At 40.4% G+C, this 487587-nt stretch overlaps 2 protein-coding genes and 1 pseudogene across 37 annotated transcripts; 1 reads left to right on the forward strand and 2 right to left on the reverse strand.

Moving 5' to 3' along the window:
- Positions 1 to 28545: 28545 nt before the first annotated feature.
- On the reverse strand, positions 28546 to 28623 carry LOC118152430 (small nucleolar RNA U3; annotated as a pseudogene).
- A 59730-nt stretch (positions 28624 to 88353) lies between these two features.
- PHOX2B (paired like homeobox 2B) lies at positions 88354 to 93083 on the forward strand. Its single transcript, XM_002745891.3, has 3 exons — positions 88354 to 88812; positions 89650 to 89837; positions 90844 to 93083. The coding sequence occupies exons 1-3, from the start codon at positions 88572 to 88574 to the stop codon at positions 91357 to 91359; spliced, it is 945 nt and encodes a 314-aa protein (XP_002745937.1). The 5' UTR covers positions 88354 to 88571; the 3' UTR covers positions 91360 to 93083.
- Positions 93084 to 137255: 44172 nt separating this feature from the next.
- LIMCH1 (LIM and calponin homology domains 1) lies at positions 137256 to 486576 on the reverse strand. 36 transcript variants are annotated; one of them, XM_078367286.1, is made up of 34 exons: positions 486441 to 486576; positions 348408 to 348474; positions 318881 to 318950; positions 239112 to 239218; positions 234346 to 234376; positions 232263 to 232373; positions 224583 to 224778; positions 218749 to 219001; positions 217490 to 217756; positions 210918 to 211220; positions 208203 to 208451; positions 206523 to 206843; positions 204846 to 204964; positions 204628 to 204736; positions 203905 to 204165; positions 199437 to 199472; positions 193855 to 193981; positions 192196 to 192353; positions 191573 to 191981; positions 187806 to 188021; positions 176969 to 177059; positions 175083 to 175246; positions 170729 to 170834; positions 165315 to 165355; positions 160186 to 160266; positions 157100 to 157192; positions 156141 to 156245; positions 154713 to 154852; positions 152704 to 152825; positions 151398 to 151518; positions 149008 to 149094; positions 147266 to 147374; positions 144965 to 145067; positions 137256 to 140109 (listed from the first exon to the last, which is right to left on the reverse strand). In XM_078367286.1, exons 6-34 carry the CDS (start codon positions 232269 to 232271, stop codon positions 140084 to 140086), a joined length of 4422 nt encoding a protein of 1473 aa, XP_078223412.1. In that variant the 5' UTR covers positions 232272 to 232373; positions 234346 to 234376; positions 239112 to 239218; positions 318881 to 318950; positions 348408 to 348474; positions 486441 to 486576; the 3' UTR covers positions 137256 to 140083. The 36 variants fall into 36 exon arrangements, with proteins under 36 accessions (XP_078223412.1, XP_008991668.2, XP_008991667.2 ...); XM_008993420.5 differs by having other exon boundaries at positions 149017 to 149094; positions 154725 to 154852; positions 348404 to 348474; XM_008993419.5 differs by having other exon boundaries at positions 154725 to 154852; positions 348404 to 348474.
- Between the last annotated feature and the right edge of the window lie 1011 nt (positions 486577 to 487587).

Genomic DNA, 487587 nt, shown 5'->3' on the forward strand with positions numbered 1-487587 from the left:
TAAAAGTACAAAAAATTAGTTAGATGTAGTGGAAGGCACCTGTAACCCCAGCTACTTGGGAGTCTGAGGCAGGAGAATCGCTTGAACCTGGGAGGTGGAGGTTGCAATGAGGCAAGATTGCACCATTGCTCTCCAGCCTGGGCAACAAGAGTGAAACTCCTTCTCAAAAAAATATACATACATATATGTATATACACACACACACACACACACACACACACACACATATACACACACAGAGTGTGGTAACTCCTAAGAGAGGCACATGTGTTTTGCGAGATAGAGGCTTCTGGATTATTTTTAGGTAAAGAGAGCATGGCTGCCTTTAACAGGGAGAATTGGGTCATTTCTACAGGTCCAGATAGTTCAAGTGGATGTGGGGTTTCAAAGTTCTTGAGTGTCTGTCCCAGATATCCTCACACCAAATTTCAGGGTACGACTCCTTCCAAACTAGGCCCTAGGCTTGGTGCCACTGAATTACTGAGGGTGAACATTCAACCTTCTCTGGAGTTTCCCTGCTGTTATACTTTCTGGGTCTGATCCTCAGCCTTTTCTATTTCTTGGCTACAGGAACTGATAGTCCCTTAAAAGCTGCCAAGGAGACACTCTTTGACTTTCACAATTCACTTAAATTGGTGTTTAATCACCCTCAGCCTTTCATTGTTTTCTCCAATTCATCAGTAGGTTAACAACCAGCAAGAGCAATCTGATTCCCTGGTGCTTGTATTTATCATTTCCCACAAACCTCTTGAATGCCTACCATGGCACCCACAAATGCATTGTCTTTCACCAGTATCTCATGGAAGAGCTCACCATTGTGAAAATCTTAACAATTATAGAACAGATTGAGCATCCATAATCTGAAAATCCAAAATCCAAATGCTCCAAAATTTGAAAGTTTTTGAGCACTGACAAGACACCGAAAGGAAATGCTTACTGGAGCATTTCAGATTTCAGACTTTTGGATTTGGGATGCTCAACTGGTAAGTATATAATACAAATATTGCCAATTAAAAAAAATCCCAAATCCAAAACACTTCTGATCCCAAGCATTTTGTTTAAGAAATATGCAACCTGTATTACAGAATACTAGCGGCTATCAACAGCTTGCCTACACCAACTCTGGGGTCCTCATTGCCAGCCAGGTAGTGTGGAGTCAACTTCAACAATTCCATTTTAGCATTTGCTTCCTAGGACCACTCTTGGTACCAATTGACTTAGATTGGGTCCGCAGGAAACAAACTCTTGGATGGAGATTTGCATGAGAGAGGTTTATAGGAGAGCACTCTCACCAGAATGTAAGAATAAGGGTAGCAAACCGGACAGAGGGAGAAGTCAAATTGTGATGCAGTTGTGACAGACATCTCTGCCAACCCTCAGGGAATTCTGGATCTGGGTTATCCCTTCTGAATTGTCCCAAATGAAGGCAAGTTGAACAGGGTTTTAGACACTCTGAACGGACCAGTCATTTGAATGTGAGTGCTTCTGGAAAGGGGTTGCATGACCTTTGGTGAGGCAGTTTCTTTTAATCAAAGCCAATTCCCAGAGAGGGACACATCTAGGAGTCATCAGTAGCCATTACTCCTGGCAGATGGAGAATGAACATCTCAGTCTCAAAGTGGGGATCTGGGCAGGGCACCACATCATCCACCTTTGATTATTGAATGAATACAAAGGTTTTGTAAGTAATGGTAAGGGTCTTAGACTTGATTTTGAAAGCAGTGGGATCTCTTCACTGGATATTAAGCCCAAGAATGACACAGCCTGATTCGCATATCCAAAAGATCACATTGGCTGCCATGACAATGGATCTAAGAAGGGTGTATCCATTGAGATTCAGTCAAGAAATCAGAAACCATGCCAGTAAGTTCAGCAGTGAGAATTCAATAGAAGCAATTGGTAAAACAAGTATTAGATCATAGAAGAGGTAATAACAGTAATTTGAGGGGTCTTCAAAAAGTTCATGAAAAATGCATATTAGAAAAAACTCTGCCTGGATTTCAAACTATTTTTGTGTCAAAAAATCTATACTCATTTGTTATGTCTGAACAGAATCTAGTCTGAGGCACTAAGAAGGATAAGACATCAGTTTAAAAAGGTTCCCTATCAGAGGAACAGGAATTCTGCTAAAAAGGAACATGACTTCTGCTAGAATTGAAGCAAGAGTGAACATTAAATTTAAGGTGAAGCTTGGGTGGAAAAATGGTGAAATCATTAATGCTTCATAGAAAGTTTATGGGGACAATACACCACATAAATCAGCAGTTTGCAAATGAATAACTTAAAAAATCTTTCAGATACGAAGGAGGGTAAGTTTTTTGTTCTTTTCTTTTTTGAGATGGAGTTTCACTCTTGTTGCCCAGGCTGGAGTGCAAATTGAGATGGAGGTTGCCATTAGCTGAGATTGCACCACTGCACTCCAGACTGGGTGACAGAGCAAGACTCCATCTCAAAAAAAAAGCAACTTGTGGCAACCTCCACCTCCCGGGTTCAAGCAATTCTCCTGCCTCAGCCTCCTGAGTAGCTGGGATTACAGGTATGTGCCACCATGCCTGGCTAATTTTGTACCTTTTAAAGTACAAATGGTGTTTCTTCATGTTGGTCGGGCTGGTCACAAATTTCTGACCTCAGGGGATCTGCCCACCTCAGCTTCCCAAAGTGCTGGGATTATTGGTGTGGGCCACAGTGCCCAGCCAAGGATGGCTTTTTTTAAGAAGGGATGAGATGATGTTGAACATGAAGTCCCTTCCAGCAGACCAGTGACATCCTTTTACAAGGAAAAAATTAATCTTGTTTGTGCCCTAATGGAAGAGGACTGATGATTAACAGCAGAACCAATAGCCATTTGTTCAGCTTTCGCAACTCTGACTCAAACATTAAAGCTGAGTAAACTTCCCATTCAATAGTTGCCAAAACTGTTGCACCCAGATCAGCTGCAGACAAGAACAGAGCTTTCAATGAAAACTTTAAACAAGAGTGATCAAGATCCTGAAGCATTTCTTTGAAGAATTCTAACAGGAGACGAAATGTGGCTCTACCAGTAAGACACTGAAGACAAAGCACAACCAAAGCAATGGCTACCAAGAGGTGAAAGTAGTCCCATCAGGGCAAAAGTGGGCTGAGTGGTCAAGAGCCAAGGTCATGGCAACAATTTTTTGGGAGGCTCAAGAACATTTTGCTTGCTGACTTTCTGGAGGGCCAAACAAAAATTACATCTGCTTATTATGAGAGTGTTTTGAGGAAGTTAGCCAAAGCTTTAGCAGAAAAACACCTGGGAAACCTTCACCCGGATCCTTCTTCACTGTATCAATGCCCTTGCTCATTCCTCTCATTAAATGAGCAATTTTTTGAGAGTTTTGATGGGAAATTATTAGGCATCCTTCTTACAGTCCTGATTTTGCTTCTTTTTGACTTCTTTTTGTTTCCAAATCTTAAAAAAATCTTTAAAGGGCACTGATTTTCCTTCAGTTAATAATGTAAAAAAGACTGTATTTACCTGGTTAAATTTCTAGGACCCTCAGTTGTTTAGGGATGGGCTAAGTAGCCAGTATCATTGCTTCGAAAAGTGTCTTAAACTTGGTGAAGCTTCTGTTGAGAAACAAAGTTTATATTTTTTATTTTTATCTTTTAATTCAATTTTCCATGAACTTTTTGATGTTCCCTCACATAATATAGTAACTTTGGGAGACAACTACCACTCCTGAGGCAAGGGGAACACGGAAAAGAGGTTGGGGTTACAAGAACTTAGAAGCTTGGAGGGCCCGTGGAGCTGGGGCTCTAACCCTAAGAACAGACACTCACCACCAAGTTGGTGTTGATAACTTAAGGGTTCAGACGAGCCCTACAGAAGTGAACCTAGTCCTTTAAAGAGAGGGCTTTCCCAGCTAGTGCTAGTACCTCTGGGCTAGTGCAATGAGGCCAGTTCTAAGACGATGGGGAAAATACCTGGAAACTGGAACCAATGGTTACTGTAACTCTCACTGCGGCTAGTCCCCCAGCATATGGTCTTGCTGGCAGGAGCAGCAAGCAAACAGCAAGGAGTAAGGCTCTTCCCATCTTCTTCCTTCATATCTCCCTTTGGAGGCCCCTACTGGTAGAATCGAACAGGAACCAACCAGCAAAGCAGAAAAGCAGTTTGCAGAGCCCTAGCCCTAGCAACCAAATTATATGTAAAAAGTGAGAAACAATAGATTAATAGGGGTTCCAAAGACTGAGGATGTGAGTGGAGAGACCAGTTTAGAAAGTTTATCATAGTAACCTAGGGAAGGTGATGGCAGTAGAGATGAGAGAGAGAAACAGATTCAAGACCCATTTGAAGTTTAAATTAACAGGGCTTTGTGCAGGAGATCAGGGGACAGTGGAGACCAGGGAACAAACTAACTGGATGATGGTGGCATTTACTGATGTGAGGAGCACTGGAGGAGGAGCAAGTGGGCGAGTAAAGAGTTTTGTGGTCAGATTTGTGCTTATCTTGAAAGACAAAGATTGTTCACACAGGCAGAGGACAGTGGGGAAGGCATTCCAAGATGGAGGCAAAGTCAATCAAATAACAGGTTTTTAAAAACAGAAACCCCTATAGGTTTGTTCAGGGGACAGTGGCTCTACCTGTTTGCCTGGGGAGAAGATATGAACAGGAAAGGAAGGAGAAACTACAATGTAACCACCTGAAATTGCAGCTCAGTTAGCTGCAAGCCATTAGTGGGGTGGGCCTTTAGGACTTTGAATTGACCATTAAATATTTAGCTTTGAGATGTATAAGTGTATGGCTCCAACCAGGAGAGGAACAAAATTATATTTTGAGTTGTTTCATCCAAAGGTATTTTAAGTTTTCCTAACACCTATTCCTTTGAATCATCTACCACAAATGAAAACATGATGCAAACATTTTAGCATTTAGGAGCTTTAAGTTAAAAACATGTTAACCACAAAATGGAGGGTAAGAGGAGGGGATGGAAGTCTAATTCCTGAGTTGTGCTTCATCTCGTTTTGATTAAGATATTGCTTTTTGGGTAAGTCTAAGAATTTGATCTTTAATTTTATGCTAAGCTGCTCATTCCTTATTTTGATCAGCTTATTAGTTGATTATGAGTCAGACTGGGTTTGATCCTGACCCTGATACTTATTAGTTGTGTGACCCTAGGCAAGTCGCTTACCTTCTCTGTGTCTTAAAATCTTAACTGTGACAGTATGATAATAAGAGCACCATTTTCATATGGTTGTTACTAGGATTAAGTGACAATATAGATAAAGTATTTAGAACACTGCTTGGCACAAAGCAACACTATGTTATAATTCAACATCTTTGACATTTATGCTCAAGAAACTATTTGCCTCTTCCTCTTCTGCACCAGACAGGTATGAGGAGGAAATGAATAATCAGGCTAGATGAAGGAATCAATTCGTTTTCCTTTACAATTCTTTATTTTCTTTACGAAGCTTTATTCTGTTACAAATCTAATGTAGTAGATATTGCTATTGCCTAATCCAATATGCATTCCACTTTCCTTAGTATTAGAATGTGAATTCCAGGCTTAGACAAAAGATAACATTTCCAAATCCTCCTTGAAGATAGGTGTGGCTGTATGACTATACAGTTTAGGTGGCAGGATAAGTGGAATTGTGGTGGGACCTTCCAGGATGCTGAACAGTAGCTACCTCAGATTAAAGGGTCTCCCTTTCTACTTCTCTGCTTTCCTATCTTCTAGCCTTCAACTTGGGGTGTGATAGTTGCAGTCCTAAATCGTGAGGGTACAAACCACACTCTGAGAATAGCTGCAGAAAGACAAGAGCCTTGGTCTCGTAAGACGTCACGGAACTGGATGGCCTTCAGAATTCTTTTACGTGAGCATGAAGTCAACTTTTCTTGGTTCTCACTGTTATTTTGATTTCTTCTACCTGCAGCCAACCTCTCCTGACTCATACCAGTGAGTTTCTATATCCATTAATTAATTGATGGAGTCTTTATTAATTTAGATATTTATCGAGTCCCTACTCTATGATAGGCTCTGAAGAAGTAAAGCAGTTCTTAAGAATATTTTCCTCTTCAGGTCATGTGGTCTCATGGAGCTGAGTTGTGGCTCCAATAAACTCAAATGAAAAATTATGCACAATGATTGTCTTAGGATATCTTCCTGGAGCAGTCTAATGATCTATGAATTCATACAAGTTCAGAGAAAACGATGAAGCTGCACTGGAAGGCCCTTTGGTAATGGTAGTTGTGGGATGGGGAGAGTTCTGGGAACTTATTTTGATTTTGCTTCCTGCCTCGGGGCTCTGAATTCTTCCTTGCCTTCCACCTTTTGTTGGAAATGACATCATCTCCCAGTCTCACCAGCCTAAAACGAGTTGCCCTTTATCGCTACATCTTTAAATGTTCCTGTAAAGCCTTCTATTTTTAAGATGCAGGGGAAGAAGAAGCAAAAGTATACAAGGGAATTGTAACAATAATACACACTCTCCTTTAAAGCAAAAAATCCCCGGACAATCCAGTAGGCACACAAATTCTTTGGTTATCATTTGACAGGCTAACTTGCCATTAACATACTTATTTATGCGAGATATATGTATGCAAAGCTTTCGAGTTATAAAGTTTTAGTCACTCATTCAAGTAACTGAACCTCAACTACAGACTCGGCACCAAGAACATAGGAGAGGCAGACGGCAAAAGTAGCAGGATACTTGTTCTCATGTTGCTTTGCGTTGGTGACAGTTCCCTTCTTTTCCCTGACACAGGGAAACTTTATTTCAAATGTGTATGTGTGGTGCGAAGTTAGACCCTTTTTAGCTGGAATTACATGTAAAACTCCTCAGTTCAACCTTTGATTCAGTATAGATTCACTCTTAAAAATAGCAGATTTATTTTTTCAAAGAATGACCCTCTTTTACTTTTTTTTTTTTTGAGACAGAGTTTAGCTCTGTCACCTAGGCTGGAGTGCAGTGACAGGATCTTGGCTCATTGCAACCTCTGCCTCCTGGGTTCAAGTGATTTTCCTGTCTCAGGCTCTCAAGTAGTTGGGATTATAGGCATGCACCACCACGCCCTGCTAATTTTGTATTTTTAGCAGAGATGGGGTTTTACCATGTTGGCCAGGCTGGTATCGAACACCTGACCTCAAGCGACCCACCCACCCAAGCCTCCCAAAGTACTGGGATTACAGGCATAAGCCACCATTAGTTTTACATAAGCAATATTTTATGTATACTTATAGCAGTATGACATAGATAAGATGTGAATCACCCTTGGAGAGTTCTACAAATTAACATTTTCTTTTTACCTCTCCAGGAAAGCACACCCCCACCATGCAAATTAAACCTAATGTGCAACGCTAGGACAAGTACTCAATCATCGTTTTTTTCCTCCTTACCTTCAGAGCATCCCCACATAATCAATGTAAATGATATTTACAAGGCAGGTTTTGTTGTTGTTGATTATTTCACTTCTCAATATCTGGAATATAATTGAGATAAGATGTGGGTCACTGAATAAAAGGCCTGAGACTGGTGTTTTTCCTTCAACCAACAGCCCTTTGATCTATTTAAATGTAACATTAGTAGATTAAACACATCTCCATTTTACATATTTTCTACAACCTCAAATCAGTTTGAAACTTAAAAAAAAACCTCACACAACTATATTTGTGTTTGTATTTCTTTCAAATAGTGTGAACTTGACTGGTTAGCATTCCTTGAATTCTGATGGGGAGAAATTGCATTTAATCGATCTGATAAAAACAAAGAAAGTGGAGTTGAATCACTAAATAAGAGTTTGCTTCTCTTTTAAGGCAAGAAGACTAGAAGTTACATCAACAGTTGTATTTTTGAGTTCATTTGGTTTCTCTTTCTCCCTCCCTGACCCCAATTTAATTGATTTTTGTGTTAAATAATTCAGCTCCTCTCCCTTTGTAATGGGCTGTATTTGGGGAGATGAAGACAAACTGCTTAGACCTTGAAAAACACATGGGCTCCTCGGTTAGATGGCATCTGCGAGGACTCAGAACTCCCTTCACATTCTATAGGGAAAAAACAGAGCCAGGTGCATTTCTTCCCAAATCAAATTAGCTGCAAGATGCCACATCCAATTGTAGCAAATTGATGTGAGAGTTGGTGATGTCTGCAGCAGCTCTTCCAGCAAAGGTCACCACACAGAGACACAGACACCAGGCGGGGGTGCAGCAACTTGTGGTAAAGCCACTCTGACAATAGCAGGGAAGACGTAAAATGCAATCAGCTTTTTGAAAATTGCAAGAGAATCCAGTTGTAGTATGTATTCTAATCGGATTTACGGTGCCATCATTTACCTCTTTAAGGATGTTAACATAACATTATGCTTAATTGAAAAAATGGGTAGTTAACTATTCAGAAGAGACTCTCCAGCCCCCCTTATAAGGCACAGTCTAATCAGGCACAAAATATAGGATGCCCTAATCATATCGCCAGACAGTTTTCAAATTTCTTAAATAAAATTTACTTATTTACCACTGAAAATTAACTAAAAATGTTGACATGTGACAAATTGCGCCCATCTTGATAGTTGTTTTTAAAAATCTCCCCTGACATTAACAAGTTTAGATCATGCATTATGACATTTAATTAGTTATTTTTTATTTAATTAGCATGGTAAGGCATCTAAAGCAATCCAAATGTTTTCTGCAATGCCCAAACAGGAGGCAGCAGTTCCATACATTGCATGAGGCCAGGTAAGTGTGTCTGTTCAGATCACCTACCAGTTTATTTACATTTTTGGTTCTATCTAGCAGGCTGCTGTAGGAGAGAAAGGGGAATATCTTAAGGTTTCAATAAACCATTTCAGGACCTTTGTCAAAATCTGTCTATAAAAAGCATGTAGGTTGCCAAGCCAACTTAACCCAAGATACATCTCTGCTTGAAAGTTAAGATGCAGCTATCCGCTGCACCAGTTAGGCTTGTTATATAGCTGTATTTGAAACAATGAATGGATAAATCGGTATAGTATCTTGGAAGAGATCATTTTTGTGCAGTTGAAATTGTTTCTTCTCACAACTTTCTTCTATATTTCTCTTCTTCTCATATACTTTTTTCTCACAACTACTGATGGTTTTCAGGGCCCTGAGGCTCTGCTAGAAATGCAACTCTTGAAGATATTGAACATTATTGAGCACTTATTTTGTGCCAGGCATCATGCTCTGGCATTTAATCCTTCCCCAAACACTAGGAGGCAGGAGCCATTGTCACTCCCACTCATTAGATCATGAAACTGAGGCTCAGAGAGGGTTACTAACAGCTGGCAAATAAGTGACAAAGTTAGGGGCCAAAAGCAGTCTCAGGTCCCCTGTAAAAAAAAAATCACCCCATTGGCCCCAGGGCAGATTTGTACTTGTGGGCAACAGTACTTGTGGGATTGGCTTCAGCTCTGCTCAAATCTTGGCTACTCTATTCTGAATCCAAAGCCTCAGCACTTAATCACTCCAGATCTCAGCCTAACTCTGTGGTAGTTCATAGCAGCTGGTCCTACCCTTTTAGAAAAGATATTAACTCAAAACGATTCAAATCACTATGAATTATCCATAGTTAAAGGCACCAAAAAAAAAAAAAAAAAAAAAGAAAAGAAAAAGAAAAAGCCCAAAACCCAAAAGCAACCCGCTACAGTTTGGTAGTTTTTCTACCAAACTTCTGTTTCTAATTTTAGAGTGTAAATTCTCTTCCCTCACACTGTAGCCTGGTAATAAAACCAAGTCATCCACCTCACCCTATTTTGCCTAACTGTAAGATTTCATTTAAATGCTATTATAAACCTAAAGGATACCTCCAAATGCCGTGACCTTTTTTTCTGTGTAGACTAAGTTAATTCAACTTTTGTGAACTTCAGTAAGAAAAAGAATGACCTTTGTTTTATGCAAGGGAGTAAACTAAGATGTCCACTGTAGGGGGACCAGTGGGAGGAGAGGACTCAGAAATCTCTGCCCTACTTTCATCTTGACCACACAAAAACCTCATGGGAGATCTTTAAAACATCCATGGAAATCTGTTACAGATTTGGATTGCTTACACTCAAAAGTGAAACAAATATAACTTTAAAGCATTTTACTTAAATATTCCAATGGATGTGAACCCCACATATTGGTGGTTACTCCAACTACTTGCAACCCTCTTCCCCCTACAAATAGGAAATGCAGATGTAGATTTTATGCTAAAATAGCAGAGCTCTAAGTGCATTAAGAAAACCATTTCAATATAGCTTTTACTAATGCAGACTATTTTTCAAATGAAACAAGGCAGCTACAATAGTTGAGGCACCACAGATTGAATAAATATTACTTAACCAATTACCAATTATCCATGCTAATGAAGGATGAGGCAGAGCCTGATAAATTAAAACCCCAAATAAGCTGAATGTTAGTTTAACCAATGACTCCCTTTTGCAAAAATGTCTGAGGAGTAGCTATAAAATGACTGATCTAAATTTTACTTCCTCCCCCTTCCTCCACCTCCCCACCCTCTGATTGTGGCTCTGATGGGCAGGAAAACGGTCAAAGGGCAGACAGCTGGAGGGAACTCAAAGAAAGTAGGGGGACCCACAGAGTGAAGAATATGCCCCTGGATAATTGAGAGTTGATTGGGTACACAATGGCTCCCTATTGTCCACTTCTCATTTTGGATAAGAGGCCAAAGCTGAGCCTGACATAAGTCACTCTTCCCTGGACCTTGCTCTGCTGGCCAGCTGTGTGCATTCATAGGTGACAGCCACTTTCGGCACATTCCTTGCTCCACTTCTCTTTCCTTCTGAGTCACTGGGGATTGAGCTAGAAAACTCTGGTCATACCAGAAGTCTGGTCCTTGCCATTTTGCACAACCTCAGCCGGCATCAAAGACTGGACAGTTTTGAAGGAGGCTGCAGAGAAACATTTGCAAGTGATTTGATGCCAGGAGCTTCCAGCTGCAGCCTTTCATGGGCCTTCTGACTTCCGCAATGTCTTCCTTTCTTTCATTACTCTTGCCCTGCATTTCCCTACCCACTCCATTAATGCTTTCGTATTCCATCTTGCTGCCCCCGTCGTTTGCCTTATCTCTACTTTGTTAGTGCCCTCACTTACCTCAGCATCACTAACATCTGCATATGACTGGAATACTAGCTGACTTTCTGATGCTCCGTGGTCCCCTGGCCCAGGCAGAGCTAGCATGCAACTGTATAGTTATGTCATTTTCTAAAATATCTGAGCCCCAGAGTGCAGAGCCCTGCTAACCTGGCCTTCTGAATCCAAGCCTTAGGATCCCCCCTACCCCTTGCCAGCCTCTGGAGCTCCCCATGTTCTAGCAATTAAAGGCCTAACATAGCACTGAAGAGAATCTCTGGGAATCCATTCCAGCTGGCATCCAGTTGACATCCATTCTATTTGGTGGTGTTCTTGTCGTGCCCCATCAGAAAAACATTCTGCCTCATCATCACTTAGCTAGAGAACTCAGAGATACCCCAGGAACCTACAAGCCAACCATTTATAGGCAGTGGTAAGGGAATAAGTATAAGATGTTAAACATTTAGTCATATGCAGATTGGAAGTTGCTTTTAGGTACCATGACCTGGACTCTGACTGGTCTGTGGCCCAGTATAATTTGGAGAAAAGATACCTGTTGACTTTGGAATTCCAAAATGGTTTGTAGATCTGTGCTTTTGTATGTGCTCCTTTCTCTATCAGAATGCCCTTCCCAACTGTGCCCATCTTGTAAGCAGGCAAACAGCCACTGATCTTCTAAGACGCCACTCATGTGTCACCTCTTTTGTGCAGGCTTCTCTGATGACCCTTGTCTATTCAGGATATCACATGGGTTCCCACAGAGATTGTATCTTTCTCTGTTAAAGCACTATTGCCTTATGCTGCAGCCATTTGTTAACCCGTCTCTCTTTTCCACTGAGTCAGCAGTGGAAGGGTGGCATGCTGGAAGCACCTGGGGTGTTTTAAGATATGCCAATAATTGTGTCCCACCCTCAGAGGTTCTGATTTAATTGGGAATAGGTGAGACCTGAGCATTGAGATATTTAATACCTCCCAGGTCACTATAGGGCCCAGTTTGAGCTCTACTACACTGGATTATGAGCTACTTGAGTGTAGTTACCGTGTCTCATTCATCTGTATAATCTCTGCATGGGGCTCATAGCATGGCATACAGTAGGTGCTCATTGAATGACTGTATATCTTTGTTATAATTGGCCTTGATTGAAAAGAGAGACTGCCAACTCTCCCCCAATAATCATTCTCTCCTCTATGGAGAAGTGGTAGAAATTCTGGCTGCAGGTGCAGGGCTGCTTATGAGAAAGACCACATTTCCCAGCTTTCCTTGTTGCTAGGAGAGGCCAAGAGAGTATTCTGGTTAATAGGATGTGAGCAGAAATAGTGTGTGTAATTTTGACATTATGCTCTTAAAAAGAATCATCATACCCTTCTTGGCCCCCTTTTCCCCTTCTCTGCAGACTGACATGCCAAACTATTTTATATTTTACTATCACAAAGACAGATGCCTGAGCCACTAACATTAGCAAAGTTTGTACTAACTCCATTCCAGTCTGGTAGCCAACTCTGTTGCTTCACAGAAACAGCACTCACTTGGGTCATCAATGGCCCCCCCATCACTCTAAGTCTAACAGCCAAAATCTGTGTCCTGGACCAAGAAGTCGTGCCTCATCAGGCCATGTCTGCCTCTCCAAACTCATCCTGCCCTCTACTCTTTTGGTCTTTATGCCCTGGTCTAAACTGGCCTTCTCTTGGTTCCCCAAGTGAGTCCTGCTCTTTTCCACCACATTAAAGATCATTAGAGGAACTGCTCCCTCTGTCTGGAGTGATCTTGCCCCACATTTTCACCTGACTGACTGTCGCTCATCCTGCTGTCCTGTAGATCTCAGCTTAGGTCAGGTCTCCCCTACCTTTCTGATTAGGCAGCCCCCATATTTACATTTAAAACTCTGCATTCATGAAAGTTGCTTGCCATTGACTCCCCAGTGCCTGGCAACGAGTCTAGCACAAAGTAGGTGCTCAATAAATATTTGTCGAATGAATAGATGAATAAATGAGTAAACCCAGGAGGATAATCTTGTCCTTCCACTGAAGACCAGGCAGAGGCAAGGGAAACGGAACGCATATGGTTAAAACACTAAGAGAGGAGGGACTTTGTTTCTTAACAGTCTTCTGTTATGATCTGGCTGGAGGAAAGTTAGCCAAGTGTGATCTCACTAGCCTGAGCCCCAAATTAAGTTGTTCTTGGCACTGTAGCCACCAGATCACAAATAGGTGGACTGGCTCTGCTCTGGGTAGCAGCCTTTCTTCTTTGTGCTATGATGAATGGGAGAGCACTAATACTTTTTCCTCTCTTATTTGCAGGCTCATCTGCTTAAAAGCCCCTGGCCCGAGCTCCCCTGAAAGAGTCATGAGCTCTTATCCAACATGATTCCTCTTGCCTGGAATTGCTTCCTCCTGTCCCCTTTCAAAGTATCCACTTCTATACTCTCTTCAAGGCCTGAGCTTGCCCTATCACTTTCAGAAAGATTTAATGAGCTTCCCTAACTTGCAGTACCCTTCATCCACTCCTGAACTTTGGGAGTTTTGTCAGGAGCATTCACTAGGCCCTCATGATAAGTGTCTAGCAACATTATTTATTTTTATGTTACAGTACTATCTCCTCAAATAAAATGTGCATTCATTCAAGGCAGAAATATAAATCTTTTATTCTTAGATCCCAATGCAAGGGGTGAAGCCTAGTCAGCATTTGGTGAAACATGAAATGTTTAAGATGATGATGACGTGAGGAAGTATAACTCCCTCTCAAAAGACTATATTGTCAAGTTGCTCATCTGTAATTTGCACCCCAGCATGAGGGCGAAAATAGAGTGCACATGGGTCTAAAGAAAATATTTCACGCTAAGATCGAAAGTTAAGTTGCTTCCAGCACATGACACCATGAGGGTCCTAATTTACTCCCAGCCAGATTAAAACAGCTCTGGCTAGGCGAGGTGGCTCATGCTTGTAATCCCAGCACTTTGGGAGGCCGAGACAGGCAGATCACTTGAGGTCGGGGGTTCAAGACCAGCCTGGCTAACATGGTGAAACCCCATTTTTACAAAAATACAAAAATTAGCTGGGCATGATGGTGGGTACCTGTAATCCCAGCTACTCTGGAGGCTGAGGGGGGAGAATCACTTGAACCTGGGAGGTGTAGGTTGCAGCGACCAGTCTGGTTGACAAGAGCAAAACTCTGTCTCAAAAACAAAACCAAAACAAAAAAACCCAGCTGAGATTTGAATCTCAAAATTGTCCAGGACAATGGAAATTCTAAGTGAACTGAACTTTGTAGTGAAAGAAAAAAAAATTTATCAGTTAGGTTAAAAGAGCATTAATCTCGGGTGCTGTATATTTTATTATGTTCATCCAAGGCATCACAGCCCCTACATCTGACTACTTGATTTATTAGTTAGAGAGATACTTGCAGCTTCTATCTGAGAAAATACTGAAGCACATAGACCGGTATGTTATTTTGCTTTTGTCGGTCCACTCACCCATCCACCCATCCATCCACCTACCCATCCGTCTACCTATCCATCCAACTGCCTATCCATCCATTCATCCATCCACTTATCCTTCCTTCCATCCCTTCAGCCTGCCAGCCAGCAAAGATATACTGCAGGTTGCCCATGTGCTAGTCACTAAGCTAGGCATGTAATATAAGGACAGGTATTTAGTAACCATGTCAACCAAAATAATGGCTGCTGCTTTTGAAAGTTTACTGTGTATTAGATACATGCATTGTGGTATTTTATCTTTACAACAACCTTAAATGTACAGGATCGTTGTATGCCTCATCTCATATCTTCTTGACTCATCTTTTTAGTCTTGCTGTTGCCATGACAACCAGTTTCCTCTAGGTATAAGTTGGCAGTAACTTGTTTCAGCTGCACCACTTCTCTCTCACTTTCTGCCCTGGGGTTTCACTGCTTCTGCCAAGGATTTTACTTGTGGGAAATTGCTCGGCTATTCTGATGTGAGCTCAAGCTTGAAAGTGTAAAGGAGGGGCTCACAGGACCAGTGGAAGATGAGCGATGGTGGATAAATGCTCCCCTCCTCTATCCATCAAAAAGACAACTTCGAGGTCATTCTATACAACTCCTCAGAGGGCACCAGCAAGGTTGAGCTCCAGCTGCCCAGAATGGCTAGCTCAATAATGTATGCTTATGCTGACTTTCCCTCCATTTCTGATGCATTCTTCCTAGTTCCATCCTCCTGTTTCCTGGAGCCACTTTTCCCTGCAAAACTACTTGCATGCAAGTCCTTGGTCTCCAGCTTGCTCAGGGGGAGTGGGGAGGCAGGAACTCAAACAAAAACAATTCATATTCAGATTTTGAATAGGAAATCTATTTTCATTGATAGTTAAATAGCAAAATATAAAAATAATATTTTAATACATATATAACTAGCAGTTAGGGAATATAGTAGACTGAATGGCAGCCCCCAAAATGTCAGGTTTGAATGTCCGGAATTTGTAAATGTTATCTCATTTGGGAAAAGAGTCTTTGCAGAGGCGATTAAGCTAAAGATATTGAGATGGGAAGATTTTCCTGGATTATCCAGATGGGCCTTGCTTAAATGCTATCACATATATCCTCTGATAAGATTCATGTGATGAGGCAGAGGGCGATTCGATACACACAGAATAGGAGGAGGCAATGTGAACACAGACGCAGAGATTGGAGTGAGGTAGTCGGGTTGAAGAATGCCCGCAGCCATCCGAAACCAAGAGGCAGGGAGAGAATTGTCCCCTGGAGCCTCCAGAGGGAGCACAGCCCTGCCGACACCTTCATTTCAGCCGACTCACACTGATTGCCAATTTCTGGTGTCCAGAATTGTGAGAGAAGACATTTTTGCCATTTTAAGCCACCAAATTTGTGGTACTTTGTTACAGCAGCTACAGAAAACTAATACGAGGGAACTGGGGAACACAGCAGTCAATTTGCCCAAGATCTTAACAAGCAGTAATTGGTGGAGCCAGGATTCAAACTTAGGTCTATCTGATTCTGGCACCCAAATTCTTAATACTCTGTTTCCTCTCCAAAGAAGGCAAGATTTGTACTGTGGAGAGTAGATAGATGACTATACAAGGAATCATAGCTCATATTGGTAAGGACTGTAATGGAAGGAGGTGGGCGTCTGGATGTTGGGCACAGGGAAGGCTTCCCTGGGAAGATGTAATCACCGAGTGCAGTTGGAAACCCTGTATGACGTGGATGCTGCACTGAGTGATACACCAGATTCCCATCAGCCAATTTCAACCCCCTTATTTATTTCTTTAACTTCTGATGCTGGCTCAAAGCCACATCCCCACCAGATCAGTCCAAGATGTTTGTCTTGGTTCTTTTACCCTGTTACCCAGGGTGGACTGAGGTAATTCTCCTCTGTTCTGGATAATTCGCTAGGTCCCAACTAAAGTAAGACATTCTGACACCAAAGGCCCAGGAAGGGATTTATTGTGGACTCAAGAGTTCCTTGAAGGGACACCCTCCATCAATCTACAGGGCCCACCAAATGAAGCTGGGGACCCAGTAGAAGTATGTGAGACTCCACTCTGAAATGGCAGATGAAGGACAACAGGAAGTAGGGACTGTGCACAGAAACAAGCAAGGAGTTTCGGTGGGTGTTATAGTCTAAGAGTTTGTACCCTGCAAAATTCATGTTGAAACTGAATCTCCAATGCAATAGTGTTAAGAGGTGGGGCCTTTGGGTGATCAGGTCATGAGAGCTTCTTCCTCATTAATAGGATTAAGGCTTCCCACAGGGCTCAGCCCTTTTGCTCTCGACCCTTCCTTCACGTGAGGATGGAGCAACAAGTTGCCATCTTGGGAGAAGAGAGATGGGGCCCTCACCAGACACTGAATCTGCTGGTGGCTTGGTCTTGGACTTATCAGCCTTCAGAACTGTGAGAAATAAATTTCTGTTACTTATGAATTACCCAGTCTATGGTATTTAGTTATAGTAGCATGAAAAGGACTGAGATAGTAGGTTTGTGTGATGGAGATGTTAATTCCCTAACCACGCCTTCTCTAATTTGGTCACTAAGCCACAATAAAGCCGTTAAAAAAAATCCCAAACATTACCACTTAGCATTAATGTTTCACTTCTCCAATATTTCTGGGGTTACTTCCTCCTCTCTCCGAACAGTTTAACCCTGGAGAAATTCCTCCAGTGGTACTGTGTGTTATTGCCTGATCCTTCTCAGGTACTGGGTTAGCCCTTCTGCTTATTTATTCCATAAAATGTATCAAGCACCTCTGTCAAGCACTGGGTAAAGTTCTGGGGATACAGAGATAATAGATACAATCCCTGACCTCAGAGAGTTCACATCTAGGTGCAGAGACAGATGAATACACAACAATTACAAAATAATACTAAAGGCATGCCATGGTAATATGGGAGAAGAGAGGAGTTATGCCCAGCTTCAGACAGTCAGCAAGGGTGCAGAAGAAAGGCAGAAGGAAGTATGTACAAGAATGAGAACAAGAGAGTGAGAGCAAGTGAGAGAGAACAGCTGGGGAAGTGGGAGGCAGTTGGTGTGGTTGGAGCTCAGGGTAAGTATGCATGCAGCTGGCAAGGTAAACATGAGAGCCTTGTATGCCGTTATGAAGTTAGACTTTATTATGAATGTAATGGTGAGTCATTGAAGGATTTTAAGTTAGAGAAGTGACATGATCAGATTTACCTTTTAAATGATCACTGTGGCATCAGGGTGCAGAATGTACTGGAGTGAGACCTGACTGGAGACAGAAAGGCCAGTTAGGGAACTATGGCAGTGATCCAGGTGAAAGATGATGAAATGAGGATAACAATAGGGGACAGAAGCAAGAGCAATTTAGGATATAGAATCAGCAGAAGCCAGCCATAGATGGGTCCTGGGCACTGATGGAGAAGGAGTTGAGAATGACTTCTAGATTTTCAGCTTGTGCAAGTTGGTGAATGGGTAAAAAAGAAAGTTTGAGGGAGAATAGGAAGGGGAAAATAATGCAATTGAGTTGGGGATAGTCCAAGTTTGAGAATATTTCCTATCACGTAAGTGGAGATATTAGATAGGCAGGTAATTTGGAAACCAGTTCCAGACCCTCTTCTCTTCCCAGTCAATATTCTCTTCTTGAGTAGTCTCATACATTCGCATACTTCAGCTGCCACCTAATTGCTGATAATTCCAAAGCTTTAAATTCTGCCTGAACCTCTCTTCTGAGCTCTAGCTTCCTGGACCTTTATTTATTTATTTATTTACTTTTTTTTTTTTTTTTTTTTTTTAAGAAACAAGGCGATGCTTTGTTACTCAGGCTGGAGTGCAGTGGCATAATTATAGTTCACTTCAGCCTTAAACTTCTGGGCTCAAGCATTCCTCCCAAGTAGCTGTGACTACAGGCAAATGACACCAGAGGCAGCTGATTTTTTTAATGCTTTTTTTTGTGATAGAGATGAAGTTTTGCTATGTTGCCCAGGCCTCAAGCAATCCTGCTGCCTTGGCCTCTCAAAGTGCTGGGATTACAGGTGTGAACCACCACACCCAGCCTAGGTGTTTCCTTTTGGATATCCTAGCACAGAGGTCAAATGATTGCATCTAATTACCTGGTTAATCCATCTAAATTTGTACTGTCCAGTACAGTAGCCACCAACAACATGTGGCTACTAAGTACTTGAAATGTGGCTAGTACAGAAAAGAGAGAGAGAGAGAGAGAGAGAGAGAGAGAGAGAGAGAGAGAGAAATAGGCCACAAACTGAAAGAAAATGCTTGCAAAGGAAATATCTGATTTAAAACCTGTTATCCAAAATATACAAAGAACCCTTAAAACTCAACAATGAAAAAACAAACAACACAATTAAAAAATGGGTGAAAAACCTTCACAGGCATCCCACTAACAAAGATATACGGATGGTGGTCTGGTTTGGCTCTGTGTCCCCACCCAAATCTCATCTTGAATTGTACTCCCATAATTCCCGCATGTTGTGGGAGGGACCCAGTGGGAGATAATTGAATCACAGGGGTGGTTTCCCTTATACTGTTCGTATGGTAGTAAATAAGTCTCACAAAATCCAATGGTTTGATAAGGGGACTTGTTTGGCTTGGCTCTCATTCTGTCTCTTGCTGCCACAATGTGAGATGTGGCTTTTACCTCTTTTACCTTCTGCCATGATTGTGAGGCCTCTCCAGCCACGTGGAACTGTAAGTCCAATAAACCTCTTTATTTTGTACATTGCCCAGCCTCGGGTATGTCTTTGTTAGCAGAGTGAAAATGGGCTGATACAGATGGCAAATACATATATGAAAAGGTGCTCCCCATCATAGATTATCAGGGAGGTGCAAATGAAACACACCCAAATCCAACACTGACAACACCAAATGCTGGTGAGGATGCAGAGCGACGGGAGCTCTCATTTGTTGCTGATGGGAATAAAAAATGGAACAGCCACCTGGGAAGACATTTGGATAGTTCTCACAAAACTAAACTTTCTCTTACTATACCATCTAGCAATTATGCTCCTTGGTATTATCCCAAATGAGCTTGAAACTGTGTCCACATAAAAACCTGCACATAAATGCGTATAGCAGCTTTATTCATAATTGTCAAAACTGGGAAGCAACCAAGATGTCCTTCAGTAGGTGGGTAAATAAACTGTGGTGCCTTCAGACAGTAGAATATTATTTAGCACTAAAAATAAATGAGCTATAAAGATTGAAAAGACAGGCCGGGCACGGTGGCTCAAGCCTGTAATCCCAGCACTTTGGGAGGCTGAGGCGGGTGGATCACAAGGTCAAGAGATGGAGACCATCCTGGTCAACATGGTGAAACCCTGTCTCTAATAAAAATGCAAAAAATTAGCTGGGCATGGTGGTGTGTGCCTGTAATCCCAGCTACTCGGGAGGCTGAGGCAGGAGAATTGCCTGGACCCAGGAGGCAGAGGTTGCAGTGAGCCGAGATCGCGCCATTGCACTCCAGCCTGGGTAACAAGAGCGAAACTCCGTCTCAAAAAAAAAAAAAAAAAAAAAAAAAGATTGAAAAGACATAGAGGAATCTTAAATTCAAACTATTAAGTGAAAAAAGTTAATCTGGAAAGATTGCTACTATATGATTCCAATATAGGACATTCAGGAAAAAAGCAAAACTCTGGAGATGATAGATTAGTTGTTGCCAGGGATTATGGGGGAGAGAGGGATAAAGATGTGGAATGCAGGATTTTTAGAGCAGTGGAACCACTCTGATTATTATGGTGAATAAATATCAATATACATCTGTCAAAATCTATAGACTCTTCAATACCAAGAGTGAGCCACAATGTAAACTACGGAGTTTGGGTGATAACTATGTGTCAGTGTGGCATCATCAATGGCAACAAATGCACCACTGTAGTGCTGCGTGTGGAGAGGTATATGCGAACTCTCTGTACCTTCTGCTCAATTTTGCTGTGAACTGAAAATTATTCTAAAAAATGAAATCTATTTTTTAAAAGAATGTGGCCAGTCCCAATTGAGATGTGCTGTCACTCTAAAATAAACCCTGAATTTCTAAGACTTGTGTGAAGAAAAAGATGTAAATATCTTACTAATATTTTTATATTGATTACACGATGATAATAGTTGGTATAAAGTAAAATATATTATTAAAATGTATTTTTTTGTTTGTTTTAAAAAGTATGGCTACTAGAACATTTTAAGTGGTATGTTGACCAGCCTTCCAATTCTACTGGACAGTGTTGGCAGACTATAAACAAACCAGTATCAGAAATCAGGTCTCCTGGCCTCTAATCCAGGAAGAATCCAAGGAAGTGCAAACGGAACACACCAAACACATCATTTAGGAAACATACTTGAAGCACCTACTCTGTAATGAATAAGCTAGACGTGGTTCTTGCTCTTGGAAAGCTCACAGTCTTTTTCTGTCTTATTATTGAGATCATATAAGTAACAGCTTTGAAAAACACAAAGCACCTGAACAATATAAAGACCAATATGAATACAATTTCCAGGTAGAAAAAAGACATGCTCTTATCTTTAGAGTTAGGTACAGTAGGGATTTCTACTTTGTGTAGGTAGAAAACTAAGCAATCAGTCCCACAATTGTGACCAACTAAGTGACCTTGAAATGACATTGAGGCTATTCAGAGGGTGAACTGAGAACTATGAAGTCGATGTAATCTCTAGCAAAAGAAGTTCACACTGGGAATATAGAAAGGTATAAAAACCAAGAGTCTTACAGAGAGAGCTTTGCATATAGACTGAACTTTGCCTTGGAAGCAAAAGGAGAGGTTGGATTTTAGTCAACTTTCCCTCAACCAGTGCTGTTGGGAGATCATGGCAGAACCAAGTAGGGCAGAAAAAATGTCAAACGAGGCCTCGAGGGAAGTGTAAATCATGCCTCATTGGAAGGAAATGGCAGCAGCAGCGACATACGTAACAGAAGGCATAGTCCAGGCAAGAGGCAGGCCCATTTGAACCAAGCCTCTGGGAGAACCAAGGATGTAAAGGGCAGGTGACAACAGCCCTGGCTTCCAGATGAATGGGACGGTGGAGCAAAGTGGAGCCCAGGACCAAGCTTTACGGTGTCTCAACAAATTCTTTCTCAGGGACTATGTGCCCTGGAAGGAGGTCTCCTGGGACTGGGCTGCTTGTTTCACAGGTGAAGGGGAAAGTGTAGCAGGAAGGGGAGAACCAGGTGCTGGCCAAACTCCTGCTGTAGGCCAGTCCCTGGGCTACCCATGGGAGCCCGAAGGGAATAACATGGTTTCTCTCTCCAGTGAGTAATTCCCTACTGGGAGGAGATCCCATTTATTTGGCAGTGTTTCTCCCATCAGCGGAAGCAGACTATAAAATGATTAGTTTAAAAAGTACATTGCATTATTTAAAAACCGATTTTGATAAAATTTTCTAAACTTTTTTGTATAGTTCTGTAAAATTGGGTTGTTAGAAGGAATAAATATAAGAGAACACTTTGTACTTCAAAACAAAACAAAAGGAACAATAGAAAAAATCCCATTTTGCCACAGTAGGCATGGTTTTTGTTATTTGCTCATTTTCCCCAAATTCAGGTACATGCCCCACGCTACTCTCTGACAAGATCAGTTCCTATTATTGAGAACTCCAAGTGACTTAAACATATTTTTTTACACTCGAAAAAATTATTGCATTGAATGCTACCTGAAATATGGGAACCACTAGACCTGGGCTAGAAATTTTTTTTTTTTTTTAACTCATTTGACAATTATTTCCTGGACTTTGAAATATTCATTCATTCATATGTGCTAGGCACAGTGCTGGGCCCTGGGGATACACTGGAGAAGACAAAATCCGTACTCTGAGGATCTTCCATTCTTGTTTTGGGGAGAGGTGATGAAGTCTCACTCTGTTGCTTAGGCTGGAATGTAGTGGCATGATCTCAGCTCACTGCAACCTCCACTTCCTGGGTTCAGACAATTCTCATGCCTCAGTATCCTAAGTAGTTTGGACTACAGGCACGTGCTACCACACCTGACTAATTTTTGAATTTTTCAGTAGAGATGGGGTTTCACCATATTGGCCAGGCTGGTCTTGAACTCCTGACCTCCTGATCCACCTGCCTTGGCCTCCCAAAGTGTTGGGATTATAGTCGTGAGCCACTGTGCCTGGACAAGGATCTTTCATTCTAAGCAAATCAGCATGGAGTGTGATGTCAGGTGTTTCAATGGCAGAATGAGGGTAGACAATGGCGGGATGGGGGTAGGGTGCTATTTTTGAGAGGATGGCTAGGGAAGGCCTCTTTGGGAAATGACATTTGAAGAGATAAAGTTGATAAGTATTATGGAAATGAAGAAACAATCCATGAAAATATCAGGGGGAGGAGTGCTCCAGGCAGAGAGATCAGCAAATATGGAGGTAGGGGCAATTCTTGGCTGTGTTTTTGCCCAAGTGAATTTTGCCTCTATAAATATGGCTGTCTATATATTCTTTAGAAAATTTACCATGTTTGGGGTTTTCAATACAGGTAGAAGTTTGGAAGATGGTTGGCAAAACGTGGAGAGAGATTCCTGGGGAATGGAAGGAAGGCTCAAGGGAATGATGAGGTGAGATCTTTAAATGGCTCTGTATCTCATAGTCTCATTCTTAGGGTGTGTCTACATCAAAGTTTCTTCTTTTTTTCTTTCTCTGCCACCGCCCCAAAGTTTCTTAACCTAGGCACTGCTGACATTTGGGGCGGATAATAACTGTTTGGGGTCAGAGTCGGGGAGTAGTTATGTGCATTAGAGGATGTTTAGGAAAATCCTTGATCCCTACCTACTTGGTACCAGTAGCACCTGCCCATTTGAAGCAGCTCAGGGTGTTTCCCAGACATTGCCAAATGTCTCAATATTTAATTCAAGTTTGATTGGGAGGAAGCTGTGTGTATTGAGCAGCAGAATGCCAAGTGCTTTCCATGTATTAGTTTATTTAATCCTCACAACAATCTGTTGAAGGAGGTGTTGTAAGTTTGATTTTATATATGGGGAAACTGAGGCTTCTAGAAATTGAGTGACTTGTCCAAGGTCACACAGCTAGTGAATAACAAAGCCCAGTATTCAAATTCAGGTTTATCTGACTCCGAAGAGCTGCATCTTGTGCTCTAGATCTGCACTAGCCATATGTGGGTGCTTAAATTTGAGCTAATTAAAATTAAATAAAATTCAAAATTCAGTTGCACTAGCCACATTTGAACTGCTCAGCTATGACACATGACTGGTGACTAATGTATTGGACAGTGCAGATCTAGCACGTTTCCACCATTGCAGAAAGTTCCACTGGAAACCAATGCTCTAGACTAATTGGCCCAGGAGGAGGTAGAGGCATGAGATAAGTGAGTAGACATGGCCTTAACCTTCACAGCTGGAATGCTTCAAATATCAGGGCTATCTGTAGTTCTCTTACCCTTTCCTCACTGCCAACCCATGGGTCCTCCCAGTCCCCAACTCTCCATCCAACTCCGTGGGTAATTCTACTTAGCACCCACTACATTCTGAAGCCTCCGCACAGAAGGTAGATGCTGTTGCTGCATTTTAGGAATGAGTTTCTCTGTAGTCTCCATGTCTCTGTAGGCTTTCCGAGACCAGTCTCTGTGCCATGGTCCGGCTGGTAGGAGGCAGGTGTGATCCTGATGTAGTAAGGAGTTTTGCTTTTGTTTGCAGAAAAGGCTCTTAGAGGGAGAGACAAGGCTTGCTGGAAGTCATCGGGAAGTCTATTTTTAGTTCTATGCAGGCAGACAACAGACCTCTGAGTTTACTAAGGGCTCCTTGCTTGTGTGAGGATGATAAAGGCAGGGAGGAAAGACACAGCCTCATCAAATCCAAACAGAAAATTGATGTCAGGATTATTTCTTTTTCTATTAAATTTTTTGTATAACCAAGTCATCTTCCCAAATGTGAACTGACTGGTCTCAGAGCTCTTAGGACGGTGAGCTCAGTACGGCATAGTGCAGCATAGGAGACAACTTCCAGACACTGAAAGGCAGTCTCTTAAGGCAATATCCATCCTGGCACAATTGAAGTCCTGAGGATGGGGACTGAGAAGGACAGTGAGTTAGAGACTGATACTTCAATTTTGATTGTATTTCTTCTCACCTGTCTCAGAGCTCTTACTGTTATCTTTCCCCCTTTTTAGACATATTTTAGTCTTCTTCAGGCAGAGGGTACTTCTTGGAAAATCAACACACAGTCCCATGTTGTCATTCTACTAGCACAGAGCCAGGCCCTCCCAGGATCTGCTCTTGCCCAGTGCGAGAGTGAAACAGGTATGGCTATCCGGCGGGATATCGTCATGTGGGAAATTATTTTAATGCAATGGTAACTTTCAAGTCTGCTGCTAGACAAACTATCACAGAGGTTGTGAAACACGAAGCTTCGTAGCTGGGTGCTCAAGTCCACACGGTTGATTGAGTTCATTTAAAACACACAGAGAAAAAGATAGGCAAGTTTACATATTTTGGGTAAGATACAAACAAGGTGGAAGGACCACACTTGAGTGCTGTGTTCAGCAGTGCTCATCTATTCTGACCTCATCCATCCATTACCTTCCCTCTCTCTGTCTCTCTCTCATCTCGATGTCAGCTTTCTCCACTATTGGTGTGGTTACAGGGACCACAGCTGAGGTTGAATAAGGGAGCTTAGCTCTTAGAAGGTTCCTGAAGCCAACACAGACACGAAACTGCGTCTTCTGAAGAGACGCAGGGAACAGATGCACCCAGGTACAGGCACCGCTCTCCAGTCAGCCTGCTGAGAAGTTCTGGGTTTTACCTGCATCTCTGGAACAGAGCAAACGTGGAGCCAGAATGGAACACCTCAACGAGTAACTGATTTACAGATAACGTAGTTGTCGGCCTGGAGGTGGCGCGGTCCTTCCTAATGACTTACTCCTTCCATCCTTTTCTACCTGTAAATATCATGCTTGCTTGTTCCATCCACCTTATCATATATTCCATGCTTCCTTTCTATCTGCTCTACAGGTTACTAACTTACCATCTGTAGATAACAGGGCTCATGAATTCTGTTTGTCTTCCAAGCTACTTGCTTACTACATGAAACACTTAAGAGTTTCATTCACTTTATCTGTTTGGCCTTAGAAGGCAATATTGAATGTTCTAAAACAATACAGCAAACATATATTATAGACCTGTTAAAAATACTAAAGCCTTTGTGGTGGCGCATGCCTGTAATCCCAGCCACTTGGGAGGCTGAGGCAGAAGAATCAGTTGAACCTGGGAGGCAGAGGTTGTAGTGAGCTGAGATCACACCACTGCACTCCAGAGTCTCACTCTGTCTAATAAATAAATAAATAAATAAAAATTAAAAAATAAAAATACAAACATATTTAAATCCATTTAAAAGTATATTTAATAATTTTAGTATTGCAATCTCTTAAATGTACTAGTTCAAAGAAATTTTTGACTATAGGAAGTATCCTGGTGGGCATAATAGAGGCCTTTTTTCTGATTTAATAATCCAGACCAATTAATCTGTTAGGAAGAACTGAGGCCTAGAAGTGTTAAGTAATTTGTATCTGGTCACTCGGCAAGCTCACTGAAACAGTAGGCAGGTGCAGGTATTTGGGGTCAATTTGCAACAACCCCAGAAAAGGTCCCAGAAGTTGCTTTTAAAAATAAATGTTGCTATCAATCTTTGTTATTTGTTTTCTAGAGGTGGAATGAAAAATATACAAATGAAATAACTTTTATTTATTTATTTATTTATTTTTTATTGCATTTTAGGTTTTGGGGTACATGTGCAGAGCATGCAATACAGTTGCATAGGTACACACATGGCAGGGTGTTCTGTTTGCTTTCACCCCTTCACCCACATTTGGCGTTTCTCCGCAGGCTATCCCTCCCCACCTCCCCCCCCACTGGCCCTCCCCTTTTCCCCCCAATAGACCCCAGTGTTTAGTACTCCCCTCTCTGTGTCCATGTGTTCTCATTTTTCATCACCCGCCTATGAGTGAGAATATGCGGTGTTTCATTTTCTGTTCTTGTGTCAGTTTGCTGAGAAGGATGTTCTCCAGATTCATCCATGTCCCTACAAACGACACGAACTCATCATTTCTGATTGCTGCATAATATTCCATGGTGTATATGTGCCACATTTTCCCAGTCCAGTCTATCATCAATGGGCATTTGGGTTGATTCCAGGTCTTTGCTATTGTAAACAGTGCTGCAATGAACATTTGTGTGCATGTGTCCTTATAGTAGAATGATTTATAGTCCTTTGGGTATATACCCAGTAATGGGATTGCTGGGTCAAATGGAATTTCTATTTCTAAGGCCTTGAGGAATTGCCACACTGTCTTCCACAATGGTTGGACTAATTTACACTCCCACCAACAGTGTAAAAGTGTTCCTTTTTCTCCACATCCTCTCCAGCATCTGTTGTCTCCAGATTTTTTAATGATCGCCATTCTAACTGGCGTGAGATGGTATCTCAATGTGCTTTTGATCTGCATCTCTCTGATGACCAGTGACGATGAGCATTTTTTCATATGATTGTTGGCCTCATATATGTCTTCTTTCGTAAAGTGTCTGTTCATATCCTTTGCCCACTTTTGAATGGGCTAGTTTGTTTTTTTCCTGTAAATCTGTTTGAGTTCTTTGTAAATTCTGGATATCAGCCCTTTGTCAGATGGGTAAACTGCAAAAATTTTTTCCCATTCTGTTGGTTGCCGATTCACTCTAGTGACTGTTTCTTTTGCCGTGCAGAAGCTGTGGAGTTTGATTAGGTCCCATTTGTCTATTTTGGCTTTTGTTGCCAATGCTTTTGGTGTTTTGTTCATGAAGTCCTTGCCTACTCCTATGTCCTGGATAGTTTTGCCTAGATTTCCTTCTAGGGTTTTTATCGTGCCAGGTCTTATGTTTAAGTCTTTAATCCATCTGGAGTTAATTTCAGTGTAAGCTGTCAGGAAGGGGTCCAGTTTCTGCTTTCTGCACATGGCTAGCCAGTTTTCCCAACACCATTTGTTAAATAGGGAATCCTTTCCCCATTGCTTGTTTTTGTCAGGTTTATCAAAGATTGCATAGTTGTAGATATGTTGTGTTGCCTCCGGTGCCTCTGTTTTGTTCCATTGGTCTATATCTCTGTTTTGGTACCAGTACCATGCTGTTTTGATTACTGTAGACTTGTAGTATAGTTTGAAATCCGGTAGTGTGATGCCCCCCGCTGTGTTCTTTTTGCTTAGAATTGATTTGGCTATGCGGGTTCTCTTTTGGTTCCATATGAAGTTCATGGTAATTTTTTCCAGTTCTGTGAAGAAAGTCAATGGCAGCTTGATGGGTATAGCATTGATTCTGTAAATTACTTTGGGCAGTATAGCCATTTTCACGATATTAATTCTTCCTAACCATGAACATTGAATGTTTCTCCATCTGTTTGTGTCCTCTCTGATTTCGTTGAGCAGTGGCTTGTAGTTCTCCTTAAAGAGGTCTCTTACGTTCCTTGTGAGTTGTATTCCAAGGTATTTTATTCTTTTTGTAGCAATTGTGAATGGCAGTTCGTTCTTGATTTGGCTTTCTTTAAGTCTGTTATTGGTGTAGACGAATGCTTGTGATTTTTGCACATTGATTTTATATCCTGAGACTTTGCTGAAGTTGCTTATCAGTTTCAGGAGTTTTTGGGCTGAGGCGATGGGGTCTTCTAGGTATACTATCATGTCATCTGCAAATAGAGACAATTTGGCTTCCACCTTTCCTATTTGAATACCCTTTATTTCTTTTTCTTGCCTGATTGCTCTGGCTAGAACTTCCAGTACTATATTGAATAGGAGTGGTGAGAGAGGGCATCCTTGTCTAGTGCCAGATTTCAAAGGGAATGCTTCCAGTTTTTGCCCATTCACTATGATATTGGCTGTTGGTTTGTCATAAATAGCTTTTATTACTTTGAGATACGTTCCATCGATACCGAGTTTATTGAGGGTTTTTAGCATAAAGGGCTGTTGTATTTTGTCAAATGCCTTCTCTGCAACAATTGAGATAATCATGTGGTTTTTGTTTTTGGTTCTGTTTATGTGGTGAATTACGTTTATAGACTTGTGTCGGTGCGCTACACGTTCAGAGAAACTTCTCTAGTAACACACTATAGAAATGATCCCTGAAAGTATAGTCTTGAAATAACTTTCTATGGAAGTATTTGTATGAAAGTATCTCCTCTCTTTAACTACAGACATCTAGTTCACCATTCTAGTTAAATTTGTACATTTCAGGAATAAAATTATGTTGTTGAACATCGCAACAATAAACTGCTTTTCTTTCTTTTTTTTTGAGACAGAATCTCTCTCTGTCACCAGGCACCAGGCTGGAGTGCAGTGGCGCGATCTTGGCTCACTCCAACCTCCACCTCCTGGGTTCAGGCAATTCTCTTGCCTCAGCCTCCTGAGTAGCTGGGACTACAGGTGCACGCCACCGCACTCAGCTAATTTTTGTATTTTTAGTAGAGACGGGGTTTCACCATGTTGGCCAGGCGGTCTCAATCTCCTGACCTGTGCTGGGATTACAGGCTTGAGCCACCATGCCCAGCCAATAAACTGCTTTTCAATAAACTGCTCTTCAAAAAAATCCCACAGTCACTGCATTTGTTTTTTAAAAAATCCATCCCCTTTTCAGAGAGGCTTGAGCAAAGATGATGCAGGCAACAATATTTATTATTATTATTTGAGATGGAGTCTCACTCTGTCACCCAGGCTGGAGTGCAGTGGCGTGATCTAGGCTTACTGCAACCTCTGCCTCCCAGGTTCAAGTGATTCTCCTGCCTCAGCCTCCCGAGTAGATGGGATTACAGGCACCCGCCATCACGCCCAGCTAATTTTTGTGTTTTTAGTAGAGATGGGGTTTCACCATGTTGTCCAGGCTAGTCTCTAACTCCTGGCCTCAAGGGATCTGCCCACCTCGACCTCCCAAAGTGCTAGCATTACAGGTCTAAGCCACCATGTTGGCTATTTTATTCTTTTTTTGAGGGAGAACTTTCCATAAAATATCCATGGATTCCTAATCCAGGACCCATGAAAAGGTCTCTCGGTCCTCTGAAACTATGTGCCAATTTTGTGCCTGTGTTCGTGTGTTTATTTCTGGAAAGTCTATGTAAAGAAAGGCAGGCTGCTGTGGGTCAGGGGATGGTCTCTAGGGCCAGACTGAGCCTGGATCCCGACTCCTCCACTGTGTCTGTCACTTTTTCCACGCCTCATTTTTTTCATCTGTAAGATGGGTATAAAAATAATACCTCCTTCACTGTGTTTTTACTAACTTAATCTCCTTTAATTTAGAAGACTGCCTGACACACACAACTCAATAAATATCAGCTCTGACTATAGCTTTCATGATTCTCTGAAGGAGATCACTGGCCTCCAAAAGATTAAGAATTCTTGGTCCAGGCTGTCTTGTTTAGGTTTTGGCGGAAAAAGGAAAGATTCTGGTTCTTTCAATGAATCTCAATCAGAAAAAAAAGAAAAAATGTTGCCAGTCGTCTTTTCTGAGCTTTAACAGGAAGTGAAGTGGAGTGGCACTAGCACCCATGCTGGTTTGCCCAGACTGTTCTGGTTTTAGCACTGAGAGTCCCTTGTCCCAGGAAACTCCTCAGTTCCAGGCAATGCAGGCTTGTTGTCCACCCTAGAACACTGCAGAGGAGCACAGGCGTTGTTGGGGGAAAAAAGTGAAGTAATGTTTGTTGAGTGCTGACTCTGTTCCAGGCCTTTGACAACACGGCGGTTCACTGAATCCTCACAACAATCATTAGGCTCTGCTTTAGTTGGTATCAATAACTTAAAAATAACGAACAAATCCTGAGATGGAGTTTCCCTCTTGTTGCCCAGGCTGGAGTGCAATGGCACAATCTTGGCTCACCACAACCTTCGCCTCCTGGGTTCAAGAGATTCTCCTGCCTCAGCCTCCTGTGTAGCTGGGATTACAGGCATGTGCCACCGTGTCTAGCTAATTTTGTATTTTTAGTAGAGATGGAGTTTCTCTATGTTGGTCAGGCTAATCTTGAACCCCCGACCTCAGATGATCTGCCTGCCTCGGCCTCCCAAAGTGCTGGGATTACAGGCATGAGCCACCGTGCCTGGCGCCTGGCCTCAGTTGTTTTTTATTAGCATCAGTGCCCTGCAGATTATTCTTTCGACCCTTCCTTTTGCAGTCTTGGTATTTTCATCAACTGACTTGTGAAGCTGTGCAGTGAAGATCAGGGATTAAAAACCCTGGAGGGGAGCTGGAGGGCAAATCTCACTGCAGAAACTGGTTCTGTAGCCTGCGTTCAACATGGCAAGAATGAGAGAGACATTAAATTTGCCCAACAGCCCGAATAAAACCCACGTGGACTCACTTTGCTTCACTCCACAAGGCAGATGTCCTTGTTACCATGTGGTTCATTGCCACTCTTACTGAATTCAACCTGGGCACCCCCAACCTTAGTTGGCATATATTTTTTGCTTTCTGCATTATCAGTGCATCACGTGATCCAACTTGCCCTGGCAGAAGATGCAGCGATGGCAGACAGGTGCTTCTTGCCCATGAGAATATGGTTACCCAGTTCAAATGAGAGAATCAGCTCTTAGTTCTTATTGGTTATCCCACTGAGATAAACTTCTGAGGACCAAAGTGGACTCTCATTTTGGAAGCAATATTCCTCAGGTGTTTTCTGTCTCTGCCTACCAATATTCAGGAGATATTTACTGAGTCCCTCTTGTGCACCAGACTCTGTTCTGGACACTGGGTTTAGAGTAGTAAACAAAAGAGGTATGTTTACTCATACAGAGCTTGTGTGCTAGGAAGGAGAAATAGACCCGAAAGAAAAGAACTAGGTAAAATATATAGGATGACAAACAGGATTAGTGCTATGAAGGAAAAGAAAGCAGGGGCAGGAGTATTAGTCCGTTTTCACACTACCGATGAAGACATGCTCAAGACTATGTAATTTATAAGGAAAAAGAGATTTAATGGACTCACAGTGCCATGTGGCTGGAGAGGTCTCACAATTACAGAGGAAGGTAAAAGGCATGGTTCACACAGTGGCAGACAAGAGAAGAGAATGAGAGACAAGCAACAGAGGTTTCTCCTTATAAAACCATCAGATTGGCTGGGTGCGGTGGCTCATGCCTGTAATCCCAGCACTTTGGTAGGCCAAGGTGGGTGGATCACCTGAGGTCAGGAGTTCAAGACCAGCCTGGCCAACATGGTGAAACCCCATCTCTACTAAAAATACAAAAACTAACCAGGCGTGGGGGTACATGCCTGTAATCCCAGCTATTTGAGAGGCTGAGGCAGGAGAATCACTTGAACGCAGGAGGTGGTGGTTGCAGTGAGCCAAGATGATGCCATTGCACTTCAGCCTGGGTGACAGAGCAAGACTCTGTCTCAAGAAGAAACAACAAACAAGAAAACCCATTGGATCTCATGAGATTTATTCACTACCACAGAACAGTATGGGGAAACTGCACCCATGATTCAATTTTCTCCCACTGGGTCCCTCCCACAACACAAGGGAATTATGGGAGCTACAATTCAAGATATTTGGGTGGAGACGCAGCCGAACCATATCAACAAGTAAGGCGTTTCCATTTTAACTACGGAGTGGTCAGGGATGACTTCACTGAGAGGGTGACATTTGGGTGAAAACCTACAGGAGATGAGATAATGAGCCATTTGGATAGCTGGGAGAATCTGCATTCCAGGCAGAGAACAGCAAGTGCAGAAGTCCTGAGGAGGTGGCAGGAGGTAGGAGCAGTGACGAGGCTGGAGTGGAGAGGGTAGGAGGTAAGATCAGAGAGGTTACAGAAGCACTAGAGCATGCAGCACTCTGAGGCCCATGGTATGAATTTGGCTTTTATTAATACTTGCATCAGATGAGAAATCTCTGAGCAGAGAGTTGACATAAATGATCACTCTGGCTTCTGTATTGGGAAAAATTGTATGGGAGATTTTTAAAATATGTCCACAAGGCTGGGTATGGTGGCTCACACCTCTAATCCCAGCACTTTGGGAGGCTGAGGCAGACAGATCACAAGGTCCGGAATTCGAGACCAGCCTGACCAACCTGGTGAAACCCCATCTCTACTAAAAATGCAAGTTAGCCAGGCGTGGTGGCACATGCCTGCAATCCCAGCTACTCAGGAGGCTGAGGCAGGAGAATCACCTGAACCCAGGAGACAGAGGTTGCAGGGAGCTGAGAGTACACCACTGCACTCCAGCCTGGGCAACAGAGTCAGACTCTGAAAAACAAACAAATAAACAAACAAACAATATGTCCACAGGTGCTTCGATGCTCCTCTCTTCAAAGAGTGGAGCCTAACCTAATCTCTTTCCCTTGAGAATGGGCTGGACTCAGTGGTTCACTTCTCACAAGTAGAAATGGGGGCAGCAATGGTGCAGGAGGTTGGAGATTAAATCCAATGGGCAACACAGCCTCCTCCTGGCTCTCTCCCCCTTAGTTCTCTTGCTCTAAGGAAAGCCAGCTACCATGTCATGAGGACATTCAAGCAGCCCAGGGAAAGCCCACCTGCCTAGGAACTGGAGCCTCCTGTCAATAGCCAGAGAGAAACTGAGGTCTTTGTGGGTGGTGAATAGCCACTTCAGTGAACCATCTTGGAAGCTGATCTTTCAGTCAAGCTTTCAGATGACATCTCTTTCTTTTTCCCATTTTAAAATTTGTGGCAAAGTACACATAACCTAAAATGTGCCGTGCTGATCATTTTACAGTATTGGATACTTTCACAATGTTGTGCAGCAATCATCACCATTCATCGCCAGGACGCTTCTCTTCTTATAACACTGAAACTCTATGCCCATTAAACAATAACTCCCCATTCTCCCTTTCCCTCCGTCCCTGGCAACCAGCATTCTGCTTTCTGTCTCTATAGTTTTGACTGCTCTTGGTACCTCATATAAGTGGAATCAGATAGTATTTGTCTGCTTGTGACTGGTTGATTTCACTTAGCATGTTGTCCTTCAGATGACATCTTGACTTCAACGTCATGAGAGACCTTGAGCCAGGATCACCCAGCTAAGCCACCTTTTTTTTGTGTGGTTTTGAGACAGGGTCAGGCCCAGGCTGGAGTGCAGTGGTGCCATCTTGGCTTGCTGCAACCTCCATCTCCCAGGTTCAGGCAATCTTCCCACCTCAGCCTCCTGAGTAGCTGGGACTACAGGCATGCATCACCACACCCAGCTAATTTTTATATGTTTTGTAGAGATGGGGTTTTGCCATGTTGCTCAGGCTGGTGTTAAACTCCTGGTCTCAAACTCTAATCCTCCCATGTTGGCCTCCCAAAGTGCTGAAATCTCAGCCACCATACCTGGCTCACATACATATTTTGAATTCCTGTATCCACCTTTGAAAGTTTTCTATTTCCTTCATCCCTCCCACCAGAATCCATTGTCACATTGCAATCTGTTCCTTAGATCTAAGAGAACTGAGACCCCTTATTTTTTTTTGAATGGGGTTCAAAGAAGAGTGACAAAGTGAGAGAGTACGTTGCTGTCGGAACCTTGATTTTCATGCTGCTGCTTTTGCTGCTTAGGAATTTTGCTGATCATCTGTGGCTTCCTTGCTGAGTTGCAGGTAGCTGAGGTCGATGGATATTTGACTTTTGTACATGAGCCAAAATCCCGCCTGATATTTGCTTCAGTATTCTGCTTTCATTCTTTTGCAGAAACATTCATGCTTTGCCATGAGAGAAATAAAGAGATTAATTGCTAGAAACTCAGACATGCAACTCTATAAACACAGCATGTTTCAGGGAAATTTTTTAAAGTTCTATTGTGGGGGAATAAAGTAAGAATTCTACTCCTCCCATGAAAGCTGATGACGAGGGAGCTAGCTTGGAGAAGTTCTGGAGGGACAAAAACCCTGGGGCTGGAATGGAAGAATGCCAGGAGGTTGTGTCTCCAGTAACTCTGAGGAATACGGTTTTGCATTAAAATTTCAAGTGGGTCTGAAGTTCAGACAAAAAGGATTTTGCCTTCTCCAAGAAAACTGTGATAAATAACTGCAGCATCAACTTAGGGAAGACACAAGTAGTTGAACTAGAAAGTGGAACTGGAGTTGACTCTAAAAACCTAATTTATAGATTACCAGGCGCCCCGTCAAAATGACTAATAATTCTGGGCTGTAATTACCCACCTATAGGCTTTATTTTTCCCCCTCCACTTCTACTCTTTTTTTTGTATTTTATAAATGTTTAATGATGAGCGTGTATTCCTTTTATAATATTAAAAAAATCCAATTAACTTAATTAGAAAAAAATCTCCCACCAGGTAAAGGGAGGTTTCTCATTAATTCATCACCTGGCATCATACTCTGCCCACCCTGCAACAGTTATTTTTTGTGGCTAACTCTGGGTAAGGTGTTGCAGGGGGTGTGGCAGGGGCGGGTGGTGATAGGAAGCGTGAGGAAAAGACTGATCCTTAGAACACTGCCCAGAAGAGAGACCCAAGCAACTCACTCTGAGTGGGAGCCCTGTGCATTGCCTGGCTTTCAGTGATTTCAGGGGGGAAGGGGAGGGAAAGAAGCAGAAGTTCTACTGTGCTAGGGGAGGCTAAGTGTCTGGTATGTCACATGATATCCACTGTCATTGAAGGCCTTGCATTTGGAAATCTGAGTTTGGTCCAAATGGGAGCCTGGGAGAGAAGTCTAAAAGCATGCCGCCTGTCTTCATGCTGTGTTGTTCCTGCAGAGGGCAGGGATAGAGCAGCCAGCCCAGTCTCCCTCTCACCCAGCTCATTACTATTTTCTATTGATGGGCTTGCTGGGTAGGCAGTCAGCTTTGGTACTGATTGAAAATTTACAAGACTTTTTTTTTTTCTTTTCCTTTTTCAGAGACAGGGTCTTGCACTATGGTCCAGGCTGGAGTGCAGTGACACAATCATACTGCAGCCTCAACCTCTCTGGGCTCAGGTGACCCACTCGCCTCAGTCTCCCCAGTAACTGGGACTGCAGGTGTGCACCACCATGCCCAGCTTCAAGACCTTTCTCTGGGTTAGACCCACTCTTGGTGTTTGGTGTCGTGAGTAGAAACTTGGGAAGATCTGGAATGATTTACTCAATGTAAATATCATGATTAATTTTACTTTCATCTAAGGGAGTCAACATCATATAATGAGTGGCCGCTGTGTGCCCATTAAAGAAAGAAATAATTCAATCCTTGCCAGCCAAGTCTCCAAATGGAAGTCTTCTCCATTTCTCAGATGAGCAATACAATTCAGGGATTCCAACATCACACACCACAAATGGGGGAAGGAGGAATCTCCTCAGTTTACAGTGAGATCCAGAGGATTGCAAATGAGAATTGAGGAGACAATGGAAAATTAAAATGCAGCCTCGCAAAGAAATAAATGGTCTCTGGAATTTGAAAGAATGTTCATGCTCTGAAAGCGGCACTCACGCTCTAGGTAGAGTTAATGTATGGTATCTTCGTCATAATCGTTCCATTATTGATTAACTTCACATTGTGCTTCAGTTAGTTAATTGTAGCCTTTTCCTGTTTCTGGCTCTGGTGTCTAAAGGCAAAATAGACCCTTTGTTATACTCTCAGAAGAACTATTTACACATTTTGATTTGGCAAAGAACAGCTCATTTTTCCTGGGTCCTTCTGGCTTTTTTGTTCCACATGGAATATGCAGGCAAAACTGGCTGCACTTTAAAATAGCAGCTCAATCCTAGTAGCACTAGAGCACTTCTTTCCCCGCTTTTCTCAAATGGCTGTATTTATTATAAACCAAGTCAATATTCTGCTGTAGAAAAGTCATTGCATAACGAGTACATCTGCCTGCCATACCAATAGCCCCAGAACCACGAGCCAGTCTGGCATAGATCATTCAGCTTTGCAGGCATCCCACTCTGGAATGTGGTTCTCTACCCCAGAGCACAGTCCCCACTGTATTGGGGAAACGGAGGTTGTGAGCAAAGTCATCAGCCCCTTGGAAGACGTCCTGACCTCCCCAGGACTGAACTTTCAACCTCTTGAGCTGACAGTTAGTAGTGGATGCACAAATTTTGCTTGCGACTAATTGCAGCTTGTAAATGGAGCATTGTGGCTCCGGAAAAGAGCCAGCAGTCTCTCTCCCCAGGGTCACCCAAGTGGAATCTGGACACAAGAAAGCCTGTCCCCTAATGGGCGTCCTCGCTTAGCCCTTCCCAACCTCTCAGGCCCTGTGTTTGTCTCCATCAAGTAGAGAGCTAGAGGGCACAGCAGGAGACTCCTCTGCAAGTCTTCTTCGAATGCCGGGCTATTCATAGTAACTTGCAGCTCCCTCAGGAATTCCCACAGACTTCCCAGAGCTGACTATTGTCTCCCCACTCTGCAGCAGTGGCCTTTCACAGACCCAAGGACACACACGCCATCTCAAAGCACAAAATGCTTTGCAAGCCATCCGTGGGATGTTCACCAAAGAAACGACTGGAAGTTGAGAGGAAGAAAAACAGGCAAGTTGGGAGGGTAGAATAAGATTTTCCAGCAGATTAACTATTTATTTTTAGTTTCACAAAGCAGACACACTTTGTAATTGACAAATAAGCCACAGAGTGCCATGGAACATGAAGTCAAATTTCTTTTTCTTAAAGGCAGGACTAGGTATGCTCTGAGCATCTCTCTGATGGAACAGCTGGCTGTACGTATGAATCACAAACATTCAGTTGTAAAACAAAAGGGGTAGTCAAGGGTGACTTTTTTTGTTTTCTCTGATAGTTTTATTGGACTGAGGTGGTGGCTAATATCAGCTTGTATCCTCAGACCATGAAAAGAACATAAGGAACTCTATGAAAGTGTGGAGTGAGCTTTCCAGGCAAGCATCATATTGTTCTCAGTTAATCAAATTTGTCAAATTGTTCCCAGTGCCTTAGAGCCAAAGGGTGATACTTAGGACCACAGTAAACAAATCCCCAGCCATCTGCTCTGACAGCTGTTGGACCTTGAGCAAGAACTTGTATTTCCAGAGTATTTTGAGAGCCTTAGGCACAGGGATGTACTAGAATGGTTCAACCATCAAGTGGCCAAAGAAAGGTTAAAACAAGGCTGTTTCCAACAGCCCTGTACTCCTATAGTCTCAGGGAGAGGTGTCCCAGGAATGAGTGACAGGAACAAAATTCTCCCTCTGTTCATCAGCCTCTGAACATTCCAGTTTCTGTGTCATCTGGATATTTTCTCAATACCTTCAACCTGGCCCTAAAAATCAATGCAGTTAGTGAACTGCTTAGTTGAAACTGAACACATCTATTGATGCTGAAACAAGAGCTGTGCACTTCCGGACAATTTAAAGAAATCTACTCGGATGATCTGTTCGATTCTATGCCTCTCAAATGTGAGGGCTCAGAGAATTAGCTTGCAATTTCAGTAAATTATTTCTTTGAAAGTTGTTTGCCTTCACAATTTAGTTTTTGTGTGCTAATTTCATTAGGCCAATTGGGTGTCATAAATGATGTTAGAATAGGGTGACTAACCAAATCAGTTATGCTGAGAGTGTCTTGGTTTTAAAACCAAAACCAAGGTTTCTCTGAAACTTCCCATTTCTGGGCAAATGGAAAGCTAGTCATTTTGCCAAGTAATTTCCCTTCCAAGTCAAAATGTCCTTGGAAGTGTAGCAATGTAATAAAGTCTCTAGTCTCTGAGTTTAAAATCTTAGTGGGGCACACATTAAAAGGGGGTCTTCTGAAAGTGACAAGGGCTTACCTGGGGAGGTCAGTTTGTTTTGAAATTATCCAAGAGTAAAAGGACCCTTTGTGACATTTGATGGGTGGAGGCGCTTGGTGTCCAAGTATACCACCCTCAGTAACCACACACAGGCATTTAACAGCCAATGTTTTAATCTTTCTTCGTCTTCAATTTCTGATACAGAAGAAAAATTGCCACATAGATTTTTATAAATATTCTCTTGGGACATTGTATATTTCCACTTTTATGTACTTTGGAAACACGTGAAAAGAAGGTCAGATGAAACTAATATTTAAATTGTGTAAGCCTCTCTTACTAAGTTCTTAGATCAAAGTCATTTTGTGCATTAATGTTTTTCCATATCTAAACTTTTATACTTGGCTTCATTTATGCCACTCAATTTGACCTAAGTCAGTGCTTTTTAAACTCAAATGTGCCAGTAAATCACCTGGTGATCTTGTTAAAATATAGATTCTGATTCAGTATGTCTGGGGTGGAGCCTGAGATTCTGTACTTCCAACAACAACTCCCAGGTGATACTGATATGGCTGGTCTGGGGCACACCTTGAGTAGCAAAATTCCAGGTGACTGTAACTGCGTTTTCTTTACTCTCAGGAAATTTCTAAAATGAGGGAAGAAAAAATATTTTTAAGGGAATAGAGAGAGGAAATTGTGCTTTATACTCTCAAAAATAATGCTTATTGGAGCAGAGAATACTGTATATTTTAATGCAAAAAACAAATGTAGTTAGTATTGACCCAAACATCAAACTACCTAGGAAAGGAAGGTGGAAGGAAGGAAATAGAGGAAGTTAGAGGTGTTTGACCATTGAATGTCTGTGGCTAGAGGGAGGCCACTCTTTTCTCAAGCACTGGCACTAACCTTTTCTTCTACCACTCTCTTTCTAGGGACATCAATAGCCAGAATTCCCCTTCCAAAGGTTGCTGAAAGTGTGAGCAGTACTTTGGTTATAAAGCAAGAGAATGTTTTATTCTCTTTCAATTGGTTGTGAGAACCCTACAAAAAGATTCATTAAAGATGAAAAATGAAACATGCTCTGAAAAGCATACCAATCTTTTCATGTTCATTATAGTTTATTGTGTTTCTGAAGACACAAAAACAGATAATGAAATACATAAGTGGAAGAGGAAATATCATTAAGTCAAATGCCTGACAGCAAATGGATTATACTAAATCACACACAGTTCTGATGGCATTTTACAATAAAATTTTTTTATGTGACTCAAGGAATTTTTGTTGCTCACACAGCCCCAGGTGATGCATACGGGGGCAAGAAAAGAAATTTTGGGATTAAATATTTTAATTATTGAAGAGCAAAGTGGATGTGCCTCAGAAATGGATGAGTTGTTTCCCCCCAAATTCCATCAGTCATGACCTTGTGAGAGTTTCTATCGTTTTCCCTGAAGAGGAACATCAAATGTAGCTGATTACATGGTCACTAAGCACCACCCCCACAAAAAAAATCTTTCAATGTATGTTTATGTTCCACAGAAAATGTGTAGCCAAGGATCTAACCAATATGACTTATATCTACTGCTCTTACAGGAGTTTCAGGCTGAAAGAGGAAACCCTTTTTTCATACAGGTCATCAAAGCAGAGGTGGCCCAAATTATGCTCCATGTTTCTTTGTGTTTCTACAAAGGAGTATGTAATTGGAATAAATTGAGTTCAATATTTTTCCTTTACCTAGAAGCTTGCTTCTGTTTAATTGTTTGCCGTATTTTTGTTTGGAATAGCTGGCTGTTCATAAATGGTCCTCTATGTGTTTCTGATATCATATCCTCAGCGACCCTCTTAGACTGTGAAATCCTAGTGAGAGGAGCTGTTTATCTGCTCATCAAGACCCGTGGTCTCTTAGGCAAGCAGATGGTTCTATAGAGAGCTATCTCTGGGCTGCTCCTTTGACTCCAGGTGGGTGAAAACCTCTGTGTTACATATTAGGCTTCACTTCCTCTCCTTCTTCTTGATATGGCTGTGTGGGGGCTGCTGCTAGAAAGGACCAGTTTTATTTTTCTGCCTCTGCCACCTTCATGTTCACAGTCTCTGGCTCACAACAGGACACACACCTCTAGAACATTGCCACTTCTCATCAGATCTACAGATTGGGTGCTTACACCAGTGGAGAAGCCAGCTCACAGGCAACAGGAATGGTTTTAAGTGTCCTGCCTTGTTTCTTTTTTTCTTTTTTAATTTTCTCAGACACTTACATAGATTTACATGATCTGTCCATTTATATATGCTTTGGGCAGTCACTTATTTCTATTTAAAGTCATAATTTCCCCCCACATTTTCCTGATCACATCCAACTCTGCACTCTATGTTGCTGAGAACATTCTGTCATTCATTCATTGAGCAAATGTTTTGAGTGCTTTCTATGTGGCAGGCATAGTACTAGGTGCTGGTGTACAACATTGAATAACACAAAGTCCTTGGCTTCTTTTGTTCTAGCAGCAGAGTGGAGAGACAGTCAGTAAATAAATAAACCAATAGATATGAACTATACTAGGTGGTAATAAGTCCTAAAGAGAAGAATGTACAAGGTAAGGAAGATAGGGGTACTGCAGGAGGGTGCAAGTTTTGCTCTTTTACATGGAGTAGTCAGGGAACTTCCCATCTGGGGCTACCACTTGGGACTGTACTTTGTACAAGTCCATAGGTTGCTTTTCTTCTCATGGTTATTATAGATTGTGTTGCTGTGAAAATTTTCTGGCAGATAGGATCAAAGTACTTGATGAAGTGCCCTTGTTTTTCCTTTTTAGAATTGTCCTTTGGGGCTAGTTGTAGGCCTTGAGAAGGCTGACATTTTAGCAGCGCCATGCAGGATGTGAGGCAGTGAGTCATATAATTGTGTGGGGGAAGAGTATTTCAGGCAGGTGGAACAGCAAATGTGAGGCCCTGAAGCAGGAGCAATTCATGGTGTATTAGAGGATGGGGCCAGTGGCTGGAGCAGAATAAATGAGGGAGCAGGCATGGTAAGTGAGGCCAGGTGGAGGAGGACCTCACAGAGGGTCTTGGAGATCATTGTAAGGACTTTGTCTTTCATTTTAATAGAAACAGTAAGTCAGTGAAAGGCTTTGAACTGAGAATTGATATAACTTGATTAATATATATTAAGGATCATTCTGACTACAATATGAAGATCTACAGGGCAGACAAGAGTGCAAGCAGACAATGATGAGGATATTGCAATTGCCCAGGGAAAGAATATGGTGGGTTGACCCTTGGGGGTAATAGTGGAAGTGGCGAGAAATATTAATTCTGCTTTTGGGAGAAGCCTTTTATATGATTCCTGAGATCCATTAGCTTCTTGTGCAATGTGGTGAGAATTCTTCTCTTGCATATCAGGTGTATTTCAACAATTAGTATTCCACAGAAAGAATGATGGAATCTCAGAGTTGGAAGGGATCTTAAAAGCAGGACATCTAGTAGAGGAAGAGTGAAAACCGATACTTGGTATGATTTTCCAGGTTGTGTAGGTCTTACATTTTGATAGGGTGGGTAAGCAGGAGATTGATGCCCCGATAAATGTTGGTTTTATCTGGAATCCACATTGGTCCCAGGCTAGGGAATCTGAAGGTGGAGACTGCATCCTAGTGTGGGGCAGCACAAAATCTATAAGCTCCGATCTCACTGAGTTCTCTTTTGAGGCGATTTCAACCTGTCGCACAATGCAGAGATCACCTGCCCAGCATCCCAGGATGCATAAACCCAGCCTTTTCTACATTTCCAGTGGAAGAGTACTTGTCACTTTAAGGTAATTCACCATGATGTTGGGCAGCTCTAGGCATCTCAAAGATTTTTTGTTGTTGTTGTTATGTTTTACAGAGCTGAAATCTCTCTCTTCTACCCATTCTGCCCTCTGCAGCTAGGCTGGCTAGTAAAGGCAGTGCAGGAATATTGGTTAAGAGTATGGTTCTGGAGCTAGATGGTCTAGGTCAGGATTCAGGTTCCTTGTAAACTTGAGCAAGCTGCTTAACCCCTTTGTGCCTCAGTTTTCTCAGAAATAAGGTAGTCCCTATAAAGCACTTAGAAGAGGACATGGTACAGAGATGGTGTTCAAATAATGGGGACAATATGATTAATTAATCTTTCATGTTGTCATGAATATGAGAACCTGGCCCATATTCTCATGAGGTTCTGCTTTTCCTATAATTTTCCTATTCCACTTAAATTCTGTACTCCTCGCATGATTCCTGGTAGCAATTATCAATGAAATTAACAAAAGCAAAGGGTTTAGTATTTGTCCTGGGGTAGCAAAAAAAGGGGAATTACTGATAACTGATTTTGGATTCAGGCATTAAGAAATCTGCTGTTCTCCAACATTTAACTATTGACCCCATCTTAAATATAGATCCATAAGCCTCATTTCATTTGGTAAGCAGTAGATCAGGATGCAGTGGAATAGTGTGGTTGAGAATCTAGGTTTTGGAGTCTGACTTTTCTCATTTGACTCTAGTTTTGACACTACTATATAACTATGGGCAACTTATTTAATTATAATAATATATGCCTTCAGTTTATTGTCAAGATCAAATAAGACAATATATACGTGCTTTGTACGATGTAGGAAGTCAAGAAATACTAGTGATAATTTTAAGTTATAGAAATAAATTTCTAAAACAAAGTAATATGGTTTGGAGCTGTGTTGTCACCAAATCACTTGTCGAACTGTAGTCCCCAGTGTTGGAGGTGGGGCCTGGCTCATGGAATAGGTTTTCTCATGGATGGTTTAGCACCATCTGTATCCACTTGGTGCTGCTCTCATGACAGTGAGCAAATTCTTGGAAGATCTGTTTGTTTATAAATGTGTAGCACCTACCCCTTCACTTTCTCTTGTTCCTGCTCCCACCACCTAAGATGAAATTTGTCTTCCACCATAACTGTAAGTTTCCTGAGGCCTTACCAGAAGTCAGGCAGATACCAACATCTTACATTCTCTACAGCCTGCAGAACCATGAGCAGATTAAATCTCTTTTCCTTATAAATTACCCAGTCTCAAATATTTTTTTATAGCAATACGAGAACAGACTAACACATGAAGTCAATTCTTAGAAATGGCCGTGTTCAAAAGCAATCCAAGCCACATTCTCTGGGTTTCGTAGTACATCTTAAGGAGGAGAAGAAGGAAGGAATATTAAGACTTGCTGCTTCTACCTTCCTGGCAAGGGAAGGTTCCTAGTGCTAAGGAGGATCACTGCTAGAGACAGGTGCAGCTGATCTCACAATCACAAGACTATGAAGATGGCTTACCTGACACCCACCCATTAACTGAAAATTTAAAATGTGCTTGAACTGGTTATTTAGTAGCAGATAGACTTTTTAAATAACATTTTTTTCTTCAATGCAACAAAATACATTTCTATTATAGAAACGCAAGAAAGCATGGAATAATCCAAAGAAGCAAACCATGTTTATTTCCACTGCCCAGAAGTTGCCCTTGCAAGGTTTTTGCACAGCACTTTAGGTGAGTAAGTAGCGTAAGGCAGGTCTGTGTCTTTCTGGCCCAATCCCAAGACCCTAAAAGGGAATGCAACATCTCGGTGCAGAAAAGTGATTGGTAAAGAGTGGCTGAGTGAATGGCATATAATCATGTCTATAAACATATTTTTAACCCCATTAGGGATCAAAATTGCCAGGTAGACTTCTTTTCATGGTTGTTTCACTTAATTGGATCCTTTTAAATACTGAATTTAAAGCCAGTGGTGAATACAAGTAGATCCTAAATGTGCCAAGAACACAGCCTTGTGTTTTGCTGTATAGTGGTTCATAACTCAAGAAGTGTCCAGTAGGCTTATATCAATGGATCCTGAAGGCTGACCAGGCTAATCTCAAGCGAGTGGTTCTCACCCAGAAATTCCTCCTCCTGAGTTTTTTAAACCCTACTTTCACCTGTGGAAAATTTTACAAACATTTTGGATTTTGGAGAATTTCAACTTCCCTCTCTTACATTCAACTTTCTTTCTAAGATAATAGGGTACCATTTATTTTTTGCTTGCAACAAGCCCAGTATTTTCTAAACTTCAAACTGATATTATCTCATTTAATCCTCATAACGATTCTGTGTTGGCTATCACCACTCTTACAGAAGAAAACGCAGGGTCTGTGGAAGGGGCAAAAACTTGCCCAGAGTCACATGGCTGGCAAAGGGCAGAATCTGGTCTAGGTCGGTCTGACTTCAAAGTCCATGCTTCAACCACCTGGATAGGCCATCATCAGAGTTTATGTTTAATCTTGAATATTGTTCTATATGCTTAGCTTTATAAGCATGAAGCTATTATATTATCTTCAGCAGCATCTGAAATGTCAAACTAATATTTGGAGTGGATGTACCATAATTTAAATACTCAATCTCTTGCCCGTCCTTGTCGAACATGTGGGGTGTAGAGAATGTTAGAGCAGAGATGCCCAATATTTAAAGCTCAGAGAGAATCAGGTAGAGCCTATGGTGGAACCCCGGGAGTGAGGTGGTGGGCAACATCAAAGCCAGTTAATATAAAGGGATCATATGGGAACTGGGTCCTGGGCATCTGTCAGCGTCCTAGAACCCAATATGTAGTTCCCAGGAAATTACAGGAACACCAAACAAGGAGACTGCAGAAGGGTAACAGGAAAGGTTTGTGTTCGCATTTTCCTACATCCGGTTTTTGCCCATTTTTGAACACATCACAGAGCTAAATTACAATGTACATTACAAGGGCTTCACCATCAGAGACTTTTTGGGGTATAGGAGGGAAACATCCAATTCTGCTTTGCTGCTAGGTCTCTCTCTCTCTCTCTCTCTCTCTCTTTCTTTCTCTCTCTCTCTTTCTCTGTCTTCTGAGGAATCTGGAGGATGACTAGCAAGGGGTAAAAGAGGCTCCTCTTCCTCTTCCTCTCTCTCCCCCACTCCCAAGGCTGGGTCTTTCTGCCCTCAGAAACCCTTGGACGCTGTGAGTGATTGTTAGTGAGACTGTTCTGGCTACAGCTTCAGACACTGCCCAAGGGCAGATCGCTGGACTCCCAGCCCGGGCCCTGCCTCACGAACAATGAAGACCCTTCAGCTTCTCCCCTCAGCTGTCTCGGGGCCACCCTGGGTGAGGTGGGGGTGGGTGACCAAGTGAACCCCAGCTCGGGGTGGGGGCACAAGGAGGGAGGTAAAATGGCACAGTTAAAATCAGAGTTTTTTTGAACTCTGGGTTAAATTTCCAGCCCTGTCATTTATCTGTGTAACTTTGATTTGTGTTACTTAACCTGAAAGAACCTCAGTTTTTCTGTCTAGAAAATGGTGGTGATAATCCTTAACACAGAGTTGCTGAAAGGATGAAATAAAATGGAACCATTGTGCCTGTCAATCAGCACGTTTGCTGATATTGCTATTGTCAGCCTCAGTGTACAGAAGAATTATGCTCTCTCTTCTATTTTGTAAAATGTTCTATCTTGGTGTAATTTTCTACTTAGTTAACCTGGTTCATTTATGCCTGGATGGGTTAATTTACTAACCCTCCCTTACCTACCCCTCCCAAAAGCTTTTGTTCTAGGTTCATGGCTTGGAGAAACGAAACGTAGTTCTTTTTGTTTGAAGGATACTGGGGCCTGAGGTGACCCTCAGGTGACCTGTTCCAGCCGGAGAATCTAGCTGGAGAGAAGTTTTCAGGAGACACAAGAACCTTTTGTGACTTTGTTTGTTTGTTTATGAATATTTAAAAGGATGTGTTATTCTTTGTAGGATATGTATAGAAGCTGTTCAACATTTCCAGGTGAATGATGAGGTGCTCCTTTTTCAGGACAAGAAATCCCACTGGCATTCTCATTTGTTCAGTCTTAAGAACCCAGAAGAGAAAAGTATGACTCTGAGAGGTTTCTAGATGGGAGTTAACACTACTCTGTGATCTGTGCCGGTGTTATTTGCAATACAACATAAGCAGAGAGGATTTAGGGGGAAAAGCAGAAGTAAAACCAAGGGACAAGATGGTAGTATATTTTCTCATGAAGAATAGAAAATAATTCTCTCCTAAAACCAGATTGAGATGGCTAATCGGAGCCTTTGGGAAACAACATTGGTGAGACACTCAGAAGAGAATTACTCCATTTTGCAGTTCAGTGTGTCTTAGATCTTAGACTGACCCAATTTCAATAAAACATAATATTATGAAAGGGAAAAGTTATATCCCAATAGTAGGAAGTGATTGTGGGGTTAAATGGTGCCTGTTTGGTAAGTGTCTGCTTCATCTTTTTATTCACTGAAGTTCTTCCATTCCCTGGCACTCACCCTATTTTTGCTTCCAAGGATAAACTCTGATATTTCTCCTGTGACTAGAGTAAGTCATCCTTTTGCTTTCTGGAATTTGGGTTCAGAAAACTGCAAGCTTAAATTTTAATAGAGAATCTTAGGACAAAACTGGAAAAAAAATTGAAGTGATGGATTGTTTCTAGAAATTATTTGATTTAGGAACTTTAAATTACCAAGAATACTTGGTTAATTATTCTAGATTTGGTTTACCCAAATCTCAAAATTACCTGTGCATATAGTCTGCTTTGATGGGTACATGTTGATGATGTTTACCACAAATAATCCCTCAAAGCTTAGAATCCATTTTTATTTCCCCCCGAATTAGAACTTAGCCTTTGCATACATTTTGTTTATAGTTATTTAAAATTCCATGTAAGTATATAAACTCCCACTTGCTCTCATTTCATTTCTCTACCATTTTTGCAGGCAATTTTTATGCGAAAGTTGTGTCACCCTTAACAACCTAGCCTTATTTTCTAATTTCCCTTTAATGGTTTTGTGTTCAAAGTTTAATTTAAGAATGGATTGCTTACATTTCACTTACAAATCTCATTGTTATTAATACCATAATTTTGTTGTAATATCTGTAAGAGCACAAATGTGTCCTCTTAAAGATGCATTTGCCAACCGCTGACTTGCATACATTTCAATTACAACTCTCCCTTGTAATTACTATTATTAATATCACAATTACTATCTTAATATCCATAAGACTGCAGAAGGTGTCCTGTCAAGGGCGCATTTACAAACAGCTTTTTCAGTTTCCTCTTAAGAAAAATGTGTCAGACTTTATCTAAATTCAACCTCCCCTACAATTTACATTCGACAACACACTCCATCAATAAAACCATCAAAATGATCTACTGCATGGTAGACAAAAGTTATTGTGTCAAGTTGACACTAATCAGTTAATTCCAGTAAACCTTCAGATAAACAAAAGCTTGTTGTCTATTAGTGATGTGTGTGATGGGCCTCTTGCATATCCTATGGTTATGCCCATCTATAGAGATGTATCTGGCAGACACTTGCCCTGAGGCATCTATATGGAAACTGAGACAAGATCTATAGTTAATGATGTTGACCCTGACTCCCCCAACAGAGACTGAATTCAAGTCCTCATAATATCTCGACAGCTGATATGTATATTGTGCTAATAATATTAACAATTACTATGCCACTGGGATTCCCCAGGCCCTGGCTTAAAAAAAAAAAAAAGGTATTTTAAAACTTCTTTCCTTACATGAACTAATTTCCTTGTTTATACCCATCATTACCACTGTCTACCCATTAAGACAAGGATGTATTTCTAAGGCTTTTCTTAGTGGAGGTATTTTGTATTAATAAGAAATTCTGTGTGAGTTCATCAACTTCTGGAAAGGCTAGTAGTACCAGTGATGGTCTAAGGAAACATTTATAGTCATCATTTCCCGGTCAGGCTGGGCTAGTAGAAATTGAGAAAGCTAGTTTCACTTTGCTATTGTTGATACTGGTCAAAAAGAGGCATTTAGAATGTCAACAGGCCCTGCCTGGTGTGGCTTTCCTTTGGACATAGAGGGAGGGACAGCCTACCAACCCCTGCTTGGCATGATTGGGTGGCTGAGGCATCAGAAATTGCCCTTGGGGCTCCTGAGTTAGCTGCCTAGGCTTGGAGAAAAGTGGAGAGATGGAGCTAGATCTCTTCTCTCCCAGCTTCTCTTTCCTTTGCAAATAAATAGGAAAGGCCATGGCAGGCTCACAGGCCACAGAGAAACTCAGGATGAAATGTTGACAGGGGGCACTGTTAAAAATTAAATTCTGCCCTATTTTGTGTACCATTCTTGTGAGTCACATTCGTGAATAGTAGCGAGAGATTTAATGATCGCATATTTTTTATCTTATTTCCCTTCAGTCGATGGCAATTTTTTTCTGTTAATGTCAACTTAGAGCTCAAAGTAATTTAGTAATTGATTCTAAGCACAGCAGTTCGCCAACGGCAGCTCTCCATTTGTGGGGAATATCTCTGCTAATTTTATCCATCAGAATGAGATTACCATGCTAATCTCTCCCATCCTCATCTCTTGGTCATTTGGGACATGCTGATGCAAATGACTTATTAGACACAAGGCCTTCGTCCATCCCCAGGATCAGAGAAAGATGAAAGGAAGCCAAGATAAGGGTATTTTAATGCCCTTACAGACACAGATGGTATGCATGTCTAATACAAAAATGATAATACCCTAAACTGGAAGCCCAAATAAAAACTAGTTATGACAAATGAAAAGTACAATGGATCAAAATATATTAAGTACATTGACGGGGAAGAACAAAAAGAATTAAGGCAGAACAAATGCATCTGGGGACATGTAATTGGAAACTTAAACATTCATTGAGCCAGGGAAACCTAGAAAGTCATATGTCAGGTGGAGGGAGGGGGATACCCTTAATGAGATTAAGTGGAGAAAACCAAAATGGCTGTGCTAACAAAAAGATTGAGGCTGTGTCTACAGACACAATCTGTTCCACTGTTTTCAGTGAATGACTGGTTACTGACTAAGTTAGCTATTGGTTGTTTGTCTGATTCAATTAAAATGTTCAAACCAATGTGAGCGTGTGTAGTAAAAATAGCCTGAAACTAGTTTGGGTTACATATACACAATAGGGTATTGTATCACACAACAGGCTGAAATGCCTTCCAAAGACATTGCTAGTAGGATATGTTTTAAAATGCTTTGCTTTATGAAATAGCAAAATACTTAGAGGAAGTTCAGAAAAAAATGAGTTTAAATATTTCAGGTAAGAAGGGGCTTAAGGAAAAAACTTAGCTAATAAAGTAGCTGGGCGAATGTTTATGGAGACAAAAAACACCCTAGAGAGATGGGGTGTTGAAACATCCCTTAGCATTTAGGATGCCTGATATGTGATCAAAAAAGGAAAATCTTGAGATTAAGCATATAAAGAAATCCTGTCATTATCTCTTCAGGGGAAGAAACAAGAAATGGACATTATGGTCATTTTACCTTTAAGAAGCCAAAACTTTATTACCAAGATAATCAAAATAAATCAAGAAAATTCTAGAATGAAATGATTTCTAAGTTTTAATCATTGCCTCAATTATTTCAAATGTTGTATATCCTTTTTTTTTTTTTTTGAGACAGATTATTACTCTGTTGCCCAGACTGGAGTGCAGTGGCATGACCTTGGGTCACGGCAATCCCCCACCTCCCAGGTTCAAGTGATTCTCCTGCCTCAGTCTCCCGAGTAGGTGGGATTACAGGTGCCTGCCACCATGCCCAGTGAATTTTTATATTTTTTAGTAGAGAAGGGGTTTCACCATGTTGGCCAGACTAGTCTTGAATTCCTGACCTCAAGTGATACACCTGCTTTCGCTTCCCAAAGCACTGGGATTACAGGTGTGAGCCACCGTGCCAGGCCAAATGTTTTATATTCTAAAGCTGTTATATAACCTTAGCAATAGCCTAAAAATAGGGCCAAAACCCCTCAAATGCATGCTGGCTGTCTCATACCCCTAACCTCAGACTTGACATTATCTTCCCAAAACCAGAATTGTCTCCTGACTTTTCGTTTCTCATTAAAGTGGCACAATTCCCAAGTTATGTCTGACTCCTCTAAGTCATGGCATCATCTTGGAGTCCTTGTCATCATTCTCCTACCAAACAATTGCCAAATCATATAGACTCCAGCTCTGGGAAGACTCTCCCCATGGTTTCCATCCTCATTGTCAGTTCACTTGAGTCTTTTTTCTAGCTCTGTCACCTGGGCTGGAGTGCAGTGGTGCAATCTCAGCTCAGCCTCCCAAAGTCATCTGGGTCTTGATCCATTCTTGTTTATATTCTTCTCTGAGGCTGCTCTTCTCAGCTCCCACTCTGAATCATCTTACATGCTACCGTCATATCACTCTTTGAAAGCATACTTCCAGATTGGGCTGGAACAACTATGAGGCAAGTGGAGACTCACCTAGGGTGTCAAAGTTATGGGGGTAAAAACTCAGTAATCAGAATCAATATTTTTTAATGAAATATTTTTAAAAATCAAAATGAATGCAAAAATCATCCATGACAAACAAAACATCACTATTTAAAACAAAGAACAGGATCCAACCCTGCCCTTGTATAACCTCACCTCATTTGCCTTACCCTAGTCCCATCCCTGGTTTTAATCAAACTTTATTTACAAAAAATAGCAAAAAGGAACAGGGAGTTGTAGTCTGCTAATTGTGTGTGTGTGTGTGTGTGTGTGTGTGTTTGTGTTTCTTTTTTGAGATAAAGTCTTGTTCTGTCACCCAGGCTGGAGTGATACAGTGGCATGATTTCAGCTCACTGCAGTTTCCACCTCCTGGGTTCAAGGGATTCTTCTGACTCAGCCACCACCACTCATGGCTAAATTTTGCTATTATTAGTAGAGATGGGGTTTCACCATGTTGGCCAGGTGCTATTTTAATTTTTTTAATATTGCATTCTAATATTATTTATCTTGATTATTGAGTTTTGTGGAGTGCTGTACTTAGCTGACCCTAGTCCCATCTATGCTCAGTGATTCATCTCGTCAAGTGCTGATTCCACATCCTGGCATTTCAAAATTTTTTAACATGGAGATAGTATGGTTTAGCAGTTAACTTCACGGGCGTTGAGTCCATCCTAAGTACAAATCCTCGCTCTGCTGCTCGCTAGCTGTGGAAAACTTGGCCACAAGCTTTTGGTCTTTCAGTTTCCTTATCTGTAAATTAGGATTAAACACAGTTTACTAAAGACATTGCCCTATTTTCCCAGTCTTTCCAATCTACTTCCACAAACATACTCAACTCTTTATAAAGTGTTTCTTATACACTTTCTCATTTAATGTATGATCACCATGTTAGGAATATATGATACTGCCCCTCCAGCCTAAATCTCCTTCCCCTTCAACTTCACAAGTTAAAAAATATTATTATATTTTATATATTTATATATTTTATATAATTATAAAATTATATATTTATACATAAGTATATTTATATATTACATGTATATATTTATACATAAATGTATATATGTATATTTACACATAAATATATTTATATATCATATTTGTATATTATACTTAAATATATAGATCATATTTGTATATTTACACATAAATATATTTGTATATCATATTTATATATTATATTAATATAATAACCCAAGAGGTGGAAATTGCAGTGATCCAAGACTGTGCCACTGCACCACACCGGCCTGGGTAACAGAATGAGATTCCATCTCAAAAAAGAAAAACACACACGAACTTAAAAAGCCAGCTTTAAAACCACCATTTGTATGAAGCCTTTCCTAAGTTCCTCACAACCCCACAACAACAGGCAAATACTGAGGCCCTACTAAGCGGCAGTCATTGGAATTCAATGGTAAACATGACAAAGGCAAGCTTGGCCTTCATGGAGCATAGTCAAATGGCAAAAATGAACAAACTATCAACTATTAAACATGTCAAATAATTCTAATATATTATAAGAAAATCAATATGATTATATTTCCATTAAGTATAATCAAATTAATTATAAGGTACTTAAAAATAACTCCAGGTTGAGGAAACAGTACGTGCCAAGGTCCTGAGCTATAGGAGCTAAGGCTTTGCGTTCAGTGTGATTGAAGAACTGAAAGAAAGCCCGTGTGAGCTGAGGGTAGAATGACAGGCTACAGTTCTCTCTGAACACAGGGGTCACTTTCATATGTATTTCTTATGACAATTATCTCTCCCCACTTTATATTCTGGTCAATGGTGCCCTTGTCTTGTTCCAGTATTAGAAACAGTTAAGAGTGTGTGTTCTGTAACCAGAGTGTCTAGTTTAAATTCTGACTCCATTGCTTATTAGCTAAAAGGCCATGGACAAGTTTTAACCTCTAAACATTATTTTCTTGATTTGTAAAATAGGAATAATAATAGAACCTACCTCCTAGGGTAATTGTGAAAATTAAACGATGAATGCATGTAAAGCATTTATAATAATACTGGTACACAGTGAGTGCTATGTAAAGGTTGGTTGTTATTATGATTACCATAACTGGTCTGTAAGTGGCCTGGCACGGTGGCTCATGCCTGTAATCCCAGCACTTTGGGAGGCCGAAGCAGGTGGATCACCTGAGGTCAGGTGTTTGAGACCAGCCTGGCCAACATGGAAAACCTTATCTCTACTAAAAATACAAAAATTATCTGGGGGAGGTGGCTCATGTTTGTAGTTCCAGCTGCTTGGGAGGCTGAGGCAGGAGAATTGCTTGAACCCAGGAGGCATATGTTACTGTGAACCAAGATAGCACCACTGCATTCCAGCCTGGGTGAGAGAGCAAGACTCTGTCTCAAAACAAACAAAAAAATCCTAGAGGAACCTCTTTAAAAATGTGTTTTGAATCTAGTCACAGGTAGAACAGAAGACTGATACATTTTTTGTAAACAACAGTGGTGAGATAGTTATAATAGAGGTAACTTTGGTAACTTCTTTATCTGTTCTTTCCTTTCTTAACTGAAAGAGACTATCTGTAAGGAGGGCTCAGGCTAAAATAGCATTTAGCAAAGGCCACCAGCATACAAGCTTCTAATGTCATCCTGAAACCCACCCTACTCAAAGTTAACATTGTCTTTTCTTTCTTTATTTGAGACTGTTTAAGAATTTAGCCTGTGTCAAATGACAATATTGTAAAACATTTTGCTGATGGAGCTAATCTGAGATTTTATATTCATTTGCTTTAGGAGGTTGCAAAAATTTTCCACTACCAGGAATAGGTTTTCCTTGACTAGGAGGGCTGTTATAGAGCATTTCTTACCATGACCTTTGATATAGGAGCATAGGTGTGTATGATCCACCTTAGACCAAGTAGTCTTGATCTTGCAGATGATCTGGGATCTTAACGAATTTATAGGTGACGTTTGAACAACAGGAGGGTTGGGGTACCTGTGCAGTTCAAAATATACATATACCTTTTTTTTTTTGAGACGGAGTTTCTCTCTTGATACCCAGGCTGGAGTGCAATGGCGCGATCTCGGCTCACCGCAACCTCCGCCTCCTGGGTTCAAGCAATTCTCCTGCCTCAGTTTCCTGAGTAGCTGGGATTACAGGCATGCACCACCATGCCCAGCTAATTTTTTGTATTTTTAGTAGAGACGGGGTTTCACCATGTTGACCAGGATGGTCTCGATCTCTTGACCTCATCGTGATCCACCCACCTCGGCCTCCCAAAGTGCTGGGATTACATATAACTTTTTTTTTAATTTTTAAATTTTTATTTTTTGAGAGAAGGAAAGAAAAAAAGGAGTGAAGGAGAGGAAGAAAAAGAGGGAGAGAGAATGGAAATGTTGCTTTATTCTAAAAAATATGGGTATTAATAATGGCCAATCAATATTTCATTTAAACCTATGAGTAGGTGTGATGTGGTATTGACAAGAATGTATATTTTGTGTATTTAAAGTGGAGAGCTCTATAAATATTTATTAAGTTTACTTGTTCCAGATCTGAGTTCGAGTCCTTGATATCCTTATTAATTTTCTGTCTTATTGAGTCTAAGTCTCTATGTATCTGGGTGTTAGGATCGTTAGCTCTTATTGTTGCATTGATCCTTTTACCACTATATCTTTGTTGCTTTAAAATCTATTTTATCAGATACGAGAATTGCAACTCGGGCTTTTTATTTATTTATTTATTTTTGCTCTCCATTTGGTTGGTAAATCTTTCTCTATCCCTTTGCTTTGAGTCTTTGTGTATCCTTGCATGTGAAATGGGTCTGGATGTAGCATACAGCTGGGTTTTGGCTGTATCTTTTGATTGGGGGATTTAGTCAATTTAAATTTAGGGTTACTGCCATTTGATGTTAACCGGCTGTTTTATCCATTTGTTTATGTAAATTCTTCTTTATGTTGATGCTCTTTACTTTTTGGTATATTTTTAGAAAGGCTAATACTGGTTGTTTCTTTCTATGTGTAATGCTTCTTTCAGAAGTTCTTGTAAACTGGTGGTAATAAAATCTCTGAGTATTGTTCATATATTTTTCCTTCAGTTGTGAAGCTTAGTTTGGCTGGATATGAAATTCTGGGCTGAAAGTTCTGTTCTTTGAGGATGTTGAATATTGGCCCCACTCTATTCTGGCTTGTAGAGTTTCTGCTGAGAGATCTGCTGTAAGTCTGATAGGATTCCCTTTGTGGGCAACCTGACCTTTCTCTCTGGCTGCCCTTAGTATTTTCTCCTTCATTTCAACCCTGGTGAATCTAACGATTATGTGCCTTGGGGTTGCTCTTCTTGAGGAATATCTTTGTGGTGTTCTCTGTATTACCTGGGGTTGAATATTGACCTGCTTTGCTAGTTTAGGAAAATTTTCCTGAATAACATCCTGAAGAATATTTTCTAGCTCGGATTCATTCACTCTGTCACATTCAGGTACACCTATCAAACGTAAATTTGGTCTTTTCACATAGTCCCACATTTCTTGGAGACTTTTCTCATTCCTTTTTATCCTTTTTTCTCTAATCTTGTCTTCTCATTTTATTTCATTAAGTTAGACTTCGACCTCTGATATCCTTTCTTCTGCTTGAATAATTCAAGTGTTTAAACCTGTGCATACTTCTCAGAGTTCCTGTATTGTATTCTTCAGTTCCATTAATTCACTTATATTTCTCTCTAAGTTGTCTATTCTCATTAGGATTTTGTCAAACCTTTTTTCAAAGTTCTTAGTTTCTTTACATTGGGCTACAACATGTTCTTTTAACTCACAGAAGTTTCTTATTATCCAACTTCTGAAGCCTGATTCTGTTAATGGGATGTGCTCGTTCTCCATCAAGCCTTGTTCCCTTGTTGATGAGGAACTGTGATCCTCTTTAGAGGGAAAGGCATTCTGATTTTGAGTATTCTTAGCCTTTTTATGCTGGTTTCTTGCCATCATTGTAAATTTATCCACCTGTCATCTTTGTAATTACCAACTTTCAAATTAGGTCTCTGAGTGGACGTCCAAGTTGTTAATTCCCAAGGCCGAAATATGAGCAATGCATTGCGCCGGCCAAAACAGTGGCGTTAAGACTGATGGTGCTTTTCTGCCCAGGAATCTCCAGTCTGGCTTCCATCTTGAGTCCGTAATAGGCGACTCTGCCTTCCCAGAGCTCCAAACCTCAGTCAGAAGGGGAATCAGTCCCGTTTACTCTGCACCACAAGCTGCCGCGCAGAGGTGCCAGCAAAACCGCTGTGCCGGCCACAAGAGTCGCACTGGCGACCCATGAGGCTCCTCCAAACCTTAGTCAGAAGGGGAACCAGTCTTGTTTACTCTGCACCAAGAGCTGTCGCGCTGAGGTGCCAGCAAAGCTGCTGCGCCAGCCACAAGAGTCGTGCTGGCGACCCATGCGGCTCCTCCACTGGGAATCTTCTGCTCCATGAGCGACCAAAATTTGTCTGAAAGTGTGGCGTCCTCTCGTTCTCTGCGCTTTCACTGGGAGCTGCAATCCCGAGATGTTAGCCATCAGCCATCTTGGATCATTCTCCTCTACATAAAACTTTTAACGCCTTAAAAATGTAACTACTAATAGGCTACTGTTGACCAGAAGCCTCACCAGTAACAGTCTATTGACACATATTTTGTATAATACTGTATTTTTCTAATCAAGTAAGTTAGAGAAAAGAAAGTGTTATGAAGAAAATCACAATGAAGAGAAAATGTTTACTATTCACTAAGTGAAAGTGTATCATGGTAAAATCTTCATCCTTCTCATTGTCATGTTGAGTAGGCTGAGGAGAAAGAGGATAAGGAGGAGTTGGTCTTGTTGTCTCAGGGATGGCAGAGGCAGAAGAAAATCCACAAAAGTGGACCCATGCAGTTCAAACCCATGTTGTTCAAGGGTCATCTGTCTGTGTGTGTATATGTATGTGCATGCATGTGTATGTGTGTGTGCATGCATGTGTAATGCATGTGTGTAATGTGGCAGCATCTTTAATGGAAAGACACAAACATATCAATGAGAGCCACATAGTAGAAAACAAGCAACTTGAAAATAGTGTTTACATATGTTTTGATTTTTTTATTGTGAATCTCTTGGGTTATCTCTCTTTACACACATAATGTATAAAGTGTGCTATTTTTATTATTTTATTTTATTTTATTTAAAGACAGAATCTTGCTCTGTTGCCCAGGCAGCCTCCACCTCCAAGCTCAAGAGACCCTCCCACTACAGCCTCCCAAGTAGCTGGGACTACAGATGTGCACCACCACCACAGCAAATTTCTGTTTTTTGTAGAGCCAGGGCTTTGCCATGTTGCCCAGGGTGGTCTTGAACTCTTGAGCTCAAGGGATCCACTTGCCTCGGCCTCCCAAAGTACTGGGGTTACAGGCATGAGCTATGACATTCAGCCACTATTATTATTTTTACTTATTTTAAAATATTTTGTTAAATTGGTCTTCTAATAAATCTATTACTATATTTTAATTTGGGAAATTATGTTTTGATATTTCCAAAGCCATTTCTTCTTACATTATTCCATTTCTATATAACTTTTTCACTATGAATCCAAGATCCCTGTGAATTTTTTCTAGTATTTGGAGTCTTTCAGTTTAAAAAATTTTGTTTTCTTACTCCTCACATACCTATTTCTTATTTTATTTTAACTTTACCTTCAATTTCTGACTTTTTCAAATGTCTGATAAACGTTTTACCTCTTGATTGAATCTTAGAATAGTACTGGCACACAGTAAGAAGTAAACAACTCATTCTTTTAAATTATTATTTTTAAATTACATTTTCATCTTATAATAATAACAAAGGCTTGGTTATACAGAGGTTTTTCTTTACAGTGAGCATGAGAGGAGCTAACTCTTATGTTAGGGTTCATCCAAATGCCAGAAGAATGAAGGCTATTCTTAAGTTAGCAGCACCCATACTAACTGTACACTCTTCCCTGTAAGATTATATAACACAAGAGAAAAGAACTATTGTGTGTGTGTGTGATAGGCCCATTCCTGGCTTCTCTATGATCTCTAAATAAAGGCAGGGATGGGAAGTGTGAATGCCTAATAGACTGTAAATGGCATTCAGGTTTCCAGTTAGTATTTCTGATTTCTGCCACCACCTCTCTCTTTCCTTAATAAGCCTGCTGTCTCCAAGCCCAGAGTCCCTTTAGCTCCAAAGGCAACTCAGCTTCTTTGTCTTCAGCATCCTCCATTAGACAGGGTCTTTCTGTGCTTTCAGTTATCCCTATATAGTCTGTCATCTACTTTGCAAATTCTAGAAATTAGTTAAAATTTCTCATCTGTTGAGCTGCTCCTTTAGTGTGAAGAAATTATGCTTCCTGGTTGCTGTTCTGTTGATTTCGTATGATTGGGAAATAGGAATCTTATAAAATCATAAACTTTAGTCTTTTATTTTACTCTGAAAGTCATTTTAAGAATGTTTAGGCCTTTGAATTTCTATCATTTTTCCAGCTTCTTATCCAGATTGTAAAGACCTGGGAAGAACATCACTCAAATTCTCACAATGAAATGTGAAGTTGGCTGAGCTAACATTAAACTCATAACCTTTTAAATCTATTGTAGAGAAGAGGTCACAGAGCAGCCAACTGGTACAAAATCTTTGGAGACATGGTACATGTGGTGAAAAAAGAAATGTGAGGACCCACTCAAGTAGATACAAAGTAAAGAGAGTTCAGCCAGAACAGCTGTACATCCATGAAAGCTCAGTGAGGGCGGGCAGGCCAGTGTGAAACCACTGCGGGCTGAAGAGACCGGAGTCCACGCCCTCTTGCATGCTAGCACTGTGAACCCCAGTGAGTACTCGGAGGAGAGACTGGACAAAGCCCTGAGAAGTGACCATGTGGTGCAGCCTGGGGGTTGGGGAGAGCAGCTGAGCAGGAAAGGCAAGAAACTCCACACAGACCTTCCTCCCTCTCCACTACTCTGTGAAACCTCTTCTTCAGAACAAAGGGCAACTCAGAACTGTGGTCCTCAGGGTACTTGTGAAAACTCATTGCAGCCAAGAGAAGATATCAGGGTTAAAAAGCAAACAAACAAAAAATGATTTTTTGGAAAGCAGTTGGATTATGCATTAGGCCCACAAGTGTGGTCCAAAGAGGGGCAGTAAGACCAAGAAAGCTACAGCCTCCAGACCCAGGGCCATTCCTCTCAATCAATACTAAGGCTCAGCTACAAATTAGAGAATGCAGCCCCGTGACCATAGCACACCATTAAGTGAAGAAGCTTCCAATTACAAGTAACAGCAGAATACTGCTGGGAGAAAGACAGAAGAAAAAGAGCAGGTGAAGACCTCTCTGAGGTTGCCATCAGGGGCGGGCCTAGGATTCAGCACTGGGGAGGCATCACTGTGGAAAACCAAGTCCAACTCCAGATGCAAAGTATTTCTACAGGAATTTGAAGCCTGTGGTACGCTAGTGGTAACCATAGCGACAACGCTACAAAACCAGTCCCACTCTTAACTACTACTCTCAAGTGTTTTGAAATTCCTTTTATAAATAAAACCCCAAGTGTCCCACGTTTATTCCCAGTTGCTTATCCACATTTCCCCAAATTGTACTGAATGACGAAAGAGAGAAATGTCATGGTGGAGTGGAAGGAGTGTAGATCAGAATTCAAACTCCAGTTCAGCTACAAAGCTACTGTGTGCCTTTAGTTTACTTATATAACCTCTCTGAGCCTCAATTTCCTCTGTAAAAATATAATACTTGGCCAGGTGCAGTGGCTCACGCCTGTAATCCCAGTACTTTATGAGGCCGAGGCTGGCAGATCACTTGAGGCCAGGAGTTCGAGACCAGCCTGGCCATTATAGTGAAACCCCATCTCTACTAAAAATACAAAAATTAGCCGGGCTTGGTGGTGCACACCTATAATCCAAACTACTCAGAAGGCTGAGGCACAAGAATCATTTGAGCTGGGGAGGCAGATGTTGCAGTGAGCAGAGATCATGCCATTGCACCCCAGCCTGGGCTACAGGGTGAGATTCTGTCTCAAAACTGATTAGTTTTTTGTGGTTGCTGTAACAAATTACCACAAATGTATTGGCTTAAAACAACAGAAATTAATTTTATCAGAGTTCTGAGAATTTCTGAGGCCAACAATCTGAAATCAGTATCACTGGGGCTATCAAATATCAACATCAAGGTGTTGGCAAGGCTGCACTCCATTGGCTCTTTGTCTATTCCAACTTCTTGTGGTGGCATCACTCTGATCTCTGCCTCCACAACCGTGTTGCCTTCTCCTGTTCTTTTAATCTCCTCACACCTCTCTTTTATAAGGACCCTTATGACTGCATTAGACCCATCTGGATAATCTACTATAACTTCCCTATCCCAAGAGCCTGATCTTGACCACATCTGCAAAGATGCTTTTTCCATATAAATAAACATTCACAGGTTGCAAGGATTAAGACCTGATACCTTTGGGGCCATTATTTTAGTCTACTACAATACCTAGTGGTTATTCGATAAGTTACCTATTATCACAATAATGATTAGTGAATCCTGAATTTTTAAAAGTTAGAATTAGGGATCTTTAAGTCAGCTCCTGACTTAAAGCAGTCAGGTAATAGGAGCACAAATTCTCTTTATGCTATGTCATGATATACTTAATATATAAGAGACAAAAACTGGGAACAAAGCATGTTTGGATGCGTTAATTATATTGACATCTCTCGGATTTAGTAACATGGTTTGTACAAAGCAGTCTGGTTGTGTCACCAGCTGTTTTTATTTCCTTCGACAAAATACCATTATCTGGTAAAATTTTTGCCCAGTCCTGACCCAGTGCCATGTAAAGGGATTCCTAAGCACATCCAAAAGAAAAACAAATCTTCAAAAAGCACTCCAAAGAGAATGAAATGGACTATTTTTATATCATGCACTAATGGGGGTAAAACGTGAAGAAGTTCTTGGTATGAGATGTTAAAGAATGTGACAGCAATGAAATATAGCAGTAGATAATCCACCATATTATGCTGTTAGATGTGTGTGTGTGCATGTATGTTCATACATTTAATTAAACCTCAAGCTTTACCTCAACTTATGATTTTACCAACTACTATCCTATGAGCTGGGCTTACAATTCAAACAACAACAATAATAGGGGCCACCATTTATGAAGCACTTACCATATGTTAAGATCTTTATGATTAATATCTTGCTTATCTTCAAAATAATGTACGAGGTCAACATTGTTGTTAGATTCATTTAACTGATGAAGAAATTGAGTCTTAGAGACACGAAGTAACATACCAACATCCTTAGTGGAACGGGAGTTTGAACTCAAGTCTGTCTGTCTTTGAAACTCATATTTTTCTAGAAATACCATTTGACCCAGTAATCCTATTACTGAGTGTATACACAAAGGATTATAAGTCAATCTACTATAAAGACACGTGTACATGTATGTTTATTGTGGCACTGTTCACAATAGCCAAGACTTGCAACCAACCCAAATGCCCATCAATAATAGACTGAATAAAAAAATGTGGCACATATACACCATGGAATACTATGCAGCCATAAAAAAAGATGAGTTTATGTCCTTTGAGGGACATGGATGAAGCTGAAAACCACCATTCTCAGCAAACTAACATGAGAACAGAAAACCAAACACTGCATCTTCTCACTCATAAGTGGGAGCTGAACAATGAGAACATGTGGACACAGGGAGGGGAACATCATACACCAGGGCCTGTCAGGGGATGGGGAGCTAAGGGAGGTTAGCATTAAGAGAAATACCTAATGTAGATGATGAGTTGATGGGTGCAGCAAACCACCATGGCACATATATGCCTATGTAACAAACCTGCACATTCTGCACATGTACCCCAGAACTTAAAGTATGAAAATGAAAAAAAGAAAACTTATGTTCTTGCTACCATGGAGGGTGTTATTCTCCTGTGGCCCCTATATCCAGTGTTCTTGATTCCTCCTCTTAGCCATACCTGAGCCATACAAATGACTACCTAGTAATGCAGTCCTTTCTAATATACATTCCCCACACAGTGTGGTGGAAATACATGTACTTCCTGACTATGTGAAGTGGCATCATTTCAGATGTGAAGTGGTGTCAGAAGAGCAGTTTTGTCTGTAGCCAGTGTGACCCTTTTCCATGTCTGACTGACCAGGCCACTTTGCTGTCACTAACTTGCCACCCTGCAGAGTTATTTCATTAAGTCTTAAAGAGATAAGAAATCAGTGACATTACTGGAAAATATATAAGAGGGCAGGAGGACATTTTTACTGTTATTGTAAAATGCTTTATTGAGTTCACATAAACAGAGGAATATTTTATTAATGAATTTAATATAAATGCCATGAAATATATGCAAAAATTCATGAAACTTATGAACAAAACATTAACACTACTCAAGTTTCACATGGTTTAATTTTACCAATATCCCCTGGGTTCCATGGGAAGAATTTCAGCATAACATAATTATTTTCAGTTCAACACAAAAAAATATTGACTGAGCTTCTACTACATGCTAGGCACTGAATCTACAGAAGTAAATAAGACACATGCCTGCCCTCTCCTTTCTCAAACTACATATAATGTGGTCCTTCTTAGCGATTCCAATATGGATTGAAATGCTGTATGTCATTAAATTTTTTTGAGGCAGGGTCTTGCTCTATTGCCCAGGCTGGAGTACAGTGGCATGATCATGGCTCACTACAGCCTCAACCTCCTGGGTTCAAGTGATCCTCCTGCCTCAGCCTCCCAAGTAGCTGGAACAACAGGCATGAGCCACCACATCTGGCTAATTTTTAATTGTTTGTGGAGATGGGGTCTCACTATGTTGCCCAGGCTGCTTTGGAACTCCTGGGCTCAAGCAATCACCTTGGCCTGCCAAAGTGCTGGGATTAGCCACTTTGTCCAGCCATAATTTTTTATTTTAATAATTCCCCAGGCCAAAGTTAAGCAGATGGGCTCTCTAAGTACCCTTATATACTCAGTATTATTCTAGAACAAAGATTGTAAATATGAAACTTGAGAGTCTATAGGCATTCCTAATTGAGCATGGCACCAATCCCTGAAGCACTGAAACTTAGCCTCAGAGTCCTTCTCAACATAGCACTCCAGACAGTCCTCACTGGAGTTGGCTTGTGAGTTGCTGCCCCTCTTCTAAACCTTTTCACTAAAAAATGGGAAATGCATCCACTTAGAATTGTTACTAATGAGGCTTTTCAAACATTCAACATTCATTTCACAAAGATTTACTTGGTCACGCACTAGCCAGTGTGACAGAATGCTAGCCATGTGCCAGGTACTGTGCCAAGTGTTCTCCTGACATTTTAATTTAATTATCATGAAAAAAGTAGATGTTGTTATCCATTGGAGTAGACAGCTCTAGACTAGTTTCGTTTTGTCTTTGGTCCTGCCCAGCATCCATTTCCTCTAGAATTTTCCAAGAATCGTATGTCTGTCTAGTTCAGTGGGATTGCTCCATTCCTAACTGCACGAGCAAGCACACCCCACCAGCCGTCAAGGAAAATATGCATCTTCCTGGCTACAGCAATTGGTTTAAGGTTGAGGTGGATGAAGGCTGGACCAATCAAAGGCAAGGAAAGCTATGACGGGGCTTTTGCTTGGACTATTGCCAAAGAAGCACTTCTTTCCACTGGGTTTGCCGAAGCTGCCTGGATGGAAGCTCGCAGCTGTTGTGGCCATCTTACCACTTCCTGGGACCATCCTAACTGAGAACATGGCCACATGGAGGAAAGCAAAACTCATGGAGAAACAGTTCCCAATGCCAAAGTTTGACAACCTCGAACTAGCCAGATCTGAGATGGGTTCTTCAGTTTCCTACATCTGCCTTACAGTTATGGCGGCTTAAAAAATCCTAGTGCTGGGAGAGAGATCCAAGATGGCTGTTTAGCAGGAGCTCAGGATTATAGCTCCCAGTGAAAGCACAGAGAGTGAGTGGACGCTACACTTCCAGACGAATTTTTGTTGCCCATGGACCAGGAGATTCCCAGCAGAGGAGCCCCACAGGTCGCCAGCGTGACTCTTTTGGCCAGCGCGGCTGTTTTGCCAGTGCCCCGTGGCAGCCGTTCTCAGTACGGAGTATACAGGACTGCATGCCCTTTGGAGCTCCAGGAAGGCAGAGTTGCCCACTCAGCTGATTGAAGTGGGGACTGAAGTGGGGAGCCAGACAGGGAGATTCCCGGGCAGAAAAGTGCCATGAATCTGAATGCTGCTGTTTCAGCCAGTGCAGTGTCCCCACAAAAAAAATAGCAATTGGAGGCACTGAAGATTGAGTTTCACAGCAAGCACAGCTGAACCCATGAAGGTCCAGCTTTGTAGGGGAGGAGTGTCCGCCAAAGGAAAACTAAGAAACAAAAAGAACTTCATCACCAAGAAGCTGGATGTCCACTCACAGACCCAGTCTGAACGTAAGCAATTACAAAGATGATGTGGTGGGTAAATCCACAAAGATGGGAAAAACCAGAGCAAAAAGGCTGAAAACACCCGAAATCAGAGTGTCTCTCCCCCTACAGGGGATCACAGCTCCTCATCAGCAATGGAAGAAGGCCTGATGGTGAATGAGTGTGATGAATTGACAGAATCAAGCTTCAGAAGGTGGATAATAAGAAACTTCTGTGAGCTAAAAGAACATGTTCTAACCCAATGCAAAGAAACTAAGAACCTTGAAAAAGGGTTTGACGAAATGCTAATGAGAATAGATAATTTAGAGAGGAATATAAGTGAATTAATAGAGGTGAAAAACACAACACGAGAACTTCACAAAGTATGCACAAGTTTTAACAGTCGAATTGATCAAGCAGAAGAAAGGATATCAGGGGTGTAACACCAACTTAATGAAATAAAATGAGAAGACAAGGTTAGAGAAAAAAGCCTAAAAAGGAATGAGTGAAGTCTCCAAGAAATATGGGACTATGTGAAAAGACCTAATCTACATTTGATAGGTGTACTTGAATGTGACAAAGAGAATGAATCTAAGCTGGAAAATATTCTTCAGGATGTTATCCAGGAAAATTTTCCCAACCTAGCAAGGCAGGACAATACTCAACTCCAGGTAATACAGAGAACACCACAAAGATATTCCTCAAGAAGAGCAACCCCAAGGCACATAATCATCAGATTCACCAGGGTTAGAATGAAGGAGAAAATACTAAAGGTAGCAAGAGAAAATGGTCATGTTACCAACAAAGGGAAGCCTATCAGACTCACAGCAGCTCTCTCAGCAGAAACCCTACAAGCCAGGAGAGAGTGGGGGCCAATATTCAACATCCTTAAAGAAAAGAACTTTCAACCCAGAATTTCATATCCAGTCAAACTAAGCTTAATAAGTGAAGGAAAAATAAAATTTTTTGCGAACAAGCAAGTACTCAGAGATTTCATCACCACCAGGCCTGCTTTACAAGAGCTTCTGAAAGAAGCATTACACATAGAAAAGAACAACTAGTATCAGCCATTCCAAAAACATACCAAAAGTTAAAGAGCATCACCATAATGAAGAATTTACATCAACTAATGGGTAAAACAGCCAGCTAGCATCAAATGGCAGTATTAAACTCATATATATCAATATCAATCCCAAATTTAAATGGACTAAACACCCCAATCAAAAGACACAGACAGGCAAATTGGATAAAAAGCCAAAACCCATTGGTATGCTGCATCCAGACCCATGCAAGGATACACAAAGACTCAAAACAAAGGGATGGAGGAAGATTTACCAAACAAATGGAGAGAGAGAGAGAGAGAGAAAAAAAAGCAGGAGTCGCAATTCTCATCTCTGATAAAATAGACTTTAAAGCAACAAAGACCAAAAGAGACAAAGGAGGACATTACATAATGGTAAAAGGATCAATGCAACAAGAAGAGCTAAGGATCCTAAATATATAAGTACCCAATAGAGGAGCACCCAGATACATAAGGCAAGTTCTTAATGACTTACAAAGAGACTTAGACTCCCACATAATAATAGTGGGAGACTTTAACACTGCATTGTCAATATTAGATCAATGAGACAGAAAATTAACAAGGATTTCCAGGACTTGAACTCAGACCTGAAATAAGTAAACTTAATAAACATTTACAGAACTCTCCACCCCAAATCCACAAAACATACATTTTTCTCAGTATCACATCACACCTATTCTAATAGTGACCACAAAATTCGAAGTAAATTACTCCTCAGCAATTTAGTATTTCACAGGTTTAAATGAAATATTGGTTGGCTGCTTGTTTATTATTCCCCCCTCATTCCTTCTTGTCTCCATTGTTAAGCACCATAAAAGAGATTTTTAATACCCATTTTTAGACTGCATTCTAGCCTGAGCAATAGAGCAAGATCCCCATTCTCTCTCCCTCTTTCTCTTCCTCTTTCTCTTTTATTTTTTTCCTTCTCTTTTTCTTTCTTTTTTCTAAAAAAAAAAATCCTAGTGCGTTTTTTTTCATATATTTATTGACCGCATAAATGTCTTTTGAGAAGTGTTTGTTCTCACTCAAAAGTGGTTGTTGAACAATGAGAATACAGGGAGGGGAACATCACACTTCGGGGCCCTTTGTGGGCTTGGGGGGCAAGGAGAGGGAGAGCATTAGGACAAATACCTAATGCATGTGAGGCTTAAAACCTAGATGACAGGTTGATAGATGCAGCAAATCACCATGGCACATGTATGCCTATGTAACAATCCTGCATATTCTGCATCACAGAACTTAAGAAATTCTAGGGCATGTGTATATTTAAAAGCCAGTTTTATTTTGGTTTTCTGTGTTTTATGAATAGAAAGACTAACACAATCCCATCTTACACATGAAACCTCTTAAGCTTACAATGGGAAATAATTTCCCCAAGGTTACATAACTAGTTAGTGGTGGAACAGGCCTAGAATCATACTTCATCTTTGGTGTCCTTAACCACCACACCATTCTATTCAGGCACTGTGATAAAATTCCCTCTCAGTACCCAAGACTGAAGAGTAAGGTAGCAAAAGTATAGATTGGATACTTACTTGGAAGAAAGAATATCATCATCAAGAAGGTGGTTTTCCCTGGATAAGGCTTCTCAGTCACACTCTGGACTTGCTGGCCCCTTCACAGTGTGGGAAGTTTCCCTTCACAGAGTGGGAAACTCCACTGTGGAACAGGTCCTGGTGCGAGACTGCACTCACGCTCTCCCGTGAATACTCCAGATAAAGACAGACATTGCTCCATGAAGGCCAATGTCATGACTGCTTATCTCTCTCTCTTTTTTTTAATATATTATACTTTAAGTCCTGGGACATATGTGCAGAACGTGCAGGTTTGTAGCATAGGTATACACGTGCCGTGGTGGTTTGCTGCACCCCTCATGTTTTAATGCTGGCCCATCTTCACCACCTCTACAACATCTTTTCCTTCTATATGCAAGAGTATGTGCTCTCTCTCAAGTCCATGCTCTCTGTCTCTTTCATTAAAAGCTCCGTCAATAATTGAGAAAAAAAAGTGTAGTGTTGGTATAAAGTGAAGACTAATTTCCAGACAGCTGAGATGGGAGATTCTAGTTGGAAAATGCAGAATTCACTGTAGTGAAGGTGAATGGGGGGTCAGGAGGAAGACAGTTTCTAAGTAGACATCTGGGGCCTGGATAAAGGACTTGTCATGTTAAAAGAGAGGAAAATAGGTATTTCCATCTTTTATGTTAATTCCTTTTCTGTATCTAAAGTAGAGGAGGAGAGAGAATAGCTTTCCTTCAACTCTTCACAATTCTGTACCCTATCTGCTACCAAGAAGTTAAGCTGAAAATAATTACAGTAGTTCCCTTTCCATTAAAACTGTATGAGATAGAGGGTAGACTAATTTAGATTTTTTCTAATTATAAAATAAATATGTTTATGGAGACTACTTTGGAAATTTCAGGGAAGTATAACAAAGAAGGAAGTTTGCCCATAATTTTAAGAGACAACCATTGTAAACCTAATTTACTCCCTTCCATATTTTTATCGTCATCATAATGAAATATTTCAAGCATCAAGAAAATACCAAGAATGATATAATAAACTCCCATGAATCCACCGGCCATCTTCAACAGATTTTAACAATTTGCCATTTTTTAAAAGAAACAAAACACCTACAGTAGAAGCAACTTCTCCTCCCTTCTTCAATGACACTCATTCATCTAAATTGATATGCATCCTTACTATCTTGTTCTGATTGTATCCCTGCAACTGTATTTCCTGCATTTTTAAATGTATATAAATTTACATCTTTCATTTTGCAACTTGCCCTGTTCATTCAACAATGTTTTCAAGATTCATTCATATTTATATATGTAAATCAAGCTTATTCATTTAGACTGTTGGTAATAGTCAATTTTATTATTATCAGTTATTCATTCTCTGATTGTTGGTTTTTTAGGTTGTTTCCAATGTTTTGTAATCCAGATAATGCTGCCCTAAGCATCCTTTTGTGCAGGTGTCAGAGTTTCTATAAAGTATGTTCTAGAGATGAAATTGTTATGTTGCAGGGTCTGAACATCTTCAAGGCACCAGCTATTGCCAATTTGCTCTTTCAGGTCACCAGCAGCATATGAGAGTTTCCATTTTCTCTCACCCTCTTGACAATCCTTGGTATTTTAAGACTTTTAAACTTCTTTCAGTATCTGTTGCAAAGCATCTCACTTTTATTTTAACTTGCCTAATTCCTAGTGAAGAGGAACATCTTTTCCACATGCTTATTCTTTGGATTTTATTTTCTGCAATTGCCTACTCACAACCTTTGCCCATTTGCATTTTCACTTTAGATGTTTATCTTTCTTTTAATGAGTTCTTTATAAATCCTGAATATTAAACTCTTTAAAATGTTGCAAATATCATTTCCCAGTCTTTCACTTGTCATTCCATTTGTTTGTGTGTCATTTGTAGTAATTTAGTATTTTATGCATGTTTACACAATTACACTAGACATAATTTTGTGTTCTGATTTTTAAATTTAATATTAAGCTATAAGCACTTTCTTACATAATGTTAGTGACTGCTTGACACTGTGGATTCCACAGAACTATACTTTGTTTACGCATCCTTTTTTGTTGAACATCTATGCTGTGCCACTTTTGTGGTTTTGCTGTTGGTGGTATTTTCTTACTGTTTTTTATTATGAATAATTCCTTGTTGAACATCTTTGTGCTTGAAGTTTTATCTGATGTTTCTTTTCCCACAAGTTGAATTTTTGTATCAAAGGATATAAGTATCCTTTGCCAAACTGCTTTTTTTAGAGATTATATGAATATGTCTTTACTTTTGTGTCAGAAGAGGCAAGTTTGCCACAATAATTCCCAAATCTCTGCAGTAGCACAGCAGTTTATTTTCCACTTGTAATTTATTTTAACACTGGTTGTCACAAGGATGTCTCTGTTCATTCATATCACTAAGGGAATTCAGAGAATCATAAACTGGCTCTTAAAACTTTCTTCTGGAAGTGATTAATGTCAATTCTGCTCACATTTTCTTGGCCATAGCAAATTATGTAAATATGCCCAACTTCAAATGGGCCAGGGAAGTGTAGTCCTGCTATATCCTCAAAAGAAAACTCAGGACCATTGTAAACAGCCCAAGCTGCCAATGACAGAATAAGAAGAGCTCCAGATGCACCATTTCTGACTTTCCAACAAATTTTAAAGCTGAAGAAAGAAGAAGTCATAGTGGGTAAATGGGACGCATTCCCTAAGCCAACGACAGCAGCTCTAAATCTCAACAAAAGTATAAAAAAGAATGTTCGTTTTTGGTATCCGCTTCCCTTTGTTAACCTTCCATTTTGAAAAAATTATAGACACTCAGGAAGTTGCAAAAATTGCGCATAGTGTCCCATAAGCCCTTCACCCAATTTCCCCAATGATGACTTCTCATATAACTGGTACAATATCAAAACCAGGACATTGAAATTGGTACAATGTTGTTAACTAGACTACAGAACTTATTCAGTTTTCACCATTTTACATGCATTTATTTGTGTGTGTGCATATGGTTCTATGCAATTTTTGGTCAGTATTGAGCAATGTACCCATCCATTTATATTTATTTTTAATTTTTTAAGTTCTACACAATTTTAATTCATACATAGATTCATGTAGCTACCAAGACAATCAACACATAGAACTGTTCAATCACCACAAAATAACTCCCTCATGCTACCTCTTTATAATCAGCCCCTGACTGCTGCCCCATTTCTGTCCTTTGGAATGACTAATCTGGTCTCTATCTCAGTAGTTTTATATATTTCAAGAGTATTATATAAGTATTTAACATCTCGAAATGGACTTTTCACCAAGCATAATGCCCTTGAGGTCCATCCAGGTTGTTCCATGTATCAGTAGTTTGTTTCTTTCTGTTGCTGACTAGTATTCCATGATATGAATGTACCACAGTTCGCTTAAGCATTCACTTGTTGAAGGACGTTTGGGTTGTCTTCAGTTTTTGGCTATCACAAACAATGCTCCTATGAACATTCAGATATACAAGCTTTTAAAGGAGTTTTATTTGTTACAGCCTACATGTCTTTTCAAATCACAAAACCTTTATATTAAATTTTCTTTTAATTTTTATTTTTTGAGGGGTACATAGTAGATGTGTATATTGATGGAGTACTTGAAATGTTTTGATACAAGCATGAAATGTGAAATAAGTACATTATGGAGAATGGTTTATCCATCCCCTCAAGAATTTATCCTTCAAGTTGCAAACAATCCAATTACACTCTTTAAGTTACCTTAAAAGATACAATTAAGTTATTATTGACTATAATCACCCTGCTGTCCTATCAAATAGTAGGTCTTATTCATTCTTTGTAGTCTTTTTTTGTATCCATCAAATCCTAAAACTTTTTTTTTTTAAGATGGAGTTTCACTCTTGTTACCCAGACTGGAGTGCAATGGCATGATCTCGGCTCACCGCAACCTCCGCCTTCTGGGTTCAAGCAATTCTCCTGCCTCAGCCTCCCAAGTAGCTGGGACTACAGGCGCACACCACCATGCCCAGCTAATTTTTTTGTATTCTTAGTAGAGATGGGGTTTCACCTTGTTGACCAGGATGGTCTTGATTTCTTGACCTTGTGATCCACCCGCCTCGGCCTCCCAAAGTGCTGGGATTATAGGCGTGAGCCACTGCGCCCAGCCAATTCTAAAACTTTTAAATGCATCAAGACATATTTAGTTCCTCATGGAACTAGGTGAAAAATGCCCAATTAATCATTCATTAAAATTGGTTGTTACCAAAGTAAAAAATAAAATCCTCTAACCCAGATATCAAAAACCAAAATCATATTCAAAATGTGTATTCTTAGTAGGTTTGCATGTATTAGGCAAAACATATGCATGCACAACCTAATTTCTAGGAAAAAAAAGATTCATTTGATAATTTAAATCTCCCTTCAAACAAATTTTGCGATATCTTAATCTTCTCTGACGTTTTCTAAAATAACTTTGTCATTATTTTCTAGATGAAGGTATCTGAAAAAATATATAAAAGATAGAAAAAAGTGATCCAACACAGAACATATTTTCTGACATTATTTCTGTCAAGAATTGACTGGAAGGGAAAGCATGCCTGGAGGCAGAGGGATGGATTCAATGACTTCTTGAAGTCCTTCCTTGGCAACTGGATATGTCTAGGATTGTAATTTTGATTATGTTTATTTATTAACATTTATACTGGGCCATTTTAGTTGATTAGCACAATACAATTACTAAAAATATGCAGCTAAAAGTTCTGGGAAATCTCTATATTGCTAGGAAAGTCTAGTATGATATCATTTCTGATTTTCAATAATTTAATTAAAATAAACAAGCATATTACCTCCATGTTACAATAGTTTTTAAACATAGTTTACAATATGATAAAGAACCCAGACTAATTGCTTAAAGTAGGGGTAATGAGAGTTAGTAATCTCAAGTTCTTTGCTAATTACTTATTGGACCCTTCTCTATTAATAAAACAAGAAAGCTCTATTCTCTTCAAGTGAAGCAGCCCTAGATCATCTGAATATGGTTTCAGGTTTTCTCTGCCGTCTTCTTGACCCTGATGGGTTCAGTCTTGTGACTACAGCCTCCTTCTGGCCAGGCCTGGATTTCAGTGGAGGCTGAGAGGGCAGTGGGACTGCCCATCTATGAAGTGGACCACAACAGGGGAGCCTAAGCTAGACAAAAGACCTGTGTTATTGAAATGCTACTATTAGAGACTGATTCTTTGGAGAAAGACTTAAGCCTTGTTTAAATGTGAATTACTCTAAAACTTGGGACCTGTTCATTGTTATCAGCTACAAATGAATGAAGATTAATTTTCCACATCATTTCTTTAGAGCAGTGGTTCTGAAAGTATAGTCTGGGGACCCCTGGAAGTCCCCAACATTCATTTGGGGTCTATGAGGTTAAAACTATTCTCACAATAATATGAATACATTTTTTACCTTGTTCATGCTCATTCTCTTGTGCGTACAGCAAAATTTTCTAAAAGTTACATGATGTGATATGGTAGCAATTTGAATGCAGAAGCAGATATGAGAATCCTGCTGTCAGATAATTTTAAAAGTTGCAAAAATATAAAACAGTGCTACTCTTAATAATTTGTTTTGGAAAATATTATTTTCATCAAAAATATATTATTTGTGTTAACTTTTAATTTACTTTTGTTATTTTTAAAGTCCTATGTAAATATTTTACATTTTTTCTCAGATTTAATTTCTAATATAGCCAATATCAATGGATAGAACATACATAAGCAAAACCCTTTGGGGTCTTCAATAATTTTTAAGAGTGTAAAGGAATCTTGGGACTACAAATGTCTGTTGTGTAGAATGTCAGAGTGGGGGGACCTTAGAAAGTATTAGGTCCTTTCACCTCATTTACAGGTTGAAAATTGATCCCCAAAGAGAGAGGGTGACTTACATTTTGTGCTGGTTACCTACTTCTGTGCTACAAACCACCTCAAAACTTAGTGGCTGAAAATACAACAATCATATATTTTGCTCTCTGAATCTGAAATTTGGACTGAGCTTGACATCTCTGCTTCATATTATATCCGCAGCTTTAGCTGAGATGACTCAAACATCTGACAGCTGGAACAACTGGGGCTCGCCAGGCATCTATCTCTCTCTCTCTCTCTCTCTCTCTCTCTCTCTCTCTCTCTCTCTCTCTCTCTCTCTCTCTCTCTCCCAACCCCCCGGTGGATACTGGGGCTTCCTCAAAGAGTCAACATTCCAAAAAACTGGAGTGAAAACAGCAAGGCTTCCTATGATCTAGCTTTGGAAGCCACATGGTCAAGCAAGTCATTGAAACCAGCCCAAATTCAAGGAAGGAAACGTTAGAGTCCATCTACCAGTGAAAGAAACATCAAAAAATTTGTGGCCATCTTAAATCTACTACACCTGAAGTGCTAGAATTAGCATCAGAAGAACTGAGACTAGAATCCAGCTCTCCTGATTCTTAGTGCATATGACAGCTTCGACAGTGGTACATAAGAGGAGGGTGAAAAGAAAGAACCAAAGCATTGGGCATTGTGTGAATGAGGAGCTTTTCAGGGTGGGCCCTAAGACACAATGAGTGGCATGAGCATTTGCAAGCCTGAAAAAGAGGTTGCTAAGAGGAGGACAGCAGTCATGGACTCTCTGATTCAGAAGAGGACTTAATTCTTGCTTAATGTGCTTGACTCTTCCACTGTCTCCCCTCTAGTCATCTCTGTCTTGATGATGGCAGGTTTGATCTGCGGAGCAGCCTACTCCCCCTCCAGGAGGCTCTGTCTATTAGAAGATTCCACAGAGCAGAAATCTGTTTCCTGCTGGCTTTTACTCAATTACTTCCTAGTTGCACCTTTATATTGCCTTAGGGTAATATTGCAAAAGGCTTTGACTTCCTTAATATATGGCAGCTCAATAGCTATTGCAGCTTTATAGTCCCTTTTTGACTCTTTAATGTGGCTTTTAAAATTCCCTACCTATCAGACCACTCTCCTTCAAACTACCCTAGTTTCTCAATTGTTGTTTCAAAGTATTCTTCAAGAGGGATCAAAGCAGTCCCCTGTTGATCAACATGCCCGTCATGTTCTATGCAGTTCTTTTTCTTTAACTTTTATTTTAAGTTCGGGGTATATGCGCAGATTTGGTATATAGGTAACCTATGCCATGAGGATTTGCTGTACAGATTATTTTGTTACCCAGGTATTAGGTGTAATACTCAGTAGTTATTTTTCCTAATCCTCTCCCTCCTCTCACTCTTCGCCCTCCAGCAGGTCACAGTGTCTGTTGTTCCCCTTTATGTGTCCATGTGCTGTCATTATTTAGCTCTCACTTATAAGTGAGAACATGCAGTATTTGGTTTTCTATTCCTGCATTATTTTGGCAAGAATAATGGCTTTGAGCTCCATCCATGTCCCTGCAAAGAACATGATCTCATCCTTTTTTAACAGCTGCATAGTATTCCATGGTGTATATGTACCACATTTTCTTTATCCAGTCTACCATTGATAGGCATTTAGGTTGAGTCCATATCTTTGCTATTGTGAATAGTGCTGCAATAAACGTATGTGTGCATGTGTCTTTATGATAGAAAAATTTATATTCCTTTGGGTATATACCGTGTTATGGGATTGCTGGGTTAAATGGTAGTTCTGGTTCTAGGTCTTTGAGGAATCATCTTACTGCTTTCCACAATGCTTGAACTAATTTACACTCCCACCAACAGTGTAAAAGTGTTCATGGTTGCAATGTGCATAATTACACGGATCTAAACTCCTTTTCATGTATGTGCTTTACCAACTACGCTTCTCTTACTTTTATGTGTCTCTGTGAGTGTTTGTTTGCTTAGTTTTTTACTCAGCTATGGAAATTCACATTCATCCCTAGAATTTTCTCAAGAAGTCCAACTTGCCAATATCTTTTTGAATCCAGACTTTGTCACTAAAACTGTTTATTATCCTGCTTAGTTTCATATAATCTGCAGATTTGTTGAGTACTTGTTCTATACTTTAATCTAAATCATTGATTACGATGTTGAACTAGACAGAACCCTGTGCCACTCCACTAGAGCCCATCTTCTATGCTAACATCAATTTACTAATCAGCATTCTTTGGGTTCATTTATTCACCTAACTGTTGTTAATTCATCTAATGGTACTGTCGTTTAGTCCATATTTCTCCATCTTGTCCACAATGATATCCTGATAGGCCTGGACAAATGCCTTGCTAAAGTCCAGATACATTATGTCTCCTACATTTGGCTGCCCCCGAAATTCACTAACCCTGTCAAAGGAAATGAAGCAAATCTGACTCTTCCTCAAACACGCCATGCACTTTGATGATTCTGAGACTGTGCTCATGTTCTTTCCTCTGCCCAGAATTTTCTTCCATTCTACCTCATCTACTCGACTCTTTCTGTTGCTGAGATGTCACCTCCTCAATGAAGCTTTAGTCCTTGACTCCAGACATAATTATTTCAAGCCTGGTTCATTTCCCCCAAAGCTCTTTATAAATAGTGCCATATCCCAGTTGTTTGTTTATGCTTATTCTCCTCTCCTTCACTTAGAATGAGCCATATATTATTTAATAGATGTTTGATGACTTTAATTCAACTAGATCCTGATGCCCACTAACAGTCACTTCCTTTCCAAAATATTCATAAATCACTCATTCCCAAATCCAGTCTAGCATGCACCATGTGCTACCTTAGTGCCAATTCCCAAGAAAAGGAACCAGGGCTCCTTGGCAAAATGGCTGATGCCAGGTCTAGGCAAAAGCATAAAAGATGAGCCTGGAACATCTGGGCAGGCCAGTCAGCAAGGAAGCTATCAAAGATGATTAGGGGTTGTCAAAAACTGAGAATTCAGATTGAAGAGGTTTCCAATGGTCAAAGGTTGGATAATTTGATTAATAATTAGAATAATTACTTCAGTGAAAGAAAATACATAAAATATGTGTAAACCCATGAGTTCATAACAATGGTAAATAAAGGAAAGAACTCAGCATTTACCCTGACTTTTCACACCTTACCATACTAACCTTAGGGGCTCAATAATTGAAAAAAGAATTATTTTCTTTATAGAAGCATTCAACTAATAAATTAACAAGGAGTGATATAATTAGAATATCACCATTTTACACCCACTAAATGAATAAAATAAAGTATTCTAGGCAATGATGATCCATGGCTTCTAAAATCCTAAGGTAAAAAGCTGATGAGGAACTTTATAACGGATGGTTCCAGCTGACAACACCTAAACCCCACAGATCAGACCTGACATCCTAAAGGGCGAGACAACCAGCCTCCTGGTATGGTGCAAGAGGAAGTAAATGGCAGCAGCTACTTGTTACCCTTGCTAAAAACTTGCACGTGGCACTGTCTAGACTCTAGATTAAACTAGCAGTTTAAAGAAAATAATAGGATTTAGGGTGAAACAACTCCATGGGAAGGCTACTGTGGGAAATCCTACAGTACATATGACTTGCTTTTTTTTTTTTTTCTTTTTTTGAGACAGAGTCTTGCTCTCCTTCCCAGGCTGGAGTGCAGTGGTGCAATCTTGGCTCACTGCAAACTCTGCCTCCTGGGTTCAAGTGATTTTCCTGCATCAGCTTCCAGAGTAGCTGAGATTACAGTCATGTGCCACCATGCCCAGCTAATTTTTGTATTTTTAGTAGAGACAAGGTTTCTCCCTGTTGGTCAGGCTGGTCTTGAACTCCTGACCTCAGGTGATCCACCCAACTTGGCCTCCCAAAGTACTGGGATTACAGGCGTGAGCCACCGCACCCGGCCCAGTTCAGCTTTATTTAAAAAATAAAAATCTATTGATGACAAAAGATACTTTTGTGTCTGTTAAGAACTAGATGATAAAAGGAACTGTATTTTTTCAATGTTGAGAAATGAGAAAGAAAATTGAATAAAACTCTTATTTAAAAGAAAAACATTTTTTTGAGTCAGTGGTATGATTACGGCTCACTGTAGCCTTTGTCTTCTGGTCTCAAGTAATCCTCCAACCTCAATATCCCAAGCAGCTGAGACTACAGGTGCATGCTATCACGCCTGGCTATTTTTGTAATTTTTTGTAGAGGCAGAGTCTCACTACGATGCCCAGGCTGGTCTTGAACTCCTGGCTTCACGGGATCTTCCTATCTCAGCCTCCCAAAGTGTTGGGATTACAGGTGGAGTGAGCCACTGTGCCTGGCCAAAAACTCCTATTGTAATCCTGTCTTTTCTGTCAAAAAGAATGGGCTTCATTATGGAAAGGACTAGTGTGAACACGGGTGACAGAGACCAGAGCCCCACATGCAGAGTGATTGGGAAGGGTCCATCTACTCGAATGAGTTATTTAAGAATCCTGTCCTGGTGGCCCAAGAGAACTGGCCGTTGTGATGGCCACAGAACTGTGATTTTTGTGGAATCACGGAGAAGCAGGCAGGAATGAAAAAACTGCTCTTCTGGCAAACGCTCACATTTTCAGAAAGGGAACGTGTGTTCTGACACGGGTCAGTTACCTCAATAACAGCTTTAGGTAACATTTTAGATTGGATTAAAAGATAATTATGGGAAATTTTACACGTACAAAGGAGAGAGCGCAATATAAGGAAGCATGAACCTCTTACTTAGAACAATTATTGATTCATAATTGCTCTTGTTCTACCCCCATCCCAAACCCCACTGCCTCCCTAAGAGGTAGTTTTGAGGCAAATCCAAGATCTCATATCATTTCCTCCTTAAATATTCCAATATCATCTCTAAAAGATAAGGACTCTTTTCTTAAAATACATAATCCCAGTACTATTATGATACCAAAAATATTAATAAGAATTTCTTAATATCTGCTGTTCAGATTCCCCTGATAATTTCACAAACATTTCTTCTAAAAATACAAAAGTTAGCTGGGCATGGTGGTACACACCTGTAATCCCAGCTACAGAAGAGGCTGAGGCAGGAGAATCACTTGAACCCAGGACAAGGTGGTTGCCATAAGCCAAGACTGCACTATTGCACTCCAGCCTGAGCAACAAGAGGGAAACTCCATCTCAATAAATAAATAAATAAATAAATAAATAAATAAAGCTGGACTGGGCATTTTGACTCTATTTTTCTAGGTCTCTGTTATTCTCAAAAATTACCTGTTCCTGCTTTCCCTTTTTTTCATAGCGTCACTAGTTTCTTTTGGATCCTCTTCCCTTTGTTAAGAATACTCGCTATTGTAAATGAATAGCATTGTGGAAAGAGAATGGGCTAAACTTTTTTGATGGAACTATGCAGTGTTGGTGAGTACTGGAATGCTGACACTGTCATATTCTGCTCTGCAAGTATAAACTGGTATCACCTTCCTGGAAGGAAATTTTATAACATACATCCAAAGCCTTTTTAAAAATGTGTACTTTGTGACCAAGGAATTCCATTTTTAGGAATTGATCCTTGTTCCAATCACTAACAAGAAAAAGAAAGAAAGGAAGGAAGAAAGAAAGAAAAGAAAAGAAATTGATCCTAAGCATATGGATGTGCTCAGAGATTTAGTTAAAAGAATGTCCACGATGGCATTTTAAATATATTTTAAAAATTAGAAGCAACTTAAATATAGATTTTTTAAAAGTTTGACTAAATAAACTATGGTTTATCTTGCAGTGGAATATCATGTAGCCAAAAAAGATGACATGTTAAGATATTTTATGATATGAGAAGATGTTTATTTTTTTATTTTATTTATTTATTTATTTATTTTTGAGACGGAGTTTCGCTCTTGTTACCCAGGCTGGAGTGCAATGGCGCGATCTCAGCTCACTGCAACCTCCGCCTCCTGGGTTCAGGCAATTCTCCTGCCTCAGCCTCCTGAGTAGCTAGGACTACAGGCACGCGCCACCGTGCCCAGCTAATTTTTTGTGTTTTTAGTAGAGACGGGGTTTCACCATGTTGACCAGGATGGTCTCGAGAAGATGTTTATAATACATAATTTAGGGAAGAAAGGTCACATTTTTTAATAAAAAAATTAAATTTTTCTGAAAGTGAGAAATATTATGAACAAAACAGTTCATAGAGAATGTTTCTCATTTTTTAAAAAAACGTATGCATGGAAAAAATGACTGAAAAATTATATATAAGAAAATTAAAGTAACTCTTTTAATTTTATTCTCCTTTCCTCACACGTGCTGTAACAATTTCTGTAATGGATATTTATTACTCTGAAATAAGAAAAAGAAGTAATTCATGAACTAGAAAGAGGGCACACAGAGACAGCTCAGGCTCCACTGCAGTTTTCTCCCCTGGTTGGGTGCAGCCTGTTCTGGCCTGACCACCTTTCAACAGCAACCACTAACCTCCCTTGGAGGCACTTTGCTGCCCCGTTTCCTTGTACAGAGACCAGGGGGCAGCAGCAGTCACTCTTAGGGGGTTTTCAGCAGGTGGGAGGAAGATCGCTTCCAGATAGCTGCTGAAAAAGGAATTTGCTCCAAGAATGTGGACCTGGCCAAGAAAAGGCCAAGAAGTCCAGTCTGTCCTCATCTCTGGGGCCTGGTCTGGCCCCACCCTGGGGTTGTTTTAGAGCTTGGTGGCTCACCTCTCAGCAGTTAACACTGTTCATTCAAGAGGTTTCCCTGGGGTTTGAGTTAAAGCCGTTGGCCTCTGCTCTGCTCTTGTGTGACTCACTGTGCTGTTTTGTTCATTATTATATTCGACTTCCTTCCTAGCAACCTCCCTGGCTCTTCTTAGAAATCTCTTTCCCTTCTTCCCTTCCTCAAGCCCAATTTCAATGATAAAGATTTATGAATAAGCAAGGGAGTTGGCAGTGTTTGTGATTAGAACCCTTAGCCTTAGAGTTCTCTAGGCTGCTGTTTAACTTACCAGAGTAAACAAATCAGAGGAAAAACAGAGAGGAAAGAGAGAGGGAGAGGGAGAGGAAGAGGGAGAAGGGGAGGGAGAGGAAGGGAGACAGAAAGAGAAGAAAAGAAGTGTTTTAGAAGAAAAGAAATATTATCTATTATATCTAACAAAGGAAGTACTACAAACATGCATCACTGTGAGCATTTATTGTCTTCTGGCTCCTAAGGTCTAGGACATGTGGTGCCTGTCCCTGAGTACTGGATTGCATTTGCTTCTAAATTCTGAATCAGCTGAAATATACATTAAAATGCATGATGCTGCAGCACCTTACTGGCAAACCTCACAAACCTCCTAAAGAAAACAAAATGATACAAACCATCAGCAGCAGCAGCAATGTCTTTTGAAAGCCCCTCAAAAGAAATACTTTTAAAGTTTTTGAATTTGAACACATTTTTATGTATATTTTAAGGCTGAGTTGTTTAAGACGGTGAATGACTCTCAGTGTTCCCGACATGCCTCTCAGTTAGCTCCCTGGCTGTGCTGATGAAGGATGCAAGAATGTGTTATTGGAATTAATTCTGGGTATGATGGAGGCAGCATAGATCCCTTGAGTACCAGGACCAAGGCAGCTTTCTTGTGGGTGGATGAAATGGGCATCTTCATGGTGTGACAGGAACAACATAGGAAAGTGTCATATAAAATAGCTGCTCCCACTTCTAAAGTACCTGCTGTATCACCATCAGTACTTCCTTCCTCTGTGATACTGGGCTTTTGGTATCTTCACCTGAAAATACACCTGGAAGGGATAATACGCAAAATCCTAAGATTATCATGGAATGGATGGAGGAGCAGTAGACAATCACTCTTCTCTCTCCTGTTCATGGAGCCCTCTTTTCGAATCTCAAAATACTGCTTTGATTTCCCACTATACACAATGTCCCTTATGTCCTTTCCTTCACATAAGAATATGTGTAGAGAAGGTGCCTAGACAACCCCCTCTCCACCAAATCAATTAACAGAATCTTGGGACTGACCGCTGAAGCAATTAAGGTCTTTCACCAGCTTGAGCAGTGACAGGTCCAGTGGCCAGTCCATCTAGTGTGGGTTATAGACCCTACAAGGTCAGCACCCAGACTTACTTGCAGTTGTCCTTACTTTCAAGTCCAGTGGCTCCCCTTCCTCTCAGGTGCCTGCAGTTATTGGGTTTGCTTCATCTCAAAAATTAGCTTTCAAGGCAATATCTAAACCATTTCTACTATAAGGTGCAGATTTCTAGCACATAGAAGGTAATTAATAAATAAATATGGGTTGAATGAATGAATGGATAATACCATCAAGTGCTGCCAAACCCAGAGAATTACGTTAATGAGGATCACTAGGCCCAAGTTAGAGAAATGAAGAACCTCCTAGGAAAGATGAGAGAGGGTTTTTGCTTTGAGGTATCTTCCTGGGTCCCCTGAAATCCAGCACTGTGCAGGACTGTGGGTTTTGCCTGAGCTAAGACACTACTTCTTTAATGCCTTTTGAATCCCTTCACTTCTCTTTATCTTACACTGCTATTCTCTGGCTGAAAAATCCATCATTTCTTGACTAGCATTGTGCCACAGCCTTCTAATTTATCTCTTGGCTTCTCTGTTCCATCACCCCCTCCTCCCCAAATCGCACTACTCTGCACCCATAATCCTTTAGAGTTTGATTCAAGCTCTACTGCTCTTATCTTATAGCTCATTACATGCCTCTGGGTGTGTTCCCCAGCCCCCATCAATTCTACTCTAACTAAAAGCTAAACTGAACTACTTATAAATTCACAAACACACTATGCTTTCTCTGTTTTTGGAGTCTTTGCCACTACCATGTTAGGAAATTTCTTTTCCACTTCATCACCATTTGCTCCCTCCCACTCATTGCTTAGTACCCAGTATAGATGTCACCTCTTCTAGAAGCCTTCGCTGAAACTCTAAGGAAATATATATCCATTGTGGGTCTGCTGGGATCTTTACTTCATGGCATCTTCACCTGGAACTGAGGCTGACAAAGCAGTCACCATCTGGAGCATAGAAGAGGGCAACAAAGGAGGATGAAGACTTGGATGCTAGCTTTCAAAGGTTCCACCCGGAAGTCACACTTAACACTTCCATTCAATTTTCATTGGTCAAAATAAGTCACATGGTCATATCTAACCATTTCTATATGTTACATGGTCATATTTAACCATTTCATATAGAAATTATTTTGACCAGTGAAATGGTTAGATATGACCACGTGACTTATTTTGACTAATGAAAATTGAACAGAAGTGTTAAGTGTGACTTCCATTCAATTTTCATTGGTCAAAATAAGTCACACTATATGCCTAGAAATGAAGAGAAACAGAAACATTTGTAAACAACCCTAGTGATTTAAATATTCAAGTAAGTGGAGATCTGGAAAATCCCCAATGGATCTGATAACCTTACTGAGAAATATTTAATTTGCATGAGGGTAGTGGAAGCCATATTACAAGAAGCCATAGAGTGATTGAGAAGTAAAGAAATAAAGACAGTGAGAAGAGATAACTCCTTCAAGATGTTTCACTGTAAAGAGCAGAAGAGAGGTAAGTGGCTTGAGCATATTTAGAGAACAACAGGATATGTCCATATGAACAGGTAAGAGTTTGGATATCCATGAGAAAGGAAGAATTGCATAGGGTCCTCGAGCTAGTGGAAGAGATCAAACTCCAAAGTATGATAGAGGGATTGGCCTTAGATGAGACTAGGCTTCCCTCCTCCAAGTAGCAAGAGCCATGGAGAGTGAGTGGGTGTAGAGGTTGATCAAGTTATAGATTGAAAAGTAGGAGATTGAGGGAATTCTGGTCCAGTGGCTTCTGTTATCATTGTGAAATTAATTTATATAAAGCTGTCATAATGTGTTCCACTTAGAGAAATTTAGGAAATCATTATAAGAAAAAGGGAGTGAGAGAGATGCTCCTTTGTAACATTCATGATTTCCTAGAACAATGGCTAGGAGGATGTGAAGTACATCAAACCTCCATCCCCCCACCCCCACCCTGTGCCATATTTAAGCCTTATTTTAGGAATAGCAGTTTTAACTGCCAAATGTAATCTCCTAAGCACATGGATAAGCCTGGTGAAAAAATGGTTTATCTATAATAGTTGAAAGTAGGAGTTTGAATATAGCTGTGAAATGAAAATCTGTTTCTGCCCAAACTTATCCAAAAATATATGGGGATATCATTAACTCTGAAGCCTTTGTCCGTACTCTCTTTCTGTCTTCAACCTGAAAATGATTTTCTCAGTCCATATGCTACTCACACAGTTCAGGTCACTGCTTGGCTAAGAAGGATAATCTTGCCTGACCATTTTCTTTGGAGCATAAGAAGATGCCTTCAAGGTCTCAGGACATTGCTACCTTAGGATGCTGCTACTCCAGTTATTATGGCAGCTGCTGGCTCAGAAAATCATAATCCCCTCTGCAAGTTCTCTTCTACACTCTGCAAGCTTGGTCAGGGCTAATGAGTACTTTTTTTTTCTTCCTTCTTCAAATAGGTTTTTTTTTTTTCTTTCTGGGTTTAGATAGAGTGGGCTTCCTGGCTAATTTAATTTTGCTTCTCCTTTGTTACAAGCAGATGTCACTTTTACATCTGTGTCACTTTTACATCAAGTGCCCCATGTCTCCCCCCTACCAGCCCAGCAGATGTTACTACTATTAGCCAAACTCCAGCAAAAAAGTAACAGGCAGCCCCTTCTGCTAATTATAGCATTGTGGAAGTGAAGAGAAGGGAAGAGGAGGAATGGAGTGGGGCTTTTAAATGTCCCTAAAAGTTCTAAAAAGAATGGATTTTGGAGATCTGAACACCATCACCTATATAGCACATACACATGGGGTACCTTCAAAGTTAATCCAGATACAGAAGCATCATCTATGAGTTAGCCATAAAAGTTCAATCCAAAACCACACAGCTAATCCAGGACAAATGCCTTTCAAAGTGAGATCACCCTGAACATACTTACATTTACATACAGGATAAAGCACCATATTCATCATGAATAAAAACTGTATATAACAAGACAAAATATATAATTAACCTATCTAATACAAACATTCCTTCCAGCAAATTCCTTTAAAAAATAAAATTTTCTGCCTGATTGCTTTCTTTTCTCCCATTTGATATCCTGGAGCCTGCTTTTTGATTTAGCTACTCTCTTCCACATGCATTATTATTATTAATTATTATTATTATTATTATTTTATTGTACTTTAGGTTCTGGGGTACATGTGTAGATCGTGCAGTATTGTTGCATAGGTACAAGCATGGCAATGTGGTTTGTTGCCTGCATCCCCCCCTCACCTATATCTGGTATTTCTCCCCATATTATCCCTCCCACCTTCTGCTGTCCCTCCTCTAACCACCCCCCCAGCAGACCCCAGTGTGTGATGCTCCCCTCCCTATGTCCATTCCACATGCGTTACAAACGTACAATAGGAAAAATGCTGTGTCTATGCACCATCTAAATCCCAAAGTAAAGTGTTTAGTATACTATTCAAGGAGACCGTTCCAACATCATAATTGCCATCATCATCATATTGGTGGCTAACAGTCACTGGATTCTTTCCATGTGCCAAGCACTGTGTTAATTGCTTTGTATACCCTATTGTCAATCAGTTAATAATTGTTAGTCTCACAGTGCCAGGAGGTTAGTTACCAGAACCTCAAAGAGTTTCTATTATGAAATGTGTATCATGGTTGCTAGGCAAATGGAAAATGTGGTGGAAAATCTAAAATGCTAGGAGAATGCAGAGGGTCATCAGACCTGGGGCTGCTGTGGCTGGAATGCTTTCTGTTCTGGGGAAATGGTGTCCCAGTAAATTTTGTCTAGGTTATTTTCTTAATGCAGGTGAGTGGGAAAGGCTGCTGTCTGCAGAAATCTTTTTGGAGAAACCCAAGGACAAATCTTGCCTATTCATTCTCCAGTTGAGAGAAATGTTGGTTCTGAGTTGCATCTATGCCAGGCAGTGGGCTGGCTATGCTGGGGTAATTTGGATGCAGCATCAAATAAAGCAATCAAAAAGAAATTCCTCTGAAACTCTCACTGGTATTTAATATTTTATTCATTCCCATGTTATTGTGCTTCGCCTGCGGTAAAACAGCCTCAAAACAGCCTCCTAGGAGTGAGGCATTAGGAGGCTGACAAGCATTTTCCCATGAATCGCTACTACAATACAATGGCATTTTGTTTGCTGTTTTGTTTCCTTGTCTTCTAACATTCTTTCTGACTTTCAAGGAAAAAAAGAAGAAGAAAAAGAAACCCTCCTATGAATGGTGCAGCAAAGGAAAGAAAAGTTCTTTTAAACTTTCAACCTTTTTCAGTTTGTATTGAGTAGCATGTAAACTTTTTTTTTTTCCTGATAGTATATATGCTGGTAATCTTTTCCTTTTTGGTGCTTTAAATGGCCTTTTCCCTCCCTTTTATCACGTAGCATTGCCTTTCCATTATTGATTCAGAAAATCGGCAGGGGGAAAAAGTCAACCGTGTACGCATACTAAGAAAGGGAGGGCAGAGGCAGATGGATCAAACTCATCCATCTATCCATGTGGTCATTTATCTATCAATCCATCCTGCTACCCACCCGCCTCTATTAAAATAAATAGCAGGCACTGTACACATTGCTGGTTGGCTGAAGTTGTGATCTGGACAAAAGGTCTGTTTGGGGAAAGGATGCTGAAGCTTAATTCTATTTGTGCCGGTTGAAAATCAGGAGGGGTTTTTCTACACTTCACTTTTATTAGATTATTTCTTATAGATGGTTTCTTTTTTCCTCCCAGACGCGTGGTGGAGGCTGCTGAAGCAGTTGGTCTATAGTTGGAATAATTAAATTAACCATTTAGTACAACTTTTAGGGGAGAACTCGCGTGTAGAAAGCACAACTGGAACAAAACAGGGCGCTGGGGCTGGGGCTCTGGCCTGGCCCAGCTCCGCACGCCTTTCATCTCCAAGCAGAAGCAGGACCCCAGGTCACAAAAGACGGGCAGAGGGACGATAGGCCAGGGGTGGTGGGGGAGGGACGGTGACACTGAACAAAATAAACCTACAAGGCCTACAAAGGGGAAAATGAAGTCAAGCGCATTTGCTCATCCGGCCGTGTGGGTCCGGCGCTGAAAGGTCTCGTGGTACAAAGGCAAGAAGGCTCAGGGCACTCCGACCCGGGGTGGCCGGCAGCAGGGGGCGCCCGGAGGGACCCCAGGACGGGGAGGGACCGAGCCCCGGGTCTGCCCCTTGACCATCCCCGGGCACCCTCCACGGCCAGGCACTTCCCTTGGCAGCGCCCCTCAGCTGAGACCTCGCCCAGCTCTCTCAGCTTCTCCCCTAGTCATCCTCAGACGCCCCATCAGCACCCAGGTTCCCCGAGCTGCGCACAGAACTCCTCACCCCAACACTCCCTTTCGCACAGGAACTGCCTATATGCACCATCTAAATTCCGAAGTTCCACATCTTCACCCAAGAGCCATCCTCAGAAATTGCCAACAGGACCCCCTCTACTCTGAGCTCCGAGCACTTTTTAGGTCCTAGTTTCGTCTCCGCCCTAAAAGCCAGTGGGGCCTGTGCTCTTTCAGCAAATTAGGACCCGCGGTGAAATTGCCCTGCGCTCCGCTAGGGCGTAGGGCTCAAGTCTGAGGCCCACAGGGGCGGCGCGGCGCTGGGGCGTAGCTTCCGGAGCCGAGCGCGCGCTCTGCACCATGTTGACACACCCCGGGTGAACCTTGGCTCTAGCGCCAAGCGGGGTGTGAACCCGGTAACTGTCAAGAATAGAGGTCTTGGAGCCGAAACGCATCACTTCCTGGCTACCCTGGTCACTCTCTTCTGCAGGGAAACGCGCTTAAAACCTACAAACGAGGAGATGGTTGGCGGGGTGTCACCCCGGCCTGTGCTCCTCACATCCACATCTCCCGAGTGCAGGCCGTGGCGGCGGAGTCGCTTTAGGAAAACCAGCAGGCACAACGCCCAACCGAAATGCAAGGGAACGAAGAAACTTGGAAAACCTTAGCCTTGTGCTGGACAACCAACCTATCCCCCACTTCCCTCAAGTGGTTTGGGAGGGGGATGACCGTGGGGGAAATTCCATGTGTGGAGTCCAAAGGGATACAGCCACCTCCCGGCCCAAATGCAGATTCATATTCATGAGAGCGAGATAAATAAAGACAAATCTATGCTGTAATACCACTTGGATTCGCATCCGTCTTTGCTGGCCTTTAGGTTTAGTGGACTGAAGACAGATGTTTGTATCCCTTTTCTCCTCTTGTCTGGTGACCATAAAGAAAAACCATTTAGAGCGTTGCAATTTGTTTCCCGCCGCAGTAAAACCTTGTACACATTTATTTTCATTTCACCCCCGTGCACAAAAAAAGTGCACACTGGTCACCAAGGGCTCTTCTTTATCAAATACGCATTGTACAACATATATCTGCAATAAAACTATCAGCCCTCCCCATAAAACTATCACCAGGATCCTTGGTAGGTCCCGCTTTCTGCTCTCCCAACTTTAGCGCTTCCTCACGTCTCGAGGATTTGCAACCACCTGAAACGAGCCTGAAACTCACCCTGCAGAGAAGCACAAGGCTGGGGGACCGTGATCCCTGTTTAATCCATTACTGCATCCTCGGCAGTTTAGTGCGCAATAAAACACGGTGGCAGGGGAGAGCGGGCGCCCATCCACTCTCCGGCACTAGCATCGAATTAAACCACTTAGTTTGGCAAACACTGAACGCCTAAATGCCCCTATAAAGACTTTATGAGTTTGTTACTTTAATTACTGACTTGTTACAGAGCACATAAAGGGGGTAATGAATGCAATAAAACTAATTATCTACACATTTAATTCATATAAAATATCCAGGGTTTGTTTACACCACACGGCGATTCAACTAAGCTTTCCCCCTCTTGTCCACCGAGAGGAAGGATTTAATGAAATAGTTTCCCTTATTCTGCTAGGGCCTAACGAACCAAATGAAAATTACCCTCCCCTTAAATCATGGGGCCACCGAGGTCCACAAATCACTGCTCACTTCTTTGTCTGTGCCTCGCTGCCAGCACCCAAAAGCCTGAGGAATCGGACAAGAAAGGTGCCCGACCTGGCACCCTTGCCTGGGCATTTACATGGCGAGAAGTTTGCTCACTGCAGTAGGCAAACCTGAAAGGCAAAGAAGCAATCCCCGGGTCTGTGGAGGATTGTGGGCACCTGAAAGGAATAGAGGCGAAAAAGAGTTGGAGCGCCGAAAAGAGATGAAAGAGGAGATACATTTGGGTACACTTCATGCTTGCCTGCCAGTTAGGCGTAATTAAAACGAACAACCTCCAAACCAACCAAATGCAAACCTTGAGCTAATGAAAACAGACACAGAACTGAACGCAAAGAACACACCACAGTTGAGAATCCAGATGTTTTACATTCAAAAGCTTTCCTCAGATTTTTTTAAAGTGGCTGTATACCCAGATTTTTAAGTGGCTGTATACCCCGAGTCTCTTGAAAGCACATTAAGCTGCAAGGAGAAATGCAATTTATAAGATGCTTTCTCTCTCTCTTTTAACCCCCTTTACCAGGTGTATTTTTAAAGAAATCCGTTTATCGTTCACATAAACCCCCTTGGCCCACTTACTCTATGTTACAGGGCGCCTGAGTCTTGCCAATGTCCCAGTCCTTTATAACATTTCATGCACTTCAGGGGGTAGGCTTGTTGTTAAATTGAGCGTGTAACACTCTTACAAAACAGGTTTTCTATGACATCAAGGTTTCTTCTCCCTAACGGGGGGGGGGGGGGGGAAGAAGAGGACGAAGAAGGGGGAAAATACACACACTATCTCAATTTATGCCTAAGGTATATGATCAGTTAAAAAGGCTTAAAAGCTCGGGGAAATTGGATCAGGGAGAATCGTCACCCAACTTTCATTATTTCCAAGTAGTGTGATTGAATTAAAGGGCAGGGAGCTGGTTAGAAGGGAGGATCAGGGGCTCGGTGCGTAATGGTGTGGTATTAAATTCTAATTAGAGATGCAGGAATCAATGATAGGGAGGTTGGACAGCTCAGTTCCCCAGTGCCAGCCCAATAGACGGATGAGTTATTGTCATGTAAAAAGCGCCAGCAATAAGACCAACCGCTTTGCTATTGTCCAAGTGGAAAGAGCCAAGTTTATTATGAGGACTATATGCTCTAGAGACCTCAGACAAGGCATCTCATAGGAGGCTTTTTCATAAAACTAGGCTCTGCTGGTAGTAAGGAGGCCAGTTTGGAGGCAGGCGTTGAGCTGTGCACATCTCCCCACTCCAGCCACCTTCTCCATATCCATCTTTTATTTCATTTTTCCACTTGGCTGAGCCATCCAGAACCTTTTCAATGTATAAAATGGAATATTCTTACCTCAATTCCTCTGCCTACGAGTCCTGTATGGCTGGGATGGACACCTCGAGCCTGGCTTCAGCCTATGCTGACTTCAGTTCCTGCAGCCAGGCCAGTGGCTTCCAGTATAACCCGATAAGGACCACTTTTGGGGCCACGTCCGGCTGCCCGTCCCTCACGCCGGGATCCTGCAGCCTGGGCACCCTCAGGGACCATCAGAGCAGTCCGTACGCCGCAGGTAAGGACCGTCAGCTTTCTCAGCGGAGGAAGCCGCCTTTCCGCTCGTATATAGGAAGCCTTGATTGCATTTGAAAATGGAAATGTGTTTAGTATTTACCAAACGAAATTTGCTTACACAAATGAAAGAATTTATCACGTTAGAAGCGATTGCAGGGAGGGGTAATTCACTTACAGGGTTACACTATCCTAGTCACACCCGAACCGCCAACAAAATTATCTTAAGCTGCCAAAATGATAGGCATAATTTATTTACTTTGCGATGAGACGTAAAGCTTAGAAAATAATTAAATAACAAAGAGTAAAGCTCATTACTGGCAGTGTCTCTTTTTTTAAGAACCGACAGCGGCTCACACCTCTTTGGCTGGTCATTTTTATGATTATTTCTTTAATTTATTATTATTTTTTTGCAGCACTTTCCCCCAACTTTTTGAGCCGGTTCAACTTTCTGAGAATTGAAAACTTCCCAAAGTGGGACTGTTTGGTAACTTCTTTCCTGGCTCCCTGATATTCCGAGTGATGTTTTTGGATTTTTTTTTTCCTCTCTCGTTTTTTCCTGCTGAAAGCACTAGCCCAAGTCCGTCACATCGCGCTGTTTCAATCCAACCAAAGGCTCTTGTGCCAGAAACGATGCCGCCAAGCCCGAAGTTTGAGCCTGGGTTTCCGTAGATAACAAATTTGCTCAGTTTATTACAGCGGCTTCTGTCTGCGAGTCTCGCGCGGGTGTAGGTAGCGGCTGCCGTATGATCTGACTTTGTAGTCCCCACATTCTGGCTTCACGGCCGGCGTCTCGCCGGCCGATTAGCTCACTTTGTCTTCTCTGTCATCCTCTCTCTAGTTCCTTACAAACTCTTCACCGACCACGGCGGCCTCAACGAGAAGCGCAAGCAGCGGCGCATCCGCACCACTTTCACCAGTGCGCAGCTCAAAGAGTTGGAGAGGGTCTTCGCGGAAACTCACTACCCGGACATCTACACCCGGGAAGAGCTGGCCCTGAAGATCGACCTCACAGAGGCACGAGTCCAGGTACGCGCGCCTGCAAACTGACCCGGCTCCGCTGCACTGGTCCAGGGAGGTGTATGGGTGAGGGGCGGCTGGTGAAATTGGAAGTCCTGGAGCCTCAGTGAGAAGGAGCTAGGGGCCCAGGGCAGATCAGAAATATTGAATTTGGTGTGGCTGTGTGTGCGAGAAAGGCTTAGAGCGCCCGCTCTTAGCATTTTATGCACAGCTGTCAAGTGTTTCTCACCCGAGCAAGGAGCATGCCTTGGGACGTGGATGGGCCAGGGGACAGGAAGTGCCTGTGGTGGAGGGTGTGCAGACTTTGCTCCCGTTTTATAAGTTCTTTCCCCCCACAAATGCCTCCTAACTCAAGTGTGTTTTACCTGGCCCCATGGCATATTGGTGCATTTTTCTGGTAACTATGACTTGAGTCAGATTTGCAAAGGGGCTGTGACTTCACGAAGGTCAAGAACCAAGGTTTACTCTAACCTCTTAGGCACAGGTGCGCTCACAAGTTGGCACAGTGGCTCCGTGGGTGAGCCCCCCCCCCCCCCACGGAGAAGCAGTGCGCACCAACGCAGGCTCTTCCAGGCCCAAAGGCCCGAGGTGGGCAGCGGAGCAAACCCAGCGGATCCCTTTTCCTTAAAATTAGAGCTTAACTTTAGAAATTAGGCTTAAGAGTGAATGGCGAGTTCGGGCTTGCTCAAGAAGCCGACTCACCAAAATAAGGCCTTCCCTTTTAGGGTCTTTCTGGGACCTGGGCCTTTTTAACTCTTTCTAATCTTTTAAACTCTCCTGCAAGGCTTCATTTCCCTGGAATGCTCAGCTCGCCCTCAGAAAGTTTCTCCGAAGATGCACGGCAACAAGGAGGGGTAGACTCGGTGGACTCAGTGCGGGGAGGTGTGATCACGGCGCACAGGGAGGGGGGTGTTAAAACAAGCCAAAGTGGAACGTGGGCCACCCTAACTCGTGCTTTTCTTTCCCATTTCCTTCTTTCCACCCCTGCTTCACCGTCTCTCCTTCCTTTGGCCAGGTGTGGTTCCAGAACCGCCGCGCCAAGTTTCGCAAGCAGGAGCGCGCAGCTGCAGCCGCAGCGGCCGCGGCCAAGAACGGCTCCTCGGGCAAAAAGTCTGACTCCTCCAGGGACGACGAGAGCAAAGAGGCCAAGAGCACCGACCCGGACAGCACTGGGGGCCCAGGTCCCAACCCCAACCCCACCCCCAGCTGCGGAGCAAGCGGCGGCGGCGGCGGCGGGCCCAGTCCGGCTGGAGCTCCGGGGGCGGCGGGGCCTGGGGGCCCGGGAGGCGAACCTGGCAAGAGCGGCGCGGCAGCAGCGGCGGCGGCCGCGGCAGCAGCAGCTGCGGCGGCGGCGGCGGCTGCAGCTGGAGGCCTGGCTGCGGCTGGGGGCCCTGGACAAGGCTGGGCTCCTGGCCCCGGCCCCATAACCTCCATCCCGGATTCGCTTGGGGGCCCCTTCGCCAGTGTCCTATCTTCGCTCCAAAGACCCAACGGTGCCAAAGCCGCCTTAGTGAAGAGCAGTATGTTCTGATCTGGGATCCTGCAGCGGCGGCGGCGGCGACAGCGGGCGAGCCAGGGCCCGAGCGGGCGAGTGGGCGAGCGGGTAGGCCCAAGGCTATTGTCGTCGCTGCTGCCGTGGCTTTTTCATCGAGGGCCTAAAGTAATCGCGCTAAGAATAAAGGGAAAACGGCGTCGCCCTCATTTCAACCCCACTCCTACCCCCTTCCTTAACCCCCAAACAATACAAAACAAACAAACTTCCCTGGCTTCGCACCTGCCTCGGCCGCGCAGCGGGTTCAGGGCTCCGCCTGCTGACCGGGGGTTGTGAGCAGTGCGGCCTGGACGCGGGGGCACTCTCAGGGGGCTGTGTCTGCGTATCAGTTTGTGTCTGTCTCGGGGAATGTGTGTCTGTGGCCCAAGCAGGTGATAGAGATGGGGGGTCGCAACCAACTCAGTGACTTGTTTAGAAATAAAAGACAAAAAAGTAAAACTAGAAACAAAAAAGTTGGAAGGCAGAAACCATTAAAAAACAAAAGCCAACAACCCAGAAAGGTTTAAAAAAAAACATAAGAAAGAAAAAAGACAAATTAAAGGAGAGGCTAGGGAGGAAGCTGCAGCTGGAGCTGAGGACTCGATCTGTGAACCCCTAAATCCTCTCCCTGCTAACAGCTCGGATTCTCTTGGGGGCTCTTCTTCAGGGAAGGGTAGGGACGCCTTTCCAGCCCACCTTCCTATCGTGTCCTTGGGTTCGGGTCACTGTGGCGACCAACGACTCGCTCAGACTGTCCCGGTGGCAGAAGTGACTTTCTGGCGCCCCCTTGCCTGTCCCACCTCGCCGAACACCATCCCGCCATTAGCGCATCGGAACCCCACACAGTTGCAACTCCCAATCCCGAATCTTTGCAGCGGTTCGGCCCTGAAAGATGCCCTATCCATGAGATGCCTTTTCATCCACAAACTCTGCAAAATGTGTCTCATGTTTCGCAACTTTTTTTTCCCCCTCGCTCCCGCTTACCCCGTCAGCATTTTCTTCTTCCACCAGCTTTTACCGAACTTTTTGGCACCGCTTTGGATTGGAGTCAATTGCAGTCCACATAACTGGCTGCAGAGAAATCTACCGAGCAAGGGAAAGGCACACACACGTTTGCAGAAGTGTCTCGGTTTGCATTTCTGTTGGAATGATCCGAACTGGACTCACATCCTGTATGGTGGATGGACTGTATATTGATGGTTCCATTCTTCGCTCAGTTTAGACATCTCCGTTGGGATTTTTTAATTATTATTTTAAAAGGCACAAACTCTAGATATTAGTTGAATGTTGAGGCTTTAACTTTTTCGGTGTCTTTCTACAACTGTGTTCTGTGACTCAATTGTATCGTGTTAATATCAGTACAGACCGTCTCCTCTATGTGACCGTATAATGTTTTTCTCTTATTGTAGTCTCTATGGCGTGTCTTTATGGTGTAACAAGGTTCTCACGGGTTCAATCTTTTGTGTTAGAAAGACCACAGTTCAGACAATGGTATATATTTTTGTTATCAGGTGCATGTCTGTCTGATTTCTTTTTTTTTTTTCCTGTTGGACTACGTTTGTGAACACAATTGTCATAAGTTATGTTTCAGATTTTTGAATTTATTTATATGTGTTATAATGAATGCTTCTATTTAAAAGGGAAATATTTCTACATGTGCATATAGTTTTCCAAGAGTGTACCATTAACTTGGTTGTTGATAATAAAAACAAAAAGCAAGTCTAGCAATTGAACTCTTTTTTTTTCTTGACTCATTTTTGTTTGATTGGTCATATTTTTTAAAAAAAGTTTTCTTTTAAAAGGATAAGGGAAGATAAAGGAAATTGTACTAAAAAATAGCAAGAAGCCCAGTTGGCTCTGGAAATCCAGGTGGCTGGGCATCTAAACCCATGCAGCCAAATTCAGCCAAATATAAAATTTAGTGCTTGGGAGATCAAGCAAGATTCTTGTCCATGCTTTTCTGTGCCCAGAAGCACACCAGGGCATTGATAAAAGAGTTCACATCTGGCTGCAAATCTGTGGACTGGGTGGCAGCCAAGGCAGGATTCGAATTCAGGTCTTTGAGGTGGAGTAGAAATGACAGTGTGGATTCTGCATGCAGGTGCCTTCAAGACCAATGATATCTAGCGAGTTCCAGGCTGTCCAGCTCCCCCAAACCCTGCAGACTACTGACACCCCTGGACAGCTGACAAACTCCATGTGGGCAGGTGATCAGGTGCCGTGTGGAACAGGTTTGTGCCTTCCATGCATTTCCTCATCTATCCTTCAAAACAAGACCATGAAGCAGGTACAATTCCTAAACCCTGTTTTCTTTTAAACAGGTGAGGGAATGGAGGCAACAGAGACTTAACCTGCCGAAGCACCCCCAGTTTATGAGTGATGGGGCCAGCCTTTGAAGAGAGAAAATCTCATTCCAGAGCCTGCAACATTTAACTGTATCAGTGGTTCTCAAAGTGTGGCTCCTGGACCAGCAGCATCAGCATCACCTGGGAATTTGCTAGTCACAAATTCTTGGGACCCACTTTGGGCCTACTGAATCAGAAGCTCTAGGGGTGGGGTCCAGCAATGTGCTTTAAGTTCTAGAGGTTTTGAGAATCACTAACTACCCTATAAGAAATGCAAATCAGAAAATTCCAGAACTTGGACTACCTTGGGAACAGGTGCAGGGAGGAATTCTGACAGCCTTAACAATCTCTTTTGGAGGGAAGGAGTCCTCACTACAGCCCCAAAATGGAATCCTGCCTCCTCCTTGAACCCTTTGGGCTACTTTCTCCAAGCAGAAGCCCTGTGTACACTTCTGGTCCTTACCTTTGTACCTCTCTGGCTGGGCATAATCAACACATAATTCAGTTCCCCTCATTTGAAGGGAGGCCACAGTTTCCCTCCTCTGGTTTAAGGATTAGCAGTTGATCTGGTTTAAATTTATCAAGGGCTTCTCACCACAAGCATGCAAATGTGGCTTGCATTTGATCAGTCAGGTTCATTCAGAAATGTCAAATATTTGTGTCACATCAAACTCAAATCATGTTTCTAGAAGGCTTTTAGGGCCAGGCGTGGTTGTTCATACCTGTAATGCCAACCTTTTGGTATGCCAAGGCAGGAGGATTGCTTGAAGGCAGGAGTTGGAAACCTGACTGAGCCACATAGGAAGACCTCATCTCTAGAAAGAAGGAAGGAAAGAAAGAAAGAGAGAAAGAGAGAGAGAAAAAAAGGAAGGAAGGAAGGAAAAGAAAAATTAGCCAGGTGTGGTGGCACATGCCTGTAGTCCTAGCTACTTGGGAGGCTAAGGTGGGATAATTGCTTGAACCCAGGAGCCAAGGTTGCGATGAGCTATGATCACGCCACTGCACTCCAGCCTAGGTGATAGAGATAGACTCCATCTGAAAAAAAAAAAACAAGAAGAATTTAAAAAAAGACTTTTAAATATTCTTTAAAAAATCTCTCTAAAGGCCCTTCAGTAAAGTCTCCAAGACAACATTGTCCATATTAGACTATCCACTAATTGTGCTAGTCTAATATGCTAGCAATAACCAGACTTCTTAGGTTCTAGTCTTTGGTTGTAAATATAACTTAGAAGGTCTGAGATAGACCACAAAAGCAAAAATTTATTGGCAAAAAGAGCAATCAAGGTCCTGGGCCTTGTCGCAGGAAAGTTCACCTTCCTTTTGTCATGGAAGACCATGAGGTAAGTCTCTGAAAGCTGATGGGCAGGCTAGTGGACAGGCATTCCGGAAAGGGCAAGACCAGCAGAGAAAAAGAAAGCAAGGAGCAGAGAGAGGAAGAAGAGGGATAGAGAAAGAAAAGGAAAAACAAATAGCCACAGAAGAGCTTTTGGAAACCCCAGATAAGGCCCTAGAAATCCTTTCAGATGTGAATAAACTGATGAGGGTTGCCGAATTTCCTTCTCCTGGCCTTGAGCTACTTTGAGTGACTTGCCTCCAGGACAAGGGAAACTCTGGGGTTGGTGAGAAAACCATGCACTCACCTCCATCCCAGCTTCCCATAGGACTGCAGTGTAAATGTCTGGAGGCACCCAACTGTAGCTCTAGTATTCTGAATACCACCTTTGTTTTAATTTGGATCACCTCTGCTTCTTTTACTGATTAAAGAAGCAAACTGTTGGGAGGCAAGTCTATGAGGAAATGCAAAATAATATCCCCGTAATATGATGGAGTCTGGTGGCAGGACACTCTGTCTCTCACATTGTGTCATTTCCTTGGAGCCCTGCACAGTGTGAACAAGCTCACTTTCACTTTTCCTCTCCTAAAAAATTTGCATTTTGGCTCATCAGGGCATCCTTTTTCCTGGCAACTCTGGGACCACATGTGACTTCACAAAAGCTGCAGAGCCGATGCCAGATGGCCACCCATAAGCCAAGTCTCCTTCAGAATGGCAGAGCGCAGAGAATCGGAGAGTAGATTTAGAGGGAAGTAGACAACACAGCAAATAGCAGCGGTCCATAACTCACTCCTGATGCATCTCTGTGACCACTGTATATCCTTAGAAAGACAGCCTATGGTTAGAGATGGTCCTCAATTCAGAGAAGGGATCTATGCTACCTGGTGACTTTGCTGAGGCTGGACATGAACAGACTAAAATCAGTCAGGAGCTGACAAGTAACACCTACTAACATTTATTGAGTGCCTACTGCATGTCAGGCTCCATTTTAAACTTACAAGTTTTAATGTATTTAGTTCTCATGACTAATCTGTGAGATAATTGCAATTTCCATTTTTTTTTTCTTATGAGGAAACTGAGGCATTGAGGAATTGAGTAACACGCCATGGTCACACAGTTAGCAGGATTGCAGCAGAAACGGATTGCAGCCCTAGCTGGCTGGTGTCTGGAGCATTTGTTCCTTAACCACTGTTCTTTAGAGCCTTCACAAGAGGAAGAATTCATTTCAGTCCACAAGGTTACACACTATCAGACCCTGGAGGAGATTTTGCAAGAGACTCTGGAGGCAGGTGAAGGTTAGAAAGGGCAACAGGAGAACAGTGTTGGGTTGGGAATCCCAGCCAGACTCAGAAGGAAGTCCAAGGCCTGAAAGGCTTTGCAGTCCCCAGAAGGAGGGAGAATGTTTTCTGCAAGGCAACATATTTACAGCTCACAGTCTCTTTCTGGTAAGTGAACAAGACAAGGAGTAGCCAGAGGCATAGAATGTGGAAGGGAAAAAAACAGTCACATTTATGAAGTGCAGAACATCAGTTGGTGGACAGGAAAAGATGTCAGCCTCTGGGCTCATTCATCACCATCATGACAGACGGATGGTGCAAATGACAAAAGCCCACCTGCATCCTTCATCTTCCAGCCCATTCCGGAGTGGCTGTTTACAAATCTATGTGGATAAATAATGACTAAACGGGCTGGGCACAGTGGCTCATGCCTGTAATCCCAACACTTTGGGAGGCCAAGGAGGGTGGATCACCTGAGGTCGGGAGTTCGAGACCAGCCTGACCAACATGGAGAAATCCCCTTCTCTACTAAAAATACAAAAATTAGACAGGTGCTGTGGTGCATGCCTGTAGTCCCAGCTACTCGGGAGGCTGAGGCAGGAGAATCGCTTGAACCCAGGAGGCAGAGGTTGCAGTGAGCCATGATAGTGCACTACACTCCAGCTGGGCAACAAGAGCAAAACTCCATCTCAAAAACAAAAAAAAAAATAATAATGACTAAATGTCTTTACCTTACAGTATTCCCATGTTGGAAAGCAAAGTACAGTGCAAAGATCTGTGACCTCATTAGACCAACAGGCAGGATTATATGAAAACAGTCTATGACCATGTCCCCACCACCATGGTAGACATTTTGAATTGTAGTAGTCTTGACTTAATACAGGGGTTCTCAACCTTGGGTTCATGGATAGAATTCAAGGGATAAAGAGAAAAACACGTACACATTTTCAGTAACCTCTACCTGAAACACAGCATTTTCTTTAATGATGAATGTGGGCAGTGTAGCTACAGTAGTAATTGTCAGTACCCGTGACTTTGTAGCCAGTGGAAATCACAGTTATTTTCATTTCACAATAGAGTTTTTTGAAGCTATCTTAATGATAGCTTAATAAGTTTGAAATTATGATAAAAATACTAAATCAGGCATTATATCTTGTTATTTAAGCCATTACTGAAGAAGCACAGATGTTACTACAGCACGAATTTGTTTTAAAACATTTTTGATAACTTTGTGTCAATTGGCTTCTGTTGTATTTCTATGCACTTTAAAGGATTATCTTTCCTTTTAAATATTTTCTTTATTTATTAAGCAATTTTTAAAATTTATTTATAATTGACAAAAACTATATACGTTTGTCGTATACAAGATGTTTTGAAATATATATACACTGTGGAATGGCTAAATTGAGCTAATTAACATATACAGTTCACCTATTTACCTTTTTTGTGTGTGTATGGTGAGAACACTTTAAATCCACCCTCTAAGTGACTTTCAAGAAAACAATACATTGTTACTAACTATAGTTACCATGTTGTAGGGAAGATCTCTTAAACTATTCCTTCCACTTAACTGAAATGCTATATCCTTTAACCAACATCTCCCCAGCCATTCCCTGCTGGGGAGATGTTCCTTATTGTTTATACCTTAAAACATTATCTTGAGAAGAGATTCTTGGATGTCACCAGGCTGCCATGGGATCTATGGCACCCACACAAAAAACTAGGAATGAATGTCATTCCTGTCTCCTGGCCAGCTGATGAGAACAGGGTGTTCCGTCTCTCTGTGAAGCTGACTTAGAACATTTCTTCAGGATCAGAGCATGTAATCATTTCATTTCATGGGTAGATGAAATCTTTGAGAAGTTTTAAAGCTATCCCATGCTCCTTCAAGAGACAAAAGAGAATAAAACAAGCCCTCCAAGTTGCACAAAGAAAGTTCCAGGGTTTTCTAGGCCACTGGCTGGGTGGAGCAGGAGAGAGCAGGAGGTGATTCAGAGGTTTCAGCAGGACTGGAGAACCCTCTTACTGTTTATGAAGGATTTACATGAGCTGGGCACTGTGCTGCACGTACCACACTGTCGAGATTCAAGTCCATTGACTCTTACCCAAGGTCACATCATTAATAATGGCAAAGCAAGACTCAGCCCAAAGCTCAACCTCTTAATCAATATGTTTAAAAGGTTTGTTTTTTTCCTTTAAAAAAAAAAAAAGGTAAGGAATTCCGTAGTGACCTAGCTGTCACTCACTTTACCTTTTGTCTGAACTTGAAGGCACTGGGTCTGTTGGATTACCCCAAGGCCAAGTGATGGAGCAATGACGTTACTTTAGCCATGTGTTTGATGTCAAAGACCTCCCTCTGGGGAAAGTCAGACATCAAGGGAAATAAAGGTCTCTTACCTGAATATAATTTCATTAGGGAAAGTAGTGGATGACTGCTCTATGACTTCTCAGATGATTTAGGCGATGATTTCCAGAACAGGAAGAACCTGAGTATAAAACTTAACTTCTTCACAGCCCCAGTGGCAGGGCCATCTTGGACAAAAGAGGAATGTAAAGCCGACGTGTTTGAAACTTAAGATACTGTGCTTTTTGGAGTATTCACTGTGTGTTAGATACTTGGCTAGCTGTTTGGCATTTGTTATCTATATAGTATATCAAGACTTCTGGGGTAGGTGGCATTGGTATGAAAAGAAATCCAGGTGACAGAAAAGCTGAGCAACTTGCTCAGGACCCCAAAGCTGGCATGTGCCAGAGATGAGCTCCAAACACATGCTGCTTGACCTCCAAGTCCCATCCTCTGGGGCTCCCAGAGTCCAGAGAAGTCACTAGCATGGCCTAGAACTCAGTACTGCCCTTAGCCATGTTTTTCTTCTTTTCTTTTTTTTGAAAGTCCACTGAATTATATACTTTAAAAAGGTGGATTTTATGGTACGTGAATCATATCTCAATTTTTTTAAAGTAGAGAATAATGCAAGAAATCCATCACCACTTTTACCTTCCTCCATAATCTTTGATTTCTTACAGATATAATTTATATACACCATCCATCTTAGTCTTAAGTCAGAGCAACATCAATTAGCAGAGAGGGAAGAGAGTGAAAAATATTGCTGTTTTCTTAACCAATTATCTTTTTTTGGAGGCTAGAAAATGTCTGCTCTCCAATATTGCTTTTAAAAATTGGACAAAAAATTCTTAATATAATTCTTAAGACTCTGTTTCACACTGAAGTAAAGTTTTCCAACCTTGTCACTGAAAGCTGGGTGCTATTAAAATATTCAGACATTTTAACATCCCTGTATCTGACTATGTACTGGAACAATCACGCATGGAAACTCCTCTGTAGACCCATTCTTGCCTACAATTGACTGGAAAGAAGCCATAACCTAAAGGACATTTGAGCCAGGTGTGGCGGTTCATGCCTGTATTCCCAGCCACCTGGGAGGCCGAGGTGGGTGGATCACCTAAGGTCAGGAGTTTGACCAGCCTGGCCAAGATGGTGAAACCTCATCTCTACTAAAAATACAAAATTAGCTGGATGTGGTGGGGCATGCCTGTGATCCCAGCTACATGGGAGGCTGAGGCAGAAGAATTGCTTGAACCTGGGAGGCAGAGGTTTCGGTGAGCCAAGATCATGCCATTACACTCCAGCCTGGGCAGCAAGAGCAAAACTCTGTCTCAAAAAATTAATTAAAATAAATAAACAAATGAATAACATTTGAAAATATCTGAGGGCACTCATCTACTTATCCTGGAATTTCCTTCAGGTGCATTGAAACACAAACAGAGTTTCTTAGAAAATTATGAAAAGATTAAATTTTCTTTTCTCTAAGCACTCTACTACTGATGGAAGAAAAAGGAAACAAACAAACAAAACGATGACGCTGGTGAGACTATGGAGAAAAGGGAACACTCATGCCCAGCTGGTGGGAATGTAAACTAGTTCAGCCATTACAGAAAGCAGTTTGACAAACTTAGGTATACACTCAAAGGAATATACATTTTTCTACTATAAAGACACATGCACATATATGTTCATCACAGCATATTCACAATAGCAAAGATATGGAATAAACATAAATGTCCATCGATGGTAGACTAGATAAAGAAAATGTGGTGCATACACACCATGGAATACTGTGTAGCCATATAAGAATGAGATAGGGCCGGGCGCGGTGGCTCATGCCTGTAATCCCAGCACTTTGGGAGGCCAAGGCGGGTGGATCACAAGGTCAAGAGATTGAGACTATCCTGGTCAACATGGTGAAACCCCGTCTCTAATAAAAATACAAAAAAAATTAGCTGGGCATGGTGGTGCGCGCCCGTAGTCCCAGCTACTCGGGAGGCTGAGGCAGGAGAATTGCCTGAACCCAGGAGGCGGAGGTTGCGGTGAGCCGAGATCGCGCCATTACACTCCAGCCTGGGTAACAAGAGTGAAACTCCGTCTCAAAAAAAAAAAAAAAAAAAAAAAAAAAGAATGAGATAACATCCTTTGCAGGAACGTGGATGGAGCTGGAGGTCATTATCGTTAGCAAACTAACACAGAAACAGAAAACCAAATGCTGCATGTTCACACTTGTAAGTGGAAGCTAAATACTGAATACATACAAACATAAACAAAAGGAACAACAGACATCAGATCCTACTTGAGGGTGGTGGGCGAGGATCAAAAGACTACCTACAGGGTACTATATTTGTTACCTGGGTGATGAAACAATTTGCACACCAAATCCCTGAAGCATGTAATTTGCCTACACAGGAAACCTGCACACGTACCACTAAACCTAAAATAAAATGTTAGTTTGGGCATGGTGGGTCATGGATTTAGGGAGGCTGTAATCCCAGGACTTAGGTAGGCTGAGACGGGTGGATCACTTGAGGTCAGGAGTTCAAGACCAGCCTGGCCAACATGTGAAACACTGTTTCTACTAAAAATAAAAATAAAAAAATTAGCTGGATGTGGTGGCAGTCTCCCATAATCCCAGCTACTTAGGAGGTTGAGGCAGGAGAATCACTTAAACCCAGGAGGTGGAGGTTGCAGTGACCCAATATCGTACCACAGTACTCCAGCCTGGGTGGCAGAGTGAGACTCCATCTCAAAATAAATAAACAAATAATAAATTTATAAAATAAAATTTTGAGGAAAGATGAAAATTTCAGCACATATTTATTTGCAGAAATTAGGGTAACCCATCTAAAAGGTTGCTTCATGTTCATTGTGGGTCCTTTGAGAAGCATAGATGATATTCATTTGGGAGGCTACCTAAGGTGCAAGCTATTCTTTTGATTTTCTGGCCTTAAGATAATTAGGTCTTTATTCACCCAGGATTCTGTTGCTCAGAAAGTTTCTGCTTACTAGGAGAGAACCATGTCTAAATGCTAGCCGTGGAGTTTCTTGTTCTTTGGTGAGACTGTCCTTTGGCACCATCAGTGCTAGAACTGGTTAAGACTAGTTTCCATGCCATTCACACCTCCTTGCAGAAAAAAATAGTTTGTAATAATTAAAAACAATGTCTGAATAATTCAGCGATTTTGACGTTTTAAAAAAATGACACACATATACACATAAACAGGCTAAAACTTCAAATGATTTTAAAGGTTATTTAGTGAAGAGTGTATTTCCCTCTTACCTCTGTCCCCACAAAGTAACCAGTCATACATTTGTATCCTTCTGAGAATAGCCTCTCTCTCTACATTTGCGTGTATGTGAGTACAAACGTTGTGACATTATACATATTTTCTATGCTTTGTATTTTTTACTTAACATGTATGTCCCAAAGACTATTTCCTATGAAAACCTGTAGATTTGTCTATTTTAGATGGCTGCATGGTATTTTGGTTTAAAAAAAAAAAAGGGAAAAGACAGGAAAATGGTCCCTATATTTCTAATGGTGCTTGGGATGGTAAGGAGTAGTGTGGTAGAGATTGCTAAGTGTCCCTTAATATTCACTCATTCTCTTCTTCCAGTTAGCAAGAGAACTCCTTGTTTTTTTTGAGAGCTGGCACATGGCAATTCAGATATAGACAATGTTTCCCAGCTTCTTTTGAAGCTAGACGTGGCCATGTGCCTAAGTTCTAGCCAACGGGTATGAGCAGAAAGGATACATGCAACTTTTAGGTCAACAAAAGCTGCTTGCCCTGAACTATTTCTTTTCCTTTTTGCAGTGGACTAGAACTTAGACATGAGGATGATGAATCACCTTCAACTGCACCAATGAGGACAAGATTTGGGGGGATGGCCAAACAGCAGAACAGAACCTGCCTGGGCCCATGAGCGACTCCTTGGGGTAGAGCCATCCTATTGCCTTCTACAGATTTGTGCAGTAAAATACATATTCAATTGGCAATTGTTTCACCTGTGTTAAAGAACTGCACAGTATCTTAACAAACATAAGAGTTACACTTGAAGAGTTGACATTAATGTTGAATATTCAATAGGATTCACCAGATGAACTGGGGATGAGAATGACATTCAAGGCTGTTGCATGTGCAAAGATGGAGACATTTAAATGATTTTAAAAGAGCCATTAGGCCAGGTGTGGTGGCTCATGCCTGTAATCCCAGCACTTTGGGAGGCCGAGGCAGGTAGATCACCTTATCACTCATCAGGAGTTCGAGACCAGCCTGAACAACATGGTGAAACACCATCTCTACTAAAATTACAAAAACTAGCTGGGCGTGGTAGCGCACTCCTGTAATCCCAGCTCCTCAGGAGTCTGAGGCAGGAGAACCGCTTGAACCCAGGAGGCAGAGGTTGCAGTGAGCCAAGATCACACCACTGCACTCCAGCCTGGACAACAAGAGCAAAACTTGGTTTCAAAAAAAAAAGAGCCATTAAGTAGCTGATGGATTAGATAATTAATCAAAGTCCATAATTATTTCACAACACCACTGGTAAGATGTTCATTTAAGGTTTTTATGCCCCTGGGTAATATTAATGGACTTGGGTACTGTCCACATGAATTTCCCAATTTTTTTGTGAGTCACTGGGACATCCTAGAACAGATTTTTTTTTTTTTTTTTAAGAATGACATGAAAACCAGTCCCAGTCAACCCTACCACTAATAGGTCTGAGAGACAGTCCCACCAATAAGAAAGTGACTACAAGGGTAGCATCAAACATGGCTTTCTTCTTTTATTTTATTTGATTTATTTCTTTTTTTATTGCATTTTAGGTTTTGGGGTACATGTGAAGAACATGCAAGATAGTTGCATAGGTACACAAAACAAACATGGCTTTCTTCTATGTAAAAGCTTTCTAAGAGGAGAATCCTGGGTTGATTTTAAATACTCACAATGGTCATAAGGCTGAAAATCAACACCTTAAAATGCAACACCTTAAAATACTCTTTTTTCCAACTCACGTGCCAGCATCATCTATATTTCTCCAAAAATGTTACAATGAAACAGAGAAGTACTTTCCCAAGAACTGGATTAGGGAAATTATGTAACCTCTTTGCATCAGGTCTAGAAACATTCTCTATGTTCATGAGAAAGGAAACCTGGCACTGATGGCCAGTAATAATAATAGTTAACTTCTATTCAGGCTTTGCTATATGCTGAAACTGTGCTAAGCACTTTACATGCATTATCTCATTTAATCTTGGCAACAACCTTATAAGATGGTGCTATGATTATCCTCATTTTTGAGATAAAGAAATCAGGACTTAGAATAAGTCGCTTACTCAAAATCCCACAGCTGGTATGTAGCAGAGCTGGAATTTGATTTGAATTCAGCTAAGCCCAATTTTAGAGACCATTCTGCCATACTGCTTCTGGTCATACACAATACTGTGCTCACTCACACACGAGTGAATAAAACCTTCTTCATGACCCCATAAAGCTCTTGGTTGTGCACAAAGCAATATCTGTGCCCAGTCCCATGTGTGATTATTTAAGAGCATTTTGTTTATTGTGCATGATTTCACAGATCTTTAAACCACACCCTTGTACCAGTGAATGTTTACCTGTGCCAGGTGCCTCCTGGACCCCAAAAGTTGGGGTAATAAGAATTTTATGGTGTTCTGGGCATAGGTAGGATCCCCAGGGGTTCACTTTGGATGCCGGACCATGGCCTGGACCATCTCCTCTCCTTGCCCATCACTTCTCTTTCAGGCAGCCTTCCTCAGAGCCTGATTCACAGTAGGACAGCCAGAAGGAGTCATATAAGGTTGCATTTCATAGGTTGGCCCCAAATGACAAAGATTACACCATCAGGTCCTCCCTCTTTGTGGGCCAAGACTTTTCTATAAAAGCAGAGGGCCAAGTGCCTTTTCTCTGGCACAGTGCCCAAGTCACCATCCCATTTGGTAAGTATTGCAGAAGGCTGATTCAGGAATGCCAACCCTTTCTAGTCTGAGAGCCTGTGATGTCTGTTGCAGGTGATAAATGGATTGTGCTTAAGGCCCAACAATTTTCAGATAAAGTAATTTATGGGTCCAGACCCTGCCATGTATTCCTGCACAGATGTAGAACTCAATTGTTCCGAGCATAAGTGACGTCATTCAGTCCTCACAGCGAAACTTTATGTGTGGGTGTTACTAATATCCTCACTTTCCAGATGTATAAACCTAGGCCTGGGTAGGGGATGAATAACTAGCTTGAGATTGCTCAGGAAGTGGCAGAAACACAGATTTAAAATCCAATGCACTTTATTCAGTGGTTTTGCTGCCTCCACTGAATCTATGTTTCAACTGGAAAAAAATGTAGAAGTGGTTTAATTATTTGGGGAGTGTATGATATTCTTTGCTCCTCCCTTTTGGATGTTTTAAATGAAAAAGACACATAAAAATACCCATCACCCTCAGCCCAGCTACTGCTCAGAGCAGAACCACATTCTGAGATTACTGATGTTGTTTTTGAACAACCAGAACTCCACAGGAGTTAAGCATCATCTCAGGCGTTGTTCAGACCTGGAGGAGCCAGACCAGGCCAGAGAATGTCAGAATGATCCAGCCTTTTTCCCGCAGCAGGATCTTTTCCAACCGCAGCCAGGGACTCACGCAGAGGCATTAGCTAGCCTGCAACATCTAAATGACCAGATCAATTCACAGAAGCACTTCCAAGGGAAACAAATCAATAAGCTCCTTCCCCTAAAGATTGATACGATCATCAGGAAGCAACAGATGTGTTTTAGGGCCCAGTACACTGTGCAAGGAAGGTGAGTTCCTGGTGCTGCAATTCTCTCTCTGGAAAAGCAATTGTAAATCAGCACTTGAACATCCTGGCACCTGACACAACAATAAAAGCTAACATTCCTAATGCACTTGGCAGGTTTCAGGGTGCCATCACATAATTTGTCTCTTTTGATTAAGACCCTACGAGGTGGATGTTACCATCCTCATTTCACAGGCGAGATTCAGCCAAACTAAACTGCCCAATTTGCTTCAGACCCTGATTACTTCTAGCCAAGCTGGGGCTTCATTTTTGAGTCCCAGGTTCTGCCTACTTGCCTAGGGTTCCCCAAACTTCATTCACTCTTGTACTACCTTCACAATTTTTGACACATCAGAGAACCTCCTATGTTATTTATTATTTTTCTTTTCATTGAAAAATAGTTTTCTTTATCTACATAAATTTATTTTGAAAGGAAACTTCCTATCACTATTAAAAATGAAAACAATGACTTCCAATAACTGGAAATCAAAGAATTACAAAATCTTGGGGGAAAAAGCCATATTTGTCTATATATTACCTTAACCAGTGATACCTAGACCATACTTCACAAACACAGTCTTATACTGTAGGCCTCTATGTGGGACTAAGAATGTAGTAATTTTAAGTTTTGAGATCCTAAAATGTGTACTCTATTTAAGTAAGCTGTGTTTTTTAGTTGTTGCTATTGCCAAAATTGATAGAACGAGGTTGACGTTATCTACACATTGATAAAAAGTTTAAAATGTTAGGACAAATAAAAGGTTTGTCTCCTCTGTCACTGCCAGAGATCCCATCCCTGGTCACTGCCCTAGCTGAACAGAGGTGTCCGGGATGGGTAAGGTTTCCAAAAACCTGAAGAATAGAGGAGATGAACAGTCCAAATAATACCGTATTTTAAACAAGTAAAAATCAGATCAGTGTTCCATGTATACAATACAGACATCAACAAACCTTGCAGTTAAATGCTATGAGAGGCAAGGATTAAATGGAAAACTCTAACTTCAACCTTGAGATTAACCTATCATTTAAATTTGTTTAAGACTCATTTGAGTCTTGTTGACAGTTTTGACCCATAAGTGCTCTCCCCTGCCTGTCCTCAGATACTTATCAATTCCATCCCCTTAACATTCCCTGAAACCCCCCACCCCACCCCATGCCACTCTTTAATCAGCATCCTCATGGAAATGGTCTAGATCAGACCCCCTGCATTTATTACCTGGGCTGTTGTAATAGCCTCCTTGATTAGCCCCTTGCTTTCAGGCTTGCCGCTCCCATTCATCCTCCCTAAGTTGCCAGTGTCATTTTTCCAAAGTAAATATCTGGTCAATTTCTCTGTCACTCCTCAAATGCCACCGAACATCTTTAACAGCTTCCTGTTGCTATAGAATAAAGTCTAAATCCTTTAATATGGCCCACAAAGCCATTCATAAAGGAATAGCCACATACCCCCCATTTTTCTTTTCTTTTTTTTTTTTTTTTTTTTTTGGAGACAGAGTCTCCCTCTGTCACCCAGGCTAGAGTGCAGTGGCACAATCTCAGCTCACTGCAACCTCTGCCTGCTGGGTTCAAGCGATTCTCCTGCTTCAGCCTCCTGAATAGCTGGGATTATAGGTGTGTGCCATCACCCCCAACCCGGGCTAATTTTTGTATTTTAATAGAGACAGAGTTTCACCATGTTGGTCAGGCTGGTTTCGAATTCCTGACCTTGTGATCCAGCCACTTCAGCCTCCCAAAGTGCTGGGATTACAGGCATGAGCCACTGCGCCTGGCTTACCCCACTTTTTTCTAACCTTCCTTCCAAATTTTACTCCCCCTAAACCAGATCTCATTTGAGGGAATGTGTTTTATTAACACATTAGAAATTCTCTTGATGACATCCCTCCCTGTCTCTAATGGTTTCTTGCCACCACCTTGAGCTTCTCTATCACAGAGTCCAAAAGATACTCAACAAACATTTGTTGACGGCTCTGCAGAGAGAAGGGGTACTTTGCACCTCTGGAGGTGTTTTATGTGAACAATGCTAAAGAAACAGTAAAAGCATTTGCCAATTCATGAATTATGCATAAATTCTACTTCTCTTCCCAAAGGTATTTCTTTAAAAACAAAGTTTGTTCATTGATTATTTCCTTTTAGTAAGTGGAAATGTTGACTGAAATACGGTTCTTCATGTGACATGCAAGACTTTGGAAATTCAAACATACATTTAGAATAAGCATGCATTTTCATCTGTTAGCTGACAATGACTAAGGCAGAGGCTCTCCTTAAAACAATTACCAGTTGGAGGAGAATGTAAAGTTCAGCATAATTCATGAGCTGGTTCATTTTTATTTCTTCAAACATTAGTCTGGGGTTGGTATAAAATAAGTGCATGTATACCCCAAGTACATTCTACTTTTTGTTGCCTTTGCCTTAAAAAATATGCCGGATTCATTACTAGTCCATTCTACTCAACAGATACTGATGGGTATCTTCTTTGGGCCAGGCACATTTTAAAAGATGGAAGATTTTGATGCAATTATTGGCATATTTGATATTACATATCCTTGCTTTAATCCAGAAGTAAACTGAAAATTCATTGAGTGTAGATGATTTTATAAGTCAGGCTGTAGAAATGATGGAGCCATGCATGGAAAATATGTAAATCTGTCGCCTCCTTTTGCTTCCCCTGACCACACTGGTAGTCCTCCACATCTGTAACCTGCTGTGCATTCATAATCTCACTCACCACTCAAGAAATGTGCCATCCTTGTTTTTCATGTTAAAAACATGAGAAGTACATCAAGTTACCTGACTGTGGTTCCACTACAAATTCCTGTGCAAGTGTGTGTGGGAGGTGGTATGTGTCTGGGTGTGGGTGAGTGAGGGAAGAGGACAAGAGAGGAGAATAAAAGCAAAAGGAATGTGGACTTATTTTTATTGAGTGTCTACTACATACCAATCACCCAGCATGCCTAATTCATTCAACCATTATAGTCTTTACATTTATGGTAAAGACAGTATTATTATCCTCTGCTCTACAGATATAGAGACTAGCTATACAGTTTGTAATCAGGGAAACAGGTTTCAAACCCACTCTCTCCACTACTTACACTACTACGCAGACCTTCTATAACCAAATCTTTCTATTCCATTGCACCTCTCCAACCCAGCTGAAAGAAGGATTCAGTGTGGTGAAGATGCCCTTGGAGGGCTAGCTGTTAGATGAATTCTGCTTTTCCCACATTTTGACTTCCTAATGGCTTATTTGCATTGTTTTAGAGACATCATCGGAGTTTCACTCAGAAGCTACTAATATGGCAGCACTCATTGTGAAAATATTAAAATATTAAATATTAAAATTTTTCTCTCTATCAAAATAAACTTGGCCTACAGGGGTCATGCTCATTGATGTTATGGGTCATGGAAATCTGACTCAACTTCAGAATCTTGGTATCTATAGCAAGATTTCAAATGTACAGTAAGGATGAGGTTGAGTAACCTCCATCCATTGCACTTCTGTCTTTCTTTTGGAGTGAATTTGGGGGCTGAGGCAGGTCGCTGTGTGTTAGGTTTCTAGCCAAGGCTGATCATCAAACCATCAGCAATCAGCACTGGCCAATCACAGTGGAGTATCCATCAGAGAGGCTCTGACCTCTAGAGACCGTCTCTGAGCCAGACATTAATTCTTTAGCTGCTGCATTATGGGAGAAGCATGAGGATCTCAGGAGAGGAGTTGGGGTAAATAGGGTCTCAGACGGTCATTCAAAAGAACTTAGGGGACTGACCCTTTAGCCAATGGTACAGCTTACATTTTAATATTTTCGCAATGAGTGCAGCCATATTAGTGGCTGATTGAGTACTGGCCCTGCTTCTGGTGCTCTTCCCTACCACCTTACAGCTCCTGCTCCCTCTTTTCCCAACAGATGACTCCCCGGCACTGGGCTGGTGTTGCTTCTGAAGAGAAGGAAAGAAAGGGATTACCTGCAACCCTAAGGAGTTTCTCAGTCTTTCTTTGGCCTTCTAGCTCATCTGCAACCCTGCAGGAATAATGTTCTATGGCAGTGACTGCTTATCATTCGCCAATATCCATTTTTCTTTTCCTATAATAACCCAACTCTGAAGTTTCAGCTAGACACATGGCTGCCCAGAGACTACAATTCCTGTTTTCCTTGAGCTTCATTGTGATCACATGTCTGTTCTAGGCAAAGGGATTGTACCACATCCAACTTGCACCTTACAGAGAAATGAGTAGGGCTTTCCTTGCCCCTTAATGCTTTCTGATGGCTGGGATGCATATAGCAGCTAAAGCAGCCACCTTGGATGGGGAAGGAGATGCATACTGAAGATGGCATGTCTGCTCTATGAGCCTGGACTGTTACATGGGACAGAAATGTTCAGCCCTTAGTATTTGAGCCACACAATACTGGGGGCCCTTTGTGATAGCAGCTTACATTCCGCCTTTACAATACTGCTCAGTTAGTTGGGTTTCCACAGCTTATCTTTACCGAGGAGCCCGAGAGTGGGTCTGCACAAAAGCCATGACACATACAAAATCTGTAGGGTGAAGCCCAGACACAAAATAAAAATGGAAAATGCCTTAAGAAAATGCTAGACTTTTTTTATTCTACAGTGAGGAAGAATAGTTTTTTCGCATCTTTTGTCTTGTACTAGTTTCCTTTTCTCTGTGTGAGAACTCCTTTTCTACTTCATGGGACTGCTTAGGGGCATTCTATCACAATGGCATCTTTCTTCTCTGTCCATAGAAATAGTCACATGCCCCAGACTGAACCAATCATGGTGTTCATTCCAACAGTTATTGGCCCAAGCAGTAGACATATGACCTATTGAACCATACATGGGCTTCCTTGGTATTGAGATGTGGATACCAGATAAAATATGGGATCTCTCTCTCTCTCTCTCTGTTTTTTTAATTTGATGTTGCTAAGCTAGAATAATATAAGCACCAATTTGGCTGTATTAATAGTGTTTGGCTGGATGGAGAAAGGTCATCTTCAGTAATAGAGTATTATATCAACACCCAGAGATAAAACAAACTGGGAAATGAGTTGAGAGAATTCTGGTGGTGTTGGATTCTTGGTTCCAGACCATGTGCCTTTATTCCTGAAGCTCTCCCCTTAGTCTCATGAGCTACCTCAGGCATCTTCTCCGTTTTGCAAGCCAAAAAATTTCTTATTTGCTTAAGCAGATTAGAATTGGGGTTTTGTCACTTGCAGGGTTTTAATAATACCTGGTCATTTTCTAAAACATCTCTAGAACATAATTACTAATTAATGTCCAAGTGCTCACAGATTCACATGAATCAATATGTTTCTTATGTAGTTTAACATTTGCATTTTAGCAAAGGCTTTCTAGAGCTTATGCTTTGATGCAAAGGGGTCTTTTCAGTGGCAGGAACAAGTTTTGGGGAGTTTAGCAAACCAAAGGAAGAGACATATGCTAGGCACCTAGGTTTTCTGCAGCCTGTGTGAAGCAGAATTCTTGGTCTCCATATCCCCACGGTGGTAGCTAGGAGCAGGGGTTGGAGCAAATGGATGTCAGGGGCTTCTTTAATGAGCTTTCTTCCTAGCCCTGAACCTCTCACATGGGTCATTCCATTCCTGGTCCTCCCTTCACTCTACTGCAGCAAGGCATGAGTAGATCGTTTAGAAGGGAATTCACCACTAAACAGCAATTGCCACCGATACTGCCACACTTCAGGGAAGGACAGTTTTGCAACTAATTACTTCCCATGGAAATACCCAAAGATAATTTTGTTCATTATTAAAATTTTCCAATAAGAAATTTATCTTCCCCATTAAGTAATACATTATTCTCCTACAAAACACACAGTAAACTAGAATTACTAGGCACTGCTTATATTAAATTGTTGCTTAATAAATTAAAACTCCTATGGTTATGAATAAACTAGGTCATCTGCACACTTTGTAAATTAGTAGTTTCTTGTAGTTATTCTCTCCTGGTCAAAGCCTAAAAGAAAGGAAGAAGAAAAATGATTATCATTATTATTTTACTGTTTTCTGCTGTCTGCACTGTAGTTTAAAATAAACCACTCAATCTAATACAGTAGAATCAATGTTGTTAAGTATCAATCAGTAAGGATGATTTTTAAAGAATATGGTCTGTAAACTTTTTAAGTCACATTAGAAGCTATATATACTGGATATAGAAGACCTGATGAATAACCAACCTCAGTATTTGAAGATTCTTGATGCACTAAACATTGTCCAAAGTGACCTTGAATTATTGCTCAAAAGTTTTGTCCTCTTACAACTTTTGAGTGAGTTGAGGAGCCATTCTTTGTGATTTTAAGATGTCAACTTTTTCTCTGTCATCTTTTCTATTAGAGATGAATAGAGGTTTTTCTAGTCATATACAAAATGATTGAAGCTATTAAAAAGTCAGTTATAAGGACTCCTCGAGTTACAAAGTTCTTATTTAGGAAACCCTGTAATGCAAATAGATTGTTGTACTTGCACCGTGCTGTTTTTTTTTTTTTTCCTGCCCTACCCACTCAGCGGTCACGAGACAACTGAGCCACACTGAGACAACTGCTCCACCTTCTGGCAATACCTGGAACTGTTTGAACCCATGTGTCACTTTCTTGAAGGGTAAATATACTGGGTCTACCCTGTCTCTCACCCTTGCTTTTCAGCAGCTGTAATCAAGTTGTTCATATTCAGCTAATCCCCTTCTCATACCTATAGGCACATCTTCTTTGAGCACACCTTTCTTCCTTGTCTCTCAAACTATTTTCCAAGACCTCAGGGGTCTTTCTTTCCTGAGCAATTTTCTCCTGTTACACATAACTTCTTCTACCTCTTTTTCTCATCATGTATCAAAACAGAAACAAAAACAAAACAGGAACAACGATAACAAAAACCCTTATCCTGTTTAATATGCATAAGGGTAATACTAGTAGTAATAAGGAAAACAAGAGTCCAACCCTGGAACATCAGGCAACGTAATAAAGAATCAGTGTTAGCAAGCCTTTGGTGTACTTGAATTCCCTTCAGAATCTCTGCAAAAAGATAATCTGCTTCTAATGAAGACATTTAAGGAAAAACTTTTTTACATTTAGTGCTTTTTTGTTGAGATATTAATTTTAAAATGAATATCTTCTACCCAAATATATGCTAGTTCAGCTATAGGTTATAAAGAGCTAATTGTTCCAATCACAACATTCTCAAGTTAAAGATATCTTGTATTTTAAAATAATGGTTTCTCTTTTAGAAATACCCCCGCTACCATGGTTAAGTATTTCTATAAATTTAATTCTTTATTTAAAAATTAAATGATTAAGTAATTATCAAAGTAATAATTATTTGCTGGAAAAACCTAAAACAATAGGTAAGTGGATAAAATTTAAAATGACAGTCCCGCTTCTTTTTCCCTTATCTATCACTCATCAGAAATAGTCAAGAGTTCGAAATATTTAAGTTTTTTTCCATGCAGTCACAAGCATATTTTTCTTGTTTTGGAGAGGGAAAAAAATTATCCATCTTCGTCTGTCTATCTATCTATCTACCTACCCAGTAACTTTTTCTCCCACTCATTGTGGGATCCTTTGGTGTAAAGGCACAATTTTTTTTTTTTTTTTTTTGAGACAGAGTCTCGCTCTGTCACCCAGGCTAGAGTGCAATGGTGCGATCATGGCTCAGTGCAACCTCCAGCTCTCGGGTTCAAGCGATTCTCCTGCCTCAGCCTCCTGAGTAGCTGAGACTACAGGCACGTGCCACCATGCCTGGCTAATTTTTGCATTTTTTAAAGTAGAGACAGGGTTTCACCATGTTGGTCAGGCTGGTCTTGAACTCCTGACCTCATGATCCACCCACCTTGGCCTCCCAAAGTCCTGAGATTACAGGTGTGAACCATGCACCTGGCCAGCACAATTTAAATTAAAAAAAATTTTTTTTCTACCCATTATGTGTTTATTTCTGGAACAAAAAAGGAAGGGGTCAGGGAGGGGCAGACTACATATGAAGCTGGTTCATCTGATATCACATTGTTGTACTTGCACCGTGCTGTTTTGTTTTTTTTCCCACCCTACCCACACAGTGGTCACGGGACAACAACCAAGCCACACTGAGACAACTGCTCCACCTTCTGGCAATACCTGGAACTGTTTGAACCCATGTGTCATTTTCTCTTGAAGGGTAAATATACTGGGTCTACCCTGTCTCTCACCCTTGCTTTTCAGCAGCTGTAATTAAGTCAGGGAAGATGGAAGGAAAGTTTGCTCAGCTCTATAGACAGGAACTCACTAGTTCAGAGCATAAGAAAGGAAACAAAAGATAATGCTTTTCATATTACTTCAAAGAAATAATACCTTCTTGCACAGAATCCTGTATGATTATTTTAAAAAGTCATCAACGTACACTTTCATGTGTGCTGTGGCTCATCTTTCTGAATCTTCTGACTTTATTTTACATTTTGCAAACTCACACATTTTCACCTCTTTACGGTAAAATGTTTTGTCATTCATGGGACCCAGAAACAATTACAGGAGACCAAAGGTAGCCATATTGTCTTTTTTGGAAATAGCTAAATGACAAAAGACAAACGCTTTTCTTTTTCTTTTCTTTAGACCTCATTAGAAGTCAAGCAAGTACAATGTCAGAGAAACACTGGACAGCCGTGGCTGAGTTTATTCCTCTGGGACTGATGGATCAAGCTGAGTGGCAGCTTGTTCCTTTTTCTGTTGTTACATTCCTGCTCATTTACCTTATCATGGTAATGGACATTGTGAGCATGATTTTGATCATTAGAAGTGACTGAAAACTTCACATTCCAGTGTACTTCTTCCTCAGTCACCCCTCCTTTGCAGTTCTCTGATACTCGCAATGTCACTCCTTGGATGTTGGTTAATTTCTTATCAAGAGAAAAACCATTTTCTTCATTGCTTGTGTATGATTTTTTGTTTTTGTTTTTGTTTTGTTTTGAGATGGAGTCTCACTCTGTCACCCAGGCTGGAGTACAGTGGTGTGATCTTGGCTCACTGCAACCTCCGCCTCCCAGGTTCAAGGATTCTCCTGCCTCAACCTCCCAAGTACCTGGGACTACAGGCGTGCACCAACACACCCAGCTAATTTTTGTAGTTTTAGCAGAGATGGGGTTTCACCATGCTGGCCAGGCTTGTCTTGAACTCCTGACCTCAGGTGATTCACCCACTTAGGCCTCCCAAACTGCCACCACGCCCAGCTGGATTTTTGGTTTTTAACTTTTACTTTAGATTCAGGAGTACATGCACAGGTGGCGGTTATGTTTTATAATTCCACTTTTTCATTGTCCTGGTCATCAGAGATTATCATATGCTGACAGTGATGGCTAATGACTGCAACATGGCCATCTGCAAACCCGTGTTATATGGTAGTAAAATGTCCAGATGTGTTTGCCTCTCTCTCTGGCTTCTATTTCTTAAATATATGGCTTTGCAAACAATCTGGCATAGATCATCCAGATGCTTCATCTGTTCTTCTGTGGACCCAATGAGATCAACCACTTTGACTGTGTTAAAGTCCTCCCTTGCACAGGTACCTGTGTCAAAGAAATCACTGTGCTGATGGAGCCACACTGTCTTTTGAAACCTGAATACATTTTATATGAGATTAAACAGAAATGTTGGGACGGTACGCTTCTAACTGAACGTCTTTCCTTTGAGATCTGTTGTGGAGGAAGCAGAAAACATTGTTTGATTAGTGGCAAGAATTCTTAGTTGCAACTATGACGAATTTTCCCTTCAGTTTCTCTGAATCATGTGCTCCTATTGATTGGGCTTCCTTATTTTTCTAACTTGACTGATTTTCACCAGAGGGAGAACAAGACTGTAATTTGAATGCATCGTTTACTCTCCACATTAATGTTCTTAAAATAATTGATTATTTCCCATCGTTAGGGGAAATGGTGCCTAACAAGACAACATAATGTTACCCACCACCCTAAAATATTTCCTTGAGCTGATTTTCTCCAGGCCTCTTTCCTTTTCATTGACTGAAGATTGAAATTCTTCCCTGGTGAAGGGAGTGGTCTCATTCTCTAATTGGTACTGATTGATCATTTCTTCTTGTTGGAAGCACAGTATTTTTTTCTTGTTCATCACTCCCTTGCCTTTGATTAATTTTATATCCTCAGCTAATTAAGTCACGAGGAGGGGAGCTAGTTTGAAAAGGAGTCTTTGTGGATGTGACATGCCAATATTCCCGGGACCACCCTCTGAAAAACCCACAAGTGGGGTCCTCACTGAATCTTTGCTCCTTCCCGCTTAACCCATTCCCTGTGGCTAAAATAGACCCCCAGTGCTGAAAAATTGCTTCTCATTGGCCACTCTCTCCACTAATCAGTGCATGTTTAATAATTCCACAGTCTTGCAATGCCAAGGAGGCAGTGAATCTTAAAGGGAAATAATCATCTTGTAATTCAGACTGGTAGGAAGCAGTCATTTCTAATTACTTGTCATAAGAAAAGACAATGTAATTAAAAATTCTGGCTTAGAATAGAGCCTCCACACAGCCACTGCCTCTGCTGATTCATATTTTTGATGGTCTGAGAAGGCAAAGTCAGCCAGATTGACCACAGGTTTATCCAAATCGGCTTTTACCATGATGGAAGCCACCTTGCAGATGTTTGATGTTTTTGGTGAATGTTATTACACAGGCTTGGAGAACCAGCTATTCAAATCCAAGGTTCTTAGGGAAGAAGAGTTATTAAGGATTATTTTAGAATGAGACTTTGGCATACTATTAAATATGCAGTGGGCACTGAAGTATCTCAGGAAGCATCTTTTCTGAGGGTTTATTAGGGTGAGTTGCTTAGGATACAAAGATTCTGTGGCCCCATCCAAAAGATACTTTTCAGTCCTCATGTTACTTGATCTTGGTGGCAAAGCCAATACTATGTGTTCACCAAGTTCGAATCATTTCTCTCTTCCTGAGTATACAAGACTGCATTTTCTTGCCTCCCTTATGGTTAGTTTGCAATCTGCTACTGGCCAAATCCTTTCAGGGAAAGTGATGTGTGTCACTTTTGTGTTGAAGCCGAGAAGCACATGTGTGAGCCCTTCTGCCTTCCCTCCACTGTCATGGTGGTTGTTGAGGTCTTATCTGAAGATGAAAGACATATAGGATGGAACCAGTCTGGACTCTTGGATCACTGCTTAGAGGTGAGTTTCCTCAGGGTCCTGAAATCGACTGAGTGTGGTGGTGGGGGGGAAATAAGCTTTTAGTATAAAGCTGTTACCTGAAAGATGTCCTGAGCCAGACCCCAGGAGAAGGTTCTTGGACCTCGCCTAAGAAAGAACTCAAGACAAATCCATAGAGTAAAATGAAAGCAAGTTGAGGAAAGTAAAGGAATGAAAGAATGGCTAATCCATAGGTGGAGCTGTACCATGGGCTGCTAGATTATCGGATCCTGCTTTATCAGCAGGGTCTTTGTGACCTTATCTTGTACCGACCTCTTTCTCATCCTGTGACTAAGAATGCCTAACCTTCTGGGAAGTGGCTCAGTAGGTCTCAGCCTCATTTTACCCAGTTCCTATTCAAGATGGAGTTGCTGTGGTTCAAACGCCTCTGGCAAAGCCACTGTGACTTGAGGGATTATTTTATTACTGTAGCATCACTAACTTATTCTGACTCACAGTCTCTTTGGAGGCATCTGAGTCTGCCAATCTTCCTTGGATTGTGCAGCTCAAAGCTCTCCTGATTTTCCTGCCACTTCTTTGACTTAATCTTCTCAGTCTCCCTTTGAGATTCCTCTTCCCCTTTCCAGTCTTTCAATATTGAAATTTCTTAGTTTTCGGGCTCTTTCTCCCATTCTGTACTGTCTCCCTCTTTCATTTACCATCTGATGAGGACTCTCAAATGTGTATGTCTAGTCCAGTCTTCCCTCAAATTTACAGATCTCTCTATATATCTCGCCACCTATGGCACGTCTCAAGCTCAGTCCATCCGAAATTCAGCTTAGAAGCTCTTCTTCCCTCAAGCCTGCTTCTCCTTGTTTTCCTGTCCTCAGCGAAAAGTATCATCACATGTTGTAGCATTTGCAGAGATGACGTCAATGAATCACACCTCCCCACATTCATGTTTTTGTTTAGACTCTCCCACATGGACTCTGCCTTGTCCTGTGACTTACTTTAACTCACAAAATGTGGTAGAAGTGACATGGTACTGGCAGCTTCTACTTTTGCACCTTGAGAAGACTTGAACTACCACTTTAGATGTCCAGCTATCCTTCTGGAGAGACCCCATGGAGACAATGGAATGCTGAGTCTACATGGAAAGAAAGAAGAGGCCCAACTCTTTCAACACCCCAGCAGAGCCCAGTTTACTAGCTGTCTGCACCAAGGTCCACAGCATGTGCGTGAATGATGCTCTCTTGTAAAGTCCAAGCCACCAACTGACTACAAACACATGAGCAAGCACGAGCAAAATAAGCAGAACCTTCCAGCTCAACACCATCCACTGCAGAACCATGAGAAACAATAAAACAATTTGTTTAGTCACTAAATGTTGCAGGGTTTGTTCTGCAACAATAGATAAAAATCATATCCCCAGAAACCTGCAGATCGTCTTTTCGTTTTTCTTCTTCATCCTTCACATATAGTTCCCAGCCCCTTGGATCACACCTCCTAATCACTTCTCGAATACTACCCTTCTTTTGATAGCTTATACCATTGCCCAATCCAGGTTACTATCATCTCTGTCTCTAATGTTGGATCCCTCCTGCAGCTAGAGGTTATGATCTTTGCCAGCTGCTTAAGACCCTCCTGTGGAGTCTTATTGTTTTTAGGGTAACATTCAGTCTCCTTAACATTCTTACAAATCTTGCAGGCTTTGGCCTCTGCCTATCTTCCAGCCTTATTTTATGTGATTCTACAAATTCTAAGCATCCTATATTTAATTCAGTTTTTCCAGGGTGTCATGTTTCTTGATACGACTTTTTGCTTTGAATTTGTTCTTCCTATCCAAAATATCTTTCTCTGTTGTCACCTCTTCCCTTCCCTTACTCCTTTTCCAAATTCCTACTCATCCTTCAGGTCTCAGTTTAATCATCTCCTCATGGAAGGCTTCTTCCAAGGCTGAATTAATTGCCTCTGCCAAGTGTTCCCATATTATTAATTAATTCTTTCCTTTATCAAATTTTGATTGAGCATACACTCTAAGCCATACACTGTGCCATTCTTCCCCTATAATAGCACCTACCACGCTGCACTGTAATTATTTGGTTAGCTCTGTGTCTGGCCTGTAGGCTCTTCAAGGAAGAGCACCATGTTTATCTCATTCCATTTTGTACCCCTGGTATCGAGTACATAATAGATGCTCAATACATATTCATTCATGAATGAATAAAAGTAAACTTAGTTATGATAGATGGTGTAACTAGTGGAAGGAAATTATTATTCAGTAGGTACTCAGTTCTGATAAACATACCACTTAATATTTTTGCAAATATTTGGCAAGAGAAAAAAAGTTCATGGTTTGATGGAGACAAACTGCAATTTTCAGTGATGAATTAGAATCAAAACTGAAGTCCATCTGCTTTTCTGAATCACAGTTATCAACAGATTGGAGGGCTATAGTAGAGACCATTCAGGATTAAGCCAGCAGCTTTGAGTCTGCACCCTTGCAAATACAAGGCTATAAAGAAAAGTTAACCCAAAGATGTACTAAGTCATTTATTTCACAGAGAGCACTGGAAGTGTCCGTGGACTCTAAAAACAGCTCGAATATACTTGCTACAAAGAGGTGGTACTAGAAATGTCTTCAGCTATTCTAAAATACCAGATATGACTCAAAAATGAATGGTTTCCAGGGGACTTGGACCTGGTAATTGTGGTCATCCTTGGCAATGACTTTGCCCCTGATTGACCAGCGTTAGGTAGCCTGGCAAGTGCTAGGTAGACCAGTTTCCTTAAATAATCTTCAAAGATCTAGAGTATTGGCTCCAGTTCTTAGCTCCATTTCAGGGAAATTTCCACATGAAACCCAGAGCAGCCACAAAAAGATATAGGGGCAGGTATGTGATTGCTCACACCTGTAATCCCAGTTGTTTGAGGAGGTTGAGGCAAGAAGATTTCTTGAGTCCAGGTGTTTGAGACCAGCGTGGGCAACAACACAGCAAGAACCCATCTCTAAAAGAAAATTTAGCCATGGTGCATGCCTGTAGTCCCAGCTACTTGGGAGGCTGAGGCAGGAGGATCGTTCAAGCCCAGAAGCTAAAGGCTGATGTGAGCTATGATTGTTCAATGCACTCCAGCCTGGGTGACAACAGTGAGACTCTATCTCTAAATAAAGAAAACAAGAACAAACAAACAAACAAACAAAACAAAACAGAATTGCTTGAGCCTAAATCCTGATTCTGCCACTTACTAGTTGTGTAAACTTGGGCAACCTATTTCAGCTCTCTGCCTCAAGTTCTTAGTCTATAAAGTGGAGATAAGAATAATCCCATCTTATTTTTAAAAAAGATATGGGGCAGACACATAGGCAAAGCCCCTTCCATCATAAGCTACCCATTGGTGATTTTATGTGCAGCCATTCTTATTAGCATCGTTATTTCCAGCCAGTGAACTCCCTGCATTCATTACAAAGCCCATCTACTTTTAACCTCATTCCAGTATTGTTTTCATATTAGGCATTTATGGAAGCTGTGCCAATCCTCTTTGAAAGTATGTTGGATGTAAATAAACATTTGAGATACAGTTATTTATCAAATTAAGATGCCAGTAAATATGCTGGAAATTTTAGAGTGTTTTTCTCTGGGTGCTAGGAATATGTGTGAACTTACATTTTTATGGCTCTGAAAAATGTTTTGCATCAAGAATTGTTTTACAAGAATTAACAATATAGTAACTAGTAGAATGCTGAAGTGGAAGGGCTCTTAGCAATTATTCTTTCTAAGCCTGCCGTCATACATTTGAGGAAGATAAGACCCAGAGAAGAAGTAATTCACTCAATCTCTGATGAGATGTGCAAACATCAGCCACGAATGAGGTTTTGGTTCAATGTTTTCAATTAAATGCCAAGGGTAGTTCATATTCTCAAGAATAGGGGAGAGCTTTGGCTTTCTGGCTATATTGTTTTGTATCTCTCCTTTACACCAAATAGACAAATTGGATCTTCACTGAAGACAAAGTATCTGACATCCATATTGGAACCTGAGGTTCTGTTGGGGTATTTGAATACAAGAACTTGGGTTAGTATATTAGTTTGTTGGGGCTGCCGTGATAAAGAACTGCAACTAGGTGGCTTAAACAGCAACTTACTATCTCACAGTTCTGAGGGCTAGAAGTCTGAGATCAACATGCTGGCACTGTTGGTTCTTTCTGAGCGATGAGAAAGAACCTGCTACGTGCCCATACTCTAGTTTCTAGTGGTTTGCTGACAATCACTGGCGTTCTTTGGCTCATGGAAGTATCACCTTGATCTCTGCCTTCATTTTTATATGTGTGCATATACCTGCGCCCAATGTGTGTGTATATCCTTGTCCAAATGTACACTTCCTGTTTGCATATATCTGTGTCAGAACTTCCCCCTTTTTTATGAAGACACTCATTACACTGTATTAGAGGGGCCCACCCTACTTCAGTAAGACCTCAGCTTAACTATGTCTGCAACAACTCTTTTTCCAAATAAGGTTGTATTCTTAGGTACAGGGAATTGGGACCTCAGCATATCAATCTAGGGGCAGGGAGGACACAATTCAACCCATAACAGCTAGTATCCCACAAAAGGGAATATCATGGGGTGAATGGACTACAAAGACTCTTGGTGCCTGGTCTATTTCAAGTGATGAGGTCTGGACCAAGATATATATGAGGAGTTTGCCTGAAGTTTGTACCAGGTTCTCAGGATGCCTGGAGTTCAGTTTCTCCTAGAGTAAACCCAAGCCCATGGTCATCACCTGGGGTCCTTGTGGCAGCCATACTTCGAACCCATCCTATATTTTTTGGGTTTCTTTAATGAATAACTATGTATCTGACTCCTCCAGCCTAAAGGTGGTAGATAGTTCCTGTTTAGTATGCTATTTTTGGTGCTAGAATGATTAACTAACTTAGATATTATTTTTGATAATTGGGCAGGCCTACTATATCTAGTAATTTAAAAAGTAAAATAACCGTTATGCCAAAATGCAAAAACTCCAAATAGCAATAATCTATCCCATCCCTTCATATTTCTAGGGAAGGGGCAACATTCAAGTCTGTGGCTTTGAAATTATTCAGAATAAATAGAAAGCACGAGTTATAGATTTAACTACCAAGTTCTGTAAAAGCAGAAAGACTGGGAAGCAAAAGAATAATTGTGTGCCAAAATTTGCTGAAATTGCCTATTTTTCTTGATCGTGCCATTCATCACTGTTATTTTGTAGACAAATATGAACTATCTGCATTTAGCACTGGAGACATGTCCTTACTGCAAAAAGATGCACAAATAAGTCTTTTAAAATATGGTTAGCAAGGTTTAAATGCTTTAGCAGATGCCTTTGAAAGAATGAGATTTATTCTTCCTGGCTAATTGCACATGATTCAGCTTTGAGTTTTTCCTTAAACCAGGTAGTTTTGTTTCAGCATAAAACCAGTTGGAGAAAATGGGTGATTCCAGGCACTAAACAAGAATTTGAGACATCCTCATCATGCTTTATGTAAGAGAATTAGCAGACGCTCATCTCAATGTGCCTTCAAAAGAGGAAACTAAGCAGACAGCCTTGTTAATTTAGCATATAGACTTGGAATACAGTACAACATTCATCATCTCATCAAAATTCAATTAAAATGTGGGTTACTGGCCAAAGAAAAGGAGCCAATTTTTTTTTCTTCTCTCTCTTTATTTTTCTTGAAGAAGAGTTCTTGGAACATCACTAAGCCCTTAATGGTTCTTTCACTATGGATGCCAATTTTGAAAGGGTAGCGTGAGGGTTTGAGTGGCCCCTTATGTTAAAAGTTAGAAATTCTGCCATCATGTAGTTGCTCTTAATTGGAAGTGTGCTAGCACTAGCAATGGTGGCCAGGTAAGAAGGTAATATTAAGGTCTTCTTCCTTAAGACTTTCCATCTAATTTTAAAACTCTTTGGATCTATAAGATCTTCTCTTACCTAGTGGGGAATGTGAACAGTGATTATCCACTTAGCCCAGATCCATTCTCTGATTTTTAAAAATGTGATTTGCTAACACATACCAGACTTCACATAGGAAGAAGGTAAGCCCACTGGTCCAGTAACAAGATTTGTGGTGTTAAATGCAATTGGGTCTCAAATTTTAAGCAGTTAAATGTCTTAATTTGTTCTTTTCTTCCCACCATGATATAATGAGGATAAACTTTGACACACAGCAGCTCAGCAAGGGGAAGATTTCTCCTTGTTCATTGTTTCTCAAATCAATCTTCTCTCCTGAAATTTGATTTTCGAAGTGCCTTACAGTCCTTAAGCCAGGTGGATGCAATGAGTCTACTTGGAACATTCATAATCATCTGAAACAAAAGCACACTCTAGAAGCCAGATGCACTTAAGACAATCAAATGTGGTTAGTCACCAAGTGGAAATAACTCTTTTAACCTCTCGCTAACTGTGCCCTTTAGCCTACTGATTCCGGCACAGCTTGCTGAAGGGAATCACCTTGGCTTTGAAGAAAATAGTATGAATCTCTCTGGGTTAAGTACTTATGTGTCCTCCTATGCACAGCAATTATTTTTTCTGATAATTTAGCCCAAATATTGTCAACCGGAGGCTTGCCTTGTGGCTGGGAGAAGGAAAACTATATTGTGTTTTCCAAAAGATCCATGAGAAGACTGTCCATAGAGGCTCCTGGATTTCCATCCAGGATTTAATATTTGAAACTTAATATTTGAGACATCAATGTTTTCTGTATCAGTTGGTCTTCCATCTCTAGGAAAGGCCAACTGAGGAAGTGGTATAGTTTTTAAAAGTCAAAGAAATATAATACAATGTTAGATTTGGGGAACCATGAATTTGGATTCGACCACAACTGGCCATCTTTTGGTTTATTTGGGTTTTTTGTTTGTTTGTTTCTTAACAAAATTGTGCTGAAACAAAACTATTTCTCATTACTCAGCCCAAGGAGTAACTGGACTTAAATGTTTATGTAAGCCCCATGTAAACTGAGAGCTGTTGACTTGAAAAAAGACATCAGACTTCTTCCTCTTGTTTTTATTTCCTCGTAGATGGGAAAGTCAGGAGGTTGGTATTGGGGAACAATAAATAAGAGGAAAGGGTAAACTAGTGCTATTAAATGTAGGGAAACTGTTACTAAGGAAAAACTGCAAAACCAATTGAAACAGTCTGGATGTGATTCATGATCCAAATCTCATGTTGAAATAGGATGCTTAGTGTTGGAGGTGGGGGCCTGGTGGGAAGTGATTAGATCATGGGGGCAGATCTCTCATGAATGGTTCAACACCATTTCTTTAGTGATACACGAGTCCCTGCTCAATTAGTTCATGTGAGATCTGGTTGTTTAGGGTCTGGAACCTCCCCTTCTCTCTTGCTCCCTCTCTGGTCATGTTACATGCTGACTCCCTGTCACCTACTGCCATAATTGGAGACTTCCTGAGGCCTTTACCAGAAGCAGATACCGATACCATGCTTCCTATACAGCCTGCAGAACCATGGGCCAATTAAACCTCTTTTCTTTATAAATTACACAGACTCAGGTAATTCTTTACAGCAACTTAAGAACGGCCTAACACACTAATCATATTCTCACATCGAAATAAACATAATAACATATATTTTGAAACTTCAAATCTAAGTACTACCCAGGATGGAATGATAAGTATGCTTATTTTAATGTGCTTCTGTGGCTGAAATATAACCTAATAGTTCTGACTCAATTGGGATACTTTCCATTGCAAGTGATGGAAAAACTATCTCACATTGAACTCAGCAATAAGGAAATGTATAGATTTTATGAAATCATAGTGGCATGAGTTCCAAAGGTGATTAGTCTGGAGCTCAGTAATGTCATTATGGACTCTGTTTCTTCCATCTTTTTATCTACATCTGCTAGCTATAATGTGGGCTTCACCCTAAGGCTGGGCCCTTTAGGGTTATAGGATATCTGTCAGTATAGTTAGGTCCACATGATTCCTCTTAATTATCCAGAAAAGAAAAAAAAAAGAATGCTTTCCTTAACTCAAACAAAAGTTCTGAGATTACTACTGATTGAAACATTGATTGGCTTAAACCTGGGTTACTCAAACAAATACTTATAACAAAAAAAGTAAGATTAACTTGCTGGATTACAGCAATCAGAGCCTAACCCTGGAGCCAATGGAGGGGTTAATCCCACCTCAACAACTGCCATAGAATGAATGTACAGAAAGGCAACAGATTTACCACTATAGATACTCTGGGAGAAAGGGAATTCAAGATTGCCTATCCTCATGTTGTTTTTTATGACATTCAGTAAAAGATACATTATTAACTTTAGAGCTATTAGTAATCTCACTTTTTATTGAGCTCCTTTCTGACAGACGTTGGAGAAGATGAGATTGTGAGGTTGCTCAGTTGTCTCCTCATTTATGTTACTCAGACTTTTCTTCTGGGACTGACATAGCTGTGCATGGATTCACATACTGGTTCAATTCAAAGCATCAGAAATAATTCTTAAATCCTACATAAGAGGACGAAGATCAGTGATACTCAAACTGGGAACTACTGCCAACTAAGACTACCAAAATGGTTTATTAAATGGTTCACTAAAGCAAAAGATAGTTTCTCACCTTATTTTTTTTCACAAAGATAAACTAAGAATTTAGACAAGGCTGATTTTATCCTATTCAAAAGATTCTCAAAACAAAAAAATACAATGGAATATATTAAATACTCTTTTTTAAAAAAATTAAGTTCTGGGATACATGTGCAGAACGTGCAGGTTTGTTGCATAAGTAAATGTGTGCCATGGTGGTTTGCTGCACCTTTCAATCAATCACCTAGCTATTAAGCCCAGCATGCACTAGCTGTTTATCCTGATGCTCTTTCTTCCCTCATCCCCACCCCTCTACAGACCCCAGTGTGTGTTGTTCCCCTCCCTGTGTCCACGTGTTCTCATTGTTCAGCTCCCACTTATGAGTGAGAACATGCAGTGTTTGGCTTTCTGTTCCTGTGTTAGTTTGCTAAGGATGATGCCTTCCAGCTCTATCCATGTCCCTTCAAAGGACATGATCTCATTCCTATTCACAGCCACATAGTATTCCATGGTTTGTATGTACCACATTTTCCTTATCCCAGATACTTTTTTGATACACCAAACAAGATAATCCTTGAGTCTAGAGTAGAATCTTCATTCTAGAGAATCAGTGAGATCAGAATTCACGGGAGTTCCTTCACCAGCTTTCTGAAAGGCATTCTGTTGTTTTACTTTGTCTATTAAGATAGACTGTCTGATGGCACTTTTTCAGTACTAACTCATTGTTAGTTGCCTGTTCTCCCAAATTCAGCTTAAGGTAGATATGTGTTTTATAAGATGAGCTGAGGCTCACCAGCCCCACAGAAATCTTTGCCCATAGTGCAGTGCCTGATATTTTTGCATATGAGGTTTGAAGCTTTCCCTCCTGAGTACTGAGGGAAGGTGAGAGAGAGAAAGGTAAGTTGAATATGGAAATTACTTTTCTTCAATATTCTGTCTCTTGACATACAATAAAAGTCTTATTTGGGGGTATTATTATTCCAGCACCAAAACATAAATGCTTCCACCATATTCTTGACAGTGTTCCAGATGAAAGCACTACTTTGCTTTGGAAATTTCTTAGAAGAATTAGATCTTGAATAAAAAGGTCTAGGGAATTTCAGCCGTGTTTGCTGCCAGCCACAGCTCCCAGGCCCTTAATTCACCTGAGTCTCCACTTCCTGCTGTCATAGTTCCAGATGCAAGTATCCCAACTGATTTCATTTTATTATTTTTAAAAAATTTTATTTTTGGAGACAGAGGCTTGCTCTGTTGCCCAGGCTGTAGTGTGATTTCAGCTCACTGCAACCTTTGCCTTCTAAGTTCAAGCGAGTCTCCTGTCTCAACCTCCCGAGTAGCTGGGACTACAGGTACATACCATACCATGCCTGGCTGATTTTTTGTATGCTTTAGTAGAGATGGGGTCTTGCCATGTTGCCCAGGTTGGCCTTGAACTCTTGAGCTCAGCCAATCCACCCTCCTCGGCCTTCCAAAGTGCTAGAATTACAGGCATGAGCCACAGTGCCCAGCCCCAACTGATTTTATTGTTATCATTCTTGTGACTGGCCATCAATTTTTAAAAGCTCTGAGAATTAAATGAAACAAAACAAAACATGTCTGCATGTTGGTAAAGTGTTTGTGTGATTTCCCAAAGGGATTAATTGTCCAGTCAATGTTTCTCAAAGTGTATACTGTGGAACCTAGGTACTAGAAGATGTTGAGAAGAGCCTGGAATAGAGCTTCTTAATGAAATATGGTTAGACAAAGAAGTGAGTTTAACAAATTTAAATAGGCTCCTGCAGAATTGTGTAGGTCTTTGCTATGCCTTCTGTATCTCCAAGAAAAAGGCTATGCAGCGCCTTTTACTCAGGTGTAACCATGGAATCCTTTTCTTAAAGAGCATTTCATGCAACACACCTGAGGAACACACTTTGGGAAATGTTCATCCCTGTTAAATTACCATGTTTGCTGTGAGTTTATCATCTGCCTGCCCTTTGCCAGCCTTTGTTATCAGGTATTCTCAGGATTGTATTCTATGACAAAAAAAGAAAAAAGGAAAAGCTTTGCTGTTTTATTTTCAAGGAGTGATAGGATGAAATAAAGACCCAAAGGCAAATTTTTCCAAGAATGTTAGGTTCAATTCAAAACCAAAAGCCTCTGATTGATCTTCACTGTTGTATTTCTGAAGGCAGCGCACATTTGCTATTAACTTCTAACTGGATCTTAAGGTCCCTTCTGCTGTGTCAACACATTGAGGCCATAACAAACTTGGGAAGTGGTAACACTTGTCTAAAACAGTTGTTTTAGATAACTGACATAAGATTTTACTGAAACATTTTTTGTGACTCACTCTTAAGGAGAGGACAAATGCTACACACATAAACTGCAAATGGAGATGGCGGTCTGGTATTTACTAGAAGTTCACATTAAGACCTGACTCTCCCCTATGGGGACAGAACTCTAATTATGTATATTGAAGGGCAGCAGCTGAAAAGCTCACAGTCCACTCACAGAGCAGCAACATGGCCGTACAATAGCCAGGCTCTCCCAGGACTGAATACTCAAATAAATGTTCTCTGTTCAAGCCTAGACTATATTTCATTGTAGAGTTTTGGTAATTCAACAAATTTTATGAACCTGTCTTATCTGGTGTGGATGTTGAAGAAAGCTTTCCTTCTCTCTTTTATAACGTTCTTGTTTTTCCATATTATAAAAGCCATATAGATGGTCAGTGTGGAGAAAACATTCAAAAGTGCTCAGATAAAAATTTTAAAAATCTATAATTACATTAATCAGCAATAACTGCTGTCGATATTTTTGCATATCTAATTCAATATTTTCTTTTCGGGTTGGTACATCTTTATTTTGCAGAGGTTCTGAGAATATTTGTAAATTCTTTGTGGCCCTAATGCTATAGGCTAGAATTTATTTCAGGGGCAGGTTCTCTCTTCTCAGAAGAACTACTCTGATAAGCATATCCAGTTATATCGATACAAGTTAAACAAGAGGTTTATTCAGGTAGCCCTGAATACTGGTAAAGTAATTCCACAGCTTCAACTTTTAGTATATTGCTACTAGTCCTAATGCAGGGTCATCCTAATAGATACAACTAATATTTACCATATATGCTAAACTATGTTTTATTTAAAATGCACGATCCTGTTTAATCCTCACGATAACACTATGTGGTATGTTTTACTATTATCCCCATTTTGCAGATAAGGAAACCAAGGCACAGAGAAGATAAACAACTTCCCCTAGGTCACAGATGGTAAGTGGTGGAGCTGGGATGTGAATCTGGACATCCCAACTCCAGAGTCTGTGGTCCTCCTTTAGACAGAGATGTTACCTGAGATATCTGGTAAAGCGAAGGCAATCTTTACAGTGGGCTGGCTGTAAAAATTGTGATATTTGCTGGCTTTATTTGGATTCCTTTAGCATGTTTAAATACAAGGGTGCTCTCCTAGGGGCAGGGGTGGGAGTGAGGGGAGGAGAGAGGGAATAAAAGGAAATTCTAGTTGGGAAAAGTATGCCTCTCAACGTGGCAGTGGGCCAGAGGCCAGGAGCTAAGGAAGAAAGATGGATATGACTCCCTGTGAACAGGCATGGCCAATGGATTTTAAGAGCAATGATACATTAATTCCAATTTGATGTTTTCCTTTCTTGCCTTGTAGTTTGGCTATGCTATCCTCAAGCCATATTTAAACTTATTAAACCATGAGAGGCTTCTGTTAGCTTGTCTCTGAAGAATAAATCAGTGGTGTGTTGCATCCATGTTTAGGGCTTAGTTGAACTGAAAAGAGAGAGAGAGAGAACTGCATGTAGAAGGAATGATAAAACAGGCAAAAGTGACTGAAGAAGCAGCCTGGGGCAGCCACCAAGCAAGAACTGAGGAAAACAAAATCCAGGGCACTCTGAAGATCTAATTGCAGAAAGAGCCATATTTCTTGTAGTCCAGTAGAATGGGGCATGGATTTATGCCTGGATATTATGGGAAGGCCTGACCCTACAAATCTTTTAACTGCAGATGCTCAGGTTACATATATAATACAAAACATGAGACATAGTTTATATATATAATGGATTTGACTTACGACACTTGAATCATGTGCATAGTTTGATATTATGGCTATTTATCTATTTATTTGATTTGAGACAGGGTGTTGTGTTGCTCTGTCACCCAGGCTGGAGTCCAGTGACACAATCGCAGCTCACTGAAACTTCTGCCTCCCAGGTTCAGATGATCCTCCCACCTCAGCCTTTCGAGTAGCTGGGACTACAGGCTCATGCCACCACAACCAGCTAATTTTTCTATTTTTAGTAGAGATGGGGGTTTTGCCAGGTTGCCCAGGCTGGTCTTGAACTCCTGGGCTTAAGCGATCCTCCCACCTCAGTATCCCAAAGTACTAGGATTAAAGGTATGAGCCACTGTACCTGGCCTCATGATTTTTTAAACATAGCATTTTATTGTGGGTACTTCAATAATTTAAAGTAAGTGTTTTGAAATGGATTTTTTCAATGTTACTGTAAAGATATGCCATAATTTTCACAACTATTTCCCTATTGTTAGACATCTAGGATGTTTTCCAATTTTTTGCCTGTGTAAATAACAATGAGACAAGGATGCCCATTATCATAAATTGCTTAATAGCATAGCAATACAATATGATATGAAAAAAGCGAGAACATTAAAAAAGACAAAGTAATTTTTTAAGATGATGATTAACATAGAAAATTCAAGAGAAACAATAAACAATGTAATTAGAACTAATAAAGGGGTCCAGCAAAGTTTCTGAGTCCATGATTAACATAAAGAAATCAGTGGTATTCTTGTATGTGAGCAATACTAATTAGAAAAGTGTAGTCTATAAATTCGATTTTTGTCAAAATTTAGACAAGCTTATCCCAAAATTTATATGGAAGAGCAGAGATCCAAAAATAGCTAAGACAATTCTGAGAAAGGATATTTGCCCTTCTGGATAGCAAGGCTTAATGTTAAAATATAGTAATTAAAATAGTACCATATTAGTGTAGAGATACACGAATATGTTAATGAAATAGAATAAATTCACAGAAACCGACTCTTAGATATATGCAAATCAGTATCCCACAAGAGTGACACTATAAATCAACAGGGAAAGGATGAGTTTTAAAATAAGGGGTTCTGGGAATATTGACTATCCAAAAAGGAAAAACATTAGATCCCTACTTCATTTGATAAAGATCCAAATGTCAAATTCAAAACTTTAAGAATTTTAAGAGTACGTAGAAGGATACCTTTATGAAAACTATGAGATCTAGAATATATACACCACCCCTGAAAAGCTGTATAAATAAAACCATTTGGTCGGGTGTGGTGGCTCATGCTTGTAATCCCAACACTTTAAGAGGACGGGCAGGCGGATCACCTGAGTCAGGAGTTGGAGACCAGCCTGGCCATTAGTGAAACCCTCTCTCTACTAAAAATACAAAAAATTAGCCAGGTGTGGTGGTATGTGTCTGTAATCCCAGCTACTAGGGAGGTTGAGGCAGGAGAATTGCTTGAGCCCGAGAGGCAGAGGTTGCAGTGAGCTGAGATGGCGCCATTGCACTCCAGCTAGGGTGACACAGCAATACCCCATCTCAAATAATAAGAATAATAAAGCAATTCAATAGGAAAAATGACAAATGAAATGGAAATGTAATTCACAGAGTGGAAATTGGTCCATTTCTGTGTCCAGAAATCCAATAGAGATATGAAAATATGCCCAGTTCAGCCTCACCAGAAAGGAAAGAAAAAAAAAGAAACTAGAGATACCAAGTTTTGTGTATGATGTGGGGAAACATGATCTTCTATGCCTTGTTGAACCATTTGGAGCAATCACTTTGGAAAGCATTTGTCAATATTTAGTAGAGATGAAAGTACTCATAACAAAATAAAACTTATGAATAAATGTGAAAACAAAAAGGCAATGAAACTGATAGCCCCTGTGTATCCTCTTTGATAAGGATCCGTTTCCTCCTGCACCAAATCCTGAATTTTGTGTTACTCCTTTGTTGTGATTTGCTCTTTTATTATATCAGGTACCCCCAGAGAATATAATGCTAGTGTTCTATTGTCTTTGAAATTCATATAAATGATGTTGTACTGTATGTAATTATGGGTACCTTGCTATTTTAACTTTATATTTTCTGAGGTTCACCTAAATACATGTGTATACTCTGCAGTTCACTCATTTTTCCCTACTAAAATAGAATACCCTGATGTCCAAACCATGCTGTGAAGGACTTTCTTGAATGTGTCTCCCAGAGCACATGGGTGAGAGTTTTCTCCATCTTCTCTAGCGTTTAGGTTAAGGCATTTATGTTCTAGAAGTGAAACTGCGATGTCAAGGGTATAAGCTTCATCAGCTTCACTAGATAGTACAGAATTGTTTACCAATATGCATTCTTCTTTTTTTCTTTTTTTCCCCTTCACCTTTTAAGTCAGGGGAACATGTGCAGGTTTGCTACATAAGTAAATGTGTGCCATGGTTGTTTGCTGCACAAATCATCCCTTCACCTAGGTATTAAGCCCAGCATCTTCCTGATAAACTATTCTTCCTGACACTCTCCCTCTCCCCACAGGCCCCAGTATGTTTGTTCCCCTCCCTGTGTCCATATGTTGTCAGTATTCAGCTTCCACTTATAAGTGAGAACATCGATGTTTGGTGTTCTGTTCCTGCATTAGTTTGCTGAGGATAATGGCTTCCAGCTCCATCCATGTCCCCGCAAAGGACATGATCTCATTCCTTCTTATGGCTGCATAGTATTCCATGGTATATATGTACCAAATTTTCTTTATCAAGTCTATCACTCATGAGCATTTGAGTTGATTCTGTTTTTACTATTGCGAATAGTGCTGCAATGAACATATGCATGCTTGTATCTTTATAAAAGAATAATTTATATTCCTTTGGGTATGCCCAATAATGGGACTGCTGGGTCAAATGGTATTTCTGCATCTAGATCTTTGAGGAATTGCCACACTGCCTTCCACAATGGTTGAACTAATTTACACTCCCACCAATAGTGTAAAAACATTCCTTTTTCTCTGCAACCTTGGCATCATTTGTTTTTTGACGTTTATAATCAGCATTCTGAATGGTGTGATATGGAATCTCATTGTTTCACCAATATACGTTCTTATCAGTAGTGTATGAGTTCCCATTGTTCCACATCCTCACAACACTTGGTCTTATCAAAGCTTTAAATTACAATCAGTTTGGCTCATATAAAATGGTATCTCATAATGACTTAAATTTATACTTCCTTCCTAAAAATATGGAATATATTTATGTGCTTTGCTATTCATGTTTTCCATGAAATGCCCATCATGTATTTTGTTTTTTATTGACCTGTTTGTGTTTTTCTTATTGATATTCTGGAGTAATTTATATATTTTGGATACTAATTGTTGATTTATGTGCAACAAATATCTTCTCTTGGCTTGCAGCTTTTTAAAAACTTTCTTTTCCATATAGAAGTTCTTAATTCTTAATAAAGTTAAATAATTTTCTGTTTGAGGGGAGATAGGAGGAGTCTTGTCTTACTGTTTTTGTTTGTTTTATAGAGACAGGGTCTTTTTTCATTGTCCAGACTGGCCTCAACTCCTGGGTTCAGGTGATACTCCTGCCTCATGCCTCCCAAAATGCTGGGATTATAGGTGTGAGCCACTGGGGCCAGCCACCATTCTTACTGTTGTTTTAATTTGCATTTCTACATCCCTAGTATGGTTGAAAATTTTTTGGTATTTATTGGTCATTATATTTCTGTGAGTTTATGTACATTTTCTATTGATTAGTAAAAGACTTTCATAGTTTGTGGCTATTAGCCCTTCATTATATTTGTTGGATACATTTTCCACAGCTTTTCATTATTTTTTAAATTTGCCTACAATTCTCTTTACTGAGTATGTGTTTAAACATATTTAAGCCTATTTTTTTGTTTTGCTTTCTTTTGCACTTAACACGTTAATCTACCTTAATTTTATTGTAAAGAGATGATGTTAATCAACTATCCCTCCTCTGGCCATTGGCTTGTGCTGCTATTACTGAAGGTTTTGTTTATTTTTATGTTTGTGGATCATATTTATTGCTGTGACAGTGCAACTAATTTATCAATTCTTGCCCAAGATATGCACTTTATTATCTTTATAGTAAATTTTACTCTAGGGCAAGGCAAATTCCTTTATTCTTTTTTCTTTTATACTTTCTTGTATTAAAAAAAATCATCTCAGAATCTGATCATCTCAGAAAAGGCATTCTCCCTTTGTCTAATCAAAGATTCCATGTTTCCCAGAATGTCATCATATCAACAAGACCAGGTTTCTCAAAATATTCAAGGTATTAGACAGATTTTCATGAATTCAGGAGGAAGTGTTCAATGCTGCAGAATCAGAGGTTGGGATAGCCATTAATTCCATAGCAAAGGAGCATGATTGTAGTGCTTGAGAAAACGTTTGATAGGGGCTTCCTATAGCTATATTGAGTCACCCGTAGCCAGCTAAGATGTTTTCTAAGCCCACAGGACCTGCTGAAATAATTCTCTATCTACCTGGTGAATAATAAAGAACACAAGTTATCACAGACAATGCCATTATTCTTGCAGAAAAACTGAAACACTTTGATTCATGGATCAATGGCTCTATTTGCAGTGAAATAATATTGTGACATGAGGACCAATGTGGGGTGCCATCAAAGTCCTTTCCCCATCAGGATGGTTAGAAAGAGACCTTCCTTCATTCAGGCCTGGCCAGTTGAGTTTGAGACAATTGAGGTTTGGCTATGAAGCAAAAACAATGTGTTATCCATCAGGCAGCACTAGTTTTTTCCTGAGTCTGGAAATTAGAGTTTGGGAGGGAAAAAGAGGTTTTGAAGGTGGTATGTGTTAGGGAGAGATCAGTGGCCTCTGGCCAAGGGTGTGGTTGGTACAGAGAGACTCCTCAGCCTCTACTGCAGCAACCACCAAGGCACTCAAAGCCTTGCCGCAAAGGAGAGCTCTATTTTTTTTTTTTTACAGAACAACAACAATCAATTCCCAAGAGAAAAAACCAAACTACTGCTGTAGTTCGGATATTTGTCCCTTCCAAACCTTACGTTAAAATTCGTTCCTCAGTGTTGGAGGTGGGGCCTAATGGGAGGTGTTTGGGTCATGGGGGTGGATCCCTCATGAACACATTAAAGCTCCAACTCAAAGGTGAGTGAGTTCTCGCTCTATTAGTTTCCATAAGAGCTGGTTGTTAGAGACAGCCTGGCATCCCCACACCCCATGCTTCTCTTGCTTCCTCTCCCACCATGTTATCTCTGCATGTGCCACTCCCCTTCACCCTCTGCTAGGAGTGGAAGCCACCTGAGGCCCTCATCAGATGCAGATGCCCAATCTTGAACTTTTCAGACAGCAGAATCATTAGCCAATAAACTTTATTTATAAATTGCCCAGCCTCAGGCATTCTTAGCAACACAAAACGGACTAAGACAAATACTAAGTCCATTTGAATATTTGTTTATACATGTAAATTTACTATAAAAAGAGCGTTCTCGTCTGTTTGGGTGCAGATGAAATCCTACCAAGGTCTAGCTATGCTCAAGGATCCTCCTAGTTGGTCTGGATTCTAGATACAGGCACCAGGAACAGTTGCATAGGAAGTTATCCTGATCCACCCTAATTGGGGACTGATGGTGAAATACACAATTATGTAAAATCTTATGCTCATTCAGAATAAGTCACATATCCCTCTCATAGTTCAGTTTCTCACCAGTAAAATGAGGAGTCATACATTTACCTTCTCACATGCCAAAAATGCTATTTGATAAATAAAACAATGCTTGCAAAAGTGCATTTGGCAAAATGATGCTAAACAAATTTAGAAAAAATTTTAGTCTGTGTATTTGCACACTTTTTTGTCCTTCTGAGTCACTTGGGATCATGAATGTAACCATTAAGAAGAAGGGCACAGCTGGCCAAAACACTGCAGATGGCCACTTGTGAAACAGTAATGTTTGATGACAATGCACAAATACTACTTCCTAAAAGTGTTATGAATTGTAACATATCACCTGGTGATTAATGGCTCTGTTAGCATCTTCCCCAAGACACCCTGAAAAGCAAATATTTTACATGGTCATTTCTTGATATATTTTTCAAATAAAATGACTCAAAGCAGAGCAAATTCGTAGCAGTTGATAGAAGAGCAAAGAGACTGAGCTATAGGTTGCAAACCACTGGCCTCAGAAAAAAACTGGACTTGAATATATATTTTGTTGAACCCGTGATTTTGGACAGCACTATGTTGGAAAATGTTTTAAACTGTTGACATTTAAAAACTGGAGATTTCACATAAAACTACTGATGAAGCCAAGTAGCTGCCTCCTTCTTTAGACAGAACTTTTTTTCCAGTGTGCCATACTCCACACTCTATCGTCCTCTTCTGGTTCTCCTTTACACTGCCTAGCTGCTCCTTTGGTTTGTACCCCTCTAGTCATTTGAGTTTGTAACCACTACCTCACATAATGCCAAAGAATGGGGAAAGGAGCCTTGATTTGGACTCTAAAAGGAGTCCTTAGGTCTTGAAGAAAGTTAATGGAAAGAAAGCTAGTTCAACATCCTTGAGGTAAAATGTTCGATTTTTAATAAAGATCTTTTTCACAGACCTCCTATTAGAATCTTTGTTTTAAAATGCATTCTAGTTTAATGGGTTTTCATTTAAATAACAATGAAAATATTAAGTTCACCTGAAAGCCTGATAGCTACTAAAACTCTCTCACGAAAAGAATCCACTTTTCCATACAAACAGAAGCAACTACTAACTGTCCACCAAACTTTGCAAAGAGAGGACAATGTGTGGTGGCAATTAGAGTATCACATCTTAGCGGGATGCAGTGGCTCACGCCTGCAATCCCAGCACCTTGGGAGGCCAAGACAGGTGGATCACCTGAGGTCAGTTGTTCAAAACTAGCCTGGCCAACATAATAAAACCCCTTTTCTACTAAAAATATAAAAAATTAGCTGGGCTTGGTGGTGGGTGCCTGTAATCCCAGCTACTTGGGAGGCTGAGGCAGGTGAATCACTAGAACTCAGGAGGCGGAGGTTGCAGTGAGCCAAGATCATGCCACTGCACTCCAGCCTGAGCAACAACAGCAAAACTTGGTCTAAAAAAAAAAAGAAAGAGTATCACATCTTAAAGCAATTGAAAATTTGCTTGGTATTGCCACGACCTTTAAATCTGGGACAGAGTGCAAAGCAGAATACATGTGTACTTCACAGAGCCCACAGTGTCAGTCAGCAGGAATGTTACTGATTCACAGCAGATTCCCTGGCTCAACACCTGAGAGAAAAGCCCTTAGTAAACACACCTTACATATATAATAAGTGGGGAACATTGGGGCAGTGCTGGGGAAAGTGGCACTTCAAAAAGGGATAGATATAGGGACTTCAAAAAGTTTGCCTTGGCTGGGTGCGGTGGCTCATGCCTGTAATCCCAACACTTTGGGAGACTGGGGTGGGAGGATTGCTTGAGCCCAGGAGTTTGAGACCAGCCTGGGCAACATAGAGAAACCCCATCTCTACTGAAAATACAAAAAACTAGCAGGGCATGGTGGCACATCCCTGTAATCCCAGCTACTTGGGAGGCTGAGGTGGGAGAATCACCTGAGCCCAGGAGGTTGAGGCTGCAGTGAGCCAAGATTGTGCCACTGCACTCCACCTGGGCTACAGTGAGACCCTGTCTCCAAAAAAAGAAAAAAACGTTTGTCTTGTTTTTCTCTAGGCAGTGCTGCAAGCTGACCATCATTTTGCTGTTTCAAACAAGTTTCACTGGCATTTGCATAATCTCTCCTGGTTATTGTGTGTCTCATCTCTAGAAGCTTAAACGCTTCCAAAGAAGGCAATTCCTCAGTGACCCCTATAACCAACCAGTAAGTTTGCTTTGCCTTCAATAGTTGACCTCAACTATGCATCAATAGGTACATGCAAACACGCAGCATTGCCATCATCTGTCTATGTAACCTTGGACCAAAAGCTACAAGAGAAAGCTTGATTCTTCCTCATGTAAGAAAATCAACTGCCACCACTCCAAAAATAACTAATGGAATACAAAGTTGATTTGAGTATTTTATTTATAAATGTACATTTACTATAAAAGCTGTTGCATTTTAGACAACTTTTTGTTTTTATCTTTTACTGTTTCTCAGAGGCATTTTAGAATAAATACTTGAAAGTTAGTGTAACCGATATAGAACATTGGCCCACCCAGAGCAGTTAACATCTTTTGGACGGACTCACATATGCGGTGGATCATTTCAGTTTGTTAAATCTTACACTGTGTATAGATTAACTATAATATGTATTGCATTAATAACACTACATAGAAAGAAAATGTCAGGCAAGTTCGCTAGTGAAAAACAGAAAGTTACCCATTTTTTTTTATTAAAGAGTAGAGACTAGCTTTTGGAATATGAGAAAAAAAAATCAGATATACTTCCTTAGGAACAATAAATCACTCACTTGCCCCATCTGTTTTTTAAACAAACACATTTACATTATAGCTCAATGGAGCAGAGCGTTTTTTTTTCCCCCTGGGATCTCAAAGATTGTTTGAAAAGAAATAGATCATACTCATTCTGCTGCATTGGAAAAAACAAGATCTAGTCTGCCTAAGCTGCCATGTAACAGACTCCAAATGAAATATAAATCAAATAGAAATAGAAACAGTTGGCAATTAGAATTTAGAAAATGTTGGAGATTATTCCGTGCTGGTGACTAGTGTTCATTATGGGAAAGCACATTTTGCAGTTGGAGAATGGGGCTTTATTTTTCTTGACTTGATTCTAGCTTCAATACATGTACAATGAGCCTCACTAAGAAATATGTATAAATGGGTTTGTGAAACCAGAAGAGAATGTGCAATATATCCTTACATAACAGATGGAGCTGCACATGTAAAAAGTATTCTATAAAAATCGGTTATGAATGATCATATTGTACATGTTTTGTGCATTATTTGTGGTACTCTGCTAATATCATGCAAAGTGTAAACATCCACATTATCAAAATATTTAATAAAACATGCAGGTGGATAATCAAAATATTGGACTTAATCTGTACATTTTCAAAACTTTTTTCTTTTTAATTTTTTTCCTCTTATTTTTTTTTCCTGTAAAACAGCAAACACCTCCATGAGAAGTCTTGGAAACTTGGAAGTGACTTCATCTCTCTTCAATGTACTGCATCCATAATTTATCACTATGTGCAACAGCTTTGCATTTTCTAAGGCACATTTTTTAATGAAATGATGTGTAGATTTCAATCTAGTAACAGCTCATCCAAATGACAAATATGGTTGAAATCCCTCCAGTCGCTGAGGAAATTTCTGCACCTATATGGAACCCACATGCAAAGAACCCATCTAGCATGTAAATAAATAATCGCTAGCCATACTCAGTAAGACACAGAAAAAATTATTGCTCACATAACAGAAAAACATCTACTTGACCTCCTTTTATGAGTACATTAATCTATTAGGAGTGTATCCAGAGTCTACATTCACAAAATGTCATCTTGACTTATTTGCCATTGATTTAAGGCAGAATAAATAGTCCCCCTTTCCCCAATCTTCAAAACAAAAAACCAGCCTGGAGATCTGCATTGTGATGCCTTCTAATAACTTGACTCCTTTCTTGGCCAGCTGAAACTCATCACACAGGGCAGAAAATAAACCAGCTCTCCACAAGAGTTCCTCTCTAAACTTCTCCACGGGCAAGGTCCAGAGTTCTTGATAGTAAAGTGGTGGAGAATGGAGGAGAGCAAATGCTCAATTCATTGAAGTGGGCAGGGCACAGTCTGTGCTGTAGGCTCTTGCTGATCATAGACCAGTGGCTGACCACATCGTATGCCACGTGGACTCTATTAGGATGGAATTAATGTTTTTCTTTGGGCACCTGTGCTTCAGACCCTCAAAGCGAACTTGCCAGCAAGGGTGAGCAGTGCTCACACCTAATGATGAACTTATCTCGATGCCTTATCTTCCATATGCCTCATGTTAAGTCTCTTATTGAAGACTCCTAATCTAGTGCCTCGAGAGAAGCAGGCAACAGGGGCCTGCTGGCTAACATTGACTCTTTGGAAGATTAAACTTCCTCACAGATTTTGATAACTTTGGAAACGATGACTGAAGTATTTCCCTCTGCCTTCTTCCTACCTTTGGGCAATGTCCCAGAGTGTAAATCTAGCTGATATTGCAAGGTTTTGCTTTATTTGATGAACCAGCCTATATTAATGACATAATTTCCAAGGTACACAAAATCTAATACTAACGGTGCAATAATTTATTGGTATAATTTCTACCTCAAAAGGTAAGTAACACAAATGTTTCAGGATTACAGTATATATTATCAAACTAGTGTCTTTGCATTAAAAACAAATTATAGCTCAGAGATAGAGCTTGCTGTGATGTTCAGTTTCTGAAATGCATTAAATTTATCCTTCAGTCTTAGAAGACCGTGTGTCTCAAATTGGCATGTCTTGCACTTTCTGCAGCTCAATTCTGTAAACATAAAGTGTTTAATTCCTAGAAATTCTAAAACAAAACAGGTTTATTGCATCATTTAGCTAATTCCCAAAGAAGAGAATAACACATTTTAAACCATAAGCCTGTTTGACCATGCTAAAACCTTTTTTTGAGCTATTCTGGATCATTACAACCCAATATTATTTTTTGTATACTGTGCAAATGAAAAAAAAAATCCCAAAACGAAAAACAGGAAAAACACAAACCTGTGCTACCAAAGAACAGATACCACCTTTTAGAAGAGCCTTTCAGAAATTAGGGAAATGCTGAGAAGCCCCTGAACTTGGGATTTGGTTAAGCAATCGCCAGGGACACTCTCAATAAAGAAATGGTGAGTGATCCAGAAGCTTGAAAACCACGTCACAATGTTGTAGGCTGCCCGGCACCTGTGATTAAAACAAACAACGACAACAAAAAACAAGAGTGGTTAGGCAACATTCTCGCTTCAGACATTTTAAAACCTTCCCAATAAGCAACTGCCTTTACCAAAGTCTCCTCTTCCTGGGGACGGGAAACTTGTCCCATCCTGCTACCTCAAGTGTGGTCCAAGGACAAACAGTAATGACATCACCTGGAGTTTGTTAGCAACGTGGACTCGAGCTGCGTTCCAGACCCACGTAACGCGGTGCCCAGGTGATTCAGTTTGAGCAAATGCTCTGGATTACCCCTGAACCATCAAGTTTTCTACCTTGTCCTCTGGGGCAAATTAAGCAAGAAAATAATCTTTTTTCTCTCAGTTTCCTAAGATTTTGATTTCTCTAAGTATAATTGTAATATAGTAATTTGACATATGATCTAGAAATAGGATTGCTAGATTCAGCAAGTATAAATACAGAACACCCACTACAATATAATTTCAGACAAACAACACAGAATTTTTTGGTATAAGCATATTCCATGTGACATTTGGGACATACTTATGGTAAATCCAGAGCATACAATATCTGGGACATACAAATACTTTAAAAATGTATTGTTTATGTGAAATCCAGCTTTAACTTGGTTAAAAAAAATGTAGTAGGTATCTTATATTTTATCTGGCAATCCTATCTAGAAAGGATCGTTTGGGTTCCGTATTCTGCTGAAGCCTTCACAGGATTTCTCCTTTTTAGGCACTACAGTTGTGATGAAGCAATTGCAACATTTGAAAAGACCCCAGGGAGTTTGCATTAAATGCATTTCATGAGAGTGAGTGATGGAACAGAACACCATGTACAAAGACACAGTCACCCAACACCCAAACACAAATGGCACAACTTAAACATGTGACGGCTTGATGAGTGACAGGTAATTTGTTTTGCACTTCCATTCCCATTTACATATGAACCTAAAAACTGTTTACATTGCTTTTAGAAATTGCATTTTGATATGCTGGTATGCTATTTTTCCCTTCAAGAGAAAAATTTCATTTAAATGTGACTTGTTACTTGGAGAAAATAGGATTATATATCCAAGTTTTGTTATTCCACAAAATGAAATTATTTTGTTTCACTTAGAATGCCTATGATGTAAACCACCCTTCACATCTATCCATCTCCACTCTTCTCAATTTAAATCAAATTTTTAAAAAAGAAAGAAAAATGGTTTTTAGCCATTTTCCTCCCATTCTGACTTTTTTATTGCATCTTGGATAAATTTGGCCAATTTGAGCATATTTATACTTCTCAAGCCAAATTATGATCCCCTCTACCTATTCATTCCTAAAGTATATTTATTTCTTAGGACACCAGCAAAGAAATAACAGTATTCTCAGATGTGCTGGTCATTCTCTCTGTCACATGTTAACTTAATTAAAATTAGCCTAAAGATACTAACATTATCTGGAAAAATGAATATGGGAGAAGAGTTAGGAAAATTTTGGAAAAAAATAATATTATCCAATATTAAAACATATTATGAAGCTACAATAATTAAAAACATTCAGTAATGGAGAATAAATAGGTTAATAAAACATAATAAAATATCCAGAAATAGACCTAAATATATATGGGAACTTAGCTTATGAGAAAGCTGGCATTTCAAATTAGTGAGAAAAAGAGGGATTATTCATTCAGTGGTATTCATACAATTGGCTAATTGGAAAAAAAAATCAGTCAGATATCTACCTCATTTTTTATCCCCGAATACAATCCTGATTATGACATATTTACATGTGAAGAAGAAAGAAAAAATTCTGGAAGAAATGTTGGCTAAATGTATTTATATACTTGAAATAATGAGAGTTTTCCCAAGAAACCTATCTTCCAAAAAGAAATATATATTTCTTTTATATGTATTAAATATATATAATTACATAAAATGAAAATCTTTTGTATGAAAATAAATCACAGAGTGGAAAAACCAATAACCACAATATGCGGCAAATATAGCAAAGGGCAAATTTCTTTAATTTGCAAAGAACTCATACAAATAAGGTGACAAATAGAAGAACAGCAAAGGGATAGGGAAGTACTTTCCAGAAAAGGAAATATAAACAGTGAGTAAACATATGAAAAGATGTTCAAACTCATAATTACGGAAATACAGATCAAAGCAATGAGGTTTCTTCCCCCACTTAGCAGAGTGGAAATTTTTAACGTTTGATGATATCCAGAGCTGATACTTAGAGGAGAAAAAGGGGGGGGTTCTCATATATTTTGCAGGGAGAATGTACTTTTTTGAATGATAATTAGGCAAGATGTCCGAAAATTTAAAAAGCACATGCCTTTTAAGCCAGCTGTGCCACTGCTCAGAATCTATCCTATGGAGATGTTTTGAAATATTCATCAAGATATATGCACAAGGATGTTCACTGGAGCATTTAAAAAATAATATTAAACAATGGGAAACCACCAAAGTATCCATTCATAGAGAATTAGTTTTAAATTATAAGTCCACACACTGGGATTATACGCAGCTATTTAAAAGTCATTAAAAAGAAAAAGGAGAAAGAACATGTTGTATGAAAAAATTGCCAAGATATATCATTAAGTTCAAAACGACAGCAACAAAAACCAAGTACGGAACACCGTGACTATATGATCCTCACCTTTGTGAAATAGAAACCAACACAAATCCAGATGGATACATTATACATAAATGTGTCTCTGTGCGTACATGTGTGCAAGTGGGTGGATACACATGAACAAACATATATTCTGCCCCTACCCCAAGAAATGATTAGAAATGGATTACAATGGAGATTTGCACTTTTAATTTGGTGTCTTTCTGAACAATTCAATTCTTCTAACCTTATACCATCTATAACTTTTATTTATTCATTGACTATTTGTAGAAGTAGCTAGGCAGAGAAACAATGGGCCTTTTTGTTTTCTTTTGTATGTTAAATTCTCAAAAAAAAATCCTGGTAAAACACTGCATTTAAAACAAAAAAGAAATAAAAATTCACTTTTTTGTGGCCTACCTCCAAATCACTTTCTCATTTTTCAGCTCATTACAGTAATTCCAAGGTTTTGAAATTAAAAGCAGTTAATGCCCTTTATATTTGTATATTTAAGAGAAAAATACCTGGCCTTGAATTAAAGGGCTAACTTCCAAAACAAATGACAATGAATCACACAACCCGCTCAATTTTAAAAAAATGTGGATGAAAAAGAGGTCACTGTCACCCAGAGAGAGGTTCAAGTTTGTTCTGTTGGCATCCTTCAAGCACTTTAAATTATGAAACAAACTCAGATCTACAGCACTTTTCAAATCTTTCTGAGCAGTCCTTCATCCTAACAGTGCCCTCTTCTGGTTCCATAAATTATATTCAGCTGGTTCACTGAGGTTCACTGAGGTTGAGAAAAAGAATAATTTATAGAAGACAATAGAAAAAATCACATCGAAAAGACTGTAGTTTTCCTTGTTAGCATATAAAAGCAAAAAGTCCAGTTTAAAGAATATGTATATAATTATTACCTATTATACATGTATTATACATCTTTGTGTGTATATATGGTATACTATTTATATATTTAATACATAAAATCTATGTATAAAAATTAATATCACATATATCATGCAAGATACAAATAGTCCAGTTTGATAGCAGAAGCTCTAAGTTGGAACTGTTTTGATCTCATGTCAAATATTTATTATAGACCTAAACTACCTGGGTTTGATTAAATTTTTATTTCCCATCATTTTATTAATAGGCATACATTTAACTGAATTTACTAAATCTATAGCTATAAAACAAATTACCTTCAATTTTTATTCTTAAAGTTTTCAATCTTGAAGAGGTTTGAGATTCGTGTAAAAAGACAGTAAAAATGTGACTTCACTTTGAGAAATAGTCATTCTTGAATTTCACACTCCCTATCTTCACTCCAATTTTTTTAAAGAGTTTCTGACTGATGATTCTGCACTAAAAGGTCTTCTGCTGTCTAGGTGACCCACCAGAGGGACTGTACTCATGATGGAGAATGAGGAAACATTCCGAGGCAAGCCACTGGCCATTTCCAGATTTTCTAAACAGTGGCTAGGCAACAGCACCCCCTGGTGCCCCCCAAACTAACATGAACCTTCCACTGTAGGACGCCAGGATGCAAGATGGGAGAGCAGGCTGCTCACTTGCTAAGGCAGCAAATAATTTGTTAAGTGCATACTATTACTAAGGTATTGTAGAGATGGGAGGTGGGAAAGAATCCACAGAGAAGTAGAACCTATCATTGTTAGCATATAAAAGCAAAAAGTCCAGTTTAAAGAATATGTATATAATTATTACCTATTATACATGTATTATATGGATGTATATAATACAAGGAACTTTCCATTCAGTTGGGAACACAGCCATATGACATAATGAAACTTGTGAATGCAGGGCGTGTAGACACTGGTGACTTGGTGCTCGATCTGATAAAGAGTGGTGCGCCACTCTCCACATTTAACCATCTCCAAAGGGTGCCACTCTTCGAAAGACATGCCTGACCAAATGAATAGTGTTTGACAGACCTTATATCTCCTTTCTATTGCACCAAAATCTCTGTGGTGAGCTCAGGTAATGTTTCTACCTGCTGGTGTGCTGATGTACTTCAGGATAAAAACAACTGGTCCACATGGTAGCAGTAACTTTCAGGAAGAAACGAGTGGTAAATAAAGGGATATTGCATTATCTCTTTTTAAAACCTAGGTGTTAGGAAACCCTTCTCTCAGAAGAGTGTCAACAGCTGGGGAAAAATATTTGAATACCTACATTGGGTCATATGGAAAACACGTGATTACACTCGATCATCATGAGGCATTCTCCCCAGTACTTACTTCTGGATCGCATGTAGCAATCATTACAGTTCAGAAGACCATTTCGAATCCTAACATCTGTCCCACTCACTGCATCTCCAAGCTGGCCTTTACAAATTCCACACTACAGGGTAAAAAGAACAGACATTATAAGATGCATAAGCAATTGTTTCTTTATAATGCTTAGTTACTGTTGATATGAATAGCACAGTAATCCCTTCTACGCCCGGCACATTTGTGGAGCTATTATGTGTAAGATGCTGCACCGGTGTTAACTAACAGCAAAAGCAAATATACAGTTAGCATTTTACCTTAATTCCTTGCATTTTATGGAAAAGGACACTGGTTCAGAGAGGTTCGTTGACTTGTCCCAAGGCTGTGAAGCTGGTAAGTGTAGCAGGTTGACTCCAAAGCCTAGCCTCTTAACCTCTATCACATACCATTTCTCAATCAAAACCATTTTAGGCAAATTAAACCATACTAGCTTTAAATAAACATATGGCCAATGAATTATCCATTGAAACTTGCCCATCAATAATCTTTAAAGGCTTGCCACCATTGTTGTTAAGTTCTACAGATCAAAATTTCTGGGAAATAGCTGTTTTCCATTATGTATTTCCACATTAAAGGCAGTGATACTCAGAGCAACAAATCCACTGGGATTTTCCACCAAGCTAACCCAAGTGCAGAAGGGAACTGTAGGATATACTTGGATGTTTGTAGAGAAGGGCAGTGGAAGTTGTTCTAGGTGCCAGCTTCTTGCAGGGGGACCAGGATCTAGCCTGTAATTCATCCTCTAAGATCACCTGGGACAGAGCAAAGCTTCATCCAAATTATGCTACAAGCTGCCAATACATTGCAAGAGTGGGGAATAAATCCAAGAGGTAATGCACCTTAAAGTGTCAGGCCAATTCCAGGAAGTGAATGATTAGAGAGAATAAAGGCCTTGAGAGTTAAGAAAGCAAGTTTCCTGACCCTTAAGAATCTGCAAAGAGCCCTTACCACCTTGCTTATTTCTAGCCCTGATAAAGTTTCTGGGAACAGAATTCAGTGTTGAAATATATTATTTTGGCATAACTACAAATCTTAAAAAAGCATATTCCTTGAGCCTCAAAACGTCCCTAGACAATTTAGGACACACATTATTATCTAGGTTAATTTTTACAATAAGAATACTTCTGCTTGCCCTTTGTAGAATGGTTCTCTATGGAAATAAAATAAGCTTTTGATAAATGAAATCTAAAATAGGTATCTATGTTGTATTTTCCCTATGATAAATCTTGCTTTTAAGTGATTACTGGTATTATTAAATTAGTCATTTGGGGACAATTTCACTGACTTTCTCTTAGCTTATAGGCAAAGTGGGAGTTATTTTAAACCCAGGCAAATTTACTTATAGCCAATGAAACTAACAACAAGAAATAAGAGAAAATTCAAGAAGGAAAAAGAAAGTCTGTCAGTGTTACACAGACCAAGAAATGACTCCTCCTCAGAGATAGAGGGTTTGCCTTCAAAAATTATATATTAATTTGAAATGTGTCTGTGAGTGGAAAATAAAAACAGGATATGCTGTTATAGACCAGATTATAAATTTCAGAATGAATCAAGTATCATTGGTTAGCTTACCTACTTATTACCAGGAATCTGGGACTAGAATCTAGGCCTCTTCATTTTCAGTTTATTCACCAATTCATTCACCTAAAAATATTATTGACACCTACTCTTCTAGGTGGAACAAATGGTAACCAAGACAGACATGGTCCCTGCCCTTACGGAGCTTAAGTTTATTAGAGAAGATGATATTTAAATAATTCAATAATCAGTAATAAGGACCAAGAAAGGTTCTCTAAGGACCTATAACAAAGGCACCTTAGTCTGAGTGGGCGGGGCAGCTTTTTAGAGGAAGTGATATTTAATCTAAGGTTATCGACATATTCATTCTGAGACCTACAATTTTCTAGCTACTTAATTGACAGACGATTTTCCACTAGGTCAAAGACTAAAACCCTTTTACATTAAGTCTTAAGAGTTTAGGAAACATATAAAGAACATATACTCCTGTGTTCTTTAGCAACAAAAACTGTTTTGTAAGAACAAGTTGCACAAATCTGTTCTGCTTCTTCTAATCTGACATCCCAGAGGGATTTGTGATAGGAGAGCTTCATTCTGAAGGATGAAATCCAACCACAAATCTATATAACCTAGACAGGGAGGCCTCACAGACAAAGCCCTCCAGAATTTCCAAGAGGCATTTCTCAGCACGGAATGATGCCAAAAGACATCACGAAGTTGTGTGTGGAGAGAAGAGCATTAAGTGCATACCCTGAAACACTGGATGTGAAAATAGAGATTGAGGGTCTCGATGATCATCGCAGCTCCTTTACCCAAAGGAAGCCCACAGGAGGAGCACAGCTTCTTTCCACTTATAGACCTAGGTTTAAAAATATATGTAACAATAAAAACTTCAGTTTAGAATACCTGGTCAAACACACAGACATATAACCTCATGCAAAAATAAAAATATGAATTTAGAAAAATATGGAATGCTTCAGATTAGCATGGCCGCTGTGCAAGAAAAATATGGATTTTTAAGATGCCTATATCATGAATGAAATGAGAATTACAGAACTGATGATGAATAGGAGATCAAACATTAGATATAAAAGGTAAACAACTGCTAGACTAAATATACTGGGTCTCCACTGTGGTACTGAATCTGGTATGTGTGTTTATTTGTTTCAAGAAGTTTGTGTTGTAGTCTATTCAGATGCCTCAGAATGATTCAATATATTTATCATACTTTTTTATAAGTCCTAAAAGACAACTGAGTTTCACTTTGCTGAGGTTTCAATGTTGCTTTTAAATTTCCCTTAAGTGGTTTGCTGGTCTACTACAGCATTTCTTTTTACTTATTAAGAAAACAACATTTTTGTTTGAAAATAATCACCTGTGATACAGCAGACTAGGCAAAAGGCCCAGAGGGGTGAGATCTAATGTCTACTCTATCACCAAGTTCTCAGATTTTGTTTAATAAATTCACTTTGGGTTTCTCTTTCACATTTTAATACGAAAGGATTGGACCAGATTATCTCTACAATTTCTAACAGTGCCAACATTTTGTGAATGAAGGCACTTGCCTTCTCTCTAAACTGTAAGCCTCTTGCGGGCAGGACTGTATCTACTTCCTCTCTGTACCCCTGAAGACTCCAGTACACTGCAAGCAATGGACTGGAACCAAATCAGCAGAACACCACCAGGTGAAAGGACACCATCAGCAACCCAACTGAAACTAGACATCTGTCCTCTGAAAGGCAGTTTTATACAACTAAGATCACATAGCAATGATGCCTAATGTCTGAGAAACTCTTGGAATGATACAAGGAATTTAAAAATATGCAATATTATTTGAAAACCAGTAGGGTACAGAGGGACAGGGGAAACAGAAAGGAAGAGAGTAGAAAAGAGGAAGTGTTGCCCCAGTCAAATGCTATTTATTAGGATTTCCCTCTTATCCAGTAGTTAAATGAAATCTCTACATCAAAGAAAATCTCTGAGCACTTAGTAATTTGTCTCTCTAGGGAATGGGAATTCAGGCAGCTTTTAAAAATATCATGGGGCCCAGTTAATGTCCACAAGTCATCATTAGAGAGCTGGAGTAGGTTAGAAGGATGAAGTTTCGTTTATCAGCCTCCGCCTGGTTCTCTGTAAGAGCCAACAGCGGATCCTGCCTAGAAGGGCCGAGCCTTTGTGGAGGGAAAGGCGCCAGCTTTGGAGCCTGGCGATTGTCTGGTGGATTTTATTATTAGATTGGAGGTTCCACACAATGTAATTAAAGCCCTAGGGCCATAGTGGCACCAATGTCACAGGCCTGAATTTTTCTATTGCAATTGATAAATCTGCAGGCAGATGGAGAATGTTCTCTTTCCTTCTGCCTGTGTGTGTGTGTATAGGAAGAGATGAGGATAGACACATCCCTCAAAATCATTTGGCAGGCACTAATTCAGCTGAAATGATGCTTGGCAAGCTCAAATCACAACAAAGCAGCCTCAGAAAGGCCTGCTGACCTCTTGTACCTGTTTGGTGACTGACCGGGAGGGGTGGGAGAACAGGGAGAGAAAGGCCCAGCCTGGAAGTTCTCTCGGGGACTTTTCCTGCAATATGGTAAAGGAGTCAAAAATTATGACAAGTAAAGAGAAGCCAAACTCCATTAAAGAAAAAAGACATTTTAGATTAGGGGGAAAAAAAAGTTCATGACAACCAAATCAAAGACCGCAGAGTTTCCTTGTATTTTTTTTTAATGAACAAAAATATTAACAATGTCTAGCAAGAATTGTACATGCATTATCTACATCAAACCAAAACCAAGTGGGCATGCTGGCATTGCTGAACAGAAAAGGCAGAATATTTTTATAATCTTTATTTTTAGTTAATTTCTTTTTAGCTAAAATTGCTGGGTTGTTTTTTGAGTTGCTCGCCAAACTGCTTTGGCATGCTGATTAGATATAAAAATGACGGAGCTGGGCAAGGTGGTTCATGCCTGTAATCCCAGCACTTTGGGAGGCTGAGGCAGGCGGATCACCAGGTCAGGGGTTCGAGACCAGCCTGACCAACATGGTGAAACCCAGTCTCTACTTAAAAATACAAAAATTAGCCGGGCTTGGTGGTACACACCTGTACTCTCAGCTACTCAGGAGGCTGAGGAAGGAGAATTGCTTGAACCCGGGAGGTGGAGGTTGCAGTGAGCCGAGAGCGCGCCATTGCACTCCAGCCTGGGCAACAGAGTGAGACTCTGTCTCAAAAAAAAAAAAAAAAAGAAAGAAAGAAAGAAAAAAATGATGGACACATTGAAAGGGGAAAGATGAGGAGGGATACAGGGGAGATCTTCAAGGAGAGCCCAGAGATCAAGGACAGACCTTAAAGGAGCTATTTTCAGTGACTTCCCCTATCAACAAATTCATTACGGATGCGTGTGATGAAGGGTGATGTTCAAAACATGTCACAACTGGTAGGTCGTGGGAATCAACAAGTCAGAATGACCCCTAGCTAGAAGCTACCAGAATGGTTGTATGTGAGCCGTGCCTGTAATTAAGCCATCAGTTCTGGGTTCCTGCTTTTAAAAGTTAATATCATTTGTAAAGAAAAGGGGTAGAACACAGAAAAGAACAAGGGAAAGAAATCTACCAACATGGAAGTGAACAGAGTGTGAGTCTATGTGTCTTCCGCTTTCAGCGTAACTCCCTGATCCCACTTCCCACCCAAACCTCCCTCCTGAGGGAAAGCTGGTCTTCTCCAAATATCACTATTTCATGTACCAATGCTTAAAAAAGAGATTAAACATCACTGCAATAATCAATAACAACAGTGATTATTTCCAGGTAATTTTAGCTTCTATGGATTCTGTCATATAGACAAACAGAAATGACACTGGATAGACCGAACAGAAACAGAGGCAATGGTTCAAATATTGCATTGAGAAAAAGGAAAATGTAACAAGAAAAATAAGGCAATATTTTCTCTTATAAAACAAGTTATCATCATCACCTACACTTACTATTAGCCAGGCACAAAACCCTATGAGGTAGAGACTATTGTCATTCCCATTTCATAAATGAGGCAGAGAAAGATTGAGTAATTTGCTCAAGGTCCAATGTAGGCAAGTGGCCGAGTCAAAATCTGAATGTAGGTGGTCTGGCTCTAGGTAGAATGATTGGTTATAATACCATAAGTGTTAACATTTTTCAATTTTTGATTATAAGGTATCTCTGACTCAAATATGATCTTACTGTGAAACTGAGAGTTCATTGTGAATTTCTCTACTACTTAATCAATTAAATAATTTGGATAAATTATTAAGCTTCCCTGAGCCTCAATTTCATCATCTGTAAAATGGCAGGAACAATCTCATATAAAGTTATTGGACAGATTCAGTGAGTTTATGTATGAAAAGAAGAGGAGAGAAAAATATATGTAAACTCTTCAACAGAGTGCCAATTATATTGAAATGATTCAAACATGATAGAAACTATTATTGTCAAAAATAATTTCTTACAATATTAAAATACAGCACAAGTAGTTACCTTATGGGAGAGCATAACGAGAGAATAACATTTTTTTTTTCCTTGAATGAAACTCTGTCCACAGGCTCTGAGGCAATGTAACTCAAATGAATTACAAACACAACAGGCCTGCACATCCTTTCCAAGGTTTAAATTTGTGGGCTAACAACATAACTTTGCCTATTACAACTCAATAAATTCAGAGCACATATTTACTTGCCAGGAAGACTGTTCCAAACCTCCATTCATATTGACTGCCTTGTCAACGAGATTTAATGGAGAGAAAGCACAAACATGCTGCTGTCATCTTGCCATCTCACATTTTTCATTCTTCCCCCTTCTAAGTAAATACATTTTTCAAAAAAGGAATCCCATAGCCACCTTGTCTGGTTACTCACTTCCGTCTTTCACTGGGAGACTCAATCTGATGGTTAATGCTTTTATCCAGTGGGAGGGTTTTTGGCTTCATGTCTTCTGCACTGTGCACTGGATTTGATACCTGCTGATTCTGGGATGGATCTGAGGCCAATTAAAGAACATAAATGTAGTGCACAGTAAATTCACTTTACTTCCTAGTAAGTCACATTTCTTTAAAAGTGCTAATGCCTGTTGAGATTTCATAGCAATTTCATCCAGGTCATGGGCACATGGTGGTTAGAGAGGCCACTTAAATTGCTGTATCGTGATTTAGTTCTGGCAACAAAGGAGGTCAGGAACCATGCCCTTTCTGCTGGCTGATTTCTGATGTCATAAAACAGTACTTTAAAATACTGACTTCTTATACATGAAAGAAAGCAAATCTGGGCAGATGCAATTGTAACTTGGAACATAATTTCTAAAACACAGTGAACAGCCATTGCTTTCTCTGACCCATGGATCACACCAACTGTGATGTGGTTTAACTCCATGCGGCAGCTGAGTGGTATTCAGCTTGCACGATATCTCTGTTTGGGAACACACACAAATCTATGCTTATGTATTATAATTAACCCAGGTAAATATATGTATGGACAACAGGCCAAAAAATGTAAGGTAAAATCCATTAATTCCACCATTAAAAATGTTTATTTGGTCAGTCAGATTTGCTCTGGCAATAAACATATTTACCAGGGTCACTCTTTCATCCTCTTAGCTCACTCCTCCTCTTTATGTAATTCAACATTTGAAGTTTCATTCATAGATGTATGAATGATCCTGAAGACCCTCAGCATATAGAATTTGATCATTTTGGTGAGGAATACATTTGAATCTTCTCGTGGTGAGCCAGGAGCCACAGGTGGGAATGAGGGTGAAATGGCAATGGGAGCTGATTGAACCTTCCCAACATTCCAGTGCCCGTATCTCACCCAGCTTTGGGGATTCCATTCCCCCACAACCATTCAATTGGGGAGATTATATCCAAAGGTGGAAGTGTGAATTTGAGGAAGTCTCAGAATGTACTACTTATGAAAGTCAAAGGTTTTCTGTAAAGTTAAAATCTTTTTTTAAGTGCTAATGCCCTCTAGGTCTCACTGAGTCCCCAGCAAGTTGCTACAGTCTGGGCACATGGTGGTGGGAGTTTATTCACTATACCTTGGGCCTAAGCTAGAAGTCCAGGGCCCTTAGAGAGAAGCCTGAAGCCAGCAGAGATCATATCTTTCTGGACAATCTGGGGGTCTTACAACAATTTAAACGTTGAATGAAACTGGCCTTCTCCATTCTTACCCTGAGAGAGCTGTGGGCTCGTCCCACAGTGTGGGGACCCAGTCTCAGTATCCAGCTGATGGTCTTCAAGGACTCCTTTCGATACAGGGTTCCCAGAATGAACCAAGGCCCCTTGAGTTAGGCTGTTAAAATAAAGAGGTATACTTCAAAGCAGAGAAAAAAGCAACTGAATCCGGCTTATTGGTCCTAGAACTTAAAAGATGGAAGTACCAATTGCAATGCAAAAAAAGAGATGAGACTGTTTATTGTTTCTCTTTTAAAATAGATTGAAAATGATAAAGTACTACAACTTTCTGTCATCCATCCATTTAACAAACTCAACAGACTATCATGTCTGATGTCTCCTCTGTCCACAAAGGTCTTCATTCTAATAATTCCAAGGACAGCCAGAGCTAACTAGAATCCCCTGATGTTCACAAGAGAGGATTTATTGCAAAAATCATTTGGCCACATGGAACCTTTGAAGACTATAGTAACTCACTAGCCTTTCCATGGCAACTATGTGCAAAGAATGAAGAGATGAAGGAGATACAAATTTTTCTGGTGACAAAATGCACAGTCTGGAGAACTATCTAAAATTCATGTAAAATGCCTGTCTGTAGATACGGCAAAAATTCATGTAAACAGCTTATCCGCATCATTCAGCTCTTCCTGACTAGTGGTTTTCATTGCATAAAACTGGAAAGTCCCTTTAAAGAGTGTAAACTGGAAAGTCATCCAAGGACTGCAGTTGCTGGACACAGCCCTGAGCACCTGTAGCTGACAATTTAACCAGTCTTCTAGCTGATGAGCATAGGAGAATTCTCAGAGCAAAACCCCACCAGGAGAGCTCTGTTCCCAGCCCATCTTTCAAGTTGGCCAGTCTTTGAAAATGACACTTAGCCTTTCATGCCTTCAGATCCCTCTGGGATGCTATGTGTGTGCACAGGCATGTACTCTTGCCAATACCTACCTGGTATCTCAGACTCCTAGAGGCAAACATCTTTCTCATGAAGAATTTGTTAGTGGCAGAGCACTGCCAGCTTCTTGGGCTTTCTGTGGGTCCCTTCTAGATAAGGGATGGGGTGCGGTGGCATAAATAAGCCCATTATAACCCACAGCCACAACCAGAGTCTGCTCCAGTCTGAGCTCATTTTGAGTGCTCCAGGGGTCTCTAGCTGTCCTTTTCTGATCTCCCATGGAACACAGTAGAGCCCATGGGTGGGGTGTCTACCCACAACCAGTTGATTAGTTGGTTTTCCTTTATAGTATCGCCAGGGTAAATATGGTTTCTAATAGCTCAGGAGATAATAATGGCCAAGTGCAGGTCCCACAGTGGTGGGACCCCAGGGTCTCCATTTAAATTTCTATCGCTCCAGACACATTTATTACTCATCACACAAATATTACTCATCATTTTAAGTGAGTAGTATTTAGGTTTGGGGCTTTGAACTGACAACATACTCCTTTGATGACCAATAACTGTCCCCTTTTGTTTAAAAGAGTTTGTCTATTTTAAAATAAGGCTATTTAGGGTGGGCATGGTGGCTCATGCCTGTAATCCCAGCACTTTGGGAGGCAGAGGCAAGTGGATCACCTGAGGTAACGAGTTCAGGACCAGTCTGATCAACATGGCGAAATCCTGTCTCTACTAAAAATATAAAAATTAGCCGGACATGATGGCACACACCTATGGTCCCAGCTACTCAGCAGGCTGAGGCAGGAGACTCACTTGAACCTGGGTGGTGGCAGCTGCAGTGAGCCAAGGTCACGCCATTGCACTCCAGCCTGGATGACAGAGTAAGACTCCGTCTCAAGGAAAAAAAAAGGAGAAAAAAAAGAAGGCTATTTATATTCAAGAGCATAAGGACACTGATTTTAGAACGATTACAATATGTCCAAGCAATATGTAATGTGTCATTGGAACATTCATTTCAAAGCTGAATATAATTTGCATCAGTAATGAGTACCCTCTTCCTGGGAGTGCATGAGCAGAGCCCAGCTTTGTACATTTTCATGGAAGGCCTGACCTGGGCTCATACCTGCCCTTCTCCTCCAGTCGATCACTTTCCCTAGTCTTCAGCAATAAGTCATTGTCGTCTCCCTGGAATGATTTCTTCCATCTTCTGTCTTGTTTTTCATCTTGACAGTTTTCCAGGTCTATCTTATTCTAAGGAGAAAAGGATCATCTTAAGTATACATTTTAAACACATTGTATAACACTTATCTTTGGCCAGGGATATCAGAAGTATTTTTCAATCATGTTGCCTATAATTTAAAGAACAGTTGTCCAAATTAACTGAATAGCAACAGATTTCCAACTATTTGGAATAAATGTAATGAATCTGAATCTCTTTTGAAAGTTATCACAAAAGGGAATTGATTAGAAAATCCCTCTTTCAAAATAAAACAGTCATAGGGCTGTTCATTTCAGGACAAATGGTTTTCTGGCATCCACATCCACAGGTTATTTTCTTTTTTGTAAATTATGGACTATCCAGGTCTTGATATAATTTCTGCCTGATACTTCCATCTTCTATGACCTTATTTGGGGGATGTGGAGGCAGACCAGACCCTTTAGGCTCTCTCTGGCCTTCAAAGACAACACATAAATTTCTTGTGATTTTTGTTTGTCTGTTTTTAGTGCTGCCCTACATAAGTTCATTTTATTTATTTATTTAGGGTTTTTTGTTTATTTGTTTTTTGTTTTGTTTTTAAGTTTCAGGGTACATATGCAGGATATACACGTTTGTAGATAAACATGTACAATGGTGGTTTGTTGCATCCACCCATCATCTAAATGTTAAGCTCAGCATGTATTGCCTAGTTTTGTTTTGTTTCCTTCAGAGACAGGGTCTTGTTCTCTCAGCCAGGCTGGAGTACAGTGGTACAATGGCAAGATCATGATCACTGCAGCCTTTACTTCCTGGGCTCAAGGGATCCTTCTACCTCAGCCTCCCAGGTAGCTGGGACTACACATCTTGTGGAATGTGGGGGGTTAGAAGCAATTTTCACAGACGCTGGTGGAGAACGTATTACTGACATCTCTGCTGCTGCCAAACAATGGAAAGGAATGTATGCTATGGCAGAGGGGAATCAATGTCTATTGAATGAATGAATGATCTGGGAACTGGGCTATGAGAAGAACAATCCAGAACATGACTTCACTAATTGAGATCTTGCCAGCCAAGTGTGGAGAGACTTTGGCTGCCAGCCTACTGGGATAGATCTTTCTGGAGTAATGACTTTACCACTTCCCAGGAAATAACTCTAGAGTTTGGCTGCAGCAGTGATGGAGCAATGGGGTACAATGGCCACATAGTAGCTGATGTGATTCTAGGGGACTAGCTAGTATTGGATTTAAACTATTGAGTCTGGTGGGTGACCCTGGTCTTGGGGTTTTGTACTTCTATTTAGGTTTATTTATTTCACAAATTGCTTTTAATCTGTGGTCTCACCATTGCCCCACTGCCTTCAGTCATGGAGGAGGAGGCAGACAGTTGGTCAGCGGAACTTGAAGAAATAGTAAATGGAACCACAGTGTCTTCAATTATCTTACGCTCCTAAGGGGAAGGACAGAAATCGATGAAAGGGGGAAAAATAAAAATCACATTTGTCAAGAGAAAAATGTCATTGAGGCATTTGGAAAAAAATCAGAATATGTGCAAGCAAGCAGGGCATTTTAAAAAGTCTTATTTTCCAAAAGCATGCAAATCATATAATGCTCTCCACAGGAAATAATTTAGAAATTAATATTTAATTTTGAAAAACAAAGTCTTTGCAAATTAATTAGAGTGATGCAAGAAGCCTAATTAGAAATGCTATTAGGGGTCTGATTATGCACAAAAAGTATTATTGGATATAAAATTCACAACAATATTAATTATGAACAGATTGTAGATAACATGCATAAAATGCAGCCCGCTTTAAATTGTCTAATGTGTTCTGGCTTATTCATTTAAAAAACAAAATGAACCGAAACAAAATTCTCTTCTCCTCCAAATCTCTTTAGTGCTCTGTAGTAAATGCATTCATTCAGCCTTAATATCAAAATTATCATCATAAAATTAATTCACTAGTAGCAAACAACAAACAAACACACAAATGAATGCAACTGATTCTTTCATGTCACCTCTCTAAGATCAATCAATAATCTGACTCACGGACTAGAGAACAGATGCAATTGTATTGTTTCCCTTGACTACGACTCAACACACCCTTACCACAAACTGTATTTGCAGGGAATTGTGGTCTTTTAGAACCTACATGACATGACTATTTTAAAGAGGTTGACAGGATTCTGCTGTCAGTAAACAGCCACAGCCACATGCATCTGCATGCCACAGACACAGAGAGTGTTGCTAAACTTTGAGGAATTGGGACGACAAGGTCAAATTCCTTCTTGGGAATTTCCTACCTCCTCATAGTATCTGCGTTCTTCCTCTTCCACCTCCTTTTGGGCCTTTTCCCACTCTTCTTTCAGCTTGTCCTGCTCCTTCTGGTATCTTTCCTGTTATGGAATTTCCATAGATTGTTCTGAACTGACCACTGCATACATCACTGGGAATTTCCCCCACTAAACCACCATGTACAACACATTGCAAGATTTTCTTCTTCTTCCAAGCATTCTGAATCTGATTGATTCGTGCAATAAAAAGGGCATACTATTTTGTAGCACTCATATATTTTGGGAACATAAAAATCCAATGGACAGCAGTATTTTCTGCTGCTCATGTTTTATAGAATTGTTTCTCAGATATACGAGTAGATATTCACTTACAGAAAGAGAAAAGACGGAAAGGTGGAAAGCCTATAAAATCCTCCTTCACTCAGATTTTGTTCCAGGTGAGCTAAACCAATGGTTTGGTTTTATTGGGCCTTTTAGAGATGAGTTTTACCATTCCACTAATAGAAATGCATTTCAGAGAAGAGTGTGATAAAAGATGAAAAACCTTGAATGTTTATAAGACAGACAATACATAAAGGTCCACAGTGGACATGATGATAATTAGCTGAGTAGCTGAATTACTCTTTGCTTGTAATTATTCTACCAAAAATAGAGTCTTCCTAGTTTTAAGTAACTTCTAAATTAAGAGTAGTTTTTAAACAGTCCATTAGAGTACTTCCGAATCACCATTCTTGTTTTCAGAAATAATGCAGCACAAGTCCCCATTTCTGGGAGGAAAAAAGAACATACTCTGAATAAAACTGGTGTTCCAATTGTGACTAGAGTCCTTGACAGCTGATTAGAAGAAATGAATAAATGGGGATTGAAATTAATGCATAAAATGAGAAGTGACACTCCTGATGCCTTGGGAATGGCTTCCTGACATGACAGAGACGGGAACCATTGATGTGCAGTTCACACACTCAAATATTTTAGGCTGATTATTGTCAATCCTCTCTTCAAGGCTGAAACAAATCTGCTTCTGTCTTCACGGGGAAGGCACTGAGATTTCCTGCAGGCATCACCTGTTTTGTCAGTAACTTAGGAGCAGAAGGACTTTCTTGGTGTTCTCTGGAGCCTGGTATTCTTATTAACTCGAAGAAAATCATTGTTGATCAACCCATGGCATGTTCTTCATCACCAGGTAAAAATTTGTTATGAAAATCAAGTACTGTAAAGTTTTAGAGAGGGACTTCAGGGGATTTTTAGAATAGAGGAAAGAGACCTTAAAACTACATAAAAGCTTCTTTGGCTTCTTGGTCTAGGAGCTTGCATCACATGTTACCCTCCCCAAGAGGATGAACTGATGATGCAGAGAATGAAAGGTGCTCTCTCTCTCTTTCTCTCTCTCTCCCCCTTGCCCTCTCTTACAAACACCTTGGCCCACAACCCACGATGCCATACCAGGCAACAAGTCAGAGACACAGGAGCAACACAAAGGCCAGGTGCCTGTATCTGTTACCAGGGTCACCCCTTGGTGTGTAAGAGAGCATCACAGTGGGGAGCACATTTGCCTGACTTCACAGTGTGGAAATCTGACTCTTGGCTGTTTACCATTTAGCTGAGGAATGAGCACCTACTCTCCCAGAGAACAGCAGATGGGCAGGGCTGCACTGAGGTTTCCCAATGGATCTCAAATCCCAGTAGCCCCAAGACTTTGATGAATCGGGTTCCTACTAACAGTTTGGTATTGAAGGCTTACCCTTCTGCAGTTCCAAAATGTCAAATTTAACAGGCAGGGCCCAAACCACACTACCATCTACTACTCATCCTCCACCACCTCACCCCTGGGAATTAAGCCAAAAGGATTAGAACAAAAAAGATAAAAGAAAGAAAGAAAAAGTAAGCAAAATAAACTTGCATTAAGCATTGCTTTCTCTAAGCAGCTGAAAGTCATAAAAATTAACGAGTTTAACATAATTTTCATTTACTGACTGATTGTAATATCAATACTAGTAGGAATGTAGTGGAAGGAGCATGAGTTTTAAAGTCATCCAGACTTGGATTTGAATCTGGGCTTGACACCTGTTAGTTGTGTGACCCCAGACAATTAATTTAACTTCGGTGAGCTTTACTTTCTTCAATGGCAAACAAGGGCTAATAAGACATACTTTGAAGTGCTTTTTGAGGATTAAATGAGGTAAAAATGTCAAGCACTAACCACAGTTCCTGGCATATCCCAGGTACTCAATCTGGGTTAGTTCTTCAGGTTGCTAGGTTGCCTTCTGAAGCCCTGTTAATCCATAAAGCTGGCATGAAGTAGGAGTGTGATGAACTTACTACCAGAATTTTTCTAGAATTGATAATCAGCCACTTTTTACAAAGGTAGAACAAACGTTTCTTTTTCTTTTCTTTCTTTTTGAGACAGCCTCACTCTGTTGTCTAGGATGGAGTGCAATGGTGCGATCTCAGCTCACTGCATCCTCTGCCTCCTGGGTTCAAGTGATTCTCCTGTCTCAGCCTTCTGAGTAGCAGGAATTACAGGTGTGCACCACCACACCTGGCTAATTTTTGTATGGTAAAGATGGGCTTTCATCATGTTGGCCAGGCATCTCCAACTCCTGACCTCAGGTGATCCACTCACATTGGCTGCCCAAAGTGCTGGGATTACAATCATGAGCCACTGCGCCCAGCTCTTAAAGGTAGAACAAATATTTCTATTTACGAAACTAGACTGAGGCTAAATTTTATTTAATGTGTATGGCAGCAGAGAGCTTTTAGATAATTCATTCCCACTGCTACTTGGACTGGAAATTGATTGAAAACTAAGGAGGTGATGAATGGGTAGACCGGCCCTTAACCATACTTGGAGGGTTTTTTGGTTAAGCATTAATATGAATGGTTTTTCATCATGTTTATTACTGCAGTCTTTGGCAGGAAGAATGAGACACAGGGTACTCTGTTACATGGACACAAAATGAACTGACTTGAGATTCACTAACTTCTGAGAAAAACTCAATTCCATTCATTTTCTGTGCTAAAAGTCTACTTAATGCAATGCAAAGTACAAGGGGGGAAAAAAAGCAAAAAAAAAAAAGCAGCAAACCCAGTCCTACCTGGAGCAAACGTTCCTGTTCCTGTTGCCACTTTTCCTGTCGCCTGCGCTCCTCTTCTGGGTCCCATGCCCAGAACTTAAACTGCTCAGAAAAATAAAACCATAATGAGAATTGAGCCATGTCCTCAAGAGGCAGGCCAGGTCAAGAGAAGACAATTGGCTTCTGGCCTGGCACCCAGATCGACACACAGAAGCAGAAGGCTTCACCTATCTAAACATCCTCTTTGGTGAGAGAAACCATTTTTTAATCTTAGTCCTTCTTTGGTTTACTTCCAAGATGCTGATATGATTCTGTGAATGTTTTTGGAGCTAATAAAAACACAAAGTAATTAGCCACTGGCATTGGAAGGCTTTGCTTCATTCTCTCAGAAGTGATTCCTCTGAAATGCATTCATGCTTCTGAGCCTAAGGTGCTCATTCTGCATGCTGATCCTGGGTCTCAGCAAGCAAGACCGGTCATTTTAGCAGAAATGCATTTTGTAAGAAGGGGTATTTCCCACGCTATGAAACTAATCTTTTATACTGCTGTTGCTTTTCCACACCAGCTGTCCCTATAGTGGGTTATCTAACTCACCAATGCTCACCAATACTACCTAAGATCCAGGCAAACAGATCACTTGGGGCCCACCAGACACAAACACTAAAGCCCAAGGACTTATTTCCTTTTTGAATTAATAAAAGGTTTTTGCAAGTTTGGAAACCAAGTAAATAATGAGGAATAATGGAGAAAAATGCATGAACCAAAGCAGGTGTCCAGGCCTCAGAAGATGAGACTTGGAGGGTGTGGGTGGGGAAGGGAAATCACAGCCTGCCCCTGGGAAACTAGGAAGAGAGGGGCTGCTGTGTTTAAAGTCAGCTGCCCCAGTCACCCAGAGTATATACCCAGACAGACCAGGCTGCCAGTAACTGTGCTCCTCCCTTCCCTTTGTTCTGATGGGGTAGGATAGCGAGGGAACTGCCTGGGAATCATGAGTAGAAAAAGCCAAGCAAGGGTAGGGGGATGGGAAACAGGGTTGGGGTGGGGAGGGGTGCAGGCAGAATCTATGTACCTTGGTAGCCCGGGAAGATGGACAAGGACAGTGCTATCCAAGGTTTTGATAGATCCAGTGTCTCAGGTACCTGGCCAGCCCACCCCTGACTCTGCCTGGCCCCCAACAGGTCCACATTAGCATTCAGGTGCATGGCAGGTGGGCTGGCCCCTTAGTATCCTCAGGCAGAGAATGCAGGCCAGGCCATGGGTGATGCTTGATTTATAACCTCATAAATATTTAGAACTTTAATATATTTGAACAAATCAAACATGGCCCCATTTTGTACTCTTGCTGCTGTGTTTCCTGCAATTGATTGGGATGGCCATGATGCTCACAGCATAGTTAAATACAAGTGGGCCACTAAACTGGAGATACTAGCTTATCACTTCCTGCTTGCCACTCTTGAGATTCACACTGCATATTAGCATATTACAGGCTCTGAGATGTTATGCAAGGGGCAAATCATTTAATTATATATGCAGATGGTCTCCAACTTAGGATGGTTTAACTTAACAATTTTTCAAGTTTATGATGGTGCAAAAGCAATATGCAGTCAGTAGAAACTTAATAAATTTCATGAGATATTCAACACTTTATCATAAAATAGGCTTTGTGTGAAATGATTTTGCCCAAGTGCAGGCTAACATAAATGTTTTGAGCACGTCTAAGGTAGGCGAGGCTGCGCTATAATGTTCAGTAGGTTGGGTGTATCAGATACATTTTTGACTTAAAGTATTTTCAACTTATGATGAGTTTATTGGGATGTAACCCCGTTCTTAAGTTGAAGAGGATCTGTCATCTAAAATTTCCCAAACTCCCTTGGATGGCCATAAATGTTGCCCAAATGTGGTTACACCAGATGGGAAATTCTACTGGAATGTAATGGTGTTAGAAGTTGGCTCCACCTGTCATTCTCCCAGAACTGGAGGCGGTTTAAACATTCAGAAGTTCTTCCAGGGGCATGGCCCCTCTTTGTCTTTTGAGGGAAAAGGGGATGTTTGTGTGAATAGAGCCATAAAAGACCACTGAGGAAAGTCGAATAGAAGAAAAATAAGGGAAACAAGTAGGAATTATTTAATTTCTAAATTTCACTAGGCTGTCAGGAATAAGTCAAGTAAGGAGTGGGCAGATAGGAGGAGGAAGTACAGGGTGGGAGGACTGAGCACAGAAAATACAGAATATGTGTTAAAAGGCAAGAGAGGAAAGCAGTGGGTATTTTAAGAGGAGGATAAAGGGGAAGAAACCAGCATGATAAACAAGAAAGAATGAAACAATGCTTTTGCTCCTTCTTTTGCAGATTATTTACTGGGCACTGACTGTGGGCCAGGGTCGGTACCAGCTAGCCAAGTGACCCAGGCTGGTGGAGCTTACACCTGAGGGTGTGTGGGGTGGAAGAGTGACCAATATATACATATGACCAGACAGTGTGATAACTATCGTAAGAAATAAAAAGGTGCTAGAATAAGTCAGAATGAACAGCCTTTAACCCACTTTGTCCTCCAATTTACCTATTTACAAGTCTGTATCCTCCTCTGGTCTAGGGATTCCTCAGGAGGCAGGAAGGGTCCCTCACCCTCCTAATGACTCCAAGACCTTATTTTTTAGGCCTTCCACAAATGTTTGTGGAATAAATGAACGGAATCCCTTCATGCTGGGTAATGCATCTCCTACCGTTAGAGTTCCTCCTTTCATAGTCTCGAGGTCCTCAGGTAGTCTATGGAGCCCAGCATAATCCAATGCTTATCTCCTCTTGAGGCTTTACTTATTTCAAGTTTCTTTTATTTTCTATTCTATGATGAGCCATTTACCATCAAAAGCACATTAAATTTTCAGAGGATTTACTTAAGTGAGCCAGTGATTTGTGTCTTCCTTACTCTATTTTCCATAAACCAGAAATGAGAATGTGTTTCTCTAGAATGCCCTTCCTCTCCACCCCTCCCCAAGGGGCATGAACAACTGACATCCTTGTTCCAAATGCAATTTACAATGGAAATCTTCAGATCTGTGCCATGGGTGCTAGCTTTGGGATTGTTCTGGGGTTCCCATCCATCATCAATGAACTCAGCTTCCCGGGAAACAGGATTCCCAGTATTGGCTTGGGACTGATCTTCCACACATAGTCCCTAGTTTTGAAATGTGGCTGGTGACACCAAGCGTTACGCAACAAGTGATGGATCCCTTCTCTGTTCTGCAGAGGCATATATGAACTTCCTAAGGGAGACAATTTCCCTATAGATAAGAATTGATATTGACTATGGTGGGTCTCTTGGATTAGCTATTGGGAGCAGGAGAGTATTCATTTACGTATCAGGCACTGTGCTGGAGGCTTCTGAGTAATTATTTTAATTAAGGCTCATAACAACTTCAAAAGAAAAGTACTGTCATTTTATTGTACAGTCAAGGAAGATGAGGTTCAGATAAGTTATGTAATACTTTCAGGGCTACACACTAGATCCAGAATCAAAGGTACAGTAGTGATTATGTGGCTGAGCCCAGGCTGCTCAAGGGCAATGCTACAGTTGGTTGTGCCACAGAGGAAGTCTCCAAATGTAGGCCAGGTGCAGTGGCTCACACCTTTAATCCCAGCACTTTGGGAAGCTGGGGCAGGTGGATCATGAGGTCAGGAGATAGAGACTATTGTGGCTAACATGGTGAAACCCCATCTCTACTAACAATACAAAAAATTAGCTGGGCTTGGTAGCACGTGCCTGCAGTCCCCACTACTCATGAGGCTGAGGCAGGAAAATCACTTGAACCCAGGAGGTGGAGGTTGCAATGAGCCAAGATCACACCACTGCACTCCAGCCTGGGCAACAGAGTGAGACACCACCTAAAAAAAAAAAAAATAGTAACTCTCCAAATCTAATGGGAATTTCAGAGGGCGAACAAGGAAGATAGGCCCAAGATTAGAAACACCAGCTTCAGATGTCATGCAGCAGCAAGGAATTTCCACAGCATCTTGTGTCTTATTTTAATTCACAAATACTTTATTTAATTAAAATACAAAAGGCAAAGCAACATTATAGTTAATATTGGTCAAATACTGATTATGAGAAGGGGTGCAAAAATTAGAGCTTAGGTATCTTGGAAAGCTCTGTGCTTCCTGCAATTGATTGGGATGGCCATAATGCTCACAGAATAGTCAAATACAAGTGGGCCAATAACCTAGGTCCCGTCTGCCAACAATATACTATGTTCAAGCATTATCCTTATGTTAAAAAATGAGGTGCATTAAAAAAAAATGTGTCTACAGAAATTGTCAGTTTTAATACTAATTCCTACTGTCATATTCTATTTTTTTATTATTCTATTCTATTCTTTCTTTGCGATAGTCTCACTCTGTTGCCCAGGCTGCAGTGCAGTGTTGGAATCTTGGCTTACTGCAACCTCTTCCTCCTGAGTTGAGGCAATTCTCCTGCCTCAGCCTCCTGAGTAGCTGGGGTTACAGGTGCCTGCCACCACACCCAGCTAATTTTTGTATTTTTAGTAGAGAAAGATTTCACCATGTTGGCCAGGTTGGTCTTGAACTCTTGACCTTAAGTGATCCACTTACCTCGGCCTACCAAAGTGCTGGGATTACAGGTGTGAGCCATCATGCCCAGTCTGTCACATTCATTTTAATTGCCTCTTGGAACAATTTAATTGTGTAGCCCTGAAGGTGTTATATAACTTCTTTGAACCTCATCTTCTTTGACTGTACAATAAGATGACAGTACTTTTCTTTTGAAATTGTTATGAGCCTTAATTAAAATAATTATTCAGAAGCCTCTAGCATAGTGCCTGATATGTAAATGAATCCTCCTCCCACCCCCCTCCCCCTGCTCCCAATAGCTAATCCAAGAAGCCCACCATAATCAATATCAATTCTTATTTTGCTTTCTTGACTTATCAATTATTTTCAGGCATAATAACAATTCCATATAATGATAATCCATGTCTTCATAATTTACCTGATGGCATTATGTGTGACTTTCAATTATTCTTTTAAAAATCAATTGTTTGGGTCTCAATTTTGGTTGAATACTCTTTAAGCAAATCAAATGTTATAAATTAAAATCACACTAACTCATAATCTTATTCGTTAAAATGAGTGACTTACAGGTGTCGTAACAGGTGACTTTTCACTGCTTGGAGAATCCACTGCACAGAGAGAAAAGAATGAAAAAAAAAAGGTTTGAATGTGACTATCTTTTAATTGTCTTTGTTTTCAATCCTATCAGTGGAATGTAGTGCCTACATCAGCTTTAAATCAATTTTTTGTTTGTGTATGTGTGTGTGGTAAGCCAACAGCATTAGAAAATTATAATAAAGCAGACAACCCCTGTAGCAGGTTGCACCCATCACCAAAAGAAGTTACAACCACCATCAAATGATTGATTGTATCAATTAACACCAGGTACTAGACTACAGAAAGCAACAACTATTCCTATTAGTACTGGTTCTTAATGCACCTTGCATTCTGGCTTGACTGAGCAGTTCCCTCACTGTCTGGCATAGAGAAGTACCATATAAAGAGAGGCTAGATGTCACCCAGGAAGCCAACACAGTGACACAGTTAACAAGAGAACCATGATCAGTTTCTGGTAAATGTTTTAAATCTTTTTTGTTTGTTTTTTAAGCAGGGAACTATCAAGAAAGTGATGAATATTATTATTTCTTTGAATTCTTGAAATCAACATGAAGTTCTGTGATTCCCCCTGCCCCGGATTTTAGCATAACTGGTAGTGATATCAGAGCTAGCTCTTTGCTAACTGTGCATGAGAAATAATTTTTTCCCCGAAATCAGAAATGAAGACAAGTGCCAGACATCACTGATTGCCCCAACATGGATTTTCACACAGAAGAAATATAGCTACCCAGTATGCAGTTTACCTGACTGAGAGAAAAACTGGGATCGGCGCCAAGAGTTCTGAACTCTAAGCGGAACACTGGCAGTGCCAGGCGACTCTAGATCAGATGGCAGAACAGAACAAACAGAAAACCGTGAAAACTGGGGTGAGAACTGAATAGAATCATGCTCCCAAGTACTAAAGGAGGGTTGGCTGTAGTCGATATCAGAATTGAGAGTCAGTAAATCTACAGCACAAAATGTCTTATTAACACATATATAAAACTGAAGACATGGACAAAATCAACAGACTGGGACAGTTTATCCTATTGTTTGTCTTCTTTGGTGTTAGGTGAATTTCATAGGCTCATACCTAATGGTGATAGTGTTAAAATGTTAAATCTCAAAATGACAGGATGATATACTATGCAAAAACAAAAATGTACAGTTTGTATTGCTTTTTGGAGAACACTAGAAAAGTATACAAGGCAGTGAAGATGGGTGGTTTAATCACTATTTCATATACATCACACTTTGTAAAGGTTATGTACAGAAGTCTGTGGCAGAAGTCTTTTTGTATGTATAAATAAAGGCTGTGTATATGCCTGTATGTGGTGGTAACAAACACACAGAGCTCATAGCAAGGATTTGCATCCTTAAACTCTGCTGTTCTAGCCTGTTATTCTCAATTTGAAAAAATCTGTTTTTAATGTGCATACATTTTACTGAAACATCAATTTGAGATCTTATTCTGCTGCTGAGAGACAGTTGAGAAAAGGAAATTTGTCACTTTCAAATATATTTTATGAATGTTTTCAGGGCATTTAAAGACTGATTGCATGTGCGTGTGTTTAAGGAAAGCCTGTGGAACATCTTTAGGGTCGACCAGCAGATCTTCAGTGACCTGTATGACCAGTCTATAAATGGATGACTTTATAGAAATGGGGGAGAGACTACTTTCTGGGGGAGAAAGTATTAGGTGGGCTGCAGGATTCCTGATCCTAACTCTAGAGTTCCCTTGGACTTGATGCTTGTCTTCAGACCAGTCCCTCAAATGGGTGCTGGGCAGAGACCTATGCCTCCCCCATCTCCCCATCCCAATTGAAAACAAATCATGTATTTTAAGCTTACATTTACTAAAGGTTTTTTGCTTCTTGAAAGACAGGAACTTTATAAACTTCAAGCAACTATTACTGTTATTTTCATATTAATCAATGATATCTTTGGTGCACAATTTAAATAAATACTTGAGGCCAGTGGTTGTCGGAGTGTGGTCCCTAGATGTGCAGCATCAGCATCACCTGGGAACCTGTAAACAATGCAAATCCTCTGGCCCCAGCCTAGACCTACTGAATCAGAAACTGAGAGTGGGCTCCGAGCACTACAGGGACTCTGGCACACACCAGTGTTTGAGAACTACTGGATCCAGTGTAAAACTGGATCTCAACAACATAAACACTCTTGTTTTCTTTGTGAACACTCTGATTTTAAAGAAAGGATTCTGCCGGGCGTGGTGGCTCACGCCTATAATCCCAGCACTTTGGGAGGCCGAGGCAGGTGGATCACGAGGTCAAGAGATCAAGACCATCCTGGTCAACAAGGTGAAACCCTGTCTGTACTAAAAATACAAAAATTAGCTGGGCATGGCGGTGTGTGCCTGTAATCCTAGCTACTCGGGAGGCTGAGGCCGGAGAATTGCTTGAACCCAGAAGGCGGAGGTTGCGGTGAGCCAAGATCGCGCCATTGCACTCCAGCCTGGGTAACAACAGAAAAACTCTGTCTCAAAAAAAAAAGAAAAGAAAAGAAAGGATTCAAGAATACTTTATTTCTGCCTGGTTCTTGCTCTATTCTTTTACTCCTCCTGCTGCTATTCTACAATTACTAGACTACATTATGAATGCTTATTCTGGGCCAGGTTTTGAGCTAAACACTTTCTCTGGATTCTCCCATTTGATACTTCTAATATCCCTATGAGGTTAGTACTACTATTATGTCCAGTTTACAGGTGCTGATTAGAGGTGAAGGAAAATCTGATGGGTAAGGTCACAGAGCTAAGAACTAGACACACAAAAATTTGAACCCAGGCATTCTGTCTCCAGAGCCTGCAGCTATAATTACAGTTTCCATGAACCAGTACAAGTATTGATATGGTTGGGCTGTGCCCCCACTCAAATCTTGCATTGTAGCTCCCATAATTCCCATGTACCATGAGAAGGACCTGGTGGGAGGTAACTGAATCATGAGGGCAGGTCTTTCTTGTGCTGTTCTCATGATAGTGAGTAAGTCTCATGAGAGCTGATGGTTTTATAAAGGGGACTTCCCTGCACAAACCCTCTCTTTGCCGGCTACCATGTAAGACATCCCTTTGCTCTTCCTTCATCTTCCACCATGATTATGAGGCCTCCCCAGCCATGTGGAACTGTGAGTCAATGAAACCTCTTTCCTTTATAAATTACCCAGTCTCAGGTATGTCTTTAACAGCAGCATGAAAGCGAGCTAATACAAATATACAACTGGTGTACTCCAAATATAATTCTATCTTAAAGAATAAATTTTGAAATGTTTCAGTACTCGACTAAATTTTGTTTTTTAATCATTCAACTTGGGTAAAGAATGAAGTAAAGTCTCTTAATTCAACAGCACATTTTACAAAATCAAAATGTGTCATAATAACTAATGGAATGTGTAAATTGATAAGAAAACAAAACATGGTTTAACATGGCTTAAAATTAACATGGCTTAAAATATTCCCTCTATACTGCTTATCTACACAATTACAAAGTACTAGAATTAGGGCAGAATTAAAAGTGGTCCAAATATGGCCATTTGCTGGCCCAGTTGTAATACTTATTTTTGTCAATTCCCTTCAGGACAGTAGGACTGACAAATTTAAGACAAATGCTTTGAAAACAGTATCGAACTTGTTTCCACATTAAGAACCTAGTAACTGCCTCGGTACAGTGGCTCACGTCTGAATCCCAGCACTTTGGGGAGCTGAGGCAGGTAGATCACGAGGTCAGGAGATTGAGACCATCCTGGCCAACATGGTGAAACCTCGCCTCTACTAAAAATGCAAAGACTTAGATGCACATGGCAGGGCATGCCTGTAATCCTAGTTACTTGGGAGGCTGAGGCAGAAGAATCACTTGGATCTGGGAGGCAGAGGTTGCAGTGAGCCAAGATCACACCACTGCACTCTAGCCTGGTGACAGAGTGAGACTCTATCACACACACATAAAAAACCCAAAAAACAAAACCTAGTAACCATCAGTACCTACACAGTTAATTCTTCCCAACAGCTGTAGATAAAGCCCAATTTATCTGCCAAACATCAGTAACAGCTAATGGAAGCCAACTCAGATTCCGCCAGTGGCTCAAATAGCTGCCCACCAATTAAAAGAAAAGTAAACAAGCTAAATCTATAAAATGCACTGGGGAAAGTCTATTTAAAACAAATAAACAACAACAACAAAAAAAAAAACCAAGAAACCCAACAGTTCTTGCATCCTGAATGCTGTTTTTCTTTTCTTTTTAAAAAAAGCTTTAATTTACATTTAATTTTATGTTTTGGATAGTGACAAAGTCTTGTTATGTTGCCTAGGTTGGTCTCAAACTCCTGGCCTCAAGTGCTACTCCTATCTCAGCCTCCCAGTGTTGGGATTATAGGTGTAAGCCACCACATCCAGCCCTGTTTCTACATCTAGAGAGATCTCACAGCAGTAAAACTCAGTGGTCTGTTTTGAAGGACAGTCTCTCTGGGTTGTGGAATTCTCAGAACCCATCCTCTGCTGTTCACATCGCTCAGGGTCCTTTCTGGTGGTCATGGGCACCTGGGATTCCCACTAGGATGAAGGGATTCAAATTGATTCTTAAAGAGTAAAGGGGTAAATTCACAACCCTGTATATGGTCTACACAGTACTTAGGGAATTTGCAGTGGTCGGTGCCATTTTAAGACCTTCTTATAGGCCCTAAATGCCCATATTTCTAGAAGCAACCCCTTCCCACATTATGTCAAACACATTAAAATATATCAAACATATGAAAATATATCCTCAGTATGTATGTGTTAAACATTTTAAAGTCCTCGTATGTACATATACACACGCATATATTTCTCACATATATATATATATATATACACACAAATAATTTTGGGGAAGATTAAAATGTCTATAACCTGTTTAATCTATAATGGTGAATGATTTCTCAATAATCATCATGCACTCAGGAATTATGATAGAGTTAAAAAAAATCTGGCTTTTTCTCAAAATTATTGTCAAGGTAAATGACATTCATGAAGACCAGAATGAACAGTGAAACAGACATAATATTAAACGTTGTACTGAGTATATTAATTTCTGATTTTGTGACTATCTTTTTCTATTTTGGAGATAATACAACATTTTTAAAGCTCTAACACTTGTATCAGCACTATTGTGCCCATAGTACCTGGCAGACCAAATGGCCCTGGCAGCTAGGGTTCCTGGTCTGGTCAAACAGAGAATCCAGCTCCAACTTTCCATTCTGAAGTCATAAATTCAGCTATCACAGACTCTGGCAAACACCCTGGCTAAAGGAATATCAACATAAAAAACGTAATCTTCCTTTAAATTAAGTAGTATTTTACCACAGATGGGCCCAGCAGAACATGTAGACCTACAATAAAACATATCCTTCTCTTTACCTTGAGAACTGAGATTTGGCAAATGTAGTTGGTTGGCTTCAGGCATTTTGTCCAGAAATGGATATGTCAGCGTTGCTTCTGGCTCTGGAGATTTTGGCTTTACCACCTGGACAATGAACAACAGCCACAAACATTATAGGAATTGTCCATTGATAAATGCACAGGTGACATAAAAGGTAAGGATCCATGGCTATTATGGAAGTCAATCAGTTCAAACATTTAACATTCAACTTTAACTTTAAACATTTAATTTTTTGTTCCTTCCCTAAGCACTTTCATCCTTCTCTACATTAATAGAGTCCATTTTCTTAGGTAAATCAAACAAGAGAATAAAAATGAGATGATCACTTTTCTCCAAACCAGAAGACAACATTCCATCTTTGGAATTAAACATTACTCCCTCTTATTTTCTTACTGAGCGGTCACAAATTCTCTTCATGCTACCACACAAAACTGAATTTGTAATACCAGGAAATTAGATCTTCCACCTAAGATAATTAAAACAAATATTACTCTATAAGTGCTAAACATTAAAGTAATATTACTTTTCAATGGCCATTATTCTCAAGACATTACATAACCCCCCATGAATTTATGCAAAGCACATGAAAGACAATATACTTTGCCTGTTGACAAAGAAGCATTATTATAAATAACCACCATCAAACGATGCCTTAGTATCTGATACTCCTAGGGAATTTTTGAGGCACATTTGACTACTTGTCAATTCCAAAATTACAGATTTAAAAATTCTTATGTTTGCTTTGTAAAATAGATTTTTCTTGTTATTGATGCTTAATTTTGTTTCTCCCTAATCTGAATGACCTTTAGTAGAAGCACCCTTATGATTTGTTGCTTCTAATCAACTGATCACTGAAAGACTGGATTACCAAACTTATTAAGACAAAAATGTGTAAAATAAGCATCAGTAGACACTGCGCATAGGTCTGAATGAAGAGTGTGGTTGTAAAAGTTTATGTCTTTTTAGCTGCTCACAGGACCTTCTCTGATTCACTCTTTGGCTGGTGGCTGTGTTCCTGACAGATAAATGACCTCAGGGCAAATGAGACAACAGAGCACTTGCTTCATCATACCCTGATCCCTAATTTGGTCCTCAGAACAAATTAATGTTAGAATTTACCCTCAGAAAAAATTATTGTTCTTTATGAATAATATATTGAACTCTTCCTGAAGAAAACTAACCACCTCATTCTGCATTACAGAGGTTAACCAGGTGTCCAAATGAATGTTGGTGCTACACAGCAAATGCTAAGGTGTAGCCTTCCCAAGCTGACAACCCACCAATCATTAACCTCATATCATTTCCTCATAATGGAGGCTGGCAAAAACATGTTTCAGTAATGCCTGGTTGTCAATGAAACAGTTAAGACTCATCAGCAATGCTCAAAATGGCTGCTATATAAAATGGTCAGCCTGTAAGCATGGGTGCTTTGTTTTATAAAGGGAACACTCCCAAGTGAAATCAGAAAATAAAAGCTGCTGCAATCATGGTGGCTACCATGCTCCCTTTATCTAAGAGCTGACTGCACAATAGGAAAGGAAGAAAAGGGAGAAATTCACATAGTCTAAGTGAGAAAAGCACTGGATTCAAAGACCATGATTCCATTTGCTCATCAACTGGTAGGGCTCTTATCCTAGAGTCAACAAAACAGGATTCCGGGGCTACATATACTTGGTACCACATGATACCAAGAATACTTGGTAATCCTGCATATTTTACTTTATGCTTTAAAAAATATCCCGAGAATAATGTTTACCAGATGACCAGAAAGAAAAATGCACAAAAACATACACACAAACAAACTGAAGAACTCCTGGAAACAATTTTTTCCAGAGTAGGGCAGGTGTGACTCTGCTGATCCACGAATGGACTCCAAGATGAGGTTGCACAGCTGAGGTTTGCAATGACTACTTTTACTTAGGATATTCATTCCGTTCAAGTTAAATTTTTTTTCTTGCAATGATACAGATTTTTCCTTTTGGCCTAGATTTAAGTGGGAAAAGCAAGCAAACTTGGAAAGATAATAAATAATGACTTCTAGTCTGGTGTGGATAAAGTGAAACCTGCAAAGGCGGGAAATTCTGCCTGCCTCCCAACATTTGACCCCCATTTAGTTCTCCCTTCCAGACCTGCAGACCATTCTTTAATTCTCTATAAAAATGAGGAATAGGGCCAGGCGCAGTGGCTCACGCCTGTAATCCCAGCACTTTGGGAGGCTGAGGTGGGCAGATCACAAATTCAAGAGATTGAGAAGACCATCCTGGCCAACATGGTAAAATCCCATCTCTACTGAAAACACAAAAATCAGCTGGGCATGGTGGCATGCGCCTGTAGTCCCAGCTACTCAGGAAGCTGAGGCAGGAGAGTCACTTGAACCCAAGAGGCGGAGGCTGCAGTGAGCCGAGATCATGCCCCTGCACTCCAGCCTGGGCAACAGAGCAAGACTCTGTCTCAAAAAAAAAAAAGGAATAGCTATGGTCTGAAATATTGAAAAGGCATCAAGGCAGCAACCATTTTAGAGGCTCTGCCAAGGATACATCATTCTCAGCTCCTAAGGCCAGGGGCTGCCTGATGTTCACTGCTGACTACGCAGTACCTCGCACAGGGCCAGGCATGATAGAGTAGGTCCACAGCCAATACTGGTTGAGTAAATGATGAATAAACTGGAACCGCAAGTGGTAGATTTTTCACTTTAAAGTCAGATCCGAATTGAGGATTCATTTTTAAAGCTGGGATGCCACCACATATAGTCTTCCAGTTGTGAAAGTCAGTGGTTTCCTGTCTTGGTAGCCCATTAAAATTACCTGGGAGCTTTAAAAACTACAGATGCCTGGGCTCTGCCTCCAGAGATTCTAATTTGTTTGGTGTGGAATGGGCTTGGATTGTTGTTTGTTTTTGAGATGGGGTCTTTCTCTGTTGTCCAGGTTAGAGTACAGTGGTGTAAACATGGCTTACCACAGCCTTGACCTCCTGGGCTAAGTGATCCTCCCACCTGTCTTCAGAGTACCTGCAACTACAGGTTCTCACTACCATGCCTGGCTAATTTATTATTATTATTATTATTGTTGAGACAAAGACTTTCTGGGCTTCCCAGGCTGGTATTGAACTCCTAGGCTCAAGTGATCCTCCTGCCCTGGCCTCCAAAGTGCTGGGATTACAATTGTGAGCTACCATACCCAGCTAGCTTGATTTTTTTTTAATTCTCAAGGGTAATCGAGGTTGAGATTTACTGATGTAACTGATGAATATTTTTAGACTATGTACCTGAAAACAAATCAAACTAATGTGAATAAGATGAGACTCTAAACAAGGAAGAAAACTTAATAAAAACAAGACTTTAAAGTCTATTACATCAGAATAATAATTTTCTAGGTTTCTTGTCATCCAAATCCAGGGGCATCAGAAGTATCATTGCTAACAAATACTGGAAAGAGGCCAGCTAGTAAGCTGATAGGTTAAAAAGCAAATAAGCAAATACATACAGCAAACTAAAACCTAACTGTAAGGCTTTAGAACTTTTATGATACCATACTTTTCTTTGTACTGAACTCCTCAGAATTAAAAAATCAATGATTTAAAGTAAGTTTTAAAAGATGTTGAAAGAACATTTACCGAATGTTACTAATAGAGGTATGTTTCAGTGATTTTTATGCCTTCTCTCATTCTATTTCTATGTTTATTTATATATTTTAAAAATATATTACTTGATACATTTATTACCTATCAATATGTGTATAACTTTCTATGTACTGGATATCTCTCTCTCTCTCTCTCTCTCTCTCTCTCTCTATATATATATATATATATATATATATATATATATACACACACACACACACTCTCAATATTTAACAGTGAACAAGCAGCATATTTATATTTAGAAAAACTATGGATTAGGGCCAGGCGCTGTGGCTCATGCCTATAATCCTGGCACTCTGGGAGGCTGAGGCAGGTGGATTACCTGAGGTAAGGAGTTCAAGACAGCCTGGCAAACATGGTGAAACTCTGTCTCTACTAAAAATACAAAAATTAGCTGGGCATGTTGGCGAATGCCTGTAGTCCCAGCTACTTGGAAGGCTGAGGTAGGAGAATCACTTGAACCCGGGAGTTGGAAGTTACAGTGAGCTGAGATTGCGCCACTGCACTCCAGCCTGAGCAACAAGAGCAAAACTCCATCTCACAAAAAAACAAACAAACATAAAAACCTACAGATTAAAGATAGGGAAAAAGATGAGGAGAGAAAATAAATTTTCATTATTCACAACTGCCACAGTAGCAGCTAGCTGCAATATGGGTCCGTGTTAACTTGCAGGTTTAAACCACTTTCCTCACCTTTTGCGACAGTACCAACTCCACCTTTCCACTCATTTCATTTTCTTGTTTATTCTGGTCTTTTTCTTCTGGCACATCATTCTTCAGCTGGGGGCTGGAGGGAAATTCCACAAAGGCCACAGTAGGGCTGCATCGAGTCACAGTTGTTGTAAAATGCTGTGGTTCTGCAATGGAGTTACATCCAGAAACATAGAGAAAAAAAAAGAAAATCAAGTAACTATAGGACCATTTATTCTACAATGCCATGAAGTACCTTCAGTCCATATCCTGTCCTGGCAATATAAGTTGGATGACAGTGTGCTGAGTGGTATAAGAGAACCTAAGATGCTAGAATTCCCAAAGCTCTTTCATTATTATAGAACAACAGGCAACAAAAAATATATCCTATCGCCACACTATGAAGAACTGAAGTTTTTAGTAAGGGTCAAGGTTTATATCTGAATAATACTACATGAAACAGAATGCTGACACAAATATATCATGATCATGGCAGATGGGCTGGATAAGAGAACATCTACAGGTGATTTTCTTTCCTTTTTTTTCTTTTTTTTGAGGCCCAGTCTCGCTCTGTTGCCAGGTGCCAGGCTGGAGTGCAGTAGTGTGATCTTGGCTCACTGCAACCTCCACCTCCTGGGTTCAAGCCTTTCTCCTGCCTGAGCCTCCTGAGTAGCTGGGACTACAGGCTCGTGCTACCACGCCCAGCTAATTTTTATATTTTAGTAGAGACAGGGTTTCATCATGTTGGCCAGGATGGTCTCGATCTCCTGACCTCATGATCCACCCGCCTCGGCCTCCCAAAGAGCTGGGATTACAGGTGTGAGCCACTGTACCCAGCCTCTACATTCCCGTGAATGAGCGGCAAACTGATGCTTCCATTTTTGTATTTCAGTGCTCCTTTTTTAACATCAGAATTTCTTAATTGGAATATGTTATGGAGTGTGGGATATATGCATATAGTGCAATGAAAATAAAGTGTTCTCTGATACATAAAGAAGAATTAGGTTCACTTTAGAAGGGGTGGAAAAGTCACCACCTAAGGGGGCATATCTAAACATGAAGGCACAATCTAGTTTGAAAAAGTACATGCTATTATTAAGTGACATTTAATTTATTTCAAAATGTCACTTAAAAATTATTTGGTAATTAACACTGGAGAAAGAACTTATAAAAATAATAATTTGGTATTGGAAGAGGGTGAGAGTTTTTTTGTTGCTGGTGTTGTTTTTGAGACGGAGTCTTGCTCTGTTGCTCTGCTCACTGTAACCTCCGCCTCCTGGGTTCAAGCGATTCTCCAGCTGAGGGTGAGAGGTTTTAAGGTTTCTCAAAAGAAGAAATGTATTAAATATACTGATAAGGCTGCAAAAAAACACTGAAGAACAAGACTTTAGGGAAGACAGGCCTCCTTCCTAAAACAATAAACATAGCATATTTATACTCACTGTCCAGATTCATAGCATTATTTTATCCTTTTTTTAACTATTCATGAGCTTTACCATTTCAGCATCTATTTTTATGATATATTTTTTATCTCTCGTTTATCTATTGCTGTTACTCTGTGTCAAATTTTATCGTCAATTTTTAGCACGATTTATATGGAAGAAGCAATATTGTTTATTATTATATAGATAAATATTTAAGAAACAAAATAAAACTGGGTACCTTTTTTTAAAAAAAAAAAAAAAAAGCATGGGCTCCTATTTTCATAGCAACATTAACCGTATGGTCAGAATTTCCCCAGGAAGCCTCTAGGTGGCAGCACAACCACACCACTCCTAGCGTCTAATTTCTACTTTTCTGTGGCTAAGTAGGAAAAATTCTTGACTATTTCCACTACGTCTTAAGAGTTACCATGATTTACCTTAAAGCTAGTCTCTTATGAAACAAACCTGATGTGGCAAGTTCTATATTCCCTTTTCTTAGTTTTCCACCATCATTCTCATCCTCTTGACTATTCGGTTCCATTTTCTCAGTGGTTGCCTGAAAAAGAGATTCCCCCCCTTGAATAAATTATTCCTTTAAAGGTTCTAAAAATGATTTTTTAACAGTAATTTTTAGGCCAACAAGGTGGTTTGCCCATAGAAATTCCCTCTTCTGCTTCCTAGGCAGCTTCAAGGTGACAGCCTGGATTGGCTGAAGGGAGATGTTATACCGGAAACAGGACATCCATGCAGGTCACTATCTCCCCAAACCTCCTATGACCGCCTTGGATATATATCCCACATTTTCCTTTCTTTCATCATCAAAAGTTCAAAATCATGGCTATCACTCACTTGTTCATGAACGCCTTTCAATTGGCTTAGGGTCATACCACCAGTGAAGTCATTCTGTGGTTCTGTAAAGGCTACAATTAGCTTCTCATCGGCCTATCTTGGGCATAGTTGCCTGTGGCCCTTAGTGCTGTGGATTTTAGTCTGAAGTTCTCATCCTTCCTGGGCTCCCAGTGAATCTATTATTAGAGTTCTAATTCATTCTTTCCTTTTCCCTCTCCTCCCCACTCTCAGCCTATTCTTCTCTCACTAGTTCTTACTCCTTTTCATCAAAATATGGATCATTCTTAAAGATTTCAACTGGACCCTGTTTTCCTTCACCTGTGCTGAACGACCTTCAGATACATCAATTATTCCCACGGATTCACCATTACATTCTCTGTGTATGACTCGTATTTTCATCTCTAGCTGTGAGAGTCCATCAAGAGCTTCGGTTTCACCTCTAGGGTTAATGTCCTTCTCCTCCAAATTTGACAATTTCTGTTTATGGCACCAGTTCTTCCCATCACATAAACTTTGATCTCTGACTCATACCTCATGAATATTCATCATTTGCCAAGTCCTACTAAGTTCCCAACACACCCATTTTCATATCCATCACTTCTTTTCTGTTTCTATGGCTGGGACTCCAGGTTTGCCTTTACTCGTTGTTCTGCACTAAGGGGTCTCTGTGATTTGGACCTCACTATCTACTTGCCACATCACTGTCAGGTTCATCTCCATGATACCTCAAGTTATTACTCCAGTGCTTATGTTCCTCTCTCTCAATAGTACCTTGAATGTATCAGTTTTATCCTTGATGGAATTTATAATAGTAAAAAAAAAATGGAACAACTTAAATATCCAACAATTGGGGAATAATTGAATTACTACATGTCCATAAAAAGAATATAATTATGAAAAAATAAGATGTTGAATACTTAATGATATGTGAAAATACTGTCTAATGATAGGAAATGTAAACTACATATACTTGATGTTTACATGTATAAGATTATATACATGCCTATACATACACATAAATATACCTGCTAATACATATATTAACATATATCAAAAATAGTAAGAAAATATGAAATATCAATTGTGATTATTTTTAATGTGCTTAAATTTTGGGTGACTTTTCCTTCTCTTTACATATATTTTATATATTCCCAAATGTTCTACAATGACTATGATTACTTCTGTAATTGAAAAACAACATCAATGCAGTTTTACCTTGTCTTTCATTTGGGGCCAATTGACCCTAGAATGAAGTCCAAAATTATCCTGCTATTACAATAGTTGCTTGGTAAAAATAAATAAAATGTTGAATTAAATTCTAGCTAGATTATATTTTGACTTAAAGAGAGTAAGTTAATGACTATTGCATTTTTTGGTAGAAGTTTCTTGTAAAAAGCTAAAGTTAGATTTTAAAGTGTGTATAAAATATTGCATAAATTTTACAAATGTTTTAAGATAATGGTTTCAGAAAAGGCATTATTGAATGTTTCATAAAGTATCCCCATGGGTTCTCAAGAACTATGCATTTATTCATCTCTCATAAGTATATATATTTTACCCATAAATCAAAATTTGCCTCTCAAAATGAAAGGTCTTAAAAGTTAATGCATTGGTGGAAACCATCACCGAATTCATTAAAAACAAAGAAATTTTTAACAACAAAACTTTCAAGTTTCTAAAAAGTTTTACAGTAACATTTAGTTGTAAAAATGTGACTTTTCTTTGGAGGATGGGGTAGTTTTGAAATCCTCATAATCAGATGGGCATTTTCTAATGATGAATACTCATGTATCAATTCTGGAAAAATATAATATTAAGTTAAAATGCACTTTTAAAAACCTAGGCAAGAAATATATGTATCACCCTGGCATTATTTAATGGATTTTATAATATTTTAATATATCAACAAGTCTGAGTTGAATCCCTGCAGGAGACTTGATGAGTAAAAATCATTAGCTGGTCTTTTTTTATTACATTTAGGTTATAGTACATGTGTGTGCTTACATGGTTTGCTATATGAACCACCAACATGGTAGTAGGATTTGAAGATCAATCAGTTTAGCATTGCAAAGAATAAGTTGGGTTTTATTATTTAAAGTGCTTTCTCACACATGTAGAAATATTAATACATGATGGTGTTTTTGTTTTATGATGTCTATATGGAAAATACTGGCAGAAATGCTTATTTTTAGCTTCGCCTTCCCCACGAAAGGATTAGGTTATAGAAAACTATCTGAGGCTGGGAAACCAATTTGCCATTAAACATTGATGAATGAGTCTCTTGAGAACACTGGTGTTTCCAAACACTATAAACAAAATATATAACTATAGAACAGGGCCAAAGCCTCCCCAGACCAAAAATGTTCAAAGAAATGAACATATTTTATTAAATCTAAAATACTATCAATTTTTTTATTACTTTAGGTACTACTAAGAAAACACACCATCTGTTAAATATGACACACTATTGATTATAAGACAGATCCTGATTTAGAGATGTTAAAATGTGAAAAGTGAGCCACTTAGAATCAATGAAAGAAGATAATTCATGAAGCCCTTTAGACCTAATGTGTGATGCAGAGGGACAGGGTGCTCAAGCACTGCTTCACTAAGGTGTATTGTACCAGCGCACCACATTCCAGCAACGTTTTACCACTTAGGCATGACTAACGGAGAACTTCTACTTTCAAGAATGCTCACATTTCTCAAGGCATTTCTGTATGGCTCAGCACTCAAACACCAAACTCCAGATAATCCAATTTACCTTACCTTAAAAGGATGCTTTAAAGGTTATCCTGACATTTGATGTGGTAAAATGATAGTAGCAACAGCAGAAATCACAATCGGTATTTACTGCATTTGCCACGTGTCAGTGCTGTTGGGCCCTTCATAAGAATCATCTCACATAATTCTCAGAGCAAGCTTGGGAGGTAGGTACCAATATGATTCCCTTTATACAAACGAAGAAACTGAGGCCCAGGAGGTTAAGTGACCTACCCAGGGTCATACTGCTAGTAGGCAGCGGAAGTGGGAACTCTGCCTGTGCTGGTGACCTCAACGCTCCATCATCTGGGCTTGGAGTCACACCGGTTCCAAGTTGTCCTCCAGTATTTAAAGGTTTTGATTCATGACAGGCAATCTATCACCTGAGAGTCTCGATTATTGCTGAAATGATTCAAACCGCTTTTTCCATTCCCTTTCTTTCCTCTACCTCCCACTCATTTATTCTGCAAAAGATTAGACCGCTCCTGGAATCTCTCCCCTTCCTAGGGCTCCTGAAAACCCAACTGCCCCAGCCATCAGCTTATCTTGGAGATTTCTGTTCAGTCCAGGTTCTGAGGGATTAGAGGCCAGATGCAGAATCTTTGTTAAGTAAATAAATATTATGCATTATTTATGGAATGTATACTCTCAAGCTTAGTTTACATGTATACTAGTCATCAAAATCTGGCTACTGCTAGCAAAATATTCAGGTATAGTAAGAGAAAAAGTGAGCAATTTGAGTAACAGGAACTATTCAAAAATACTTCATACACACTGAGAAAAAGAAGAATACACACTTTCTAAAAATCTTGCATTAATTTCAGGGTGTCTTTGAGTAATAGGTAGTTGATGTTTTCTCCACAGTTTTCTGTATTCTGCAATGTACATAGGCTATCTGAAATGAGGGGAAATCCCCAAAGCCAGGTGAATTAACTCATGTCTGGATACTCCATCCTAGAGGCTTATTACTTTTGTACTCACATCATTACTTCAAAGGAAATGAATTCAAAGTTGGCAGTGATACACTCAGAGGCTGGCTTCAGACAAACCTGCCTTGCTGGAAAAATTGTTTTCTGACCTGTATTTTTCTTTGGTTACAGCTCCACAGAGGAGAGCCCTTCCCTTCTCCAACTGGTAACACTTTTTCAAGAATGAAAACAAGTAAATAAAAACAGATCCCTGGACTTGAATGAATGAGAGCAGAGAAAGGTTGCATGGGACTCAGCCAGGAGCTGGCTTCCCCTTAACTGAGAACTCGATCCAAACCGCCTGGGTGCCAGACTCAGCCCTGGGGCCTTGGGTGGGAGGTGGCAGTTTCCTGGCTTGAGAGAGACATGGTCTAACCCAAAGCCTACCTGGCATCTGGCTGCTCATTTTAACTTGAATCTTGGTGGTGAACTGGCCCAGAGAATGACACTGGAAGATGAACTAGAAATGTGAAGCAGGAGGTCAGGCACCCCCTCCTGAGACCCAGGGCCTGGGTGCTAAGCCAGTTTCTAGCACGGAGTTGACGGGAAGCTTGGACTGATCATTTAACCTCCATGGGCTGGAACAAGTGATGTCCAAGGTCCTTTCCTGAGCAATGGTTTTGTGACTCTGGGTGATTTCCTGGCTCTTGTCTTGAATAACTTATCTGGGCACAAGCCTGGAAAATCAGTCTATTTATGCTCTGGCACCACAACCCAGGTGTCACATATGCTGTGCATGGGTTTCTCTTTTTACTTTTATACTTCCAAATATCTACTGCCACTGAAAGACAGAGAATCTATATGGAGAATCAGGCTCTCCATGTCTTAAACTTTTTTGTGTGTGTACTAAACTTTTCAAATAAAAAAAAATAATGAGGTTTTGATCCAGGTAACTGGATAGGCTAGGTTAATTCTTGAGTTACCCTGATATGTGCTTTCTTGAAATCTGTAAATGCATCTGTATCTACATACCTTTAATGACTTTTTAAAATCATCAAATCTAGCAATTTTACAACTACTTCTAGATGGAGAAAACCAGTTTCTAAAGAAATGTTTATTGACATTTGCCTTCTAAAAGGAATTTGCAGTTGGTCTCAGTTGTAGGAAAAACAGCACCTACTCAAATGCCTTCACCCTGCTCTCACTGCAAAATGCAATGTTTCAAGAAAGATCCAATTGTCTGTAATTTTCCTAGATTGGAAAATATAAGTACTGAATTTTCAAGAGGAAGGCCTAGGGCTTTTTAAAATGGGAAAAACAGACCTACCTGGTGACTTAGTTTGAGAAAAGCAGATGAAGCAGTTTAGATATCCAGTAGGTGAGTTTGGCCCATGGTCAGTGAGGGAGAATTACCACAAACCTGGTGAGATGGTGCTGTCTAGGAGGGAGAGCATGGGCTACATCCTTTGACATGAGTTGGTGAGAGAGATCCGATGAACAGGCATGGAAGGGAGAGACACAGGGGTCGATGGGTGGGAGTCGTAAGAGTTTAGGTGGCAGAAGGGGCCAGAACTGGAAAGGAGGGAACAACAGAAGAGGCAAAAAGAGCTACAGGAAGGGCCAGGCATGGCGGTTCATGCCTGTAATCCCAGCACTTTGGGAGGCAGAGGTGAGAGAATTACTTGAGCCCTGGAGAATTGCTTGAGATCTGCCTGGGCGATATAGTGAGATCCCATTGTCTACAAAAGGGAAAAAGAAAACCAAAAAAAAAGGGCGGGGGGGCTGCAGGAAGAATCAAGTAAGTGTCTACAAGGACAACTGTCTTCTAGAAAAAGCTGTCCACGTCTGTATGTTTTCTAGAGAATTACAATTGGAACAACTAACAAGCTGAGTTAGAAGATGACAAGGATTTCATCTCATTTGCATGAAATTCACATCTGTTCAAGATGGTAATTTTTGACCATCTAACTTTAATCCAAAAAAACTTCATACTGATTGCCTTTTTGAGCTTCTGAAAAATGTATTCGATATTATAGCTTCCTTACTCCCACTTGTTGTATGACAATATTAAAGATGGCTGAAGGGCACCTGTGGTCTAGTCACCCTGACAGCATGCTAAGTGCCCTGGAGACATGAATTCTCACAATAACCATCTGAGGTATATGCTATTATTATACTTCCCTTTAAATATAAATTGAGGCTCAGACAGTTTAACTTGGTCAGATGGAGTCTGACCTTTGATCTAGTATATGAAGTATTTTAGGTATTTTTGAAAAGGATCATTTTGGTGCCATTGAGGAAAGAAGAGTTTCAGATACAAATATAACTGACAATGAATCAAGAAAACACCGGAATAGTTTTGCGGAAGACATACATTAAAGTATCTTTCTGTAGGCCACTAAATTTAGGATATATTAGCCCTCAGATTAGAAAACCTTCTAAATTCTTTTACAGTCATATTCTAGGAGTCTGTTGTGTGCTATTAACAGATCTTCTTACAGAAGCCAGTATTTTTAAATGAAAAAACAAAATGTGAGGTTTCCACTGGGCCTTTAACAGAGATGCCAAAATGAACAAAACTTCTGAAATATCTTAAGGATAACTGGGGGCAAGGGGGTGGGGTGGCCAGAGGAGGACCTGATCCCTCTGCCTGGAATATACAGCACCGTCAACACCTCTTACACCTCTTGGGGTCCTCTGGTAGGCTCTTCACCACTGTCCATGCCTTTGATCCTGCTCTTCCTGGTGTGTAGAATACCCCCTCCTCCTCTTCAACACAAATCCCATACTTATTGTCAAGTATTGAAATCTACATCTGAGATAAAACCTTCCCAGACTAAACCGAACCTACGAGGATCTTGCCTATTCTTTGCAATCTTATATTCCTCTGGTTTTCTTACTCTAGCAGCTAGTACAGACGTTCCATGACTTATGATAAAGTTATATCCCAATAAACCCACTGTAAATTGAAAATATCATTAAGTCAAAGATGTACTGAATTCACCTAACTTACCAAACACGATAGTTTAGCCTAGCCTACCTTCAACATGCTCAGGACACTTAACGTTCACAGTTAGGCAAAATCATCTGGAGATTCAGTGCACTATAGAGTACTGGTTGTTTATCCTAATGATCTTGTGGCTGTCTGGGAGCTGGGGCTTACTCACAACCAGGCCCAGCATCATGAGAGTATCCTACTGCACATTACTAGCCCAGGAAAAGATCAAAATTCAAAATCTGAAGTGCAGTTGCTATTTAACATATACTGCCTTTGCCCCATCATAGAGCTGGAAAATCGTTAAGTTGAACCATCCTAAGTTGGAGTCTGCATTTAATTCTCAATTGTTCTATATACTTTTCTGGTAGCTTTATGAAACTTTTTCCCCAGTGAGTTTATAAATTTATTCTTCTATTCCAAAAAACAAGTAATAGAGTAGGTCCTTATACAATCTTATTACCATAAAGGTGATTCAACTGAAGATGATTGGGAATTATCTGGCATGAGGAGGTACAAAGTATTTTTCTTAATTCCTAACTTAATTTAGGATCCAGTTCTAAGTAAGAAAGTGATAGTCCTAAGAGTTTCAAATCAGAAAGATGAGGTAGAAGGAAACTAAAGAAATGATATGACATCATCTGTAGTGACTGTCCCAGGTACAGACGCTGATGCTCCGCATGCATCCCTTCCCTGAGCAGGTCCTGTGCTGCCTTCTCTGTCATTCTGCCTCCCATCCTGCATTCATGCTCCTGCCTACTGCTGCTACTGTGCCCTTTGAACAATTCTAGCTCACCCTAAAGGAATTGTGACATTTTAGTAGTGGGTGAAGTTCCTCCTCTGTAGAGAGTGTATCTGTTGGGAATGCAGTTTTTGGAAGAAAGACACTATTTAAAAAGAAGAACACTAATCTTTTGACAGCCCCACAGAATCAGGCAAGTGAATTTGAAACAGAAAATGAAGTCCAAGCCGGTATCAATCCCTGGGAGGCCCTGAAGTACAGCCACCCATTCTAAGTTGGCCACCATATTTTGCCATGACCAATTAATTCCATTTCTCTTTTAACAGGAGTATACTGGCTGTAACACAGTCAAGAAATGCTTTTTTTGGAATCATGCAGAAAGAAATAAAATGAGGATAGGTTTACTGGAGAGTGATTCTTTTCAAATGACTCTTGGGATAACACACTCTGAATGGAAAACTTGTGGTGTCCTATGCTGCATGTGAGTATGATGAGTGCTTTAGTAATGAGCCACAGTCCTATGTAGTACAGCTAACAACTTTGCTTATAGTCTGGGAGATATATAAAAAGATTTTCCAACACAGAAAGTAATGCAATATCCCTTGCCATAGTTGATTTAAGAGACTAAATTACTATAGACAGGATCCATAAATACTACTACCTATTCAGAAACATTAGGGTTCACTGAACTAGAAATTACTCTCAACTAGGCAATTTATCCTAGGAAGAAATACACAAAAGGAAAAGACTCCCAGGATTTTCTGAGTTTAGACCTGCATCCATAGGTGACCAGGATCAGGTTGGTTTCTAAGAAGAAAGTCCAGAAGGCCATCCTTCTCCATGTGATCATGCATAAACTTTTGAAACGGTATAGTTTCTGTAAGATCAGGTAATTTGGCTTCTCTTAAAACAACATATTTTGGGGGATATGTAATCAATGTGAAATCTTTTTTTATGTAGGAAGTTTAGAAAATGCTCATCATGAAAAATGGCAAAAGAGAAGTAAGAAAAGAATTAACTGCCCCTGAAAAGCAATGCAACCCCTATGTCTAATTAATTTGGGGGGCTTCTAATTTAAATTTTAAGAGCATAAGTTAATGTTTACTCTACCAGCTAAGTTCTCACACTGTTAGCAGAACTCATACTCTGTGTCAGGATCATCTGCAAGAAATCCATAGCAGTGGTAACCTGTATGCACATGAAAAGTAAAATTGAAGTCCAGGCTGAGAGACTCCGCATTGGCCTGGATCACAAAACTTTGCTCCTAGAGGCTAGGAAATGTGTCACCATGGTGAGAAAACGATTTTGGTCTATTCCCATTTGAGTCTCTTTCACAGGGCACTTGGGTGCTGTGGGGTATAGTTGTATCTTCTCAACTCCTCTGAAAAACGTAATTTTAGTCTTCAAAAGACTAATCATAGAGGGGAAAAATAATGAGATATCCAGCCTTGTGGGTGGGTTTTAGCTAGCTGGGTTACCTAACACTCAGCCCTGTTGGTGCTGGAAGATGTTTCCTTTCACACCAAGCCTTTCTAGGTGCTAGGGGAAAACATCCTGACTGTCTTCCCTTCTTTTCACTATAATACAACCCAAACACTATAAATTAGAACAGCAGAAACTCAGCCTCTGGTGAGGACAAATGAGGTTGAACAGAGTCCAGCCCGCACCCAGAGAGCTGTGCTGCATCTGGGTAGTGACAGTTTTGGTTAGATTAGTAAAACCAGTGTGAGCCTTTCTGATGAGAGATGGAAGAAGGCGTAATTTTCCCAGTAATGCCTTCTACTCCAAAGCAGCAGATATTATGTTATTTGGAGTTCACTTTTCTGCTGACTCTGAATTAGCCTACATTTTTTAGCATGGCCATTCAGTAGTGATCTCATGCTTCACATTACTTTCAGCTTTTAAATGGATTTTTGTTTCTTTAACTAATAAGAAAAAGATCCTTTTATATATATCAGTGGGGATGGAAAGCCAGATTCTGATAGCACCCGTTATTTTCAAATGACATTAACAAATCTAATGAGGTCCTGAACAAACAGGAAAAAAAGGTATTTTAAAGATTTACTTATTATTCTATAACACTGGACACCAATAATGAGACATGAAAAATAAATTCTAGCTTATAAATTATAATACCTTCCATTAGACTCCAATAATACAGGTTGAATCGTGTCTCCCAAAACTCATAGTATTGAAGTCCTAACCCTTACTACTCAGAATATGACCTTATTTGGAAAAAGGGCTGCTGCAGATGTGATTAGTGAAGATGAGGTCACACTGGAGGTGGGTGGACCTACTCAGTATGACTGGTGTATGACTGGTGTTCTTCTAAAAAGGGGAAATCAGGGCAGGCACAGTGGCTCATGCCTGTAATCCCAGCACTTTGGGAGGCTGAGACGAGTGTATCATTTGAGATCAGGAGTTCAAGACCAGCCTGGCCAACATGGTGAAACCTGTCTCTACTAAAAAATACAAAATTAGCTGGGCGTGGTAATGCACACCTGTAGTCCCAGCTACTCGGGAGGCTGAGGCAGGAGAATCACTCGAACCCAGGAGGTGGAGGTTGCAGTGAGCCAAGATCATATCATTGCACTCCAGCCTGGGCAAAAAGAGCAAAACTCCATCTCAAAATAAATAAATAAAATATAAAGAGGAAATTGAAATAACAGACACATCTGCAGGGAGAAGATGAGTGAAGACGAAGGCAGAGATGGAGATGACGCATCTGTAAGCCAGGGAACGTCAAAACTGCCAGCAGCCACCAGAGACCAGAAGAAAGGCCTGAAACAGATTCTCTCTCATGACCAATAGAGGGAGCCACCCCTGCCAACACCCCCTCGGTTTTGGACTTCTAGCCACCAGGACTGTGAGACAATTAATTTCTGTCATTCAAGCCATCCAGTTTGTGGTACTTAAAGCAGCCCTAGAAAACTAATACGCCAACATAGAAAGAAATGGTCATTATCATGACCTACTTATTTTTAAAAACAGATTCTTTCACCATGGAATCATCCCAAAGGGAAGTGGGAAATGTTTGGTTCTTACTGTGAGCTCTTGGGGAACAGAGTTTGGCTTCTTTATATTGATCTCAATGCTGCTGTTGTCTTGTTTCAGCTCCAGTGGAGACCCATGCACTCTGGCCACACCTTCAAACATCTGGGATTTGGTTAAGGAGTGGGCAGGTGCCCCCGTAGGACACTCTCTTTCCTTCTCCTCCTCTCTATGAACTGTCTCTCCGTTCATGCTGACTTTCCCATCTACCTATAAAACCCAGAACAGACAAAAAAATGCTATACCTCAAAGACTGTAATAAAATGACATGTACAGAATTACTTCAAAAGATGATCATTTAATAACCACAGTCCAATCAAGAAACAGGTTTCTCTAATGTTTTGATGGGATCTATGGGTTAGGGCTTCTATAAATGCTATCTTTAAGGACCTCCTTATAAGGTAGTTGACCTGCTTGGGCGACTTCTCTTTATATTCCATTTCATGCTCATTTATGATGTGCTTTTATTTGAAAGTACAGAAAACCAAAGAATCTTAAACACATACACCACATATTGGGGTTCCAATAATGTTTCGTTTCAGTTCTGACTGCTATTCCACAATTTTGACTTTTTCTTCTAGCAAGCATATAAATGAGGTGGAACTTACCACAGATCAGGAATATTTTACAGGTTATCCTATGGTGGTAGCAGGGGCAACAGATACTTTTTTTTGAAGCTATGGCAGAGGGCAAGAGATCTGATACCATGCTCTGTTACAGTGAATCTCCATTTCTAGTTATTTTTATAACCTCCGTTTTTTAAAGAAACACAGACTATGCACATTAAAATATTTTTGTTTTTGCACTCACATCTAGGTGAGGCAGTTAGAGCAAGAAAGGGGGAACCAGAGAGGGTGGTTAGCCTGGCTTACTGAAAGGCATCTGGAAATGTCAGTCTTGAAATTTGAGGCAGAATGTAGGGTGGTTTTGAGAGGGAGCTCTGCAGTTAGGTGACCTGATTGAAACCGGGCTCTACCACGTAACAGGCACGGAATCCTCAACAGGTTTCCTATTCTCTGTGCTCAGACGCAAAATTTAAAGTAACAGTATCTTCCTCATAGTGCTGTTACGGAGATTTTATGAATTACTATATGTACAGAATTTAGAACAGTTCATGACACATTTTAAGTACTTAACTATTAGCCATTATTATCATTAGGTCTCTTATTTATTTACTTATTTTATTTTTTGAGATGGAGTCTCATTCTGTCACCCAAGCTGGAGTGGAGTGACGCAATCTCGGCTCAGGGCAGCCTCTACTTCCCAGGTTCAAGCGATTCGGGTGCCTCAGCCTCCCAAGTAGATGGGATTACAGGTGTGTGCCACCATGCCTGGTTAATTTTTATAATTTTAACAGAGACAGGGTTTCATCATGTTGGCCAGACTGGTCTTGAACTCCTGGCCTCAAGTGATCCACCTGCTTCAGCCTCCCAAAGTGCTGGGATTACAAGCATGAGCCACCTCACCCAGCCTCATTAGGCCTTTTTAAATCATTTAAAATAAATAATGGAAGGCTGGATGTTAGTTATAGTTTATTTACTTTAGGCGACTGGCCTTCTTACTCTGTTATCTGTTACCCATGAAAAGAAATTTAAATCACAACTCAGCATACACATGTAATGTAACTGAAATAGAAATTTCCCTAAGCAATTTTGCCTTCACTGTGTGACACATTACATTTTTTTTATTGTATTCTATTCTGGTTCATTTTTTTTAATGTTGGTATCAAACCACTAAATTGATTTTATGACCTAGCAACAGGTGGTAACTCTCAGTTTGAAAAACACTGCCTCAAACTATTTCTCTTGATCTTCCTTTACCCTTAATTCTGCTGTACTGGGAAAACAACTAAGCCTGTATTCCCTGCCCTCCAAGAAGAAACACACACACGCACACACACACACACCCCTTGGCTTCTGTCCTGGCATTGTTAGCTGGTAACGATGGTCTGATTTGCATACTACCTTTGACCTTTGACCAAAGTTGCTGTCCACACACTCAGTAATGAAACCGTAAGCCCTCAATAGAAATACTAGCCAATGAGGACTACCACTAGGTAGGGGACCCCCACTAGTGAGTAGTCAGGAGTGATCTCCATCTCTCAGAAGACCTCTGCTCAAATTCTTTAATAACCCCTCCATGGAAGTGCTTCCTGAGGCCACCATACCACCCTGCCACAGTGGTGAAGAGCAGTTTTCTCAGAGCTGAAGTTCTGCCATAAAATCATCTATGCTAATTCTTCTGTTTAAACAATCACTTTGCACTACTTACATAAAGGAGGGGAAGTGGACATCTAGATTTATGATCAGATGCCTTGGAAATCCAGCTAAAGAAATGTATTCCCTATCCTATTCTGGGCCACCTCAACACAGATTCTTCCTTCAGGAAATATCATAGTTGTTCATTATCATAGGCCCTAGGTGAAGGGAAGCTTCTGAAACAGGTAAACCACTGAGCATACATGGGCATGCATATATCTGTGTGTGTGTGAATCCGAAGGATTAGCAGCTCATCTTCTCAGAAAAAAAATCATGTATTTATTTAAGGGGCACTTGCTAAGTGCCTACTGTGCCCTGGGCACCTGTGCCAGCCCCTCGGGATGAAGCCATGAATAACAGAGACATGGCCTTGCCATTATAAGGGGACAAGCAGCTCAATGCAATCCAGATGAGACAGGACATTTTTCTTTTGTTTTATCAAAGCCCAAGGTAGAGATTTTGGAGATACATTCAGAGTTATTTTAGCAAAAGTCAGAAAGTGTGGTTTGGTTCCCTTTGAAATACAGTAAGGAAGATACATGGCATCCACATTGCTCAATCGGTCACGAAAACTTTTCTACGTAATGGTCACATCTCCGAGTGATGCATTCCACCTCTGTCTATTACAAACTCTTTGAGTGCAAGGACAAGGGGAACTGGTCCCAAGACAAAGCATGAGTGCTTCCTCCTGATGTAAGGGAAAATACTTGAATTTGAGGAAGTGAAAAGATGTTTGGTTTCCACAAGTTCTTCAGTCTGAAACATTCTTTCACACACTCATTAGCAAAGCAACCTAGTTTCGTTCTACTTGCTTAAAAAACCTATCTCGGCTGGGTGCGGTGTCTCATGCCCATACTTTGGGACGCTGAGGTGGGTGGATCACCTGAGGTCAGGAGTTCGAGATCAGCCTGACCAACATGGCAAAACCCCATGTTTACTAAAAAAAAAAAAATTAGCCAGGCGTAGTGGCACACACCTGTAATCCCAGCTACTCAGGAGGCTGAGGCAGGATAATCGCTTTAACCTGGAAGGTGGAGGCTGCAGTGATCCAAGATCATGCCATTGCACTCCAGCCTGGGCAATAAGAATGAAACTTGGTCTCAAAACAAAAAACAAAAACAAGTAAAATTTTGTTTTGAGGAGTCTGCCATACCTCCCAATACCTAGAAATACTAGGGTATTACTAAATTAGGGTTTTTACCACTAGTACAGAAAAACCATGCCATTTTTATCAAACTAGAAAACAGACCTTGCTCATAGAGACTCCTCCACTATTGATCTACAGGAGTCCATCTGTATTAACAATAGCAATTGAGGGAAACATCTGTCCCTTAAGCATTTACAAATCAAATCTCCAGAGACTTATAACTTTCACAACTGTAAATGTTAACACATTTTGCTTTTGTTTGGTAAAATGAATGACATTTTCTTGGGTCATGATGCTTCTTTCGATTGACTCCCTGGAGTTCAGCTTCAGTTCTACTCTTAAAGAACTTGTCCTACCTTAAAGGTCTTCAGAACCTCTTGAGAATTTTTGGGCTGGGAATAAGGCTTAGGTGTCAGCATAGGCACTGCTTTGGGAGTGACAGTTTTGCTTGGAGACCCACTGCCTGCTGACATGCTGGTATCCAGAACACTGGCACGAGCAATGGTGGTTTCAACAGTGGCAGTGAATTTGGGTGGAGGCAGTGACTGTTGCCGCAGGTATTTCATGGGGTTGGGGTCGTTCAGGAAAGAAGATAAATTTGGCTCTGTTGAATGGCTTCTTTCCAGAATTTTTGGCATCTCCAAACGTTCAAGAACAGCCTCACTGATGGTGAACCTCTCGATGTACTGTTGAAGGATCCCCTCTGCCTCTTCCTGGGACCGAGCGTTCTTATACGCTTCATGCAACTCTCTCTCTCTCCGCTCTCTAAAGGATGGGACATAGGAGGGAGAAGCATTAACAAATTAAACTAATGAAAATTGCAAAGAAGACCTGGGTAGAAATCAAGGCAGCACTAAAGAAATAGTACAGGGAATAGAAAAAGTTAGTGTCAGAACCTTTGTTGGTAGCCAACAATTTTTTGAAACAAAAAAACACCTAGATAATACTGTACATTAAAAACAACAACAGAAGAACTCACTTTTCCTGAACAATTTCTCTGTAGGTTTTAATACTTTTCCTTCGTTCACTTGTTCCATCTTCTCCAGCCAGTAACTTCTCCATTTTTTTCCTTTCTTCCTCTTTCTTGATTAAGTCCTGAGAAACACTTCTTCTACGACTCTTCCAACGAGCCAGGTCCTGGCAGAGAAAGAAAGATGTAATATTCTTCTTCAGACTTGTGTATAATTCCATTTCTATTCTTCAGAGTTTAGACATTTCTACTCTTTAGAGAACTGACTAAGGGCCCAGGCCCTACAACAGGGCATTCCCACACAATCCAATGTAAGTCTGGTTGGAATTGGAATGCCTCAAAGGCAGAAACAACCAGATATTATCTACAGTATCCATAACAGGGCAGGACATTTATTTAAATATGGCAGTGTGAAATATGCAATCACATTTCGTGTCAGTTGTCAAATTTCAGAGAACTGCCTCACAAGGTAATTGTAAGAAACTTCATTCCTTCCTATTTATAACCTCTGCATTGTGAATAGATTTGCTGACAATAGAATGGTAGGAATTCGTTTGTATTATACAGTTTCCACATGGAAAGTAGTCAAGGCAGAAAAAAATAGTGTTGAGTCTTACAGATCTGGTGATTCTATATGTATTAATTCATGTGATCCTTACAATAACCTCACCATAACTACCCTTAGGATTATGGTGAGGTTATTGTAAGGAGTGCGGATTCTGGGGTCAGATGGATGGGGTTGCAGCTGTGGGAAATAATCCCAGCTCTATCTTTTTCATGCTTTGGAATCTCAGGCATGTTTCTCAGTCTTCCTGTGGCTCCATTTCCTCATCTCTAAAATGAAGATATAAGCACCTATTCTTACAAGCTTGTAGGGTTAAATATGAAAATAGATGCAAGGTGCCAGGCACATAGTAAATGCTCAAGATACTCTAGATGTAATTGTTACTACATTTTATCAACTTTGGAGAAGTTAACTTTTTAAACTAAAGGTGGAGTCAAGTTTGCAATAGCTACCTCCAGAATGCTCTGTGAGAATTCAATGAAATAATCCACTCTCCCTCCTCTCTCCCCGCCTTGGCTCTCAGTACACAATCTCAAAGCCCTCATCAGCCTCTTTAGCCTTCCTTCCCTGGTTCTAATCCTGGCTCCCCCACTGGCTAGCTGTGTGACATTCAGCAAGCGACAGCTGTGCTGGGACTTGTCTGTGGAATCAGGGACAATAAGAGTTGCTAGTTCATTGAGTTACTAAGAGGATTAAGTGAATGCATGCAAAGCACTTAGAACAATGCCTGGTACTGGTACGCGATTGATGTTGGCCATTGTTAGCGTTACTATCATCATCACCACGATTAGTTTCAAATATATAACCTCAGAAGATAGTGTGTAGCCTCAATTCTACAACCCGTTCCAGTTTCCTGCCTCCTCTCCCCTCTCCTTTGTGGCCAAGCTTCTTCTAGCCAGGGTGTTTGCTGATTACAGGTCTGTACCATCACTGCATACCTTCACGCTGCTATTCACCTTCGAGTCCCACATTTACCGTGTCACCTTTTGAAACCCGCTAGGGGCTCCCTTTCCCGGCATGGCTTTCAAGTCCACATCTACCCACCCGGCTGGATTTTCTACCAGAATCCTCCCCGCTGCCCGCGCGCCTTGGCTGGAACTCACATCTTGCCATTTGTCGTCCTCTTCCCTCAGCTGGTTATTTATCAGCTGCAGCTGCTCCTGGCGGGCCCTGCTGTGCGGCTGCACCGCGGCCTCCTCCTCACACCGCATGTCAAACATGCTCGTGCTCCTGAGTGAGGAGAGAGCGAACACAAGAGGGACCGCGATCAGCGCCCTTCGCGTCTCCGCGCGCCTGGGCGTCCTGCCGCGTGGGGGCGCTACCAGGCTTGGAAAACTGCCCCCTTCCCTGGCTGCGCACGGCGCGTGATTGGCGGCCTGTTCTGGCCCTGGGCGGGCAGTGGGCGTGCTGGCACCCCACCGCCTCCCTTTGCCGCAAACGCCAAAAATATGACAGTCTTTGTCTTCAGTGATGTCACTGAATCGGGTCAAGATCATTTTATATGTAGGTGCCAAAATAGGATAAAGAAGAGCTAGAAAAATGGTATTTGAAGCCCTGGGATCCTCTCATTTGGAAATGCATTTAAAAATAAAATAATTAAAAGGTATAACCTGGGGAGAGGTAATGGGGGCAAAGGGCGGTGTTCCAGTAAGTGAAACTTTATTATGGTAAATGCTCCTTTGTGTAGAAGGAAGCTGGCTTAAAGGCTTCTTCCTACATGAATAAAGGCAATTTCTCCATTTCCAAAAATATATCATTTGGCCTGAAGTTTAAGACACCTGTTTTTTCTTATTTTACTTTATTGAATTTTAGGTGCATCTGACAACTATGGATTGGTGATGTATGCTTGTTGTAATTAATTCTTTTCATTTCTTGTAAAACTGCTGTAATGGATAGTGCAGTTGATGGCATCTTGGAATCAAGAAAACAAGGCATTTTATAACAAGAATAAGAAGTAAGATACGTAAATTAGGTATATATTTTGTATCCTAATATGCACACACTTAATTTTTGTTAGGATACCTTTAAATATACCCTTTTAAAAGAAAAAGGATAGGGAAAGCAATCTTCAAAAAACTCTTAGACTGTGCATATAATTTATATATTCTATAGGTGCTTACTAAACATTGGGCAAGACGGTAGGGCTTTTTTTTTGTGATGCTTACATAAACCGTTATTACAGCAAAAGCTGAAGCAGCAAGATGAAAACAGAAATAGAAATCAAAGCAAAATCCTCCTCCTTTTATTTTTCTTGCAAAGAAATGACTCACTTTGGGACCAAGTGGGTATGGAGCCCAAAATTCAAGACATAGAGGGCTCTTAAAAGCTCACTGTTAAGTGCTAGCAACAAAACAAAGGTGATAGTCCATTTTTGAAACCAGCCTAACACAAAGAAAAAAAAAACACCATGCACTGAGACACCAACAAATTCCAGACATCATCGTGATGTCCAAAATTGCTACTCCATGGCCAGACAATGAACACCAGCAGCATTGCTGAATGCAATGGACTCCCTAGCAGGGAAGAGAACCCTCCCTCTGGAAGATAACCCCCGAAGCAGGGCTGCCCACCGTCCTTTCAATCCACTCAAAAGGAATCTGTATGAATGTGTGAGTGCCTCTCTCTGCCCTTCAGATATTGGACAATTTAAGTCTGACCTAAGAGAACTAAACTGAAAACTGTACTTGTAACCTCTCTTCCCTAAGAGTATTCTAATACGCTAGCTGCATAGAAGGACTCTTTGCTGAGGTTTAGCATGGATATGACAAGTCACTGCATAATGCTGCCTCCATGTATTCAGTGGAGAGTCCAGATTTCAGCAGGTGTGCCTTCTAGAAAAAATAAACTGGGCTGGGCGTGGTGGCTCACACCTGTAGCACTTTGGAAGGCCGAGGTAGGCAGATCACTTGCAGTCAGAAGTTTAGACCAGCCTGGCCAACATGGTGAAACCCCTTCTCTACTAAAAATAGAAAAAAAATTAGCCAGGCATGCTGGCACATGCCTCTAGTCCCAGCTATTAGGAAGGCTGAGGTAGGAGAATGGCTTGAAGCTGGGAGGCAGAGGTAGTAGTGAGCTGAGATTCTCCAGCCTGGGTGACAGAGCGAGACTCCATCTCAAAAAAAAAAAAAGAAAAAAGAAAAGAAAGAAAGAAAGAAACTGTAGTCCTCGATAGAGGAGAAGGGCTGTGATTTTTCATCTATTTTAGATTATTGATTAATGGTGTTTAAGGAAGATTTAGAAATTTGCAAGATTGGTAGGAAAGTCCAACCCATACTTTTAGACTTCATGGATCAAAATTCACTTAAGTAGGCCTTCCAGAAAGAGACAAAAATTCATCCCATTCTTCCTCTCACAATTAAAAAAAAATTACTTTTAAAATAGTCAATCTAGTCAGTTCATCTTTTATTGTGATTTATAATCTTTGCTAAGATCTTAGAAGATTTAAACCTCTCTGAGCTGGGAACCTCTTATCCCACACTAAGTAGTTGGTAGATTATGGGAGAGAAAAGAGGTCCCTTCATTCAACTCTGCCATCTATTATATCTATAGGGCAGAATTTTGGTTTGGGCCACAATAGGTGGCCATAGATCCAGGTTTTCTTCTGGGACCCAGGAAGAAAATGGCAGCCTTCTCCAGGATCTGGGATTTGATTATCTCACCCAATGGGCATGGAGAAAATGAGAGCAGGTCTTTAGAATTACCTCTGTTTGTCCTGCATTCCCATCTCCACTCCCACTGTGAAGCTCTAACTAGCTCAGCCCAAATGTGGCCAAACCTGGTTAAATAAAAGGAGAAACTCCTGTTTGCCCTTTCACGTACCAGGAAGTACAGGTTGAACATCCCTAATCCCAAAATCTGAAATCCGAAATGTTCCAAACTCCAAAACTTTTTGAGTGCTGACATGACCCCACAAGTGGAGAATTCCACACCAGACCTGGTGTGATGGGGTGCAGTCACAATGCAGTCAAAACTTTGTTTCATGCACAAAATTATTAAAACTATTGTATAAAATCACCTCCAGGCTATGCATATAAGGTATATATGGAATATCAATGAATTTCATGTTTAGACTTGGGTTCCATTCCCAAGATATTTAACTATATATATATGTAAATATTCCAAAATAAAAATAAATTCAAAATCGGAAACACTTCTCATTCCAAGCATTTTCTATAAGGCAGGCTCAACCTGTACTGTTGTTTTTTTTTTTTTAAGAAATACCAGCAAACTGGCCAAAAAAGAAGTGACAAACCTGTGAGTGACATATATACCATTTTTGAAAAACAGAAAGGAATTAAGAAGTTGAGAACTGATCATACTAGATAGAAAATGACAGCTCAGGTTAGACTTGGCCTCCCAAATGAAGAAGTGTGTGTCTGGGATGGGGGTTGGCGGGTATGGGATCCTGGAGAAGGCCGGCTTCCAAAATAGTAATGTGACTTGGACTAATCCTGTGCTCCTCAGTACCTTATGTCCATGCCCTTGGGTTGTTGGGATGAGAGCTCCTGGCTGCTCTGGCATCTCTCTTGGTGGTGGGCTGGCATTTTTGAAGGCCAGGAAGGAATTACCCCAAGGGAGCCTGGAAATTTTTTCTGGGCCACGTCTGTGGTAAAGGAATTCAGGATAAAATGGCCCATGGCTCTCCCAACCTACCGAAGGTATTGGAAGGGAAAGAGTGTGCAAGTGAGGAAAAGGGCAAGAGGGTGAAATAAAATCTACGGGAACATTCTTGGCTGGCCAGGAGGTGGAAATTTCTCCGTTTGCCTGTGCGGTAGGTGTGCCCCGACCTATATTATCCTTAAAGGGCACATCTGTTTTGACTGGGCTAAATTTTAAGAATGTGTCCATTATTAATAAATATAGCCTATGCCAAAAAAAATGCCTTTAAAGATTTAGGAAAAGAGAAATATTAAGGGAATAAACTAAAAATAGGATAAGTTTCCACTTTAAGAATAAATTCCTGATATCAACTTTTCATTTTGTTCCCCACATGGTTTCATGTAAATTTTATCTACTCCACACAGGAAACTCAGCACTTTGGAGATCCCCAGATAAGAGCTCTGGAAAAGAAGCTCCTTTTACTCTTCTTGGTTCCTGGGGCTGCTTTTTGCAAACTTGGAGAAGACAAGAAGGGGGTCCCTGTCCCCACCCCTTTTAAGAAATCATTAATTCTTCCTGTGGGTAAAGTGTGAAGTTTTGTGTTCAGGTGCAGGCAAAATTCAGAAACTCTTTAATTTCCCTTTTTTTCTTTCACCTTTTAGGGTTTCCCAAAGGTCTATTTTAAGCAAACTGCATAGCAGCCTTGCACTGATGAAGAATGAACCCATTCTATCAAAATGTTTTTGCTCACCAAACCAAAGTAATGTTTTGCCTATCAATCTTATAAAATCCTCCTTTCAGTGAACCTTAAGTATTGCCATTGCAGGTTTGAAAAGTTATAACCAGGGCTCAATTTTACAGACTACTTAACTCTGTGCAGTCAGTCAAGCTCAGGCTGAATTTGGTTTTAAGGCATGAGTGTTCTTTATGTCAGGCCACTAACCAATCACAGATCACACATGGGAAACTTGGCCCTGGAGTCTGACCACTTAGGGCTTGGAGTCCAAACTAAGCAGACACCTTGAACGCAAACATGAAAAACAGCACAATCTGAAGACACTTAGTTTTTTGCCTAATCTCATTGTCACTGGTGGAAATGGTTTGCGTGTTCTACATGCAAATTCTATTCAAATTCCTCATTCTGTGAATTGAAAGTGAGGCTCAGGAAAGGACAGGCAGAGAAGCGCTGGTGATTACATTCTGGATGGCCCAGGCTCCCACAAGGCCACAAAATGCCCCTCGATGTCAGGATCAGCAGACTACTGACATGGGATTTAGATATTAATCATGTTTCTTCAAATACAAGTTACTTGAATCTGAGAAGGCCAGTATTTTGCAAAGAAAATGTTTGCCTTGTGTATCAGTTGCAGAATGATCTGGATATGGGAAAGCCTTTTTTGAAGCAGAGTTAATGTGGTCACAAATGGGAGGGTTTGGATTCTTCTCAAATTTGGATGTGAAGTACGGGATGAGGAATGAATCTCTGAGAGGAGTGAAAACCAAGCAGCAGGGAGGGGAAGGGCCAGTCATGTCTTATATCCTTGGCTCCTTACTATCCATGGAACTTGAGCAAAACTCCAATGTTTTGGTCTCAAGCATCCCACAGTTTATATGACTCCAACCTGGGAGGAACTTGGGCTTCTGAATCTATGATTAGTGGTTTGGGATTTATTTACTCCGTTAAAAAATGTGACTATAGGAATGACTACTTCGTTGTTAACTCTAAGCCCCAACACATCAAGAATTAAGTGCAAAACTCAGAATACCCTTTAAATAATTTGGTGGTTTAGAAGGGGTACCAATGTCCAACCCTTAACATGAACAACTTTAACATGCCCAGTCTTTGAAAAGCAAATGTTAGGTTTCAAGCAGCAGCTTCATATTAGAATCATGCTTAAGTTGCTTTTTCATTCATCTTTCCTGCACAGAACATATGCTCTGCATTCCAACTTTAAGTGCTTTGCTGCACAAGTCAGCTAACTATTCAGTTCACTTGCATCAGTTGCATTTCCATTAGTGGTAAGTACTGGAAGCATGCAGTTTAGGCTAGTAATTAATGTAATCCTACAAATACAAGGCAACTTACTCTGCGTCATCAGACACAGGAGTTCTCGGACCGTATCTATAAGATCAAATACAAAATTAGAGAACTGGCAAAACAGAAAGTGAATGCTGTAAGCAAGCTGGAAATAAAAACTGCTGGTGAAATACACGTGCACCAAGCCTTTTTTGCTGAGATACTGAAAGAGAAGCGGGATTATACAATTAACAATATTCATTGGCTGCTGAAAATCAAAGACAAGTCTTGATATTTCTAAAAAATGCAGAATTTATCTCAAAACCCAGAGGAGAAATGAAAATAATCCCCATGCTACACAGAAAGAAAGAATCTGTTCTATATAAACACAGAAAGGCTTAGGTACAGTCCACACTGTTTAGAGAAGGCAGCTTAGAAAACAAACGTGTTACAGTCATTCACAAACAGTTCAACTTTCTGTGCCTTTATGTTCAGCAGTAATGGGCTATAATGGACACCCACTGTACAAGCACGCCCTTACTGACCCTGTCCCTGATACGTTAATGCATTTGCACAAGTAACATCAAAGAGTGTTTCTGCAGTTTTCTGAAAGTAAACCAGAACCCCAATCAGTGTCTTTTGCATGCAGTTGACAGAAACCACAATTCCTAGAAAACTGGTAGCCTTAATCAAAACCAGACTTCAATGATATTTCATTACTTGAAAAACTGAAGTTTTTTTCTAATCTTATATATTCTCCTGATAATTTAGATCCATAAAGTTGTACCCTCTGTGGCAGTCACCTGAAGTCTAAATGAGACTAAAGTAAAAAGACTAAATTAGAAAAATATTAGAACATTACAAGGCATATTTCAAGCACATTTTTAAAAATAACAACAACAATAGAAAAAAAAACACAGCTCCTAAAAATGCCTGTCTCTTCAGCAAAGGTGAGTTTTAAGGGTCAGTTCTTACCTATATTCTGAAAAGCTTCTTCTTTCTGCAATTCTGATGGCGGACAAAGAATAGTAAAGCAAATACATCCTGCTTCCAGTTTCCAATAAATTACATTTTGGAGTCAGCAGCAAAAATTACCTGTCCCATGATCAGTTACACAATAGTTTATAGGAAAAGGGTAATTTCTAAAAATCTCTTCTGCAGTCTTAGAGGAAACAGCCCAGAATGCATGAGTGTACGTACGCACACATACCCTCTTCTTTCTTAGGCTTTTATCATTCTAAAATAGTCTGCATTCATTGATAATTACTTAATTAACAGTGAAGGCAACCATGCCAGGGCAAAACCCCAAATCTCTGTGGAAATGGCCAAAAGCAAGGCAAGGAAAGGGTTTAGGTATGTTTTTTTTTCTAGCAGTAAGACTCATTTTCTCTTTCTCCAGAGGAACGTTTCAGAAGATGTTTAAGTAGAATCTAATATTCTCAATTTTCCAAAACACTACTACACTGAAGCAGATAATGAGTGGATTCTTTCACATCAAGAGAGAATGGCATGGGCATGGTGACTCATGCTTGTAATCCCAGCATTTTGGGAGGTCAAGGCGAACAGATTGTTTAAAAGCTCAGGAGTTCAAGACCAGCCTGGGTAACATGGTGAAACCTCATCTCTACCAAAAACACAAAAAATTAGCTGGGCATGGTGGCGCATGCCTGTGGTCCCAGCCACTCTGGAGGCTGAGGCAGGAGAATAGTTTGAGCTGAGGAGGCAGGTATCACACCACTGTACACCAGCCTAGGTGATGACAGAGTAAGATTCTGTGAAAGAAAGAAAAAGAGAAAGAAAAGAAAGAGAGAGAAAGAGATGAAAGAAAGAAAAAGAGAGAAAGAAAGAAAAAGAGTACAGGGCAATATTAATTCTGAAGACTAGATAAATGTTTCCCAGTTAATAAATAAGCCTATTGGAATAAATTTATTAAAACACAGTGTTTTCTATGCAAGTTATCTATGCAAGACAGCAGAGAATTTCTTCCCAATGGATGGTTAATCAAGAATCTATTAATAGTTGCTATGTGTTTCTGTGTCCTAATTTGAACATTCTAATTAACATCTTATTACAGATAGTGCATTAACATCTTATTACAGATACAGAAAGTGTACAAAGTGTACATACCACACATATACATCAATGAATTTTCACGAACTGAACATATGCATAGATTAGTGTTGAGCGTTTTGTACTATGTAAACAGACTCAAATAGTATGTACTCGTGAGCTGGGCTTCTTTAACACATTTTGTTTGTGAGTTTCAACTATGTTGTTGCATCTAGGATATATCTGAATTTAAGTTGTTTCTACACAAAGTAATTAACAGCATTTCATGGACATCTCTACCAAAAAAAAGGTAAGTCCCACAGGAGCAGAGATTTTTCTGTTTGGGTTCCCTGAACAGCAACCAAACTAGTTCCTCAATAAGTATTTATTAAATGCTTACCAGGTGCTCTAAAAATTGAAAAGAATAGCCCAGTTTCCAAAGATAACCTTCATTTATCCCTTTCCTATGTACTGTGGGTTTAAGGAATTTCCTTTGAGACTGATGTATTAGCTTTAAAAGGGCACCAACTTCAGCAGAATTGCCTTTGCTGGCAAGGGGGAGATAATTAGAGCTGAGGTGTCAAGTGACTTTCCCAATCATTCTACAGGAGACCAAAAAGTAAAGGCAAGTTGGGGGTGGGGAACACTAATAAAGCAATCTGTTTAATGCAAAGTACCTGAGTCAATAGGCTATGAGGTACAAAACAGGCCAGACAGGTCACAGTTGACATAAGCATCCCATTACAAAAAAAAAAAAGTCAATAAAGTTTAATTTTGAGGCTTGGCACCATGGTGGCTCATGCCTGTAATCCTAATACTTGGGAGGCTAAGGTGGAAGGATCACTGAGCCCAGGAGTTCGAAACCACCTAGGCAACACAGTGAGACCCTGTAATTAACAGCTTTTCATGGACATCTACAAAAGAAAAACAAAAATAGTAGCCAAGTATAGTGGTGTATGCGCCTGTGGTCCCAGTTACTTGGGAGGCTGAGGTGGGAGGATTGCTTGAGTCTGGGAGGTCCAGGCTCCCATGAACTGTGATCACACCACTATACTCCAATTTGGGCGACAGAGTGAGATCCTGTCTCAAAAAAAATAAAGTTTACTTTTGAGGGTAAGGGTAGGTAGAAAGATAAAGATAACAGCCTATGTATCCATTGACTATATTTATGTAACTTTCACTACTAATAAAACATTTTAGAATCAACAATTTGCTAGTTATCTATTTCTATATCATGAACTAGCACTAGCTAAATTTAAAGTGAGAGGGAGAGAAAATGGTTTTACTGCTCATCTAAAATTACCCCCCATCACCCAGCACAGTCCTTTACACACAGTGACTATTACTCAATAAACACTTGTTGAAAGGAAATGTGCATCCTTACGGTGAATGCTGGCTCAATCAATCACACAGTATGTCACATAGTTCACCTGACCATTCCTCCTTGTGCTCAGAGTAACCATCCACTCCCATGTGAAAATAAAGAGGACTCTTTCCTAAATCACAAAGACAGTGACAGGCCAGGTACAGTGGCTCACATCTGCAATCCCAGGACTTTGGGAGGCCTAGGCGGGTGGATCACTTGAGGTTAGGAATTTGAGACCAGCCTAACCAATATGGCAAAACCCTGTCTCTACTAAAAATACAAAACAGTGCTAGGCTCCATTACTGTTTTATTCAGAAGAATGTAAAATATAAATTATATTCAGCTGATAAAGATGGCTAGGGTATTTATTTTTCAAAAATATGGAGATTACCTACTGTTTTCTTTGCCTCCCACTCTGCCTTCTTCTGTCCCATTGCCATCAGGGTCCTTGCAGAAAAAGAACTCCATAGCTTCCTATTTTATGGTGAGCTTATAAATTATGCAAAGCACTCCCCATTCCTTTGCCCTATATTGGTAGGCTAACCATATATTTAACAAAAATGTATCACTTTTATTAAATGGCAAGAGAGGCTTCAACACATAGGACTCTAAACTGGAACATGAACCCCAGGATAATTATTCCCTTACTTGTCATCAAGTTGTGCTTAATTCTAAGTTAAGTCAGAGCATGGAATAGAAATCCTACCTCCAGAAGGCAACGAGTGTTTGCTAATGTTGGAAAATCAATATAATTACAACTTTTGTAAATGGTATTCATTTTCTTTGTACCTGGAATCAGAGTGAAATCAAGTAAGTCAGAAAGAAGTTCAACCCCTTTACCCAAAGGCTCCTTTGTGAGCTAGAAAGAAAAGAATTTCCCATTTACTAAGTCCACAAGAGTCAGAAACAAAAAATGTTTAGCAGGTAAATTCACCCCCGAATTATACTTGCTTACATGCCAAAAAAGAGGAAAAAATTCTTGGCACATGAGGCCAATTTTAATCATTCTGTTTCTGCTAGCAACAGCAGGTAAGTGGCACTGAGGCGCCATATGCATCAAGAACATACTGAAAGCTTAGACTAGAGAAACAAAGTCACAAGGGCACAGAATAACCTTCTGACCTCTGATCTTTCATGGGTGGACCCTTAGAAGATTCTTCCACCTCCTGTTTCTTTGCAAACGGAACTGGAAGGAACTGGTTTGGGTTGGATCCAGTGTGTCTAAGGGACATCCCAGTTCTCCTGGCCATCATATCGTCTTTTCGTGTATCATCCAACTTTCGCTGGCCTTTCAGTCCACTGCCACTCCAGGCAGGAGCTGTCATCTTCTCCAACTTCTCTTCTGTCCCTGAAGCCTCATACTCAGAGGCCAGAGGACACACCCTAGGGCAACATTCAGTCCAGCCAGTCAAAGGCCACTTACTGCTAAAGATATTTTCAGTAGCGTCACTCACTGGCGTTAATTCAAGACAGAAGAAGCCAGCGTCCCTGGAGGCAGCGGCACACACAGCAGCTGAGCAGGATATCTCCCTTTTGAACACTGGGACCTGCTGTCATGCAGCTGGTACTCACACAGGATAGGTTTCCCTTTCTGGTTTTCATGAGTCCTGAGAATGAAATTTGGCCAGTACTCAGCCACATGCAAAGGCTAAAATCACTACCCAGAGCGGGCACCAGAAGCAGCACTCTGATCTTGGGATGAGAACACTCTTTTAGTGACTTTACTCCACCCTCTATCAGCTGCCAAGTGCAGACTGGGCCTTTAAGCTGATTTTTTTGGAAACACGACAGCCACACACAGCAGGGGCAACACACCACGGAGCAGAGCGCAGGCAAGATGCTCACAGTGGCTGGCTGCTCTCTTCTGATCTTTCTGCCTTTGACAGCCTCTTGGAATCTCTCAGAGCACTTTCCATTTCTTCTTTGCCATCCTGTGGCAGCTGTTTGGATGTAACTAAAGCCAGAGAGGATAGTTTCACTCCTAGGAAAGAATTCACACCAGAGGCCCTGACCCCACCTGTCCTCCTTCACCTCCTGGAGAGGCAGGAAACACTGCTCCTCACCTTCCTCTGTCCCCCTCGGGCACTCGCCCAGACTGCAGACCCACTCTTCCTGGGACTCCGGCACAGGAGCCAGCCACGAGGCCCTTCTGCAATAGTCACCTAGGCCAGAATTCACTGTTCTGCAGACGATCAAGTAGCATTGGTGGCAAGAAAGGAGAGGAACAAGGGTTACAAAAGAAGACAATGAATGTCCTTGGGACTGAAAGATTAAGAGAAGAATGTGGCTGCTCTCATTCCAAAGGCTGGTTAGTAAGGATGATATAATCAGATTGAGATAATGGAATGTGAACTCTGGCTAGGGTCTATGAAGGTCAAACAAGGCTGGCGTGACTGTCACCACAAGACTGAGTGATGGGCCCCTCAGGATTCAAGGCCTGAAGGATGTATTTCTTATTACTTTCCTACACCCTCCCCACCTCAGATTCCCACCAGCCTCTGAAACCTCAACTCTTTATTTCTGATGTTCACAGCCTTCTCTCTTCTATGGTGTCACCCAGAATCTGGAACCAAAGAAACCCTTGTCATGGGGCCATCCATTATTTCCTTTGGATTTCAAGGGCAAAGTATAAAGAAGAATGCTAGGAACACTTCCTCTGGCTATGGAGAGCCTCATTTTGCTCCCACTGTACAGATGGAATGGAGGTTCCTGGGGACCATCCAGTTTTACACACGTCCTATATGTGTTTCCTGGAAGAAAGATCAGCCCACAGAACCAAATCCCCAAAAGAGGACTTGGGAATTCAAAACTGGGTGGCCTCCAGGGAGGACCAGAACTAGGGACAGGCCTATAAGATGTTCTTCCCCTACACATTTGGATGGTGATTCGTCCAAGAAAAGTCTTGGCTTATAGAAACCGCCAAAGAGGAGTGTTTTTAGACTCCTGATTTATTATACAATTTTAAAAAGTAGGGAGGAAGGAGACCTTTACTTTTTTAATATGTCTACTTAGATGTCCAAAATGTGAATTCATGATACTAATAACTTTTTCTTCCTCTCTCTAAGGCATAGGAAAGAGAGAGGTTATAGATAAGCCCAAGAAATCCTAGTGATATCATTAAAACATTCCATTTAGCTCATTCAATATTTTCAACTAATAAAACAGTGCTGGATGCAGCCAAGGGAAAAAGGGTCATTTGTCAAGATTATTGACATTCCCAGGCAGTGATTCTGGTGACAACAGAATCAAAATGGATGCCTGCCATTTAACTTCACACACACATTCCCCCCAAGGGGACCAACTAACATTACTTCTCTGCTATACATAGTCTGTTAAAACTATGTCACCTCTAGGGGTTTGTATAATGTTCTTCAGCAAACTCTTTAAAAGCAGCAGTGGGACCAGGCACAGTGGCTCACGCCTGTAATCCCAGCACTTTGGAAGGCTGAGGCGGGAAGGTCACGAAGTCAGGAGTTTGAGACCAGCCTGGCCAACATGGAGAAACCCCGTCTCTACTAAAAACATAAAAATTAGCTTGGTGTGGTGGCACGTGCGTGTAATCCTAGCTACTCAGGAGGCTGAGGCAGGAGAATCGCTTGAATCTGGGATGCGGACGTTACAGTGGGCCAAGATCACGTCACTGCACTCCAGCCTGGGCAACAGAGCAAGACTCCATCTCATAAAAAAAAGCAGCAGTGACTCCCATGCAGATATCCTTGCTCATGTATGGTGAAAAATACCTGTAGTCATTAAGCGCTTGGTGCCCCTTTAAGCTGGAAGCGGCCACTGAGACAGGAGACATAGAGTCCGTTTGGATCTTGCTGCCATGACAGATGACTTCTTCTTCATCCTCTCTAGGCCCAGCCTTGCCAATGCTAAGCCGCTTCCATTTCTGCTGGTCTATCTCCGTCACTGGTCCAAAGTGCACAAACTTTTGCTTGGGGCTGGAAGCTTTCTTAGAGGCCCTTGCTTTGCGGTTGGCAAAGTCATCACGGATGGCAGTTTCTGCTTTAATTTCTAGGGAAGGCTCAGAAGCACAGATATGCTGAACATCTCCATCCCTAGTCAAAACCAGAAAGAAGTTCTAAAAATGTCTGAGTAAAAATCAGTAAGAGGTTTGAAAAAAAAATACTAGAAGTAGTTGGCCCTCCCTATCAGTGGGTTCAGCACTGGTGGATTCAACCAACCTCAGTGGAAATTATTTGGGAGAAAAAAATTCCACAAAGTTTCAAAAAGCAAAACTTGAATTTTGCTATGCACTAAGTACTACACTGAATCCACATGAATGAAGTGATGTGAAGGCACTGTATTAGGTATACGTGTACAAGGTATGCTTAGGTTTCTGTAGGCATTATCAGTAATCTACAGATAATTTCACGTATTTGGGGGATGTGCATCGGTTATATGCAAATACTATACCATTTCATATAAGGGACTTGAGCATCTAAAAATTTTGGTATCCAAGGGGAATCTTGGAATTAAGCATGCATACCGAGAGAAAACTGTATATGAAAAATACTTTTATGGCTAGAGCAGAATTGCTTTTCCATTAATACTCAAATGAAGAAATGATCATTGTCTTGCTTAAAAATGATAATTACCTTGTCTTTAAGTTTCTATAGCTTTCAAAATATTAATTCTAACATCTCTAACATCATAAGTGATGGCATAAGAAAATCTTAGGTACTGTGGAATAATTAAAATTATTTTAAAGTCAAGTTTAAATTCTTTACAGTAAACAAGCCTATCAAAATAAATAACCATTCTTAGAAAGTCAACTAAAAAGAGAATGTTTTCTCTCCATGTGGTTTATAACTTGAGTATTAATAAATTCATCTCATGATGCATGTGCTGAGCTCCAGGAACTCTGTGATGTGAGAGGCACTTTTTCAAGCCATCAAAATAAAAAATAATACAAGGGGCCCGCACAGTGGCTCATGTCTGTAATTCCAGCACTTTGAGAGGCTGATATGGATTACTTGAGCCCTAGGAGCCCTAGGTGTTCAAGACCAGCCTGAGCAACATACCAAGACCCTGTCTCTATAAAAAAAAATCAATTAAAAATTTGGCCAGGTGCAGTGGCTCATGCCTACAATCTGAGGACTTTGGAAAGCTGAGGTGGGAGGATCCCTTGAGCCTAGAAGTTCAAAACCAGCATAGTCAGCGTAGTGAGACCTTGTCTCTATAAAAAATTAACCAGGCATGGTGACATGGGGCTGTAGTCCCAGCTACTCAAGAGGCTGAGTCAGAAGGATTGCTTGAGCCCAGGGGTCAAGGGTACAGTGAGCTGTGATCAAGCTACTGTATTCCAGCCTGGGCAACTGAGCAAGACCCTGACTTAAAAAATAAAAAGATACAAGGATGTGTATTGATGCCTTCAAAATAAAATACTACTACTGCCAGGGGGAAACATGACACACCTCGTCTTTTCTGACACTTTGAGTCTCTCCCACGTCTCCAAGTCGGCTTCTGTTATGTTGGAGAGTGTAATGAAGCTTCGGGGCTCACGGTGAGAGGCAAGGCTGCCCTGGATTCTCCGCTGGGCCAGGTCATCCTTGTGAAGATCTGGCACCTTCCTGAGTCCTCCTCCTCCTTCCACAGGTTCACTCTCCTGAGCCCTTGCATTACAGGTCGCTATTGACTTCACCTCTTCTGTGTAGCCCTGGTTTCTGTCCATTTGATCCAGGCCCCACATCAATGGAAAAATCAAGTTCAAGGAAGGGGAGCAGACAAAGAGAATGTCAAGCATGGAAACTCACAGGCTGAGGACAGAACAAAATGATGGAAGCGCCTTTCCCTTTCTCAAAAATGGATCAAGGAGCTGTGATGACTTTCATCTATACCACCCTTATAACTCTGAATGAGACAGATGTTTTTTTTTCCCTATCAGATGACAGTCTCAACTACAATTTAGGAAGCGGAGCAGTGCCTGCTGAAATATTACTAATGGTAATGAGATTTTGGTTGGCTGGTAATGATGCCTAATTCCTACACTATTCAAGTTACTGTGATGAATTCAGGTTTTCTGATTGAATCCCTTAGCCCTCTTGGAATGTTTTTTACTGCGCTAGTAAAATGTTCGTAATGAGCTCTGCATGATCCAAATTCTAGGATTAGTTTGTAGATAGCTGGAACATTGTTCACATATTAAATATCTTAAACCTAAACCCACAGCTGCCAGAAAGTACATCTAAGTCAATTCTGAACAGAAAGTTTCAATGTTTAAACTTAACGTCTGCTTCATGACATTAGTCAGGTTTGGCTAATGCAAACTTGAAGAGCAGAGGGCATTCCTCTTTACCTGGATTGAGAGAGTCAATACTCATTTGTTTCTGATGTTAATAACCATTCACCTTTATTGATGCTAAAACTGATATTTTCAAATGTTCTCCTATAAAGTGAATATTAGCTGGCTAACACAGACAAAACTGTGATTTAAACCAAAGCTGTGGCATTTATATGCATAAATATTCCATTAAAAGTCCACTTCTAACAAAATATGCTTCTTGAAATAGAAAAATCTCAAAAAGTATAGAAATACAGCCTTTTAATTTTCCCACAAAATATATCATTCGAGCTGGAAAATCATGAGATAGTCTTTTGTCACCTCAATGATTGGTGTGGTTGCAGAGCCCCCAAAATAGAAAAGCGGCAGAATGTTCTACTTAGTTTGAGGAAGGAGATCAAGGAAGGGCATAGCAAACAGGCATAAGGGATCCTCTTTTTTTTTTTCTTTTTTAAAAATAAGTTCTTTGATGCTATCTAGGGAGGCCATGGGCTGCTTCAGACCCAGAGCTGTGTCCACAAACACAGTCAGGTGACAATAGACAAATGTAGCTGGAAATATAAGGAATTAAAATTACATGGAGGAGAAGGGAAAAAAGGGAGATGAAGGCTAGTCCTTTTCCTGACTCGAATTGCTGATTGCCATCAATATGCCTTGATGTTAGTCAGTTATCCAAAAGTCTCTGTTTCGTTTGCACAACTGATCCCTCCCTCAAGGCCCTCCAAGAATGGTTTGTTACAAGGCCTGCCAACAGCAAAGACCAAGGGCCTTCTGAAGCTATAACGTGTCCTGTAAAGAAATGATGCCAGATTTTCTCTCATCTAATCCCTGTTCTATATCCAGGAATCTCTCACGGGTTTTTGTATCTGGTACCTCCTAAGAAAAATCAAAAAGACCAACTACTCCACTGAGCTCAACAACTCTGCTCAAAGAACCCTTTCAATTGTCTAAGCACAGCTGAGATAATTATATACTAAGTTCAACAGGCTTAAAAATCTCTAAAGTGATGGGCAAAAAGATGACATTTCGATAATGTAGATGTTAATTCTAGCTGATTTTGATATAAGGAAAAACACAGGAATGATAAGCTCAGCAGGATGAAATTCAGCAAGTGGGCACCCTAAATGAAACCATAGCTCCCTCTTAGGACAAAAATCACTGCTCAAATTCCATCTTACTACAAATTTCCTTTCTGCAATTCACTCCAATATGTATTAAGAGAATGGGAAAAATTTTGGCAGAAGGAAACTCGCCTCAAAACAATTTCTATGACAGAACATATAGAGGTATATTTTAAGTCTGAAAAGTATTTTTGATGGGAAATACCCACTATCATTTGTCTAGGTGATATTGCTGGTGTGAGAGAAGAAAGAACAAGTCTCATTTTTTTTCCTTCCAACATCAAAATGGAGCTAATAAGAGAGAAGTGCTTTTAGTGTTTTTCTGCTTCCTTTGAATGGACTGGAGCAGCTGTTAGAGGTGGCTGTTCTCTGATAGGAAATAGTACATGTCTATTTTTGCTAATAATGCCAACTGATGACACCAGCACCCATATGTGGTGATGAGCCCTGATTCAGCACATCTACACACTGGAAAATTCAATGATTCTTTGGCAAATTCAGCCCTATTTTGGACATGGACACTCTACTGTCTGCCATCTGCATTTAGAGAAGATTGAATATCTGAAGTTCCACTTCAAAATAAACCCCTATTACAAAGTACATGTAATTGGGGGGTTGGAAAGAGGAACTGGAGGGGGTACAATACAAATTGCCTTCACTTAATTATGTCCTTTCTCCCTCTCTATCATAGACACACACACACACACACACACACACATCATGCACACCTTTTATATTCTAGACTTCTTTTATTTGAGATTCCCTTTGAGAGCTGTTTGCTGCCATCTGATTTATCTGCCCCTTTCTTTGGATAAGGGCCATAGAGGAGTTGATTTAATGGCACCATTGGCTTGGTTTGGTTCATCCTTGCTCTCCTTGCAGCAAAGTCATCCTTCTCAAGATCAGGCAATCGACCCACAACTTCACCTTCTGCCTCGGAATCGCTGCCATGTTGATGGCTCAGGAAAGAGTTTTCTTTGCGAAGGACAATGTCACGAACAGCTTCTTTCTCTTCACTTAATTGTTTTTGACTAACGGAGAAAATTAAATGGGACTTCACATGTGATCAGACAAAAAAAATTAAATTCCCATCTCAAGAGAGACAACTGTGTTGTTAGTAAAAAGTGTTCTCAAAATTGTTAGTTCAAATGGCATCTGTTCATTATTTCAATCTAGATTGCAGCATAGTTAGGGTGGGCTTTAAAACCTTGAATTTAGCCAGACATTAGCAATACTAAAAATTCATTTAGTTTTCAGGGTTTCCATCAACAACAGAAAGACAGGATCCTAAATGGCTCTGAAAATGACAGCGAAGGTTCTTTGCATGACATTGGGGAAAGGTAGGAAGCTTTTTGTTACTGTTCTTTTTTCTTTAGTACATTCGTACCCAGTAGACACTTAACTTGTTTTTGACTGACAGGGCAAAAAACTGAGCCACCAAGAAACTGATCTGGGAGAAAACAAATGAATACAGCTACATGACAACACACCTAAAATGTGTCACAGATTACAAAGTGTAAGGAAGTCTTTCCACAGAGGTGAGCTCACCTGAAACACCTGGGGTAGTTTAAGACCACTCATAGCATCGTCTTAAACTATTCCATTCCTATGGTCCTCCATTTCCAGGAAGCTTATCTGGCTCTGCACCTTTCCATCAGGAACCTTTTCTTCCTCTCTATCTCCTTGTTTCTCTACCTCCCAACTCTTCTTTTTCTTTTTTTTAAGAGCCAGGGTCTTGTTCTATTGTACAGGCTGGAATGAAGTGGTGCAATCACAGCTCTCATACCCTAATAGAGAAGCAGATCTTCCACTTGAACCCCTGAAGTCCAAGAGCAACACTCGTTCTACTTTTGGACAAACCAAATGGTCCTGGGCTCCAACCTTCCCCAACTTGGGCAGAATTTTTTGGAATAAAATATTCATGTTTATGCAAATGGTCCTGCCAATTGGCGATGCCAATTTGAGCAGGAAGAATCTGGTCCCTTGTGCATCTTGTGAGCCCAGCCAGGCTGCACATTCCCTTCGGTGTTCATTTTTAGGCTAAATGCCCAGTGTGGCAAGACTCATTTCAAGTGATCTGAAGTTAGATATGCGAACTAAAAAAAAAAAAAAGAGGGTAAAGAAAGTTTCCATACCATTGGCTACTGGAAGACACTCCCATCCACTTGAAAAATGGTCACAATGACTGATTTTCCACTAATAGCTAATTTCTACTAATTCCGCTCATTCATGGACAGCAAAAAATAACGATACAAGTTTTGAGCTGGCACTGATGGTCTTGAAACAATAAGTAATATGTATAAGGTAGACATGTAGGATTGTATTCACAGGTGTCTAGGTACCAAAATATTTAAATGATTTTTATAACGTGTCTTCTTTTTCCTTTGAAGGTCCTTAAGGGCAGTCTTTCATGAAACTTGGGTCTGTTTTACTTTATTTTTCAATAACTACAACTCTTTGAGTAGCCAGTACATTCCAGATACAGTAACTTTTATGAAAACCTTGCAAAACAGAGATTATGATGCCCACTTTGCAGAAGAGAATATTAAGGTCTCTAGTTCAAGCCGTCTGAACTTACGTAAATTAACTGAAGTATACTCAAGGGGCAGGCACAGGCTGTCTGGCTTTACACTCATGAAAAGGTTTGGGACTTTTATTTCATCCAAGTCAGTCACAGATGAGATGCTTTGGGAAGGAGTTGCTTTCGGAGCACAGCTCATTGCTTCATGTGGAAGGCACACAGTTCAATGTCAAACGAGAAATGCCAACCAAGCCCTGCCTCCAACTGGGGATCCTGCACAGCCTCACCTAAAACAAGGCAGGCTAGCTATCTTGATAGGAGAGACTATGGGCCCAAAGCAGGTTAGGGGGAAGAAAAGTTCGTCTCAACGTTTCTGAGGCTTACATATTTCAAAGTGAATGAGATAATGATTTAAACTAAGAAGGAGCTGGGATTTTCTTTCACCCTGTCTTAACTTAGCAATCTATAAGCAACCAGCTCAGATTGGTAGCTAGGATATTCCACTGAAGGAAACTGGGCTCTGCAGAAAAGCCTATTAGTCCCCTTGGGAATGTGCTGAGGGATACCTGAAACCTCCCAGTTCATCCCGTCTCCAGTCAGGGCAGCTATTTGGTTGGTGCACAAGTAATTGCATTTTTTGCCTTTAAAAATGGCAAAACCACAATTACTTGTGCACCAGTTTAATACACCCAGAGTCACAAAGATTCATGCAAGTTATGTGCTTGGCTGGTCCCCGATACCCAAGGATCTGTTCAGCAGCCATGGTGAACTGGCATCTGGTGAGGAAGGTCTGTAGAGGAATCTGTATCTGGCACTTAGCTGCATCTGCTCTTCTTCTAAAGATTTCTAAAATGTCTATTGTTCCTCAGAGGTTTTTTTTACCCGCTTTCTCCCCCCCTCTGTAATTAATTACTATGTGATTGAGAAGATCCACAGACTAGCAGAAACCAAGCACTGAGTGCTGAAACATATGAAAACAATTAGAAAAGAAGTATAATCACGTGAAACCTATAATTCAGTTAAAAAAAATTTTTACTGCTCCAATGGGAAACACCAAGTAAAAGAACTCAAATCTCCATGGCACTTTAATTCAGGGGAAGTGCATCTTGGTTCTTATTTTATCCTGTTGAAAACAGAAATCTTGGCTTCTTTGGCAGAGTGTCATATTTGGGGAATAATTAAGTTAGCACAACCATAAAATAAAACAGAAGAAAAAGTTTATATACGTTTTCACTTCAATGGAAACTCTAATAAATATGAAAGTCCACACATTTCTTAAGAAGTCCTACTTTCTGTCTCCTGATGCTAAGATACTGCTAATATATTCTTTGACAGGAAGCTTGGGGCTTCTAGGATTTTGACCTCACGTGAAAATGAAATAACATGCATCTCTGCTCCCTTTTGTATACTGCCTTAAAGATAATTTGGGACTTACTCTGTCACCCAGGCTGGAGTGCACTAGTACAATCTTGGCTTACTGCAACCTCTGCCTCTGGGGGTTCAAGTGATTCTCGTGCCTCAGCCTCCCTGAGTAGCTGGGATTACAGGTATGCAGCGTGGGCCCAGGTGATTTTTTTGTATTTTTAGTAGAGACAGGGTTTCACCATGTTGGTCAGGCTGGTCTTGAACTCCTTACCTCAAGTGACCTGCCTGCCTCGGCCTCCCAAAGTGCTGAGATTGCAGGTGTGAACCACCGCATCCAGCCTAGCAAGGTGTTTCAGAATATACGTGGGAAACAAGCAAACAAAAAACAGTCTACAAAATAAAGCTTTGTTGTTCATCTATATGGTCCTCCCCTTGGACAGGGCTCGATTATCTCACTCATTTCTGCAAACATTTCCCAACTGAGAAATGGGCCACAACAAGTTGTCCTCTTATTGGGTGCAAAGACGTGCTGGCCAGAATTCATCTGGATGTCAAAGACAGAACACTGAGGTTAAAATGTCTTCAGAGACATCAGCATATTTCAATGATTTAAATTCTTATTTTCCAGACACTAAGAGTCCTTTTCTCCTTCATGATACTTCATTCCAGTTAAACTAGTTTCTGCCACATTAAAAGCAGGATCCCAAATGTGAATAAACTTAGAATAACTCAACTCTTGCGGCTTGCAAAAAGTAAGTAACAAAGATGTAGACATGCCAGGCTGGTGGCAGGCTATGTGTAAAACCTTTATGAGAGAGCTGGCAGCTGAAAAATCTGTCTAACAAATGAATTCTGGGTGTTTGGAGCAGCTGTGTTGTGTTGCTATTGGGAACATTCTCTGAGAATATGCATAATTATCTGGAACCCAATTTTAAATGCTAAGTCAGAAGATCTGAGGCATCGTGACATTAACTGACCTGCAAACTTCTGCAAACGAGAGCTAACTTGGATGAAATAGGTTAAAATTAAGCCAGATAACAGGAAACATGAATGGAAGTAAAATAAAGAAATATATATTCATTAGAATTACTTTTTTTTTTTCTTTGAGACAAAGTCTCACTCTGTCACCAGGCTAGAGTTTAGTGGTGCGATCTTGGCTCACTGCAACCTATGCCTCCCGGGTTCAAGCGATTCTCCTGCCTCAGCCTCCCAAGTAGCTGGGATTATAGGCACATGCCACCACGCCCAGCCGGTGTGTGTGTGTGTGTGTGTGTGTGTGTGTGTGTGTGTGTGTGTGTCTGGTAGAGACAGGGTTTCACCATTTTGGCCCGGATAGTCTTGATCTCTTGACTTTGTGATCCGCCCACCTCAGCCTCCCAAAGTGCTGGGATTACAGGCATGACAGAATTACATTTTTAAACTATGATTTGATGTTTGTACAGTGAATGTGAGTTGTCACAAAAGAGTTCAAAGTTTTTTTATAAAATAAACATCCCAGTTACTGAAGTGGCACAGTATGTGTATGGACTTCCCAGTCTTTGCCCAACTTCTCTTCTCTACGTGACCATTATTCCTGAGTGTGCTGAATTAGCTTAATGCAGCTCCCCCTCGTCCCTGCTTGCTGTTTTAGAAACTCTAAAGATTACAGTATCCTTGGTAGACACTAGCTTAAACACACACATGTGATATAAACGAAAGATGTGTGTCAAAGATAGGCAGATCAAATTATTACCTACTACTGTGTCCTTAAAGGCAGAAGCTAGAGAAGTCTGAAAAATGATACATAGTGAGGAGATATTATTCCTCTCACCATTATTATTTTTGTCTTCTCAGCATCTAGTCTGGTCTCCGGTAAGTGGGATGCTCAAGGGATGTAGAAAAAAATATGTCTGAAAAGGTCTCTGTATCAAAACTTAAAGAATATCTGGATTTTAAAAAAGATTTTATTACATTACTCTTCATTATTTAATAAATTCAGGGAGCTGTTTGTAACAAAAGCACAATTTTATGTTAGAATATTCCAGAAGCACCTATGTGTTTAGAATAGGCATGATTATCTGTAACATACCACAGACAAAGAGGAAGTATATCCTTTGGTTTTTTCTTATTTTTCTTTAATACAACGCTACTCTAGGATTAAATTTATATAAATCAACACTGGATATTTTAATTAAGACCTGGTCCACAGAAATAACCATATGTGGAATTGTACACAGAAATGGAAAATGTGTAGGAGGCTGACGTGGTACTGTGGTCAGGGCATCCGAATCTGGTCACCAGGTTGGTGGTGACCAGCTTTGCAAGTCACTGACTATCATGGATCCTCAGCTTCCACTTCTGGAAAATGGGTATATCACCCACCACTTAGACCAGCCTGACCAACATGGTGAAACCCCATCTCTACTAAAAATCCAAAAATTAGCCAGCCGTGGTGGTACATGCCTATAATCCCTGCTACTTAAGAGGCTGAGGCAGGAGAACTGCTTGAACCTGGGAGGCAGAGGTTGCAGTGAGCTGAGATTGCACCACCGTACTCCAGCTTGGGCGACACAGTGAGACTCTGTCTCAAGAAAAAAAAAAAAGACTTAAATGGAACAGCAAGTGGCAAAGGAATTTCAACTGTCAAATTATTATTAATGTCAATTTGTAAAATACATTTTGGCTGCACTATTATTTGTTAGGATTATTGTGGTGATTATATAAGAAAAATTAACTAGCTTCTCAAAACACTACAGAAGAGTGTAGAACTATAATTTTCCTTGGCTCTGATTGCTGTCATCTTAAATGTGATACAAAGGTCTCCATCTCACATGTAATACAAAACTATCAGTACCGGATACTAGTACCTTTGTTACAATTAAAGAGAAGTAATTACTCCATTCTTTGTTTTTGAATCAACATGCTTTAGAAAATAAGGAGTAAAATAAACTCAATTCTACTTAGTACCTTCTTGAGACAAAGAAAGTAAGTGGATTTTTGTAAGCCAGCCATCCTCTAGAGTGTTCCCCATTTCAAAGAAACAGACTATCTTCTAGTGATGTGTAAAGTAAGATACGAGCCATTTAGGAGTAGCGTGAAAATTAACAAGCCACAAACAATAGAAAAATACAATGCTATTACTAGGTAAATCCTGCAGCCCACAAATGATGACCACAAATACATGAGGAAGACAAGGTCTGCACCAAGCAGCGAGGAGCTCACTCTTCACCGTCATCTAAAATACCCAGGAGATACTTAGCAGAGACATGCCTTAAGGCAAAGACTATCATCTATGTGCTCAGAGTAGGGAACAGCGATGCAACAGGAAAAGCAGGAAGTGGAAAAAATAAGATGAAAACTCCAACTCTCTAGAGACATTCCAAACCCCCAGGCATGCAGAAAGCCAGCCGGGCCAGCCCTTAGCCCAGAGCTGACCTGGCAAAGCGCTGTGCTGCTGGCATGACCTTGATTCCAGCTTGCTCTAGCCTTTTGCGCTTTTGGATCTCAGCAGCATCTTTTTCTTCAGACTTGGGAGCTGGTGCCACCACAGCCCCGTCTGAAGAAGGGTACTCCTTACCACTGCCGTCGGGTAATTCACACCCACCATGGGAAGGCTTCCAACCAGGATTCATTTGGCCAACTGGGTCGTCTTCATCAGCAGACCCCACTTCACTCCCCTCTTCCTCTATCGTTTCAGGAAAGCTAGTGAGTTGGACAATATGGTTTACCAAACTAACAGACTGGGCTGGGGAGCACACCCCACGTCATCTCCCCGCTATTCTGATTTTCACTTTAGAAAAGGAAGTCATAGCACAAAATATGATCCTGAATGTGAAGAAAATTCAACGCACCATTTGTTAATTCAAACAATGCATCATACCCGCAACATTGAGAGTTATCCCAGACTTGATAATCAAAGGCAAAAACCTTTTCTGCTGCAAACGTAAAATTCATTAGTTTGTTCGGCAAACTAACAATTGTAATAAAATCTTTGTTCAATGGAAAGTAATAATACAGACAGACTAATGGAGAAGTTTATTTTATTATAAGCTTCTTGAAGGCAGGAACTCTGCCTTATTTGTTATTGGGTCCCCAGTGCCTAGTATATAGTAGATGTTCAACAAGTACTTGCTGAATAAATGAATAAATAAATACAAAAGCATAATCAGAGATTAAGGAAACCACTGTTTCTCTCAAGAGATGAGAAATCCATTGATTATGACAATTTCTACATGTGATTGTAAACCACATTCCATGCATTACGTGTTTGCATCACATATTTGAGCTTATATCAGATTAATTTAAGCCTAGATTTTTAAAACCTCTTTTTTCATAAAGATAGGAATCTTTCTACACCTAATCTGATAGGATTCGGAGTCAAGCAGTCGCTGCAGAAGGACACAGATGACAGATTTGCTCTCAATGTCCTATCAACAGAATTGGTTTCAGAAATCTGCTTATTTAGGCAAGTAGCTGCTGAATACCTATTGTGTGCCAGGCACTGTTCTAGGCACACTCACCAAGCTTCTATTTTCTCCTGACAGGCTCTCTCCAAAGATCTGTCCCACCCACCTCTGTCTAATCTTCCACCAAAGTTCTGAATTGGTCATTTAACCTCATTCCTGTCCAGGAGATGCAGTTTCCAAACCACTCATGCCCAAGCCAGTAAGAGGACAGCTGCACTCAGGCCTTACCTGAAGGGCCTCTCCCCACCCAGGGGGGAGGTGGCGGTACTCCAGCTCTTGCGGTATTCCTCACGCTCTACTTTCTTCTTTCTCAGAGGTGCAGGGACATAGGCCGTCTGATTGCTTTTGTTCGGGAGGTACTGGTTAAAAGGCACTACTGACTTCGGCTCACCATGGGAAGTCCGCCTTGCTGACATGTCATCCTTCTTCACATCTGGCAGCTTCCGATGAGGCAAGTCGGATTCAGAGTCACTTCCTCTCCCTGGGAAAGACAGGATGGGTGCTGAGAAAGTGTGTCAAGCTAGCAGAAAGTTCCCAATGTTAAGTACGCATTAGGGATGTGGTTCAATCTGTGGGTTCTGAGGATTCCTTCTTAAATCATTAAGTTAACAAATCAAAAGAATCCATGTAGATTACTCTACTCTGGGAAAAGAAGGGAAAAAAATCAGGAAAAAAACCCAACAAGGGCAAAATTTAAAAATACAGACATAAGCCTAACTGTATCTGAGAACTACAATTAGCAACACACCTTCAATAGGATTATATGCCTACTGAGATTCTGCTACTCTCAAAAGAAGAAAACAGAAATTAATCAATGAAGTTTTCACTGAGCACCTGCTGCATGTCTTACACTATGCCAGATACTCCGGCAAATAAAAATTATGAGACATTTTGACTTTGAGGCATCTTTAACCAACCCATAACATACCTAGAGAATTTAAGTAATAATCAAGAAGCCAAGAACAACAAGAATTCAGAAACATGATTGAGCTGGATTACACCAAGGGTTTGCCTTCCGGGAAGTGGTTCAGGTTGTTCCTCTGCTTGGGAGCTCTTCCTGGTTCCCACAGCTGGAGGTAATCTGTTCTTCCTGTGAACCCTATGCCCCCATGATCTTGTCTTTTCCTCTGGTGTATTCTACTTTCTAGCTTGTCCTTTGAGAATAAGAGCTTTATAGTTTTTATAGTTTTCATGCCATTGCCTTTGTACACAGTGGACATCCTTAGATTATCTGATGAATAAATGAGTTGGTTTGGCTTAGAGAGTGTTTTAGACAACACATGGGAATTCAATGTTCCCAACATCAGCCATTTGTTGGACAATAGACCCAATAATTATATTGTATTCTTGTTTCTTGAGTCCTATCTTATTAGATTTCTAGGATCTCTTGGAATGAAGTCAACATTCCAACAAAACTACTGTATAAGTAGCCGCCATTTCAATGCTGGTTGAAAACAATTAATCAATGAGAGCATTACAAGATCATTCAACTATGTTGGTGATAAATGAAATGTATACCTCTTTAGACTTAAGAAAAGAGCCTTGGCCAGGATTCATGTCTGTAATCCTGACACTTAGATAGGCCGAGGTGGGCAGATCACTTGAGGTCAAGAATTTGAGACCATCCTGGCCAACATGGTGAAACCTCATATCTACTAAAAATACAAAAATTAGCCAGGCGTGGTAGCACAGACTGGTAATCCCAGCTATTCAGGAAGCTGAGGAAGGAGAATTGCTTGAACCTTGGAGGCGGAGGTTGCAGTGAGCCGAGATTGCGCCACTGCACTCCAGCCTGGGCAACAGAGCGAGACTCTGTCTCAAAAAAAAAAGAAAAAAAAAATTAGAGCCTTACACTAAGAGCCAAGAGATGTGGCAGCCTGGTAGAGGGGTTGGTTAAGTGTTAAGCCAGAACCACTTCCTTTGGTCTTCTGCTCATTTGCATGTTACATCAGTACTTTAAGCCTCAGTTTCCCAATTTATAAAATGAGGATAATAATACCCCTACCTCACAGCTGTTGGAAGGACCAGATACATATAAAACTATTGGTGCAGTGCTTGGGTTAGACTAAGTGCTTAACAAATACTGGCTACTTTTTATGTCATAATAATTCTGGATCTGGCAGAAAGGAGCTGTGGGCTCCTAGGGTTGTCTCTAACATACTTGACTGTCCTTTTCTGTAAAATAGAAATAAAACAATTTGCCCTGAGGTTAAATGATATAATGGTTTTTAAAAGACTGTAAAACTTAAAAGCATTGACCGTAAACAAGTTGTTCATTGTTGCAGATGAAGTATTCAGTTTATGAATTATTCATGCCACATGCGTTCAGTCTTCCTTCTGAAGTTTTGACCATTTCATTACTTATCAGTACAGTATTTGATTCATAATTTAACTCCTTTCGACCCTGTCTTTAAACAAGTTTATCTGTCTCAGTATCACAGTGAAATGTTTAGTGTCCCCCGTGAATTGCTTCATAAACAAATACTAACACTACCTTACCTTGCTAAACTCTTACATTTGTTTCCCCATTTGATACTATCCTCATTTTATAAAGGTAGGAACAGAGGCTCAGTGAGACTGTAGGAACCCCTTCTGCAGGCTGCTTAGTGACAGCTCTGAAATTCTACTTTCTGTTCTCTTGACTCCCAAAGTTCTTTCCTCTGTGACACACCTGTCTTGGGAAAATGTCCTCTGATAAAAGTGTCCTGTGAGAAGTGCTGCGCTTTGTTGAACAAATAAAACAAAGGATTCTTCAATCAACTATGAAAGCTTAGTGATGGATTAGATTTGCCTCAGGTCCCTCAATTCTAAAATTCTATAATCTATGACCCTTATTTGTATATTATCTATACACACACATACATAGATAGATATCTATATATATTATCTATAATATACTGAGTGAAGGTCTCCAAATATGTTGTCTAACAACATAAGCAAATTACTTTTCCCTCACTTATTCTTTGGTGAATGTCTTAGACACTTCTAGAAATGCTAGCCTTGCGAATGCTCCAGGACAGAGTAGCTCAGTTGAAAGAAGTATAGGTTTATGGATTTAGAGACCAGGGTCTAAAATTTCAGCTCTACCACCTACCAGCTGTGTGGCCCTGGGAAACTTAAACCTTCTATACTTCAGGGTCCTCAGGGGATACATGAAGGTGATAATATAGGTATTACATGTTGTCACAAGGATTAAATGAGATGACAGAAAGCACCTAGGAAGTGACCGGCCCAGTATACCCTTGATAAATGTCAGAGTCTTCTTATTTAAGGCTGGCACCTCAAAAATTTTGACTTCACCTCTCCCTGTGAACATGGAAATTTACTAGGGTAGCTTCTCCATTTATGTCCAGAGTTAGGAAAATGGAATCTAGCATGTGTTGATGATATTCTTTTTTATCAAAGTCTGATTCTTCCTTTTCATGAGGCTACATTTCTCTCTCAGTAACTGAAGGTCTTTCTTTAACATATCTTTGCCATACACACCCCAACTGTTCGCTTTTTAATCTTCCTCTAGCACTTTGATTTATCTCATTGTTTCTCTCCCTCAGCATGTCTTTTATACAAAACATTAGACTGTTCATTTAACCTCATGCATCATATTTACAAAATATGTTCTTAATTCTAAAAACATCTGGGTGGAGGGTTTTGTTATTTCCTCTTCAATGAAGCCCATTAAGTGAACTCATAAGAGATGCTATTAATGGTGGGGGAGAAACTGGGCATCTGTCTAGCAAGACAGATTGGTTGAATCAATCCTGGGGATCTATAGCATCATAGCAGGTAGCTCTGTGTCCAACTCACAGAATCATGATGCCTCTCATGAGTATGGCTCCTGATTGTCTTTATTGAATGGATTAGTAGAAATAGATAATAATAAAATGAAAGATCTCTATATTAGCCCAATATAGAGTTGAAGAATTTCATAAGACAGACATTCCCTAACTGACTGTGAGTCCTAGGATATAAATTCTCAAGACTTAAAAAACAAGTTTCTTTTTTTTTCAAATTTGGAAGTGTTTATTAGGACTAGCAATCTTCTTAATTAGCGTCATTTTAAAAAACATAATATAAACTCTTATGAAACCCAACATCTATTTGGCTAAAATTATACCACATTTTAAACAGCAGATTAATAAATGTGTTGTTTTTCAAATCTCATTAGGTCTTGATTAGTTTACAAGAACCTAAGCCTTAAGGTATTGGGTTGACTGGTGAAATCTGTGAGTAAGAAGCTCTTCTATGGATGGTGTTTTGTGAAGCTCTAATTTCATGAGTTTTCTTTGGATGGAGAAAACATTCATAAAAACACTCTAGCTTACCAATTTTAATTGCTGCAAACCAAATTGTGTTCAGCACATATTAGTATAATATTATTAATCACCACCTCAAATCTCTTCAAGATGTGATTTGTTTAAACATTAAACCCCCTAAAGCTGGTAACAATAAATAAAAGATCTACATTGGCAGTTAAGAAAAAAACAGGATGAAGAAAATGCAATAACTTAAAACAACTAATCAAAATAATATGCATGAAAATCGTTTGGTTAAGGTATGTTTTGGAAAAGTAAATCTACTCTTTGGTTATGATAAAGCTCACTTAGATCGTGAACCTGGTATTTAACTTCTAACAGTGTGGGGGACGCTTAAGATGTCATATAACATTTTAGAAATGCTTTGCAAAAGGCTCACAATGCACCCTGGAATTCTTCAGGAGTCACATACTATGTGGCCCAAGGCTAAACTATTTGTTGGAAAGTTTAAGTCCGAAACAAAAGCATTAGTTCAGTCATTCCAGAATAAAATATCTATTAGGCAAAGAGAAAGAAGTGTGGGTAAACTAAGCTTAAGAGCATAGATTTTGCATTCACACTTCTTGAAGCTAACACTGTTATGCTACTTTCTGACAGTGATTTTTTTGTAACTTGTAAATATTGAGATGATTACTTAACTCCTCAAAGGCTCATCTGTAAAGCAAGGATAAGTAGTGCCTCACAACTCTGTGGGCGTGCTGAATGAGACACTGAGTGAGCATCTCTAAGATCTCAGCTGACGACTAAATGAGACACTGTGTGCCAAGGAATTAACTTAGATCCTGGACACATTAAATAGTCAAGTATTTTAGTAACAGAATTTTATAGTTGGAAGGGATCTTTTAGCTACAAAAGATAATTCTGATCTCAGAGTAGGCTTAAGATATAATAGCTAGATATAGTAGCATCAACAAGCAATACATTAAAAAAAAAAGAAACACTTTAAAAATTCCCACCAGCCCTCATGTTTTCCACAAGTTTATATATGTAGAATATGTAGAACCAAACCATTTTTCCTGCTAAAAGTACAAAGGTACAAGATAAGTAAGACAAACAGCTTCTGAAAAATAGGCATTACATGTATATCGAGTTACATGATTACACATTTCTTGTAAAGAAAAATGATCATCTCTTCCAAGCGATATAAAACCCATAGCGTTTAAATCAATCCCAGCTTCAGCACGAGGAGGCAGCCTGGCTTGTGCACTATACGTTAACGGCCACCTGCATCATGCGAGATATACCAGTCAGGTATCATAAGCATCAAACAGATTGCCAAAAACCATGCCAATTAAAGTTGCACAATCCCAGGCTTCAGAACTTTCCTAAGTGTGTGCAGTTCATTTCCAGTTTACTGGAAGTTGATCCATTTTCACTTATATAGTTGGTACTCACTCAAACATTTCCTTTCCTCATGCCCAGAGTACATAAACCTCCAGCACACTTTATGAGCTAATGGTCTGCACAGTGTCTTGATTCACTGAGACCAAGGGAGGAATGATGTAACACATTTTCCAATAGAAGATATGCTCACTGAGGCAGTGCTCAAATAAACTCCTGGCAAAGCCAACCAAAATTCTAAGGACCATGAAAAACAACATTCAAAGACTTTTTTCCTGCCAGTTTATAGAATTACTAGGTTCCAGCAAGGTGGATATGGAGTCTGCTTTCCCATCCCTCTGCCAGCCACAGTGCAGCCCTGCAAATGTTTAATTCCAAGATGGATAGATTATTAAGACTCCAACCTACCATCACTGCTTCCCCTGAGGACTACATCTGGTGAAGGCGTCTGCCGAGAACGAGAGCCAAAGGAATCTAGGCTGTCGAAGGAATCATCTCTGCCGTGGCGAGGAGGAGAGAGCGAGTCGCTGCGCTCAGAATCCCAGCAGTCGATGTAGCCACTGTCTCGGATACTGCGTTTAGGACTCTCAATGTCATCAGTCTCCTGTCCAAAAAGAAAATGAAAAGGTTACAGGCATTACTGCATTCTAGCCTACAGTATCAGGGACATGGGTCTCCGGGGGGGTCTCCAAAAAATAAAGCCCTGCATATCACATCAGCATGGAAAGATTGTGGTAACCAGTTATAGGATCAATCACCATCGAAAAGTCATCACTCTGTTCCTCAAGCCTCCTCTGCTGCAACTTTCCCAATCAGAAAATCATGCACAACATTTCAGAAAAGAAATTCCCAAATAACTCATACTCCCTAAGGTTTAAAAAAAAAAAGAGTAGAGAAAGAATTAGAAAAAAGGATTATAAAGTTTGGATTCACAACAGTACAATGATAGTTCAAAACAGAAACAAAAAAAAGGCCAAAACCTTAACCTTGACTTGTCTTTCGGAACCCATGACTGCATGTCTGTCCTGGGAGTGAGCCCCTGGTTTAGCTGTGCACTTTTTGCTCCTGTTTATGCTGTCTGGCAAATGCAGGCAGCATTTGTTTCTGCAGCAGAATCAGTTCTGTAAAATCCTGGAGCAGCACGCATTCATCTCCTGCTACCTTGAAGGGAAATTCCTGCTCTGAAAAGGAGCTGCCTTTCTGAGGCAAAAAGTTAAAAAAAAAAAAAAAAAAGGCAATGAAAAATATGCAAAACGCTTTTCCTGATGCCTCAGAAGAATCCAGGCATGCTCTCGCTCTAGGCCAGCTCTTGGCGCTGGGGGAGCTGAAAGCACTTGTGGCTGACCCACATGTTCAGAGCAGGGAGAACAATGGCTGTCTTTGACAGCCTGTGATTATAAATTCTTTCCAGCACAAGCAGCACATACTAAAACACTGAAACTCCAGCAGAAGAAAGGTCAGTCAAAGCCATCCTCACCCTCGTATTATAATAAAAGCCTTGTTCCCGCCAGTGTCTTAGCATTAATTACAATAGTCCAGGCTGACTAAAACAAAAATAACTCCGGTCACTCAAAGATAAACCTCAATTTAATATCCTCTGGACTGTCACTTAAAATTAGGGACTGTGCACAACACTGGCAGAGAGGCATGTTCTCATTGGCAAAGACTGGAATGCCACACTAGATTTCCTGGGATGCTCATGAAAGTCCCCTCCACATTCCCAACATAAAGTAAAAATAAATATTCTTCATGTTAGCAGTTTTGGAAATTGGTCTAAACTGTCTAGGATGCCCATGGGAGCCAGTGCCTTTGCAGGAAGTGCCTTTGCTTGCTGCTTCTATCAATTATATCCAGAGCTTCTGACATACTCTGCAGCAGGAGGCCCTTTACCGGGGACAGAGTGGCTGTAATTTGCAAGACATACACAGCTTTGCATCAAGAGAAGGAAGTAGGCAAGAGGACAAGAGCAGGACTGAGAGGAGCACTCTGCAGCCTCCAGACAGAGGATTGATTAATACCCCTGAAAAATAGGTTGTCAAATGGCCTGGGTGAGTAGACGTGGAATGACCTTCCAGAGGAAGGCAGAAATTCCAGTTATGGAAATTAAGGTAGCTTACTTATAGGTCAAAAGTTAACCAGGACATGAACAAAAGCCAGGCCTGACTAGCTGGAAAAGGAAGAACTCATGACTCACTGAAAATTATAGACCCAAATTGGATATGGTTTCATATTCAATATCTTTGGAAATGCAAGTAATTATCTTGGGTTATTTACCAGCTGAGAATCGGCCAAATAGTGAAAACACAAAGGTCACTTTTATTGAACACTTATTATGTGTCTGTGGCTATACTTGATGCTTTCTGCATGATATGTTATTTAATCCTCACAACCACGCGTCCTACAATGTGGTTAGCATTATCCCTATTTTACAGAAGAGAAAAATAAGAATCAGAGAGGTTAAGTAACTTGACTGAGGTCACACAGTTAGCGGCAAAGCTGTGATTCCAACCCAGAACTCTGTCTCCAAATCCCAAATGGTATACCTGAAAATATTTGATCATCTTTTGTATAGTTACAGTTCCATCATCAGCATCTTCTCATCCACTATTAGACACTTACGACCCCCTTATTCTGTAGCTGATACTAACCTCAATTATGTTCCTCAGCTGAATGCTGTTATGCCTAGATCACAAAACTATAAATACAGTTATGTGTTGGTGAATGACAGGGATACATCATTAGGTGATTTCACTGTTGTGCAAACATCATAGTGTGTACTCACACAAACCTAGATGCCAGATCCTACTACACACCTAGGCTGTTTGTACAGCCTATTGTTCCTGTGCTTCAAACCTGTACAGCAAGTGACTGTACTGAATACTGTAGGTAATCGCAACACAATGCTAAGTATTTGTGCATCACATACCTAAACATAGAAAAGATACAGTAAAAATGTGCTACAGATGGAGTCTCTCCATTCTCCAAATGCTTGGGACCAAAAGTGTTCAGGATTTCTGACTTATTTAGATTTGGAAATATCTGCAATATACAGGTCAGCATCATCCCAAATCTGAAAATCCAAAATCAAACATTCCAGTGAGCACTTCCTTTCAGAGTCACATCTTTGCTCCAAAGTTTTGGATTTTGGAACATTTCAGATTTCAGATTTTCAGATTAGGGATACTCAACCTGCATTATAATTTTCTAGGACCACTCTCATATATGCTGTCCACTATTAACTGAAACATTGTTATATGGAGCACGATTAGTGCAAAGGAGAGGGGATTTAGCGTAATGGTTAAGAGAATGATCTCTGAATCCCAATGGCTGGGTTTAAATACTGGCTCCACCCCTTCCCAGCTGTGTGACCTTAGGCAAGTTATTCCATTTCTCCAGACCTCAGTTTTCTCATCCATAAAATGGGGCTAATGATTGTGCCTATCTCACAGAGTTGCTGGAAGGATTAAATGGGTTCATATACGGAAAGTGTTCAGAAAAATGCCTATTACAGAACAAGTACTCTAAAAGTATCAGCTATAGTTGTAATTACTACAATTTATTCACTCAAATAGGTAAATTTCAATATATACAAATCGTAAGACATTTATAAATATAGCTAGGGACATAACTTTACACACATTCTGATACTCCTCTATCTCTTTCTTCATTTCTATCCCATATCTAGATGTCTTAAGCCTAATTTCCCATCAGGAAAGGCAGACTCTCAGGGAGCCAGACCGCCGGTCACATCTGGAAATTACACAACTACAAGCTCCTTGGCACAGCATTACACAACTGGGCTTTCACGAAAATAATATCAGAAAGGCTCCCCACATATCTTCTCCACCCTCACCCGACAAACCACAGGATAAGAAAGGAAAAAGTCAACATGCCTCTTGGAGCGTTAGCTGCTTTCTCACAGCTAGTTATGGGAAGGAAAAACAGAAAGGCTGCTATGTTCGTGGCTGTGTAGAAGGCCAAGAATCAAACCCTGGACCAAGTGCAAGAGCTGGGAGCTGAATGGCATGGCCAGTTTGAAAAGTAAAAACCAGGCCACCAGTGACTGTCCTTGGCCAAGCTCATTCCCTAGGAAGCTCAGGGTGAAGTGAGAGGCTGGCTCTGCAGCCAGAAATAAAAATGTGGCTATCAGTTGGATGGACAATCCTTTGGTTGCCATCAAGTCAGCAGATCTCATTTTTTTGGTCACTTAAAGCGAAACTTCTGAGGGTGAGTAGAAGATATAATCTGACATGGAAACTAGCACATCTACATTCTCCTTTCTTGGGCTCTAATTAACAGTCTCTGCTTTTCATCTAGAAGCTCAGTCTCTCGTGCTAACTGCTACTGAGTTACTCTAGTAACAGTATGTTAATGAAGAAGTGAGAACTATCAGCTTCATAAAATTTTGGGATTATTTTACTCTTCTTCTTCTTCCCATCCCCCTTTCTCGGACATAGCAAGAACCAGCTAGGATTGGTGGATGACTTCACAGTTTCTGAGACACTCCAGATACCTCTCTTTTACCACTGACCATTTTCTGATCCATTTGTGATTTGTAAGGTGGCTTAATTGGCTCTAGAGGGCTTTAGGTTTCTACTTTTCCAGCCTGCTCAGCCACTTTCCACCCATCACCCTCTGGTTGTGGAAGCTGTTCATTCCACAAATGTTTACTGAACAGCTTCTGTGTGACAGGCACTGTTCTAGTCCACAACATTCCACAAAAATCAACAAATACCCTGTCCTCATGGTCCTTAAGTTCCAGGAGAGAAGACAAAACATAAACAGAAAAACACAAATGAATACAAAGTTGGATAATAAGTATCATGAAAAAAAATAAGGTGTGTTGAGGGACTAGAAGTTGAGATGGTTGCTCTTTAAGGCAGAAGTCTTGCATCTGTTTGCTTACCATGCTCCCTCCATCTTTCCCTTTCTTCCTGTAATGCCCCTCACCCCCGAAACAGGAATAGGCTGTGCCAGTCATGGTATCACTTCCCTCTGATCACAGTGACTGCTTCAGGAATAAGGTCCACACTGGGCCAGGGTACATTACTAGGAATTTTACACCTGGGGCCAGGGGTAAGAATTCCCTTGGTTTTCTGGGCAAGGAGCTAGAAACAAGTAATCCTGGGGATGATATTGGCCATGTTCCCTGTTATAAGGGAATGTTTGCCTATATGAGGAAGGAATGAGTTTAAGGAGAGATAAGAAGAGATGAGAGAAAGATTCTGAGATCTCAAGAGCCACCCTAGTCCCCATGGGTGTCCCTTCAATCTTAATATTCTTGTAGTAAATCCTCTTTGTTCTGCTGACGTGCCCCTTCCTGTGGAAGGACTCTTTGACATATCTGATCTCAGTGAAAGGACACTATTACTATGATTTTGGAGACCCTTTTAAAAAAATCCAGCAACAGCAGCAATCTATGACATGCCATACTTTATGTCTAGGCTTTGCCTGGGTCACCTTTACTACAGAACTTAACAGGCTGCACCCTAGTGACTCATTTTTATGCCCATTTCACCCACTAGAAAAATGAATATAAAAACTTGTGGATAATCTCCTTTGCGAAATAAAAAAAATCTGATTTCCAATTTATTTCAGCCTGCCTATGTGCAGAAGAGATTACAGTTATCCCTTAATATCTGCTTTCCTAGTAAACATGCCTACAGATTTTAGCTGAAATAAAGTCTACTTTTCCCAAGTCCTTGCTTGCAGCTAGGTATGGGTACATAACCAAGTACAAGTCTGTAGATGGAAGTATATGTGTAGTGTGTAATTTTCCAGAGGTGTGTTTAAAGGGAGGGCATGGAACCTCCTCCCTGCCAATCCTCCTTTCTCTTAGCTGAATCCGAACGTGATGGCTAAAGCCTGAACAGCCATCTTGGATCAGCAGGTGTAGAGGCATGGGTTGAGGATGTCGGTGCAAAAAGACCAAGAAGTTTGGGCCTTCTGCTGTTGAAAAGACATGGAAGCCCACATCAGCCCTGGGCTACTCATGTTCACATCTTGTTTATGTGAATTAGAAACAGAATTTTTATCTTATCTGTTATTTTGAGGCTTTTCATTTCCCAGCTGAACCCGATTATAACTGAGAAAATGAGATTATATATATTACAGATAAAATTAGTATTTCCAGGTGCCTTGAATAGACCAGTGAGGTTCAAGTCGTTTTCTCTCTAGATGGCGGTATGGCAGTATCATGCCTGGCCATTTTTGCTGAGAGTCGTGCTTTGTCCAGGGATACTACCTGCTCCATCATGTCCTGCGATGTTATCTACATTCAACAAAAAGGCTAAAGCTGTTAATAATAGGTTGTTTTATGGCAGTTGAAGAAACTGATTGTAGAAAGAAAAGCTAAGAGAGTTGCAGAAACCAGTAGCTGCTCAGATTCTACAGATGCTGGACTAGCAGTAAGAAATGTCAATAATGAGAATAAATTAGATTCTAACAAAATCTAGCGGGGGAACTGTGAGGCAGAACTCGATGACCCATCTATTATTATTCAAGTTCAAATTTAATATAAAAACAATAAACATTTAGACTTCTCAAATCCAGATGAATGTTAAATGAGAAATTAAAGAGCAAATAAGAGGTGAGACTGAGAAGCAATGAGTTGTGCTTCATTGTGTGTGTTTATTTTATTTTTAAAGGAATTTAGCTTAAAGTACTTTGTGTATGTGCATTACTTCTAATATGAAAGCTTTGTCCATTTATAAATGTGTGAGCCAGACTGGCCTTAGCCAAATGTGAACTATCAGAACCATTAGCTTTAAGGAAAGGAAAATAAATGTTTAGAAAATTGGAACCAATTCTTGCTTTCAGTGTTAAAAGAAAAATTTCAAGGAACTGAATGTTTCTCAATGAAGTCTCATTAGTTCATTTATTTTTATGCTAGAGAAATGAGGAAGAGTAAGGCCTCAATTATTTATCCTCTAATGTGAACCTTATCCAAAATGCGTGGAGAGGCCAGGTACGGTGGCTAACACTTGTAATCCCAGCATTTTGGGAGGCCAAGGTGGGCAGATCTAGGAGTTCAAGACCATCCTGACCAACATGGATGAAATTCTGTCTCCACTAAAACTACATAAATTAGCCAGGCATGGTGGTGGCCACTTGTAATTCCAGCTACTTGGGAGGCTGAGGCAGGAGAATCACTTAAACCTGGGAGGCAGACATTGCAGTGAGCTGAGATTGCGCCACTGCACTTCAGCCTGGGTGACACAGCAAGACTCCATCTCAAAAAACAAAACAAAAAAATGCATGGAGGCTGATTACAAATAACCCTTACCTGTTCACTAAGGCAGGTTAGGAGGGCCTCTCCTGGGTAATACTATGTACTAGTCATTTGTATGAATTATGTATATTGACGGACCTTCAGATGAAATATTCAGGCAAGTACACATGAAACATCCGACTATTTCCTTGACAAATCCCTACCTTAGGTCAGTCGTTTCTATACTCAAAGAAACAAATTAAGCGCTTAATAAAATGTTTTCCAAATTTCTATGTCATTCAAAAACAGTGGCCATGACATGTGCATGTTAGAGAAGAATGCTTTTAACGTATCCCAGCTTGTCCAGGGTGTATGTCAAGGTAAGCACTTGGCTCAAGTTCCCTAATGCACACCAAGGCCCCAGTGGGTGAGCAAAATGCCCTTTAGGACAAAAGCGCAGAGCAAGTCTTCATTTGTGCATAATACCGCAGTGTTTAATTCAAGCATTATTTCCCCAAGAAAACAAGCACTGAGCTCCTTGGCATACGAAGGCATATACTGACAGACTGAATTTGCTCTTTCAAAATTAAAAGTTGGATGGAGTTCAGAACTCCAGTTCTCTGAAGGGTATGAAAGTTCAGGTAGGCGTGAGATGCATGAGGCTAAGACGTCATTGGTAAGATAAGTTTCCTTGAGTGCATATCTTTGGCCCATACCATTCCACAACCCAGTACTCTAGTAATCTTAAAAACAAGCGAATGTGCATGATCTGCACATGTATCCCAGAACTTCAAGTATTAAAACAAAAACAAAACAAGCAAACATGTGGCTTTCCCACCTTGTCGAATGCTGATGGGATAAAGAAGAAAAGCCGTTACCTTTCGCATCTGAGCCAACAATCCTTCAAACTCCTTCAGGTTTAGTGTCGTTCCGCTGTAGGATGTGCAGCTGTTTGCTGCTTTTCCCAGCCAGTAAATGGTAACTAATACCTATGGACCAAAACACACGAGAGCAGATTTTTCCCTCAAGAATGACATTTAAACTAGGGAGTCAATAATGCTCCACTAACAGGAAGGCAGGAAGGAAAGACCTGATTTACACTGATTTTAAAAAACCACCACCCATGAGGTATCCATTAAATGTAAAATCATTTTAATAAGAACCCAATGCCATGTCAGTCAATACAAACATGGTTCAGTAGTTAAAACAATTCCAGTGTTAGGGAAAGTTAGTCTGTGAGGAAATTATCTCTAAGACAACAAGAAGGAAAAATAAATCCGCCAACATTATTTTTATGTAGTGAAGGTTTCACAATTAGGCAGCAACATTTTTCAGAAATGCTTTGGGATCTTTACCCAGAGAAGCAATGAAAGAGACTGTCAATTCCTTTTGAGAAAGGTGCTTTGAAGGCTCATAATTTCTACTTGTGGGCACAGAGGTTCTGCTAAAGCCAATGGCAAAAAAAAAAAAAAAAAAATCCCAAACAAGTGATGAAGGTTAATTAGTGGTTCCCAGCACAGGATCAACACAATGTATCTAATTAAAGTGGAAAGAAAGCAATGTCATGAAAAATATGATCCACAGATACCTAGCTTTGGGGTATAGTTAGAGTCCCATTAATCTGAGATGGGAAATTTTGAGCCTTGACAAGCTAGCTACCAATTAAACAACCTTGGATAGTTAAGAATGTCTATGAATATTCAGTGGTCTGAAGCTATGGTCCCAGGTTAATTTTGTTCTGCATCCACAAAAGCAAATCCTCTTTACATTCACTTCCCATGAAACCCAGCAGGAGTCAGCTGAAGATGAGCTCTCTCAAACTGAATTACATGGATCTGAGGCCTGTGTAAAAGCTAAGATGAGTATTTTCTTTTCACATTCTGTCTTATTGCCTCAGCCAGGCTGGGAAGTATTTATTGTGACTCCTGCTTGGTAGCCAGAAAATGCTTTGGACAACATGATACAGTTACATGAGTCCAGCTGGCAACAGACCCAAAATACAGTTATGTGCATTGATGCTAAGAGGTGATTCTGTTTTCTACCTCTGTGAGAAAATTTTACTTCATGAATTCCTCGAAACTTCCAGAACATCTTTTTAAACTGACTGCTTACAAATACATTTCCAGAGATTCCAAATGTCAGGACATTAACTAGGACCTAATGTGTGCTAAGAGTATAAGCTTATCTTAAAAGATATAATGGGAGAATGGAAAATAGACTGTGTTGTATTTTAGGTTAAAGGTTTTCTGATTTGTTTAAAATTTTATGATGAAAAATGCCATATACCTCTAGTTTTACAGAGAAGGTAAAAGAAGGTAAGAATAAAAATGTTAATCGAATGTAAGAGCATCTGGGGAAATTTTTTTAAAAGAAGTTTCATCCAATTTTAAAATTTTAGATGCACATGGTCACTTCTTTCATTCCTCAATCTAAACTGAAAATAAAACAGCACTAACATACTTGCCTTTTGAAAATAAGATCTACAAAAAGTTGATTTTGGCAAGTACTAATAAGAGTGCAAAAGATTAGGAGAACAAAATACAGAGTATAGGCCCGTGGTAGTCAACACTGTTCATATCATGCTGATCTTACCCTACAACAACTTGCCCAACTGCTTAATTTAATAATCCCATCTGTGCCTACAAATGGAAAGGGGCTAATGTAAGTGTTGAGCCTGATCATTTTGTATTTAAGAAACTGAATCAGAAACAGAGCAAAAGCTTTCACTTGTTTATTTCTGGATTGAACACTTACCTAAATAAAGAGAACCACCACCACTCTAGCCCAACGCATACACAATTTACTATCTTTATTTCTATCATGGTCATTAATTATTCTATCAAATACACATACACTTTTTTCTAAGGACTTTTATCAGCAAGACATATGAGAAGCATTGAATTTAGCTAAATTTTACACTTGAACCACCAAAGATACAAGTTTGGAAGTTACAACACTTACATTTTTCAGCTTCCTACTATAATCAAGGCTCCTAGTCAAAGAAAGGGAAAAGGAAATATTGTCAGAACAGCAGATTCTATATTGTGATCTTTCCTTAAACACCACTAAGATGTTCTTGAAGCTAACATATATAATGAAATCAGAAGAATGTATTATTTTTTAAGGCTTAAGTTTCGTTATTTTGGGCACTGAATAAAATTACTTAGAAAACAAAATGTAGAAGGACAATATAGGTGGGATTAAAGTTCCATAGTACACTATGACAAGATGATGCTTTATAACATCTGGAAACTGAAGAAGTCCGATTCAAACCAGGAATGTTCATAGTTGTGTTCTCAAAAGATTAACCATTGAAGATTCTGCCTTGATTTGAGACCACTGTCAAACTGAAATCTGACTGCACCTCCAAAATCTTCGTGCAAGTATTTTTAACACAGGTCTGAAAATATGTGTACAAGAAGAAATCCTACCCAAATATTTGTTCTTTTCTGCTCTGGATATAAATTAGCACTGAGAGTAAGCCACAAGCAGGAAAATATGCTTGTTATGTTCAAATATACACACATGCATGCTCAAATATCCACCCGTGTCTACTCTCTAACTATAAACAAGAAAGTTACTTTGAAATATTCATACAATGAAATATAAAGAGTTCCTGCAAACTTATTTCCAAGTTTTTTTTAACATGTCAACAAATAAACACCAGAAAAAAACAGACTCTGCATTTCTTTTTTTCACAGTAACTTCAGTGATAGGGAGGGAGAGTAAGCCAATGGTATAACCCAGTCAAGAATTCCTTAAAGTATTTAGACTCTGATTACATCATTGCAGCATATTCTGACCTAAAGCGAACAATTTTAAGTCCACTGAAATGTGAAGAAATAGAAAACAAGGTAGTATGCCATGGAAATAAACCCATCAACAAGGACTTAGATTCAAAGAAGCATTAGTCCAGTTTGCATTGGATTAAGAAAATGTTTTCATGTTTCTGTTTTTAATCAGAAAAAAAAATGAGATGTCCTTATCTGCTAGGATTTTGTTTGTTTGTTTTTTAATTTAAGAAAGAAACCAGATTTGTAAAAACCTATAGAATATTTGAAACTTTCATGGAAAACATATTTAAAATAGGGAACACAAAACTTTTTTTGCATTGATGATAAAAGTTCACTAAGACTTTGACCCAGTGCTAAAAATTACACCTGGTACATAGTAGAAGCTCACAAAATATTTGTTGAATGACTCCAACCTAGCAATCAGCTATGTGGAAATACTTCCAAATTTTTACAGTCACTCTCAGGAGCAATCCAGAGCCTGTGTACGTTTTCATCCAGTTGCTTTGATTCCCTGGAATGATACTTGCTGTGTGCCTGTCTAGATTACACTTTCAATTCCCATCAAGGCTGTCTGGCATCCATTACAGGTAGAGTTCACTAAATTACACATGCAGTAATCACTTGCAGGCTTTTGCTCTTTTTTTTTGGTCTACTCAAGTTACTTCTCAAAAAAAAAACCACCACCACCACACACACACACACACACACCCCACACGCACACAAGAAAAACTACCTACCATGAAAGCTAAATGAAGGAGTATTTTCTAAAACAAAATTTCAGAAAACCATCCAAATCTCCTCTGTGGGATCTATACCTTACTGCTTCTGCTAATAATTGGTGGCAATGAGGTACTCTGTGTTTATGGATGTCCTGCTCAACTCTCAGAGGGACAACAAAGAAATACAGCTGTTCTACTTTAACTACCTTAGTTTACAAAATTTGCATATGTTACCAACACTCCCTGCATGGGGCCAAAGTAAACCAGCATCACTTATTAAAACTACATGAAATCCGATAGTTTATTCCATACTCTACTCTTTACTAAAACTAGAAACAAGTTTCTAAGTACTGTAAATGTATAGCATCATTTTAAGATAAAATTCTTTATGTTCTTTGAAATATTCATACAGTGAAGTATTTTTTCTCCGTAATGATTCTGAGTTCAACCTCCTACCCTATTTGTGTACTGCCATGCCCACCACACATGTCCTTACACATTATCCTTCAACCGCACCAGTTACTTTTCCTTCTTTTAAACATGAAGCTTGTTGTTCCTCTTCCCCAGCCTTTGTACCTGCTCTTTCTCTGTCCTGAATGCCCCATAGATCTTCCCACAGCCTGTTCTTCCTTCCGATTCATGTCTCAGCACCTAGCGCTCAGCCAAAATGCTAGCACTTCAGAGAGGCCACCCTTTCCACCTCTGGACTGGCCACTGTCTTTCGCTTATCACTCTATTTATTTTCTTCTCAGCACTTATCACTTTCTGCAATGATCTTCTTTGTTTACTTCTTTGCTTCTCATTTCTTGACACTGGACTGTAAACTTCACATGAGCAGAAGACCTTGGCTATCTGAGTTCATTCTACTTCTCTAGTGATGAAAAAAAGTATCTAACACAGAGAAGCTGCTCAGCAATCATTTGCTGAATGAATGAGTGAGTACATGAATGAATGAATGAATGAAAACTGCCAGGGTCATGGGGGAATGTGAAGAAAAAGTATTGCCTAAAGAAAATAAGAGGTGGGGCGTGGTGGCTCATGCCTGTAATCCTAGCACTTTGGGAGGCCAAGGCGGGCAGATCACAAGGTCAGGAATTCAAGACCAGTCTGGCCAACATGGTGAAACCCCATCTCTACTAAAAAAATGCAAAAATTAGCTGGGCATGGTGTTTCGTGCCTATAATCCCAGCTACTTGGGAGGTTGAAGCGGGAGAATTGCTTGAACCGGGATCCAGGAGGCGGAAGTTGCAGTAAGCCAAGACTGTGCCACTGCACTCCAGCCTGGGCTACAGAGTGAGACTCCATTTCAAAAAAAAAAAGAAAGGAAAAGAAAAAGTAAGAGTGCTCAGTGAAGGAAAAATTACGAAAATGAGGAGAAGACAGACAAAAGGAGAGATGGATGGAAAGGCAGGATTTAAAAGGGAGGGAAGGCAGAAGGTAGAAAAGGAAACAGAAAAGGAAAAATCAAAAGGACAGGAAAACAAAAAGATGATACAGTAACTAAGAAGGGACTGTGCCCATATGTCACTTGCCTATGTGACTTTTTTGCCTTTAGGTTTCTTTCCAAGTCTTGATTTAAAGTCTCTTTCTTTACAAGTCGCTTGTTCCATCTTCCCTTAACTGCACTGAGCAAGTTTTATCTAGAATCATACCAGATGGAATACTCTGTCCAGTTTCAACTTTTAGATGAATACCTGTGGCCTGCTGAAGAAGGGAGCTTAACCAGGGCTTCAGATCTAGTGAGCAGCAGACCTAGGGCTAGATCCCAATTTTCCTGATGCCCAGTTTTTTGTAGATAAACAATAAAGGTGATATGAGTTCTAAATTTTTAAAACCAACCAGGCTCAGAATTCTCCTGGTTTAGTAACATTGATTTAAAATGGCCCTAAAAAACAAAATAAATGCAGCTGCAGACACTGTTGAAGTGACCTTTCCTTCACCCTCCAAGCAATGTGTGTGTGACTAATTATCACCTACGAAGCTGCACAGTTACTGTTGCTTCTGGTCACTTGACACCAGGTGAAACTACGAATGGGAGATGAGGCAGAACCTAAAACGATTTCCTAAAGGGAACAATGGTTTACAGAGGCTAGATCTAGGTACAATAATAAATGGGCATGTGATGACCAAGATGAGGTTTACAGTGGTTTCCATATTCAAATATTCTAATTTTTATTCTGCTATTTTTTTCACTTAGCTAAAATTTTTCCATGAGAAGTATTCAAGAATGGCACATTGACAACAGAAAAGTAATTTTACATAATAGATCACCACTGACTCCCCAGTATTCCCAGGCATGAATCATAAAATTCAATATAAACCCCAAACTTTATTTTATCCAGTAGTTCTCTTTTTTTCCTATTTTTTCTCATCCTTTTTTTTCTAACCAAATAGTATAGAATTAATAGCTTTGAATTTTGGCACTCTCCTTTTTCAGTTCTTCCATGATGAAATGACTCCAAAAACAATCAAAAGAAGAAAAGTTACCAATTCACAGACCCTATCTGTGTAACTGTGTTTATTATTCAGGCATATCCATGTCAAACATTATTTGACTAAAGTGGAAAATGTTTTGTATGAAGTCAGTAGGAATTAAAGAACTTCTAAACTACAGGAAAGTTATCTCTGCCATCTCATACCCTGGTCACAAGCTATTTCTTTACACTGTGACATTCTGCTCCAAGAATTCTTTGGCCCAAACAGGGCTCACTAAGCAGATATAGTTAAAGTGCCAATGATCCATCTTCAAAGAACTTGATCGCTGACACATAGGAGAAAACAGAAATGTAAATGAAGCAAGTTCTCCATAATCTAATGCCTTCCTTGCATAACAGAGCTCAGATCTGTTTACCTTCCAAGCTTATTCAAATGCTCAATTGGCGCCAATAAAAGTTTTTTGTCTAACACACTAGTTCTGTGTCTATTTCTTTCTTGCCTCTTTGTTAAGCTTTAATTAACATTTTTCTCCATCTCTTCAAAGTTCTAACTCTATATGCAACATTTTTGCATTCAAAAAATTATGTTTGATTAGAATGAAAGCTCTGCACAGAGGGAAAGCCAATGTGAGTTGTTTTGAAAGTTGACTTTTACCTTCGCATTTTCATTTTATTAAGCATAACCAATTCTCTGTCTCTTAGAACTTACAACATCATCACAAAATTGCAAATCAAACTCTAAAGGAGTTTCCCGTAAACATAAATCATGCTTTACTTACTTGACTGTTACTCTGTTGGATGTATCCTGGAGGTCACTCGGGTCAAAAAGTTGAGATTCTTTTAGGCCGAGCTCTTTACAACCTCTCAAGAATAAGATAATATTGTCCTAGAAGGAAGAAAAGAAATCCAAGTCGATATTACCTTAGATTATCTTTATGAACCAGTCCTTCCCAAGGTGCTGTAGGGAAACCAGTCACCAAGGCAGCGGTGAGGTCTAAATCATGGCTTGCATTAACAAATCATACTTTGTTAGGAAATGCCAGATAAACAGGCACTTCAAACTTCCAAACCGAAGGCCACGCCAGATTCATTTTTTCCCTTTGGCTTGACACATTGAAAAAAAATATACTACCTAAAAAAAAAAAAAAAAAAAAAAAACACGTATTCCCTATTGCTTCCTTGTCCACATCTAGTTGCCTAGAATCTGACTGAAATTTTTTTTTTTAAAAAAGGGTTTTTCATCTTCAGCAAGGTTTTCTTCTTAATTGATCTTCTAAAATGTATTCTTTATGTATTTTACATCCTTTATGGTGTTAATACCTCTTTGTGGACTATAAACTGAGTTAAATGCAAAAAAAATCTAGACTTAATTGAAATGAGAAAAAAGGACAGGGAAGGCTTTTAAAATAATAATGCAAAAGACTGTCAAGAAAGTGAAATTTTCTCTAGCAGAAACAAACTTACTTTGAATTGGCAGGCAACATTGACAATTAAGGAGGGGTCTGTCTTCTTCTATTTAAGTCATTAGCAACAGACACATGGTTCTGAAAGGGATTGCAAATTGTGGGTCATCCTTTTGGAACTCCAGGATGTCAGTCAAGAGGTTTATCAGTTACAAGTCTCTAATTGTCCTCTTCCTAAAAGACTTCTGAAGGTGCTAACTGACCCCATCAGCTAGTGAAAACTACAGGATAGGGAATGTCAGCTCCAGAAGCCAGAGTGATGTGAATCCATCTAAATGCTGTGAGAAAGATGCTACAAAAATCTGAAATGATGGTGGTGATTACAGAAGCATATATTCACCCACATGCAATTCAACTTAGTGAACAGAAAAGATATTTCCCAGTTACCCAGTTTGTAGGCAGGGTTCTAAGATAACCCTCAAGAATCTTGCCCCCAATGTACACACCTCTCCTTGAGTGCAAGCGAAATCTGTGAATATGATGGGATATCACTCTGTGATATGTAACTAGCAAGTTGACTTGGAATTAATCAAAAGAAAGATTATCTGATTGGGCCTGACCTAATCAGGGAAGCTCTTAGAAGAAGGTGAGGTCAGAATTCATGCTGGCCATGAATTCTATAGCTGCAAGGAGATGAATTCTGTTAACCACCTGAGCTTGGAAGAAGCTTGGAAGATGTTCAGATAGGATCTGAGCCCACACTAACACTTTGATTTCAGTCCTGTGAGACCTTGAGCTAAAAACTCAGTCACACCATGTCCAGATTTCTGACATTCAGAAAATGAGGGATAACCAATGGCTATTAAAGATATTAGGTTTACACAGTAATAAAAATGTAATACATCCAGGCTCAAAATAACAAGAGCAATAGCAATAAGTTGCAAACATTTCTATGGTCCTTATTATTCACCATGCATTATTCCAAGAACTTTACATTTATTGGCTTATTTAATTCCTATATAACTTTATAAATGATTTTCACAGAGGAGTGACCTAAAGCACAGATGAAGCAAATTGTCCAAGATCACACATTCCCCAAAAGATAGAGGTATAAAACAACATGGCTTATGTGAGGAACTCAAGCATAAAATCTGAGCCAGCACCAAAGAAAGATGAAGGTATGCAGGGAGAGGCTGATCACAGAGGCCTTGAAGGCCATGGAAGGCAAGTTGCAGAATGTCATAGAGGGGCTGTATCTGAGAAGTGAAAGCCCAGATCCATGGTGAAATGAGATTGTTGTGGGTGGGGTTGGGGGGAGGTAGATAGTGTGAAGGAAGTATTAAAGAGGAACAAGGCCAGGCGCGGTGGCTCACGCCTATAATCCCAACACTTTGGGAGGCTGAGTCAGGTGGATCACAAGGTCAGGAGATCAAGACCATCCTGTCTAACATGGTGAAACCCCATCTCTACTAAAAATACGAAACATTAGCCAGGCACAGTGGCATGCGCCTGTAGTCCCAGTTACTCGGGAGGCTGAGGCAGGAGAATTGCTTGAATCCAGAAGGCGGAGGTTGCAGTGAGCTGAGATCACACCACTGCACTCCAGCCTGGGCCACACAGTGAGACTCCACCTCAAAAAAAAAAAAAGGGGGGAACAAGGTGACAGAAAGGGAGACCAATGAGGAGTTACGATAACCTTCTCTTCCTCCAGTGAGGTTGCCTTCATCCCAGGATTTTCCTTTCTGTGTAAAGCCTTGTTCCTTTATAGTAGCCAAGAGATACCATCCTTCACAAGACCTCTTGGAGGCTGACAGTGAGCCAGCTGGTCAGAGCAAGTCTGGAGTCACCTACACCCTCGGCAACTTCTCCTTCAGTTACTTTCCACATTTTTAAATTATCAAATGTATGAGTTCCTTCCCATCCCCTGAGTTTTACAGTTTTCTGCTCTCTCGGCCACATATGTTTCATTGATTAACCCTGTCCTAGGTAGAAAAGAAAGGGAAAGCAAGGAATGAAAAAAGTGGTGATACTGAGACTCTTTTAAAGGACTCAGATTTTCTAGTATTGCATTGATCACCCTGTTACTGAATTTAAAGATAACATCTTTCCTTCCAAAAAATGTATTTTGTCCCAATATTTCAGTTATTTGAAATAAAATTGTTTTCAATCCCTTTTCTAGTTAACTTTGTTATCACACAGACATATCAATTTCTCAGTGATTTTAGCTATGCCAACCACACTGCTCTTACTTGTTTCCAGGCTTGGCTTTACTTAGTACTGAGACTTCCAGTTTGGGCCACATCATTTTCCAGAGACAGAAAAATCTTCTCCCTGGAATTTTGCTTTTCTTATTGCCAGTGGAAAAAGTATCTGTGGATGTTCCTTTGGTATGTTTACATGTAAATGATTGGTTAGTAAAATGGCAGAAAAAGAAGAAGAAATAAAAGTCACCTACTTTATTATTATTGGCATATTTATGAGCACATACAAAGACAAAAATTGGTATAATAAAGTATTGCTGAAAACTGGGAAAGTATTTTGTCAATATGAGAATCAGAGCTCGCTGGTTAATTCTTTTTTCTTTTTTTTTTTTTTTTTTTTTTTTTTTGAGATGGAGTTTCACTCTGTCACCCAGGCTGGAGTGCAGTGTTACAATCTCGGCTCACTTCAGATTCCACCTCCTGAGTTCAAGCGATTCTCCTGCCTCAGCCACCCAAGAAGCTGGGACCACAGGCGTGTACCACCATGCCTGGCTAATTTCTGTATTTTCACTAGAGATGAAGTTTCACCATGTTGGCCAGGCTGGTCTCAACCTCAAGTTATCTGATGGTCTTGGCACTGCAAAGTGCTGGGATTACAGGCATGAGCCATCATGCCCGGCTGGTAAATTCTTTCTGAAAAGGCTTTAAAAAAATTTACTTATTATTCTTAAGAAAACAGGTTAAAGATTGGTGAAGTTTTTAGATATCAGATCATTGTGGCAAATTACATGGGGCACTTAATAATATAAACTAAATATTTGTAGCTTACATTCTTCAGGCATTTACCATCTATCTACCTGGTCTGTTCTGAGGATGTACATGGATTATTTCATTTATTTTCAAAACAGCCATACACAGCAGCCACTGTTGTCTCCATTTTCTACAGGAGTAGCTGAGGCACAGGGGGGTTATGTACCATACCAGTCACGCCACTACTAAATCCAACCCCCAATTAACTCCACGCAGCAAGAAAAAAAAAGTTTCCCCAGATGTTAAAAATCTAAGTCTGAAAAGCGGCAATTCCTTTTCCCGCCTCTCCAAGTTTCCAGGTACCTTATTCCTAATTCAGCCTTCCTGACATTTCCATCTTAGTTCTTTTTTTCTTGTCTTTTCTCTTTCTCAGTGATGTTCCTCCTCCCTGCCTCCCACCAGCACACAAACACATATATGTGCACCCTCTTACTTGCATGGCTTCATGACTCTCAAATGTTCCACTGGCTCTAGCCTTGAACAATCTTGAGGATACCACATCCAAAAATGGGTGCGCTGCTCACTTAACATTCCACCATTCAGGAACAGTAAATAAATCCTTTAACTACTCAATGAGGCAACTCCAAACCAAAGAGTGACTAGTACAGATCCAGGTGAGTCTTCACTAGGGAGTGCAAGTATCCTTTGATTGGCCTTTAAGCTCTGAGTGCTTTCTCCCCAGAGGAAAGCAAAGGCTGAATGTTGATGCTCTCTAGGAATCATTTGACATCACAATAAAGGACAAGACCTGTGACCAGCACATAGTCCCCCAATAGGTGCATGAATGGGCTCCCCAGATTCTCAACAAGGTGCTCCTCCTATGTGCATCACAGATGCACACACCCGCCCTTGAACACCATGCTATGTCCAGCACAGAGGCTGCAAACACAAAAGCTCTGTGCTGCCAGCCAGCCCAAACAATTTGGGCTAGAAGATTTAAATAACTGCAGGTCTGTTTCCAGCTTCTTGCTACAACCTAATGATGCTGGAGCAGAGCCAGGCCCTGGGGCAGGAGAAAAGCCAGAAGGAAGAGCCACTCAGCCAAGATCTAGCAAGGGTACCCACTGGAGCAAGGGAGAAGGACTGTGCCTTTAATTACATAAAATGCATCCTGTGAATTCTCATCTGCCTTGCTCTTCACAGAGATTTTTCCACATTTGCAATTTCAAGCAAAACCCACATCTTAGTATGTTAACTTTGGAAGCCAAGCACTAAAAGTATCTCAATCCCAAGGGAAAAGAAGTACAAGACGCTGTTTTACTATAATGGCTATATATTTAGCTCTTACTATCGTGGAGCTAACAAACCCATACATCACTGGAAGAAGTTTTTTAATGACTCTTCAAAAAGTCAGTATCATGCAAAACAAAAATTAGTGATCAAAGACATCATGACCAAATGCAATGTATGACCTTTGATTGGACCCTAGATCCCAAAGGAAAAATTAAATAAGGCTGCAACAGTCAAATTTAAATATGAACTGTATATTGGATGATATTGTTGAGTGAATGGTAATATTTTAGGTGTGATTATGATGTTGAATTTACATGACAGACTGCCTTTATTTTTAAGCATCCATATGAATTATTTAGGGGTGAATTATCATAATGTCATATCATAACTTTCAAATGGTTCAAAAAAGTATGCATGTATATATAAGTTCACACGTGTCGGGGAAGGGAGAGAGAGAACGATTGCCAGTATGTCTGCCTGTCTGTGAAGAAAGAGATAAAGCAAATATTAAAATAGTAACAAGCAGTGATCTAGATCAAGGGTCAGTAAACTTTTTCTATAAAAGGTCAGATAGTAAATTTTTTGGCCTTGTGGGCCATATGGTGGTCTCTGTTAAAACAATTCAACACTGTTATTGTAACCAGATCGTAACCATTATAATGTGCGTGTCTGTATTCTAACAAGCCTATTTACCAAAGCAGGCATTGGGTGGATTTGGCCCACAGGCTCTAGCTGGCTGACCCCATCTTCAGTTATTCGCCATACCATTCTTTCCATTTTTCCGTATGTTTGAGATTTTTCCCAAAAAAAGGCTGTGAGAAAGGTTCTTAAATTTCTAAAAGATATATTCAACTAGGTAGGGTTGTGACTTCACTGGCAAAAATCTATTCCACAAAATTCGAGGAAAAATTGTTGCTACCTCTGAGATGGCCACTGCAAAGTCATGGAGGTAAATGCTCAGGTGCTACTGATGGAAACTTACTATTTCTGGCTAATTGGCAAGTACTGTATAACATGAGTCTCAATTCAACAGAGAAGCATAACATAAAGTTCCTTAAAGAGTCTATTTTGTACTAGACTACTATTAATATATGGATTTATACCACTGTTTATATAACTTCCATGCATTAAACCTTCCTTGTTCATGGGCCAGTGGTTTCTCATTTCATTGATTTGTGGGCCTGCCCTGTGTATGAAAATATTCCCAAAGGGCTACGGGTGAGACCTGAGCTTGCTACCTTCCCAGGGCCTCTTACTCTAAAGACATCCTTGCAACTCACTCTCTTTCCTTTCTCACTCTAAAGGCAAGGTAAGAGAATCGCCCAGGATGTTCTCTACCCCCAGAGTGTAGCAAAGTTCCGACATGTAGCAAGTGCTCACTAAATATTCAAATAAATTCAATTCAATGTGCTACTTACTCTTCTACATATCTGTAACAATGAATAAAACAGAATTCCTTAGTCTTCACAATCCACGCAATAACTGGAATTGTTCAAGATACACATAAACAGAGTTCTGACATCAAATTAGAAAACAGAAATAAGAGAAGAACAAACATATCAAGGAACAGGGCACAAATAGCTTTTCCAGTTAGAATTCCAGCCTTGTCTGCCTCTTAGCTATGTGTCCTTGGGGATAGTTCCTAACCTCAGATTTCTAATCTGCAAGGTGAGGGATGCTACCAACTTGTAGGGATGTCAAAATTACAAAAAATAAACATTAAGAGCACAGCTCAGTGTCTGGCACCTTCTGGACACTCTCCTGTATGAAAGTTATTAGTAAGACATTCTCATTCACTCAGGTCAAAAAAGGACCATGAAAGATACCATGATGAAGAACAGTTTATCCATCTATGAAAAATAGGCACAGTGTGTAGGTATAGCCCTTGTTAGTTACCTAGGAGATGGCAAAAAAAAAAAAAAAAAAAAAGATAGCTCCTGCTATTGTTACTTAGTTGTTATTAACTACCAGCTTGGCACTTTTATACAAACAGCCTCAAATTTAGGAGCAGGCTAAGTTCATTGGTAAGGTAGCTGCTTCTAAGTCATCATTTGTAATTATCCCACAGAAATAAATTCTTACATGGTGGTTCAGAGTTCAGATCAGAAAAGCCTACTTCATCCAAATATACATGAAGGAGCGTAGGAATTACATGATGGAACCTAAAGGCTGGGCAGAACATTTCAGTGGGAAAATATTTGGAGACGCCAGGTGCACATCTCCTCTGACTCTAGTTGGATCAAGGATTCCAGCAGCTACAGAAGAGGTTTCCTCAGCCCACGGCAGTGCTATAGGAGGGAGAAGAAGGAGCACAAAGGGGCCTCATCTAAGCCTTTCTTTCTCTTTTCCTCAGAAGGCAAACAAGAAGCTCCTTGCTACCTTTCTCTCTCTTCAGCTATCATTTCGATCTGCAAAAAGGTTTCTCTTTTTCCTTTATCTCCTGCACAGAGCAAGCAGCTTTCTGGCTCTGGGGCAGACACCCTGCATTTGGTAGTTCTCTATGGAAACCAGACAGGGAATGAGAAGCTCCCTTCTGTGCCCAACCTTCTTGGCTTTATTTCTTTTACCCCATTAGGGAAAGATCAACATGATCATGGATTTGAGTTCACAGAAAATGAAGGGAATACTCATTTGGGTTTCAAATGAATCCAGACACCTTTACTGCCAGGTATTTAAAATGCAAAATATACATACATAAAGTATCCATATAATTCTCAGTTTTTATAAATGAAAAGACTAGGTGGAAAATATTAAAACATAAAGTAGAATTACCTCAGTTGAAGTTCTCATTTTTATACATTTTCTATAACAAGTATTTGCTTTAAAAATCTTAATAAAGCCCAGGTGCAGCAGGTCATACCTGTACTGCCAGTGCTTTAAGAGGTCGAGGCAGGATGATCCCCTGAGGCCAGAAGTTCAAGACCACCCTGGGCAACAGAGCAAGACTCTCTCTATAAAATGTTTTTTAAAAAATTATCTGGGCATAGTGGGGCATTCCTGTAGTCCCAGTTACTCAGGAGGCTGGGGTGGGAGGATCACCTGAGCCCAGGAGGTAGAGGCTGCAGTGAGCTATGATTGCACCACTGCACTTCAGCCTGGGCAAGAAAGCAAGACCTTGTCTTAAAAAAAAAAAAAAAAAGAAAGACAAGAAAGAGGATAAGAAAAGAGAAGAAAAAAGAAAGAAATCTTAATAAGGACTAGCATACGTCAAAAAGACATGCAGATTTGCAAGTATATCATAGAAGACCCAGATCTTGTTAGGAAATCTATAACCAACACTAATGTTATTCTATTCTACCTGTAAGACTTTTTTTTTTTTCTTTTAAACATGGTTTTGGTTAGGTTTTCTGCATTTGAAGCAAACTCCCTTTAACAGAAATGCAATTAAGAAACTCAGAACTTAAGGAATACATTACCAAAATATCTCCAGGAACTTACCCCATAATTAATAGAACTTGGGGATTTCCTGTGACTGCTGTGTGTTCACAATTACTGCCTCAGCCTGTACAGGTAACAGCCACGCTCCAGTGACTGGCCCATGTCCAACAAAAATCAGCACTTGCCAGACTTTCAATGCATTTCTATTTGCCAGGAGCACTTAATGAGGATACCAGCTCTTCCACCAAGAGAAAAGAGCAACTCACTCTGCCTGGGGGAATTCTGGGGAGGTTTGACCCAGAAGGTGGCAACTGGGTGGCTGCTTGAAGCAGAAGCAAACATTTTATGGATGGGAAATGAACAGAAATGCAGTGGATCACAGGAGAGAAAATGGGGGTGGGGCGGGGAAGGGAACTATGAAAGGTGAGACAGAGGAGGGTGGTAAGTATCCTGCTAAGATCTGGACTGTCCTTTAGGCAGTGGTGAAGCCAGACCAGTTCATGAGAACAGGAGTCCTGGGATCCTAGCTTTGTTTTGGGAAAAGACGTCAGGTGCAGCGGGAGAGAGCCAATGGGCGAAGAGGGTCCATTTAAGAGGCTAATATAAGATTCCAGGCCTGGAGTGGTAGCTTGTCCCTGTAATTTCAGCACTTTAGCAGGCGGGCAGATTGCTTGAGCCCAGGAGTTTGAGACCACCCTGGGCAATGTGGTGAAAGCTTATCTTTACAAAATAAAAAAAATTAGCGGGGCCTGGTGGTGTGCACCTATAGTTCCAACTACTTGAGAGGCTGAGGTGGGAGGGTGGCTTGAACCTGGGAGCAGAGGTTGAAGTGAGCTGTGATTGTGCCACTGCACTCCAGCCTGGGCAACAGAGCGAGACCCTGTCTGAAATCAATCAATTAAGTAATTAATTTTTAAAGTGTCCAGGGAGAGCTAAACCAGAGGAGTAAGATGTGAGCATCTCTCTTTGGATTGGCCATTGAGTAGATGTGGGGATAGAGGATGAAGGGAAAGATGGGGTTTCAGGTAATGCCAAGGTTTTTAGCCATTGAGATCATCCTAAGGAACAGGAGCAAGAGGAGATTTGTGAGGAAGGGAATTAAACTGGGAGCACCCTATATTTAGAAAGCCACAGCTCATCGCGGACTTACATTTGGGTTTGGATTTGAGAAGTGAGGCCTCTACAGAATAAGTAGGTTTGGGAACAGCCAGCCCAAGAACACGGGAGAAGCTGAGGGAAAGCAGGATATTTCCTGGGAGAGGTCAGACAGAGAATGAGCGAGGCTAACCCAGAGCCATCATTGACATGTAAAGGACAGTCAGAGGAGGACAAATGCATTGTACCTGAAGAAAAGCAAACATAAGCAAGAGGAGAACCAGGGAAGACAGACAGGAGCACTGTTTCAGGGGGCACTATGTGTCTGGAGTCAAATGCTACCACACCACATTTAGGATCCCAGCTCTGGCCATTCCTAGATGAATGACCTAACCCTTCTCTGCCCCAGGTGACTCTTCAAAAAGCCTGTGTCCGTACAAGTCCTATAGGACCTGTTACCCACTACGTTTCTGATCACATCTCTGAAGCTCTTCCCGACCCACCACCCCTCATGCAGCTTCAGCCAGCTACCCTGCTCACTGGTCCTCAGGCATACCAGGTGAGGGGCCGCCAGGGCCTTTGCACTGCTCTCCCACTCTCTTTTAACCTAGGTATCACCTGGAGTATCTGGAGCACAAGATGTAAACACTCTTCCTGTTTGACTGTAGTCCCTCTCCTTCCAGGATTCTCATTCTTTCACTCCTGTAACACCTGCTCTTTCATTTCCAGACTTTGTCCTTTTTCTTAGACCATTTCTCTCTCCCCTTGCTGTTATTTCTTCTGTGATCCAGTCTAGACCATGCCTGTAGCTTCAGCATTTCCACCTCTTCATCATTCTATAAGAGAACAAGGACTAGGAAGAGGAAATAGCACAGGTGGAGCTGTGAGCCTGGGACAATGAGCCCTGGCATCTAACCCAGTCAGCTCTTGGCTCCACTGGAAGAAGGATCAGCCGCATGCCTATGTGGAGGGACTCCTGACCCCTCACTCCTCCTTTCCTAAGTTGCTTTGGGAGGAGAAATGGGACATCCCCTGCTCAGCCATTTCTTTCCCTTAAAGACAGGCTGTTGGTCTCTGCCATGTGGTAAGGGGCCTCTCTCTGTTGGGGAGGCCTATGGTTGCCCAGCTGTGCCAGATATGGGTGGATAAATTAATTTAATTCGGGACTGGCCACTTGGTTGAAGCGCTAAACCCATGTTCTCCAATTTGCTCCATCAGAAGTCAAGATGATATTGTGATCTCTGTCTGGTTCCCATGTTTATGTCTCAGTTGGAAGGGGAAGAGAAGAATATTATTTATCACTCAGTCCCTAACACTTGACTCTCAGTGCTACTGGATGTATTGCTGTCATAATTGGGCCTGGAACTGCTACAAATTTATGAGCTCTGACATCAGTGAGATCCTGGATCCACTTGTTAATCCTTCCAGGCATCCTTGATCAGCCCCCTCTTCCAACCTTGGAAGACGTGTCAACAAACCTCCTCTACTTTCTTCTACCTCTCTGCCATGTCTTCACCTTCTTCTTGCTCACAAATGTCATTAGCTCCCCAGAGTTAAATCCCCTCACTTCACCCACCCCCTATTCTGTACCTAAAAATGACTTTTTAAAAAGAATACAAAGTTTGATGTTTTAAGGTATTTTGAAATAATCTGTTACTGTTTTTTCAACAATGGGAGTAAAGTGTGATTCTGGGTTAGAATGATGATGAGTCAGAGCTTAGGCTATGCTAACTTTAACTTTTAAAGCTTATTCAAAGGTATCAGCGGCATACCTGCGGTTTCAAAGGTAGTATGTTAAGTGTTTTGAGCAGGAAGGGGTCATGATAAGAGACTCTTATTTGCAAGTAAGAGAAATCCAGATGTAAATAGGCATATATTGGATTACAGAGTCCAGTACCACCCAGCAGAGTGCAGGGTGGGAATGTAGCTGACCCACTGAAACAGCTGGAAAGCAAGGCCTCAGGTACTGGGGACCTGGACTCACTTCATCTCTTGCCTGCCTATTCTGCATGTTGGCTTACTGGCTCTTGCTATTGATGAGTTTCTTCCACATGAACCTCTAGTTCCCAAGCTTCATACATGAAGGCTGGCACTGCATCAGAGGACTGACCTCTTCTCACTTGCAGTTTGAAAAACATCCCAGGAAAAGACCCATATTGACCTGTCTAGGGTCAAGTTCCCTACCACAATAGCTAATGAAAGAGGATAGAAGAGACTATGAATCCTTGGTCAGGGAGGAATAGAGGAGGAATAGTTTCCAAAAGAAGAAAAATGTGACTCCCTAGGGCAGACAAAACTATCAACACTGGCTACACTCACAAAAGTGGATCAGATGTAGATTTTCCTTTCACAGTTTTAGAGTAGAAGCTGAATTACTACTATCATTTTTAGCATACAGATATAACTGATCAAATCTGGTTTTGCTATAAAGATATTCTTTTGGAAGTGTCTGTGCACTAAGCTGTAACCCTGCTTCCATTTCCTGAAGTCAACAGTCCTGATGTCAAAGGGGGCCAACTACAAAATGAAGTGAGCATACATTACTTAATTAACTGCTTGGAAGAGCTTTGGAAGCACAATTCCTTGCCAGTAGAACATGTATTCATTCTTCTTTCCTCATAGGACAGTTAGGGAAATAGAGTGCCCAAACCCAAAGACTCCACTGGCTCTTGCACCTTGGTTTTATCTCTTTCTGGATTCCAGACTCATGACCATCCATATGGCAGCTGAATCACCTCTCAAGAACCTGACATCCAAGCTCACTTGAGGGGCAATACTACAATGCAGCCTAGCAGGAAAACTGTCTGGATTCCAAGGAATCTAACCCTTCAAAAAATTACTGAACTATTCCCCAGGCGACTTAAACTAACCCTAAAACGTAACATATGCATTATTATTATATTGGCAGATTGTTTTCCAATATAATTCACTAGCAGCATTTTGGGAATTGAATGAAAACTACCTTCACTTATTTGAGAATAAAACTGCTTAAACCATCTATCATATTCCATTAAACAATTCCCATATATTTGATATGTAAAATATGACTGAGAGCAGTGATAAACTGTGGTCTGTGGATTGTTATGGGTTTGGTACTGGTCCATGATGAAATAACTGCAGAATTGAAAATAAGCATTTAGGCCAGGCGCAGTGGCCCATGCCTAAAATCTGAGCACTTTGGGAGGCCAAAGCAGGTGGATCACTCGAGCCCAGGGGTTTGAGACCAGTGCAGGCAACATGATGAGATCTCATCTCTACCAAAAATACAAACATTAGCCAGGCATAGGCTGAGGTGGGAGGATTGCTTGAGCCCAGGAGGTTGAGGATGCAATGAGCCAAGATCATGCTACTGCACTCTAGCCTAGGTGACAGAGTGAGACCGTTTCAAAAAGAAAAGAAGCATTTAAAAACTGTTATAACAATTTAGTATAACACACACAACTGTGTGATCAATGAGCTCATTTCACTGAACAGGGAGTATACTATTTTGAATTTTTTTCCAACCTGTGTGAGTCATATATTGTGCTGAACTGTGTAATCAATGGCAGTAGAATCATGTATGAGTCTGAGCTGGTTCGGAAGTTAAACAACAACAATAATAAAAGGCAAATCACACACAATGAGATATCACTTCACACTCATTAGAATGGCTATTTTTAAAAAGACAGGAAAAAATAAGGTTGATGAGAATACAGAGAAACTAGAACCACTGTGCATTGCTGGTAAAAATGTAAAATGGTGTCACTGCTAGGGAAAACAGTTTGATGTTCCCTCAAGAAGTTAAACACAGGATTACAATATGAAGCAGCAATCCCACTTTCAGGCATATACCCAAAAGAATTGAAAGCAGAGACTCAACTAGACACTTGCACACTAAAGTTTATAATGGCCAAATTGTGGAAAAAACCCAAATGTTCATCAGCAGATGAACAGATAAACAAAATGTGGTCTATACATACAATGGAATAGTATTTAGTCTTATAAAGGGATGAAATTCTGATATATGCTACAATGTAAATAAGTCTGGATGATATTATACTAAGTGAAATAAGCCAGACACAAAAGGACAGATATTGCAGGATTCCACTTATACATGAGGTACTTATAGTAGTCAAATTCATAGAGACAGAAGGTAGAATAGAGGTTACCAGGGTCTGAGGTAAGGGTAGGAGACAAAGGATAGTTGTTGTTTAATGAGTACAGAGTTTTAGTTTGTGATGACGAACAAGTTCTCAAAATAGTGCTATAAACTGAATGCTTCTGTCCATCAATGTGATGTTATTTGGAAGTAGAGTCTGAGGAAGTGATTAAGTCACGAGGGTAAGCCCTTGTAAATGGGATTAGTGCCCTTTTAAAGGAGACCCCAGAGAGCATCCTTGCCCTTTCCACCATGGAAGGACATAGAAAGAATATGGTCATCTATAAACCAGGAAGCAGGTCCTCATCAGATGCCAAATCTGCCAGTGCCTTGATTTTGGACTTCCCAGCCTCCAGAACCATGAGAAATAAAGTCCTGTTGCTTATAAGCCACCTAGTCTATACTATTTTGTTATAGCAGCCTGAACAAACTAAGACAAATGGATAGAGGTGACAATTGCATAACACTGTGCATGTAACTTACTAAATTGTACATGCAAAAATGATAAATTTTGTTAGGTTTAAAAGTGCAAACAACAACAACAGCAACAGCAACAAACACAACCCACAGTCCTAGAGGATATGTCCCAGGAGATTCTGGATCAAATAAAGTTTGCAAAATGCTGCATAAAATATTCCCCATTTGGAGTTCCTAATATTTAGGCTAACAGTTCTGATAAAGTCTTCCTAAGAGACTGTTAATTTTAACTCAGCTTTTCCTAGACATATTGGACTTTAGAATCCCTTTTTCCATCATGCACCTTTTAATATCTCATAAAGCACAGTTGAAGAAATGCTGAGCCAGATGAACTACTGAAACACAGTTTATATTTTCACATCATATTCAAACAAGGGTCAAATACTCATCACACTTTGGTTGTGGCTCGTCATCTAAAACTGTCAATTTTCAATCAATTTCTACACTGGCAATGGCAACCCCCAAGGCACATGAAACAAATAGGAGTCAAACACCAAGGTCTGATTCATCTCTGCATACTTCAATCTTTGCAACAAAGGATATATTCCACATTTGTCTCTAGAGGGCTGCAGGTTAAGACAATGATTTACTACTTAGGGGTAACCCCAGGAACAAAGTATTTCGTAGTCTAGGGCAGCCATGTGGATGACATTAGGAGAACAAACAGGCATATAGCGGTCAAATGAGTGTGAGAGCAAGAGCCATGTCAATGGATCTAAACACCATTACCCCATCATATTTACAGGTCATAACCTCTCTACTGAGAAGACTAAAAAGTCAGCCAGAAAGGAAATACCACAAAATAAAAAACCCCAAAACAAACCTGAGGTAATTTCAGTATTCAAAAATTTCAGCTGAAGAAAAGTACACTTGAAATATTCTGCTGATATTAAAATGTCTATGAAAAGGAAGAAGACATATGTAGGGTACGAATTCAAAGCAGAAAAAGAGAAATCGGGTGGTGATTGTTTATCAGGTGCTTAACCCAAGTTGAGGCTGCCTTTACTACTCCAATTTTTTCCTACGTAATTCAAAAAAGGTGTGGAGAAAAGCTTGTCTTCATATAACTATACATTCTCAACTTTGTAATCATGCACAAGTGGAAACCACATTTCATCTTCAAGGAATGTTGAAAAAAAAGTATATTCAAAATAATAAATTTTCCATGGATACTAGCTTCCTCTTTCCAACTTAGTGTTTGACCTAATTTGTACAGTAAATCTAATGGGGGAAGTTATCTCTCCCAAATAGCACCTAGCACATTCTTGGCAACTAAAATGAGTTAACACATTGCATATGCTGCTCATGTTCACAAAACAAGATATCTGAGAAAAAGGTCACCATGGAGGGGGAAGAGAGAAGGGTGAACATAAGGAATGTTGAGAGCCACTGATGTGATTGCAAAGGACCTTTTCCTAAGCACTCAGGTTTGGGAAGATATAGACATGGTTTACTAAGGACAGGAAGTACTAAGGCCCTATAAGGTATGCGGGGCTTTGCAACTTCTTCCACGTTTAATTTTCACAGAGAAAGATGACATTTAAAATGAGCTCCATAGAGTTATTGTTTCATCAGAACGGAGTTTCAGTTTGAGATGATGAAAAGTTACAGAGATGGATGGTGTAATGCTTGCACAGCAATGCGAATGTACTAACTCCGTTGAACTGTCCACTTAAAGTGATTAAAACAGTAAATTTTGTTATGTATATTTTACCACAATAAAATAAAGTTCAGTACTGTCCCAAGGGCACACAACACACCAATGACAAAGCTAACAGGTGTGCGTCTGATTCAAAAGCCATGCAGTCTCTCCCTCCAACTTGTAAAACTACTGCTAAAGATGATGATGATGATTATTATAAATATCAACATCATGATCATCAGCATTACTGACTTCTTGAGTCCATTCAATGTGTCAGACACTGTTCTAAGCAATTTATTTATATTTACATACCAAAGCTTCACATCAACCCTACAAGGTAGATACTATTATTATCCCCATTTTCCAGATAAGACAGTGAACCTCAGAGACATAATGTAATGTGCTCAAGGACACACACATAAATGGTTGAACCAACACAAATGGTTGAATCAAATCCAGGCAGTCTGACTCCAGAGCTCCTGCCCCTTACCACTACACCACATTGCCTCCTGGTCTATAAATTTAGGCACATAAGCATAAAGACATAAACCTCACTGGTCTCAAGATAATGCCCAAACCAAGCATGGTAAGAGGTTATAAATAATATTTAGATAGGCTAATAAAAGTGAGTTGCCACCTAGTCTCTCAGGAGAATATTCCAAAGACCTGCTTCAGCACCATCTTCCATGTAGTTTTCCATGTGTGCCTGTGAACCACGATTCCTTGGCACCGCCTGAACCATGGTGGTAGGAACAGCATACACATGCAGCTCTGGGTTATGCTTAAAGCCTATGGCTTAGTTATTGATTATTCCATGAGTTAACATGCAGGAATTCACACTCATGCAGGTACTAACTATTTTAGGACTAGCACTATGGCTAGTACACTACACATTTTAATCAAGTCTTTTTCTTTAAATTCACTTGGAAGAGTTTAAATAATATATTCATTGCAGTATTATTAGCAATAGCCAAAATATGGAACCAACCTACATGTCTTTCAATGAATGAATGGATAAAGAAAATTTGACATATATATTTACAATGGATTAGTGGCCATAAAAAAGAAGGAAATTCTGTTATTTGTGAGAACATGGATGAACTTTGATGGACATTATGCCAAGTGAAATAAGCCACACTCAGAGACAAATTCTGTATGATCTCACTTGTCGAATTTAAAATCATTGAACTCATAGAAGCAGAGAGTACAATGAGGGTTGCCAGGGGCTGTGGGAAATAAGAGAGATGTTGGTCAAAAGGGTATAATCAGTAATAAAATGTATAAATTTTGAGGATATGATGTGTGGGATGGTGACTATAGTTAATAACACTGTATCGTACACTTGAAATTTGCTAGGAGAGTAGGTCTTAAGTGTTCTCACTGCACTTTCAGTGATCGATGTGTTAATTAGCTTGATTGTGGTAGTCATTTCACAGTGTATACATATATCAAGTCATGATGTTACACACCTTAAATATACACAATTTTTATTTGACAACTATCCCTCAATAAAGCTGGAAAACAGATAGATAGATAGATTAGATAGGTAGAAAGAGAGATACATAGATAAGATAGTTGGTTGGGATAGATAAGATGGTAGGTGGGTGGGTGGGTGGGTGGGTGGATGGATGGATGGATGGATGGATGGATGGACAGACAATTTTTCTGTCTTTAAGTGTTAGCCCTATAACCAACTAGTTCTGGAATCATTTTCAATGCTAATTCTTTAATTACCTTTCCAGCATCTTCTACAGTAATTGGTTTAGTCACGGTTTCTACTTCTGGGATTGATTTTGATCATTTATATTTTGCTGAAAAATCATCCTTTTCTGTTGGTTTTCAAACCTCTTACCACGAGTTTGTTTATACAAGTCTCAAAATGATTTATTGGTTTGCCATTTATTTTCTTTGTTCTTAAGTTGTACTCTTTTGCCATCTTATTTTCCTTTAATTGGGCTTTCAAGGGATTTATCTATTTTACTGGTCTTTTTGGATTTATTTATCCATCCTTCTGTCCCTTTAATTTCAGCTTTTATCTTTATTAATTCCTTCTTCCCAGTTTTTTAGGTTTATTTTGTTTCCCTTTATTTCTTAAGCTGAGTAATGACTTGTCATATTTTTTTGTTATTCTTTAGTAAAGAATAGAAAATTTCCTCTGAGTGTCACTGTGCTCAGAAGTTTTCATAATAAAATATTAGTTTTTCTTTCTTCTCTGATAACTTTCACTTCCAAGGAAAATGGAAGTGACGATGCCAATATTTTCTTTGGTTTTCTTTTTGATTCCAGGGTTATGAGTGAGTGTGTTTCATAATTTGCAAGTGGGTAAAAATTTTTTAAATTGCCTTCTTGTTATTATTTCTATTCTATTATTTCTATTTGTATCATGATCAGAGAGTGTGAACTGTTAAATATCTCCATTTTCTTTGATCTTTTGAAGGATTTCTTTGTGGCCACATACATGATTCAGGGAAAGGAGAGTGACAGGACATGTTTCAGGGACATTTAACTGTCTATCTTTATACGCGGACCATGATCTTTCAAAGTTGACATGAAACTCATTCACTTAAGGATTGTTCTATAGGACATCTTACATGAGGTGGTAAGAAAAAGCATGAGATTTGGAATTTTAAAATCCTGCCTCCTCCACGCAGAGGCCTGGGACTCAGTTACCCTGTGTGTCAAATGTAAATTGTGCCTGCCTACCTTACCACATTAATAGTGAAAATTAAATGAGCCTGGTAGTGCACTCCCTGAAGGCTGTGCCTCCCCAAAGGCTGTGCCTTCGGGAAGTCCCAGTTAGCTATTGAAATACTGCCCTTAAAAAGCAGCTCTTTTGCAGCCCTGGTAAGCAACAGAAAAGCCTTCAAATGGAGAGTGGGGCTTGTCAGGCACCAGAGACCATGAAGTATTGAGAGACGCACACATTGCTGCATGCATGTTACACGTGCCAAGAGGATACCAGAGAAAGGCAATCATCCCTTACCATGTGTCTTTTCAAGCAGTTAAGTGTTTTAAATTCCTTAAAACACAGAGTTTACAGTAGTGGAGGAGAGAAAGGACTTAAAGCAATTTTGCTGTTATACTAGGCACTGTAAAGACTATTTTTGAAACCTAAGACTGATTGAGAAGGACATCAAAAGAATTTGATGTTTGATGTTTAGACACATATACATGACACAGATCGCTGTTATATTAACGATGACCGTCTGTATGCCAGATGGACTGCACAACCATGTCGAGGCATCTGACTCAGTGCCATTTGAAAAGCAGATTAAGGTAAACCAGTCCTAACACAAATGATTTCCCCATCTCATGTTTAAGGTTGCAACACGCTATTGCGAGTTAAAATAATTCAGAAAATTGTAATTAACTTTTAAAACCTTTCCTGCCTCAGTAAATGCCACTGTGTAAGGATCAGAAGTGGCAATGTTATACCCTATCAATTTCAGTTACTGGACAAGACTCTTAGAGGACAGGATGTGGTGAACAGCCCTGACATTCAGAGGTACAAAGTCAGGTATAACCTAGCAGCTGGCCTGTAGACTTACATAATCATTTTAGACTTGATATTTCCATAACAGCTCTTATTCTGAGCACCTTGGCTGGCAAAAAGAAGAAAGTCATGATATGTGAACCTCCATTCTCCCAGAATCTTCTTTTAAGGTTTTTGTCCCACTAAAAAAAAAAAAAAATCACATATTTTTCTTCTGTTAGTTTTATTCATAAGAAATATAAATAGAGCTGGGTGTAGTGGCTCACATCGGTAATCCCAGAGCTTTGGGAGGCCAAGGCAGGAGGATCCCTTAAGGCCAGGAGTTTGAGACTAGCCTGGAAAACATAGTGAGATTCTGTCTCTATGAACAAATTTAAAAATTAGCCAGGTGTGCTTTTGCATGCCTGTAATCTTAGCTACCAGGTCACTTGAGCCCAGGAGTTCAAGCCTGCAGTGAGCTATGACTCCATTGCACTCTAGCCTGGGCAACCATGTGAGACCCTGTCAAAGAAGGAGATGGGAGGGGTGGGGCGGGGAGAGGGGAAAAAGAAGAAAAGAAAAGAAATACTAATGATCAATATATATGTGGGGGTAAATTTGGCCTACTCTAAAAATTTTTTTAATGCAAATTAAAATAACAGCAGAGAAACAGTTTTACCCATCAAATTGGCCAAGATAAATAAGAATTATAAAGATCTAGTGCTGGGAAGGTAAAAAGAGGTTGACAGTCTCAGATTCAGCTATCAAGGATGTAAATTGGTTCTATACTATATTTTAGAAGAATGATTTACAAATTGATATGGTTTGACTCTGTCCCCACCCAAATCTCATCTGAAATTGTAATCTGAATTGTAATCCCCACATGTCAAGGGAGGGGCCAGGTGGGAGGTGATTAGCTCATGGGTCAGTTTCCTCTATGCTGTTCTCATGATAATAAGTGAGTTCTCCTGAGATCTGGTTGTTTGATAAGTGGCAGGTGCTTCCTCCTTCTCCCTCTCTCTCCTGCTGCCTTGATTGTAAGATGTGCCTTGCTTCCCCTTTGCCTTCTGCCATGGTTGTAAGTTTCCTGAGGTCTCTGGAGCCATGCAGAACTGTAAGTTGATCAAACCTCCTTATAAATTACCCAGTCATATCTTAAAAGGGTGTGCATAAAAGTAATTCAGTAAACATTGTAGGACTAACATAGAAATAGCTGCCAAAGCCTTAGGATTTTGCATTTCTTGGATTCAGATATTCACTTTTGAGGAATCTATCCTAAAGACATAGACACAGACATTCACAAATATTTTTATGAAAGAATGCCCCTTGCAACATTGTTTACAATGAAAAAGTGGAACAACACAAATGTTCAACAACAACGGATTGCTTAAATAAAATTACGGTATATACTTATGTTGGAAACTATTATGGTATATACTTATGTTGGTATATGCTTATGTCAGGCATTAAAATAATTTGAAGTAGCTTAATCCTGAAGTCCAAATGATGGCAATATGCAAAAAGATTTGTATAAAAAAATCACTTGTGCCCAGGCATGGTAGCTCACACTTGTAATCTCGGTGCTTTGGGAGGTCGAGGCTCAAGGATTGCTTGAGCCCAGGAGTTCAAGATAGCCTGAGCAACATAGGGAGATGCTATCTCTACAAAAAGTTTAAAAATTAGCCAGGTGTGGTGACACACACCTGTAGTCTCAGCTATTTGGGAGGCTGAGATAGGAGGATCACTTGGGCCTAAATGGTTGAGGCTGCAGTGAGCTGTGATCGTGCCACTACACTTCAGCCTGGGTGAGAGAGCAAGATCTTGACTCAAAAAAAGAAAAAAATCACTTGCATCTGAACTATTCAGAATAAGCACTATTAACACTAGGATGTATAATTTTAAAGTTATTTTTCTATATTGATATATAATTTTTCCTCCCTTTCTAAAATTCTGAATTTTCCTAATAGGTAGTTTATTCACATGGTTTCAAGGGTATACTATAAAGTTTCCCTCTTAGTTCTGGACTCCAGCCATCAAGATTCCAAGCTCCAAAACAACTAATATTTTCAGTTTCTTATACATATTTCCCGAAGTATTTGGTGTTCAGTCATCCCTTGGTACATGCAGGGAACTGGTTGCAGGACCCAAGTATATTAAAAGCCATGCATCCTCAAGTCCCACAGTGGGCCCTGTGGAAAAGTCAACCCTCCATACGTGAGGGCTTAACATCCTGGGAAAGCTGTATTTTTTTTTTTTATCTGCATTTAGTTGCAGATTCAGAACCCTTGGATGCAGTGGGCTACTGTATATTAAACAAAATCCTCATATCAGTGTATGAAGGATCAATTGTGTCTAGGAATCTCCTTATACGCATTCCACATCCTCCCCCATATATTAATATTCTAAAACCCAATGTAGGTACATCTTCCTTTTTTTTTTAATTAATCAAAGACAAAGAATGCCATCATTAAAAAATATATGGTAATTTAATGGTAAGACTACACTCAAATTAGGTTAAACACAAAATTTATCAGCCAAATCATGATACTTTTGAAAGGGAAGAGGATGATTTCCTAACTACTGCAGAACAGCAGACATAAACAAAGACTGTCTCAGCCAAACCTGGACATCTTAACCACAAACGACCACAACTGATTTCACCACTCTTCTGTTGATGGACACTTAGGTTATTTTTAATCACATGCTACCACAAAAATGCTGCAATGAAAACCTCTTTGTGCATGTCATTCACATAAATGGGAGTGCATCTGTAAATTATAACACTTAGAAGAGAAATTGCTTAGTCAAAGGATATCTGCATTTTTAAAAATTTGATAGGTATTTCCAGATTGTCCTCCCAAAAGGCTGTCATCATTTGCATCTTTTTTCTGACATAAGCAAGTATTGCCTTTATAATAAGATAAAACAATAAGTTACTTTTGAAATTTAAAACATGTCTGAAAAATGTATATTGAGCAAGTCTAAAGTATTCTTGACCATAAACGTATATAGAAACATAAGACTGGAAACAAAGTTAAATGTATTTGGACAACGTAGAAGATTCAAAAGCAAACATAAATCTTACAAGAAATATGCACAAACTGGCAGATTATGCAGAGGGTGAACTAACAAATACTTTGTAAATGTATTGCTTATTAATGTCACTGTGCATGTCCCATCCCCTTTTTATATCTTACACATTCTTCTTGTTGTCCAACTAGGCAAGTTAGTTTTCATCTGAAGTCAATAAATGACAACAAATGGCTGAGAGAAGCCTGCCTCTTTTCTTCTCAGAGAACAAATAGTTCGAAAAAGATTATTCTTCTCCTTAGAGGCAGCTATTGTAGTACCAACTGTGCCCATTACAGCTGCTGGACCTGAAGCCCAAGGAGTAGGGGAATATAAGACCCACAGGCTGGGAGTATCTGCTAAAATTATGCCATCTAAACACTGCAAGAAGCAAATATCTACTGCTACCAGATGCATTCCTGCTTTGTGTGTTTCAGCTCCAGGAAAAAGAGACACAGCTCCTTTTATGTATAAAAAATAAAATCTACACTTGCCAAATGTGTTTTTAAAATTTCATATATTTAGGCCCTAACCTTAAACATCTTCCTACTACTCACAAGACACTGCTGATATGGAGCTTTATATATATCATATAAATTTGTATGCCAAGTCGTTACAAACCAAGTACAGAGTGTTCTCAAACATAGGAGGGAAGATTTCTATGAGCACTTTTTTAAGAATGTTATATCCACATGATGAAACAGTATTTAAAAATTATTTCCAAAAGAATACACCCACCCCTGAATGAATGCAATTTAAAAAATTTGAACTTGTAATGGGTTTGTGAAACTATAGCATCATGTTGGCATATAATAAATATTTACTGAATGATTGCATTTGGGGTGAGGCAGATATTTACACATTCAAACCATACCTGATGAAATAATACAGAGCTAACAGGTAAAACAGCACTTTCTCAATCACAAAGGCTTTAAAAATCAGAGATGTTAAAAGAAATACATGCTATCTGGTCAGTGTCTTCACACTCAAAGCAATAACAACAGTTACTAGTCAGAATATTTACATTAGTGTTCTACCAATGGATATTTAGAGGTTACAGGTTGTTTCCAATCATTTGCTACTTCAAAATGTCCTGCAATAAATTAACAAATTGTGTGTGTGTGATTTCACATAATAAAGATTGCAGCAGTAGGATTTAAAAAGCCATAGAAATCAAATTGTGCTCAGTATTTCACAGACATGATTCTTTTCATTCTCAGAACAGCCCTCCAAGATTCAGTAGTTCCTAATTTACAGATGAGGATATTAAAACCAAACTCAGAGTGGTAAAATGATTTCTCCAAGGCCATACATTCAGCAAGTGGTAGAGATGGGATTTAAACCTACTCTCAAGTGCGCCACCCATTTTACTCCCTTGCACAGTCTCATAAATGTTTTCCAGGAAAGCAAAAAGCAAACGGCATAATAGAACACTCAAGCCACATTTGAAGTCTTAATCACTTATATTCAACACATTAAAACAATGACTGGATGATAGGTTTGTGGCCTATGATTGTCTCCCAGGGATGAGTCTGGATCCTGAAATATGAAAAGGGACAGGTGAGATGGCTCAGGCCTATAATCCCAGCACTTTGGGAGGCCAAGGCAAGTGGATCACATGAGGTCGAGTTTGAAACTAGCCTGGCCAACATGTTAAAACCCCATCTCTGTAAAAAATACAAAAAATTAGCCAGGTGTGGTTGCATCCACCTGTAATCCTAGCTACTTAGGAGGCTGAGGCAGGAGAATCGCTTGAATCCAGGGGGCGGAGATTGCAGTGAGCTGAGAATATACCATTGTTCTCCAGCCTGGTAGACAGAGAAAGATTCAATTTCAAAAAGGGAGGGGAGGGGAGGGGAGGGGAGGGGTGAGGAGGGGAGAGGGAAAAGAAGGGGATGGGAGAGGAAAGAGGGGAGGGGAAGGGGGAGAGGAGGAGAAGAGAAGGGAGGAGAAGAGAGAAGATAAGGAAAAAGGGATCTTGATGGACATAAGTCAAAATCAAGATGGTCTTCCTCACACTTTTAACATGTTTTGCCTTTCTGAAACTTTTACTCAATGACCTCTGCCAGATCCCACCTGATTCTGTACTTAAGATCTTCCTGAAATAAAGCCAGTTCAAACCCATGGTATTTCCTACCTCTTGAGTTTGCTTTATAGGAAAGAGTTTTGTTTGAATAATTTGGCACAAATTCCCTCACAGATGGCATATAAAAGAGATTTGTCTTCCTAATTGTATTATAGATGGGAGCTTATGGCAAACATCCAGGACTCAGAACTTTAAAAATAGTTCTTTAAGCTAATGACCTAATAGCCATTAGCCTTTATAATCCAGTATCTCCCCTCAGGTCTTTTATAATACTTAACACACGCAAAGTGTGTATTACAACCTTTATGAGGAGGACTTGACAACAAGTCTCAAAAACCTTAAAAATGTGGGTTTTCTTTGATCTAGCAATTTTGGCACTGGGAATTTGTCCTAAAAAAGTGATCAGAAAAAAAAAGAAGGTTTATGTACACTATTGTTCATCACAAGTTGAGTTACAATAGCTTAAAAATAGCAACCACCCAAACCCCCAACAATAGGAGTACAGTTAAATGACTTATTGCACATCCATGTGGGAAAAGTGTATACAGCCATCAAAATAGCATTTGCAAAGAATACTTAACAATTAGGATGCCACCACCCTGCATGATCAAGGTGCAGGGAAAATGAGGGCTAGAAAAGTGATACACCATGTAACCTCAACCATGTCATTTACATACTTATCAACATTCAGAGTAATCAATAGAGGAACGTCAACCAGAATGCCAACAGTCTCTGAGTGAAATGCTATACATTATTTTATTTGCTCCTTTATATATTTTTTAATTTTTATTTTTGCATGGTGATTACATATCATAGTTAAATCCAGAAAAAGATGGTGATGTTTTCTTTTTAAGATTCTTTAAATAGATTGTTAATGCTGCTGACTTTCTCAGCTATAGGCTTTTTCCAGTGACAGCCAAGCCAATGAGACATGAACTATTTTTCTCTTGCCTTCTGTTGTCTGAAAATTCACTACTTATTGGCATCACCACTGGTGTATAGAAGGAGGAGACCTGACAGTACATTTCAAAGCCATCTTTTTGGTAGGAGAGGCTGATTGCCATGCAGTAGTTTGGAAAAGATCTCAAAGTCCTACACTGGGTAACATTACTTAGAGATTTTCCTTATCTATATAACCCCTAATGCAGAAATTGTCCCATTACTTTAGATAACCATATCTTGGTCTGAGGATAGAAAACATCTACATTAGGTATTTCTATGATGTCACTGAATAGCAGTAGCCCTTGGGAAGTGCCTGGCTCCTCTGAACGCTCTTGTCTGTCTCCTCCTCCTTCAGTTTCCTCATTCCTGATGCCTTATGTCTAGAAAGTTCTTTACCCACCTAAGAATCACTGACTAGGTCCTATCTAACTGCCAAGATACTGAAATCAAAACACAAACACCATGTGACAATACTCTGGTTGTGCTATTTCACAGACTCTAATTCCAGTTCATTTCAGCCTGACCTTGCATTATTCCCTTCTCTGTTTTCTCCTCTGTGTTTATGAGATAATCTGTTTCACGTTATTTTCCTTCACCATTGCTCATTTTAAATGTGCTACTAAGAGCCTTGCTTTCTTCTGCCAGAAAGTCTTACCTCAGAGGTCTTTTTTATTTACCTCACTATCAAATTCCACATCACTCAAACTCCACTCTTAATTTTCCTTTTGGTATTAAGATGTCTCATATTTTCTTTCCTTAAGTAAAAAAAAAAAAAATTGGATTGTAAAATATGCAGTCTTGGGCACTAAAGTGTAATACAAAACCAATTCCAATGGTAATTCACCTAAATCCAATGTATTGCTAATCGTCAAACTTTGTTTCTCTGTGGTTTCTAAACCCCCGAACTGTATCTCTATACAACCTATAATAATTTGAGTGGGGTGCTTGCAAGATTATTACCTTACATCTGTGAAGATGTCGTTAATTGTGTTACATTTCCAGACGTAGTTGTGTTTAGAAAAGTTCGGCAAAGCAGAATTCAGCTCAGCAGCTAACGTTTCTACATTAGGTAGTGCCCATCTCACTCCCTCCATTTGCTCCTACCCTAGCAACAAACCAACTGATAATTATTTCTTAGAATTGTCCCTTTCATGTTTCATTCATGCTTAGGTAGAAATCATTGGAGATTAAAATATCTGCTTCTAGCTTACTATAAACAAAAGGCTGCTATAAGATACCCCTCAAGGAATTTCAGGCTATGGTAAATATCTAGTAAGAAAAAGGATTTTTGAGGTGACACTGCTTTTTGACATTTTTGACATCAACTCCTATTAAGAGCCATCTACTTTCCCTTCCTTTAAGGCCAGGCACCACAGCACTCTGGAGATCCACTTTGAATCTTGTCATGACCTGCAGTGATACTGTAGAAAAGCTAGTACCATATTCCATGGCCAAACGCATTACCCATCAGGCTCTCACCCTCAAAATGCACTACTTCTTGGACCTCATATCAAGCTTCCAATCTGTTGATCACCCAATGGAACATCTTGACTCCCTTATAAATTCATCGTTTCCAAACTCAGCTGAGTCCTTGTTGAGGCCATAATTTTATACTATTCCCCTCAACAACAAATCCAACCTCCTGCTTTTCTCTTCATATTCTCTCTGCGATACTCCTCCCACTTACTCTCAGATACCTTGCCTGCTGCTCCCCTGAGAAGGTCAAGGTCTCCAGAAATGGCACTGTCAATATTCCATTCCTTATTTATATACCTCTGTGTTCCATCTCCTTTGCCCTGCTCTGAGGACAAAAGAAGTCTCTCCTTCTTTGTCAAGGTCATCCCTTCCTAACATCCAAGACTTCATTATACCTATTTTCCCCTCTCTTCTCTGTCTTCATCTGCTTTTTCTCACCAGTCTTTTCCTTGTCTTATAAACAAGATGAAAAAAATTTCTATCCTAACGAACAGTCCTCCAAGGACTGCGTGGTTCCCTGAGCCACTCATTCTCTCCCCCTTCCTTTTCAGCTCTCATGCCCACAAGAATTGAACATAATCACAGTATTTCTCTTCTCCTGTTTGATCCCCCTCACAATCTGACTTCAATTCTCACCATCTGGTACAAATCCTCTTAAGATCAACAATCATTCCTTACTTGCTAATCCAAGGGACACCTTTTAGTTATTGCAATGTGCTAAATCTCTACCTGCATTTGACACAGTTCATTACTTCCTCTTTCTTCCCTCTCCTTCAAATGGATGCTAGGATGCTCCCCTTTCCACTATTTCTCTGTTCCTTTTTCTCAGTCCTCCTCCTGAGTCCCTTTTTCTCCCCCAATCCTTAAATGACAGTTTCTCCAAGTCACACCCCATAGCCAATGACTCTTAAAAGTCTGGTCTTTTTGGGCAGTGCCATTCATCCTTCTGTCTCTAACCTTTGCCTAAATGTTACTGATTCTTGAATCCCTCTTGCCTGCCCAGAACTACCTATTGGACATATCTTTACCACAAAATGTTCACAGCAGGGCCACTGTTATAGATGTTGGGAAATGATAATTTCCTCCCTTTCTCAGGTCCAACGCGATGATTCATTCTTCCTCCAAAATTAACACCTCTGCCTTAGCATAAGCATGCAAACCAAAATCAACATGGGCTAGTGTCTACTCCACTGCAACATTAACGCAAAAGATATCACTGAAGGAAAAGAGGACTGAGAACAAAAGCAAGTTGTAAACTTCAAACTCAAGGGCTCCTGTTGAAACAAGAGAGTCCCTACAGCACTCAAGTGGAAGTGAGGCCCCATGTTTTGAAAGCATTTCTTTAACCCCTTGGAAAGCAAAGTTTTGTTAGTGTTATAAGCGGAATGCCTCAGGTCAGAGCACAGAATGGGCACAGAATTATGCGTGCCAGGCAGGCTTACTATTTTCAGCATTCAAGCTGATGCAGCATATCTAATGTTTTGTGGCGGTTACAGAGTACATTGCCAAGGATACCGCTCTGTGTTACTGAGACACATGGGTGACACTCATACCTAATATCCCACACTGGGACCTGCTGCCCACCAACCATTCTGCAAACATGTGGTACATGCTGGGCAGACCCTCAGCTGTTTCCTCAGCAATTATGCTATAAATGGCTGTCATTTAGTCTTATCCATTTCCTCATGAAAGAGAAATTCAGTCACAATGGCCAGAGAAATGCTAAATAGATTCAACAGCATAGGAACTTTAAAGCATAAATCCTTCCTTGATGATGATGAGGAACAGAACTTTAATCAACAGGTTATTTTTCAGTGAACTAAAATGAATTTGATGCACAGCAAATACTTAGAACCTGCTTTCAGTGGTATTTTTGGAGTCCTTATTATGTTTCATTATGTTTGAAACCCACTTCAGAGTTGAATGTGGTCCTCGACCTGACTACTTTGACAATGCATCTCTAGTAACTGAACTATGCGCAATATATTTACTATAGTATTTGGAAACCACAGGTACTGTAGCTAATGTGTTCAGCCAGATTTTTAAAAGGTCCTAGATTTCAGCTGAGCTTTACCTCCTAATTTGTTGTTGAGGGCAGACCCTCCTATTTTTTACTTCCTGTTTCCAGGTAGAGGACGCTCCCTTAGTATAACCCCTGGGCATTTGCTGCCCTCTTGCTCATGGGGTGTCTGAGTGATGACAGAAATGAACATGTTTAGCCAAGCCTCCTCCTCCAGCTTCTGACAAAATGCACGCTTTCTCTTCTACTCTATACTGCAAGTGTTAGGGGATGCTCCCCTATAGAAGAGGCCTGCATGCTGGGCTTTTCCTGGGGGCTGATTGAGTTAAGTCTGGCTTAGTCCAGGCTAAAAGAGCAGTAGTCACCCTTGCCAAAGACCACAGTCTTCAACTGAGCTCTTATCATTAATAAAATGAGCATTTTGATCTCAAACGCTCAAGGCAGGTAACAGGTGGCACAGCATTATTAATCATGGGAAACAAAACCAGTTATTAAACAATATCTATGCTGGTTTGAATGCAGGCATTTACACAATTACTCTCAGTTTCCCTCAGTTGGTAATTTCTATTTAGTACTACATTAAGAAGCACAAAATTGTTTTCTTAATTACATGGGACATTTCTTGATTATATTCTGTGTCTATTTTCCTTACACCATAGATAGAAGTTGGTCAAGAGGACAAAAAACTAAAAACACAAACACAAAGAGACAAAAAGAATAAAAAAAAAAATGTAATAAGCTTCCAATGAGCAAAGATGGGCCATGTAACCTGAATAGGTAGGTAAATAAGATGTCTAGGATTTGAGAGAATACTTGTAAATGTTTATCCCTACAATCAATTTCAAAGTCAAGCAACCTCTTCAATGGTTATTTACTATTCATAGTAACTGCCAACACCTAGACTTGTAGCCTTGCCTTATTTTATATCAAAGAAGACAGTTTACATTTGAATATATCCTCCAACATCCACAGACATTTCATCAACATTTTGGCCTATTTTAGCAGCATCATATTTTTCTCATTCAGTCTTTCTGAAGGAAAGCCAGAAGAAATCATCCATTTTAGAGTATTTTTCTAGCATTGGTGTTTGAAGACATCTAGATCCAAAAATAAGTAGAACATTATGTCACCACTGTTTTGAATACATACACTCTGCGTGCATGTGGATCGAACCCATTGCAGAGACTGTGACAGTTCTTGTGCTGTCACTCTGCTGCCTCAGATCATCTGTCACATTGGCTGACCTAAAGCTGGACCTTGAGAACTTTTTGTTTTAATGTTTTCAGACTGCATGATTTATTGTAGTGACAGGAAAGCGTCCTTAGTGATGAACCTGTAATTTCACTACCAATTGTGGTTGTAAACACTAGATCCTATTGACCATTTATTCCTCCAATGCCATTTTACTGCCCATTTAGGTAACTGTCATAGCTGCCAATTTTAAGGACATTACCTAGGAGGTAAAATAAACTTATCTTTTCTGATGTCACTTAAGTACAGGATTTCTTAAAAGGGGCTATTTGTTACTACTATACAAGTGTAGCAATATTTCCAAAGACAAACATAAAAAGACCTGGATTGTAATTATGCATTTCTGGGCACTTATGGGTAATACTGGGCAAACTACATCATCTGCCTAAGCCCCAGGTTCCTCATCTATAAAATGTAGTAACACTTACTTACCAGGTTTTCCTGGGGAATAAAGGAAATAACTCAAATATTGCACCTAACTTAGTACCTAACACTAAGTAGGTAAAAGTATGGGCTCTCATCAGTGATAGACTGGATAAAGAAAATGTGGCACACATACATCATGGAATACTATGCAGCCATAAAAAAGGATGAGTTAATGTTCTTTGCAGGGACATGGACAAAGCTGGAAACCCCATCATTCTTAGCAAACTAACACAAGAACAGAAAACCAAACATCACATGTTCTCACTCATAAGTGGTAGATGAAAAATGAGAACACATGGACACAGGGAGGGGAACATCACACACTGGGGTCTGTCAGGGGGTGGGAGGCTAAGGAAGGAATAGCATTAGGAGAAATAACTAATGTAGATGCCAGGGCGATGGATGCAACAACCCACAACAGCACGTATATACCTATGTAACAAACCTGCACGTTCTGCACATGTACCCCAGAACTTAAAGTCCACACACACACACACACACACACACACACACGTATGGGCTCTGGAATTTAATTCAGCCTCAGTTACATATTACTACTGTTGCTGCTACTGTTGACCTTGTCATAATTATTTTTGAATAATACTTTATTTGGCTGAGAGCAAATCAAAAGTTAAAAAAAGTTCTGTTGACATACTTATAAAGCCAAAAAAACACTGAATACCTAAAACTAGGCATTTTTCTGAAGGCTTTCAATGTATTATCTCATTAACCTTGAAAACACTTTCATTTTAATATTATCCCATGTACAGCATAATATATGAGGAAACCAAGGCACAGAGAGGGAGAGTAACTTCAGATGCATGCACACAGCAAGTAAATGAAACAGCGTTCAAACCCAGGCAGGTCCCGCTCTTAACCTCAGCATCCTCTATTCTGCCTCCTTGTGCAGACCCATCAGTTTTGTGCTGTGCTATGACACACCATTAGGCAGAGCCCTTGCTAGTTCCCTGAACTTGTTGAAAGGAAGAACAGTTTTAAGAACAGAGGAGTTTTTGAGCAGGCAGGTTTTGCAAGTATTCTGACGGGTACTTATAAGAGCATTGCTTACTGGAATCAAAGAATTATAGGATTGACAATGATTGAGTCTTCATCACGAAGCTGCACAGTCTAAACTTGAACGGCTTCAGTGATGAGGATGTGGCCAATTTCTGATGCATTTCAGCCCATCTTTGGATAACTCTGTATGTGATAGAAAACTTTTTTTTAAGTTTATTTCCAGCTTTAATGGGGTATAATTAACAAATAAAAATCATATAAAGTATACAATGATGTTTGTACAAAAAACCACATTCTACTTTTTAAATTTATACATTTTTTTGTATAATGATTTGTGTAGAATAACTAGCACAAAGTTATCAAAGAAAACTCATTCTTATATTTTATCAACATGTTGCTCCTAGTGACTTCTCTTCATTAGTTCTAAGTCTACTTTTAGGAGACTGCCTACATCATGCTGAGGCTCTCTTCCATCCAACTGTCCTTCAATATTCTAATATTTCATCATATCCCCCGAGCCTATCTCCTCCCCACACACAAAGCTTTCCCCACGTTCAAAGCCTTACTCAAAGCTCTGCAGTCCACGGACCAAGGAATAATTTCAACTTTCAAGTCTAGTTATCTAAGAAATATTCTGTAAGGCTATAGCTGCCATAGATAGTGATTCCTCTGATGGATCTGGGCAAAGCAAATTGAAGACCTTCTGGAAAGGATTCATCATTCTAGATGCCATTAAAAGACTATTTGTGATTCTTGAGAGACGCTCAAAACATCAATATTAACAGGAGTTTGGAATAAGTTGATTCCAATCCTCACAGATGACTTTGAGGGATTCAATGTGACATGCCCACCCACATGGCATGACTTCTACCTTAGTATCTTCACTACTAGGGATGCCTACTTTAGTGGTTAAGAGTTCAGGGATGAATGAGACAGACTATGGTTTGAACTCTGGCTCTGTCTTACTAATTTTGTGATCTTGGACAAGTTTCCATATCTGTGAAACAGGAATAATAATATCTATGGTATAAGCTGTCATGGTTAAGTAAGAAATTCCCAAGAGCTTGGTGCCATGCCTAGTACACAGTCTGCACCCCCAAATGTTAGCTGCTTGTAGTGGTTATTATCATCATCATATTAGACACTCTCAGAGTGTGGGGCACAAATTGGGATGGGATACCCACCCTGATCCAGACTCAGGTACAGCAGCAACAGCACTCAGATTCCTAAGCTCCAACCACATACATCACAACTCCAGTCCCAAGACTAACAGCCAAAATGCCCACTTCTCCCTCTCTTACCCATCAGATCCCCTGGAATTTGGGGATCTAATGGTTCACCAGTCCAAGTACCTGGACCATTGTTAAACATCTTGGAATTCCTTTTTAGAGAAAGATACAAAAACACAAGGAAGGGAGCATCACACACTGTTGTGGGGGACTATGGGAGGGACAGCATGGGGTAGGGAGTTGGGTAGGGATAACATGGGGAGGAATGCCAGATATAGGTGACGGGGATGGAGGCAGCAAACCACATTGCCATGTATGCACCTATGCAACAATCCTGCATATTCTGCACATGTATCCCAGAACCTAAAGTGCAATAAAATATATATTTTTAAAAAGACACAAAAGCTAAGTGTTTTTATCATGAGACAAAGGAAATTCTAAAAATCCTAAGATTCTATCTGGAACAATGAAAATGGACATCAAACACCAGTTTGAAAAACATATATATAACCAAAATAGCTAAATTCCTTCTAGGAATTAACTTCTAACTATCTTTCCTAAGATGCCAACCTATGACAGAGAGCCCTCAGGTCACTATGCATAAACCAAGGAGATCTTGGCTTGGATGTCGGATCCCTGCTTAAAACAGAATGGTGACAACTAGAAAACAAAACCACTCCAAGATCCCACGAGCTTTTAGGCACTGGCAACACAGCACCGCCACGTTGCTTTCACGACCTACCAAGGTCTAATTTGAGGACACTATTTATTCACAGTTAATTCTCTTATTTGTTTTTAATAGGGTGTATTAGTCTGTTCCCATGCTGCTAAAGAACTGTCTGAGATTGGGTAATTTATAAAGAGGCTTAATTGGCTCATAGTTCTGCAGGGCTGGCTGGAGAAGCCTCCGGAAACGTACAATAATGGCAAAAGGCACCTCCTTCCAGGGCAGCAGGTGAGAGAAATGAGTGCTGAGTGAAGGGGGAAGCCCCTCATAAAACCATCAGATCTCGTGACTCACCATCACAAGAACAACATGGGGAAAACTGCCTCCACCTGATGCTGCCCTTGATATGTAGGGATTATTACAATTCAGAGTGACATTTGGGTGGGAATACAGAGCCAAACCAAATAATAGGGACAATTTATCCTTTAGGTAATTTGGATTTCCTAGACTGAACGGCTTATAGTGAGAACTGACAGCAGTCATGCTAACTCTATGGAAATCACTGGGAAGTTTCTAGAACAGGATATATCAATTTAATTGAGGACAAAACAGGGATTATATCTACTTTTTTTTCTGGTATACTGCAATAATCATGTCTACTTTTGCATTCCCCCACAGAACCAAGCACAGACCCTTAACCATATAAGTATTTATTAAATAAATGTTCCCAAATTGCAGGCAAATGTGTCTTTTATTTTTTCATTATAATAACCTTAAGCAATAATGCTTTCATGAGAACCAGCAAAACCTGAAATAGCCTCAATGTGAATTCTATTCATCCCTTAGAACTAGAGGACTTAATATATAAAATATTAGGTAAGAGCCAGGTGTGGGGCCTCATTCCTATAATCCCAGCAGTTTGGGAGGCTGAGGCAGGCAAATCACTTGAGGTCAGGAGTTCAAAACCAGCCTGGGAAACATGGTGAAACCCTGTTTCTACTAAAAATACAAAACTTAGCTGGGCAGTGGTGGCGCATGCCTGTAGTTCCAGCTACTTGGAGATCGACGCCCCTGGATTTGGCTACCTGAATTTTAATTCCAGTTCTACCAACTTGGGCAAGTCATTTGCCTCCCATGCTCCTTTCCTCATCTGTAAAATGGGAATAATTATATTATCTGTACTGCTTACACTTGTTATGAGAAGTAATTGAAATAACATACAAAGTACATAAGGAGAGCTTTGGGCATACAATGAGTGCTAGGTAAATATTAGGTATTGTTGTATTATTTGCTGGCTGATGAGCCTAAGGCAAGTCACTTAACCATTCTGTTCTATAATTTCCTCGGGTGTAAAACAGAGAGCAGGAACGGTTCCACCGATCCTCCTGCTCTAGGATAGAGAAAAGAGGATTGCTAAGGAGTCCAACACTCCTGACTTAAATTCAACAGGAGATCCCTGATGGTAAATTTTCTGATTGTTGGTTCAAGAATGAGGAAGTAGGCAAAATGTCTTCTGTTTTCATCTCTAACAGAGGTATATTAGGACTTTAGTGATAAAATCTAATAACACATGGCTAAGAGGAAAAAGTGGGTGATTTATAGGGAAAAATGAGAAAGCATTGCTGTGCAAAGCATTCACAAGCAATACTTGTTTATTTTTTGCAGGATGGGGAGAGCGGGTGCTATTCTCCAAAGTATAGATGCTGTTCAAGCCACTGGTATATTGGGTTTTCTAGAATTGGGTTTTCAGAACAATTGAGGAAAGAAAATTTGCTCTAATTTGTAGTATCTATCACTATAAATAACTAAATTTTACTCTTTTATGTAGGAAAAATACTAAAATCTATTTGCAAATATCTGGACTGATTATTTAAATTTGAGAGATACTTGCTTCATTTTATAAGCTGTTTGTGGGGTTCTGATTATCTATGCTCCATATACATCCCTGGAAGAGAATAATATACCTGGAGTATGGATATCAGGATAAAGATGATAACAGGTAGTGCTTACTGAGCATTTACTGTGTGTGCATACACTGCAGGCCCCCATATATACATATATCCTTTTTTAGCCATAATCTCTTGAATATATTACCACTAAGTTTGAGAGATCAAAGAAACTGGGTATGAGAGAGGCTCTGCGACATGCACACTGCCATAGAACTGATAGGTGATGGCACGGAGATTTGATCCAAGGTCTTTATAGGCCATGGCTCATGCTATGAACCTTCAACTACTAATAACAGAAGAGGAATCTTCCTAACTTAAGCACAGTGTTTGAAATTTACAAGGCAATCCTTTGCAGTGTTCCACTGGGAGATGTAAACAGACTCATCTTATTCATTCTGCTCAATTTAATCTAGTTAAGAATGCTGTAACTGGAAAATCAAACCCTTTCATAACATTCTGCCCAGTGAACTCACACTGACTGCATCATTCCAAAGATCTTTTCTATCAAACGTTTATCAGTGCTGATAAAAGGGAAAGCAAAAATCAAGCCTTCCCCAAGACCCAGAAAGAGCAATATTTTTCACCTTGCTGCAGATATCTAAATATCTATTTCATAATTCTGTCAAATCCTTAGCCCTACGGAGGGGAGATGCAGGGATCAATATTTATTTCCAGAGTCCAGCCTGAGCTTACCTTTTTTTGGAGACACAGTCTCACTCTAGGCTAGCTAGCTTGTGCAGTAGCACAATCTCAGCTCACTGCAACTTCCGCCTCCTGGGTTCAAGCGATTCTCCTGCCTCAGTCCTGAGTAGCTGGCATTACAGGCACCCACCACCATGCCCGGCTTATTTTTGTATTTTTAGTAGAGACAGAGTTTCACCATGTTGGCCAGGTTAGTCTTGAACTCTTCACCTCAGGTAATACACTCACCTCAGCCTCCCTCCTAAAGTGCTGGGATTACAAGTGTGAGCCACCATGCCCGGCCTGAACTTACTCATTTTAAACATTTCTGTACCAATAATCATTGCCACAGTGGACTATATAGCCATCCAAATACCAGGGGTAACAATTTTGAACTTTGCTACAGATTTTGCTATCTAGTCAGCACAATTTTTAAAGTCTGAATTAATGTATTTGAGGATAGAATGACTAGACCCATGCTAATTCTCATGACCTGTCAAAAACGACTTCCTTTTTGTCTCAGCATTGCACCAAAATTGCTATCCTACTACCATACTTAATGACAGTTTTCCTTTTCCTTTTATTTCTCGATAGGAACTTAGCTAATTGACATTCTCTCAGACTTCTTTAAACGTTACAGGAAAACAAAGGAAAGCTAAAATATCACTCAGAAAGCCTGACTCATCCTCACCACCCAAGAAAGGGGAAAGTAGGGAAAACTCATACACCCGAATCACTCTACTAAAGGTGAGATAAAATTTTATAAGGAAGCAAAAGGGATGACAGAAAGTTCTAACTGGAAATTTAACATGCAAAGTGGAGGGGAGGTTGCAGGGCCTCTTTTTCAAAAGAAGTAGGACAGGGCTGTGACTCTTTCATGCCCATGGCTGGCCCTGGCACCAAGAACACCTGAAAAAGGCTGCCTTGGCTACCTCTGAACACTTCTCAGAGGCTCACAACAGAAGCAAAAGGAAAACAAAGCCACAAACCCGCAAGCAACGATACTGCCTAAGAAAAAGGGTGAAACAGGCAGAACATGTTTTATAATCAGAATTCTCTCCAGACAGAAGGCCTTTTAGAGGTCTTCGGGGAGATTTCAGAGGATTCTTAAATACCATTTTCAAGCAAATGTTTATTGAAGTGCATCCTCTTGTGACATCTATTTCTTCACCGTGTAATTAGGAAGCATGAAGAATAAACTCATTGGTTACTTTTCCCATTCTGCTGTTCCCCTAGTCTCTTTTTGATCAAATTCCCAGTAGGAATTTAGTTCTTCAATATCAGTGGAATTTTTGCAGAATACCCACTTCTTTTTCTTTCCCATCGTACTTGTTCATAGTTTAGTGCCCAAGAATATGAACTTAAGATCAAGAGAGATTTAAAGAAATTTTGTAAACTGGTTTTTCACATGAGATAAAGCACACAAACTTCCCCTTGAAAACCACAAACAAGACTTGAAAGCTCCACGTTTATTTACAGCCTTCTTCTCAAAACCAATCACACAAGCGCTGCAACTATACATTCTAATTAGTTCATCTACACTCTACTCACGCATTGCCATGCTCAAAGAACTTTAAAATTTTCATCATTTACGAACAAGCCCTGACTCACCAAGATTTACAAAGTAATCAGCAGCAAAGTTAATTGGAATCTAGATTTTCTAACACCTACAGAAAATTTCATGCAGTTCTGGAGGAAAAAAAAAATACAGCCAAGGAAGCAAGACTAAATTTATGCGCAGCATTTTGAAACTGGAGAGAAAGGAAGGGAGAATAATTTTTAAAACCTTTAAGTCTGTGTGAGTACCGTATCGTTTCTTTTCCTTTCACATTGAGGTTGGATTAAACAACACAGGGTCAGAAAGAGCCTGGCAGCTTCTACAGGTCCGAGTCAGCACTCAGGGCTTCTCATGGGTCAGAAACATCCTGAGGTGGGAAAGACTCAGAATAGTTGTTTTTTGGGTTTGTTTGGTTTTTTGAGACAGGGTCTCACTCTATTGCCCAGGCTGAAGTACAGTGCCATAATCAGGGCTCACTGCAGCCTTGACCTCCTGGACTCAAGCAGTCCTCCTGCCTCAGCCTCTAAAGTAGTTGGGACTATGGGCATGCACACCACACCTGGCTGTTGGTATTTTTTGTAGATCCAGGGTTTCACCATGTTGCCCAGACTGTTTTTGAACTCCTAAGCTCAAGCTATTCACATACCTTGGTCTCCCAAAGTGCTGGGACTACAGGCACATGCCACCATGCCTAATTTATTTTTTATTTTTTGTAGAGATGGGGCCTCACTCTGTTGCCCACGCTGGTCTCGAACTCCTGGGCTCAAGTAATCCTCTTGCCTCAGCCTCCCTAAGTGCTGGGATTATAGGTGTGAGCCACCATGCCTGGCCTCAGAATAATTTTTAACCCAGATCCAAAAAAGACAATAGAGAGGGGAACACATAAGGACGAAGCTTGGAGAGAAGTAACCATATTTGAGGGAGGGAGGTCTGAGGTTTTCATTCATGTCTATGAACTTCAGAAGCCTGGACTTTCACCATTAACAAAGTGCTGCTTTCCACTGTGCCCTTATGCTTATATAAGGTAAATGACAGTCAGACTTGTGTGGCCCTGAAAGCCTTGTGCAGGAATTTGAAGTCTTTCACTGCTGCAGTGAAAGGGCAGGAGAGTAACAGAATCCCCACTGTGCTTTCAACACAGGAGCTTTGACAAAGGCCAGAAGCAATAGAAAGGAAAAGATAGATGTGTGTGTGTGTGTGTGTGTGTGTGCGCGCGCGCGCGTGCGTGTGTGTGTGTGTGTGTGTGAGAGAGAGAGGACTTATAATCTACAGAACTTTGGAACAACTGGATGGAGGGGTAAGTGCTGGGAATGCCTCCAGGATGCTGGCTATAAGAATTGTGCTGCCAATAAAGGACATGGGTGTTAAGGGAAATAAGGAACGCAGATGGAGGAATGGTTGTGCGGTTCATCACACTTTGGACAGTTTGGACAGAATAAAGTTGAGAAATTGTCAGAAACACAGGAAAAGAAGTCCAGGCAGTACTTTGAAATAAGGGTACAAAGCCCTGGAAAGAAATTGGGACTATCAATAGAGACTTGGGAGATTTTGGCATATGGACTTGGAGTTCTCTAGCACATGTAGACAGTGGTTTAAATGAAGACAGCAAGCAGAGCTGTCAAGAGAAAAAAGGTTGTGAGAGGTGCACAAGAATGAAAGACAGAACCAAAGGAAATATCTGTGTTGGGTAGGGACAGGGTGCATATAAAGGAGATGTAGGGAAACCAGAAGCTGTGGTGTGGCAACAGTCAAGAAGAAAGCTAATTTCAGGTAGGGACTGACCAGTGTAACAATCATGCAGGAGGTAGCTGATGGGCATTAGTGACTCTGAGAGTAGGTTTAATCCCATGAAGAGGTGGAAGTCAGATTGGTACAAGCTTATGATGTGAGATGATGATGGATGATGATGTAAATGGAGACTATTTTTGCAACGAGTTGCACTTAAAAGAAGAGGTTGAAGAAAATGGGAGTCAGAGGATTTAGCCAGGTTCGGGAAAGGGGGATTTAAGAATAAAAGAGGGCTTAGCAGGTTTGTAGACTGAAGGGTAGGAGCTGATGGTAAAGTGAGGGGTGGAAAATGTGAGAGAGATGGGCTATAATAGCAGGGCTTGGTTCAGAAGATTCTGGAAGAAAGTAGGATCAAGACAGGATCTTCCTTTAGGACTCTGGGAAAGAGAACAGGACACAGGCTACATGGAATGTCTAAGACAGAGGAGGAAACTGAAGGTGCTCCTGTAGGATGACTTGAATTTGGGCTTTTATTTTTATTATGTTTTAGTGGGCAACAACAGCAAGGATATTTTATTTAAAAATCCACAATTCTTAGAGGACTGTATTTAAAAGATGAATGACAAAAATTGCCTTCCACATATACTGTTCTAACCCCCAACCCAGCTCTATCATGCCAAATTAATCTGCCAAACTAGATAAAACATTTTTTTTCAGCTAGGAAGACAATGCTCTTTTGGATAATACAAAACAAACAAAAAATCTGTATGTGCTTTACAAAGCTAAATTTCTGCATTAGTAAGTCAAACATTTATCATAGTATCAGATGGTGAAGACATGTCTGTTGAAATTCAAAATCCAACAGTTTTAAGAAAGAAAGAAGCTCTGCTTGCATTGAGATCATATACAGGAAGCCTCCTCTTTATAGCATCAATCCGGTCACTCATGAGCTATAATTATGCCACATGCTGAAGAGATTGATAGAAAATGGTCTCTACATTTCAAAAAATTTACTGTCTCAATATGTGTGAAAGATACACACATGCATCTTTCATAAATACAATATGGTTGACATCATCGCAGAAAACTTTACCATGGGTGTGGGAACCCATCAGAAGCTCCTAACAGGGTGCTTCAGTGAGGTGATAAGGCCTAGTTCTCCAAGGCTGACTTCATGTTTGCCTCTTCTCTATTGAGGGAAGGGCCAGGAAGGTAATGGCATTGGGAGGTGGAGGAAACAAAAATTAAGGGACAGGAAATGAGGCTGGGCAGAATGTGCAAAGGAATAAGGATTGTAACCTGCTGGGGAATAGAACAAATAGAACCAATAAAGATTCTGAACTGGAAAGAAGCAAAAACAGACATTACTGCCTAATTTGTTTTAAACCATTCATTTAACCAGTGGCTCAAATGATACCTTCCTATACACCGCCCCTCTTTTTGGTGAAATTCCCCTTTAGATCTAACAGGCCAATGCTGTCTCGTTCTTGCCTTTACAACTCTGAGAGACAAACTTTGAAGTTGTTTTTTTTTTTTTTTTAATGTTGGTATCCATTTTTACGACTCTTTAGAGAAGAGTAAAACTGTCCAAGAGTTGTCACCAAGGTGTCAAAGTGACCTAAAAGCACACACGGTTTATGGGTGGCTATTTGGTCTGATGTGTACGGAACAGCTTTATTTAAAGCTTTATACAATCTGACATCCAGGCACCAAGAGGAGTCCTTGAGGAATGTGAAACACCATCATCACCAGGCTGACATGTGTGGGAACCATGATAAGGTGGATAATCTGCAACCCTTAAAACCTAGCTGTTGGACATCAATTTTCAGAAGAGCTTGAGATGAGCATGAAGGTACGGAAAAAAAAAAGGGTGTATGTTGGTGTCAATGTCAGCTCTCCAGGATTCCTATCAGATCCTAACCTCACAATTAAAGCCCCCACAAAAGCCCACACTGATTGGACCCACCTTCAGTAGAGTGTAGTTTAGAACGGCCCTTGCCATTTCCAATGTGCCAGACCACCTTCACCCCATGCGGCTTAGCTAAGGGTTCCTTCCATGCAGTGTCTGGGGAGATATCTGGTAAATCAAGTTTCCCTCATCACCTTAAATTTCTAGTGGTGTTTTAACACCTCACCGATTAAAATTGTGCTGGGTCTGCTCACCAAGCCACCTTTATTAAGAATTCTTCTCGCCATTCTAACTGGCGTGAGATGGTATCTCAATGTGGTTTTGATTTGCATCTCTCTGACGACCAGTGACGATGAGCATTTTTTCATATGATTGTTGGCCTCATATATGTCTTCTTTCGTAAAGTATCTGTTCATATCCTTTGCCCACTTTTGAATGGGCTTGTTTGTTTTTTTCCTGTAAATCTGCTTGAGTTGTTTGTAAATTCTGGATATCAGCCCTTTGTCAGATGGGTAGACTGCGAAAATTTTTTCCCATTCTGTTGGTTGCCGATCCACTCTAGTGACTGTTTCTTTTGCCGTGCAGAAGCTGTGGAGTTTCATTAGGTCCCATTTGTCTATTTTGGCTTTTGTTGCCAATGCTCTTGGTGTTTTGTTCATGAAGTCCTTGCCTACTCCTATGTCCTGGATAGTTTTGCCTAGATTTCCTTCTAGGGTTTTTATGGTGCCAGGTCTTATGTTTAAGTCTTTAATCCATCTGGAGTTAATTTTAGTGTAAGGTGTCAGGAAGGGGTCCAGTTTCTGCTTTCTGCACATGGCTAGCCAGTTTTCCCAACACCATTTGTTAAACATGGAGTCCTTGCCCCATTGCTTGTTTTTGTCAGGTTTGTCAAAGATTGTATAGTTGTATGTATGTTGTGTTGCCTCCGGTGCCTCTGTTTTGTTCCATTGGTCTATATCTCTGTTTTGGTACCAGTACCATGCTGTTTTGATTACTGTAGCCTTGTAGTATAGTTTGAAATCCGGTAGTGTGATGCCCCCCGCTGTGTTCTTTTTGCTTAGAATTGACTTGGCTATGCGGGCTCTCTTTTGGTTCCATATGAAGTTCATGGTAAACATCATCCTCAGCAAACTGACACAAGAACAGAAAATGAAACACCGCATATTCTCACTCATAGGTGGGTGATGAAAAATGAGAACACATGGACACAGAAAGGGGAGTACTAAACACTGGGGTCTATTGGGGGGAAAAGGGGAGGGCCAGTGGGAGGGGGAGGTGGGGAGGGATAGCCTGGGGAGAAATGCCAAATGTGGGTGAAGGGGAGAAGAAAAGCAAAGCACACTGCCATGTGTGTACCTACGCAACTGTCTTGCATGCTCTGCTCATGTACCCCAAAACCTATAATCCAATAAAAAATTAAAAAAAAAAAAAAAAAAAAAAAAAAAAATTTAATAAATAAAAAAAAAAAAAAAAAAAAAAAAAAAAGAATTCTTCTCACCATTCTATTTACACCAGCGCGCGCGCACACACACACACACACACACACACACACAGAGAACGGCTATAAAGTTTTAAAAAAACAGGCACATTTTAACATCTTTGTTGATTTAGACCTATTTATTGAAAGAAAAAGCATCAGTTTAAACTTTCTTGTATACTTTTTAAAATATCATCTCTTTTCTCAATTCTTGGAAACTCTAAATGTATGAAAGTGGAGTTAGGTATTTTTTGTGTGTGTTTTATGTACACTAGTACATGGGGTTCCCTTGTATAACCTTTTTTACGGAACTTCAAAGGCAATTTTACCTTTATCTTTGCATTTATGACATTGTTGGTCATGATGACCACTTAGGGAGGCAACTCCTCCATCCTGGTATTGATGCCATGGAAAAGTGAGAACCACTTTACAACAGCCCACATGATGATACACTTTGCAACATCAGAACACAAGGAAGGTCTGTGTTTATTATGTGTCAAGATTCTCAAGCAGTCAGTAATCAGTGGATACAGAATTGGTTTTGTATCACAAAGAAATAGAGACAGGTTCCTGGAATAGTCATTAATGATAGCTAAACAAAATTCTGTGTAGAATGGCTGCCTTAATGGCAGATAGGCTATACAAAGAGCTCTATTAACCTAGCTGGATGTGGAATACCAAATACTTTCCCTTATTCAGGAAAGATTTCCTGGAAATAGTAGATCCTGTGGTGAATTTTAAAGAACACCAGTTATATCTTAGAAACTCAATCTCTTAGTTTTAAAAACACTCTCCAAATTGCTTAGTTCAAAGGGTAATTTCCCAGTTTGTTTTTACCAAGGTTACGTCTATGTGAGAGAAGCCACAAGACAGAGAAGGAAATGCTCAGGCTTCCAGGAGCTCAAAGTCAGATGGATTCAAATCCCATCTCCATTGCTGCTTAAAATATGAGACCTGACTTAATTCATCTGACTCTCAGTTTCCTCCACTGTAGATGGGGATGTGTAATATAATGTACTTCCTAGGCAGAGTTCAAGCAACAGATGTAAACTGCCCAATGCCTGGGCACATGAGGGCACTCAAAAACTTGTAGCTAATTTACTAGCTACAAGTAATTTAGAGTTAATGATCAAAAGGTAGAACCAGGGAACTTGACACTGGCAGTTATCTCTTCATGTTATGATATTTTCTTCTTTTTGAGACAGAGTGTCGCTCTTCTTGCCCACTCTGGAATGCAGTGGGGCGATCTCAGCTCACAGCAACCTCTGCCTCCCGGGTTCAAGTGATTCTCCTGCCTCAGCCTCCCAAGTGGCTGGAATTACAAGCATGTGCCACCATGCCTGGAAAATTTTTGTGTTTTCAGTAGAGACAGGGTTTCGCCATGTTGGTCAGGCTGGTCTCGAACTCCTTGACCTCAGATGATCTACCTGCCTTGGCCTCCCAAAGTGCTGGGATTTGGCTAATTTCTTTTTTCAGATCATTTTCCAGATTTTTGTTCTACATATTACCTTCTCAATGAGGCCTCTGCCAACCACTCCATTTAAAATTACACCTGGCTGGGTGTGGTGGCTCACCTATTATCCCAACACCTTCAGAGACCAAGGCAGGCGGACCCCTTGAGTCCAGGAGTTCAAGACCAACCTGGGCAACACAGTGAAACCCTATCTTTACAAAAAAGTACACAAGAAGATTAGTGAGGCACAGTAGCATGAGTCTGTGGTACTGAGAGTCTAGATGAGTCTAGCATGAGTGTACGGTACTGAGAGTCTATGGTACCGAGTCTAGATACTCAGAAAACTAAGGTGGGAAGATTCACTGAACCTGGGAGGTTGAGGTTGCAGTGAGCTGTGATCATGCCACTGCACTGCAGCCTAGGCAACACAGTGAGACCTTGTCTCAAAAATAAAGCAAAGTAACACTTTATCTTTTCACTTGTCTTTCATCTCAGCACTTTTACACCCTTGTTTACAGAACTTACTGCCTAACTATATAAGAAAAACATTTTTGTTAGTTTTATTATTACTATCTATCTGTTTTCCCATTAGAATATATGCTCCTCAAGGGCACTGCTGATGAATTTCCAGTACCTGGTGATTTTCTGATATTTGTTGAATGAATGAAAGAACTTCACTTAGATTTGTTTTGCATTGTGAATGCTGGGTTAGTGAAAAAGGGGTGATGCTTCCTCCTAGTACTCACACCCCAGCTTTAGAGTCAGGTCAGGGCAACACCAAGTGAACTGCTAACTGGGTGTCCTTGGAACCAATGGAAGGCATTCAACTAGCTCTAACATAGGCACACCGTGCAGTTCTGAGTGATAGAAAGCTTTTCTGGCATAGGCTTCAGTAGTCACCACATGCTCTTTTGCCTAAGAATCCTTCACACATTATGCAAATCAAGTGGCACAGGGGAAAGATGTTTGAACTTTCCATGAAAACAGTAGGACACGCTTGCTAAACCAACATCATCCTGAGTGTGATGTCGATCAAGTTCACAATGTTCAACAGAAACCTGCTTTTTGCAATTTGTGAACAGTTTTCACATCCACTAACTATTCATTCCTTGTTTGAGCAGATGTGTCAACATCTCACCAAAACTTCAAATATCAATCAAATGGTAATGATTGGAATTTTAATCAACTACAGGAGTTCTCAAAAAGAATGGAGACTACTCCATGGCAAGAAACATGTCACAAAGTGGATAATGCCTTTTAATCCTGACTACTAAATCTTTAACATCTACCCTACCCTTCTGCAATTAGAGCACAACTTCTACAAGAGCAAGGACTATGTTCACGTCTTGTTCCCTGCACAGAGCCTGGCACCTAACAGGGACATAATAAATATTTATGGAATGAATGAATGAATGAACTTAGTTAATTCAAGACATATTTCAAAGGCCCTTTACAAAACCCAATTGACACGGTTCAAGGGCTAGGCATGAAAGACAAAGATTTTTTTCAACAGGATGGATGAGAATTGGCAGCAGTGTATATGGACAAAAATCTGAAGTTTTATTTTTCTCAAGCTTAATGTGAGATGCGGGCCAACTGTGCAATTCATCTGCTAAGTGAGCTAATGCCATCTCAGCCCAAATTAACAACTAATAGAAGCAATGTGTCCAGAGGATAAGAAACAAAATAATGCTTCCCCTGCAGTTTTTACTGGTTAGACCATACCTAGAGGAGGGTTGTGCCGGTCTGAGTGCACATTTTAGGAAAAAATCCTGACATGATGATGAGTAGTCCAGAAACAAGGTCTCATAGGCGACAGCAGAAGGAATTGGGAAGCATGAGCACAGGCCTGGGACTGCGAACCAGAGTAAGAGAGATAATGTGGAGCAGTGCCACGTTACCCATCACCTCGGCCAACCTCAGCAGAGTCACCAATCCAACCATCTCAGATGCATGAGCAATAAACACTTGCTTTACACCCCTGAGGTTTTGTGATTGTTTGTTACCTAGTTCAACTGCAGTAACAGATAAATGACACAAAGAGAAATACTGGAAGGTCTGTTATATATAAATGGAAGCAAAGCAGCTCCTTTTCCTTAGAAGATGGGAATGGAAAAACTGATTCAAATGGCTCTCAAGAAGAAAAATCTGGATTCAGAAAATTGTAGTTTTATAAGGACTGAAGCCAACCATGAAAAGAACATGCTTTAGTGAATCTGAGCTTGGAAATCAGCAAAGCTGGCCATGGCACCACAGCTTCTCCAGGCTCAGGTGCTGAACCTGACTTGCCCTAGCCTAATATTGCTGAGCCTGAGAATTCACTTAAGTCAAGGATATTATCTGTCTTGTTTTTATGTCCCTACACACTGAGATAACAGCACAGGATCTAGTACATAGTAGGTATACAATACATAGTAGGTAAACCAAAAATGAATGGAGGATGCCAAAGCTGGCCTCCAGTCCCCTGATCCAAGAGGGAAGATGGCTGAAACTGGTTCAATAATCTTTCATCAGAGGTCACCACCAGTGTACCATAAAGTCTGATCCACTGACACCAACATCCCCTTTGGAACCTTGAAACCAGCCTCTCTTCCTTCATTCTTTCATTGCTATCATTCAGAGTTTACCGCTTTCTTTTTTTTTTGAGACAGAGTTTCGCTCTTGTTACCCAGGCTGGAGTGCAATGGCGCTATCTCGGCTCACCGCAACCTCCCCCTCCTGGGTTCAGGCAATTCTCCTGCCTCAGCCTCCTGAGTAGCTGGGATTACAGGCACGCACCACTGTGCCCAGCTAATTTTTTGTATTTTTAGTAGAGACGGGGTTTCACCATGTTGACCAGGATGGTCTCAATCTCTTGACCTCGTGATCCACCCGCCTCAGCCTCCCAAAGTGCTGGGATTACAGGCTTGAGCCACCGCGCCCGGCCTGCTTTCTTTCTTTTAATCACCATGAGAAGGGATCCCAAGTCCTTTACCAGGTGCACAGGGACTCTCAAGACAGTGCATATCTCCCTGCTCTCCTCATCCTCCACCACACCCTACCTCATCCTCTGGTCTAGCGGTGCCTTGCACACTTTGCTCCATATTTCTATGTCCTCTCCCATGCTGTTCTATCTGCCGGGAACATAAATATCACCTTTTTCTTTCTGCCTGGTGAACTCAATTATCCTTCAAGACTCACCTCCTGTGCTACTTTCTTTAGGAAGATTTTTCCAAATTCCCAAGTGGACTCAATTAAAGTCCTCCCATATATTCCCACAGCACTTTGTGAATATATCCATCTTATCACCTACCATGCTAAACTGAAATTGTCTGCCTCCCCCACTAGATAGCTCTTCAAAGGTGGAGACCATGTCATTCATGGTTGTAACCCCAAAAGCACAGTGGCTGGTATGGTAAACAGTATCCCGATAACGGAACTAAACCAGGAGTCAGACAGCTGCCAATCAGTGAGAAAGATCTCGCAGAGACCAGCTGGCCATTACTCCAGAAGGGAGAGAAGAGATTTCTGTAGCACCTAAAAGGTTAATTATACCAGTGGCACTTAGGGTCACGTTAACCCCATAATTGCATGATTTTATTAACCTCCATTCAGATTTTGGGTATTGGAATAGGAATTAAACACATAAGTACTTTGCACTTTTAATTTTAAATAGCTCACCTCAAAGAATTAAAATTCCTAAGGAGATAACTTTATATATTACTTCCATGAGCGATGAACCTGATTTTTCAACTCATAATTCTTAAAGTCTGCCTTACCTCTGATTACATAAAGCTTTAAAATTATCATAATCAAATACTAATAAGGACATAAAATGCAGAGCCTAGGAGAAAGGCAAACAGACTTCAGCGATTTTTTTTTTTTGAGACGCAGTCTCACTCTGTCACCCAGGCTGGAGTGCAGTGGCGCGATCACGGCTCACTGGGTTCAAGCGTTTCTCTGGCCTCAGCCTCCCTAGTAGCTAGGACTACAGGTGTGCGCCATTTTATCCAAGCTCCTGAGAAAAGGTGGGCATTAATAAAGAACAGACCAAGCATCTAGAAGAGGTAGCAGCAGGGTAATTTGAACATTTTGTGGCCCCAAAATTTTAAATATACATGTTTATAATTTTTATGGATTGGTGAGCAGCAGCCCAGGAGAACAAGAAGCAAAAGATGAGAAAAAGGCATTGATTCCAAGAGAATAAGAGCCAGTAGGGAAAGGCTCCCAAGCAAGGCAATGGCATTTATATTGGGCCCTGGGCTCATGAGTCCAGGCTTCTGGAGTCTTCTTCTCAGGTGGATGCTGATGCAAGCGTGGTACATGCCATGTTTTAAAAATCAGCATATGGAGATATAAAGGATGTACCACATAGACAGAGGGCCCTGTCTACATGAGAAGATGCTTCTTCTTCTTCTTCCTTCCTCCTTCTTCCTCCTCCTCCTCCTTTTTCTTCTTTCTTTCTTTCCTCCTCCTCCTTTTTCTTCTTTCTTCTTCTTTTCTCCTTCTCCTTCTCCTTTTCTCCTTCTCCTTCTCCTTCTCCTTTCTCCTTCTCCTTTTCTCCTTCTCCTTTTTTCTCCTTTTCTCCCTTTCTCCCTTTCTCCCTTTCTCCTTTTCTCCTTTTCTCCTTCTCCTTCTCCTACTCCTTTTTTTGAGATGGAGATTCGCTCTGCCGCCAGGCTGGAGTGCAATGGCATGATCTTAGCTCACTGCAACCTCTGCCAGGTCCTGGGTTCAAGTGATTCTTCTGCCTCAGTCTCCTGAGTAGCTGGGATTGCAGGTAAATGTCACCACACCCAGCTAATTTTTGTATTTTTAGTAGAGACAGGGTTTTCACCATGTTGGTCAGGCTGGTCTCGAACTCCTAACCTTGTGATCTGCCCACTTCGGCCTCCCAAAGTGTTGAGATTACAGGTTTGAGCCACTGTATCTGGCCAAAGGTTCTTCCTTTTACAGACTCTTCATACAGCTCATGAACACATAGTGATATGGTTTGCCTGTGTCCCCACCCAAGTCTCATCTTGAATTGTAGCTCCCACAATCCCCACAAGTTGTGGGAGGGACCCAAGGGGAGGTAACTGAATCATGGGGTGGGTCTTTCCTGTGCTTGCTGTTCTCCTGATAGTGAGTAAGTCTCATAACAAAATCTGATGGTTTTATAAATGCCTGCTGCCATGTAAGACGTCCCTCGCTCTTCTGCTGTGATTATGAGACCTCCCCAGCCATGTGGAACTGTTAGTCCATTAAACCTCTTTCCTTTATAAATTACCCAGTTTTGAGTATGTCTTTAACAGCAGTATGAGAACAGACTAATACACATAGAAAGCACTTTCTCCACTATAATAGGAATTGGCTTTTTCTGAAAGGGCCAAATAGTATACATTTCAGGCTTTGTGATCCATATGTTTTCTGTTGTATCTACTCTGCCACTGTGGTATGAAAGTAGCCATGGATACTATATAAATGAGTGACTATGGCTGTATTCTAATCAAACTATATTTGTAGACACTGAAATTAGAAATTAACTTAATTTCCATGTATTATGAAATATTTTTCTTTTAATTTCTTTCCAACCATTTAAAGATATAAAAACCATTCTTATCCCACAGGCCATGAACCAAAGGGAGCAGGCTGGTTTTGGTCTGCAAGATATAGTTCCTTGAACTCTACTTCATACAAACACTCTAATTTCATCTCCTATTTGTATCCTTGGAGTGCCCAATGCCAGCAATACAGCCTACCCCATTTGAGCTTGATACAAATAAGTGTTATGATACAACCATATAAAGAAAAGCAAGCCTTACTAGTGTTACCTTGTCCTGAAAAACTCCTTTAGAAAATTTTGAGAATCATGCACTGTTTGGAGTGATCTCTTATGAGCTTAGCAATAGAAGGCAAGGCTGTTATAAATATCCATAATTATGAAAGTTTAAACTCATGAACTCTATAGATATTGCTGAAAGGATGAAAGACATATTTCCCCTCATAGTCCATCTATATTCTTACCTAATTACACAGCAGGCCTCAACATTACTTTAGAAACTTACTCTTCATCTTAAATGGCATCAATTTTTTTATCACAGAGGGGAAAGAAGAAACATTCTGATTTTTGGAGTCAAAGAGTTAGTCTCCAATATGAATACCTATGAAAGGAATTTCTTTTAAACCTAGATGTTAAAAATAACTTTCTTCCTCATGAGAAATTGACTATGTCTGATGGAAGCTAAAAGCTTTGTAACTAATCATATTTTCCTTTTTGCTATGGCTGCCAGGAAACTCAGAGTAAAGTGTGTGTCCCAATTATTAAAATTATACTATCTTTTGGTTACACTGATATTGTCCATGGTCAAAGTTTTTACTTTTCCCCCCAACTATAATTTAGTATTTTTATGTTTTGAGTCCTTTGTAAAAGAAGAAAGGGTACCAATTAATTCATTAATTCTCTAATCTTAGTAAGCTTGCATTTCTACTCAGGAACACAAGCATGTTAGCAATGCACTCACTCATATCAATTTTCTTTCAAATATCTCTTTTTCAAGGCTGCCTTTCACTTCTCCATATGTTTCTGTTCTTCATCTGGCTGTTAATTTTCTGTTGCCATAGCACTTAACATTTACACAAACAACAAAAAACAAGGAAACAGTTACTGCCCACTTCCTGTCAACTATTATCTGAATTTCAGGCCAAGTGATGTATGATTGATTCCAACTTGAGGCACCAGAGATGGTGAAATGAGATGGCCTTGAGCCATTTACTCCAGACCATTTTGAAAGTAGAAGGCTCATTTTTTAAAATACCTAGGAGAATAAAATGAACTAAAAGTATCAAATTATTTTTCCTATTGATTCAGCCAACAGGTATTAATTGATCACCTGCCACATGTGCTCAATGAATACCTGTTGACTGAATCAATAGGAAAAATACATACACACAATATAAAATTAACCACTTAGATACTATACCAAATTTTGAGTCTCATTTTATAAACAGGATAATTGATTTTTAAATAGCAGTGTGAGGGACAGTGGGCATAAGAAATGGCAGCCACACTGGGGATATTGGTGAATATTGTAAGAGACGGCAGGGGTGAAGCCTGCCGTCTCTTACAATTTGGGTACATGGCCAAATTTTCTTATTAGGCTGTACAAAAGTAATCGTGGTTTTTGTCATTGCTTCTAATTTTGTCATTACTTTTAATGGCAAAACCACAATTACTCTGGCAACAACCTAACAATTCAGATAGCATTCTTTGAAATATAAGACAAATGTAACAGGAACTAGATTAAACTGTGATATCTTACTAAACAAAAAGAATCAATCTACATATAAATAATGTGTTGATTACAAAGTGATTTCTATCTGTTTCTTTAGGTAAATCTAGCAAACTTCTATCTTACATGCTAAAAAATTTTTTTAAATAGAAAGCAAAAGTATCCTTCTTTTTAAAATGCTATACTTTGCTTCTCACTAACCCACAAGATCCGTGTGAGAGTAGTAAGAAATCCACTCTGGTCTCGGAACATGGTGGTTAGGGGCCAGGCTTAGGTTTGATGCCCAGCTCTGTCATACGCTAGCTGGGTTATTGTGGTGGCCAAATTATTTTGCTTCCTTGCACTTGGTTTCTTCATTTTTTAAATGATGGTACTATTATATCCATCCTAGTGCTACTGTAGAGAGAAAAGGAAAAAAATAAAGTGCTTAGGAATGTTATATAATAAAATGACTAAGGGCAAGACATCAGCCTCCTGGGTTCAGCTTCTGGCTCTATCCCTCACTGAGTGCATACCCATGAGCACGGACTTCACATCCCTGTGTCTCAGTTTCTTCATCTGTAAAGGAGGATACCTGTTGTAACTACTTTGTTGGGTTACTGTGAGGAGTGAAGTGCTTAGCACATGGTGAGCACATGCTAAATATTAACTATTATGAGATTAATATCTAGCATATTGTAGGTACTAAATAAATGGTAGTTAATATCATCAGGCCCGGAACAGTGGCTCGTATGCCTGCAATCCTAGCACTTTGGGAGGCCAAGGCAGGACGGTTGCTTGAGCCTGGGAGTTTGAGACCAGCCTGGGCAACATAGTGAGACACAATGTCTTAAAAAAAAAAAAAAAATTAACAGCAGGGGACAAAATGGGAAAGAATAGAAACCATGAGTTTTCACAGGTAGAAAGGTCTTAGGAATCATCTTTCACTCCACAAATGAGACAACTGAAGACTAAAAAACAGAAAGTACTCGGCCCAAAGCCCCTCAGCTCTGGAGGCAGGGCCAGCACTGCAACTCCGCTCTTTGGGCCTCCAGTCCAATGTTCTTGGCCTGAAACTGCACTGCATACTTAGTCCTCCTGCCTCTAGGGGTGATGGAATTATAATGGAAACCAGTTTTTCATGACTATTCTCCAAAAAGGAAAAAACGAGATGGGGATTTGGGAGTTGGAACAAGGTGAGAGCAGCCACTGGCAAAGAGACAAAATTGAATACTGCTCCTCGATATTTGGAACATATATCTGAAACGCATCAGGATTTAATTTTTGGGGAAACTGGCCAAAGGTTTATAAATTAAAAATATAACCATAGGAAATAAGAATGACTTTGGGGAATTATGGACTGATCAATTACGCTCTGGGATAAATTGATGGTGTCATTAATCAAACAAAACAGCCCAACTTTTTGAATAAGAGAAAATTGACTGAGCAACTAAAGAGACTAGTTTAGTAAGGTTTTTGGTGGAATGGGGGTAAAGAAGTTCTCTTGGATGAGTTTCTCATTAGCAGGTATTTCTTAAAATGAGTTGAGAGAGATAAGATGGTTGTGAAAATACTTTAGAGGAAGAAACTATTCAGAGTACTTAGTTCAACACTCTCATTTTACAAATGAGGACTAGAAATGAAGAAAACAAATCATTGGCTCTAAATGTCTTGGCTAGTGTAATTTCAGGGCCTCATGGTAAGATTATGGATTAAAATGTAAGCCTTCAACAAAGGGTAGCGATAAAGGAGAAGTACGATGCTCTATGTCATTGCAGAAGTATCCATCATGATTCACTGAGACCTCATAAGGTGCCAGGCAACATGCTACACTGATCCATATGCCTTTATTCCCTCACAAATTAACGAGTCAGGCATTATTACTATGCCATTTTATAGATGGGAAAATAGAGATTTAGGGAAGAATATGAGTGACATTAACATCTGTACCAGCACCATTACTATTGTCATCTTTTTCTAAGCGTATACCATGTACTAGGTAAATGTACTCATTGTTTTATGTATATATATATATAACAACATAAAAACATATTATATGTATTTAAAATGTATATTATATTTTAATATATCTGTATATTATGTTTATATTTTTATATATTAATACATTATGTATATATTTATGTGTATATATAATATGCATATACTATATGTATATGTAAATATATGCATATATTTATATCTGTATATATTATATATATGCATATATCTGTATATATTATTATATATATTAGCTCATTTAGTCCTTACAATAGTCTTATAAGGTCAGTACTATAGCTAATCATCATTTTACAGATGAAAAATGTGAAACTTAAATTATTAGCCCAGGGTCACCTTGGGCTGAGCAGTGGCTAAGGCAGGGGATGAAGCTGGGCGTCTGTGGTAAATATATTTAAGAATAAAAAGCATAGGAAGACCGATACCACATGATCTCACTTATATGTGGAATCTAAAAAAGCCAAACTCATAGAAGCAGAGAGTAGAATGGAGGTTACCAGCGGCTGAGGAAGAGGTAAGAGGTGGGTGGAGAAAGTGACATGTTAGTCAAAGCACACAACATTCCAGTTAGACAGGAGGAATATGTTCTAGTGATCTATTAGACAGCATAACAACTATAGTTGGCGATAATGTATACGTCAAAATTGCATGAAGAGTGGATTTTAAACCTTCTCACCACAAAGAAATAAGTCTGTGAGGTGACAGACATGTTACTTATCCTGATTTGATGATTCCACATTGTATACAGATACCATAATACCACCTCATCACCTTGTACCCCAGAAATAAATATAATTATCACTTGTCCATTAAAAATAAAATAAACATTTTTATTTTTTAAAAAAAAAGGATAATAGGAAGAAGAAGAAGATGCAAAGAAAAATCTCCATTTGCAAATCTTTGATTCTTCCAATAATAAAGACTTCACAGGGAAATAGCTCTCTCTGTCTCAATCTCGGTCTCAATCTCTCACTCTCTCTCTTTTTCCTCTCATTCCATATACATATGTAGGTATGTGAAACCCTTGATGTTTCTATGGCTAATGGAACGCTGAATTGAGCTAGGGGAAGAATGGGGCTTAGGAGAGTAACTTTTGCTCCAATTGTACTAACGCTCTTTACTATTTTAGTGCCATAATAATAAAATATGTATAAACATTAATTGCCTAGAATAACATGCTAAATGGAACAGAAAATCAGGCAATAAAAGAGTGTGGTTAAATCACCTAAAAGACTTAGGAACAAAGAAACTGAATGATGGGACTGAAGAAGAATAAAAAAGAAGAAAGTTGAGGGAAAAAAACACATTGAGTTCTTTCTATAGAAAGAGAAGCATAACAGAACAACACAAACAGTTGTTTTTTATTTTTAAACAACAAGGATTATTTTTATTTTTAAAAAAATACACGCTGGGCACGGTGGCTCATGCCTACAATCTCAGCATTTTGGCCGAGGCAGGTGGATCACTTGAGCTCAGGAATTTGAGACCATCCTGGCCAACATAGTGAAACACCATCTTTACTAAAATTACAAAACTTAGTTGGACATGGTGGCACACACCGGTACTCCAGCTACTTGGGAGGCTGAGGCAGGAGAATTGCTTGAACTGGGGAGGTGGTGATTATAGTGAGTTGAGATTATGCCACTGCACTCTAGCCTGGGTGACAGAGGGAGACTCTGTCTCAAAAAAACAAAACAAAACAAAAAAACAGACCACCAAATGCTTCTTTCTACCCTACATGGAATGCAGTTTTCTATTCATATAACATATATTTTATTCCTATAACAATATATCATCAAATGTGTGCTTAGAAATTGTTGACAGAGTCTGGCTTGATGAATGAATAATGGTAGACCAAGCTGAAACAATCTCTTTTTATAAAGCATTCATCCCATTGTTAATATTTCACGTTGGCAAACCTAACCAACCTAACAGTTGGACCATGTAAACTGTGGCCAAAAAAATTAAATTTCAAGTAAGTATGAAATAAAATAGATATTCTTGACTGAACATTTTGTTTTCCAACTGCTTAAATACATAAGCTCTGTGTTGACTTGACTTTTTAAAAAGTTGAACCTATGACTTTTTAATGAATACTTCCTAATCAACCATAAGAGATGATCACTTATTTATTGATTAAATAACCATTTAATAAAACATCAGGTAGCTCCAACAACCCTGCAATTGAAGTTGCAACAGTGTCTTTTTAGGAATGAGTGAGGAAGGCTGTTAACTACGTTGGAGGAGGATGTAAAAGCCATTGACGGATTTCACCATGTTGGCCAGGCTGGTCGCGAACTCCTGCCCTCAGGTGATCCACTAAAAATTAAATAAAATAAATAAAAAACAGAATAAAATAAAGCCATTGTCAAGGTCAACATTAAATTTAGAGCCGGATAACAGAGTAACTGCCCGATCACCCTTGCTGTGATTTTCTAGCAAAGCTCTTTTTCATTCCTGCTGATTATTGCCCTTCACTTTCCACAGTAACTCTCCCCTCATACTGACAAACAGGAAAAAACCACTCCAGTCCTTCATTACGTAATATGTTTTTTTGCAGGAGATCCAGAACTCAAAGATCCTTGATGCTTTTTTATCAATTCCACTAAATGGCAAGGACAGGAAATAAAAATATTTTTCTCTTCCGACTCAAACACAATACCCCTTTGTGCAGCTGCTAAAATCTAGAAATAGCAAATCTGGGAAAATTTTCAGGTGAGAGATAGGCATCAAAATATTTCATTTTTGCTAAAAATATCTCTAAGTTTTTCTTAGCATTCCAACTCACATCACACTGAAATTGAGTACAATGAACAAAATCTGTTTTACCCTTGTATTGGCAGTGACTCTGAGGTTGAACAAAGGAGTTAAGGTAGCCTGTCCTATGACACTGAAGTCCCTGTAGGCATTTGCCAATTCAGAGCAGTTCTCTTCAGAAGAGAAGCAGGTAAGATGGAAAAGGGAAGAGAGATCAATGCAAATTACTGTATCTCCATTACCTGGCAACTGGAGTTCCAGTCAAGGACCCAAGAGGTAACTTAGGTGAGCTGGGGAGTTCCTGAAGGCTAAACTCATGACAGCAAAGCTTGTGTGGTCCTCAGCAGCTGCCCCAGCACAAAGAATGAGCTTTCTAGGAAGCATAACCATCCTAATGGCAGTAGGGCGGAGCCAGTGTTCAGAGGGAAACGTGGTGGCAACAGATGTGTGGTCTGGGGTAGGCTTTAATGTTACATCTCCACAGCAACAGAGACACATGAGAAAAGATCAAAGTAGAAGAACAACCCAGCCTGGCTTGGAGAAGAGGTTGAATGCAATGGAATAACTAGGTAACTAGGTAATGGAATAACCAGGTAACTAGATAATGAAATACCTAGCGAACCCTGGGCACCTGGAGGCTTTTGGGCTCTTCTCTACACTGCAGGCTTCTCCCTGACACATCAGAGGCCTCCCAGTCTCAACTGCGCCCCTCAACAGGAGCAGAAAATAGACGACAGCTACATTTTCTTCAAGTCTTGCCAAGAAAAACTTTGCAGGGTTAAGAACACAGAAGGCTTCAAATATCTTGCTACTGAGGTTCTTTAAGTTTCAGTGTACACCCACACAAGGAGAGTGAAGAAAATTCACTTTGATTCAAAGGGTTCGAGAACGTTCACAGTCTTTTGAGGAGTCACTATGTTCTTAAATACTTTCAACAGCTCTATTTGTTCTCAAAAGGGTCATAGATTTATTTAATAGCAGTTTATCTTTCAGTTGGCCCATTACAAGCTGGAGCATAACACATAAAGCATCCAGCATAATCATAGGTTTGGAATTAAGAAGGCTCAGAGGGCAATGAATGGGGAGTCTGAAATTTAAAGACAAAGAGTTCGTCATGTTATTTGCTGCTGGGAAGCAGGTCCACAAGTGAAAAGGCTGAATTTCAGATAAAAATATAGAAGCAAACATCTGGAGACGAAAGATTTTCAGGGCAGGCTTGTCAACATGCTCCTCAAAATCCATCACCCATGGAAAAAAACAACTAGGGTCTGTGGAGCAATGGGGTGAAACGATCATTCAGTTAAGATACAGTAACATCTTTCTACCAAGTGATAAAAACCTATCACAAAATAAATACACACCACATGCGCTCCATAAAACTGTAACACAGAGACGCCTTTGTTTTTTTAACAGAAACCTGGCCAAGATGTGAAGACCCAGACTGTGGCGCTACATTTGGGACTCAGAGGTCTGGCACAGGAGCTGAGATTCAGACCAAATAATTAAGATAGTGACAACATGCTGTCAATTAATCATGCTCATAAGGTGGTCAAAAATGACTGTGAGGGCACATTTCAGTCTATTGGAGGATATGCCAGCCTTCATTCTTGTGCTCAAAGACAAAGAAGAAAGCTTTAATTTGGTGCAATATGAGCTGAAAGTTTAGTTGTCATATATATTAAACTCAGCCTACAGTCTTACCTGAGTAAATTTCATGAAAAATCCAATTTTCTTAAATGTAAGTTATGTTAGGGACAAAATACGATCTCCACAGGAGCTCAAAGATGTCCCTAACAATACACTCAAACATATTCCATATGTTTTATGTTTTTATGTTTAAACTTATCAATGTAAATTAACATATTTCTATTAAAATTCATAAAATACATATGTACATTTATAATATAAATTAAATACCTTTAGCTGAGCTAGATACTCTGTGCTTTGAAGGGCACTAGTTATTTTAGGAACAAATACCCTTTATTGAGGAAGAAAGTGCTGGATCCACCAATGGAATTAACACCCACATCTCTTAAGACATAGTTCCACATGTCACTTTCTTCCCCACAAATCTCATATTTGTACAATTAGCATAATCAACATAAAGTCACCAAAAAAACATGCTGATAAAAACAAAGATAGCCTAGTTACTTATCTTTTTGAAAGCTATTATATATGGTAATCAGTTTTGCCAGCATCATAGCATATAATGCTTTAAAAATAATGTGAGGACTACGTTATTTTTTTAGTTACTATTTTTAATTTATTAGCATTGACTCATAGAGCAAGTTCTTCTCTCTTACTCTCTATATCTGCACTTACATACATTTAAAACCATCCTTTGACTTCAGAAAATACTGAGGTCAGGTTCCCTGTCAGTATGGAAGCTACTGTGATGGGATGGATTTCTGGAAATTATTGAAATATCAGGGTGGAATAAACTTTATAAATACATATCTTAAAGGAGTGTTGGCAGAAGCAAGGAAAATGGGTCAACTTCAGGAAATAGCACAGTCTATTTAAAGACAAAAAAATCAGGAAACAAAATGGTGTTCAGTTGCTGGTAAATCAGTTTTCTCTTTCTAACAAGTTTATTCATATCCATTTTTTGTTTCTTCTTATAAGGAAGACATTTTTTCCTTCCCATAAGTTTTTACTGCTAAATTCACACGTTTAATTTTTTTTAGTCTTCAATTACCTTGATTGAGTAATTTGAAAGCAGAAACTTCCTGCCATTAGTATCTTCACAGGAAAAAAATTAAGAAAAGAAAAACACATGCCCAAAAATTCCCTAAGCTTTTCCATATTCCTAAAAGCAAAATGTAACACTAGAAGTATAAATAAAATCAATACATTGAGAACTTCTAAGGCTGGTTTTCAATGGCACCAGTCATTCCATTCTTAATGGAATGAAAAACTGAAATGGAAATGAGGGAGATGAAATGAGATTCTATCAAAAAAGACTCCAGCAGATTGAGGGTTAGGGTGAAAATCCCAGGAGGTATAATGAGGGGAAGGGAGTAAACTCTATAGTCAGAGCTCCACTCCAGGCAGGAGTGGCCCGGAAGAAGTCATGCAAACACAGAGCCAGGCCAGGCTGCCACAAGCATGGCTGAGATCAGCTTTTCAGATGTCAGACCTGGGGTCGGCCATAGGAGGAGCTTAGAAACCACAGCTACTTTTCAAGTTGTGTCCTTTATGGTATTTGTGGGGAAAGGGCCAACAATAGCCAGGGGGATGTTTACCAAAGTCATTCTCCAGCACCTCCCACAGAAACGCTTGTGGAAATCACTGCCAAAGCTTACAAGGGAATCAAACAGAAGGAACGGAGCACAGCCATGTAAAACATGCCCTAGTCATTTCGTAAGCTCTGTTTCTTCACAGATGGCTGCTGTGGAAGAAATGACTGCTTATAGAAAACAGAGATCCAAAAAATTAATCCAGCCACTGGGATGAAAGCAGGATGAAAAATGATTTCATTCTATAATTCGCATTGGTGATTTACCAGGTCTGGGCTATAAAAAACATCTAGGGATAAAACTGCTACTCAAAAGCAGATATGGCAAAGGTGAGGGAATGGTGTGAAGGGCAGGTACTGCTGAAGATCTCTAGAGTCAAAAAAGCATTCATCAAATTAAAATAGAATGTCCCACAGATCAGCAAAGCCAGGTGGGAGTCCGTAGCTCATACATACCATTGTATTTCCAAGAGATGGGAGATTCCAGGCTCTGAAAGGGACCAAACAGAAGCTCACCTGCTGTGGCAGTACCCAGAGCTGAAAAAAGAGGAGGATGCCAAAGGAATTCAGCCTTCCCTAATCAACACTCTCAAGATTGGGCTTTGGGACTCTTGGGGGTCTAATAAGCTATGGCTCTTATATCATCACAACAACTGCTTTGGTTCCTTCATTCTTTTAGAACTTACATGGGCTTCTTTAGATTTCACAGGTTGATGATACATTACTGCTTTGGATGTCCCTTCAGTATCATGGTTCAATCCAATGCCCATGTCTACATTTCTTTCACTGCCTTTACACTGCTGTACAATTAGGCTTCATCTGCCACTCCACAAACACACAAATATCTCCCTACTTCCTCACCCCTCAAGTCCTGTTGGGAGCTAAGTCTGAAGCTTCACCTTTCCAGATCTATTCTACATTCCTTTTTAAAAGGCAGAGAACAAGGAACGTAGCAGCTGTGAGCTCTGAGGCAGTGAATTCACAGTGCCCAGCAGTCCTCGAGAGTCAGCTGCAGTGTCCATCAGGGCAAAGACTGACAGTTTGTTTCAACACTGAATACAGTTAGTACGCGACAAGGAGCAGGAGCTCAGTAACTCTTGGTAATAATCTGTCATCTTTTTCCCCCTGAAATCAATTTATTATTCTTTTTTTTTCCGGCTAGAGTGCAGTGGTGTGATCTCGGTTCACTGTAACCTCCACCTCCCAGGTTCAAGTCATTCTCTTGCCTCAGCCTCCTGAGTAGCTGGGATTACAGATGCACACCACCATGGCCAGCTAACTTTTATATTTTTAGCAGAGATAGGGTTTTGTCATGTTGGCCAGGCTGGTCTTAAATGCCTGACCTCAGGTGATCTGCCTGCCTTAGCCTCCCAAAGTGCTGAGATTACAGGCATGTGCCACCACAGCTGGACCATTTTACCCTTTTATTCTCAAATTATTCTCTCTACTGGACAAGGAAAGGTTTAAAAATCAGTGAATCATGGTTTTAGAGAATTATTTAACCTAAAAGGCAGGGCCAAAATCTCAAAGGGTCTCAAATTTATCCCAATGACCAAAGCTCCTTCTCCTCCTCTTCTTCCTTCTTTTCCTATTCCTGCTTTTCTTCTTCTTCATATCTTGAACCACATGACAAGAAAAAAATATCTAGACTCTTTACCTGTGTTAATTCATTTACTCTTCATGAAAACTATATAAGGCAGTTACTATATTATGTCAATTTTTACAGATGAGGAAACAAGTGATTGTGTTGCCTGCCAAACATCAGCACACAACTGAGATCAAATCCAGGATCTGAACTCAGGCCATCTCACTCTAGAATGTCAGCTCCTAACTGTTCTGTATACTACAGGTGGCACTATGTCCTGAAGGACAGCTGTTAAGAAAGCCAACTGAAGCCTATGAGGAACAGTATCATGGCCATTCATTTCACAAATATTTATTAAGTGCCTACTATATACCAATATACTAGGTGCTGGGAATGTCCCCAGCAGCGTCACTGTTCCTGTCTAGCCAACATTCCTGTTGCTTTCCTAATTGTCATTTGTCATAGCACCCAGAGAGTAAGCATGCTGAATCCATTAGAAAAGGAAACTCAAGAGTGAGTTCTTCTTCCATATCTGTATCCTTTAAACTTACTTATTACAGAAAATTATCATCACTACCTTCAGCATTACTTGGGACTCCAGCAAGAACCAGCTGGGACTATGTAGCAGCCTGGAATGCACAGTTACAGAACTGAATGGAAATAGGAAAATGAACACAATGTTGTCAGGAAGTCTCTCTCTGCCCAATGATTAGATAGAGGAGATGCATTGGGAGCTCTAAGGAGCATGGCTTATTTTTGCCCCTTCTTCCCTTGGGAAAGTCTTCAAGATTGGAGGAGTTACAGCTGCCCAGTCACTTTCTCTCCACCTTAGAGAGAAAGCAGGAAAGCAGAGTGGCACACACCCCCAAGCAGAATTCCTGAGTCAAAGGCAGGCTGCTGACATCTGCAGCCTCTCGGTTTCATTTGACCTTCACCTTGTACGGAACCCACCCGTGCAGCACAGGACAAACCCCTTCTCCCAAGGCTGCTGAATCAGCCACATTGGGAGTAGCAAGAGAGAAGTTTCAGACTCCTGAGACATTTGGTCTATTCAGCACCATGAAGGAAACAGCAGTCGCTCAGTGAGAGAATTAAAATCAGGAGCTGGCTGAATAAAGGTGATAAAAATAGATTTTCCGACTCCACAAAGATGAATCATTTTGCCATGGGGATTCGCCAGGCTCTGTTTCAACCTGGTTTTCAACCCAGCCTCATAAATTTGGCGAAGGAAAATTTTGTTCCCCTGGATAACCAGTGCCATGGAGCATTTAGCATTCAGACAGGTCTAAAGGACTTTATGAGACAACTGTCCAGAAATAACCCCCATTCCTTTCCCAGACTGCAGTAAATAGTGACTTTGAAGGACAAGGACTAAGTGGGCTAGGCTGGAGACGCAGACCTTCCCTCCAGACTCCTCCCTCCCTCCCCAAGGCTCTCCTCACTTCTTTCCCTCCCCTTTTTAAAAAGCAAAGGGGGCCACGGAGTCAGGAGCAGAAGGTGATGGAGCTCAGGTGAAGCAGCCCTACCATGAATGCAGCCACATCTCCTTTTTATTTTGACTAAACTAATGGAGTTATGTGCCTTCCACCACATACCAGAAAAGAAAAAACAATGTTTTCCTTAGGGAATTTTTTTAAAAAGAAGTTAATTAAAAGCAACAAGTGCTAACAGTTATCAAATGATAAAATGAAGCCACAGGAAAGTAATTTTTATATTATTTTTGCATACTAATAAGTGCATAAAAATTAACTTTTTTTAACCAAGTATTAGTCTAAATAGTGTTCTTCTTTCCACCATGGATACCCCTAAGCATGTATATTTTTATAATGAATTTTACTTACCCCCACATGTCCTCACACTCCACACTGAAATCCAGCCAACCCACTCTGGGGGATGGGAGGGGCACCTCTCCATGTGCTCCTAGTCAACCCCAGCACAGCAGCTGAAATGCCCTTACATTTCCTTTCCCAAAACAGCCGTCACCACTGCCACCCCCTGCTCTGTCCACAAGCAGGCTGCAGCAGCTGAAATGCTGATGCAGTCAAAGGGAACTGACTGGAAGAGAGCTGATTGCCACACCTATTGGAGAGGGAGGCGGAGAAGCCCGCTCCCTCTGAGGAAAGGGAATGGCATCTTCAGAGGCAGAGATGCCCGGATTGGAATTCTGCAGAGAGCTTTGTGTCAGCCACTAGCACATAGTAGGTTTGCAGTATTGTTAGGAAATCCGGATCTGGAAAAAGCACCCAAGTGGGACCTGAGGAACAAAGATTCAAATCCCATCTCTGGAACGAAGTTGCCGCCTGACTCCAGGCAAGTCACTGCCTTCTGGCCTCAGTTTCCTTGTTTGTAAATTAATAGTGTTTCAAAAAGTACATCTCTAAGTGGCTTCTAGTTCTGAGATTCTAGGAACATCCTAATACTTGTGAGCATAATAAACAGTAATCTACCATTTACTGAAAACATACTGTGTACCATCCACCATGTTAGGTATCTTATGTATATCATCTTATTTAATCCCACAATGCTGAGATGGGATTTTATCAACCCCATCTTATAGATGAGGAAACTGGCAAACTCACTCACATGAATCCCCATGAAAATAAAGGATCATCATATCCACTCTGTGTTTTGAATTTAAATGGAGGCATTCAATCTTTGTGCCTGAAATTAAGATGACATCTGAGAATGGAATTTCTGCACTGCTGGGAGATTAATGTGTTTACAGTCCTCTGCTGGTATAATTCTGAGGTACTAGTATTTATGGTTATGGCCGTTCGTGCTACTGCAAAATCCATTTTCCACCTGTTGCTTTTTATTAAACCTCCCTAAAGGACATGAAATATTTCTTTCTGCAGATTCTAAAAACAGGATGCTGAAATATGTGAGCAGAAACATCATGTGCGGAGTTACCATTTGGAATTTTCAAATGCTATAAAACACAATGTTTACAACCAATTCATCATTTGTAAAAGTTTATTGGATTAATATGCCAATGGACTCACTGGTATCCTGCCATTTATTGATACCAATACATCAAGTGGTAGACTGACATTTAATATTTATTAAAAACTTCTGTATTTCCTTGCTGATTTCATAGTTTCCTTGCATTATGCTCTTTTATCTTTATTGTCATTCATTCCATTTTAAGTGAACTTTTAATTTTAGAATAGTTTTTAGATTTATAGAAAACTACAAAGATAATAGGCAGAGTTTCAGTATAACTCACATCTTACATCTTACGTTCCTATGGTACATTTATCACAATTAACGAATAAACACTGCTACAGTACTATTAACTAAATCCATGTTTTATTTGGATTTCATTCGTTTTTCCCTAATGTACTTTCTCTGTTTTAAGGTCCCACCTAGAATGCCATATATTTAATCATGATGTCTCCTTAACATTTTCTGGATTTTCCTTGTTTCTCAGACACGCCTTGCTTTTGATGGCCTTGACAATTTTGAAGAATACTGGTCAGATATTCTGTAGAATATCCTTCAATTTAGGTTTGTCTGATACTTTTTCCATGGCTGGGGATACAGCCATGGAAAAAGTATCAGACAAACCTAAATTGTGAGGAGAAAGTGTGATGTTTTTAACCCTGAGGGAAAAGAGGAAAAGTACCACTCCTATAACCTCCTATCAACCATCCTATTTTTAAATGTTATGTTTAAGTTAAATAAAAAAATTTAAACTGAATACAGTTAAATTTTAGAAAGGAAAAATTAGATCTCGAACTACTCAGGAATCTAGTATTTGATACTTTGGACAGAGTGACAGAGAGGAATTAATTTTTGCACCCATTTGAGATGAAGGTAGACCTAACATTCTAGCAGAAAGCCAACTAATTACAAGAGAGGTGTCTAGTAAGTTCTTTTGAAATGCTTGCCAAGGCAAACTTCCTACAAAAACAATCCAGAGGAAGGCACGTTTTAAGAGAAGTGCTGTTTCAGCCTAGCCTGGTGTTCACTTTCAAATGATACTTTCATATATTTGGTGATTTTTTTTTCCTGTTGTCAAACAACAAAATCGCTACAGACTTGGATTTGGAATACACACTAAGAATTAGTTCCACAGAAAGTTATCCTCTAGGTAAGCTGCAACTATGGAAAAAAAGCAGTCAGACTTCGCCTGAAATATGTACTTCCTGCTATTATGTATTTTTTGCTCACAGTTTGTAACTGAAGGTCTACTCCTAAGGGGAAAAAAAGTGAGGAACTGATGTAATGTCACAAATTCTGCTAACTGCTGCTCAATGAAAGATAAGGGAGAACAAGTGGTTTCTTTCTTCAAAGAATGACATTTTTTTCCTCAGGAGCAGGAAAGGAAAGAAAAATGAAGGGGGAAAAAAGCTTTATAGGACTGCTATATATAACCTTCCACCTCTGCAAAAAATAATTATGGAAACAAATTTGGAAAAATAGTTTGTGGTGCACAAAGAGGATATTTGACTTCAGCTAGCAAGTCTAGGCATTCAAAACACTCGTGAATAAGAATTTAAGTGCTTAGCTGGCCAACCCACTGTTTGGGCTAAACTGTCTCTTCTTCCCTCCCCCAATTCATATCTTGAACTCCTAACCCTTTCTAACTCAGTGAATGTAGTGACTGTAAGGACATAATTAAGTTATATGAGGTCATCTGAGGGGGCCCTTATCCAATATGACAGTGTCCTTATTAAAAGGTAAAATAGGCTGGGCGCGATGGCTCATGCCTGTAATCTCAGCGCTTTGGGAGGCCAAGGCAGGTGGATCACAAAGTCAAGAGATCGAGACCATCCTGGTCAACATGGTAAAACCCCGTCTCTAGTAAAAATACAAAAAAAAATTAGCTGGGCATGGTGGCGTGTGCCTGTAATCCCAGCTACTCAGGAGGCTTGCCTGAACCCAGAATGGACTGAACCCAGGAGGCGGAGGTTGCAGTGAGCCGAGACCGTGCCACTGCACTCCAGCCTGGGTAACAAGAGCGAAACTCCGTCTCAAAAAAAATAAAATAAAATAAAAATAAAAATGTAAAATATGGACACAGATATATACGAGGAAAGACCATGTAAAGACACAGGGAGAAGGCAGCCATCTGTGAGCCAACAAGATAGGCCTCAGAACAAACTCACTCTGCTCATACCTTGATCTCAGACTTCTAACCTCTGGAATTGGCAAAATAAATTTCTATTATTTAAAGTCATGTAATCTGTGGTACTTTGTTATGGCCGTCAGAGTAAACTAATACACTCATCTGGTACCAAAAATGAAATATCAAAGGTATAAGAGAGGCTGCAGGGTACGAGATTGGGTACCTATGACATCTCAATGAATCGCCAATTATATGAAGACCTTTTCTTTTATTTGCGACAGGGTCTCACTGCATCACCCAGGCTGGAGTCCAGTGGCACAATCACGGCTCAGTGCAGCCCTACACTGCATCACCCAGGCTGGAGTCCAGTGGCACAATCACGGCTCAGTGCAGCCCTAACTTCCCAGGCCCAAGTGATTCTCCTATCTCCGCCTCTTAAGTATCTGGAACTACAGGCGTGCACTACCACGTCTGGCTAGTTTTGTTGTATTTTTAGCAGAGACAAGGTTTTGCCATGTTGCCCAGGCTGGACTTGAACTCCTGGTCCACCTGCCTTGGCCTCCCAAAGTGGTCCACCTGCTTTGGCTTCCCAAAGTGCTGGGATTATAGGCATGAGCCACTACGATGGTTTTTCTGTCATAATTTTCAATTCTAAGTGCTATTGCTAATTACTTTTCCTGTAGTGTCAGATTCCTTTTTTCACTTCTTTCTCCTTCTCCCAGTCACTGCCAATGTGAATCAAACACTCCAAAGACAATACGATAATTTGGAGGGGGAGGGAAACTTCATAGCTTGTGGTTAGAGAAAAAAAAGTCTTCATATATACTTAAACATAAGGATTTAACTTCAAAATAATCCATTCATTAACCTAGTCCAAATTTTGTAACTTCTTCCCTGAGTTTCAAACCAGCATTTCTAATAGTCTGCCAGACATCTGCACATGAATATCTTTTAGAGATAGCCAACTCAACATGTCCAAAAGAGAATGCATCTTTTCTTTTAGAGCCCATTTCTCATTCTCATGTTCCCATGATTCCTATTAATGGCATCAGTATCCTCCACGTTGCTCAAGTCCAAAATGCAAACGTCATCTTCCTAAGTTATCTGTTGTATTTCATCAGTTCTAGGATGTACACTTTTTTTAACCTCCGAAATAAAGATGCATTTTTTTCATTGCCAGTGTCTTAGCATTGTGCCATCATTAAATTGGCAGCTTTTAAAAATGAGCTGTAATTTTTAAAAATGGTGTGTCTCATTATTGATGGCACATTACATGTAGTGAAAAGCAAATCCTGTCTCCTCATCTCTAATCCCACTGCTTCTATAAGGTTTAAGTGTTCATCCTCTCCCATTTGGACTACTAATCTTCTACTTGACTTTTATTGGTCTGTTCCCATAATCAGCTTTCTACACAGCCACCTCAGTTATCTGGAACATAAGATTCCCTTGTTTTCAGTGGCTCTTACTGGCCACAAAATGAGTACAAACACCCCCAGATGGCATTTCAGGTCTCAGCTTACTATTCCTGGTCCACTTTCCAAGCATGGATTTTTCTCAGGGACTCTGCATCCAGCTGCAGTCACCAGACCCAGTGTCAATAATGCAAATAATAGCAACTTCCAGATAAGACTCAGGTTCTTCTGACTCAGAGCCTTTCTCATTCCATGCCCTGAAGCTAGTTGTTCTTCCTCTAACTCCATGATCACTATCTGTAGATGCCCTGTTCAAATCCCATGTCTTCTAAAGTTCTTAATCTCAAATCGAAATTCTTCCTTAGTCTTCCTTGCATATTCATGAACATTTCACAATCTACTTTACATTTGACCTTCCCTCTATACTTGTCTTCTAGAAAGTAGTCACCTAAAAGGCAGAAATTAGAATTATGTCTTAAATCGTAAGTGGATTTTTACTTGGAAGGCAAGAGAGAAAACACATTATCTCTATTTGGTGTATATGTGCAGAAGAAAATTAGAAAAAAGACCTTGGATGTCATGCAACAAAGGTTATCTAAGGAAAACTGTGTTATCTTTAAAGTCCCATATGCACAAGGAACCCATGCTCAGGAAAATGAGAGATCTCTGCTGTGGCTGTTCAATAGATGGATACAACCATTTCATTCTTCATGACGAGCAGCTTCTAAAAAGCACCCAGCGATCCCTTCCTCCTGGCATTTAGACCCTTGTGTAACCTCCTCCCCTTGGAATGTGGGCTGGACCTTGTGACTTGTTTTTAATTAATAGAATAAGGTAGAACTGATAAAACATCACTTCAGAGATTAGGTTATAAAGGACTATGACTTCCATCTTGCTTGTCTTCTCCCTCCCTTTCTCTTTCTCTGGCCCTTCCTGCTCGCTCACTCTGATGATGCAAGCTGCAACCCTATAACCTGCTCTATAGGAAGACCCATATGGCAAGTAACTAAGGATGGCTTTGGCCAACAGCCTGTGAGGAACTGAATCCTGCCAATATCCACGAGTGAGCTTAGAAGTGGAAGTTCTAAGCTCGTCACTTGGCCTGGAAATGATACTGACCAACACCTTGAATGCAGCCTTGTGACAGACCCTGAACTCAGCTAAGCCTTGCTCAAATTCCTGACACACAAGAACTATGAGATAATAAATGCTGTTGTTTTAAGCCACTAAGTTCTGGGGTAATTTGTTATACAGCAATGGATACTTACAACTCTGGCCAAGTAAGAAAACCAGGGCTGGGCGCATGGTGGCTCACACCTGTAATCCCAGCACTTTGGGAGGCCAAGGCAGGCGGATCACAAGGTCAGGAGATGGAGACCATCCTGGCCAACATGGTGAAACTCTGTCTCTACTAAAAATATAAAAAATTAGCTGGGCATGGTGGCGTGCGCCTGTAGTCCCAGCTATTTAGGAGGCTGAGGCAGGAGAATCGCTTGAACTCGGGAGGTGGAGGTTGCAGTGAGCCGAGATCATGGAGGGACAAAAAATTCTTATTAAGTCTTCCCAAATACCCACAAAAGATATGCAAAGGGACTAACTTGCTGGTCTGATCCAAGCACATCAGTGAACAAACAAAAGCCAGCCTGCTCCAGTGGGCATCAGAACTCCCCTTCGCCCGGTCCAATTATAGTGAAAAATGGCTCTCACCATCAGACACACTTTTATCACTGTATTCACAATGCGGTCAAGCCTTTTGGTTTGTCATGAATCATCTGTTGCCCTGTTTCCGAGAGTGATGTATGTAGTGAGAGATAAACCTTAAATGTTACTTTCCCTCAGGAAGAGCCCTGAATACCTTTCTAAGGTGTTTGGATTTTACTCCACATTCAGTGGGGAGCCACATAAAATTATGAGAAGATGAGGGACATGAAATGACCTGTGCTTTTTCACAAGCTAACAGTGGAGGCTGTTTCAAGCCGTATTGACATGGGAGGCGTTAAATAAACTTACAATCCCCGAGTTCATACTCCACCTTTCAAGTGAACGCAGGTGGAATGCAGCAAAGACCTTGTGCATTTCATTGTTTTTTCTGGAGGTGTGTAGTCTTCCATGGCTAAACCTGCTAAAATGCTAATCATCGCTCCTACTTTGGTTTGGCTTTGGCATCACACTTGAGAGCGGCAAATGGAGCATTCCCTCTCTGTGTGGTGTGGGAACGCAACAGAGACTTCTCATACTGTGCCAGGGAGGAGGATAAAGGAAAGTGTGTCATTGAATTCCATTTTGGCTGAGAAACTTCACAACGTCTATTCACTTCCCTCAGTGAAATATGCCTCCTTCAAACAGAACATCACTTGGCTACCAGTTTTTACTTGTTCCCCTAAAGAAGAGGAGGACGACCCCTGGAGACCCCGATTGTGCCATGCTACTACCACAGAGAACACAGAGTAGCAGAAAAAATACATGAGGGTTCTTATTCTGAGCCCTTCCTCCTCCCCTACCCATGAAGGAGAATTTTGTCTTCCTGTCTCTGAGTCTTTGTTGTCCAGAATCAGAATCAGGGGCAAAAAGAGCTGAGTCTAGCTGGATTGATTTGCACTGGAAAGGGCTAACCATTAGTCATAGCAGACAAAAGTGTAAGCAGCAAGGAAGACAAGAACTAGTACAGTGTGAGGCTCAAAGACTTGAAGTCACTGGAGGTAGAGAGAGGTTTGGGAGAGTTGGCAAGTATAAGAGGGTGTGTGTGTGTGTGTGTGTGTGTGTGTGTGTGTGTGTAAAGAGAAGGAAATAGAGGAGGGCATTTTAGGAAATTTTGTTGCATATTATGAATGAAATCACTCTGACATTTTTTTTAAAAGACTCCAGTAAAGATTCTAGTGCTTTCCCACGATCAGTTGTTAGGTTGGTGTTTCATTGACTGTGATGCTTGAGGTGTGGACACATGAATCCTGATTTGCTGGTGGCCATGGTAGAAATATTACATGTGGCAGTGCCTTTTTCAACAAGGCTACTTCTTCAATTTGGTTGAATTAATAGATTTGAAATGAGAGAGTTTGTCTTCTAATAACTTAGGATAAACTTAGAGGTTGATGTCTCCAAACAAATGTTCTGAAAGTGTTGAGATACAATTCTATATCCTCAGGTCTAATGGAGAGAGTGTAACACAGTAGAAAAGGCACAGACACAGAGTTGGGCAAACCCAGGTTCAAGCCCCAACTCTGCCTCTTATTAGTTGGAAAGCTGGTGACATTTCTTTGAACTTTAGAGTGAAGGTACAGCAATAACAACATAGCAGGTGTATTGTAAAGATTAGGGAGGATGATCTAGCACTGCACCTGGGTGGGGCAGGAATGTTATATATGATGGTTATCACTGGGTTAACTTACACCTCTAACCTCCCTCTTGCCTGCCTTGCCTCTCTAGCGGCCAAGAAAACATTTTTTTTTTTTTTTTTTTTTGAGACAGAATTTTACTCTACAGCCCTGGCTGAAATGCAATGGCACAATCTCCGCTCACTGCAACCTCTGCCTCCTGGGTTCAAGCAATTCTCCTGCCTCTGCTTCCTGAGTAGCTGGGATTACAGGCATGAACCACCATGCCTGGCTAAGTTTCGTGTTTTTAGTTGAGACGGGATTTTACCATGTTGGCCAGGCTGGTCTTGAACTCCTGACCTTCAGTGGTCTGCATGCCTTGGCCTCCCAAAGTACTGAAATTACAGGTGTGAGCCACCATGCCCAGACAAAAAAACAACAATTTTAACTGAAGGAGAGACAGAAGCTACAGAACAGAATATTAACCAGTTTTTTTCTAAGGTAACCTATAAGACAAATCATTGGAGGGAAGGTAAAAGTTCTAGAAATTCTAAAGGAAGTTTTAAGAATAAAACCTAAAGTAGAAGACATTGATCAGGATGAGCTGAGGCACACCAGAGATAATTCTTAGGTGGGATTTGCAGGAAACCTTTTCTTGACAGTTAGACACCCAAAGAACCGAGGACCCAATTCATCACATTGTCATCTTCCTAAAATGATGAAGTCTGCATAAAGGCTTTTCTCTCGTACTACTCAGGTTTAACAGCTTTGTATGTCTAGCTTTTGTCCAAAACACTGTTTTTAATCTTCTCATAATATGGACATCTCTATAGCTCTTTCATCGCTTCCCCTACTGATCTCCCACAATGAAATGTCAACTATTCTGATACCACTTTAATAAAATAAAGCAGATAACTTTTGAAAGCTTCCTAAAGCGTAAAGAACTTACAGAAACTTACATTTTTATATTTTACATGTCAAGAAGCTCTAACCAGATCTGAAATCTTATCTTTGATTAGAGAAAAGTACATCCTTTTCCCCAAAACACGTTTCTAGGTGGGTTAGGGTTTCCAAAGGGTGGGATCAACCAACCAGCCACATTCCTGCTTATCCTACTGACCTTCAGCTATAACGTGAAATTTCCATCATTCATCAGGCTAAGAAGGGATCTGTGAAGTAAGGCCTTTCAGAGGAGCTCAAGGAGATATTTTGTAGGTATTGGCCAACAGAAAGAAAAAAAAGAGATGAACTTAAAACGTGAGCTTTTAAGCCTTCCTCTCTTTTTCAGAAAAGGTAAAATAATGTGTGATTAAATGTGTCTCATCTTCAACTGGGAGGAACCAAGGAGAGGGGCAGCCAGGGCTCAGGACCTGTAATGTGGGGCAAATAACTTCCCCTTTATGGACCCACATGTCCTCATCTGTAAAACAAATACAGCTAAGATGTCCTTATAAGATACAACTAAGATGTAAAGTTGTATTTTTCTCAGATCACTTTTATACTCATAGACCCATGAAAAGTCAAACAGCATTTCATGACACCTCTAGGAAGGTTCAGCACTCAGGGGCAGAATCCACAGATATCATCTATTCTCAATTTCGCTTCATATGTGCACACACGACAGCTGTCACCATTCAAATCTGGGCAAGAAAAGGCTTAATCCCCACACTCCTATCATAAGCAAAGATTTCATCCATTCATGACTTTTGCACAAAACCCAAAGCTCCTGGGACGAAACAACGTTTAGCATGATCTCTAATGACCACTAAATTGAGTTTCAAGATGTGGCTTGATTGTACAATACTGACAAGCTCACAGACTGAAGTGCAGTTTTAAAAAACCTTTGGTATGCTAAGTCCTAAATTTGAGGACTCTGGCAGCAGCAAACAGCATCACTAACACCTAACAGAGAATGCAAGCATCTGCAGGCAGTCACCGCACGGCTTCATATGTCAGCAATAGTTACAGAAGAAATGCAGACCCGGATCCAGGGTCTTTGCATTCTTGCCAGGAAATGATTTTCAACTACTTTGTTTTAACACCTTCACCCCTGGATTCTTTGTAACCACAGCTTAACTCAGGGGTTAAAATACACCTATTCATGCCTTTGTAAATCTACATATGTTTATAATTTCAGATTGCTATGTGAAAACACACTTTTCTATTTATCTTCAAGTCAAGCAGCTGCGCCATCTTAATGGATTGGCTTCTCAACACTAGCCCATTAAGACACACAAGCATGGGTTCCAGGCATGGAAAACTCTCTGGCCACACTTCTCAGATCTCTATAGCCCCTGCTACTGCAGACTTTGTGATCAATAGATGGTCAGTGGCCTGTCAACCCTGACAAAGTGAAAAAACCAACCTGATGTATTCAGAAGCATTTCAGGGATTTTTTTATCTGCCCTTTCCTGACTGTCATGAATATAAGGAAGAAGAAAATATTGTGTGAAAAATACCCTCACACAAAGGCTGCATCTCTGCTAACAAGATGATCTCTGCCATCTTCAAAACTACTACTTCTTTGAGGTTCCCTACGTCTCCCCAAAAACAAGAGAATTAATGTATTTTAATCCTCAACTTTTTATATTGAAAAATTTCAAAGCTACCAAAAGGTTGCAACAATAATACCATGACCCCTGAACGCCATTTATCTACAGACAGTATTCTGCCACATTTCCACCCTTCTTCCCTTCCTTCCTTTCTTTCCTTCCTTCCTTTTTATCTCTATGTATATATAAAATCATATATTATGTACCTAGACTTTTTTGCTAAACATATTGAGGACTGGTTGTGTACACCATGACATTTCATCTCAAAATAGTCCAGCATATATGTGCCGTCTAAGATCAAGAGTATTCTGCTATATACACAAAGACAGCTTTCACATACAGGAAATACAACACTGACAGAATACTATTATCTAATATTCAATTTAAACTCAAATTTCCCCAATTGTCTCAATAATGTCTATTATAGCTGCTTTTTTTTGCAATTAAAGGATCGTACACTGCATGAGGTGTCCTATTTCCTCAGACATCTTTAATCTACAACAGTTGTTCAGCCTTTCGGGGATGGGACAGTATTTTTAATGATGCTGACAGTGGTGAAGAGGACAGGCCAGCTGTTTTGCAGTATGTCCCTGAATGTGATTTGTCGGATTGTTTCCTAAGAACTGCTGTGATTTCTTACTGCATCACCAGGACACCTAACATCATTTGGACCCATTATAGATATTGGTAAGTTTGATCATGGCCAATTACTTAAAGACATAGTGTCTTAACATGAATACGAAACCATTTACAGGCCTTTAATTTCAAACTGTTAACCATAGTTATTCAAAATCTTACTCTCCAAAATATATTTCAAAACAGAGCTGATTTTTGTCTCTCTCGAGTATTAACTCATTTTCTTCTATATCAGAAGATACTCTGTATTCTATAATAAAAGATCATAATGGACTATAAATTCTAAAGGTTTTACAAAGGAGGATGTCTTGTGTTAGATCTTTAGTTTTTTTTTAACTTAAAAGATGTGTTAATCTGTGTTAGATCTTGATGGATAAATATGATTTTGTCAAGCAGAGCAGGAGGAAAGCATTCAATGAATAATACATATCACAAGAAAAGGCATCATACACGGGAATGAAGAGTGTTTGCAGAACTGTGAGTCAACTACTATAGTCCAGGCAAGAGATGAGGACGGCCTGCTTGGGTACAGTGCAAGTAGACAGGTGGGAAAATTCTTTGATAGAGGAACTGGTGCAACTGAATGTCTATGATGCCTTCACTGACACTGGAAAATAGGTGGGCACAGGACTGGTCATTCAAGTCTCACTTGAATATGTCAAGTTTGAGGTGCCTGTAGGACTTCTAGATAGAGCTGTCCAACAGACAGAACACCAGATGTGGAGTTCAGGAGAGAGCACTTGATGAGAAATGCTGCTCTGGGTCAGTATCATGGAGAGTTGAAGTCATGAACACAGACAAGCACATAAGTGTAGAAAGGTAGGCACAGGAATGAAGTGAGAACCCTGGAAGGACAGGAACATAATAGGGGGTTGCGGGCAATGACCTGATTCCCACCAGGGCCACAAGTAGTGTGCCCTGGTTTTTGTGAAAATGTTGACCTGAAGGCCACTGGAGCAAAGGAAAAGAGTTTGACCAGATTTGTAGTTTCAGGAGTCAATAGTGCATAGGCAGTAGGTGACTTTACTTAAGAAAGTATTTTTTTTTAAGTTGATTCATTCTTTTTGGTATTTTTTATTTTTAGATTCAGGGGTACATGCGCAGGTTTGTTACATGAATATATTATTGCTTAGTGGTGACATTTGAGCTTCTAGTGAACCCAGCACCCAAAACTGAACATCATACTCAATAAGTAGTTTTTAAACTCTCACCCTCTTCCCATCCTCCCACCTTTTGGAGCCCCCAGTGCGGATTCATTTTTTTTTAACTGGTAGGTTTCCAATTCCTCTTTTTTTCTTTCCTCGTGGTTTTATTTAATAGTTTCCCTTTGCTGTAAATTGGCAGGCTTATCCCATTAATCTGCTGCTACATAAGATGCAACACCCAAGCTCAGTGGCTTAAAACAATAATTGGTTATTTCTAATAGTTCTGAGGATGGATGGGTTCAGCTGGGTGGTTTTCACTTGGGATCTTTCCATATAATTGTAGTGAGATGGCAGCTGGGGCTGAAGTCTTTTTTTTTTTTTTTATTTTACTTTAGGTGCATACTATATCTGGCATTTCTCCCCAAGATATCCCTCCCCACCCTCCCCCATCCTCGGCTGTCTCTCCCCTACCCCCTCAACTGCCCCTAGTGTGTGATGCTTCTCTCCCTGAGTCCACGTGTTCTCATTGTTCAACACCCACCTATGAGTGAGAACAGGCAGTGTTTGGCTTTCTTTTCTTGTGTCAGTTTGCTGAGAATGATGGTTTCCAGATTCATCCAAGTCCCTACAAAGGACATGAACTCATCGTTTTTTATGGCTGCATAGTATTCCATGGTATATATGTACCACATTTTCTTTGTCCAGTCTATCATTGATGAGCATTTGGGTTGGTTCCTGGTCTTTGCTATTATACACAGGGCTGCAATGAATATATGTGTGCATGTGTCTTTATAGTAGAATGATTTATAGTTCTTCAGGTATATAACCAGCAATGGGATTGCTGGGTCAAATGGAATCTCTATTTCTTTCTATTTATAGATCCTTGAGAAATTGCCACAGTCTTGCACAATGGTTGAACTAATTTACACTCCCATCAACTGTGTAAGAGTGTTCCTATTTCTCCACATACTCTCCAGCATCTGTTGTCTCCAGATTTTTTAATGATCGCCATTCTAACTGGCATGAGATGGTATCTCAATGTGGTTTTGATTTGCATTTCTCTAACGACCAGTGATTATGAGCATTTTTTCATATGTTTGTTGGCCTCGTGTATGTCTTCTTTGGTAAAGTGTCTGTTCATATCCTTTGCCCACTTTTGATTGGGGTTTTTTGTTTTTTTCTTGTATATCTGTTTTAGTTCTTTGTAGATTCTGGATATTAGCCCTTTGTCAGATGGGTAGATTGCAAAAATTTTTTCCCATTCTGTTGGTTGCCAGTTCGCTCTAATAATGATTTCTTTTGCTGTACAGAAGCTCTGAATTTTAATTATGTCCCATTTGTCTATCTTGGCTTTTATTGCCATTGCTTTTGGTGTTTTAGTTATGAAGTTCTTGCCTATGCCTATGGCCTGGATGGTTTTGCCTACATTTTCTTCTAGTGCTTTTATGGTGTTAGGTCTCATGTTTAAATCTTTAATCCATCTGCAGTTAATTTTCGTGTAAGGTGACAGGTAGGGGTCCAGTTTCTGCTTTCTGCACATTGCTAGCCAGTTTTCCTGACATCATTTATTAAACATGGAGTCCTTTCCACATTGCTTGTTTTTGTCAGGTTTGTCAAAGATCAGATGGTTGTAGATGTGTGATGTTGCTTCTGGGGCCTTTGTTCTGTTCCATTGGTCTATGTCTCCGTTTTGGTACCAGTACCATGCTGTTTTGATTACTACAGCCTTGTAATATAGTTTGAAGTCCAGCAGTGTGATGCCTCTGGCTTTGTTCTTTTGCTTAGTATTGTCTTGGCTATGTGGGCTCTCTTGTGATTCAACATGAAGTTTAAAGTGGTTTTTTCCAGTTCTGTGAAGAAGGTCATTGGCAGCTTGATGGGGAAAGCATTGAATCTATAGATTACTTTGGGCAGTATGGCCATTTTCCCGATATTAATTCTTCCTAACTATGAGCATGGAATATTTTTCCATCTGTTTGTGTCCTCTCTTATTTTGTTGAACAGTGGTTTGCAGTTTTCCTTGAAGAGGTCCTTTACATCCTTTGTTAATTGTATTCCTAGGTGTTTTATTCTCTTTGTAGCAATTGTGAATGGAAGTTCGCTCTTGATTTGGCTCTCTGTTTGTCTGTTATTGGTGTATAGGAATGCTTGTGATTTCTGCACATTGATTTTGTATCCTGAGACTTTGCTGAAGTTGCTTATCAGTTTGAGAAGATTCTGGGTTGAGACGACGGGCTCTTGTAGATATACAATCATGTCGTCTGCAAACAGAGACAGTTTGACTTCCTCCTTTCCTAACTGAATACCCTTTATTTCTTTTTGTTGCCTGATTGCTCTGGCTAGAACTTCCAATACTATATTGAATAGGAGTGGTGAGAGAGGGTATCCTTGTCTAGTGCCTGTTTCAAAGGGAATTCTTCCAGCTTTTGCCCATTCAGTATGATATTGGTTGGTAGGCTATTGATTACTGCCTCTACTTCAGCCCTTGTTGGTCTATTCAGGGTTTCAACTTCCTCCTGATTTAGTCTTGGTAGAGTACAAGTGTCCATGAATTTATCCATTTCTTCCTGGTTTACTGGTTTATGTGTGCAGAGGTGTTTGTAGTAATCTCTGATGGTAGTTTGTATTTCTGTGGGATCAGTGGTGATGTCCCCTTTATCTTTTTTTATTCCATCTGTTCCATTCCTCTCTCTTTTCTTTTTTATTAGTCTGGCTAGCTGTCTGTTTATTTTGCTGATCTTTTCAAAAAACCAGCTCCTGGATTTATTGATTTTTTGAAGGGTTTTTTGTGCCTCCATCTCCTTCAGTTCTGCTCTGATCTTATTTATTTCTTGTCTTCTGCTAGCTTTTGAGTTTTTTTGATCTTCCTCCTCTAGCTCTTTCAATTTTGATGATAGGGTGTCAATTTTAGATCTTTCCTTATTTCTCATGTGGGCACTTATTGCTATAAAGTATTTTTTAATTAAAGATAATAAATTAGTAAAGAAAATACAGGTGATACAGGGTGAAAGCAAGTAGGGGAGGTGTTCATTGAAAAGGGGCCAACAAAAACCCAAAGGAAATGGTAATAGCAAGGACAAAGTGAAAAGGAAATCCAAATGAAAAAAAGGAAGTAGAGGAATACTAGTCAAGAACATAAATAGAAGGAAAGAAGATGAGGTCACCTTGCCTTCTTGCATCAGGTTGCCTGAATACTCCAAGACAGAAGCAATAGGTAAGAAACAACATTTGATCCATGACAGGAAATAATATAAAGATAAATGCATGTGCCCCTAACAGTTAATTTTACTAAAATCATTTATTATTTCCATTTTTAAATTGAGGTTTTAAAACCCCTTTCTCTTTAGCTACTGGGCTGGAGTGACTTGTTTCTCCTCATCTGGATTTTCCTGGGGCCTTCCTTAGTTTTATGCTGCAAATTTTGCTTCTATAACATTAAACTCCAGAGCTCCAAGATCCAGGGATGCCATAGGCTTAGGGACAAACAGATATTCATCAGGATCATTAAGACCTCGGCTTTAACATTTGTAAGAGGTAAGTTACTAAATGTAATAATTGATATATGTACACATTAATATGTAATATTCATCTTTTGATTTATTTTATAGAATTATTCAAATATATTCCTTCCAAATTTATGTATCTATCTAGATATTAACTTATTTGGTTACATGATTCTGAAAAACAAAATTAGAAGGATTTTTAGTGACTATAACTAGCTCACTACCAACCAATATTGGGAATAAAATGCATCCACCGAAAGAGCAATTCTTAAAATAAAGAAAACATCTATTGCATTCAACTGGTTGAAACCATGTACTTTCCTACAAGGACCCCCTATGGTTCTCAAATACAATTGGTTTTTTGTCACATCTAATTTCAATTAGTCATCGTGATATGGCTAAGAAGCTTTTTAACAACAATCAGTAAGGTCTACCTAGAATACTGCTTGAATTCTTGACATTCTTCTCATTGCTTTCTGAAAACCACATGCACAGAAGGCGATCACAATGGAAACAATCAGTCAGTCATTACCAAGCCACATACTTCCTCGGCTGTGTGTGCGCATGTGTGTGCACACACGTACACATATCCAGAACTAAAATTTGATTGTTTTCCTGATCTTCTACTTCTTTCCTTTTTCTACACAAAGGCAACATCCAGGAAGCAATTAAAATTAGTTGCCAAGAATTATGAGACATATCAATGCATGAAAAAGAATTCTGCTTCTAACCACATATGAACATGTGAATTTTAGATTTTATGTGGGTAGGTTCAGAAGGGCTTCAACAGTTCTCCAGATAACCTTAGACCACCTTAGTGGCCCATTATGTCTTTAGAATAGTTGGTCTACAATTGTGGTATTTAAACCCAAGTAGATTATAATATTGAAAACAGCAATTTATTATGAAACTGTTGTTTTCTCTTAATATTTTCTTTCTCACTATCTCCCCTACCATCCATTCTAGGGGAATGCAGTGAGGAACTGAAATGAGAAAATGTAATTAAAATCACATTCCTCCCCAAAAGGTCAACCAAATTATCAGCCTCTCACCCCAAAACAAATTTAGCTCTTTGAGAATAAAGGTCCTTATCAGTCATGGAAAAAACACAAACAAAGATTAACATGTCATTTAGGCATGACTGCAATCTTTCATTTTAAGTGACCTCTTGGTTTAATGGATTCAATGCATTCTCATTCAAGGGGAATATATATTGCAGGAGAGAACTGTAATAAATGGTACTGTCATGACCCCTAGGTTAGAGTAAAGGAATATTGGAAAATAAATCTCAATTCCACATACTCACCAGTCCTGCAATGGGGGTAGGCAATCTATTGATCTTTTTAACAAGTCCTGGCTTTATAGCATTCAGCAACCTGTCATGAAAAAGGCAGAATGTCAAGTGAGACATAAAGCAAGATGGATCACACGAATCACCTTTATCCGGGCCTACAGCTAAATTGCTGGATAGGAAAAGCAGTGAATTTAAAGCATGTAGTAAATCTCAATAATCTATCAGCCTTCATGCATGTAAGTGAAGAGTTTTGCCAATATCAAGTTGGTCCATGGCAGGCAAAGTTTTAGAATTTAGAAATATTGAGAGAGGAGAAAGGGTAAAGACTAAGGAGAGCTTCAAGGAAAAAGACAAGGATGAGAGCTGGATTGACGTGGTGAGGGAATTATCTGGAACTGGAGCCAGGTATTACAGTTCAGGTCTTGGTGCCAGTGTTCCTGGCTAAGACAGGGGTCTCTCCAGGGATGCACTAAATTCAAAAACCAGTATCTATCTTTGCAAATGATTTGCCAAGACAAATTATAAGTCAGACCATACTTGTTCTTTGAGGAGTTTTCAATGCGATTGAACTTCACTTTAAAAGGGAAGAATATGTTTAATAAGTGGTTAACCATATTCTGAAGATTTTAAACAAGGCTGACCAAGATTCCCTAGGTACAAAAGATATTTGAGCAGAAGACTTTCAGGCTAAAGATTGAAATTATATAAAAATGGTTACACACACAAGGGAGTGGAAGAGAAACAAATATCATTGCTTGTTTTCAGGAAAAATAAATCCAGAGGGAAGATAAACAAGGAAAGCAACTTATAGAACTAAAATATGGTTAACATCAGGGTAACTGGGTAAAGTGTAGTATTTGCAAAGTAGGTTATTCATAAAGAAGTGACTGAAGGTAAGGGGTTGTGGAATGTAGAATGTTATTTCCGTATTTGGGATTAGGCAATTAGGTAACTTAAGAATACTGTGCAAAGAGAAACTTAGGGTAGGAGTGTATTATAATTCAGGGGTCAACAAACTACAATCTGTGGGCCAAATCTGGCGTAACACATGTACTTCTAAATAAAGCGTCACTGGAACAGGAATATAACCATCCTCATTCATTTACATATTGTCTATGGCTACCTTTGTGTTACAACTGCAGAGTTGTATAGTTACAATGGAGATCTTAGGTGTCACAAATCATACAATTTTTACCATTTGACCCTTTACAGAAAAAGTTTGCTGACCTCTGTTAAAATTCATGCAATCCAAGATTATAACAAATTATAAAGAACCTATGCTTGATAGATTTCTATAGATCAGTAACAAAAATTTTTCAAATGATTTAATAGTTTTGAAATTAGACTACCTTTGACTTTAATACCACTATATGTTTATAAATTGAGAAATGTCCCTACAGTGATTGTGACAGACAGGATATTCCATTTTTGCATGCAAGGTTAATTGCCTGTTCTCAGTAATTTTCACTGCAATTCTAATATGCTGTCACCAAGAGGCAGTACTCAAAGTGCACGTGTTTTTTTGGCCACAGAGAGCCAAACTGGCTGCTCTTTTCATGAATGCACTTATTTTTAACCATAAATTTAACCCTTTAAAAATGCTTCTTTACAAGTTATTTTGGAATTATTGGTTTCACCAGTTGGAAGGCAATTTATTCACTCTTCTCATTTTACAGTTCAGAAAACTGAGGTCTAGTGAAGTCTGAATTAAAATCTGCGTGACTTTCCCAGAGCTGATCAGTAGCACACTAGAGTCCAGAACCCAAATTTCTTAGATCAATGTATTCTCTCAGGTGCTGTACATATCCCAATCTTCTGGTTTAAAATACACAGATAGATATAATATCTTAAAAGCCACGTTTTTAAATGCACAAAATTCTTTTTCTCACTACTTTTGCTTTTCTCAGACACATTACTTTTCTTACTAGTTTTTAACAGTGTCATTTTAAACTGAATTTTAATATTTGTGTACAGTTGTTGACAATTCAAAAGCATCAAAAGGTTACACAGTAGGATACTTCACTGTCACCTTTGTACCACAGGATTCCAACCTACTCTCTGAAGGCAACCTGAAAGACTTTCCAGAGAAAAATTTATAAAAATATATAGAATTTTAAAAATATATATGTAGCATATAGTACACACTGTCCTGTACCTTGTTTTTCATTTAACAATGTATTTTGGAGGTTGAAGGATTTACCTTGGAGACTGCTTATTCATACATACGGAGCTATGTTCTTTTTAATAGCTGTGGACCTCTAACAACTACGGATCTGGAAGATCAACCACTTTGTCTAATAGTTTTAGATTTTTCTAAGAAGAAATACCATTGCTACCAGACAGACTGAGATCTAAGCATTGTTGCTAATTAGGCAAAGTAGAAAAAATAACAAAATGTCCTACCCCGAAATTCATTATTTAAATCTTATCTTTTAAAGAGGTAACCTTTTCATCTTCTGTATCTAAGAACTATGTTAATATTTTCAGTAATGATGGCCCAAAACTCCTCTTTTATATATATTTAGATTTTTAAGCTGTTTTTAATATTTTATGGTATTAATCCTTTGTAAAAGCTACACTTATATGGCAGAATCTTCCCTATCACATAAAGGGAAGATTGGAAAAAAATCATTCAATCAACTGACCTATAACTCTAGGCCTTACTTAAAAGAACAGAAACTATGATCTCTCTCAGAATGCTTTACCATAAATTAAAAAATAAAAAGCCGTAACGTTCACTTTCAAGACTGAGGCAGCTGTACTTTTCTTTTCAGGTGAACATTGCTCCAATCCTGTGCACTGTTTATAATACACAACGATGAAAGATAACACGGAATTCACATTGTTGAAATGCCCAACACCTGCTTATCTTGTATTTTGTGTTTTTTGTGGAAGAGATTTTTTTGAGTAAGAGTCAAGGATATTCACTTGCAATTTTATTAAAAACCACTACTGCCTTCCTATGTAAGTTAAAATATAAATATTTTCAGTAAATACTTATTGATAATATCCTTTAAAGCAATTATGCTGATGATGATATGTTTTATTTATATAACTTCTGGGGTGCATTATTTCCCAAAAGTCCTGCCCTGTAGAGACAGGTCATGTATATGTCCCACCATTTCTGTAGAAGAAAACAATGAACCCCAAACAGATGTAAAGGTCTCCCAGAGACATGTACAGCTAGTCTGCAGCAAAGCGGGACAGTCTTCACCTCTTATGCCAGTCATTTTATATCACAGTTTGATGCTTTCGAAAGTCCAACCTCAGTATGTGTCATCAAAGCATAATTCAAAACAAAACAAAACAAAACAAAACACAAAAATCAAACCCCAAACAAACACTATCTGAATACAATGGGATAATTTCAATACCAGGTGGCAATAAAAGGAAAATGGAAGAGAGTGTATGTTGGTGGAGTGTAAGACACATCAGATCCAAGTTCCATCTATGGGTGATCTGCAACTTCATCACCAGGAATTCCAGAGGGAAGGAGGCTGTCATCCACTGGGAGGAGTATCTCCACTCGGCAGAACCCGATTTCCTGCCTGTGGTGCCCAAAACCTACAGCTCAAGGTCTTAACAGGTAGTCTGCTCTCTCTGTCTGGTAGGAGATCATCTTTGTATTCAACAAAAGATGCTTCTGGAAAATTAGCATAACCCTACACAACAGAACTATTAGGCATTTGTACCATTCCATGTCTTCTGTGCTAAACATACCCACAACTAGAAACAAAAATAAAGAAAATAAAATATGTCTAAACTGTAAGAGCCAATGAGAAGGAACTGTTTTCAGATATTTACTATTTATCCAGTATTCTTTATCAAGTGCCTATTATGTGTTGTCCTCTATTCTAGGCACAGGAAGGGCAACAGTGAACAAGACAAGCAAAGTTTTTGTTCTTTGGACTTTGCAATCTTGGTATAGTGAGTGGATGGGGTGGTCAGGGAAACAGAAAACAAGTAAATAAATGAGAAGAAAATTTCAGATAGCGTGCATGCTAGGAAGACCAGTATAGTAACAGGCCATGCAGTAGTACTCTAATTGGACAGTGTGAAGGCTGCCAGGGAGGTCACATTTGAGAAAAAAGTAGAATGATACAATGATACAAAGGAATTAGCTAACAAGAGACTGGAGGACAAGAGTTTCCTGGCAGATTGAACAGTCAGTAGAAAGGCCTTGAAGTAGGAGTGGGCTTGGTATATTCAAGGGACAACCAGAAGGCCAATGTAGGTGAGCAGACTGAGTAGAAGGAAGAGGTCTAGGACAAGAGGGCCAGGGTGTAGGCAAAATCCAGGCCCAGGCAAGGTGATTAGATTTTTTTATCTTAAGTTCAATGTGAGGATAAGAATATTCTTAAAACACAAACTGAGATGATCTGCTTTATATTTTCAAAACATCACTGTATGCAAATAGGTAAGAAAATAAATTTACAACTACATGCATACAGAAAATTTCTGTTTATTAAATATCATAGGTATCGAGAGCATAGATAATAAAATATCACTAGTAGCTTATAACATTGAGCTTGATGAAGAGGAGGAGGCAGTGAATTTGGAGTCAATAGTCTAGGTTTTAAAGTTGAATCCTATACATATTAGCTATGAGTTACTGAGAGGTCTCTTAATCAAGGTCTCAGTCTCCCTTTCATAAAATGTGAATTTAAAGTAAGCTTCGCCTGCCATTCAAGATTAGGGTGAGAGTCCAATGGGGTGATGTTGGCTGCTAGCATTTGATAAATGGAAACTTGCAAATTCATTCCTTTACTATACTGAGCATTTCCTTTTTTTGCTAGGTAACTGCAAGTTATTTTAGTTTCAATGTTTCTACTAGCTAGTTGCTAAAAAACAAAATAAGTTTGCTTGTTTTCTTTCTCTGGTCACCTTTAGATAAAAATCTCACATTAATGTATCAAGTCAACAAATGTCTACAGCTTGCCTAGCATACATCAGGTGAGAAACAACTAGAAACAGGAAGAAAAGCTGTGATCTTGGATAATCCTCAATTATGAAACAAGTTAATGGCATTGGGACTAATCAAAAATAAAAGTTAATTTTATATGAAAATGAAATGGTATCTACTAAACTTTTATAGTCTAAATCTGAAACACACTGCAACCCATTTCAAGTAAGCCTACGTTATATGTTCCTTCATATACTCAAAAAGCATTTATTGGGCATGCATGATGTCTGGTCTCATGCTGGGTTCTGGGGATATGAAGAAAGGCAGGGAAGACCCCCGGTCTCTCCCTCATGGGGCCTGCTCACTAGTGGATTAAAAACCCACAGGAAGACCAGAACAGTGCACATACGTATCTCACTGTCATACACCCTAATGCATGGCCATCTTAATTTTTGAGAAGGTAAATTAAAGATATGCTTTGTACACGTTCTATAGAATACAGTTCTTAAAAGATTCATGATCAGACTCCTTAAAGAAACAATTGCCCAGAGGGAATGCTGTACACACGTTTGTTGCAGCACTATTTACAATAGCAAAGACTTGGAATCAAACCAAATGCCCATCAATGATAGACTGGACAAAGAAAATGTGGCACCATGGAATACTATGCAGCCATAAAACAGAATGAGTTCATGTCCTTTGCAGGGACATGGATGAAGCTGGAAACCATCATCCTCAGCAAACTAACACAAGAAGATAAAAGCAAACACCTCATGTTCTCACTCATAAGCGGGTGTTAAACAACGAGAACACATGGACACAAGAAGGGGATCATCATATACCAGGGCCTGTCGAGGGGTGGGGAGCAAAGAGAGGAATAGCATTAGGACAAATGCCTAATGTATGGGGGGCTTAAAACCTAGATGACAGGTTGATAGGTGCAGCAAACCACCATGGCACATGTATGCCTGTGTAATGAACCTGCACATTCTGCACAGGTATCCCAAAACTTAAAAGTAAAATAAACTTTTTTAAAAAAGAAACAATTGTTGAGATGCCCAGGAATGATACTAATGTTCTGATTCAACCACAGGCTGCATTTAATAACTCTTCAGTATACCTAATATCCAGCATGTTGTAGTTTCTCAATCATCATTTAATAACTATGAAGTACAAAATGAAGACTTATTCTACCTGCGACTTTAAAATAAAAAACAACTCAAAGTCCCACTCCGGAAAAGACAGGTTCTATTTCAGACAGACTCTTCCAACAGCCCATATACTAGCTCTTCAAGGAGCACAGCACTGAGAATACTGCTGAAAAAAGTACCTATGAGACCATCTAGATGTTAGGAATTATAGCAATGGGCAGCTTATATGTTATTGGATCGTAATGTGAATATTAAACAAATTCTTAAAGGATTGCAAATTTAAAAAGGATTGAGCTTACTCTATAAGTCATTTGGCTCAGAAATTTAATTCTAATACTTACCCTAGAGTTTGGGGAAGAACAGAAGAGCTATCTAAATCTTAAATACAAGGTTGGAAAGTTCGTGCTTAATCTCATAGGAAATCACTTTGTTCTTTGCAACAAGAGATTACATCATCTTTTCATTAGCTTGGTTTGTACAGCTGCAATAGGCAACTATGATCACAAAATTTCTCACTTTGTGTCCCTTTTAATTTGGCTCAATAGTGTTTTTCTATGTGGTTTCCTTGATCACTTTCTGGGTTTGACTATGTACCCTGGATGAAAGTATGCACTTTCATTTAAAATAACATGGTATCTGTTTTTGAACCTAAGTGTGAGATCAATTTAACCTTGACCATAAACCTGTTACAGATGTCATTTTAAAAGACTTCTTTTTGGAGTTGCCCAGGCAAAACCAGGAAAATTAACAAATCCTCTGAGATCAAGAAAAGTTGACTAAAATATAGGGAAAAGTGAAACTTGAAACAAAGAGGAGTTTCAAATGAACAAAAAAAGTGTTGGAATGCAAGCCGCCATCAATATCTACCAAATGCTTGTGGGGTGCTATGCACAGTTCAGAATGTGTGAAATGTAGGTCATACTTAAGTCATTTGCCTTAAGCACACCTAAGAAGAGATCATAGAAGCTTTAGAAGGTTTTTGTAGATTTGGAATTCCAAGAAGTTGGGCCTGACCTGGTGAATTTCTATGGCTCAGCAGTGCTGTTAATATTCTAACACAGCACCTGTGGAAGAGACTGCTCACCATTCTTATCTTCCTGCTGTCTCAATCACACACTGGGCTTTATTTCCCAGCCTCCTTTGCAATTTGCTGTGGCTATATAATAAGAGTGCTGGCCAATGGCGCACAGGAAGAAGTAATTCTATCACATGCAGGCCTGGCTCTAAAAACCCTCTCAAAGAATTCTCCATTCTCTCTCCTCTGCATTTACTAGTCAGATGTTGACACCAGGAAGTCCTTGAAAGTTGTGTGTTGAAGATGGAGTGTCTACTAGTTGGTGTCCCTACATAACTGCCTGCTTAGAGTTGCCTTCATCCTTCCCTGCTGCCAAAATTAGGCCACACAAGAGTGGAAATACATTTCCACAGTGCTAAGCCACTGAGATCTAGGGGTTTATTACTTACGGCACCCAGCACTATCTTGACTGTTACACTTCTGCAGGAGGCCTTTTTCCAATACCCAGGCAAACCATACCCAAGAAAATCCTGTTCCAGAATGTGAAGTTTAACACCTGGGCACATATTTTCTTCTGGATCTTGCAGGGATGGCAGCAGAAAGAAAAAGAACTAAAATTTAGGATACTGTAAACAAATGGATGCATTTTTATTTTCCCACATTTTCTAGGATGAAAGATAAAACCTTGTCTTGCCTATCACATCCATCTTAATACTAAAATACTAGCACTTTTAAAATCATCTACTTCCCATAAGCATGGGAAGGAACATAGAGCCATTATTTGAATATCTTCAGAGTGCTCTGATCCATTTCCAATCTCTTTTACAGTCCATCCTTTGCATAATTATTCCTGCTGTCTGGAAATTATGAACGTTGGGAACTAGAAAAGGCATAAAAATCAAATCAAATAATCTAGATAAGGAGTAAAGGAATTGTCCCCAGGAGGTGAAGGCACAAGTCTGAGGTCAGAGCTCCTAAGCAGTAGAGTTGGGATTATAAACTTGGGTTTCTAAATCTGAAGACAGTACTTTTCTACGACGCTTCACTTTTTGCATGTTGCAGACCATCTCCATCCTAATCCAAGGTCCACTGCACCCAAACTGACCACTGCTAAATCCTGGCTCTGGCCAGGTTCCTTCCCTCTTCCAAGAACTTCCAGGCTCCCAAGTGCCACAGGGCACCCTCCAAATGCCTTCACCTGGTGATCAATCCCAATCACCCCCAAACTGCCTTTCACACTCAAGAGTCTCCCTGCTTTTATAAGCTACAAGCTTAAGACAACACATGTGATCAATAAACTGCAAAAGCTGCCAACACACGAAAAGAACTTAGTATAACAAATAATATGGAGACTAAATTTACTCTGGCACAGGCAACGATATGTGCAATCATCATTGTGCTATGTAGTAATTACATATAAATGATTGTAATTAGCATTTTCTTTGCGCAGCTAAAACCCAGTTATTGCTGGGTTTACTATCAAGAGGGTGGAGAGAAAACTCAGGTGAAATTGCTGTGAAGCAGCTCTAAAGGTTTCCGTATCCAGTCCTGTGGTGGAATACACAGTTAGCTCCCAACTCTTCTTTTGCAAGAAGTTCTCAGAACCAAGAGTTCCAGGATTGGGGTTCATAAAATTCCAAGAGCAGCAGGCACCTCCAAAAACAGAAAGACCTGGTTTCAAATCCCAGCCCTGTAACTCACTAGCCAAATTATTGAAGTTATTGACATATTATTGACAAATTAGTGATATCCATGAGCCTCAGTTTCCTCCTCTTTCAAATGGAGACAAAAATACCTAGTACTGATAGCTTGAGAATGTGGAATAAGTAAAACAATGCATGCAATGCACTTGGCACAGGCCTGGTATACAAGATACCCTTCATAAATGTCATGTGTTATTATCATCTACTCCAAGCAGATTTCTATGCAGCCCTCCCACTGGTGAAAATTGGCTGTATTGACCATTGGCTCACTTCTCCTCCTGAGCATCCTGCCTGTGGCTGAAGCTAGATTAGAAGCAAAGAAAGAACAGCAGTGAGGGAACAAGACAATGCCCGTCCTTCTGAGGGGCAGGCTTCCATGGGCGTAGTCTCTGGACAGGCGGAAGGCAACAGAAAAGCTGGTGATGGGGCGGAAGGAAGGGAGGATGCCGACAAAGAAAAGGCAGAAAGAAGCTCCAAAGACAGACCCGACTGCATAATCACTGCAGCCACAGCTGGCCCCAGCCCTGCTTTCTGCCAAAACTGAGCTGTCCTTTGACTCTTTTCAAGAAGGCTCCCATCTCCCCCACCTTACTTGCCATCCTGAGGATGATGAAGACAAGTCAACAGCTGCAGAGAAAGGGGATTCTGCTCCTAATGTGGCCATAAGAATTCTGAATCTACTTCCTATTCATTTCACATCTTATTATCAAACATTTACCCAACACCAGCTAAGCTCAGACACACTCACGAGGCTGGGTTCTACAGTGAGGCTCACAAAATCTCAGATGTGGTTTGGGTTACATAAGACTTTATAAAGAACACTACTTCTACAGGGCAATAACTTCCAAGTTCTAAACAAGTAATTTGGAAGAGAACTTCTGAGATGTAGGATGTGCATAACTAAGGACAGACATAATAAAGTAGGTGCAGTAAGCATTTCTGCTGCTCCTCAGGAGGCATGGTGTTTTATTTGTTTTTCGTCTCCATTGCCACCGGAGGTAACTGCCTAAAGAGCAAACCCAATCCCATTGCCCTTCTGTATGAGACTGGGTTGGCTGCTTACTGCTCACTGGATGCTGTGGGAAGTCCTTACCATGCTACTGAAGATCATTCACAAACCGACCTGATATCTACCTCTCACCTCCAGTCTGCCCCACCTTACATTTGTCCTAAGCTTTGACCCTGAGCATGCAAAAAGCCTCTTCATACAGCTGGGCATTTTCAGATGCTTACTTCTTCCTCCCTTGAACTGCCTTTCCCACAGGCCTTACTCCTGTGTGGTCTAGCAAACCCCTAATCATCCTTCAAAACCCAATTTAAATGGCACCTCCTCACCAAACCATTTCCTAAGTAGAGACTGCACCTTCCACCTCTGGATCCCAACATTCTTTGGCTTCCCTAATTATCACACATAACAGAAATTGTCTGGCTTCTTCATCAGGCAAAGGGTTAGTTCTCTCCTTAACTCCAGCTATAGTATAAGGGCCAGTCCTTGGTAGGGCCTCAATTTTTGTTTGCTGAGTGAATTGTTAATAAAATGAGCAACAACTCAAAGTACTGGGAAAGACCCAAAACATCAGTTTTGGAACTATAATGGTTTAGATCTGCTAATGATTTTACAACTTTTGTTATCATCAATTGTTTTTTTGAGATGGAGTCTCTCTGTCCCCCAGGTTGGAGTGCAGTGGTGTGATCTCGGCTCACTGCAACCTCTGCCTTCTGGGTTCAAGCAATTCTCCTGCCTCAGCCTCCCAAGCAGCTGACATTGTAGGTGTGCGTCACCATGCCCAGCTACTTTTTGTATTTTTAGTAAAGATGGAGTTTTGCCATGTTGGCCAGGCTCGTCTTGAACTCCTGACCTTGGGTGATCCACCCGTCTCCACCTCCCAAAGTGGTGGTATTACAGGTGTGAGCCACCACGCCTGGCCCATTAATCATATCTGAATCATTCCCTCAGGACCAAACAATCACACAGGAGAAAGAAGGATTATCTGACAGGCCTTTAGTTCCTTCCTGCCAGTTATTACTCCATGAAGTTCCTATTGGTCTGTGAAAGAGGGGATGGGAATGAGTAGAGTCACCCTGTTCCTCTTTAAAGAAGAGTTAGGAGCTGGTTAATTCCAGACGAAGCAGTAAAGTCTCTGGGTCCTTTTTTTGATGTACCAGGGGATATACAAATGGGGTGAGGAGAAAACAATGTGGCCATCTCCCCTTGGGCAGCACACATTATTCTCCTTTACTGGGTGGGCAGCAGAAATACAAAATACGCTTTTATTCAGAGGACTGGGGAATACATTCTTGAGGCCAGAGGCTCTGGCAGAAAAATCATCAAACAGCAAGCAAAGCCTTTTCATCTGCACAGAAGAAGAGTGTTAAGTGATGCAAAAGCTGTGTGGTACTTAAATACCATCTTCGCACTCTTCCATTCCACGGCCTTTCCTTGTCTGATGTTACTACTTCTGATCTTGATTCATGTGCCTTTTTTAGTTTTATTTTTCTAATTTTCTTTACATCTCTTTTGAAGTAGACAGTATAAATATTATCAATATATGGAACATTCTCTCCAACGATGTTCTAAAATACGAGCAGCACCTCATGATACTAGTACCTCTAGAAATGAACTAAATGATATTTGGAATGAGTCTTCTAGATGACATTGTAAATATCTCGAAGACAAAAATTCAAACCCGTGTGTGTGTGTGTGTGTGTGTGTGTGTGTGAATGACTTGAGATACAATTCACACACAGTTTACCCATTGAAAATGTAGAATTCAGTATTTTTGTACATTCACAGGATTATGCAACCATCACTACAAATGAATTTTAGTTTTTCTTCCACTAGTAGAACACCCAAATCCATTAGTTTTCACTTCCTTTCTGACTCACCCACAACCCCCAGCCCCAAGCAACCACTAATCTGCCTTCTGTCTCTATAGGTTTGCCTATCCTGGACATTTATATAAATGAAATTATATAATGTGTAGTCTTTTGTGACTGATTTCTTTCACTTGACACAATGTTTTTAAGGTTCTTCCAAGGTTCATCCACGTTGTAGCAGGCATCAGTGCTTCATGCCTTTTTATGGCCAAATAATGTTGCATTGCAAAGATATACCACATTTGATCTATCCATTCATCACTGTGAACATTTGGGTGTTTCCACCTTTTGGCTATTATGAATAATGCTGCTATGAACACTTGAGTACAAGATTTTGTATGGATGTGTGTTTTCACTCCTCTTGGGTATGTACTTTGGAGTGTAACAGCTGGATCATATGGTAACTTAATGTTTAACCTTTTGAGGAACTGCCAAGCTGTTTTCCAAAATGGCTGCATCATTTTACAATCCTGTAAGTAATGCATGGGAGTTCTCAGTTCTCCACATCATGCCACACTTCTTACTGTCTTCCTTTTTTATTATAGCCATCTTAGTAGGTGTAAAGTGGTATTTCATTGTGGCTTTGATTTGCATTTCTCTCAAGACTACATTGAACATCTTTTTTATGTACTTATTAGTCATTTTTGTAGCTTCTTTGGAGAAATATCTATTCAGATATTTTGTCCATTTTTAAATTGGACAAAATTTTATCCATTTTTAAATTGGACAATTTTTAAATTAGGTTATCTTTTTCTTTTTGAATTATAAGAGCTCTTTGTATATTTTGGATACATATCAGATATATTATTTGTAAAATTTTTTCCCATTCTGTGGGGTGAGGGATGATATCATTTGCAGGATAAAAGCTTAAAATTTTAATATAGCCCAATTTATTTATTTATTTTTCTTGTCACTTGTATTTTTGATGTTTATGTTAAAAAAATGATTGCCTAATACAAAGTCACAAAGATTTACTGCTTTGTTTTATTTTAAGAGTTTTGTAGTTTTTAGCCCTTACTTTAAGTCTATGATCCATTCTGAGTTAAAATTGTAGTGGTTTACTACACACTTTCTGATTAGTTATAAACATGTCAATAATTTTAAAAGTATTAATTTTTAAATAATCTTTCTTTTTTCCCATTCTCCCTTTAAAAACTTACTATATGCCTGCCATGTGCGAGCACCATTAGGCATACAAAGATGGGTGAGTCACTGTCTCTACCATTAAGGAATTCATAATCTAACAGAAAGTTAAAATATCCAACTTCATGAGTAGTGCCATGTGTGAGACAAATGACTTGCTCTAGGCACAGTCAAAATTTCTTTCAAACGAGAAAGGAAGGACACAGCAGTTGAAATCAGGACTGTTATCTCCACTTTGGAATGCACGGCTGTAACAGCCATGGGCACTCAGAGGACTGAATTCAGGTTGCAACACTGGGGATGTCATGGTGGAGGGTAAGGAGTCTATTGTGTGTGTTTGGGATTTAGGAACATGGAAATGGACAGGGACTACAGCACCCCAGGTAGCTAGAAGCAAATGCAAGAAAGATACAAAGTAAGGACACACAAACAGAATCATAGGCACAATAGATCAACCTCTATGGCCAGTGCAAATGGACAGGGTTGATGAGCTAAATAGAATCACTGCCTCCAGACAGTGAGGGACACCACATTCCAGGCAAAGGAATTTGAATCACATCCCATCTTCTGGGAAGAGGCCACCGGTCACAATGAAGCCGTGTTTGGGAATGTTAGTCTCCTAGCAGAGTCTACAGTGGCTTAGGGAAGGGCAAGCACTAGAGCTAATTACTCAGATTCACAGTCTTCACTTTCTTTTTCTTTTTATTCACTCTTTCTTCCTCTTGATACCAAAAAGGAAGTCTATTTCTTCACAGTTAACTTTTTAAAGAAATCATTTATAAACTGGGTCATTGGTAGGCTATTTAAGTCCACTCCTTTGAGTAACCAAAGGGAACATTCATAATGGTTGAGGCAGGGATTTTGCATACTTCATCATGGGAAGCCAGCCCACCAAGCCTGACAGCCCATTAGAGACAATCAGAAAATGGATTATTAAGAAAATACAATTAGAGCTACTAAATCCTCTTAAATCTAAGCAAAGCCTAATCCAGCATGTAACCCCACAGGCAGGCAACAGGCTAGGCCAGTTTCTCATCTACCATATGAGCAGCCCACATTTAAACCAGTTGTTATATTTTCTCAAATCAATTGATCATTCTAAAAAAATCTGTCAAAAACTAGTTCAGGAAGAGAAAGATTAGCCTGAGATTCCAGTCTGAGAATTTTAATATTTATTAAGGTGCAGAGGAACAGGATGAGAGGATCACCGCATGTTGGGGAAAGTGGTTCCAAGTGACAATTATGCTAAAATAAGTTTCAAACACATTTCTAGGAAGCTTCAAAACAAACTCTGTAAATGCCCTATTGACTCTGGATCATGTAAGACTGTGTGTTAGAAGAAAGGAAGTGTCAAGGATTATATAATTTTTAACGAACAGAGTATTTACAAAGACAGATGAGCTTGAGAATATTCCAAAGGCACAATGCTTAACTGCACACAAGAGCTCCCAGAGTAGATTTTGCAATTGATGCCCAAAGAACAGTTTGAATGGAAACAGTATCCCCTACTGTGCTAAGAGTCTCTCTCTTGAGTAGGAACCAAGGGCTATTTATTTGGTGAGGATTCAAAAAAAGAGGCAACACTGGGACTCATTCTGCTCATCATGAGTCCTGCATATTCACCTTCCATGTTCTCCATCTGTTTTCATCTTTCTAACAGAAGCCTGTTTGGGATACTCAGTTCTTGCCTAAGCCCCCACCTAAGCCAGTCCAATCTTCAAACAAAAAGCAGCTTTTTCACTGGAGATCTTTTTCAAAAAAGGAGTGGGTTGAAATGTCCTCACTTGAACTTAAAGGCTTAATGAGTCTTGGTGCCAAAAAGCTGGAGACAGGCCAAGTCAGCATGGCCAATTGTGATCTGGCAGAAAGACAAGGGAGAACCCTACATAGAAAGGCCTATCAAATTCTTCCCAGTCTGCTGAGGCCAAAATCAGTAATGGATAAAGGACCCAAGTTTGCTGAGATTAGAGTGGGCATCAGGGTTAAACACAGAGCTCTAGACAAAGAATGCAAAGACACATTGTGCTCTGCCACCTTGGGTCTCCATCTAATTATCTACAGAAGAGAGGTGGAGACGTCTAGGTTCACTGGGGTTTCTTTAAGGACTAAATAAGGGATCAGTTTGTGAATACTCAACAAAGCAATGGTGTCCAGTAGAGACCAGTCTAAAGTCATCAATAACTGGAGTGACCACATATGCCAGTTAGCGGAGGTCAGTCCCAGATTCTACTTGTTCTAGCATCTCATCTGGTTAATACTCCCTTTCACTCTGAACAGTGCCTCGGTTTAAATGACAAGTTGTATGGCTGCTCTACTAATTAGCCATTGGTCACACTAATCTCATCTCTTCATCAATATCTCAGAAAAAGATTGCATTTCTAGTTTATATTACACAAAGTCTCTAACAACAGCATGTTGGAAACATACAAAAACATGAGCTAGACCTAAAACAGTTAGGCGAAATTATGATCAGTTGACTGGCAGTTCCTATAGATACATGTTAATTCATAAAAGCCTCCAATCCTTCCTTCTGCAAGCAAGGTAGGGTGTTTCTGAGGATATGCTGAAACTGACATCTACCACGGCCATACGATAAAGGTCATCTCCACCTTCTTAAAAGTCTTCTTAGCCCTCTTGGTTTCCATGACATCACGGTTTCCTGGGTTTCCTCTCATCTCTCCAATAGCTCTTTTGTGAGCTTCTCTTTCTACCACCCCTGATCCAGGGTAGAGACTTCCTCAAACTGAGACCTTATTCTGCAACTCTTTCCTAACGTGACCTTTCCCTCAGAGAGGCTTCCATATCTCACAGCTTAACCTTGATGTCCAACAGTGGCTCACAAATCCAATTTGAGCAAGTTGAATGCATTGTCTCACTCCTAAGCACCAGGCCCTCATCTCCAACAGCCTAGAGGACTCTGGCCCTGGGTGGCTTGTCCATATCCCAAACTCAGCCTGCCCAAACTGAAACCATGACCTCTCCAACAAATAGAGGAGACTGGCTTGTAGCAGAGCCCCACTCAACTGAAACACCAAAATTATTTTTTGTCTTTTCTTTCATTCATCATTACACTCTACCAGGTGCTGTTAATTTCTTCAAAATCCTCTTCATTTCCATTGCTCTTGGGAATCAAACCCCCAAATCTTTATATGTCTTGCAAGGCCCTGCACATTCTTGCCCCTACTATTTCTCTCCATCCACACTGATCTCATACCATTCCCCGACTGGTTTTCTAACATTTGGCCAAACAAGTCTACCTGTAATTCCTCCAAGACACAGAGCTTGTTCCAGTCTTAGGGATTTCAATCATGTTATTCTTTCAGCCCTAGAGTATGTTTCTTCTCAATTTTCATTTCCCTTTCTTCTTTCCTGGTAGAAGAGAAGAATTTCTCCTCTTCATTCAGGTCTCCACCTAAATATTGCTTCTTGAAGGGAACTTAAGGTTTATATTCCAGAGTCAGGATTTAGATTTCAGTTCAGCTGCCCCACCACCACCATTACAATGATGTGATTGCATAGTGCATTCATCTTTACAGTAGCTTACTACACTCGTAAATGGGTTCTTAAAAAGGTCAGTTGGATAAAGGAAGAGATGTCCTTGCCCTTTCAGGCAGCTCTCCTCTATGTGTGCCAAACACAGCCTAACTCATTCCTGACTCCAAATCTTTCCTCCTGCCTTTGTAGCATGCTGTGATACTGTGAATTATATTAAGAAATCTATATTTTGGTCTTCATCCCTAGCTCCTGGCACAGAGTCCCTAAAATCCTTGTAATTGCCTGAGGAATAGGAATGCTAGGCACATTTTTTTCTCTCTAATATTTAGTCTTTGACCCCAGTTGCTGACGCAGAACTTCTAATCCCTTGGAATTTCCTGGGTGATAGGAGCGGGTGATAGGAACGTCTTTTGCTCTAATGAGGTGACTCTTGGTAGGCTCCTAGATGGAGGCTGGTTACCATAAAGACAGAGCTATGATTAGGAGCTTAGAACTTCTAACCCTATTCCCATCCTCCAGGAAGGGAAAAGTGTCTGGAAGCATAGTTAGTAACCAATCATGCCTAAGTGACAAAACTCCATAAAAATCCCTGAAACAGAGTCTGAAGAGATTCTGGGTTGCTGGGCATGTGGAGGTGCTGGGAGGATGGACCGCCAGCAGGGCATGAAAACCCCATTCCCTTGGCCCCATGCCTTCCCCTTTGCATCTCTTCCATTTGGTCATTCATCTGTACCCTTTATCAGATCCTTTAGAATAAATCCGTAAATATACACAAATGTTCCCCGGAGTTCTGTGAGCCATTCTGATAAATGTTCCCATGAAAGCCTCCAATTTGTAGCCAAGTAGACAGAAGTTGTGGGTCCCCTGAGGACCTACTACTCTCAACTGGCATCTAAAATGGGGGGGCAGTCTTGTGGGACTGAGCCCTTAATCTGTGGGGTCTGCATTATCTCCAGTTAGTGTTGAGATTAAGTTAAAGTTTAAGATACCCAGCTAGTACTGGAGAATTTGTCATTATGGGGGACAAAAAACACACATTTTGGTGACCAGAGTGTTATGAAAGTATAAAGAAGAAAAAACTGCTTTTTCTCTATAAAGATGATTTTCTATTTCTCTCAACCTATTCTTTTTTTCACAGTCAATTAATATTATATCTCCCCAATTAACTGTCTCCCAAGCTGTAACAATATCCTCATTTAACTACTTATTAAATCTTGGAGATTAAATCTTGGTCACTTTTACATTTACCTGTTCACTGATTTACACTGTAACTTCACTGCTCTGTGAAGGGTCTGTGTGGGTCCAGTCCCCAAGCACATCATACAACTTTTGAAGATCATCTTTTACATTCTGTTTTTATGCCTCTTGGTGCCTAATTTGGTGCTATGCAGCACATGGTCGACAGCCAACAATTCCTCCATGTGATAAAATGACTCCACACAGAGCTACACCATCAACCCTCAACCTGTCCTAGAAGACTAGGACACATCCGTGGCACACCACATCTCATGCTGAAATCATGACAAGAATCCAAGGCCAGCCCTCCTTCTGACAAGCAGCTCCTTTATCAGTGATGATAGAAAAAGTGTTTGCCAACAGATTTCTTATCTCCAGAAAATTATTTCAGCAACACAGGAACTGAGATAAAAATCCACTAAAACATTCTTTATTGGTCACTTATTTGTAGATTAACATACTCAGACTTTCATTTCATGATGCTATGTTTGCAAAACAAAACTTTTAAGTTCACTTCTATGACTCCTAGGAAGATGGAATTTGTAATGGAGAATCTAATACTTAGAGAAAGCAAGGACATCCATCCTTTGGTCTCCCAGTCTTCAGGTATAGGTCTGTTGTTTATACAAAGTGTGTGTGTGTGTGTGTGTGTGTGTGTGTGCGCGCGCGCGCGTGCATGTGTGTCAGAAACAGAGAGAGAGAGAGAGAGAATATAATATTGCCTAAGACTGGGATAAAGTTAAAGGCAGTATTGATGATCAGGTGGTCTAGGTAGAATTCTTCTATCTGGGTCTCAATCTATTCATCAAGTGTTTCTATTAAATGGATTATTTGCTACACCAGTGTCAAATGAGTGAAACACAAAGATAAATAGAAAGGGTCTTTGAGAAGCTCTCAATCTGGTAAAACATGGAACAAAGAAGTAGAGCTCTATGACAGCACTAAAGTGGAGTTGTGTATGGGTTCTTACAGCCAGATAGGAACCTACTAACTCTGCCTAGAAGGTTCTGGAACAGCTTCCCAGAGAAGGAAACCACAACAGAGTGGATGAAGTGGGAGGAAATGACATCACCACAGAGGTCAAGGTTATTGTTTTCAAAACAATCACTCTAGTTCCCAAGCTCTGCAAGCCAAAGTTCATTACTCACACATGATCAAGTTTGTAAGGGACCCAAATTGTCTTGCCCAGTTTTTGATCACAAGCTAGATGAGAGAAACTAGAAAGTAAAATCCAAATGCCTTCATCCCATGGTTTGTTGGCAGCCAGAGGGAGCGAGCCAGTGAGTGCACAGTGACACAGAGTTGCAATGACTATGTCATATTCATAATTGACTTTTGGACTATTTCCAACAATAATAATGAGAACAGCTAGTGGTACAGGGTGCCAAGCAAGGGCCAGACGCTATGCAGAGTGCTTCACTGTATTCTCTTACTGGAATCTCCCAGAAACCTCACCAAGTAGTAATTTCCCCATTACATAGATGAATGGGGAAAAGTTAGCATTTAAGTGCCTGCTATGTTCCAAGCACTAAACAAAGAATTTTATACTTATTTTCAATTCATTCTATCCTCAGAACAATTCTATATGACTTTTTACAATTATTATCTGTTTTTATAGATAAGTAAACTGAGGGACTCAGAAAGGTTGGGTTACTAGCCTAAGGACATACAGGAGGCTCCATCTACTAGGTTGAACCCTAGGAAATTACATTATTTGACTATTTTAATGTCATCTCCTCCATCTACTAGGTTCAACCCCAGGAAATGACATTATCTAACGATTTTTTGGTCTATTGACACAATTTCATAGGATTCAATGTAGGAATTCCAAAATCCATTCACTTTCCACTATATTCTCTCATAAAAGGCTTTGAACTGGCTTTTGTTAAATATATGTCCTTAGAGAATAACAAAAATGGAAGAAAAGGGTGGGGAAAATAATAAGCAAACCAAAGAATAAAGGAGAGCATATCAGTAAGAATCTGGGTAAGAAAATAAACATAGTCAAACACACACTGAAATTTGGCTTTACATTTCTTCTATGGGCAAGTTACAAATCCAATACCACCACTGTCAGAAAGCATTTTAGAATCTGAAGGTGAAAATGGGGTTGTTCTCATGAGTAGGAGGTACCACTGGCTTAAAGTGAACAAAATGGAGGAGAATTATCTGCAATAGGTGGAACTGCTCAGATGCAAAAAGGAATTGTTCTGGTGACATCAATATCATCCCTGTGGAGACACAGGAGCTCATCAGCTTCAAAACCCACCTAGGATGTTTGAATAGCTCCACAGAGATCCCATTGGCTGGGGCTCCCCTGGACCTCCTGGAAGAAATGGCTAAAGAAATTCTAGGAAATTCAGGATGAACAGACATTGGGACTAATGCCAGGGAAGCAAACATTAACCCCAGCCTCTGGAAAGAAAAGGTCTCAATTATGCAGAGACACACCCTGAGGTTGGACAGAACTGGATATAGAGAGTCCTTATTCTAGGAGACAGCAAACGATTGTGAGGAGAAACTCAGCTGGATAGCTGCAAGGTCTCCTGTCCACTCTCAGGGAATCTGTGCCAAGTTATTTAGTAGAGAGTGCTATACATTAAAAGGAGAAAGTACAGACTGCTCAGAGGACCACCTGTCTAAGATTTGCTCAAAGAGCTATCATTGGGAGAGAAGTCTCTCTCCCAACTCCAAGGGCTCAGAGGCAGCAGGGTTAGGGAACATGGCAGGCACATCAGGAGAAAAATGGTAGCTCCTGGAAGCGTCAGCCCAAACCCCTGGAGAGCAAGGTTAAAAGCCCGGGAGACAGCTCAGAGCAAAGGCAGTTATCATCTGAGGGCTGAGGGAACCAACCAGTAGAGGACAAGGCCCGTTTCTCAGGAGAGAGGCTTTTCTCTGGCAATACTCCCAAGGAAGGACCAATCTACAGATTTCGGTGGCCTCAGCTTTACCTCACCAAGGGAACTCACTCTGTAGTTTAGAGAGGAGAGGGATAAAGGAATGGATTCCTGACAGGAAAGTTCTCAAAACATAAATCTCTCCAAAGTATCCTTCTTTGAACACATCCCTATGTAAGTCTAACCTAGGCCTCGAAGACACCTAATAAAGCTTGCACACCACTCTTAAGCTCACCTTTTCTCCACTGGAAGTTTCAAGGGCTGTCCATCCTTGTTGGATAGAACAGTCCCTCGGCAGGCATGTATTAATTTTGTTCGTCCAATAGTCATTCCTTCTTCTTTGATAATAGCTCCTTAATTATCACTTGGGCAACTTTCCCTCCCAACTCTCCAGGCATAGTAGGGTAGATGTGGGGTAGGGTAGACTGTGGTGAGAGCTCAGGCTACTTCCTGGCTCCAAGCAAGGGCAAATCCAGACCTGGTCATCCGGTTAATTCCAAGATGAGCATCAGGCCCAACTGAGGTCAACAAAGGGTAGGCACCAGGGCTTCTACTGGGATTACTTTACTCCAAAAAAACCAAAATCTCTTTTTTCCTGCTGGGATTGCAAAGCTAGTAAAATAAAAGCTAAAAGCCAACAGTAGCCACCACATAGGAAAGCTTATCCAAAGATAAAGGCAATAAAGAAGAAAGCAGAATCAAGAGATAGATGATGGATGGCTGGATGGCTGGCTGGCTGGCTGGATGGCTGGATGGCTGGATGGATGGATGGATGGATGGCTGGCTGGCTGGCTGGATGGATGGATGGATGGATGGATGGATGGATGGATGGATGGATGGATGGATGAATGGACTGATGGATGGGTAGGTGGATGGATGGATGGATAGATGGATGGATGGATGGACAGACAACCTAGATAGAAATACATATATATATAATGAGAGAGAGAGAGGCAGGAAGGCAGGCAGACAGATAATGTAGTTCAAGCATGGTTATATAGTTATGTCTGTACCTTGGGTATGTGTGTGTACCAGTGATTGACCTCTGTGCTTATCCACATGAACCAATCACATCCCATTTTTGTTTAAACTTGTTTCAGCTGCATTTCTATCACTGGCAACAACAAAAAAAATCTCACTAGAAAACTTCAACTCAACTCCCCCCCCACCACCACCAAAAAAAGCCCCTTCTCTAAATGTAGAAGACCCAACATCATTTTGACACGTCTACTTGTAGAAAATGAGGAAAGTGAAAAAAATAATTCTATACAAGTATGAAAAAAAGCTCAACATCATGGATCATTAGAGAAATGCAAATCAAAACCACAATGAGATACCATTTCTCACCATCAGAATAGTGATTATTAAAAAAATCAAACAACAGACGCTGGTGAGGTTGTAGAGAAAAAGGAATGCTTTACACTGCTGGTGGGAATGTAAATTAGTTCAACCATTGTGGAAGATAGTGTGGTGATTCCTCAAAGATCTCAAAGCAGAAATACCATTTGACCCAGAAATTCCCGTTAAAGGAATATAAATGATTCTATTATAAAGATACATGCACGCATATGTTCCTTGCAGCACCATTCACAATAGCAAAGACGTGGAATCAACCCAAATGCCCATCAGTGATAGACTGGATAAAGAAATTATGGTAGAGATACACCATGGAATTCTATGCAGCCATAAAAAGGAATTAGATCATGTCCTTTGCAGGGACATGGGTGGAGCTGGAAGCCATCATCCTCAACAAACTATCTCAAGAACCTAAAACCAAACACTACATCTCACTTACAAATGAGAGCTGAATGATGAGAACACATAGACACATAGGGGTTAAACACACACTAGGGCCTATACGTGGTACAGGAGGAGGGTGCTGGGGGAGGGAGAGCATCAGGAAGAATAGCTAATAGATGCTTGGCTTAATACCTGGATGACAGAGCCAGTTGATCTATACAACAAACCACCCTAGCACACATTTACCTATGTAACAAACCTGCACATCCTGCACATATACCCTGGAACTTAAAATAAAATTTGAAGAGAAAAAAAAGAATTCTACACCGGGAGATGGGAGTGAAAGTGACATTGACTTTAAACCCATCTTTCTGATTCTAAATTAAGATTCCCACTAAAGATTTAATACAGTGGACAAAGGAATTAATTTGTCTTCTATTGTTTTCTATAATTCAGTAATTGTGCCTCATCACCAGGAAAAGGATATTTTCAAGTTACTTTCATTTATACCTTAGAGATAAAATGCAAGGAAGCTTGTCCCTTTTCTGGAATGACCCCACCAAAAGATTTGAAAATTTCATAGAATTATCCCTAAACAGGCAACATGAGAGCAGAAGAAACAAAAGAAAAGCTGGAATACCTCTGTCTCCTTCTGATGTGGTGGTGACTAGATAACTTACCCCTGCGGGGCTTATCAACTCTTGATTTCACACATCAAGCAACACCTAACAGTGAGGAAATATTTTCGGCCTCCTACGCCAATTACACCACTGTATGTTTACAAGTAGAAATATGACTTTCATACAGCTCTGGTCAAAAGACATGAGATTCTAAAAAACTTAAGAGTTCATTTCCTTGAGGTTCTTGCAGTGAATGCTTTAGATAAGACAGAAAACAGTAAGCCACTAGCGGGCTCTTCCTCATTAACATATATCTATGCTTTCAAAGAAATAATTTTTACTAAAACTAACTTAAAAATATTGAAGGTTTTGTGTAGAACTAACTCATGTGTGGTCTGTACTTTTCTCGGGGTTTAAAGAAAATCACCATGGTCATTAATGTTCTTTTTTTTTTTGAGACAGAGTCTCACTCTGTTGCCAGGCTGGAGTGCAGTAGCACAATCTCAGCTGACTGCAACCTCTGCCTCCCAGGTTCAATCAATTCTTTCACTTCAGACTCTTGAGTAGCTGGGATTACAGGTGTACACCACCACACCCGGCTAATTTTTGTATTTTTAGTAGAGATGGAGTTTCACCATGTTGGCCAGGGTTGTCTCAATCTCTTGACCTCCTGATCCACCCAGTTTGGCTTTCCAAAGTACTGGGATTACAGGCGTGAGCCACCGCACCTGACCCATAAATGGTCTTTCTTGTGCAAAGTTCTTACCTGAACTCCGCAGTGACATCACCTGAAGCCCCCATGCTAAAATATGACATCTCCTGGGGTGGTTTTGATGGTACACGGTTTCCATCATTTATGCTGCCTGAAGGTGCTAGTCTTTTCTCTCTCTGGCCTCTGTAGTCCAGGTCCACCTCACTCCTTTGTCTCCATCTGGTCTCGACCACTCTATTGAAAACTGACACCCCTCCATCCTCCACTGACCCCACCCTCCTATCCTTTCAGCATGAGAGAGCTCTGTATTCTGGTTGTATTTGTAAAACAGCCCTGCTAATACCACTTACCTCCTTCATTATCTATAGAGAACTTTCAGCAATTAAGGATAACGTAAAAGTATGGATGCCAACAGATTGTCGATACTCAAAAAGAGGAGGGAGGAAAGCTCTTTTCTTAAAAAAGACACAAGAATGCCAACTAACAAATGTAGAAAGAATAGTATTAGAAAATCACCACTGTTCAACTCTCAATGTAATGACTGATTCAGGAAAGTATCATCAATAGATACTCAACCCATTGGATGAAAGAGCTTGGGATAGCAAGTTATTTCTACAACCTCAGAGTATCTTTCACAGATGACAAAAAAGAAAAGGCATATTAACAATGCATACATCTTGGGGATATCACCTTGACCAATTATCAATCATAACATTACCAGCAATGGGAAAAACTCTACTATGTCCCATGCCAAGAACATTTACCATCACCCATGTAATTCCCTTGCTATAACTGTCTAACCTGAATTTAACCACGAGGAAGCGATTAGAAAAACCTAAATGTAAGATATCTACAAAATAGCTTGTCTGGAATCTTGAAACATGTTAATGTCATGAAAGACACAAAAGACTAGATGGATGGTCCTAGGTTTAGGGAAACTAAGGAGACGTAACCAAATGCAATGTGTGACCTTTGATTAGATCCTAGATTTTTAAAAAGTCAGCATAAAGGATATTACTGGGGATACTAGGATTTAACTCTGAAATATGCTTTAGATGTTACTATATTATTGCTAAATGCCTTGAATGTTTATGGAAGGTAATGTTCCTATATTTAGAAGATCCACCCTGCAACATTTAGGAGTCAAGTTTCATGATGTTTGCATCTTATGTTCAAATGGCTCAGAGAAAAAGAGGCATATACATATGAAGAGATAAAGTAAATATGACAAAATGATAACAATTAGTATATTGAGGTGCAGGGTACATGGATGTTTGTTATATTATTCTTATAACTTTTCTATAAATTTGAAATTGTCCAAAATAAAAAGGTCGGGAGTAAACTTATAAAGAGACTCCCGGGAAAACATTTTGTAAAAAGTTATTTGATTTACCCAAAGAGCATTTTGCACTGCCCAAACTCAGTTTCTCAACTTTACAAGGATAAACAATTTACAGCTAAAATTAATTCCATAGTCCTTTTGAACTGGCAAAGTTTCTCTGTAAAGGACCAGATAGTAAACACTTCAGGCTTTGTGAGCCACATACGGACTCTTGTTTAATTTAGTTTGGTTTACAATCCTTTAAAAACATTAAAAAAAAATCCTTAGCATGAAGGCCAGTACAAACATAGGCCAAGGGCCATAATTTGCCAACCCCAGATCCAGATAAAATTCCACAGACTCCTATCTAAATAATAAAATCAGAGTCAGGAATACAAGTCAGAAAGTTTCACTTCTGGAGTCATTTCAAAACAGCCTGGTGTGTTTGTCAGGGAAGTAGAAAATATCATCTTCTAATGACTCCAATAGCTTCTTTTTGAGATGGAGTCTCACTCTGTTGCCCAGTCTGGAGTCCACTGGCGCAATCTCGGCTCACTGCAACCTCTGACTCCTGGGTTCAAGCGATTTGCCTGCCTCAGCCTCCTGAGTAGCTGGGATTACAAGCACATGCCACCATGCCCAGCTAATTTTTGTATTTTTAGTAGAGACAGGGTTTCACCATGTTGGTCAGGCTGGTCTCAAACTCCTGACCTCATGATCTGCCCAAGTTGGCCTCCCAAAGTACTGGGATTATAGGCATGAGCCACCCCGCTCAACCCCTGGGAGCCTCTTCTTTAAAGAATAACTCTCTGCATCCTGACTTTTTGACTCGTAAGTCATCAAGGTCACTGTGCCGTATATGATTAATATTTCTAACAGTGTAACATTTGTCACATGATTGTGGCTCTGTCACACTTTGACCCCAATCTTTTATTAAACACTCAGAAAAGGGCTCATATCATTTAAGCATTTAGCCTCTGAAACTTCAAGTACACACACACTTGGCAAAAACAACAGAGGAAGAGACACGAGGATGGCAAAAACACATCTATTGCCATTCCACTGAGCACATACATGCTATTTTATGCTTATTACTGTAAATTACAGATTTATGTATTAGTATTCCTGCATGGGGCTGCATATTCAAAGCCATATGAAATAAGAGATCTCCCAGGGTGATTTTGAGGGTATTCCATCTCTGTCATACATGCTCGCCATGTACGCCACAGTCTCTGGCCCTTGCAGGTCTCTTGCCATCATTTTTATGAAAGTCACCTTCTTAGCCCAAGTGGGACCACCAGACCCTTGATGCTTATGTTTTTCTAAGACCATCAACCCCATACAGTCCTTCTTTGTCCTCTGCCCAGTTGAGACCCAGTGGTTCACCCTTTGCACTGCCACCCTTCTCACACTTAGGTCTGCAGACACTAATGCCCTCTCCTCTCCCCACCTGCCAATCTCTCTTTTCTTTCCCATTAGAATCCTAATTCTAGAATAGAGCAGTGATTAACAGCAAAAGCTAAGGAATCAGACCTCCTGAACTTAATTGGTTTTTGAGACGAAGTTTTGCTCTTGTTGCCCAGGCTGAAGTCCAGTAGTGCAAGCTTGGCTCACTGCAACCTCCACCTCTCTGGTTCAAGCAATTCTCCTGCTTCATCCTCCTGAGTAGCTGGGATTATGGGTGTCCGCCTTCAAGTCCAGCTAATTTTTTGTGTTTTCAATAGGGATGGGATTTCACCATGTTGACCAGGCTGGTCTTGAATTCCTGACCTCAGGTGATCCACCTGCCCTAGCCTCCCAAAGTGCTGGGATTACAGGCATCAGCCACTGCGCCCATCGAAACTTAAATATTTTTTATCTGTGTGACTTTAGCCAAGTTATTTAATCCCAAGTTGTACCCCAGTTATGTCATCTGTAAAATAAGTATAATAATATTCCTTAGAGACCACCGTTAAGTTTGAAACCAGGCTGGTCAGGGGAAAACCAGACCACAGGCCCAGAAGATATCCTTCTGTTTGATGAAAATGATTTTTTTTTAAGACTCCTACAACAAACCGGGAAATTTTTAGTGAACAAAGAGCCTGGTGTCTCTACACAGTTGCTACTAACATTTACAGTGGATCCAACTTGGACAAAACGATGAACATTTGTTGAACAAAAGAAAGAATTCAATAATGCTGCTCATGTATTTGCCAACTGGGATGAAAACACTGTTCCAAGATACCAACTGGGCTTCTATTTTGAATAACACAAAACTGGAAAGCATCAAATAATTTTTTAAAGGCTATGTACTATAAAAAGCCCCATTCTAAGAAGAGCAAAACTGCTTAGTTTTCAAAATTTGAAAGTCCTTATATTTTTTAATATTTCTGTGGAGTGGGGTAGCTATGAGTTAGAACTCCTAATCACCAGCATCCTCTAAACTCTCTCTGGTTCTAGAGAGTGGTACAGACTTAGGCATTCTAATCTAATCTCCAAAGACAGGTGTTTGACACCTGCGTGGCTCCATTGTCTGGGAGCCTTCAACTTCCTAAAACCCTCCATGCTGAGTGTCCTGGCTTTTGGCCCCTGCCATCTACCAATCCCACACTGGTAACAGAGCAAGTCCTCCTTTTTGCTAGATTGGCCTTGGGATACAAGTTCCAGAAAATATACCTGCTAATCTCAGTCTGTGGCAGCCTATAGTCTCGACTTAGACAGAACCTAGCCATAAGGGTGAGGAAGAAAATGCTCTTCCTCCCCTGTCCCAGCCACCATTGCATGCGGCTCCTGGGTCATGGTTTTGGTTCTCATTGCTCTGCAAGTTCCATCTCTAGAAATCTGTGCGCATCTGGTTTCTATGGCTCCTGACCCAGCTTTCTCTCTCATAGGACCTAGCTGGGGTTCATGCTACTGGCTTTCCTTGCCTCAGGCCTCCTATGTGGTTCATTCCACTTGAGCAAACTCTTTGCCAGGGCTGCTGGCTAGAGTCCCACTGGGGAAATGAGGGCTTGATTCCTAGTCCTCAGACCCCAAAGCTCATGCTCCTTCAAATAGACCAGTGGGTTCAATCCCCTGTGGTTAGATGACTTAGACAATTTCATCCTACCTACCAGGCATGAGAATATAGTAGAGAAGTGGATGCCAACAAGAATCTCTGGAGCAAATGTTAGGTAAACAAAAATTGGACAAAAGACCCACTTCAACTCAACCAACATGGTCCACATGAATTAGATCAGATTCTGTTCAGGAGAGGGCTAAGCCCAGAATCATGGGAAAAGCAAGTGCTAGAACAGAAGGAAAGAGTTCAGAGCCTGACTGGGCTTGCCTCCACTGAGGTGCTGAAGTAATTACAGCTTACCTAAGAGTTAAGCTCTGATTGAGATGTAATAATAAAGGGAAAAGAGGGGGTGAGGGATTATACAACATGAGTAGGGTGGAGAGACTTCATAGAAAATAGAATATGGAAACATCAAACAGAAGATATACACTTGTTTTTGAAGAAAGAACAACACTGGGGAAGTAGAAAAAATGCTGACATGAACTATGTTGAGAGGTTCAACAAAATAGTCAACATTTGTACAGTGCTGCACGATCTTTGAAAGTGCCTCACTTACCCTACCTTTTGAAGTTTATAAAAAGGCTATAAAATAGTTATAAATTTTTATTATGATTTTAGAAAATGAGACTTGGGGAGATTAAATGATTTAGGGGTAAAGTAGGAACATGAATCTCTTGTCCTCAGGCTCCAAAACCCACACTCCTTCCATTTCATCAGTGTATCCCAAGCAATATTCTGAGAGTTGCCAGAATAAAAGTTTTTTTCTATATGATTCCATTGACATCAAGTTTAAGAGAAGGCAAAATAGATGCTACAGTGATACAGATCAGAATCGTGTTTGTCTCCAGGAGCTTGAGATTGAGGGATAAGGGGCATGAGGAAACCTTTTGTTCTATATCTTGATTAGAGTATAGGTTATATACATGTGCACATCTTTCAAAAGCCATTAGATTATACAATTAGGAGCTGTTTCAGTGTATGTACATTTTACTTCAAAAATAATCAGTATAGAAATTACAGAATAATTCTGTAATTATAGAAATCACAGAATTAAATAAATGCAAATTTTGAAACTTGAAATTTATGTCTATACTTTATAGTATGAAGGCTCTGCTTATTTTGTATCTAGAACTACTTCACAGGAGCTATGAACTCTTCAAAACACAAAAATTAAACACTGCAGTTATTGTTCACATTTAAATTCTGCCCACAGCACAAATTAAATGTCCAAAATACATCAGTGAAACAGGCAAAGTGGGGAACATAACCTGGCATACTTTTAAGATGCTGTAAGTATTTAGAAGCACTGTCTTCTTTTGGCACAAGCTGCTTCTGTTTGGGACTGAAGAGGGGAGAAAAGCTATTACCTTTACCACAATTAGGTCCGCCCTTACAATTACCTGGGCTCAAATTGATGCACAGAGAAAGATTATTGGAGCTGAGCATCAGCTACCAGGTGCTCTTTCTCTGTCTTGTTTGCAGTTGCCACAGTCCCCACCACTCCCTATACACACCAAGGCTCCCACACTGACTTGTGTTTCTTGCCTAGCCCACGTGATATTTTTAGTTTCAGATTCAAACTGTGAATAAATTCAAAACAAAACACTAGAAGTCTTACAGCCAAATTGGATAGTATTAATGATTTTTTTGAATAAAACCAACTGAATATAGGCTATACTTACTCACAGAGGAGGATTCCATTTTCTAAACCTGTCCGAAAATCTTTATCACCAAAACTTCTGCCAGTTACTTGCTGCAAAAGAGAAAAGAAAAAGAAAGCATAAGTTTTTCCTTTTTAATCAAGAAGTCCAATCATATACGTGTGTGTGTGTGTGTGTGTGTGTGTGTTTCCAAGAGACTTGAAAATATGAAAATACTGGTGGCGTTCCAAGAATGGGGAAAATCTGTTAGACCTGAATTTCTTTCCCATGTGTAGCTTTGCCTAGATCAGCTAAAGTTAAATTTAGACCATTTCTTTGAAGGCTTTTTTCCTATTTACTATCTTAAAAAATATCTGTCCTTCCTGATAAAAATTTCTTACTTTTAGGGGATTTGGCCACAATAAGTCAAGGCTATAGCCTCCTTAATCCAGAGGATCCACCCCATGCACTCTTTCAAAAAAGCCTGGGCAAAGCATACCTGAGGATAAAGACCCTATTTACTGAAACCTTCAGGGACTGAGGGAGAAGAGGATATAGATGCCTGATCTCAAGGGACTAACATCACGACCAGAAGAGTAAAGCAAATAGCCATAAATAATATGGCATAAAAGAGAAAAAAATTAAAAGCTGGGGAAGAAGAATTGTCTGACAGCACAGGACTGATAACCACTCTTGGTGCCTCTGGCTCTCAGCAGCCCTGTGGCCTAGGCACCAGGGAGACATTTGTTCATGTGTTCATTCACTAAATATTTACTGAGTACCTAAAATATGCCAGGTAAGTATGTACACAGGCATCCCTCAATATCCATGAGGGACTGGTTCCAAAACCCAGCTCAGCTACCAAAATCTGCGAATGCTCCAGTCTCTGATAAAAAATGGTACAGTATTTGCATATAACCTATGCACATCTTCCAGTATACTTTAAATTTTCTCCAGATTATTTACGCTGCCTAATATAATGTAAATGCTATTTAAATAGTTGCTACACTGTTTTCTTTAGGAAATAATGACAATAAAAAAAGTCTACATGTTCAGTACAGATGCTTTTTTTTTTTTTTCCCCAAATATTTTTGATCCACAGTTGGTTGAATCCACCAATGTAGAACTCATGGATATGGAAGCCTGACTTTACTATAAACTCTAAAGCAACCTCCAAAATAGCAGAATAAAGTTATAGCTAACAAACCAAGAAAGGAGATAAAATTGATCATAAAAAATGCTAACAATTTAAAAAGAAACAAAAAAGGGAAAGGGGAACAAAGAACAGAAGGAGCAAATAGAAAATAAATAGATTATAGACTTAAACCTGACCATGTCAATAACTACCTTAAATATAAATGGTCTAAACATCTCAATTAAAACACAGAGATTGTCAGAATTAATAAAAAAGCAAGACACAACAACCATGTACTGCCTACAGAAATGCACTTTAAGTATAAAGACACAAAAGTTAAATAAAAGAATGGAATAAGATATACCATGATAACACTAACCAAAGGAAAGCTGGATTAACCATATATATATATATATGGCTATACATAAATTGTTGCACAGTATTGTTTAGGAAATATAATTTTTCCTGTAAAGTCTGGTATAACTATATATCAGAGAAAGAAACTTTCAGAATAATAACAACAACAGAAATAAAATTATTTGACAATGATAAAGAGGTTCACTAATCAGGAAGATATAAGAATCCTAAACATTCACACCCCTAATTAAAAAGCTTCAAAATACACAAGCCAAAACAGAACTATTCAGAGAAATGGACATATCCACAAATAGGGTCAGAGATTAATATGTCTCTCTTCAATAATTGACAGGACAACTAGACAGAAAAATCAATAAGGCTATAGAAGACAACATTATCTACCAAATAGACCTAACCGTCACTTCTAGAATATTCCACCCTAAAACAACAGATTGTACATTTTTTTCTTAAGTTCACAGTGAGCATTATGAATACAGTCCAAATTCTGAGTCAGAAAACAAATCTCAATACACTTAAAAGAATTCATACAAAATATGTTACCTGATTGCAATGGAATTGAGTTCCAAACTAACAGAAATATCACTGGAAAATCCACAAATGTTTTTAAACTAAATAACATAATTCTTAATAACCTACTGATCAAAGAATAAATCAAAAAGAAATTACAGTGTATTCTGTAGTGAAAGAATATGGCAATATCAAAATGTATGGAAGACACTAAAGCAGTATTTGTGAGAAAGGAATGTCATGAAACACCTATATCAGAAAAGATCATCTCAGATCAATGAAATGTGCTTTCATCTCATCAAATTAAGGCCAAATGAAGGAGAAGGAAGAGGAAAAAATCAGGAATGAAATCAATCAAATACGAAACCAAAAAACAATACAGAAAAATCAAAACCAAAAGCTGGTGGGTTTTTGCTATTGTTATTGCTCAATAAAATTTAAAAACCTTTAGCTACATTGATAAACTCTTCATCAGTAAACGTAGTAACCCTTTTTTTAATCCAGAAAAGAAAGACAAATTACTGATATCAAGAATGATGGCGATGACATTACTACAGATGCTATAGATACTAAAAGGATAATAAGAAAAATTATAACTAAATTTGTACCAATCCATTCATCAACTTAGATGAACCTGATAAATCTGTTGACACAAACAGCCCTATGGCTCAACAAAGACATAGATAAATAACCTTCTCACAAAGAAAATGTCAGGCCCAGAAGGCTTACCTGATAAACAGTGCCAAATATTTAAGGAACAAATAATGTGATTCTACACAAACTCTTCCAGATAATTGAAAAGGAAACAATATTTCCCAATTCGTTTTACTAGGTCAGTATTACCCTGATACCAAAACCAGATAGATATTATAAGACACAAACAAAACATGGCAAGATGGTATTTCTTGATGTTGGGAATCATATATGACTTTTACTTTACTTTTTAAGTTTTTCAATATTTTCCTAAAACTTTCTACAACTAGTATTTATTACTTTAACCATTAGAAAAATCAAACAAGCTTTTTTGAAAAAAAAAAAAAAAAGCTCATAAAAGAGCAATCCAAAGAAACTAAATGGTCTCAATTTTTCCTTATAAGTCAAAGTTTAAATTCAATCATAAAACAACCTCATTAACCACTCCCACTATGTAATATTTCAAACAATTATTTTGTTTAAATCCTCTCATTTTTATTTGAGGGAGGGTAAGAAAATGAATTTTAAAAAGTCATTCTTAACAATTTACAAAAATATCTAGTGTTCCCAAAATATAGAAATTAAGAAAGATCCCATTTAAAAAGCTAACATTTTAAAGACAGACTTTAAACATGTTGGCATTTTTTTCCCAGAATCTGTCAATAATTTGTCTGTCACCGACGTGTCATCTGTCAGAATGATTTATATTTTGGCAACATCACTAATCCTCTCTATAATACTAACCTTTGTTCACCAAGAAGTGATTGGAAAGGTTCTAAAATATTTTTTCAAAAGTCTTTACAGTGAAAACAGTGCCAACATTGAGAACCCAACAAAGTTTAGCTACATGTACTCCAGAATCTGTGGCTAAGTTTAACCAGGCCTTTCTCCATGTATTGAACAATGATGATGGGCAGGATCTAGAGACAGAACCACAGACGAAGTGTGGCCACTATGCACAGAACCTCATTGACTGATAAGAAAAGCAGATATCTAAACTCTTATGATAAATTCAAGATAACATAACTATTAAGAATATAAGAAAATATTGATGCCCCACCTATAACCTAAATTGCTCATGTACCATTTAAAATTATCTTGGCATGTGATGCATAGCCACTGAAAATGTTCAAGTAGAGGTTGACACAATATTCTGAAAGTCAGTCGGCTAATCAAAGTCCTCCAAGATGCAGTCTGATCAAATTCAACTTCTTAGACTCCCAATTCTGGGAACAGGCACCATGTGATTGCGGGAAGATGCTAGATTCCACCTCTGTTCCTCCTCCTCTGCTCTCTGTCAGCCCTCTCCCATGCCCATTGGGTCTGAGCACTGCTCTCCACCAATTCAAATGCCATCCATTCCATCTATTTAGGAAAGATGCACTTGGATCTTTGTTACAAGGATCAACAGCTGTACAGACTGCAGAAATTAAACAAGTTCAAAGCCACTAAAGACTTGGTCCTTAGGCCAGTACTAGCCACATCTTCACCTGCAATTAATGTTAGTGCTCCCACTCCCTCTAAGAATGACTAAATCAGAACCAGCAACTTAAAAAGATCCCCATATGATTCCTATGCCCAGCGGTTCAGAATCACAGAGGGAAGACCTTCCACTGGTGTCAGAATTTGGGATGGCCTGTCTCAACAACCCCTCTAAGCAACATCCTTATAATATGTTTACACATCACACATTCTATATATTAACTATAAAGACTGCTAATTCCTGTTCCCGTCATGATAGCATAAGCCATTGCTATAAACAGCAAAACAGCTGCCAAGAATGAACCACCATTATTGACAGTCCATTTGCAGGGCATGTAAAAAGTGACTGCCTTCCCTTACCGTGCCACCTGGATCCTGACTGATGGAGGACTTTCAGTAACCTTCCAGATAAGGCACTGGGCAAGCCATCAGCTCATGATCACTCTTCAAAGACACAAAGGCAGGATGGGAAGCTTAGCAGAGCTCTTAAAAAGAGCCTGAGATGGGAGCAATGAGAGAGCTCAGGTTTAGAAGCATTCAGGGGCCAGCAGGGGAAGAGCTGCATGCAATATCAGGAGCACTTCATCAGCTCCCCCAAATCCTGCTCTCTCACCCTCTTGATCCTCACCCATTTGGATCACTTAATCCTTAGAGCTCCATCTTTTCAGCTGTTTAGCCAAAATCTTAGAGTTATGCTTGACCTCTATTCTTTCATACCTAACCAAATCTATCAACAAGTCATGTTGATTCTTCTCACAGAATTTAGCTAGAGTCAATGCTTCTCACGGCCTGCATTTTACTGTCTTTTTCCAAGCTACTGTCATCTTACACATCTCGTCATAGTTCAAGGGTCTCCTAGCTGGCCTCACCACTTCTACCCTTGCCTCCCTTCCATCTATTCTCAACCCAGCAGCCAGGGAATCCTGTAAAGTTAGATCATGCTACCACTCTACTCAGACCCCTGCTACCACCCCGCTACCACCCCACTCTCTCACTCATGGTTAAGTGCAAAGTTCTTAGAGTTTCCTGATGTTGCTCAACATAAAACCAAACAAGTAAACGTACAAACACACAAACCAATGGGTACGCATAAACGAAAAACACGGGACACCACTGTCTTTAAGGTGGGCATAATAAACTTCCATATATGAATCCATTCAAGGGGAATGGAGTACTTATTCCTCAGAAGTTCTTACAGTGGCAATTACATCACCAACTATGCCCATGTGCCTTTCAAGAAAGCCCAATGCCAGATTTTTCTTGCTTTATGCTTTAGGATTAATTCACTAACCAAACTATTTCTTTGGTTAGAAGAAGGGACACATAGATTAACACAATCAATGAATGGACAATTCACCAAAATCTTGATTATTTTAAAGGAAAAGAAAAGCATTCATCTGCTTTAGCAGTTACACCAAAAGCAGAAGCAAGAGGAGATTTCAATGTGTCATCACACTGTTTTATGGAAGCAATTAGTGAGAAAGCTCATCTGTATCTGATTTCCTTTCCACAGAACTAAAAGGTAATTATGCTTCTAAGTTTGTCTGTATCAATGGCACTGCTCTGAACCATCCAAATAAGAAACATGGGGGACTTCAAAAAAAACAGCCTAATAAAGAAAACCACACAACTTTATGGCAACATTTTCACAGTGTGTTTATAATTTGATATAAAAAGTTGTAGATCACTATGCTTCACTCTGCTAATTTCTTTGTAACCACTGATATTATGTAATTGCCATAAAAAGTCAAAGACTGCCAAGAATCAGTCTCCCAGCCTAATCATTCCCATTTTTATACAAGTTATTTTAGAAATATTTTCATTAATCTTTGGTTGTTTTTTGAAAGCAATCTGGTGGACAAACTACAGTCTGCTAACAAACTATATGTCTGAAGAGGATTTTAAACAAACGTTGACAAACCCTATTATAATGATCTTAAGAGGAGATTCTGTTGGCTGATGAAATAATGGTGCCTAGATTCAAGCAACTGGAACAAAATACTAGATTTAACAGACTTTGACAACTTGTGAAAGACATGGATATTTTCCCTAAATTGTACAAAAGCAGGGACACTTTTCAGAAGACCATGATTTCCTCCTACAAACCATAAATGAAAAAAAAATCACACCTCATTAGTTCACTGAAGATAATCTGTAGCTCATTATGCTTACTTCTCTTCTGATTATACTTGACTTAATTCACAAGGAGAACATCTCTGCATATTTTATACCTAAACTGTGAAATAAAGTGGAACAAAATTTCTCTTATTTTTGACATTTTCTGAGGAATAAACCCTTTGTGGAATTGCTAGAAACAATCAAATCAAAATTCTATGGAAGGGTTTTTTAAGCACTGATGAATCACACTCATCTATGCCAGAATTAGAAATCAACCAATCAATCATTTACCAAATACTTGTTTTATGGCAGTCAGTGTAAAGGGTGTGAGTAAAACCAAAATGACAAGATCTGGACCCAACCCTGTAGAAATCATAGCCCAGGGAAAAAATAAAACATTAGAAAACAAAAGATGGATGGAAGATAAATGTGGGCAGAGAGTTACAAGAGCACGGAAGAAGCAATGAACAAAAACTGTACAACTGAAGAAATTCCTCCACTTGCTCCTGTCTTCTGGGGTGTCTCTTTTGTTCTGGGTTCAGGTATAACCCATAGTGCTGGCACGTAAGGTCCTTCACCATCTCGACTACCATATGCCTTCTCTGTTCTAAATGCTTGCTGCATATTCATCTATTCAAACTTCATAACAACTTTATGGTGTTTGATTATTGCTTCCATTTTAAAGCCAAAGAAATCCAGGCACAGGAAGGTTAAGTTACTTGCCCAAGGGCACAAAACTAATAAATAACAGAGCCTGGATTTAACCTGGGGAGTGTGTCTACAGAGTTGATGCCACACTTAGACACCATTTTGTGCAGCATTTGAGTAAAATATTATGGGAGAGCTAAAGAATCAACTCTCTCTGCCTAAGATAGTCAGGGAAGGCCCTTAAGTGACAGACATTTGAGTTGGTCCTGAGATGAGAAGGAATTCCCCAAAGGAAGGATGAAGTAGGACACTCCAGGCAGATACAAAGACCTACACAAAGGTTTCTTTGAACAAAGACCAAAAGTTCGAAGAGCTGAGCACAGGGGTCCTGGCAGGTGGGGATGGGAAGGGTGGTAGGTGATGAAGTGCCAGAGCAGGAATGGTTGAGATGGTCAAGGACCTTATGTGCCAGCACTATGGGTTATATGTGAACCCAGAACAAAAGAGACACCCCAGAAGACAGAAGCAAGGGGAGGAATTCTTTGGTAATCAATTTCCCTATTTCCCACCAATTTTCTACTTCTAAAGACATTCTTCCAGAATAACACTTTGCTTGTTGCTCCTAATCGTCTCTCCATGGACTCTTCCACCCCCATGTATAACCAATGACCTCATGGTGGGAAATGCAATGAGACAGAGACCACTGGGGAAGACTTTCCTTTAGAACCACCATCCCTGGCCCCATGCACCCCCAACAACATGCTATAGCCACATGTATCTTTTCATCTTTTCCTGCCAGCTCAAAAGGCAGAAATATATTTTCTCCTTCCTGAACTGGGTTCCTCTATCAAGGCTCTAGGCCCTACCCCTTCTCATCCCTAGGTCCTGCCTTTTTACGTCAACCCTCTACTCACAGCATCCGTCATTTCTCTGCAGATAACCTGAGTTTCCTTTTTTCCTAAAAACCCTCATTCCATCCAGCTCTTCAATCACCATCCTGTTCTTCTCTTTCCTGACACAGCCCAGACTTTCTATACGAGTATTCTATGCCCATTACCCTAACATCATAGCTCAGCCATCTGCAAGCTGTCCTCACTTAACTCACTGAAAATCCTTAAACTCTCAGCTCCCCTAGCTAAATCATCTTGATGAACTTGTACCAACCCTCAGCTTTTCCAATTAAGACATGCTAATAGAACCTACTCCAAAGGTTTGCATGAAGAATAAATAAATTAATGTCTCTAAAACCGGGACTACATTGTTGGCTCCATTGTAAGAGCTCAGGGCATTCCGTTATCATTATTGATAGCAATAATAAAATTGCCACAGATCTCATTTTTTATTTCTCCCTTTCCAGTCCTTTTTTCAGCTTCCTCCCTGATCTTAAACAAGGCCATGCTCTCCTGGTTCTCCTCTTATATTCTAATATTGTCACACTGTCTAACCCAGAAGACATTTTCTCATTTGATTGTAACATCGCAGTAGCATGACAGTCACCCTCTCCCTCCATTTTGGATCATCTGCCTCTCCCAGTCTTCCCCATTACCAGACACTCCTGATTTCCTTCTCCTTCCTTAAATAAATGCTCCGTTCTCCATTGCCATAGGGACTTCCATGTCATTCTCTTCCTAGCTGTAATTGCAGACACTTTTCTCCCGTCTTCGCTTCTCTTTTCCTCTCTCTGTACCACTCCGACCCCCTTCCCTGGATAGTCTCATCCAACCCTTTGGCTCTCTACAGTTCACAGATGATGGTAACTCACACATCAGAAGCAAGTATTGAATTTCTTCATTATCTCCACTTGGGTACCTAGGAGCTATTTCAGGCTGGGCACAGTGGCTCACCCCTGTAATCCCAGCACTTTGAGAGGCTCAGGTAGGCAGATCACTTGAGGCCATGAGTTCAAGACCCAGCCTGGCCAACATGGCAAACCCTGTCCCTTCTGAAAATACAAAAATTAGCCAGGCATGGTGGTACACACATGTAATCCCAGCTACTCAGGAGGATGAGGCAGGAGAATTGCTTGAACCCGGGAGGCAGAGGGTGCAATGAGCCAAGATCACACCACTGTAGTCCAGCCTGGGCAACAGAGTGAGACTCGGTCTCAAAAAAAAAAAAAAGATTTCACACTAAGATCAATACCAAAGTCTTAACATCTGTTCCCTACTCTGACCTGTTCTACCTCTAGTCTCCATATCAACAAATGGCACTACCACCTCCCTTCCCTGTAACATGGGTATCATGTTGCTCCTTGAATAAATGTTTTAGTTCTTGGTGGTCTGACACATTCAAACCACCAAGAAGAATAACATTCTCCCCCCCAAATAGATTTTAGGTCTGTCCTTTTCTCTGTCTCTACACTATTACACTAGTCTAGGCTTCCGTCATGTCTCAGCAAGACAAGAGCAGTTGCCACCTGAGGGATCTCTCTGCTTCCACTCCAGCCCTTCCACAAGCCACCTCCCACACAGCATCCAGGGGTCTTTGTAGAGATCCATTTACGTCCTTTCTTTAAACTGAAGTTCAGTTATACCCACAACCCCTGTATTTTACAGATGAGGAAAATAATGTCCTGGAAATTAGGTGACTTGCCCAGAGTCATATAACTAGCTAGCAGCAAGGATAAGTCAAGACTCAGTTCTCATTTCACCCAGGCCAGGGCTTCACTGCCCGACCCTGCTGCATTCTGAAGCCTGACTCTTCCTGCTGTGGCAGTTACATTGCTACACTTTCTTTAATAACAATAGTTTCCTATATCTATTCAGTTTTGTTGGCAAAGAAACAGCACAGAAGTCCAGGCCTGAGGTTATTTAATCAACATTATCCGACCATAATTCCCTCCAGCACCAGTTCTGAGTGCTTAATATTGAGGATAATAAAATGCAATCTGCAGAATCCATTTATATTTTCATCATGTCATCAGAAAACCAGAAGGCACTGTTTATAGACACAGACTGACAGACTTTACAAAAAAAATCTAATTAAGAATACAGCCGATGCTCAAAAGTACCCAGGGAGCATTAAATCCCCTGATCGAGCCCTTGTATGATCTAGATGCAGAAAATGGGTCAATTAAGAGACATGTGAGTGGGTTTAGCAAAACTGTGTTTGCACATCCTTAAGCTGTCCTTGCCTTGCAAAAAGAACAGAAGCTTCACAAAAAGACAGACAGCACTCAAAATGAGCTCTACCACAGCATAAAGCCTTAGTAACTGACTTGAGAGCACAGTGAAGGAAGAGTCCAGACAGAAAATGGACTAGGCTGGGCGCGGTGGCTCAAGCCTGTAATCCCAGCACTTTGGGAGGCCGAGGCGGGTGGATCACGAGGTCAAGAGATAGAGACCATCCTGGTCAACATGGTGAAACCCCGTCTCTACTAAAAATACAAAAAATTAGCTGGGCATGGTGGCGCATGTCTGTAATCCCAGCTACTCAGGAGGCTGAGGCGGGAGAATTGCCTGAACCCAGGAGGCATAGGTTGCAGCGAGCCGAGATCGCACCATTGCACTCCAGCCTGGGTAACAAGAGCAAAACTCTGTCTCAAAAAAAAAAAAAAAAATGGTTATCGAAGTCTGATTGACAACAGTCTGATTTCCAACCCGTTATAGGCTGGAAATCATGGGTAGGAGCCATCTATTAGGACATTTAGCACTTATCGAGTGTGCAAAATGGTAGGTCTATTATGTTTTCTTCAAGCTTCATATTTAAACAGAAGGAAATCCAGAACTGGAGTGTCTAAATCAGGTGGTTACAATTTTCATTCAGAAATGCTGCCCAGGAGAGAGAAAGGGTAGTTGAGGCAAATTTGCCACTTCAACAATGGATCTGCGTTTGTAAATGCTGAGCACAAAATTACACAGGGAAGCCCATGTGATAGCCTCCTACATACATTATTACCTGGGTTAAATGAGACCATGAGGAAACAATTATGCAAATCCAAAAACGACACATTGTAGAAGAGAACTGGACTTCAAAAAACTGACGTCATGAAGAAAAGCTGAGGGGTTGCTATTCTAAACAAGAGATGTAAGAGACATGATGACCAATTGCAATGGATACTCCTTAATGAGATCCTAGTTTAAAAGAATATTTATAATTAATGTTTTGGGCACATTTGAGGAAAGCTAAATATATACTGGCCATTTGATGATATTAGGGCAACCCTGCTCACCTTAAGAGTGATGCTGGGTGCAGTGGCTCACGTGTGCAATCCCAGGCTGAAGTAAGAGAAGTGCTTGAGGCCAGTTCAACCAGCCTGAGCAACACAGTCAAACCCCACCTCTACAAAAAGACAAAAAAATCTGGCTGGGTGTGGTGGTGCACGCCCATAGACCCAGCTACTCGAGAGGCTGAGGCAAGAGGATAGCTTGAGCCCAGGAGTTGGAGGCTACAGTGAGCTGTGATCACAGCACTGTGCTCTACCCTGGAGGACCAAGTGAGATATTATTTTGAACAAACAAAAAGAGTGATAATGCCATAGTGGTTATACAGGGGAATGGTCTTGTACTTTGGAGATGCATAAATAGAGGGAAAGGGTTCTGACAACTATAATTTATTTTGAAAGGACTGAAAAAATACTAGAGTGGTGTGTGTAGGGAGCAAATATAGAAAATGTTAACCACTGTTAAAACTAGGTGCTGGGTGTATGGGTCTCTCTGAACCAATCTCTCTCTCCTTCTCGTCCCTCCCCTTTCTTTTTCTTTCTTTTGAATGTTTCAAAACATTCATAAAAAAGTGTTTGGGGCCCAGGGAAAATACTCAGGTCAACAACCTGTTCAGTGCTACCTCATTAATTTCTAGGAGTATTTTTCCATATTTATTTTTGCTGATGACACTCATTTGCTAGTTCACTATTGGTCACTACATTTACATTCAACTCACTCTTCCCCTGCTTACTACACAGAAATGGCACTTTCTAGCCATCAAATTGACATGACGTTACCAATGAGGATGGGAAGGAAGGAGGGGTTGAGCCCCTTGGCTTCCTGAGTTCAGGCAAAGAACTAGTACTAGAGGCTTTGCCAAGAACACACAGTCCTGTAACAGTCGTAGAGCTGTCTGAAGAAGTGATCGATTTCACTATTTGATATTCTAATAACTGAATAACTTTTAGCTAAGAATCCAAAGTAACCACAAAACTGTTGTATGTCGCCAATTCTTGGCATTTGAAAAGGCATCAAACTCAAGTTAGGAAACTAATAGAATTCACCCAAACAAGTTATTAGATTACCAAAGGAAAACAAAACATGGTGAAATGCTTAGCATAAAGACAGAATGATCACAGTTCAACAGCCTATTTTTTAAGAAGGCTTGACTTGAGCAACACAACTATAAAGAAAAGCAAAGAAGTGATCAACAGAAAATGAGGAGAGTGATTTTAGGAAGGAAAGAGGAGTGATCATTGAGGGCAAGCAACAAATGTGCTTCCGGGGTGATAAAATACTAATTTTTGATTTGAGTAGTCATTACAAGGCTGTTCAACTTAAATAATTAACTAAGCAATGTATTCATTTCATGTGATTCTCTGTACTTGTGTTACATTTTATAATGAAATAGGCTTCACAGGGAACTGGAAATACATAGCTTAACTTGAGCAGCAGCTCATCTCCTTTGTTCTTCCCTCTTATAAGAAACAAAGGTATTTTTTCCACTTAGTTTTATGCAGAAAAGACCATGGTGAGAAGTACTACTTTTAAAAGTTGTTTAGCTCAAATATGATAGAAATATATCTCCACCTACTGATATTCCTCAAATCTGCCATTAAGATGGTAGCTGTGATCCACACATGCCTACTTCATGGTATATTTTTAAATGAACACTTAAACTCTAGACAATGGAACCAATATACTGTTCAGTTTTAGAGGGAAAACCATCATCATCTAAGAGCTTGTTATTTGGATGGCTCTCAGTGGGCACTTGGGGCTGGGACTGACATAGTGCCCCTCACCCCATCTTGTATCAATGTTTCTTTTGTTTGATTCACATAGCTGTATAGCAACGCCTAATCAGGATTGGCAGAAACTGAAAGTCCAGACAACTGGGTTCTAGCCACAGTTTTGCTAATAACCGAGGATTTTCAGCAAATAGCTTCATTTTCTAAGATTACTCTGTATGAATCTACAAGCTCTTCTACTCTAGCCTGTCACCTCAAACTAATGATGATAATAACAGCATTTTTTATTTACTCCTCAGCTCCCAGTGTGGTGGTCAGAGCTACCAAGGCTGGTTATACAGATTGTCATATTGGAGTGAACATCCAGCCTGACAACTCTTTGCTAAACCACACCAACTCCTCTGAAGAAAGAGTCCTGTTTTCCTAATTCACATAAAGCTACTGTCTTTATGTGAAAGACCCAAGCCCTTAGAGCCCACCCTGAAAAGTTGCCTTTTCAAATTTACACAAAAGTGCTCAGTGGGCTATCAGGAGCCTGGATATAAGCATTATTATTACCCCTGCTCTCCAGATGAAGAAATAAAAGTACAGACCATTAAGTAATTTGCCCAATTTCCTGTAGATAGCAGGTGTACCCAGGATTCTAAGCTGGGCAGCCTGGCTCCTGACCTGCGCTCCTAGCCAGTGTGTTATGTTGTCTAAATATGCTGCTGATTTCCCCCTATTATCAGTTGAGTTGCAAAGAAAGACCAGATTTCCACTGCCTATGCCACATTCTGCCCTCTTTAATGTGCCTTTTCCTCAAAATGTGGAATACAAAAATAAACCCCCAAATCCAGAAAAATATCAACACATCTGTGCATTCATTATCAATTCACTCAACACTATGGGGTGAAATAATAACAATCTTTGTCAGTTCCCTGGATTTTTTTCCTTTGTTTTTAAAAAATCATCACAAGCACCCAAAGAATCCAGCTTGAAATAATCCTATATACAACTCAGTCCCCTATGGAATGAAAAATAAATATCCATTTAAGGAGGGTGGACGGGAACAGAAGGAAGGAAGACAAGATGCCTTATTTCATACCATCAGGCATTTCTGGAACAAAATATTTCCCTACTTATCTTCCTTTGGTTGCTTAGACTTATACATAATGTATTATGGCAGGAAATCTGTTCTTTTGGCTGGTTTGTGATGCAGACAGCAGGTGGTAATCCCAGCCCACTAAAATGCCACTCATCACTGGGCCTTGCTGATGCAGAGTGTGCTGCTGCCCCGCCAGAGGCAGCCCTCGTGGCCTCCACAGGAGAGAACCTTGCTCAGGCTCTGAATTTGGCTCTCCTTACTTCCACCTCCACAAACAATGCCCACTGCAATGAAGAACAAGTGCTATCTCCAGGGTGTTACCAAGAGCTCTAAGGAAACAATGCAAAACTAAACTATCCCTGTGAAATTATAGAAAAAAAAAACAGTTATTCTTTTTTTTTTTTTTTTGAGACGAAGTTTTCGCTCTTGTTATCCAGGCTGGAGTGCAATGGTGCGATCTCGGCTCACTGCAACCTCCGCCTCCTGGGTTCAGGTAATTCTCCTGCCTCAGCCTCCCGAGTAGCTGGGATTACAGGCACATGCCACCATGCCCAGCTAATTTTTTAAATATTTTTAGTAGGGACGGGGTTTCACCAGTTATTCTTAATAAACCTAACAGGTGAGAACCATGTTTAACGAACCAACCAACCAACCAACAATGGGACCTTGTGCCCACACATCAGCTTAAACACCATTAACCAAAATACTGAAGAAAGGAATAAAAATATAAAGGCCATTGTGAGGGCCAGGTGTGGGGACTCATGTCTGGAATCCCAATGCTTTGAAAGCTGAGGTAGTAGGATAACTTGAGCCCAGGAGTTCAAGGTTACAGTGAACTACAATCATGCCACTGCCCTCCAGTCTGGGCAACAGAGCAAGACCTTGTCTCTAAAAACAGATAAACAAAAGGCAATTGTGCTATTGTTACAACACTCACTGTGTTCCGAAAGGTCCTTGATTGTATTTTAAAAATTCATTTTAATGTCATTTTTTAATTATTTTACTTCAAGTTCTGGGATACGTGGGCTGAATGTACAGGTTTGTTATATAGGTATACATGTGCCATGGTGTTTTCCTGCACCTGTCAACCCGTCAGCTAGGTTTTAAGCCCTGCATGCATTAAGTATTTGTCCTAATGCTCTCCCTCCCCGGCCCCGAACCCCCAACAGGCCCTGGTGTGTGATGTTTCCCTCCCTGTGTCCATGTGTTTTCACTGTTCAACTCCCACATTCTTTATAATCAAGTCATCATGAGAAATGGTCTAGGACCAAGGGTGTTCAACTAAATGTTTCACAACCAGTTCTCCTGGGAATGGGGAGATTCCTAATGTATAATAATTGCCAACTTCTGTGGTTGCAATATTCCCATGTTGGCTGAATTCATACTCAACCTGGTATCACTGAATGCAAAGTGGAGAAGAAACAGGCACAATCCCTTCTCCCCAGCCATATGACCTGGCTCCAGACCTCCGCTGCAAACTCACAGTCTGTATGATATACATTACAGGACAAGAGTTAATTCAAATGCAGTGTTCCAACTATATTATAATTTCTGAATATTCATGAAATTGGAGAATCTTATCAAATGACTGAAATGGTCAAATCAAATGACTGAAATGATTTTTTATCAAATGATAGAAAACAAAGCATGTAACTATACAAACATTCAGATACTTCTAAACTTACATATACTCTTATTTATAAACAGTCAACATCTTATAGAAAGACACAAGGACTTGAGTAATATAAACCTAGCATCCTTTCAGTTGGCTGTTTCTGATTTCCTGGCTAAAGGCAGGCAATGGAAAACAAAACCAAAGGTCTCTACTAAACTCCTAAAAATTGTCTCTCGGTGCCTGGTTTATTTCACTTAGCATCACGTTCTCTAGTTCTCTCATATTGTCCAAATGACAGAATTTCCTTGCTTTTTATTAAGGCTGAATAGTATTCCTTTGTGTATATATACCACATTTTTATCCATTGTTGAACACTTCTGCTGTTTCCCTTTCTTGGCTATGGTGAACAGTGCAGTAAACACGAGAATACAGACATCTCTTCAACATACTGATTTCAGTTCCTTTGGGTGTATCCCCATTGGTTGGATGCTGGAGCACATGGTAATTTTATTTTTTAGTTTTTTGAGGAACCTCTTTATTGTTTTCCAAAATGGCTACATTAATTTACAATACCACCAACTGTGTGTGTGTGTTCCCTTTCTCCACATCCTCACCAACGTTTGTTATCTTTTGTCTTTTTGTTAAATCAGTCTAACAGGTGTGAGGTAATATCTCAATGTGGCTTTAATTTGCATTTTTCCAGTGATTAGAGGTGTTGAGCATATTTGCATATATCCATTGACTATTCGTGTGTCTTCTTTTGAGAATACTCTATTCAAGTCCTTTGCCCATTTCTACTTTTATTGAGATGCAGAGCTTCACTCTGTCGCACAGGCTGGAATGCAGTGGCGCGATCTTGGCTCATTGCAACCTCCACCTCCCGGGTTCAAGCGATTCTCCTGCCTCAGCATCCCGAGTAGCTGGGACTACCAGTGCCTGCCACCATGCCCAGCTAATTTTTATATTTTTAGTAGAGACGGAGTTTCACCATACTAGCCAGACTGGTCCCAAACACCTGACCTTGTGTTTGCCCACCTTGGCCTCCTAAAGTGCTGGGATTACAGATGTGAGCCACTGGGACCAGCCGCCCATTTTTATTTTTATTTTGAGAGGCAGAGTCTCATTCTGTTGCCCAGGCTGGAATACAGTGGTGGAATCTTGGTTTACTGCAATCCCCACCTCATGGGTTCAAGCAATTATCATGGCTCAGCCTCCTGAGTAGCTGGGATTACCGGTGTGCACCACCATGCCTGGTTAATTTTTGTACTTTTAGTAGAGATAGGGTTTTGCCATGTTGGCTAGGCTGGTCTCGAAATCCTTGCCTCAGTGATCCTCCCACCTTAGCCTCCCATTGTGCTGAGATTACAGGCATGAGCCACTGTGCCCGGACATCTGACCATTTTTAAATAGGGTTATTTATTTTCTTGTTATTGAGTTGTTCGAGTTCCTTACATATTTTGGCATTAGCCCCTTATCTGATGTATGATTTGCAAATATTTTCTCCCAATCTGTTGGTTGTCTTTTTCCTCAGTTAACTGTTTCCTTCCCTGTGCAGAAGCTTTTTAATTTGATGCAATTTCATTTGTCTATTTTTGCTTTTGTTGTCTGTGCTTTGAGGTCATATGCAAGAAATCACTGCCCAAACCAATGTCATGGAGTTTTCCCCTACGTTTTCTTCTAGTAGTTTTGTAGTTTCAGGTTTTGCATCTAAGTCTTTAAACCATTTTCAGTTGATTCTTGTATAAGGGGTGCGATAAAGATCTCGAACTGAACTCTTGATTACCCTGCAAGGGAAGTGATCAGTAGAACTAGCAAAACAGACCAGTTGCTATTTCACTGCTGATTGACACAGGGATCTGTTGTTTGCAAAAGAGAGAAAAGGCTAATGCATTTTCCAACCATCAACAGCTCTGTTCTTTCTCTGTTTTGCTAAATTGCTGTCTGCTGCCTGAGTCTCTTCAGCCTCATCCATTATGCAACATGTTAGTAGTGATGGGACCAGGATGTACCACTGCACACAATGACAAACCTGAGCAAAGCCAACGAAACAGACCTCATATCTCAAAGAACATGCAGTTAATGGCACACACCTTTCCTCCTCCCACTCTCAGTATTGGCAGGTCCTTAAAAGATTCACACTCACATCAACATTTATCAAGTCATTTTATGGCACTGGGAGGAGTTAAAATGCAAAGGCAGTATCTGTTCACTTCTTTCCTGAGGGGCATTACATTATTATTTCATGGAGAGGTCTTCACATTTATTCTCTGCTCTACCCAGGAGAAAAGAAAAATGCTTATAGCAGCATTTCCCAAAGTGTGTTCTACAGAATCCCAGCTCCGTGGGATGTTAAGAGATGTGATGCAGAAAGAAGAATCCATGGTCAAGTAAGCTTGGGGAATGTTGCGTTTCCAAAAAGGTTTTTTTAAACTTTGAACTTCTCAGTGCCAACGATATGCTAACGAGATTCTCCAGAGGGGGAGAAAATACAGTTTCCCAATCTGTCTAACCAAGATCACTTTGCAGGAAAATCATTCAATGGGTGGGATCAGTGTTTTGCAGAACTTACTTTAGGAAACTGGGTTTCTGGGAGGCCGAGGTAGGTGATCGCTTTAGCCCAGAAGTTTGAGACCAGCCTGGGCAACATGGCAAAACCCATCTCTCCAAAAATACAAAAATTAGCCAGGTGTGGTGGCATATACCTATAGACTTAGCTACTTGGGAGACTGAGGTGGGAGGATCACTTGGGCCCAGGAGGCAAAGGTTGCACTGAGCCGTGATCGCACCACTGCACTCTAGCCAGGGTGACAGAGTGAGACCCTGTCAGAAAGAAAGAAGGAAGAAAAGAAAGAGAGAAAAGAATAAAGGAAGGAAGGAAGGAAAAAGAGAGAGGAAGGAAGAAATGAAGGAAGGAAGGGAGGGAACTGGCTTTCCACAGAGTTGGCAAAATCATGGCTTCAGGGGCCAAACAGGCCCATACATGTGTTGTTTGGCCTTTGCTGTAGTGGCACACATGGTACTTTAAAAAATGTGCATAAGCCACCAAAATTTAAAAATTCAAAGAGCTAATATTTAAGCAAAAACAACAAAGGGTTTTTTTTTTTTTTATGGCTTCTCTTGAAAGAAATAAAAAAAACTGGACTAACAGAGCAACACTACCCATACAACACTACCCACAGATGTGCGTGCCCTGTGCAGAATCTTTTAAACCATAAAGGAATTAAAACTGCACACCATATAATGAATCCAGTTTGCAGCAAAGTTAAGGAAACAAAAGTAACAAGTGCGCTTATGTGTAGATGTTTAAGAGAATTGAAACAAGGCCTGTGAGAGTGGGGTATTAAAGAGGAAAGACTTCCAAAAAGGCAGGCCTGAGCTCAGATGCGCAGGAAGAAAGGAGTGTGTGCTAAGCTAAAGGAAGTTCCAGGAATAAACACACATGGCTGGAATGAGTAAGTCATAAAGACAGATCATAGGCTGCCTCACAATACAGATACAAAACACAAGCTTGACTTTTTAATTTGAAATTGAATTGAGGAACACAGCAGTCAGGAATTTTAACAATTATGCAGCTCTGAGACACAGACAGAGCCAAATGGCCATTTGGCCATTAAATCCAATCTCTAGGAGGATAAATGCTGGATAGTTCTTAGATATATGACTAAGTAATTCCCCAAACAATTTCCATCAAATGCCAGGTGGAAAAGCAATTATGTCAAGATCCTCATCAATGCCATGGACCTGGGGCAGCAGGGCGTCCAAGAGCTGGCAAACCAGTTCAAAAATAATTCTTGCGCCTCAGAGATCCTATTACTAAGAAGCAGAAATAGATTTTCAAGTCCTCACTTTGAAATCCTAAGCATTGTTCCACCCAACTCATTCCACCATCCTCAAACATTTATTAAAATCAGTTCAAGGTGGGTCAGCTTCTAAAACAAAGCTTTGTTGTGTCCAGACACACAATGCCTAGCATTGGAACTTTACCACAATGTGATTACCACAATATCTTTTTAAATACAAAAATATTTTCTTGTTAGCAAGTTGGAGCTAACACATGATAGCGCAACATGTATTTGTTAATCTAAGTGAAGATCTAACTGCTGCTGTTCTACAATTTCTGTTATTTTTCACATGACTATTTTAAGATTTCTACTAACAATTCAAAACTCAAACCTCTAGATGTGATTAGTCTTCCCCCATATTTAAAAAAAAAAAAAATGTCAGCCAAGTGCAGTGGCTCATGCCTGTAATTCCAGCACTTTGGGAGGCCAAGGTGGGTGTATCACAAGGTCAGGAGATCGAGACCATCCTGACTAACACAGTGCAACCCCATCTCTAGTAAAAATACAAAAAATTAGCTGGGCATGGTGTCAAGCATCTGTAGTTCCAGCTACTTGGGAGGCTGAGGCAGGAGAATTGCTTGAAACCAGGAGGCAGAGGTTGCAGTGAGCCAAGATCGCACCACTGCACTCCAGCCTGGGTGACAGAGCAAGACTCCATCTCAAAAAAATAAATAAATAAAGTCTTAGTTTGGAAAGACTGGCATCCTCAGACACAAAAACAATTATGCTTCAAAATCCTGGGAGCTACCAGTACCTTCCCTAACCTTTATATAGTTTCTTTTTACCTATCCGCAAGAATTGTCTCTCTCTCCTCCCAAGTAAGTCCTTTCAACCCAGGGCCTCGATGATAGCAACAGAGACAGAAATAAGAGAGAGAACAAAACATGCGGTCAGAGACCACTAGATGAAATCGCCCATGAGGTGTGCAAGAGAAGAAGTCCAGGGACTGAATCCTGGGGCCAGCCAACCACTAAGTCAGGAAAGAGGGAGAAAAGATGTTTGAAGAGGGCCGGGCACGGTGGCTCAAGCCTGTAATCCCCGCACTTTGGGAGGCTGAGGTGGGCGGATCACGAGGTCAAGAGATAGAGACCATCCTGGCCAACAGGGTAAAACCCCATCTCTACTAAAAATACAAAAATTAGCTGGGTATGGTGGCATGCACCTGTAGTCCCAGCTACCCAGGAGGCTGAGGCAGGAGAATTGCTTGAACCCGGGAGGCAGAGGTTGCAGTGAGCCGAGATCACGCCACTGCACTCCAGCCTGGCGCCTGGAGACAGAGCAAGATTGTCTCAAAAAAAAAAAAAAAAAAAAAGATTATTGAAGAGAAGAGGCATGGTTAATAGTCCAAAGATGTGAAAGAGTTGTGTAAGATGAGAACTGGGAATTGTCTGATGGATCGGGGCAATAAAAGACACAGGTAATCTTGACATGAGCAATTTCTACAGAATGGTGGGGAGAAGTGTACCCTGGAGTAGATAAAAGAGAAATAGCATAGTCAACTCTCTGAATGAATAGAAAAAGAGAAGTAGCTGGAAATGGTTGCGGAGAGAGGACACATGCTAAAGAATGACCCAGAAGAGAAAGAGAAGTCCATCACATAGGAAAGAGAGAAATGACAATTACTAGGACAAAGAGCTAATCTCTGACTGGGTCAAAGTATGCAGATCACAAGGGCAAGGTCTAGCCTTAGACATGAGCAGGGAGAAATCATCCATTGCAAAGGAAGGAAGTCAGAGCAAATGGGTGCAGATGCAGGGCAGATGGTAAATTTGAGGGTGAGAAGATGAGCAGTTCTCTTCAGATTGCTTTTAGAAGTGAACAGTTGAGAATGCCAAAAGAAGAATGGTGCTGGAGGTTTGAGGAAAGAAAAAGGTGAAAAGTGAGGATGGTAAACTGATACATGGGTAGGGGGTAAGTATGGCCTGCTCACTGGATGTTCCTTTGTTCCTTCTCCCCGCTTCAAGAACCTTGGTCATTGCAGTTATTATCCATGAACACAAAATCTGGTAATTATGCTGAAAGATGAGGCTGACTGCTTTACAACAAAATCAAAATCTCAAAACCAGCCAGGACATAATCCTAAAAAAGGGGGTGAAAACTAAAAAGAAATTGTTTCCTGTTGAGACTCAAATAAATAAATAAACAAACTACCTAACTATAAAGAAAACTTTTCTGGAATGTGTACAGCTGGCCATGCCTTGGACACTATGAAAAATGCCTATGGCTGTGAGCATGGCCAGCAGCTCACAGTGTGAATCGCCTTCCTCTCTCACCCTGACATGTACACCAGAGTCACTGATGCCACAGGGGGACATTCCAGAGAAGCAACACTTCAAAGACTTTGGAAACCTATTACTGACTGAAAGAGGGAGGCAGCAAATGGACCAGCCCAGCATGATTTCTGAGTTGTAACCATACTTGTATATGCTAGAAGAACGTAAGAGATCTGTTTCCCCCGAAGAAGGAGCAAGATCAACAGCAGGGGAGGAGTGTCAGTCATTCAAATGTGCTTGGCTTGATTTCAACTGTTGTGGGAGGTGGGGGTTAAAATTTCAGTGTCCAGCTACCAGGAGGCCCAGATTACTAATTCCCACCTCATAAAAGAAATTATCATCTTCAGTCCCAGTGGATGTATGGATGACTCTTGGCCCTAAACACCTGCGACATCATTACAGACACCAAGGTGCAAGCTGCCCATTTGACTATGTTGGAGTGAACTCATGACGACAAGTCCTCTGATAAGTCCTTTGAGAAAAGGGTTTGAAAATCACCAGGATAAACACCTTGCCTGTGTTTCCAAGGGTAAGGTAACGGTTTTCAACTTCTTAAAAAATAACAGTTTCTCCATAAGAGAGCTTTACAGACATTCCCAACACAGAAAAGCCCAGTCAGACATCCGAGCTGCTACCCACCAGCTACACTGGGCAAAGAGACACTCCTTGGTGCGTGTGAAAGTAAACAGGAACCTCAAAGGTGGCCGAAGTGTGATCACCACCTTTGATCTTATCTGAATGAGAGAAAACCCAATAGCTGATAATGCAGGACTATATGCCTTATCCACAACTCTTGAAGCTAACTGGTAATGTGTTAGATTTTAGAATGGTAATATATGTACTGTCTACTAAGTTACACCTCCAAAAGATCTGAGGAAGCACTCTGTAATCGTACACCATATTTCTGTGGTAAAATGTATGAATGTTCACATTAAGTGAAATACATTAAGATAAAGAATAACCTAATGTCATTTCAGATCAGGTAAAGGTTTTGCTAAATAAATTTACCAAAGGAAGAAGGAAAGAAGAGAGAGAGGGAAGGAGACAGGGAAAGAGGAGGGAAGGGGAGGGGGAGGAGAGGGGGAGAGAAGGGAGGAGGGAGAGCAGAGGGAAGGGGAAGGGGATAGGGAGGGAAGGGGGTGGGAAGGGGAGGGGGAGGAGTGGGAAGGGGAAGAGCAAGAAAGGAATGACGGCAGGCCAGCCAGTTGAAAATAAGAAAGACTTAACTTAAAAAGAAAACTGTTTGGGTTTTGTATTTGTGCTCAAATAATTGAAGACCTGTAAAAACAAAAGGCAAACATGGAAGCTTTGCCCTGTAATCTTGCTGTATTCAACTATTAGGCTTCCAAAGACCTGTCATTTTTACCATATGAAAAGCAAATGAAAAAGGTGGAGATTATCAAAATATTGACAAACATCAGGCAGGCACCATCTTCTGAAGTCTGGTATGTGACACTGTATGAATGGCATCCCGCACATGTCAATGCTTCCAACGTATAGTAAGGAACACTATTGGGTATTATCTAGCCTCTGAGTTCAGGGGTACCTACAAGCACGATGCTGACTATTCTGTTTTCTGGTAGAACTGCAAGATGTACAATGCTTACTGACCACTGACCTTCCCAGAACATCATCTTTTGTATGAAAATAATAAGGACCATGTGCCAGATCTGAATTCTCCTTAGGACAAGATCAAAGATACCCTGTGTATAAGATTTGGCTTTGGGTTCCCATCCAAATCTCACCTTGAATTGTAATAATACCCACGTGTCATGGGAGGGACCTGGTGGGAAGTAACTGAATCACGGGGGTGGGTTTTTCCTGTGCTGTTCTCGTGACAGTGAAGGAGCCTTATGAGATCTGATGGTTTTACAAAGGGGAGTTCCCCTGTACATGCCCTCTTGCCTGTAACATGTGACTTTGATCCTCATTCACCTTCTGCCATGATTGTGAGGCCTCCCCAGCCATAGGGAACTGCGAGTCCATTAAACCTCTTTCCTTCATAAATTACCCAGTCTCGGGTGTGACTTTATTAACAGCATGAGAATGAACTAATATGCTGGTTAATAAACGTTTAACAGACTCCAAGAGATACCTGCATACTAATGTTCATAGCAGCATTATTCAAAATATCCAAAAGATGGAAACAACATCCATTGATGGATGCATGGATAAACAAACTGTGTATATACACAGAAGGGAATATTATTCAGCTTTTAAAAAGAAGGCAATTCTGATCCATACTATCACATGGATATAGGCATGAGGACATCATGTTAGGCGAAGTCAGCCAGTCACAAAAGGACAGACACTCTGTGATTCCACCTATACAAGGTACCTATAGTATTCCAATTCATAGAGATAAAAAGTAGCATGGTGGTTTCCAAAAGCTGGAGGGCAGGAGAATGGGGAGTTATTGTTTAATGGGTACAGAGTTTTGGTTTTGTAAGATAAAAAGAGTTCTGTGAATGGATGGTTGTGATGGCTGCAGAAAAATGTGAATGCATTTCATGTCACTGAACTGTACACTTAAAAATAGTTTAAATGGTAAATTTTATGTTATGTATATTTTACCATGATTTAATAATAATAATACAGGGGCTGGGCTCAGTGGTTCACGCCTGTAATCCCAGCACTTTGGGAAGCTGAGACGGGCAGATCACGAGGTCAGGAGATTGAGACCACCTGGCTAACACAGTAAAACCCAGTCTCTACTAAAAATACAGAAAATTAGCCAGGCATGATGCGCGCACCTGTAGTTCCAGCTGTTCGGGAGGCTGAGGCAGGAAAATGCCATGGACCCAGGAGGCGGAGGTTGCAGTGAGCAGAGATTGCACCACTGCACTCGAGCCTGGGAGACAGAACAAGACTCCATCTCAAAAAATAAATAAAATAATGAAGGAATTTAATAGTAAAAGAAGGCATATCCTGAAAATACGTACTGAACAACCTGAAAAATGACACAGGAAGTCTATCATTCTGGCTATTTAGAGACAGCTTTAGGGCAGACTGGGGACTTCTGAAATGAAGCATGAGGTTCATTGTAATCACTCCATCTCTCAGCTGAGGCCAAGGAAGTGAACTGTTTCTAAGCCTTGGTAATCATAAATTTGGAAGGCCCAGGAAGTAGAGTTCATCAATTTATCAAGAAATGAAAGGAAACCTATTAACAGTGCTTCTCAATCTGATTGCACATAATTACCTGGAAATATGGCACTAGCCAGAGAGTCTAATTTAATTGTTGTGAAATGCGGCCTAAGCATTGCCTTTATTTATTTTTTATTTTTATTCTTTTGAGACAAAGTCTCACTCTATCACTCCGGCTGGAGTGCAGTGGCATAAACTCAGCTCACTGCAACCTCCACCTCCCAGGTCCAAGTGATTCTCCTGCCTCAGCCTCCCGAGTAGCCACACCAGCTCATTTTTTTATTTTCAGTAGAATTGGGGCCAGACTGGTCTCAAACTCCCGACCTCAGGTGATCCACCTCCCTCGACCTCCCAAAGTGCTGGGATTAGAGGCATGAGCTACAGTGCCTGGCTGGCACTGCCATTTTTTTAAAAAGCTTCCCAGTTAATTTAATGTATCCTCGGGGTAGAGAACCACTGATCTAGAGTAGAGGTCAGCAAAAGTATTCTAAGAAGAGCCAGACATAAATCCCTTAGGCTTTGCAAGAGGCACTGTCACAACTACCCAACTGCCACTATAGTGTTAAAACAGGCACAGGCAATAGATAAAATGAATGGGTATGGTGTGCTCCAATAAAACTTTATCTGTAAAAATCAGGCAGTGGGCCATAGTTGGCTTACTTCTGTTCTATAGGGAAGGAAGCCTTCAAATTTTCTAAGTGTATATAAAATCATAACTTGGGCTTTACAAGGATAATCTCAAACTAAGAGAAATATCAATACAAAATACTAGCTTTGGAGTTAAAAACAAAAACTGGAGGAGGAAAACCTGCTGATCCAGTCCTCCATGTGACAGATGGGAACAGCAACCAAAGAACTGGGCTGTCACCTGTGCTCCACATGAGCTTCTTCACAAGGGAGAAGGAACCAATGGAGGAAAATGGGCAGGGGACACCAGGAGAATAGGAATTGTGATCTACACTGGAGGAGGAGAGGTAGCAGGAAGGCATGGAGTGGAGAATTTTAACCCAAGGCCTGGCAACCCTTTGAAGAAGATGATTTGGCCAAGACATTTTGGACCTCACTGGCATGCTGGCAGCAGGGACTTGAGAATCACCAGCACTTGATGAGTTCAGAGACTCATCAAGCAGATTTCTCAGACAGGAACAAATGCGGAGGCAGGTGGAACCAGCCCCCACAAGACTGGCTTATGGACTTCAGAGTTCCAAAAAGGAGGCAACAAATGGCTACACAGGGGGAAGAAAGTTGGGGACTCTGCTGAGAATGAAAAAGTAGATACCAGCAGAAGAAAGACTGTGGGCAATGCAGCTTGGAGAATTCCCTCCCAGCTCAGTTTACTTCTGGGCTGCTAGGAATGCAGTAGTCCAAAAGAAAAGTTTGCAGATGTCTGAAATATACAAAATGTACACCCAAAAAAGCTAAGCAGGAAAGACAAAGAGATGAGAGGAATGACCACTGCAAGTTTCTAAATTCTGCAGTAAAGGGTTACAGTTCCAGTCTCCCACTGTGATCAGGGAGTAGACGCACCCTCAGAAATAATTCACTGATTTGACAAATATTTGCATGTACCTACTATAACAGGAAAGACTCTGTGCTCCACACAAGAAGTGCAGTGAGGAAGCTTGTGGAGGAGAGAAGACAGTCGTTCAATAATCACACACAAATGTAAAACTGCAACTGTTATAAATTCCAGACACAAAAAACAGACAATGCTGGGGAACTTAGAATGAAGAGACTAGACCTACTTAAGAAATTGGCTCGGACAGTTGTGGTGGCTCACGCCTGTAATCCCAGCACTTTGGTAGGCTAAGGCAGGCAGATCACGAGGTAGCAGTTCAAGACCAGCCTGACCAACATGGTAAAACCCCATCTCTACTAAAAAATGCAAAAATTAGCTTGGCATGGTGGCATGCGCCTGTAATCCCAGCTACTGAGGAGGATGAGGCAGGAGAATCACTTGAATCCAGGAGATGGAGATTGCTATGAGCCTAGATTGCGCCACTGCACTCCAGACTGGGCAACACAGTGAGACTCTGTCTCAAAAAAAAAAAAAAAAAAAAGAAAGAAAAAGAAAATGGTTCCAGAGTGGAAATCTGAAGAATGAGTAGGAAGTAAGGAAGTAAAGAGGGAAGAGCCTTCCAGGGGAAAAGATGGCATGCACATAGCCCAGTGGAGGAAGAGTACAGGGCACGTGTGAGGGACAGGAGGAAGGATACCGGAGCTCAGAGCACAACGGCAAGCAGAGATACCTGGCTAGAGATGTAAATGGGACAAGGACCAGTGCTAGCAGTGTGGGTGGGACAAGAACCAAGGCACTGAAGAAATGTCAGCTGAACCCAGGAAAAATGGGATGCCATGGGATGATTTTAAGCAGAGTTAGAAAGAGGATGACAAAATGAGATTTGGGTTTCAAAAAGATCCCACTGTAAAGAAAAAGGGATTGGGATGGCTGGGCATGGGGGCTCACACCTGTAATCCCAGCACTTTGGGAGGCTAAGGTGGAAAGACAGCTGGAGCCCAGGAGTTTGAGACCAGACTGGGAAAATAATAGTGAGACCTCATCCCTACAAAAATTTTTAAAAATTTGGCCAGGCACAGTGGCTCATGCGTGTAATCCTAGCACTTTGGGAGGCCGAGGCAGGCAGATCACTTGAGGTCAGGAGATCAAGACCAGCCTGGCCAATGTGGTGAAACTCTGTGTCTAATAAAAACATAAAAATTGGCCAGGCATGGTGGCACCCACCTGTAGTGCCAGCCGCTTGATGGGTGCTAAGGTGGGAGCATTGCTTGAGCCCGGGAAATGGAACCTGCAGTGAGCCGAGAGCATGCCTCTGCACACCAGCCTGAGCAACAGAGCGAGACTCCTGCCTCAAAAACTAAAAGTTAAAAAAAAAAAGGATTGGGAGAAGTGAAGGGTAAGGGAGAAGATACAGAAACCACCTGGAGGCTTTCATGATAGATCTCTAACTAGAAGCAGTGTCACAATTGACTAGGAGTTGTAGCTTTCCATCAGTTTAATTTCAATCCAGGTCCTGAATTTGAGACATTTATCACAGATTTACTAGCAATGGGAAAAGCATTAAACCTTTCTCATTATCTTCTGTTCTGAGCCCTAAATACAGACAATATAGGCTCTGCAAGCAATGGCTGCTATATAAAGTGAGTGTATGATTAAAAAAAAAAAGTGACTCCTAGGAAGCCAATCCTGTCTAGATCTTCAGCAGCTGACACCCACGTCACCCTGCCCAAGCTCTTCAGGACCCTAAAAAAACTGCATAGTTTTTTTAAATGAATTTTTCTCAACTTATTCTCTACGTGTATAACTCCCTCTGGGACCTTCCAGGAGGTGAATGGTCATAGCAGCACAGAAGACAATTGGTTCAGTATTTGGGTGGTTCATGATCCTGGATCCTACCCAAGCAACCTCATCCCAAGATAATTAACAGCTGTGCCATGCTGGTGCCCAAAATTGCACTGGCCTTTCACATAATACAAACTATACATGAGAGACCAATGTGTGCTATTAAACCTATGCTCACTGATTTCATGTAAAGATGGAATTTCAATATAAACTTAAAAAAAAAATAAAAGGTCTATTTTAAATTTCCGGACAATTACAAGTGAGGCAAAATGCTGCCTTTTGCCAGCTGTATTACTTTTGGGGGAAAAAAAGCCAAACAGACTTTTCCTCTTTTATGTTTCATATCTAAGCCACAAGCCAGCAAACACTGGTATTTACTCCAATGTTAATAAAAGTAAATTGCTTTGTGGTTTTGGGTCATTGATATAAAACTTGTGCTCCTTTTAGTTTATGTTATGTATAAAAGTTCGAAATTTCAAGATGCATCTAGCACCAACTGATGACTTACGTATGCTTTCCTATGTGATTCAAAGCATTTTGTTTTAGTTTATGTTTCAATTACTTCTGCTTTTCTATGCCGAGTGCTCTCAAGATTCCTGTGGGATTCTTTTCCTCTCTTCTTCTATCTTTTGACCTTCAGGATGTTAGAACTTTATTTTTCTTCTTAAGATATCTCCTGGATGATAATCTATTTAAGGAGGAAATCAAACCCAGAAGAAGTTACATTACCAATGAAAACTCTCATCTCGAACTGTAAGTTACCAATAAAGATTTTTCTCCCAGAGAGATGGAATCTAATTAATCCTTTTTGTAGTTGCCTTTTTACTTCCTACAGGATACAAGTCAACTGGGACCAGCACAAACAACTTGAAAAGAACATTCTAGGACCCATACACAGATGTCAAACATACTGCCCCCTCCCAAATCCATCGAATCCCCACACCAGATGTTGGGGCTGGATGCACTCAAAAAGGTCAGCATTTTTCCAAGTCAGTCTTTCCATCAGCCAGATGTTCAAGTAGACAGTTCCCTTTATAATTATTTATCATACAAAGAGAACTCTGCAGACTTCAAGCAGCAGCCCCTTTGGCAACACTGGCCAAAATGCTAAATAGGTTGGTCTTCTGCAAACTGTCCAAAAACATGCTACTGATTTAGAGAGCGCTGCAGAACAATCAATCATGGGCGAAGCCCTGATGAAGGGCTGTGGGATGCACATGAGCATTTCATTAGACTCTTACTTAGGTCGGAGCACTTTTCTCTTTTATGTTTTTAAACGAAGGTAATGATTTCCATGCAAAGCAAAGGGACAACATGTAAGGGAGAAATGCCACTTGGGCTCATGTTTTGCTGATGGCCTTCACAATTCTAAATCCTCAAAAATGTTTTGAAGGCCTTCTAGCCATAAGGAAACTGTCAAGCTTTCAAGCACCTAACAGAAATCAGACACTGGCCCTCAACACAACCCCAATAAACCCTGCTTCTTTTTTATTACTTTTGTGGCAGTTTGTCACAGATGTCCTACGGGAGATATCACTAAGCTAACAATGTGCTCTTACTCTAGAGATTTGAGGCTGAAATTAGGTACCAAACAGCCCAGTGAGAGCACAGACTCTCAGCTTCTCAAAAGCCGTCCATAATTTTATGCTTTTTATCTTTTTCTTTTTTAAAGTAAAAGACAGAAATTGTGCAACTCACAATAGAATATACATCAAATGAGGTAAAACCTCTTCAGACATTTTTGAAACAATCGCAGAAGTAAGTCCAAACGAACTGCATCCAGCATTCTAAAACTCGAGTGAGAGAAGCTTGGCCAGTGGCATGGATTCTGCAGCCAGACTGCAGCCTATGAAATCCTGTTCAGCCACCTCCTATCTGTGAGCAGGTCATACTAAAACACTCTCTCCCACCGTTTCCTCATTTGAAATTAAAGTTAACAACAGTACCTACACCTCATAATGTTTCTGTGAAAATACAACAAATTAATGGGTGCTTAGGAGTACTGGTGTTTAGAAGAAGGCCTAGCATAGAATAACCACTATATAAATGTTCATTATTCCAATTTCCGCAAAACCATAAACAAACCAGATACTTGCCTCTTGAGTGTTAAACAAATGAAAGGAAGTTGGGAGCAACAGGGCCAGTCGTAGATCATTTGTTTAAAAAATATTAAAAACAACCGCAATTTCCAATGGGCCAATGTGCAGCACCTGTCACAGTCAGGGGAACTGAGGACGGCAGGAAGCTCATCGGAACAGGCGTTTCCTCACCAGCATGCATGGCGCTCTGGCTCCGAACATCTGTCAACTACACCCACTGAAATAAAAGGCTTTTCTGTAAGAGGAAAAGCCAGAGGGATGCACCTACTCAACCACTCATAATGGCACCAAATGAACCAAGAGAGGGCTGATGGCTTGCAGAGGAACTCGTGACCAAAGCAGGTGGCTCTTTCGGGTTTTATGCCTTTAAAAATTATTTATATTTTTATTTTGAGTAATTAGAAAAAATACCAAAAGCACCGAGACTCAATCATATAACCAACACACCTAAATCTCTTCTCAAAATTGACAAACAACTTTAAAAAAAGTCTTCCTGTGTATATTTAAGATCTATAGTGTAGTATTATAAGATGCATATATAATAAGATGATTACTAGTACAAATTAACCTATGCATCGCCTCATTCTAAGACCAAGGCCAAGGTGTAACATAGCTGAAGGATGTTTCAGCAAACCTGGGGCTCAGGTAGCATTGAAACAGGCTCCTGCTATCAGCACTTGCCAGTGACAACCGTAACTTCACCATAAAGCTGAAGTGATAGGCATTTCTATTTATTTATTTATTTATTTATTTATTTTAGAGACAAGGTCTCTGTTGCACAGGCTGGAGTACAGTGGCACAATCATAGCTCTCTACAGCCCCAAACTCCTGGGTTCAAGTCATCCCCACCTCAGCCTCCCAAGTAGCTGTGACTATAGGCACATGCCACCATGTCTGGTTAATTTTTCTTTTTTTTTTTTTAAGAGACAAGGCCTTGCTATGTTGCCCAGGCTGGTCTCAAACTCCTGAGCTCAAGCAGGCCTCCTACCTCAGCTTCCCGAAGTGTTGGGAATATAGGGATGAGCCACCGTACCCGGCTCCATTTCAATTTTTGAATGCCTGGATCAGTCCCTTTAAGTCTATTGATTGAACTTAAATTGATTGAAATATTTTTCTTGATAAAATATTAGTTTAAAAGTATGGGTAGAAAATGTATTCACATAATTTTAGAGCCAGCTAGTTCTAGCAAAATCCTCCAGACCTGCCTCTTTAGCATTCCTCCTACCTTGACATGGGTCTAGAAACTGCCTCTCTGTCTCTTTCCTACCTCCTTAAACATGTCCATGACCTAGACACTAGTTGGTGATAGTCACACACCCTCCCCACAACCAGGATCACCTCTGTTCTCTCAGTTCTACTATTTCAGCCCATTTCCTTTGTCCCCACCACCAATCTCTCAGACTCCCTAGGGATAGAGCCAGTACCTGCATTTTTAATAAGCTCCTTTCCCCCAGGAGATTCTGACTCCATTTTTAGGCAATGCATTTCTTGAAGGGGCCAGACAATATTTAACGTGATATGCCCAGTGTCTATCACAGTGCCAGGCACGCAGCAAATGATGAAAAAAATATGTATTTAATGGATGAATCCATAGCAACTTCAACTTCTCAAAGGACTTGGTGCCTGGAACTTCCCTTTTGTAAGTGACAGGCTCCTGCATACCATTCCTGCCTTACCTCAAACCTCCTCTGCACCCTACGCTGTGCAGGATCTCCTCAAAGATCTTGAACTCAAAAGGTTTCCTGGTGGCAGCATCTGTTTCCCGCCATCCTTTTACTCTTGATACTAGCTCACACCTACTGGACCTATTAACAGTTTTCATTTCCATCGAGGTCTCCAATCACCTCTCCTCCTGACCTGTCACTTCTGTTTTAATTTTGATGACTTTTGTATGCAACTGGGTTATCAACAATTTCAGATGGAGTTAGCATCTTCAAATTTGCCAAGATTTGGAGCACAGAGTCTACTCCATCTGCACTTAAAGGAAGCCACAGATTCTTAGTGGTTGGCTCTCTTCCCAAATATGCAACCATCACTTCTAGGAAGGCAACTTCCAAATTTATATTTCTAGCCCAATCCCTAACCAGCTCCAAGATAGCTTCACATATGTCTCTGGATGGATCCTCAAACCCATCATGGCCCAAAGCAAACTTAATATCCCTCCTCCCAGTCAGATTCTTCTCCTGGTCCTCCCCTTTCCTCCCTTCCCCCTTTTTTTTTCTCTATTTCTATTTCTCTCTTTCTGTCTTTCTCTGTCACTCAGGCTGCAGTATAGTGGCATGATCATGGCTCACTGTAGCCTCAACCTCCCAGGCTAAAGCGATCCTCCCACCTCAGCCCTGCAAATAGCAGGGACTACAGGCATGTACTATCATACCTGGCTAATTTTTTATTTTTGTAGAGATGGAGTCTCACACTATGTTGCCCAGGCTGGTCTCAAACTCCCAGACTCAAGTGACCCTCCTACCTCAGCCTCCCAAACTGCTGAGATTACAGGCATAAGCCATCATGTCCAGCCTCTTCTCCTGGCTTCTTATTGCTTCTAAAAGTACTACCAAGGCATTTACCACAGAATCCAACACATCAGTACTTATATTGGCTTAATTCCCGCTCCCCACCATCAATTCTTTAATTGTATAAGGTAGGCTCATTTTACCTCTTTGCTGCCTCTCAAAGCTGTATCTGCCTTTCCACGTGCACTTCTCTAACACAGCCTTCATGACAGAATACAGACAGCACTGTCCAAGAACGTTCTGCAATTATCGAAACATCCTATATCTGCACTATGCAGTGGTAGCCACGAGTCACATGCAAATACTGAGTACTTGTAATACAGCTAGTACAACTGAGAAACTGAATTTTTAATTCAATTATTTCAATTTAAATTAAAATAGTCACACCTGACTAGGGGCTACCATAATGACTGTGCAGGTTTTTATAGTCAATTAGAATTCTATCTGTGCCGATCCTCTGTCTGTTCACTCTAAGATGCGTATCCTACTGCCCACACCCTCTCTCTGCTTTATATCACAGGGGACTTAAATTTCCCAGGCTCCCTTAACAATTGGCTTCCAGGTAAGAAAGTCGCACTGATATTCATCCAGCAGTCAGAGGCTTGGGTAAAGGCTGTGGGGAGGGGAAGTGGAAAAGCCAGGAAATGTTCCCCTCTCTAACTTTGCCTCAGGTGGCATCTCTAGCAGTGGTCATTTCTCCTCCATGGTTCTAACTTTCCCTAGTCAGTGCCTTCCTCCACATTATAGCTCTTACTGCAAGTTTTGCCATGGTTCTAGCTCCCACTTAGCAGCCCCGTCTCTGGGCTCAGGTAAAATATCCTCCCTAAGTCTCCTTCCAGCCAGCCCTGGGAGTAGTTAGTGGTAGCTTCTTGCTACTGTTAATCTCTGGATTGCTTCCCTGTCTCCTGTTTGGTTCTTAGCCCTTATACCATCCACATACCCAATTTGCTCTACTAAGTTCCCTCCATTAAAATACCTAAAATGGGCTGAGTGCAGTGGCTCACACCTATAATCCCAACTCTTTGGGAGGATGAGGCAGGAGGACTGCTTGAGCCCACAAGTTCGACCAGCTGGGGCAACAGGGTGAAACCTTGTCTTTACAAACAATTAAAAATATTATTTGGGTGCAGTGCCACACACTTGTGGTCCCAGCTACTTGGGAGGCTGAAGTGGGAGAATCACTTAAGCCCAGGAGGTCGAGGCTGCAATAAGCTGTGTTCATACCACTGCACTCCAGCTTGGGTGACAGAGCAAGACCCTGTCAAAAACGAAGGAAGGAAGGGACAGAGGGAGGGAGGAATGCAAGGAAACACCTAAAATGCTTTTTCTTTTCCTCCCTGAACACTAACATACCATCCTAACTAAATTTTCCTCTTTAAGCTCTTTACCCTGATAATCGCTGCCATGAAACTCAGCCATAATCAGCATGTTAATCATCTAAATAGTAAATGATACAAAAGTATATCAGAAATCATAATTCGTACAGTGCCAAGCATGTTACTGGCAGTTTTGCATATTCTAGTTCTTTGTTCCTTATAAGAACCCTATGAAATCAGTATTATTTTTCCCATTTTATAACTGAAAATAATGAGGCTTAGAGAGCAACTTAAGCAGGTTAAACAGCAACTAAATGACTCAGCCTGCCTCAAAAGTTCATGTAAGTTCATGCAAACTCATTCCACTCAAGTACACTATTGAAACACTGTCAATTCCTTCCCATTGTCTCAGGAAAGAGTTCAACTTCCTTAGCCTGATATTCAGAAAACGACTCATAATCCGTCTTTAACTCACCTTTCCAGAGTTGGCTCTTACTCTGTCCTTACCCAAACCCAAACTGAACTATGTGCTGTTTCCCTCACATATGTGATTAGTATCATTCCACCCCTATTTGATTACTAGGTGCCTCTCAAGATCTGTTCAAACTTTAATTTCAACATATTCATTTGTTATTTTTTACAAGTCACTTGTTTTAATCATTTTATGGTAGCAAATGAATTGGAAACAGGATTATTGTGCAGAAGAAGGAGATTGGTTTGTTACGAGTTCTTCCTTTCATAGAGTGAGATACTATTCATCAATTTGTTAAAAAATGTTGTGGATACATAGCAACTATATGGGGTACATGGGATATTTTGATACAAGCAAATGATGCATAATAATTACATCAGGGTAAATGAGGTATCCATCATCTCAAGCATTTATCCCTTGTGTTACAAACAATCCAATTATACTCTTTGTTATCTTGTCAACATATTTATTGATTGCCTCCTATCTTCAAAATACCTTTCTCTTTCTTGCCCTTCCCTGAAGTTTCCCATTTCATAGTTCCTCATCTATTTATCCATTATTTACCTTATAGTCTAAGTATGTTATTTTAATACCTTTACTAAATAATAAAGTCTTTGAAGGCAAAGATGATATTTTAAGGATTTTTTTAATTTCCAATCAGCATTTAAGGGGGACTTTTACAAATCACTCTTAGATGATTTGCAAATGTGTTTTGAATGGATTTGTTTAACTGTTCACAAATGCAGCATCATGTGATTTCTTAAAAGAAATGAAAGGCAAAGACCAAGGCTTTGTCCAAACTCTACCTTCACCCTAGTTAGGGATGTGGACTCTAGAGCCAAACTGTGCAACTGCCTATGTTCTAACTCAGCCCCAGCACTGAGTAGCTGTATGACCTGGGCTAAGCTACTTAGCCTCCCTGGCCACTGTTTTCTCACTCATAAAATAAAAATAACAGAACTACTTGCTTCGGTACTATTGGGAGGATTAAATGAGCTATTTATGTAAAGTACTTAACAACAGTATCTAGAACAAACAAAATGCTCAAAAAAATATTAGTTCTTATTAATATAACACCACCTCTCAAACCAATGGTATAATGGACCCGGTTAAAATCCGCACAATTTCCCTAGGTTATATAAAAATATCAATCCACAATCCTCCTCTAAGTTCCTTTCTGGAGGCCTCCAGAAAATAAATTGTCTATACCTATTCAACAAGATAATCAAATTTATTACAAGCTATGTCAATAAGACTGTGAAAGCAAGATAAAATTAATTGCCAATTGAGAAATTAAGGTATATATTTCAGAAAACTTATCTAAATTGAGAGCTATGCATCTAATAAACTCAAGGGATTTGTTACATCTACTATAGAGAGCATACGTCAATCTTCTCTGTATGTAACCAATGTATAAATTCCAAATTTTCAGGTTGAATATGCCTAGTTTCCAAGTAGAATTCCCCATAATGCCCTCAAGCTCTGATGGTCTTAGCCTCTATGACAGAGATTGCTGGATGTCCTCTCCTTCTTACATTGGAAGAGAATATTGTCCTTGCTCTTGAAACCCAGCCTCATACTGGGAGGGAGCCCGGGACACACAGAGAGGCCACTTGCAGGTACAGTGGTTGACAGTCTCACTAAAGTCTCAGCCAACCTGCAGCATCAACCACCAGACATGTGAGCAAACAGGCTTCAGATGATTCCAGCCCCAAACCTCTGAGCTGATCCAGCTGATCAAGAGTGGAACAAAGACAAGCTAGCCCTGCAGAACTCTGACCAAACTACAGGTCTGTGAGTGAAATAAATGCGGTCATCGTCTTCAGCCACTATGTTTTGCCATTGAAAGTAATGGTTAAAAGTGCAGTTACTTTGCACCAACCTAAAAACTAGAGCAGATGGTTTGTTATAAAGCAGCAGCCCATTGATAAAGGCAGCATCTCCTCCCTGTTTCTGCCTTAGTGTCTCTCTCAAAACTGCAAAACTGATCAAAGAAGATGGTCAAGGACATACTGTATTGTTTTAAATCTAGATGAGTCTGATAAAAAAGCAATTTTGTCTAATTAGTTGCTTAAGACAAGGCATATTACTTGGTGTACCCAGGGAATTTGCATTTCCTCTTTTGGTCATGAAAACATCACACCACACACACACACACACACACACACACACACAATATCAATCATAATAAGAAAAATTTAAACATTTTCCATCAAATAGTGATACAGATTTCTGAAAACAACTGGATCATTTATTTTCTCTGTTAATAAAACTGTCCGGGATGAAGCCAAAAACAAAAATTGACATAAACTTTAAATTTAAGCTGTGTGAGAAATATAAACCTAACCATGGTTTTGGAAAATGGCCACTAAAGCTCATGCAGCTATGGAGTCATAAGTTTTACAACCTCAATAGGCCAAATCGTCTCATTGATAAAATCACTATTGCAATAAAAGATACTGCTCTAGCTGTTTCACTGGTATTACAAGAACTCATGCAGGGAAAAAAAAACCTCAAAATAGTGTGTCTCACATCCAGGAGTTGAATAAAATTGGAAATAAAAGAATGTTGAAATGCAAACTCACTAACCAGATAAGTAATTTTACTGGTTTTTTAAAGGAACAAGAGATTTCTTGTGTGTTAGTATCAAGTCAGAAGATATCACCCCACCATTGGCTATCTTGTCTGAGGTCAGTCTTTCTTTAACAGATTAATGTAACCACCATGATTAACAAGACTCCTGACGTTATAGACTAACCACAGCAGTAACAATTTAGGACTTGAATAAGTCACCAAACTCAGAACATGAAATTAATCTGTGTGCTGAGTTGAAGCAACTAAATGTAGAGGTCCTCATCAGCATGTTTGCAGTACAGCTGTTTATTTGTTCTTTTTTTTAAAGTCATTTTAGGCATTGTATGAAATAACTCTAGCTGACAACTAAATAAATGATGCCAACCACCTGGAAATTGCTGAGACTTGAAGCCACATTCTTAGAAGCTGATTAGAAAGAAACAAGCAAAGAGCATCTGCAGCTGACCTTGTACCCAGAGGGATAAAAGCAGTGTCCTCTCCAAATATCCATTCTGAGTTGTAAAAATCAAACTGAGCAGTGTCTCTCCCCACTCCATACAATCCAGCCCCACCCCCTCTGCCCCGGACTGTTTCCAAACTAATCACTCCTGGCTCACCCCTCTCCTTTTAGAGTTAAGGGGAACACACCCAGATGTGATCAACCAGAATTTGCTCACATTATTGTTTGATACATTAAATAACAAATCATCCTTTTATCTAAAGCCATACTTTTAAACACTATAATTGATAGCAGCCTCCCTTTCTTCATCTTTCAGAATGGTCAGCTATTGTTTTCCTTTGAATCTGGAAAAATTGCATTCTAGAGAATAAACTATCATAAATATTTATAGTAGTCAAATCCATAGAGAAATATAGTGCATTTTATGGCTGTATCTAAGGTGTTCATGTCAATAACCCCAACTAAAGGTCAAAGAAGCATGTTTTCATTAAATGTGACCACACACACACGCGCGCGCGCGCGCGCACACAAGCACAGCTGTAAAACCCTCGGGTATATATTTTCTGTGCCAACAAAGCATTTAATGCAGAATCAGAGGAGGTCAGGATTTCCATTTCCCATCCTCTCACCACTGAGCATGGGATTGCCCTTAAACCATACCTACCATGCAGTGAAAACAGCCTAATAATCAGATCAAATTCACAAGTGCTTTCTAGAAAACAGCTTGCTGTGAATGTTGACGTGCCCCGCATAGCTTGCGTCTCTGCTTTATCTTTTAGCAATAGCTGTGAAATGTGCACTGCTACTAAATACACTACTTGTGACACACACTGAGGGGGCTGTTTGAATGCTACAGATTTCTCCCAGAGCTTACTTGGGGAAACACACCAGGAGGAGTGCAGCATCCTCCAGCGCAGAACACAGAATGGCTGGCCACACCTACTCTCAAATATGCAGTTGTTTTGCTCTCAGATGCACATTCTCTCTCTCTCTCTCTCTCTCTCTCTCTCTCTCTCTCTCTCTGACTCCATCATCCACCCATTTGAAAAACACTCCATTTTTATTAATTTCCATTAGCAAACATAAAATTGTTTTCAGAGTGCAAGTGGAAGTCTTTAAACAATTTCTTTACCAACTGATGAAATAGAAATCACTTTAGTTTAATAAAACAATGATCAAAGAGAATCACTTCACTGTTTGATTTACTCACTCCCTTATTTATCAAACAGATTTTATCCCAGTCCTGGAATAAATTTACATTGTAGCAATGGATAAAAAAATTCCATGTGCATGTAATTGCTAATGATGCTGAGGGCCATGAAGGGAACATGAAGGCAGTTATGGGAGAGAATGATGTGTGTGAGGGGGCAGGCATTGAAAGAGAATAACAGGGCATAGGGGGGTTGACTGACATTAGGTAGGAGGGAGGACCAGATAGGCTTCTCCAGAGCAGTGATATTTAAACTTAGAGAGGAAAGATGAGTTGATGTTGACCAGAGTAAGAGTGTTGGAGGAGAAAGGACAAGGAGAGAAGGGTAGAAGAAGGGAGGGAGATGGAAAAGAAATAGAAGGGTAGAAAAAGGAAGACTATTCCTTTCAGAGAAACAAGATGAATGGAGGCACTCGAGCTCGAGACTCATCCTAAGAAACAAGCTTTAGGTAACAAATAAGTGAGCAACATGAGAGAGTATTAGTATCTTTAACGTAGAAAGAGGTTATGCAAACAAGACAAATACCCCAAAGGATAAAAGAGCAAAGGGCATAAAGAGAAATCTCACAACAGAAATACATATATGCAGTTGACCTTGGAATAACACAGGTTTGAACTTCACGAGTTTAGTTCCATGTCAATTTTCTTCTGCTTCCGCTACTCCTGAAACAAGACCAATCCCTCTTCTTCCTCCTCAGCCTATTCAATGTGAAGGCAATGAGAATGAAGGCTTGATGATGATGCACTTCCACTTAATGGATATTTAATCTATTTCCTCTTCCTTATGATTTCAAGAACAATTTTCTCTTCTTTAACTTACTTATTGTAAGAATACAGCATATAATACACACAGTGTACAATACAAAATGTGTGTTAACTATGTTATTAGTAAGACTTCTGGTCAACAGTGGGCTATTAGTAGTTAAGTTAGGGCAGAGTCAACAGTGACACACAGATTTTTCACTAGGTGGGGGTCGGTGCCTGTAACCTCTGCATTGTTTAAGGGTCAACATATATATATGTGTGTATCTATATATATGGTTATCTCATAAATACCAGTTTTTCCCTAACCCACTGACAAAGATGAAGAGGTTGGATAATCCCAGCACTGGGGCAGGTGTGGGGAGAAAAGTCCTCTTGTTTGCTGCAGTCCTTCTAGAGCACCACCTGGCCACCGATAAACAACCTATGTTAGGTACATATTTTTTGTGTCAGCAACTGCATTGAGTACCATCAAGTAAGAAGGGCATGAATGATTTCCCAGAACACTGCAGGCACTGAAGTATTCACTCAAATATTTATCAGGCACCTAGAACATACATGGCCCCGGTATTGTGGGTGCTGCAAAGATGAGAAAGATCTTCTGCACCCTCGAGAACCAGCTAATCTATTGAGGGCAACAGAAAAGCACACATTTAGATATAAGACCTGGTGAACACCAAAGTGGTACAAAACCTGCTATTAACAACAAAGGTCCCCCCAAAAAGGAAATGCCACCTGATTTTGAGGGACTGAGGAAGGCTTCGTAGAAGATTTGGCATCTGAAACTGCCCTTACAGTAGAAGAAGGAAGGAGGTGTCGGATTTCAGGAACTCCTGAGAGTGGAATGGTGAACAAACAAGCACCATCCCGGCCTCTTAAGAGTCTACAGTCTGGCAAGGGCATTAAACAAGAACGATGAGACGACAAAAGTTGAAGGAGCTATGAGAATATCATAAAGGCACGCATCAAAAAACACAATAAAGCCCAGTGTTGAAGAGAATGCAGGGAACTGAAACTCAATACAGCACTGGTAGAACAGTAAGTTGGCATAATCACTTTGAAGAGCAACTGACCAAAATCCAGTAAAGCTAAAGATGACACAAATCATTTGACTCCACAATGATACAGATATGCCTAGAGAAACTCTCAGAAGACACACAAGATTGTTCAATTTAGCAAGATTTACAAGAGTGAAATATTGAAACACCCTGTTTATTAACAGATGATGACGTGAATATATATTAATAGTATTTTCATACAATAAAACTTGTAGCAAAAATTATAAACTAGAACTATATGGGTAAATTGCAAAGGCATAGGAAGCAGGATGCAGGATTACATAATAAGTGTGTTATTTCTATAAAGTTCAAAAACATGCAAAATAATCTTATATATAGTTTATGGATACACAAACATGTAGTAAAAATACAAAAGTATGAATGGGAATAATGAAAACCAAATTTAGTCTAGTGGTTACTTCTAAATATGGAAAGAGAATGGAATTGGGGAGGGTTATAGAGTGAGCTCCATATATATATTTTACATACTTCCTTCCCTGAAAGGAAGCTCTTTAAGCCAGAAAACACCAATTATCTGTTAAGTACTCAGCATCCAGCACTATGCCCCACAAGTTATGTATTCAAATGTCTATTGAGTGAGTCAACAAGTCACCATTTCATCTCAGCATTGGATGTATGTTGCCGTGGCTTTGACTGGACACTTGATTCCTTTCCACTGTTTCTTCCAGCTGCATAAAAACAAGTGCAAATGTCTGCATACTGCCCAAGGAATTCACATGGTTGAAAACCCAGGAATAACTAGCACAATGACAGACCTGAAAAAGACAGGCTCACTCAGAAAAAATTATCTTACTAAGAGATGACCAAAGAAGAAATGTGATCCCCAAAAAAGGGGGATCATCTCAGACCTTAGTGATAGTTAAAGAAGAGTGAGAAATCCACTTGAGCAAAAATCATAAAAGGGACTTGAGAATCATACGATACAACCTTAAAATTTTTTATGATTCTTTCTTTCAAATTTCTTTTTATTTTTATATATTTAGGATATACAAGTACAGGTTTGTAGCCAGGCGCAGTGGCTCACACCTATAATCCCAGCACTTTGGGTGACCAAGGCGGGCAGATCATGAGGTCGAGAGATCGAGACCATTCTAGCCAACATGGTGAAACCCTATCTCTACTAAAAATACAAAAATTAGCTGGGCACGGTGTAGCACGCCTGTAATCCCAGCTACTCAGAAGACTGAGGCAGGAGAATCGCTTGAACCCAGGAGGTGGAGGTTGCAGTGGGCTGAAATTGTACCACTGCACTCCAGCCTGGCGACAGAGCAAGACTCCGTCAAAAAAAAAACAAAAAACAAAAAACAAAAAAAACGAAGTCAAGGTCAGGTTTGTAACATACATATATTGCATAGTGGTAAAGTCTAGGGTTTTAGTGTACCCATCACTATACAGTAAACATTGTACCTAATAGGTAATTTTCCAACCCTCAGCCCCTCCCTACCTGCCTACCTTTTATAGTCTCCAGCGTCTATTAATCTACTGTCTGTATAAAGACATTATAATTCTTGCTTCAACAGACATCCAAAATAAGTGACCTCCAATTCCCTAATCATGACATTAGAAGAGATCTGTGTCCTCCTCTCCATCCCCTGTACACAATTCTGTTTCCCTATGACCTTCTGGATAACTTCATTCATACTAATGATAGGAATTGAAGCAATTCCTGAGAGCTGTTTATAAGTCAACCATTGTTAGGAGGAGTAGGGACATCCCAAAGTGAGTTATCACATGTAAGTCCACACTTTTAAAGATACCACCCTATGTTAGCTTTATAGCCAATTCATCATCCACAAATCTGTCAAAAGATATTTTCAAACTGGAAGTGCATGACAAGCTGAGGCACCACCTCTCACAAAGGGACTTGTATATTCAGAGACAATGAAGTGTTCCAGGGGCCATGGGCAGGGAAAGTATTCTAGGTAACTGTGATGAAGAAATCCATGTACCAAACAGCTATAATGAAGCTTATGAAAGGAAATAAGGCCAAGTCTTCAAAGGAGGATTGGAAACAGTTAAAAGCATGAAGCTCAGCTATTCGATAACTTTACTAAATAAAATAAGGAAGGAACTTCAAAAGGGAGAGAAGAGGTATCTGGGCATGGTTGCCATAGTAGCAAAAGCATGCTTTTGCCTTTTTGTCAGTTCTTTCTGTACTAGAGGGCAGTAGGGAGAGGCTCTATGGACTACAGCTAGAGCCTAGAGGAAGAGCCAGGCGGGGGCTGAGTTGTTTGATCCTGAGAAGAAAAGAAGAAAGAGTTTATCCAGAAAGCATGCCTAGGGCTTATGAGGAGGCAAAGCAGTGAATGAAGCCTTCCTTGAGAAACAAGTCCAACTGGCAGAGGCTTCCCAGCATGGAGACATCTGGAAAAAAGGTAAGAAGATGGGGCAGGTGGGAGCTTAGCTAAAGGGATCAAATTCTGTGCAGAATAAAAAAGATGAAAGAAAAAGAAAGAATGTAATAATTGAACATACAGTGCTACCCTGAAGGTAGTTTTTCACCGATGACTGTAATGAGGTAACACACATCAAGGCAGGCGTCTGGAGCCAGGAATGACACATCTGTGAATTGCAAAAGTTTCCCATTCTTTCAAACTTAGATATTTCTGCTTTCAGTTGTAGGATTTGAGATGAAAGATGCAATGTTGAGTGTTTGCACAATAGGACAATCCTCAAATATTCCTGAACCAGCACTAAATGGGGGAGAGGGGAGATTGAAGGGGCCCCAGGGGGAGGGAAAGACTCTCAAGAGTTGGAAATGGCACAGAGTATAGCAGGACGGGGGATCTGTGAGTCTTCTTTGACCATAAAAATAAAAGTGTTTTAAAATAATTACCCTTTTAGGGTATTTCTTGTTTTTTCCATGTAATGCAAATTTTCAATCATCCTTATTTCTAAAGACTAACATAAGAAGGAAAAGGAGGCCAGGCACGGTGGCTCATGCCTCTAATCCAGCACTTTGAGAGGCCGAGGTGGGCAGATCACAAGGTCAGGAGATCAAGACCAGCCTTGCTAATGCAGTGAAACCCCATCTCTACTAAAAATACAAAAAAATAGTCAGGCATCGTGGTGCATGTCTGTAGTCTCAGCTACTCAGGAGGCTGAGGTAAGAGAATCACTTGAACCTGGAAGGCAGGGGTTGCAGTGAGCTGAGATTGCACCACTGCACTCCAGCCTGGGTGACAGAGCAAGACTCCATCTCAAAAAGAAAAGAAGGAAAAGGAGATCTTGGTAGTAATGAGTTTATTTTATGCAGTCTTTTTCTCATAATAGTATGTCAGCTTCTATACTTCCTCTATGATGAGCCACACACACAAAGTGAATTATCAAATTGAGAACTCAATCTGTCCTGACAAAGAACAATTTTAGACAAATTCAAATATGTAAGTAACCAAACTGTACAGCAACATCTCCTACAACTTTTTTGTGGTAGTTGTTGTTTTTGAGAGAGAGAGAAAGAACGTTTCACCCTGTGGCCCAGGTTAGGTGCAGTGGCGCAATCTCAGCTCAGCAACCTCCACCTCCCGGGTTCAAGCAATTCTCCTGCCTCAACCCTCTGAGTAGCTGGGACTTCAGGTGCCCTCTACCATACCCAGCTAATTTTTGGATTATCAGTAGAGATAGGATTTCACCACACTGGCCAGGCTGGTCTCGAACTCCAGACCTCAAGTGATCTGCCCACCTCAGCCTCCCAAAGTGCTGGGATTACAGCATGAACCACTGCACCCGGCCATCATCCCCTACAACTTTTACACTGCAAAATTAAATGTTCTGCCTTACCTTTGATTCCCTCTACTCATGCAGCAAATTTACTACACAGACACTTGTGGAATACCAACTACATGTCAGTCACTCCACTCCATTCTCTTACTTCCCTAACATGGTTTACCCATATTATTTCTGGTCTGATCCCATTTTACAAATATTCTAATTTTCTAAGGCCCCAGACCCAATAAATCTATAAACTTGACTTGATAATATAAATAAATCTTAAAAAGAGAAATAGATTGTGTTCCTTATTAGCAAGATTCAACATTATAAATGTATCAAATTTCCCTAATCATATATAACTTCAACTTTGCATCAATCAATGTTATGGACTGAACTGTGCGCTGCTCAGTGAATTCATATGTTGAGGTTCTAACCCCTAGTACCTCCGAATGTGACCTTACCTACAAATGGGGTCATCACAGATATAGTTAGTGAAGCTACAATGAGGCCATACTGGAGTAGGGTGAGCCTCTAATCCAGTGTGACTGGTGCCATCATAAAAGGGGAATCTGGGGACAAAGGTAGGCATACAGGGAGAACGTCAGGTGAACGTGAAGGAGCGAGGCCTGGCACAGAGCCTTCCCCAACAGCCTTTAGAAACCAACCCTGCCAACACACTGCTTTTGGACTTCCAGCCTCCAGAACTGCTGAGATGACAAATCCTGTTGTTTCAGCAATCCCCCTGGTGGTGGTTTATTGCAGCAGCTCTAGCAAATGCCCATGATTAGTGCCCAATCAATAAGCTTTAATGTTTGGAATTGATCTGAACCCATTTTTCTGGATTTTTTAAACTATGACCAGAAAGTAGCATCAATATTCTAGGAATCTTTCCCTAGGAAAACACATGGGAAAGTGCAAAGATTCATGTATAAGGGAGAATATACTTGTTAACACCGCTATAATAAGAAAGAAAGAGAAAGAGAAGGTGGGGGAGAAAATGTAAGCAATGCACAAGTCCAATCCCTGGGACCCAAAATGGGATACAAACAAATAAATACATTGTTACAATAAACAGGTATGGCTGTTGGGGGAGAGGAGGAGGTAGGCCCACCTACCTGGGCTTCAGAGAGTAAGGAAGGCTAGCAGAGGAGGTAAACCTGGGTATAGGCTGTGTGAATTAGACGAAGTTTGCCAAAAAGATGGTAAAATGGAGAACATTTCAGGTAGAAGGAAAGTCAAGATGAGATGATGGCATTGGGAGGGAAAAGTCAACATCTGGAGTTCTGCAAGGCCAGAGAGCAGGGAATGGGTTGGAAGGTGCCAGAGGATGAGAGAGAGGTCCAGAAGTCAGGTGAGCTCAGACCAAACTGGGAGTGTATATGCCAACTGATGGCCATCAAAATGGAAGGGAGGCCCACAGAGGCTGAGTCACAGGGGCATGTGGAGAAAATACCAGCTTTTTTTACTAAGAGCTGAACCCTGTGTGTGTTTGATATTGAAATACTATATCAGTACAGTGGCACATATCATTTACAAATGGTTTATTTTCTTTTATTTAAAGCTTGAAATAGAAATTAACAAATGTATTTCTATCTATGTAAGTTGGGGGTGCATGCTCAAAACCTTTTTTACTGAAGAGTTAATAAAGAAAGTTTGGAGACCACTGGACCAGCCTACAGATGCGGAAGTTCATCTTTTCTCTTGAGGATTCCACTCAGGCTGCAACCTCAACCCAAGAAAGGAACAGTTGGGAAATGAGAGCTAAAAGGTACAGGGTCTTCTTTTGAAGTCATAAAAATATTCCAAAATTGATATGGGTGATGGTTGTACAACTCTGTGAATATACTGAAAAGCATGATTTGCACACTTTAAATTGATAAACTGTACAGTATATGAATTTCTCAATAAAACTTATGAAAAAAGTCTTTAAAAAAAAGAATTAATGAACTGTGCTTCCTTAGGCACTGACATAATGCTTCTGATTCCTGGGTCAGTGCCAGCCAAGGAGAGCACACTGTGATAAATATCTGTGAGAAAACAGACAAGCTCAGGCAGCTGAGTCTGCAGGTATAATACAACTGCAGAATCAGACTCAAACGCTATGGGCTCAGTCTTTGAGCCCTCTCAACAGACATCACCCTAGCCTTAACCAATCAGCCTGACCTCTCCAATGAGGGGTGGGATTTTGCAAACGTGAAGCAAACCTAAAGCTGGAACTCTAGAAGAAATACAGGAAAGGTACCTCCTACATCATCACTGCAGACAGCTCTGTGTAGACACACAACAGAGAATAACAATGCAAAAGCTCCCAAAAGCTCCAACATTCAATGTACTCCAGCATTTTCTACTCCATTTCATTTTTTAAAAATGCTACTCCCAGGCTGGGCGCAGTGGCTCATGCCTGTAATTCCAGCACTTTGGGAGGCCAAGGCAGGCAGATCACCTGAGGTAAGGAGTTCGAGACCAGCCTGGCAAAACTCCGTCTCTATTAAAACCAACAGGACAAAACCCCATCTCTACTAAAAATACAAAAGCTAGCCAGGCATGGTGACATGCTCCTGTAATTCCAGCTACTCAGCAGGCTGAGGCAGGAGAATTGCTTGGACCGAGAGGCAGAGGTTACAGTCAGTGGAGATCATGCCACTGCCCTCCAGCCTGGGTCACAGAGGGAGACCCAGTCTCCAAAAAAAAAAAAAAAAATGCTACTCCCAATCCACTGGCTTGATTTCATGACCCTTTTAAGGGTCATATCCAGCAGTTTGAAAATCGCTGTTCTAGAGGTAAGCTGGTAAGACAGACAGACATTTGTCATGATATGCTCATCTCCATGGTCTCACATTTTCAGGATCCAGAATTAATCCACTCAACAAGAATTTTCCTTCAGTTTAATAAAAGATGTGATGATTAACATACGTTCTGTATTATGAAAAACAGATTTTTAAGAGCAGATGTGCAATTCCCAGCTCCATTACTTTATTAAAAAAGAATATTTGGTTTTCCTTGAAGATTCCATGAATCATGGTCATCTAGTTTGGATTGACATCACTGCATTAATAATAAAAACAGCATTTTGCTGCCCAAGGTTTGTCTTCTTTCCAGATATAGACAAGAATGGTGATCCTGTTGAAGAAGTAGTTATCAGTATTTAACCCAACTTGCCAACAGTCCTTGTAGCCTTCCTCAAAATACTCACTCCTCTTGAAATGCAATGAATAAATTTATTTGTTGTTGAGTTTTGGGGTTTTAGGGGCACTGTTTGTTTTTGAGTCAGGGTCTTGCTCTATCCCTCAGGCTGGAGTCGTACAGTTGGTGCCATCTCAGCTCACTGCAGCCTCAATCTCCTGGGCTCAGGTGATTTTCCCGCCTCCATCTCCCAAGTAACTAGGACTATAGGCACATGCCACCACCATGCCAAGCTAACTTTTTGTATTTTTTGTAGAGATAGAATTTCACCATGTTGTCCAGGCTGGTGTCAAACTCCTGGGCTCAAGTGATCCACCCTCCTCAGCCTCCCAAAGTACAGGGGTTACAGACAGGCATGAGCCACCACAGTGAATAAATTTAACCTTCAAATTTGTCTCCAATGTCTCCATTATACTGATCTGTATCAGAATCTTAACTCAGAATCACACACATGCATATCCTTAAGTTATTCTTCCTTTTCCTTTCATGATAATTCAAATTTCTGAGGCCACTTACCACTTTTAAAGAAACTTTGAGAAAGATCATGAAAAATATTAGGGATTTTATTATTTATCTTTATATATAAAGTGTTACCAATTGGATTTATATACAGGCGTTTCCTAGTTCAATAGTAAACACATGGTTTATTTCTTTAAATTCTTTCTAATTGCTTAAGAGTTCATGTCGTTGTCTTCCAACGCTTACTCAGCACATCGGCCCATTTGTTCACCATTCCAGAAAGGTTAGAGGATGTGTGGCACATTAACTCATTAGCTAGTATAAAAATAAAGCAATCAGCATTCAAAGCTCACTTCATTCCAGCTATTCCCATCTGTCCTGTGAACACTAACTTCTAAAAGTTATGGTTCCATTAACCACATATATTTGTGAATCTCTGAGAATGTCTTTCCCTTCCCTAATTGTTAGAAATCTAGACTTTGATCTATTTAACAAACACTTGTTTCGGGCACTAATACACACAGAGGTTTCAGAACTGCAACAGGCCTAGGAAGGTGAGTCTAAATCCCCTATACCCTGCTGCACCGCCCCTTACTCCCCTTCCCTCACCATGCCATCCAAATCTCACAGGCCCATCTGTGCTTCAAAAACCAATCACTAGCAGAACAGAGACTCTTCCCCCAACAAAGTTCCAATTGAACCTGCAGTTGAGAATCATTCTCCTCATCTTCAGTTTTGAAAACAGACTGACAGTAACCCTTAAAAGCTTTGACAAGAAGCACCTATTTTAGCACAATTACTCAATGTACTGAGGCTTCAATCTTTAATCCTTTAGGGAAACTTCATTTTGTTATGTTTGAGCTTTTAGTTCTTTCCACAATTACAATTCTCTAGGAACTCATTCACAGAGGAAAATAAACCCCACTTTAAGTTGATATATATTTATCTCAGCCACAAAGAGCCAAAGTCCTCCAAACAGCATTTGTTTCACTTAACCATTCTGGGAATGCATCCTGGAAGAGAAAGGTACTGCCAAGACCAACAGATAATAAAGTAAGATAGAGAGGTCAGTAGCCACCCTCATCTCCAGAACGCACAGAAACTCTAATCGCAGGCCATCAGTGCAAAATTAATTTCCATTTTTAGGCTAAATAAATTCCATTTGAAAGTATTGTGGAAAGATACAGGTCACTGGATAAACAGATAAGGAAACCTTCACATTATTCTATGCTTTTCTTGAATACCTAATTGGAGGAACTAATTGTAACAATCCACTTTTACTGTTTTTCTTGAAAATATTAGCAGTGCTTCAGTTGCAATTTTAATTGCCAAAAAATTTGAGGACAACAATTCCACAGGTGCCTATGATCCTTCCTGCTTTATGGTTACATTACAGGGGTTCATCTCAGAAGACAGCAACGGCTTTCTGCCTAACTAAAGCTTGGGAACAAAGAATGGTTAAAAGTCCACCTTTCACGAACAATCAATCAACTGCTGTCAATCAGAGGCTTGAGATATAAATAGGCTTCCTACAAGTTTAATAAAGAAATAGACCTGGGCGCAGAGGCTGATGCCTATAATCCCAGCACTTTATAGAGGCTGAGGTGGGCAGACCACAAGGTCAGATGATCAAGACCATCTTGGCCAACATGGTGAAACCCCGACTCTACTAAAAATACAAAAATCAGCCTGGTGTGCTAGCAGGCACCTGTAGTCCCGGTCACTATGGAGACTGAAGCAGGAGAATGCTTGAACCCAGGAGGCAGAGGTTGTAGTGAGCCGAGATTGCACCACTGCTCTCCAGCCTGGGCAACACAGTGAGACTCCATCTCAAAAACACAAAGAATGGGAAAATGTTGAATATTCTCCTCATGTGCCTACAAAAGCACACAGTGGTTATTGAGCAAGATGCTGAGCTAGAAGTTGGTGACATTGTCAATAAGTAACTCAGCTCTTAAACCTCAGTCTGGTGACCTGGTCATCAGACTGTGGATGGTCAGATTTTGGCAAAATATAGCCTAGAAGCAGATTTCTTTTATGGGGACTATATACTTAACCACTAGAGAAGAGATGATCCTAAGAGCTATTCAAACCCTCAATGTTGAGCAAGACTGACTATCCCACTGCTGTGATGACCAACTCAGAGGGCACTGAGGGTTCTCAGGATACCCCTCGTTAGGGCTGATGGACCCTTATGTTGTTGTATTTGGCAAGGGTTTATGCTTGTGTTGGCTCTTTTGTTCCCACAGCTATTTGGGAAAGGGAAAAGCACTGTGTTATGTTGACCATCCTAATGAGAGGTAGAGATTCCCAGACAAAGACGCCATTGTGTTGGGCAATGAAGAGTCACCACAGGCATGGCCTGACACCCACCAAATAGTGCAAGATCCACTGACCTACGCTTAAGGTCAAGCCCATGCATTAATATTGAGTTTCCTCAACATTCTGCAACTATATGTCAGTCTTAACCCTTTTCAATGAAACAATAAACTCATGCTGTGTCCTGTACTACACACACACACATACACACACACACACACACATTTTAGTCATATGTAACATGCCTGAAAAGTCACCAAAAAGCTGCTTAGGAGCACCAGAAATAGAATTCTGTACAAAGAATACCTGCCAGAACATAAACTCAAACCAAATTGAGTCTCTACATTTTTGGAACTATTCAGACTTATAGAAACCGGAAGAGTTCCTCAATCTCTGAGCCATCTCTTGCAGACATTGCGGCTCTCTTCAGTCCCACTGACAATACCTATCCAGACAGGAATATCTGCACCGTCCATGATTAGAGTTTTCTCTGACAGATGTTGCCTCTTCTATGATTCAGTTTTAAGTCTAGCCAGCTTGCCTTTCCTTGAGTCTATGAGTTTTAAGTGGGCATATTCTTCAAGAAAAAGTGAGCAATATAGACAGAAATTGCTGAGTTGCTTATATTAATAGTTCTCTAGCCCTGAGGCCAGGCAAATTCCCTCACATCCTTCACGGGCTGGAATCAGACACTCAGCAGCACTTGTTCCATAGGTCTCTCTCATCCAACCTGCTTCCCTGTTTAATTGAGAACATTCCATTTTATCTGGCAGAAGAGCTTTCCTTCACCAGGTGTATTTCCGATGTTTACAGAAAAGAGTTTAGCCATTGCTTACAAATACTGTAAATTAACAGATCTTCATTTCTCCTAGGAAATTGTACTTTTGGATCACATGTGAAGGTTTAAAAAAATACAGCTGCCCTGGCTTCCTGAAATCTGGAAAGCTTTACAACATGAAAGAAGAATGGTTTCATTGGATAATAATCCATCTGCAATAAGAGCAAAGTCCATACTACCATTAAATGTGTTTATCCACGGATTCATCTGAATATTCCTTGATTTGCTTTTAGTACCATAATCAAATGTTGTTATTTAATTCAACAACGATTGGGAAAAGCAATGTGGAATCTCACAGGTGGTCTGAATTCACTGTGTTGGTTACATTTGATGCACTTCCCAGAGCAGAAAGAAAAAAACATTCAATATGAATTTTTTTCTCTTTACCTTGGAGTATGAGACATGAAGCTTTTATGAGGGAAATCATTCCCTAAAAGTGAAACTGTTGCTTACTATCTCATGTTTCCATTTAAATAAATCTCTAACTAAACACACATGAAAAACGATAGGACCCTTCCTTTGATAAAAATCTAGCATCCAACATTGGCAGGCAAAGTTTAAGTCACTTCCTGAATTGCTAAACAAACAGCTATACAAAAAGAATCACCCAACACATCTGTATGTTTCCCTTTCATTTACTTAGCAATTCCTTTCTTCAAATTAAAAATCTTAGTTTTCCAGCAATTATTGTTTACCCTGGTTAAATGACTGATGTATAATAATGTAATTACAAGTGACACAATAGAGGGAGGAGGGGTAGGAGATGTGTGCAGTTTACATAATTAAAATTCAATCCGTAGTTAATTTCCATCTGCATCATTGTAACAAGTGTGCATCTGTGTGAAGCTATATTTAGATTTCTGAGCGTGACAGTCTTTTTCTTTGTCAACACAATCAACCAAAATGAGGAGAGAGAGTACCTGTTTGAAAAATGCAGGTGATTTCAACACACAAAGGTAACCCACACAGATGAGTTCTCAACTATGATGAACTCAACTCATCGGTTAACTAGTTGGTTATACGCCCAATTTATTTCCTTCATCCATTTGCTCCATGGATACATATTTGAGCCATGTTCATGTTGGGGAATATGCTAAGCTTGTACACAAAAGTGGGCAAGAGTAGACACTGATGTTAAGTGGCCAAATGCATGTCTTTTGTAAAATGCTTCTTTGATGGTTTGTTCCAGTCCATCTGTTCTTATTTATTATTTTTTATTTTTTTGAGACAGCTCTGTTGCCCAGGCCGGAAAGCAGTAACATGATCATGGCTCACTGCAGCTTCAATCTCCCAGGCTCAACTGATCCTCCTGCCTTAGCCTCCTGAGTAGCTGAAACTACAGATGCATACCATGATGCCTGGCTAATTTTTATATTTTTTGTAGAGATGCTGTTTCACCATGTTGCACAGACAAGTCTTGAACTCCTGAGCTCGAGCGATATGTCCACCTCAGCCTTCCAAATTGCTGGGATTACAGGCATGAGCTATGGCATCTAGGCTATTTTAAAATTAATGTCGAAGAGAAAGAATCACAGCTCATTTCATGTATGCTCTCCATGTTCCCACTAACCCAAGAGTTTAAGGACAGAGAGAGACAAGCAAAACCATTTCTGAGTCTAATTACTCTCTATATCCGTGGCAGATATCCCACATCAAAAACAAACAACAAAAAAAAACTAAAAAAATTAATATTGCTTATACCATTATCAGTTTATTCTAGCAAATTATATTAGCAAAGTGAATATTTAACATTAATTTACTAAAAAGACTTTCAATCTTTAAGAAGTCAAAATAAAAACCAAGAAAAAAAGAGTATTAGATACGACTTTTGCAACCTGAGCTCCTAAATGAAATGGCACTATTCAGAGATCAGAACTCCCCACCATTTAGAAATGCATTTTTTAAATATCTGTGAAAGATCCTGTTTCTAATTTGTTTTCCAAATCCCATGCATATTTTAGATGTTGAGGGTGGGGAAGAAGAAAAATTCCAAATATTTAATGCAAATTCCACTCCCACTTTCATTTTTCCTCATATTAAAACCAAGGCACAATGATGTCTTTACCAAAGTAAAAAAAAATGACTGATTCGAGAGAGAGAATGCCCTAAGTTTTTAAGTCTTTTTTTATAGAAACTCAAAAACAAGACAATAAGAAAGAGGATTGAGCCAAGGAAACTAGAATAAATACCAGTATTTTTTAAATATGCTAATTAGATATTTGCTTAAAGCATTGCTAATAGATTTAAGTTATAAGGAAGCTGTTCATTTTTCATTGAAAAAGCAAATTTCGCCGGGCGCGGTGGCTCACACCTGTAATCCCAGCACTTTGGGAGGCCGAGGAGGGTGGATCATGAGGTCAAGAGATCGAGACCATCCTGGTCAACATGGTGAAACCCCATCTCTACTAAAAATACGAAAAAAATTAGCTGGGCGTGGTGGCACGCGCCTGTAATCCCAGCTACTCCTGAGGCAGGAGAATTGCCTGAATCCAGGAGGCGGAGGTTGCGGTGAGCCAAGATCGCACCATTGCACTCCAGCCTGCGTAACAAGAGCGAAACTCCCTCTCAAAAAAAAAAGAAAAAGAAAATTTCATTTTTCATTGGTTACTATAAAACTAAGATTACTACATCTTCTCCTAGTAAATTAACTTCTACTCGAGACAGCAGCTGATTTAAAAATCCCTAGCAATACATGGCATCTTTGACTTTGCACAGCAAAGTGCTGGGAAGAGGGGTTCAAGTCATTTATATCTACACAGGCAATATCAAGAGAAAGAGACCTCCACATCATGAAACTGAAGTAAAATCAAACACAAAGGAAAACAATCTGTGGACAATCAGAATCAAAGACTTAAGACCAAACTTCGTATTCTGCCACATATTCATATTCAGCTTCATTTTAAAAGCTTTTGAGAACATCATTAATTTCTGTTATATTTAGTCATGATAGAATTAGGTCTTCTATATCATCAGTAATAGACCATGGGCCGGGTGCAGTGGCTTATACATGTAATCCCAGCACTTGTGGAAGGCAGACGCAGGTGGATCACCTGAGGTCAAGAGTTTGAGACCAGCCTGGCCAACAAGGCAAAATCCCATCTCTACTAAAAATACAAAAATCAGCCAAGCATGATGGTCCCACCGCCTATAGTCCTGGCTACTTGGAAGGCTGAGGCAGGAGAATCACTTGATTCCAGGAGGTGGAGGTTACAGTAAGCCAAGATCATGCCACTGCACTCTAGCCTGGGCGCCAGAGTGAGGCTCTGTCTCAAACAAATAAATAAATAACCATGGTATTTTTTCTGTATTTTTTAAAACATAAAATTCCATAAGACTATTATATCTCAAGTCAAAGAAACCCAATGGTACAATTTGGGGACATTTACCAATACCGATTCACATACAAATTGCTCTGCTATGTACAGGCAGTTTTCACACTTCTGACAGGATTTATTCTTGAGAAAAGTTTTGAAATCAAAAATATTTTTGTAGGATGTGATTTCCCCACAGAAACATGGTTTTAATTAGAAGCTAGTTTCCTGATTAAAGCCCTTAAAAAATAAAATTATTACAAATTACTATTTAATCACCTAAAAAAAACTAAGCATTAAACAATATTTTCTTCAAACTTGTTAATTATAGAGGTCAAACTAACAAAACAAATACTCGTTTATTTAATAATTTTTAAAATGTCTTCTTTTACTTCTTCCTTTCCTCCAGCAGCTGTAAATTACAAAGCATTGGAACACTACCTCGAAGCATCATGCTTCATCATGAAACACCAAGCAAAGCGTACAGGAGATGCTCAATAAGGAAGCTGAACAAATCACCAAGTGAATTAATAAAGCCTTTTGGCCAGGCACGGTGGCTCAGAGCTGTAATTCCAGCATCCTTGGGAGGCCAAAGCGGGTGGATCATGAGGTCAGGAGTTTGAGACCAGGCTGACCAAGATGGTGAAACCCCATCTCTACTAAAAGTATAAAAATTAGCTGGGGGCAGTGGCAGGTGCCTGTAATTCTAGCTACTCAGGAGGCTGAGGCAGGAAAATCACTTGAACCCAGGAGGTAGAGTTTGCAGTGAGCCAAGATCGTGCCACTGCACTCTAGCTTGGGCAAGAGAGCAAGATTCCATCTCAAAAAACAAAAAAGCCTCTGGAGAAACTCATCTCATACAAGGATGAATGCTTGGTTACCCTCCTCCTTGCCTTTTTTTTCCCCCTTTTTTAGTGCAATAGCATGATCTCGGCTCACCACAACCTCCGCCTCCCAGGTTCAAGCCATTCTCCTGCCTCAGCCTCCCAAGTAGCTGGGATTACAGGCATGCAACCACCATGCCTGGCTAGTATTTGGTATTATTAGTAGAGGTGGGGTTTCCCCATGCTGCTCAGGCTGGTTTCAAACTCTCGACCTTAGATGATCCACCTGCCTTGGCCTCCCAAAGTGCTGGGATTACAAGCATGAGCCTCTGCACCCATCCCCTCCTCCCCTTTTTAAAAAAGAAATTTCTATTTTTTTTTTAATGAGACAGGGTCTTGCCCTGTCATCCAGGCTGCAATGCAATGGCATAATCACAGCTCACTGCAGCCTCGACCTCCTGGGCTCACATAATCCTCCAGCTTCAGCCTCCTGAGTAGGATGACAGGCACACACCATCATACCCAGCTAATTCTTGTGTCTTTTGTAGAGATGGTGGTTTCACCATGTTGCCCAGGCTGGTCTTGAACTCCCGGGCTCAGGCAATCCAAGCACATTGGCCTTCCAAAGTGAGATTACAGGCATGAGCCACCACGCCTGGCCTGCCCTCCCCCTTTTGAACCCCTTTTCACAATGTAAATTTTGTTTGTTGTAGGTATTAGAAATTGCTTGGTGTTTTTCCTCTAGTGGACACTGCAATTAAGCTCCCATCTGACTTGAGAACAAAAATCTGCATGTACTGAATGTGAGCATGACTTGCTGGAATTCAGTTTGTCCTGAAGAGAAGAAAACCATACCATCTACACGCTGAAGTGTACATCTTCCACATATTCTATTCCTAGCCTCCGAACTGTGCTCTCAATGTTTCTCTTTAGTCAAAGGAGTCTGGCTTTTCTCTGACAGATGCTCCCCTCACCCTTAAATCAAAGCAGTATTATTTCAAATGTGACCTGTGAACTGATCTTATTGGTCCATGACATTGTACATTACAGGATTGAGAATCTACACTTAGAAACTTTGACAGCAGTTTGGCCATCACCACCACAACCAAGCCATGTGATAGCAGGACTCATCTTGCTGAGCAAGATGTAAATCTGTTTAGGTGTTGGCCAACTGGCCTGGGTGAGGTGCATGTGATACAAGCTGCATGCTGATTCTGTGCAGTCAGCCCTGTATTACAGTGGATTGGAAATTTTAAAAACAAAAGCAAAACAAAAAAAGTAGTCCTTCACTGCAAAAGTTTGAAAAGCTCTGTAATAAAAAGGCACAAGCCAGCCAGGTGTGGTGGCTCGTGCCTGTAATCCCAGTACTTTGGGAAGCCAAGGCAGGTGAACTGCTTGAGGCCAGGAGTTCAAGAACAGCCTAGCCAACATGGCGAAACCCCGTGTCTACTAAAAATACAAAAATTAGCCAGGTGTGATGGTGCATGCCTGTAATCCCAACTACTCGGGAGGTTGAGGCATAAGAATTGCTTTATTCAGGAAATGGAGATTGCAGTGAGCTGGGATCAAGCCACTGCACTCCAGCCTGGGTGACAGAGCAAGACGCTGTCTCAAAAAAAAGAAAAAAAAATTAAAAGGCACAAGCACTGTAATCAGACAGAACCAAGTATGAGTCTTTGCTCCACTACTTGCCTGACGACGTGACCTGAACAAGTCACTTTACTTCTCTGGACCTCCATTCTCTCATCTGTGCAGATATGGATGAAGGAGGGTACAATGAGCAGCTTCTTCCTCATGCCATAAAATGGGCAATTTTAACATTTGTTCAACACAAGGGTCAATCATTTGAATACACTTTGGTTGTGGTTTGTTCCACAGCTGTGTGAAAAAAAATGGCAGCTATTTGGGGAAAACAGCTATCCTGCAATAAAATAATGAATGCTCTCAGCATTTTCTCATATTCCAGGTGGAAGATATTTTGGTAACGAATTCAGGGCACCATGGACTGGATATGGATATGATAATCTAGTGGTTACTGCAGGGTCCAGACTTAAGCACATGTGACAATTTACTTTGGGCCACTGTGAAAGCAAAAAATTCTCAACTGCATCCAACATCAGCTAAAGACCTAAGCACAGTTTTCAGGAACTGCTTTAATGATTTATAGTCATAAACACAGAAGAAGATGCCTAGGAGAAGAGAGAACTGAATTTACAAGGAAAAGAGAGGTAAACACAGACAACTTCAACTACCAGGTATACGGCGCTCCCGGCCACTCTATAAATGAAAAACAAAAACCTTTTCTCATTATTGTGAAGTCCACCTACAACACACCAAGCACAGTATCTAGCAAAAGCAGAGAGCAAATCAAAGCTCCCTTTCAATCTTTCCCATGCTATGTTTGCCTGTAAAACTGTGCTTTAATTCTTTCCTCTTTAAGTTAATTTCATTACAGTTTCCTTTCTATTTGTTTCAAATGCCATCTGGGTGGAAGCCTAATGATATGTCAGTGTCACCACTCACAATGGTTCTGAAAGTTTTTTCACCCTCAATCAGCAACAGTCCCTAAGGACTGCTGGCTAAAAACAGGAAAGCCCGGTAATGCCAAGGCTGATTTACAACATCAGCATCAAGCTCCAGCTCTGGCTCCTTGCACACTTCTGGCTCCTGTTTCACTAGTTGAGTGAGAGGTCACTTGGGTCACATAGGGCCTTACAAGGTTTCTGGGGAGAATAATAGTTTTTCTGTATCCCTTCCTTACAAAAGGCAGCTGATCAGCACTACTGTCTAGACATGCAAAGATATTTTTCATGGAAACAAATAGGTTGGTGGTTTGTCTTGTTTAAGTGAGAAAGGGATTTACTTTTATTTTAAAGCATGCACACAGCTACAGTAGGCCTTCTGGAAATCCTTCTTAAAAGAAGATTTGTGTGAAGCTCACATTTAGAAATAACAAAGAATGCAATGAAAGGGATCCGAGGTCCGTGACAGTATTTGACACATTCTCTAGGAGACACTGGAGATGCTTTTATTTTCAGATTCAAGGATTCACCTTTCACATAGGAAACGCAGAAGACCAGACAAAAACCATGTATTTTTACCCTAACTGTCTGCTTTATAGCTCCTTCATGATTTTTTTTCAACCAGCTCCACACTTCCAGTATATACCCAGACGCTGACAAAATCCTAGTTTCCCATCTTGGGCAAGAACTGAAATACATATGAAGGTTCCTTTGGAAGGACCAAATCCTATGCACAGAAATTTAGAAATTTCTGCATTCCATTTCCAGTCCTGACAGCATCTCCCACACAGATTGTCCTGGTGCCATCATTTTAACAACTTTACATGCTGCCTCGACAATCCCTATGATAAAACGGAAAAGCTGTTGTGTTGGAACTTGTGCTGCAAATAGCATAATGACAATGTTAGGAAAAAATCTCTCACAGCATTAACTGGCTCACGAAGATTATTCTTAATTCAAGCTGTGCCCAACATATGGACATTATTTTTTAATACCCCAGACCCATGATCAGCCTCTAAGTAAGTCTGCAACCCCAGTCCTCCAGTGGGGGCAACTGCTTGCTTCTCTGTGTCAGAAAAGCTCAAGGAGAGGCAAACTGTAGGTATACTTATGTTCAGACAAATGTTGTACCATCTCTACACAGACGGAGAAATGGCAGAAAGTGAACAGATGTGGAGTCTAGGTACCTAGATCTAGGTAAGGAGATAGCTCAAACCACCGCCACCATCACCTCCAAAGAGGGAACAAGAATTCCTGGAACTCCTAACTTACAACCCAGAATGTATTTATTTAATAGAAAAACAAGGTTTAAAGAGATTTTCTTGTGGCTCTATGAGCTTTATTAGAACTAAACTTTACAAACGGAATAAATGAATTGAAAAGTGCCTATATCATTGAAAGTAGAACAAATATGGTACAATGGTTATTTCTGGAGAAATTGAGTAAAGTCTTCAAAATAAGGAGTAGATAATAAGTCATGTAGTAGCAATTGTTTTCATATTATTTCTACTATAGGAATCATCATGTCAATAAGTTACAACAATATAGGACTTCAGAAATAAGATTTCTGAGATACTAAAAGCTTACTCTGTATATAAACTTCTACTTGATACTTTTTTTTTTTTTTTGAGACAGTCTCACTGTCACCCAGGCTGTAGTGCGCTGGTGCCATCTCAGCTCACTGCAACCTCCACCTACTGAGTTCAAGTGATTCTCTTGCCTCAGTCTCCCAAATAGCTAGGATTACAGGCATGCACCAACACACCCAGCTAATTTTGTATTTTTCGTAGAGATGGGGTTTTACCATGTTGGTCAGGCTGGTCTTGGACTCCTGAACCTTGTGATCCACCTGCCTTGGCTTTCCAAAGTGCTGGGATTACAGGTATGAGCCACTGTGCCCAGCCTTGATATATAAGATGTTCTTATATAAAACATCTTGCATGATGTTTCCAGACAGTGTCTCTGTTAGTATCTTAAAACTACACAAATTGACTCTTACAGTTCGAGGGTAGGAAATGTAATGTCCTGGTGTTGGCAGGGCTATTTTCCAGCTTTTAGAGGCCGCCTGTTTTCCTTTGCCCCCGGGCCCTTCTTCCGTCATCGAAGTGCATCATTTCAATACCTGGTTCCATCACCATCTCTCCTTTTTCTGTTTCTGATGTCCAGCTTCCCCCTTACAAGGACTTCTATGATAACACAGAGTCCACTGAGATGATGTAGAATAATCTCCCCATCTCAAGATCTTCGACTTAACCACATCTGCAAAGTCTCTTTTTCCATATACGATAACATAGCCAGAGGCTCTAAAAATTAGGATGTGAACATCCCTAGGAAGACTTTATTCAGACTACTAAAAAAAGGGAGACCTGACTGTAGAAAAATCTGGCAAATATTTACTCCTAGGCAATAAATTAAACAGTTCCTTTAGGTTCAGTCCTTTTAAACATCAGGCTCAGTCACTCAGATTTCTGTTCATCAAGACAGTCACCAGGGCGTGGTGGCTCACGCCCATAATCCCAGCACTTTGGGAAGCCAGGGCTGGCAGATCATCTGAGGTCAGGAGTCTGAGACCAGCCTGGCCAACATGGTGAAACCCCAGCTCTACTAAAAATACAAAAATTAGCCAGACATGGTGATGGGTGTCTGTAGTCCCAGCTACTCGGGAGGCTGGACTGAGGCAGGAGAATTGCTTGAACCCGGGAGGTGGAGATTGCAGTGAGCCGAGATCGCATCACTGCACTCCAGCCTGGGTGACAGAGTGACACTCTGGCTTGGGGAAAAAAAAGAACAACAGTAACCAGGTATATGGGGAGAGAGGAGAGTGTCTCCATTATTATGGTGATATGAGAGATGGAGAATGCAAATCACATGTTGTCCTCTGCATCCTACCTGCCCTCGGCTGCAAAGCAGCTAGTCTGGGATGCTGCCTGGCCTGGTGACCATGGGAGTGAGACCGACTAGCTCTACAACCCTGGACATTCCATGGACATCTGCAACTGATGTCCACAGCTGGTGGTCAGGGCTTAGAGTACCACTGGCTGGCCTCCAGTGGTGCCACAGCTAGCTCTGGGTCTATTTTCCACCCAGTTCCTAGCCTAAGCCCACTGCCTCTTAGCTCAGCTGCCTTCTGAGCCCTCTCTTGAAAGAATTCCAGAACATCTGGCTCCTTCTGCCACCATAGAAGAGCTGAGAGAGGCTTGGTGAGTGCCCCTGGGCCCTCCTCCACCTGACCTCACCAATTTGTCCTCTTATGTCACTATGCACCCCTTCCAAGTTGGCATGAAGTTACTCACATAGCAGCGTTTGCCCAGAACCCTAAACAGACAGTGGGACAAAACTCTCCCCTGCCCTTTGTGTTCTCACAAACCAGGATGAGCCCCTCTGCCCTCAGTGCTCCCTCCACTTGTACAATTTGGGCCATCAATTCTTTTCCTCCTGTAGAGACATGGCACTCCACTGTTCCAGAAATAGGGTCTATTTCCCCTACTTCCCTGGAATCTGGACTGACTCTAGAGCTTCCTTTAACCAACAGGATATAGTGGAAGTAACATGCTGCCACTTTCAAGCTTGGCCTTAAGAAGATTGACAGCTTCTGCTTTCTTTTTCTTAAAGGCCAGCAACCTGAGGAAGTCCAACTACCCAGAGACCACCATGCTATGACGGCACCCAAACTTGCCAGGTAGAGAGGCCACGTGGAGAAGCGCTGAGGGCCCAGACATGAGAAAAAACATCTTGAACCTTCCAGCCTAGCCCCAGCACCAACTGAACATAGGGACCAGCCGATGCTCCATGGAATAGAATTGGAATAGTCAACTCCTAGAATCTTAATAAACAATAAATTGTTGTTATTTTTAAGCCACTACGTTTAGAATGGTTTCTTATACAGCAATAGGTAATAAAAGCAATCAGAAAAATAAAAAAAGAGCAAACTATATATACATTCAAGTGTTTCCCCCCAAAAAAATGAGATCGCAGTGACAGAGCAGTAAGGCGTACACAAAATGACCAGAGTCAGCAGCCATTTCAACAGGATGCCCGTTCATTTGCAAGGGTTTTGTTGTGCTTTGGTTTTTCACTAAATGCACTCCCTCACTTAATTCATCTGGAGCCAAAGAACCACTTGCACTACTTTTTTCCTCCTCCAATTAGCATGCAGGGATTTCCCTCATGTTAAGAGAATGTGATATGCAAAGTCACTGGACCACTGTCTTGCATAACAAACCAAAGTCTTTTGACAACAGTGAGAAAATTCCTCAAGAATGCAAAGAACATAATGCCAATTGTTAAGTGTGAAATTCCAGGGTATTAACCCTTTGAGAGATGCTGTCTTGTTCAGTTTCATTTTGGGTTGATCAAAAGAACCGTGAAACTAGATTGGAACATTATGCACCAGACTCCCCTGCCTACTTGAAAAAAGAATTACACTTGGAACTTGATCTTTTTAAGATCTCCCATATGTCCTGTATTTTAACAATCAGGTTTTAAGACAGGAAAGATCGTTGTAATTGAAAAATGGTGTCCATCTAAGTAAGCCTCAAAATTCAAATGAAAATCTCAACCTATAGCAGTCATTCAGGCCTTAATGTTTACCTCAGGAAATGTTTTGAAATGGAACACTGATGGCAAAGTTGTGCCCAAATGACGCTATTCCCAACAAGGACAGAGGACCCATGGATTTACTTGCTAGGCCAGTTTATTGAGAAAGTTGTCAGGGATTAGAAAAATGAGAAAATAATTCAGACCAGAAGGTACAGCCTATTTGTTTTCCTAGCTTCTATCTGTACCCTTACTTCTCATTACTAACCCTTCTGTTAGAGATGCAGATGAGGGCCACCTGTCCACAGAATCGTAGAGAGTTACACAAAGGACAGGCTTCCAGGTCTCTAAAGGTCCCTGTTAGGAATCAGGAGCAGCAACACATATTTTAAAGTCATCCAGACAAGAAGTTTAGACTATACAAAAAGGCAACAATACACCCTGTTATTTTTAGCTGCCACAGTTAATCCACTCAGACAGTGTTCATACAACATGTATCAGCCAGGAATATAACCTCCCTATTTTAAACTCAAATTTATCTGTACTATAGAGCTGAATGGGGAAAAATAGCTATTTTGAAATCAAATGATCTTGGATTCAAATTCCAGTGCTAATCGTACTAAGTATATTGCCTTGGACAAATTACTTAACATCCTAGCCTAAATTTCTTCACCTGCAATATGCAAGTAATAGTCATAGCTACCTTACAAGGTGGAGATAAGATTAACTATGATTTCATGGGAAAAAGAAAACTTCATTAAGGAACTAGATGCAGATTCTGTATTCAATTAGTGTTAGTGATTATTATTAAAATTATTAAAGTTTTTGTTTTCTTCTCCTATAGTACCAACACTAATCCCCTCAGACCTTAGTCATTCATTGCTGGTTGAAGTAATCACCCAGAACTCATAATAGCACAAGAAAAGATTTAGAACTTTAAAAATGTAGTTAGAAGATTCAGTCTACATGTAATCTAACAAGATGATGGGTAAGGAAAAATGTGAGTAGACAGGAAAACATACACATGTCATAATTGAATAAGATCTTCTCGAAGTCAACTGTGACTCCAAGAGAATGCAGTCTGTATTTATTTTTTTGGCAAGTTAATGGAAAACTAATTCAGCTAGATGCCTTTTACCTCCTTGATGTATTCCCATGAGATAAAATATAATGAAGTTCTTTAAAAAACAGAATGCACTGTGCCAATAGGGAATATTTATTGGGTGCTTATTACATGTCAGACATTGTTGGCATTTTATATAAGCCATATACTCAACCCTCACAACAAGCCACTGAAATAGTTCTTATGCACTTCACATTACTGGGAAGGAAGCTGAGAATTAAAGAGATTAAGCAACCTGCCCAAAGTTCTACAGGTAGGAAGGGGCTGGCCAAGATTCCAACCCATGTCTATAGATCCCCAAAGTCTGCTCTTCACACCAAGCACAGAGAGGCAGTATGTCTCAAAGCTTTGACCCTCCCTCTGAATTTTGCAGAGGAGAATGGGAAATAGATTACATAATTTTTCATTTCATGTCTAGACTCTAGGAAACAACCCATAACCCACTAGGAAGCAGACAAGAAGCATGGGGCTGTGAGCACAACACTGGAAATGCATCTGAGGAGGATGGAGAAATAACAATCTGGACATTCAGTTGCCGTTTAGAAGGTCAGCACCAACTTCAGACAGATGTCTGATATTTTAAATGACAAACTTGTTGTGTATTGTGTAGAATTGCTACACTTTCCGTCATGAAGCCATAATTCTGGTTTATTTCCAATTTCAGCACTGAAAGACACATAGAAAAAAAACAGAAAACCAATTGGCTTTCAATGGAATTCTGTCTGAGATTTGAGCCAGCACGTAATAAAAAAGTTATTCTCCTTAGGCACATTCAATTTTTAGACTGCTAAAGCATGGCAAAAACACAAAAATGATGTCTTTCACACATAAAGATTCAAGAGAAGACCTAAACATTATGTAAAATTAGGTAAAGCCGATTTTTTTCATCAGATTTAAGTCCTGAAGATTATTTAGTAGCTATTTGTAACTTGTAGAAGATATTTACAAAACCTGGAGAAATGAAACGATAAAGGAAACATTACTAATCTTTTAAAATACAGAGATGAGGCCAGACACGGTGGCTCACACCTGTAATCCTAGCACTTTGGGAGGTCAAGGTGGGCAGATCACAAGGTCAGGAGATTGACACCATCCTGGCTAACACGGTGAAAACCTATCTCTACTAAAAATACAAAAAAATAGCTGGGTATGGTGGTATGCACCTGTAGTTTCAGCTACTCAGCAGGCTGGAGCAGGAAAATCGCTTGAACCCGGGAGGCAGAGGTTGCAGTGAGCTGAGGTCAGGCCACTGCACTCCAGCCTGGGTGACAGAGCGAGACTCCATCTCTAAATAAATAAATAAATAAATAAATAAATAATAAAAAAATACAGAGATAGTTTTAAAACCATCTTAGCTTCATCATCATCATTTTAAAATTCTGTATAAAGCTATTCCCCCCCCTGAAAAAAAATTAATTTCTCTAGAACTAGAATACACTCCATTCATCTTTGTGCCCCTAGAATCCATTATGGCATTTGGCTTACATAAGGTCTATATTGTATTAGGCATTTAGTGCTGTTCAAATATTTCCAATTCCCCTTCCTCCGAGAACATTACAGCATTGTGTTTCCCTGTTCATGTAAAGTTAGGCATGGCTATTTGACTGGGATTTCATTGACTGGCCAATAAATGTGAGCAGAAGTAGTTTACTTCTAAGCCAAATCCCACAAGACAGTGTGCATGATTCACCATATTTCCTTTCCTTCACCTTGGTCACTGGGGACAGAGGGAAATCTATCAATGTGCATCCAAAGGGAAGATCTACATGAACGCCAGCCCTCCATGGATATGCAGCATGGCCAATAAAGAAAACTTGGTTGTTTTAAGCAACTGAAACTTGGGTATCATTTGTTACTGTAGCATAATCTAGCACATACTGTCTGATAAAAATACTGAATGAAAGTTTAATGAAGAAAAATCAAGAAAAGCAAACTTGAAAAATATAAGTGCAATGACCACTTCTGTGGACCTCACCATCCTTTTTCCATAATTCTTTATAGGTTCAAATTTGAGAACACTGTGCTTACCACAGCCTAATACAAACACTAATATTAACCAAGTTGAATATCTGTTTGAACAGAGCATCATGCTGCCAAATGTCATTGTTGTCACCAGCACCTCTCAAAGATACTAAAATCTGTCGAGAACAGTCTGTTCACATATCTTATGCCAGAATAATAAGTATGTTCCTCAGAAATGAGTACCCTTCACTCAGTGGCTAAACGCAAGTGAATTTATACTCAAATAACCCATGGGTCAGAGCACTAGAAGCACAAATTAGAAAAAGAAAAAAAGGGTGCTTCATAGAATAAGACTAGTTAAAGAGCCCAAGGGGAAAAAATGAGAATACAGCAAACCAAAAACAAAACATACGCATTAAAAAATGGTGCACAGATGGACTGCAATATCGAAAATATGCTATCAAGTTGGGAGGAGGAATTCAGCACACCACTCAAGCACCACTCTCCCTGGGCTGGAACTCATCTGGAGGATTTGCACCTGCTATTTAAGTTGCTGCATACCACTTTCTTCGTTCCTAAGAAGAGATTTCAAACAAGGAGGCCCTTTCACAGGCAACTTCGAAAGAGAACTAGAAAAAAAGGAAGAACGGGAATCAAACACTTGAGATAAGAAAGGAAGAACACATGGAAGAAACCATAAACATCTTCAGGCAGCAGTGAGCGACTGTCTTCATGCAGCAACTCAACCCTGTGCCTCTTAGCCCTGGCTTTGCCATTAGTGATGCTCTCTCTTCTCACTCACCGCCAGGAAGTGACTTAGATACAAAGTGTCAACTCCTTCATCTTTCCTCAATCCTACCTGAAATCTCAATCTGGCTTCTGCTCATAGCACTGCACTAAAAATGGAAGCCAGTCTGTGTATTTCTGGAGCTGAGACACATAAAAGAATAACGAGCCAGCCAAGTGTCACCTTTTACTGATAGGGAGGTAAGCTGGCTTGCTTAAAGTCACACATCTGAATAGTTAGAAATTACTTAAGAACTCCAAATGGCCAAATTCATAGTCTATCATTTAACCCCCAATTTACTTGCTTTCTCTGCCACTACCTATCAGCTCTTCTCATTTGAAATTGCCCCCTCCCTTCAAGGGCTTGACACTAATCTCTTCTGACATTACCCCAACTCTATTTCCTTTTCATGTATTTTTAAAAACTCACATAGCACTTATTATGTAGTGCTTTAGGAGACACTATTATTATTACCATTATACAGATGAGGGACAGTGAGGTTAACTGATAAAGCCAAGATCCACAGCTAGTAAGAGGCAGAGGATTCAAAACCAAACCAACTGGCCTCAGAGTTCATTATCACCACCCTACACCGTCTCTAGCTAATGCTGCATCCCTCTCTCTCCAAAACATTAGAAAGTTGACACTTCCCCTTTTAAAAGATCATCTTTGAGGATCTCAATTTCAGAGCAAGCTAACTGCTGACCTGTTAAGACCACCCAAGAAAAACTGCTTATCATTCCCCAGCATACATTTCAGAGAATTTTTTTTTATTGCAGAATACACAGAGGGAAAAAGGAACCAGTAAATTATTCTTTTTTTTTTTTCCAAATAGATGCACCATTTTGTAGGTAAACAAGGTGAGGAAATAGAACTAAGCCCTAAGGACTAGACAATGTGGTATGCGTTAAAGCAAAACTTTAGCTGAATCCATCAGGAATGATTGATTGAAACTTAACTGGGAAGCTCATGTGTTTGTACAATCTAAAGAAAGAAGAAGTTCTGTTCTGGTAAGATAACCTTCAGTCTGGCTTCTGTTTTATTTTTGTTATGTATTTTTGTAATTTGGGGTTTGCATAAGCAAGAGTGCAAAGGTCTTCTGGCAAAAGCTTCTTTGTTAAAATCCAGAAAAACAAACAATCAACATTGATGTTTTGGAACAGGTCACAGCTGCCCTGCTTTCAAACATGTTACCTTCCACTTCTTTAAGGAAATGAACGCTCAAAGCTTTCAAAACTGTCTGGCCCAGCGGAGTTCACTGCTTGGAAACAACTTATTTCTTGCCTAAGACAGGGAAAGGGCAGTAGAGTAGGAGGGAGGAAATGGCCACAACACTGATACATACAAAGTGTCCACTCTCTTGACCCTCAGGCTGGAAGGAAAACAAAAATTCATCATTTGTGAGCTTAGCAAAGGAAGCTTTACTTTGAAGACAAACTTTATGGGGTACTTAAAACACATGATATGGCCTTCCTTGGAGTCAGAAGTGAGTAGTTATGCAGGCAGGCCCTAATGCAGCTCAGTGGAGAGAGGAAAGCAGCAGGAAAGACAATGGAAGTTCTCAAAAAAATGAAAAGATCTCAAGCCATCAAAACATCCTCTCCAAATTTTGCAAGAAATGTTCATATGTAAAATAACTTAAGTCTGACCACTTTCTCTGATCACCAAATAGAATCAGGAGATGCCAATGGTCAATCATTCTTTGATCCACCCAACATGAATTTTATGAATTGTGTGTCTCTTTCTGTGCCCAAGAATTGTGCAAAGCACTGGGGGCAGAGAGTAATAATGGCACCTTTCCATCCATGGCCTCAAAGAGTTGTGAGTTAATTGAAATTTCACTGAATACATCAAACATATAATATTTTTATGTACTGAGTAGAAATGAGTATTTTTTTACTTAGTGTCTTACCTGTAATGGTTCAGGTGAAAGGAAAATCCACACCAACTATAAACATGAGAGCCTAGATTTTTCCACTAATTTCAGCAAGCCTAAAGAAGTTTGTTTACAAAACCTGTCCAATCACACTCAGAAATGGGGTGGCTCTTGTGAGCAATAATGTTTCCGTGCCAACTCTAAGTCTAAAAGGGAGAGTCCCTGGTAGGAAATGACAATGCCGTGTGGAAACAACTGTGGTACATATTGGACTCTTTACACCCAGAGAACAATCCTTTCCAAATCCATCTGTAAATAGGAAAGGCAGCAATATGTACAGAACATTCAAAAGACCAAGTTATCTGAAATACTCTAAGCATATAATAGTTCTAAAATAAAATTGCCAGGATAAAGTTATGATTCATAAATTTAAACTAAAGTGTCCTATGAAATGTCTATACTGTTATAAACATCTTTTGCTATCACAAAGAAATATATAGAAAAACACTTCTCATATACAGACCATGAAAAGAACTAAGAATCACCTGGAATCTTAAAAGAATCTTTTCACTTTCTCAGATTTCATAGTTAGCAGCCTTGGTTTCAGATCAAAACCACTCACATGCATATAAATGTTCCTTAAAACAGCCGTACCTCAGACATCCAGCTCTCAGCGGCCCAGCAACCTAAGTCCTCTAAAACAGCCATGAAACTAGAAGTTTAAGTGTCTGCATATGTGGGCAGAATCCCAAACAGAAAAGCCTCCAAAACAGGAAGAGTGAGGAAATGTGTTTGTTAGGAAACTGTTCTCAGAGATTGGCAACTGATTGTAAACAACTAAAAGCGGATACAATTGATTAAAAAGAAGCAGGTAGCAGAGGCAGCAGGCAAAAGAAGTAGAGATGGGGTGGTAAGAAAGAGACCACCAGGTTGGGTGGGTGTGGTGGCTCATGTCTGTAATCCCAGCCCTTTGGGAGGCTAAGGCCGGAGGATCACCTGAGGTCCAGAGTTCAAGACCAGCCTGGCCAACATGACAAAACCCTGCCTCTACTAAAAATACAAAAATTAGCCAGCCATGGTGGTGTACACCTGCAGTCTCTGCTACCTGGGAGGCTGAGTGGGAGAATCGCTTGAACCCAGGAGGTGGAGGTTGCAGTGAGTGGAGATCATGCCACTACACTCCAACTTGGGCAACAGAGTGAGACTCTATTAAAAAAAAAAAGAGAGAGAGAGAGAGAGAGAGAGAGAGAGACTTTGAGAATACTGAAAAGCAAGGGTAGAAACCAAGACCAAGAAAAGAGGAATAAGGAAGAAACAGATGAGGCAGGAACAGTTCATGGGATCAAGACCCTTCACAGACATGAAGCCATTAGAAGTCATTATCTCTGTGTATTAAAACAAGCAAATTGCTTTTTACAATCTGTTCCACATTTAAAATCTTTTTAAATGTTCAGAAGAAAAACAGATACGCTCTTCTCAGTTTAAGAACCCATTTGTATCAGACCAAATCCCAGGTTGTTAAAAGCATTGAATGACATCATGCTCTTAAAAGGAGGAGTGAACACTGATAAAGGAGGAGATGGACCAGGGCAGTGACTGAGGAATCTGGTGGCCGAGAGGACTATTTTTACAATTGAGAAACAAAGCTACTCAGGATCTAAAACAGAAAACCAGAGGGAAGACCAAAGATGATTTTCCTTCTGATTTTCTCTTTGATGCAGAGTCTATAAGATGTATAGATTTCCTACAGGAAACATAAGATGAATGATTTTGATAGCCACTGTCAGACCTGGTGAATCCAATTTTTTTAAGGCAGACTGGGCAACAGTTAACAGCAAGAAAGCAATGTAAGCAAGAAAGAGTTCCAAAAAGCCACTATGGTCTACAATTCCAAAACCCCAAAGTTCTGAAACCCAAAAGTATACAAGCTTGGTGAAAACACAATTAGTGACAAAATGTGACCTGAACTGACTTACAGCTATGTATTGTCTTTATTTATTAAATGTGAATTTTCATTACAAAAAAAATTGGTATGTTTGGATATGGGTGCTGCTACTGAAGAAGTTACATAATACATGCTATCCACACTGTATAAACTTTTTTAAATCTAGAAAATTCTGATCTATGAAAGGCATTTGGCCCCAAGAGTTTCAGATAAGGGCCCATGGGTTTGTAAGAATCTATGGTAAAATTACTTTAAGCAGCCAATAAGAATCTATGAAAACAGCTTTGAGCTTTCATCCAGGTGGTTTCATTCCACTGACATTTTAATAACACTCACTATATGCCTGGTGCTGGGCTATGTACTAATGTGTTTATTTTCAAAAGGTCTCAAGCTGATTTTTTTCTGTTATATATAAAACAAGACCAGAAGAAAGAATCATGATCACTGCTTGAATCATTAGCAGAGTTCCACGTTCACTGGGAGAGAAAGAAAAAGAAAGAGAGAGGGAGGGAAGGAGGGAGGGAGGGAAAGAGGGAACCCTACGTCATATGTATAAGGCTAGTACACATGGCAAAAAGAAAAAAAAAGTTTAAAAAAGTCCAAGTCAATCATATCAAAATGAGAGGAAGAGAAGGCAGGAGGGAGGGAACCACACTAATGATGGGATTGCAGTATCTTATCCTAATTATTTTGAGGCTCAGAACATCACTCATGGGCAAAGAGTAACTCACTGACTGGCCCTGACAGCCTGAAACATCACTGAAATGCCCTATGTTACTTCACAGTTAACCCCAACCCACCTTCCCCTTCTTTCCACCAAGGCACTCACAGTCTTTCCCACATTAAACTTACTTTCCCCCAAACTCCACCCCTTTATAATAGCACTTTCGCCAAAAATTTAGCGTCTCAATTCTCAGCCCTCACCCAAGAATTCTCCCAGATTGGGATAATCACAGACAACAGAATATTTTGATAGATTTTGAATATATAGAATGTTTCTGCTTAGAGGACTTTTGGTCCCACCCACAGACTTCCCAAACTATAGGCTTGGAGAAGGCAGGAACTTGGGACCTGTTTGCCTAATACAGTATCTGGCACGGAAGGGATTAAAAATATTAGTTGGATGAAATGAAGAACTTAAAAGCAAGATACAATGTCTCAGTAAACTTCCTTGCTCATTTAAACATTGTTTTTGCTTTATACTTAATTCAGTGATGCAACCCAAAAAAATACTGTGAGCCCTGATTCAAAGATTCCTACTGGCTGCTGAAAGTGTTCTTACCAAGTGCAGGTCCACAGAGCTTTGCCTGAAACCCTTGAGCTGAGATATCATTCATATTTCAGAATTTTCCAGATTTAAAAACGTTAATAATACATTCTACATTACAGAAGTGAATATGCTGGTCTGCTCATAACACTCACTGCAATTCTGGTGGCTCATGGCAGAAAAGAAGGGGTGGGATGGGAGGAGAGAAATAAACCATCATCTCCACCAAAGCAGAAATCAAATGGAACACTGAAAGCTGATCATAAAAACGGAGTCCAGGAACCATATTAAACCAATAATGACTACAGTACTGCTCCTAGTATTAACCAGTGTTCTTTGAGCATACTTTAAGTACCAGGCTTTGTGGTAAGCACGTTATGTGTTCTAACTCATTTAAACATCACATCATCCTAAATATAGATAGCAGTCTCACTTTCAGTTTACAAATAAGAAAATTGAGGCACAGAAAGGCAAAATAACTTATAAACTTAACTAAGACACAGTAGACCCAGGCCCACAGCATAATATTCAATAAAAGTGAGTGGAATTCATCAATTAATGAATAAACTATTATTCACTCTGGGTAAGTTAATAGCCAAAAAAAGTAAGTGCAGCAGGAAGAATGTGAACTTCTGCAGTCAGAAGGCACTGGGATTGTGGCTGGGCATGGGGGCCCATGCCTATAATTCTAGCAACTTCGGGTGGCCGAGATGGGTAGGTCGCCTAAGCTCAAAAGTTTGAGACCAGCCTGGGCAACATGGTGAAACCCCGTCTCTACAAAAAATAAAAAAATTAGCCAGACATGGTGGCATGTGCCTGGTAGTCCCATCTACTCAGGAAGCTGAGGCAGGAGAATCACCTGAGTCCAGGAGGTGCAAGATTATGTCACTGCATTCCAGCTTGGGCTACAGAGATAGACTCTATCAAAAAAGGAAGACGAAGGAGAAGGAAAAGAAGAAGGAGAAGGAGAAGAAGGCGGCATTGGGATTGAATCCCAGCCTTATCGTTACATAAATACATGACCCTGAGGACAGAATTTGAATTGGACGATTCTTCACCTCCTCAGAGTCAAAGATTGTGACTGAAAACAGCACTTGATAGAGGGTCAGGTACTCGGTCAACACTTTTTAAAAAGCATTTACTGTACACTTACATGCTAGGTGTTGTACGTGTTTTATTTAATTCTCCAATAATAACAAAATCCAGTAATAAAGACACTACTAATAGTCATATGGTAGAGAGGAGGAGACTGAGGCTCAGAGCAATTAAGTATTTATTCAAGGACACAGAGCATTTCTTTGTGCCTTGCTCACTAAGGCTCCACTCTAAAAATCAAACAGTAATGATCCTGTTTCTTTTCCTGCAGGGAAGAATTCTCTTGCCCAAGCAGAACAGGTATGTGGAAGGGTCTTTTTAATGTAGATGTTTGTGCAACACTTTCCTGGCTTGTGTTCTTCATGATGATGCCAACCTTTAAGGAACAATTTATTCTTATCCCAAACCAAGTTAAAACCACCTCCCAATACTTAAGTTTCCCAAACATGACCACACATTCATATATTTGGTACTTTCTAAAGACTTATAGGCTCAGTTGAAAACACAAGCAAAGCAAGTTGTCTTGACAGTTAACTATCAGCCTAACAGCTACAACTGGAACTCTCCAACTAAATCAGCTGCAAGAGCAATGGCTGGCTTTAGGTGTCTGATATAAAAGTTTTGAAGAAATACAAATATCACATTCTGCGACATTTGGTACATCTACAGTTGGCTGCCTCAGGCAAATTAAAGTGATAGGTTTCAGTCCTGAATGGCTGTGCCTGCCCTTAATATTCCCCACTCTGTAACTCCAAGCAGACACTTCCTATCTTCATGTGTGTCCATGCCAGGCCTGAGGCCACCTGGGTAATTACATCAAGTCAGTCTGGGCACTGGCAGTACATTCCCCCAGCTAGCTCTCCTTCCTCCCCCATGAGGGAGAAGGCAGGAAGCCCTAGAAGCCCATAACTGACGCATTTCTTTGCCTCTCCCAGTAGACCATCACCATAGCTTCTCATCTCGCCTCCCATCTCCACACTCAAATCCATCTGCTAGCAGTCTCAGATCTCTGCAGGATTCTTTTTCTTAACCCCAAGACAACATATTTGCATTTAATGCAAATTACTTTTTGCTCATTCACGAAATTCATTTTAACAGCCTCTTGATCATGCTGGTGCACATCCCACCCAAAACTCTCTTTCCCAGACTTCATGAAATTCAAATCTTTCCATTTGTGGATGGCTGTAGTCAAAGCCAAAAGGCTTTCCCTGAAAAGATTACTTGGAAAGAAAAGTCATGACTTCAAGCCAGGTCGTAAGTTTGCGGCTTTCTTTACTTCTTCATATCATACGGAGGGTGTCTGACGCTGATGTTTATCAAGCACCCCATGAATGTTAGCCTTCACAGCAGTCCCTATTCATTCATTTCTTTGTGGCTGCCGTTAGGGAAAAGAACTCCATTTGAAATCCCCAGGCTAGTATGGTGGCTCGCATTTGTAATTCCACCACTTTGGGAGGCTAAGGCAGGAAGATCGCTTGAGCCCAGGAGATCAAGACCAACCTGAGCAACATAGTGAAATCCCATCTCTACAAAAAATTGAAAACATTAGCTGGGTGTGGTGGCACACACCTGTAGTCCCAGCTCCCCAGGAGGCTGAAGCAGGAGGACTGCTTGAGTACAGGTCAAGGCGGCAGTGAGCCGTGATTGTGCCACCACACTGCAGCCTGGGTGACAGAGCGAGACCCTTTCTCAAAGAAAAAATTAAAAAAGGAAAGAAAGAAAGAAAAAAGAAATGTCCCTATCTGCTAGAGCCACGCAGGAAAACCACAATCTGGCCACACAAGCTAAACAGCTTTTTAGTCCCAAATTGATTATACACCATTTTCTTGCTCTACCTTTGAAGATGTTTTCTATTTCTGAAGAAGAAAAAATGTTCAAGTAATGTCTACATTTTTACTAAATTTATGCTCAAATAAATTTTTCTATAAAAAAAATAATATTCACCTTAAAAGCTTATTTTAAGTAAGGTGATAACCTGGCCGGGCTCAGTGGTTCATGCCTGTAATCCCAGCACTTTGTAAGGCTGAGGCGGGCAGATCACTTGAGATCAGGGGTTCAAGACCAGCCTGGGCAACACCATGAAACCCCGTCACTAATAAAAATTCCAAAATTAGCTAGGCATGGTGGTGTGCACCTATAATCCCAGCTACTTGGGAGGCTGAGGCACAAGAATCGCTTGAACCCAGGAGGTGGAGATTGCAGTAAACTGAGATCGCTCACTTATCTCAAAAAAATAAATTAAATAAGGTGATACCCATTGTTAAGGGAATTTCCTAAGAGAAGTTTCAGTTATAATTGATGAATGACAGTACCATCATTGAGAAAAGTCTGTAATCTCTATCACTCTTTTTTTTTTGAGACTCTACTGAGTCTTGCTCTGTCGCCCAGGCTGGAGTGCAGTGGTACAATCTCAGCTCAATGCAACCTTTGCCATCCGGGTTCAAGCAATTCTCATGTCTCAGCCTCCCAAGTAGCTGGAATTACAGGTGCATACCACTTTGCTGGAATTTCTGTATATTTAGTAGAGACAAGGTTTCACCATGTTGGCCAGACTGGTTTCAAATTCCTGGGCTCAAGTGATTACCTTGGCCTCCCAAAGTGCTGAGATTATAGGTGTGAGCTATCATGCCTGGCCTCTAATCTCATTGTGATATCTGAATTGATAATTTATCTTTTTAATGGTATTCTTTTATAGTTTTGCCTTACATGACAGTTCATTTAATTTTAATATTGGAAATATCACTTTTAGTCTTATTCTTTTCACACTGCTTATAAAATTAGGATCCAGAAATGAAAAGACAAATGACATACTAAAAATACCAACCAAAGTAACATCAGGTCATTGCAAAACAACTGCTATATACCTCAGTTTTCCCATATGTAGAGAGAACAGCACCACTACTTCAAATAGTGTACAATTCTATTACTAGGATCCTAAGTATCTTCATATGCTTCCTTCTACGTTTATGCTTTAAAATCATAACCAATAACTGTTAAACATAAGAAAAAGTAGAAAGATTACTAGACTTAGAATGAAACTTGTGTTTGAATCTCAACTCTGCAAATCTGCTCACCCAAACCAGCGATGTGACTTCTTGAGTCTCTGTCTCACCGCCATTTAAGTCTTGGTTCACACTCAGGTATGACGCTAAGGAGCTTACATAGAGTAACTTACTTCTCACAGCACTCCTATGAGGTGAGTACCACTTTACAGTGAGGAACCGATCACAGAGTAGGTAAACACATTAACCAGGATCTCACTGCTAGTGATAGAACCTGGATCCAACCCCCGGGAAGTCTACCTTCAGAGTATCAATACTCCTTAACCACTATGCCACACTACTTAGGGATACAATTCTTGGGGCCAGTCCTAACAACCCGCAAGGTTGTAGTAAGGCCAAAAGATCCAGGTCAAGGTGTACACGCTATACAAACACAGGTGTTAGTTACAAATGTGTTACTTGAGTAAGTCTTGTATGCACCTTTTTGAAGTAAAGCCTACAACAATTACTAACTAGTAAGAAGAAATTCGAATTGGCCCACATACAGTAAAATGTGCTTTCTCCAGCATTCTTGCAATGAGGAATCTCTATCGTCCAGTTCTTGGCAGCCACAAGGTAACACCTGCTATCAAACCTTCCAGGCCAAAGCCATCTCTTCCATGCTATGCAGAGCAGAACTCAGGAATTTCAGCAGAGGACCTGCCAAGCATGTGAGCATATCTCAAGAGCCTCCTGAGGCCAGCACATAGGCCCTGCCTTCAGCGCTCCCTGCATTTCACCTCCTTGGGGAGGAGGAATCAAGTTAAGTCAACCTAAGGCGTGGTTCATATTGCAAAGTCCTATGTCCAACTCATCCATCAAATAACTAAGCTCTAGCCAACTTCTGAAATGAAGCTGGCAAATAAAGGAACATAATTAACCCCACTGGTAATCTCACGAGGCAGGGCTAGATTCTGGCATCATCTTGTTTGGTCCTACACCCTGAATCCAAGGCATGGCTCTGGTAGATCTTTTATTCTGACCTCTGTATCTAGCAGCTTTTTATACAGATGATGACTACTTCAACAGGCATGAAAAATGGGGGTGGGGACATTTTTAAGGTCTACTATTATAATTTAAGGCTATTAAATACCAAAGCACTATTCTGGGGATTTTGCCATGTTACCTCAGTTAATCCCAATCAGCCTGTGAGGCAGGTATTGCCATGCTGCCCCACCTGCCACTACTGACACATGGAAAATGAAAGCCCTTGGGTCTGGCTGGCAGAATTTCCCAGTTTCTCATCATTCAGCTCTTAACTGAAAGGTCAGCTCCACAGAGAAGCTTGCCCAGAGCACCCAATTAAAAGCAAAAGGCCCCCCATCCACATTTCTCAGCCTCTCTCTCTATCACAGTACCTTGCTTAGTTTTATTCATAGCATTTAATATTTCTGAAGTTCTTATTTTGTATGTATTATCTGTTTATCTCCACTAGAAGGTCAGTTTCTTGAAGGCAAGGAAACTTTTCCATCTGGTTCCAAGTTATATCCTCAATCCTGTCAAAGAATGGCATCAGAGGGAGGGAGGGAGAGAGAGGGGGAGGAAAGAGGGAAAACAAGAAAGGAGGAAGGGAGAGAGGAAGAAAGGAGAGGAGAAAAAAGGGAAGGACAAAAGAAAGGAGGGGAGGAAGAAAGGAAGGAGGGAGGGAGGGAAGAAAGGAAGTAGGGAGAGAGGGAAGGAAGAAAGAAAAGGAAGGAAGGAAGGAGGAAGGGTAGGGCAGAAGGGAGGAAGGGAAGGGAAGGGAGGGAGGGAGGGAAGGAGGGAATGAATCAGTTCAGGTTCTTCCATAAGCCTCACAAGGAGAAAGAGTTATTGTAGGCATTTAAAAAAAAACTTAGTGACTTAGAAATGTCAAATTCTGAGCACTTTACTGAGGCAGATTGTGAAGTGACTGGAAATTTATAAGTGAAATAAGCCCTCTACCTTTCTGAAAGAATTTTAACACAATCCTTTGTGAAATGTGGATGACTTAAGATTCCAACATCATTCCATCTTTCAAATACCTTTGTTTTATCACTGCCGACACTCAAATCCTCTAGAGATCAAAATGTATGTTTGTTCTCTGGTTGAGAACAATAAACAATTGCTTGTGTATTCATCTTCATACTGTTTCTTCCCCAACACAGTTTCTCTCTCTCTCTCTCTCTCACCATGTCAGCCCTTTAAAAGCCTGAATTAACAGAGTTTCATGGTCACAAGCAGCATTCTAAAATTGGAATTTGGCTGCCTGACCACACACCAGCCCTGGAATTCTGCAAACCTCTGGGCCAGCGAGTGTGAGAAAGTTCTGTGGTAACAAAAGTTTCTGAGGCAACAATGAGAGTTGGAATCCCACAGTCAACAGGCGCAGGTGCCGGGCATGGAGGCTTGTCAACCAGACTGCAGGAGCAGCAGCCCCCTTCTCTCTGCATGGCTCCTGGCTGTGGGTGTTGAAGGCCTGGTGACTTCACCGGCACATAAACACTTAGTGATAGACTCCTAATGCAAACCTGGACTTCTTCATAGCCCTTCACATGCATGTAGCTGACGAAGATTCCTGTGCCAGAAGCTTAAATAGCTGCTCACCCAGGTTGAGTCCCTCCCTTTTCACACCAAGTGAATGGAGAAAAACGCAGATTTCATTAAAGTTTACAATGTCCATACAATCTAGAATACAGTCGTTTGTTATATTAAATTTTTGAAAGTCAGAGAATTTGTTCCCTTATGGAAAGAGGCATTTGCTGGCTAGAAAGCTGTAGTCTTTTTTATAGTCACAGAAATTTAATGCCACATCACTTATTGGCTAAAATTTCACCTATCCTCACAAATATGATAAATGAAAGTCAAATGCAAGCGAATTTCTGAGACCCAGAAAACAAGAAAAGAGGTGGATAGGGGCAGGTATTTTTTGTTTCAAATGTATTATTTTAAAACTCGAATTGAACAACTTTCATTGCTAAAATGAGAACTAATTAAATTAACATTTCAGTTATGTTAACATTTCATTTCTTGGCTACTTCTTTGTAATAAAATAGTTACAAAGTAAATGATCACTTATTGCTTTATTTTATTAAATATAAACTAATACATGCTCATTGTAAAAAAAAAAATTTCCAATCAAATTTTAAAATGCCCTATAGAGGGTGGGCACAGTGGCTCACACCTGTAATCCCAGAACTTTGGAGGCTGAGGTGGGTGGGTTGATTGAGCCCAGGAGTTCAAGACCAGCCTGGGCAACATGGTGAAACCACATCTCTACAAAAAGATACAAAAGTATTAGCCAGGCATGGTGGCACATGCCTGTAGTCCCAGCTATTTGGGAGGCTGAGGGGGGAAATTGTGCCACTGCATTCCATCCTGGGCAAGAGAGCAACACCGACCCCCCTACAGGGAGCAACTGCCTCAGAAATCTTGTCTCCAGAGATAACAACTGCTAATTCTTGGATGAACCGCCTATCAAGTTTGTTTTCTCTATGCTTAATAAATACACACAACATTCAACTTGCTTTTGATTGATGTCCAAAATATGTAACTCTTTCTGTCCCAGTCATACAGTTCCACTTCATCCATAAACTGAGGACTCTGGCGTCTGGATTTCAAAGGGGTGTTGTAAAGATTAAATGAGATATTTGCTAAATGCTTAGAATAGGGCCTGGTGCATGCAGGAAAACAGCCTGTTTTCACCAAGAGTGACTCGATCTTGAAACAAAACCTCTGTGATGACCAATGTGCTCCCATATCGTAGACAACCCCTCACAAAGAAACAATGCCTATAGCCTAGACAACCCCGCATAAAGATGGGTATCTAACCTCTCAAGAAGTCACAAATTTCTCACAAAAGTCTTAGAAATGACCAACTGCACATGTCTTTGCACTAAAAGTTTGCTATGTAAAGGATATTTTTTGCAGGGCAAGTGCAGGGATCCACCGTCTCTCAGCCACCACAGACACCGCTTCTATTTGTAAGTCCCTATTTCTTTCTGAAAAACTAGATTTGTCAACCTCTTTCTTTGGCCTCTCAGTTCCCTTGGCCTTTGGGGATAGGTTTGCCTAGACCAGCTCATTCACAATGGAACAGCGCGTAATTTTTTTTTTTTTTTTTTGAGACGGAGTTTCCCTCTTGTTACCCAGGCTGGAGTGCAATGGCACGATCTTGGCTCACTGCAACCTCCGCCTCCTGGGTTCAGACAATTCTCCTGCCTCAGCCTCCTGAGTAGCTGGGATTACAGGCACGCACCACCATGCCCAGCTAATTTTTTTTTGTATTTTTAGTAGAGACGGGGTTTCACCATGTTGACCAGGGTCCCGATCTCTTGACCTTGTGATCCACCCTCCTCGGCCTCCCAAAGTGCTGGGATTACAGGCGTGAGCCACCATGCCCGGCCTTAGAACAGCACGTAATTTAAACATTCAGTAAATATCATCAGCTGCCTAATACTGTATTGTATGTGTGTGGCATCAGTGATTTAACAAATAACCTAGTGATAAAATTTTCTTTTGCTTTTGTTTTGAGATGGAGTCTTACTCTGTTGGCCAGACTGGAGTACAATGGCATGATCTCGGCTCACTACAACCTCCACCTCCTAGATTCAAGAGATTCTCATGCCTCAGCCTCCCGAGCAGCTGGAATTACAGGTGCCCACACCCAGCTAATTTTTTTTTTTTTTTTTAGTAGAGATTTAGGTTTCACCATTGTTGGTCAAGCTGGTCCAAAACTCCTGACCTCAAGTGATCCACCTACCACGGCCTCCCAAAGTACTGGGATTACAGGTGTGAGCCACAGAAAATCTCAGTTATTTCCAGTTATTTCCAGTTCTCACTATTATGAAGCATACCAGGGTAAACGTTATAGCTTGGATTTCAACATCATTGTTATTACCATGACCAGGTTTTTAAATCTTCTATTGCCTGGCATTTTGAAATTATATAAACTATTTACATTAATTGAATTCACATTAACTATTTGCAGGAGACAGATTAGGTGTGATGTTCATTGAGTTTCAGAGTAAATAAGCCTCCCAAAACCACCCAGCAAAGTAGGCCTAGAGTCATGCCTTGACGCTGATCACACAATCACTCAACAAATCTTTACTAAGTCAGTACTCGGTGCTAGCCTGAGTACAATACATAAAATACCCTCGAAGAACTCACAGTTTAATGGGTGGGCAAGTTTGTTTTTTTTTTTAGAGACAGAGTCTTGCTCTGGAGTGCAATGGCACAATCTTGACTCACTGCAACCTCTGCCTCCCAGGTTCAAATGATTCTCCTGCCTCAGCCTCCCCAGTGGCTAGGATTACAGGTGCCTGCCACCACGCTTGGCTAATTTTTTTATTTTTAGTAGAGACGGGGTTTCACCACATTGGTCAGGCTGGTCTCGAACTCCTGACCTCATGATCTGCCTGCCTTGGCCTCCCAAAGTGTTGGGATTATAGGCGTGAACCACCGAACGGTGTTTTCAGCATAATAATGGGCATGTACACAAATAGCAATACCAGACACGTAGATAAAGGACAATGGCTAACCAAGGTCACAGAAGCATCATAGAGCTGGCTATGTTTCCAAACCCTGTCTCCTAACGCAGAAGACAGCTATATGGGCAAGGCTGGGTTTCAGACTTCTGGGCTTCTCCTTTTTTTCCTGCAGCATGCCGCTTCAAAACCCCAAATAATTTACATCATTTGTCCCAGCAAAGAAATCATATATACATTATCGCCACCGAATTTCTCTTCAAGGAAGGGAGGGGGCAAGAGAGGGGATGGAAAGTTTAGAGAACATTTTATCTAAATGGTTTAAAAAAATCATTATAAGGTCACCTCCCAATAATACATCTTCAGGACACACGACTGACATTCTCCACATGGCTTTCAGGAGCAAAAGGACCAAAGTTAGTATGTTCTAAAATATCAACATGGAAACAACAACAAATATTAATCACTCTGCATTTTCAGGAAGGTTATAAACTTGAGATGTTAAGGGTGGTACTCTTAATATTTATTTCTATTATTATTGTTTATTGTAGCCAGTAATTATTGAGCACTCACAATGTACCAACCTAAAGCCTTTCAATGCATCATCTCAACTAATCATCACAAGGTCTCTATGAAACAGGTATTATATTGTTACTCCTATAGTATATACGGGGGCAGGGGGATATGGTTAAGAAAGATTAAACATCTAATCAAGGCAAGAAAGACCTGGACTCAAACTAAGGTTTGATTTCAAAGTCCGTGTTCCTAACCTCTCTGCTGTTTCCTTTCCATTTTATCAACATTTTCTTTTTAAGATATTGTGACCACAGTATGTATACAACATTCCTTAAAGCACTGAACAATTTTATTCTTTATATACTGAGAACCACTTGTAAGATTTAAGTTGCTTTAAAGCACAAATTTGTAAAACCTTATCATCATGGCTGACATCTAAATTTGAAATTGGCATTCTAGGAGTATGAATTAGACAGTCAGGACCAACATCAAACAAGGCGTTCCATGATGAGTAGTTAACACAGTGACATAATGCATAATTTTACATCAGACTGAGGGTCCAACGTAATTGATGGTCATTACAAAAATGTCAGTCACCTGGTATCTGACATACGGATTTACAGTCTCCACTGCGGCCAAGTCGGAGTGCATTAGATTAGTGTGTCTAAACATCTGACTTTAATCACTACAGTGAGGATCAAGTCAGGCATTAGTCTTATACATATATTTCACAGGGCGTGAGAAGTTGATAGGAAAATAGTTTTTAAGGGGCAGATTGGAATAGTGGGTTTTTTAAACTTAAGATAATCAACTTCAGTAGTATATGAGTTGTCTCTTCCTCTCAACCCCCTTCTCTCATGCTAAAGACTCAGCTATGTCTAGTGTTGTCAAACCAAGAAGGCCAGGAAGAAAACAGAAGAGGGAGCTGTCAGTGATCAGTGGTTTTTATACTATTCATTGTCCTATGTTGTCCACACACACCCTCTTCCTGTCTCCCCCTTCCTGTTAGTATGAATAATAGAGGATTATTTCATTTTTTATTTACTCCCAGATATTTTGAAGAATGAGTTATAATAAATCTGTAATCTGATCTTTTCTCGTGTAAACATAAGGAACTGAAGTTTAAACTAAATATATTTATTACTCTCTAATGATATTTCCCATTTGACCAGGCAGGAGAAAGGCATGTCCCTGACCCCCTTTAGGGTCTGCATTAAAACTGTGCACCAGCTAACCCTGGTTTACTAATCCTCAGTCATCAATCTACTCCCTCAACCACTTCCTTTTTATAAACCACAGGACCCTCTGCTAGTCTTTTTCTTTTAACCTATTTATCCTCCTCCTACTTGAAGTAGGCTTTACATTATGTGGAACTGATCTGGACATTAACCACTCCACAACTAATAGCCATGCTAAATAAACATTCACAGCCACCAGAACAAATGGCATAAGATGTAAGATCTTGCCATTTATCTTGGCCTTTATACTATATCATTGCATCACTGATATTTTCTTAAAAGTTAATTATAGCCCAGGGTCATGTCTATTATCCCAGCACATTGGGAAGCTGAGACAGAAGGATCACTTGAAGTCAGGATTTCGATACCAGCCTGGGGCAACATAGCAAGACCCCCAAAAATACAAAAAAAAAAAAAAAAAGAAGCCAGGCATGGTGGCATGTGCCTGTAATCCTAGCTACTCAGGAGGCTGAAGTGGGAAGATCTCTTGAGCCCAGGAGTTCAAGGCTGCAGTGAGTTATGATTGCACCACTGCAGTCCAGCCTAGGCAACAAAATGAGCCCTTGTCTCAAAAAAAAAGTTAAATTGTAGATGACACTTTGATGGCTCCATGAGACTTCAAACCATTTGGCCATAAAGCAACTTACCTGGAAGTTACATTACAACACACAAAACACATGGTTTAAAAAATATATATAAGTATTAGGTCTACATGTTGCATATAATAAAATGGTTTTTTAAAACAAAGATGACTCAGAAGAAAACAATGTCCTTAGGAAAACTTTAAACAACTTATAGATCAATACGTAAAGGAAGGAGAAGGGAACTTGACACTTAATCAAGTTCTAGATATTGTCATGCACATGATCTCAATCCCCAAAGGTAGTGGATAAGCTTATCCTCAAAAAATCCTTTCCCTTTAGCTATGAGGATCTCCAGACTTAAGGCCCCAACTTCAGCAACTTACCTAGGTTACAAATCTGGTAACCCCCAGGGGTGACTTGAACCATTTATTTTTTTTAGTCCAAATTTAATGATATCATACTAGTCCTCTAGATGAACAGCTTCCCTTTTCATTTTTTTCTCTTGACATGGTGGATCCTTCTTGCCATCCATTCAGCCGGAAGGCAAAGATCAAGTGTACTTGAATCCAGAAGGATGTGTTTCAATCCAGCTCTGTCCTCACTTCCCCGTAGCCTCTTGGTCAACTCATTTAGCCTCTCTAAGGCTCATTTTCCCACCCATAAAGCACAATTCTAATACATTATTGTATTAGAATACAATGCAAAAAAACCTTTGCTCTTTTTCAATGCATTGACTTTCCCATGCACATGCATACATATATAAACTGACCCAATTTCTATAGTCTTTTTTTAAATACTGCCCTAAATATCAACGTTTTACTATCCCATTTTACCTGTATTTCCCCCTATGATTATAAGACCTCATGTCAGTTAGTATCCTTAAGTAACCTCTGTAGCTACTGAAATTATCTAAGTCTTCAAACCTGAAAAGTGAAAGAAACATACAGGGCCGGGCACGGTGGCTCACGCCTGTAATCCCAGCACTTTGGGAGGCTGAGGCGGGTGGATCACAAGGTCAAGAGATCGAGACCATCCTGGTCGACATGATGAAACCCCATCTCCACTAAAAATACAAAAAATTAGCTGGGCATGGTGGTACATGCCTGTAATCCCAGCTATTCGGGAGGCTGAGGCAGGAGAATTGCTTGAACCCAGGAGGCAGAGGTTGCAGTGAGCCGAGATCACGCCATTGCACTCCAGCCTGGGTAACAAGAGCGAAACTCCGTCTCAAAACACACACACAAAAAAGAAAAATACAGACTGAGATATGCAGTTCAGCACCTAGAAAACAGCCATCACATCTCGTCAGTACATAATTATACTCCATTTCGTAGTATCCTCTGATTTTCAACTTTTTTTAGACACTAGTAAAAATATTTGGTTACTTTCATATTGATTCTTCCTAATCATGAGCATAAAATGTTTCTCCACCTGTTTGTGTCCTCTCTCTTATTTCGTTGAGCAGTGGTTTGTAGTTCTCCTTGAAGAGATCCTTTACATCCTTTATCAGTTGTATTTCTAGGCATTTTATTCTCTCTGTAGCAATTGTGAATGGCAGTTCATTCTTGAATTGGTTCTCTTTAAGTCTGTTATTGGTGTATAGGAATGCTTGTGATTTCTGCACATTGACTTTGTATCCTGAAACCTTGCTGAAGTTGCTTATCACTTTAAGGAGATTTTGGGCTGAGACCATAGGGTCTTCTAAATATACAATAATGTCATCTGCAAATAGAGACAATTTGACTTCCTCCTTTCCTAATTGAATACATTTATTTCTTTTTTTCTTGCCTGACTGCTCTGGCTAGAACTTCCAGTACTATATTGAATAGGAGTGGTGAGAGAGTGCATCCTTGTCTAGTGCCAGATTTCAAAGGGAATGCTTCCAGTTTTTGCCCATTCAGTATGATACTGGCTGTGGGTTTGTCGCAAATAGCTTTTATTATTTTGAGATACATTCCATGGATACCTAGTTTATTTAGAGTTTTTAGCATAAAGGGCTGTTGAATTTTGTCAAAGGCCTTCTCTGCATCTATTGAGATAATCATGTGGTTTTTGTCATTGGTTCTGTTTATGTGGTGAAATACATTTATAGACTTGTACCATGTTGAACCAGCCTTGCATCCCCAGTATGAAGCCTACTTGATCATGATGGATAAGCTTTTTGATGTGCTGTTGCAATCAGTTTGCCAGTACTTTATTGAAGATTTTTGCACCTATGTTCATCATGGATATTGGTCTGAAGTTTTCTTTTCTAGTTGAGTCTCCACCAGGTTTTGGTATCAGGATGATGTTGGTCTCATAAAATGATTTGGGGAGGATTCCCTCTTTGTGGATTGTTTCAAATAGTTTCAGAAGGAGTGGTACCAGCTCCTCTTTGTCTGGTAGAATTCTGGCCAAAGTAATTTATAGATTCAATGGTATCCTATCAAGCTACCAATGACCTTCACAGAACTGGAAAAAAACACCTTAAACTTCATAGGGAACCAAAAGAGAGCCCACACAGCCAAGTCAATTCTAAGCAAAAAGAACAAAGCTGGAGGCATCATGTTACCTGATTTCAAAGTATATTACAAGGCTACAGTAATCAAAACAGCATGGTACTGGTACCAAAACAGAGATATAGACCAATGGAACAGAACAGAAGCTTCAGAGGCAATGCCACACATCTACAACCATCTGATCTTTGACACACCTCACAAAAACAAGCAATGAGGAAAGGATTCCCTGTTTAACAAATGGTGTTGGGAAAACTGGCTAGCCATGCACAGAAAGCAGAAACTGGACCCCTTCCTGACACCTTACACTAAAATTAATTCCAGATGGATTAAAGACTTAAACATAAGATTTAACACCATAAAAACCCTAGAAGAAAACCTAGGCAAAACCATTCAGGACATAGGCATAGGCAAGGACTTCATGACTAAAACACCAAAAGCATTGGCAACAAAAGCCAAAATAGACAAATGGGACCTAATCAAACTCCAGAGCTTCTGAAACAATCATTAGAGTGAACTGGCAACCAACAAAATGGGAAAAAAATTTTGCAATCTACCCATCTAAAAAAGGACTTATATCCAAAATCTACAAAGAACTAAGACAGATATACAGGAAAAAAATGTATGAACAGACACTTTTCAAAAGAAGACATAATGAGGCCAACAAACATATGAAAAAATGCTCATCATCACTGGTCATTAGAGAAATGCAAATCAAAAGTAAATTGAGATGCCATCTCACGCCAGTTAGAATGGCGATCATTAAAAAATCTGGAGACTACAGATGCTGGAGAGGATGTGGAGAAATAGGAACACTTTTACACTGTTGGTGGGAGTGTATGTTAGTTCAACCATTGTGGAAGACAGTGTGGCAATTCCTTAAGGACCTAGAAACAGAAATTCCATCTGACCCAGCAATCCCATTATTGGGTATATATCCAAAGGATTATAAATTATTCTATTATAAAGACACATGCACATGAATGTTCATTGCAGCACTGTTTACAACAGCAAAGACTTGGAACCAACCCCAATGCCCATCAATGATAGACTGGACAGGGAAAATGTGGCACATATACCCCATGGAATACTATGCAGCCATAAAAAACAATGAGTTCATGTCCTTTGTAGGGACATTGATGAACCTGGAAACCATCATTCTCAGCAAACTGACACAAGAACAGAAAATCAAACACCGCATGTTCACACTCATATGTGGGTGTTGAACAATGAGAACACATGGACGCAGGGAGGGGAGCATCACACACTGAGGTTTGTGGTGGGGGACTAGGGGAGGTCCAGTGGGGGGTAGGAAGTTGGGGAGGGATAACATGGGGAGAAATGCCAGATATAGGTGATCAGGATGGGGGCAGCAAACCACATTGCCATGTATGTACCTATGCAACAGTCCTGCATATTCTTTACATGTACCCCAGAACCTAAAATGCAATAAAATTTACATATGTGTGTGTATCTGTGTGTGTGTGTGTGTGTGTGTGTGTGTGTAAAGTTGGTTACAAGAGGCATGAGGAAGGCCAAGTGCCATATGAAATCTTCAATTTGTACCTTTAATAAATTGTCACTCAGCTGCACCAACTACCATGCCTCACTGTGAGGATGAGAGCTGTGGGACACAGCCTTAATACAGAAGAAAACATTTTTTAAAAGGGAACTTACATTGGATATAGCTAATAATCTCTGCTAGTGGGGCTGGTTTTTAAAAATGCACGTTCTCTGTGATCTATTTAAAATGGTTTTCAACCTGTCTAGACTATCTTTTTTTTTTCCTAGAAGCTGAGTCCATTGGCAGATGGTGGACCACAAGAGTGAGTGGTGGAGTGGTCAGTCAGGAAATGAATTCCAGCCATTGGTGAGAGAGGAAAAAGTGAGGTTTGGTTTCTTAAAGCTTCAAGGGAACTTCCTGATAAAATGGAAAACAGCAAGCTGGGCAGTAGCCAGCACCTATAGTCCCAGCTACTCAGGAGGCTGAGGCAGGAGGATTGCTTGAGCCCAGGAGATCAAGACCAGCCTGAGCAACATAATGATACCATGTCACAAAAAAACCCTAAAACAAAACCCATCAACATAGTAATTTTTGGCTGATAAATTTTGATAATTTTGGCCATGATGAGAGAGAATAACATGCCAGCAAAGGAACAGGTTTTATATATAAAGGTTTGTGTCCAAATTCTCATCTTTCTATTACCCTAAATATAAAACTTAGTAATTTAAGAATATAGGCTCTGGAGCCAGACTGCCTGGATTCAAATCCCAGCCTGAAAACATTTTAGATACATCTGTAAATGAGACATTCTAGGTGAAAATACACTGTAGTGGCAATTCCTCAAAGATCTAGATCTAGAAATACCATTTGACCCAGCAATCCCATTACTGGGTATATACCCAAAGGATTATAAATCATTCTACTATAAAGACACATGGACACATATGTTTATTGTGGCATTGTTCACAATAGCAAAGACTTGGAACCAACCCAAATGTCCATCAAAGATAGACTTGATAAAGAAAATGTGGTATATATATATATATATATATATATATATATATATACACACCATGGAATACTATACAGCCATAAAATGGATGAGTTCATGCCCTTTACAGGGTCATGGATGAAGCTGGATACCATCATTCTCAGCAAAGTAACACAAGAACAGAAAACCAAACACTGCATGTTCCCCTCCCTGTGTCCATGTGTTTTCATTATTCATCTCCCACTTATGGGTAGGAGATGAATAATGAAAACACATGGACACAGGGAGGGGAATATCATACACTGGGGCCTGTTGGCGGGTGGGGGGCTAGAGGAGGAACAGTATTAGGAGAAAACCTAATGTAGGTTGATGGGTGCAGCAAATCACCATGGCACGTGTATACCTATGTAACAAACATGCATGTTCTGCACGTGTACCCCAGAACTTAAAGTATAATAAAAGAAAGAAGAAAAGACATACTGTAAAAATGCCTTACAAACACAGGCAATCATTTAAGAGCTGAGTTTGAGAAGACTGTGAGTCTTAAATGGGTTCTAACATAATAAGGGAGAAGAAACAACCTGATGGTAGCAAAGAATGTCTCGAGCTGTGTAAACCTCTACAAACAGCAAGACTACAGAATGGAGTTCATTTATCTGGATGAGCTAGCAGGTGTGAGTGTGGGGCTTAGGTAAGGGCCAGGTCAGCCCAGTGGGAAGCAAGGCCCGGCAAAATGAGATGGAAAGTCAAGTGTAAAGAAAAATCAGAGAAACAGTTTCACTAATCTAGGCATGGGCTTGAGAAAAGCCAGAAGACAGGCAAATGAACCAGCATGTAGCAGAAATGGCAGTACACAAATTAACCCTAAAACATCTGGGACCCAAATACCTCTCACTGGATCCCATGGGCGGGAGAGGAGACTGCTGGCAGAGCTGACAATGCAGGGGAGGGGTGCTGTCTTGCAGGGAGCACAATGAGTGAGTTCCACTTTCCCCCTACATTTTGTTGAAGTGCATCCAAGCAGAGCTATCACACCCAGGTCGAGATGCAAAGTGGTTTGAGGGCAGATCCTTCAGGGGACAGCAAAGAAGGACCATTGATGAAAACAGCGGTAATGGAACAGGGAGAAATCATTCTTTCCTACAATGCCAATGACATAAGCCTTAATGGAAGAACAGAAGTAAACTGAGAGGAGTACAAATCTTAACCGAGCCAAAAGAAGCTACATTGGAGAAGGTGAAGACTGAATTAACCAACGGAAATGAGTAGAATCCAATATTGTGTAAGATGCAATCTACAGGCCCTAGAAACAGGCCCTAAAAATCATAAACACAGCCTCCAGGGAAAGTACACAGGTATCAACTGGGTCTTAAGTCACTACCTCCCTTGTTTCTGGAAGGCAATACAATGAAAACGCATTCATCCTCTTGGGCTGCTCTGCTAAAATCAGCCCTGACTCTTTCTTCCCTGTGCTTTCATTCAGAATCTGATGTGTCTGTGTGTGTGGTTTTTTTTTCCAGTTTACATAAAAGGATTTGGATGGCATAAGATATAAAGCCCATATATGACCCCATTTTCAGGAATTCCTAACATAACCTTTCTTAGCTATTCTGAGGCAGATAAAGGATAAAGGAGTAACTGATAAGAGTTTTTTTCTCTTTTGTTTTTAAAGAATTTAAATCAAAATGATTGCACAGGAAGAAAAGCTTTAATAAAAAGAACCAGAGAAAAGTGAATGAAGTTGGCTATTAATCAACTTGTGACAAGAAAACTAACTTAGCATTAGTCCTTTGGCTTGGAATCAGTAAATAGGGCAGTTTTCACAGTGTTTCAAATCATAGTACAGCTGTAAAGTCTGACAACATTATTTGACAGAAAGAGGCAAGAGTGGACTTCTACAAGATGAGTACAGTGTTACTATACCAGGAAATCATTTAGAGGAACTGCTCTAAGTTAATGTCAACACAATTTCTGAATAAAGACCTAACCAGCTTATAGCTATCAAATCATCCCTCTTCCCCAACATAGATGCATTTAGGTATAAATGGCAGCTTTTTAATTACAGCAAGAACGTCCATATTTTTTAAAGATTAATAAAAGCAGCCAATATTTTCCCAATGTCGAGCTATTACTAGTTATCACTGGATACATTTTCTGACTCACCTCAGTAGTGTATCATTCAAATTTGAATTGTCATAGTGTTAATAGTCATCTCTCTCACTGGCAGCATTAATCCCCTTGATATTCTGGGCCTAAAGGAACCCTAATAAATGCTTTTTAGCTGAATATTTCCTAATGAACTGATTCAAAATTCGACCCACACATTTCAGCTGCTCATGAGTCATAATGAATCAAACAATCAGATTATGCATGGTAAAATGTAATTGCTTATAAATAATATTGTTTTTTAAATTTGGCATGAAATATCACCCAAGCCCTGGCATCACTTCAGGAATAAACAGTTATATCATAGAATTTCAAGTCAAGTTCCTCAGCTTATGTAATAAAAAGTCCTCCAAATGAAGCAGGCTCACCCTCCCACGCTGATCTATACACAGCCCGCGTACAGAGCGAGTCAGGATGAGCAAATTTTATAAACGACTTCAAATCAGGATATAGCTGCAAATAATTCTGGGTCATTGATTCCTGCAACTAAAGTTAAAAGGCCTATTTCCAAGACTAAATTGCTGATCATCCCTAGAATTTATGAGAAATATCAGGACTAACTTAAGTGCTAGAAGATACTATGGCAGCAGTTTATTGGGGCCAATAGTTGTCCCATCTTGGAAACTTACCCTCAATACAGTCCAGCTGAACTCCAAAAAGTTTAAACCATTACAGATGTTTAAGAAAGAGTGGAACAAAATGAAGATGTTATTCCAGGTAAAAGCAAAACCTGTTGATTCAACTGCCATTTCTGGTTCAAAAAATCACACAAGAAACAACCTTACTAAGTTCCTATTTCTTGTCACCTCCCTACTTTCACTCAGGTCAAATCAATAGAGAGTTGGGTATAGGAGGAATATTGGAAAACCTGACATTTTTACAGAGGAATATGTATCCATATTTTGAGGGTCTGCAGAGAGGCTCCAACTCTGAGACTTTGGGCAGATTTCTTGACTCTTGTGACGCTCCATTTCCTCATCTAAAATGGGACAGTAGTAAGAGTTTTGCAGCTTCTTTTTTTTTTGAGACGGAGTTTCACTCTTGTGACACAGGCTGGAGAGCAATGGCGCTATCTCGGCTCACCGCAACCTCCACCTCCTGGGTTCAGGCAATTCTCCTGCCTCAGCCTCCTGAGTAGCTGGGATTACAGGCACGCGCCACAATGCCCACCTAATTTTTTGTATTTTTAGTAGAGACGGGGTCTCACCATGTTGACCAAGATGGTCTCGAGCTCTTGACCTCATGATCCACCCGCCTCGGCCTCCCAAAGTGCTGGGATTACAGGCCTGAGCTACCGCACCCGGCCGTTTTGCAGCTTCTTGAAAGCACCAACACATTCACAGTGAAGTTATGGTATATTTGCATAAAGCTAGAGAAATCCAACCATACAGACCCCACACAAAGGGAGTTCACATGAGCATTTCTCAGGACAAGCATTTTACTGCACTGAGTGGGATGCTCCTTAGGTGAATCCTGCTCTAACTCAGACATCTCTACTCAACCAACTCTCATCTCACCAGCCCCAAAAATCTATTATTTTCCTTGACATCTTAAAGCCCTCCCAGGCTTGTCCCCCTACCTCTGCCTATTTGCCCTTGTTTACTTTGCTGACTTCCATTAATAAATCTGTCTAATACTCATTCCTCATTCATTTGACCTGATATTTTGAACACTAACTATGGACAAGGCATGGAGTGAGGCAAGGTATGAAATGAAACCAGTTTCATATTCTATATGGAACTATGCTGGCAAAAGGTCAATAACTTTATAAATAGTTCCTATTTTGTTTCCAAGAATTTTTAAATGATATCTACAAAACTAAGTCCAGCAATATGCACTGAGTGACTAATTTTGTGTCCAGAGTGCTAGTAGCCCAGAGTTGAAATCGCAAGAACCTGAGAAAGTTGCAGCAATTGGCTTCATATGCTCAAGTATTCAACTCTAGACCTGGGGCTCAAACCTCCAAGCCTCAATGAGGGATACTATGATAAGCAGCAGGCAGGAAGGGGTTGGTGGTAGCTATGGAATAGGCAAAGCTTGTGGTTTGCTTGGTTTACTCTTGTTTGTTTGTTTGTTTGTTTGTTTGTCTGTTTCGAGACAGACTCTCACTCTGCCACCCAGGCTAGACTGCAGTGGTGTGATCTCAGCTCACTGCAACCTCCGCAACCCAGGTTCAAGCGATTCTCCTGCCTCAGCCTCCTGAGTAGTTGGGACTACAGGCGTGTGCCACCATGCCCAGCTAATTTTTTGTATTTTTAATAGAGACAGTGTTTCACCATGTTGGCCAGATGGTCTCGATCTCTTGACCTCATCATCCACCCGCCTCGGCCTCCCAAAGTGCTGGGATTACAGGTGTGAGCCACCACGACTGGCCTATCTTATTTTAATATATTTTTCTTAGTCTGGTACCTTCCACAGAGGGCATGGATCGGCCAAATGACAACACTGACACTCCTCACCTATGGATATGGACCACTCCCTCCAGGACTCTTCACTTGAAAGATAAAGATGACTGGGGTCCGGGTACAGTGGCTCATGTCCTCATGCCTGTAATCCCAGCACTTTGGAAGGCCAAGGCAGAAGGGTCACTTGAGCCCAGGAGTTTGAGACCAGCCTAACCAACATAGTGAGATCTCCTCTCTACAAAAAAATTAAAAATTAGCCAGGCATGGTGGCACACGTCCACAGTCCTAGCAACTCAGGTGGCTGAGGTGGGAGGATCACTTAAGCCCAGCAGGTCAAAGCTGCAGTGAGCCATGATTGCACCACTGCACTCCAGCCTGGGTGACAGAGTGAGACACTGCCTCAAGAAAGAAAAATATGACAGGGAAGCACCCAGCGTGGACCTGCAGACTTTCAAATGACTTTTTTTCTTTTACCTATATCCCAAGAACCAACACAGGACCAACGCAAAACCTCCTTATTGGAAAGCTGGAAGTGGACCCATTATCATGAAAGTTAGGCTGGGCTCCAGGCAGAGGGATGAAAGTCACCAGATGCATGGATCTGAATTGACATATGAGATCCTCGGAAGACCCAACAATGATAGATGCATGTGACTAGAAGCACAGAGATCACTTTTACCCATGCTCTTAAACTGGTAATAATGTCTGTGACTGGTGAACAGAAGTCATCAACTCTTAATCCTACTTCCTGAAGCATGGTAATTCTGGAGAAAGTTTTACATTGAAACCTAAAATCATACCCATGCTGGAGTCTCTAATAATGAATGTATATCCTACCTCAGTTCCCTTCAATAAGAATTCTTAACACACATATTAAAGGAAGGTCTGATTACCCAGGCAATGTTGCAATATTTTTAATTTTAATGACAAAAATCTTGTCAGTATCTTTACAACACAACACTGTAATTCACTGCTGGTCTCTTCAAGCTAGGCTTCAGGAACCCAAGTCACAAAACAAAATCCTTGACATTTCAGTAATTTTTTTCCATTAACATTGAAACCCTTGGCTTCCATGGTAAGAGGAAAATCAGATAATAATAGCTACCATCCCCTCCTTGGAGAGGGAGGGAGCAGGAGGCTGCTTGCAATGCAGTTACCTTTTCTTGCACACTTAAGCTTAACCTCACTGCTCACTGTGAAATATTTCCCTGTGCATCAGTCAGCCCTCTAAGTACACAGAGGTAAAAGTCAAGCTTCTGATGACATCACTACAGCTACTCTAGATAATTTCCCCAAGAAAAATGAAAGTAATCAACTAAAAGAGCTACCATAAAACATACCCAAATTCTACAAGTAGACTTTTCATAAACTATAAATCAAGTAATGTCCTTTGCCCAGAGTCAGAACAGGCCTATAAAGTGGCTTTTAAAATGTCAGTTAATTATATTTCTTCAAGGCAGAAACACTAGATTTGGTCCCAGAAGAATTCACTTCAACTGCTCTCCTGAAAGGAAGATACAAAAGTTAAGAAGCAAGAAGTGATTGATAGATACTTGATTACATCAAAAAGCTCCTTTTGTGTATGTTTTTTCATCTCAGGAGTATTAATCTTATACAGGCAAAGTGAAACAAACTGCTAACCTGACACAAGTCAAGGCAATCTAAATAGGCTAGAACATTCTATGCACAAAATCTGCCTTCCGTGCAGGCCCTATTGTCCTGTCTCTCTTCAGACTCCGTTCCGCAACTACTTTCTGTATTAAGCAATCACAGTTTTATTCTTAGCCTTGCATCACCTCAAAAGCACAACCCCTATCATCACTGAAAATTAAATCCCTTTAATAATATTTTATTTTTTATTGATACACAATAGATGCATATATTTTGGGGATATATGTGATAATTTGATACATTCATATAATCAAATCAGGGTAATTGGGATAGCCATCACCTTAATATTTAACAAGCTTTTATTGAACAGCTACTATGTACAAGTTATTGAGTAGGGCCTACAGGATGAGAGGAGGAGGAGTGGGCCACAAAGATAAGTAAGATACTTCCTGTGATCACCCACTTGTAAGACAGACAAAACTGCAGAACCACATTACAAGTCGAACTATGCAGGGAAAATACACAAGACCAAGCAAAGATGAACCAAGGGGACAGCAATTAATCAGAAAAGAAATTTTAGTTGCACTCAAGGACCCCACTATGTTTCATTGTCTAAATGAGCTCCTTCCTCTGGGATAATTTTACTCATTATGCAGAAGTTTTTTTGTGTCACCTGAATGACAGGTATTAGAATCATTTGACTCCACAAGTAAAACAGCAAGGGAAAAATTCTACCTGTGTATTACAGATAAAATTTCAAGATGCTAATTAAAATGTTAATAGACTGGGAAAGTTTTTAAAAATCAGAACTGCTTCACAGAAATACCAAAAAAGGTACAACCCATAAACTATGCTTTCTCTCTCGTTATCAAATATTTGTTAGGAATACATGTGGATAGTATGGTAATGAAAACAGATCAGGTCCACACCCTGAAGGAATTTAAAAAATAATAGATTCAAAATAAACATGCATACAAAAGGTTGCTCCTGAGTGCAACTAAAAATTGACAAGGCAGCAAAAATGGTTTAAAGAAGAATCACCAAAGATTACACAAGCAAAAGCAAAATAAATAAAATAAATAAGCACTTACATCATGTACTTGATTATATAATCATTCAATAAATATTTAGTGAAGGGGTGAAGGAACAAAAGAATGAAGAAGAGAATAAACTAACAAGCCCTAAGATCATGTTGGGACCTTGCCTCCATATGCAATATTGTTGATCAATTTTTTTTTTTTTTTTTTTTTTGAGACACAGTCTCTCACTGTCACCCAGGCTGGAGTGTAGTGGTGCAGTCCTGGCTCACTGCAACCTCTGCCTCCCAGGTTCAAGTGATTTTCCTGCCTCGGCCTCCTGAGTAGCTGGAATGACAGGCACCCGCCACGACGCCTGGCTAATTTTTTGTATTTTTAGTAGAGATGGGGTTTCATCATATTGTCAGGCTAGTTTCAAACTCCTGACCTCAGGTAATCCACCCACCTTGAACTCCCAAAGTCCTGGGATTGCAGGTGTGAGCCACCATGCCCAGCCTATTAATCGACTTTTTTAAAAGAAGATACTCCCTGAGAAACAACACAAGACTGAAGAGGCTGGCACTGCCCCATCTTAATCCTTTAGTGTTATCGCTCTTTCTCAAGAAAAGTTAGGAAACAGTACTAGCTGTCATTGGTTTCTGGTCTTCCCATTGAGACATAAAGTCTGATGGCTCTTCCCCTCCCAATCTGCAGGTAGCCATTGTTGTAAGATTTGCTTTGACCCATGAGTCATGTCCCAAAGAAAGCTCCTTTCCCTCCCCACTGTAAGGGTGGTCATGGTTGGAGATATTGTGAAGGAAGTCTCTGTTGATCTGGGTATCAACCCACGTTGGATGTATATAGCATAAGCAAGAAAAAACTTCTAAGGTGCAAGCCACTGAGATTTGGGGGTCATTTGTAACTGACATATAATCTAGCCTCTAGCCTATCCTAGCTCTGCCATGTACTATTATACATATAAAACCCACTCCCATTTCCTTATACCTCTACATCAAACACTTCTCAGTTGCCCAAATACACTAAATCTCAAGTATGCTATCCCTCAAATATCTGAAATCAATTTGTTGTTTTTTTTTTTTTTTTTTTTTTTTTGAGACGGAGTTTCGCTCTTGTTACCCAGTCTGGAGTGCAATGGCGCCATCTCGGCTCACCGCAGTCTCCGCCTCCTGGGTTCAGACAATTCTCCTGCCTCAGCCTCCTGAGCAGCTGGGATTACAGGCACGTGCCACCATGCCCAGCTAATTTTTTGTAACTTTAGTAGAGACGGGGTTTCACCATGTTGACCAAGATGGTCTCGATCTGTTGACCTCGTGATCCACCCGCCTCGGCCTCCCAAAGTGCTGGGATTACAGGCTTGAGCCACCGCGCCCGGCCCAATTTGTTTTTTATAATACTCTTTTGGTGTAAAGTATTTGGACAGCAGCAAAACAGAGACAGAGGAAGGAAAAGGAAAGTGGTTTCCACCATTGCATCCCTTCATCTGACAGAATTCATGGTAATGTCAACTTTCCTTTTCAGCAGTTCACTAAGGCGTGACATTAATGAGATTAATGAGGCTTGCTATGAGAATTAAGTGTACAAGTAGACCAACTAAAATGCATTGGATTGAAAAGTACAAGATCAATGCAGGAGCTCGGTGGAAATTACAAAGTTATATTGGCGAGTGACCAAACACAAAACACTGATGGGTCTCTTTCTTTGAGATGGAGTCTCACTCTGTCATCCAGGCTGGAGTGCAGTGGTGTGATCTCAGCTCACTGCAACCTCTGCCTCCTGGGTTCAAGTGATTCTCCTGCCTCAGCCTCCCGAGTAGCTGGGACTACAGGCACATGCCACTGTGCCTGCCTAATTTTTTTGTATTTTTAGTAGAGACAGGGTTTCCTCGTGTTAGCCAGGGTGGTCTCAATCTCCTGACCTTGTGATCCACCCACCTCAGCCTCCCAAAGTGCTGGGATTACAGGCGAACCACCGCGCCCAGCCAACACTGATGGGTCTCTTAATCTTATTTCTTTATTTGTTTATTTATTTAAGACTGAGTCTCACTGTGGCTAGAGTGCAGTGGCACAATCTCAGCTCACTGTAACCTCCACTTCCCAGGTTCAAGCAATTCTCCTGCCTCAGCCTCCCAAATAGCTGGAATTACAGGCACATGCCAGCAGGCCTGGCTAATTTTTGTATTTTCAGTGGAGACAGGGTTTTCGTCATGTTGTCCAGGCTGGTCTTGAACTCCCAACCTCAAGTGATCTGCCTACCTCAACCTCTCAAAATGCTGGCATTACAGGCATGACCCACCAAGCCCGGCCTGATGGGTCCCTTAAAATAGAAAGAGCAACACAGTTCTTTGCATCTTAAATTTCATGTTATCAATCAACTAGAAAATTCCATCTTCCCCTACCACCCCTAGGAGAAATTTTAGAAATAAAATGTCTAATGAATAGTTGAGGCACTTTTATAGCATTAGTCTGTTTTCCTAGATATGGTTCCAGTCTTTTTTATTTTTTGAATAGAAAAATATTTAAGTCATGATAACTATGTAAAATCCTCAGTATAAGTTATTTTATCTTTATATAATTTCTACTAGTTTCATTTTCAGCATTTGGATAGATCTTTTTTAATAAAACAAAAAGTGGGCTCCGAGAACACTTAAATATATTTGGCTTTGAAATTTCTGTTGCAAATTTCATGGTACAAGGTGTGATTTGTGGCTACTTTCTCATATTCTCATCAAAATATAGCCAGAACTGACATTCTAAAATTAACTTTCTGTACCTTCCATTTTGTTTTATATTGATGTGTATTTTAAGATCTATCTAGAAAACATCAAGTAATTTTACTATTCTAGAGCCCTTGGCATTATCGCATAATAATCATTTTAATTACTGCTGATACACTACACTTCCTAAATCAACCACATTAGGGCTCCATTCTCCTCATCCTACACTTGATGAGAGAGAGAGAGCACAAAACAGAAAAATTTCCTACATTCCAGCTTTGCACGCAGTACAAATTGCCAAGCACAATATGTAATTCTTCAAGGATTACTCATTACAGAGTCCAATTTAAAATAGATACCTGCCCTGACATTCATAATGAACAAAAATCTGGAAAAAAATTGACAGAGTAAATTGTTTTTTGGGGGGAGTTTTTGTTGTTTGTTTGTTTGGACAGAGTTTCGCTCATGTCACCAGGCTGGAGCGCAGTGGCACTCCTAGGTTCAAGCAATTCTCCTGCCTCAGCCTCCCGAGTAGCTGGGATTACAGATGTCCACCACTATGCCCAGCTAATTTTTGTATTTTTAGTAGAGATTGGGTTTTACCATGTTGCCAGGCTGGTCTCGATCTCCTGACCTCAGGTGATCTGCCCGCCTCAGCCTCCCAAAGTGCTGGAATTACAGGAGTAAGCCACTGCGCCCAGCCAATCATGCATTTTATACTTTTTGGGAAGCGAAAATACAAAGGTAACATGACACCGTTTAGGACTCTCCTTGAACTTCCATTTTTTTCCTATAATCTGACTTCTAAGACCTTTCAAACTTTAAAATTCTATGCCTCTATTGCTACTGTTTTTAAAAATATTAAAATGATTTCAGTTGTATATTCTACTTCATTTCCTCAGGTATTCAGATACAGTATAGGATAGCCGTTAGAGGCACAGTCTTTGTCCTAACCTTGGTTTTATTACTTACTAACTGAAACTTTAGGAAATGTAATCTCTCTAAGTTTCAGTTTCCTCCTCCTCAAAAACAAAAAAAAAAAAATGGAAATGAAAAGAGTATCCACCTCATAGGATTGTTAAGAGTAAGTCAGCTGAATAACATATATAAAGTCTTGTTCTCCACCAGTTTTAACACATACATGTTAAGCAGTCATTAATCATTAGCCAATATTTTATTACATGCTATTACCACTTCTCTGGAAATGTCCATCTAGAATCTATAATATTTGACCAGTTACACGTGCAAGATCTTCGTAATTTGAAAGTCTTACTTCTCTTAACCCATAACCGTCTTCACTTATTTTAATTGAATGAATCGCCCAACTTCTTCCATCTCCTTACTTCCCAGATTCCCTCAGGAAAAGTACAATATTTCTTCACCTTCTGGGTTCCCTCCCTTTTCTCTGCCCACTTTATCCTTTCTATTCTTATGGGGTTTTTTCCCTTATTTGTCCCACTTAAAAAGCTTAATATAAGAAACAAGCAAATAAATAAAGAAATCTGTATTGTAAAAAAAAAAAAAAAGCATGCTCTTCAGAACAACAGGCTGATTTGCACTAAGCCTCACATGAAAATCAAACTCCTTACTCTGTAACATCCCATGCCTCTGCTTTCCCCTTTAAGCAGGCAAAGCGACAAAAAGCACATTTTAATTTACCTCTGCAAAGCTTAAATAACACCTCACGTGGTGGCATAGCAATGAGCACCCTGTAAATGTTAATTAGCTGAAATCTTTTCATAGAATTCTCCTTTTATGTTTCTGGACACCACAGCACAAAGAGTTCCTAGATTTTGCCAAAATTAAAAAGGAACTGTCTTCCTGTTAGGCATTTGGGGTTGTTAGCTTCTTATTGTATTTAGGGATGTGGAAGGGGGCAAGCAAGATGGGTATGTTTAAGACTTTGTCAGTATCCCACCTCAGAGGCACTTGGGATGGGAGGCTTGAGAAGAGAATATTTATTTCACACTCTTTGTCCACCTTTCCCTACAAGATGCTGAAAGAGAATAGTGTGTGCTTTGGAATTGATTATCAGAGGCCTGTCAGGTAGCTCACTCCAGGCTCAGCAATCAGAGAAATATGCACAAAGCTACCTTGTACAGAACCTAGGAACCTCTCAGATTTCAGTTCAGATGCAAAAAAGACACTCACTGTTCACATTTTCCCAGGGTCTTGGCCAACCTTTTAATTTTACTGCTCACTCCCCATTTGAGCAGCAAAGTTCTACTCCTAGACTTTATAAGAACTAAAAGAGACATGTGAGACAAAAATACCAAAAATGTTGCTTTGCAATAAATAAAATGGTAAGGTTGTTCACCCACTAAAGTCAGTTGGACAATGGAAAAGTATGGAAATTGATGAGCCGACAGTCTGGCCACCTTAAAACCCTCAAGTATTAATGTCTCAGTTTGCTAGTATTACCTGTGCTTAAGAAAATTCTTAGTAAATGAATGGGATAAAATGATGAATTCCAAGTTCTTCAACATTTCCTTTTTTAATTTAAAGTATCTGGGCTGATGCAAGAATAGCTTTGATGAATCTGGTACATGGACATGAGTTTGTATCACACAATTTACCTTTCTTTTCTATTACTGTTAGTTCAGACGTTGCTAACTTAAAGAGCAGGGCATGATCATTAAAATAAATTAATGTGGTCTAAAGGGTCTTTTCAGCTCTCTATTTAATTTTTTTTACATAATATAACAATTTTAATTCACCAAAAAGACATAACCATTAAAATCTCTATGCATCTAAAAAAAAAACAACCTAGAGAAATATAAATATATAAATGTCAATACATAGACTGATAAGACTGTAAGGAGAAATTGACAAAGTCACCATCATAATGGGAGGTTTCAATACAGCACATTCAATTACAAATATGCCAACAAAAATTAGTACAGCTACATAATATTTGGACAATACAGTCTAATAACTGTGGGGGTTTTTTTGTATCTGCAGTTCTTTTTTTTTTCCTTTTCAGCTCTTTAAACACACAAAGTTTTCATACTGCTTTCACGTAACAAAACTCCAGACATTAACAGAGGCAACTTAATGTCACTACATTCCCACTCTAACCTTCTAAATTATTACAGGAAGTTTCGAATCCACAGGGCTAAATATTACTGAAAAACACTACATGTAAATCTATATAATGTATTCAGAAAAAAAACTTCAGAGAGGGAATGAATACATCTTTATCAGTTAGGATGCTTTCAGTTGTAAACAACAACAATGATATATATCCCATGCCATAAAAAAATTAAAGTGAGCAGGACCCAGAATTGGATAATTCTATAACTCAGAACATACTAATTTCATTCTTAGGCAGGTAGCAAAATAGCTGCAGCAATTCCAGGCATCACATCCAGACACAGCAATGACCAAAGAAAGAAAGGCAACCTTCTCTCCATGTCTTTCTTAGAAGCAAGGAAATCCTTCACAGAAGCTCCCTCAACATTAGTCATGACCAAGCTAAAGGCCCAATCCTTAACTAATAAATAACTGACAAGGACCATAGGAATGCCATGAGTAGCCTAGTAGGAGGAACTTGGGATAAGGGAGTCAACTGAAATGACAGTGGGTGGACTGTGTGTCAGGGAATCAACCACAGTAACCATTACACTCCACATATACCTGTCTTCTCAGAGCTTGCTTACTTTTTTTTTGAGACAGAGTCTTGCTCTGTCACCCAGGCTGAAGTGCAGTAGCATGATCTTGGTTCACTGCAACCTCCACCTCCCAGATTCAAGCGATTCCTGCCTCAGCCTCCCAAGTAGCTGGGATTACAGGCACCCACCACCATACCCAGCTAATTTTTGTATTTTTAGTAGAGACAGGGTTCACCATGTTGGTCTAGAACTCCTGACCTCAAGTGATCTGCCCACCTCAGCCTCCCAAAGTGCTGGGATTGCAGGGGTGAGCCACTGTGCCCAGCCTTCAGAGCTTACTTTCTAAAAAATTCCCAGATACAGATAAATATCAAAGTCAGGTGCAAAACCAAAAAAAAAAAAAAAAAAACCTATACACAATGCAATTATCAAACAATATATCAACCTTCTGTTCCCATAGAGGGTTAAGTACATTTTGCTGGACTGGGAAGGCCACTGAGCTCAGCATATTTAAATAGGTCAGTAGTAAATGCTTTCCCCAGCAAATGGCACATATAAAGAGTGGTTTAATAGAAATAGACATGTAGATTTCAATCTTTTGCATTTCGTACATTGTTATTCGGGTGATATTTGCTTGTTTTTGAAACTTTCACAAGTCTACATGTCAAAACAACTGGAATTGGCACAGGAAAATGAAACAGGTTAGGCACAAGAAATATCAGCAATTGTATTAGGATAACTCACACAGGGAAAAAACTCACAAAGGGAAAAAATCCTAAAACCTTCTCTTGGCTACGAGATCCTCCAGATCTGGCCCCACAAACACTCCAACTTCTATTACTGCTCTTCCTCTCACTCATGGCACCACCCTGGCCCCCTTGTTCCCATTACCAGGGGGCTCTTCTCCCAGGTGTTCTTATGGCTTTTGTCCTCATTCCTTTCAGGTCTCTGCTCCACTGTCACCTTCTCAGTAAGACTGTCCTTGATCACCTTAAAACACAACACATTCCCTTCCCCAAATAATCCCTGTCTCCATTGCTCTACTTTATTTTTCTCCATGACACTTACCACGGTCTGATGTATATTCTTACCTCTTTTTTGTCTTTACCCTCTAGAATCTAAGTTCCCAGAAGGCTGGAATCCCCAGGAGCTCGAAAAGTTCCTGACATATAGTAGAGGCTCAATAAATATTTGCTGAATGGATGAATGGGGGTGAGATGGAGCCATAATAGGAAAATAATACACTCAAGACTTTTATGAAAGTATGCCCAGAACTAAGAGCAGGAAAATTGAGACCCAGATACCAAGAAGTATTTTATAGGGTAGTATATTTTCCTTTCTCTCATGAGGCCAAAAGTAAACACAATTATACCACCACTAAGAATATTCGGCCAGGTGTGGTGGCTCACTCCTGTAATCCCAACACTTTGGGAGGCTGAGGTGGGTGGATCACTTGAGGTTAGGAGTTTGAGACTAGCCTGGTCAACATGGCGAAACCCCATCTCTACTAAAAATACAAAAATTAGTTGCACATGGTGGTGGGTGCTTGTAGTCCCAGCTACTTGGGAGGATGAGGCAGGAGAATTGCACTCAGATTCCTCCACCATGAGAGATGCTCTATTAATCATCTACTCTTCCTTAATTACTCCCCAATTACAGAAGGAAGTGAGCTATTTAGGTGTTGTTCCCCAAGATGTGATTTCCAGGGGAACATTAAGGTGACTCATAATAAGAAATCTTGAATTAAAGGTCACAGAAGTACCTACAATCCCAGATCAAGAAAAGCAGTAATTTTCTTGGCATTTTCACTTCTACACTCCCTTCTACTACCAATCTCAGGAAATCCAAAGATTTTAAATACCAAACCCAGAATATAGCTGCACAGCTTTTACAACTTGCAGAGAAGTATGATAGAGATTTTCAGATTAGCCTTAGTCAACAATAGGTCTTTATTCTGTATCTCCTATATGAAATTTAAGAATTTAACAGGTTCCAAGCAAATGAATATTTCATTCTCATTTCATATAATAAAAAGTTCTTTTCATTTGGAGTGTTTAAATGTAACCCAAGAATCTAACTTCTGATTCTATCAGAATACCACAACCAGGGTCCTATTGAAAGTGTTCATTCCTTAACGTACCACAGCAACCAACTCAACAATCTTTTCCTGAAAGGTATGGTAGCACTTCAATCAAAACTGTCGATAATACATAAAACAGAACCAATTTTGGCCTAGCATACTATGGAAATGGAAGCAAAATTCTTTATGTAGTAACTTTAAAACTACACTAAGTTTACATAGACAGAGAACTCAATCCCAAAAGTAAAAAGTTGCCCCCAGATGATATAAAGTTTCTACTTAAACCCAGATACTTCAGACTCAAGGATATTTTATATTATTCCCAAACTGTTGTTATTTTTCCTAATGACACAGTAAAAAGAGTTCCTGAGATAATTCAGTTGAAAGGGTTTCATTTTATATGCCTCCTAAAAATGAAAAAATCTGAGCCAGATGATAATGATACATTTTGAATAAAAGAAAATTTTATTTCTGTTTATTCAAGTATCTTCAGGTCTTTCCAATTTTACAGTTCATATTTATATGTATATAATTCTAGATGATTAAGAGAGGGATACATTTTTATAGGTTAAAGAGGTCCAGATGAAAGTGTTTTTCCTTTTGTTATATGGCTTTAAAGCCATGGTATTTGTTATAAGACCTTAAAGCTTCAAGTGAAACTATAGTGCTCTATTCTGTAGGAGAGACTCTCATTTTCTTCTATTTCTATCAGGCTTTCAGCCATATAGTCTCCACCATGGGACTATCTAGCTATACGTGGGTAACTGGAACACACATTTATATAAATGGCCCAGTGTTTGAAAGGTATGTTTAAACAGATTGTCTTTTAGGACCCATAATAAAGGATTTCTTTATCAAAGGACATTCTAAAACCAAGTGCAACAATCCCCTTCTCTACTAATGCACACTTTATTGCCGTGACAGTGACATTCATGAAGAACAGAGTAGAACCATCATAATTTACCACCACCAGCAGCAGCTACATTGTCTACCAAAGAGAAAAAAGACACAGCACACTCCTCCTGGCCACTTCCTCCCAAGCAGGTAGGAGAGTAAGCATTCAATGAGGAAAGCCAGAGACAACAGCCAGCCAACAGGAATAAGTCAGCCTTTCCTAGCGACTTCATAAACTCAGCATCTTCATCATGAATGGGCTCTGTGGTCATATCACAAAGTCAGCACATAAAGTAAACATCTTTTCTTTGCCTTTAACAAATTCAAAATAAATTGTATGTGCTGGACCAAAAAATGAAAAACACGTAACATTTTCTTTTTTTCTTTTTTGAGACAGAGTCCCATTCTGTCACCCAGGCTGGAGTGCAGTGGCGTGATCTTGGCTCATTGCAACCTCCACCTCCCAGGTTCAAGCGATTCCTGCCTCAGTCTCACAAATAGCTGGGATTACAGGCATGTGCCACCATGCTAGGCTAATTTTTGGTTTTTGTTTTTTTTTGCAGAGACAGGGTTTCACCATGTTGGACAGGCTGGTCTCAAACTCCTGACCTCATGTGATCCACCTGCCTCAGCCTCCCAAAGTTCTGGGATTACAGGTGTAAGCCACTACGTTTGGCCTATTTTCAATAGCGTGGAAAGTTAGCCTTCCATTTCACTGCATAAGCATATGATCCTAGACAAGATGGAAGAAGACTGCCCCTTCAATCAGGCAGAGTTCCCACATGCCTCTCATAATGTAAGCAACTCCCCAAGCTGAGCATGATTCAAAGATACATATTTTTCCTACAACATGACTCCATATGAAAACTAGCTACTCTATCTGTGGATCAAGTACGCAAACAGCATCCCTTGCTGTTTTTCAGACATACCAGGCAAGTCCTTTGCACATGCTATTTCCTCTATCTGGGATGCTTTTCTCCAAAATATCTGTTATGTTTGTTTGATATGGCTCTTTTTCTCACTTCCTTCATGTCTTTAAAGTCATCTTCTTAGGGAGAACATGTTTGGGGCTCTAAACTTTTATCAACCCTCCAATACTTACTTTCTTTCCTGCTTTATTTTTTTCCATAGCACTTCATACTATTTTACATGTAATACATTTTGTTTGTTTCTCTTATTACATTCCTACTAGAATGTAAGCTTTAGGAGGGCAGATTTTTTTTAACTGCTTTCTCACTGTTGTATTACCAGCACCAGAAAAATCCATGTTAAATATCTATTAAGAAAACAGTAATCTGCTCTAATGCTGGAATAAAACCAGACATGTTAATCTTCTTTCAAGGTGTCACATGGTCCTCATTCACAACATAAGGCATTTTCCAAGGAATTTCAGGAGTCATTTTTTAAAAAAAAATTTTGGAATAACTTTAGATTTAAGAAAACTTGCAAAGAGAGTTCTCGCATATTCTTTATCCAGCTTCCTCTAATATTAACCACTTATCTAGCCACAGTGCATTTATCAAAACTAAGAAACTGACATTGGTACAACACTATTAACTACAGTTTACCTGGATTTCACCAGTTTTTCCACTAATGTTCATATCATATTTAATTATCATGAACCTCTTAGTCTCCATCAATCTGTAATAGCTTCTCAGTCTTTGCTTGTTTTTTATGACCTTGATACTTTTGAAGGGTACTTGGTTGGATGTTTTGTAGAATGTCCTTCAATTTGGCTTGTCTGATGGTACCTCATTACTAATCTGGGGTATAGATTTAGGGGAAGAATACCACAGAGATGAAGTGCTCTTCAGAGGGTATATGAAACAGCATGACTAGTTGGGGAAGTTATCTTGAATACTTGATAAGGTGGTGTCTTCCAGATTTCTCCACTGTAAAATTATTATTTTTCCCTTCCCCTGGTCTGACTGTAAAGAGTGAGTCACTATATCAGCCCACTTTCAGTAATTTTAGCTACATACAATGTTTGTTGTGTGCTGACATTAAAACCTATTTTCTGCAAAAATGCACCTCTACTTTAACTCAGTCACGAGAAAAATATAAGGTATATAAAATCCAAGTGACACGTCTTGAAACTGCCAAAAATTGGATCAGTAACTAGCTATATAATGTAGTTATTTCTGTGACCCTAGTCAACATGGACTTCACACAAATGAAAAAACTAGAGCACTTAAGGATTAAAATATTTTTCCAATATGGAAGGACAGGTCAGCTAGTGAGCTGAATCTAAGAATAATCCCCTACTCTGTATCCTTGGCAATGATCCAAACAATTTCTTGATTGTTGCAACTGGGTAGTGACCTTTGTTCTATTAAATGTGTTTAATCAATAGCATTTATTCAACAGTATTGCAGACAAAAAAAGACAAGTATGTGGTGAAGACTGTTAATTGTTCCTGAGTTCTTCCCACATAAGAGAATCCCTAATTGGTAGTTATATGGCTGCCCAGAATAAGGACCATATCCAAGCAACTCTTAGATGTAGGTGTGGCCATCTGATTACATTCCAGACAATAAAATGTAAGCATAAATTCTAAACTTGGCACACAGGGCTAACCACTGTTTCCCATGAGCTTGGAGTCCACTGAGAAGGAAGGAAGCCCACACTTACAGGTAATATTTGCCCTAATTTTCAGATAAGGAAACCAAAGTTTAGAGATGTTAAGTAACCTACTGAGTACCTAACTATTCAAGTGGAAAAGCCAGGTCTGATGGAAACTTCAGGATTGTCCAATAAAAGACAGGGTAAAACATTAGATTCTAATTTCAGATAAAGTGATATGTTTACAATAAAAATTTTGTTATTGATTTCAAATTCAAGCCTAACTGGCCATTGTGTATTTTTCTTTGCTAAATCTGGCAACCCTAATTGTCAAACCGTAAGTGCCTTGATAGATCTGATAAAGCATCTCTTGGTAACATCACACACCATGCATGGCAGACCTCACATGCTACATTCACTCTGGAACTATTTGATGACTTGAGCTGAACTAAGCAGAACACATACACACAGAAGAAACAAACAACAACTCATCAACAAGATAAACAAAACTGTACTCCCTGGAATTTCAGGAAGGCAGAGAGACTACCCAGTAGGAGAAGCTCGCTCGCGCTCGCGCTCTCTCGCTCGCTCTCTCTCTCTCTCTCTCTCTCTCTCTCTCTCTCTCTCTCTCTCTCTCTCTCTCAGATGCAGGTAGAGCAGAAGATTGGACAACACAGGGTCACCCAAGCTTCAGAAAGTAGTGGAGTGAGAGGCATGGGACAGCAAGATGGCAGAAGGGTCACGAAAAAGGACACCTAGAACTTGAGAGGCAGGAATGTTGTTTGCTCTGTAGCTAATGCTTTTTTTGTTTCTCCAGTTTTAAAAAAAATGGTGCTGCTGATGCTTCTACAGTGAGTCAGTTCCTTAAGGTGAATGCAGAGAAGCACCAAGTATAGCTTTAAGTAGGAGAAGAGAGGCTTTCAAGGTAAACCATGGGGAGCTAGGGGATTTGACATCTACTTAGCTCAAACCAGAAAGGAAGGTGAGATCAGCACCTATTAACTACGTCTGTCTTCGTATTTTTTAAATAGTTTAGATCTGGAGCAATGGCTCACAAAGAGCAGTGGTTTCCAACCTGACTAGCCAATAATTTAGGAAGATCATTGAAAACAGGAATCCTAAGGCTGGGGTCAGGCCCAGGACTCTTTTTTTTAATTTAATTTTATTTCCCAAAATATTCTGATGAGCAGGCAGGTTGGGAACTTCTGTTGTTGATGTCCTTTTGTTTATTTATTTTTTTGGTTGGTTGGCTGGTTGTCAAATGATCCTCATTGAAATATTTTCCTTTGTACTTAACTAGCTGTGCAATGCACTACATCACTGTTGATGTCATCTAGATGTCATGAGGGTAGTGGCCATCAACAACTGCAGCCCGCAGACTTGGCAGTCCCCAGGGTCTCTCTAATGATTCCAGAGAGTTCTCTGGCTAAAGATCGCTGCCACATTTGTCAGGCAACGTTGACAATCTCATCAAAAGTGATATTTGCACTGAGTTTATTTTTCTTTCTTTTTTTTTTTTGAGATGGAGTCTCGCTCTGTCACCTAGGCTGACGTGCAGTGGCATGATCTCAGCTCACTGCACCCTCCACCTCCAGGGTTCAAGCAATTCTCCTGCCTCGACCTTTCTGGCAGCTGCGATTAAGGTACACGCCACTGCACCTAGCTAATTTTTATATTTTTAGTAGAGATGGAGTTTCACCATGTTGGTCAGTCTGGTCTTCAACTCCTAACCTCATGATCTGCCTGCCTCGGCCTCCCAAAGTGCTGGGATTACAGGCATGAGCCACCATGCCCAGCCAAGTTTATTTTTCTATTTCTACCTCTTGATGGTTCCTTGATTGCTTTGATGATGAGGGCAGAGGTCTAAGGTACCACCTCAAATTGGGCCTGATCAGTTTCACTGTAATCCTCAGACATTTCCAATCACTGGTTGCCCTGGCAATGTCCTCACCAACCTTGATGGGGAAAATCCCAGGGGGCTGATCTTAGAGGCCAGAGGCAGGCGTGAATCTGATTTTGCTACTTGTTCACCTCAGATAGACAACCTTGATCTTACTAGGGTCAAACTTAGGTGGTATGGGTGAGGCAGCTGGTATCAGAGGAACAGGGATACAGGATGGCCAAAGAAAGTTGCACCTTGGCCTCCTCCCAGCCAAAAAACACAAAAGTACTATAGATAACTTACCAATTTCCTTTTCAATGTTTTAATAATCAAATACAGTTCATTAAGTTAAAAAAAAAAAAAAACAGCTTTATGGGCCAGGTGCAGTGACTAACATTTCTAAACCCAGAACTTTGGGAGGCTGAGGCGGATGGATAACCTGAGGTCTGGAGTTTGAGACCAGCCCAGCCAACATGGAGAAATCTCATCTCTACTAAAAATACAAAAATTAGCTGGGCATGGTACTGGACACCTGTAATCCTAGCTACTCAGGAGGCTGAGGCAGGAGAATCACTTGAACCTGGGAGGGAGAGGTTGCAGTGAGCTGAGACAGCGCCATTGTGCTCCAGCCTGGGCAACAAGAGCGAAACTCCATCTCAAAAAAAAACAAAAACAAAAAAACAAAGCTTTATGGATACATGTAGTACAAAATTCACCCACTGAAAAGTCCAATTCCATAAGTTTTAGTGAATTTATAGAATTGTGCAACCATGACAACAAATTAGTTTTAGAATATTTCCATCATCCTTAAAAGACTCTTCCTACCCCTGAACAGTTAATCATCACATACATCTGTAGCCCAGAGTTGCCCAGGCAACTCTGTTTCCTGTCTCTATAGGTCTGCCTTTTCTGGACATCACACATAAATGGAATAACACAATGCACAGGCTTTCTCATCTGGTTTCTTTCACTTAGCATAACGTTTTTTGAAGTTCGGTGATTCATTCCTTTTTATTGCGAAGTAGTAGAGTATTCCATTGTATGGATATACCACCTTTATTCCTTCGTCAGTTCATAGACATTTGGGGTGTTTCTACTTTGGGGCTACTATGAACATTCTGGACTACATGAATGCTTCTAGGACCATTCATGAGCAAGTGTTTATATGTACATTTGTTTTCAATTCTCTAAAGTAGCTACCTAAAAGTAGAACTGCTGTGTCTGTGGTAATTTATTTTTTTTTTTTTTGAGATAGAGTCTTGCTCTTTCACTCAGGCTGGAGTGCTATGGCGCAATCTCGGCTCTCTGTAACCTTCGCCTCTCAGGTTCAAGCGATTCTCCTGACTCAGCCTCCCCAATAGCCAGGATTACAGACATGCATCACCACGCCCAGCTAATTTTTGAATTTTAATAAGAGGCGGGGTTTTGCCATGTTGCCTAGGCTGGTCTCAAACTCCTGACCTCAGGCAATCCACCCACCTCGGCCTCCCAAAGTGCTAAGATTACAGGCGTGAGCCACTGTGCCTGACCAAGTTAACTTTGTAAGAATCTTCACATCAAGTTTTGACTGGCAAAAGTTGTGAAATAGTTGCCAAATGTAGACTTCCAAGGTAATAATCTGCCCTTCCTTGGTGTATCACTGAACATGAGTATATCTCTTTCACTAAACTAGTGTGGATTTGTCATCAAATGCTGAATGAAACCATGCCTTCATTAGAAAATTGTCTTCCCAGGGGTACATATGCACAGAGAAGCTGCTGCCTCGGTTCTGTTAAAATAAATAATGCTTTAGGTTGAAGAAGGCTCATTGTTCTGCCCTGCTGGCAAGTGTCCAGCCCTATTATTTAAGAAATTGTTCACAAAAATTGGAAATAATCTACATGTTGATAATAGAATAATGATTCAAATTTTTTTGGTCTATCCTTTGATTATGTTTATGAATTGCTCAATTATATGGGAGATATATATTCACTGTAAAGGAAATGTATTTATAATATACTTTAAAATAGAAAGCATATGAGCCCCATTTACATCAATGTGTATGTAACCAGAAAATGTTCAAGTAAGTAGACTTCTGTGCAAAAGGATTATGAGCTTTGATCTTGGTAGAATGAATAACATATGTTCTCATGTTTGTTATCTGTATGTTATCATACAACTCATTCTTATGTATATGTATATTCTCATTTTCTGTATTTTTATCACTTCTAATAAGACAAATGAAAATAAATTTTGTTTAACTTTTTAAAAATACTGAATGAATGAATATTTACTTACCATGATGGATAACAATTTATGTCTCAGAAGTTTATTCTTTTTGTGCCTTCTGATAGCCAGCTCTTCATCTTTAGAACTTGGGAAAAGAGCCCAGGTAACCCAAAAGTTTCCCAACAACCAAGAGCTGCAGTGTTTTACCACAGCATACAGCTATAACAGCTACTTTGGCTAAAAACAATTAAAATAAAGAAAATAGCATGCAATTCCTTTTCCTACAGCACAGCAGCGGAAATCTTGCCCCTGGATGTCATGCACATCAGAAACTCTTGAACTGATAGTTATCCAGGCTGTGCCTTAGACACACCTTTGCTGAATATCCATATGTTCCCTAAATGCTGCGGGCCAGAATGTTCCATGTGCCAGTTATCTCTCAGTATTCCACATGACCCCATGTGACTGAAAATTGAATTTCAATACATCCCCTCCCCATTTATGTCCATCGCATTTTAACTTATTACAAAGTAATTAGCAAAGAACAACAACAAAAGTAATTGTTTGCCTGTCCATTTTGTAAACATAACCAATTTAAAAGAGAGCCAAAAACAGCATCACTTGTAAATTCTTGAATAATCAGAGCTAATAATTGGTGCTTACTATGTTTCAGACATTTCTTTCAATGTTTTATAAATATTAACTTATATATTCCTCAAAACAACCCTGTAAGATAGGTGTTATTACCATAACCATTTCAGAGATAAGGAAACTGATGTTTGGAGAGGTTAAGTAACTTTCCCAAGCTACTTCCGGCCTTGTCACTCAAGCCCTATGCCTGAGCACTTCACCTCTCCTCTGTAGAATACTGATGGTCCTGTGGATCCTCTGGTGCTTCTCTAAGATGGATAACAGAAGCCCTGGTATAGCGACCATTTACAGATCAGACACTGAGTTCTAGATGACCAGTTTGGTGCTACAACTGGATGCCATTTTGACAACTGATCTGCCCACTGGTCTCTCTATAAAAATGGTGCATGGCTTCATTCTACTTTTACTGTTGATCCATGTATCAATTCATTGACTATGTATTATTTCTTTTTTGACATTCTGCCCAAAATCATTATAATCAAAGTCACCCTAGTAGCACTCTTTCAGTGCTGAAGTGTCAAAAGTGGTGCGATGGCATCTTAAGAACCTTCCCCCACCAACCCCTGAAGCTCTCCATTCATCCTTAGCCTTGACACTTGCAGTTGGCTCCAAAAAGTTCCATTACAAAGAAAAATTCAACAGGTTCTTTGGCAGATCTGCTTTAGTAGTGTCAATATATGAGCTACCTTTTTATAGCTCTTCCTTATGAGAAAAGAGAAACAAGGTCCTAAATAACACTGAGCCACCCAGGGCATCAAATCCATTCTTTTATGAGCTCACTTCCTGGAAGCCAGAGACACAATCTGCATTGCTCATTTTTTATACCTCATTACTCAGATTTAGAATTTTCCCTTCAGAAAAACAAAATAAGGGCATTCTACTGAGTTGCCATGGTGATTTTTTGCTTTCCTTTCTGGAACATTTTTCATACACAGAATAAAATGTATCGTAACTCTGACAAAATTGAACACCCAAAGGATAAATATGGTATCCTTCCAATAATCACTATGCACAAAATTACATTTTTTAATAAACCCATTGTCACAGACATTTAAGGAAACCCTATGATGATTATTTCTGCATCACTCAAAGTATTAGAAAAAAATCTAAACTATCAAGTTAATGCATATAACGTTCTCAGATAACAAATACTCTCAATCCAAAATGGCTTTATAAAAGAGGGGGCTCACTTGCTCACATTAATTTCTAAGCAAAGAAGTTAAAACTGAAACACAGTGGAATAGAAACAGATGTTCAATCGATAGATGCAGATAAGAATTCTTCACTTGCCTGCTTATCACTAACAGATGAAGGAAGTGCATTCATTAAGGAAACAAAAGCTGGCCCAAGTGGCATAGCGCCAGGTCACAATTATCCACTGATTCAGAGTACAACTGAATGTTCCCAACTTCAAGAGGACAAAGAGAAGTTAAATACACTGAAATTTTAAATATACAATTTTTAAATGCCATAACAGAGGTAGAGCTAGTCCAACTCCCTCATGCACACAGGATGTGTTCCCCTCTCCATCAGTTCTACTTCACTTATAGCCCAAACTGATGCTGGTCATACTTTTTTCTTAAATTCCTAGATTTTTTTTAATTCTATCACATTTTCAAGTATACAAAGTTGAGGGGAAACCCTACTTATGATCAACACCAAGTAATACTTGGTAGTATTTAGCATAGACTTTGAAGATAATGCTGTCCTTACAGAATAATCAGAAAAAGAGCATCAAACTTACTATATCTACAACTGCACTTAGCATCTTCTCCTTTGCATATCTAAAACACAAAACCAAGCTCAGCCCATTCTTCTGGCTTTGCTTCAGATCTCAGCAAATGCCACTGTCATGTGCCCAACCAGCCAGGCTAAAAATGTTGTATCAACTTAATCCCTTACTCTCCCAATACCCACACTTTCGCTTATTCAAAGTTTATTGACTGCTGAGGATTCTGTGATGACCCAGAAAGCAGGATGTAATGTGAAGGACCCCTCATTGTCTAACTCCTCTCGCCTCCTACTCACTGCTCAGCCCCTGCAGTCTAGCTTCTGCCCCACCACTCCACTGAAATGGCTCCAGCCAAGATCTCTAGCAATCTTTTTGGCCATATTCAGTTCCTTATTTGCCTTCCTGGCAGTATTTGACAATTATGTTCCTCCCTTCCTTCTTGAACACTACTCTTGCCTTAGCTTCTGAAACTATTAGTTGTCTTCAACATTTAACAACTAGTTCTCCCACTTAATTGTCCATGTTTCTGACTTCCCTATCTCAGTTTCTCTGCAGGTTCCTCTTCTATTCATCCCTTAAATGTCATTCTTCACAGTTCCCTTTTTACTTTTCACCTGCTCACTGGTCAATTTCATTCACTTTTATGGGCTCCAGTGTCAGATGGATGGTGCTGATCTACAGTTCCCCATGCTAGACACATCTTCTGAACTCCAGATACTTATACTCAATAATCTAATGGACAATCCTATTTGGAGGTTCCATGAGGATCTCTAACTCACCTAAAACCTGAAAACCTCACCTTTCTCATGAAAACTGCTCCTCCTCTAATATTTCCTAGATCGGTGAAGAGCACAACCTTCCACTCTGTAGCTGTGCCAGAAACTAGAAGCCATCCTTGAACTCCGTCCCTCCAACCCCCTACATTCAATCAACCTTAAGTGCTATGGGTTCTAACTCCTAAATATCTCTTAATCTATACATGCTTTCTCCAGACCCCCTTAAACTATTCCAAGTTGAGCTTCCAGAATCACCACCTGGATTACTCTTTGCCTCTCTGGTGTCCCTGCCTCCAGTCATGCTCCTCTATTCTCGTTCTTGCTCTCCACTGTAGCCCTACAGTTCTCAACCCTGGTTACACACCAGAATCACTCATGGTGCCTTAAACACATAGATACACATACATATATACATACATATATATATCTAAGCCACATGCTCTGGTCATAGTAATTAAATAGGCTTGGAGTGGGGCTCAGGTCTCTATTATTAAAAGCTCCGTATAGTGGTTCTGTTGTACAGCCAGGATTGAAAATCAATCAGAATTTTTCCCAACACAGCACTGATCATAGTTTACAAGGCCCTTTACAATGACGTTGAATTTTCTTCTTTTCCTCAAATGTGCTGTTTTCTCTTAATCCAGAGCCATAAAGCCCATGGTTCCCTGGCTTTAACTCCTCCCATACCACATCCTACCTCTTCATCACTTCACTCCTCAAGAGGTCTTCACTGGTACTCACACATTCCAGACTGTCTGTCCTGTATGTTCCTACACCCATCTTTACTTCCCACTTGACAGCATGTACAGTAATTGCCTGTTTATCTGGGTGGCTCCCCACTAGACCATAAGCTTCAAGAAATCAGCAATTATATATCTCTCTAACTCAACACTGTGTCCCAAGCATCTACCACCAAGCCAAACACAGGAAAGGCACTTAATAAGTGAATTAGCAGCTAACAATATGAAGAGACAGACTTACAACTGATTAATAGTTCAAATATAAGATGGACAACTCAATGGTAAAAAGATAAGTATGGCTGGGCACAGTGGCGCATGTGGATAATCCCAACACTTTGAGAGGCTAAGGTAGGTGAATTGCTTGACCCTAGGAGCTCAAGACCAGCCTGAGCAATGTGGCAAGACCCCACCTCTTAAAAAATACCAAAAAATAGCCAGGTGTGGTGGCATGCACCTGTAGTCCCAGCTGCTTGAGTGGCTGAGGTGGAAGGATTGCTTGAGCCCAGGAAGTTGAGGCTGCAATGAGCCGAGATTGTGCCACTGCACTCCAGCCTGAGAGATGGGAGTTAATACTCTGTATTAAAAAAAAAAAATGGTGACAGCCGTAAGAGCTCTGCCTTCATAAGACATGGAAGACTACCAAAAAGACTTCCCTAGTGTCGAGCTAAGTATTAAGGGCTGAGTAGAGCATCACTGGAGAAGAGGAAGCCTTTGAGACAGGGGAAATCAAATGTGCAAAGGCAGCAATGTACAGGTGACTAAGTTGTTTCAATTTTATACCAAATGCACCTGGTAGCCCTCCCCTCCTTTCTGCACCTGTGGTCATTCTCTAATTCCCTAATTCAGACCTTATGTATGAATCAACTGAGCCACTGCAGAACCTTCCTTCCTGCTTCCAATTCCCTCTCCCTACTGCTGCCTTCAGTACAGATTGATAACCCTGTTTCCTCTGCTATAAATACATAACTAAAACCTCTGATAGCACCCGTCCCCACACCCATGAATAATCATGTCCCCAATTCATACCAAGGCACCTAAAGTCTCCATGGATACAGCCTACCCTAGCTTTCTAGCCTGGTCTGTACTTTACACTAACCCAACTCTACCTACAACCACCCCACTGAACTACTTCCAGTTGTACAGTTCTATCTCCCACTTCCATGTTTCCATGTTTTTGGTCACTGTATTAGCCATCTATTCCACAATAATGCTATGAGACAAATAACCACACACTTCAGTGGCAAACAACACTAGGCATTTACTGCTCATGTATCTGCGGTCAGAAACTAGGTAGCACTGCCAAGCTTAGCTGGACACACAAGTCTAGTGCATAAGTTCTCAACCAGAGGCTGTTTTGCCCCTCAGGGGCATTTGACAATGTCTGGAGACATTTTTGGTTGTCACACCTTTGGCGGGGGTAAGGGTACTACTGGGATCTGGAGAGTGGAGGCCAGGGATGATGCTAACCATCCTAAAATGAACAGCCCCCTATAACAAAGAATGATCCAATCCCTAACATCAAAGTGCTTCTGCTGAGAACTTCACTGCAGGTGCTGGCTAGCTATTAGCTGATCTAGAATAGCTTTGTCTTGGGCAAGTGTGGCAACTTGGCTTTGTCCAGGTCTCTCATCCTCCAGCAGGCTATCCGGGGCATCTTGTCATACTGATGGCAGAGGAGCAGGAACAAGCATCTTACAGCCTAAGCTTGGAACAGGCATCTCATCACTTCTGCTGCATTCTACTGGCCAAGCAAGTCAGAGGGCCTGCCCAGATCCAAGGAGTCAGAAAACAGACTCCACCTCTTCAGGGAGAAGAAGTGCAGTCACTTGGCAAGGGGTGCATATACAGGACAGGATGGAAAACTGGAATAGTCATCCATACCAATCCAGCTCCCTGTGCGAGGAAACATGAATTTGGAATTATAAAAGTGGTTCCCTTCTCTCTGCTCCCTCTTGTTTACATTCTTCTTTGGGTGTTTAAAATATTGCACTTGGTGTTACCTATACTCGGGCTGACAGACAGCCAGTATTCACCGTGGTGGATGCTACTGTGACTGGGTCTGCTCTGACTGGTTGGTGCTGTGCTGTACAGTTATTAAAGTTTCCTTACCTTGGCCTCCACTTATTTGTGCACCTGTTCGTCTACTCTACTCTGACAGAGAATTACTTACTTGGTGCTAGAATCTATATATTAAGATATTAGTTTAAGAATAAGGTTGGGCCAGGTGCAGTGGCTCATGCTATAATCCCAGAACTTTGGGAGGCCAAGGCAGGCGGATCACCTGAGGTCAGGAGTTTGAGACCAGCCTAACCAACATGGAGAAACCTCATTGCCACTAAAAATACAAAAAATTAGCCAGGCATGGTGGCGCATGCCTGTAATCGCAGCTACTCGGGAGCCTGAGGCAGGAGAATTGCTAGAACCGAAGAGGGGGAGGTTAGGGTGAGCCAAGATCGTGCCATTGCACTCCAGCCTGGGCAACAAGAGTGAAACTCCATCTCAGATAATAATAATAATAATAATAATAATGATGTTAAGTTCTTCCTTGGGCACTCAGTGCCTTGGACATTAAATGTACCTACGTGGCACATAGTAAGTGTTCAAGATCTGTTTATTGAATAAATAAATAAAGGAGGACATTCATACAAAGAAGAATGACTGATTGTGATGTGACCTTACACCCTGGGATGTCTGTGATTCCGTGCAGAAAGTAGGAAGATTCTCCAGAAGCTGTGGCCAAATTTGCTCAGGTATTTAGAACTTTCTACAGCTCTTCATAGTGTACCACAAAATGCTGATTATTTTATTCCATCAAGGGAACTAGGAATGATGCTGCTGGCAGACAAAATATAACTATATCCCCTGGATGCACATCTCTTCACACACCCCCACAGAAATAATCATTCCAACAAGTTTTAAATCTTAGATCTGCCAATATCGCCCAGTGCAACTTACTCACTTGTTTTGTCATCTGCTGAGTTCTCCACCCTGGCTGCATACTGGAATCACTTGGGGAAAAACTGCTATAAAATAACAATGTTCAGGCCCTGATCCAGATCATTTTAAATCAAAAGCTCCCAAATAATTCTAACATGTAGCCAGAGTTGAGAACTGCTGAGCCAGAACTCTCCACTAGCAGGGAGGCAGTGATTATTATTTCATGTTTATTAAAAAAAAAAAAAGAAAGGAAGGAAGGAAGGAAGGAAAAGGAAAGGAGAAAGAAAACAAAATATCGAATCCAATTATCAGGCTGGGCATGGTGGCTCATGCCTATAATCCCAGCACTTTGGGAGGCCACAGCAGGATTGCTTAAAGCAGGAGGAGATCAAGGCCAGCCTAGGCAACGAAGTGAGATCCCATCTCTATAAGAAAGAAAAGAAAAAAGAAAAGAAGATATCAAATCTCTGTAAGATTTTGTTTGAATAAAAGGTTCTAGAATTAACCAAAAGTTTCAGTAACATGAGTTTCAATATAAATAGTGCATATTACCAGTGATTACCTATGAGATTCTAGAGTAGAAGCATTTGTATTCCTATATTGTTCAGTGGTGGTGGGTGGTGGTAGTTAAAATACTAGACCTGGCTGTACATGGTAGCTCATGCCTGTAATCCTAGCACTTTGAAAGGCTGAGGCAGGTGGATCACCTAAGGTTGAGGTCAGGGAGTTTAAGACCAGCCTGGCCAACATGGCAAAACCTCGTCTCTACTAAAAGTACAAAATTAGCCAGGTGTCATAGTGTGTGCCTGTAATCCCAGCTACTCAGGAGGCTGAGGCAGAAAAATCGCTTGAACTTGGGAGGCGGAAGTTGCAGTGAGCTAAGATTGCACCACTGCACTCCAGGCTGGGTGACAGAGCGAGACTCTGCCTCAAAAAAATAAAAATACATTTTAAAAATACTAGACGTATTTGGAAAACATATCTAGACAGAATATCTTACCCTACCATTTATCTAAATAGACCAGACTAGAACAAATGACTTAGTGTCAGAATATCTAATATTGAATACCTTATATATAAAACATGATAAATGACCAGTTATAGTTAAAATTATGTGTTGATTGTGTAGCCACTTATGATGGTTTTAAAATACATCTACAAATTCTTTGATAATCCTCTTTTCAAAAGGTGGAGCCTAATTCCTCTCCTCTTGGGTGTGGGCTGTATTTCTTAGGAGGTAATCATGGCTGATACAGTGGCAGAGAAGTTGGCAGATATGGTGACATGTGAAGTCTGAAGCCAGGTCCTACCATGCCTTCCTTTTTGCTCTCCTGAATCATTCACTCGAGAGGAAGTCAGCTGCCATGTTATAAGGACACACAAGCAGCCCTACAGGGAGACCTATATGACAGAACTAATACCTTCTGCCAACAGCCAGCAAAGTGTTGAGGCCTCCTGCATACAGCCACATGAGGGAGCCATCTTCAAAGGAGATCTTCCAGCCACAGTCAGGCCTTCAGATGACAGCAACGCCAGCCAACATCTTGTTTGCAAATTCAAGAAAAACCCAAGCCAGAACCATCTAACTAATCATTCCCAAATTTCTGACTCACAGAAACTATAAAATATTAAATATTTGTTGGTTTAAGCTACTGTGTTTTGGGATAATTTATTATGCACCAATAGATAACTAAATCACCATCACAAAACTTTTAAGTTTTCTTGACAAGTATTAAAGTGTCCCTTCTAGTATTCACATTTACTCCCAACTCCCTCTCTGAATGTCTCAGGAAATTGTTTTATCCATCATTCCTTCTCATTGTCATATAATCAGTGGGCTCCCTCTCTACTTCTTTGTCAAAGCTTTCTAATATGTCCAAGTCTTTCCCATCCTTAAATACAGAACAAAACAAATCCTACTACAATCTTATGTTCCTCTTTTTCCTGGATCTCTCCATTTCTCTCGCCTCACACATCCATCATTTTTAAATGATGAGTCACTAAATCTCATCATTTTTAAAACTTTAACATCTTTCACATTCATTTCCACTGATGTTGCCAGCATCACCTCTTACCTCTATTATTGCAACAACTATACAGCCTCCCTGTTTCCATGCTGGCCATCATAATCATCCCCTACACTACCACCAATGTCATCTTGCCAAAATATATCACATCCCTTTAGTACTTTTAAGTCATACCTCATTGCTTACAGATAAAATCTAAACTCCATTAAAAAATACTAACAGCAACCCTTACTGAGCACTTGACTTTATATCAACACTGTGTATACTAATCTATTTAATCCTAACCACAATTCACAAGGTAGGTGCTGAAAATACCCTTACCATTTCACAGATTAAGAGGTAAGGCACAGAGAAGCCAAATAACTTCCCCCACACTCAGCATCAGTAAATAGCAGAGCCAAGTTTGCAATTCAGGCTGACTCTGAGCCCAGCCCATTTAGTTCCAGCACCAAACCCTCAGGCATGGCACACGAGGCCTCTGCTGATGTGACTCAGTGTGTCTTCTTCCAGCAGCCCTCTCCACATGCTAAGTCCTAGCTCTGCAGCTTCCCAAGTGCACTCTGCTACCACATACCTCCATGCCTCTGCTCATGCTGCCTTCATGGTCTAGCCCTTGCTGTCACCTCTCTTTATCCTTACCTTCCCATCCAACTGACAATGTTTGCTAATTTTTCAAGATTCAACCCAAGCGCTATGACTTAAGTGCCTACCCCAGAATTCATGTGTTGGAAACTTGGTCCCCACTGCAGCAGTCTTGAAAAATAGAACCTTTAGGAGGTGATTTAGTCATAAGCACTCAGCCTTCATGACTGGATTAATTCATTCACGAATTAATGAATTAACGGGTTACCAAGGGAGTGGGTCTCTTACCAAAACCAGTTTGGCCATCTCTAGTGAGCCCTTCTTGCCATATGATGCCCACACCACCTTGGCATTCTGCAGAGTCTCCACTAGCAAGAATGCCCCTCACTAGATGCTACCCCTTGACCTTGGACCCCCCCAGTCTCCAGAATCATAAGAAATAAATGTATATTCTTTGTAAATTACCCAGCCTGTGGTATTTAGTTAAAGCAACAGAAAACAAACCAAGATACCAAGGAACTGAATACCCATCTTTCAAACATTCCAATACCCAGGAAGAATGCTCACACCTTCCTTTGCAGCACCAAGGAAACCTGAACAGACTTTGTGGTAGATGAGAGTATTACTGGAAAAATATCCACTCCACTCCCCTTCCACTGTGAGCAGAATGCCTTTCCCTGCCCAACTGACTTTGGACGTGGCCATATCACTTGCTTTTGCAGTGGAATGTGAGTAGATGTGATGCAAGTGGAAACTTGAAATCCATTTGTTGTATGGTTTTGGCTGGGTTCTGGTGCACCTGTCATTCATTTGCCATAAAGAGAGCATCTCCCAGGTAACCTTTGGTCCAAGAAGAAAGAATATACATGAAACAGACTTCAACATAACCCACAGCCTTTAGCCAAGTGCAGCCAACCCACAGCTTGAAGCAGAGCTGCTCAAGTTGATTCTTCAACACATGACCAAGAAAAATAAAATATACCATTGCTATCTGCTACTGGGTTTGGGGGTGGTTTGTTATGCTGCATTATTGTACATACATCTGCAAGTCTTAATTTCATATGTTTGTTTACATATCTTGGGAGCTCAAAATCATGCTTAAAACATTGAGACCTCGGCCGGACATAGTGACTCACACCTGTAATCCTTGCACTTTGGGATGCTGAGGCAGGCTGATTCCTTGAGCTCAGGAGTTCAAGACCAGCCTGAGCAGCATGGTGAAACCCTGTCTCTACTAAAAAATAAATAAATAAATTAGCTGGGCATGGTGGTGTGTGCCTGTAGTCCCAGCCACTCAGTAGGCTGAGGCAGGAGAATCACTTGAATCCGGGAGGCGGAGGTTCCAGTGAGCTGAGATTGGGCCACTGCACTCCAGCCTGGGTGACAGAGAAAGACTCTGTCTCCAAAAAACAAACAAACAACAACAACAAAAAAAAAAAAAAACATTAAGAACTCTTAGCAGATTTTTTGTTAAGATATAATTCAGATACCATCAAATTCACCCTTTTATAATTAAAAATTTTTTAGTTTTTTAGTAAGTACTACATATGGGCAACCATCACCACTATCTTAATTCCAGAACGTTTTTATCACCCTAAAAAGAAACCCATAGCTATTCGCAGTCTCTTAACAGATTTTGTAAATAACTTAATGAATGAAATGTAAGAAATTTCTTAGAAGAACTCTTATTTCAAATTAGTGTCATGATGCACACATTGCGGGAAATTTTTTCCCCAGAAATGTGTCTTACTGGGGTATTTTAAGGTCATTTTAATCTTTAAAAGAAGTTGTACCCTCATTTCCCATATAGTTTAAGTATAAATATTAAATACCCTTTTTAATTGTTATTGCAAGGCAAAGGCCATTTGGAGATTTAATTATCGGTCTACAGATCAGAGATGATTACATAAAAGCCACCGAGCATTCAGTAGAAAAAAATATTCATATAGTTTATCAAAGCCATCCATACCTGAGGAAAAACATTACAAACATTACATAAACTCTGCTTTTGCACTTAAAAAAAAAACAAAAAACCTCTTGGTCAAATGCCAAAAATAAAATATCAAAATTTCTAATAGTAAGGACCAAAGCTTCAAAAATTAGCAAATCTATACTTTAAAAAACCCACAAATGTCAAAATGCCACAAACAGTGGCAGAGATTAAATGACTATTCTGGGTGGATAACTTGACACCATACCTAAACACTGTTACTCATTTTTCTTAGATAGCAAAGAATCTATATCGAAACTATAATGACAAGCACATTTCATTCTATTAACAAAAAAAGAAAGAAATGCCTTAATTCAGAAAGTAACTCCATAATACATATACCCTTGGGGAAAAGTTTATTAAAGAGTTGAATGTTGAATAGGATAAATAAGAAACTCATGTCAAGGGCAAAATGTTCTAATCTCAAAAAACATATTTCCTACATGTAGAAAAAGCACCGCTCACTTCATTTTGCTGTTCTATTTGAAACTATTTTGCCCAATCCAAGAAACCTAGAAAACTGTCATTGGAATCATTACTATACCCTCACAGAATAAAAAAGGAAAAATCTGCCCAAGAATTAGCAAAGTAACCTGTGAGCTTTCACGTATCCTGACTCCACCTAAGCTGTCCAACCAGTTTTTATTTTTACTCCTCTTTCCCGTACTCGCCCTGGGTAGAACCCAGCTGCGCTATGCCAATCTGGGTCACTCAGCACAGAGGATCAGTGGGCAACAGCCGCTGTATCCACTTTTAGAAAGGCTCCGCATGCCTGGAGTCTGCTCAAGCATGGGGCTGCACACCCTCTGGACCTGGAGTCTCCAGTGAACAGCAACTGCATAATTTTGCTATTTCTAGGCTTCAGGTTCCAAAAAATATGTATCTTTACCTGAGAAATATGAAACTAAATGGGAAAAAATAAATCAGATACTGGTATTGGATACCTTCATTTCTAACTTTTTTTTAAAGCTACAATAATTCAGTGTAAAGGTTCATATATACTGGGACGAAAAGAGAGTTGAAGTACCCAGGATGAACATTTTGATTTTTTTAATCAATAGTTCAAAAATCAATCCAGTTCATTCAATCACATTTTTACACCTAGTAGAACCAATTATGTGTGGGTTGGGTACTTGATATGCAGTGATACCTCTAAACATAGCACTGTTCTAGTTTTATAAAAAATAGGAATAAAACAATCTATTAATGCCTTTTTTTAACCACTCCTGGGTTACAATCTTATACTCACCTCCAAGAAGTAGTCACTGTTCTGAATAGTTTATTTTAATTATTTCCTTCCTTCCCTTTTCATCTGTGTATTCTCATGTATTACCACACTTCTAAGAAAATGTTAGTAACAATTGGTGGTGACCTCTTCAGTATCCACTTTACCCATTCTTCTATTAAAAGTACCCAGATTTTTCTCTAGGGAATTCACTGCTTCTCTGTTGGGTAGCCGCCAGCATCTTTGATAGGGATGGACCAGGGTGAAGTCTGATTGGCTTAAGCTAATCAACTCATCTATTCCCCTGGGGATGATGAATGAGAGATGTGTCCTCTTTCTCTGCCCAGAGGGTGTAAAGAGAACTTGAGGACTGCAGTCGCTCTTTCCCAGCCAGCCCTCAGTGGAAAAGCCTGAACTTTCTGAGGTGGGATAGGACAGGTGTGGAGGACCTATGTAAAGCCAGAGCATAAAGCCACATAATGCACAGCACAGCGGAAAGACAGAGAGAATCAGGTCCTTACTGATATCATTAAGCTGCTCAGTCAGCCATTGTCTGAAGTAGGGATGTACCTCCAAACTGTCAAGGAGCAATAAACTGTTTATTTTTTAGAGCTAATTTTGGTTGGATTTCTGTTGTTTGCCACCATAAGAATGCTGACTAAAACAAAAAAAAATGAATAAAAAATTATTTAACACACATGCAGAGTTTAAAATCAAATAAATAAGTACATTTTAAAATATATCATACTACCTACAACTCTTGATGGAAGTTAAAAATGAGTGGCCTATCATCTCAGAGCAATACCAGGGTTCATCAGGCTGCTTGGGAATCAGAGTTCCCATGCTTTAGAATGTGAGGTTGGGGGCCAGGCACAGTGGCTCACGCCTGTAACCCCAGCACTTTGGGAGGTTGAGGTGAGCAAATCGCCTGAGGTCAGGAGTTTGAAACCAGCCTGGTCAACATGGTGAAATCCCCACTCTACCAAAACTACAAAAATTAGCTGGGAGTGATGGTGGGCACCTGTAATTGGGAGGCTGAGGCAGAAGAATTGCTTGAACCCAGGGAACAGAGGCTGCAGTGAGCTGAGATCGTGTCACTGCACTCCCAGCCTGGGTGACAGAGCGAGACTCCATCTCAAAAAAAAAGAATGTGGGGTTGGGGAGATGCCTGGAGCCCTCTTTGTATATAATCACTCTCCTTCCCAGGTGGCAACAATTGTCAAGGTGAGAGGACTAATTTTTAAGGTTTCTTTTAAAACATAGAAATCATGTCTAAAGCCAACATTGGCCTCCAGCACCCTTAGGCATCCCCTACCTCCACCCTCCCACCCCCAGCTCTTTACAGCTATTCCCCCCCGATCTACAACCCTCACAGACACCCCTGGTCAACAGCCTGCATTTGCACCCTGTATTAGTTTGTTCTCACATTGCTATAAAGAATTACCTGAGGTTGGGTAATTTATAACAAAAAAAGTTTGAATTGGTTTACAGTCCTGCAGGCTCTACAGGAAGCATGGCTGGGGAGACTCAGGAAACTTACAATCATGGCAGAAGGAGAAGCAGGCATGTCGTGCATGGTAGGAGCAGGAGGAAGAGAGAGCAGGGGGAGGTACTACTGCTCTCTCTTTTAAACAACAGATCTTGTGAGAGCTCCCCAACTATTACGAGAACAGCAAGGGGAAAATTTGCCCCCATGATCCAATCACCTCCCACCAGGCCCCTCCTCCAACATTGGGGATTACAATTCAACATGAGATTTGGGCAGGGACATAAATCCGAACCATATCACACCCTGTAGCATGGTGGTTAGGTTAAGAGCACAGGTAAAGCAGCCAGATGGCATGGGTTTGAAGATCAGTTCTACCATCTAATGACTGTACAACCCTTGGCCATTCACTCATTTCTACATTTAATGGAAGTAATAAGAGTTTGTATCTAGCTCATAGGATGGTTGAAAAGTTAGGTGCTTTGGACAGGGTTTGCCAGGCCATAAGCTCTCATAACTGTTAGCTATGTTTCCATTATTTTGTCATGTAGTAATTTGAGAGAGTTTGGAGAAAACCCAATTGCTGTCCTCCCAGACAAAGCCAGCCACGGCCCAGGCCTCGTACTGACTCTCAAAGCTCCTGCCTCACTGGTCTCCTTTAGCTCTTCCACAAGAGTCTCCATACAGCCTTCAGTATCCACTTAGAACGTAATTTCTTGCCTATTTTTGCAGGGCCAACCCCTGCTGGTCCTTAGGGTCCCGGCTTACATCGCACTTCCTCAGAGAGGCTGTCCTACGTAGCCCCTTAGACCAAAGGAGAGCCTGGCCCTCTTTGTGTTTCAGACCAACCTGCTCTTCCCTTTCCAAACACGCATCACAAGCATGATTCTGTGCTCAGCATCCATCCTTCCAGGTGGACTACAAATCCCATGTTTGTCTCTCATGCTCAATAACTAGGACATGCTCAATAATTTATATATTCATCATGTATGATGAATGAATGAATAATGTCCCAAACTGAGACAGATTGCCAATACTCATATATTGGTGTCATGAGGGCTCCAGAGAACAGGAATAATCGCAGCCTGGAAGTCACTGACCCTCAGACAAATCACCAACCATCAAGTCTCCATTTCCTCATTTCCAACTCACTTACAAGAGTTTCTCACTCACAATAAGTAATTTCTGTAGCTTCCCTGGGGAAAAGAGTGCTGCTTTATGTAGTGCCCAGGCACAAAATCCCAACGAAAAATTAGAAAAACACACACACAGACAACATTCACTACCTCCTCCAAAGGCAATAGAAGCTTCTCCTGGAAATGCTGTCCAAGGTCTTCTGAGAACAGATAGGAAATGTGAAATTCCTAAAAAATGTTTTCCACATGACCCAAGATCCCAGACTCCAGCACTGGGAATCTTCAAGATACTGTTTTATGCATCTGTGTATGAGTGTGTGACAGATACTGTCTGCACAAAATATTAATATCTAAGTATTTCTACCATAAAATAGTATCCATATTCCTGTAAATGAATGAATAATGTACCAAACTAAGACAGACAGCCAAAAACCTTGTATTCTACAAAATCACACACTAAAAATAACAGGGTTTATGGAAAATACAGAGTTCATGTAAAAGGCCCAAACCCTATTCAACTTTGTAACTAGAGCACTACTAAGGAAAACAAGAACACTAAAAATTATCAGCACAGATAAAAAGATGTTTTCTATTTCCTACTACAGAACAAAAGAGGAATTTTACAAAAGGGCGGGGGATGAGAGTGCAGTGGAAGGACGTGAGGAAAGACCAAGGCTGCCACGTTACGGAGGTAAGAGGAAAATGGAGAAAGATCTGGGAAAACCAGACTTGTGAATCAACACAAAGCCAAATGGAGTCAAGAGCAAGAAGAGCGGTGTTCACCTCCCTGGTTGGGTGTGTTCACCTCTGCTGTCCTATTTCGGTTTCAGCCACTGCTATTTGGTGGTACAAAATATGCAAGTGCTAATTAAAAATCTCACATGAAAAATCCCAGCACTTTGGGAGGCTGAGGTAGGCAGATCTTGAGGTCAAGAGATCAAGACCATCCTGGCCAACATGGTAAAAACCTGCCTCTAGTAAAAATACACAAATTAGCTGGTCATGGTGGTGCATACCTATAGTCCCAACTACTCAGGAGGCTGAGGCAGGAGAATTGCTTGAACCAGGGAGGCAGAGGTTGCAGTGAGCTGAGATCACCCCACTGCACTCCACCTGGCAACAAGAGTGAACTCCATCCCAAAAAAAAAAAAAATCTCACACGAACCATCGCAACTTGCACAGTATGAAGCATGCTTCTCCTGTTTCCCAATTGCGTATGTAATAATCCTCATTACAGAAACCTACATTATAAAATAGCCAACTGTATTTGTTCAGAAAGCCAGAGCCCATGCCACATGAGTGGTCTATGAGTAGAGCTGCAGCTGGGAGGTGCCAGATGAGGCCAAAAGAAGAACCATCATGTGGGTACCATGTGGGGACTCAGGAGCCATGTGGGATCAGGCTAGCCCACCTGCCAGTCTTAACATGAGTGAAATTTATTGAAACAGACACAGTAAAAAACGTCGAGCTGTGACAGGGACAGCAGATACCTGTGTTACGCAAAGACTAAAAAGAATACCATATGCAGACAACCTAACAGTGCCTGGCAGGGAGACCCCCTAAATCCACGATTTCCTTCCCCTTGTTTATAATCATTCCAGTCTGAATCTCAGGACTATTTGAATCCAGTGGGGGAGTGAGGTCCCAATCAATGAGAAAAAGATTGGGGAAGGGGATGTGAAGTGATAGGGAATAAAAATGGTTCCACCCATTGACGATGGTTCACTGGGCTCCTGTAATGATTTTTTCATCATAGTCCTAACCACCCTCCTGACATTTATCTTTTAAAAAACATTGAAAGGGCTCCAGTTTCAGAGAATGTGCTTGGGAGCCACATGGATGAAACTGTTTCCTCACAACTAATGGTGCTGTGTATATAGAAGATGCTCAATAAACAGCATCTTCAATCATTAAGGGAATGAAAAGGGAGAAGGGAAAAGCAGGTCACCTGCTTGTTTAGATAGTTACTTGGGATCATGATCTTTATTAGAAGTTTCGCTTTTACTTCTAAAGGGTCCCCAATACTAACTCTGGAAAGGTACTTTTTCCAATGAATAAATATATACTAAACAGCTACGGAGGATAAGGCAGCAGGACACAGCAGTCACCAGTCCAAGCTGTGGAACCAGTTTGTCTGGGTTCAAATCCCAGCTCTGTCACCGATTAGCTGTGTGACTTTGAGCAAATCAGTTACCATTTCTGTGTGCTCATTTTCCCATCTGTAAAATGGCCATAAATGGTACTTGCTTGAGAAGTACATGTCAGGCACTGTACGGGGTGTTTGTTGTATATATACCACCTCATTACCTCAAGCAGGCACCTAGACTAGCACTAGTACATGGTAAGTATTCCAGAAGTGTGTTCCCTGTTACTATTTTTATTTGGCACTGAACTAGCTAATTTTATCACTTTCTTTTATCATGCTCTGTCAACTCTAACAGCATAATGAATCAGGCTTCTACTCGTCACTGGCCCCTCCTATTTATGACATCTTGCATGGTCCCTTAGGGAACAGGCGGCAACCACATCTGCTGGCCGATGACAACATTCAGCTCCACAGGCTGAATGTTGTTGTTTTTTTAATTTTCCATAGGAAAGGAGGAGAGAATCCTATTTCTCAGTGTCCCCATTGGGTCATGACAATTAACAGTCACAGCCGTGGTCATTTATTGACACCAGCTACTAGTCAGTCATTTGGGATTTCTTTCCTTTAAAAATACCTGTCTAGGCCAGATGCAGTGGCTCATGCCTGTAATCCTAGCACTTTGGGAGGCCAAGGCAGGTGGATCACGAGGTCAGAAGTTAGAGATCAACCTGGCCAACATGGTGAAACCCTATCTCTATTAAAAGTACAAAACTTAGCCAGGTGTGGTGGCACACGCCCATAATCCCAGCTACTCCAGAGGCTGAGGCAGGAGAATCTCTTGAACCCAGGAGGCAGAGGTTGCACTAAGCCAAGATTGCACCATTGTGCTCCAGCCTGGGTAACAGAGTGAGACACTGTCTCAGGAAAAAAAAAAAAAAAAAACAAAAAAACCTGTCTAAAAAGAACTCATAGAGGTGACCACTATAATAAAAATTGTTCCATGCTTTTTTTTAGATTTACTAGCATTGGAAATACTCTATCTTTCCCTTGTCCTTCTCCAACAGGTGAAAGAGAGGTTTGCCTTGATGTAGGGAAAGAAAGAGGTGAGAGTCCCAGGCCCAAAAGCTGGGGGCATGTTTATTTAAAGAAAAGAGATGTCTGCTCTCCAGCCTTGCAGCCAGGAACTCCAAGTTCAATAAGCCCTGAACCCAGTGCAACCTGAGGGGAGGGTTAGTGCCCTAAAGAATAACTTCGCCCAAGGGCCAAAAGAGAAATCACCTTCCGAGTGTCCAATCACCGACTGTCTCCAGGCAACTATTGGGTAAACTGCTTTTTTTAATCACTCTTAAAAAAAAAAAAACACTTTGCTTCCTGTCAGGGCAGCAACAGAGTCTATTTTCTCCGCCACAGCCGAGCCCAAGTGCCAATCAGGCAACTGTAGCTGGGCATAGACTCCTAAGAAAGCACTCAGGCAGTGGGGAAATGTGGCATGGGGCCCTGGCAGGGAACAGCCTGACTGAAACCAGGAGGGAACTGGGTGATAAGACCCAGTCCTTGGCCACAGGGCTCTGGGGTTCACCAAAAGAGGCAAATCCCTCCGCAGACACACACAAAAACATTCGTGATAGTGAAATACGGCAACTTTTCTAAAAAAGGCAAAAACTGAGGCTCAGGTGTGCACAGAGAAGGGAAGTATTAATGAGCTTAGAGGAATCAGGGGCTGTGCTGCAGAGGCAGTCATGTTTAAGCTCTGTCTTGAAAGGATTTGTCCCTGGAGAAGTGGAGAAGGGGCATTCCAGGGTGTGGCCACCCCAACAGCCAGTCTCCCCTTTTTTCTGAAGAACAAAACTCAAGAATATTATCTGCTGTCTGGAGAAAAAGACCCTTCTCCAGGGTCTCCCCTACACCCAAAAAGGGAAATGTTTCTGAAATTCTGGGCAATAAAATAGTGGCCTATATGTCCAAAAGGGTTTCCCAGAAGGCACCTGACATGGGAAGAATGCACTCTTCACTTTCCTTGCCTCCATCCAGCTTCCAGGAAAGGTGATGTGATCATGACTCTCCAGTAGCCATGTTAAACTGTGAATATAGGGGAGGGGGTCTAAGAATGGGGGGGTTCAGGTGCTGAAAGGAATCTTAGTGTCTTCCAGAGTTTACCATTTCTGGGGCTCCCAAAGGGCACCTGGCTTTATTAGTTTATAAAGCCCCCTGTTTTAGAATAATTTGGGGGAAGTTCCCAAATGAGAAGGCATCTGTGGATCACCATTCAAAGTCTTAACACAAAATGGCTCTCTTGTATCAGTGGAAAGCAAGCAGGTTTCCCACAGCCCCTTCTTACTCAGAGTGGAGTGCAGCTTCTTCTACAGCCTCTATTTTGTCCAAAAATTTTAAGCCCCAAAGTCCTCTCTGCATTTTTCTTAGGTGAGTTCCTAATTTATCTATGCCTCAGCTGTAAAATGGACAGTGGATCATCATGCAAAGTCTGAGTGGCCTGCAAGGAATATTCAAGAACTTCCAAAGCAGAGATAAATGGGTGGGACAGTCCCTAACTTACACTGACCAGGAGCCAAACTGCAGCCTCCAAGAGCCACGCTAGAGTAACTCTCATAGACAAAATGCAGGGCAGTGGAAACATGGTGCTTTGTCAACCTAACCGATATTTTATTCTTAAGGTGTCAGCACAAAGCACAGTTTTCCTGAAAGTGGGAAAAAGTAGTTATTTTTTAGGTGCATCTTATATGACTACATCATCTGTCCTTTTCCTGATGCCAAAGGTAAGTCCTTGAGATAGGGTGGCCATCCTGATAAGATATGGCTCTGTGTTCCCACCCAAATCTCATCTCAAGTTTTAATCCCCACATGTCAAGGAAGGGAGCCTGGTGGGAGGCCATTGGATCATGTGAGTGAGTTCTCATGAGAGCCAACGGTTTTAAAAGTGTTTGGCTGCCAGGCACAGTGGCTCATAGCCAGTCAAGATGGCTCACGCCTATAATCCCAGCACTTTGGGAGGCTGAGGCGGGTGGATCACAAGGTCAGGAGATTGAGGCCATCCTGGCCAACATGGTGAAACCCTGTCTCTACTAAAAATACAAAAATTACCTGAGCATGGTGGTGCATGCCTGTAGTCCCAGCTACTCAGGAGGCTGAGGCAGGAGAATACTTGAACCCAGGAGGTGGAGGTTGCAGCGAGCCAAGTTCATACCACTGCACTCCAGCCTGGGCGACAGAGCAAGACAATGTTCCAGAAAAAAAAAGAAAGTGTTTGGTAGTTCCCTCTTCACTTGCTCTCTCTTCTGCTGCCATGTAAGACCTGTTGTGCTTCCCCTTTGCCTTCCACCATAATTGTAGGATTCTTGAGGCCTCCCCAGCCACATGAAACTGTAAGTCAATAAAACCTCCTTTCTTTATAAATTACCCAGTCTTGGGTCACATCTTTGTAGTAGGGTGTAAGCAAACTAATACACATCCCATCAGGGTTAGATGCAGGAGGACATGTCTTTGGAAGTGTTATTTTCAATGGAATTTCAACATGGAATTTTATCACAACAGAGCTGAATTCCATGGCATCATTCCTCCTTGAAATATAACATCTCGTGTCCAGGCAGAAGTCTTTCTAATATTCTATCATTCTTTCTTTTTTTCAAGAACTATTTTTCCCCTAAATTATCTATTAGCCCTCTATTTTAGACTATTTTTATATTTCTCAATCACTTAAAACCAAAGTTCTATTATGCCTTCCTTTCCTCATTTAATAGCACTGAAATCATCCTTTTTCCCACCCTACCTTTCCTCCAAAAGAGATCATATCTGATACCTTTCTTCTGCCTCAAATGTAAACATACAAACACATCCTGAGGAACACATGAGGGATTCTATTATAAAACTATTGTACCATTTTAAACTCTCAGAGCTGTGAACTGGGCTTAAAAGAAAAATCTAATTCCAGTGAGAACAGTTTGGTCAAAAATCAACCAGTGTTAATTGATTCTGTCCTGAACCATGAAAATCAAGGCCAAAATACAAAATGCAGTTTGTACCACTTGGAGGGCCAACTGTACATAGACTTTAGCAGCCACTCAATCAAACAGTAGCTTTTATCATCACCAACATCAGCATCATGATCATAACTTTTATCATCATGTTATCCCCCAGCTGTGACGCTTTTAAGCTTCAGAATGGTTTAAAGCAAAAAGAGAAGCTGCCAGGCCAATTTCTAGTACTCCTAGAGCTGCCTAGTCCCACCTAGCACTGACTGCCACCCACAGAATCAAGGCCAACTGTCTACATCATGGCTCTATTGTCATCCACTGGCGGAGAGCAGGAAGCTAAGAGACCCAGTGGCTGGGAATATATGCCCAGCCTTCCCTTTCTTGGTAACCAGTGCTCAGTCTGCCCTTTGGAGCTCACTTGATGCAGTTGGTTTCCAGGGAGATGCTGGGGCAAGAAGTGCCAGTTTCACCTCCCATTCCGCAACCCCTTTCCCCAAATCTGTGGGACCTCACTGTTTTCCTACCATGTGACAGCACAGTGTCATAGCTGCTCTTGTATACAAACAAGCTAGACTATTTAAATGTCATTGTGAGAAAGATGCCGCCTGCTCTCATTTACATATCTATTCAGACCACTACTCCTTCCTTAATCTAGCCAGAAAAGTTTTTTCTTCCCCTTCCTTGTCAATTTATGCAGAGCTGGAGGACCATCTGCAAAGTTAACTATCTGTTGGGATAAAAAGATGCAAGAGTCTAATCCCTACAGAGGTGGAGAATTAGAAATGACTACATATATAACTTATGGTATTACATCACAAATGTCATATGTTACTGGCCATTAAATGCTGTTATCTCAAAAGCTACTCATAAATTTTCCCTACTGCCAAACAACACAAGCATCTTTCAATCTTGGAGAGCTATGATACGCTCAGTGTTTTTAATCTTCAGAATTAGGACCCAGTTGAATCAGAAAACAATTCTATGTGGGCAGCAGGGAATTAACCAAAATGAAAAGCTGATCCTTTCCAGCACTAGTTCCCACTCTTGTGAAGTGTGGATTAGGTCACAAATAAGATTGTTTTCATCACCAAGCCCCATGGGCACACTGTGATTGAAGGTAAAGGAGTCCAGGAGCTTCTCAAGTTGAGAAGTAAGGCTGAGTTGGGTTGAAATTTCCAGTTCCTCCCTAAAGGCCTGGGAACCTGTTCCAAATCATAACCGAAACCAAGCTGAAGGACATCTGTTTCTTCAGAAAGTGTCTGGCATTGAAAAGAAGAACTACGGATTAGAACAGATAAATATTGTTGTGGGTGGTGAGGCCAAGAGAAGTGGGGAATCGGGAAAATCCAAGTCATCTAACCTACTAATAAACTCCTGTTAATTCAATAAATACCACCAGAAAAAAAGAATGGAAGAATAAAAGAAGGGAACAAGAGAAAAAGAAACTCAATGGAAGAATTATTCTTTTTCCTAGCAGGAGTTGACACAACTTCAGTGAAAAAAAACACTACTGCAATTAGATGAATATTTGGACCTGTTATTTGTATAATGACTTAATATTAAATCATTTACAAGGGGAGAGGCATTGAACATTCTGCTTTGAGTTTGGTAACAAAGATTATACATTCAGCTTACATATTCGGCATAATGTTGAGGAATAATTTCTAAGCTTTGATGGACTACTGCGATCATTTTATGAGTAGATATTAAAGGTTTTTATCTGATCCCCAAGTTACTGTTAGTGCAAATTAAAGTGATACGTAGCATCTACTTAACTTCTAGACCAGGTATCCAGAGTTAACAGAATAAGATACTAGGATGAAATCAGCAGGCAATTGAATCATATTTTCTACCCTGGAAATTTGGTGTTCTGAATCATTTCTTTCAAAATCAACCTTAGTTGTTATTCACAACAGAAAAAACAACAGCAATAGCAATAGTACTAATAATGATCGTAGTGATAATAACAGGCAGTGTAATATTAATGGTAATGATACTACTGACCATACTGACAGAACTTCCTATGTACTGCACACTGTGCTAAGCATTTTAAATATATTCATTTATTTAATCCTGAGAGCATTCCTATGAAACAGGTGAGCTGTTTTTGGTAACCTGTTTTGCAGATGCTGCCAACAATAACTCTTAGTTATTTTTGTTGTTGTTAACAGCTAGAGCTACCTTTCAAAGAAATCATTTAGAACCATAGGAAAGGAAAAGGCGCTTGCTCAGGGTCACCTAGCTAGGAAGTAACAGACTCTGGACTCAAACCCAGGATGCTGGGCTCCAAGGTCTGACCCCTCACCCACTGTGTTCTGCTTAGGAAGGCCTTAGAAAAGTAGTATAGAAAGAAGTTAGTCAGTCCGCTGTCTGCTGGCAGCCAGAGTTACTTCTTCAAGTTTGCTGACTCCTCTAGGAGACTTCCCAAACGCACAGTAAGATGTGCAGCCTGATCCTGCAGCTATAAAAAGTCTCTAGGAATGTTAAAGGGCTGTCCCTGCGTGGTCTGTGACCATCTAGCGCTCCATTAGAGCCTTCACCTTTGCCAGCTAAGGAAGGAGTCAGGGGAGGGGGGCTGAGGTGGGGGAATTGTTCCCAGGCCACATTTCCTTCCCAGTAACACGGTCCTCAAATAGCCAAGGCTGCAGGCCGAGAAATTCCTCACTAACAAGTTATGTCCTGGAGCTGGTTCCTTGAGGCTTTATTAAGAATGAATGTTTTCTCACCAATCCATGACTCAAGGAAGACCAAGAACCGAGGAGAGACAGGCAGCAGTTTGTTTATTAACTTGCTGCACCCAAGGGAACATTTTTATGAAAGGGTGAAGTTCCTGACCACTCAAAAAGAAGAAAGAAAGAAAAAAATCCTATGGGAAATTTAATCAACAACTGAACAAAGGTAAAAACAAAGCCCCACCAATGAGGATGTTGCCAAAGACAATGGGGCCCCTAGAGGAGTTGCAACTGTCTTGAGATAACAATCCCCCCAGGAATTCACTGGCCCTAAGTACTACATTATTGCTCTATTAGCGGAGGAATCTTTGTTCACAAGGCAACCGCAAGCAAAACCATCTGTTACTACTCCTGGGATCCCCGGTTTGCAGACATCCACATTTCAAGAAAGGCTCTGGGAAGGAAGGGAAAGGTCTCTATCTTTCCCTGGAGCAACTACCTTTTTTACATAGCCTGGGAGGGGGACGCTCTCCTTTCTCTGAAACTGAATCCTACAACTGAAAGGAGATAGGCCGCTTCAATAATGCACATGCAGCTCACCTGGGCTGCCTGGTCCTAAAGCCATGCACGTCCCATTACGGTTTTCAAATTTCTAAATTGCTAAGAATGGTAAAGCATCAAGAACAATGCCAAACTCTATAGGGCTTAACGAGGCTCTACTTCCTTAAGGAATCCTTTCTTCCTTTTCTTAAACATATTAAAACTAATAATCTGCACTGCATAATAGTCTGAAATATACTGCCTCTTAAAAGCAAACTAATCTGGGCCAAAGGAGATGTTCTGTATCTTGATTTAGGTGGGGGCTATAGTAATAGACATATGTCAAAAATTCATGGAGGTGTATACTTCAGATTTGTGCACTTTTCCATGTGTAACTTAGACCGCATTTTTCTAAAGCAGAGTATGTCAATGTTACAGTTAAGGAAATTGGGAATAAATCACTTGACTTCAAGAACAGTAAGACTGTTCTGCTTTTGGGTCCTCCCCTTTCCCCCACCCCCACTCAAAATCTCTCCTGAGAATTTTAAAGTTCAAGAACCTGAAAAACAGTTATCCAACTCTGCACTAAGCCAGTAACTACAAATGCTTGCTGCCTATCCTGGGAGCCCAAGTATGCAACACAGAGAGAGCACCTGTCACACACCAAACAGTTCCAGCCACATACCAAAAATAAAAAGTCAAGGTCTTTTTCTCACCTGACGGTGAGCTATCAAATTATGAGAGACATGCCTGGGGTTTTCAGCAAGACGGCCCTGAGTTCACTGTTCTGTTTCTTGAGCCCCAGTTTTAAGCAGAAGTTTCTAAACACTTAAGTAACACTTTTGCTTGCGGGAAGCAGGTTAACCCTGTAGGATGCAGGTGTCTGGCTGGAGCAGGAGAGCATTAAGTGAGGGTAGTTTCTGCAGGGAAATCAGCAGGTTTAAATCTGTACGTGTTCTGTTACTGTAGCAGCATCTTGAGAACTAGGATGCTGAACGGAGTGGGGAGGCACTAAGTGACAGGCAGAATTCTGGAAGCTTCAACATTGCTGGGTCATGATTTTGCGATACACTTCCTCCTCTGAACTACCGAGCAAAGGACTGCTTGTCACTAAGGGAAACAAGGCCAAATTCATACCTTCCACTAGGCCTCCAGAAAGGCCATCCATTGAAGCAGAGGCTCCTTGCACTAATCATAGGGGGTCACCTTTCCCCTTCATGCCCTTCAAGCATCCTGAACCCCGCAGAACGGTCATTTCGGGAGCCTGGGGCTACCAAGCTGCATCTACTGATAGACATCGTGAATCAGGATCACCCAGAGAGCGCTTCCTGGACTGAGCCGAGAGCTCCAGTGATTTCCCTGGCCTGCCAAAGAGTCATTTAAGAAGTAAAATATGCCAACCAGGTCCGGTACCCCGTACTTCGTAACCCACCCTGCCGTCGCTGGGATGGAGAGGGGCGGGTGCTGCCAAAGGCTGGTCAGCGTCTATGTGGATGCGTGCTCGCAGGTGGGTCCGGCAGGCTACCCCCGCCCTGCGCGCTGTGCCAGCCTCACACCTGACCCAGTGCCAGGAATACAGCAAGAGGCTCCGGTGGATATGCGCCTCCGTGGAGACACTGCCAACTCCGTTCCGGAAGGGCGGCGGGGGCGTGGGGGTGGTGGGCAAGGGGCGAAATGCGGGACCAGGAGCAAGATATCCCGAAATTCGAGCACCGGTGAAGGGTCTGGGGGCTCGCGCTTCCTGCGCCTTTGCAACCCTTCGCTCGCACTGCGCTTCCCTTGGCAGCGCCTGAAAGCGGCGGGAGCTGAGATTTGCGAGGCCGGCGGGCAGGAAGGATGGAGGCGCAGGGGATCCCTTCCTGTCCTCACGCGCGCAGCTACACTGCAGTGTCCCCTTTCACGCCCACCCTCGCCCGGGACTCCCATGCCAAAGGGCCAGGGTTTCGCGGCTCGCCGAGGCCCGGGGGGTGACCTGGGGCAGCTGGCAAAAGAAAGTGAGGAGGGGGGTGAGGGGGAGGCGAGGCTGGACCTGCGGTCCGAGCTTGCGCGGGTCCATGGCTCCCGGCGCCAGTGCAAGGCCGCCCGCCAGCCACCCGCACCTACCTCGATCCACTTCTGTGCCTCGGAGAAGGCGGGCTCGGGGGGCGGCTCGGGCTGCAGGGGCTGAAGAGCTTCCAGACCGAGAGTGGGACAAGCCATTTGCGCAGCCCCGCGTCCGCTCGAGCGCCGGGATGAGAACGGCCGCCGCCGCCGCTGCCGCCGCCGCAGGAGCGCGCTCCCCGCCCCTTCCCGCCCGCCGGCCTCCCCTCCCCGCCTCTCCCCGCCTCTCCCCGCCCCCGGCCGGCGCAGGTCCCGGGAGAGCCGCGCGCTGCTAGAGGACGCCGCGGCAGCTGGTCCCAGCGCCGCCCGGGCTCCAACGCGCCGCGAGTGCCCCGCGGGAGCGAGCGCGGAGGCGCCGGGAGCTTCTTCTCCTCCCCACCTTCGCGGGCCGCTCCGCCCCTGGGAGGGGGGGGCGCAGCTACTGACTAAAAATAATCCGGAGCGAACGCTGCGTTTCTCCCTTCGACTCACACCCGGCCGGGGAGAGGGACTTCGCCGGCTGCCCTCACATCACTGCGCCCGGCCGGCTGCCGAGGGGCGGGCGGACAGGTCTGGCCGCATGTGGGAGACGCTCACCCTGCGGGGAACACCCGGGCCCAGGGGAGCTGGCGCTGCGGCAGCGAGGCAGGAGGACGCGCGGGCACCGGCCACGCAGCACCTGCAGTTCCTCCCGGCCGCAGACGTGGGAGCAAGGCGGGGCAGCCCCTCACCGGCGCCGGGAGGTACACAGCCACCTGGTCTTTCTATAAAAAGAAAAAGATAAAACGACCCTGAAGAGCTTTTTCTTCTCCAGGAAAGCTACCTGTGTCCTAGTCTGTCGATGCAGTCAACCAACAGTCACTGTGCACCTACTATGCGTCAGGGACGCGCTGGGGACTCAGAGATGGAAACACACACACACACACACCCCTACCTGGAAGTCCTTGCCCTCGAGGTATTTACATTGTAGAGGAAATTGGGGGCCGGGACAGACAATAAACAGTAAATCAAAAGAAGATAATTGTGGAGGGTTTTGTTAAGATAAAACAGGGGAAGATAATCAGTGGGGAGGCTGACGTGTGAGTCCCGGTTTCATTAATGGGAGGGAGGGAGAAAGGCAGGGAGCTGAAGAGAGGCGTCCATTTATTTACCTCGTCCCTTCCTGCAGGTG

The sequence above is a fragment of the Callithrix jacchus genome, chromosome 3 (assembly GCF_049354715.1).
Source record: "Callithrix jacchus isolate 240 chromosome 3, calJac240_pri, whole genome shotgun sequence".
In the NCBI taxonomy this organism is placed as follows: domain Eukaryota; kingdom Metazoa; phylum Chordata; class Mammalia; order Primates; family Cebidae; genus Callithrix; species Callithrix jacchus.

Excerpts from the sequence above, each read along its gene's own strand:
- PHOX2B (XM_002745891.3), top strand. The coding sequence starts at position 88,572 with ATGTATAAAATGGAATATTCTTACCTCAATTCCTCTGCCTACGAGTCC. Across the intron at positions 88,813-89,649 it reads GAGCAGTCCGTACGCCGCAG|TTCCTTACAAACTCTTCACC; the intron begins GTAAGGACCGTC and ends TCCTCTCTCTAG. Across the intron at positions 89,838-90,843 it reads TCACAGAGGCACGAGTCCAG|GTGTGGTTCCAGAACCGCCG; the intron begins GTACGCGCGCCT and ends TCCTTTGGCCAG.
- LIMCH1 (XM_035293800.3), bottom strand. The coding sequence starts at position 486,536 with ATGGCTTGTCCCACTCTCGGTCTGGAAGCTCTTCAGCCCCTGCAGCCC. Across the intron at positions 199,473-203,904 it reads CCACCCATGAAAGATCAGAG|ATACGGTCCGAGAACTCCTG; the intron begins GTCAGAAGGTTA and ends TTGATCTTATAG. Across the intron at positions 140,110-144,964 it reads TTGCTACATGCGATCCAGAA|GTGCCGGGCAGCCTACAACA; the intron begins GTAAGTACTGGG and ends TTTTAATCACAG.